Source organism: Scatophagus argus, chromosome 16, assembly GCF_020382885.2.
Source record: "Scatophagus argus isolate fScaArg1 chromosome 16, fScaArg1.pri, whole genome shotgun sequence".
NCBI lineage: Eukaryota > Metazoa > Chordata > Actinopteri > Scatophagidae > Scatophagus > Scatophagus argus.
In genome coordinates, this window is record NC_058508.1 from 5,141,593 (window position 1) to 5,568,201 (window position 426,609).

Here is a 426,609-nt window from a genome sequence, read left to right on the forward strand (position 1 = left end):
AAAATGAATCAACAATTAACTTTAAGAAATTGGAAAAATTAAAACAGTGCAATACTAGACCGTTAAAAGACAGTGAAATATTATTTCACGAACAAGCCTGTTTATAAAAGTGTATATACACAGATTCATTAGTAATGAAAGTTACACAATAAAAGCTAGATGAATAAATTGCTTACGTGTCCAAGCAGCATGCTATCCCGTCAGCAATACGGCCTACTGCAGATAACTTCAGTATACACAACCATACCGGTGCTCAAAGAAGACCCGTCTGCCATGATGATGATGAACAGGCACTGCTGTAGACACCTCTATCTTTACTGCGGGTCCTTCTTCTGGAAGAAGAAAAATGGCGGCGTCCATGCTGCACAGGAGGACGACAGTGTTATGCAGGGCATTAAAGGGAATTTCATTATCAAAAACTGTGCTTTCTGCGAACCCTCAAAGTGGTTTTCTATTACAGACAGCGTCCTACAACCCCAAACCTTTAAAGCTGAACCTGCGTGACCCCTACATTCCAGACAAAAACAGCGATAAGACGCCGGACTGGCAGAAGACGGCCCGGCATGACAAGAAACTGTTCGGTCGGTACGGCTCAGCGTCGGGCATCGACCCTGCGTCGCTGTGGCCCAGCCATGAGCACTTGGATAAGATCATCGTGGAGGAAAATGAGTGGCACCCCCCGTTGGAGGTAATGCTGAAGAATATCGAGGCCAGAGAGAAGGAGGAAACCGAGAAACGTTTGGCAAAGTAAGTATTGCTAAAATAGCTAACGCCAGTGCACCAATTATCGGACAAGTCGAACAAAAGCTGAGTAAAGTGGTTGTTTACTGTCGGCTGTGATATAATATCTCATATACTATTATTATGTTATGTGAAATATGTAAGAGGCTCGATCTGTTGCTAAGAGAATACAGAACAGACAACAATCAGCAGTGAATACGGGTAGAGAATAGCGCATGATGGAGGACGATGGATGAGAGTTAAGTTCAGCCAAGTCATGTACAGAACTTCAATTAACCGTGTTGTTTAGGCACCTACAGAAAGAACATTCAGCTCCAACATTCAAAACTTCGATTGCAAATACAACTTATAGTCAATAGCATTTGTGTGATTGTTATTTTAAGAAGGTTAAAAAACAATAAAAGGACACTAAAACTGGTTAGTGTTGCACACGAGATGAAGTACGACAAGAAAGGTCAACACTGGAGCAGCAGAGTCAGAAGTAGGGACTTCTACAGTTTTATACATGCATACATTTCCCATTATGCAACTGGATTTTACAAACTGGTGACAAAGGAAAAACCGGCATAAATGAGTGGATAAACATGACGAATTGCGATGCGTCCATACAGATGCACTACGTGCTAAGATTAAGCAATTAACATCCATTCGTTGCTGACATGATTTACATGAACTTTTCCTCTTAGAGGGAAAGGTCACTGCAAACAAATACAAAGTTCTTCTGCGTGATCACCTTTATCCTTATCCTGATGGGAGTGGTGTCTTCCAGGATGCCCCCATTCATAGGGGACACTGAATGCTTTGATGAGTATGAAGTTGATGTGAATCATGTGCTTTGGCCTTCTCAGTCACCAGATCACAACCCAACTGAATACTTGCGTTAGATTTTGAACTGACATGTTATACATCTTTCTCCACCACATGATTTAAACACCAAACAAGAGAATCCGTAGACTTGGAGAGTCAGTGTCCAGGCCCATTGAAGCTGTTCGGGTGGCATATGGTGATTCAACACCTTAAATAAGAAGACCCCTTTATTCAGTTATTTCCTTTAATTTGTCAACCGGTTTGTATTTTGGTAGTCAGTTTGGGTGCGTTTGTATAGATATATAATGTGTGTGTAGGGCTGCGCCATTGGCAATTTCAGTCAATCTGCAGATTATTGATTAATTATTTAGTCTGTAAAATGTCAAAAAACTGTGACGTACATCAAATTTTTCCAGAGTGCAAGGTGGTATCTTCAAATGTCTTTTGTGTTCAAGTCCCAATTATATTCAGCTTATGTTCACAATGAACAGAGGAAAGCAGCAAGTCCTTACAAACAACAAAATTTTGTTCAAAGAGATATTTAAACAGTAATTTCCAACAATCTTCTGTCCGTCGACTTACTGAGTGACTAATTGTTGCAGCCCCATATTTACTTTGGTATTGTTAATGTTGTGCACTGTTCCATAACTAAATTAAGTACAACCAAGCTTGTGTGCAAGGTTTATACAAGTTTTAATAATCATCTGTGTGCTGTGTTGTATTATTTCTGATAGTGTTTTTATTGTGATTTTAATATGGATGAAGGAATATGTGGAGATCCAACAGGATGAGTTATGAGTTCAGTTATTACAGTCTGTCCTCTGAGGAATATGAGCTGCAACAAATGTCATGGCAAGTCATAGTTGCCTTAGTAGGCTAATGCAGTATTTGTTGAAATGTAATCTGAGCCAATCGGCCCATGTACAACTATGCATCACGCCCCACATCAACTTCAGTGATACTAATCTTTTCCATTTCCATTGCAGGGAAAAACTCATAGCAGCAAACATGGCCAAAATGCCCAAGATGATAGCTGACTGGCGCAGAGAAAAGCGAGAAGCAAAACTCAAACTAAAGGAGGAGAAAGAAAGGAAAACAAGGTTGCTGGAAGAGGCCAAACAGCGTTTTGGCAGCAAAGTGGACCCCCGCAGCCCCAAGTTCTTGGAAATGGTTGCTGAAATAGAAAAGGAAGAGAGGAAGAACAAGAAGCTACTGAGACGTAAACTGAAGGAGGAGGAACGGGCGGCAGCAGCATCCATCACGCCTCCCGCTGCCTCCTCATAGTCTTGGACTGAGTCATTTCAGACATAAATAACAATTTGCCCTTGTTTTAACTGTGTCTAATGAGATGGGAGGTGTTCACAATGACACAGTTCAGTGGGACAGCTGTTAAAAAGTGTCTGAATAACCGTTTAGTTCCTGTTTTGTGTTACCTGAGTGCATCCGTAATAACCTGGATGAATGAAAACTCCATCGACGGTTTTGTCTGTAAAACATTTTTTCAGAGTTGTTTGTCCTATTTGTTAAGCATATGCTCATATTTCAGGACTTTCATATATTTAGCTTTATCACTGAAATAATTTCAACTCAACAATCAAATTATCCAAGAAGTATAATAAATACTACAAGATGACATGTTGATGCCCATTTTGGGTGTAATTTAAGACAAACCGCAAACATTCAAATGTAGAATTTATTTATGCAAAAATAATTTTTATTCATTACAAAGTTTTTTTTGAAAGTGTACACACTGATCTGCCTAAACACTAAATCTGATCAGTTTCATACACATTGCAAGTGAGTTTAGAAGAGCCGTAAACAGTTATTTTCACCTCTGCAGCCACACAGAATGGGACAACTGGCTGCTGGCTATTCAAGCCACTTATTCTATTCTACATTAGGCTTTTAAATTCTTCTGTTTTTGGCAATTACTTCTTGTTCAGCACGCTATGCTGAATTTAATTACATAATCACAAACAATAAAATAAAGTCATCACTATATATGTCATTAAATCCTAAAATTTCTTGCATTTAAAATTTATTTATAGTTGCTTTCAATCACGTGTTGATTAAAACTGAGTGTTCTTTAATTTTCTGTGTAAACAATAAAACATCATCCATAAAATAAAATGTCCCTTAGCTCAAAATGTTAAACTCCACTTGACACTTTAATGCTCTTGGAAGGCAGTCTGGGGAGGACGGGCTGTTGTAAATATTCTAACAGCTTTGTCCAGTGATATGTTTGTGCATACTGTGATGAAAAAAAAAACCTGAACACAGTGATAAAATGTGGTTTTCAAAAGTTGAATATGGATAGGAGTTAAAAACCGTGAAATAAAACACACAGAAGTGTGAGGGGAAACAGAGTCCAGTGTGAAGAGCCTTTCCAATCATGAAGAACCGTCTTGCTATAGGTGAGTGTCTTCCTCTTCACCAGGGTCAGCCTTCAGTTTGGCCAGAGCAGCGTGTATCCTGAACTGAGTACGAGACTCCATCGAGTATTCTTTGTAGTTTTGTCTACAAGTAAAAAGAAAACATCATATGTGACACAGCGTGACAGATAAAAGAAAGGGTTATGCCCAAACGCTAAAGTGTTTTAATCACTGACTGACGCAAGGGTGGTCTGTCAACCCCATCTACACATATACTATCAAGAGACCTTTAAGTTAAATTTTATTTGCGTGAAAGTAGTGTTCAATTTTGTTTTTTTATCTAAATTAATTCTTGACTTATCCAATCTGTTCAGTCTTATCCAATGGGAGTAGAGGGGTTGATGTTCAATATTCCAAAAAGAAAATAAGGCAGAGAGCGACCTCTAGTGGTAGAGTAGTGGCTATCCAATGCGCAACAAGAGAGAGGACCACCTGTACACTATAGTATCCTGTCCCAGCAGTCCAATTATAAAGACTGTGTTAATGAAAGAATTCTATTTGCAATAAACAAATATGACAATATAAGTAACAACATAGTGATTATATTTATATATTACATTACATGTACATGGACTCATTTATACCAAGATAAATGTGTCAGTGTAAATTTTTTTTGTAGCCCTCTGAAAAGGAAAGAATGTTTTGTGGCAATAGTTTTTGGGAAATGCGTCTATGTGCTTTTGAGTATAAAGTAAGGTACAGTATAAAAGGGTAAAAGTATTTGTGACTGATACACAGTATGATTCTGACATTATTAAACTGTTAAGAGTCACCAGATAAATGGGAAGGGTCAACACACACTGAATGGAAGTTGATAAATAGTTCATTATTAGTAGTGGTAATTATTGCTGTCAAAAAACAAATCCAGTAGAGAAATATTGTAGAATAAAGTAGCATAAAATGGTTGTGTCCATTGTCTGCTCAAACAGAAAGCAAAAATGCGCTGCCGTGCGAGGTACAATATGTGGTGTGGTCCAGTTGGAAAACAGATGAATAAGAGTTCCCCAGAGTTGAAGGAAACAGGTAACATTTTTGAGAAATTTGTGCACATTAATTACAATTAGTGCCAAAACATAAATGTATACCCTCAGAATATCCCCAGTAGCCAATTCACACCCTCCAAATGCTGCATGCATTTTAAAGATACTGGCACACTCTCACTCCAATTACTGCATGACTTACTTGGCTTTGTGCAGCAGTTTAATGGCCTCCTCCCTTCTGCCTTGGTCTATGTAGAGCAGACTGAGCTCAACCAGAGAGTTGGGCACGAGGTAGTGGTCAAACTTGATTTTCTTTTCACTAAGCACACACAGAAAGAAGCTGAATTAACTCTCACTATCACATACAGTTACATTTTATACATGTTTGTTCGGTACCCTATACTTTACTGTGACATCTTCAGTAATGTGTCTCCTCCTTCTGTATACTTTCTAACTTTTGCCTGAATAAAGGAACAAATGTTTCTTACAAGACCTACTACTCAGAAGACAATGTCAGTGTGATTGTAAACAATGTTAATCTTGATTGCTAAGTAAATATTAACTGCCACCTGATGGGTGAGGATTTTAAAATTGCTAAGCAAACATTAAATTGTCAATACTTCCAGTTACGAGCTGTCCTTAGACAGTGTTATTTAAACGTAAGACAGGTAGAAAAACTTCAGTTAAGATTTGACCAAAGCTAAGCAAATATGAATGTTTAAGCCTTTTAGGCTCATTAGACTCTTTAACTGTTTAATTATTTTAACTGTTGGGACTTGTGTGAAAGGTGTAGTGAAATTTAAAAGTGGCCTTATTTCAACGTGACATACGTTGATCCATGTTGCCAAAAACTGCATCCAGATTTCTACATGCATACCAGCTTTCTCTGTTTACAGTAGATGGTTTTCTAGAAAAATGATCTGTAAAAGCTCACCCACACTTGCACTCACCTGGAAAGCACTTTGATGAAGCATCCCTCTGCGGCCTCAAGCGCACCCTGGTTCTTCAAACACAGACCCTTTAGCAGGTGGATCACACAGCGGTCGTCCACCGAATACTCATTTTCTGTAGAGGAGGGAGCAGACACACACAGATGTGTCATGCGATCTCTATTTGTCTACATTTATATTTTAGGTGAGAGGCACATGTTTTGGAATAAGGTGCACTACCAGGAGACTCCAGCAGGGTGCGCTCTGCCTCCCCCAAAGTCTGCATCATGCCTTCTGTCAGCTCTGGTCGTTTGCTGATCATACTGAAACCGTTCCACATGTACATCATCTCCTATAATGAAACAGTGAATACTGTTAGAAGGCTGTGAAAGTCAAACACACTGACCGTGAGGGTTTCGCATGTGTGTGTGTGTTTCTGTGAAGCTTTACCAGCACTGGCACTGGTAGCTTGATTGGGCGGGGAGCCTTGTACCGCCTGGCTTTACGGATAGCAAACTTCTCAGTTGGGGGAGACTTCCCTGCTATCTTCTGCTTGAAGGTAGGCACTTTTCTGAAAGACACAGAAAATAATAAAAACAGCTTAGGAATGAAGGAATTAGTGAGCATAGTGAAAACTTCTGATACAGGACTGGCATTGTGGATGGGCCGATCAGGCGTGGGCCCACCCACCCGTGCAACTGGCATCCTAAATGACTGGAATTTTCTTTTCTTTTCCTTAACTTTTTAATTATAACATTTAAATACACAATAAAGACTAAATAAAGACTAAAATGTGTTTATTAGGCTACTTTCATGTATGAAGTCAGGACCAATTACAACCGGCCTGCGCACGCACATCATGGTAGAGAGGAAGTTCAGCAGCAGATGATGTTTGAAAAATCTTTTCAAACATAAAGCTAAATTAAAGATCACCTGCAAACATGAATGAAGGCAATTCTCTGATGTGTGTCTGACATGATTTTTGCAAGGAAAAAAGGTATAATTACCACATTGAAACCACACTGAAATCATTAAAATGGCACCTACTCCTTCCCCCTCATTAAAAATTCTTGACAACGTGCAAACATTTTTCAGTGCACAAGTTCAACTGCAGGACAGAAAATCTCCCCTACTTCAGTGTAAAATCCATTCTCAGTTTATGTGCACTGGAGGCTTCACATCACACTTTTGTCTGCTGAATGTTGAACCAGGAGACTATTTGTGATGTCACAAATCACGCTCATAGGCTCCAGCAATCAATGTTAAAAGTCAGAGTATAATTTCGCAGCTGCAAACGTATTTCCCATTGAGACGAGAAAAACCTTGAACACAGACAGGGGGGTGACCTGAAAATCAATGCCTTACTTGACTGTCTCCATATTGTCTTGATATCATACAGACTCTTTCAACTCTTGCTAAAAGCCAGTCTAGCTCTCTTTGCAGTCGATCTCCTTCTCCCTGCAGTTAACTTAAACCAACAATAATCTGGCCACATCCATGTTCATTTGGAACATGGATGTGTTGGTATACAAAATCAACACTCAATCATGCTGTCGTTGAATATTATTTCTGGCCTACAAGACTCAAGTAATGTTTTAATAAATACTGCTGTACAGACAACCACACACTCTCACACTCAAACCTAGGGGCAATGTAGAGTAGCCAATTAACCTAATGTGCATGTTTTTGGTATTGTGGGAGGAAGCCGGAGAAAACCCACACAGGCACAGGGAGAACATGCAAACTCCACATAGAAGGACCCAGACCGGGATTTGAACCTGGGACCCTCTTGCTAACCACTGCACCACCGTGCCGCCCTCGAATCAACAGAGTTTCTGTAATATACAATTAAGCCCCTGATCAGCAGAGACACTATCTGAGTGTGTGAAGTGAGGTCAGCAGCAGACTCTGATCAAACACGGCAACAATGGCAGAAAGCATTGAGGGGAAAACAAATTTGCACTGGTATTGCTGCTGATTTTTCTGTTGACGTTTCAACATTAAAGTTCACCTCTGCTTACAAATGTGATTAACTATGCAGAATAGTGTGTGTGTGTGTGTGTGTGTGTGTGTGTGTGTGTGTATGTGTGTGTGTAATACAGTGTGCACAGTAACATTCAGTTGCCAAAGGAGGAAAGTTTCGAGCTAGGAAGTCAATCGTGGTCAAATAGGCAATATGAGAATTTTTAATTAGGTAACTTAATGTTTTCTGTGGAAAATAAATAACTATATATATATATATATATATATATATATATATATATATATATATATATATATATATATATATATATATACACAGATAAATAACTGCACAAAGAGTACACAGGAGACTCTTTAAGGAGTTTTTGTCTGTGTTATGTGAAACTGAAATATCTCCCAGAAGACAATGCAGCACTGGCCAGAGATGATTCAGCCCTGTACTTTGCATTTTTTAGTGCAAAGTACAGGGCAATAATTTTATTGTCTTTTTACTGTCCCTTTTAACTTATTGGTTTTAAATTGTATAATTCCTATATTTATTGTCAATCATTTTTCTACTTCATTTGCTGTTCTTCACCAATTTTTGATTTTGTTGATCGCCTTCTATTTGTATATGCAAATTTGCTGGTTTTGTTTTTAAATTGGAAACATTTTTGAAAGGTGTCACATAAATAAAGTTATTATTATTATTAGTAGTAGTAGTAGCAGCAGCAGCAGCAGCAGTATTAGTATCATTACACATTCATATTGGCAAAATTCAAGTATATCATGAGTCGTGGAGCAATAGCTGTGTTTATGAGATAAAACACTGAACAATGACAGTGTGTGTGCTTACCTAAAGAGCTCTACCTCGTCCTCCCCAAAAGGCCTGGCCTCGTCGTTAGGTAGCATGCTCAGATAAGCAGCTTTCATGTAAACATACATGGCCTCACAGAGAGAAACAGAAAGACAGGGGTTCATTCATGTTATTTCTCAAGCTGTTTGACAACATCAGCAGACATAACTGCATTCATGAGAGATGGACCCAACTAAATTTGTTCTGATCTTCTTCATACCTTGGACCAGCGGCTCTCCTGGCTCAGTAGGTCTGCGTAGAAGTACGCCATCTTCCATGCTCGCTTATAGGTGAAGCACCACATCAGCTCCCAGTAGCACATGTGATGGAACTGCTTCCACGCCTGCTGGGCCTTGCAGCCATCTTCAAACAGTGTCACTGCCTGGTAGCACCGTGACATTAGACAGACATAAATAAGTATGTGTAACAGTGACACTGTGTTGAGGTATGTTGTGTCTTAAATATTAACACTGGGTGCTGGAGTCCTCTGTAGGTCAGGTGTTTAAAACAGGGCATTTATAATACCACAGTAAGAACAGTTTTTATGCTTCACTCACAAAATGCTCTATTAAAAACATCAAATGTACAGGAAATAAAACACAGGTAGTCAAACCTCATCAATGTTCCCCTTAATCTCTTCAGTCCTGCCTGCAAAGAAGAGGAATATTGCTCCCTGGACAGAAGAAAAAAATATATGAAAATGTGAAAAAATGTGATTTCAGCCTCCAGGGTTGGTCAGCATTACACAACAATCTACTGTAAGTTAAACTGTCATCTATCTAAAAAAACTACTATACAGCAGTTACTCTTGCCCATGTTTAATCAAGTCATTTGCATTTTTGGTTTGGTACACATTGTGTCAGAGCTTTAGAGTTTGTTCTCTGGGATGGGCAGGCATGTAGGTAAAAGGCGGAGGGGAAACGGATTGTGAATTTACAAGAATGTGAGTCAGTTGGAGTGGTAGGAATGATTGCACAAAGGTGTGCGAGTACACTTAAAATGAAGCTAAGATGGTGTAAAAAAAGGATTAGAATGCAGAGGGGATTGCGTGAGTGGGAGGTGGAGTAAGTATCAGATGGAAGTAATCAGGGTGGGAATGTTTCTGGGTGTGTGTGACTGGACAATGAAGAGAAAAGAGAAACAATGTGAGTGGAAGGAGGGATCTGTAAGAAAGCACTGGCATAAAATAACAAGTGTTGAAATAGAAAGATTAAAAGAACATTGAACTGTGGATGTTAAGGTGGCAGTGAGATAAAAGAGAACACAAGTTTGAATGAGGAAGTAGCAAGAGATGAGGGAGAATCTGCTAACTGTCTGCACACTGCAGTGTAAACATAAACTAAAAGAACAACATATAACACAAACTGAACAAATTGGCAATAAAGAGTTTGTTAAGTTTGTTAAAACTCAAACTGTATTTTGTAGGTTTGGCCATTGCGTCCATCATTTACGAGGCTGAGGCAATAACTTTTAACACTAAACCTAAATTCAGAGATGTGGGAACGTGATGACGTTGCTTAAAGTACAATGAGGAAAGAGAACAAGCTGTCTAAACCACTTCAATAATGCACACGATAACAGTGTGCAAGCATAGAAATGGCAACTATATTGTACCAGAAAGATGACCTGACAAGACTTATGAAATATAACCATAATTATCCTTTAACAGTGCCCTTTAGTGACATTTCATTGCACTTCCACAAACGCTGTGGTACTCATGAGATACACAAGTCAAAATAGACAATGTGATATATCCTAATGTTTAGTCCCTGGTATTGGTGAAGTTTCATAAATGCAGAACCTTCCAAGTACAATTCAGTAGCATTTTTCATTTGAACCACAGAATCATGGCTAATAATGTGATCTTTATGTGTAAAATTACTGCGGTGACCGCTAATGCAGTAGCCAGCCAGGAACAAGCTATGCTCAGTGGGCCTGGTTATAGTTTCTCTGTCCTGGCCCAACATTTTCTTTATTAATAATAATAATAATAATAATAATAATAATAATAATAATAATAATAATAATAATAATAATAATAATAATAATAATAATAATAATAATAATAATAATCTATAAAAAGCCTTTTGGGGCATTATTTTAAAACTTCACGAAATCAGATTCTGTAGCTCAGTTATCTCCAACTTCAAATCAGGGTAAATGCTGTATATTCATTCAGAGAGTCAATTATTTCGCTGTTACTGAAAATGACACTTACTTCTGCACTAGCATCCATAATATGGAAAAAAAGAGCTAAAACTTATCTGCTTTCAACCCAAAATTTTAAAGAGCACTGAAAGGCTATGTCCACAATGTAAGATGTTGGTTATTATTATGTAGTTATTAGTTAGAGAGCTGAGATAATAAAGTAGCAGATTAAAGGAACCGGCAGCAATGGCGAAAACCGCATTTACAAACACAATGCACAGGCAGCAGCATGAGTGCCGATGAGAGCGTGCTGAGGTCAAACAGCAGTGTCTTTTCCATTGCCTTTAAAAGCTCAGACTAAACAGTAGTAACCTGTCTTCTAAACTGTTCAGCCTCCTTAAAAGATCCATTACCAACAATATCACACAATGTTAGAACTTGAAGTGGGGTCTCAAACTTGATGTTCACTTTCTGGGATATGTTCTGCTTCTATACCATAATAACCATCATCATGAGTCAGGGTTAGCAAGTGAGCCAGAAGTCTAAACAACCAGACTGAGGGATAACGACTAACTTTAGCTGGTACTACTCGACTAATTAGATAATATTTTTCAAATGCTAACTGGATTTCTTTTCCACATTTTTGACAAAGGGACTGATGTTCTATTAACCACTTCAGCAACAAAACATCAAGCTGTTGTCTTTATCTTCTGTGCATTTCAAACCAATTTTGTCCTACAACTTCTGGAAGAAAGTGGTACTACAGGGAAAGGGGGGTTGCGACACTGTGAGGTATGATCTATACCTTTGTTGAAAAAATACACTTAATTCACACAATGGAATGATCAAGAATACATCATATAAAACAGTCAATAGTGATAAAGTGAAAATTGAAATAAAAATCCTGATTCTTGGTGTCAAGTTGCCGCCACCACATAGTGTGGATGGGCATGATGATTCCGTTCTCTCAGCAGTGTCAAGACTCCTCGCTATTGGTCAACAGAGCAAACTGACATGCCAAAGTTCAAAGGTCACTGATGTTTGTTTTAATGCTGGCTTGCAAGATTTTGCCAGCTGCAGGACATGTCATAACTAAAACGAAATGTGTTTTTGTGACGACTAGTCTCTCTAATCAACCCTCTATGGCTCTATGTTCAGCAAATGAACGTCGTCTGGCTCTGCCATCCCTTCGCACAAGGCATTCCCAAGCCAGACGTTTCTCCCACAATGCACCATGCTGCTGGAACAGTCTGCCAGCCACAGTATGAGCAGTGGCATCCTCCTTTTCCTTTAAAAAGCACCTGAAAACTCATCTCTTCCAACTGCACCTTCTCTCCTAACAACCCTAACCCTCTAACCACCCCCTCACTCTTTCATGTTCTCCTGTTCTCCACTCCTGCTCTTCTACTTAAGCACTTTTAATTATGTTTTAGCTCTTATTGCTTTAGCCTAATTCTATTGTACTGAAACTTGTTGTTACTCATTCTGTAAGTCACTTTGGATAAAAGTGTCTGATAAATGAAGTGTAATGTAATGTAAATGATGCATTTGTTAGAGATAATAGGTTGCTATGCTTATGACGTCAGCCTGAGGCCACATTTGCAACTGAATAGCACACATTTACACTTTTATTATCAGACAGAAAGCCCCCAGCTTTTACTCGAAAGTGATTTAGTCTGTAAAGAGATGATCCATATTGCCACTCACCCGTGGATAGCGGAGCCGGAACGGTTTCAGCAGGCTTTCAGCTTCATTCACTTCTCCCTCACCTGTCCCTGTGGGGTTAGAGGATATGATGTGTTTAATCATACACAGATTTTCCTTGGAGTGAATAATGTGTGGAAGGTACCACACAATGAGAATCAACTAAATCTCAGATTCATATAATGTATGGACAAGGTAAAGCACTACCTAATATAAATGTGAGAAAGGTGTAGTAGCAGAGCAGTAGCAGAGCGCACAGCATGGAGCGTAGATTCATCCCCGTCGCGCCATCTCTCAGCAGGGACAGACCATATTCCTAAAACGGGACCACACATGTAGAAGACACCTGTGAGCATGTCAGATAGCAAAGGCATGATGGAAGAAATCTAGAAATCACACCTTGTCTCCAGAGAAGCCGGCAAACTCCAAAACTTTGAGTATCCGTGGAGGAAATAGAGACAGCGTCTGTAAACAAATTAGACGTCATGAACTGTCATACACATGATGACACACAACCAAAGGTGTTTAAATTATCCTTTAATGGAGATTATTTTGTGACGTACCAGATTAAACGCCCCTATTCCAAATGATATTCCTCCCTCTAAGTGGACGTGGCTGGGTCCTTCGACACAGCTGTGAGACTTTATGAGGGAGTGCAGCTCTCTGGATGATAAAAGGCGACTATGTCAATTGTTTCACAATACAGCTCAGCATAATACTGTGTAACGCCAAGACATGTAACCAACAATTTTAAAGTTGCACATCCACAAAGTTAGGAAACTTGTCAATTACAGTTAAGTCCATATATATTTGGACAAGCATAGTTATTAATATTTTTGGCATTTGGCCTCTGTACACCACCACGTTGAATGTGAAATGAAACATGCAAGATGTGAGCAAAGTGAAGACTGACCGTTTTAATTTGAGCAGGTTGACAATAGTGTGGCATTAAACATTTAGGAATTACAGACATGTCTATACACCTGCCCCCATTTTTGCTTAAGATAACATAATTACAAATATAAGAATGTTTGGATGAAAATCCTTTGCAGTCAGTGACTGAATGCCTGAAGTCTGGAACCCATGGACATGACCAAATGCTGAGTTTCCTCCTTTGAGATGCTTTGCCAGGCCTTTACTGCAGCTGCCTTCAGCTGTTACTTGTTTCGCGTTCTTTCTTCCTTCAGTCAGTGAAAAACAGGCTTTTTTAGGTGTTTTCTGGCAAAGTCTAATGTGGCCTTTCTGTTGTTGAGTGTTAGCAGTGGTTTGCACCTTGTTGTGAAGCCTCTGTATTCACATGAAACCGTCTCTTGACTGTAGACTTTGACAATGACATGCGTACCTCCTCAAGAGCGTTCTTGACTTGGATAGGCGTTGTGGAAGGGTTTTTCTTCACTAATGACAGAACTCTGCGGACATCCACTTCAGTTGTCTTCTGTGGTTTTCCAGGCCTTTTTGGTGTTGCTGAACTTGCCAGTTAATTCCTTCTTTTTAAGAACATCCCAAAGTGTTGCTTTGGCCACTCGCAATGTTTTTGCCATCTCTCTGATGGGTTTGTTTTGTTTTTTTCTTGCACTGGCATAGACGCCTCTTTGAACATCATGAGTGTTCCAGTGTACAGCTACCAAATGCAAATGTAACACAACCAATTCCAGACCTTTATCTGCCTGATTTGTCATGGACTAATGAAGAAACAGGCCATACCTGATCATGAAACTGCTTGTCAGCCATTTGTCCCATCATTTATGAGCCACCAAAAATGGGTGGGTGTACAAAATTGACTAAGCCAGTGGATAAAATGGTCAATTTAAAACTGAAATTCTTCACTTCGCACACATCTTGAGTGTTTCAAGTCAACGTGGTTGTGTACCGAGGCCAAATGCCAGTAAACTTATACCAATGTATGGACCTAACTGTACATATTAAAAAAAGAACTAGCAAAATCTGTGCAGCAAAGGACAAGATATCCTGACTATCAGTCCCTTGTAGGAATCAAGCTCCAAAAAACACTTAAAAATTGCAAGTTTGGGCACTGAAGAGCTAGAAAATAAAGATAATGACAAATGTAGACATTAACATCACACACCTGATATTCACTAAATAACAGTCCTGTTTTTCCTTTCATTACTTACTTGTAAATTAGGTAACTGTTTCGTACTTTGATTCCTCCTTTGATAAAACTCACCATGTTCTCATCCTGCAAAATAAATGAATATGTGGGAATGAATAGAAAAACCTATTTAATGCAGGCACATGAATGAGGGTGCCTGGATTACAATTCATTCAAGTGCCACAAATTTAAGACAAGATAAATGGAACTTCCATAACACATATATTCACTGGAGACTTTCTAAATTACACACAGCTGCAGTAAGCTAGCACCTACAGCTATATCAAGATGTACAGTTGTTTCTGCGTTTTGGTTACTGCACCTGTAGAAAGGTGAGAGCGGCTCTTTGGAGTTGGCACTCTGCATAACACACCTCAGCATGAAGCTGCACTGCAAAAACACATCCATATCAACACACATTAAGTAATAAATAAGACACAATGATCATAGTCAACAAGCAGTAAAGTATGGAACCCAGCTCCAGACAAGAGCTTCCAGCCTGAATTACACACTCACACACCGATTTGCAAAACTAGCTACTTCTCGCTTCTGCTAAATTTGGCATCACTTCAGACAGTATGGAAATTGTTTCACTGCTACTTCATCAATCGCTCAAATCAAATAATGTGTAAAGAAGACAGCCCAAACCCTGATGTCCCCCACTCCTCTTCATTCTGTCTTTTCTAGATTTTCCTACCATTACTAATACTCTAGCAATGCTTAAGTATTTTTCATGAAGCTAGCTGCATTTTACAGATAGCAGATATGACTAAATATGACTAAATACCTGCAAAACAAGTGACTGCACTATCAGTCACATCTGTGGAGGGACAAGGACAATTTCACAGAGACGTTTTGTCTATGGGCGTTGAATGTTAGTGGAAAACAGTAAGTCTGTTGACAACACTGTGATAACAGTACCCTGACCTTTAGGGATACTTTAGGTTAAACAAATTTGCTATCAAACTGTATAGGTGACATCACTGACACTCTGCCAATTATACAGATTATCCCTATTAAAAGGAAGATACAGCATGAATTACATCTTTTCCCCAGTGCATTAACACATTTTGTATGGATTTCAAATGCGGTGAGACATCTGAGTCTTTTACCTTCAGTGAGTGATTCTCCTACGAACTTGTTAGCCAGACCAGGGGACTTTCGCCGAAACCTGAAAACACCAAACAATATTTCAGTGTCGCTATCTTAGCAGCTGCTATAATGGCTATAATGGCTCATGCAAACACAGTCAAATAGGTTGTATGGTCAGAAACATGTAAATGCACTCATATAAATTTATGGCTCACAGACTGTAGAAGAGTCAGCAGTAACTTGGAGAAATGAAGCAAGCTAAGTCTTTTAAAGTGTAAAAAAATGTCAGTCTATGAAATGACTCAATGATCTTTCAAAAAACAAAGTTACATTCACAAGAGACCCTGACCTCTGGCACACCTCCTGGGCACTCTTCATGGTATTTCCTGCATTGCTGATGTCATCATGCTGGAAAGTCATCATGGCCTGCATTTCCAGCACTGTGGCGTAGATAAGAGCATGGTACATACTCTCATTCACTCTGCACAGAAAACATGAAGTTTCAGAATTAACATCACACACCATACTGTGAGCAAACAGAGGTAATGTGAGGAAGACAGCTACCATATGACCTGCGTATTTTCCTGTTGAGAAAAGATAACAGTAAATATCTGGTTCTCTTTATTCTCTCTATCTCCTCTACAGTCCCAGCCAGTCTTGTGTATAGTGTTTATTTTGCAGGGCTGCCTTTCTGTTTGGCTGTTGAAACAGTCAGCCCTTGGGCGTCAGCTTCAGCAAACACTTCATATCCTGGAGAATTGAAGCCCGTGGCCACCATCATTTCTTGACTAACAGGAAACCCACTACTTCACAGCTGACAGCACAGAAGTTTCACCCGCAGCAAAATATTGCTGACATCATACGAAGACATACCACAATGAAAGCGTTAAAAACAAAGCACATACTGCACTTCAAACTGAAACAGTAAACACTCATTAGAATGCCTGTGACTCAGGATTATTCTGTTACCTTGGCCGCAGCCTCTCAAGGCTCTCACTGAAGTGGTTGTTAAGGAAGAGATCCAGGGCCTCCATACACTCATCCAGGCACTCTCTCAGGGTCATCTGTGAGGAGCTGCCACGCAAACAAACGCACACAGAAACTGTAGTCAACCTGTTCTGAAGGTACAGGGGTTGCAACAGCAGCACAGTTGCACACTGATGAACATGCGAGATCCTGCGTTGTCAAGTAAGAGGAGCAAACAAGCTTTGAAATTGGCTTCACATGTTAAGATCTGTCCACTAAACACGGCGCCCACACAATTAAGAGGTCACGCAACACACCGCAGCATCTGTCCTCGAGTGTCACCGGTATTCTATCAGCTGTTTTGTTTACACAGGCCCTGCTGGTGTCTCGCCACTGGTGCTGCGACACCCACGACTTAAATTCATGGCACCGAAAATGAGGATTCTAACAATTTACTAGCGTTTCCTGGTGCAAGTGAGATTGGTTATTGTGTTTCATTTATTTCCTGTCCTGTGAGGTGTTTCACCATTCGCTGAGCTAAACACAAACTCTTGTCTCTGGATCCGGCTGATACAGAAACCGAGAAACAAGTCCTACTTTTAGTGCGTCAACAAGTTTCCAGTAGCCTGTACTCACTTCTGTGCAGCATTTGCGCTTTTCCCATTGGACATGTCCTCTCTCCGGGCGGCGTGCCCCAACACCTGTTAGGAGCTCAGTCGTACTAGCAGAAAATCCACATGCATTCACCGAGTACACCGTGAAACCGAGCTTTCAAACGAGAGCAGGTGCGAGCAAGTTGGTGTCAAGCTGCAAAAACTTTCTTGTCGGTTAAATCGACGTGAAATGCTCTAAGGTGCAGGTATGCGCTCATCTGTGCGGAGACGCACCTGACTCCTCCTCTGTGACGTCACTGCCACGCACACATTACACAGGCTCGGGCGGATATCCATGTGAAGTCCTCTTCTGGACAGCTTCATAACATTTAGTGAGAATAGTATGTGCAGTACGACGATATCTTATTGAATGCTTTAGTAAGGGATCATTTGTACCAGCTTGCACATGACTTTTGAAGAGCAAGATTACTAGGAGGACACTTTAGTACAATAAATTAACCAAAAAAGTAAATAATTTGTAATAAATTCGATATTCATTCAAGGTTTGGTGCCACATAGCAGATAATTCAAAATTAAGAGTTCAGGATGTGGTGCAGATTCATGTCTGTACTGTTACACTTGGGCCACTTGGGGGTGCTGTTGTCATATTTATATAAAAAATTGATGAGATGGCTTCATTAACTCGATTTTCTTCATGAACATGAATTTCAATGACTGTTGAACACTGAACGTTGTACAGTCAGTAGTCTAAAATAAAAATAATTGTCTTCTGCCACTGACAATGCATTTTTTCTTACATACGACACCTCCAACAGCTTCACAAAGTACCTGAGCTTTTAATTGTGCTCTCTCAGTCTGTTAGAACCTTCTGTCTCACCTTATCTGTCAGGTCTTATTCTGTTTTAAATATGGTTTACTGTGTTTTGGACAGTTTTATTTTTATCTGAGGACTTTTGCTATTCTGTTAGAGTCAGATCAAAGATCGGGACCCAAAATGCAGACGCAGAGGGAGGGATAAAGTGAAGGAAGGAAAGTTTAATTAAAGTATTTTTAAAGAGGAACAGAAGGAAACAACAGGCAGCTGGGAGTCAAGGTAAAAATGGTCCAAACAAATAATCCAGATGACAAAGCAAAGGCAGGGCTCACAGGTATGACAGCAACCACAGAGAACCTGACAACACAAACAAGGAGAGCACAGGTATATATAGGGCAGGTAAGGAGAAACAGGCTTATCTAATTAGGGGAGGAGCAAACAATCCAAAAAGGAAGGAAAATGGAGGACAGATAATTATTTCTGTTAGAAAGGATAATTAGACCACCAGCACTCAGTTAAACAAAAATCTATGAAAATTTAAAATATGTGACTTATCTCACCACGATCATGATCTTCTGTGAAGTCTTTTGCTGACATGCCAAATCATTTCACCATGATTGGCAGCTGGCCAGGAGACTCTTTGGTGATGTTATTAGGAACCTCAGTGATCCATCAGCTCATGTTTGTCTGAAACAACACAAAACAAAAGCAGTCAAAATACTGAGCGTTCATGTTTCACCAGCCACACATAGTTTGACATGTCTTTTTCCTGGAAAAATAAAGCAACATGGCTGATCTTCAGTGAATACTGCAATAATACATCAGTATACGTACTGAATCAGCTGTGTCTGCAGCTTGTTGGACTTTGGCTACCGAAGACTGAAGAAGGGAGACGTCATCTATGTGAAGTTTTCAGGAAGAGGGAAATGGTGACTGTTCGTGAAGGATGGAGCTGCAGGTGGTGTCTGCTGTAGACGAGAGGAGGTGGCGACTGCAGGGTGTTGAAAGTCTCTGAATTTTGAGCCCCAGAATCTTCAAGTGAAAGCAGCGACTTTGGCTTAGTGACAGGAGGTGGAGGTGGAGGCTCGTGCTGCATGTATCTGCATGAATCTGCTGTGTCTTTTTGCTGTCAGCTGATGCAGGTGGCAATGCAGCTTTCTGGAACAGGAGTTTGCGAGCAGGAGTTGTAAGTCTCTGGAGGTGGACGCACTGAGACACAGTTATCTGAAAGAATGGTGGAGGTAGCACTGGATGTCTCTGGCAAAGGTTGTAGGCAGAGTTTTAGGCCCATTGCTGTCTGTTAGAATCTTCAGGTGGAGAAGGAGGTGTAGGTTGCTGACAGAGCCTGTAGGATGATTATGATGGAGCTGCAAACTGCAGGCAGAAGATGAAAAACTCTGCAGGTGGATGTTTGGACTCCCATACTCTTCTAGAATATGTAGATGCAGGACAAGGCACAGGTGTCTGGAAGCAGGAGGACCCAACAAAACCCCCATGAGCAAGCACTCGGCGACAGTGGCGAGGAAAAACTTCCTTTTTAAAGGCAGAAACCTCGGAGCAGACCCCGGCTCAGTGAGGGCGGCCATCTGCCTTGACCGGTTGGGTTGTGTGTGAGAGAGAGAGAGACAACTGTGCACAAGTATGGTGGAGGTGAAAGATGCAGGTTGCTGAGAGAGTCTGTAGGTTGAGGTCAATGGCACAGCTTTCCACCACAGTCTTTAGGTTGGTGGCACATGATGCTGGACATTGGAGCTTCAGCTGTCTGCAAGGATCCACAGGTGGAGGAAGCTGCAGGTTGCTTGTAACGGCTGTGGGCGGCGTGTCAAACCCAGGAAGTCTGTCAGAATCTGCATATTTAGGATGCTACGGATTACTAGCAGAGGCCAGAGGTGGAGTGTCAGGTTGCAGATCTCTGCAAAAGTCTGCAGGTGGAGGCAGCCATGCAGATGTTTGGCAAAGTCTGCAAAATGGAAGACACTGAAGGAGGAGGATTGAGCTGCACTTTTCTACCAGAATCTGCTGATGGAACAAGAGGAGGAGCAGCTCTTGGTAGTGTCTATAGGTGGAGGATCATGGTGCAGATGTCTGTCATAAACTGGAGGTGACATCAGAAGGGTAGTGGCACAGGTTGGAGCGAGAGACTGGTACTGGTGATGCGTGGTGATGACAGCGATGTCATTTTTTGGCATAGGATGGAGGAGGACATTTTTTCTTCAGGTGTCTGCAAAAATCTGCAGGTGGAGGAAACTACAGATTAGTAGCAGAGGCCAGAGGCGGAGTGTCAGGTTGCAGTCGTTTGCAAAGGTTTGCCAGAATATGCAGGCTGATGAAGCTGCAGTTAGCTGGCAGAGGCCAGAGGTCCAAACTATGGCACTTGGCTGGAATCTGCAATTGGAGGGAAGTACAGATTTCTAGCTGAGGCCAGAGACGAAGGTTGCAATGGTCCGCAAGAGTCTGCAGGTGACGAAAACAGTGCAGTTTTTTGGCAAAGTCTGCGAGCAACGGAAGGCACTGTAGGTGGAGGTTTGGTCTGCACTTTTCTACCAGACTCTGTAGGTGGAGGAGGAGTATGAGGAGGAGGTGCAGGTTCCTGGCAGAGTCTGTAGCAGGTGGAATGTGGTGCAGCCGTCTGTTATGAACTGGAGCTGGAAACGACATCACGAGCTTCATGGCACATACTGGAGCTAGAGACATGTGCTGCGTCTGACTGCGTAGATCTACAGGTGGCAATGCAGGCTGCTGGCATATAATGGAAGAGCATGTCCCAGGTGCAGCTGTCTGCAAGAATCTACAGGTGGAGGAAACTGCAGGTTTCTTGCATAAGCCATAGGAGGAGGCGGAGGCTTTTGTCTCCCAAAATATGCCGATGGGCAAAGCAGCAGGTTCCTGCCAGAATCTGCAGGTGAGGAAGCTACAGATTACTAACAGAAGACCGAGGTGGAGCCTTGGATTGAGCTGAGTCTGTCTCCGTGAATTTACGGGTGGAGGCACCACTGTAGGCTGTTCACACGTTCACGTGTGATGGTGGACACTGGAGCCGCAGCTGTCTTGAAGAATCTGCAGAGCCAGACGATGCAGATGGAGGTCAAAGTGCAGGTTTTTGGCAGAGACTGCACGCGGAAGACAAAAACACTTGAGGTGGAGGCCTTGTGCTGCATTTTTCTTCCAGTAGCTGTTGGTGATTGAGGAGGAGGTGCAGGTTTCTGGAAGAGGATGCCGGCAGGAGAGGGAGGACACAAGTCGCTGCAGTCTGTCTGAATGCACAGGTAGAGCAATGGATAATATAACTAGCAGTGAAGCTCCAAACTGACTTGATCAATTCTAACATACATTTACAAACACTGATTTTGTTCATGAACATCTCCTAAGAATTCTGAGTATGTGACTCACATCACCATGTTCATGATGTTCTGTGAAGTCTTTGGATGATGTGCCAAATCATTTCCAGCACCTGACCAGGCAGCAGTTTGATGTTGTCATTAGGAACAGCAGTGATCCACCAGCTGATGTTTGTCTGAAACGACACAAAACAAAACCTGTTAAAGTATTGAAAACATGTTATTAACGTCTCTCACGTGTAGCTTTCACTCTTCAGCAGCCACTCTTTTAGTTTGCTGCACCTTTTCTGTGCAATTTACTGACTGGATTTCAGTTTACATGAGAAACATTAAGTACAAACATTTTTAAAATTTGGGAAACTCAACATGGCTTATCTTCAGTGAACGCTGTAACAATATATCAGTACACATACTGATTCAGCTGTAGTGGCGGCTTGTTTCAGTTTGGCAGCTCAAGACCGAAGAAGGGAGACATCATCTCTGTAGAGATTTCAGGAAGAAGCAAACTGTGACTGTCGGCTGCACCAGATCGGTGGATGGTGTAGCTGTATATGGAGGCGGAGCTGTTTGGCAGAGTCTGCATGCAGATGATGGAAAACACTGCAGGTGGAGGTTTGAGTTTTTCTTCCAGAATCTGTAGGCAGAGGAGGAGGAGGTGCAGGTTTCTGGAAGAGGATCCGTGAAGGAGCGGACTTTGGCTTTGGAGGACTTGAACAATCCATCAGAATGTCCAGGTGGAGGTGGCAGCAGATATTTCTGGTTGTGGGTAAAAGTTGACAGATTTCTGCCCGAATCTTCAGGTGGAAGTGGTGGGTGCAGGTTACTGGCACAGGCTGTAGGTGGAGGCAGTGGTGTAGATTTCTGAGAGAGGTCGCATGCAGGAGTTGGAATCAGGTCTAGTCGGAGCAGTCAGGTGTCTGCTGCCTGCAGGTGGAGACTCGGTCAGCAGACGGTTGATGTATTAAGTAGGCAGAGTTCATTTCTAAACACGGGTGGTGGAGACTGCAGGTGAAGGATGGAACATCTTACTCCAGTTGGATTTCAGAGGTTGTTTGAGTTTGGCAGATGATTTCATTTAGTTGCTGGTTGAGGTTGAGGCTGGCTTGAACAGTTTTCTGACAGTTGACAAACGTATTTGATCTTGTTTAACTAATACAAAATAAAGTTGGCAGTGGAACTGCTGCTTTCGGTTTAGTTGGAGGTTTTTGCTCTCTTGTTTGGTGGCTGTTCAGGGCTTGGTTCTCCAGAAGTATCAACATTATACAGGGGAGGATACACTCCAACCCCGTATGATACGTCCACGTGCACCAGTCCGTCTTCATTGGCTGATGACGTAAACGTGGGACGATCCAGTCTCTCCCACAGCTTCTGCTTGATACGTCGTCCCAGCTCTAAACTGTACGGACGAACCCTGCCACTCTTGTATCTATGAGCCGTGGAATGTGAAGCAATTAAATAATCACAAAACTTTTGATTGACAAACGCATATATTGAAAGACTGAGTGGTCAGTATTGGAATAATTTGACAAATGCCATATGATCTGACTGAGAGAGTGACATACCTCAGCATATCATCTACCACTCCATGGTATAGTTGCTGGTATTCTTCCACTGAGCAGTTGTGTATTTTCAGTGGAGCATCATGGTTTACACCAGCTGAGCTCAGCTGCTTATCAGCACTGGAGGGCTGGGGGCTGGGAGGCACATTTGATATCCCTGGCAGGTCAGCAGGTGGGATCGTGGACTGAAGGCTTGGGACCAAATTGACGGTCACACGATGTTCAGTAGAAGGTTTGGAAGGAAGAGGAGCAGAGCTTCGTTTCCTCTTGCGGGAGAGGTTGGCAGTGGATGCAGAGTGCTGAGGCCCGGAGGTTACATTCAGAACCTGAGGAAGATCATCAGCACACGAGAGGATGTCAGGCTCTGGTCCAAAGTTTAGAGAGGACTGCTTTGTCAAATTCTGTCTTTGTCAAAAGCTGGTTTTACACCTGACTGCTCAAACAATTTGGCTACAAGGGTAATAAAAATGCATGGAAGCTGAGAATGACGTAGCTTGCAGTTGTTTCAATAGCATCTCAACATCTCAAGATGAGAAGGTCATTGTTTTTAACAAAGGCCAGTTAATACGTGTTGTTATTTTGAGGGAAACAAAGGCTGATTTCTTAAAGCAATAAGGTAATTTATCATGTAGTTTCAAAATAAACCACACAGACTTTTTCTGTTTGTTGCAAGAATGTTTTCCTCAGTGATTTGATATGAGGATGTCTACATGATGGCTAATTATTGTCAGAGATAAGCTCACACACAGCGGTGATCTTCAGCAGATGTGTTACTGTCTATTAGGCTGCAAAGAATTCTCGCTCTCACACAGAAGTTTTGATCAGTGAATGAGTAAAAAACTTGTTATGTTCCTTTAATATTTTCAGCCAGATGTCTGACCTGGTCAGTGTTGCAGCACAGACACTTGCTGTGGTCTCCACTCTTCCCTGGTCGGTTTTGGCGAGCAGAGGGTCTCCTCTTCCTCCAGTAGGAATGATCTTCCAGATGGACGGGAACGTCACACTGCAACAACACACACACACACACGTGTTAGAATGAGGCTCAATCAGTGCAGTAAAATCACCAAGTGGCACTGAAAATGTGTATTTCATAACCTTCCTTGAAAAAGTATTATTTCTGAGCACCAAGGCCTGTTGACTTTCCAGCCAATTAAAGGCTCCACCTTAAGGCCCTTGTAAGGTGGCCCTGGGCTCATGTTCCCAACGTTTTCCAGTTAAAATGACTGCCAATCCAACATTGTACTTTTTACTTAACTACACTCGTGTCTTTTGGCTACTTGTTACCCTCCAGATTAAGAGTTTTGCATCCAAAACAGGTGAAGAATTTATGAAATATGAGGCCTTGTAAATTAACCTACTTGAAAATAAGTTTCACCTCAACCAACTATTAAAACTCTGCTTACACATTAACACATGAGTAATAATAATGTAATGATACATCGCAGTCTAACAGTAACAGTTCCAGTATTATCTGAATACTTCCTCCATCACTGCCGCCTCCTACACTGTGTTTAATACGCATGCGTTGGCCTGAACGGGTCCCTCATCTCTCTCTGCTTTATTCATCTGGAGTTTTCCTACAGGATTTGTGTGTACCATGTGACCCCCGGGCTGAGGTGAGGTGGGGGTGTTCATGACACAGCTTGTTGGCATTACATCAGTGAACTTTGAGGCTTTTTACAGCCATGAATTTCAAATACAGACAAAATTCCATTAGACTTTCAAAGTGTTCAAATCTCACATTTTCCATGATGGAAGTTCGTTGTGTCACTTTCGCCTTATTCAGGGAGTCTGTGGACCTTGACAGGATGGAAAAATCCTCAGTAGAAGCGCTAATTTTCCAAAACTAGCCGACTGAAAACTTGTGCAAAGCTTTCTTGACCGTCAGATGTTTGTTTGTTTTTGAATGATGCTGGAACACGAATGATACACCTGGAGACCAAACCTGGCAACCATGGAATCGTGCCCTTCCATCCTGTACACGTGTGTGTTTGACAGGCGCGTCTCACCTGTGGGATTTCAAATCCCATCCATATTTCACTGTAGAGGAATGTACAGCTCTGACTGCGGCCTCATCGTGTTGTCTGCTACAAGTTGGCTCTCACTCTTTATTTGAACTGATTCGATCTGTGCAGGCTTCTGCAACACTTTGACACGCACACTGCGTTTCAAGCTCATTTCTTCATGTGTTCACAGAGGATTTGGGATTTTCACTCAGTCTGTGTCTCAGCTTTGTCAGCTCTCACGCGTTTATGTACATTATGTTCCATAAACACCACAGAGTGTAAAAGATGTGTGTGCGGCTTTAATTAGCCTAATGAGGCACACGCACACACACACACACACACACACACACGTCCGCAATAATGAAACACAGTTTATTTAGAAGTTTTACTCTCTTACTTCCCTCCAGATTGTCGCATTTATTGTAAACGTCAATGCGAATAAGACAGAGTCTGTAACAGGTTAGATTAACGACTTTTACCCAAAAAGTCCTTCACATGTCATTAAAAGTAATCCGTGTTTCTGCAGGACCCTGAGTGCTGATGTCCTGTGAGATACATTTTACGTACGTCGCTCAGCCGCAGTCATTTCATTAATCATTTAAGATTTTCTACGTGTTGACACGATCAGTCAGGGTATAAGTGTAATTGACTACCAGGACTTTTGTTGTTCCACAGTGTATAAAAAAAAAAAAAAAAAGCTGAGAAAACGTAAAATATCAAGACAACGTGATGCAAGAGATTTTTGACTTTTATCAACTTTTGCCTACTGTTGTTAACTTAAGTAAGATTTACAAGTGCTGACAGGAGTTCTGCCAACTTGAATCTTCTTGTTCACTTAATTAGGATAATCCTGGAAGGCTAACGAAGAAATTCTGGTTTCAGTGCCATGTATTTCTGCCTTCACCAAATGCAGATATTCTTGTTGAATACACATACAATTCTTACTCCAGTGAGCTGAAAATTTACCAATATAAATAAAGAAAAATGTATGTTGCTGTAATTATTTTTGAAAAATGCTCAATAAATAGATATTGAATAAAACAAAGCACAACTCAATGTTATCTGAAATCTTATTTATTTTGTTGAACAGTGCCTCAAGTACATTTCAGAACGCCATGGGTAGTCAGGTCAATTTCTGTAAAAAAGTATTGCAGGTTTCTTTTTTGGGTTGCTTTGAGCACCGCAGCAGAGACATTAAAATTGAAGTTCAGAACCAAAAAAGAAAAGTATGGGGGAAAAAGTGTCCAGCAACACATAGTCACTCATACAACACACCCTGACTGTCTTGTAAAAGTTGAACTTGACCACTTGCACATTAAATAGAATAGTGCCACATATGATTGGCAGAGTACCCAAACACTGAAGGTTTACATGGGCATAATTATGATGAACTAGAGCAGTTAAACTATGAACTAGTTCTTAAAAATTTTACCATCAATGAACAGGGAACTAACAGGTAAAACACCAGTTCTGCATGACAAAATATCACCATATATTGTCAACAACATAGATTCCTCTGACTTTGTTTTAAAGGTACACCTTAGAAAGGGACATTGTACAGTTTCTTGGTTCTTTAAATCATGTTCAAGATGGTTCAAAAAAGTTTTTTCACTGCAAATCTCCTTAAAATCACACAATTCACATTGAAATGTTGAATTTTTGTGGATTTTCACTATTGAGTGTGATCTTGAGAGGTGTGATCGTAATGCTCCAGGTGTTTTTAATACACATACACAGTCTGTGTGAATGCAAGGCCAATGTGTACCTTGTCTGTGATGAAGGCGAAAATGTTTCAGAAGAGTCTCTTGACTTGAGCTTGTGAACTTGCGAAATCTGCACTGCATGAAATCCACCCCTGAAACACAAGAGACACATAGGACACAATCAGTTTTGCTAAAAGCACTTTTGCAACAGTCCCTGTAATTTGTAAACATAAAATAACAATACAGCTCCATTTCCCCAATTTGTGATGTTCCATGACTGAACAGGCAATATCCAGGGTGAATTTGTCATGCAGGGAGAAGAGGATATATCAAATGGCCAATGTGATTTTCCTAACTTACCAGACTGTCCTTGATGTTCTATTATTTTCTTTTACCCATTTAGTTGTTATATCCATATGACTGATGATTACGATAATATTGTTGCAATAATTATTAATTAATAATTAATAATTAATGAAAGTATTTGGTCAAAAACATTGTAATATATTCTGAATGTACTTATAAGAAAACCTAAAAGTTTAAAGAGACTTTGAAGTATTGCACATTAGACTATTATGTTAAACTTATTATTGGGATTGAAATCTCCTGATATGACAAAAATATATATCATGATAAGAATTTTATCAACATCGCCTGCAGCCCTACTTGCCTGAAATCTAATTGTAACAGCCTTTATTATTATTATTATTATTATTAACACAGAAGGAATCCCTAGATGCAGGAGCTGAATACATCAACAAGCCAAAACCAGAGGCAACACAAAAAAAGTATGTGGGGAATCATATTAACTTATATATGACCATTCTTCTATATCAGGCATATCATTGATAACATACATAACATGTAACATAAATGCAAACGTGAATTCAAACATTTGTCTTTGTTACTATGATAAAAATACAATAACTATGAAAAAATTAATACTATCTGTAACGTGACATCAACAACACACAACAATTATTCCTCAAATATTCTGCCTCCTTTCCCATTATGTAAAAAGCTCTGAAAATGGAGCAATCTTATAACACAGAGCATGAAGCAGGCTCAACTTTAATTTGTATGTGACAATTAACTTACAGTAATTAAGGACATTAGACAGTGTCACACCAGCTGTCAAACTGTCCAGTTAGCTTTATACATTATTGGAAAGTAACAGTGCAGCACCGGATAAACGGTGTCTATTGAGAAAAAGAAAAACAACGTTAGCTAATATGCAAGCTACTTACATCACTGTCATATAACTGGCGCACGTCTGCCGTACACCGACCCATGAAAGCGTCTGCATGACGACGCCGCCTAGCTTACATGGGCGGCAGTTTGTTTGTTGGTCAATGCTAACATCATGTCTCCACACAAGGACAACATTAAAACCGATTACAAAACGGGTAATAAGCTAATAAGCTTTACCACGGCAGACGTGCAGTAAAAAAGCCATTTAGTGATGAAAGTCTGTATCTGAATTTCAGACGTGATTAACATTAAAAAGAATCAAACATTACTTTTTGTGGGGGTCGAACGAGCTGGGCCGATGCTCTGAAATAAAACCTTAGCATAGCAGGAGGTGAAGGGCTGGAAATGTCGCTAAGCGCTTGTAGAAAACCCTAACAACACACTTAGTTAGCTTACCTGCTGGGGCAAAATGGTCGTCAACTCCCGCTTCTGTCCACAAAATGTCCAAACACCACACTCAAACCGCAGACCAGGCGAAAATCCGTAATGGTCGAAATAATGCAGTTCACTTCCAACTTTGGCCACGTTTGACCACGTTTGGTCAACTTTTCTTGGGGGGTTTTCAGCACAGAAAATGTCCGCCATCATGACCATGTGTGCATGCGCACGTCACTCATCTATGGGGTTTCCCGCTGGTTCCCGACTTAACTCAAAACATCTACTCCAAAGTTGATCATCTTTGTTGTGCTGTTTGGAAAATCTTAGTTAGGACAACAATGAGAGAAATTTGTTGGGCAGACAAGTTTTTGTAAATGGAAAGCTTTATTTCTGAGTCACTTTAATTTGAAAACTTTAATGGAATCCACAATTACTAGTTATCGTTTTTACAGTAGAATCCAGTTGTACCCAGTAAAAACATCTGGATGAGTCCAGCACCATCACAGCTGTCTGGACGGATTTCGGATTGTTTTATTTTTTTAAGATTACGCAGATTACTACTGAATAATATTCAGACAAGAAGTGAAGACAAATTCAGGCTGAAAGTCACAGATCAAACCTCAGGAGATTTTCCACTCAGCTAAATGGCACAATGAAATCAGGAACACATCTGTAGCTTTGCCAATAAAACAAATATGAATGTCACGACTTCCTGCTTAAAGTCTTTAATAAAATAAAAGATAAATATGAAGAAAGTATCATTTCTGTTTATTCAGTCTGTTGGATGCAGTGAAATGAAGTCCAGTGTCCACTGTGACGTCTTGTCAGCTAAAATAATCAAATCTAAAAGCACATCCTGCTGGATTTGATGAATGAAGATGAAATGTGGCTGACAGCAGCAGGTGGAGTAGAGGGAAGCTCCTCTCATGAACAGCAGACAGTCCCCTCCTCACCTCCACATGATCCACTCTCTCCTCTCCACTTCAACACCAACTGGATGGAGGCTCAGACGCTTGGAAAATGAAATACTGACAAAAGTCCCGATACAAAACCAAATGTCATCAAAACACGCACACACACACACACGTGTCTTTGTCCTGTAGATTCAGATTTCTTCAGGTGTCACTGAAAGTGTGGGCCGACGTCATATTAAACCCTGTGGACTGCGAATGGGTGTCATTAAAGTTCATATGCGTGTAAGGGCAGATGAGCGAATACTTTTGGCAATATAGCGCATCTATACATAGAGATAATTAGAGCTTTTCACTTACTGAAGGCACAAAGAATGCAGTGAAGGCAAAGCATCTCAAAGGAGGAAACTTATCTCTTATTTTATCTTATCTATCTGTGCATGGACAAAGTGTGTCACTGTGCTAAATAAAGTACTAACAGTAAGACTGAAAAAAAGTAATTTATGGGCATAAAAAGTAAATTTATACGGTTACAATCAATTGGTGTTTGGACCTCCTGCTGCGGTCCTGCTTGACACACCTGCTGTTGTCCCTTAGTCTTATTTCTTATTTTTATTATATTGTTGTTTTTTATCACTCCTGTACTCTTTCATTGTTGCTGTTGCTATGCATCTCTGTCTGTGTCCAGAGTGCTCACCATTAAACCACAGGACCTCTATGCACACTGAGCAGTCTTTTGCAAATTCGTTCCAAAAGAGCTCATCAATAAGGTCTCAGGGACACACTACTTGTGTAGACTGCACCCTTAACTGGTATTAAAGAGCAGGTTCCACCGAGATTTGAACTCAGATCGCTGGATTCAGAGTCCAGAGTGCTAACCATTACACCATGGAACCTCTGCACACATGCGGCACACATGCGGCACACATGCGGCACACATGCGGCACACATGCGGCACACATGCGGCACACATGCGGCACACATGCGGCACACATGCGGCACACATGCGGCACACATGCGGCACACATGCGGCACACATGCGGCACACATGCGGCACACATGCGGCACACATGCGGCACACATGCGGCACACATGCGGCACACATGCGGCACACATGCGGCACACATGCGGCACACATGCGGCACACATGCGGCACACATGCGGCACACAGTGGCTTCCATGATCTCAGCATGTGTGTCATCCTGACTTCAAATACCTGAACCATCTCACTTGGACCAGCAACTCACTCCAAAATCCAGTGTTTTACCACGACCTCGAAAACACAAAAGCATCTGAAAGGAGGAAACTCAGCCTTTGGTCATGTGCACGTGTTCCAGATACTTTGTCCCATCATTCATGAGCCACCAAAACTGGGGGTGGGTGTATAAAAACAGCTGTAATTCCTAAACAGTTAATCCCACACTTTTGTCAAAGCTCTTTAATTAAAGTCTTCTTCATTTCCAATTCAGTGTGGTGCTGTGCAGAGGCCAGATGCAACCTTGTACTTGTCCCAGTACATTGGGACCTAACTGTGTATACACAGACAAGAATACACCTACAAAGATTTCTTTGTGGTCACAGTGCTGACGGACTTATTGTACTGAAATGGCAGTGGTCATTTGTGAATCACAAGAGAACTGACTAAAAAACAAGGACATTAAAATACTGGAAAAAGAAATGTATGAATAAATCATCCTAAAGGTAAAAGTAAGTAAAAATAGTGAAATAATCTTAAAATCAGGTGGCTTCACAACAGAGCTGAACTTAAGCAAATAATTTGAATTGTCAGGCAGGAAATCAAAGCAGTGGAAGTCTGTCACCCACTCAAAGCTCAACTGATACAGAAGCAGCTCTCTGACATTTAAAACTCTCTTGAGATCAGGTTCCACCGAGACTTGAACTCAGATTACTGGATTCAAAGTCCAGAGTGCTAACCATTACACCATGGAACCTCCACACAGGTGAACACAGGTTATCACAGGTAAAAATTAATACTTATATGAGTGCAATTCCTCAGGGGAAGCAGCTATAAATGAACTATAAAAATATAATTCAGTCAGGTAAGGCTTAAGCATATCAGGCTTATGGTTGTATCTTACTGTAATAACATCTGACATCGTTCAGTGGCTATTTCAAAGTGAAACAACTTTACCCTAACATAATAATAATAAATGTCCTCATCTGTCCTGTTCCATTAATTAATTGGGGTTGAGGAAAGCAACATTTGACGTCTACTCGGCCAACAGAAAAAGGGCGGAGGCCCGGGAAAAACGGGCGGAGGACCACCACCTCTGACAGAGGCACAGGAGATGTCCCTGAGCCAAGACCAAGGAAGGAAAACGGTATCACTCAGCTAAGAAGTCATCAGGACGAGACAAACAACCCAGTCTGGGCCTCAAAGTCCTCTCCTCCTCTCCCTGTGAACTAAAGCAGCCTCCTCATCCATAGGATCCTCGATAACAGGACATGCCATTTTAATAGTAATTACTCGGTCGGTCTCCACTGAAATGTGTGGAACCAGATGGTAAATGCAGAAATTTAAATTTGGAAAGCATAAAACCACAGCTTCAGCAGTACCACTGTAGATTTCACTGTTCGCCAGCAGGGGGTGTAGTTTCCCCGTTTCTGTCTGAGTCATGTGCTTGTTGAAGGGTCAGGATACTCCGGAAAACGAAGAGAAGCGCAACAGCACACGCTGCGTGGCAGGCAGTAGCTACTGCTGTGGACGATTTCAGGTGCTGGTGGAATGAAAACGTGACATGTGGGCCACCAGAGCTCGTTACCTGTGAATTCGAGAGCCACAGCCGTATTGGTGCTGTAGGTGTGCCGTAGTTACGCTGTATGTGCACTGCAGCTGTGCTGCATCTTTAGCTGTAGTTATACAGGAACAGTACTGGATTCCTTTTTAATTTGCTTTGAGTAATACCAGTTCATTTTTGGATTCAATAACCAGACAAAAACCTTTACTCATTTTTTTTCTCTGTGAGAAGAGCACCTTAAATTTTTGGGGAAAGACAATTAAAGATACCCACAACAAAACCTGTATTTGAAGTTGTGTGCGTGATTTAGCCCGGCTGCATGTGTGTGACAGAATGAATGAATGAATGAATGCAGCGCTTCAGCTCTGTAAAGGGGAGGAGACAGACAGAAACTCAGCGTCCACTGAAGAAAAGCTGCTCCCAGACTGAGTTATCACGGCATCTTACTCGGAGAATAACTTACCTCTCTTTCTGAAATGGGTTTGAGCGACTCCTCTGCTCGGGACTTGAGGGACCTTCATTAATGAAAAGGTTAAGCCAGAGTTTCTCTCATTTCAGGCTCAGTTTACTCAGTTTCTGCTAAAGCTGCTTTCTAAAACAGGCCGCTTACATTGTTTTGTTTGAGACTGTGTAAAACCAGCCCGTGTGATCTCACTGTCAGAGGTTGCGCCTCAGCAGCCTCCATAACAAGACACACAGAGGTTACAGTGAAAACAAGCTGTCAGAAGCGGGATTCGAACCCACGCCTCCAGAGGAGACTGCGACCTGAACGCAGCGCCTTAGACCGCTCGGCCATCCTGACTACTTCAGGTACTGAAAAATCACTTCACAATTTCGCAACTTATACAGTATTTGCACATGGTACTTTCTCCAAGTACCTGTGGTTTTAATTATGCTCTCTTAGTGTGTTAAAACATGTTTTTGAAGGATCTACTTTACCTCTCAGCACAAAAGCCAAATGAGACACTCGTGGCAGGAAGTCTTTTCTTCTTCTTAAATTCTCCTCCAAAGAAATCCCTTCTCTGTATATATGCACTATTTTACTGTGTTTTTAACAGGATGTGATGTGGGCTGGCTGGTTTCATTCCCACTCAGTCCTGATAAGAACAATCCTATTGAAGACACATTATAAGCCAAAACAGCTTGAAGTGCTTTGAGATTTAACTGTGACTGACTTTAAGGGCTTTTGTTATTCTCTTAGAGTCAGTCCAAAGACCAGGACCCAAAATGCAGACACAGAGTGAGGAATAAAGTGAAGAAAAGAAAGTTTAATTAAAGTATTTTTAAAAGGAACAGAAGGAAACAACAGGCAGCTGGGAGCCCAGGTAAAAATGGTCCAAACAAATAATCCAGATGACGATGCAAAAGCAGGGAACACAGGGCTCACAGGGATGACAGCAACCACACACATCCTGACAACACACACACAGGGAGAGCACAGGTATATATAGGGCAGGTAAGGAGACATAGGCAGAGCTAATTAGGGGAGGAGCAAACAATCAAAAAAGGAAGGAAAACAGAGGACAACTAATTATTTCCATTAGAAAAACTAATTAGATCGGCAGCATACACCTTAACAAAAATTTATAAAAATTGCTAATATGTGACTTATCTCACCACGATCATGATGTTCTGTGAAGTCTTTTGCTGACATGCCAAATCATTTCACCATGATTGGCAGCTGGCCAGGAGACTCTTTGGTGATGTTATTAGGAACCTCAGTGATCCATCAGCTCATGTTTGTCTGAAACAATACAAAACAAAAGCAGTCAAAATACTGAGCGTTCATGTTTCACCAGCCACACATAGTTTGACATGTCTTTTTCCTGGAAAAATAAAGCAACATGGCTGATCTTCAGTGAATACTGCAATAATACATCAGTATACGTACTGAATCAGCTGTGTCTGCAGCTTGTTTGACTTTGGCTACCGAAGACTGAAGAAGGGAGACGTCATCTATGTGAAGTTTTCAGGAAGAGGGAAATGGTGACTGTTCGTGAAGGATGGAGCTGCAGGTGGTGTCTGCTGTAGACGAGAGGAGGTGGCGACTGCAGGGTGTTGAAAGTCTCTGAATTTTGAGCCCCAGAATCTTCAAGTGAAAGCAGCGACTGTGGCTTAGTGACAGGAGGTGGAGGTGGAGGCTCGTGCTGCATGTATCTGCATGAATCTGCTGTGTCTTTTTGCTGTCAGCTGATGCAGGTGGCAATGCAGCTTTCTGGAACAGGAGTTTGCGAGCAGGAGTTGTAAGTCTCTGGAGGTGGACGCACTGAGACACAGTTATCTGAAAGAATGGTGGAGGTAGCACTGGATGTCTCTGGCAAAGGTTGTAGGCAGAGTTTTAGGCCCATTGCTGTCTGTTAGAATCTTCAGGTGGAGAAGGAGGTGTAGGTTGCTGACAGAGCCTGTAGGATGATTATGATGGAGCTGTAAACTGCAGGCAGAAGATGAAAAACTCTGCAGGTGGATGTTTGGACTCCCATACTCTTCTAGAATATGTAGATGCAGGACAAGGCACAGGTGTCTGGAAGCAGGAGGACCCAACAAAACCCCCATGAGCAAGCACTCGGCGACAGTGGCGAGGAAAAACTTCCTTTTTAAAGGCAGAAACCTCGGAGCAGACCCCGGCTCAGTGAGGGCGGCCATCTGCCTTGACCGGTTGGGTTGTGTGTGAGAGAGAGAGAGACAACTGTGCACAAGTATGGTGGAGGTGAAAGATGCAGGTTGCTGAGAGAGTCTGTAGGTTGAGGTCAATGGCACAGCTTTCCACCACAGTCTTTAGGTTGGTGGCACATGATGCTGGACATTGGAGCTTCAGCTGTCTGCAAGGATCCACAGGTGGAGGAAGCTGCAGGTTGCTTGTAACAGCTGTGGATGGCGTGTCAAACCCAGGAAGTCTGTCAGAATCTGCATATTTAGGATGCTACGGATTACTAGCAGAGGCCAGAGGTGGAGTGTCAGGTTGCAGATCTCTGCAAAAGTCTGCAGGTGGAGGCAGCCATGCAGATGTTTGGCAAAGTCTGCAAAATGGAAGACACTGAAGGAGGAGGATTGAGCTGCACTTTTCTACCAGAATCTGCTGATGGAACAAGAGGAGGAGCAGCTCTTGGTAGTGTCTATAGGTGGAGGATCATGGTGCAGATGTCTGTCATAAACTGGAGGTGACATCAGAAGGGTAGTGGCACAGGTTGGAGCGAGAGACTGGTACTGGTGATGCGTGGTGATGACAGCGATGTCATTTTTTGGCATAGGATGGAGGAGGACATTTTTTCTTCAGGTGTCTGCAAAAATCTGCAGGTGGAGGAAACTACAGATTAGTAGCAGAGGCCAGAGGCGGAGTGTCAGGTTGCAGTCGTTTGCAAAGGTTTGCCAGAATATGCAGGCTGATGAAGCTGCAGTTAGCTGGCAGAGGCCAGAGGTCCAAACTATGGCACTTGGCTGGAATCTGCAATTGGAGGGAAGTACAGATTTCTAGCTGAGGCCAGAGACGAAGGTTGCAATGGTCCGCAAGAGCCTGCAGGTGACGAAAACAGTGCAGTTTTTTGGCAAAGTCTGCGAGCAACGGAAGGCACTGTAGGTGGAGGTTTGGTCTGCACTTTTCTACCAGACTCTGTAGGTGGAGGAGGAGGAGTATGAGGAGGAGGTGCAGGTTCCTGGCAGAGTCTGTAGCAGGTGGAATGTGGTGCAGCCGTCTGTTATGAACTGGAGCTGGAAACGACATCACGTGCTTCATGGCACATACTGGAGCTAGAGACATGTGCTGCGTCTGACTGCGTAGATCTACAGGTGGCAATGCAGGCTGCTGGCATATAATGGAAGAGCATGTCCCAGGTGCAGCTGTCTGCAAGAATCTACAGGTGGAGGAAACTGCAGGTTTCTTGCATAAGCCATAGGAGGAGGCGGAGGCTTTTGTCTCCCAAAATATGCCGATGGGCAAAGCAGCAGGTTCCTGCCAGAATCTGCAGGTGAGGAAGCTACAGATTACTAACAGAAGACCGAGGTGGAGCCTTGGATTGAGCTGAGTCTGTCTCCGTGAATTTACGGGTGGAGGCACCACTGTAGGCTGTTCACACGTTCACGTGTGATGGTGGACACTGGAGCCGCAGCTGTCTTGAAGAATCTGCAGAGCCAGAGGATGCAGATGGAGGTCAAAGTGCAGGTTTTTGGCAGAGACTGCACGCGGAAGACAAAAACACTTGAGGTGGAGGCCTTGTGCTGCATTTTTCTTCCAGTAGCTGTTGGTGATTGAGGAGGAGGTGCAGGTTTCTGGAAGAGGATGCCGGCAGGAGATGAGGGAGGACACAAGTCGCTGCAGTCTGTCTGAATGCACAGGTAGAGCAATGGATAATATAACTAGCAGTGAAGCTCCAAACTGACTTGATCAATTCTAACATACATTTACAAACATTGATTTTGTTCATGAACATCTCCTAAGAATTCTGAGTATGTGACTCACATCACCATGTTCATGATGTTCTGTGAAGTCTTTGGATGATGTGCCAAATCATTTCCAGCACCTGACCAGGCAGCAGTTTGATGTTGTCATTAGGAACAGCAGTGATCCACCAGCTGATGTTTGTCTGAAACGACACAAAACAAAACCTGTTAAAGTATTGAAAATATGTTATTAATGTCTTTTCTGTGCAATTTACTGACTGGATTTCAGTTTACATGAGAAACATTAAGTACAAACATTTTTAAAATTTGGGAAAATCAACATGGCTTATCTTCAGTGAACGCTGTAACAATATATCAGTACACATACTGATTCAGCTGTAGTGGCGGCTTGTTTCAGTTTGGCAGCTCAAGACCGAAGAAGGGAGACATCATCTTTGTAGAGATTTCAGGAAGAAGCAAACTGTGACTGTCGGAAGAGGACGGAGCTGCACCAGATCGGTGGATGGTGTAGCTGTATATGGAGGCGGAGCTGTTTGGCAGAGTCTGCATGCAGATGATGGAAAACACTGCAGGTGGAGCTTTGAGTTTTTCTTCCAGAATCTGTAGGCAGAGGGGGAGGAGGTGCAGGTTTCTGGAAGAGGATCCGTGAAGGAGCGGACTTTGGCTTTGGAGGACTTGAACAATCCATCAAAATGTCCAGGTGGAGGTGGCAGCAGATATTTCTGGTTGTGGGCAAAAGTTGACAGATTTCTGCCCAAATCTTCAGGTGGAAGTGGTGGGTGCAGGTTACTGGCACAGGCTGTAGGTGGAGGCAGTGGTGTAGATTTCTGAGAGAGGTCGCATGCAGGAGTTGGAATCAGGTCTAGTCGGAGCAGTCAGGTGTCTGCTGCCTGCAGGTGGAGACTCGGTCAGCAGACGGTTGATGTATTAAGTAGGCAGAGTTCATTTCTAAACACGGGTGGTGGAGACTGCAGGTGAAGGATGGAACATCTTACTCCAGTTGGATTTCAGAGGTTGTTTGAGTTTGGCAGATGATTTCATTTAGTTGCTGGTTGAGGTTGAGGCTGGCTTGAACAGTTTTCTGACAGTTGACAAACGTATTTGATCTTGTTTAACTAATACAAAATAAAGTTAGCAGTGGAACTGCTGCTTTCGGTTTAGTTGGAGGTTTTTGCTCTCTTGTTTGGTGGCCGTTCAGGGCTTGGTTCTCCAGAAGTATCAACATTATACAGGGGAGGATACACTCCAACCCCGTATGATACGTCCACGTGCACCAGTCCGTCTTCATTGGCTGATGACGTAAACGTGGGACGTCCCAGTCTCTCCCACAGCTTCTGCTTGATACGTCGTCCCAGCTCTAAAGTGTACGGACGAACCCTGCCACTCTTGTATCTATGAGCCGTGGAATGTGAAGCAATTAAATAATCACAAAACTTTTGATTGACAAACGCATATATTGAAAGACTGAGTGGTCAGTATTGGAATAATTTGACAAATGCCATATGATCTGACTGAGAGAGTGACATACCTCAGCATATCATCTACCACTCCATGGTATAGTTGCTGGTATTCTTCCACTGAGCAGTTGTGTATTTTCAGTGGAGCATCACGGTTTACACCAGCTGAGCTCAGCTGCTTATCAGCACTGGAGGGCTGGGGGCTGGGAGGCACATTTGATATCCCTGGCAGGTCAGCAGGTGGGATCGTGGACTGAAGGCTTGAGACCAAATTGACGGTCACACGATGTTCAGTAGAAGGTTTGGAAGGAAGAGGAGCAGAGCTTCGTTTCCTCTTGCGGGAGAGGTTGGCAGTGGATGCAGAGTGCTGAGGCCCGGAGGTTAAATTCAGAACCTGAGGAAGATCATCAGCACACGAGAGGATGTCAGGCTCTGGTCCAAAGTTTAGAGAGGACTGCTTTGTCAAATTCCAAGACACCTCACATATTCTGTTCAGCTGTTTTTACACCTGACTGCTCAAACAATTTGGCTACAAGGGTAATAAAAATGCATGGAAGCTGAGAACGGCATAGCTTGCAGTTGTTTCAATAGCATCTCAACATCTCAAGATGAGAAGGTCATTGTTTTTAACAAAGGCCAGTTAATACGTGTTGTTATTTTGAGGGAAACAAAGGCTGATTTCTTAAAGCAATAAGGTAATTTATCATGTAGTTTCAAAATAAACCACACAGACTTTTTCTGTTTGTTGCAAGAATGTTTTCCTCAGTGATTTGATATGAGGATGTCTACATGATGGCTAATTATTGTCAGAGATAAGCTCACACACAGCGGTGATCTTCAGCAGATGTGTTACTGTCTATTAGGCTGCAAAGAATTCTTGCTCTCACACAGAATTTCTGATCAGTGAGTAAAAAACTTGTTATGTTCCTTTAATATTTTCAGTCAGATGTCTGACCTGGTCAGTGTTGCAGCACAGACACTTGCTGTGGTCTCCACTCTTCCCTGCTCGGTTTGCCTGGCGAGCAGAGGGTCTCCTCTTCCTCCAGTAGGAATGATCTTCCAGATGGACGGGAACGTCACACTGCAACAACACACACACACACACGTGTTAGAATGAGGCTCAACCAGTGCAGTAAAATCACCAAGTGGCACTGAAAATGTGTATTTCATAACCTTCCTTGAAAAAGTATTATTTCTGAGCACCAAGGCCTGTTGACTTTCCAGCCAATTAAAGGCTCCACCTTAAGGCCCTTGTAAGGTGGCCCTGGGCTCATGTTCCCAACGTTTTCCAGTTAAAATGACTGCCAATCCAACATTGTACTTTTTACTTAACTACACTCGTGTCTTTTGGCTACTTGTTACCCTCCAGATTAAGAGTTTTGCATCCAAAACAGGTGAAGAATTTATGAAATATGAGGCCTTGTAAATTAACCTACTTGAAAATAAGTTTCACCTCAACCAACTATTAAAACTCTGCTTACACATTAACACATGAGTAATAATAATGTAATGATACATCGCAGTCTAACAGTAACAGTTCCAGTATTATCTGAATACTTCCTCCATCACTGCCGCCTCCTACACTGTGTTTAATACGCATGCGTTGGCCTGAACGGGTCCCTCATCTCTCTCTGCTTTATTCATCTGGAGTTTTCCTACAGGATTTGTGTGTACCATGTGACCCCCGGGCTGAGGTGAGGTGGGGGTGTTCATGACACAGCTTGTTGGCATTACATCAGTGAACTTTGAGGCTTTTTACAGCCATGAATTTCAAATACAGACAAAATTCCATTAGACTTTCAAAGTGTTCAAATCTCACATTTTCCATGATGGAAGTTCGTTGTGTCACTTTCGCCTTATTCAGGGAGTCTGTGGACCTTGACAGGATGGAAAAATCCTCAGTAGAAGCGCTAATTTTCCAAAACTAGCCGACTGAAAACTTGTGCAAAGCTTTCTTGACCGTCAGATGTTTGTTTGTTTTTGAATGATGCTGGAACACGAATGATACACCTGGAGACCAAACCTGGCAACCATGGAATCGTGCCCTTCCATCCTGTACACGTGTGTGTTTGACAGGCGCGTCTCACCTGTGGGATTTCAAATCCCATCCATATTTCACTGTAGAGGAATGTACAGCTCTGACTGCGGCCTCATCGTGTTGTCTGCTACAAGTTGGCTCTCACTCTTTATTTGAACTGATTCGATCTGTGCAGGCTTCTGCAACACTTTGACACGCACACTGCGTTTCAAGCTCATTTCTTCATGTGTTCACAGAGGATTTGGGATTTTCACTCAGTCTGTGTCTCAGCTTTGTCAGCTCTCACGCGTTTATGTACATTATGTTCCATAAACACCACAGAGTGTAAAAGATGTGTGTGCGGCTTTAATTAGCCTAATGAGGCACACGCACACACACACACACACACACACACACACGTCCGCAATAATGAAACACAGTTTATTTAGAAGTTTTACTCTCTTACTTCCCTCCAGATTGTCGCATTTATTGTAAACGTCAATGCGAATAAGACAGAGTCTGTAACAGGTTAGATTAACGACTTTTACCCAAAAAGTCCTTCACATGTCATTAAAAGTAATCCGTGTTTCTGCAGGACCCTGAGTGCTGATGTCCTGTGAGATACATTTTACGTACGTCGCTCAGCCGCAGTCATTTCATTAATCATTTAAGATTTTCTACGTGTTGACACGATCAGTCAGGGTATAAGTGTAATTGACTACCAGGACTTTTGTTGTTCCACAGTGTATAAAAAAAAAAAAAAAAAAAGCTGAGAAAACGTAAAATATCAAGACAACGTGATGCAAGAGATTTTTGACTTTTATCAACTTTTGCCTACTGTTGTTAACTTAAGTAAGATTTACAAGTGCTGACAGGAGTTCTGCCAACTTGAATCTTCTTGTTCACTTAATTAGGATAATCCTGGAAGGCTAACGAAGAAATTCTGGTTTCAGTGCCATGTATTTCTGCCTTCACCAAATGCAGATATTCTTGTTGAATACACATACAATTCTTACTCCAGTGAGCTGAAAATTTACCAATATAAATAAAGAAAAATGTATGTTGCTGTAATTATTTTTGAAAAATGCTCAATAAATAGATATTGAATAAAACAAAGCACAACTCAATGTTATCTGAAATCTTATTTATTTTGTTGAACAGTGCCTCAAGTACATTTCAGAACGCCATGGGTAGTCAGGTCAATTTCTGTAAAAAAGTATTGCAGGTTTCTTTTTTGGGTTGCTTTGAGCACCGCAGCAGAGACATTAAAATTGAAGTTCAGAACCAAAAAAGAAAAGTATGGGGGAAAAAGTGTCCAGCAACACATAGTCACTCATACAACACACCCTGACTGTCTTGTAAAAGTTGAACTTGACCACTTGCACATTAAATAGAATAGTGCCACATATGATTGGCAGAGTACCCAAACACTGAAGGTTTACATGGGCATAATTATGATGAACTAGAGCAGTTAAACTATGAACTAGTTCTTAAAAATTTTACCATCAATGAACAGGGAACTAACAGGTAAAACACCAGTTCTGCATGACAAAATATCACCATATATTGTCAACAACATAGATTCCTCTGACTTTGTTTTAAAGGTACACCTTAGAAAGGGACATTGTACAGTTTCTTGGTTCTTTAAATCATGTTCAAGATGGTTCAAAAAAGTTTTTTCACTGCAAATCTCCTTAAAATCACACAATTCACATTGAAATGTTGAATTTTTGTGGATTTTCACTATTGAGTGTGATCTTGAGAGGTGTGATCGTAATGCTCCAGGTGTTTTTAATACACATACACAGTCTGTGTGAATGCAAGGCCAATGTGTACCTTGTCTGTGATGAAGGCGAAAATGTTTCAGAAGAGTCTCTTGACTTGAGCTTGTGAACTTGCGAAATCTGCACTGCATGAAATCCACCCCTGAAACACAAGAGACACATAGGACACAATCAGTTTTGCTAAAAGCACTTTTGCAACAGTCCCTGTAATTTGTAAACATAAAATAACAATACAGCTCCATTTCCCCAATTTGTGATGTTCCATGACTGAACAGGCAATATCCAGGGTGAATTTGTCATGCAGGGAGAAGAGGATATATCAAATGGCCAATGTGATTTTCCTAACTTACCAGACTGTCCTTGATGTTCTATTATTTTCTTTTACCCATTTAGTTGTTATATCCATATGACTGATGATTACGATAATATTGTTGCAATAATTATTAATTAATAATTAATAATTAATGAAAGTATTTGGTCAAAAACATTGTAATATATTCTGAATGTACTTATAAGAAAACCTAAAAGTTTAAAGAGACTTTGAAGTATTGCACATTAGACTATTATGTTAAACTTATTATTGGGATTGAAATCTCCTGATATGACAAAAATATATATCATGATAAGAATTTTATCAACATCGCCTGCAGCCCTACTTGCCTGAAATCTAATTGTAACAGCCTTTATTATTATTATTATTATTATTAACACAGAAGGAATCCCTAGATGCAGGAGCTGAATACATCAACAAGCCAAAACCAGAGGCAACACAAAAAAAGTATGTGGGGAATCATATTAACTTATATATGACCATTCTTCTATATCAGGCATATCATTGATAACATACATAACATGTAACATAAATGCAAACGTGAATTCAAACATTTGTCTTTGTTACTATGATAAAAATACAATAACTATGAAAAAATTAATACTATCTGTAACGTGACATCAACAACACACAACAATTATTCCTCAAATATTCTGCCTCCTTTCCCATTATGTAAAAAGCTCTGAAAATGGAGCAATCTTATAACACAGAGCATGAAGCAGGCTCAACTTTAATTTGTATGTGACAATTAACTTACAGTAATTAAGGACATTAGACAGTGTCACACCAGCTGTCAAACTGTCCAGTTAGCTTTATACATTATTGGAAAGTAACAGTGCAGCACCGGATAAACGGAGTCTATTGAGAAAAAGAAAAACAACGTTAGCTAATATGCAAGCTACTTACATCACTGTCATATAATTGGCGCACGTCTGCCGTACACCGACCCATGAAAGCGTCTGCATGACGACGCCCGCCTAGCTTACATGGGCGGCAGTTTGTTTGTTGGTCAATGCTAACATCATGTCTCCACACAAGGACAACATTAAAACCGATTACAAAACGGGTAATAAGCTAATAAGCTTTACCACGGCAGACGTGCAGTAAAAAAGCCATTTAGTGATGAAAGTCTGTATCTGAATTTCAGACGTGATTAACATTAAAAAGAATCAAACATTACTTTTTGTGGGGGTCGAACGAGCTGGGCCGATGCTCTGAAATAAAACCTTAGCATAGCAGGAGGTGAAGGGCTGGAAATGTCGCTAAGCGCTTGTAGAAAACCCTAACAACACACTTAGTTAGCTTACCTGCTGGGGCAAAATGGTCGTCAACTCCCGCTTCTGTCCACAAAATGTCCAAACACCACACTCAAACCGCAGACCAGGCGAAAATCCGTAATGGTCGAAATAATGCAGTTCACTTCCAACTTTGGCCACGTTTGACCACGTTTGGTCAACTTTTCTTGGGGGGTTTTCAGCACAGAAAATGTCCGCCATCATGACCATGTGTGCATGCGCACGTCACTCATCTATGGGGTTTCCCGCTGGTTCCCGACTTAACTCAAAACATCTACTCCAAAGTTGATCATCTTTGTTGTGCTGTTTGGAAAATCTTAGTTAGGACAACAATGAGAGAAATTTGTTGGGCAGACAAGTTTTTGTAAATGGAAAGCTTTATTTCTGAGTCACTTTAATTTGAAAACTTTAATGGAATCCACAATTACTAGTTATCGTTTTTACAGTAGAATCCAGTTGTACCCAGTAAAAACATCTGGATGAGTCCAGCACCATCACAGCTGTCTGGACGGATTTCGGATTGTTTTATTTTTTTAAGATTACGCAGATTACTACTGAATAATATTCAGACAAGAAGTGAAGACAAATTCAGGCTGAAAGTCACAGATCAAACCTCAGGAGATTTTCCACTCAGCTAAATGGCACAATGAAATCAGGAACACATCTGTAGCTTTGCCAATAAAACAAATATGAATGTCACGACTTCCTGCTTAAAGTCTTTAATAAAATAAAAGATAAATATGAAGAAAGTATCATTTCTGTTTATTCAGTCTGTTGGATGCAGTGAAATGAAGTCCAGTGTCCACTGTGACGTCTTGTCAGCTAAAATAATCAAATCTAAAAGCACATCCTGCTGGATTTGATGAATGAAGATGAAATGTGGCTGACAGCAGCAGGTGGAGTAGAGGGAAGCTCCTCTCATGAACAGCAGACAGTCCCCTCCTCACCTCCACATGATCCACTCTCTCCTCTCCACTTCAACACCAACTGGATGGAGGCTCAGACGCTTGGAAAATGAAATACTGACAAAAGTCCCGATACAAAACCAAATGTCATCAAAACACGCACACACACACACACACGTGTCTTTGTCCTGTAGATTCAGATTTCTTCAGGTGTCACTGAAAGTGTGGGCCGACGTCATGTTAAACCCTGTGGACTGCGAATGGGTGTCATTAAAGTTCATATGCGTGTAAGAGCAGATGAGCGAATACTTTTGGCAATATAGCGCATCTATACATAGAGATAATTAGAGCTTTTCACTTACTGAAGGCACAAAGAATGCAGTGAAGGCAAAGCATCTCAAAGGAGGAAACTTATCTCTTATCTTATCTATCTGTGCATGGACAAAGTGTGTCACTGTGCTAAATAAAGTTCTAACAGTAAGACTGAAAAAAAGTAATTTATGGGCATAAAAAGTAAATTTATACGGTTACAATCAATTGGTGTTTGGACCTCCTGCTGCGGTCCTGCTTGACACACCTGCTGTTGTCCCTTAGTCTTATTTCTTATTTTTATTACATTGTTGTTTTTTATCACTCCTGTACTCTTTCATTGTTGCTGTTGCTATGCGTCTCTGTCTGTGTCCAGAGTGCTCACCATTAAACCACAGGACCTCTATGCACACTGAGCAGTCTTTTGCAAATTCGTTCCAAAAGAGCTCATCAATAAGGTCTCAGGGACACACTACTTGTGTAGACTGCACCCTTAACTGGTATTAAAGAGCAGGTTCCACCGAGATTTGAACTCGGATCGCTGGATTCAGAGTCCAGAGTGCTAACCATTACACCATGGAACCTCTGCACACATGCAGCACACATGCAGCACACAGTGGCTTCCATGATCTCAGCATGTGTGTCATCCTGACTTCAAATACTTGAACCATCTCACTTGGACCAGCAACTCACTCCAAAATCCAGTGTTTTACCACGACCTCGAAAACACAAAAGCATCTGAAAGGAGGAAACTCAGTCTTTGGTCTTGTGCACGTGTTCCAGATACTTTGTCCCATCATTCATGAGCCACCAAAAACGGGGGTGGGTGTATAAAAACAGCTGTAATTCCTAAACAGTTAATCCCACACTTTTGTCAAAGCTCTTTAATTAAAGTCTTCTTCATTTCCAATTCAGTGTGGTGCTGTGCAGAGGCCAGATGCAACCTTGTACTTGTCCCAGTACATTGGGACCTAACTGTGTATACACAGACAAGAATACACCTACAAAGATTTCTTTGTGGTCACAGTGCTGACGGACTTATTGTACAGAAATGGCAGTGGTCATTTGTGAATCACAAGAGAACTGATTAAAGAACAAGGACATTAAAAGACTGGAAAAAGAAATGAATGAATAAATCATCCTAAAGGTAAAAGTAAGTAAAAATAGTGAAATAATCTTAAAATCAGGTGGTTTCACAACAGAGCTGAACTTAAGCAAATAATTTGAATTGTCAGGCAGGAAATCAAAGCAGTGGAAGTCTGTCACCCACTCAAAGCTCAACTGATACAGAAGCAGCTCTCTGACATTTAAAACTCTCTTGAGATCAGGTTCCACCGAGACTTGAACTCGGATTACTGGATTCAAAGCCCAGAGTGCTAACCATTACACCATGGAACCCCCACACAGGTGAGCACAGGTTATCACAGGTAAAAATTAATTCTTATATGAGTGCAATTCCTCAGGGGAAGCAGCTATAAATGAACTATAAAAATATAATTCAGTCAGGTAAGGCTTAAGCATATCAGGCTCATGGTTGTATCTTACTGTAATAACATCTGACATCGTTCAGTGGCTATTTCAAAGTGAAGCAACTTTACCCTAACATAATAATAATAAATGTCCTCATCTGTCCTGTTCCATTAATTAAGTGGGGTTGAGGAAAGCAACATTTGACGTCTACTCGGCCAACAGAAAAAGGGCGGAGGCCCGGGAAAAACGGGTGGAGGACCACCACCTCTGACAGAGGCACAGGAGATTTCCCTGAGCCAAGACCAAGGAAGGAAAACGGTATCACTCAGCTAAGAAGTCATCAGGACGAGACAAACAACCCAGTCTCTCCTCCTCTCCCTGCGAACTAAAGCAGCCTCCTCATCCATAGGATCCTCGATAACAGGACATGCCATTTTAATAGTAATTACTCGGTCGGTCTCCACTGAAATGTGTGGAACCAGATGGTAAATGCAGAAATTTAAATTTGTAAAGCATAAAACCACAGAAAATACGATTTCCAGCTTCAGCAGTACCACTGTAGATTTCACTGTTCGCCAGCAGGGGGTGTAGTTTCCCCGTTTCTGTCTGAGTCATGTGCTTGTTGAAGGGTCAGGATACTCCGGAAAACGAACAGAAGCGCAACAGCACACGCTGCGTGGCAGGCAGTAGCTACTGCTGTGGACGATTTCAGGTGCTGGTGGAATGAAAACGTGACATGTGGGCCACCAGAGCTCGTTACCTGTGAATTCGAGAGCCACAGCCGTATTGGTGCTGTAGGTGTGCCGTAGTTACGCTGTATGTGCACTGCAGCTGTGCTGCATCTTTTGCTGTAGTTATACAGGAACAGTACTGGATTCCTTTTTAATTTGCTTTGAGTAATACCAGTTCATTTTTGTATTCAATAACCAGACAAAACCCTTTACTCATTTTGTTTCTCTGTGAGAAGAGCACCTTAAATTTTTTGGGAAAGACAATTAAAGATACCCACAACAAAAACTGTATTTGAAGTTGTGTGCGTGATTTAGCCCGGCTGCATGTGTGTGACAGAATGAATGAATGAATGAATGAATGAATGCAGCGCTTCAGCTCTGTAAAGGGGAGGAGACAGACAGAAACTCAGCGTCCACTGAAGAAAAGCTGCTCCCAGACTGAGTTATCACGGCATCTTACTCGGAGAATAACTTACCTCTCTTTCTGAAATGGGTTTGAGCGACTCCTCTGCTCGGGACTTGAGGGACCTTCATTAATGAAAAGGTTAAGCCAGAGTTTCTCTCATTTCAGGCTCAGTTTACTCAGTTTCTGCTAAAGCTGCTTTCTAAAACAGGCCGCTTACATTGTTTTGTTTGAGACTGTGTAAAACCAGCCCGTGTGATCTTACTGTCAGAGGTTGCGCCTCAGCAGCCTCCATAACAAGACACACAGAGGTTACAGTGAAAACAAGCTGTCAGAAGTGGGATTCGAACCCACGCCTCCAGAGGAGACTGCGACCTGAACGCAGCGCCTTAGACCGCTCGGCCATCCTGACTACTTCAGGTACTGAAAAATCACTTCACAATTTCGCAACTTATACAGTATTTGCACATGGTACTTTCTCAAAGTACCTGCGGTTTTAATTATGCTCTCTTAGTGTGTTAGAACATATTTTTGAAGGATCTACTTTACCTCTCAGCACAAAAGCCAAATGAGACACTCGTGGCAGGAAGTCTTTTCTTCTTCTTAAATTCTCCTCCAAAGAAATCCCAACTCTGTATATATGCACTATTTTACTGTGTTTTTAACAGGATGTGATGTGGGCTGGCTGGTTTCATTCCCACTCAGTCCTGATAAGAACAATCCTATTGAAGACACATTATAAGCCAAAACAGCTTGAAGTGCTTTGAGATTTAACTGTGACTGACTTTAAGGGCTTTTGTTATTCTCTTAGAGTCAGTCCAAAGACCAGGACCCAAAATGCAGACACAGAGTGAGGGATAAAGTGAAGAAAAGAAAGTTTAATTAAAGTATTTTTAAAAGGAACAGAAGGAAACAACAGGCAGCTGGGAGTCCAGGTAAAAATGGTCCAAACAAATAATCCAGAATCCAAAAGCAGGGAACACAGGGCTCACAGGGATGACAGCAACCACACACATCCTGACAACACACACACAGGGAGAGCACAGGTATATAGAGGGCAGGTAAGGAGACATAGGCAGAGCTAATTAGGGGAGGAGCAAACAATCCAAAAGGGAAGGAAAACAGAGGACAACTAATTATTTCCATTAGAAAAACTAATTAGATCGGCAGCATACACCTTAACAAAAATTTATAAGAATTGCTAATATGTGACTTATCTCACCACAATCATGATTTTCTGTGAAGTCTTTTGCTGACATGCCAAATCATTTCACCATGATTGGCAGCTGGCCAGGAGACTCTGATGATGTTATGATGTTATTAGGAACCTCAGTGATCCATCAGCTCATGTTTGTCTGAAACAATACAAAACAAAAGCAGTCAAAATACTGAGCGTTCATGTTTCACCAGCCACACATAGTTTGACATGTCTTTTTCCTGGAAAAATAAAGCAACATGGCTGATCTTCAGTGAATACTGCAATAATACATCAGTATACGTACTGAATCAGCTGTGTCTGCAGCTTGTTTGACTTTGGCTACCGAAGACTGAAGAAGGGAGACGTCATCTATGTGAAGTTTTCAGGAAGAGGAGCTGCAGGTGGTGTCTGCTGTAGACGGGAGGAGGTGGCGACTGCAGGGTGTTGAAAGTCTCTGAATTTTGAGCCCCAGAATCTTCAAGTGAAAGCAGCGACTGTGGCTTAGTGACAGGAGGTGGAGGTGGAGGTGGAGGCTCGTGCTGCATGTATCTGCATGAATCTGCTGTGTCTTTTTGCTGTCAGCTGATGCAGGTGGCAATGCAGCTTTCTGGAACAGGAGTTTGCGAGCAGGAGTTGTAAGTCTCTGGAGGTGGACGCACTGAGACACAGTTATCTGAAAGAATGGTGGAGGTAGCACTGGATGTCTCTGGCAAAGGTTGTAGGCAGAGTTTTAGGCCCATTGCTGTCTGTTAGAATCTTCAGGTGGAGAAGGAGGTGTAGGTTGCTGACAGAGCCTGTAGGATGATTATGATGGAGCTGTAAACTGCAGGCAGAAGATGAAAAACTCTGCAGGTGGATGTTTGGACTCCCATACTCTTCTAGAATATGTAGATGCAGGACAAGGCACAGGTGTCTGGAAGCAGGAGGACCCAACAAAACCCCCGTGAGCAAGCACTCGGCGACAGTGGCGAGGAAAAACTTCCTTTGAAAAGGCAGAAACCTCGGAGCAGACCCCGGCTCAGTGAGGGCGGCCATCTGCCTTGACCGGTTGGGTTGTGAGAGAGAGAGAGAGACAACTGTGCACAAGTATGGTGGAGGTGGAAGATGCAGGTTGCTGAGAGAGTCTGTAGGTTGAGGTCAATGGCACAGCTTTCCACCACAGTCTTTAGGTTGGTGGCACATGATGCTGGACATTGGAGCTTCAGCTGTCTGCAAGGATCCACAGGTGGAGGAAGCTGCAGGTTGCTTATAACGGCTGTGGGTGGCGTGTCAAACTCAGGAAGTCTGCCAGAATCTGCATATTTAGGATGCTACGGATTACTAGCAGAGGCCAGAGGTGGAGTGTCAGGTTGCAGATCTCTGCAAAAGTCTGCAGGTGGAGGCAGCCATGCAGATGTTTGGCAAAGTCTGCAAAATGGAAGACACTGAAGGAGGAGGATTGAGCTGCACTTTTCTACCAGAATCTGCTGATGGAACAGGAGGAGGAGCAGCTCTTGGTAGTGTCTATAGGTGGAGGATCATGGTGCAGATGTCTGTCATAAACTGGAGGTGACATCAGAAGGGTAGTGGCACAGGTTGGAGCGAGAGACTGGTACTGGTGATGCGTGGTGATGACAGCGATGTCATTTTTTGGCATAGGATGGAGGAGGACATTTTTTCTTCAGGTGTCTGCAAAAATCTGCAGGTGGAGGAAACTACAGATTAGTAGCAGAGGCCAGAGGCGGAGTGTCAGGTTGCAGTCGTCTGCAAAGGTTTGCCAGAATATGCAAGCTGATGAAGCTGCAGTTAGCTGGCAGAGGCCAGAGGTCCAAACTATGGCACTTGGCTGGAATCTGCAATTGGAGGAAAGTACAGATTTCTAGCTGAGGCCAGAGATGAAGGTTGCAATGGTCCGCAAGAGTCTGCAGGTGATGAAAACAGTGCAGTTTTTTGGCAAAGTCTGCGAGCAACGGAAGGCACTGTAGGTGGAGGTTTGGTCTGCACTTTTCTACCAGACTCTGTAGGTGGAGGAGGAGGAGTATGAGGAGGAGGTGCAGGTTCCTGGCAGAGTCTGTAGCAGGTGGAATGTGGTGCAGCCGTCTGTTATGAACTGGAGCTGGAAACGACATCACGAGCTTCATGGCACATACTGGAGCTAGAGACATGTGCTGCGTCTGACTGCGTAGATCTACAGGTGGCAATGCAGGCTGCTGGCATATAATGGAAGAGCATGTCCCAGGTGCAGCTGTCTGCAAGAATCTACAGGTGGAGGAAACTGCAGGTTTCTTGCATAAGCCATAGGAGGAGGCGGAGGCTTTTGTCTCCCAAAATATGCCGATGGGCAAAGCAGCAGGTTCCTGCCAGAATCTGCAGGTGAGGAAGCTACAGATTACTAACAGAAGACCGAGGTGGAGCCTTGGATTGAGCTGAGTCTGTCTCCGTGAATTTACGGGTGGAGGCACCACTGTAGGCTGTTCACACGTTCACGTGTGATGGTGGACACTGGAGCCGCAGCTGTCTTGAAGAATCTGCAGAGCCAGAGGATGCAGATGGAGGTCAAAGTGCAGGTTTTTGGCAGAGACTGCAGGCGGAAGACAAAAACACTTGAGGTGGAGGCCTTGTGCTGCATTTTTCTTCCAGTAGCTGTTGGTGATTGAGGAGGAGGTGCAGGTTTCTGGAAGAGGATGCCGGCAGGAGATGAGGGAGGACACAAATCGCTGCAGTCTGTCTGAATGCACAGGTAGAGCAATGGATAATATAACTAGCAGTGAAGCTCCAAACTGACTTGATCAATTCTAACATACATTTACAAACACTGATTTTGTTCATGAACATCTCCTAAGAATTCTGAGTATGTGACTCACATCACCATGTTCATGATGTTCTGTGAAGTCTTTGGATGATGTGCCAAATCATTTCCAGCACCTGACCAGGCAGCAGTTTGATGTTGTCATTAGGAACAGCAGTGATCCACCAGCTGATGTTTGTCTGAAACGACACAAAACAAAACCTGTTAAAGTATTGAAAACATGTTATTAACGTCTCTCACATGTAGCTTTCACTCTTCAGTAGCCACTCTTTTAGTTTGCTGCACCTTTTCTGTGCAATTTACTGACTGGATTTCAGTTTACATGAGAAACATTAAGTACAAACATTTTTAAAATTTGGGAAAATCAACATGGCTTATCTTCAGTGAACGCTGTAACAATATATCAGTACACATACTGATTCAGCTGTAGTGGCGGCTTGTTTCAGTTTGGCAGCTCAAGACCGAAGAAGGGAGACATCATCTCTGTAGAGATTTCAGGAAGAAGCAAACTGTGACTGTCGGCTGCACCAGATCGGTGGATGGTGTAGCTGTATATGGAGGCGGAGGTATTTGGCAGAGTCTGCTTGCAGATGATGGAAAACACTGCAGGTGGAGGTTTGAGTTTTTCTTCCAGAATCTGTAGGCAGAGGAGGAGGAGGTGCAGGTTTCTGGAAGAGGATCCGTGAAGGAGCGGACTTTGGCTTTGGAGGACTTGAACAATCCATCAGAATGTCCAGGTGGAGGTGGCAGCAGATATTTCTGGTTGTGGGTAAAAGTTGACAGATTTCTGCCCGAATCTTCAGGTGGAAGTGGTGGGTGCAGGTTACTGGCACAGGCTGTAGGTGGAGGCAGTGGTGTAGATTTCTGAGAGAGGTCGCATGCAGGAGTTGGAATCAGGTCTAGTCGGAGCAGTCAGGTGTCTGCTGCCCGCAGGTGGAGCCTCGGTCAGCAGACGGTTGATGTATTAAGTAGGCAGAGTTCATTTCTAAACACGGGTGGTGGAGACTGCAGGTGAAGGATGGAACATCTTACTCCAGTTGGATTTCAGAGGTTGTTTGAGTTTGGCAGATGATTTCATTTAGTTGCTGGTTGAGGTTGAGGCTGGCTTGAACAGTTTTCTGACAGTTGACAAACGTATTTGATCTTGTTTAACTAATATAAAATAAAGTTGGCAGTGGAACTGCTGCTTTCGGTTTAGTTGGAGGTTTTTGCTCTCTTGTTTGGTGGCTGTTCAGGGCTTGGTTCTCCAGAAGTATCAACATTATACAGGGGAGGATACACTCCAACCCCGTATGATACGTCCACGTGCACCAGTCCGTCTTCATTGGCTGATGACGTAAACGTGGGACGATCCAGTCTCTCCCACAGCTTCTGCTTGATACGTCGTCCCAGCTCTAAACTGTACGGACGAACCCTGCCACTCTTGTATCTATGAGCCGTGGAATGTGAAGCAATTAAATAATCACAAAACTTTTGATTGACAAACGCATATATTGAAAGACTGAGTGGTCAGTATTGGAATAATTTGACAAATGCCATATGATCTGACTGAGAGAGTGACATACCTCAGCATATCATCTACCACTCCATGGTATAGTTGCTGGTATTCTTCCACTGAGCAGTTGTGTATTTTCAGTGGAGCATCACGGTTTACACCAGCTGAGCTCAGCTGCTTATCAGCACTGGAGGGCTGGGGGCTGGGAGGCACATTTGATATCCCTGGCAGGTCAGCAGGTGGGATCGTGGACTGAAGGCTTGGGACCAAATTGACGGTCACACGATGTTCAGTAGAAGGTTTGGAAGGAAGAGGAGCAGAGCTTCGTTTCCTCTTGCGGGAGAGGTTGGCAGTGGATGCAGAGTGCTGAGGCCCGGAGGTTAAATTCAGAACCTGAGGAAGATCATCAGCACACGAGAGGATGTCAGGCTCTGCTCCAAAGTTTAGAGAGGACTGCTTTGTCAAATTCCAAGACACTTCACATATTCTGTTCAGCTGTTTTTACACCTGACTGCTCAAACAATTTGGCTTCAAGGGCAATAAAAACACATGGAAGCTGAGAATGACGTAGCTTGCAGTTGTTTCAATAGCATCTCAACATCTCAAGATGAGAAGGTCATTGTTTTTAACAAAGGCCAGTTAATACGTGTTGTTATTTTGAGGGAAACAAAGGCTGATTTCTTAAAGCAACAAGATAATTTATCATGTTGACAGACTTCAGTAGAGTGAAAAGAGTGGACCAGGACATACAGACTCTGTGGGTTGGAGTTTCAAAATAAACCACACAGACTTTTTCTGCTTGTTGTAAGAATGTTTTCCTCAGTGATTTGATATGAGGATGTCTACATGATGGCTAATTATTGTCAGAGATAAGCTCACACACAGCGGTGATCTTCAGCAGATGTGTTACTGTCTATTAGGCTGCAAAGAATTCTCGCTCTCACACAGAATTTCTGATCAGTGAATGAGTAAAAAACTTGTTATGTTCCTTTAATATTTTCAGCCAGATATCTGACCTGGTCAGTGTTGCAGCACAGACACTTGCTGTGGTCTCCACTCTTCCCTGCTCGGATTGCCTGGCGAGCAGAGGGTCTCCTCTTCCTCCAGTAGGAATGATCTTCCAGATGGACGGGAACGTCACACTGCAACAACACACACACACACACGTGTTAGAATGAGGCTCAACCAGTGCAGTAAAATCACCAAGTGGCACTGAAAATGTGTATTTCATAACCTTCCTTGAAAAAGTATTATTTCTGAGCACCAAGGCCTGTTGACTTTCCAGCCAATTAAAGGCTCCACCTTAAGGCCCTTGTAAGGTGGCCCTGGGCTCATGTTCCCAACGTTTTCCAGTTAAAATGACTCCCAATCCAACATTGTACTTTTTACTTAACTACACTCGTGTCTTTTGGCTACTTGTTACCCTCCAGATTAAGAGTTTTGCATCCAAAACAGGTGAAGAATTTATGAAATATGAGGCCTTGTAAATTAACCTACTTGAAAATAAGTTTCACCTCAACCAACTATTAAAACTCTGCTTACACATTAACACATGAGTAATAATAATGTAATGATACATCGCAGTCTAACAGTAACAGTTCCACTATTATCTGAATACTTCCTCCATCACTGCCGCCTCCTACACTGTGTTTAATACGCATGCGTTGGCCTGAACGGGTCCCTCATCTCTCTCTGCTTTATTCATCTGGAGTTTTCCTACAGGATATTGTGTGTACCATGTGACCCCCGGGCTGAGGTGAGGTGGGGGTGTTCATGACACAGCTTGTTGGCAATACATCAGTGAACTTTGAGGCTTTTTACAGCCATGAATTTCAAATACAGACAAAATTCAATAAGACTTTCAAAGTATTAAAATCTCACATTTTCCATGATGGAAGTTCGTTGTGTCACTTTCGCCTTATTCAGGGAGTCTTTGGACCTTGACAGGATGGAAAAATCCTCAGTAGAAGCGCTAATTTTCCAAAAATAGCCGATTGAAAACTTGTGCAAAGCTTTCTTGACCGTCAGATGTTTGTTTGTTTTTGAATGATGCTGGAACACGAATGATGCACCTGGAGACCAAACCTGGCAACCATGGAATCGTGCCCTTCCATCCTGTACACATGTGTGTTTGACAGGCGCGTCTCACCTGTGGGATTTCAAATCCCATCCATATTTCACTGTAGAGGAATGTACAGCTCTGACTGCGGCCTCATCGTGTTGTCTGCTACAAGTTGGCTCTCACTCTTTATTTGAACTGATTCGATCTGTGCAGGCTTCTGCAACACTTTGACACGCACACTGCGTTTCAAGCTCATTTCTTCATGTGTTCACAGAGGATTTGGGATTTTCACTCAGTCTGTGTCTCAGCTTTGTCAGCTCTCACGCGTTTATGTACATTATGCTCCATAAACACCACAGAGTGTAAAAGATGTGTGTGCGGCTTTAATTAGCCTAATGAGGCGCACACGCAGGTTTTTATTGAATGTTGATGTTCACTTCCCTCTACATTGTGGAATTTATTAAAACTTAATATGTCCGTAAAAATACAACCTTCAGTGCGACAAAGAAGCTGTCTGACAGCTTCAGAAACCACATGACGATAATGCTTCATTAAAAAAAATCAGATGCTTTTTCTGTCACTCTGTCAATAAACACATTCAAAATTTTAATGTGCTCATTTGTCAGTCTTGGGTGTTACAGATCAGGCTTTCGCAATGTTCGTAGCTGTTCAAAATCGTTCAGCTCTTGCCGCCCACGTACGCGCCGTACGCATCTCTGATGCCGCACACAGAACAAATAAAGTTTGCTCCAAAACTGATTTTTCAAGTCAGGCAATCGCAATACTGTGGTCATTTAAAAGGATTTAAAATTACACAAACACAGATATAAAGTACTGATATGTGTCTGAGGGGAATGAGACGGAGTACAGCTCAGTCATCGTGGACTTTGTGGACTGCTGTGAGCGCAACCACCTGTGCTTAAACAACAGTGAAACACTAAAAAAATACACTGGCTTAACTTAAAAAAAAATTGTTGTAACAATTTGCATTTATCTTTTTAAGTAATTCCAACTAAGCCATTATTGAGCATTTCCCATGAGACTTTTATAATTGGACTTATTACAACTTACAATTACAACAGCTTAATTATGTTGAACCAACTCAATTTTTATATCAAAGTTTTAGTGTTAAATAGTGGTCAAATTATTAGTATTAGTATTAGTAACTTATTTCACTTAAGTCAGAGTAAATTAGACACGGCAAATCCAGTTTTACTGTCAAACTGTATTTATTGTAACCAACTTCTATCAACAACGATTTTTATTGCAATCAACCAGCAATATCAGGTGAAGGACATGGTTGCAGATGCGGTAAATGCTAAAGCCCTGCCTAAATACCCTGTTTCAGAGCAAAATAGGTAAGCAGAGTAACAACTTGAAGAATAGAAACCCTCTCATCCCCCTCAACATTCACTCAATTCACCTCGTGAAAAATATACTTATAGTATAATGTACTACTTGAAATGTAAACAGTGTGATGAACTGGCACATGTTACAAACTGTTTTTATCAACTAATTCCTCACCTTTCATCCTCTTAACATTAACTTTTACTGAACTTCATGTGTACTTCAGGTGTAAACTTAAATTGTACTTCAAGTACTTTAAATATACTGAAAAACATGTACTGAAAAAGTGTATACAGCAAAAACTTTACAAACATACAAACACAATGTATAAACATAAATGCAACATTTCCAATTAGGACAGTTTTCACATCTTTTAGTACAGGAGTTTACTTTTCAGAGACTTACTTTTCGGACTTGCTTTCAGACCATCCAGCTCAAGGAATACCTTTTGAAACACTTCAAAAGTGAGCGAGTAGATCAGCCCCATGAGCAAGGCACAGGCTCTGGGTACGTCCACATCTTCCAGGACTTCTGTTCCCTCGATCACAATCCGTGTGCTGCATCAGATGTTCTACTTCTGGTTAGAATGATCATCAACGCTTCATTGGTGAGATCCCCATCAACCCAGCACAAATAGGTCAGAATCAATGTCAGAATTAAAAACATGAGTAACAATTAAAAACAAGACTAACACAAAGTATAGTTTTGGTTTTTTTGTGTCAGATTTACCTACCAACTGCTCTTTAAAGAGATTCTCCTCCTCCTCTTCTCCGAGGTACACCACGACCAGCTTGTGACCAGTTATTCCGTTTCTGAAAAACAAGAAGAAGAAGAAAAATACAGTTAGAATTAAATCATACCAGAAATGGTTATGTGATCAAAATAAACAGCTTATTACTAACCTGCAGCCACAGAAAGAATTAAGAGATCACTGCAAAATCACTGCAGATCAATGCAAAATCACCAGTTTCTTATTTGCAAAAAAAAAACAACAAAAAACTGTAACATCAAAACCAAACATTAAAAAGACTTAGTTACATCAGCTAAGTCGGTATAGAGCCTACTGTGCCGCACAAACCATGTTTCCACTGCAAGATCGTCTTTAACTTTTGTGGCTAACAGCTAACAAGTTAGAGCTTTTCCGTTCGAATTAATTTGTTGTTATTAGCGTTAGCGGCTAACGGCTAGCGGTTTTCCACAACATCTTCCTCACTAATGTCAGCTGATATATGTCTGCAAACACGAGGGCTGAAGATTCATTCCCACAGCAGTTCTGGGACTACAAATTTGGGCACCTTATAGCTGACTCCAATGCACTTCCAATGTTAAAAATTAAGTTACTTTGAAGACATTAGCCAGCTAGCTAAAAGCTGAGGACAAGACACGCTGCGGACAGTTCAATTTTAGTATAGTGAAAGTGGACTGAGCGCTGATAGTTACTTGCTGTTACATATAAAATTAAAAAAATATTTATTCACCAAGTAAAGTTAATCCAGCCTTGACCTTCACTCCTTGCGATCTCTCCCTCGCTGTTGCTGGTGCAGTCTGGCAGCATAAAATGGCCGTCACTTTCTCTGTTTTAATACGTGCACACGTGAAAGGAAGCTGCACTGACTTAATATTATAACACAATATTAAGTTTCACTAACTTAACACTTTTCCTTGTTAAGTGAAGGCAGAAATGCTTATCAATCAAAAACAATATATTTCTGAGTTAAGACATCTTTCCTTATTTGATCAACTTCTTGTAATATGTTATGAACTTAATAAAACAATGGGCATGTAACAAATCGTATTTTTTTGCTGAAAAAGCTCATGTTTTTAAGTCATACTAACTAACCTCCTGAATTATTTTTTAGAGTGAAGGAGATGGCGATTGACTTCTGGAGAAGAGCTCGGGCATTGAGATGGTGGACAGTTTTAAGTGTCTGGGTGTTTACCTCAACCATGAACTGGACTGGTCACAACTGCCCTGTACATCTGAGGAGACTGAGGTCCTTTGGAGTGTGCAGGCCCCTTCTACGGACATATTATGACTCCGTGGTAGCCTCTGCTAGTTATTTCGCTGTGGCCTGTTGGGGACCGGGCAGCACAGACCGAGACAGGAAGAGACTGAACAAAACTGGTCAGGAGGGCCAGTTCTGTCCTGGGCTGCCCACTGGACTCTGTGGACTTTTTCAGCAGCAGAATGTTACACCCTCAGTGTAGCGCAGGTCCTTCAATCCCACTGCTGTTAGACTGTACGTCTCAACAGTCTGGTCCTCATTTCCTCCCTGTCCTCACAGAACTGTGCAATACTTACCAACAATCATCACCTTTCACCACTATGCTGACATGTATATGGAATGTATAGCTTATATTGTATAGTGTTTATTTTTTAATTAACTTTCTTTGTTGGAAGCACTTTCACAAACAACATGACATTTCAATGTGACAAAGAAAACTTCCGTTCTATCATTTTTCCTAGTCTTTTTATCCCTCCCACAATCCCCTCCCAAAAGGGAACAGTTCTCACTGTACATCCGATGTAAACAGTACCGAATACATACAACAAACACATAAATAAGGGAGGACAAAAAAATGAATAAATAAATAAATAAAGGGGGGCTCAGTCAACTCAGTTAGGCAGAGATGTCAAAGAAAAATCTGAGCTTTTCAAGTCTAATGGACAGTAACACCTCTTTCACCCACCTGTTATAAGATGGAGCTTGAGAGTGTTTCCAATTGAAGAGTATGAGTCGCCTCGCCAACAGGGTGGTGAAGGCAACAGGGTACAAGGCTGCAGGGGGGTACCAAACAAAGCCAAGAGAGGTTCAAGAGAAATAGTCGTATTATATGCTATGCTAAGAGTTTTGAAGATATCAGTCCAGAATGTGGCAAGCCTGGGACAGAACCAAAACATATGGGAGTGGATGGCTGGAGATTGTTTCCACCTGTTACATAAGTCAGTCACATTGGGATAGACCCAAGATAGCCTCAAATTAGTGTAGTGAACTTTGTGAACAACTTTGCACTGCAGGAGGCCGTGCCTCGCACAGATTGAAGAAGTATGAACCAACTGTAAAAACTGTTGCCAATAATCACCAGGCAGTGTGAAGCCGAGCTCACCCTGGGGTGTCAATGGCAGAATTAATAAGGCTGTAAATGCAAGAAATTTGTCGCTTTTGTTCAGGATCAAGAGCCAATAACGAGTCCACCAGAGTTTCTGGGGGTGGCGAGGGAATACAGGATTATGGTTCTGAACAAAATATCTTCTGAAAAAATCGTCTGAAAAAAAGGGAAAAGGTGGGATTTAGACAAGTCAAATTTCTTTGAGAACTCAGAAAAGGACATAAAAGTCCCTTGTTTGTAAAGGTCCTTAAATTTAGTTATCCCTTTGTCAAACCAAGTCCAAAAGCTTAAAAAGTGCAAGAGAGCATAAGTAGGTGATTGTTTACTGTACAGTGTTTATTTGAAAACTGGTCATTTATAACTCGTCTTGTTGTTGAAACTGATTTACACACTTGCTTAGTACTCTATGATCTCTACTCTCTGATCTTGTGAATTGCCAAAAGTGAATTTCCCCGCAGAGTGGGGAAAAACTTTATTACACAGGTGTTGGATATTAGACATCAGGTTTTCACAATCCTCCTTCCTTTCTGCAAGTTAAACGCTGACACACGCATGTAACGTGTAAGACAACACAGTCTTGTACTACGGTTTGTGCCAAAGCGTCCCCGCTGCTTTTACGCACGGACCAGGAGCGCTGTAATGTGTACAAACCAGCGCCGCGTGTTCAGTCAAACACTCAGCACCAAACATCGACAGAGAGTCCCCAGTACAGATGAATCGTCAGTGACATTCAGGAGCTCCGTGTCCGTTGAATGGACGGCGCGCCTCCGGTGCCAAACACTAAATGCTCCGTGCGCCCTGAGCTCCTCTCACGGCTCTGATTCCGCCTCCCTTGTCAGAGGCGCAGCACCTGTAGATCGAAATATTAACCGAGATTTGCTCTGGTTCCCTTGGCTGCATTTTCCGGCTTTCCCGAAGCCGAGAATGCAGAAATGAACTCCTCCCCCCGCGTCAGACGAGAACCGAAATTTTACTCCTCATATTGACGAGACCAAAGCACGAACAACATGGGTACTCCACAACAACGACTCCCTCTGGCCTCTAACTATGGATGTTGTCAGCGAAACAATCACCGTGACACTGCAGCGGGGACTGAGGTCTCTCCGGGATCTCATCTCTCGGTTTCATGTACAGTGCGGCTATGAGGAGCCTCACGGGCTGGTCGTTAACTTTACCTTTGGCAGACAGCGAGTAGCTGTCATTTCCATCACGAGGCTGCTGATGGCGATATTCAACATCGACGGAGCCGAGTAGCAGAGTGTATGGCGCTTAAGCGGGCCATGAGAGCTGCTTCCTCAACCTGAATCTCGTCCGAGTCCTTCATGAAACAGTCGCAGTGGGGAAGGCGAGGACTCCGAGGCAGCAGCTCCGTGTCCGTTGAATGGACGGCACGCCTCCAGTGCCAAACACTAAATGCTCCGTGCGCCCTGAACTCCTCTCACGGCTCTGATTCCGCCTCCCTCGTCAGAACGGCGCAGGACCTGCTGATCGAAATGTTAACCGAGATTTGCTCTGGCTGCCTTGGCTGTCCTCTTCCGGTTTTCCCGAAGCCGAGAATGCAGAAATGAACTCCTCCCCCCGCGTCAGACGAGAACCGAAATTTACTCTATTACCGGAAATTGAAGCATAAAGAACACGGGCACTCCACAGCAAGGACTCTCTCTGGCCTCTAACTGTGGAAGTTGTCAGTGAAACAATCCTCGCGACAAGTGGAACACAAACAGAGGAAAATGCATGCGGATGACAATGAGAATCGAGCACCTTGTCTGTCACTGTGTCAATAAAGAGAATAAATATTTCTGCCAATATTGCTCTGTTGTTGTGCTTTATTTTCTCAAGGAGAACACATCCTGGATCTTCCATTAAACCATTTCACTGATCTGTTGTCGTTTTCATTCAGCGCAGAACATATTGGCTTTAATAGTACACAAACAGAAATCTCTATATGTGTGTGAATATTCTCATTTAAACTGTATGTCGCGGGGGAAATTCAGCTTTCCCAGATGTCACACTCACATGATCATAATCCCGAAAACACACAGAGATGGAGCAGAAAAAACTTTATTACACAGGTGTTGGATATTAGACATCAGGTTTTCACAATCCTCCTTCCTTTCTGCAAGTTAAACGCTGACACACGCATTTAACGTGTAAGACAACACAGTCTTCTACTGCGGTTTGTGCCAAAGCGTCCCCGCTGCTTTTACGCACGGACCAGGAGCGCTGTAATGTGTACAAACCAGCGCCGCGTATTCAGTCAAACACTCAGCACCAAACATAAAGAGGGAGTCCCCAGTACAGATGAATCGTCAGTGACAGCAGCAGCTCCGTGTCCAGTGAATGGACGGCACGCCTCCGGTGTCGAACACTAAATGCTCCGCGCGCCCTGAGCTCCTCTCACTGCTCTGCTTCCGCCTCCCTCGTCAGACGAGAGCCCAAATTTACTCTATTAACGAGACTTGAAGCATAATGAACATGGGTACTCCACAGCAACGACTCCTCTGGCCTCTAACTATGGATGTTGTCAGCGAAACAATCACCGTGACACTGCAGCGGGGACTGAGGTCTCTCCGGGATCTCATCTCTCGGTTTCATGTACAGTGCGGCTATGAGGAGCCTCACGGGCTGGTCGTTAACTTTACCTTTGGCAGACAGCGAGTAGCTGTCATTTCCATCACGAGGCTGCTGATGGCGATATTCAACGTCGACGGAGCCGAGTAGCAGAGTGTATGGCGCTTAAGCGGGCCATGAGAGCTGCTTCCTCAACCTGAATCTCGTCCGAGTCCTTCATGAAACAGTCGCAGTGGCGAAGGCGAGGACTCCGAGGCAGCAGCTCCGTGTCCGTTGAATGGACGGCACGCCTCCAGTGCCAAACACTAAATGCTCCGTGCGCCCTGAACTCCTCTCACGGCTCTGATTCCGCCTCCCTCGTCAGAACGGCGCAGGACCTGCTGATCGAAATGTTAACCGAGATTTGCTCTGGCTGCCTTGGCTGTCCTCTTCCGGTTTTCCCGAAGCCGAGAATGCAGAAATGAACTCCTCCCCCCGCGTCAGACGAGAACCGAAATTTACTCTATTACCGGAAATTGAAGCATAAAGAACACGGGCACTCCACAGCAAGGACTCTCTCTGGCCTCTAACTGTGGAAGTTGTCAGTGAAACAATCCTCGCGACAAGTGGAACACAAACAGAGGAAAATGCATGCGGATGACAATGAGAATCGAGCACCTTGTCTGTCACTGTGTCAATAAAGAGAATAAATATTTCTGCCAATATTGCTCTGTTGTTGTGCTTTATTTTCTCAAGGAGAACACATCCTGGATCTTCCATTAAACCATTTCACTGATCTGTTGTCGTTTTCATTCAGCGCAGAACATATTGGCTTTAATAGTACACAAACAGAAATCTCTATATGTGTGTGAATATTCTCATTTAAACTGTATGTCGCGGGGGAAATTCAGCTTTCCCAGATGTCACACTCACATGATCATAATCCCGAAAACACACAGAGATGGAGCAGAAAAAACTTTATTACACAGGTGTTGGATATTAGACATCAGGTTTTCACAATCCTCCTTCCTTTCTGCAAGTTAAACGCTGACACACGCATGTAACGTGTAAGACAACACAGTCTTGTACTACGGTTTGTGCCAAAGCGTCCCCGCTGCTTTTACGCACGGACCAGGAGCGCCGTAATGTGTACAAACCAGCGCCGCGTGTTCAGTCAAACACTCAGCACCAAACATAAAGAGGGAGTCCCCAGTACAGATGAATCGTCTGTGACAGCAGCAGCTCCGTGTCCAGTGAATGGACGGCACGCCTCCGGTGTTGAACACTAAATGCTCCGCGCGCCCTGAGCTCCTCTCACTGCTCTGATTCCACCTCCCTCGTCAGACGAGAGCCCAAATTTACTCTATTAACGAGACTTGAAGCATAATGAACATGGGTACTCCACAGCAACGACTCCTCTGGCCTCTAACTATGGATGTTGTCAGCGAAACAATCACCGTGACACTGCAGCGGGGACTGAGGTCTCTCCGGGATCTCATCTCTCGGTTTCATGTACAGTGCGGCTATGAGGAGCCTCACGGGCTGGTCGTTAACTTTACCTTTGGCAGACAGCGAGTAGCTGTCATTTCCATCACGAGGCTGCTGATGGCGATATTCAACGTCGACGGAGCCGAGTAGCAGAGTGTATGGCGCTTAAGCGGGCCATGAGAGCTGCTTCCTCAACCTGAATCTCGTCCGAGTCCTTCATGAAACAGTCGCAGTGGCGAAGGCGAGGACTCCGAGGCAGCAGCTCCGTGTCCGTTGAATGGACGGCGCGCCTCCAGTGCCAAACACTAAATGCTCCGTGCGCCCTGAACTCCTCTCACGGCTCTGATTCCGCCTCCCTCGTCAGAACGGCGCAGGACCTGCTGATCGAAATGTTAACCGAGATTTGCTCTGGCTGCCTTGGCTGTCCTCTTCCGGTTTTCCCGAAGCCGAGAATGCAGAAATGAACTCCTCCCCCCGCGTCAGACGAGAACCGAAATTTACTCTATTACCGGAAATTGAAGCATAAAGAACACGGGCACTCCACAGCAAGGACTCTCTCTGGCCTCTAACTGTGGAAGTTGTCAGTGAAACAATCCTCGCGACAAGTGGAACACAAACAGAGGAAAATGCATGCGGATGACAATGAGAATCGAGCACCTTGTCTGTCACTGTGTCAATAAAGAGAATAAATATTTCTGCCAATATTGCTCTGTTGTTGTGCTTTATTTTCTCAAGGAGAACACATCCTGGATCTTCCATTAAACCATTTCACTGATCTGTTGTCGTTTTCATTCAGCGCAGAACATATTGGCTTTAATAGTACACAAACAGAAATCTCTATATGTGTGTGAATATTCTCATTTAAACTGTATGTCGCGGGGGAAATTCAGCTTTCCCAGATGTCACACTCACATGATCATAATCCCGAAAACACACAGAGATGGAGCAGAAAAAACTTTATTACACAGGTGTTGGATATTAGACATCAGGTTTTCACAATCCTCCTTCCTTTCTGCAAGTTAAACGCTGACACACGCATGTAACGTGTAAGACAACACAGTCTTGTACTACGGTTTGTGCCAAAGCGTCCCCGCTGCTTTTACGCACGGACCAGGAGCGCCGTAATGTGTACAAACCAGCGCCGCGTGTTCAGTCAAACACTCAGCACCAAACATAAAGAGGGAGTCCCCAGTACAGATGAATCGTCTGTGACAGCAGCAGCTCCGTGTCCAGTGAATGGACGGCACGCCTCCGGTGTTGAACACTAAATGCTCCGCGCGCCCTGAGCTCCTCTCACTGCTCTGATTCCACCTCCCTCGTCAGACGAGAGCCCAAATTTACTCTATTAACGAGACTTGAAGCATAATGAACATGGGTACTCCACAGCAACGACTCCTCTGGCCTCTAACTATGGATGTTGTCAGCGAAACAATCACCGTGACACTGCAGCGGGGACTGAGGTCTCTCCGGGATCTCATCTCTCGGTTTCATGTACAGTGCGGCTATGAGGAGCCTCACGGGCTGGTCGTTAACTTTACCTTTGGCAGACAGCGAGTAGCTGTCATTTCCATCACGAGGCTGCTGATGGCGATATTCAACATCGACGGAGCCGAGTAGCAGAGTGTATGGCGCTTAAGCGGGCCATGAGAGCTGCTTCCTCAACCTGAATCTCGTCCGAGTCCTTCATGAAACAGTCGCAGTGGGGAAGGCGAGGACTCCGAGGCAGCAGCTCCGTGTCCGTTGAATGGACGGCGCGCCTCCAGTGCCAAACCCTAAATGCTCCGTGCGCCCTGGACTCCTCTCACGGCTCTGATTCCGCCTCCCTCGTCAGAACGGCGCAGGACCTGCTGATCGAAATGTTAACCGAGATTTGCTCTGGCTGCCTTGGCTGTCCTCTTCCGGTTTTCCCGAAGCCGAGAATGCAGAAATGAACTCCTCCCCCCGCGTCAGACGAGAACCGAAATTTACTCTATTACCGGAAATTGAAGCATAAAGAACACGGGCACTCCACAGCAAGGACTCTCTCTGGCCTCTAACTGTGGAAGTTGTCAGTGAAACAATCCTCGCGACAAGTGGAACACAAACAGAGGAAAATGCATGCGGATGACAATGAGAATCGAGCACCTTGTCTGTCACTGTGTCAATAAAGAGAATAAATATTTCTGCCAATATTGCTCTGTTGTTGTGCTTTATTTTCTCAAGGAGAACACATCCTGGATCTTCCATTAAACCATTTCACTGATCTGTTGTCGTTTTCATTCAGCGCAGAACATATTGGCTTTAATAGTACACAAACAGAAATCTCTATATGTGTGTGAATATTCTCATTTAAACTGTATGTCGCGGGGGAAATTCAGCTTTCCCAGATGTCACACTCACATGATCATAATCCCGAAAACACACAGAGATGGAGCAGAAAAAACTTTATTACACAGGTGTTGGATATTAGACATCAGGTTTTCACAATCCTCCTTCCTTTCTGCAAGTTAAACGCTGACACACGCATGTAACGTGTAAGACAACACAGTCTTGTACTACGGTTTGTGCCAAAGCGTCCCCGCTGCTTTTACGCACGGACCAGGAGCGCTGTAATGTGTACAAACCAGCGCCGCGTGTTCAGTCAAACACTCAGCACCAAACATAAAGAGGGAGTCCCCAGTACAGATGAATCGTCTGTGACAGCAGCAGCTCCGTGTCCAGTGAATGGACGGCACGCCTCCGGTGTTGAACACTAAATGCTCCGCGCGCCCTGAGCTCCTCTCACTGCTCTGATTCCACCTCCCTCGTCAGACGAGAGCCCAAATTTACTCTATTAACGAGACTTGAAGCATAATGAACATGGGTACTCCACAGCAACGACTCCTCTGGCCTCTAACTATGGATGTTGTCAGCGAAACAATCACCGTGACACTGCAGCGGGGACTGAGGTCTCTCCGGGATCTCATCTCTCGGTTTCATGTACAGTGCGGCTATGAGGAGCCTCACGGGCTGGTCGTTAACTTTACCTTTGGCAGACAGCGAGTAGCTGTCATTTCCATCACGAGGCTGCTGATGGCGATATTCAACATCGACGGAGCCGAGTAGCAGAGTGTATGGCGCTTAAGCGGGCCATGAGAGCTGCTTCCTCAACCTGAATCTCGTCCGAGTCCTTCATGAAACAGTCGCAGTGGGGAAGGCGAGGACTCCGAGGCAGCAGCTCCGTGTCCGTTGAATGGACGGCGCGCCTCCAGTGCCAAACCCTAAATGCTCCGTGCGCCCTGAACTCCTCTCACGGCTCTGATTCCGCCTCCCTCGTCAGAACGGCGCAGGACCTGCTGATCGAAATGTTAACCGAGATTTGCTCTGGCTGCCTTGGCTGTCCTCTTCCGGTTTTCCCGAAGCCGAGAATGCAGAAATGAACTCCTCCCCCCGCGTCAGACGAGAACCGAAATTTACTCTATTACCGGAAATTGAAGCATAAAGAACACGGGCACTCCACAGCAAGGACTCTCTCTGGCCTCTAACTGTGGAAGTTGTCAGTGAAACAATCCTCGCGACAAGTGGAACACAAACAGAGGAAAATGCATGCGGATGACAATGAGAATCGAGCACCTTGTCTGTCACTGTGTCAATAAAGAGAATAAATATTTCTGCCAATATTGCTCTGTTGTTGTGCTTTATTTTCTCAAGGAGAACACATCCTGGATCTTCCATTAAACCATTTCACTGATCTGTTGTCGTTTTCATTCAGCGCAGAACATATTGGCTTTAATAGTACACAAACAGAAATCTCTATATGTGTGTGAATATTCTCATTTAAACTGTATGTCGCGGGGGAAATTCAGCTTTCCCAGATGTCACACTCACATGATCATAATCCCGAAAACACACAGAGATGGAGCAGAAAAAACTTTATTACACAGGTGTTGGATATTAGACATCAGGTTTTCACAATCCTCCTTCCTTTCTGCAAGTTAAACGCTGACACACGCATGTAACGTGTAAGACAACACAGTCTTGTACTACGGTTTGTGCCAAAGCGTCCCCGCTGCTTTTACGCACGGACCAGGAGCGCCGTAATGTGTACAAACCAGCGCCGCGTGTTCAGTCAAACACTCAGCACCAAACATAAAGAGGGAGTCCCCAGTACAGATGAATCGTCTGTGACAGCAGCAGCTCCGTGTCCAGTGAATGGACGGCACGCCTCCGGTGTTGAACACTAAATGCTCCGCGCGCCCTGAGCTCCTCTCACTGCTCTGATTCCACCTCCCTCGTCAGACGAGAGCCCAAATTTACTCTATTAACGAGACTTGAAGCATAATGAACATGGGTACTCCACAGCAACGACTCCTCTGGCCTCTAACTATGGATGTTGTCAGCGAAACAATCACCGTGACACTGCAGCGGGGACTGAGGTCTCTCCGGGATCTCATCTCTCGGTTTCATGTACAGTGCGGCTATGAGGAGCCTCACGGGCTGGTCGTTAACTTTACCTTTGGCAGACAGCGAGTAGCTGTCATTTCCATCACGAGGCTGCTGATGGCGATATTCAACATCGACGGAGCCGAGTAGCAGAGTGTATGGCGCTTAAGCGGGCCATGAGAGCTGCTTCCTCAACCTGAATCTCGTCCGAGTCCTTCATGAAACAGTCGCAGTGGGGAAGGCGAGGACTCCGAGGCAGCAGCTCCGTGTCCGTTGAATGGACGGCGCGCCTCCAGTGCCAAACCCTAAATGCTCCGTGCGCCCTGGACTCCTCTCACGGCTCTGATTCCGCCTCCCTCGTCAGAACGGCGCAGGACCTGCTGATCGAAATGTTAACCGAGATTTGCTCTGGCTGCCTTGGCTGTCCTCTTCCGGTTTTCCCGAAGCCGAGAATGCAGAAATGAACTCCTCCCCCCGCGTCAGACGAGAACCGAAATTTACTCTATTACCGGAAATTGAAGCATAAAGAACACGGGCACTCCACAGCAAGGACTCTCTCTGGCCTCTAACTGTGGAAGTTGTCAGTGAAACAATCCTCGCGACAAGTGGAACACAAACAGAGGAAAATGCATGCGGATGACAATGAGAATCGAGCACCTTGTCTGTCACTGTGTCAATAAAGAGAATAAATATTTCTGCCAATATTGCTCTGTTGTTGTGCTTTATTTTCTCAAGGAGAACACATCCTGGATCTTCCATTAAACCATTTCACTGATCTGTTGTCGTTTTCATTCAGCGCAGAACATATTGGCTTTAATAGTACACAAACAGAAATCTCTATATGTGTGTGAATATTCTCATTTAAACTGTATGTCGCGGGGGAAATTCAGCTTTCCCAGATGTCACACTCACATGATCATAATCCCGAAAACACACAGAGATGGAGCAGAAAAAACTTTATTACACAGGTGTTGGATATTAGACATCAGGTTTTCACAATCCTCCTTCCTTTCTGCAAGTTAAACGCTGACACACGCATGTAACGTGTAAGACAACACAGTCTTGTACTACGGTTTGTGCCAAAGCGTCCCCGCTGCTTTTACGCACGGACCAGGAGCGCTGTAATGTGTACAAACCAGCGCCGCGTGTTCAGTCAAACACTCAGCACCAAACATAAAGAGGGAGTCCCCAGTACAGATGAATCGTCTGTGACAGCAGCAGCTCCGTGTCCAGTGAATGGACGGCACGCCTCCGGTGTTGAACACTAAATGCTCCGCGCGCCCTGAGCTCCTCTCACTGCTCTGATTCCACCTCCCTCGTCAGACGAGAGCCCAAATTTACTCTATTAACGAGACTTGAAGCATAATGAACATGGGTACTCCACAGCAACGACTCCTCTGGCCTCTAACTATGGATGTTGTCAGCGAAACAATCACCGTGACACTGCAGCGGGGACTGAGGTCTCTCCGGGATCTCATCTCTCGGTTTCATGTACAGTGCGGCTATGAGGAGCCTCACGGGCTGGTCCTTAACTTGACCTTTGGCAGACAGCGAGTAGCTGTCATTTCCATCACGAGGCTGCTGATGGCGATATTCAACATCGACGGAGCCGAGTAGCAGAGTGTATGGCGCTTAAGCGGGCCATGAGAGCTGCTTCCTCAACCTGAATCTCGTCCGAGTCCTTCATGAAACGGTCGCAGTGGCGAAGGCGAGGACTCCGAGGCAGCAGCTCCGTGTCCGTTGAATGGACGGCGCGCCTCCAGTGCCAAACACTAAATGCTCCGTGCGCCCTGAACTCCTCTCACGGCTCTGATGCCGCCTCCCTCGTCAGAACGGCGCAGGACCTGCTGATCGAAATGTTAACCGAGATTTGCTCTGGCTGCCTTGGCTGTCCTCTTCCGGTTTTCCCGAAGCCGAGAATGCAGAAATGAACTCCTCCCCCCGCGTCAGACGAGAACCGAAATTTACTCTATTACCGGAAATTGAAGCATAAAGAACACGGGCACTCCACAGCAAGGACTCTCTCTGGCCTCTAACTGTGGAAGTTGTCAGTGAAACAATCCTCGCGACAAGTGGAACACAAACAGAGGAAAATGCATGCGGATGACAATGAGAATCGAGCACCTTGTCTGTCACTGTGTCAATAAAGAGAATAAATATTTCTGCCAATATTGCTCTGTTGTTGTGCTTTATTTTCTCAAGGAGAACACATCCTGGATCTTCCATTAAACCATTTCACTGATCTGTTGTCGTTTTCATTCAGCGCAGAACATATTGGCTTTAATAGTACACAAACAGAAATCTCTATATGTGTGTGAATATTCTCATTTAAACTGTATGTCGCGGGGGAAATTCAGCTTTCCCAGATGTCACACTCACATGATCATAATCCCGAAAACACACAGAGATGGAGCAGAAAAAACTTTATTACACAGGTGTTGGATATTAGACATCAGGTTTTCACAATCCTCCTTCCTTTCTGCAAGTTAAACGCTGACACACGCATGTAACGTGTAAGACAACACAGTCTTGTACTACGGTTTGTGCCAAAGCGTCCCCGCTGCTTTTACGCACGGACCAGGAGCGCCGTAATGTGTACAAACCAGCGCCGCGTGTTCAGTCAAACACTCAGCACCAAACATAAAGAGGGAGTCCCCAGTACAGATGAATCGTCTGTGACAGCAGCAGCTCCGTGTCCAGTGAATGGACGGCACGCCTCCGGTGTTGAACACTAAATGCTCCGCGCGCCCTGAGCTCCTCTCACTGCTCTGATTCCACCTCCCTCGTCAGACGAGAGCCCAAATTTACTCTATTAACGAGACTTGAAGCATAATGAACATGGGTACTCCACAGCAACGACTCCTCTGGCCTCTAACTATGGATGTTGTCAGCGAAACAATCACCGTGACACTGCAGCGGGGACTGAGGTCTCTCCGGGATCTCATCTCTCGGTTTCATGTACAGTGCGGCTATGAGGAGCCTCACGGGCTGGTCCTTAACTTGACCTTTGGCAGCAGCGAGTAGCTGTCATTTCCATCACGAGGCTGCTGATGGCGATATTCAACATCGACGGAGCCGAGTAGCAGAGTGTATGGCGCTTAAGCGGGCCATGAGAGCTGCTTCCTCAACCTGAATCTCGTCCGAGTCCTTCATGAAAAACAGTCGCAGTGGCGAAGGCGAGGACTCCGAGGCAGCAGCTCCGTGTCCGTTGAATGGACGGCACGCCTCCAGTGCCAAACCCTAAATGCTCCGTGCGCCCTGAACTCCTCTCACGGCTCTGATGCCGCCTCCCTCGTCAGAACGGCGCAGGACCTGCTGATCGAAATGTTAACCGAGATTTGCTCTGGCTGCCTTGGCTGTCCTCTTCCGGTTTTCCCGAAGCCGAGAATGCAGAAATGAACTCCTCCCCCCGCGTCAGACGAGAACCGAAATTTACTCTATTACCGGAAATTGAAGCATAAAGAACACGGGCACTCCACAGCAAGGACTCTCTCTGGCCTCTAACTGTGGAAGTTGTCAGTGAAACAATCCTCGCGACAAGTGGAACACAAACAGAGGAAAATGCATGCGGATGACAATGAGAATCGAGCACCTTGTCTGTCACTGTGTCAATAAAGAGAATAAATATTTCTGCCAATATTGCTCTGTTGTTGTGCTTTATTTTCTCAAGGAGAACACATCCTGGATCTTCCATTAAACCATTTCACTGATCTGTTGTCGTTTTCATTCAGCGCAGAACATATTGGCTTTAATAGTACACAAACAGAAATCTCTATATGTGTGTGAATATTCTCATTTAAACTGTATGTCGCGGGGGAAATTCAGCTTTCCCAGATGTCACACTCACATGATCATAATCCCGAAAACACACAGAGATGGAGCAGAAAAAACTTTATTACACAGGTGTTGGATATTAGACATCAGGTTTTCACAATCCTCCTTCCTTTCTGCAAGTTAAACGCTGACACACGCATGTAACGTGTAAGACAACACAGTCTTGTACTACGGTTTGTGCCAAAGCGTCCCCGCTGCTTTAACGCACGGACCAGGAGCGCCGTAATGTGTACAAACCAGCGCCGCGTGTTCAGTCAAACACTCAGCACCAAACATAAAGAGGGAGTCCCCAGTACAGATGAATCGTCTGTGACAGCAGCAGCTCCGTGTCCAGTGAATGGACGGCACGCCTCCGGTGTTGAACACTAAATGCTCCGCGCGCCCTGAGCTCCTCTCACTGCTCTGATTCCACCTCCCTCGTCAGACGAGAGCCCAAATTTACTCTATTAACGAGACTTGAAGCATAATGAACATGGGTACTCCACAGCAACGACTCCTCTGGCCTCTAACTATGGATGTTGTCAGCGAAACAATCACCGTGACACTGCAGCGGGGACTGAGGTCTCTCCGGGATCTCATCTCTCGGTTTCATGTACAGTGCGGCTATGAGGAGCCTCACGGGCTGGTCGTTAACTTTACCTTTGGCAGACAGCGAGTAGCTGTCATTTCCATCACGAGGCTGCTGATGGCGATATTCAACGTCGACGGAGCCGAGTAGCAGAGTGTATGGCGCTTAAGCGGGCCATGAGAGCTGCTTCCTCAACCTGAATCTCGTCCGAGTCCTTCATGAAACGGTCGCAGTGGCGAAGGCGAGGACTCCGAGGCAGCAGCTCCGTGTCCGTTGAATGGACGGCGCGCCTCCAGTGCCAAACACTAAATGCTCCGTGCGCCCTGAACTCCTCTCACGGCTCTGATGCCGCCTCCCTCGTCAGAACGGCGCAGGACCTGCTGATCGAAATGTTAACCGAGATTTGCTCTGGCTGCCTTGGCTGTCCTCTTCCGGTTTTCCCGAAGCCGAGAATGCAGAAATGAACTCCTCCCCCAGCGTCAGACGAGAACCGAAATTTACTCTATTACCGGAAATTGAAGCATAAAGAACACGGGCACTCGACAGCAAGGACTCTCTCTGGCCTCTAACTATGGAAGTTGTCAGTGAAACAATCCTCGCGACAAGTGGAACACAAACAGAGGAAAATGCATGCGGATGACAATGAGAATCGAGCACCTTGTCTGTCACTGTGTCAATAAAGAGAATAAATATTTCTGGCAATATTGCTCTGTTGTTGTGCTTTATTTTCTCAAGGAGACCAGTGGGTTCACTGGCAAACACAAACGAAATCACTGGAGACACATCCTGGATCTTCCATTAAACCATTTCACTGATCTGTTGTCGTTCTTTCATTCAACGCAGAACATATTGGCTTTAATAGTACACAAACAGAAATCTCTATATGTGTGTGAATATTCTCATTTAAACTGTATGTCGCGGGGGAAATTCAGCTTTCCCAGATGTCACACTCACATGAGTTTTGAACAATAAATTCAAAATTTTGCGTGTGTGTGAGTGAGTGGGTGTTGTTGGACTTTACTTAAACTGTGTCCTGTTGTATGTTTTCTATAATAACTGGTAAAGTCTGATCACAGTCACTGCACGTCTGTAGCTGTATTCCTCTGACTGCATGTCTCATCCCATTTGAAGTAGTAAAATCAACAAAGCATTTTCAATAAGAGGTACTTAAAGTAAACAAAGTGAAGTATTTCTGCTTGTTTGGGATTCTAGTTTTAGTTACCCTGGGGGTCCATGTTTCCAATCGGTTTCTTCAGAAATTTGAGGAGTTTTGGGATGGTCAAAAGGAGAAAAAAACAACGTGATCTGTAAATCTGTATACATATTTTAGGCGTTTTTCAAATGTCATGACATCTGAAAGTTGATTCAAATTCAAATCCAAATTCACAGTTTTCTTGTAAAGGTGAAAAAGCTGGGAACCACTAGTTTTAACTTCCACAACTTGTTGTGTATTATGAACTTGTGATTTATGGCTGAAGTGCTGCTGTCATGTAAAAGAAGTGGAGTAAAGAGGTGTAGTATCACTGTTCAGTATAGTGCAGTGGAAACATAAACCTAAAAGCACCTCAAAACCTGGCTGCACTTGTATGTTCTTCATTACTTTTGACTTCATGTTCCACCACAAGATGACTTTCTGAAATGTCTGACAACACTGGCAGAGGTGATCGTGTTTGTGAACAAGCCTGTACTTCCTCCTTGTGGTTGGACTGGGATACTGCACCAAGTCCGTCTGTCTGGTGGTCAAAGATTGCTGTGGCCTCACAAAACACAATTTAACTGCAACTCAAGGATCCATACATGAAATTCTAACAAAAATTTCATACATTTCAACGTCTAAATGTCCTCTCCTCTTCATCCTCTGCCCTCCTCTCCTCTTATCAAGTCAACATATGATCCATTATTTTATGTTGCTGTGTGTCCAGTTTTCCTCGTAGCTCTGTGTCTCTCCCTCCCTCTGTCGGTCTCTCTCCGTCCAGATCTACAAGCTGACCTTGATCTGGCCCTCTGACAAACCCAGTGTCTACTGTCAACATTTGCCCATGTCGTTCTTCTATGTAGTGCTATTATAATTAACTTGAACAACATCCATCCATCCATCCATTTTCTATGCCGCTTATCCGTCAGGGTCGCGGGGGAGCTGGAGACTATCCCAGCTGACTACGCATGTTTTTGGTATTGTGGGAGGAAGCCGGAGAACCTGGAGAAAACCCACGCATGCACAGGGAGAACATGCAAACTCCACATAGAAGGGCCCAGACTGGGATTCAAACCTGGAACCCTCTTGCTATGAGGCGACAGTGCTAACCACTGCACCACCATGCCGCCCACTTGAACAACATATCAGCTAAAAATTTTCAGAATTCCAATTAAAACAACCTGTCATGTTGTGATGAATGATGCTTGCATGTATGTTTCTTTCCCTCTCTCTTTCACCCTCTCTGTCTTGTCTACCTCTTCTTCCTCCCCTTCACCCAGCCGACTATCGGCAGGATGGTTCTCCCTTGTGAGCTGGGTGCTGCTCGAGGTTTCTTCCTGTTAAAAGGGAGTTTTTCCTTGCTTGCTTGCTTTCCTTGGGTTCAGGCTCTGGGTTTCTATAAAGCACCTAGAAACAATTTTGATTTGAAAAGGTGCTATATAAATAAAATTGAGTTGAATTAATAGGATAAAATGTTGAAGTGATGACAGTTTATACCCAAAACCCACCCTTTTATACCCAAAACGTCAACTTCACGGGGAAATCAAAATGTTTTCTGTCCATTATTCAACAGCATAAGTCAGGAGCAGAAGGGCAGACTGTGGCCATATTTCATATTTAGTCGCATGCTGAATTGATGACACTAATGTTGGGTGTCCACATTGAATCTGTGCTGATTGTTTCGATCTTCTGTGCTGTCAGGTTGAAGATGTGTGTGAAGCCTCCAACTTGTAGAATTTGCAGTTTCTTTCCAACAACAGCCATATTTGAAGCTTTGTAATCCACAACAAGCTCATTGGTTTGGCTCATGTTGAGCTTCAGATGGTTGTTGTTGCACCATGTGATTGAGCTCTGTCAGTCATTACATATAACATATGAGTCTGGACAGACATGGATGTGAACTGTGACTTGATTTGTGCGCAAAGGAATATAGTCGGTATTTGTAGTTTTCAGATATATAGTTGTGCTCCCCAGCACATCTATTGTGTAACCTCATCATAGTTCCCCTTTAACTAACAAAACAACTACGCTGTAGCAGGTGTCTTTATTCAAAGCAAAAAGAAAAAAAAGAGATTTTCATCAAAAGATATGATTCATTTGATTCAGTGACTGCTGCTAACCTAAGAAACCAGAGAAACTCATGATGCCAAAGTGGAGATTTTGGACTCACAACTTTCTTAATGGTGGCTGCTCCTGCATAAATGTAAGCTGTAGATGCAAAAGCCTGCTCAATTTCAAAGTCAGAGTAAATAACATTTGCTTTAAGTTACACATTAATGTCTACTGTTTTACTGTTTAATTGACCTAAACAGACAATTAGCTTGAGTATATGTGTTGTATATGTGTTGACGTTATCTTGTCTAAACAAAATCCTGACTGGGAAATCAGAGCTCATGTCTCCACTGTTGTTACAACAGTAGTTTCAGGCGAAGGGTGCCTGGTGATAATCCTCAGAAGCTCAAAATACACTTTAACCTCGTCCTTGCAGACAAATGCGTTTGTTGTCAGACCTACTTGCTTGTTCAAGCGTGATAAAGGAGGAAATAGAAGAATGATTTATAGTTACTTTTTAACAGTTTTTTAAATATAAATAAATAAACTCACCAGGGTCTTACAAATACTTTGCACTTTATTTCAAAATTGATCACCTTACAACATGTACATACACATAACAGATCATTTCTGTCACTGTTTCACAAGCTATATCATATCAGTGACATTCACAATAGTGGTTCCCGTGTCCAACATACCTACCTTTGTTTCACTATCACAATGAGAGAAGTCTTCATGTAATTCCTCATGAACTAACCGTTTGTTACAGGTAGTAGCCCTGCTTGACCTTTGCAATAATCTCTGGTGAAGTAGATGGTGTGTAGCAAGTGTAGTACAGAAGTATAGAAATAGATCATGTACATTCATGTATGGGATCTGTTAGATAGACTTAAATGTATTAAAAATAGATTCGTTATATCTTTCAGTAATTCTGATTGCACAAAATCTGAAAAGAATAAATCAAGACGATGAGGCATTTCTGTAGGATAAAGATGTAGCCCTTCACTCCTCTACAGGCCATAATAGGGACTAAAAACTGTTCTGTCTAAAGCCTTCGCCATTTGCAGTTAGGCACTCCGGGATTTTATTTTGCAGAAAAGGATCATGGAGACAGCCATGGCACATATCTGAGGAGAACATACATATTATTAAAATATTAAAAAGCAATGCAAGTAAACGTGTACTTAAAAAAAAGTTGAGTTGTTTGTAATTAGAAACCTCTTAAACATCTCATGCTAGATACATTTTTTTTTTATCTCACATTCATACCAAGATAGTAATCATCAGATGCTGAACAGGCCTTCATCTATGGTCATTGCAATCTAAATGAAACACGCAAATGTATAGTGAAGGCTGTACCTCCAGAACCGCAATTCCCAGGGCCACTCCTACAATAACCACTGTGTTGTCATCAATCAGCTGCTTGATCTTTGGGAAGCAGCCAGTTGCTGCCTGGGGAAAATAAAAAGGTAGAATAAATGAATTCAATTTTGAATTGTGCCTGTGGATGCTTTTGTTGTTCCTACAGCTTCCAAAGCCCATACCATCGCATCAGCCAATGTTTGATTACATGGGTTGTCAGTGTCTCCACAGCACTGCGGTGGGTATCGTTGATTGTTCGCCACATAATATGGAGAGCCCACGAAGTCTGAGGCGTTGTAGAACCCACAACATTTCAACTAATGTGGATGTAAAGAGAGTACATGTTACACAAAGCATCAGTGAAATGGTTCATCACGTTCTGCAATTTGTTCAACAGGTTCACATACTGTGCTCATTGTAGTATTCCACAGTCCTGTGACGTCAGCATTTGCTCCGTAGTCCTTCTTTATGTTCTGAACTGCTGCTGTGCCAAACTGGTTAAACAACTGGTCAGCCTAAAAGACAAGCATTCAGTAGCTTTTGGATCCCAGAGGTAGTGTTTGTCATGGCAATATAGCCACTGGTATTCTGTGTGAAAAAGATCCTTAGTTTACTTACCAAAGGTCTGAATACCAAGATCACTACTGCTCCTGCAACCTCGGCTATGAAGACCAGCAGGACTATGATAAAAAACTAGGAAAAAGATCAAAATGTCAAACATTTTATTAGAATGGGCTTTTTAAAACCAACATCTTCCATGGGTAAAATGTTACATAAATTGAGCCAAAGAAGTTTGCACAATGCTGATTAAGCCATCGAGTAAATCTGTATTTCACAGTATACTGGAATTTTTAAATCTGGAGTCTGTGACAACTAGTGATGCTCTCTCCCTGGGGTATTTTGTCCTTAGTATCAGTGTGAGGTTGGACTTAGGGTTAGGATATGTTGTTTGATGTAAGTCCAGAAAGACAGCCTATTCAGGGTAGGGAGAAAATGTATTTTTGGTGCAACGAGCCGTCGGAAAACAGCTGTCAGACAAATGGGCTTTAAGTGCAATGAGACATTTATGTATCTTCTGTGCAGAACACCAAACTATTCCGTTAAGAACCTACCAGCAGCAGCATGCACCTGCTTTCTCTGATGGCTCCACAGCAGCCCAGAAATCCGATGACGAGCAGGAGCGCTCCTATCGCGATCAGTAGGTAGCCCACGTTGAGCACCTGACTGAGCTGTGCTGGTGCATTTTCGATTTTCCCAAGAAAGCCGAGGATGGAGCCGCTGTCCACCTTAACCCAGATCCCGACACCAAGTATGGCAGCACCCGCCAACTGAGGAATGGGGGAGGAGGAGACAACAAAAGTGGATAAGATAAGATAAGAAAAGATAAGATAATATAAGATAATATAAGATAAGATAAGATAAGATAATCCTTTATTAGTCCCATAACTGGGAAATTACAGTGTTACAGCAGCAAACAGGATATAGAGGGTGCAAAGCATGCAGGGATAAGGGAAGGATGTGCATTCAAAAAAAAGAAAAAAAAGTGTGGAAAATTTTAAGGATTAAAGGGAAAACTCCCCAATTTTACATGTCACAGACAAGGACATTTACATTTATTAGGACATTGTAATGAAAGATCAGTTGCATTATGGGATTTTTTTCAGTATTTTAGAGCTTGACCCGTGTTAGGACTGTAAGTCAGGATAAAATGCCCTCTACAGCTTTCGGTGTGGCCATTCTTTCTTTTAACCAGGAGCTCACAAGTCCTTCATGGAAGGGCAATACTAAATTGCTGTAGTGGCCTTTAAAATAATGTTTCTCCACTGAGGTATTTCTGTCAAGTAAAAAAAACAACAAAAAGAACAACCTTTTGAACAGCTGCATCAAGCAGAGATGATGTTTTACATTTTATATATTTTGATACTTGTAATCAAATCCAGTCTTCCAGGAATCATAAAAGTCTCCCACTGACTCATTTCTGTGTCACAAAGTTGCCATTTCTCTTTGGAATTAGCTTTGCATGGAAGGATTGCTTCATCTGTCACTCTGAAACCTACTGTTGAAGCACATGGAAGTAAAAAGTGAAAGAGGCAGTGTTTCCTCTGGAAAATAAAATCACAGTCTGAAGTATATTTAAGTAATGGTTAAAACTTACAAAGATGATGCCATTGAAGACAAACATCATGACCTTGAGGAATCCAAAACATCCCATTTTCGGTGCAGATTGTTTTGCCTACACAGAGAAAAAAAACATCATGTTGAATACATTGGTCATCTAATACTGTTTCATGTTATTTTTAGGCCCATGATTTTCATACAGCGTGTCTCCTAAAAATTTTATACGGTAATTTAATCTTTTTTTCTCTTTTTTTAATCTGCAAATATCTGAATTCATCCATTCTAACACATCACAGTCATTTGTTTCCACAGCATTAGTCATTTCGATGATGTGTTTCACTATGTCATTATGGACTGCCATTTAGATGACAAATTAACAGTGCGATTGTGTTGTTTCTTCTGTGAGGTGGAAGAGGTGAAACCACCTGCCACTTTCCTTTGTAAGTTAATAACTTGTGTTTCTCAAACACTCAGAGTGCGCTGAGCCTTTTTATTTCCATTCTGAGTATATTTACTGTGCACATACTGCATAACATGGAACTTAGGTGAGGACTTTGTTTATTTTAGAATAATGAGGATAGACAGATGGCAAATGAGGAAGTAGGCCTATGGCTCTCTGCATTTTCTGTTTTCACAAAGCCAGTGGTATGCAAACGAGGAAAAGGAACCAAACAAGTTACATATTTACACTATTGACATGGAAATGTCACTTCTCGCTGCATTTTTGTATTTAAACCTTTTGCCACAGTATTTGAAAATCATAAACAAAAATGATATAGTTGAAGTAATATGTACCCAAAAAGGAACAAAGACACTAGTGTGAGTATTTGCATAGAAAACTCTGCGGCCAGCCAGCTCATACATCACACCCAGTACTTGAGTTAGACTGTGAAGCTAATGCCAAGGACCATCGGCGGTACCTTACAACATAAGGACTCATTAACTACCTCAGTATATGTTGACACATGCGTACACCATAGGTTCTCATTAGGATGTTTTTCAAGTGTGCTCACACACATACATAACACATTTTCTTTGTTCATCAAACACAGACACACACACTCAGTGTATCCAAAATCTCTCCAAATCTTCTCTTCCTACCACCTTTTACAACCTCTACTGTTCTAGAGTCAGATTGCCACTTCCAAATATGTGTGAAAACCTCCCAGAGAAGAAACAGTGCCCATTGTGTGGCTTGACAAAACAGAGAAATAGTTATCCCGACAACAGTGACTGGGCAGAACCCTTTTATGTGTAGCAACAGGTTGCTTTCTGAGAACTGGGAATCTCCCTCATGGGTTCCTCTCACTATTGTTTCATTCGTACTTTCCTATCTGCTCACATATGAAATAAATCCAAAACTGGAAGCGGACTGTCAGTTCATTTGGCCTGTCTCTGCTGTTAAATTAAAGCTGGTTGTCATCAAGTTAATCATACATTCAGGGCCCAGGATGCTCTTAGAAGCATAACGAGTGGTTGCCTTGACTCCCCAAACTCCCCCTATCAGTTCACTCCTCCAAGCTTTTCTCACTTCCTTATGGTCAGTAATTGCACTCTGACACTCAGAAGTCATCCTGGTGATGTATTAACTGAATGGAGTCACATGTAAGTCTCAAAGTGGCTCAACAGTGACAGAAAAAAGGTAGTAAGCACTTCTGTTATGTCCAACACTGTACTGTATGTGTTAATTATGTGACTGCATACACCACCACTTTTTTTGATGGTGTTAGATTGGCAAAAACCTCATGAGTTGCCCATCTTCCATCAAAAACACAGACAGACAAATCTCAAAGGACGCCATTGAGCAGAATAATTGCAGGCAGGTCTCTCAGGAGACAAAGGATCATTGTTGGACAGATCCGTCCCTATGTTGGTACAGCTCTTGAAAAACAACCAAAACGTTTACAACTCACAAGGATAAGCTTCTGTTTAAGTTAAGTTAAGTCTCTCTGTTATCTTACCTTTTACAGGAAATAAGGACTTGCTCGGAGACTGGATCACTGCTACAAGTCCCTCACTGTGGTGATGGAGGCTGCTGTTGTGGGAGCAGGCTGACTGTGAGATAACAGGAGTACAGGCGCGTATTACTCTTCTGTCCTGTGAAAATGACACAGAGTATACCCTCCCACTTCCTGTGTTTCTCTGGCTTCGTTAGATTTGAAGAGCCTCTGAGTAACTTTTTCAGCTTTCTGCTTTTATTTTGAGGCTGCCGGCTGGTTGTAAGTACGAGACAGGAGGGGGAGAGCGGGTGGGTGTGACCAAAGCAGCTGAGTAATACCGTATATCACCATGGAGTCACTCCTGAGGGACAGGGGGAGGGCATGGGAGGAGACACCTGTATGTAGTCACACCAGCCCTTTAACACGCATATGTGCCTCTGCTTCAAGGTGTTAATTTGAACACAGTTTGTAAATATGGCAAAATAATGTGAGCATTTACGATTGTAACCTTTTGTAATTAGTAACTACACTGAAAAATTCAATCCATGTGTTCCAGTCTGGTTTCAGATTCAAACACAGAACTGCTGTTTACACAGCTCTAATCAGAGTAATTAATAATCTTAACATCAACAGTGACTCAATGAAATTATCTAAGTGCTAACAGCAAGATGTATTTGAAGTATTAATGTACCAGTCTGGGCCTTCTGGCTAATAGCTAACGTCATTAGATGGTTAGGCAGAAATAGCACGTCACTGCTGCTTGTTTGAACAACCTTATATACATCTTCACTTGTAGATACATATGAGGGGGTGTGATATGATTAAAAGGAGGGGAAAGAACCAACGGCAAAGTTCTGATACGCAAATCTGTTTTTCCTTTTTGGACATTTTCTCTAATCTTTGATTTTTGGTGAGATGTGGACATTTAGTGATGTGACACGTTTAGAGGTAAAAATAAATCAGTCAACTTGGTGGAGCTGTTAACAACTCAGAGACATGAAGGACTTCAGAACCCAAAAAGGTCAGAAACCACTACTTTAATGTTTAACAGTGTGCTGTATTTGAAAAGTTTGATCCACTGTATGAAATCATCTTAAAAATAGCCTAAGTAAAGTAAATAAATAAATAAATGTAGAAGAGAAGAAATTAAAGTATTTCCTTCCAAAATTTACTGGAGAGGAAGTAGGGTATAAAATTCTGAGAAAGCTCTGTATAGCACAGAACAGCATACTAATTTTAGTTTTCTTAACAGACGGACGCGTGTCGCCGCCTGCTGGCGGAAGGGGGAAGAGGGTGCGCGAAAAAGAAATGGCCGCGGCAGGGAAAGGGGAGGCTTACTCCCTCCTCCATGGACTTGCTGCCTTTAAGTAACAGCACCCTCCTTCTCCCTGCAGCAGTTATCCACTCCCCTCCATTAATGTTGTAAAACAAAGAAAAAAAAGTCAGTTTTTGAAATCGGACAATACTTTTGTTATTGAGCTACTTGCAAACAGTAGCTTATAAAACAATCTCACAATAAGGTCCATTTTCTACCTGTACTTGAGAGCATCCTGACATAGGTAGGGATGCTGTGGCAGGGTGTGTTTTTTCCAAGGAGGGGCAAAATTAAAGAAGTTCTTTACTTGATGATGTGTTGGCGGTGTGCTGATCTGCACTAACCACAACAGAGCCGAATGTACTCTTTGATAATCACACATACAAATAACAGAAAGGCTTCAGCTCATTCAAAACACTTCTTGTGGACATACAACATAATACTCCAGTACTCAAATCACTCCCACTTCAAAAGTCTCCCTGTACAATCCCCCCAGACCTTTCAGGTTGTCTGGTTTTGCATCTGTGTGTGACCCACGTCTGCGTCAAAATGCAGGGTTTCCAACATCTATTTGAGACAATTTTTCTAAAATGTAGTGCATGGAGTTTACTTGGAATGAAATGCTAATTTAAATAAAATTCACACTCTTTGCCCTTCCGACTCATGGCCTCATGTTTCTTACCCTGCACAGTGTGACAATGCTTTAAAATGGGGATAAATGAGAAGAGAGAGAGAGAGAAAGACAGGCGAAAATTATCAACTCAACTGCAAAAGAAGGGAGAAGGACAGATGATTTACAGCAACATGGCAGTAATGATCAATCAGTTGCTGATCAGACACATACAAACATCAAACAAACAACATCAGCATAATTCAGCTGAAAGGCACCAGCTTTCTGTGGGTTAATTTTATGACTAGGCGTTTTGACACTTGTGCTTTTCATGCCTTTTCTTCCCATTTATGCGCACAGCACCACTAGTGTCACACACACACACCATATTAGTACCGATTTTGCGTCAAACAAATCTCTCAGAAAAAGATACAATACAAATAGGAGTCATGTTCACGTATTTTAGTGATTCATCAGTTAACTAAACTGACAGGACACAGAAAAAGTGCATTTGCTTCGAAGCTATAACACAAATACGACACAAGAAATGAACGCAAGAGGACTGAGGTGAACTTTCCTGAGAAACTGTCACATTAAACTCACAGGATTTCTCACTGGTGCCTGTGAGTCAGGACACTGGGAGGATGGAGAAAAAAAAAAAGATCAAGACTGGCTGGCCCACACAACAGATGCTCATCTTCAGAGTGACTGAAATGGAGAGACGTAACATCACTCATGATGGCGTATTAATGGACCAGTCAACTATATTTAAACTGTACATAATCTGTATTGGATCATAATAGTGTTTTGCATGTTTTAAAACCAAACAAATAACGTGTTCATCTTAACATCACTGCAGAACACTTTGCAAGGCCTACATTTTTTTACTTCAATGGGAAATATTTTTTATGACTCATGTTACTCACCATTCGCTAACGCCCCCACCCCAAGTAATCTTTGAAACAATGGGTTATTTGCTTTTAGATACAGGAATAAATAAGCAGGCATCTCATTTCTAGCTGGCGGAAATGACAACTGTAGCTGGAAGATTTTATCAGCCATAACTAGCTAGCTAAGCTAACATGAGCTACATGAGCGCTACGCTTTTGAATGTCTCAAAGGGACTCAAAAAAGAACCCAGTAAAAGTTTCACATGAATGTGATGGTAACACATGTGAAAAGACTGAAGGCTGAAGCTACACATCCCAGGCAAAAAGCCATCATCCTCACCAGTCGGTGTTCCATACAGAAGATATGGAAATAAACAGCGCTGTCTTTGTATTGCAGCGCAAGAGCTCATTCATCCAAGTATTTACTATATCAGGTGTATGTATGATCAGACTGTTAATTTGTTCTAACATTCTGCTTAACAGTAGCTGCTCGGTCAGATTTTTTTGCTCTGCCTGTATTTTCTTATTTTCTTTGTACTTTACTGTGACAATTCTGGGCATCAACCTCTGGCTGGTGGATGTGTCAACCCCCACCAGTGCAAGATGCAAGATCAGGACTCTATAAAAACATACTGACCACATTGCTCCATCTCATGGACCCGGGGAGGAGGGGCTAACTTTCAATGGTGTGTTTACAAACAGCAACAGAGAAATCCTGCACAGTACGCCTTTAAGACTATGAGCTGAGGGAGGCGTACAGCAGACCGTCAACAGGACATCACCAGTCACCAGTCGATGAAGCTTTTCCCATGTTTGGGCCCTGTAGTGTAAAACAGCTTGTGGCCTGCACAGCTGTTTGGCTGGCCCACTTTTGCCTTCATCCACTGCTTGTGTGTTCACAGGTTCATATCGTCTTGGACATGAGAGGCGAGATGAACTCACTTTACTGGAAGCCTACCCTTTGGTTGTCCAGACACAAGCTGTACTTGTTGTTTCTCCTGTCACCAGTGTCTAAACATGTCAGGTTGCCTGCTTGTCAGGGTGACTCTTCAGCTTGTGGAATTTAACACTGTCCAGCTTCTCGAACCTCTTCTCACAGAACTCGCAGGTGTAGTTGTAGTGAGCCTCGGGAGTGTGTTTCTTCATGTGCCAGTTCAGGGACGCACGCTGACGACACTGGTAGCCACAGATTTCACATCTGACAGATGACATGGGTGAGAAAACAGAGGAGTGATAATTGTGTATGGGACATGCTGTTCTGTCATCTGTTTTCAGCTTTTCTCACTTACTGGAGTGGTGTTTCTCCCGTGTGAGTCCGCCGGTGAACCTCCAAGTGATTCTTACGTTTGAAAGATTTTCCACATGTCTCGCAGATGAAATCTCTGACCCCTGTGAAGAGATTCTGTTACATTTGGATGTTTAGGAGGATGAGATTCACACATGACAAGTGTGTCTTTGTGAGCCCACCTGAATGGATGATCATGTGGCGATGCAGGTGGTTTGACAGGTAGAACTTTTTCCCACAGCCTGGATGGGGGCAGACCTTGGTCCTTCCCTTCCTGTGAACGAGGTTGACGTGATTCTACAGAGAGAGGGAAGTGAACGAGAATTTATTTTAATCTTCAGCTCAACATACTGAAGCCGAAATGTAAACTATGAATGAAAGAAGCTGCTGTTTTACCTGAAAGCTGCTAATGGCTACATAGACCTGACTGCAGCCCTCATACGGACAGTGAAACATCTTGAGCATCCCATCTGCCTCGATGACGGGGCCTCGCCTGTTTCTCTTTGACCTGACGCTGCAAAAACAGACGGTGCAGACTCAAGTTCACAATAACAAGAGGACAACATCAGTGATCTCTTCTGAGCAGACTTCAAATCCCCCTCAGTGTGCCTGAGTACGTGGACCACTAACCTGCTGAGACTCCGATGCAGCTCTCTGTCACTACCCAGCTCCAAAGCATGAACAGAGGGCTGCAGCAGCTGTTTGTCACTCAAACCTGCAAAGGAACAGTGTTAAAACTGATCATATGGGCTGACTGAAAGCCCCATTTTCCTCATTTCTCTTCAGTGGAGGTTTGAGTGACATATAATCAGATGCTTCATGTATATCATGACGTGTTTGTTTCCATTGCACTTTGTCAAAAGATTAAAAACTTCTGATTTCTGACATTTCCAATCCTTTCCATGTTTTTTTTTAACGTGCAAATTAAGAATTCATGTTGCGTTTATTGAAAATCTGTTTACAGCATAAACCCTCAATATGAACTAAACATATAAATAAATTCTATTAGGAACAGTGTTGGGTCACACCCACACTCAGGTAAAAATGAAATTATATTTTGCTCTGTGTCATGTCATCAGTAAGTACCTTTACATGCACCCTTGTGTCCCTGATACGACAAATGCTGGTTTTATGTTGTTTAATCACATATATGACTTCACTTTAATTTCAGGGTGTAAAATATCTCTAGCTTTACCATTGAATCTCTTGCACAAACAGCCACAGTATTCTGGGTCTTAGCACAGATGGAATGATAGGATGTTAGCATGGAAAATAAATAACTGCCCAGCTATTCATGACCATGTATAGGTCCACTGCGTATGATCCTTTTAGCAAATGAACCAGATTAGTCACAAAATACAAAAACCAGCCACAACAAAACCACTGACAGGTGAAGTGAATAAAATTAATCATCTGAGTACAATGCAGTGTTCTCCAGGGAAACCTTGGATAATGTACCCTGTCACTTTTTGAAAACAGCTCAGGAATGTCTCAAGGACCACAACAACAGCCTTCAGACTCCCCAGATTCCAACCTGACTGAGAATCTGTGGGAATCCAACAGAATGAGCCGAACCCACCTTCACTGCACAGGATCCAGAGGATCCAACACTCCAATGCAGCTGACCACAAAATACCCCCAGAGGTCCTATGTCCCGTCCCCTGACGGGTCAGATGGTGGCAGGGTGGATTCAGCTTATTCCAGTGCATCCCACAGATTCTCAATCAGGTTGGGATCTGGGGAGACTTTTAATGTTGTGGCTGATGGGTGTAAGTGGCAGCCAGTAGTTTCAACTAATGATTTAACCAATGACAGTCTTACAGTGTCAGTCTGCATTTGAGCATGAAATACAGCATGGCATTACACACATGTGACTTTTTTTGATGTGTAAAACTAAAAACAAAATTCTTCTTCGTCTTCTGCACCTTAAGTGGCTGCCTAGCTTTCACATACCTACAAACAACATTCAGTCTAGTGTCTCTGTGCACACAAGCTCTCTGGAATCACCCTTCATGAACTGTGCACTTGGACCAGCCCTGTGCGATCTGCAAGTGCCATATTTGGATTCACATCCCCAGTTGCATTTTTAGCAGCACTCAAAAAAAAAAACACTTTGTAAAAAAGCAGTGCCAGTTCTGAACGTAGCATACCTGTTATGGAGTCTTCGTCCTCTGCTGTTCTGAGTTTTGAGTCTGATGCGCAAACCTGGTTGTAGGTGACACCCCCAATGACAGTGCAGGTGACTTCCTCCACGTTTGCGCTGCCCATGTTGAGCTGGATTCCCTCTGAGGCCAGCGCCTCGTAGCTGGGGCCAGTGATGATAATTAACTGGTGTTGGGAAAGAAAAACAAAACAAAACACTAAAACACACAACAGCACACTCCTCAATGTATAGCAACATATCTACGAGGTACTTAGACACTTACCTGTGAGCCTTCCAAAGTGTTCCTCTGGTCAGGGATCTCGCAGCTGGTCACTACTGTCTGCAGAGACTGAGGTTCAAACAGTTCGCTCTGCTCTTGCATGGGCGGCGGGACTGACAGCTCCGGCTGAGCTCCCAGCGGGACTGAGCCACTCAAGCTCTGTGACAACACCGAGTCCTCGTTTGTCTTCTCCAGTTTATCAGCTAAGGACGCTGTCACAGTAACACAGTCGTAACCATGTGGTACAGTCCTGATCTCCTCCTCTCCCCTGTTTCTGTCTCTCCTCACATCCTCAGTCTCCTCAGTCTCCTCCTCCGTGGGGATGGAGGTAAATGCTGCAGGGGCGGAGCCTTGCTGTCGCTCCATGACCATCTCCATCTCCCAGACAGGCTGTCCTGTCAGGGGAACACCCTTGGAAGAGGCCTCTATGCAGGGCTGGTTTGGAGCTGCAGTCTGTTCTGTGTGGCTCATGTTGGTATGTTGTACCTCAGAAACATCCAAGTTTTCTTCCACATCTACAGAAAAGCAGATAAACATTAGGAATGCAGGACGTACCAGTTACGAAAAAACATTACATGATATCAGCAGTGAAAGTTGTTTCTAAATGACTTCAAATGAGTCAAAGAATAAAGTGTTCATTTTGCACCTTGGAACTGCTTGTGAGACTCCTTCCTCCTCTTCCTGCTCACCACACCTTTAGCCACAGGCACGTCTGCTTTCGCAGCATTCTCTCCATCTCCTTCTCCATTCACTTCAGCTTCATGTTCAGAGTCACTTGCCTCCCTCGGGGGTGAGAAAAGGTATTGCACAAATGAGTGGTTTGAGTCACACTGCCAGATGGCAGAGGTGGAGAAGTTGAGCTGGGGCTCCAGGGCTCTGAGCTGAGGCTCATGTGGGCAGGAGTGGGAGTGCTCCTGGTACCAACACACCAGGCTCTTGAGGCTGGAGACACGCTCCTTCCTGCCTGGGAAACAACAGAGATCAGCTGAAAGAACAATCCCAGATGAGTGAATAACAGGACTCGTGGAGGATTTTGTCAGATTTCACTCTATATGAATCTATGCTACTTTCTTTATGTATCACCATGCAGAATGGAGCATGCATCTACTTGTGGATGAGAAGATAGCTAATTAACTAAGCTAAGTTCTGTATGTTTCCTTCTTCGCAGTGATAAGTTGTAGTCTGGTAGAAAGAAAAGTCTGTGGATTATTTTGAGCAACCAGGTCATGACTTCTGGAAAGAGACCATTGAGTTTTATGAATGTACTTTTTGGTGCTTTGAGCACAGTGTAAAGGTCTAACATCAAACCAAAGTACAGATATATCTGCAATAACATAATACATATCAACTTGGGCAATTTTTCTGTAGAATTATTACGTCATAATTGTGACTTTAAAAGTAATACATTAGTATCTTGTTTTAATTTGAAATAAGATGCCAATGGCACCACTCACCTTTTTTCTGTTTTACTGAAACATCTGCAGTAATCTTGTTCCTGTAATGGAAAAACACGTTAATGCGAACAATAACTGCTGAGGTTAAACAGAATAAAACACCTACTCAGTGAAGCTGAGTGAAGAGCGTACCATTTGTGCGGTCTGAATGATGACGTTAGCCTGTGAAAAATAGCCTGAACACGGTTTAGACTAGGCTTACCCGCAGTACTTCTGCTGGTATTTTTCTCCATACGTGGAATTGAGCAGGATAAGATACTCTGCCAGTCCAGCATCGCTCAGGCTGGTCCGCCTGCGGAGCTCACTCCACAGCTTGTGCGACTCTCCCAGGTACACTCTCCTCACATCGTACTTCTTCCGGGATTCAAGACGCCTCTGAGCTCGGTCGGAATCTGTGAGTCTGGGTCGTCCTCTGCAACGCCTCAAAACACCTCTTCCTTGGTCCCCAGCTTGGTCGGCGTCCAGGGCAACTTCCAACTCTGTTAGGGTCTGCGCCATCTTGAACACAGCAGCTGATGTTGTGATTATCCGACATCCCGGAAGTTGTCGGATTAAACAGGAAGCACTGATACAGACACATTTTCTGCTCATCCTCCCAAACCCGGGGGTTAGTGAACTTCATCATAACAGTGCCCAACACAGTTGTACAACACATGGGTTCATATCTGTCAAAATACAGAGACAAATGATCACTGTGCACAGAACCGCAGAACCGAGAACCGCAGCGGAACGGTTCAGCAAACAAAGTGTTTTTCACACGGACCGCAGCAGCAAGAACACCAACGTGCAACTTGTAAACAGACGCGGGAAGCTTCAGCGTGAACGTCATTATCGGAGGATATATTTAGAGAAAAGTGCGTGGTATTGTATTGTAGGTCATGACGGACATTTTAACTCTTGTGTTTAGGACTTTTATGTCACAAACAGATGTAAGGAAGGAGATTGGAGTCAGTCCTCCATCACGGACAGCATCCAGCACGCTGATTGTCGGAGATCACAGTATCAGCCACTCTGTGCTTCTGCTGACGGCTGTGACAGCTGCCTCAGAGATGGGGATGAAAGTAATGTTCTTCACCCAAACAAAAATTCAAAAGCTTCCAGTGTCTCTGCAGAAATGTGTTCCCAGCCTGAACCCGGAGAGTTTAAAGGTAGCGATCACTTTAATCTCAGACTGTGTGTGTGATGCAGTTTAAGTTGCATATTATGAAGGGCTTACATGTTGTCATTTTTCATTCGGAGTTATTTACTAATGCTTTAAACTTTATATAACAATAAACCATTTTTGAGATCAACGTGTGGTTTTCCAGTTTATGAAAACCCTCTGGCTGGTTATCCTCCTCCAGCAGCTTGAGCTGAAGGAAATTCGAACCACAGTGGATTTATTTAACTTTTCATTAGCATGTACAGCTGAAGACTTGAACCCAAAAGTTAATCTTATTAATGGTCAGCAAATTATTTACTAATAAATAATTAAGTCATTAGTTTCAACCTTATAAAAAGAGTGTCTTATGATAAAGTGATATTTATTTTTTTCTTGAAATATATCTCATTAATTAAGTGTTAAGGGTTGCACATATTTAACCATGTTTCTAACTATGACTCATTCAGCTTGTGTCTGCCAGTTTAATTTCCTCTTGTCTTCTGCCTCTTCTTTAAAGAAAATCAAGTTTTCCTATCCCAGGACAGTGGAAGAGCTGCTGTTGCAGGTGGCCAGCCTTCACGAGTCCACCAACACGTCTCCCACACCTCCCTCACTCATCATAGTTGACAGGCTAGAGGGCTACCTGTGTGGTTCTGGTGGTGGCAGCCACAGTGGATATCACCTAGATGAGCAGTCCCGCACTGCACATCTGTCCGCGCTGCTGTGCGACAGTGCTGCCTTTCTGACACATCTGCTGGAACAGCGCTCGTCTAGCTCGGCCCCCTGCCGTCTCATCGCGTCTTTCCAGTCAGAAGTGGACACTGGAGACGCTGCTGGGGAGACATCCGCCACTGATCCAATCCTCGATGTTCTTGATCGCTATTTCCAGGTACGCTGTACTCTGGACCGAGACAGGAGCTATCAAGCTGCAGCAGCTGGGCTTCAGGAGATGTGGCACATTTACCTTTCTGGGAGAGGCATGACTGAGGCCTCCAGCGCCAAAGACTGTGAGGACAGGACAGGTGAAGCCAAAGAGTGGCAGCTGTTAATTTTTCCTGATGGTTTAATGGAGTTTAAGTTGGTTTGAAAATGTCTGCATCAAAGACTGGGGGATATAAATTTAAGCAGTAATTTATTATCAGTGGTGATGAGATGCACTGCAGTGTAACAGGCCTTAGCAACTGTTGCACTTTATCTTGTAAGAGGAGCAGATTATTACTTCATTAGCAAAGGGATTTGTGTTGATGTTTTCAGCCTCTTCATCTGTTTAAGAGAGCAGTGGTTGCCTTAGCTTTGACTCGTCTCTTCTGGTCCAATGTCATGAGATAAAAATGTTCACCAAATCTTGCTGCCTTGTCAGTGATACGTGATGCCACCCGCTCACTGGTCATCATTTCAGATATCAGTTAACAGGGCCACAGTGGTTGTAGATGTACAAGATTTATTGACTTGAATAATATGACAAAAACTAGAAAAATAGGGATAAAATCTTACACAAAATTACACAGACATTGAATGAACATTATGAACATTATTGAACAGTGGTTTCCAACATTTTTGGTACAAGACTTCGAAGGGAAGTCTACCTGTGATCCCTCACAAACGAAAAAAAAGAAGAAAAGGGTGAGGAAAACTGTACATTCAAATAAACAAATATTTTATATAGCATATTGAAGTCTTGTCTTTTTTTCTCACAGTTTTATGTTTTAACACTTTGAGGAGCAGTGATGGAATGTAACTAAGTATATTTACCCAATTACTATACTTATTTTTATGTACTTATAGTAAATAGTAAAGTAGTATTTTTTTATATATATATATAGGATTTCAATGTTGTCATTCTTTCTACTTCTCACTATATTCTGCACTTTACTTTGCTCTATATATTTTTAAACCTTAGATACTAGGTACTTTGCAGATTTAGATTAATACAAAATGCAAATGAACTAATAAATTCTGTTTTACTGCCATTGATTGAACTACCCAGCAGCATATTATTAGGGAATTAAAATGAGCTGCTCATTAAAGTTATTCACATTGATCATCACATCACTAATCACTAATAATGAAAATCCAGTATATATGATTCTGAAATGGGTGTACTTTTATACTGTAGTATTGCTTGTTTTACTTCCTCCACCTCTGCTGAGGGGTCCTGTCCCTCAGGTTAGGAACCACAGATTTACAACACTGTAGCTATCAACATGTGTGAGACTTTGGAATCAAGTAGCTGATATCAAAGTATTTTACGGATGAGAAAAAAATAGAAAATACTTAAATAAACAATAGCATTATCAGTGCAGAAAATTATACTGAATGTTTTTGAAAATTAAAAATAGCAACAAAATATAACTTCTAATGGGAAAACTTGTACTAAAATGCCTCACCTGTAGATATTCACCATTTAAGTGTGACAAATGTCAAGATCCTCTCCTAAACATAGCTTACATAATAGGAAAAAACCCAAATATATGTAATACAACTGGTATAAAAGAATAATATTTTGCTTTTGTCATCTTTTGATAAATCATCAACTGCTTGAGTGTGGAACTTTAAACATTTTGTTTCCTTTTTGTGTCACATTCTCCTCTATATTTTATTCAAATATACATCTATGTCAACAATGCATTAAAATTCTTAAAGAGTTTAAAAAAAGTTACAAGATATGTTTCCTAAGACACAAAAGCAAGCAATACAAATATGCAGTTTGATTTCAAAACAGCAATGAATGTAAGATTTTAGTGAAAATGTCAAGGTTTAGACATACATGCTCTGCCCTTTACATGGCTGCAGTGACTAAATAAACAACTTAGAGATGTACTAACAACTACAGTATCTAATAGCCATTCTGTCATTTTGGCTCAAAATAAAGTATGAGAGAGTACACTTAGCTCAAATATGAATAAATCACTATGGAAAGACTCTGGAACTTGAAACTTGAGTAAAATATCCTAAAATCTGATCTACAGGATACTTACAGATAAGCAAGCAGACCTTTGTAGTGAAAATCAGTATTTGGTATAAACCACAGCTGCCACGTCCATGTAATGATACTATCCTGTACAGATCAGAGATGATCTGGATTAAGTAGAAAAGATAAGACCAAGTGGCATTTCTGTGCCCATAGCTCACACTATGGTATCTGTCAGCTCCCCAACACTGTGTATGCCTTTCTTAACAGTTAAAGAGAGACTCTTTGGGTCAATAACCAAACACTCTTCATTGAACCTGCTTCAAGGCTTTGTCCATGTCCAGCCTGTCCAGCTTAGTTTCCTCTCAGCCATCATCATGGACAGGGTGCTGCCTTGACAGGAAGGGTCTTCTATGAGCAGGGATCTCATTCTTGTATTCATTGGCATAGATAGCCACTTTTCCAATGTCATCTACTCTGCTCATGGGGCTGTAATCCATAGAGACCCCAGAGTCTGCTGCTGCCATGTAGGTGTACCCAGGGCCTTTGGGCATCCAGACATGGTTTGGGTACTCAAAACTGGACTGTGACGAAAGGCGACCCGACCCAGAGCTCTGCTGCACAGATCCCAGGTCAGAGTGAGACTCACTCAACACTTGCTTTCTCGAGGCAAAAAGCACCTCAAGGGGTAAGGTTTCCTCGAGAATATCATCTAGGTGTTCGTCTCTGTGGCGGCTGTTGGCACTGAGGGTGACATAGGCATCCTGAGACTCCAGCAAAGAGGACTGAGAGCAGGGGATGGGGTTCTGGTGAAGCGCTCGTAAGCGGTCCATCAGCCAGTGGTCATGTGGTGTGGCTCTCCATCCTTCTGTAAGAACTGAATCACCCCTTTCCAATGGCTCTCTCTTGTCCAGCCCTTCCTTTACATGCTTGTTTTCCTTTCTGCCGGTGGTCAAAGCTCTAGAGGCCTTGGGTGGCAGAGGCGGTGAAGGCAGTGAGGGGCAAAGGCTGAGCTCTGATAGGATTTCCAGAGGAGAAGGGCATTCTTCTGTGCTAACAAAAGCCGGTGTTAACCATAAGCCCCCGTTGGTGTGCCCCAACCACTCCTGCACAAAAACACAAAAAAGAAACAGGAAAACTTTGTAAAAGAAATGTCTGGCTTTGACTTAATTTTCTGAAAAGAAAGAATCCTGACTTTTCCCGTGACACCATGAGGGTGACTTCTGTGCTTTGTAGGAGAAGGTTTTGCACAGATTGGTCACAGATGCTGAAGGAAACCTTGCAGTCTTTATGAAACACACAAGGACCAGACAAAATGTGAGTTTGTGATGAGCTGAGATGTGTCTTGTATCTTGTTCTTACCTGGAAGTTCCCACCATAAACAGTAAAAAGGCCTTGGAACTTGCTGTCTGGCGTTGGAATACTTGGCCAAATTTTCTTCACAAGAAAACTGAAAAGAGCAGGAAATTAAACAAATAAAATGTTGTCTTTTTGTATTAATCAGTATTGTGAAATTCTGACAGTGGCAACCAAATTATTGTGTGGCTAGTTAATAAACTATCTGTTCCTGGTTGACTGACCTGCGATGGGACAGGAGCACAGTGAGAGACAGCCCAACCAGGAAGATAGAGATAATAAGAGCCAGGGAAACAATGATGAGGTCAAGTTCTGGAAGACACAGAATGATCAAGAACAATGAGAACAAAATAAGAAAAAGAAATAAAAACAGTGCGTATCAGATGTTTGCATGTGCTGTAAAAATGTGGGACTACATATTCCCTTGCAAGACATACTTTACGCTGCTAGACTGTATACTGCACATGTGAATGAATACTCACCGGCAGGCGGTGTTTCCATGAACACTGGGTCACTCCAGGCACTCCAATAGCCACTGTAACTAATCCCATCCAGCTTCACACGAACTTGCACCTTATATTTTTTACCTGGCTGCAGGCCTCTCAGGATCAACTCTGAGCTGGCTCGTGCCACCTCGACCTGCAAAACAGTCCACAACCCATCAAGACAGATCCAAATGTTCACCTACCATTTAAGAGTCCCGCTGCTTAAAGCGTTATCCTTCCACTAGCTTATCAGTGCGGTCATGCAGAACCTTAAAATAACCGTCATACCTGCCCCACGTGGCTGTCCGCTGTACTGCAGCTGACCTCGTACATCATGCTGTCATCCATGTATTTGAGAGGCGGCGGCACCCAGCTGACGTTCAGCTGGCCTTGCTGGTCTGTTCTGCTCACTGTCACATTAGCCGGGGGGTCCAGAAGAACTGCAGCACAGATAGAAAGGAGGCAGCTTGTTAGGAAGAATTTTGAAGGAAGTCAGGAAAAGACTCTGTCGCACCCTGAAATGCCACTCCAGTAACTTTACACACCCTGATGTCACAAGCGTGTTTGTGTGCACAAGTTTCTATTGATTACAGCATTATTTAAACTTAAAGTAGCACATTTTGGCTATTTAGCAGGAGTGGAAACAAGCTGTTAACACAAAACTGACACGTTATCATCTTTTAAGTCAATATGGCAAACAAACAGCTTCCCTTTTACACATCCAGCAGCTATAACATGTTAGCACTCACGCTGGGCAGGCAGTGTACAGTTAGCGTTTAGAGCTTTTTATTTTGGCAAAACTCTGTTTTGGCAGAAAAGAGGCAACTGTAATGTGAGCTGTGAGACTGAACAAAAACGTTAAAAAGAGTGAAAGTTGCGAGTCCCAAACACCTAAATAGTAAACTGAAAGATGTTATATTGTATTATATATTGGGAATTTAAGAGGCAATAGATGGACTCTTCTAACTGTACTCTTCAGTAGAACATTGAGATAGTGGCAGAGTTCCCAGCAACATAACTTACAAACAAGCTCGATAAGAAGGCTCCGATTGTGGATCTGTATTCCCTCTCGATGAATTTGTATGTCCATTTGGACAAACAATTGGGTTTTGTTGAGATGGCAGGCAAACAACCTCTTCCCGTCCACCACAGGGAGGGCTCTCAATGGGCACCTGCTGCTGTTTTCATTTCTGCTCAGGACAGAGAAAGACAGAAACAATGCGGGTTCAAAGAGAATTTCAAGTTCCTTGAATGAGAATACTACGAAATCTGAGAGCACTTTGCAGAATTGTACAATTTTGTTTGTGAAGTGATATACTGACCTTTCATTAAATAACAGCTTCCTAAAACGTTTTTAGGAAGCTTAAATGACTTATTCACTAACCCTGGTTTATGAACCCTGATATAGTTTCATTTGTAGTTGCAAGAGAAAAAGGAAAGACAGATTAAAAACTGAATGTCAACTTCAAACAACTGCATATTGACCATATTGTACAATACAAATTTTACTGTTACACTGTCCTATGGGCCTAGTCAAGGTGACTCACTGATAGGAGTATGTGAAGGAGTACTGATCCAAAGAGCCGGCCCTCTCCTCATCTTCCTCCCAGAAGCACGTGAAGTCTTTCCTACCTTCCGCAAAGCACTTGGGGTTTTCCGGCTCTTCTTTCAGCATCATAGCCACTGAGGAGAACAGCAGTGTGAGAGCAGCCAAAACGAAATAAATAACGTGGTGCACACAACAAATTATTTGAGATTATTTTCGGATCTACCCAACATTTCCATTTGTTTTACTTACTTCAAACTTACAAAAACTTTTTAACTTTTTTTTTACTTTTAAGTAACAGTAGGCCACGATTGTGTCTTACCTTTTTTGTCGAAACCTCGTGCGCCCCGGACGGTGGAAGGTGTTCGCATGGCGCAGAATATCACGTAAAGTGCCAACAGTCGCCTTAGGTGATCACATTTCATCCTTCTGTCTTCTCTGTGAACAGAAACACTTTGGCCTTCTGTTGTCCGCGTGCATAACTGGAGAACAAACTGCATCAAACGCGCCTGCTGCAGCTCTCGTCGGGGGAGGTTTGTGTTTTTTGTTTAGATACCTTGGATAGCGCAACGCGCCTACGCGCCTGCTTGTGCCCGATAAGGTGTGTAGAATCGAGCTGTTTACTTTATGTCAAAGGCAGTGAACGAGAGGTGGGGCAAGTGCAGTCTTACAAAACTTTCTTTACTCTCTCGTTGATGGGCGGGAATCACGCGCTCATTGGTGTTTACACTTCTGCTGCTGTGAGTGAGGAAGTGATGGTTGGACTTGGGCCGTGCGTAAAAGCGAAACGATACAAACGATAGATAGATGGATAGATGGATAGATAGATAGATAGATAGATAGATATAGTGCCACTCTGCACGGGAAGGGAAAGACGAAGAATGAAAATCATAAATAAAATAAAATAACCAAATAATGATTTGATTATTATATCTTGGCCACCTGTCTCGTGGGTGAGTTGCAGCTCAGAGCCAGGAGTTCAAACTGAGCCCCTGGCTGGGCCCGGGCCACTAGAATCCCTGCATGTGCCCGAGTAACGTAAAACCACAGAGTACTCACACACCTAAGAAGCAGACCTAAACGGTTTCTTATCTGCTCGCTGCACTCACATGTTTTCTTCGCTCGACCAGCATTATCAGAGCTGCAGACGCCTCTGTTTCTTCACCCATGATAAGTAGCCCCAGGGGGCGTGGCAGCCCATCCCCGTCAGTTTAAATGCAATCAAACTTTTCTTTTTTTTTTACATCACGTGAACGGGGAGAGGACAACCTGTTCCCAGTGAAATGCGCACTGATGTAAAGAAAAATTGCTTTGCGGTCACGTGACGACTCTCAGCAACAGATGAGCGCATCTTTGAACTCGCTTTGTTAAACTCAGGTCCACATCAGCCAGTTTAGTGAAAATGAAACTGCAGATAAGTTTGAAGGTATTAGGAGGCCCTGCAAAGGGAAGGTGACTGTGTCTTACTGACCACGATGGCAGGAAGAGGAGGATGAGGAAATCTGTATTGTTGTGGAGGACAATGGCAGAGTGTGGTTTCTCTGCTTCTTCAGATAAAACGTGGGGGGGGGGACAGCCCTGGTCTTATGTTTTGGGGTTAAGAGGTAGGATGCATGGTCATAAATTACTCGTCAGATGCTGCTGTCACCACAAACACGCCCCAGTCGTGTTGTAAGACTGGACACCTTGTGACTGATTTGTAAAAGGAACCAAAGACAATGATGGATAATTATCTCTCCCCTTTTTGTAATGAATATATTCTTTATTTTCATATACACATTTCAACACACTCAATTTATTCTTGTTTATAAGATGCATTATTTTTTTTTTTTGCAAGGCTTCCATCCAACACATTCAGAGCCTAAAATAAAAGGGTTCCAGTGATCAGATCTTCTTTCTTTCAGAAAGCAAACAATCAGTAACGCAAGACATAAAAACAGATTGTTAACACAGAAAAGAAAAGAGCTCCCCCCAGTCTAACAGCTCTGGATGCTACACACTTGTTTGTACAAAAGCATCAACAGTTTTTCATCAAGGAGAGGTGGGGAGGAAGTGGTTAAAATTCAATACCAGTGGACAGTTCAGCACAACTGTGCCTATGGTGCGAGTTTAGCACATTCAACGCGTATTCAAGCGGCAGCCACTACTGCAAGCTCCTTTAGTGAAACTACCTCAGATATTATACCTCTGCATTCCATTTAAATACACCGCAAACCTGCGCAGTGCACTGTACGCAAATGCTGTAATACAAACGTAGTGTTATGAGTCAGTGACCAAGCACACAGCCTCCTTATGTTAAACCCCAACATTAGATGATAGTATCAGCTATCTGATAATCTCTACCACTATCATGCAGCACACACTGGCAGGAGAAATAACTGACCACGGGCTTATACAATAGCAGGGAGCGAGCTATCCACCAGCTGCGACCAAACCTCTGTGCTGTGCAGAACGACGACGAGCTTTGGCATGGCAACGTGAGGCTGCTCTCATGCTTCAGAGGTTATGGGTAATAGTATCTGTCAGCCATTAGTCAGCACGTGGATGGTGATGGTGAAATGGCACTGTATATAAAAACTAACAGAAAATAATAACCAAAAAATGTCTTCTTTATTATTTTTTTTCCATTCCTGCTTTATGAATCAGGATGGTTTTCAGCAGGGGGAGGTTGTCTGTTCTGAAATACCAAAGTAGTAGAAAGGAATTAAAAAAGCTTTTTAATGTTCATCAAGAAGAAAGGAGATATAACCCCATTTTGTTTACTTCACTGACAGGACGAGATATTACAGTAATGGGATATAAAGTGACACGGGTTCTTTTAAATAACATTCTGCACCAGACAGTTGCTGTTTTAATAGTGACAACAGCACAGTTAAAGCCTATACTTCGCTTTCTCAGAGATCAGTGTTCTTCCCTTTCTGAGTACACACGCACACACGCTGCGCTGCCCCACAAAACAGTCATTATGTCAGTAACAAAACAACAGGAAAAGAAAAATAATCAAGCACTTTGTAAATACTCGGTTATTAAGCATAGTAGGTTTGCCATGCCAACTGTTCTGCCATGCTGCAGTTGGGGGAGCAGTGTGTCCATGTGTGTGTTATATGTGTCATGATGAATAATGTGTGCGTGAATGAAAGCGTTGAAGAAAGAGCAACACAAAGGGGTGAGCGAGGACATGCAACAAGGCAGGTCACGTGACCAATACAAGTGTGAGACGACTTCCTCGTGGAAGAGGCTCAACATGTAGCAGCAGCACAGCCGTCCAGCCGTCTCTGCATCAGTGCTTAAGAAACGGCCTCTGAGAAGCACTGAGGGATGCAGAGGGATGCACAAGACTGCTGCATCAAGATTCAGCTGAAGATAAGGTTCATTATGACATTCTGTTGGGAGGTTTTTTGTTTGTTTTTGTTTTGACATTTTGATCTGTGTTTCAGTGTCATAATAAGTGATGGATGAGACACAGACCTCAGAATCTCACCACAGAGAAATCATCCATGTTCAGGAAGGCATTACCAAAGAAAGTGTGTTTATTTTCCCGACGGCACTTCATTTGGCTGCGCTTTACTGATATGTGTCCATATTTAAAGAAATCTAGGGACAACAGACATTCTGACTGTGTTCAACATTCGATGGAAAATGACTGAAGATGGGGAAGACTGACACCATTCTTATATCTGCACAGTAAATATGATGTTACTACAAGAAGTCAGCTTGTCTCAACTTCGGGGGTGAAAGCTAACCTAGCCCTGTCCAAAGTCAACTGAATTCTAGTCCTATCATTTATCATTGGTTTATGTGTCTTTGTGCTAAGCTAAGCTATCTGGCTTCTGGCTGTAGATTCATGTGTAGCATATGGATATAAGCATGGCACCAATTATGTAATCAAACTCTTCAGAAGAAAGCAAATAAGCGTATTTGACCACACTATTCCTTTATGCCTTGAAACGCTCAGCATGTTTTGTTTGAGAAAGACACACAACAGATTCATCCTTCTCTCCTTCAATCAGTCAGGAGCATGAAGCTTCCCAGACTAGACTGGACAAGAACACTCTGAACTGTCATCTATTCATCCACTGAAAATCACTTTCTGAATAAAAATGAGGCGAAAAACAAATCATGATAAACAAAGACATGACTCATTTTGTTTCTACAGTACAATATGTTTTAAGTGGCTTCTCAAGAAAGACAATCAGATCTTATGTATGCCTCCCGACAGTAACTTATCTTAAGACCTGTAGTCTGCATTTGGGAGGCTAACTGTTATCATCTTTGTAAAACTAAGCCAACTTTAACGTAGTATTCAGTAAACTACACAGCGAACCATACCACATGTACAATATGAATCTCAAATAAAAGAATGAATGTCTACAGTACGAGCCATTTACAGACACTATTTGGCATCACTAGCTTCTAGCTCTCTGCACACATTTTTGGCTCAGAAATGGAAGCTGCTGAACAAATGTCTCAGACAGTACATTTAAAATGCTAAAGGGGCAGCAGTGATAAAGGTGGTTAATGTGATGGGTGGAGGGAGGACAGAGCTGACTGAGTGAGCCTCTTTAAGGGCAAAGACAGAAACAAAGGTCTGGAGAGGAGAGGGGTCTGACAGAACTGATGAAGATAATTTCAGCTGGTTGTCCATTGGTTCGTGCTGCGCTGTGTGGACAAAGCAGAGATGGGCGGTGATAGAGCAACAAGAGGGCAAGAGGCGCGGTGCTTTCCATGGTTGAGGCACAGAGAAGGAGTTGGTCTTAATGTTATGAGTGTGAGTGTGAGTGTGTGTGTGCGTGTGTGTTGGGAGACTTGGTAAGAAGGCAGGTGGTTTAGCAAGCACAGCCCCCCTGGCTCTCTGCAGACGAGTCTTTAAGGCCCTGGTTCCCGTGGTTGGACATGAGGTTGATGTCCCCCTCCATGCTCTCGTTCATCTTCTCACAGATGACGTCCACCAGACGCTCAAACACCTGCTTCACATTGATGTTGTCCTTAGCACTGGCCTCAAAGAACTGGAAACCTGAGGGGGAACAGAATGTGATGTCATTTCACTGACTATGAACAAATACTTTAGATACATGCATGTTAAAACACACAAATACCGTACATGTATACCGCACCGCATATGTATCCAAGGTATCTGCAGAAGATAAGAAGGTACAAGTATTACAAGTTTTTACCAAGCTCCTCTGCCAATCGCTGGCCATCCTCAGTGGGTACGAGCCTGTCATCCTCCAGGTCACACTTGTTACCAACCAGGATCACCTGAGCGTTGTCCCATGAGTAGGTCTTAATCTGCGTCGCCCTGTAGGACAGACATAAAGTGGACAGATACAGCCAGTTAAACACCAAACAATTCATGAAAAGAACAGGTTGCTTGATTTCACATCTCACACTTCAAGACATTTGAGCAAAAGTGCTTTCAAAGTGACCACATGGTTCACACAAAACACAAACACACAATCTCTTGGTGTTAGTATGAACAGACCAAACTGTTTAGAAATGTCCAACTCACCAGTCCTGAACTGCGTTGAAAGAGTCCTGGTTTGTGATGTCATACATGAGCAAGAAGCCCATGGCTCCTCTGTAGTAGGCCGTGGTAATAGTGCGGTAGCGTTCTTGCCCTGCTGTGTCCTGCATTAACACACACACACATACACACACACACATCAAGATATCTCAAGATCTATCTCTACAGAGCTCAAGACCTTTAAAAAAAACAACAGAAAATCCTTAATTCCTCTGCCAGTATTCACTACATGATTTGAAACCACAAGGGGGCAGAATTATCCAAACTATGGACTTGGAGAAACCATTGCTGCACCACTGATATGTTAAAAGTTGCTGCCTCAGCATATATGGGGAGTGGATCTATTATATTTATATTTTTCATTGTATAGATAGGTTAATTTGAATTTGAACTGAATGTTAACTACAGTGGATATTGGTACAGTAATCTTTCCCTACAAACGAATTGTCAAGACTACTGGTTTGGTTAAGTTTGCATTCACGCCACAGCTCATAGTTGTAGGAGCTGGATGTTTCAACTCCTGTTTTACCTTTTAAGCTACCTATTAATAGTTAGGCAAAAGTAATGAATAAACAGTTGAAATGTCAAGGACTATTTCAACTTTTTATTCATTTTACATAACTGTTTGAACCGTTTAGCCATATGTTTACAATTGTGTTTAGACTTCTCCGCCTGCTTGAGTACTATTTGAGATACTTTCATTCACAACATGTGGTGCTAAAGCATTATGTGGATATACTTTTTACTGAATCATAATTTATGCTTTTCAAATAGTGGCATGTACAGTCTTTCTATGTAGGATTTACGGGGCACATGCAGGACTGGCCCTGGTTTGCCATCACTGCCGTAGATAATCAACTTAGTAACGCTGGGCTGGTAAGCTATTAATTTTCTCTCAAACTGACACTGATTGGCATTACAGTTACTCGTTCATGATGAGAAGCTCAAGTAAAGTGTGAAGTAATTCAAGCTATTACGGGTATTTTTAAATTAAATTCAAGTTAGGTTTAATTCGTGCGGATCCTGTGTACTGGGAAATAGAAGACCAAGGTCAGACTGCACTCACGCCACAATCATTCCTAATCAAACCCGGACTTCTGGCTTGCAACATTCACCAGCCAGCAAGAATAAACATACAGATAAAAGAAATGTGAGCATCATAGTGACAGAGGAGGTTTGGCCATTGTGCACCGTTTATCCCAGCCATGGTGAGTTTATCAGAGGCATCTCCTAATTAAATGGAGGTCGTGTGTGATGTCACAGTCGACAGCTAAAAATAGTTTGGTGGATGCTCAAAGCAAAAAGATCAAACAGGTAGACTGAGTTAGCAGAGCGACTTCCCTCTACTCTCATGGTTACTTGGTAACCCTACTTAGTAGTCCTTCATTTGCATCGGGGGCCTATGTGTGTGTTTTTCTGTGTTTGTCTGATGTCTGTGACAGTAACAAGGAGGAGGAGAAGGGGGTTTGGGTTGTCCAGGTAACCTGAGGCCATTGAGGGTTATGAATGTTCCATTACAGTCTGAGCTGCTCCGGGTGGTCAGCCTAAATGATCCTTCTCACTTTACAAAGTGGGCAAGACAGAGGGAAGCCTGCTGCATAAATCCTTCTATCAGAGACAGCAGACAGGGAGAGAAAAAACACTGCTTACTCATGCTATATTCTTTTATTGTCTCCAATGCCACAGTCAGAGTCTGCTTGCTTTCAGAGGTTATTTTTGTTTCAGTAAAGTGTGAAATATTCCAGGTCCATCTTTATCTCATCCACGCAGAGATGAACAAATATTTGGCAACATAATGGGACGTCTAACCAAACAGACAGTCTCCAGGGTTGCCATAATCAACTCCAGCCAGTAAACAAAAGCTGCTCCCTCATGTGTATACGTAAGATGACAGATACGGAGAGGTTTAAATCAGGCCTCTGACATCGCTGGGACCCTGATCTTTAAACATGCGTCACTTGCGTTTCTATTAGTGACACACACAGGATATCATCCCCTGGGATACCACACAGCAACCATGTGTTCACCCTAGGTGTGCAAAAGGTGTGCGCGTTTGTTCAAAGCCCAGAAACATCTTTCCATGACACAAAAAGGAAGGATATAAACAATATGTGTACACAATGTGAACACATTGTACATGAGTGCTTGAGCTCTGCCTATTACTGCGCAAGGGCCATGTGGTATGTTATCAGACCAGCCTGTTTCCATGATACACAAAGGGAGGCTAGCAGCTGGCAGAGTGGGATCATCAGTAATATTCCGTGTCTGAGCCTGACACCTGGTGAAATCTCGTACAGATGGTTTCCAATGGGAGCGAACATGAATTTAACAACCAAGAACTTTGACAGAGTTGATTATTAATGCCATGTGAGAGAGGAATTGTATTGAGACATGCCTACTGGTCCCACGCCCTTTAAATACACTGCTACACCAGCGCCGTAGTATGTCTTCATTATGTGTCCGTCAGATGTTGATAGGGAACTTCCTCTGCTTCCTGAGCTTAGGAAATACCAGGTTTCTTTGTGATTCAACAGCACCATCAGTAGTCAGGCCAGCCACACACAATATACCCACCATGTCAAAACACACCTAATCACACTATTACCCAACGCACATTAAAGAGTCATTATGGTTAATTCTTTCTCCTTCCCCCTCAGCTGTTAGAATATCATACACCACTAACACTGCATGTCACTTTACTGAGACACATGTTTGGTGAGGTAAGTGAGTGTGTATTTTGGTGTGGGCTCCTGCTGCTGCTGATTCATCTTGGTCACCGTTTGTGTATCATACAGAGGCTCACACATTATTGGTTCAAATGAATCATCCATTTGAACAGCCTTAACAACGTATATCAGTGGGATTTGCAGTGTACTGTGAGGAATGTACAGACAGAGGAGAAAAATTAAGGATACACCTTACAGTAAAATGTACAAGCCCTGCAATGACTACTGGAGTTACATGTTTAATTGAAACTAAGGTGTTGATCTGGCTCGATCTTGCTATTTCAGGCTACGCCCTCCTGCCCACCCTCACTTTCCAGTCTTAAGGTTACACTAACTAAAGAGCAGACACTCAGATGTCCTGACTTTTTGTCCCTTGTTTGGATCAAACTCCTAAAAAGTTCATAATTCACCTCAATCGTGTTTTTGTTGCACTCTCCTTCGAGTCCGTTAACCATCACAAGGATTTCTAAAAGTTACTTCCGCTAAAAGTGCTTTTTTTGGCACTCACGGCTAACACTGTTACAGAGACAGACCTTTTCCTTTCAGAGTAAAATCCTTTTTGCTAACTCAGAAACACAGGACGATTCGCTCTTCAGCAACCTCAGCCTGTGAGTGGCAAAAAGGATTTGGTCCACCTTTGCTGGATGTAACTTTCACTTTGGGAGTTGCCACGTAGAACTACACTGCAGCAGCTGAAGGGATCTACTGGACCAGGTCCAAAACTATTGGCAAGTATGAATCATTTACACGCCCAAATATGTAAATATGGGGCCTGGGTTTAAAAATACTGTAATTCTTCTTTAAGAACGCTAGAGGATTGATTAAACTAAAATTAAAATTGGTTGAGTCTGAACAACAATTGTTCAAACTCTAATTAAGATTAACCTTACTTGCGTAGCTCCCTTTTAAATTTTGAGTCACAGTAACTGTTGCTGAGGTGTCGCTCAAAAAGCCACAAACCCATCAAATGTGGCAATGACAAATGACATCACAACATGTGTTAACACTATTGATAAACTGAATTAGCAAAGAGGAACAGTCAGACACATCAACACGAACTGCAACGCACACAAAAAGCTTAACGACAACACAGACTGCAACTTCATAACTGGCTGAATCAACACCCGAAGGTCTCAACAATATGGAAACATAATGAGCTGCAGCTTGGTAGTCATAGCAGGCCTACTGTACCGTTTCATGGGGTATTTCACTTGCAGTGTATTATCACCATACTTGCCTCACAACATATTGTAGCTGATTCTACAAGAGAAGAAAAAATCTTACCGTGGCAACTAAAAACTGCACAAGCAAATTATCTAAGTTCACAACCATTAATATAAACTGGGTATGATCAATATTTTTACATTAACAGCAGATCAAATTACTGTGTGTAGTATGAGGGGTGTCATTTGTGTTGACAAGCACACAGAACTGTCACCACTTCTGACCCCAAATGGCTTATAATTTGCAGTTGCTTGCAGATTTAATGAAAGGTAAAATACCTCCAGATCTGAGATAAGACAGTCTGTCACTGTCTCTCAACCTTGACCTCCTACTGAGTTTTGTATCGTCAATTAAAAGTATGGAAACAGGAAAACTGTTTTCCCGAGGTGGATTCAGCTCCTTTATAATTATGTAAACACTTCAGTGAAGTTATCAGATAAGAGTATGGAACTAAGAATGTGTATGAAAACCATGAGGAAGTCATGCTTTTTGCACTCGCACAATTAACAAGCTAAACTTGCACCAGGGCTAAACCCACAATTCTTGACAAACCTGGTTTTTAAGTCTTTTAAGTCTTTTGGTGAGCCTTCTGTCTCCAAGTTGCCTAAAAGACACATCTTGGTGCCTGCAAGCTTACCATTTGGGCTAAATTTGCTTAATCAACCTGTTTTTAGTTACATTTAAAGCAAGAAAATCTGAGACTGGAGCACTCACTTTAATTAAGAATAACAGATTTATATGTGTGTGTAATAATGCAATGTAATACCACAAATAAGATCCACAATGTGTTGCATCTTTACTCCACTCACCCAAATCTGCAGCTTGATTCTCTTGTCATTGCGAAAGACAGTCTTGACCTTAAAGTCGATGCCCACAGTGCTGACAAAGGCTGAGGTGAAGGAGTCGTCTGCGTAGCGGAACAGGAAGGAAGTTTTGCCCACGCTGCTGTTGCCAATGATCAGCAGCTTGAACATGTAGTCAAAGTTCTGGTCAGCCGCATCCTTCTGGGAGGGCTGCTGCTGGAGCCGAGAGTCATTTGATGCCATCTAGAGACGAAGGCAAAGGAGAAACCAACATGAGTAATGAACCTAACATACAACATCTGCTGCCATGACTGCAATCAGTCTCTGAACTTGGCTGTTTACAAGGAGGCAATTTAAGATTATTTTAATCATTGTTTTAAAATATATCACTCAAGCAACCCAAGGTGCTCAAGGAGCTTTAAACCACATTTCATGGTCTCCACCACTGAATACAATAGGTTTCAGTGAGTCACCATGTGAACTCAGTGTAGCACCTCAGTCTGCTGAAATATATCAAGTATATAGTATATGACAGGTGGAGAAAGGTCAAGGAGGAGGATTTAGCAGCTAAAGAGACAAATATTTCCCTCAGGAGTTGGTGGAGACCAAAAACAGAGATACAATGAATACTGGACTTGAAAATCCTGATGATGATGATGATAATGATGTATATGACAGCTATATGCATTAAATAAACAACTGTTTGCCAACAAGTTCACCATATCAACTTAAAAGATATCTCATTGCTGTGTTAACAGTTTGTTCCTGCTGTTAATTATCTTTTGATGCATGTAAGCTTGTAAGTGACATAACCTAATTCAGCCTGCAGTATCTTTGATCTATAGCAGGTGTTGAAGACACTAAGAAAGTATGGCAATATGCTAAAGGGGAGAAGGGGGAGGGGGGAAGACAACTAACAAGCAGAACAAGTCATAATGTAAAGTATTTGAAAGTATTTGAAGTTGAGTGCTTTATGAGGAATGAAATGCTTTCAACACATTTGTCAGGCATAAAAGATTCACACAATGCATTTTGGAGTGTAAAACTGAAGGTAAACAAATCTCATTTGTTTACAAGAAAACTCCACAGTGCATCTTTAGTCCCACCTCATTGATTACTGTTTCCTGTTTTTATTGGACTGATCAGCTGCACTGGAATATAACAGAGGTTACAAAGTGTACTTGTTATTGATCTGCTACTGAATCAAAGTTTGGCCAGATGTTAGTGAAACCCATCTGTGATCAATGTGATGTTATAACTCCATTAAAAAGCTTTGTAATCAATATGAAAACCATAACAGTGAGATAAAGTTTAGAATGATGACCACTCCAGCCTATAAATTCTGGGAAGCAATACCATCTGTCCATCTGCCTCGTTGTAACCATTCATCTCAGCGTAATCTCTCCTGAGGGCAGGTGTGAGATTACCTGCCATTAAGGCCTTTAGTGTCAGTCATTCAAACAGTGGGAGGAGGGAGGCCATGTGTATCCCTCCAAACACACACACACAGAGCTGATCAATCAGTGTGGCTCAGCCCTGCCTCTCTCTGCTGAGACTCGTCTCCGTGGAGACCCGACTGGGACTCAGCTGCCAGCAAGACCCATTAGTGGTCAAAGCAGCCAGTTCCCTCGGCTTTTAACTGGGCAGATGGAGGTTTCCAGAGCAGGATACAGATATCTATCACACTTCACAACGGGAAGGAGGAGAAGCTCAATACTAAAAAATTAGAGAAGCCTGGCAACATCATTTACTGTGCGCAATCTCATGATAATCACAGTGAAAGGTGTGCGGGTATACGCGCACACAGCTGTGTTTCTAAAAGAACTAATTCAGAGTAGAACTGAGTGCAGTACACAAGGAAACTCCACTCACCTCATTACTCATGAATTATTTAATATGCGCAACAAGAAAATGTTTTGTTGCTGTCTTATGAAATCACCATAAGCCCGAGACTTACTGAAAGCCACGCAATGTTGAAACATTTAAAATGTTATTAACCGACTTATAGTTCAAGTAAATGAAAAGTCTTAATTGTTTCGTATTCTGTTGAGTAGTACTGCATGAAGCAGGCTTTCTACACAGACAGTACCACCTGTGCAATCTTGTGTGCTGGTTAAAAATAATGCAATATTCTTTCACAACTTTACTTCACTGCTGTGTCTAAAGCTTAGGTACACAATCTATGAACACAGTCCCTTCAGACCAAAGAGGGTTCTCTGGGTGTTACATAAAAAGCCTGTGTTAATCTCTCCAGACACTGGCTGTGAAATCCTGATTCATATGAAGCCTGTGCTTTGTAAGGATCCCCAAGGAGTTTGTTGGATACTTACAGCTCCCATAGCATGAATACCACCCACTCAAAAAATGATACCATTTTCTTCTTTCAACTTTTCCATCAGCTCAGCTTAAGCCTGAGGTAAAACCAGTCACATGTCTGTCATGTTGACTGTGCAGCTCAAAATGTCTTTAGGCAAATCACTAAGCTCATACAGTCTGTAAAGATATTCCTTGAACGATGTTCTCTTCACATAAAGTACATGATTTACATTGTGTCTTGTCGTGGGCGGTGTAGTTTAATTGGTGGGTATCAACTGAATATTTAAATAAATTGTAAGAAACACACAACACCAGTTCAAAGAAATACGACTAACTGCGATTATAAAGGCCTCTTGATTCACATAAAAATGTTTGGGAGTAAGCAGTAAGACAATGTAGAGCAACAATGCACAGCAAGGACAGCATAACCAGGTCCTACTGAGCAGCTGTGAGGACTTTGTTAAGGGGCCACACATCAGCACCTGCAATAATATCAGGACAGTCATCTCTGAGAGAACAGACATCCTCCATGTACTGAGGATAGTCATTTCCTGAGCTGCAGCATGGAGGAGAATGGCAGCTCCTTTATGGCACAGTGAGAGAAGCATTATCTCCTGCAAAATAAATAAAAGGCCACTGCGGTGAATGGGGCCATATGATGGTGCAGCCAGGTGCCTCAGCTGGCACTGTTTGCTGAGCCAGGAGCCAGCAGCGTGTCTGACCCGCAGAAAATGACCGGTATTGATTAGCTGGCAGCTGTCACATCAGTTGTTTCATTAGGGACAAAGACTGAAATGCAAACACTGATGGGCGATAAAGGCTAGGACACGGGTTTTATTCCAAACATCCTTAGCATATGCAACAATAGCGTAGCAAACAAAAACAAAATGAGAAAAACCCTAACATTAGCTATCGTAAACCTGTTAACGTACATAAAATCAAACATGTAACTTTACCCTGAGTTAAGGATTCAGACAAGAAGGAAGGCAGGAAAAACTCGCCGGTCGCATCAACTTAAACAAACTTACCTTCTTGCGGAAGAAAGCAAATGTTCAACTCGGTTCTGCTCTCTGTCAGTAATAACGCTGCCGTCGTCCGTCCGGCGCTGAGATGCCGGCTAAAGTCGCCTTCGAAAGTAGAGCAACACCTGAAATATCCTATTTGTGCTCCAGCAAACAGCACCAGCAGTCGAGTCTGCTTTCCTTCCTTTTTCAGACTCCTATTTTTTTTTTTTCAGCCCCGTTTCTTCAGACTTCAGCGGCTCCCGGATCTCGTTTGAGTGTTGAACGCTAGCTGGAACTCCCTCCCTCTCCGTCACGGAGTTACTGCGGATACCGAAGCTGCCGCCCTTGAGCTGTGCCAGCGTGCACAGCTCGAGAGGAGGGCTGGTCTCAGAGTGTGCGCACTACACTAAGGCACACACACCCTACAGCAGCACAACGAGTTTTATTAAGTCTCCCAGCATCCTGAACACACCACAAGTGTATCAAATAGTTTGCAAGAGTTATATTTCTTCTACACAAATTTTATTATTACTCTGGTGTTTTGTTTGAAAAGTATAGTTATTAGACATGTTCCTTGGTGGTTCCTTGGTGACTTTATTACATATTAGATATTTTTTCACTTCACTTGTATCATTCTTTTAGTGTTCCTATCAGCAGGGAAGGATTAACCTCCCAGGAGACCTCTGGGTAAAAATGCGTTATGGCCTCCTTTTCAGCCCCTATTCCCCCCCCTTGTCCTTTTATGTTTAAAGGAAAAGTTCATCACTGTAGTAAATACGGTCATTTTACTTTGTTCTAGAGAGTTACATAAGAAACTAATAACATTCTCACTCTCTGTAGCAACAGCTATTATGAAACAACTTCCAGTGGCTATTAGCCTAGCTTAGCATAAAGATTAGAAATGGAAAAACAGCAAACAGAAAGACAGCCGGGTTCTGTCCAAAGGCAACAAATCTGCCTAACAGCACCCCTAAAGTTCACTGATTAACATGTTATATCTCGCTTGTTTAATCCATACAATTAAGGTAGTGTAAAAATGACACATTGTGATTTTACAAAGAGTGATGTGCCAGACAAGCGTATTTCTTGACAGGTTGAACTAAATTACAAAATTGTCTCTGCTGTTTGACTGGGTGAAAGAAAGGTAAGAGGAAATCAGGACAAGACTCACAACATGTTAGTGTACACATTAAACAAGTGATATAATAAGTTTTAGAGTCCTGTCTGATGGATTTTCAACAGCCTGAAGGTAGCTCTTTACCCCCATGTCCAGTCACTGGGCTAACCTGGCAAACCCACTGCTACACGAGTAGGCCTCACAGGCCTACTGGAAATATCAATCATTTGATATAGCCTGACTCTGAGTAAGGATGCAATTTATTGTGTTTTCCACAGTGTCAAACTAATTCTTTATTACCCATCAAATCAACACACAAACCAACACAAATCAGTTAAATAGCCACAAAATAATTGCCACAGAGTGAACTGAGGTAACTGCATCCTTCAGGATCATGGACCAAGGACATCTTGCTATCAGTTAAATTTATTAAGTCAAATTAATCTGCTAAGTCGGTTTTTATCATAACAAAAATCCCTTGCCTCATGTCACCTTACATAAAATGAAGTGGTTGCCCATATACAGTTTTAAAATGTTATGGAAAAAGACAGAGTTGGTATCGGATCTGATTCACTGAGTTTAGGTGGGCTGGTATCAGGACAGAAAAAGTCCAGTAGGTGCATCCCATAGTGTATTCCTCACCTTTACAGTATTCCTATAAAAAGTTAGGACTTTGAATCGATCAGACAAATACAAATTAGGTCTACATTTCTACATTAAAGATGACTGAATAAAACACCTTGAGACTTCCAGACTCATAATTAATTTAACACACTATAATACTGCAGGGCTGCTCTGCAGTATTACTGGAGCTCCAAATAATGGTCCCTGAACTAGCAGCAGCCTATGTTCAGAGTGCTGCAGTGATTCTTTCTCGTACATAAAAAGCACACAAATTCATTTCCTTGTGTGGGTCAAAAATGAAGAAAGATGGTCAAACTAGTCTGGGACAAGTTCTCAGCACTTCTTGTTGCGTCTCTACTTCCTCGTGTTTTTACTTTCCACACCCATTCTGCACACTCATGTCAGTAATTTGCTGATCCAAAGAACTTACACATTGCTATACAGGCCACCTCCAAAAACCTATTGAGGAAATAAAAAATTCACTTGAGATCACTCTCCAAGGACGCTATTGCGAAATGAGGAGATAAGCCTCTTCTTTGGTTAAACAGGTTTTATTTCCTGGTGCTACTGCAGAGAGCAACTTGACAGCCATGGGACGGCCTGAGAGATTCACGTGTGGTTGATATCCTTCCTCAAGACACTCGGGCTTACTTCTTTGTGCTTTTCTAAGCTGATAACAAGGCGTGTTAATGCAATGTCTGCAAGATAAAACAGTGTGCAGCATTAATTCTTCCACACTGTATTTTTGTTAACTAGAATGCAAGAAAATTTAAACTCGTCTCATTAAATGATCACTGAATTTCTGATCAGAGACGGAGAAGTCATCTTAAAAAGGGCAAGATAAATTGCATTTGGGAAAACATCATCCTTTTACTTTCAGTCCATTTCTTTTCATATTGAAATGACTCCATTATAATCCATTAGCACTGATATTGTAGCTGGAACAGGGACAGTGCATCTCTCATCCTGTAGCTGGCAGGCAAAGCAGTGGTCTCTGCATTCAAGGCTGGTCCTCTCAAAACCTCATGTGCGTCACTGGTAATTAAATTAAAACCTTCCCCTTCCAAATCCAGGCACTGTTTGCTGTGTCTGGGTTCACTCATCAGTTTGAATCCATTAAACAACAGCATCTTTCCAAAGCAATCCAATAAAACAAGTGTTTGGTTTTAGGGGTCATGAGGACACATTGAAAAAGCAGACCTGCAGTCTCAAATTTAAAGAAAAAATAGGGTGCACACGTAAGAATATTAGCAGCACACTCTTTAATTTCACACTGAAAGTATTAATTCAACAGTTTAGCGAAAATTAAATATAAATTTCCATTAAAATATCTGGAAACACATGACTTTCCACATGAAATGCGGTATCTGTGCTTGTTGCTGCAAAGTTTACCTTTGCTTTGATTCCAAACAGCACCCCCTGTTGGGGATGCAAGCAAATTGTCTACACAGCACATAATACTTGTTGATTACATTTTACTGTGTTTTTAAAATAAATTCTTAAGAGGGGGTATTGTAATGAGCTACATAATAAAATATTAAAATATATATAGAAGCAAAAATTCATCCTATTATTTGAGATAGTATTAATTAACTACTGATTAACAGACTGAAAAGTGCTTAACTACCTGACAAAAGTGAACACCAATGGACAATTAAGGGCAACTAAGGCATCCCCCTTTATAAGAACACTTGGTACAGCTGGCACAGTTTAAAAACAATACAATATTTTATATAAGTACATTTACACTGTGTGATTTTTTTTAATTTGTGGGTATATTTAACACCAAGTCCATACAGACCAACCTTGTTGACTCACACATTATTTTTCCATATTATACAAAATGCTGTGATGACAGCAGAAATCAACAGTGAAATAATATAAAGACTGAAAACTGAAGCCTGCTCTTCTCTAAATCGTAGATAAATTCATAGCTGTGTAGATCAAATTAATTGTAGTGCACATGAACCCTATCAGGTTGCAGAGACTGGACAAGCCGTGGTAGCGGCCAAATGTGCTCCTGTAGGCTTTGTACTTGGGGTCCTGCTCTTTGAGCTTAGCATAAGCTTCCTTCTGGCTACCCAGGCCAATCTGGTCCCCCAGGCCATGCTCCTTCTCCACCTCCCTCATCTGAAACATCAATTCAGTGGCTGATGGGCCAAACCACTGGGCGTTCAGACTTGCCATGATCAGCGCAGAGAAGTACAGACCCATCTGCAAGACCAAAAGAGATAACTTACTGGAAAACACCACGGTGTTGATTTACTGGCAAATATTGTGATTAAACTAAGCACTTAAAACTGCATGTACATGTGTGATGTTTCACCTGCACGCTTTCGTGCCAGTCGAGCAGCTCTCTGGGGTGGTACACAGCATATACAGCCAGGCTGACAACACTGCTACCCATCAGACAGTAGAAGTATAGAGGAAAGAGTTTACTCTGCACCAGGCCAAAGGTGTGTCGAGTTACCTGCCGAACCAATGCAAAACCTGCAGGCACAGACGTCAAGATCAGAAACAGGAATGCATATATTGCAGCCATGACTCTTTTCCTTGTGCACCTTATACCTGCTATGAAGGTGACCCAGACCTGCATGCCCCAGGAGAAAGATAGCACCATAAGGTGAATCACTTTGACCAAGTCCGTGGGCTCCCCCTCTGTTGCCATCGTGTCCCTCTGCAAAATACATACATTATATTATGCACAGTCAGCCTATGTTAACTGTTGTATTTTGTTAATATTTTGCTTCTTTCTTATTGGGGTCCCATAAACACCACTGCTGGACCCTAGTACAACCCAATATGTTGAAGTTGAGTGTCAACCACTCCCACCACTCTTCACCAAATTGTTATTACCAATTGAGAAAATATTTTGTGTTGCAAATGTTAACACGAGCATGAGTAAATATATATTCTTAGTTATCTGGGAGGCATAGTGCATTGTAGAAAGCACTGGCACCAATAATCATTGATAGAGAGCACAAAAATTTTGTTTTAGAAGTTGACGCTCTGTGACTTCAAACTTAAGTCATATTACATGTTTGTTTTTGAGACAGTAAAGATGGCCTGCTATCAGATCACTGTGATTAAAAGCCTGGGACACAGAGATTAAGGGTCTCCTGTAACTTTTCAGCCTGCTGCTCCACACTGATAAGTCTCCAGAAGGAGATAACTGCAGAAAGAGCGGAAAAAATACATTCCAGAATTTACTTAAAATTATAATCTACATAAACATCCACCAACAAGGCAACAGGCAACAACAAGGCGACGACAAATGTAAATGGATGAAATAAAAGAGCCTGACCTCTGTCCACACCAGCTAACTCCAGCACTGCTCCCAGCTTGGAACTGACAAGCTAACCATCTTTAGCCTCTGAGCTAAGTGAGAGTTTTGTATCACGCTATTTGCTTCATTTTGAATATCACAAGTACAATATTCACTGATACGGTACACATACCTGCACTTACCGTGCTTTTCTCTTGCTGTTGGTAAGTAGGAATTCAAAATGCTTAATATTATTGACATCAGTATGGTCCAACGTTCATTCGAGCTACTTCCTCTGTGATAGTATTATATAAACAAGCCCCGCCTCTCGCGAAGAGACGGACCAATAGGATTCTTTGAAAGTGAATTTATTATAATAATTTTCCCCTTTTCATCCTCTTATTGGTTTCTTGTCGATGTGTTTCTTTCGCAGTCCCTGCTCTGGGTTTTACTTTTTACCAAAAAATGTTGTACTCCGCTTCGCCGCATGTGTATGGTGAGCAGCGGCGAAAGCAAATGCTGCTTATTAGCTTTAAGAGGTACAAATTGAAATATTTTATATTATTTATTTTACGGAGCAGCAAGCTGCTTAAGTCTGTAGCTGTAAAATAATAGAACTGTACGTGTCCTTTTATGTATTTACTGCTGAATGATGGTAGAAATAGACTTCATCAGTGTTTTAAGTGTGTGTGACTTATAATAGAGGATGCAAATCAAAAGTTGAGTTGAGATGCATAAGTAATAAAACCCGGTCTTTCTCAGCTCAACACAGTTGGTGCCTTTGTGGTCCGACATAACTGATAGCTTATGACATTTAACAAACGTGAGATTATATAAAACTTACATTAAAACAATATGAATGAAATGTAAATGTTTACTGAATGGTAGACATCACAGGATGCCTCAGTTTACATGGTTTTTACCTCAGATGTCAGAGGTTGCATCACACACACAAAAAAAGAAACATGTAATCCTGGCACTCGTACCTCATCGGTTCTCAGCAGCAGGGTCCTTGACTGCAGCAGTGAGAGGATTTCAACTTGAGAAGGTTTCATTTGTTTCTGTGGCTCTGCAGCCCAGCAGGAACTACACACACACACACACACACACACACACACACACACACACACACACATGCACACACACACACACAAACTTGTATGTTGAAGGCTATACATTCATGTGCAGAAACACGTATGCGTCTTCATCAGTGTGACACTAAAATGCTAATCATATTCATGTATTGCATTAGTAAGTCATTACTATGTTCTTCCTCAGATGCACAGACTTATTGTTTTCTTAATTTTTAGGATTCAATTCAAGGATTCAAGGAGCTTTATTGTCATTTCACACACGTAAAACATGAGTGGAACGAAATTAGTTTCCCCGGTCCCAGTATAAGCCCAGTTTCCTAACTAAATAAATATAAATATAAACAATGCTATATAATATAAAAACAGTGGAATATAAGTGAAAACAGTAGATGATATAAACACCAGTGTAAACAGTATAAACAGTAGTGCAAATGGCTGACAGGGTAGTGCAAAATGACCGTAGTGCAATGAACATGAGTAGTTTTTTAGCATATTCTGTAAGAAACCTTTGAACGGCAGGCTGTTGGATAATACATAGAGAATGTTGATTGTTGCCACCAGCAGATGGGAGAAGTTTGCCTTCAGGGTTTCTACCATCGGCGGGGGAGGGACTTAACTTAGAAGACGAAATTCACTATTGGATATATGAACTGTCATTCTTTACCTTTGAGCGAATCACAAATCGAACAAAATTCAGTACTGACCAATCAGAGACGTCCCATGTACAGACGCTGTATCCGGATAAAATTGTAAATACAGAGCATCCTCCGCTGCAAGAGATCGATTTGGTAAGTCAGACAGCAGTCACCTCACTACGCAAATGCGAAATAAGGCACTATATGACATGATATACACGCTCTTCATCTGAAAAGCGTATTTATCATCTTACACATTCCTTACCCACAGGCTATCAGCTGTTAGCCAGTTAGCTTGCTAGCATGTAGCGGTAGCCTTGTGGCGCTTAAGTGCAAGTGCTTTTCTTATCCTTTTTAGTTGAGCTGTTTAGCTGAAACTGTAGATGCAGAGAGTGAATGTTACTGTATTAAAACAAAATTCAGATTGTGCAATATAAATTAGAGGAAATGTCATTTGCTAACCAGGAGGAAGAACTATGATGTTGTCAGAGGAGCAGGAGTTAATTGTCTGAAATTAGGGATTTTACCAGTCTGTGATACAGGTGAACAGAGATTAAAGCAAGCCCGTGTAGTAATGTGTAAAGTAATGTCTTCTGACCAAACATTACTTGTTTGATGTTGGCCTATTACAGTTTCTCTAGTAGGTGAACGTTCGTATTCAGCTGTTTGTCATTGTTGTTGTCGTTTTTTTGCAGATAGACAACAGTACAAATGGGGCGCAGGAAGTCAAAGCGAAAGCCACCTCCCAAGAAAAAAATGACTGGTAACCTGGACACCCAGTTCACTTGTCCGTTCTGCAACCATGAAAAATCCTGTGATGTTAAAATGTAAGTAACTCAAAATGTTTTAGTAAAAGACAGAAAAATGCATCATAAACAACATAACTGAAATACAAAGTGTTTTCCAGGGAGCGCCCCCGTAACACAGGAATTATATCATGCAGCGTTTGCTTGGAGGAGTTCCAGACACCCATAACCTGTATCCTTTAACAAACATCATGTGTGGCCACATGAAAAGGAGCAAGTCGTTAGTTTTTGGTTCGAATCCTCAGATTTTATAATGCATGAATCACTGCACTGACTGAATAGTAAAAGAGGAAATCATACATATGCATGCTATATTTTTTTTTTATCACAATGTGTTTGTTGAAATCTTCATGGGGATCAAAATGCGAACATGTAAATCATTAAATTCTAAGATGAAGTCTTGGATTAAGGTTTAAGGTTAGTCAGGTAGAGGTGATGGGAAGTAAGTTTTCAGGAAATGAATATAACTCTGTGTAATGTCCTCACAAGTGATGGACAGGAATGGGAGTGTTCTGCAAGCCCCTTAACATTTTTTCAACAGATCTGTCAGAGCCAGTGGATGTTTACAGTGATTGGATCGATGCCTGTGAAGCAGCCAATCAATAGTCACGGTTTCCTGTGACTAACCTCACTCATTTACAGTTCCTCCCTTTGATTGGTCCACTGAATTAGGTGTTGTTAGCGCAAACATTAGAAACATCATGTTTTGGGTGTACGTGCACAACGTGTTTATTTTAACTTTGCTTTTTTTAACTTGCTGAGCACGTTCCTCTGGCTGGGCCAGAGGCCTGTTGTGTTGTTTTGTATACATCATAGTTCTCATTGTAAAATGTATCAGTGATTAGCGTATCAGTGTTTTTTGTTTGTTTGTTTGTTTGTTTTTTTAGTAGATCATGATGTTTTCCATTTTTAAAAAATAATTTCTGGTCTTACACATTCCATGTCCTCCATTTCTGTGCGTTGTGATTTATGAAGAAAATGTTTTTCTTGTCTTAAGGTTATTGTAGAGCCGTATTTAAAAGATTACACTGACAGAAATACTTGTACCCTTGTGAAAGTAGATTTAGTTTTCAGCCATGTCTCTTATGCACTGAAGTATTTTGTTGTTTATTTTTTTCAGACTGCCTTTTTTAAAATCACAATCATAATTTCTGTTACACTACTTCTGTGTATTTCACATATATTGTGTACTTTTAGATAATGACACTAATGAGAAATGAAATCTGAAGCATATTTTTCAAGTGTTTTTTTTTTTATTGCACAAATGTCAAGTTTAGTGAAAGGCATACAGGAAAAATCAAGAGGTTAGCAAAGATGTAAAGTTTGAACAATGTTGAAACAAAGCCAACACATTAAGGTGAAATGTTACTAAACATTTACTCAACATTGTTACTATTCTGGATATCACAGAAGGAATGATAATAAATGAATGACATGTTAAAAACAACATAACTGCATTTGATTGACTAAAATCTGTTTAGGTGATGTACATGTGCTTTTTCACCACTAGATGGCCCACTGCTACATGTTCCAGGTCATAGCTAAGACGCCTTTGCTGCTGAATGAAAAGTTAAAGAACCCAAATCTCTGCTTCTTCTTTCTGCACATGGACATGAACATGAAGCTCATTCAACAGCTAGTTTTGACAGTAATTCAGCGCCTGAATATTTTACCCAGATATGCAGAGGTTTTGATGTGTGACACCAGACCACAAGCGTCTGAGCCTCCTCCGGTTAAAAGTGTGTACATGTGTACTTTTCTGCCTTCAAATGTGTTGGAAATGAAGCCTGTAATAGTTAGTGACACCTGTGACCTTAGAGTAACGTTACATTCAAAACATTCAGTGGGTTAACAGTATGACGCAGAACGAGAGTCTCATAATTATATAACTTTCTACTTTGATGTTTTCGTTACTTACCATGGTGGATGAGCTACTCAGATATTTGAGTAAAAGTAGCAATGCCACAATGTTAAGATACCTCATTACAAGTAAAGTCCTGCATTTGAAATGTTACTTAAAGTATGTAAGCATTATTAGCAAAGTGTAAAAGTATGAAAAGTAAAAATACTCCATGCTGAAAAGGGGCCCTTGTGAGTATTATAATGTTATATTATTATTGCCTTTATTATTTTATAAACTCATTTGCTTTGTATATAAAATCTCATTTTGTAAAAGTAACTATAACTGTATTGGAGTGAAAATGAAAATATCATCTCAATGACAGTGCAAGGTAAGTATAAAGTGGCATTAAAAGGAATGTACCACAAGTTTGTACTTAAGTACCATATCTGAGTAAATGTACTTAGTTACATTCCACCATTGTTTACTGCACACAAGGTGAAGTCAGGTCAAGTGCAAACAAGCAACCGCTCTAAAGCCAAAGTTCACCGCGGCATAAGATGGAAGAAAAACATGGGACAAAAACTACCGGTGACTAAGTTTACCCTAATTCAAACTAAATATCACAACACCTACATTTGCTCTTTATAAAAGCACTGTCTGACAGACCCTCCCCCCCTACACACATTTCTACATACTTCCTGTACTGCACGCAAGCCATGTAAATTAGCCCTGTAAAAATAGCGTGATGGGTAATTTGGCGGGCCTGTGAACATGACTATTTGGTCAGCGCAGGTGCTCACAAAACCAAGCAAAGTCCGCACAAAGCTACATGTCCGCCCGCGTCGTCCGCCCCGGTCAGTCTGTGGACCAGGAATTTCTGTCATTCCAAGGAGTTGAATCCTAGAGCCTGCAGGGCTCCAACATGGACTCTGTTCCGACTGGGTCAAAGTTCAACAGCAGCCACGCTGTTTGCTTTCAAGAAACTTTCAAATTCTGCTTCGTCAGTGTTCAAACTGGACTGGAAGGGAAGGGAGGTGAGGCATGGGGTATAAACACTCAAATCTCTAATTACAATGCAAGTATAAAAAGCTGTAGAAAAAAAAAACTATAAATAGCCAAAGGTCATTAAATCGGCACTGTGGGTATTTTTAGCGGTAATAAAATGAATCAGAGCAATACAGAGGTTGGCCACTGCATGAATTTTTTTGATTTAAGGTCAGTGTAAACATTTTTCTCATTTACTCATGGAAAGACAAACAATAAATTCCTAAGAGTAAAAGCATGTTTAGAAAAAGCTGGGGAAGGAGGACGACAATGACGTCAGTCAGTGTTAAATAATAGTCTGGAAGGTTTGCTTGACACAAAGACAGCTGTGGATGGTTGTCTGAAGTTAAGCAAAGAGGAGGGAGAGAGGGCAGGGTGAGGCTGTCCGTGGTTTTCTTAGTCAGAGTACTGGTTGTAGCCATCAAACTCCACCTCGCTACCGTTGTTATAGTAGGTCTCAATGGGGTTGGAGCAGTACTTGTTGTCGTAGACCTGGCGGGGCAGGCCGTAGGTGGTCATGCCCTGCTGGGAGGCCACTTTGTTGGTGCCCATCTGCAGAGAGATGGTGGTGGTGTCACAGGTCTCCAGCTCCAGCTTCTTGTCAAAGATGTGTCTCCTGGTTCCCGGCGCTGTCATGCCAGCCTGGAGGACAGAGAGCAAGTGGAAAGGTTACTGACATACTGACAATGTATACATGTTAAATCCTAAAAACGTCTTGAACAGACGATGACTGTCTATCATTACTTGTTCTGTGCAGGGTTGCGGTTCATCAGTCCTCCATAAACTGACATACAGCTCATGCACATACTTAGCATGAGCATTTTTTGGACTGATGTAACTCCAAGGCAGAGGCCTTCATCTGCACCATCAGTCATATTCTTTTTGGCACTTCTAGCAAAATACTGAAACTGTTTAAATAATTCTTCACTATCCTTTTTAACTATTTATTCATTTCTTTCAGTTAATCCATTTTTAATAACATATATGCTACTTTTTGCCATTACTACTCATTTTCAGTTTTAAGTTTCAACTGTTTATCATTTACTATCAGCTAAGTATTTAGTTGAGCTACTCCACAGTTTTTCCACATATCCCCCCAACAGACCAGTACCTGATTGGGAATGCTGTGCTGAAGCACCAAATCAACTTGTTGCCATGCATAATTAATAGAAAATGTGTGGTTCATCTTTAAATGTCTGAGATTCTCACAAAATAAAAGTGTAAAATGGAAGAATAAAGGCATAGTAAAGTGTAGGTCTCTTCTACCTGGCTGGCTCCCTTGTTGGTGCCCATCTGTAGACTGATAGTAGACTGGTCCATTGGGTTGTCCATGGCCATCTTGGAATCATACAGATGGCGTCGTGTGCCATAAGAGGTCATGCCCTTTTGGCTGGCAAGCTTGTTGGTGCCCATCTGGAGAAACAGCAAAATGGAGAGAGTTAAATAACTCAAAACACCCTGTTAGTTTCAAGTACATATTTGTCACTTTGAGCAGCCATTGCACAACTGAAAACAAAATGTATAATGGTTAAATTCCCATTAATCTGTTATCATTCTACGACAGAGAGAGAGAGAGAGAGAGAGAGAGAGAGAGAGAGAGAGAGAAGAATCGGTTAAGGTATTTCTATGAAGAGTCATTCAGCATGATACCAGCAGGGGGCACAATGACAATCCACTGCAAAGCATCTTGGCCAGCAGAACATGAATGTACGGCCATAAAGTAGTGGGTTACAGGTTTAGCATTTCTGTTGCTCTGACCTGCAGGCCTATGATGTTCCGTCCCTCCCTGAGCTTTTCTGGAGCGAAGCGGCGCTGCTGTTTCTCTGCGTACTTCACTCCTATGTCGTACTTGGAGTGGAAACCTTTGGACTTGGCCTGAGAAAGTAAAATGGCAGAGACAGAAAGGAAAATAATGGTAATAGAGAGTATTGTTCTCACTCGTATTGCTTTTATTATGCTTTTGCCTTGTTGTATTGTTACTCCATGTAACACAAACCACCCACACAGGTAGACTACATGCTGCAACATCTATATAAATATAACATACATCTATGCTCAAAGATTCTGTAGGCTACAAATGATATTCTATTTGCACCTGATTGTCTCATTCAGGACAGTTCAGCACCAACATCAGCCGACAACAGATGTCACTGGAGTAACTGCATGTGTGGTGTGTGTGGCTGCCCTCACCATTCCAGCCAGAGCGATGAGCGTGCTCTGGACCTGAGTGTGGTTGACATTCTCAAACAGATCGTTGGCCTCAAAGAGGTCATGCGGCTTTAGACCGTAGTCTGTGATCGCACGGACAAAATTCCCTATGTTTTCCAGCTGAGGAACAAAAGTAGACAGAAAGAAAAATAAATGGAACTTGTTGAGAAGAGCAGTTGTTTATAAATGTATATTGTGTTGGACCCCCTCCCCTCCCCTCCCCTCCCCTGCTGCCCAAAAAACGTATTGACTGATACAAAAATAATCCCTGATCCCGACTAATCCCGATTTGACAATCAACAGAGAAGTGGGAGTGCTTCTTGCAAAGTAAACCTTTAACCATTTATTTGCCGTCTTGCCGAGAGTTAACTAAAAAGATGGATGCCACTCTCATATCTGTGCAGCAACATGAAGCCTCCACTACCAGCCGGTTACTTTGATTGACAAAAATACTAGAAACACTGGGAAACATTTAACCTGAGATATAATGTGTTAATCAGCATGCTTTAGAGGTGCTGGTAGGACAGAACCAGACTACCTGTTTGCAACCTGTTTTGTTTTGTTTTAATGTTGTATACTTTGGTGAGGACACTATAAATAAAAAAAAGTGAGATCCTAGTGAGTGCACAGAAACTAAATTAAATGATGATTGCTAAATATTGACAGTAATGCAAGACGTTTTTGTTTTTTTTATCTGTGCATTATTTGAAAATCTGACTGTGTGTGCCTTCATTTACAAGTGTTGATTTGTCAGTGAACATTTTGAACAAACCTTAAAAGCACTATTTTCTTTTTCAGTCCTATAAAAGGCTAATAAAAGCCATTCTGAGATGGGCTTTATTTGATATGGTAGCTACTTTATGGATTGTAAATAAGCCATGTGTTGTTAATGCCCATACGGCAGACTAACGCGGTCTACTTTTGTTTCCATAGAGCTGGTGCATTACCTGGTGCCAGTTTTGAGTGGAGTGGTTGATCTTTTTCACAGAACCTGGCTGGAGAACATTAATAAGCCTGCAAAGAAAAATGCCCATTTTTAGGGGGATTTCAGCAATAATATTATAGAAACGAGTATGACTGACGTTTCTGTGTAACCACTCACTCGCACAACAGGACTCCATCCTTCAGACTTTCCATGAAGTTGTCCCCGATTCGCTTGGCAGTCACATCCTGAATCCACAGCCTCAGCTCTTCTTCCTTCTGGGGGTCGTACTTCCCTGCAAGCTGTAGCAGAGATGGAACAGAGGTCAAATATGAGACCAGTGTGCAATTTTCTCATAATTTCCAAAAAAAAAAAACCCAAAATGCTGGCAAGAAAAAAATAAAAACAACAAAGCCTTCTTTTATTTACATTTTTATATCAGTGGTACACTGACAAAAGATCCTCCAGGCTATAGTAGCAGTTAATTGGAGTTAAACAATTGGAAGTTTACCGAAAATAACATATTTTTTCCCCCTGAAACAAATTATTTTCAGGCAAACCTTTTCAGTAAATTATTAAATAACACAGACATAAAATATGGTGCTATCTTTGCATTTGAGAAAAATAAAACAACTGCAGTAAAACAATTTAATGAAATTCTATGGAAGGAAGGAAAAAGAATATAAGCGACATGACAATCAGATCCGAAAGAAACATCAGCTTAACGGTTTCTTTCATGCCCGATGTCAGGTTTTCAGTAACTACTAGAACTAGTTTCGCTCATTCTTTTCTCACAGCTGTAGAGTCTTTGAAAGTCTTACTGTATAATAAAAATACTTAAGAGATGAGGGGTACAACAAGAACGGGAAGAAAAATGAAAATGAAAAACGCCTGTGGACATTCCTGCATGGAGAAACACACTGGCCTCCTCTCTCTTCTCTATGTTTTTCCTTATTGGCACAAAGAAGCTGCCTCTAATACTTTGAATTCTGGCATGCTTTAAAGCTACCCCCACCCCCACCCCACACACACACACACACATATACACACACCCCACATCCCCTTTTCCTGAATGTTCTACAGATAAGTCTTCACAGTCTGGGATCAGCAGCCAACACAAATAAGTATTTCAAAGCTGCAGGGATAGCGTAGCTTCCAGTCCATCACACCAAACTTGGGAGAAACAGCTTTCCCACACACTCCTCCCTCTCCCTCACGCAGTCTTGCTCTCCCTCTCCAATTGGCCGAGCTCATATTTCTCTCTTTCTCTCTCTCCTTCTGGGTTTTCCAGAATCTGCCCTTTTACAGAGAGTCAACTATTCAGGCAAACCATGTCTGATAAAGACAGGCCAAGATCGACAGGTCCTGCTTCCAGACGAGGTAGTTTAGCTCAGAGATGGATTTAGTTGGGTTGTTATTCTCATTGCAGAGCTCAGGAATGCAGTCAGAACTGCTTTTGTTCTGCACTTTTAAAGCCATTTTTAATTCATACACTTGAAGCACATAAAGACAGACAAACAGCATACATTTTTTGATGACTGATGGACTAGAGTAGATAATGTTGGGTATCAAACCTTATTTGAAATTTGTCTTTAACACCAAGTGCCAAAAAGCTTCCCAAAATTAGGAAGGAAGGAAGGAAGGAAGGAAAGTGACATATCTTGTCATTGGAGGGAACTCACTCCAATGAAATTTGTTCTCTGCATTTAACCCACCCAAGTGACGTGCACACACACACAGCAAACCCGGGGCAGTGGGCGACCGCGTGCAGCGCCCGGGGAGCAGTGGGGGTTAGGTACCTTGCTCAAGGGTACCTCAGCCATGGACACCGGGACGGGGAATCGAACCAGCGATCCACCGGTAACGGGTCCGACACCCTAACCGCTGATCCACGACTGCCCCAAAAATTAGCTAATACAAGCTAACATTAACCACCAGAAACTACTGGACATTCTGCACCAAAACTGAATTTAGCTTTTCATACATTTAAGGAAGACTATGTTATTTCTTCTGAAGTTGTCTAGGGTAGCTTTAAACAAAAGTACCAGTACAACAATAAAACAAACAAGCATAAGTCCTGCTTGTGTGTCAGAAGCACTTGGCGAAAGTGAAGCTACTTTTAACTACTTTAAATGCAGTTGGGCCATTTGGTCCAGTGGTTCCCAACCCACTTGTGTATTTGTGCAAGCACTCTACTGTAAGCTGGCAGTAAATGTTGGAAATTCTTCATTTGGTTTATCTGTTAAAATCAGTTAAGAATGTTGCCAATTTTAGACTGTATTTTATTTTATTCAGGCAAAGTAGGTGATTGCATGTTTTATGCTTCAGATATTTCTTTTTGTTAAGAAAAGGTTTTATAAACACACACACAATGATGAAACCCACATTTCTTTAAGTGAAAAGAAATATAGAAGAAAAAAAGGGATTGTTTTTAGTAGCAAACCCTGCCTTAAGGCAAGACTAACTAACTAACTTTTATTAAAATGTGACCACAAGTGGCAGTTGCTGAATAATGACAAATACTAAAAACACTGTAACTATACCATAGTTGACAAAGTAAAGAAAAAGCATTGACTCAGTCACACCATGTAATGTCAGCTACACAGGAATATCTAAAGGTTGCCAGCGTTAGCTACCACAAGCTACTGGTCATACCAGACCAAGTAAGGCTGTAGCAGAAAAATCTGTGAGTGTATTGAAGCAATCAGGTGTGTGCTTTACTGCTCATGAATTCTGTTTTTATTTGAAAGAGAAATGGTGGGTCATTTCTTCTTTTAAAAGCTATATAGCTTCTCTTTAAGTACTGGTCCAAAACTATGGAGAATTTCAGATCATTTGCGATATTGCATATTACCATGTGGGTTCCAACAACAGACAATGAGTGTAAATTTATCAAGCTGTTAGCAACTGATATGTGAAAATCCCTCCATACTCAAAGGAATATTTCCACTGACATCAGTTCCAGGTGTCCTCATGCAGTGTACCATGCATGCTTTGTGTGAGCTGCTGGCATGACTTTGTCTCCACCAACTATCTCCTGTCCACCTGTGTTCTGTCAGGACAGTGTTTTGTCATTCTTGACTTCCATGTAAACTGTTTAGAGTAAGGACACTTTCTCAAGTTCCAAGTCAGAGCCGGGTCACTCCTTAAAAGGCCATTAGATTATGCTGATGTAGCTGTCAGTCTTTCTGCTGCATCTCTGCTGCTCTCTGATGTCACGCTGCTGGAACTTACCATCTCTGCATGACTCGCGAAGCCCCATGGCTCAAATAAACATTTTATTTCCCTGGCTGACATTGTACATAGACTGTACCTCTCTGCTTGCTTGTGTGTGTACATATTCGACTTGGAAAATGTGCAGAGAGAGAAGTAAAATAACAGCAAGACCAGCACCAACATCTCAAACCTTCAAATCGGACTACAACCCAGCTGACTGCTGAACAGCAGCAATGAAAGCAAGCAGGTTTCACAGAGCGCAGTGCACCTCTATGTGAGCATAAAGCTCTGATGAGAGATGGCACTATTCAGGGAAGCAGAGACATCCCTCCAGCACAGTGATGATGATGATGATGATGATGATGATGATCTGGAAGTTGGAACAGTCACAGGCTGACCTTTCTCATCCTAAGCAGCTCTGACTCATCCCACTATACAGAGTCACTACTGTCATGATACAGGCAGCAAAGAAATGTTAAAATATTCCATTTACAAATCACTTCCTGTCAGGAGGGTGATGGTTCAAATGTGTGGAAAAACAACATGCTTGCCTTTACAACACCATGCAGAGGTGGAATGTAACTATGTACATTTACTCAAGTACTTCAGCTCAAATTTGCACTATTTCTACTTTAACTACTATTTATGCTATAAACTGCTTCACTGCATTGCAGAGGAAAATCTTGTGCTTCACTGCACTACTTTACAGGTTAATGTTTTACATATATTTGTACACACTGTCAGTAAAACTCATTCCTTTTACGGTAGAAATATTGGTGATTTAGGCCCTGAATTCATAATGAAGTATTTTTTTTACACTGCGTAGCTCAAGTCGTCCCTCCACCACTTTCTCATGTCGTGCTTACTCACTTGGTAAATTATTCTTTCATAACAGTCTGTATTTTGAAGAATCGGCTTTTGTTGGCAGTATATATATTTTTACATACACACACTGAATTTGTCCTCTGCATTTAACCCATCCGTAGTTGAACACACATGCAACACCCAGCAAATTACATGCAGTGAAACACCCAGGAGCAGTGGGCTGCCACTGTCAGGCGCCCGGGGAGCAAACTGGGGGTTAAGTGCCTTAAAAAAAAATTTGGCAAATCAAGCTCAAAATCTTCACCTTACAAAAAAGGTTACATTTTCTTCATGTTTCAACCAGTTCAACCTCTTACAGCCAAGGAGCTCAGTGAACCAAAACCAGAAGAATAACAGAGCAAACCCCCTCCCTCTGGTGCTGCGCTCTCAGACTAAATGTCCTGGCCCTTCATAATCACACTAATAATTTGGTCTAGAGAGAGACTTACTTTCACCTCCACAACAAACACTTTGATCCATTATTAAAAGGCAGGAGAGTGCATACAAATTGGAATCTCACTGGAATGAGATGCTTTCTCACATCACAGCCACTTAAATAATGTAACTTTATCAGGCAAATAAAATATCTGATTTAAGAGTAGGTACATTTTAAGTAGGTCAGTTTTGTTTGTTATTTTTTACATCTAGCCTGTAGCCAATTAGCCGTTACCAAGGTTTTATCCTGCAATATACTGTTTTTTCTCCTTATAAGGACCTCAAAAATCTAACTAACAGCCGTTTGACCGCAGTCCCACTGTAGAGGATTTGCTTTAAGGAACTCCATCTTTATTCAGTTATAATTTAGAGGAAAATATTCAAAGAGGGCCACAGTTAGTGTTCTGCACATTCGCCAGCACGCTAGGTAGCCTTCAGTGACCCTTGACCTCACATGAGGAATAAATGCTCCAGCCATATTCTGCCTATATATTCTGTAAATAAACTTCCTAACAGTATAAAAACTGTTCACCCACCTTGCTCTTGACCTCAGCAGAAAGTCCGAAGGCTGGGCCGCTCCTGAAATGTGTTGTCATTCTGTTGTTTTGTCTATTTACAGTGGAGCTGAGAGAGGAGGGCTTTAAAAATGGAGAAGCAGGTTACAGCTCTGTGTTCGAGGCAGGAGAAACGCACAGAAAAGTCCCGAACTAATCCTTGGGTATCTAATTTTTTTTTTAAATATATATTAATGTAGTCGTCGCAGTCGTGCTCGGACCTGCTGGTGAGGCTTTTGGACAACTTTCCGACACTTTTCTGAATCTTTTTTAAACTCTTCCCATGTGTGTGCGCTCTGATTGGTCGGGGACACCGTCCAATCCGGACGCAGTCTTCTCATCGAGGGAGGGGAGGGGGGGTGATGTCACCACTCGGGTATTAGATTTAATCATTGTCACTTTTTCCACCTTCAAGCCATTCGGGGATGCTTTTCACCAGTGTCGCACTACGCTGAAGTTATGTCATTGTCATGTTCAGCTGAATTCGTGATATTAGTCATGGTCTTGAAACGCATTTCAGTGTAATGTGTGATGAATCAATAATTATCACAGTAAACCTAAGAGTATTATTACGATAGGGCCGCATAAGAAGATGCTTAAACAACAACAACAAATTTACAAACACAGCTATAATATTATTGCTAGTGTTTACCTTATGTCACTGAATCTGTGGTGCTTTGAGCTAAATGCTATCAATCTGCTTAACTTGTAGTGGCAATGCTAACATTTGCTAATGGCTTGGTCATTAGTTCAGAAGGTTTTAGGTCTTAAGCCAGCATTAAGGGCAAACTGAAATTTTGAGCTGATGATGGCACAAGATGAAAAGCTTTTCCTCTATAGGATCTTGGATATCTGTAGTAGATTTCCAGACAATCAAACAACCATTTAATAGCAGCAACCAAAAATATTCACCTTAATGTTGTGGTAGATGAGAAGTCAGAAGGATTCATCATCTGGGAACCATAAACCACATCTGTGTGAAAAATTAAGGAATGAAATAAAACTCTGACCTGCACGTACTGATTTGTGTTAAGTTATCCTAAATGTTTTAAATTAGGTTGTTTTTGAACTGTACAAGTCTGGAATCTGCTGCATTTTCACTGCACTTTCAATGGCAGAAAGGTTTTACACACTGTGGACACAATATAAGGTTTTTGATTGTTGACCAAGCAGTCTCATCACAAGGTCCATTTTGTAGATATTGGAGAACTTAAGATTGCAGGCCACGATCTTCCTCAGCAGATGGAGTTGCCCACACAGATACAAATCTCTCTGAGCACTACAAGGTCTTAGTCACGTTATTTGTTCACACTGGAAAACAGCATCAGCAACAAAACCATCTGACCCAAAGGTCCATTTAGAAGCTGGTCTTGAGCTTTCAGTTGTATTAAAAAAAAAATTCAATCTTGATTTTTAAGCTGACATGAAAAAAAGTCCATAAGGTGCTCAGACAAATGGATATCACAATAATAATTCCACCACAATGGGTTAACTTGGTCTGCCAAAGAAGACTTTTGGGATGGTTAAAGGAGCTCCAGCAGCAGCTAAACCCACATTCCATACAGATTATCACTCATTAAGGTATCATTTTTTTTATTTATCAGCCAAGTACTTCAGTACACACTGGCCTTTATATCCTTTAAAACATGCTGGAAGTTTTCACATAGATAATATAGATTTTCTTATCATGAAAAGTCACAACTGAGTCACGTTCTGAATTGTAAAATCTCCACACAGTGCTCAGGGAGTGATATAGCATTTCTGACATGTTTAACTGTGCATTGAAGCTACTGTAGAGAGCCTGATGTCACTCTAGGAACAATGAGGTAGTTTTCCTCTTTTACTCCAGTGTGTTACCTCTCTTTCCCTCAGCAGCAGGCAGATGACAGGGAAAGGAATGCAGCAGATTCAGGGGGTCTGTGGAGGGGAGATTCGGGGGGTGACAGGGGAGGCGGCTCCCCGGACAGCATGATTCACCCTCTGCTTTCTCTTTTGTGTGTGTTTGTGTATGCCACTAGCAGACAACATGTCAGGCGTGCTGGAGAGGAACATTCTAGAAAGGCCAGGGATGGACAAAGGAAAGAGCGACATAGACCTGTTAGAGCACAGGTTGTGTGGCCGGGGTCCCGGTGATAGACGATGAAAGAGGGCAAATGTAAGATTACTGGACATACACTGTTACCCAGTGACAATGCAGAGGCCTTCAATCAGTCAGAGGAGGATTTATACACAGACAGCTATAATTACTGCAGAGCAATGGTCTGCATGAGAGACATTCACTGACCACAACGCTGCATTTAGGTTCACAGTGATGTTTCGCTGTTTCACAAATGCCAAGCGACTGAAGAATAAAAGCATACATCACAGAAAGTTTTTTTCCTGGAAAAGAAACAAACTTCAGTTTCTGGAGTTTCAGGAGCACCTGATTGATATTAACCCAGCAGCATGAAATGAACTCCAGAAACATGCAGCGTGATGGACAAATGTGAGAAAGGCAGAACAGTGGATCTGAGAGTAAGATGTTCAAGGCTTTAGAAGCAGTTGAAGTGTAAGAGATGAAAGCAGCTGAAAGGTGAGATGAACTGTAATTGATAAGAGCAATTGAAATTTCAGTAGAAGTGCCAGAGATTTGAATTGCTCGCACTGTTAATAGTTGTTCATGTAGTTTTAGTACATGTGTAAAAGATAAAAGTAGTTGAACTGTCTGTTAAAGAAACAAAAGCATTTGGGATTTGATTTAAATTAAATTAATAAAAATATTTTAGACTAAATATTGTGAAATTTGACTGTTTTAAAACCAAAAATATCAAATAAAAATAGAATAATAAAATTAGATAATAATAGTAAATCAAGGTTGCACAGGTGAAGTAATAGACCTCATAAAGAGGTAAAAATTCGAGCTCATACGTTTACAGTGTAGTTCCAAGTTTAATTTTTGTAATTTGTAATGTTTCTGCAATGAGCCAAGATGCCAAGATTGTAATATGTTAAACAGCGTGTTAATATAGAATTCTGCAGGCAAAGGTTTGCATGAGCACAGACACACTCATTTATGCACATTCGTGCATCCCGTCTCAAACACACACACCCACCCACAGACACACACACACACCAAAGTGAGGGTCCTATAAACATTTCACAGAAAGAAGAAGAAGCACACACATGGAATTTGGACACTTTATTTGGGCATGATGGGAGAAGGGAAGGGCCTGAGCTGATTGGAAAGGGATAGAGATGTAATGTCCTGTGGAAGAGGAATCCCTCACGCTAAAAATAACAGACTACAGTCACATATTTACTGTGCGGTGGGCTTTACTGTTTATGTTGGCTCTGACTTCATCTGACACTTGGGCTAATAGGCTTCTGCTGGGTACATTTATTGCAAAATGTAATGTGGATGGTAGCTGATGAGTAAAGAGGCCTCATTTAACAAAAACACAGTAAATGTGTCACACTTTTATCAACTGGAGGGAAAAGTCTGTGGTAATGTACTTTGTATTTACAGTATTTTTACTTTAAATAGCTGCTGTTGTTTTATGAGAGAACGTTTTTCAAGAGCTTAGCCCGAATAGCAAAATTGTAACTAATCCAGCCGTCCAAACAAAGGAGTAGTTTAACTGTTTTATGATTTACAATTTCTAACTTCTAATGGCACTAAATACACTGTACACTCATGATACAGTCAGAGAAAGTCTTCAGAGTGAAGAGGCTTATCGGCAGACAAGCAGCCTGGAATAGCAGGAGTGTTCCAGGTTGAACATAGAGATGTTTGTTACGGAAGCCTGAGGTTGAGGACGGGTCGTGAAGTTTGATAAAATACAGACAGAGAGTTTCAAGGACTAAAACTGTTTTGGTAAGAAAGATGCAAAAATGTAGAAAAAGAGGAGGGAGAGGAGAAGATAGAAAGGGAGATTAGTGCAGCTTCAGAAACTCAGAAGGGCATTTCTACAGTAAGCCGCTTCTCCCTCCACCCACAGACCCCTCTCCTCACTCCACTCTGTCTGGCTATTTATGGTAGAAGTCCTCAAGATCCTGCGCAACTCAGAAGAGTTCTGAAGGCTGAGTTCATGGCATCATAATTCCAACATGTCGCTACAGTAGGACAGAAAGCTTCAACGAACCTGGATTTGGTCAGTAAAGCCACACATTTCAGTCAGACCTATTTAATCTCAAGGTGGTTCAACTGCAACCATACAAGTCATTATTCTTGTATTTATACCTTTATAATCATTATTTTTAGTAGCAGTATTCATTAGAACATTTTTTGTCCTTCATCTCATTCAGAATACTTTCATGTTGAAACTTCTTCAAAGTCAAATAGCTCACACTTAAAATTTCATTTGCTTTTCTTAAATTTTTGAATCGACATTTCAATTGCTTTCAGATTTTACACTTCAACTAAAATTCCAACTGCTTGCATTGCGCACCCTTGAAATGTTTAATTTTTCTTTTTTTTTTTAAAAAAAAAGTTTAATTTGTATTTAGCTGCTCTCACCACTTAGACGTCAGCCAGCAATCTGTTCAGTGCTTCCACTTTAAACCCTCTCAGGTGTCCTCCTTGGAACAAAAGTCTGAATGTAATTTAATTTAAGTCCACAATTCCCACACACAGTTTACTTCAACTGCTCACCTGAGCACACAGCTCAACTGTAAATTCAATTACTTTTTCTACCACTCACATGTCAAGTGACATTTCAAGGACTTTCATCTCTTACTCTTCACTCCACTCCACTTTTACTTCACTTGATATTTAATCTCTTTTCAATGCTTACACTTCAAATGACGTTTGAGACCCATTCAGGCCAAAGATCTTCACTTTCCATCCAAAGTTTAAATATTTAACTTCTTAACCCTGCTAGCTTCCAAAACTTACTCACTCACTTATCATAAAAAAATTACTTCGATTGACACTTCGGCTCATTCAATTAATTCTGGTATTTTGTCTTCCACTTCAAATACAACTTCAGTTATTTAGTATTTATTTCTCAAATGCTTCAACTGTTTTTTTTCTCTCTGCAAACAAATACACATTTCTCTTAACAAAAGTAAGCCTTTCCTTCCGTGGTAAATCTCACTCATCCATCCACCTTGTGCCACCCGAGGATTGGTAGCACAAAGCAGGACCTGTCCCAGTTTTCAGTTGTTTTTGACACATCTTAATCTTAGCTCTTACTCACAGGCTGGGACAGGCTCATGACATCTTTGGTTGAAGTAGGTGGTGACAGTTAGATGTTACTTGTTAACAAGCTGGCATAGAAATAATCAATTTAGGCCAACGTGTAAGCACCTTGTAAAATTGGCTCAGTTTATAGCCTCTCTAAAGTCTGGAATGTTGATTTTTGATGTGTTTTTGTTTCCCTAAGTCTGGGAAAGGTCTTCAGCATGAATTCCTCCTGAAATAGGCATAATCAGTGTAGTGTATTTATTTTTACATAACTATAACTCGCTGAGTATTGACTTGCCTGTGCTTGAAACCCAGATATTGGGACTTGTAAAGAGGGAATGGGGAGACTTGTTGTTTATTCGCTAACTTCAAAACTCTTCGAAACAGAGCTGACAAAAGGTAAACACAGATGAGAGGCTGCGGCTCTCTTGCAGAATCAGCCACACAGTGAAAACAGTAAAAACACGGATGTATACTGCACATTCTTCTTTGGGTTTGTAATGTGATTGTAATTGTGTTGAATCGGGTGACGACAGATAGTGTGTTTTAGTAACATGCAGGTGTGCCTCTATGTGTACACAACATGCAGGTGATGATATTCTTCCTGTGGTGTCTACACTATGAATGTGTGCTGAAGTAGTAAGAGGAAATTTTCATTGAGTCTCTGTTGTGTGACCATGTTTGGTAAAGCTCCTCAGGCAAGGCAGGCACGGTCTCTGACCAAGCCCCTTGACCGATTGAGTGCACACACTCACGCACAGGAGATGGTTTCAATCACAGACCTGCTGTGGCTCAGAGCCCCCCTCCCAATGCTTCACTGTTCACGCTCCTTCATATCTCTCATTCGTCCCTATTTCACTCCGTTCTCTTGTTTTACAATTTCATCTCATTTTGAATGTCTCGATCAGCATGTCACATTTCCTTTTTTGTTGAATAGCTCAATCATTTACACATAATTTAAAAGAAAGACATGAAGCAGCTGTGCCAAACACCAGTAGCTGGGCTTGGCTTGCCTGAGTAAAACTGTCATACCACCAGCTCACTGCTGATGAATGACTGGACCAGTTCAGTATGCTGCTGTCTGAATACAGCAGGTCATTTCCATGCTGACATCTTTCCTTAAAAACCAAAGAAACTGATATTAGTTCAAGTGTACAAAGGAAACTAATGTTGAAACGTGTAACCATAAAGAACGAAAGAGTCAAGTGGTTAGTTTCCTGTCTTCAACTTTATTGAAGAGCAACACTTTCAAGTAAGTCTCAGCTTTCAGCACTACAGTTACATCATCATCATTAGTAGTGGTCATTGTAGACAGCTACAATCCAAGTCCCAAGGTAATGCTCAGACATGGACCCTAAAGGCTGTGTGTGTGTGTGTAGTGTAGGCTGTTTCACATTAAAATCTCCAGAAAATATAGACAGATCAAAACAAGAAATTGCATTGCATTAAAAGACAAAATAAAAATAGACAAGGGAAGAAAGATAACGCTACACTAGCAAGTCATTCGAGACATTTTTTTTCTGTGATAATTAGTTTGTCTGCAATTTTTTCAGCCATCCTTCAACATTTTACAAGTGTTGTCATCCACATAAAACTGAAATTCAATCAATCCATTCGATGTCATTGCACAACTAGGATTTAATTTGAAGAAAGAAAAAAAAAATAAGGCAAAATACTATTTGCCTAAGTACCATGTAACCTTGGGAAGACCGACAGAAAGCACAGCTGAAGTACCAGATTCTGATGCCAAAATGACATCCTGTCAACCAAATGAACAAAGAATATGACCACAACAGAGGTTTAAATAGTACAGTGTGCATCTGGTTTCAATACTGGATCACAGATATATACCGATTTGTATATACCTTTATGCTATATAGGTATAGATATTCATTATATAATGAATGGTGGCCTCCCCAAAGAAACAAAGCCAGTGGGTTTGTTCCAATAGCAGCCTTATCAAATTCACCATTAATTCATTCTGTTTTCAAATAGCCCCATGGCGTGAGATACAGCACAAATAGCAGGTCTCGAAATATATTCTGTAGAAAACCCTGACAAGTACAAAAAAATCCCAGTCTGACCAGTACACAGACAACCACACAATATCCTGTAACTCTTAAGAGTTTTCACTTTGTGCATGAGACCTCCATTTGAGTGCAGTCTCAGTCTAAACTCATTCAAAAGCACAGGATGCTGCTACGAGAGTAATGGCATCACTGCTCAGCCAGTTTCAGGAAATCTCAAACACTGTAGTCTCATCTTCATAGTGCTGTCACTGAACAATATTACAGGTTTATTCCTCAACTATTCACAGCTTTGAGTTTAGGAGGCTGGAGAAATGAGAAGTTAGCCTTCCTCATTTGTTAAAGAGCATAAATCAAAAAGTACAGTTTGATTTCCATTCTTATCATCTTCGACAATGTGAGCTTATCTTAATGCCACTAAATAGCCCATCACAACATTCACAGAGACGTACCCCTCCATTGAGCAGAGCACAACAATCAACATGAAACAAGCTCCCCGAGAAGGATCGGCTTTGGATTATAATACTTGGCCGGATTAATCATTGTGCAGGCAGATTATAAAAATATATATACAGAGAGTATACATATGAAATACAGAGAAAATAATCACTGGGTATTACATTAGAAAGGTCATGCTAATCCAAATCTGGCTGCATCATATCCACCATTTGTATAAAGGCACAAGATACTGTAGCCCCTCCTCTGTGGTGACAGACAGAAATACAGGAGATCACTGAGTTATTGCTCCACAGGGAGTGTGCTTTATAGATCCACAGTGAAAACACCAGACATTCTCACACTATTATAGCTATCTATCCAACTAGAGATACAAAGACTTAAAGGGCAACTCCAGCGATTTTATACATCAAAGTCTGTTTACGTGTCTCAAGGAGCACTAATAGGGAGCTGCGTGAAGTCCTCACATGATGTCATGTGAGTCAGTGTCAACTGGGGCTGGAGAGTTTGAAACAGAAAAAAAAAAGGAAAAGAAAAAAGAATGATGGTGGGGTGTGGACTTCTGTAGCCCGCTCATCATCCCTGCTTGACGCTAGTGGCTCGAGGCTACATTAGCTGCTGCTACCTTGACACACTCAAATCTCAACAGAACTGACGGTGATTGAATTGCATTTTGGGTAATGTAGACACAAAGTCCTGATGAGGAAAAATAATGTGTGGAATAAAAAGTGCATTTCCACCCACCAGTTTTCATACATAACTGAAAACACTGAAATAAACCCTCAACTTGATGTACCAACTCCTAATATTCATAATATTCAATATGCATTAATTGTTATGCACTACATTTAGATGGAAACCTGGCTAAAATCTGTGGTTGTGTTACAGGAATGCAATCCTAAGTCGTTTGTGTACCCTTTTAAGAAAAAAGGAAACAGGAGTAAACATGTGAGCTTGTCTTTAGTAAATTTCTAGTTTTGCAACAAAAGCCCAATCTGAAATATCCTCTTGTATCTCTGTCTGCCATTACATCAGCTATGTAGTTATTAGACTGTACAATGACAAGAATGAATGTATCTGCAAAACCAAGTAATGCTGACTGCCATAGAGCTGATGGCAATGACTAGTGAGTTGGCCATACAGCATACCAAAGGTACCTGCATAGCTACTGTATGTATATATGCTATACAGACATGCAAAGAGAAGAGAAAGGAATCAAAAGTACATGCATTTAGTATCTGAGAGGCAAAAACATTCACTGTTTTGGAAGACAAACCCCTTTTAACGATTAGCTTAATGCAATTAATATTAAGATCTTATTCATCTATCGACACTATTCACTAAGGCATCACAGAAATATGTCAATCTTACCATGCTCTATAGTGATGATACACTTTATACAGGAAACAAAAACATGCAGACTTCACATTGCTTTTGACAGTGATGGCCTGTTGTTGTCACAGATTGGTAAATCCAATTAATTACTAGCTAGAAACCTTTGAAGAATGTCATACTGCTAGCATTTGAGCACCATGTCTGTGTTTTAGAAGGGCATCAAATACAGTGTACAGTTTGCACACGCTGTCCTATGAGTGTGCAAACTTGAGGAACGGAGCAGAGTTCACAAGTTCACACATACAGGTTAGAGCGTGAACTTGTTCTACTCATTTTAAAAAGAGACAAATGCAAGCATAAAACCTGGTGAGAAAAGTGATGGTGCTCTGAAGAGGCTGACAGAGAAACGAGGAAGTCTCTCCGAATCAGTGACGTGACAACATATAATATCTTAAATGCTAAAATCACTTTTACAGTAGAGACAAAACAAAAATGTTGATTATCTCATTACTATGGGATTGAGAAAGTCTTTGTAAGGCAGGAGGAGAGGTAGAACAAAACCACAAGCTGGATGGTGGAGTATCCAGTGAGGCAGAGGGTTGCAATGGATGGAATATGAATTAGACAAGTTACTGTAACCGCTTACAACTTCTGGCTGTATAAAATAAGAGAATAAAGACGGCAAAGTACAGCGCTGTGAATCAACCCAATGAATACTAAAAAGGCAAAATCATCTCATGAGAAGCTAAGGATGTTGGAGAGTGTGTCTTTCTCTCTCCTGCAAGTGTATTCCTAGTTTTTAACATATAATCCAAATTGTGAGAAGGTTGGAGGGGCATGGCTGGTGATATAGGCAGGTGCCACTTGTTACAAGGAGGTCACAGCAGGTGATACTGTAGAAGAGGCATTATGGTGTTTTGCTGTCTCTTTTTGTGAGGTCTGATAAGTTTAAGACAAGAGCCCTATAGATTTCCGAAACGCTGTATGGATCTGGTGAGAGAGTTCGTCACTGTGGGCCACGTCTCCTCAAGTGTGGACGGAGTATGAACAGCAGAAGAAGCCGCTGGTCGTTCAGGAGCAATAGCAAGCAAGAGATGGTTGTCTTCTGAAGGACGAAGCTCTGTTAGACTTTGAGATCTTAGTCCTCCACAATTATTGCTTTCCTGTCTTTCACAGGCACTTCAGAGAATTCGGCTTTGGCTGAAGTTGGGCATGAGGGAAGACTGAGGGTAAATGAGAGCAGAATGGTGGTGGGGACGAAAGAGGGAAGTGACAGAGTTGAAAGTGTGCTTGTGAGTTCTACCTTGTTGTCTGAGACCGACCCAGCGCAATGCTTACCTGTCAGTGAAAACATTGAGGCTACAGAAGCTGGTGTTCTGGCGAGTCAAAGAACAGGACCTTGTCCCATGTCGGGGTCAGAACCTGAGGACTCTAAGCCGGTCCAGTTGCTGAGAAGGAGGTCGAGCGCTGAGACTGGGAGATTCAAGCTTGTGCGGGTCGGTCAAAGCAAAAGAGAGAGGCTGTGAGGTCGTCCAGCCTCCCTTCCTATTCATGTCCATGTCTACATATCCTTTGTTCTACATTTCTTTAGTCTGTGTGATTGTTGACCTGCTTCCTGTCTGAGGAAGACGATGCCTCCATTCCTTCCTTGACCTTTCGTCCTCCTCTCCCGGTCAGGACCTTGTAGCACCCACGAGTGATCTTATACATCCAGACAGTGTTTAAGATATCCAGGGCGATGCAGGACGTGATCCAGGCCACCTGGGCACCCAAGCCCAGCCGCTCAAAGTCTGGAGTGCCAAAGGTGGCAAAGACACTGGCCCAGTAAGATGGCATGACAGCAATGCGCACCAGGAAAAACACCAATGACATGGCAATGCCATTTAAAACCACCAGCCGGTGTGAGCGGGGGTACTTTAATGCTTCAAAGAACCACCTGGAGGGAGAAGATGAATAAGAAATAACAGAGGACGATATGTGAGCCATGTGGTAAAACCAAAGTCCATATAGGTATTATTCATGAACAGGGCTGTCTCACCTTTGGTTCACGAATGGTGTGGACAACTCTGAAATGAGACGAAAGTTGGCAAAGTAGGGAAGCACGCCACGTGTCTGAAATGACCGAACACAGACAAGCAAAAAGAAATGGATTGTTACACAGAAATAACTGCTATTCAAGTTTATACACTCTGGGTCTTTCAGAGAGACGGACTCACCAGCACATAACCATATGCATAGAGCGCCGCCAAGTGGTGACAGACAAAAAAACTGTCCCCCATAGTGCTCCAATTACATGCCAGCAGCACAAGGTCTAAAGGACAGGATGAAAGGTTGGTCAGTAAGCAGAATGATACATCTGTTTGCCTAGGAGAATACTTATTTGCCTTTGCCTCTAAAACACAAAGGGCGACTGCACAGGTGGTGAAAATGTAAGAGAATATTTGTATCAGACCATGTGGAAAATGCTTAAAGGTGACGTGTTTAATTATGGTCATAAACTTCCATATCTACAAACATTCTGAGTCAAAGGTAAATAAGATACACCATGAATAGGACTTCCTGATTCATACTGATCCCTCTGACATTAAATACATTTACAAGCTTTTTAAACAAAACAAAACAAAACTCAATCCTATGTATGTCTATATGCTCTGATATAAAAGTGCAGATTACCATGTCTTTTATATCTGACAGTACTGTTGATAACAACCTTTGTTCTAACTATGAGCAAGTTGCTTCTGATTAAAGTCTGTTTGTGTTTATACCATATGGACTATATGACTGCCCCCATGGCAGGCAGGACAGCAGGGGCTCTAGAAGAAATGATCAACCAGAAGTAAAAGAAAAGTAGCTCACCATAAAGGAGGTAACCACAGGTTATGGCTACATTTAGTTTGACGAGACTCGGGTCACCCCTGTGAAACAACAAAGAACACATTGTAAAAGTACTTTCAACACAAGCGTAATACTACAGCCCTCAAGACAAACAAGCCAGCAGGGCGCAGCTAGCTGCCATTCCAGAAAAACTCTAAACCACTGACAGTGGATTGCATAGAAAGGTCACTCAGGGTTGACTAATGCCTGCTTAATGTTGATAAAGTTGCTCTGATAGTCTTATATATAGTTTGGTATTGATTAATAAGAACGACACGTTGTTTGAACAACATATATTTATGTCACTCTTTTACTCTCTGCCTAAACAGTAGATCACAGACCCATGATGTGTTCTGGTGTCGTTAGGTGTCCTTACAAACAACATCTGTATAAAGTAACAATGAAGGAGCCTCTGCTTCGACAGACATCTGATCCTGCTATCAGTCACAAGTATCATATAGCAAATGACTGGCTCAACGCTTGTGTAACAGAACCCCACAAAACACATACTGTATAAACATATACACTCAAAAGCCCATGGACACACACACACTTGTTGTGTGCAGCTCACTTTACCTACCAGATGACCCTGGGCTTTTTTAACTTTTGTTCTGCAAATTTGTTCTGTTCAGCTGGCTATCTACCTGTTTTTTATAAGTTCTTTGACCAGGACCTTATGAGTTATATGAAAATATCTTTAATATCACCTTTAATATGTATGAATGCATGTATGACATTAATGCATCCGTTCTTACATTGCTTATAGCTATAGGAGTCTAGAACAATCTTTGTACTTAACTCCAAGTTAATCGGGAATTTGGCATCAACGCATTGTAAATGAACCATTTCTTTCTTTCGAGTTACATATCTAATTCAGTAAGAGTGCTGCTCCTGTAAACTGATCAGATGTATCACTTAACCACTGTACTTAAGACAGAAATGTAGCAAGCAAATATGAGCTGGGATAACATCAAACCTAACTGATAGTGTGACAGTCAGAGAGTCCAAAGGCTCCTTGATAATCACATCAGTGTTATCCAGCTTCAGTCCATTATACGCACGTTGAACCTCCGCTCCAGTTTCAATGTATGGTTTACTGTCTGGAGTTTGGCCAAGAAAGAGATATTGAGCCTTTTACTAGTAAGTGCTACACTAGTCCTGACCCAATGGGCCTCATGCAAGACCTGCTCACGTGAACAGATCTGCTCTGAAGTTAACTTGTCACATTCACTAATTTTCTGAAAGGTACACAAATGATCTTGACGAGGATCCACGCCTATTGTACGAGTTGTATACAGAGTCTGCTTTTCTCCCCAGGGAGGAAGTGAAACTTCATGTAAATTAGTATTCAGTTGGATGTACCAGTTTGATGTGTAGATTCACTTCACGTATGTATTTTAACACTGCAATAGCAATACAGTAATTGCTCACAATATTCTGGCCCAGTAGCTCCGTCTTATTTTTTATGCACGCTGTTTAACATCAGTTCTAATGTACTGTATTCCATTAACTCATTTGTTGTTATTGTTACATCAGTCATGGACTGCTTTGGTTTAAGCCTCTGTACACTGTGCCCTTTAGGGCTGATTAATGTTGATATCTGACAAACTTGCTAAGATCTTTGGACTGGTGAATCTGACTTGGAACACAGAAAAGACTAAAATTAGTTTAGGGCAAGAAAATGAAAATGCTTTTGCATGTGGCCCGATGTCTTCTACGTCAACTTCGAAGGTAATAAAATATATAGGAAATTTAGATCTAATGTTATATCTAAACCAGGTTGACCTCAACTTTACACCACCCTGAAATTTGGTCCATCGTTCTCCTCAGATGCCCCTGCACATATTAAGTTCAAGTCTAGATAAGCCAGTCAAGATAGATAAGCAGCAGAGGCGAGGCAGTCAGACATGGTTGCTTGTTAACTGAATGGATTATGATAACAGACTGAGCCGCGCTGCCAGGCAGAATGACACACTGTGAGAGCCTCAGCAGCAGCTGAAAACAATGCAAGTTTCTAACGGTAAGGCTCTGGCCACTCGAGAAGAGAGAACAATGCTGCTGTGTGACAGGTCTTAATGATGCTGTAATACAATCAGATTGGCTGGAGACTTAATGCTTGCACCATCCGCTGTTGCAACTAGGTGAGCTTTAAGGCATTAGGATATTCCTGAGGACTGTATGCTGGAGGATGAAGGGGATAAGACAAGGAAATAAAGAGACATAGCAAACTGCAAGACTCAAGTTGGAGCACCACGAATACAAAGCCAACGCAGAAAAAAAATCACATTTTCCTTGTGAGAACTGAGGGGAAATCATGTGACAGAAAAAAACCATCAAATCCTGTCCAGAAAAAATGTACATTAAGACAAAGAAGCTTGGATAGAAGGGCTAAGATACTAAGCACCTGAACACTCAGCAGATGAAGACTGCTAAGAGGAGGGGGGAAAGAGCCCCCTCTCTCCTCCCTCTTGACCCCCTACCCCCACTTTCTTTTTTCTCCCCCTTTTCGCTCCATCAGCGATGCTGGCCAGGGCCGACACACAGACAATAAGAGCGAGGGAGGTGTGTGTGTGATTCGACAGCAAGAGATGTGGAGTACAACGGACAGCTAAAGCCAGGAGGAGGCTCATGGAGGGCTGGTGGTGTGTGTGGTGGTGGGGGCACGGGGGTGGGGGGTGTTACACAGGACTAGGCTGCTGTTGTTTGCTATGAAAAGGAGCCTTGTTGGTTGGTAGGATTCTAGTCTGTCTGCTGGAGAGCCAGAGAGGAAGCGAAACAGAAGAAGACGAAAGCGAAGGGAAAAAGTGTTGTAAGAATGTAAGACAGAAGTGAGAGACGGAAAGCTGACATTTAAAAGACTGATTGAGATATTGTAAAGGAAGGAAAAAAAAGGGGAAGGAAATTAACATTTCCATTTCTCAAGATTCATTGATGCAAATAACAGAGCGGGAGCAGAGAGAGTGGGAGACAGAGAGCAGACAGCAAAGACAATAATCAAAGCCTAAATCCACTGAATGTACAACTCTCTGGAGACTCCACTGACACATTAGATCCATCCTTTCCCCTTCCCTCTTTCATTTTGATGAAGGGAACGCCATTGTCATCTCTCCATAGGTATTAACTACCAACCCTGACGATCCTTCACTACCACCCACATCCCATCTTCATTCCTTTATCTGTTTCCTCGCTTCCCTTGTGAGCGAGACATGGCTGCTGTTCTGAAAAGGCAGATGTGAGAAGACAGGTTTCTCCTAAAAGCGCCCAAAGCCTTCACACTACTCTTTTCTTTTCTTTTTTTTCGCCTGCCAAAATGACAAGCCATAATGTGTCAGTATTTTTGTCTTTTCCCTCATCCATGCTTTTGTGCTTATGGGGTCGTATCTATTTGCATGTCACACATTCTCCTGCCTTATTTTATTACAGCATTGTTGGACATTTCTGTTCTTCTTACCAGACGGGATTGGCGTTGACTGCATCATCGAACCACAGGATGTACAGGCAGAACAACCCCACAATCAGGGCATGTACAGTTGACACCAACCTGGGCAAACACACACAAAGAAGTTATAAATGACCTGATGACATGTTCATAAGTGACATAACTCAGACATAATTGACACAACTCCTGTGAAATCATTAAAATGGGTAGGGCTCATGTCTCCGCTGTCATCTCATGCTTGCATACGGGACTTAATTACATCTGTGCTATCCTCTGTGTCCATGTGAGTATAACTTCTCTTTTATCAGGCCTGACACAGCACACCCCTGACCTTTGCAGTGGTTATGTGGACCACTGAAGAGACACTTCAGAGTTCCAGTGGCCCTTATCTCTCCTCTATCAGAATCACAGTTTCTCCTCTGTCACTATGCAGCATCTGAGGTACAACAGAAGTCCCTGTCCACAGGCCACAGCGGCTGCCCTGAGTGCTTGCCAAGCCTGCCTCTACAGATCAACTAATGTATGAGAGGATGGGTCCATTATTTCTGCTGAATCAGACTGAAGTGTCTAAGAATGGTACTAGGCTAAAGGAACTTGGTAAAACAGAGCCAGTATAGCTGTTTGCATTACAAGTCTTGCAGCTCCTCTCTGGAACTTGTGTTTGTATTCAGAAGATCCTAAATATTCTTAAAATCAAAAAATGCAGAAATTCAAAAGGGAGAACAGAAAATAGAGGAAGCAAACAACGTGGACAGATTAAGAAATTAACAACATTAACAGCAGGCTTCTAGTTAATGCAGCTGCGTTCAATAACAGACATGCGATCTTGTTCTTTCTTTAAGAATTATTTCTCCCTCCTCTCTGCATTTAAGTCATGGTTACATAAACAACATACTGACACAGTGGGTGCCGGCTGTTATGCAACGGCAGGCCACTCTAAAGTGAACCATACGTTTCTGGCCTTTGACTTGCTTTGAACCATTCTCTGGTCAGGACACCTGCATTTTCAAATGTGGACAGTCTTAAGTCTGATGTAAACTATGGTTATATAAACGAAGGATTATCTGTGAAGAACAACAAACAGCCAAGACAGACAAAAAGGAGCAGAAAGACAAAAAATAGCCAACATCTAAGAGTCAGTGAAACATGTCACGCAAGCACAAACGATTGCCCTCTGAACTTCACCCTTTGGGTTTCTGCCTGAAACTTAAAACCACTCTGGGCTCCAGCAGCCTTTCACATCACAGATGTGGAATGATGATGTGTTGGCCTGAAGCCCATCAAGACCTACCTCAACAGAGCTGCATCAATAAAAACACTTTTGTTTGCATATCAGAGGTCAGTTTTGTCAGCATTTGTCAACACCATGGTCACATTTTCTGACTTTCCCTAAAATCCAAAGCTAGAGCTCTGGCTGAATGAAACAAAGTATACATAGCCGTATCTCTAAAGCTTTTAAAATCTGTACAAAAAGGGAAAAAACAACAAATCAAAAAACAGTCCTGCACATAACCTCCCATAAAATGGCCAATTGATGGTCTTACATTTCAGTTTTTGTATATATGAAACAACGATGATATACTGTGCGTTAGAGGTGCTGGTATGTGGATTTTTGTTACTGCCCGACAGAACCAGTTTTCAGCTGTTTTCAGTCTTCTAATCCATCTCTCTCTAAAATATAGCTAAAAGACAAATTATTGATTTGGTGGCTGCTTTGTCCTGGCTTGGTAGGCAGGCGAACGTTCATTTGATAATGGGGGACCCTTATCTTAATTGTCGTGCAACCAATCACACATACAAACATGATAACTTTTTGTATAGAGCCACGGTGAAACGTATATAGACCTCCAATTAGGTACTGAGTTCGCAAACCACCACAGCATATAAGAACAACAACAATATGGAACCTGCCAGAGCATTTACGGATTAGATGCAAATGAGAAAGGGCCTGGCTACAGCAGGGGAGTAGTTATTCGAGTTACACACCTGGAGTTCCACTCAGTGAGCTTGGTGGAAGGCAGCCGTCCATAACCCGGTGTGATGGCGGAGGAGAGCCGAGGGCTGGCCAGCGAGAAGAGAAGCTGGAAACCCACAAAGCTGCCAGCTACCACGGTCAACTCTCTCGTCTCCATCACTCACCTAAACACAGCAGGACAGAAAACAGGATGGGAGGGGTGGGGACAGGATACAGAAAGGGTAATACACATGGACAGGTTCAGTCGATGACTGTCAGTCATCCTGGGCAGCGCCAGAGGAGGAACTGAGGTGGTGTCGGTGGTGGTGGTGAGAGGGTGAGGCGGCATCCTGTGCGGTTCATCCAGTCCACAAAGAAAAGAAGAAAGGGTAAGAGACAGAGGGGGGGAAAGCATAAGCCAAAGACATGGGCCGTCTAATGCAAGTGACATGAGAGCTTTAGACAAGCAGGGCAGTTCGTAGGATGGGGGGAGAGAAAATGAAAGATACAAGAGAAGCACTTGAGTTAACGAAACAGAGGGGAAAAAAATACACAGTGGTAAAAAGAGAAAAAGTTACCGGGTGTTGTGAATATAGTATGAACACAGCATTCAGAATTGTAATAAAAGGTCTGCATTATTATGCACATTTTGCAAGAGGATTACAGAGAGTTGTTTAGGACACACCAAAAAATCCCAGAGAAGAAAACAAAGGCTGAAGGAGGAAAGAAAAGAGGATTGTCAAGATGAAGAAATGGGTTCAGCTCATGAGGCTGGAAGACCGAGTTTTTGGGCTGTATTTTTTTTTCAGCAATGCTCTTTATTTTACTATCTAGCTTCAAATCATCTGTGTTTCTTCTTCCCTTTTTGCTGACACTCCGATTTATCTTGCAGCTGTAAGTGCTGGTAGTATCAGCCAGAGACAGAGGGGCTGAAGTGGTGGACCACTACAAATTAAAATTAATGAGAACTTACACGGTCCCTGGATGTAGACGTGCAAACTACTGTGTGTCAATACATGCATACACACAGAGTTCACTCTAACTCAAACGATTTGTTTACTCTCACTCAGGTCAACAAACTTGAGTCCTGTCTTTTCAATTCATATGCAATCAGCGGACATGGACTGAAATAGCACTGTGTTTGTAAAAGCAGCACAATCCATTTGTTCACATCGTCTTTTTCAGACATGGTTAAGTGAAAAAAAGAGGAGGAAATTAATATTTGAGACCACAAAGTCCTTTTTCCATTTACTGTAGAATGACATAACAGCTTGAACTGTAATCTTATCATTTTTCTGAGCTGTTTACATTTGAGCAAAAAATTTTGACTCTGTTCTGAGCCATCGGATGTCTCTGGGACAGACCAGACCATCAACAACTCGCTGGCCTCATTTCCAAGAACATGTACAGTAGTCCTAGTAATTTGTAGCCCTAAACTTGAACTGAGGAGCAGAGATCCGGACACTGCTGGGAACTGGCGTGAGAATTCCTCATTTTTATTTTCATTTTGCTACACAAAAATCATCACCTGACTTTGTTTCTGAGCTTTCCACCTGTTACAACTGCAATTACAGCAGAATACCTGCAGCAGTCGCTAGAACGCAAACAGCAACCATGAAGGTCATAAAGTTGAAAGAAATACTGGACGGTAAAGTGCATCCTCATCATGCCTTTCCATTTGATCCATAGTAACATCAGCTATTACACCATAGTGCGTACGTGCTGGTCTGGACTCTGGACTGATAAATTCACTGGAATTTTGATTAAACCACAGAAATTACGCAAGCCGTTTAAAACTACTTATTCCAGCAGGGTGGGAGAGTTAACGATTAGGATTGTGCAAGGTAAAGATTGCTATGACCCAAAGGTAGAAAACTAAACATAATGCAGCCACATATTTGTGAAGGTGCTCTCGTTTCAAAGTAGACAAAGTCATTTAGCTTCTGCGAAGCACGTGACACTTTAGGCACGTAGCCTATGTAAAGTTCTATTTTTACTCAAAAATGCCAAATGTCATCCATACAAACGGTTCTGTAGAATATAGAAAAATAATGCACAATGTGGCTGAAGAAGACGAAGAACCTCAAGACAAAGCACCAAAAGCAAAACCCACCAATCAAGATAAATGCTGCCATGAAGATTTCAGCTTTGCTCAGAGCCACGAGAGGCAATCTTATGAACAATTTTTCCACTTGAGCTCTCAAAACATCTGCAGAGTGAATTTCAAAATGGATCAAAATAGACAGCAAGACAACTTTCAAATACAAGTTTCCCCCAAATCAAAGCAGCTGGGAGAAATGCTCCACTCAGCTTTCCACAACTCCATTCAGTAGAAACAGGCATGTTCTACAGGGAAGCTGAGGTGGGCGATTCTTCTTGGAGGAGCCACACCACATTGAGTCTCTTATTGTCCCCAGAAGCAGCTATGCACATTCCTGGGCCCCTCTGATCATATGCAGCATGTGCCTGAATAATTCATTGGCTTTCTTCACCTGTCAGGCTGGTTCACACTGCCCCATGGGAAGCATCAGCATACGGAGCCTCTCACTGCGGTTTGACAGACCGGGGACGGGAGAGCTGCTCTGCCGTCCACGTTTGACCTTGTTCCGCTGGACTATCCTGCTGCTGTCAGCAAACCATGACCCCATGACATATCGACCAAACATAAATAATAGCGGTTCAATTTCCCCTGTTCATTTGGAAATCTAAACCGGCCTCTGCCTACCGCAGTGCTGCACAAGACCAACGGGTTTGACTCTCTGCACTGGAGCTGATCTTAGAGCACAATCCTTGGCCATCCTGATCACACCAATCTCTGCAGGCAGGTTGGGTCATGACAGGAATACTGATACATAACTCGTGGATTTAGCGTCCAATAAATATAGTCTTACAAAAGATGGAAGCTGCCTTTTGTTATTGTGCACCTTGCACAACAGCAACTAGCTGAGGCACTCCAAAGTAAAGGGTACATCTAAAAGCCTTAGGCTTTGTAATAGGTACAAACGCATAGCTAAGCGGACAGTTAGTGCAAACTGGGAGCAAGATACCAGCACCGTAACTATCGGCCACATTATCACTGGAGGACACAGTTTTACAATACAAACCAGACAAGTGTTGAACGAGTTGTAACAAGCAGCCGTGCCGACGGCCAGCACACAATACACGACCCCGTGTTTTCAGGAGCAAAGTTGCTGGCTAAAACAGAAAGGACTGCTACGTATGCTGTTGTTGCCACCGACAAGGCAGGAGAGGCACGGAGCTGTTGCAGTCCCAATATTTGTTCTACGGTCCAAAATGATCTAAACTGAGCAACGTAAACACGGCATGTGTTTGAGTCCGTTATATTAGATGTGGTGGAAGCAGCAGGGAGAGCTCTGTTACCTGCTATCAGTCGCATAGGTCTGTGTTGGCGGTTAAGCTCCTGTTTAGCAGCGGTCTTCTCCACTTTCTCCCAACTTGACGTTAGCTAGCGAGTCGGCTAAACTGATACAGCCCGCTGGCTCTCGCCGTGCGACCCCTGGAAAAAAAGAGAAAAAAGAACCTCCTCTGCTATGCAAACAATGCCGTGTCCCTACAATCATTACAGCCCGGAGGAAAATGACTTTTCTCACAGCCTTGGTTCCCCACTGCCATGTGTTTCGAGGTATGAATCCGATAGAAAAGTTCTTTACTCGCCTTATTTTGGCATTGACAGTAAGGAGCAGACGGTGACGTCAGCACGTACCCACCCCTCGTGTACACGCCCCCAGGCTGAGGCGACACCCACGAGGAACAAAGGCCACATTGCAATAATTAATGATAACCTGCAGCAAGATACATACTGCACCATACCAACCGTTTAACTTGTTGTAGCCCCTTTGCTGTCATTAACTATGAAATCTGATCTGTGTTTTAGGCGGCTGGTGTTTTTCATTTATTTCCAAATGATGGGAAGAACCTGGCATTCAAAGCTTGAGTTACACTTTTGTTGAAGTCACATTGTCATCCTGAGGTAACACAGTCCACATTTTTGGTTTCACAGCTCAAGCAGGTTTTAGTCCATCTGGAATGTAAATAATAAAAAAAAATAATATCATCCCAAATTGGTAAACTGTGCAGCATACCTACAAAGTGTTAAGCAAAAATGTAATCCTAACAAATGGTCAATTAAATTATTGGTTGATGGACGGAAAATTAAATATTCTCTGGTTCTTTTCTTACATTGTAAACTGAGTATATCCAGGTTTTGGAGTGTCGGTTAAACAAAACATGTAATTTTAAGACCTTAACCAGGTGTCTTGCAAATACACTGGTGTAACCCTTAAACACTGAAACCTTCTAGTCCTGCAGCACTCAGGATGAACATGGAGAAATTTAATCTGTCTCGACTTTAAAGGCAGAAACGGTTGGGGTTTGCCTACAACAGCACAGGCAACAAGGAACCACCTTCTAGTCACCAACGGACTTTGGAATGCACTGCATGAGGAAATTGGGCACACCTGAAGGAAAACATTCATGAGTAACCTTCACTCAGTCAGGGCAAAGGAAATAAATGCAGATCCTTATAGGTTTATATGCATCATCAGATTATTGACAAAGTTGATCTGGGGGTGTCATTGCAGCCTGCTAATAAGTTGTTTTTATTCTAGTGTGGGATGTTCTTTGTCGTGACAGCTGTCTGACCTCTTTGTTCTGCTAGCCTCTGAGTCACTCTGCAGAGTGATACGTGGAGTCAAGGTTGTCCTTCTGGTTCCACCATACATACACAAACACGTAGAGGAATGTTTTTCTCATGCTCACACATTGGCTTGCACAGAAATTGCTTGTCTTTTTCACATTTTGCATGTTTGGTGGATGGCCTTGGGCTTACATTGTGAATGCAGCCCACTAGGCCCTCTGTACAAGGTTAGATTAGACACAATGAAACATTTGAAAGATAGTTACAAAGGTATTGGTTTTATTGAATTGCACTTAAAATGAATCACTCTGTTTCCAACAAAAAAGAGAGCTTGCGAACTGAGTCGTAGCCCTTTATTAAGGGAGTGTGTGAGTCAGACAGAAACAAGAGTGGAGTAGACAAATGGAGAGCAAGTCGACTGAGAGAGTGTTAGAGACAGATATCTGAAGCTAGCGGCACTCATGCAATGTACAAGCAGATGCAAAATCAGAAAAGACATCCGGGTTGATTACAACCAGAAAGCTCTATTTAAATTAGATTATGATCTGATTCAATACAAGTTTAAAGAAAATTAGATTTTAATATGAGAAATGTCATTTCTTTAATATTTCCTCCTCCAGCCTAGCAGAGAGGAAATAAAAACTGACTGACTGACCAAGAGAGTGCACATGTGAGGAAGCCCACAGGGATGTAAAAATCATATTTTTGTTGACTGAATGAAGCAAAATCCTGTTTCAAGACAGGATGAGTCAAAGTCTTTCTCTAACAATGAAGAGCCTTGCACATGTACTAAACATCAACTGTTAATTAGAGGAGATGAGATGCCAGTCAAAGTGAAATCAAGAGGTGTGGGGAGATAACATTACAGGAACAAGCATGCAAGCAGGGGTTGATGTGTTATTGTTTGGTTTCCTTGTTACACTGGATTGTGTCTGGAATGTCATCTGTGCTTTAGAGGCAAAATCAGGTTTTTTTTTATTTGGGTGAACTGACCCTTTAAAATGTATGAGAAAGAAATGGTTTGACACTTTTGCTTATTCACTTTAAAATGATATGTGATGATAAATGAATGATAAAAGATCAATATAAGAAGCTCAGCAAAGAATAAAGACTAAATAGCTAACCTGTCTATATAATCTGATCTATAATCTTTTATAGATGTTGTTAGGTGAATATGTTGCCATTGGGCAGTTGCCTTTGCTGTTGTTTCATTTCCAGTGTTAATGCTAAGCTAACCAGCTGTTGGTCGTAGCTTCATAGTTATTGTATTGATATGAATGTGGTATCAATCTTAACTAACGCTGAACGAGAAAACAAAAAAGGTGTAATTCCCAAAATATCAGACTATGCCTTGAAGTTCATGATGTTACATGAATCTTACATGATTACATAGATTTTTCAGGTGCCTTGCACTCCCCGAAAGTGGAAGAAATATCTTGGTGTGGAATCGTAGAAAGTGACTCATGACTGGGTGTGAAGAAGATGGGAATTTAAATTGTTTCCTCTATCCAAACTGACATGCAGGTGCACCATAGAAGAAGACACACAGTCGTGTTTACACGAGTGGAGCTGAGGTGGAACAGGTAAACAGTTGTATGTCCCTGGGAATCAGCATCACAGAGAAGCTGTCATGGACATCACACATCTCTGTCCTGGTAAAGAAAACTCACAAATGATTTTCTCTCAATAAACAACTTATGAAGGTTCCATTTACCTGACGAGTTCTTGCTAACCTTTACGGAGGAGCAATAGAAAGGGTCCTGAGTGGAAACATGGTTCATGTATGGCCCAGGACAGGAGGACTCTGTGACAGTGACAGTCCCATCCCCTGGGCTGGTGCAGGACTGAGTATACAGGGCCTTCATGTGAGGAGGGTCCACAGCAACACTGGAATACCACCAGACTGCAGAGGAGCTTCTTTCCTCAGGCTGCGAGACTCCAGAGCTCACTCTCTTCACTCCACAAATAAATAAACTACTTTCTCATAAAATGTTTATTTTTTATACATGGAACATGGACAGTTTTATGTCAGCATTATGACTGATATTATACATATATGTTATCTTTATTGTAAATATAATTTAGTTTTCCTTCTTATTTCTTCCTCTAGAGCTATTTTTACATACTTTGTTCAATTTTATTATTTAATATGTACATTTTCTGTCATTATGTTGTATAATGACAATAAAGCTGGACTCGAACTATGATTAACTATAAACAAATAAAACCAGAAAGTATCTCTATTGAACTCTCTGGGGAGTTTTAGAAGGCTTTTGTTACCCAATCGATTTAATTAATTTAGTCAAACTCACTAAACAAATCCTTAATTTACATTTTCAAGCATGGAGAATTAATGTCCCAGATGACTTACTGTAATTAACCTGTAATGATGATGATAATGAGGACAACAACAACACTGTTTATTAAATTAGCAGAGTAATTTAATACAGCAGGCTACTTAATCTCACTGCAGGCCACAGGGCCTTTCTCATCAAGGTGTAAGACACGACGAAGGGCAGGCCGCAGCAGGGCAGTGTAGAAATCTGCAGGCCGGCTGAGTCTTTGGGTCAGTGCCACCCTTGTTGGTTCTGTTTAGACGAAGCATAAAGTCTGTCTGAATTGGATTTTTTTTTTTCTTTTCAACCTTGAGGGCATTTGCTGGAAGGGGAAAGGTGGTTGGCTTGTAGCCCAGTACAAAGTGATGATTGGTTTACAGTATCCCTGCAGTGCATGTCCATATGCTGTGCACACAAGTACACACACACGCACACACACATGCACACACTTTTATAAAGTTAAAACACCAAGTATACGGAGAAGAACAGTGATGAGTTGATCGTTGCTTTTGGTGAGGTAAGCCGGTAAAACAGTTGTGTTTGAGCAGGAGGAAGAGACTCAGAGAAGTGAACACACACCCTGCAGAGTGTATCCACTAAAGTGTACTTGAGGTGTACCTTTAGTACATCCACTCATTGTGCATTTCTCAACTATATGGGAGCTGAGTGCTGTCCAATGTCTGCAATGCTCCGGTGGGTGTGGGGACTGTTTATGCCTCAGCTACTGAACGTGTTAGAATTGTCACTTCCATTAGTCCTCTTTTGCCTTTTGTCTTGTAATATTTGAAAATACAAATAATTCTGTTTGTTTCCTTATCCCATTTGAGGACTAACTAGGTCTACAAGAATGAAGCAGTTTCTAACATGTCTTCTGCATGGATCAGATATGGAAGCTGACCTTTTGCCTCTGACATGTTGCGTTAGCTTCAGTCTTTCAGCATGAAATTGATGCTTAAGAACTTTTTACAGGATTTCTGCTTGGGGTTTGTTAAAATATTTTCTGCACAAAAACTACTTGTGCATACGACCTTTTAAAGTGCACTGTGAAATGCATAAAGAAACGTGCATGGGAATTTAGATGATTTTGATTAGGCTTCCGACGTAACAGGATTAAATAACCTGAGTCTTGGCTTGTTTGCCTCTGTAGAAGTAGACAAATGTGAAAAAGCAGTAGCTGCTGTCTTTTTTCACTGGAATTGATGCAGTCATGAGACGGAGCTCCAGCCACACAGGAAATGTCAACCGCTTTACCCGGAGGTCAGGGGCATTTGGAGTCTTGATTGGATCTTTTTTCAGATAACCTATAAAACACAATCAGGCACTGGGAGAAGGCCACAAAGCATAATAAAATTATCTGGATAGCACACATAAAACACTAGTGGAAAAAAGAGAAGTGATGTTGGTTTACTCAGACAACATTTGACATGGAGGAATATATGGGAAATGAGGAAATATTGACCTATATGTTCCAGGAAGATCAAAATGTTCAAGAATAGGAAAAAACAAAATGTACACAACCTTAATATGTTACTGAAGAGCTAACTGTGTCCAACATGAATGTAAAAGAATATTTGCTTCAAATTAATATGAACATGATGTTTGCCTTCAGGACATGTGATCAGAAATTCAGAGTATGCTGGTGTTTTGGAAAGAATAAACACTCGTACATACACACACACACACACACATAAAACACACACACCTGTACATTGAACAGTATACATTCATGTGCAGACACACGTATGCATTCTCATCAGTGTGAGACTAAAATGCTAAACATATTTATGTATTAATATATCAATGCTGTGCTCATAAAGAGGAGAGCTGAAGAAAAGTGCTTTCATTAAACAATAACTTCAGTTGTAATCCAAAGAAAACACTTGGCAGAATAAATTGTTGCTGCCTTCTTCAGTCAATTACAGTAATTATTAACCTCCCTTGGGCCCTGTGAGAAATGTTTGAACTTACCAAGGCACAAAATATTCAATTATCTCAGGAGGAGACTAATTAGTACTTTATTGCAGGTAGTGAATCCAAAACAGCTATTATTCAAACAAATAAACATGTAATTCATTGAGTCTTAAGGTCAATTGTTGCAGCTGGAGAAGTGTTTGTATTTTAGGGTGTTTTCAGAAATGTACATATGATACTGAGTTTAATGTAGCATTTCATGAATGAACTGTCTGCTATGAAATCTTTGTCAGGAGCCCATATTTAACTGAAAGGTGTGTTTTCTGGAGAAAGTATGTATGTGTGTGTGTGTGTGCCTCCATGCTGTTCAGAGTATGTATTGACGAGCTTATTTGGCACAAGCGGATAAATGATTAGGCACCCTTAAAACAGCTAGATATGGATCAATTACGGCAAGCCATCATATTTTCAGATTTTTTTAGGTTTGAATGTGAACTGCAATCTGTATGTATGGTATTTGTGATCTGAGACACAATTATCGCTTCTATTGTATAAAATGAAAAAAAGAAAGGAAAAAGGTTCGGGCTACAGATAATGCATAAAATCATTTACTCACAAAGCTGGGGTTTTATATTCTTGCTCAATGTACTGCATGCGGAAATAACATTGCCAGGAAATGTCTGAAAGAATAAGGGACTGTACAAAAATCATTAGGGTAGAAAGAGGTGCTGAACCCAACATGTTTCAATTTTTGAAAAAGCAAGGTCAACCTGTGCATTATTATTATTTTCTATGCATCCATCTAGTAGTAGTAATGTCAGTGTTTTAAGTTGCTACAACTACTTCAACCATAAATTCCCTTTTTGTTACTTAAAAGGGAATATCATAAAGAAATTAAGATGATTTACCCAATTAAAACACAAGAACTATTAATAAAATGGTTTGTTTACGCAACCACTATGTATATTACAAGTGAAATTAGCATTTGTTCCTGTCAGCCTGTTGAATTTGGTTTAACATGCAAACTGAGATACACTATATAGACAAATGTATCCAGACAACCCTCTTTATGGAGCTGTATTTCAAGGGTTGAGCTCAGCCGCTCACTTCCAGTGAAGGGGAATCTTAATGCTTCAGCATACCAAGACATTTTGGACAATGCTATGCTTCCAGCTTTGTGGTTACAGTTTGGGCAAGCCCCATTTCTATTCCAGCATGACTGTGTCCCACTGCACAAAGCAGAGTCCATAAAGACATGGCTGGATGAGTTTGGTGTGGAAGAACTTGACTGGCCCACACAGAGTCCTGACCTCAACTCCATCCAGCCCCTTTGGGATGATCTGGAACAGAGACTGTGAGCCAGGCCTTTTCATCCAACATCAGCTGACCTCACAAATACTCTTCTGTTACCACTGCGAGACTGTCCAGGTATTTAGAATGCAATGTCATTAAAGTCCCTGAAATGGTCAGATGTGTTGTCTATATAGTGTATAATGTATGAATGTACAAAGCTTTAAGTGTCTTGGTTGCATTTGGGTTAACTGTAGAAGAATGGACAATGCAGTTCAAGTCACCCATGGGCTGAAAACGGACATGCAGAACAACTACATCATGGCACATGGGAAAGCCATGTTTGTGTATTTGTTTTTGTAGATGGCAAATCTCACAAGTTAGAAATCATTTTTGTACAATCCTTTAGAACAACAGCACAATTATAGAGAGCAACTGCAATTTTCCATCAATTGATTTGAAGTTGTTGTTATTCCGATAATGAACACAAGATGGCATAATTGATACTGTCTTCCAGTACTTCAGAGGACCCAGAGAGGGGTAGCTTTCCTTTTCGTTCCATGGCTGTTACATCAGTATAATACTCTGGGCCTGCATTTATTAGAAAGTGGAAAAGAAAGAGTGAGCAAATAATATTAAAACTTCCAAATCCCACTGGACAGAACCCGTCTCCTGCAAGGCTGAATTTTAACATGTGGCTTGATGCCATATTACATAATATTGGTGGTTCTAATGTAAAGCAGTTCGACTCGAATGGGTAGCAGAGCAACCTATGCCAGGTCCCAGTATGTGTGTGGGGGTGTGTGTGGAGGCGTCAGAAAGGGAGTACCACACGTTTGTGCTGTGCCATGCACAATCTATTCCATTCTACACCCACACAACTAAATTCTGTAACAACTATCAAAATGCAGGAGAAAAGCTATTCACGAGTAAACAAAACATGTGCAGATACACACAGATACTAAAATTCATATGCACCTGTCATTGTTTACGCACACTGGAAACAATTGTCAGAGTGATTTAACCCCACTTGTCCTCCACGGCAGAAAATATGATGAGCAACATCACACAAGGAGAGCTAGTCCTCCTCTTTCTTGACATGTGAACAGCTGGGGTCTTCCGTGTTATGACTCCTGCTGCCACATCTGGCGTTTGTGTCTCCGTGCTTATGGCTGTATGTTTGACGAATTCTGCCACATCTGGGAGGCAGTCCAGCTGTCCCCCTCCTCACACCTCTGGACAGCATCCTGCAGACACTTAGCTGTCACTCCAGGTTACCTGGAGCCCACCTCACCGTTAAAGGCGAGATATTGACTACATGTGCATCCACACTGCCACATCTGCCCTGTGTGAGACTGGGTATGCTTATCAGAGTGTGCATGCATATGTGTCTGTGCACGAGTGAGAACCTGTGTGTGTGTGTGTGTGTGTGTGTGTGTGTGTGTGTGTGAGACATTGGGTACATGTATATCCTCAGGGCTGAGGCTCTAGTCTTCACACCTCTCAGTTCAAAACACACCCAGAAAGACACACCAGACACTGTAGCCAGGGTATGTGGGTCAAAGACTCAAAAAAGATTTGGAAGCTTACATTACCAAATTATGGCAAAAATATTTAAAAGAAAATACATTCAAGACTATCAAAGATCCCCAGCAGTGGTATTTATTTTAAAAAAAAATGATAGCACAAATGATTCACCATGAATATTCTGAGCAATCATATTTTAAAGAAAATTGGTGTTAGATGAACTCATATTGTCCCAATATTCCCTTTGAATCTGACCTTATCCCACAAATCCTGTTTAATCTGAATGTCTTTGCTGAGTGCATCACCAAATGCATTTTACACCAGGTGAAATATTTAAAGTTTCAAACCAAAGGCAACACTGTAGTAACATCGAACAGAAAACTGAAGTTGTCGTGTGCGCCATTTATATTTTCATGCTATTAGAAATATACCTGAGAATATTTAAAATAATAAATCTTTTTGTTTGATAAAGGCATGCATTTTTAAAGCTGGTGAGTGAAGTAGGTTATATTTTGGGGTTGAGTTTTCTCTATGTGTCCAGAAAATGAAGAAGACGCAGGCACATATGCAAGGAAAAGACGTGTAAATATGTCACTTTGTTGATTTAGGGAATCTCAGTGGGAACGAGACTACAAAAAAGAGGTGTTGTGTTTTTTTCTTAGGTTTTTTTTGTGCTGAAAGAAGGTATTCTGGACTTCTTTCATTCTTCCTTTGTGCCATGAGTCATGAAGGTGCATTTCGAAATACTCGTCACTGGCATTATTCTCTTAGTCAGGGGCTCAACGAATGTATTAGCTTATATTGCACGAAATTAGTTTAAAATGAAGATCTTTCTTAAAATAAAAAAATGTCACTAATACATAAAATCATTTTATTTTGATGACTGATAAATGTTCTGTAAAATTAAAGCAAGTATTTTTGGTTTGCTTACATTTAGTTAAACAGCAAACAATTCATAGAAGTCTGATTGGGCTCTAACAAAATATGAATTCTCACTATTTTCTGGCATTTCATAGAATGAAAAACTCATTTATTCAAAAAAAAAAAAAAAAAAGAAAGACTCAATGATAACTCAAGTAATTGTTATTTGTAGCCCTACAGAGACATGGGGGTGCTCAGAGATTTTTGGACTCAGTTAAGATAATTTCTATGATAACCAAATTGTCATATTCAATATTGAACATTGTAGCACGGCGGAATACGTAAGTTAGACAGCTACAGCTGTCTTCCCCCGTCCACTGTTTCAAAAACCATCATCTGTGTGCATGCCTAGAAGGATTTATGATGTGTAAAAAGGAGGCTTGCAGGGAAATAGTACTACTGTACTGAACTACGTAGTGTGCCATCGAGTACATCTCTTTTTGTGTCTATGTGGAGCGTTGCCAGTTCTGTACCTCCAGATCAGTGCAACATGCATCTCTCCCTAAGCACTCCACCACTGAAGAATCTCCACTCTAATTAACTGAGATTACAGCAATTAGCAGACCATTAATCACACCCTTATTAGTTTAGCCAGGCAGAGAGAGGGGAAGAGTGAAGAGAGGGATGGAAAGACGGAAAGTGCAATCGGATGGGAAACAGAGGAGGAGGAGGAAAGACAGAGGGGGAAGAGAGGTTCTCCTCCTGGCACCGAGTCGGCTGTGATTTCACACTGCCTTCTGTTTCACATAGTGTAGCTTTTGGAACAAAACAATGGCTCTCTGGTTATGTGTTTGTATATTGTATATTGTGTGTGGTCATATTTGTATTGAAGTGTGTGTTCGGTGGTGAACAAAGATCATGAGGCTGACATACACTTGCATGCAGATACACATTCATGCAATTTCAAGCATGAGACAGGGGAGGTGTAAAAGTATAGACTTAGTGTGTCAAGTCCTAAAGACAAGTGTGTGCAAGTGTGTGTGTCTGTCTGTGCATATGAGTGTGTGTGTGTATGCTAAGGTTGTGGGTGGTGGGTGGTAGAGTGTGAGTTTGGGCTGGCACAAGTACTTGTATGTTAAAGCAGTGTGTGTGTGTGTGTGTGTGTGTGTGTGTGTGTGTGTGTGTGCATGTGCATGTGTGAGCCAGGGGGAAGAGGTTGTGTGCATTGAGGAAGGAGTGAGAGTGAAGCAGCTTCAGAGGATGAATTTCTAAATACGCTCTATCTGATACCATCTTATATCTACTGTTCTCTCTATCTCTCTTTTTCCTCCCCCTGCCCCCCCACCCCACCCCCACCCCCCAACTCGCCTCCCCTCGTCAGCAAGCGGGGTCAAATGTTATTCCCTCCTCGTTGTCACGGTTGCCAATCACCTCACATTCTGTAGCAACTGTTTCCAAGGCAACGGAGAGATCCGGTTGCCAGGCACCGAGAGCAATGCATGTGATTGTTACTTATTTATTTAATTCTATCTTTATCTATTTGTTCATTCTAAATGCGTCTGCACTTGTGTTCACGTGCGCGCCCTCCATGCGCCAGAAATACACTTGTATGCAAACACGCACACACACACGTATACACATTGTTATCACTGTTCCTCTCACACTCTTTTGCTCGCTCTCACATGCACACACACACATGCATGAACTGAACTGCTTTTTTTTTTCTTTTACACACTTGTGTACTCATGTGCACACACACATACGCACACACACACACACACACAGACAGACACACATGGCCCTGGCGCTAACTAACTAACCCATCTGCATTTACCACAGGTGTGAAACGTGCGCATTGGATGACAAACAGTGATTATCATAGCAATAAGGATCCTAATCTGAGCTCTGCTCTCCTCCTGGCCTTCTGTTCCCTCCTCTCATCTGCCACGTCTCATAGGAGCAGCAGTGATAAAGACAGGACCTAATGAGAAGGCTTTTATTGCACTGTGATATCCTTCCTCCACCCCCCCACCCCTTCGATATCCATCCTTCTATACCTGCAGCATCCTTTCTCTTTCCATCCATCAATCCATCGGATCCCTGCAGCCACTCCAGCACGTATCAGGCCTTTTGTTTGTCTGGATAAATATTACAGGATAATTGTAATGGAGTGACCCATCAAGGGGGAAATTACCGCTATCACCATGTGGCCAAATCCAAGACATACTTATTCATTCAGAGTCTATTGTCTCTGTTTGCTTTAGTGCTGAGGTTATTACAGACAGAAGTATAGGGGGGCAGCGTCGATGGAGGACAGGGAGAGGAATAGGATGATGGGTCAGAGCAGATGAGAAAAGGCTCCAGTTGACCAGGTTGATTCTGACAGCGGCTGCTTCGATGTCAGTTCACTCATAGATTTAACATGCTGGACTCTTTGTGTGCCATGTTTCGCTACATCCCTGTAGAGAGGTTGCTTGCTATTGTGCAGAAAAGGTAGTAGATTATTTATGTCCATCATTGTCAGCCTTATGGGAAGTGAAAAATGAAGTGCTGGGCATGTAAGCAGTGTTGTAGATACACAGTATAAAGTGTAGGCAGGACAATTGTGCATTTAAAGAAGTCAAAACAGATGCTAGTAATACTTGCAGCAAATCACCACTTACATACTGTATACTGATACAATTTTAGCCGTGCTGCCGGAATACCTCTAGGAATCTCAATATAGGTTTGTGAGTCAGCACACTTTGGTGACCAGACCAAAAACTCTCAACAAAATAGCAGAATGGTAATCACAAAATTTTCCACAAATATTCATGGTTCCCAGGGGATGAATCCTAGGGTTCCCCCTGATTTTTCCTCCTGTGTCACCAGCAGGCTGACACTATGGACTCTTATTGAAATGTATCATCAACTATTGGAGGGATTTCCATAAAATTCATGGTTCCCAGAGGATGAATCCTAGAGACCTCAGTGATCCTGTTGTGTCACCATCAGGTCATCAAGTTTTCATTTATCCTGTAAAGTATCTCAACATTGTTCAGACATATTGGCACAAAATACTGGAGGTCAGTCATCGTTCCCAGAGGCTGAATCGTACTGACTTTGATTATCCCGATTTATCTTGTGCTATCAGGTAGTTGACATCTGTGGTTTTGAGTGAAATGTCTTGAGAACAACTAAATGTATTTACACCTATAGAATACAATGTTAACCAAAAAAAAGCTCGTGATTATTTGTTTTATTGAGTAATTAATACCATCATCATTAACATCAGTCTGAACAGTGAAAGGTGACTTTATCTCTTCTGTATGTCTTGCTTTGTGCCAACAGTGACTTTAAATCCAAAGAAATTCAGTTTATCATCATCAACAGCAAAGAATCACATGAAAATCTTCACTTTCAAAAGGCTGGAACAACAAAGTTTCATGTAATTTTACTTAAAATGACTTTAAAATGTATAATAACAGTTGATTTTCCATAGACAAATCACAAAATTAATCTATAAATTTTTTTTTAGGCCAATGTATTATAATGTGAGGTGTCCCTGTGTACAGTCTCAGTATTAATCAGATATCAGAGAAAAAACAAACTAGTGAAGCAGGTAATCAGCGTAGGCAGGGAAATCAATCGGATCTTTAATTGCTGTGTGGAAGAAGAGACAGAAAAACTGCACATGCACCCATGCACACAAACACACAAACACACACACATGCACAGTGACAGGGAGACAGTGGCGCTGATGTGAGTCTCTAGGGAGTGGCGTGGAGAATCCTCTTGGCTGGGAATTTCCAGGGTTTAGCACACAGACACAGTTTCTGTCAAAGGGCCCTTTTACATGGATGAGCCCCAGCATCACATTCGCCCACTGTGAAATAGAGGGATTTGAATAATCTTATTACACCCCATTACAATAACACTAATATGATCCAATGCCCTGAAAACTATACCAGTGTGGGGAAAGTGAGAGTTTTGACCACCCCACAGGGTATGGCAGACAGGGCAAGTAAACCACAAAAATAACAAATATTTTATCAAAGAAATAGTGGTTTTATTTGTGTATTTAACTAACATTACAGTGACTTGATTGGTGATTTGATCCAGACAGCGATGGACCCTTTCATGAAAGTACCAATACCACAGTGTAGCAATACTCCACTTGCTTCACAAGTAAAAATCCTGCATTCCTAGTTTTACTTGTACCCTCTCAAAGAAGCACTCGCACTTTTTTAAGTGTGTTGTATGTCATAATACATTATGGATTCATTAGTACTGATGCATGCGTGTAGCATTTCACTGTTGCAGCTCCTATGCTGTATACAAAAGCAAACCTTTCAACATCTTTTTGTAAATCAGATTTATTTTCAGTTGAATCTTTATTTCTGACAGTCACATCTGTTCATTTTCTCTGTATTTTTTCCAGATTCTGCAGTATACTCTGTACTACTGTGTGTTGTTATCTAACAACGCTAGTATACCATACAGGAAATTTAAATGTTTGTAATTTATATCTGTATAATATGTCAGTTTAAAAGGAAAGTATTAGAATCAGAATACTTTTCCAATCCCTGGGGGAAATTGAGTATTGGATGTGAAAAGTCTTTTAATTTGCTTTTGAAATGAAGATATCCAAACTAAACAAAAACTATCGACAGTCACTGCACCGACTTTAAACCTGCAACAACTGATTTTCTGGGCCCTTCGGAGCAGCAGAAACTAGATGTAAACATTGACATATTGTCACCTTTTAAGTCATTTTGGTGAGCTTGCCAGAAAACAGTCATGGATTGACACACCCAGCAGTTACGCACGAACAAAATCATTCATTTGGAGTCGTCTTTGTTTGCATCTGATGAATGTCACTCTGAAGTTTCCTCATCTTTGAGTCTGTTTTTGGTCTCTGCCAGCTCCTGAGGGAAATATCTGGCTCTTTAGCTGCTAAATGCTCCGCTGTGTTCACCAGATAGTCTCTAACTGTGTCTGTTGTACAGTGAGCATTAAGAACTTCTTCTCTGCAAACAGCTGCCTGCTGAAGCTCAAAACGATGCTGTGAGAGCGATGAGAGTGAAACAGTAAAACAACAACAACAACAAAAAAAAGAGCTCAGCCTCGCTATGAAGCTCTGTAAAGCGAAGAGGAGCTGCACATTCAGATAATTTTTCTCTGTAGTTCACTACGAGCCACCCCTTACAAATTTGTATTGTCACATTGTTTTCACATTGTCGTGTCGAATGACAATTTTATTAGTTTATTTTATTATTATTATTTTTAAATAACGATAATAGCCACACAAAGTGAACTGATGAGAAGTTGTTGCACTGAAAAATGCATCAAGTTTTTGAAGCTTCTCATATGCGCAAAGTAACTCAGATAAATGTGGTGCAGTAATAAATATGGCAAAGCGCAGTATTTTCCCTCTGAAATGTAATGAATTAGCAGCAGAAAATGGAAAAAAAAACTTTGGAAATTTAATCTCAGAACTTGACCAAATGTGCTTCATTACTTGGATCCATGGAGCTTTTCCTCACATATTATCCTCATTGACACCGCTGCTACGAGTCTGTCTGTCTCATTGTCCCTGTCTCTGTTGTTCTGTTTCCTTCTCTTCCTGCCCGTCCTCCAGGCAGCTTGGAGAACAGCTGAGCGTAGACTGAGATTTATCTCTGACTTTCTAAATGTGTTCCTGCCCGTGCCCCTACCTGCCTGCAAGCCTGTTTGCCCGCCAGCCTGTCTGGATATTGGATTTGCTCTTTGACTGTGACCTTATACACGACAAGCCACAGGAGCTAGTGCGACTGCTGGACCTCCTGTCCTGTCGTGCAGGGTCGTGTCTTCCTGCCAACGGAGGCCCAGGCCCCCCCGCCCACCCTCCAACCAAACCCTCGATGCACCACCACCACTCCACCATGTGCACTTATTGGATTCCCCTCTTAACCACGTACTCTGATAAGGGCATCTGTCAAGCGGATGAACAATCAGAGCTAAAAAGGTGTGTGATGCACGCTTGGAAGGATCTTACTTCCTGCAGAGGCCAAGAGGACACTGGATGGAGGAACGAGGTGAGTCTCAGGACCAGGACTTTAGGACAGGATTACCATCACCATGGATGCTCTTCACATCGAGCCTGTGCCCGGAGGAGGGCATAAACTGACATCCGTTTGTTGTCGATGATGATGGCTTCCGCTCAGCTACGCGTATTCTCAAGCAATAACATCGACATCTGTATTATCAACCCAAGAATACCCGTGGTCGAGACGGGAGCAAACGGTCACGCCACCTCACTCCCCTCCACCTTCTCTCCCTCTCTCTCTGTTTCTCACTCTCTTCTCCCATCCCCCCCTTCGCTGTTCGACGCTATACAGCAGGAGAGAGCTGGAGGGAAGGGTGGGGATTTTATAAGCTGCTGAAACTGTCCAGGTCCTGCAAGAAAAAAGAGAAAGAACACAACTCTTCAGTGACTGATTCATCAGTGGATTAGGACAGCTATTATTGATTATTTTCACTATCAATTAATCTGCGTATTTCCTTTTCCATTAATCAGTTGTCTATAATAAATATTTTAATGTCTTGTTTTGCTTGACCCAAACATCACCAGTTTATGACAAAGAGAAGAAGCACATCCTCACATTTCAGAGCACTGAGCAGGAAAAAGTTTGACATTTTTTTCACTCCTTTTGTTTTAAAAAGACTGAAGCGACTGATTGATTTTTTGATTATTTTTTGCTGATGGATTAATTGTTTCAGCTTCAAGACAAGCAATAGCACATCTTCACACAGATACATTAAAGTTACATTTGCTTTCGGAGAGAGAGATTACTGATGAACATTGAGCAATTAATCACAAAAAAAAGGAGGTGAAGCGTCTGCGAGTCAGAGTTTTATTCTTCTAAATGATTGCTTTGTTCAAGATACCTCATCTGGGTTTTACAGAAATCCTCACGAATTGGTGTTAATATCTCTTGTCGCCTACAATTCGACGATGAAACTGCCATTGTTCCCGTGTTGTAAATATCCTCTACTCACTATTTCTTCTGCCACACCAACTGTATCTGCAGTCAGCAGCAGGCGAGCGAAGAGAGAAAAAGCAGAGAGAGAATGTGACGGACTGCCGCGCTCACATGAATAGTCATTTTGTCATCACACACCAGGGTGCAATAAAGTTTGGGCTTTTTTGTTTTTCAACGCTTGGAACCCCTGACTGAGTGCGACTAAGGAAGTGGGAGATGTGAGCTTTGCCTTCCCTGTCCTGGTGTTTATCAGTGAGCGCCACAGTCGCACGCATACATCTGAGGGAGTGAGGGCTGCCCCCGCAGTGCTGCGAGCTCGAGCCCCCATGCTGCACACATGAGAGAAATCAGGAGAAAGGGAAGGAGAAAACAGAGCGAAAAGATACAGAGGAGGAGGCAGCGAACGGGAAGAAGAGGCAGACTCGGAGGCGGCGGCGCACGTGTGTTTTTCTGTGTACCGGGAAGATGGAAAAGGACAGGAGAAGGCGACATGACAGCATACAAGTGAGAGAAAGAAAAGGTGGTTGAGGAGAGAGAGAGAGAGAGAAATAAGAGAAATGTCAGAGAACAGAGTGGGGAAAAAAGAGGAAGTGTGTGTGTGTGTAATTTCAAGGGAAGAAATGGATAAAGAGCAGGAGGGAGTGTGTTTGTGTGTGAGAGAGAAAAAGATATGGGGGGGGGGGTATCAGCTGGGTTCGGACTGTCATTCTACGACATGATTGGCTGTGTCAGGAAGAGATAAGCAGTCTTCACATCCCTCTGCCCTCGCATCTTCAAGGCCCTGGAATCAAACGGTGGAGAACACCGCCGCGCGCTCCTCTGCACTGAAAAGAGACTACATGAAAGGAGTGATTCCTGCTATTATTCTAAACACCCCTGCATGTGAAATACCACACGTTTTCAAAGAGATGGATGTGGAGAAAAGGATGAAAAGGCGGGAAGACAGAAAATGGCTGGTTTGAAAATGTTAGGATTCTTCACAGGAGGTTGTAGCCTGATAGTACCCTTGTGGTTCTGAGGCCCTGAGATCTCAAATCCCTGTGTCTTTACAACTCTTTCTTCCTCTTCCACTTGCCATAAGCTCTCACATTAGACAGCATTAGGGAGGGAGACGGAGCGAGGAAGAGCAACTCCCCTACGTCTCAGTTCCTGCAGGACTCAACGTCTCAGCTCTTAAATGTCCTGGTGGCCCGTCCAGCCAGTCTCCTCTGACTCAGTCAGTCACTTCCCATGTGTCATCTAAGAGAAATCCCCAAATTAATCCTTCACCCATTACTATAAGCTCTGACACTCTTGTATAGATCTGCAGGATTATAGAACAGGTAGGTATTATAAGGTATTACTAGGAATTAGTTTTTTAAGTAGCAGCTTAAACCTTCACGTCTGATGACGCAAAGGTCCAGTGAAAGGAGTTTTTGAACATTAATTCTATTGATACAAGAGCTTTCTTGCAGAGACTTAAAGGATGATGTAAAAATTCAGATCACAAACCCTTTATAAACCCACAGCTTGGACCCACACATTGAGGATTGATTGTGCAGATCTGAGCGAGCATCTGAAAGTATTGGGATAAGAGTAAGTGTTGTAATGTTTAGACCCTGTGGGGATAGAACACACACACCAGGCTTGTCTAAAACAGACAGACTGTCTGCGAGGCTGCACAAGCATCACCGGCAATCTCTAGTGTGCTCCCAAACAGCTCCCCACTATGCGCCGCATCAATTATTCAACATATTTATCTATGCAATTTGACGGCCTCTCCCCTCTAAAGCTCTGAACAAATTGCGGAAGCAGCTAATATCGCTTCTGGGTCTGTGGCTCAAATCACCGCGCTAGCAAACCCCAGAGGCTGAGCACAAGAGGCTGTAAACAATCACTTGACACTTTAGCACTTATATTTTTTGATCTGTCGGGCTAAATGCAGGCTGTGAACTCATGCACACCTCCGCTCGGAGCTGTGCATACGCTAGGTAGGGCCTCCTTTTATGAAAGAGACAACAGCGGTAAACGTGTGCACAGGAGACCTGTGGAGCTTTCACAATACTAACAAATTTAAAGCATCCCTTCCCCCATTGGTACAGATGCACACAAATGCACACTAACAAGCAACCCCCCCCCCCCCCACACACACACACACACACACTCCACCACCACCCCTCCTCATTTCTTTCTTTCTCCTCCTTTCCGCCAAACCAGCATTTAGCATGACACACACCGAGGAGCTGGGGTAGCCAATTATCAAACAGATGTCAATGTATGCGTTACAATACTAAGGGGAGCCCAATTACCACACAGATGTTTTGTTTTTCCTCCTCTCACTCCTTGCTTCTTCTTTTTTTTTTTTTTTTTTTACCCAGCATCCTCCCTGCTCAAGGCCCTCTGAGGATGGCCTAGCACCCCCCCACCACCACACCCCCCTCCTCCCATCACCCGAAAAAACACCCTCCACCAGTCACACCAACTGAAGTGCACACATGTATACGCACAAACGCAGCCTTTCGTGAGCCAAATGGAGAGCATGTGGATGTCAATCAACAGGGTGGAGATGAAGGGAGGGGTGGTGGTGGTGGTGGTGGGGGGAGGTGATTGTGGAGCGAGCGGGATGCAAGAGAGTGTTTACATGTATGTGTATGTGTGCGTGTGTTGGAGGTGGGTAGCAGGAGGAGGGGTTAGCTATAGGTCCACGGATCAGAACCAAGGACAGCTCCCACTGGAGAGATATGTGCCGCTTTGCTGCGTTACTAAATGGAAGTCTCCACTGTTCACACACACACATTAAATACACACACTCACATGCATGTGCATTGCGCAAAAGCACAGACACAAACAAATGGACGTGCATGTACACAAAAGGAAATGCTTACAATCACTTTCAAGCACAATCACATGCACCCAAGAACTAAGCACAATTTAGTAATCAACTGTTAGCTCATTCCTCTTTCCTCTCTTCATCCATCTCTCTTAATGGATTCCCAAGGTTTCAGCCAATCTTTTTTTTTCCTATTTCATCCTGCTCCTCCTCCTCCTCCTCTCTTCTTTGCCTCTCTTTTTCCTCCCTTCTCCTCTTTATAAGGGGTAGAGAGCCTAAAAGACAGAGAGCTAGCTCCAAGCCGAGCCCACATGAAACTGAGGAGATGGAACTTTATGTCTCTCTGCTGCTTGATCAATAGGAATTTAATGGACAAGGATTGAGTTCAGGGAGTTCATGCTTGCCAACGTGCCTGAGGGGCTGAGCACATGCACGCTGAGAGGCAGGCAGGGAGGCGCACACACGCACGCACACACACACACACACTCTCTCATTCAAATTGATGGTTTTTCTCTATGGCACACAGATGCACACACACACACACACACACACGCACATCACACTGCCACATGCTTTCGCAAAAACACACATGCAGAAGCTGAGAAAAAGCGACAGATTGAATTGCAAATTTTCTAAACATATAAGGCACACATTCAGTCAATTCTAAGCCTTAAACGGGATCTGCTTTCATACACACTGAAAAAATAATTCACGTGTTATTGAATTACACATCTCATGGGGGGATCTATAGGAGAAAGCTTGAATATTTCATTGAAGTGAGCTGAAACCAATCAATTTGTAGAGGACACCACATTATACAGGCTGTTGTGAGAGAGCACCTCCTGCCTCCCAAACGTAGAGTTAAAGTGCAGTGTTTATCCCACATAGACACTGACATGAACCTTACACAAAATCGCTGTGGAGCATAAAAGAGAATGTGAAATGAAGGCCCGAGAGCCTGAAGTAGACGTTCATCTACAAATGTAACAGCCTCGTGACGGTCTGGCAGCATCACATAAAGCTCAGTTTCATTAACACACAGCTGTGATGAGAGCTCATTTGGAGCCCAGATACACGACCAGCCTGTCATTTCTCTTATTCCTCTCTCCTCTTTCTACTTTTCAAAGTTTTATCTTTGCTTTACGAGAAAGGAAAATAAAGTCACTCACATCTGCAGTACAGCACAGGCCGTTCGCTCTGAAAGCGAGAGGGAAGTCATTACAAATGAAAGCAACAAGCGGAGTCACGTCAAACTCTTGTTTTACTTAAGTCTTGGCTAGATGTAAAATAATAAAATAAAATAAAATAAAAACGCTCCCGAGCAAGCAGTAAAATACTTGGTTAGGAAAAGAATTGCTAAGGAGAATAAAGGAAGAAGGAGACAGGCATGGTCTGACGGGGTTATGCCACGACACCACTGTGGGCTTCTCACTGCGCCTCTCACACACTGAGCGCTTATCTCCCCTCCACCCCGTCGAGTCCGCGGACAGGCTGCTCCATACGGTGGTCAAACATGTGAAAAAGCCCACCTGACAAAACTGACAGCTTTTCATACGGCACCGTAGGCCATGTCGCTCCCATATTTCTGCGTGACTTCCGCTCAGGCATTAATTCTATTACACAGCATTTAAGTCAAACGGATTAAGAGAAGAATGGCAGCGGCGGGAGCGGCGGCGGCAACGGCGGCACCTCTGGAGGATTTGTTCCATACTCACCCCATTGTTGGAAGTCTGTCAATCCCTCCTCGTGCACTCAAGTCGACGGCTGTGTATTGGCAATATCTGGAAATCACACTGAGGGGGGGAAACGCCCCCTCTCTAACTCTGTCTTTTTCTCTTTCTCCCTCCATCCCGCCGCACCCCCCCCCCCCCTCCATAAGAAGCCTCTCCCTCGGAGGAAAAAATGAAGGTAAAAGGAGGAGGAAAAAAAAAAGATCCGAGAGGCATACACTCTACACCCTTTATCCTCCTTTTAGATCCTGGAATCTCAGGCTCTGCTTCTGCCCTCATCTCTCTCTCTCTCTCTCTCTCTCTCTCTCTCTCTCTCTCTCTCTCTCTCTCCTGTCCTCCCATTGTTGCGAATCAAGCGTGGTCAAAGGGGCGCGGCGGAGGCGACTCAACGATTCAGGATCCACAGAGAAGAAACAGATTCAGGCTCACACTTGATGGTGATGCACACTGATCAGGATGTAGTAGACAGCTCAGATACTGGGAGGGGGGGGCGGGTGAAGTTTAATGATAATAAGAAAGTAACAGGGGTAGAAATCGCACAGAAATGTAAATACCAAATATGTTAACTTGGCTCAGTTTTTTCTGGTCGCTGGACTTTGCGCAGCTTCAGTTTTCTCCTTTGTCTCGATGTCTTAATTCCATTAGGCTATAACAAGCGCATTAAACAATAGTCTCTAACTAAGGCTTGGAAATTATTCAAATGTAACCTTCACCAAAGTGTTCGAATGATAAACCTGCACACCGGGAGACACTCATTAGGCAGTGGCAGGCTGCCTGGAGAGCTCTACTTTGGAGCCGTTTGCCCTGAACATGACCGCGTTGCGCGTTAGGCTAATTAACTTTTCAAAATTACAGATGGTCCCGCATTTAAATTCTGGGCGGAATGATCGACATTTTCTGTTATTAATTCTGGGCCCCGCCTCCCTCGCTACAAAATCATCATTGTGCATAAAATTAGGCCCATCTAGCTTCTTTTTTTTTTTGCTCGCTTTAAAAATTGTCTTTTTCATCAGCAGCGCATAATAGGAGCTGATGGACAGACGGTAAGTGCATTACTGCCTGATGCACAAGTGAAGGAAGTCTCACAGCCTGCCCATTCAAGAGCACAATCTGTGTGTGTGTGTGTGTGTCTGTGTACATACTGGGGCCCACTGTGAGCATTGCAGCTCCCTGACAGCTACTTCTCAGTGACTGGCTCTATATCCATCCTAATCCAATCCCATGGGATTTCCAGGCGTTGAATTTCCACAGCAAGAGGACTGGCAGCTTCAGCTGGATCTCTGCTTCCCAAATCTCCCCAAACCTCTCCTTATCCGCCCAGGGATTACACAGCTCAGCTCCCTGGGTAGGAAGTAGAGGTAGTATACTCCAGTAGCAGTAGTAGTAGTAGTAGTAGTAGTAGTAGTGGTGGTGGTGGTGGTGGTGGTGGCGGCGATGGTGGTGTGGAAGCAGTGTTGCTCCATCATTGCATAATAGCTCAGTGTATCTGACGAGGTGGGCATATTGTGGGACTGCACCACCATTCATCATGTTTATTATTTGTCAAACAGTATCAGGATGCAGGGTTTTACTGGGCTGACACTGGAGGCGGATTTACTTTATATCTTAGAAGGGCCAGGCGGAAAGAGCACACACACACACACACACACACACACACACACACTGTATCTGACCATCTATCACTCTGCGGCTGGTACAGCTGTAGCATTACATAATACTGCTGCATGCTGCCTGTCAATCACTCAATGATTTCGATTTTTCATCACATGACTACTGTGACTACTGCGTGTGTGTGCACAGAGCGGACGATCTGTGTTTCAGGAGGTTGTGGATAACGTATGCTGTGGGTCATCTCCCACATAGGCAACATTCTGAGGTCCTTTTTGAGCCAAAATGAACACGGCGGTCAGGTGGTGGTTTTGGGAATCCGAAGCAATCGGAGAGAGTGCGCCCAGACAGGACAGTTGTAAGTCCTGCTCCCCGTCCTGTTTCCCGGCTCTTTGCTTCTCTAATTTCTTCTCTCTGTCTCTCCTCTGTCTCTCCCCCTCTTTTGCAGTCTGCTCAGATCCCTGTGGTATGAGCACATTTCTCATTCCCTCTCCTTCTCTCCCTCACCCTCGCTCCCTCAAGATTGCTGCTTTATTAAACAGACTCTCCCTATCTTTCATTTGCCACTCTCCCTACCATGCTCCCCACTCTGACTCTCTGTGTTTTTTATTTACTCTCTCTTTTGCCCCCCCCCCTCCTCAATACACACGTCGCACAGGTTTTTGCATATGCCGATGCATTGCTCAGCAGTCATTTCTGTACAGGCTTTTTGGCTCCATCTATGCCCACCATATTCTCCTTTGTACAGAAAACCAAAGGCTACAGAAATAAAGAAAAGCTTCTCGAATCTCACCTCTGAATTCTCTATGCTCACCTCTCTGTTCGCCTTACCTCATCTCTCGCTCTCTCTCTCTCTCTCTTTGTTCACCCTCCTCTTGCTCCCTCCATCTCTCTCCCTCTCCTTGTGCTCCCTCCATCTCTTTCAGACCCAGGGCAGCTATATTTAGCGGCAGGTTAACTGCTCCTGTCAAAGGTCTGATTTGTATTCTCTGCATGCAAGTCTGACTCGGGCCTCGCAGCAACACAAACAAAAGGCCCTAGTTTGAATATGCACTGAGCCCACTGGCTTAGGAATCAAAGCCCTCTCTCTGCCCCGCTGCCAGTGGCGCCACCTGCTATGGAAGGGGAGGGATGGGTGAGGAGGAGGAGGAGGCTGGGTCGTGGGGACTCAAAGTCAAGCTCAATTCACTCCAAACGTACACATTCATGCAGGGAGGAGCAACCCGGCTCAATGGGGCCTACTTCACTCTGTTGCACCACACACTCTGAATGTGCAGGGTTTGAGTAAGCGAGGGGAATAAGGAAAGGGTCGCGCCCCTGTACCTTCCTTTCTGGACGACAAGAATATGGGATGGCAGGAGGGAGGGACAGGACAGGAAAATAGAAAAGGAGCCCTTGCAGAGGAGACGAATTGAGAATAGAAATGTCTCTTTCCTCAAAATCTGCCCCAGGCTGAAGTGACAGGGAAGATTAAAGTGAAAGGCACATACATTACACGCTACTGTACATACAAGGACACATGGGGACTCCGTGGATTTGAGCTAGAGGAGAGGTGTGATACACCCTGCTGCTTTCCCCTCGCTTCTGCTGCCTGGTCTCATCTGGTCCGGCAGCAGGCTGTGGGTGACAGGCTGAAATGGCACCCTGCTACATCAAGAGATACAGTCACTCTGTTCCACATTGCCCACATACCGAAGCAATGCCAGCCTCCATTGACAATTTGCTCAGCCCTGTCCCCCTTTATTTGCTGCTGCTACGCCTGTCAAGCTTATAAGTTTATAATAAAGACAGATTTAGATTGAAATTCTCATTAATTTTTGAAACAATGAGTCCTGGAACTCTGTAAATGGGTCTCAAATATGCATATAATGGCTTTGATACTGTGCTAAAAGACTGAAGCTAAAGCTACATTTCACTTGTAAAAATTCTGCATCATTGCCAGCCGAAGAAATGGTAATATTTCCCAAGTGTAATTATTTTCAAACGGTATGTTTTATTTTTCAAAGCCCGACCGTTTCAGTGTGAGGATGAAGGGCCTGAAAATGACAGGGACACGTACATGGACAACTGCAAACAGCGCAGACACGCAGTAGTTCTGCTGGCGTTGTGGAGTCAGCGTGGAGGAAGCGTTGCTCTTACACGCTCTGTAGTTTGTAGCTTAGTAGAGGCGCTGACTTGTGACCAAGAAAAACAAAAGTACGCAAGCGTCCGCACATCACCATCACACACCCGCTGACACCTGCTGCTCATCACGCGGAGCTTCGTGGAGCATGGCGTGCTTGTGGTTTCAGAAAGTACATTTGCAGCTTTAAGGTAGCATAAACTTCCACAAATCCAGCCAGGACATCTGATTATAACAGAGTTAGACTATAAAGACAGACAAACATCCGGGGTTTCCCGCTCATCTAACATTTTGATCAGCTAAACCTGACTGAATCAACTGTTCAGTCGAGTAAATCTGAATCATCAAAGGGGTTACATCATACTACAGAAATCTGTATCTAATCACTGCTACAAAGAATACAAAACAGAAAGGAGGATTGTTGATTTTACTCGAAAAAACCAAAAGAAGGAAAAACAGAGAATATTTCAGCTCCCTAAAGTTTCACCTCCCTTAAGGTCTTCTAATAAACATCAGTGCGAGCTAGAATTTTGCATTACTGCATTATTATCTGAGTCTGAGATTTATGGCCATGTGGTTGGTAAATATTTTGAATGCAAACAGTGACAGTTGGTGTCCAGTCTGCTCACTTGGGTACTGACATTGCCAAACATTATCAACAAACATGACCAGTCATTGCATGATTCAAATTGGGGGGGTGGGGGCTTATCCAATCAAAACCAAAAAAATAGAAAAAATAAAAAACAATCTCCACATAACTGTTTTTGAATTGTCTGTTACATCCGAGTGGCGTCCCAGAGTCAGACAAGTGATAATGTGGTTGGGAAAATAAGCATGGTGCAGACATGTAATGAATATATTTCCTGGTTGACAGAAACATATTTGAATATAATTTCAAATGAGCCGAGGTACACGTTGTGTGTTTTGCGCACTGAAATAGCTTTGAAAATAGATGAATTACCCGCTGAATAAATGAAGCATTTCCCTTCTCAACTAGTTAAAGAGTTTCTATGAGTAGTGTTTGGCAGTATATCTGACAGTGTATCAGTCTCAGGTGCTCCAGAACAGCCTCTGCTCTGACTTTTCCGGAATATTCCTCTTTCAGTAGGAAAAGTTTTCAGGCACACTTTAGATTACCAGTGTGATCATTTAGTACACCTAAAGCATTACTAAAACATTTTATATTCGGCTAAATTCTGAAGGGAGGCATTTCTGTAGCTCGAGCTACAAAATAGTTCTAATATCTAAACTATAGAAATATAGAAAGGAATAGAATGTGATGAAGTCTTTTGTAATGTACAGACACAGCTTTGTGTTGTGCACGCATATGTAAGCATGTGCGAAGAGGGTTATTTCTGTAACTGTTTTTTATTGTCCACAGACACAAGTAGAGTACATAAGATTACAAAGAAGCGTTAGTATGCATGCTGTATGCATATAAGAGTGAGTGGGAGGACGGATCTGTGGGTGCCAGGAGATACACGTATCTGTACATTCTGTTTGGTCTTATCATTATCTTGGGCCCTTCTGTCAGGTTGGTGGGGCAAGTGGGAGGGTTACGAGATGGCGAGTGTGTAAGAGACATTGTGTAGCTTGTGGTTATGATGTGATACTGTCCATTACTGTGCATTTGTGGTCTACCCTAACATTATTAGTGCGACACCATAGAGTAAACAGTGTGGCAACGTTTTTTAAGGTGTGTACTATGTTTAAATCACATTACTGTCATTATTGCTAATGTTGTTAATTATTTACCAAATAAAAGTGCCACATGTAGTTTAGCTCCTTTCCGTGACATAGCTGTTGTAAAAGTATATAAGCCTGTTGGTGCTGTGGTCTGTACTTATTCAATATGTACCATGTAATTAAAGGGTGTGATTTATTTCTAGGTTACCTCTTTTATTCTCTCCTACCCACCAGTACTTCACTGGCATCCTGTATGAACAACATATTTACACTGCAATTTGCTGGCTGCACTTTAAAACATTATCAGCTTTTCAATATTTTTTTTATAGGAGTCTTGGATGTCAAACTATATTGCTTTGAGACTGGAGCCTCATCCTTCAGATATGTGACAGGCCAACACAGTCACAGCGCCGTGGGCATCTTATAGTGACAGACAAATCTACAAATATTTACTACATTTTACAGATGTTTCTATTCCATAAAACAAATCACCGCTCGACATTTCTGCCCTCCCTCCTGTCTTTCTCTGTCAGTCAGTCTGTCTCTCTTTCTGTCTGAATGCTTAAATGCACTGCCGAGCCCACAACCATAAACATTGAGTGATTTTCCCATTTTCAGCTGTCTTAAACAGGACTGGGAGGTGTTTTCAGCTTTATGGATATTGACTCCTCCTCTGCTCTTTGATCCTGGCTGTCCAGACTCAGACTGGAGCCTCCCAGCTGGCTGTAAAGCCGGTGACAGCTCCAAACAAGCAGCACCCACATAAAACTGCATGTTCATGTATTGTCCAGGCCTAGTGAGACAAAAACCAGGTCTGTCAGTCAGTCAGTCAGTCAGTCAGTCAGTCAGTCAGTCTGTCTGTCTGTCAGGCTTGGAATGAAAAGGTTTCACTGTAAGACACACCAGGGGAGAGGGAGTGTCAGTGACATTACATGCTTCACACACAATTAGGATTATGATATGCTTGTATTTCATTTATCCTGATAAGTAGGGTGAAACAGTACAAATATGACAGCTGCAGTGCGGTTGACTTCTCTTGACTGAACTTGCACCCATCAGCCTAGTCTTCTGTCAACAGCTCACTCAAGGGGAATGTCCTCATTGTCTATTAGCTCCGTGTTTGTCCATGTGTTTGTGTGAAACAGGTCCTGAGCCTGTCATCAGTCAGATTTACAGCAGCAGCGGCAGCAGCACTGGCAGGCAGGCAGGGGTTATGCGGGTTGGGATGAGATGCGAGGAAACTCAGCCTGGCTCACTCCCCCAGGTCTTGTACTATATGTGTGCGTGTGCATGAGTGTGTGTGTTTTTCAGGTCAGCACCTCGCCCACAGTCCACTGATGATGTCCACGCCTGATGATGTCATGGTATCGATCAGCAGGGCGTCTGTTGTGGGATTTGGTGTCAGTGTCTGGAGAGAGAGAAACAGAGAGGGGAAGAGAGGATGGAGTTGGTGGGGTTAGGTGTAGACAGATAGATAGATAGACAGATAGATAGATAGATAGATAGAGTGTGTGTGTTGTGGAGGGAAGGGGGTGAAGTGAATCAAGCCCTGTTAGACACAGGGGACTTGGAAGGAGGAGGATTACAAACCTTACTGCCAGCTCTGGCCATCATTTAAACCTACTTCAACATCTCATGCAGTTTTGATCGATATGTTGCCAGGCATTAGCATCACATTAACAGTGTGAATATATAGACTTATGAGATATTCTTATAAACATTCACTGCAGCCACCTCGCAGAATGGCCTGCATCGCGACGTCATCTTGCCAATAATTGCTTTGATGAACCTCCTCCTGTGCGAGAGTGGGATTTTATGAAGTGGGCAGAATCATAAAATATACAGTGGGTTGTTTTTATGGATTTGTGTCCTCTGGGTTTCCCTCCGATGCCTCGCTGTAGTGCAGCACCTCCATCACGCTGTCAGTGGGCTGAGCCATGGCGAAGTGTATTGTGTAGGCTTGTACATTTAGGCTGCAGCTGCTGCATTAAGGATTGCATACGCTGCTCTGTGCTACCCAGAAGAAGAAGCAGAAGAAAAAGAAGAAGAAGGAGAAAAGACTTATTCCTTCTCCTCCTTCTCCTCTATCTCTCACTATCTGTTTCCTGGAACCTGCTCTTGCAATTGGATTTAGTGTCTGTCTGTGTGCCTGGCTTGTCTCAGCCCTCTCGCTCTGTCTCTCTGCTGCTCCATGGCACTCCACTTTCCTCTTTACTGCCCTCCTTGGCTCATCTCTGCATTCTAATTGGACGATAATGCAGCCAGTGTGGTCCACAACTACATGACAGTGCAACATCAATGGTGCTCCTTCAACAGGCTCACTACTGACCGTGTATTGAGCTGCTGCTGCTGCTCGTGTGGAGGTTATACTGTGTCTGTTTATGTATTTGTGCATGCAGAGTACAGTAGCTGTTTGTGTTTAGATAAGGAACCGAAAGAGAGAGAGAAGGGGTGGGGGATGGAGCAATAGACAGTTCATTGTTTACCTTTATCGACTCTACTCCCTCCTCCCATCATTCTCACATTCCTGTCTTTTCTACTGCATGCATTCACTCCTAGCCATTCATCCTTCCATCCATCCTCTCTCTACAAACACTCCTTTACACCTGACCCTTTGCACACTTATCGCTGCACCCATTGCCCTGCACTGCTCCCTCTGCATCTGCTCCATGTTCAGCTGGGGAGTGGGGAGTTGGCCGAGTAATGGCTGTAGAAACAGCCTAATAACATTACAGCTGCCATAAGGGTGGGGAGGGGTCAGGCAGGGTGAAAAAGGGAGCGGGGGGGGGGGGGCTATGTATGAAGGGTGAGGGTTGGTGGTGGTCTAAGGGGTGGGTGCTGTGAAGGAGAGAGGGGGGTAGGGGGAGGGGCAGGTGCATCACTAATGGCTTTTTAAAAAGGTTACAGCATGTCGCTCCCTCTTCATAATGGGGCCCTGGCTGTGCTGGAAATGCAATTTCCGGGAAAGATAATGCAAGGAGTGAAGGGCTGTGTGGAGGAGGGGGTGGGAGTGCGTGTGTGTGTGTGTGTGTGAGTGAGTGTTGGGGGGAATCAAAGTTGGGGGTGGGAAGGGGAGGATGGGCAGGCGATGTGTACCTTGCGCTTATGTTCAAGTGAAAGAGAGACAGAGATGGAAAGAGAGAATGAAGACAGAGGTGAAGGAATAGAAAAGTGGAGGGGGAGAGGCGTGAAAAACTGTGTGTGTGTGTGTGTGTGTGTGTGGCGGGTGGATTTACAGATTTTCTTGGATGCTCAGAAAGAGGAGAGGAGACATAGAGAGAGGAAGAAAAAAGGTATAGAGGTGGAAGAAATGCAGCATACACGCTGGAGGAGACAGGGGTTATCTATGAGCGCATCAATAGTTAATGAAGACATTATCTGTGGACACGGCACCCGTGTATCTAAACAAACATTATCCTTCAACCCTTCAACATCCTGCATGGTTGGTTAAAGCCACGTATACTAATTAACCCCACTCCACCACTGGATAGGAGTCCCAACTTTGCCTGATTGAATCTTTCTGCTTTTCAATGGGCATCTGTAATTGCGAGTCATGTTAGAGGGACGATTTAAGTGTATACATTATGTTCTTGTCGGTGCTGCACACTTTGATGCTGTAGTAATACTTTCAATTTATTTCACACCCTCTGCACATAACACAAAATCAATAACTCACGGTTATGTGTAATTTCATTGAGTCAGCCTGTAGTTCTGCCTGAACAATTATAATTTAACTAAATTAATATTGAGCTGACATCTGGTATCTGTGCATGTGAGTGTGTGCGTGCGTGTGCGTGTGTGTGTGTGTGTATGCATTATTTTTTCATGTAAGGAGAAAAGAGATGAGAATAAGAGGCATAGCAGCGAGAAGCAGAAACATAATAAGTTGCTCTACACCTGCTTTGTAGCTTACATTCTATACAAATCCAATACCAGCTAAACACACACGCACACACACGCATACATACACTCCTCCCCTCCTTCCTCCCTTCCACATCTCTGTCTGTCCCATCATGACTCATCCGGCTTGTCTCTCCTCCTCTCCTCCACTTAACCACAATGATGACATGTGCATCTTCCTCAATGGAGCGCCTCAGCTGACTGTGCCTCGCCTCCAAACTGTCAGGGGAAACTGATGCTCCTGAACCCACAGCACCTGCTTTTAGAAACAGGGCCCGTATCCCAGCAGATCGAAGACAACATGGAGCAGGATGGAATTTGAGACTGGGGTGGGAATGCCCCATTGTCTGGTTATTATAGATTTTCTGTGGTGCCTCTTTCTGCTTTCCTCTTTATCTGCCACCTGCTCACTTGCACTGCTGTAAGAAAAACCTACACAGGAATGAGAATATAAATGAGAGTCCTCAACTAAATATGAGATAGGAAATGAACTAACTTAAGACATGCTGGATTTTGTTAACAACTTGCTGTGACTAACAGGTGTATGTTTGGTTTATCCGTTTCCTTCTTTTCCACAACAAACACGCCAGCGTTACTGAAATAAACGGGTCTTAACTCTCACGACAGAATGCTCCACGGTGGCAGACTTGAAATCCTTCAATTTTACAGCTGAAACGTAAACTCGTGTCAGCAACTTTTATCAACTGCAGCTTACTAGCTAATCATGCTAACAATAACTACATGAGCCCAAAAGGCTGTCTTCAGCATCCTGGGTCAGCATCCTGTCCTGCTTTGCCTCTGATTAGCTTACCCTGATATTCTTTATGCTAACCCAGTTTAACTGAAATTCATTCTGAATTGAACATTAATGTTTAGTGTTGGGTAAAGAGAAACATTAATTCTGTATTCTCTGGTTGTGTCGATGTTTTTCTTGCGGTTGTGTTATAAAACAAACACCCAGCGGCAGTGCTGATACAGCCGACTGTGAGCTGTGCTTTCTGCTGTAAACACACCGACCTGCTCGGCTGTCACAGCTCTCTGTCTCTGGGTGCAGAGCAGACAGGCCGGGTGTCCTCAGGGCGGGCTGCCCCTCTACACATACCAAGCTTGCAAGCCCTGCAGTCACCCAGTGTGTCTGCTCTCCCTGGTCCAGAGACACTACAGCAGCTCAGGGCGGCTCCGGAGGAGTGACCCCGAGAGAAGCGACCCCGAGAGGAGTGACCCCGAGAGGAGCGACCCCGAGAGGAGTGACCCCGAGAGGAGCGACCCCGAGAGGAGCAGCAGCAGGCCCGGCAGGAGGGGCTGCGACACCTGAAGAGGTCGATGTGTTCACTGGGGGAAGTACAACTCACAATCCACTGTATCAGCACTGCTGCTGGCTAGCTACCTGCAACCCCCTCCCAAAGAAAACAGGACACAATGGCTTGTACAATGACCTATATGGTAAAAGTTTTAACTCATAATCATGTCTAACCAATGCAACTAATGAAGGCATCCAAACAGCGGCAGAGCAAGGTGAGCCTGGCAGGAAAAGAAGTGGGATCCAGCATTTCAAAAGCTGACTTTCAAACAATATATTTTCAACTTTGATGTTACAAGCAAAAGGGCCTTTAGGATCATGACTTACCCATGGGACTAACTCATGTGTTTAGTAAACACTAGCTGTGGCAGCAGAGTGTGAACAAGAGCGGGACAGAGCTGCTAACGTTAGCCTAGAGAGTCTGATGGCAACAGTAAGGAAACAGGCCGGCTGCACTCTGCTAATTGTGAACAGGTGCTTTTTTTTAAAAGAAAGTTTTAGCCCCACAAAACTAACGTGGGGTCTCAAGCTACAGATAACCTTATCAGTAACGTTCAGTGACTGCTGTAGTGTAGGTGGTAAGCTAAGCTAGTTAGCAGAACATGCTAATGCATCTTACACATGCACTGTTTAATCCATTTCTTACACTGATACTCGTGTGCTTGGTTTTGAAAGCAGCAAGAATCCCTGCTCTCATCCTCACAGAAAGCCTGACGGGACTGCCATGTCTGCAGTCTTTAAAGTTACTGAAGATATGAATGAACATGTTCAATGGAGGGGTTAAGCAAAAGATCAATTAAATTGATGAAATGCATAAAGTTTAACATGCCTGCTTAGGAATGCAAATGATTATCTTCTGGTTGGAGGCGTTAAGGTCACTGTTTAAATTGTCAGAGTGAAATTACTGTACACAAGAAGAAATTTTTGACAGTTCTTTAAAAAAAAATATTTTACACATTTAATCCATTTAGCTGTGGAATTATTTCTTTCCATGAGCTTTCGTATCTATAGGTTATTAACACAGTCAAATTAAAATACTCAGCTATGTTGCCTCTGTATCTTCATCTGGTCTTATGATCCTCTTCGAAATTTGTGCCTCACACTACTCACTGCTTCTGCACGCAGAACGAAACTGCACTATATTTTCATTTTTGTATTTTCATTTTCAAATCAAAACACGATTACACTCCAAGAAATAAAACTTAGATCTTTTTTCTCTAATCCCTTTTTTCTCTGTGGCTTCTCCACCTTACAGGCACTCAGCGCCGTGTTGCTATTAAAACATTTGGTCACACTGATCACGTTTCACCTTCAAAACCAAATGAATGCGCTGGTTGAAAATAAAATTACCTAAAATTACCAAAAAACCTCCTGTAATTGGAATGCAGAGAGGAAGGGCTGTAGAATTAAAATTCCCAGCAAACTAACAGAGGGAGTTGTGCTGCCCACACTAATGAGGCCTGTATGTGCAGAAAGAAAGAGGCAGAAAGACGCTGCAGGTGGGATTTCACCACGGAAACAGCGTCATCCTTTGAACCTCTCTGACTGGGATGTTTGGTGGTCGTTTAAATTCAGTAAAGCAGAGGTTTTTTAGGAATTGCAGGTGCATCTCTCTAAAGTCTGGAGAAATGAGCTGGCTGTAATTAGTGTCAGCTGTACTCTAAGGTTTCTTTGATCAGCTTTTCAGTGTAATTCACAGATTGTGTTCTCTGCGTTCTATGGCTGCGAATTCCTGAAACGAGTCGAAAAGGCACTCGCTGTGGAAATCGAGCATGCAGAGTGAAGGGTGTGGAGACATACGTAATTCTTTCCATTAACTGTGACATTAAGAAAATGTCTCTCATTATGTCTCATTAGCGTACACAGGTGCAGATCTTCTCATTAACCGCTGAAATTGTTCCTTTCATTTTACAACACATCTTGCGAAAAGTAAAATGTCTGAAAAGATGAACACTGGATTAGAATTGTCTCCCTTTAGCCTCTTCAAAACACATACGAGTACATGATGTGCATTGCCATCTTGTGGATTTTACCTGCAAATGCATAACCTCTTGAGCTTGACCAAATAGTACTAGCAGGCATATGTTAAAGTCACCACACAGAAAGTGAGAGTAAATGCTGGTTTTATCTTTAAATTTCACGAGGGTCAGTTTCATTTTGTCTTTCCCTGTCCTGCATGAATTACACTTTCATATAATCCATATGGGAGGATTATGGAGTGGAAAATTTTGTGTCAGTGTCCAAAAATGCTGAAATCATGCAATTTCCCTTTATTTCCTCGCATGATTCATAATTGTCAAGATTCAGCTGCGTCTTGTGTGGTTAGTAAGAATAAATTAGACCACATGATGGCAGTACTGAGCCTATAACAGCAGGTTGGGTCACTCACAGTGGAGCAGTGAGTATTTGGACATTGTAGATCTTAAATGACAACTTTACAGATGAGGGTCTGTTTACATGTATAAGTACTATTCACGCTGTGGGAGGAGCCTGTCTGAAACAGTAACAACAGTAACCTGTCCATGTCTTCATCAAGTGTGGATTGAATGAGTTGAGTTTTTGGGGGCTTAACCCATTCCAGGTACTGAAGCCAGGTTATCTTGACTGATTTACTTTTGACATATTTATTTTATTTTGCTGATAATAGTGTGCCATTCTTTTAGGTAAGATTTTAAGCTCTACTACTACTTATAATAGAATATTTTTACATTGCTGTATTAGTACTTTTACTGAAGTAGTCACAGAGCGGCGGCGTCGCTGACGCAGAGGGCTGAACCCCGATGCAGAATCTCAGAAAAGCTGTCAGTCGGTGGTCCAAAAACTGTATTCTTTTAATTTTAACAAAAGAAACTCAAAAGTGGCACACACCTACTGTGACAAGGGATCAACAAAAATATCTACAACAAAAAAGCTGTGGCAAATAACATGGCAAGGCGAGACAAGAAAACTCTGGTATGAAGACAGAACAACAACCTGACAAAGAGTGATGGGGAAGACGAGGACTAAATAGACAACATAACGAGACACAGGTGAAACACATTAAGGGAGAAGAAAGCAATCAGGATAACCAAAAGCAAAGCTACATGAAAAAGAGACACACAGGGGAAGTGACGCTTTCAAAATAAAATAAGACATGACGAAAACCTTTAACATAACACATGGAAACACAAGACACACATGAAACATGACACACAGACCAGAAACCAAAAGACAGGACATAACCTAAACACAAGGCGTAAACAATCTGTGTATCTTTTCCACCACTAGGAACAGATTTCAACAATGTCACAGTCAAGCAATTAGTAATAAATAAAAGGTCTGACTTTAAAAAACACACACACAAGGTCCACTTACCAGCTATATTTGGAGCCACATCTCATGGCAATCATCAACAAAGTTCACTCAGTTGTCATGGATATGGCTGAGTCATCATCACGCTCACCTAAAAGTGGATGGTAAGTTCACACGGCAGCGGGCAGTCATCATGGTAACCCCCGTCTCTGTTCAAGGATCATCGGATGCAAGTGGACTCCTTGATGCTGATGTCAAAATGATGAGCACTGTGAGATGAAAGCTCCAGGGGAAACCAGCGAGTGAATCAGAGTATTTAAAGAAAGGCACGACACATTTTGTAAAAAGGTCAAAATTGATGCACCAGAGGCTGACATATCGTGACCTTTAGACCCCAGTATGGGTCGAGCTCAAAAAAACCCTGAACACCACAATTCCCATAATGTGTAAAAGTACTTTTCAAAGTTCATGAATGCTTAATAAAACTCATTAAATAAATCCAATTAGAAGCACCATTTACAAATACTCAGATGCTGCACCTCAGAGTCAGGCTTGATGAACCCACGTGTGCTGTGATTGGACAAAAAAAAACAAAACAAAAACTCAGCGATATACACACACACACACACACACACACACACTAAATCACACCAAATCGCTGTGTGAATACTGTGACAAAACAAACGGAGCACACTGACACAGACAGCTTTTCTTATTGCAAATCCATTTATTGTTCTCATCACACAAATCTTTACAAAACAGAGGGTTTGCTGCAACAGGATCAAAGGAATGTTTCTCCATCAGAGCTGCACATCTGACGGAGACTAGTGCTTTTGATTCATGTGTCAGTCAACTGCGGTGTGCTTCTTCTTTGATTTAACAAACGGAACTTCAGCCTTTACAGGAAGAGTAAAGTTGTGGTTTTGATGGTTGAACCAGAGGAGAACATATTCTGACCTAAAGGGAATCTGTTTTTCTCGTGAAAGGTGTTTTTCTTTTTCTGTTTCTTCACCTGTGCTAAAGCAGCCCTCACACAGTGAGCACCGACTCACACACTGACCGACTGCATCCGTGATTTGTTGTTGTTGAGATTTTGCACAAATGAGAAGCTTCCACTTGGAATTACAGGTTGTCACAAGTACTTCATTCTCTGTTGTTACATTTTTCTGTTATTTTAAGGCATTTCTGCTTCATCAGAACATCAAAGACTGGAAAGCGAAGTTACAGCCTTAAACAATGACTTCTTGGCATGATACCTTCTTATCTTGTGCGCATAGGGGATAACAGTTGTCTCTCTTTTTCTGCTGTCAAATCTACATCGACATATTAATGGTCAGATGATCACTCACAAGCTAACATGAAGGAAGCTAACAAAAATACAACATGGATGTTAATCAGCATTAAGTGATTTATTTTGGTCACTTTGGGTAAGTGGAAGCACTGACATGTCGTCACCTCATGTGGCCAACAGGTCAAAGAGTCGCTCATTTAGATGATCTTTTTTTTTTTTTTTTTTTTTTTTTAAATCTTCTATCTAGATTGTGGGCTTTTTTGATTCTTAAAGTTGCACTAATTAAATGAATTTAAATGAATGTATAAGGTGACGGGTAATAGAGAGGAGCTCTCTGAAGCGTTTTAGCGTCTTGATTGGTTTGGTTTAACTGCACTGTTTTGTTCAGTCTCAACATGAAATTCGTTTGGTAGCAGCAGCTGGTAGCTGTGATTAACCCACCGTATGCTATCTGCCCAGCACTGGACTGCAGACAGACAATGATATTTTTGTTACAAGTTGGTGGAAAGAGAAACAGTCAAGTGACTATCGATTTATTTTCATCCGGTGGACGGAAATACGACTCCAAATGTTGCTCTGTGTCTGCTGCATGTGTAAATAAGCAATATGCTAACAAGTTAGAGACAATATTATAATTTGAGAATGTAACATGTAAGTGTGTTCACAGTCCATGAACATGTCAGAAAATTTGACAACAAAAGAGGGAAAAACCGATTCAGTTCCACCAGTTACGCTTCCATGACAACTCAAAACGGAAAAGGTTTCAACTTCATAAACTCTATGAACACACAGTATGTTTTAAACTATGAGAAACTCTCCCAGGTGAACCTCGGTGCAGTGGGGCGCATAGTTTGATTCAAAGAGTGTGCCATCTGGGTGTGTTCCAGCCAATCCAGTGATGGTTCAGAGTGGTTCAGCACCTCCATACACACTGTTCTCTGTCGTTATAATAAATACAACATTTTTTGAATGTTGGTGATGCCTGTGTAAAAATCACACTCTCGATACAAAAAAGAGTTATGTACAATATCATACAAATGGGTTTCAGTGTTGGATTAAAGAGAAGGAAAGTACAGTAACACCTAGGCTATAAGTGGGATTGTGCAGGTGTGTGCTTTGGAATATATCTGAATATATGTGCGCTCTGCAAAACTCTGTGTGTGTTAGTGTGTGTGTGTGTGTGTGTATGCGTGTGTGTGTATGCGTGTGTGTGTATGCGTGTGTGTGTGATCCAGCAGAGGGAAACATTTCACAGCACAGTGATGTATTGCACCATGAGAAGAGAGATAACACGTTGTAAACAGATGTGTTGAGGGAGGAAGAGGAGGAAGGAGAATAGAATACATTGAATTGAGGGAGTGTGCAAATCAAAATCAGCAAAACTGTCACCCAACATGGTGCGCTTATGACAACTACACTGTATATACATGTCAATAAATAAATGTGTTAATAAAATCTCAGAAATTAATCACAATAATTACATGACGCGGGCAGTCTGCTGCAAATCCTTTCAAGATTTGGTGAAAAAAAAAATTCCAGTTCAGGGTGAGCAATGCCGTCCGTGAGTGAAATAACCCCCCCACCCAAAAAAATAATAAAAATCCTGTCGGAATCACAGAGAGTGTTTTTTAGAGAGGCTCCTCGTCTGAAAAGTACACAAAGCGACAACTGCTTGCTCCTGTATGCGGTGCACTTTATTCGGCTCGCTGTTGTGCCACCTGCATTTGGGAGTTTGCCTTTGTCTTATCAAATGTGTTTGCATTTCACATCGGTTTCTGGCGAAGCTGCAATCATCTGAGACAAAAAACCATGAAGAAGAAAGCCAAGTGAAGATGTCGGTACTTTCATCCTGTTTGCTTTTGTCTGGTACTGAGAGATATGAAATGAATTCTTTGATCTGAGTAAACCTCATGCAGAGCTGACTAGGACACTGATACTCAGACTACAGTGTGTGTGTGTGTGTGTGTGTGTGTGTGTGTGTGTGTGTGTGTGTGAATGGGATGAGATAAGGAGAGAAGGTATAAAAAGGAACCAAGGAAAAAAGAGTGTGTGTGTATGTGTGTGTGTGTGTATGGCTTGCTAAAAGGGTGTTTTCACAGTTAAATCTCAGCAGCACACGTATCCTTCAGCAGGTTTCTTTGGTCCAACATGGCAACCTCCTGACAGCAGACATCAAAGCTGCGTCCTGGGAGTCACACAGGGAGTTCAACATTGCGTTCGAGTTTCAGCACACACGCCTCCATCATACGGGTGAAAATTCATTCACACCATCGTAAAAAAAACCCCAAAAAAAACAGCTGTGGTCACAGTTTTGATGTTTTTCTCCATTCAAAGTGCACCACTGAAAATGAAAGTGAGCTCCGTGTGACAGAGTTTATACAAAAAAGTTTCAACAAAAGTCCTAAATTATAATACTTAAAAAAAAAAGACAGAGATGCACCTGACTCTGTGCTGAATGTTTAGTTCTTTACTTTGCTGGGTGTCCAGCAAAGAGAGAGTTTTGGAGGAGTTTGCCTATCGGTTCCCCAGGGGTTGAGAGGGCAGCAAGATTGTGTGTGTGTGTGTGTGTGTGTGTGAGAGAGTGTGTGTGTGTGTGTGAGGGGAGATCTAGACCTGTGTGGAATAGGAGCGGTGCAGCGTTGCATACCGCCCAGCCGGATGGGCGGCGCAGTGCGGCGAGTGCTGCTCCGACTGGTCTAGACTTCGCTGGAAATGGAGCGAGACGGTATGAGGACATCGGGGGTGGCGGGGAACCGATAGGGCTGATGGTCATGTGATCTCGGTGAACGGAGATCCCCGCGGAGTCTGCAGGGGAAAGAGAGGAGTGAGAAAGAGAGAGGAAGGGGAAGGCGAAGGAGAGAGAAAAGTGAAGAAAAGAATAATCAAGAGCAATGCACAGGATGAGGGGCGGGAAAGAGGAGAAAACAGATGCATAGAGCCAAAACAGAAATAAGGCAACGGATGACGGGATAGCGAAGAGTGACAATGACACGCAAAAATGATTTAAAGTTGGTTAGAATGGTTGGACGTAGGCGCTGTAAGGCGTGGAGGAGGAGGAGAGTGCAGGATGCTGGAGGAGAGTGAGGAACAAGGGAGCAGATTGAGAGGAGAGAGGCAAGGTGGGAGACAGAGGAAAAGAGGCAGTCAGGTGAGGGTTAGTGACGGTGACAGACCACAGAGGACGCAAGACAGTCTCCTAAGCTCTTTGACATGGACTCGTGGTATGCCGCTGCGCCCTGCTGAGGGAAAAAGATACAACTTCAAGGGACCTTTGAGGTCGCTAGGAATTTTTACTATTATTTTCTTTTAGCCTTGGCTGAATTCATAGTTTTCCTCCAGCCAGCTGCTTTGCATTATATCAGAACAGCAAATTACAGAGTGTGAGCCAAACTGCTGACTCACCTCAAAGAGATAAGCGACTCTCTAAGTCCCCGCTAACAAGAAAATGTGTAATACTGTAGAGTTTGAGAGGAAGGGAGAGCCTCTTTCCAGAGCAAGCATTCACACTAGAATTTGTTCCACCCTCTCAGCTGTGTTCTTATCAGCTGACAACAAGGCTTAGAGATTTAAAGGATTCACTTGGATGTTTTCATTGGGACCGGGAGTGCAGGTGGGGCCTGGAGCATGCATGTTTGAGGACTTGTTCTCATTGGGGGGAAACGGAGGACAACGGATTCAGGTAAGAGACAAGGGGAGAGTATCAGCCCCTCTTTTGTGAGTGCAGCCGTGCCATACACCCACCCCCGCCCCTTACCTGAGTGCCACTTAACTTTTCGAGTGGACTCTCCACACAGGGCAGCGACACCATGGGCATGCCCAGCACGGACTCGGGGCGATGGGGTCGTGGTGGAGGAGGACTGGGCTGCATCTGCTGGAAGTTGTTAATCACACAAGTCACCTGGAGAAAGAAAGAAAGAAACAGGTGAGCTGAGCCTTTGCTGAACTCTGCTCTGCTGTTTAAAAATGACAACAGCCAGTGGAAAAGCTGCCACCATTGCTGTAAAGTGAACGCGTGTCACGTGAGAGCGGAAAGCTTGGCAGACGTTCTCTCTCCTCTCCTGCTGAAAGAAGCAATCCAGGGATTTCGCACGTCTTCCACAATCCATGCACAAAATTCATAAAACATGGTTTGTGTTAAAAATGTGAAATCTCAAATGACATCAGGATTATATTGTCAGACTTTGGAAACCTCCCTTCATTACACACTATTCAACTGTTTTCATGGGTTGAATAGTAGTCCAATTTTCATGTGTAAAATGATCAGAGAAAACTCTCAAAGCTGCCTTTCTAGTGTAGTCTGTTCTCACCAAAAACACAGCGATGGCTCCCCCGGTGAAGAATCCCGCCAGGACGTCGGCCCAGTGGTTGCGGTACTCAGCCACCCTGACCACGCCCACTAGCATGGCCAGACAGAGCAGGGTGAGACTGATGGTGGGCTTGGTAAGCCGCGTTCCTTTGGTCTTGAACACCAGTGTCACGTACATCTGCAGAAAGGCACACAGGAGGGCCCGCACAGTAGGGTACAACAAAGACAGGGAGCAACACAAGACAAACCAGTATGTATGCATCGCTACAACATGACTTCGTTTTTCCAGAGAACCAGAAAAACTGAGATTCAAGAGCTAAAATGTATTTACAAATCTTTATAGACGCACAAAGTGGCAGGGCCAGCATGCTCCAACCTACCACTGTGTACACTGCGGAGTAGACGCTGAGCGCCGCGTCCTTCGATGGGAAGGATTTACGTGCAGACATGACAATCAGTGGGTTTCCCGTGCAGGCACGGCGCTCTGCGATGTACTGCATGGTGGACTGACAGCCTAACGCTGTGTAGTTTGGGCGGCAGGCAGACAGGAAGTGAGGCGTCTGGTTTCCTGTCACTACTTGGCCGGCATTGGCGAAGATAGTGGTGGTAAACAGGCCGAAGGCGTAGACACCTGGGTGGGTGACAAGTACGAGGTGACAGCACCGTGAGATAAAACGGGTAATAAGTTTTTCCTCCCTAAAATAGCCCCAACACATTATTATAAGCTGAGGTGTGAAATTGCAACAGAAGCCTCCACCTCAGCTGATTCAGCTGGAGATGCAAATTTGTAGGCTGTTTAATATTCACAAGTGTCTTCCCGCCATGGAATATCTTACCTCAAAGACCATATCGCAGTTTATTATCGAATTAACAGCTCTGGGTGTGCGAGCTCTGGGTGACAAACTCTGAAGTGAAGCAGGTCACGTTCTTACAAGACAACCTTTTCTTTCATGTTATTTGAAAAAGCCACACACCCAGACACAAAAATGCCCTTTCGCAGGCTCGTAAAGACCTGAGGGGCCGTGTAATACAAAACAGCGTGTTCACCTAGGAAGCGTATTATGCGTCTCAGTAGGGGGTTGAAGTAGCAGCAGTCTGCAGTAACAATGGTCTTCTCCTGGGTTCCCTCTGCCTTGGTGAAGAAAGCACACAGCTCTCCAACAAGAATCTGCGCACACACAACAAGAAACAGACCTGGTGTTTGAAAATGTTTAACTTTTTGGATAACTCTGGTACACTGAATTCAACATATTCCATGACTATCTGTATTGGTGTTATGCCTCCCCCAACCTCTGAAACTGATAAAGGTTTGATTAATGACATTTGAGACAGGAGTAAGTGCAGCAGAAAGATGATACAGGAGTTTGAGTGTGTCAAAGGTTCCAACTGCTTAACCCTGAATCTTATTTTCTTACACATATTATATTTTTAGCCACGTTAGAAGTGTGTCAGTCTTTTGGTTCAGTACTTCAATCCAGACTGAAATACCTTGACAACTGTTGGATGGACTGCAGTGAAATTTGGTACATACACACATATTCATGTTCTCCTCAGGATTGATTGGATTGATTGATGAAATTGGACCCACTTTGATGACTACCTTTTTTTCATAGAACATCATAGTAAGGGTTAAATTCATAAAATGCTTCGAACAGCTGCCCTTGGTGTTTCATTATAATAAGAAAATGTTAGCATGCTAAGCTTGCATGGTGGGGTTAATAGTTATTATACAGTACTTGCTTAACATCAGAATGTTAACATTCTAATTTTGAACATGTTAGCATGTAGCTCAAAACATGGCCCACGCAGCATTTCTTACAGAGTCAAAAGTGTTTATCCACAATATTTAAACCATGTATTTAAAGTCAACACCAAAATGTTCATGTTAACTACTCACTGAAGTGTTTGCTCATACATCTATCAGGTAAAGTCAAACTAGGATTGTCAAAATCTAATGGATGTTGGTTACAAACAATCTGCCTAACAATGTCAACACTGTAATCATCCACTTAGAGGAATCATTTGACCTCAGTGATAAAACCCCAGCGTGGCTGAGGCGATGCTGCTCAGTGTTCTTAGCATTACTGACACCCTGAGAGCTCACAGTGCAAATGAATGTAATTAGACACCTTAATCATCATTTGTTTTATGAAGCATGAATTCTGTGATTGGATAGAGATGTAAACTCACTACTGTCTGGAAATGCCTGTGATCCAAAATAGAAGCCATTGTTGCTGGGTTCTCGCAGTTTCATCGCTCTCTTTGTGAGGAGCATCGGGCGTGTGGTTTTGGTCAGGTGATTGTGTTCAATTCACTCCCTGCGAGTCTGAACAGCTGTGCCTCTCCAAGCTGATAATTCCTCAGTGTGCTGCAACTATGAGGCTCCTCTGTACAACAGCCCACAGCATTCAGAGATGCTGGCACAGACTAAAACCTATCTCCCGCCATGAATAACTATCCACGACAGAGATACACTTAATCTTAAATCACCCTGACAGTTTCCATGCTCTGCTGTGACAGAAGCAGGACCCACTTTAACACTGACTGTGTTCCACAAACCCATCAGTCTTATTCTTCCTCTTTCCATATTTGACATAATCCCCCACTTATCCCCCACAGTGACAGTGTCTGAAGCACTGCTGTCTCGGGAGAGAAAGCAGGAGTAAATGAAAGAACTACAGAGAGAGAAAAAGAGAAAGAAAGATGGAGGCCCACAGGGGAGAGACAAAGAGAGTTGAAAAGGATCATGTATCAATCAAGTCTTGTGCTTCTGGCCATTTCCAAGCAGGTCCAGCCAAATCAAATGTGTTAACAGCATGCAGGGGCCCAGTCAGTGCGGCAGTCCTGTGAAGTGTGTGCCGGGCCGAGTGCTTTCTTCCATTAGTGAAACACAGGCCTACTGGGTGTTTCATGGCAACCCTCTAAACACTAATAAGAGCATGAAATTAAAGCTGAGGATGTTTAATCAGTGGCTTCAAATCAGAGATGTTAGGGGCACCGTCATGCTGTGGACAACCATTAAGGGGCAATTAAAAGACAGTATGGTGGCTGTTTCCATGGGGACTGCCGGACTGTGGATGGTTTGAGCATGTGTGTATCACAAAATGTGAGATAATGGTAATGTGGTGTCACTCATAGACAAGGGCTCTTGAACACTTTGCCTCGGGCAAAGCTGTCAAGCAGTGGGCGGTTGGCCTTTTTGGAAACATGTAGTACTACTAGGCCCTTTTTGTAAAATACTGTTATTCAGGCTATGAATCTGTGATAAGCCAGTTATAGAAAACCCCCCACAGATTTCAAAATCAACACACCTTATAGTTTAGTTTCAGTTTTATTTACTCTCTATAGAGTCCAGTCAACAGTCAAGCTCTGAGTTTACAAAAACTGTGTGCTTAGCTGCTTTTAGTTTTAACCATGTGCTTCAAGTAATATGCTTACCCAGCCAACTTAACCAGTTAAAACACACACACACACACACACACACACACACACAGAGTTGTGTTTCCATTGGGGGCATTACATATGCTTACATTAATTTCCTGGAGGCTTAACCACTAGCTGACCATAACAATAAACATTACTTGCCTAATCCTAACCCTAACCCAACCCTAACGTTAACCTCTGCCGAACCTTAAAGCAAGTCTTCAGTCTTTTGTCCCTACAACTACTGGAACACACACACATACACCCACACACACAATTTGGATATTTTCTTGCTGAAAATTTTATTCAGCTACCACATGACATTCTTCCTGATGACAAAATAAGCTTAAAATCCATCCATCCATCCATCCATTTTCTATACCGCTTATCCGTCAGGGTCATGGGGGAGCTGGAGCCTATCCCAGCTGACTACGGGCGAGAGGCGGGGTACACCCTGGACTGGTCGCCAGTCAATCATAGGGCTGACACACAAAAACAGAAAACCACACATGCACACACTGGGCACACAGGGGCAATGTAGAGTAGCCAGTTAACCTAATGTGCATGTTTTTGGTATTGTGGGAGGAAGCCGGAGTAGCCGGAGAAAACCCACGCAGACACAGGGAGAACATGCAAACTCCACATAGAAGGGCCCGGGATAAGCTTAAAATGTAAAACACAAATTCAGAAAAATTACAACTGAAAATGCAGAAGATGGGATTAAAACAAAACAGGATGGAAAAAAATGAAAACAGGTGTTCTAGTGTCTTAAACTTGGCCTCTGATTGGTGGAGCTTGTTAGGACCGTATATCTGTTGGCTGTAGTTTGGAAACACTACACAAACTAACTGATACAATGCCAACCATCACTGAAACCAAACCTTTGAGATAGAAATTGGGGTGTCAGCAAGTGATTAAATGAAAGAGTTGGAGTATTGGAACACAATGGGAAAGCTGGAGAGTAAGGCAAGTAGAGAGGAACAGTATGTGGAAAGTAGAATAGTGATGGGGTTAAAGATAATACTGAAGGAATGAATTATTCATGCGTGGATGACATCCATGTGAATCATATAGTGAATTATTTCAACCAACATTTCTAAATGATTTCTCTCCACTGCAGTGGGATGCGCTCCAGCTCCCTGCCTCGGCCCTGACTGCCTCTTCAACAGTTAAATACGACGAGGTTGTCGCTGCAGTTTAGGGATGAGCAGATAATAATTCCTCGAAATTAAACTTCTCATCCAGTCTACAGACAACGCTCAAGTACAGTACAGTGATGTGTCCAGAAACGTGCCCTTCCAGTACACATGATCTGTAAAAATAATAGGTTGAGCTTTAATTTTGGAAAGAACTCAGCGTGGACAAAGACTTGCATTACACGCATACCCACATGCATGATTTAGGTGCAAAACAAGAAGAAGGAATGAAGGAATGAAACATTAATACACACATGACAGATGATTAGCTCTGAGTGCGTGCACAAATAACATCACAAGCAGGGAATCCATTTGTGTCAGCGCGAGGAAGCTGGAGGATTCTGCTCTCTGTGTGTAAGTAATCAGATCTTGATTTGTGTCAGTGGATATTAGTCAAATGTGAGCGTGCATTCAGAGTGGCCCTTTTTATGAAGACGTGTCTATTAGAGGACGATAATGGATGGGATGTTTTACTTGCAAAGAAATGAATGAAGTGGATTGTGGAGATGGAGGAGGAGCAGTGGGAGAAGAGGACTCTCCTCCTCTTCTTCTCTTCTGAATGGCGAAGAGCAAGAAGAGGAGAAGAGGAGGGAGACAATAAGAGATTTCAGATGAATACATTTTATATAATTATTTTTTGCATTAGATAAAAATAGACAATGATTCAGATCAGATCTCAACGAGCTCTTAGTTATTGAGTTACTGGTAATTTTGTAAGATCCACCTGCTGTCTAAAACCAGCTGTAACAGCATGTTTTCCGTTCTTAAAGACTGTCTGAAGTCGCCAGTTAGTCCAAAGGCAGGAGAGAAAGAAGACAGCCTGAGACAAACAGCCTGCCTGTGCTATCAACATGTGGTAATGATGTCAATAAAGCTGCGAGGACAAATCAAGCATCTTGGAAAGAGTCTGAGTGTTGGCACAGCAGCAGAACAGTGAGATGCAGATTGCTTACATTAGTATTCTCTTCTGCAAACAGCTACTGACTCGGTTCAGCCCATGTCAGTGACACAGATGGAAGATAACAGATGGAAATATAATGTATGCTTGACTCTGAGCCATTACATAAAATGAACCAATGCTACAAGAAGCACTGAGTCTGGGTTATTATCTTATCCTAAAAGACAGTCTAAAGGTTTACTACACCGCTGTTGCTGTCTTTGATAGCCTAAAAATATCCTTAAAAAAGTTCCTTTGATAGTTTTGCTGTACTTTATCATGTGAAACTTAACAATTTATAGTTTACCACGACTACTAAGACGCCTTGAGTTTGTGAAATGAAAGTTCAAGGTTTGCCTGAAACGGTCGACCATGTCTGAAGGTAAGTGTTCACAGCTGTTTAAAATAGCCAAGCTCAAAGGCAGAGTGAAAAGCCTGCCATCCTACAGAGGAGGAAAACAATATTAAATCAGTTTGGCAGACACACTTCCTTACTTTCTTGCAGTTGATCAGTACGTCCCACATCTGTACTGAAAATACCAACAGCAGTCAGTTAGCGTAGCTTAGCATAGAGACTGGATCAGTCCAATAGTAAGTCCATCTACAAACAACGTTGATAATTAACATGTTATATCTCATTTAATCCATACCTCAAGCAAAGTGTAAAATATATAACATGTTTATTAGCGAGCGTTAAGATACATTAGAGCCAGTATAGAAGAGCTTAAGTGGGGGCAACTGGACTTCAGTTTAAAAGGGAAGACGTTTCACCTCGAATCCAAAAGGCCTCTTCAGTCCTGATTAACTGGGACTCCCGTTCAAGATGACCTGGATGACTGAGAATCTACACAGAGACCCTATTTACAGTTTTTATGCTAAACTAAGCAAACGACTGCTCACACTAGTTTCCTATTTATTGTAGAGACATGAGACATTTGGAGAGAGTCGATCCCGATTCTCTGCAAGAAAGCAAATAAGTGTATTTGTGACATGTTTAACTTTGAATCTTTTAAAGAATGTTCAAAACATTTCCTCCCTGAAATGATGCTAAAAATTGTGCTTGTCATTTGCTTAGTTACACGGATATGTTTAGGTGAAACCTGACCCAAGGAAAGACTCAACAAGTTATTTTAATACCACCTTTAGTATCCTCTCCCCATCCTAATTAATAATTCTTAACCCTTCGTCATGATATCTCCTTCGGTATCCAATCTAATGAAACTATGCCACAGCTTTTGTATTACAGAACAAGTGCAGACCCATTTCTGTGAAGCGCAGCTCTGCAGCCATAAGACCTAATGCTTCTGACAAGATTTGGAAGGTTATTCATGTGTGAAGTACAAAGAGATGCCTGGCTGTCACGAGCATCCCATTATCTGTCATCATCTACTGCGACCTCAATCTCTGCAATGCAGTGTACATGTGAGATTTGGGCTAATGGATGATGCGAAAGACACTGCACCTGTCTGAGTACATCAGGATCTCCATCACCTTTACTCACATGTGGTTCTCACCAGGATTCTGACTGCGTGGAACGGGCGCTAACAGGAGACTGAACAGAAACAACAGCATGTATTTAGATCCACCGACATGATGGTGAATGACAACTGAGAAAAGAACATGGATCTTATTCATGGATGAATGCCTACATAGCACATTAATGCAAACATAAATACATTCATAAGGGTGTAGGGCATTTCACACAAACCACACTGTTTCTACAAAAACAGACACAAGTGCAAAAGCGCACCCATTCATGCATAAACATTACAAAATGACATGCACGCACAGCAATTCTGTTCATTTCATTAAGGAAAGTGTGATTGCACATCGTAACCACTGTTAGCCTGCTGAGAATCTGTCCTGGCACTGAAACACTTTTGTTTACTCTTATACTCATATAGACTGATTCAGTTTTACAGAAGGAAAACCTCTTCATCATTGTGGTTGTAGCATCAACAAATCCCCTTCTTTCTCTCTGATCGTTTCCTTCATCTTCCATTTTTATCCAGCTCAATTACATATAATTGTGCTATATTTTTCCTTAAAAATCAAAGACAAAGGGAGTCCAATCTATTTTACATCTCATTGTGTGTGACTGTTGTTGTCCCTGCCCGTGCCTATTTCTCCTTTTACATCTTTTGATCACAGATTTGGGATGAGCCCCAAGCCACTAACCACAGGATGTACCTGAACACAACCTCAGTGACCAGAAATTTACTAGAAATCCATGGACACTTATATTCTGAAATTGCCTCTCTAAATTACAGCTTTTTCTTGGCAGTGGTGGAGTCTGCCATTTTCATACTTTAAATTGCCCTCACACACACACACACACACACACACACACACACACACACACACACACACGAGAATCACAGGAAATGATATATGCGTGTAATGCAGTATTACTCTTACAGTTTACTCTCTCAAGTGTATTAGAGTTGTGTTACTAAGAATGCTAACCTTTCATTTCCTGCTGCTACAGCTTCACATTAAATACATTTGAATAGTGAAACGCTGAACTGCTTTTCTTCCAAAGCGGCAATAAGAACAAACAATGTATTTGTCACAGAGGTTAACGAAAAAGTATCACGTGGGAAGTAGCAGCTGCGGTGAGGTGTTAGATGAAGAGCTTCAAGTGACAGGCTGCATATGTATCCTGCTGTTGTAGAGAAATCTACTTGAGCTATGTGCAGTATGAAATAACATCACTTTTGCTAATGTCAGGATGGTGATAGGCAAATCATTGACTGACTTCTTTATTAAAATAACATGACATTTGTGAGACTGTCCTGCAAACAAACAGTCTGTATGCTGGGTTTTTGACAAAGCAGCTCAGCAACTGTTTGCTGAAGCTTTGAGATGTACTTGCTGTTACCATCAAATCAAGCAAGACCTAAATCTTATATTACAGCTTCAACACCATGTAACTGTTGTAGCCACGTACAAAGTCTGACCCTGTGGCTGTGGGTGGAGTGGATATAGGCTGTCCAACAAGCAGCTTAATCAGACATGCAGACCTCCATCCCCAAGTCAGAGTGCAGAGCAGCACGCAACAGAATCATCAAGTGCAAAACAATCAGCACGACTTTCACACGCATCTTCCTCTTCCCTCTCCAATTGTTTCATCCGTTTTATCACCTCGATTCATCACAAAAAATCATTTTCTGCAGAGAACTTGTGTGAGTGTGAGTGAAATGCACCGTTATGCGTAGAGAATCACAGATTTTGCAGCCAAACGCATAGTTGTGAGAACAGGGGGTGGCGAGCTGGGATGCACCCCTGTTGTGAATGCAGATTGGTCACTGGCATTTGTCAGAAATCCTTGAGGCGCTGTGTGAAGCATGGCTGTCCACCAGCCACACAGGACCCCTGAGGTGTCTCTCTTCTCTGCCTGAGTGAAAAATGGATCAAAGCTAAGGAGCAGAAATGACAACCACTGTTCGGTCTAATCTCATTTCACAGGAATGGGTGACTTCTGCCGAAACCACCAGATAGGTAACAGGAAAAGCATGAACTCTCTCTCTCTCATTGTGTAGTCAGTCAGAGTGATGCAGTGAAGCAGTACTCCAGAGAGAGAGAGAGAGAAAGAGAGAGAGCAACTGGTTAAGGTGACAAGGAAAGGGAACACAGAGATTGTTTGATGATGCAAATATCAAAATGCTCTGGTTAAGCAATCCTGTGCTGGCTTGGATGGGGTGATTATTATCATGAGCCATTAGATCAGAGCTGTGATCGTGTTCCAGGCAGAGTGGGAACTGTGCCGACTGTGGTGAATTATACTTTTGCACGGATATCAGCAGTGCAGATAGTGAGAGCAGATACTGACACTTCAGTGTACTGTGAAGAAAACAACACGTACCTCTCCTTTCCACGAATAGAATCTCTATCAGCTTCTCTCTGAGCCTTGATTTCATCCTCTCTCTCTTTGTTCATGATGGGCTGTTTGTTTTTTTTTTACATTTATTTTCTGGTGTGTTCATCAACACCCGCTTTAGCACACAGTTTGCTTTTCCATTGCAGAACAGAAGTCAAAGGGCAGCAGCGAGAAAGCCTTCACCCAGTCACATATGCTCCCATAGCAGCCAATGTCACAGCGACCAATGCTCGCCCTCTCCCACCATGGAGCCCACCCTGCCATCTGTCTCATTAACCTGGGTTTGCAGCGCACTGGCCTGGACTGGTCTGTGTTTGCAAACATAAGGGAGATATTAATGCATTAAAGTAGAAAGAGGAGAAGGACAGAAAGCTGCGAGGCAAAAGCTTAAGAAAGCTTAAACTTCAGACAGAAAGGCATTGATCCATGTCTGCGCAATTGTGCATGAATGTGAGAGTTTTCTTTTGGGGCTGGTGTGAGGTCATGGTTCATCTGAGTGAGGCATAGTGCAGTTTAATGTCAGCCCACTGACATCAGGGCTGAGGATGTGAGGACACTGACAGGACACCACTGTGACGTCCAGATAAACATGAACAGTGAGTCTGGAATATGCTCTGAGGTTAATGAAAACACACACACACACACACACACACACACACAAATAGTGTGAATGGCAATGGATCATGATGCTGAACCCACATTTGAGCATGACTGGCTTGCTGGGTTTCCATCATTCACTGAAGACCTGGATGCTTTTCTTTAAATTGTATTCTTTTACACACCTAATTATAAATAAGTTCTGACGAGTGGACAACCTGCTCTACCTCCTTCTTTATTCTACCTTATTCTCAGAAATGTTCACCATTTCATCTATTAAAGAGTTACTGACAGAGGAAAAAAGCTCCAAGAGTGAAAGAAACTGTTGTCAATGAGCAGGCTAGTTACAACAGAGTGGAGTTACAACATAGTGGACACAGGAGACAATCAGTCACACAACTGTCCCGTAGCACATTCAAAACCCAAAGTGTGCGAATTCCATGCAATAAGCAAAGCACATTGTGTTTAAGAGGGAAAGTGTGATAAAGAAAGACAGAATTTTTCTCTAAGGGAGCTAAAGGTCACTGTCTATGTCTATGTTCATTAGTAAACCTCTACCCTGTGTCAACTCACAAGGTTGACTAGTATGAGTGATGTTAAACAGGAACAGGAATACATTTATTTGCTTTTTGCTGGCAGTTAGATGAGAAAAATCAACACCAGCAGTTGGTTATAATAACAACTGGAAACAGCTAATCTGTTCAAAGATAACAAACCAGCAGCACCAGTGCACCTCCACTATACCTTCGCAAGGGGCTCATAAGTTGTTTGTAATGGCTCAGTAAATCACTTACTGATGTTTTATAAGCTAGTTATAAGCCAGGCTTTTCCTCAGTAGAGTCGTAACTACATCATGCATAATGGACTTCACCTGGAATTCAAGTGCATTCGAATGAAAGCTGACATGTTTTCCTACAGAGATAAGCGTTCGTTCCTTGCTGTGAGTGACGTCAGTCATGTACAAGACGTCTTCCTCTCTTTGTCTGAGGAAAAGAGCAATAAGTGGGACGGAGGAACGCAATCTTCCTGTGTGGTTGCAGTCTGTTTGATTAGCACTTTCTAGAGCAGACAAGCTGAGAAGGCATGTCAATTGGGAGGTGAGACAACAGGTAGAGGAGAGGTCGGAAAGGTGCAAGACATGAAGAGTATGAAAAGGTAAAGGAGGTGTTGATTAGCGTGGACAGGATTTGGAAAAACCAGACCGGAGATGGTGGTAGGGATAAGCGTGAGACAAAAACTGCAATCAGATTGAAATGGGGTGAATTTCCAAGTACAGAAAACAGTATTTAAACTAAACACAGATGAGGCTGAAATTACATGGAGAAACAATGGAAATAAATGGAACATGAAGGCATAAAGGTCAGTGTGGATGAGATGTAGCAGCGTGAGGAATGGCAAAGGTTGTGGAAAAAGGACAAGCAACAGAGGTCAAGAGAGAGAGAAGGACAAAAAAGCAAAAGTGGTCAAAGGAAGGATCCACAGCGGAGCATGAATACACATTTATGCACGCACTGTCGGACTGAATCTGTGCCAGATAAGTTAATTCGTCCTGGACTTAACTGGCTTACAAGCTCCATTAGGCAAACTTTCAAGATGGCCTTGAAATGATTTTTTTTTGTGTGTTACTGCAGATTTAGCACTTGCCTTGGGATAAAAATCAAATAATATTCTACTGGCATTAAGTTGTTAATAAAAAAGGTAGCTGGATTTTCAAAGTTCACTTTAGCCAGCTACAAATGAGAAACTGCTTTTGTCTGAGATCAAGGACAGTGTTTCAATGAATTTTACACATTAGTAGTATCACGAACTCAGTGCTCACTCAGTGGGCCGGCCAGGGATCAGGTTGCTCTCACTGCAATTTTGTTTATCATCATTTAAGGGACTGAACTCATTTTCAGTTTATCGGGCACATCTGTCATCTAATACAACAGCAGTACAACAGTCAAATATAAAATACAAATATGTCACCTGCCTCCAGATCAGTCACTCGCAAAATTCAACTGCAATACTCAGGTTTCAACCTGTACGGGGCAATTGCCAAGCGTATTGATGACACAAAATATAAAATTTGAAATATTTTGCAATAAAATGTCAAGAATGGGACCAGAATCATTCAGTAATACAACTAAATATCTATCTAAATTGCTATTCAGAAGAAAAATAGTGGTTTAGTTACTCTTTAAGTTTCAAATTCCACTGTCGTTGAGCTCTCCTTCTTTGAAGAGTTGCCCAGCAATGTTTAGTGTACAAGTGTTAACCCATTGTACTAACTTGGAAGAATTTACACATTCAGTGGAGTATAAGTTACAGGAAGACACATATACACAAAAGTGGCCAACAGACTGAGGTGGAATGACGTCTGGTCCCTTCTCTTCCGTTTCAGTCTCCAAGCAGTGGATTGGCTCCTCGTGCTGAAACTTCAAAAGGTGATTGATGATTTTAATTAGATGCTGGGACCCTACTGGGAGCTGACGGGGAGCTAGAGAGCCCTTTTTTGGGCTTGGAGGACTCTGGCTCTGACCCAAATACACTGGTGGCTTATTACCTACAGTAATTCAGCCAGGCAGGGTCACCCTATTGATACTGTTCATACGTCTAATGGTCAAGTCCACCTTCTAATCTGCAGTTACAGTTACTTTTAGTACTGCTTCAGGCTTTTTGTGCATTCACTGCTAAGATAGAGTTAACATAAAGCAAAGGAACTGTTCAAATTTCAATAGTACATAAATCATAAATCATGTTGACTAGCTACAAAATGCCATGACAGAGCTGGCCTCTTATTTAAGACCGTACAAAAAGTCTAGCATTCAAGGTAAATTATTTGTCCTTATGCAACAACAGAGTTGTATAGCTAAATTAAAGTTTGTAATCCCCTTCTTGCTGCACAGTTATTTATGCACATGTATACACCCAGGAAATGAATTCTGTGCATTTTGTTAAATCTGAGTCTGGGTGAATGTAAATCACGGCGACAAGATGGTGATGATGTCTATGATCTGCATCTTCATATGAAAAGTTCACCATCTGGTAAACACTGCCCATCTTCTTTGACCGCCTCCCTCGTCCTGCCAAAGTCCTCCGCTCTGTCAGCTCGGAAATCGGTTCCGCCCATCAAGTGGGACAGCTTGATCCAAGATGTTGTGGAGGAGACAGGTCTCTGTGCACACGTGGGCACAACAGTCTGTGATGTTTCATTGTTTGGCCTGTCTGAAATTCATTTTATCCATTTTATTTTCGTGAAGCCCAACATAAGCCTGAAGCAGCCTTAAGTCCAAGCTGAACAACATGGCTCCCATTCTTGATCTCTTTCTCCTTCTCCCTGGGCTGTCTGGCTTGTCTGGTTCAACGGTCAAAAGGTGCTGTGGGCAGTGTTTGTCCCAAAAAAAGTCTGCTGCCCTAAATCCAAACTCTGTCAAATACAATACCACTTTTTTTGTATTGGCAATGGCGAGCTTTAGCGACGTGCAGGAACTTAACAGCAAACACAAAGCTCTGATTTCTTGCTGCACTGGGCCAAAAGAGATCAGGTTCCTCAGGAACCAGAGGCAAATGGCGAAGCACATTTGCACCAGACTGGCGTTATCAAAGGAAGCTACTGCTGTGATTTACCTCGCTGCTTGTTACACACACCAAAGCCTCTGTCAGTGCAGGTTAGGGCAGACTAGCCGGAGTAAGTAATGTGCCCTGACCCAGATCAACTTACAAAATAATTTACTCTCAGCTAGGGCAGCTTTAAAGGTCTTCTTGGTTGGGATTAGTGAGTGTAGCTCACCACTAAGGAGTGTAACTCTTGTATATTTTAACATGTTCTATAAAGACTATATCTGTAAAGCTTTATGTTGCCATTCATCGTTTATTATAATGTATTCATCAAGACCTTTGAACTTATAATTCATTATAGGTCACATCTATGAGTCAAAATAATAGAATATTTATGACTGTGGATATAGTGCATCAGAAAGGATTATGTGTGTTTATTAATGTAGCCATGAAGCAATATGAATGCTTTATGATACACTATGAATGACACACAATAGATGCAGTCTTCACAGTAATCTCTTTCATAAAAGCAAAACACCCAATTTGCATTACTAATTATTCCTGCCTCTTTCCTGACTCCACTCCCCTCTCTAATAACTTTCATACAGTCGTTAAATCAATGCTGCACTGATACAAAATCATATCTATCAACTCTATTAGTAATAGTGAACTTATTCAATAATTGATCATGCACATTGGTGGTTTGGTCTGTTATGGACATAAGCATGGTCAAGTCCTAATATATCTTTTTATATCTTTATTTTTTCAGTTTGTATTGTGGCTATAACACAAGTGGTGCACATTATAATAACACACGTTCTCCTACTGCACACAAACAGGGTCTGTGTATGCTGTGTGCCGCGTGAGTAAGATATTCTTGTCTTTGCAGTAGGTGCAGGCTGTGGTTTTGTCTGTGCCTGTAATCCAGTCAGGTTATGTGTCTGTGTTGTATTGTGGCTGTAGGCTGGTTCTGTCTGTGGTGTTCTCCGTGGTGCTTTTTTGTGGTCTTCTGGGGATGTAAGCTGTTAAGGTTTGTGTCGGTGCTCAGGAGCGAGTGCCAGGTGTTATGCATTTCACGCTCACTGCTTTCTGTCTCACTTGGGGCTCAACAGCTACCCTCACACACACACGCACACACACACACAGTTCATGCCCCCCTCCAAATTGCCCTCCTTTGTGCTCATTGTCTCCTTTTCTCACCTATCATCTCTAGTTTTTCTTTTTGGACGGCCTCTGCTGCCTGCCATTATCACTCTGTCTTGACTCTGACTTTTGAACTATCAATTGCAGTAATTTGTATCACTTTAAACATGTTGAACTGAAAAATGACTGATTCTATAATATATTTGCCAACATTTACTTTCTGTTGTTTCCTCTATTGTTTGTTTCTTTGACTGTTCTTCTGTCACCACTTCTGTCTCTTTCTTTCTCTAAAGACCTGTCTACCCATTACATGCAGTAGCTGTGTTGTCCAAGTTGATGCACAGACACACACGTACTCACACACATACACACAGACCTGCCTGTCAAGGATGGAGGGGGTTACCTCCATGCAGCTTCACAATCTGCTCACTTTATCAGTGGTGCAGCACACACACCAGAGATGATTCACTGAAAGGCTGCAAAAACTCACAAATCATACGAAATGGAAAGCAAACAGTGCACTCTCTTACCTTCACAGCATGTGAAAGCACACAAGCACACTACCAGAACTTTGACAACTTCTTACTTTTGATTACAGCAACAGAAAGGTCTGCAAACGCTTATTTCATGCACCTAAAAAAACCCTCTTTCTATCCCTCCACTTTTACTTACAAATACACCCAACTCTTACCGTAATGGTGGGGATGGCTGTGACAAGCGAGTAGATGAGCACAGGCGGGATCTTGCTGGTGTCGTCCGGACCGGGGTAGGGCTTGGAGAAGGTCTTGTCATAACAGAAGAAGCCCTGGATGTGCACGGGGAAGGTGTCCGTGTACTCGAAGTAGTAAGCCAGCAGCACCGTCCCAGCCATTATCACCAGCTGGAAATAGAACATTATCCCTCCGTTAGAAAGCGAGAGGACGAGAGATGAAGAAGAAGACTGAGAGGCAGAGGAGGAGGAGGAGGAGGAGGAGGTGGAAGAGGAGGAGGGGGAGGAGAGGAAGAGGGGAGAGTCAAGTCCCAGTTCCCCTCAGCCACAGAGAGATGCATAGGAAATACGGACCGAGAGGGAGAGAGAGGGAGAGAGAGAGAGAGGGAGGGAGAGAGAGGGAGGGAGGGAGAGAGAGAGAGAGAGAGAGAGAGGTAGAGTGTGAGAGCTTCAGTGTTTGGATGTGTGAGAGAGAGGCAGATAACAAGACGAGAAAGAGAAAAGGAAATCTGCAGGAGGCTTTTCTCTTCACAATATGAAAACGGGAACAAAAAATAGAATAAAAGAAGGTTCCGTGGCAGCACAAGCAGCAAAAACAAAGAACTGCATAGAGAGCGAGCAAGAGAATGAGAGAGCAATAGAGACAGAGAGAGTGACAAAGGGAAGGAGGGAGGGAGGGGGGAGAGAAAGGGGGAGCAGCCTTATGCTGCTAGCACTCGTAAAGTCTACCTCAGTTGAGCTGAGGTTGTATATGTAGGTAATATATATGTGTGTGTGTGTGTGTGTGTGTGTGTGTGTGTGTGTGTGTGTGTGTGTGTTGGGGGGTAAGAGCAGGTGCCCAGAGAGTGAAGTGTGTTTTTACAGACTTGTAGTTCTTGACATCAGCTGAAAAAAGTTGCAAAGTTGAATTCCTAAAATACTTTAAAAAACTTCAAGACTCTAATGTCTGAAATGAAAAACAATAACGTAACGTCAATTTAAATATTTTCACACCTTTTTTGGACAAGGTAAAAATCACGTTCGATTACACGTTTCAATTTGTGACGAGCGCACAAAAGTGGAGTAACAGTAATGAAGGCGGTGCTCAGTATGAAGTCGGGAGTGTAGATCAATCGACATAACCTGCTCAGCTCCAAATCAGCAACTAGCAGGCGAACGTAGTGGAGCATCCAGCAGCTGTGGAGCCAGATATCGTTCTCACAAGGTTTAAAATGTTATAGCTTGTTTGTTATCACAGGCTTAAATGAAAGTCATGATGAAATGGAATGCACACACTCACATTCACACACACACACACAAAAGCAAACTTTTCATATTTTAATGCAGAAATGTTATATATATCTTTAAAAGAGTATTAAAAGGCTTTTCGTTTTAGTTTTAGTTAAGAATCACTATAACAAGCCATAAAATACTTACTATACTTATAATTATTGTATTGTCACCTTGTTGTTGTTGGTGTTCCTGCAGCAGCTGTCTATTTACACGTGAGGCAGGTAAGTTTCTAGCCGTCTGATAAATGTAAGTTCACTCTCTGTTTAGTTCTGGGTCTGTGTGCACGTGCTCATCACAAGCTTTGTCTGTCTCTACTGTTTGACGATGTCATAAGGATATAACACAACTTGATTGGTGCAGGTTTAACATTTAAGTCCAATCCAATTTTTCTGCATCGAAGAGGAATTTTCACCATCATTTTCCTTTTTTTGTTTCTTTCCAGTGTTCTTCTGAATTGGCATTTGAGACAACACTTCTTAGTATCTGCAAACACATGTGTGCCTATGGGGAATTTTGAGGTCTTGATGGAATGAAATGGTGTTGCACTTGAGGATAGAGAGAAGAGGCTCAGAGCAGCAGTCTGAAGCCGTCTGGGATGTTCAGCTCAAAGTCACGTCACTCTGACCAGAGACGTGGCTACAGCTGGGGCTAGCGCTCACAAGGGGCCTGCACTAAAACATACAGTACATGTGATGCACATATGCACAAGTGTAACCAGACACTCACCAATACAAACAGGGAGAAACATGTTATATGTCTCACACACACAAACATACACAAACTGCAAGTCTGATGTATAGAGAAAACAATGTGTGTTTTTGTTTTTTGTAACCCACTGTTTCTTTATTTGTCTCAAATCAACCTTCATCTGTGCCTCCCTTGAGGAAGATGTGTTTTGCTATCTGTGGTTGTCATGGTGAAGAAATGACTGAGGAATCAGATTCATAATATTCTGCATTGTTTAGTGCTTCTGCATCAAAAATGTGAGTTTAATGACCATTTCTTTTGGAAGGTTAGTGTCAATATTACACTTTCAGACCAAAAGTTGAACAGAAATCACACCTGTGGTTATTGCTTGCAACTCTATTTGTCTGTGCATTTTTTATTATTATTTTTTTTTTTTTTTGCATATGTGTGCGTTGGAGGTGGGGGGCTGCACACACACACACACGCACAAACACACACCTGATGGTAGCTCTTTGGTGGGTTTGCTTTGGGCGAGAGGGGGTGTTTGATATGTGTGACTCATGAAGCCTTTCCTTGTTTTCCTGTTTCACATACTGCGGTGCTTCTCCCCTGCATTTACCCAGCGTATTGTGACTGGCTCTGACTCATGCCTGTGACTGCTAAACTGAAGGAACACCAGTAATTCACAACACCACCTTAAAATCAGCAGGATACTTATAGTTGAGCTGGTAACATGCCTCTTTAATTCCCTCTGACAACCACGAAAAGGGCAAAAATCTGAAAATGGAAAATGATGCGACTTTGCCTGGAGCTCCTGCAAATTCGTAGGGCAGAGTTCATACTATTGAACTTTAACCCGCGAAGCTGCACGTCCAGTTGATTTTTAATGAGTCGTCTTATGTGATTCTGCCTTTTTCTCCTCACCCCATTTTAGGTTACACTGTTCTAGCGTGAACTCAAACACAATGCACCGTAAGACTGTATGCATTTATGCAGCTTTAAAAGCATGGACAACAGGGCTGAGTTACTTTCACCAGGTCTAACATGACTACTCATGCATAGCTACAAACTCATGCTTCCTCAAACTCACAATAGTACAGAATAGCCAGCTGTCGGCGAGTTGTTTTGCTGAATCTGTTATGTGGCTGACAACAGCTCTTTCACACCCTGACAGCTTCCTTATACTCCCCTGCCCTCCCTTTAGCACTCCATCACACTCTTCTTCCCACTATCGCCGAGGGACTCCTGTATTTTTCCCTCTCCCTGTTTCTTTCTTGACCTCTCATCAAAAAAGAGCTGGCATTAATAGAAAAGAGGACAGGTGTCATAGTAAGAAACCCATCCTGGTCTGACCTATTTTAGCGTGAAGATGGAAAGGAAGATCAATAGCAAAGAAAGAGCTTGTCAAGATGAAAGGTCACATTAAGACAGTTCAAGTTTGGAGCTGTCACAAGGAGGCATGAGGCTGTGTGTTACAAGCGGGAAGACCGTGTGAAGACCGACGAGTGTCTTCTTTCATCCTTCTTAAGATGTCATCATCTCCCAAGCCTGCTTTCATATCACCGCTTTGAAAACATACTTAATACCTGTCAGATAATCGAGCCATTAGCACATTTCACTCCATTACATACTGACATTAAAAAGACTCCATTATTTCACGTATCAGGATATACTGAACGAGCCTCACTTCCTCCCAAATGCCGTGGATACGTGCAACAAGTCGTGCAGGAAATTGGTTATTCACTGATTTGTGTGTGGCAGTATGAGAAGTGTTCACTGGAGATGAGAGGACGTCTTCTTCATGACTCATCTATGATGAATGAAAAGACAACTGTCAGTAATTAAATGCATGCTCGTACTTTTACTTTGGTGTTTTAAATAAAGAAATCTTATTTTAGACCATTTGTTGGAAAGAGAAACAGTACATGTTTTATTCCACTACACTTATGTGCCCTCGGCAAGCTACAATTCCTTAAATGTACAAAAAATATAACATGCTTTCCACAGCCTCCCAATTTTCACTATACTAACTGCACTTAGGCAAGATAAACATTCACATTTTAAGCAACAGGAACAGCGCCTGTCCAAACATAGCCTGTCAGGTTGTGGATTTCCCCACATGTTCAAAACAGTGTGCATGAGGTGGTATTTAGAGCAATACTCATCTAGAGAGTGTAGAAGGAGGATGGTGTCAAAAAACAGAAAAGCAAAAGCATAAGGAACTGATTAAGCAGTAGATGTTAATCTGCTCAAACATAAACTGCAGTCATAAGTGTGTCTGGTTAACCAGCTAACTATGCAGCAACTGAGTGCAAAGGGCACATTGTTAGCTGAATGGTGCGAAGCCCGCAAGCAAGTTCAGCTAGTCATCTCAAGCTAAACTGCTACATACACATGTGACATACCTCACTCCTCCCCACCGGTCACTTAACACGCCCTCCCAATCTGGCGGTCTATTTATTGTCTGGAAGCTGGCCAAAGGTGCTGTCAGAATTCAAGGTAACTTTAGCAGTCCTGTCCTGCCCCTCGTTGGATTGGAAATCACGTTAGGATGAAATAACAGTCTCTGACTAAATAACTATAAAATACAATACAATAACAATGCAGTGTCTACTACGTGATGTAGAAGGCATGATGAGGCAGCTGGGCTGGAATTAACACCCGCAGTCACATTGGACTCATCATCATCATTTACAGGCAGGAGGAGATGTCAGCAGCGAAAGTTTGCTTTGGTTTCTGTGTGCAACCAGCACACCAAAAGAGGGGGGAATGGTTGGCTAACTTGCTGGTTATGGCAGTTATTGTGCCCCATTATCACTGAGTCTTGGTTAGCTTGTTTACTTCAGTTTGAACATACAGGAGAAGTGAATAAAGAAACACAAAACTCTCAGCCTCTCCTCTCTGTCCTCAAACAGACAACCCAGGTCAAAAACATTACCTCAATTTGCACATTTCCTTCTTCTAAAAGGGCATGATATTCAGTGGGTACTCTTACCAAGAGTACCATCACATTCTCCACACTACAGGATGAGATTCTGCCCTTTTGTTTACCTGATATCTACAGGTGTGACAAAGGAAATGTCACTGTGTGCTGCTCTTTCAACTGCTCATCGCTCGCACTCGTCTTTAAAACCACTGCTCAAAGAGTGAGCCTCTCCTCCTTTTCCATTATGATTTTACATCCCAACAATCCCCCCATGGGCCTCAGCTGTTTCTGTCATTCTTCATTTCTCACTCATCCCTCTAACACTCCCTCCACTTCTGTGATGCCAAGAGGCAGCAAGGGTTTACAACAGCAGTGACATCAAGATGACTGGAAACACGGCACAGATAGATGGAAAGCATTTTGGGAACACTACGGGAACGAGTCCAGGGAACAGCAACAGCCGACGGCGTGTGAAAGAGCTACCGCAGCGAGCTCAGTGCAGCTCTTAAAATATAAACGCCCTCCCTCCCTTCCTTAACCTGAATAAAAAAACCTGCCATCCTTGCACAAATCCATATCATAATCTTTTCCTCACAAGTATGGATAGACAGCTTTACAAGATCAGCCATACTAGATGATTCGTATTAATATTTTATTAATATGAAAGGAATTTTATGCATCATGTCTGTAATATAGAGTTGTGCCTCTTACCTGGGTGAACGTGTGTACTTGTACTGCAGATAGTTGCACATGACTCTGTTTTAAATCTACATATTTGTAGGTTCATCATACATGTACAGAATATGTGTAGGTGAAAGGCAAGGCCTTTTAACATTTAATTAGCAGCAGTAAAACAAATTACAAACGATTTCTTACTAGCCAAAATCTTAACATTATGCTTTGATTTTTAAATAGACCCTTTCACAGCATTTGCAATGTGTTAAAAGGTTTTGTACAAAAATATTTATGCCAGAAAGGGCTTGGAGTTTCCAAAAATGAATGAAAGTTTGGCATATCAACGACAGTTACATTCTATTGGTCTATTACACATCATGATTGGTGAAAGTGATGTCGCTGAATAAGTTCTAGTTTGATAAAACCGCTTCCATAGTAGTAAATTAAAAAAAGTCAGCTGAAACATGTCAGTTGAACATTTCCAAGTCAGAATTACATTTCGACATGTCAAAACTAAATGTTATAGGAGCTTACTAGATGGGACACCACCTTGACCATCTTTGTGGCAATGTTATTGAGTTGATTCTGACAATGAAATGAAGTGAAAGACATTGTATTGAACTGAATACATAACGTGGGGTTTACTCTACCCCAGCTGTGATTTGTTACCCCAACATTAGCTAGTTAGGACACAGACAACTTGCTTAATTTAAAGAAATTTAGGGTCAACCAACCTGCTTCTGTTGCATGGTGTTTGTATACATTAGTACTTTGACACTCTATTACAGAGTTGTAATATGTATCAATACTAAAATCCAGGTCAAGCATTGGGTGAGGTAATTTTACTATATTTCAGCTTTAATTATAGTATGATACTGTGATACTGTCTTTGATTAGATACCGTTTGCCATGATAGTTAGAGTTACGATGATCGTAGCATGAAAATTACCTGCACATCCAACGTTCATGTTATTTTTGCCAACACAGCTATCCTTCGTTTAATGTTGTGTGGATTATACATGCATATAAGCTGATGAAGGTATTCTAAAATAAATACTGGAGTTCCATATATTTTGGAAACTTTCAAGAGACTATTAAAAAGACAATTAAAAAGAATGGTCAAAACTGATTCAGCAGAGGCCAAAATATCCTGTCTTTCGATGCCATCTGCTTCTTCTTGCAAAAAAGGCTTCGACATACTCATCTTGACAATTGATCAGTGCTTTCTTTTGCTTTGGAGCAAAGAATAAATGTTCAACCACTGCCATAATTACGAAGAGGTTTGTTCTGGAGGTTTACTGCCCTCTTCCTGTTTGATCCTGTAAATCAATCAAACTACCACAAAATTTGGACCAGTGGCACTCACTTCAGAACTGCGTAATCATTTCATCACAGTTCTTTGAACACGGCTTCAAAGTTGAATTAGTAAAGACATAAGATATTATTTCTACTAAATTGCACCTTTACAGGATACAAAACAGCCATGAAGCTCTAACAAGGGTCACTATGTCTGTCTGTCAGGGTTGTTCTCTTTCTCTATCGCTTTCTCTGGAGGTCCAGTTCTGTCCCTGGGTGCTGTTAAAGCCATGTTGCCTGAAAGAGCAGTTTTGTGTTTTACCGACGGAGGATTTAGAGCAGAAGGACGGTGATGCACAGGGGTCCACCGTCAGACGCATGCTGTCCATTAAGAGTTCTGGAATCAACACACGGTACACTGCACCTGGCCAGCATGACAGCAGTCCTGCGGGAGGTGTAGGGGGAAGGAGGGGATCGGAAAAGAATGGAAGAAGGAACGGGGTTCAAAAGGTGAGAAGGAAGAAAGGAGTGCAGATGGAGGAAAAAAAGCCACAAATGTAGAAAAGGCAAGAGTGAAGAGATGATACAAAGGGAGGAGGGGATGGAAGACAGTATCACAGTGTAATTGTGTAATACAGGCAAAAGAAAAGAGAAAAGGGGTGTTAGGAGACAGGTGCAACGCTCAGGGTAGTGGCTGAACAACTTTACCACCTGCTCCTCTGCTCTATTTTCTTCTTCCTCCTGTTCTTTTTCTGGACTGTTCATTCTACTCAGGTGTCAGCTTCTAATCCACAGTGCTGTCAACATCAAAGGTGATGACTGTGCAGAAGTTAAACATGAAAATTAAGTAATACACCTCGCTAGCTCGTTTAGTGTAGGCGGCCGTGTTTGAGTCTGTGTGGGTTCAAATCAACAACTGTCTGGCAATTTGATAACCTGTGTGTGTGTGTGTGTGTGCGCCCGTGTGCTTTAGCATTTGATCTATTTGTGGGGCAGCAAAGGATCCACGGATCATTAAAAAATGCAGATATGTGTTGGATGGCAAACACACTGTTTTGGTATGGCATGTTAAAATGTGTTGTGTGTGTTTGTATGTTTGTGCGTTATGTGTCTGTGTGTGAGGCAGACCCACTGTTTTGCAGTCAACACAACTCAACATGACAATAATACTCAAGCATAAAGTTTTTCAGTGTTGGCACACTGACACTACACGCTCTGACAAACTTCACAGTACAAAAACACCATAAATTATTGAACAGCTGGTGTAATCTGGTTTCCTCTGCTACACATTCCAGAAAAACATGTTTGATCTCAGAGGACTGTGACCTTGTATTGTTTTATATAGTGAGCTGGAATCTGTTTCCTCTACTAATTTTAAAGCCAAAAGCCTCCTACCAACCAACACTTTGCCAGCACAACCACCAACCCCGCCCACACACCATACTCCCACTCCCACACTCCAGTTCCTTTGTGTCTGTTCTCTGCCTTTGATGAAACAAAAGAAATGGCCTGACACAATTCTACAAACAGGAAGATTTCTGTCATTGTAATGTGTTTCATTTCATGCGACCGGGGAAACTGACGGGTGGTCAGTGCTAATTACAGCTTCACAGCAGGAGTTGGCACAGCTCAGTGGTCTGTACTGATCTCTAATTGGTCATTCTATATACAACAGAGACTCCCTGCTGAAGCTGGGATTGAAAGGAAAGCCAAAAAAAACCCCCCCAAAATTTAAAAAACACAGTTCTTGAAGAAGACACCGATGTGGTGACCTTCCTCTGTGGTTCCAGCCAGAACTGCATTTTCATTTCATTTTCCAAGTTTGTTTACATTGAAAAATTAAACAATAAATCCTCCAAACAATAAAACTGTGCTCTGTTATCAAATGGCTATGAGGGAGGATCAAAGAGACAAACTGCTGGGACAAACCTGGCTGGGTGCTACTTGTTCTTGTCAGGCTTAAAGCGATGTTCTGACAGCAACCAAATTGTGGCTCCTTTTGTTTGTTAGTTAGCAGGATGCCTCAAAAGCTGCTCAATCAATATTTTCATTTAACACTGAATGAGTGCGCATCATCCCCCCCGTGTCTGCATGGGCTTCGTCCAGGTGCTCCGGCTTCCTGCTACAAAGACATGCAGGTTTGGTTGATTGGCAGCTCTAAATTGCCTACAGGTGTGAATGTGAGAGTGAAGGTTGCTTGTCTCTTTATGTCAACCAAACAGTATGTCATCTGGCACTCGCCCAGAGTCAGTGTTCTCTGTCGCACTTCTCTAAAGGATAACAAATGGATTTGTTGTCTTACTCATGACAATTCCCTTTCCACAACTCTTTTTGAGCATGTATCATTGTCCTCTCTACTGATATCTTACTCAAATGATGACAAATAGCTACATTAAAACAATAATGTTTGGAGCTGGCTTGTGCATCCTATCAGTATTCATACTATGACAGAGGAGAACATGATAAATAGGCTTTGTGGGCTGAATAAATGATTTCCACAAGAAAATGACCCTGAGTGTTTTGTCAGTTGTTTGCAATGGAATGAGAATGAGAGAGAGTGAGAGGAGTATTTTATGGTCTATAAAAGTTTAGACGGAGTACTTGAGGGTGAAAAATGTGGAAGAATGGGAGTTGGAATGAGAAAGCAGCAGAATTGACAGTACATTCAAAGAGTTGCTGCAGTCCCAGCAGCAGAGAAAAGAAAAGAAAGAAGTGGGAGAGGAAGAGGTGTTCAGGGAGCAAGAGAAGGTGGGAGGATGATGGCAGAGGGGGTGAGACGGGGTGAGCGAATGAAAAGGAAGGGAGAAGAGGAGAGCTGGCAATGGAGAGGGCTGCTTGGAGAGTTTTGGCCTACATGCTTTCAGCACCATTTCTCTGACTGAGTGTGTGTGTGTGTGTGTGTGTGTGTGTGTGTGTGAGTGCGTGTTTCTGGGCAGGTGAGTTGAAAAAAGACATGGAGAGAGCAGGAGAGAAAGAGAGGGAGAGTTGGAGCGTTTGAGCTTTTGTATGCTGCAGTTGTGTGGAAAAGGACTGAAGGGGAAGGAGAGTCCAACAGGAAGAGTGAGGAAAGAGACGAGAGATCGTTCTAATCATCCTCCAGTCAAATTCTCTTCTTTACACTTTAAAAACGCCTCTCATGTTCCTTTCATTTCATTACCTAACAGCAATCGTGCACACCATGAGCATTACAATGTTTTTTCTTAACAGATAATACAAGATAATATTACAACGGTGCACACTGTTGTTGATCCATCTCTGTGTGTGTCTTCAGTGGGGTCAGATCCACCCCTGCAGTGCACATGGCACCGCGGGGAAACCCTGTGCATGCACACAACAGAGATTACACTGCAGCAAAACAGCTTTTACTGGCCTACTACCTGCCCCAAGCCCCAAACTCCTTTGTCTGCCAAGTCATACAGTTTGCAACCTGAGTATTACTCGCTCCTCATTAATGAGTAATGTCAGAGAAGCAGCCAGAGTACCAAGCAGAAGGTGATAGAGCAGGGGTTGATTTACTTTCTTTGATGACAGTAAATCATTATGTCTAATGAGCACATTTTAGAAGCTAGTCAGCACAAGTTCAGTTAGTCTGTATTCTATGTATATTTTTTACAGTGTAGGAACATTTTACAGTATATTGTAGAGAGCTGCCCGCATTGATTGCGGTGGTATATGCACACAACTGAAGCAATGACCCAAACGCAGCGCCTCAATGTTGAATGTCAGAAGAATGCAGTTTTACAGAAGCACAAAAAGATCAGACTCTGATTTCAGTGAGTTGCTATAAATGTAGATTAGCTTAGAACAAAGGGAACACATGCTTGTGTCATAATAGAGGGTGGGGATAACGAATGTGCTGTAGCCGACATGCCATTCAGCGGAGTAACAGTTAGGGGTCCCTTTTTAATACATTACACTAATCGAAGGACAGATATTCAGGCAGACAAAGACTGCTTCCATTTCAGTTCGATTTATCATTAAGCAGTGGGAGCGTTTATACAAAAAAAATAATAATTTGATATTATTATCACAAATACCTCACGCAGTAGGTGGCCACCACCTCCGACTTCTTGTTTAAAACATAGTGGGTGGCTTGAATTATCTTCACACTTGCAGGGAGGGAATTAGGAATGTACTGGATATGAGGGGGGGCTATTTAGCTAGTCGTTTATGTGCAGAGACTAATTAATTTTAGAGATAAAGCCTAACTTCTTAGTTTTCTCCATTTTACTTAAGCAGTTGCAACTGAAAGTGTGGACTGGGCATATGCGGGTTTGCACATTGTGGTTTTGTTATTCATCTTTCAGTCTAGATTGGCACATCTTCAAAAGACACAATGGACTTCAGCAAAGCATCTTTCACTATTTATAGTCGCAAAGTCAGGTCTCCTCAGAGTCTTGCCCTTAGCTCTAAAGTTGAGTCTTTAGGCATTCAGACTAGCAAAGTAGTTCAAGCCTGAAGTTTAGAGTCAAGCCTACATAAGCCATCCTGGTGCCTGATTCTGAGTAAGATTCATTTAAAGTTAAAGCACCCAGATAGGACATACTTTAGCCCTTTTATAGGTCTACAACAATGTGAGCAGCTCTGTAAGGCTCTAATTTGAGCTAAATGCTAATGTCAGCTAACATGCTCACAATGACAATGCTTTGAGTGCCAAGAGACAGACATGTATTATTAGTTTGAAGTTTGGGGATTTTTTTTTAACTGTAAAAAAAAAACAAAAAACAAAAAAAAAACCCACTGACCTAAACTTTACAACCTGGGTGTCACTGTCATAACATAATAAATGTGGGTTAACATAACACTGTATTCATATTATTACTAGTTTTACCAGTGATGCCAAGAAAATAAATCAAATTGAGTTACTATGGGTTGAATGTTTGCACACCTCGCAAGGACGAAAAGTCCCAAAATGCCTTGAGAAACGTATGAACGGATGCCACATCTGAGAATCTGACCATTATTTTTGTTTTTTTTTCTGACTGGTTTGAACACATTCATTAAACTGTCAGCAGACAGTACAGAGCTACATTTTGTAATTCAATAGCAGTAAAACAAAACAAAACAAAACAAACTCATTCAGTTAAATTAACAGCATTATTAAGTAAAAGTGACGTTTAGACAAGAAAAAATATTTGCTTGATGACAAGGGAGTGTGAGAGGAAAGAGAGAGTTTTGATAACATGGGAGAAGATAATCAAAGGACACTATTTATTATTCATCACTGTGTAGGTTTGATGCATGACTGCATCAGTTAAAACTGACACATAACATCATACAGCAGGTCTTCATTATGAAGTTCACCAGCTGGAAAAGAAAGAAAAATGTGCTTGTTAAATCTAATTTCATTTGCCTGATCACACCTCACAGACACTGCATATGCATGTGGGCCACATTTTTGTCTTAATTAGTAGTTGTGCAACTACTGTAACCTGATATGGTCTTGAAAATGTTTGTGGGTTGACCTCAAACTCTGTACTGTATGCTCGGTCTATGAATGTCTGCGTGGGGAGGGATCTTTGTGCGCAAGACTGGGGAGACTTCCTGTGACAGGTGTGAAGATACCAAAGTGTTACCCACCATTAAGCACACAGGCCTATTTATAAAGATGAACGAGGCAGCCAAAGACACGCTCTGTCTAATCTCTGTATGTCGCTCAGGTGTTAATGAGGCTTGGGAGACTCTCTCTGTGTGTGTGTGTGTGTGTGTGTGTACATAACACTCATGACAGAAATTCTACTTTATTTCAAAGTGTCAAAGTGAATTACGTGAGAAAAACAAGCAATGAAAAAACTTAGTGATGGTTCTGTCAAAACTCCTATATCAGGTTCAAAACTATGTGAAACACTTAAAAGCTCAAAACAAGTTGCAGAATTTGAAATCTGGTGAGGAAGAGTCAGCTGTGTTACAGCAGTGCCCTCTGGTGGAGAATTTCCTCTAAGTACCTGTTCTCTGTGCTCTCCTTCCCAAATTAAATCAATGATGGGAACACCAAAGGAGTATATTTATGCATGTATATATTCATCTTAGGTTCTATAATAAAGGTACTGCAGCACTTTGTAAAGGTGCATAAAAGCAACAACAGACCACAGATCAGCACCATTTGCCCACAGCAATATAAAAGCATATATACATGTATAAAAAGCATAGCATATATAAAACCTGTAAGATTACTGCAATATATCAGCACGCTTCATGTTAAACCGAGTCCTCAGGGAAAATAGTGGAGGATTAAGACATTGGCCCCTTAAATGTGTTTTAATTTTGATGATGGCAAAGGAAATGATCACACCCACACTAACCCAACTGAGAATACATGATAATGGCTCTGCACATGGGCGATTCAGTGTTTGAGACAGCTCTGAGCACATCAAAGAACTGTCTTAAAAACCCATAGGTGATTTAATGGGAGCAACCCTTCCGCCTCATACTAAAGCTTTTAAACTGTCAGTTTCACAGACTAAATTTTAGTTAAGGGAGTGTGTAAAAATTATTGGTGAGGGCTTGCAACTTCCATTTTATATTTTAAATGTTTTATTTAGACCTTCCCCTTGAGTTTGAAACCTTGAGTGCTAGTTCAAACTCAATGTTGTAATTGTTTGTTTTAAATATATAAGGACTGTTTAGCCTTTTTGCCGTTGAATAATTAAGGACTGTTACTTCACATATGGACTTGTCTGTGATTATTCTTCAAAGACAACATATTTGAGACTTCTAAAATATACAGAGAGGGAGCTGAATTGGAGTATTATAATGTTGTAACAATAAATCTAACTGAATGTAATCTGAAGACTGAAAATACAACAGTTAGTGAAAATCTATTTCTTCCCACTAATGACTTTTGTACAGTCCCTAATATGATGATATTGTAAAGGCTCAAATTGTAAATCTGTACTGATAAATATCCCGAGTTAAGCCGCAGCTGGCATGGAAAGGCCAAGGGGCAAAACTTAAAAGAAAACAGTTCCACAAAATTTGTAATACAGGTCAAAAAGTGACGTTAAACAGCTCACAGTGTATCACGTGACAGTGGCAGGAGCCCACAGAGCTGAGAGAAGTATTTACATTGGTGGAATGGAGCTTAATGTTCGCCCCTCCACTGGTCTGGATAATCAGAGGCTCTTGACAATAGAAAGCTGCATTCTCCATTACACCCCTTCAGTGAAGCACACAGTAGATTAGCTTTAAACAGAAATTACTTTTAAAACGCAAATTTATTCACATTTCCCCAGATGGCACAGAAAAATTCTGATTTTATAAAGGGCGGAGGGAGACAGAGTTTGATCCAAACAACATACAGAAAACTATGTACAATATATAAATAACAGGTTAAATAATTCCTTTTATTGTATCATCAGCAGAATCACAGAATTTGGCGAGATGAGGAGGAGACAAGAGGATATAGATTTACACACATTAAAACAGGATTAATCAGGGATTAATTAAAGATGATGTCAATATCTGTGCTTTTATGAATGGCTGAGCGAAATCAGCACAAAATCCGAGACAAAAGATGAACCCTGGCAGGGAATCACACTGTAAAATTGGAAATGATAGAGCAAAATGGAGGGAATATGAGAGACACGAAGAACAAGATGGCTGAGTGGGTAGCACTGATAGAAAAGGTTGTGACTTGTGATTAGGGCAGGGAGGATGAAAGGAGTCAGAAGAAAGGGAGCGGAGATGGAGAATGAGTCTGGCTGATTGGTTTCCATGGTAACTGCTGATGAGGTGTGGGGCCAAATGAAAGAGCAGGGTCTCCTGGCTTGGTAAGGATCGCTGTCACAGTTCTAACACACATTAAATGCTGAGGGTGTACAGGGACATGGCTCATAGACAGTACCACACCTTTCCCCATCACAGGTCAAATGCAGCTCCACTCCTCATTTACTGCTATTTAAAGGAATAGTTCCACATTTAAGGGAATGTACAGATTAGCTTTTTTAGATGAAGAAGGTCTATGCCGCATTCATATCTGTCAGTATCATGGCATATCAAACCTGTTCAACGTGACGTTGGAGCCCCCTGTTAAACCACATCTTGTCATTTTCATACAATATTTATTTTTTTATTTTGTAAATTTAAAACAAACAAGATATATTTCGTTAATAACCGTTAAACATCCTGAGAATTAGAGGCAATGGTAAGCACAATTTGTTACCTCTGAGCTAGGCTACCTGTTTCCCTGTTTCCAGTCTTTATGTTAAGCTAAGCTAACCTGCTGATTAAAACTACATAGCTTACATATGGTACAAACATACATATTTTCTCAAATAACTCTATGCAAGATCACAAAGAAGCTTATTTGCCAAAATGTCAGCAGCTACTCACGAACTTAACTATCATCATGCATTATTTTTTTGTGAATAATTTATGAATTTTTAATTTACACAAAGACAAGGGCCTGTGCTCATGTAACCAACCCAGAGCTAACACAGACAGACGGGCCATCTTTCTCATTCACATGACAATCAGAGAACATGTAGAAAGGTGTACGAATCAAATGAATCCTTCTCACTACAGTGCCAACAGCTCAAATCACTAAAGCAGCTCACAGTGAATAACAGCAATCATGTTTAAGGCTGCAGAGAGGCTCAGGGATTCTTCTTGCAAGAAGCAGAGTGAAGGGTTACAATCTCTGATGCATGGGAGACATTTACATGTGACTTGGATTCTGTGAATCAACATTCAGGATGCGACTGTGCTTGTCTTAGTGGGCCTGCAACAGACTGGGAACCTGTCCAAAGTGTTTCCATACGAATGGAAGGCTGGATGATAGTGGAGGTGTACACATAAAACAGGATGTTGGTGTAATACGGTATTCTGCTCAGTAAACAGTCTACTTTATAATTGTGATTGGCAGCAGAAGCAGTACAGAGTAGTCAAAGGAACAAAATGCACCAAATGCAAAATCTACCATCTTCCCTTCAGCCACTTCACCTTTTCAGTTTGTGAAGAGGTAACACACAATACAATCAATGTTTCAGATATAAAACCTGAAAACTTGTTTTTATGCCTTCACACCAGCGATAGACATGGCCGTGGGCACTGTGCTCTCAGGTTGTCAGTGCGTCTGACTGTCCACGCATCTGTCTGATTCTCATGAACGCAATCTCAGGAAAGCCTGCAGGGGTTTTGTTTTTTCTTTTAATTTGGCAGTTGTATCTTTCTAATATGGAGTCAATCTAATATATTATAGATTCTGAATTATAAAACTGATGCCTGAATGGAAATTGGACTCTTACAAAGGAGCAAGAATGAGAGAGAACTGAGTGATGTTGCAGTCTGCTTAGCAACAGCATCAGTAATGAGATCAGCTTCTCCAAACCCAGTTCATACTGTGACTCAGTGCCCTGATTTCCAACTTGCATCAGCTTGAGTCTCGTTGCAGTTTATATCTAAATGCAGAATAATATAAGCAGGACACCTGGCATTAAAATGTGTTTGTCCACGGTAAATATATTGAAAACTACTGCCCTACTTCCAGAACATAAATTATTAGACACTGCACAACAACCCTTTTAATATTTTCACACTTGAGAAAATTGTCAAATAACACTATCACAATAACAATAACACTAAATTATACATGGAAAGCTATAGTCAGTAGCTGACATGAAGACAGCTTCATGCTGTGAGGGCCTAGTTTTCTACATGTAGCCTAAATATTAAATTATCCATGACAGATTAAAGTAAAATGTGCATCATAACATTTTAAATCAACATCTGAGAAAAATCACTTGACTTCTTTTTGCTAAAAACCTCCCTCAAAAAGTGAATGTTGTATTGCTCTACTTCAGCTTAATATGCACAGAAAATGTTAGTGTACCCTGCATTCTTGTACACAACATCTAATACCAGACTGCTGATACTTAAACTACTCAAACTATTCAATACAATCAAAGAACCCAGAGTAGGGTATACGGATAGCAACATGAACCTCAAACCCAATATGTACAAGCCATTCCTGAATGCTGTCAGAGTTTAGTGTAACATTAGCAGCTCTGTTTTTCTTATAATGCATTCAGGTAGGTTTAGTTTTCATCCTAAAGTCTTTTCTCTTGTGCAGAAACAGGAAACAGACTGTTTATAAGGAAAGCAGCCTTATTAGTTTGAGAGCACAGTTTGCATTAACATTTTCCTTATCATCCCTACAATACCAGAACTGTCTAACTCTACACTGCTAAACAGGAAAAAAAAAGTTTCTTTAATACCGTGTCTTCTACATGGATCATCAGTTGGTGAGGAAGCTGGTGAGAACTTTTTGCCTGGGACACAAAGCTTCAGCCTCAAACTTTTAGCACAACTTCATGCATGGAGCCATCAAGGGCATAATCAAGACGCTCTTTATAGGGCTCTCAGTTTAAAGCAACTCAAGTTGGAACATTAAAAACAACTCTTGAAGTTGACATTAACTTAATTAGCTTGTTAACTACAGCTGGTACAATCAGCCAGTGATGGACGTCGTTTCAGGAAAACAAAGTCAACGGTCACTAGCTAGAAATGAGAAGCCTTCAAGTACCCACTGTTATAAAAACGCACTGAGAACCAATGGAAAACCTGTCTCCATGATTATGTATAGGTACTGAGGCAGAGGCTGGGGCTGGCTTTAGCTAACAATCAAGTCAGTCCTGTGGGGCTCCTCTGAAGCTGGCACAACTCTGATGTTTTACCTTGTGTGTAATTTGCAGTGCAGTAATTAACCTGGTTGAGGCCTCATAATATTACACTGTCTATACTGACATACACGGGCTAAATCATTCACTTGCAGTCGATTATTTCAACCAATATATGCATGTATATTACAATAATATATGCAGGCCTAATAAAATGTTGTACGTGCTTTTTTTCTTGAGCTTCCATGCACAGATTCTGCTATCATTTCTACAAGCAGAAGAAAACCTCGTTCATTGCCCTCCATTACAGGTTACAGCTGTTGGCCTCTTTTCTCTGGCCCTGATTGCTTGCTTAGGGTTCTCCATCGCAGTACAAATAGAAATACATTGTCTCCCTCCTTTATCATACACACAGACCCACACACACACACACATAGATGCAGAGTTAGTGAGGGAATTGACTGAGACATGAAGGCTCAGAGCTGATGCGTGGGAGGCATATGGCGGAGTGGCCTAATGGAGAGCTTTTACAGAGGATTATTACCAAAGGGACCAGTGTTTCAGAGACAGGCTCACATGGGAAGGGTGGGGTAGTGTAACAATTGTATTCTGGTCCATCCTTTGGGTGTGGGCACACACAGAGACACAGTACAGTAGGTTAAGACTTACTGAGGTGTCCAGGTAAAGGGCAGCTTGGATACACTAGCATTACTCTCAGGTCATGACACATTTACTTAGAGCCAGCTACCAAACTGTGTAGAACTGGCTGCATTTCGAGAAGATGATAGATATCAACTATTTTGTATATCTGTGCAGTTGAGGCATATTAATATCTAAATAAAGTGGATAGTCATACATATGGTCAAACAAACTGAACTGTAAACATAAGTGCATTATTTTGATATTGATTACTTTATGTAATTATAGCACTGGCAAAATAAATCATTAATGACATATTCTGAATGAGCACTATGGAGCAAAAATAGATTTGTGGGAAAGGTATGGCATGTCTCTGCAGGCCCTGGCTATCACTGGGTTATTTGGATACTGAAGAAAATTTACAAACCTCTTTTTATCATCTGAGCCAATTTAAGGATATTTATTCTATGGCTGTCTGTTCAGATTTGACTACGGTAACTTATGACTCATGGAAGTAGTATGAATTTTGACACAAATGGCAGCAATTGGGCAATGATGGTTTTTAAAGTAGCCTTACTGCCTCCATGTATGTCACAGTTGCTGTTGACTATTTCGGTAAATGACCTGAAGCAGCTTTCATATTTGCAACGCAGACAGTGGAAAATACAGCCAGTAAAATACAGTTTGTTTTATACATTCACTGCCACTGTCAAAGTGAATCCAAATATGTAAATCAAACATGATATAACATCTGCACCACATCATGATGCGTCTGCAATGCAACAATGCAACACCTATGTAGAGAATAATAGAGCTTATCTTTTCCATTCATTCTCTATGTTAAGTCTTATCACTGTGGATGTAAACTAATGTTATCCACAAGCAGGATTTCAGTGGCACTTCCCCCCCTCCCCCGTTTAACCTTCCCAGAGCCACTCATGGCTCTGCCGTCTAAATTTTGAGATGTAACATAGGCACATTTTTTCATTTGTATATTAATGCTTCTCAGTCACATAGGAGTAAACTCCTTTAATAGTTGTTAGAATTAAATTATGTTGCCTTATCATTGACAGATTCTAACTTGGTTTGTAAGGCTGGAAGCTGCATGATGAGCCTCGTGTGTGTGTGTGTGTGTGTGTGAGTGAGTGTGTGTGTTGAGCATGCTCTCCACAGTGGGGATGAGGCAGTATACGGTATGTCTGTGTGTCCACAGTGCATTAGCGTGTTTCTGTGAGCGTTCTTGGCCTGCCACTGAAAATGACCTGCAGCTCCAAAGCCCACACCGCAGCTCCTGAAAATCCACTCTGTGACCCGTGACATCGGCAACCACCTCAATGAATAATGCAGTTCACAAATATGCTGGAAAACGCTCAACACGGCACAAAACAATTGTAGTCACTTCACAAAGCCTCAGCTGGTGGAACAGGGCAGGACGTGTGACACTGAGTGGGAATGTCAGCAAAAGAGAGCGTGTTTGCAGAGCTGTCCCAAACTCCAACTATTCATCCTGAAATATTTACCACTGAGGCTTAGACTGTAGAGATGTGAGTAGAGGAAAGTGCATCAAGTAGGGCCGGGGGAGGGGGTTAGATAGAGAGTCAAATCTCAGAGCCACAAAGGTGTCTCCCAACAGGACAGGCAAACACAGAGATTAATCATGGGTCAAAGCCCAGAAAAACAGGAAATAGGGGATATGATCAAAATGTATAATATCTACAAGACCCTGTTCACAAACACCTCCAGGCTCATTATTATATAGTGTTACACCAACAGCATGAAGGTGGTTAATTTTGTCCAGGTCTCAACAACATTACATTTAAAAAATGACTCGACTAGTCTAAAGTCAAGATTGTCAAGTTGAAATGTTTTGTTCACAGATTCAGTGTCAAGAGATAAAACAGCATGCAATATGATAGCTTGCTCGTGTTTCTTACCTCTACAAACAGGAAGCAAGGGACGATGGAGCTGCTGCTCTTCACACCCGGCTTCTCCTCCACTGCCATCCCTCTCTCTGATTCTGTGAATGTCCCTCTGTCCAGCTATCTGTCTCCGTATCCTAAAGGGGGGAGAATCAGTTTGGTCAGTCCACTGCTCAACCTAAGGTCAAGTCCACAGTGTGAGAAGTACAATGAGCTTTGGATATAGGGCTTTCATCGATGTCTTATTTTTCTTTTGGCATGACAGAGCTGTTATTTATTTCATTCAGCACATTGTTTTTTATTGTTTATTTGTGTAATACATCCATGAATATTTAATACATATACAAAATGTGAACAAATTTAATAGCACTGTGTGCATTCCACCGTTTACTATTGCAGTTACTGAAATTACATTACTTATTTTGATGCATTGTGCATCAAAGCTGCCCTAGGTGTAAGAACAAAACAAATTCTGTCAACTGTATAATAAAATCTCTCTGTGTTTGGCATTTTATTTAATGATGATACAACAAACCGCACAATGAAACACTGTTTTGTGTGAAATAAATCACATACAGTAAAGTGAATGGTGAACTATTGTGGAGTAGTTATTTCAGGGGTCCTTGTGAAACAAGTGGGAAGCTAAGCGAAGACAATTTGCAGAGTTTGTTTGCGATGTACAGTAGCTAGCAGAACTAACTGCTAATATGCTAGCAAGCCAAGAACACTGTAGCACTAGTCAGCTACAGTGTGAGACTCTTGGATTGCTAAAACCAGGTGACAAAGACAATTGAGGACATTAGTAGGGACATTTCCAGGCCTTGCTAGCTTACAGAAGACAGAAGACAGTCCCTAAACTGTGTTCATCAGTCAAACACGTTTATTTAGACTCAGACTGTCTGACTGGATAAATACAAAGAACTCAGTTGCAACGGACAACAAATTCACCCTGAAATAAGACTATTGCGTTATGCTAGCTCAGCTACCACGGCCAGGCTAGTTGTTTTGCCTTATTTCCAGAGGACAGGCTAATCGGCTCCTGGCTCTAGCTTTACATTTGACAGACATCCATGAAAGTGTTATCAATCTTCTCATCCAACTCTCCGTTTGAAAATGAGTATCACGTAAAATGTAAAAAAGTGTTCCTTTAAGCCAAGACATATCTCATCTGGCAAGAGACAACAAATGCGTCACTGTATTTCTACTCAAAACGGAAGAAAAATAAGAAGACAAAGAGAAGATAAAAACAGAAAGCGAAAAGAGCTTCGACATTGTACTACTGAGGCAAAAAGAGAAGAACTGCCAGCAGTGTGTACATTGTGATCCCTGTTGTCACACTTTGCAAACAGTTTCAAAAGTGAGTAGGAGTTCTCAGATCTTACTGTCAGCCTTCAGGTTATTATTCATCACACCGTTGAACTTAAAACACAAGTGCTTTTCACAGGGACGACATGGACCTTGTACCACCTGTTGTCAAGCTGGACAGGTTTTAAACATACAATATATAGAGAGGAGAGGAGGGAAAAGGAGAGGTAAGAAAAGAGGATTTTTTTTTTGTTTGTTTCTGAGAAGTCGTCAGGTTGACCTCCATTCTGCTGGTGAGTGGTATGTTATGTGCCAGAGAGTTTTTTTCCTCCTAATTCCTTCTACGCTGGTGGAAAGAATAGGCCTGAGGGATGAATAAGGCATGAAGCCAAGCTCTTAGCAGCCTGCAGAACAACACAATGTGCCAACCAAGACTGCTTTTAGAGGGGGTTTGTTGGACTCTGTGTGTGTGTGTGTGTGTGTGTGTGTGTGCAGTGTGCGTGTATGAGACTTGTCCCAAAAAAAAAATAAAAAGAAGTAGCTGTCAGGGTGAACAAGCACAAGCCCCAGGTAACGGAAATCAACAGTGAGAGAAACAGAAACAGAGAGGAGGGAGGGAGGAATTATTCCTGTTTCTTCCCCACCAGAGGCTGATGGAAAGTGTAACTTTGTGTTTCATTCTCTCAGTGGGAGGCAGCACAGAGAGACTCTCTCCCACAGTTTGAGCCACCGGCTGAGAAAGCACATGAGCTGTGAGTTGGGGGTGGCAGATATCCTCAAGATGAAACTGTGGTTTGGGAGAAACCACTTGGGTGGCCAGGGATGACGCTGAGAAGCTTTTGATGATGACGATAATTGTAAGTGGGACACAAAGTCAGGTACGATCTCTCCTAAAGAAGGAATTATAAAGCTTCTTACTTTATTGGTACGTGCAAACTTCTGAGCTGTCCCACGCACATTTGGTGAGAGTGAATTTTTCTCAGAATCCGTCTCTGAGTGCTGATTTGGGTGATAACTCTGCTGTTTAATTAGCGTGAAAAAATCTGCTCAGTCGGCAGGACATGAAAACTGAGCTAGAGGCTTACACACATCTGTCCTTATATGAGGAGCATTAAAATCAGTGTTAGGCAAGTTCCTTGAAGAAAGTAATATTAGTGATTACGCTGCTTTACTAACATAACTAGCTACATTTCTTATTGTTTTGGTTTTGTTACTCAGCACATTTCTCTAACAGATGCCCTTAAATGACTCCAAAGCCTCCACGCCTAGAGTGTAAAAACAATGTGACATTATCAAAGGTGCTGTTTGTAGTGACGAACCTACAGAGAATTATTGCCTGAATCTGCAGCTCCACTCAGTTCAGTTCATTGTCAGTCACTGCATTTTCTGACAGCTGTTTTCAGTAAAACTAACAATACCATGTACAATACCTGCTCATCTCCAAGAAACAGACAGACACATTTAGAAACTTGCAGGTGAATATTGGACTTACATAAATGCTAATGATGCTATGTAACTCCTGTATGTGTAAATTAGCAGCTGTTCATTAAAATGCTTACCATATCAACTTAAACAGTGATAATATGTCAGTAATGTTTTCACGACTTGTTTTTGCTGCCCCCAAGTGGGCAAAAAAAATTACTGTGGGTTTAACACAAGAAGAAATAAAACAAGAAATTTGGAGTTTGGAGATACTTACTATCAACAGCTAGCTTAGCAATAACCACAATGACCCGGCAAAGCACTCCAGTCCTCATAGCTGAAGCTAAAAGGGATTTACATATCCTTAAACTCTGAACAAAACCCAGGTGAGTCCTAAATGTAGGCTAATATTAGCAAGTCAGCCAGGTAGATGCAAAACAAAATGTAGTTAAGAGTTAAGTTTTGGAGTTGCTGGAACTCACATTTCTCCATTTTGGTAAAAGCTAAATGCATTACCAACACAGCACCTTTAGCCCCTGCACTAAGTCCAATCTGTCCACTGAATGCAGAGAAAGCGAGAGAAACTGCTACCAAATGACAGCAGTTACTAAAGCAAGTAATCACATTACTGTAACATTACTGAAAGCTGGTTAAAATGCATGAGAGTGAATTTGAGTAATTATGTGGACAGAAAAGGCAGTCCAGCTGGTATTGATCTGATTAGTCGGATCAAGTGAAAAGAGACCTAATCGGATAGTTCATCTATCAATCAGAGAAAACCAAACTAACCTGTCAACACAAACCGAGATGGGGCGTGTTGTGTCATTTGAGGGGGGGGAACAAAGAAAGACAAAGACTAGAGTCAAGGAGACAATTACACAGAGACCTACAAACATAGCACTATCATCAAAATTAAAACATGAGTCAACTGAAGTCAAAATGGTGGCGATGAAGGGAGCAAAGCGAGCTGCAGAGGCGAAAGTTGAATCAGCACCATCAAACAGACACACACACATATTGCAGAAAGCAGGTCATTTGAATCTCGTGCTGCTCTGAGGACTTCAGTCAAAGGGTAGAGACCAAGGCAGCCATATGTCCTCTCTCCTGCCTCTGCAGTCCACCACCCTGCCCCGGGACATGCAGTACACACGCCTGTGCATGTGAGCATGCATGTGAGCATGCATGCTTGCACGCACACACACACACACACACACACACACACACACACACACACACACACACACACACGTACAAAGGCTAATGGGACATAGAAATCTGAATCATTCTTGATTTTACAGTTATTTCTACCTTGCCAAAACATGGTCTTGCAGAGTATAATATCACACAGTCTGTTACACACGAATCTACATTCATGCAGCAGTAACATAAGAGAAGGTGCAGCAGCAATGCAGTGTTAAAATTCCTACTGTCGGTCAGCTGTATTTCTGTGTGCCACATCCTGAGAGATAACTGCCACAATCTCAATATTCAAGAGTTTGACTGCAGAACATTTTACAGTGTGGAGCAGTGATGACCATTTACCTGCAGCCCAGCGCTGCCACTGTGACTCTGAGCAAAGCCTCACATCCGTCAGCTCTCATGTTGCTTTGGATCTTTTTGGTTTTGGTGTGTGTGTTTGTGTGTGTATCTGTGTGTGTGTGTGTGCGTGCACTGTAGCCATTTTTGCAATGCCATTGTGACACCAACTTCTATCAACTTCTATCCTCAGACCCCATGCTGTATCTCACTCGCACATATATTCTACATGCACTGCAGGAAACTGTACTTCTTGTACACACACAGGCTACAACCATGAACAATACACCTATCCTGACACCTGAGCTAAGTCACAAACAAACACAGACATCCCACTCCTCAAGGCATTCCCTCTGTGCTATTAACAGAGCAAAGTCAAGGAGGATAGTAAATCCGTAATAGGATTTGCCCAGTGCTGGATAATTAGAGCTACTGTTTGGGGAATACCAACACAAAACAGAATACCACAGAGACGTCACATCACAACACACACACACACACACACACACACACACACACACACACACACACACACACAGGCACACTCCAAGACCCGGGGAAGAAGCTGATAACGAGATCCACTCAAATTTACAGAAAATGCAAAGCAGTGACGTCCACATGACTGATCTGTGCTGGCAGCCCATGCAGACCGGCTGCTCAGATCACATGGAAGAGAGGAAAGAAAACCTGCTGTCCATCCATCCATTCGTCCTTCCCTCCCTGCTTACCTTGGACACCTCGTAGCCAAAGCTGACGGCTGCTGGGGCACCAGATTCCTACGCGGTGGCCATGTCAAATAAGATGATGGTAAACTGGTGTGAAAATTTCCTTCAACCCAGCTGTCTGTCTTTTCTTCTCTTCTCTCTACACTCTCCTGCTTGCGCCTGCTCCACAGTGAAGCGTGAGAGACGGCGACGGCAGCAGCAGCAGCGTCCAAGTCTCCAAATCTTCCACACATGCACACACTCACACACACTCGCCCTCTTTTTAATTAGCTTGTTCCAACAACCAGTGATGACTAATAAATTAAGTGGCTGAAATGACTTCCCGTGCACCGTACGGTCCAATGAGGAGACACAGAGGAGAAGGAGAGAGGGTGAGAACATGTGTGTGAGGGAGTAAGAGAGTGTGTGAGAGACAGTGATCGAGAGAGAGAGAGAGAGAGAGAGAGAGAGAGAGAGAGAGGGAGGGCACGCATTATGTGTGTCAGCTCATTTGTATTCAAAGCTTGTTTTCTCTCTCCATCCCTCCCCTTCTCTCTCTCTCTGTCCATCTCTCCCCTTATCTCCTTCCATCCATCCATCCATACCCCCCCCCCCCACACACACACACACACACACACACACTCTTCCGTTTTCCCTTTCCTCCTCTTCATGACTGGACGTAAAGGACAGGAACCTGACCTAAACAATAGAGGAAAGAAGGAAGGATGCTGCAGACAACAGATGAAAACAAGGCTGCACATGTGGGTGTTGTGTGTTTGTAAGGCTGCTCGACCGCCTGCCTCCAGCTCAGCGCAGTCTGGATGCGGGTTAATGATACGTGGCTATTGATCTAGCACTCCTGGAGCACATGTAACATCCCAGGTCAGAGCTGGTAACAGAGGAAGAGCAACCAGATAGTAGCGCATCTGCGCCTGGGTAAGCGCATGTGCATATAATGTGTATGAGAGTTTGGAGATATGCAGGAAGAAGATGGAGATGAAAACATCTCAGGTCATGATGTGAAAGAGAGGAGGCAGAATTAAAACAACACCGTCTGCTGTGGAACTGCTGGGGGCTCACCCTGCTGTTTCAGACTATGCCAGTACTGACACTCTGCTCCTCTGTGTGGGGATGAGGCGATGCAGTACTGACAGCTGCAGAAAGGAGACCACTGCCTATAGCAGTAATGACAAAAGAGATGAGGTTGTTGCAGTGAATTCACACTGGATGAAAGCTCTTTAGTCAAGCTAGCGGCATGGCTTTAGGAATAGCAATGTCAATCATGAAAACTTGTGCACTGGAATTATGAAATTGTGAAATCTGTGTGCCCTCTTGGCTTTCATTATGAAACTACTTCATTAACCTCAAACAAAGATGTTTTTTTCCAGATCAATGTGTCCAATGAAAAACTGCAGCTTAAACAAGAAAAATCTTGGTTTTAACTCACTGCAAAGAGGTTGAATCAGTAAGCTTTTCCCTTATATTAAGTAACCTTAAATTAAAAAAAATAGAAAGCCAGATCTGACCTTTTGCGACAATCTTTGTTCAAATACAAGTTCTAAAGCTACCTCATCAGCTATACACTGTATTTTCCTCTTATGAAGACATTAACATGAGCAGCTGAGAGACCCAGAGGTGCTAAATGAATCAAGAGGTTAACCTCAGGCCTTTCTGTTAGCCAGGCTGCTGGTGGCTTCTGCCTTGCCCACTCTTCATCAATATAGCATTACCTCAGAGAGTTTAGTAGCCACTGGGTTTTTTGTGCACACACAGCTTCTGATCTATTTTGTATGAATGAATGAAAACACAAATAACCACTAGTGACTTCTTTTCTCGTGATGGTCAAATGTTTGACGTGGCAATCAATAAAGAAAAACAGATAAAAAAAGGTAAAATGGACAAATCCACATGGCTTAAATAATAATAATAATAATGAAAATAACCTAAAAGCCTCCCTAATTCACAACACTTAATCCTCAAAGAGTAAGGGAGAAATCAAACGTCTGTCCCTAAATTCATTATCATTCTCTGTCAAATCACCACCTCACTATGTCCCACTTCCCCTCCTCCACTGCTGAGTGTGCTGTCTCGCCTCGTATGGGTCTCAGTGGGCTTGTCACCGTGGGAGATGAGATATGGCCCGAGCATCGTGGAAATGAGGAATCTGCCTGTTATGGGGCCGTTATGGTTTACAGCACATTGGATGCCTGTCCCATGGGTCTACTCTCCTCCCGGCCATATACCCTGCTCCATCTTTCTGTCCATCCCCCTCTGCCACACCACCTTCGAGTCTAAAACAGACCCCCCGCCCCCAAACTCCATCCTTGATGGAAGGAAAGAAAAAACTGAGAGTGGGAGATATAGAAAGATAACAGGGCAAAAGGAGGGTCTGATGTGAAGGGCCTCTTGCTGAGCTGTGCTCGATGTGTGAATTTGTTGTTACCACGGAAACTTTGCTATTGCAGAAGCATGCACAAAAAGCACATTTAGTCAATGGGACGTGAGTTATATACACTGCGTGCATTAACACATTTACTCATTCATGCACATCGCACAACCATAAATGCAGTAAAGCTTGTAAACTGTGCACCGCATGCATGCATCAACACAAGCATCCACAGGAGCCCTGCTGCAGTTGGATGCCTTCACTGCTGTACTGTACATGCCTCATGTAAATAATTCACATGATCAATTCAGTGTTACTTATACATCACATGGGCATTCATGCAGAGATGTTTGGCCAAGACAGGAGAGATAGACGAGAGCTAGAAACACAAAAAAGCTATGAAAATACCCCTTCATCAACCGCAAATATCAGCTTCAAAATGTGCTCAGTTTTTTCAGTGTCTGCAGCATGTGGTGTGTTGATGTTAGAACTGACTCTGCATTTGTATACAGAAGAGCAAAAGCACTACATGCAACATTTAATACATGAACAGTTCATAGTGAAAGCAACAAAATGGGACACATGAGCACACAACTTTAATCTCCATTTTCAAGCTCATCACATAAACACACCTTACGCAGATACGCACATTACCCTTCCATTACCACCGCATATAATTCCAGCACAGCTCTCCAAACACAACCCCCTACGGCACACACACACACACACACACCCCCTGTATCATTATGCCAAGAGCTCCAGCTGTGGTCTACAGGGCCAATTCATTAATCAGCTCGAAAACAAAGGACCACATTCCTACACTATCCTTTCTCCTTTGTCTGGCTCTTTCTCTTCATCCTGTGTTAAATCTGTCAGTTAAACCCCAGATCATCCCTATGACATCAAATCGTGTTTTGTATATAGTATACTTTCAGCTTGTAAAGACAAAATCAACTAAAAATAACAAACTGACAGACACTGACACGGCTGATCTTTGTGGATGGAAGTATCAGCAGCTGCTAAAGAAACAGAGGCTTTCAGTGGACATAAACAGCGTCAGAAGATATCCTGACCTTTTTTAGCAGTTCAAGTGCCTGCACTAAATATACCTTGTGCGGCTTTGTTAAAAATATAATTTAATTCAAGTCAGCTGCTCCTTTTCATGAATTTGGTTTGTTTCATTACAATCTCCTGTCTTGTTTTTATCACGGAGCTGTGTTGCTTAAAGGTGGTAGTGAGGAATTTCTTGCTGTCTTTAAAAATGCCATTACTGTGAAACACGCCAGCATGAGGGCAAGGTTCTGCAAATATCAGGAGGAGGGGGGGGTGTTACAGCAGGTGTTCCCCTCTTTCATGGTGATTGGAAAATAAATTCCATCTTATCTGATTTGATTTCCTGAGCTGCAGTTGGCCATTATCACCCCCACCCCTTCACACAGGGATCCAATGGAGTGGTCCCTCGGTCATGCAGGCTTGCTGCAAAGCCCTAAGGCACAGAGGGAAATGATGCATGTCATTGTGAACACACCAGATGGGGTCCTGAAGCACAGAACAAGGTGGTAGAACAGCAATATTTTCATAATGAGATGTAAATGGAGGCGACTCCAGGCCGGAGATGGTGACAGGAACGTTCATTTCAATGGATGACTGTGCAGTAATGTAAGAGACAGGTAGCAAACCTGCATGAAAATAAATCACATTTGTCAAATTAGGCTGAGGACACAGGTCTTCTTAGATTGCGATCTATTATTAAAAACCCACCAGCCAACATTAAAGCGTCTAAAATCAATACTTTTCTCAACATCAATAGTTCAAACAACTATGTGTAATATGAAAAGGGATGCCCGCATCGATGAACATAACAAATTATCACCTGCCTGTGTTGTTCCACTCAGCCCTCCGTAAGATGCAGACTTAACTGTTTTGGTTGAATCTCACTGCTGTCACAGCATCATATTTGGAAGCAGATGGCAGCAGGTTTCAAAGAAAAACCTCCAAAAACCGACTGTACCTGCATGGCACCAGACAGACAGCGAGACACTGTTAGTGACTAGTTTGCAGTGGTGAAAAGCGGTTAAGTGCACAGTGTACTTCAGTACAGTGCTAAAGTACTATTTTGATGTACGTGTATTTGAGCATATCTATCTCATATGGCATGCCATTCAATTACATTCCAGAGTGAACTATTATACATTTGAATGAACTACACTTATTGCTAGTTACTTTGCATAGGAAGATTTTACAAACAAATACTGTATGATGAGCCTAAAATATGTACATTTAACTACCCATAATATCTAAAGTAAGCTTATTTTTGACATTTTGAATGTAGGAGTATTTTTACACCGTGATACTTGTTAATGATTTTAGTACTTCTTCCACCAATGCAACACAGTGAATTTAGCATGTTAAATAATCATAAAACAGATACTTCCCTCAGAGCTCAGTGAAGAGAGAGTGAATACTGGACTTATAATCAATAAGTCATTGTCAATAAGACAATAATCTGTAGGTGTGCAACAGCAATCAAGGTGTGCAGCAGTTTTCCTTAAATGACAGCTTATTAGAAGGAGAGACAAACTTTGGGTGTGGCTTGGCATTTATTGGCTGCTATCCTGACCTTCCACGTAGGTGAGCAAGTCCCATTTCAAGATTTTCTGAAAAATGTGTGTGTTATTGTATCGAACCAGGTTACATGTTGTCACCGCTTTCACAGATGCAGGAGTTCAGCCGAGATAAAAAAGCACTGTAACAGACACAGAGATTTCCAGACTGTCAGTGAACATGTTACTCATTTTTGCTACCTGTGACAGTGACTTGCGTGAGATTACTTCGCTGTGATTGGCAGAGAGTTGTGTGGGTTGTTGTTCTTCCTGCTAGTCTGAGGAGCGAGAGCAGACAGTACAGTTACAGTTTTGTTGTTATGGCTTTGTCTACAGCCCTCAGGTAATAAATTACTATCGTCTCGTTACCTTCCTTCCATACTGAGGGACGTTACAATGTCAATGACTGACAGCGCGCAGCCCTGCGGTCTGCTCCACTTACAAACACATACTGGGCTAATGTCACTCCCACCTCTCAGCGTGTGAAAACTTACGGTCAGTCTGGGCTCCTCTCACTCCTTCTCAAAAGCCTCTGAGTCACACAGGACACAGTAACACCTGAGGCTAAATGCTTGATTCATGTGGTAAAATTAAATATTTTATGTTTAGTTGCTGTGAACTCTGTCACCTCCAACTTCTTGAAGGTAAGTCACTTCATTTATTATAGCTTGGTGCTGCTAATCAACCGGTTATTTTGAAAGTGATGAAAGAAAGAAAGTGACATATTTTGTCATTGGAGGATATTTTGTGAACTTTCTAACAACATGTCTTTAGAAGATACATCTTCACTATACTAAATACAACTATATATAACAGCGAAACTGCTGGTGCAAATAAAGGCATCCTGCTTAGCCTTTTTTATATGCAGATCTGACCACACAGTAAACAACAAGTCATTCATGGGTGACTTACAATGTTTCCCAACCAGTGGACACCCCACTGACATCAAGACCTTTGTCCATGGCACCAGACAGAGTTAATATGACCCAACTGTTAAGGAGACAACTTGCTGGGGGGGACACCCTGTCTGTCACCCAAGGCCCAAGAAACCCATTTAGTCCAGTTGCTGTCATTAATGGTGGTGGCTGCAATCCGGGCACACCACCACTACCTATCAGCATCACTGTCATCATCCTCATCACTGCTGCCACCAGTTTCATCCCAGCTCTCACTAACTCTAGACATGTGCCGTTCCTGCTGCTGTCTGTTGTCCAGCTGATGCCTGTCCACATAATGCATCAGTTAACTTTGCTTTTTGGTGAACATTAGTCAAAAATTATATAATTATTAAAGTAACATAATTATTAATCATTTACACTACCCACTGTCATATCTTACTGAGTTTGAATAATTTTGTCACGGCTCAGGGAATCAGACCACAGAGCTGGACTAAACCAAAGCTAGCTTGTTAAAGACTCACATCACTTTGTTGTCAGTACAAAACACCTCACCAGTTAAAGGTGACAGTGTCATTGTGGAATCATAAAATGCACAAAGATAACTCATCTGTTACGGTTATGCACATCAGGGAACCAAGTATGTGTGGGAAGAGTGTGTGCTGATACATTATGATGGAGCTGTCTGCAAGCATCAGAGAGAGAGGGACAAACTTAAATCTGAGGCCCTGACAGTGTCACAAACATCCAGATTGGACTGAAGCTGCTGAGACTCACTATAAGACACCCACATGCTGAAGCGGAGCACCTCATTAGGTAGGACGCACAGCAGTGTGGGCGGAGGATGAAGAGAGGATCTGTGGGAGAAGGAGAGAGATGAAGGGAATAGTTCTTCACACCCCATCTGCATGGAATCTTTTAAAAAATGCTCCTGTGGTGTCGGGACTTTACACAGGCAGTTCAAAGTGATGGTGACACGGAGGAGGGGTGGGGGGTTGTAGGTCAACATGAAATCCTTTGAAAGAGCATCTTACTGAAAATGAAGCAGGACCTGAACTATTACACCTGAACTGCCCACACATCTTTACTTTATAATGATGAGTGGTTAGAGCTATACCCGCACAGTCAAGTGTATTATGGGGTTGTGAGGCTATAATGTAAAGTGGGACTGTCGTGATACAAAACACTGATAATAACCACAATGTTTCCATATCATGTGAATAATACACAATAACGATGTGATTTAACCTACGGCCATCATCAATATCCATCTTATTGGTTTAGATATTAGATACTGGTTGTTCCCAGCTGACTACGGGTGGCGTACACCCTGAACTGTTCGCATGACCGGCACACAAAGACAGGCAATCACGCACGCATACACTCACACCCAGGGGCAATGTAGAGTAGCCAATTAACCTAATGTGCATGTTTTTGGGATTGTGGGAGGAAGCCAGAGTTCCTGGGAAAACCCCACTCCTCTTGCTGTGAGGCGACAGTGCTAACCACTGCACCACAGTGCCTCTTCATGTTTGTTGGCCATTGTGCGTTCTATTCAGGGTACTGCTCACTGCTGATTTTACTCCAAATAAATATGTCTTTCCCAACAAGCTTTAAAAACACACCTAATTTAATTTGAACTTGTGGAAGTGAGATTCTGTCTACGATGAATCAACTCAATTATCACCTCTCTTCTCCACCCTGTTTTGCTCTGATGTGTTATTCCCTGGGTTGAGGAGGCTGATGCTTTCTCACACAATTACACTGATGGATGACTCAGTTTTTTTGTTATTGAGCGCTATCCTGCAATGCCCCCAACCCCAGTTCTGTCCTGTCCTAGCTAAAACTCCCTTGCTGTTTGTGCCCATCATGTGTCTTAAAACGGTTCAAGAGGATTTGGGCTGACAAGCTGAGGAAAAAAGAGAGTTAAGTATTGTAGGGGCCTGCAGCACACAATGAGCTGTGTTTATGACCCGTGAATCAGCTCTGCATTGTGATGGATAGGCACCACTGGGACACAAAACCTCTGCCCTGATTTTGTTGTTTGGTTTATTTGCAGATAACAGCCAACATTTTTAGAGTCATTAGACCACAGTCGCCTCTCTCTCTTCCCCAGCTGCTTGACACAGTCATACATCTACCTCTTCCTTTGTTTTATACCTCTCTCTGCATAATTGATGTGGCTCTCTTTCCCATACACCCATTACTCTCTCATCAGGTGACGCAGTTATGAGGAGGGGAGACTGCAATTCAGAAACGGTGGGTGTGGAGCACATAAATCTGCATTTCTGGAAACATTGTCCAGACATCCAAATGTTCAATGTGCAATCAGGGTCCACTCTAGTTCAGAGGTGAAGATGATGTAGTATAGCACTGCTATGTTAATGATGTGAATCTGGAAATTCAGGTCAGAATCCAGCACAGCACCCAGATTTCTGACCTCTGTGGTCTCTTTCCAGAAAAAGATATAGAAAGAGGCTAACTGAGAACCTATTTCTTGCATTCAGCTGTAATTTTGGTTAGAGCTTGAAACGTAGGACCTGCAAATATTTATGTTAAAGAATTCAGAATTTTTAACTGAACAGCAGTGGACCCAGCACTGATCCCTGAGGGATTTCACATGTACAGTATGGTGTCAACTTCCCTCGCTGTGAAATTACCAACAGATACAGTAAATTGTCATCCTTTGAGATACGATGAGATCCACGTCAAACTCTCAAATCCAGTAACACTGAAATAGAAACATCGCCATCGTCACTATCAAGAAGAGCTGTTTTAGTACTGTGGTTGGCACAGAATGCTGATTGAAATGTATCACCAAGCTGATTAACGCCCTAGCAATCAACTAAACGCATATGCACAGTCTTCTCAATGACACTGCTAATGAAAAGGATTCCTATTAGAGAAAGGAAAATTTGCTTAGAGCACTACGTATTATTAACCCACACAGTGTTGTCAAATAGAAGAGAAAGTATCTCATTATTAGACACAGTCAAGTATTTACATGAGAAAAAATATAATAGCCATGAGAACATTTTCCGTCTGAAAGTGATTGGATTATGATAGTTTGCTCTTCGTTTCTACATTTAATTTAAGTAATTAAACCTTTTGACTAAATAACTCCTCTGCTACAACACCTTGTGTCTCTGTAGAAAAGTGTTTAAACCATGTCTGGCTTCAAACAATGGGTCACAAGCCGCTTGCCAACTATTTGTATGTTTTAATGAAGTCAGAGGCCAGGGAGTGAGATGATTTTCTTGAATGGATCCCAGGTTTCTCCCATTTAAGAGCCTGTGTGAATGAGCACCTTGCTCCATGGTGGAGTTAAGGCTCTAATAACAATGGGGGGTTTGTTTCACATTTTAAAACAGGAAGCGATGCACATTAAGTGAAATATCAATGAAGTAGAAATATGAAGTGATCTGAGGAGCACAGACACAGAGGGCTATTTAAAGAAAGAGCATCAGCAGCAGACAGAAATATCTTTGCTATTGCCTAAAATAGTTTTCCCTCTTTTCTCACTGCCAGCTGACACCAGATAAAGGATCATATTTCTAACAAGCCAAAGAAGGAAAGAAAATGTATATATTATTTACATATATATATATAGAGGCCAGATCATATTCCAACAGTAGACTTTGAAGTGTTGTCTGTAGCAGGCGACCCCGGAGTGTTCCTATACTCATACTTGCACCTTGATGATGATGTGTCTTGGATAAAGGAGTAACATACTTTGATTATCAACATATATATATAGATCATTAACACTATACAAAAACAAGCCTCTGCACCTTGATTCTCATACCACACTGAAATGACTTGAAAATGGAAAGTTATGCATAAATGTATGTATGGTATGTGTTAAAAATGGCCAGCAGTCATGTGTAGCATATGCAATTTCATGTGCGTGTTATATGTGCTCTGTTAATCTCCTTTAAACTACAATTAGCACCATATATTGACCTTGAGTAAATGGTAATCCTTTTTCATGCAATGTGAACCCAATATATGTGACTGCAGGACTGTCACTGATCCCTGCACACACATCTCTCTCTTCTCAGGGGAGGAGCGAGAGATGTGTGAAGGGCAGAGGATAGGAAGGGAAGCCTCAAACATGGATATTAAGTAAATGTGGAGCACAAGAGTGTTGTTGGGCTTAAACGGGGCCTCTTGTTTATCTCTCTACCTGAGGCACTGCTGCTGCATGTGGATTTAGTTCACAGACAACCAGCAGCACAGTGGAGTGGTGCAATACGTACAGACACATTCCCTCACAGATGAGATGTGTGTGTGTGTGTGTGTGTGTGTATACGCGCATGTGTGTGTGTGCCCCAAGCTCTCCGTGTCCCATGTTGAATAAACAGGAACTAAGCAGTGTTGCCAGATAAAGTAAGACGAGCTCCATCTGCAGTTAGGGTGGGAGGACAGAGAGACGATGCTGCATAATTGCTTCTCACGTGTGTGATGTCTATCAACTTCAGTGCATGCTGCATGTTCATGCCCTAAGCTGGTTAAGAGCCAGCATGCTATGTCCTTCTGGCTACTTTGTGGGTGGATCAGCGTGTGCACATTTGGCGAAATCATATGTTTCCTTTTGGAGAATGTGGGTGAAACTGTGTGTGTGTGATCATACTGTGTAGGCTGCAGCAGCTCTTTGATTTCCTTCAACGGGAGGGAAATATCCCATGGAGAGGTACTGTAGGCTTATAGCGCCTTAGTACATAGATTAGCTTTATTCAGCAGCAAGCGAATGAAATATGCATGATGAAAGCCAAGATGACTTTGGCAGCTCTAATTCTGTACAAGTAGGGGCACCTTGACATACTGTATGGCAATAAAGCTGTGGAACGGGAGATTATGCTGTATACAGTTAACTGCTAAAGGGGGAGTTAGTAATAACTGGGCCTTGGCTAGACCCAGCAGAAGGCCTCCCTTCTTTCTTGATCTTATTCATTCCCTGAGTTCTCTATGTATACAGCCCAGTCATCTGCAGAGACACTGGCCAAATATTTGTCGCTGTCAAACTCATGAATCGGTGAGGAGTGGGGTCATGTGATGAGATAAAACTCTTTTGTGACTGCCTCATTTCGGTTGAAGCTGGAAACGAAACTTAAATGATGCTGGCTCAGTGCTAATGGACAAGTTTACCACTGGACCTAAACACCAAAGTTTTAGTGTCTTTACCAGCAAGTGTGTATGCCCACTGAAGGCGATGAAGGTGGAGATTGTTAGACTTTTTTATGTAACTGCAGAGTATATGTAAGGACAGTGACAGAATTTTGGGCCTTTATATGTAATTATAATAGCATAAAGATATCCATTTGGGGTCCTATTAGTTGGGGACCACAAGCTGATGCCTAACCTGTTTAATAGTACATCTACCCCTGGTTGTTTGTGTCTTGCAACTTCAAAAAGGAGGGGTTCAGTGCAGATGTCAGCTATGTGCCAAAATAGCTTGACCAAAGTCTTCACAGTCTTACCTCACACAAGTTTGCTGAGACATGCAGCAGTCTGATTACATTTGTTGTAACCATATTTTGTTGTTTCTGTATATTTTACACAGTCAGCTTTACTTACAAGATGACTGAGTGGACTAGGGCCTGGAAAACAGCTGAATAGCAGTTAGGATGGTCAGACACCTACAGCGAAGTGAGAGCTCATCTGCTGAACAGCACACACACACACACACACACACACACACACACACACACACACACACTGAGTCGCTCAGGCAGGATACACTGCTGCTGTTTAACGTGCTTGTTAATACATGTTCATTACTGCTTGTGTTTGTACTTGAACTGCAGCACAAAGTTTCATCATGCTAAAATGGATGCTATAACACAGCTGTGTTTATATGTCCTATATGAATAATAAGCTCCATCAGCACTCGCTTCCTCTGTGTTGTCTGTTCATTGTCAGTTACAACAAAATCAACAGACTGTTGTGTGATTCATAATATGACAGCAAAATCTGGATTGCCAAGTCTTCTCACCCGCTGTTGGGCATTGTGAGTGACTCCAAAAAAAGAAGGAGCAGTGGGACCAAAAAGATTAGGAAGCTTGTAAGTACTGGGCCAACATATGAGATTCCCCGAGTCCTGCAGAAGTCAGCTTCTTCTGGCTGAAGCAAAGCCATGGATATTTCAGGAGACTAAGAGCCAGAAAAATATGTACCCACATCTCAAAAAGTTCGCTTTTTATTTTCAACAGTTGAAAAGAAAAAAAAAATGCTGCAAAACTCATTTTGGCATTCTAACCAGGACATTAGCTTCACATCACTTTGCTAGATATTTAGGTCTCATAATCTTTAACAGTTGTCTACTTTAGTGGAAATATAGGCCATCTCTCTTCTCCCTCACTGCAGTCCTGAATAATTCCTCCAATGAAGTTCACTGCTGTAATGAGTTTTATGAGATCATTGCATGGTGCTGAATTCATCTGTTCTGCACACACACACACACACACACACACACACACACACACACACACACACACAAAATACCCGCTCATTATCTTCAGATTGGTTTATTTATTGGACCAAGCTCAGTCTGCTCTGGGTTGCTTGCCACAGCAGTGGGGATACAAGCATGAAATACAACTGTGGCGACATTTAAATAATGGCCTGCCCGAGGTGATTCAGCGTGAGAGGGTGACCATGGTGATCCCAGCATCACTTATGACACCACCACTTTAACACAGCTGCCACAGCATGTTAAAGGTGCAATTTGTAAGATACTGCCAGAATTTTAGCTTAAAACATTCAAAAATTAACTAAAATTATCAACAGAATGTGAAGAAGTGATAATCTAAACATTATATCAGTGTATTATGTTGCAGAGATATCTACTTATTTTAGCAGGCTAACCGGCTAGCCACAACCTGTTTACTCCTGTTATTCCACATAAAAACATACTTCACACCAGTTCATTACTGCACTTTAGACTGGTATATTGTAGATCCTTGTGAAATTAGCTAACAACCTAAACAAATAATGTTTTACAGCTAAATTCCCTCCCTCACATCCACTTCACTGTGTCACCTTTGGTTCCCTTTAAAATACTGTATGAAACCCCAGTCTGAAGTGTGTGTGGGTTATTTTTGAATTAATTTAATTCTCACCATTTGTTTCTTTTTATAAATACCACTTTATTTATGGGGAATAGTGTATGTATGTCTTTGTGCCCATCCTTTATACATTTGGCCCTCTGAAGGACTGATCACTAGCTTCATCAATCCCACAGTTGCTCAGTATTGACTTGCAAAGGAATCTGAGACACAGTCTAGATAACACCTCATTTTTTCCTTCCTTTGCAGCAAAACAGAGTGAAAGAGCATCAGAGCATGTGCCCTGAGGACCCCGTTGAGGAAGTCTGAGTGTGCACAGGGGAGCAAACTGAGACAGAAAAGTACTCAGCTCATAGCATGCAACAGTGAGCAACATCATATCTCACTGATCCGTTATTTGAGGAGAGGGGAGGGGTTAAATACTGAAGGCTGCACGGGCGTCCCTTTCTTCTAATTAACAAGTGCTTGACAGAGCCGCTCAGACAAACAAAGCAACGGAGCACACAGCAGCCATCTGCAGCAGCCTCGTCTGCCGGGGCTTTGATGCTGATTTGAGCCAATGATGAAGTAAGTCACACTGACATCAGGCTGCACGCAGGCCTTTGAAGGGAGCAGACACACATGACGGCTCACAATCTGTGCTGCAAGATGACAACTACACACAGATAAACCCATCTGACAGTAGAGGAGGACCTCGAAGGCTGAAATAATAACATAACATTCACATGAAACAAGACAGAAAGCACAAGTACCTGCACGAGAAGGATGTGATTTAACGTGATATGATGTACACGTACAGATAAACAAATGCACATGCACGCTCAAACCTGCACACGGAGAACAGTCGAGCTGCAAACACGTCGGGACGATTACGAGACGAAACGCACTTAGTCCGAAATAATGAATGAATCTGTTTTGTGTACATGCATGTGTGTGTGTGTGTGTGTGTGTGTGTATCTGCCACAGGGAAGCCCCTGACACTGAGCACATTGATCTGAGTCACCCCACACACACACACACACACACACACACACACCGTCTCCAAGAGTCTCTGGTATCAGCCGAGAGGAGTCTCCCCCTACATGTGACATCCACTGTGGATACACTAAAACTCTGCTATTACTACTCAATACTGACCCGTTACTCAATCCAAAAAGCTGTCATGTTGGTTTCTCAGTCAAACACAATATTCTCTGTATTATATGAGATGAAAGCCATTACCTCTGAGTTAACCTTCAGGGCCCAAGAGTTGTCTCCTACCTGACAACACACCTCACATACTTGTTCCTATATTTAAATTCTATTTATTTAAATTTGCTTCATCCTTTTTTATCCTTAGTTGTGATTACATGCAATGTTGGGATTGGGATTTATGCCCAGTCCGCCACAACAAACTATTAGTTTAAAACAATTATGATGCACTTTTTAAAGCTGCTCTAATCAACATTTTTAATAAAACAACTGGTCAGGTAGCTGTGAAGCAGAATCAACGCTCAAATTTTCTCTACCTTTTCTTGTTTACTTGGATGCAACAGCAGAGATTAGGGATCAATAAAGCACAACCATACCCATAATCACATAAAGACAAACTTATGTACTGTTTGTTTGCAATGAAGTGAAGTGTTCCTATTGGTAAGGTGTTACATTAAGTGTCCTAACAATAACTGATGGGAACATTTCCCTGTTTAAATACATTTGACAGTCATAGAGAGACATAGAGAGACTGTACAGTGTTTGACACTGATTTGGTACGTGGCTTTCATTGAACATCACCACCTGGACAAACCACATGCAAAACTGCAGTACACCGTACTACAACTGGTACTACAAATGGTACTAGAATGGTACTAGAACTGGTACCAGCCAAATATTAATAGCAATTTGTTAGTTGTGATGATGATTACATTCATTAATGATAATTGCTGACAGAAACCAAAAGAATATATTTTTTCAATAAATGTCAAAATGTTGTTCATTAAGTATACTTATGAAGACTTTTGTATTAGCTCTCTTTGGTCTATTGCCATAGTTTAGTGCACTTGAAGAAATGTTTGTGTGGCAGTTCACGTGACCACGAAGAAAAGAGTGTTTCTAGGTGCTCCAAATGACCACAGTGGGAGGCAACATGAAAAACTTGAGATTGCAATGAACTTTTCAAACTTTGGAATCTCTTCCACAAGGCATTCAGAGTGGCGTACTCAAATGTACTTAACAAAAGCAATTTACATGTATGGGTCTGATTATGTTTCACAGGTTTGTCACTACAAGCAACCTCTTTCACATTACGCATTGCCATTTGAAAAGACAAACAAGACAAAACCAAAAAAAAAACAAAACAAAACAAAACACTCATTATACCCAGTTTAAGGCTGGAAACAGTTTGAGGATCTGGTCTGCATATTAGGAGGATGTGGAACATCACAGTCACAAGGCTCAAACTGCATCTGCATCTTGGCCTTTGCCCCACTTTTACTAATGTGGCTGGGACAGATTGTGCAAACAAATTTGTGCTTGTGTTATCACATGCGACAGCTCAACTGATAAAACAACAAAAATTAGATATGCTTTACAATATGTTGAAAGAGAATACAAGATTTATTTCTGCCTCCATTCTGCCTGCCGTTCCTTTGGGATTTTGCTACTCTGAAGATTGTTATATACATGACTGGTGTTTCATTTTTAGTTTTCCGTCTTGAAGAGAAGAGCAGGTACCTCTGCTGTAATTGTACTTTTCAAACCAGAAGCAGGCACTGCCTCATCTCTCGCGTACCAATGAAGCTCAAACACTTCACACCCACTCTCATTATTCTCGGCAGACCTGAGCAAGTGAGTTGTGCGTTAAAAGGAAGTGACAGCTATAAAAGGACATTTTGAACCCCCTCGGTGAAGATAAGGTTGGAGAAGATAAGATGCCACCTCACGTGTAAACGAAACAGACTTTGAAATCCATGTGCCTGCTTTTCCTTTGGCTTGCACAAAATTCTTCTCCTTTACAACTAGCCACAGAGGCCATGACTTGGCACTTAAATGTCAAAATATGCACGATTCATTTTACCTCCCTTGCAATTTGGGAGAACTTCCAAAAGGTCTTTAAGAGGAAGGCATATAATGGTTTTCCTCGATTTCACTTGTTAGTGAAACATCAAAAGCAGCCTGAGCGAGAGTGCTGAGACTTGAAACGCACTTCAAACCGGTATGGGTGTTGCAGTGCTCCCACCGCCATGTTCTCCTGCTCTGTGCGCAACCTTAACTGTGCGCACCACAAGCCTTGATAAACATTTTCACGTTTTACAAGCAAGCAAGCTTCCAATTGTGGCTATATATAAAAAAAAGTGTATATGAAAAGATCAAAACCACTGGAGGCAAAGACCCTGTGAGGAAGAATGTTGTCAGCTTCTCTTGTAAAGAAACACAATAGCAGAAGAGCTGGAGCCAGAAACAAATTAAAGCAGCCAATTTTTGCTTGTTGAAGTGCAAACAGCACAGCATGTTTTCTCCTCTGTGCTTCAAGAGCCCAGTGTTGTGTCTTGGTGGTTGCACACACAGCTTCTATCATAATCATCATCTATGATGGATGAATAAATGTAATCACTTTAAAACTTTAAAAACAAGGTTCCCAGACAGCTCAGATTTTAAGATTCAAGATTCAAGATCCTTTATTGTCATTTTCACATGTAAACACACCATGACAAAACCCAGTAAAGATAATTCTAATAAGATAAAACAACAATAGCCATACAATAAATTAAAAATAAGATAATAAAATGGAAAAAAATATGGTATACCCTCAGAGGTGTATTGCACTGTAATCAGCAGAAGTAGCAGCAGCATTCAGAGGGAAAGTGCACAGTCCCACATCAGTCTCACAGCATCCAGAAAAAGCTGTTACAGAGTGTGAAGCATGAAGCAAAAGGAAAATACATTCAATCTCTCAAGCCAAACACATGCATATATTTGAGCACTGAGTAATTACTGATGTTTACTTTTACATTCAGGTAGCTGTTTTAAGTGTCCTTAATTTAATGGTGGGGGAAATTGTTTTTGAAGACTGTGGTTTAATGGACTGTGTTTATGAATAAGACATTGGCATTTTCTACTGTACTTATTTATAATGTATAAATTAGGTGCATGTCCTTCAGCTCTACGTAAACAGAAGAGGAATATTGTTCTTTACTGTATAATGCAGGCAATACAGTAGCTTCTATAAAATTTCCAGATCACCAATTTAAACAGATATCTTTTAGACGGTAAGGCCATCTGTTTTATATATACATTAACAATTTATCAAGTCTGTCAAATTTCAAATAGAAAATACTCACTATTGTCTGCTTTCTGTCCAAAGCGCCCATGAATATTTCTGTACTCAGAAAAAGAGCCTCAGGCTGCCCAAAGACACTTCAACATGCAGCAGGAGATCAACCCAATTAATGGACAAACCACTCTACATCCTGAGGTAACCATTAGTAAATGGTTACATAGTTCTTTTGTCCAAAGACCTTCACAAGGCTTCTGGTGGTCATACTGGGATGCTATATAAAATGTAAATAAAATCAGAATGCAAGCTTTTGCAAAAAAAAAAAAAAAATTGTGCTTACCGACAACGCTTGTACAAAATGTTCCTGAGTCCTTTATACAATCATGTGTTTCACAAAGTGGTGAACCTCAGTCCATCCTCATGGACGACTGAGCCTTTTGAGGATGCTCCTCTCGTACCCAATCATGATACAATCAGCTGTTTCCAGTGAACCTGTTCACCTGTGGAAAGTTCCAAACAGGTGTTTTCTGAGCAGCACGCAACCAGACTTTTGCTGCTTCTGTCCCAACTTGTCTGAATTTGTTGACATCAAATTCAGAATAAACATATATTTACAAAAATCAATGAAGTTGAAGCAAAACATTCAATACATTGGCTTTGTACTGTTTTCAGCCGAGTATCTGTCAAAAAGGATTAGCGAATGATCACATTCTTTTTTATTTATGTTTTACACAGAGTCGCAAAGGGGTTGAATAGCCAGCTATTTCCGGACAAAAGACATCCTGTCAAATAACAGTACTCACATCATCAGTCACAAACAAAAATGCACACCTCCTGGAGAACACTAATATAGCAAGACACCATCATGAGAACACAAGTCAATACAAACACCAATGACAAATGGATTTATTAGCATACAAAATTTATTTTCAGTTTTAATTAAATCTTGTCTTCATGGCTGACACAATAACTTTGTTGCTTGTCAAGTCATTTTACCTAAACTACACTGAAAGTAATATGTAGAGTGAATGGCTCTAAATTTGAGTCATGTACCTGACTAGACTTTCTGTTCAGATTTTTAAACCCTGGAGATTTTTCCTGGGTCGTAAACCTCTGAGGAACTCAACCAACATCTGTTTGCCTTTCTTCAGTTTCGACCACTTCATCCTCGCACTGTGAGCCAGTGTTCTTCTCATCATCAAGCTGTTTAGCCATCAGGAGGTCCCACTGTCTCTCTGTGTCCACAGGAGTGATATGTATGGTCTCATGTGATTAACATCCGTCATATATGCGTGTTTCCACAGGGCTACCATGACAATAATGATGTCTGTGAAACTCTGACTACACTGACAACAAAACGTCAACCACCCCCGTCTGCACATCTCGTCTCATTTACCTCCAGGCGACATACTCGCACATTCATACACCCACCACATATACAGTATCATTTTCATATCCACTCACTCTAAGGCAAAGTGTTGGCTGCTGTTTAGTGTTGCTGTGTGCATGTGTGTGTCTGTGTGTGCGCATGTATCGGTGGAGGCTGCTGTCATGAGGAGATAGCAGTTCCCCCAGGGTTGTCAGTGACCTTGTGCTTCTCAATGAGCTTCTTTCTTATGTTCAAACAGAGTGAAAATCTGCAATCCTGCTTCATGAGCAGTAACAGCTTCTCATTATTCCTCCCTCACATGTCACAACGATGCAGCACACTTCCCACCTGTGGACTCACTGGATGTTGCTGTGAGTCACAGATCGAAATTGTTTTGATCTTTGCGTTTCCTCTGATCTCTGCGCTGCTTTGTTCTGTGTACGAAATCACTTGGCTTTCAGTGACAAAGTTATAACACTACCATACAACTGTCACTACAGTTACAACTTATCCTCCTACTGCAGCTTCTGTAACTGCAACTCCCACTGTGTTCCTCTACACTTTGACTTGGGACTTCTACTGCTTCTGTTCTCTTCTATATTACACCTGATATCCTGATATTAGTGTGCAGCAGTCTCTGCTCTCATGGGAAGGCTGTCCTTCAGGTATTGAAGCCTTGTTGCAGGGATGTGTGGGATTTAAATTTTAGTGTTAACACAGTGTTGACCAACACAACAAAATGCAGTCTGACAACTAACCACAAAGTGTAAATAGCAGCAGACTGCCTATTGACATTTCTAGGGCAAATATGAATGAATGAATGAGACCAATAGATGTCCACAGAATGAAAAATATGCCAATATGGCATATATACATATGTGCAGTACTATGATATGTACAGTATAAACAATAAGCCATTGCAGTGACTTCCAAATGGGGTGATGTGCCAGTCTGGGGAACGAGAACACAAGTTTTGTTCATTTTCATATTCATAATTGCATTTTTGAATAAAATTTTGTCACACAAACGGTAGCATGTAGATGAACTACATTTTATGTCACTTTTTGTCATAGTAACAGCAGCACACAGATAGATATTGTCATTGTGAAAGGAAACAAACAAATGCTAGCAGGTTACATCTTAGCCTTCAGCAAAGTCTGAGGTGAGCAAAAACTCTTAAGCCATATTGTACAGTGAAAGCAAGTAGAAGCATGTGGAACAGCTAAAAACTAGCTTGAAGCTAAAAGCGAGCTATCCCACGTGGGAATGCCTCATCTGAAAAAGAAAAAAAAAGAAAATGCAGCAGTGGTGCCAAATAAACTCAAGAGACATCTTCCTCTTCAGCCAGCAAACATCTGTACTGCGGCAGAGTTGCTATGAAAACAAGACTAAGAGCCTTTAGCCAAGCTATCAAGACTTACTAACACAGCAGTCCCTTGAGCTAAATGCTAATGTCAAAGTGTTAATCTGCTCATGCAATGTCAGCGAAGGGCTCAGGGAACTGGTGGAGGAAGCAGATTGTTAGGCTTCCAGCTTTGACTGAGAAGAAACAACAGAACGTGGGGAAGAAAAATATCATACATCCACCTGCAGGGGGCAGTAGAGAGACATTCTTACGTTATGTTAGCATGCTATTCAGCCATGCCAATTAGAACTGAACAAAGTACAGTCGAGGCTGTTGGGAATACAGAGGTCGCAGCAGTATCTAATCCGTATTATCCCCTCCTCATGTCCAAAGTTATACTGGGTCAGAAAGCAGGAGCACCACAACTCCATCAGCCCATTTTCAGATGTGAAGCAGAGACGTCAGGTTAACGCTCCGTAGTTGTGCAGCGCGTTGATTCACCAGGCAGCATGTGAAGCAAATATGGCCTTATCTCTGGTGAGCAGTCGTTAATGGTAACTTATTATACATCTCAAAGGATTTATAAGCCTGCTGACTTCAAAGAGACGTCCCTTTACAGTGAGCCACAGTGATACAACATGCAGGACGTCTAAAGTCTGTCACGGGATTATGAATCAAGGAACATTACTTTTATAGTGAGCTTCTGTGCATGTCCTAAGGGATGGACATATGGAGAAATTCCAATTGAGGAGATAACATCACAGTTAAGAAGCACTGAATATGATTGTCCTATATTTTAATGCCCAGATCTCTAACTTTCCAAAAATAAGTTTTAGCTTTTTTCTTTTTCCTCTTTGTCATTTTCTTTCCTTCATTTGTTTTACCTTTGTTTAATTTATATCCATTCTACAGCACCAAGAGATTTCCAAAACTATTGATCTGAGAGGTTTACTTGTGCAGTAGCTCAATAACTTTGGCAAATCCATGTAATCACTAAACAAAGTCAGGGCCACAGGTTTGAAAGCATGATCTCAACAGGTGGAGCTAAAGTACACCTTACAGACAGCACTGAGATGAGTTCAGAGTGCAGAAGTTAAATGTGTGTGGAGCGTGAGCGATGTCTATCTACAGCTTCACACTGCAGCCTCGCCGCACTCCCTCCCACTCTGCCTGTCAAAGCCGACGCTGTGTGAGCCCTTTCTTGGCATGGACTTGAGTGTCAGAGTGTGAGCTAATCAATATCTACTACATGTAGTACAGTATGGTCTCTTTATCACTCCTCCTCCTCTCCCTCCTCCTCCTGCTTTCAGTGAGTGAGTGCTCCTCCATCAATCAATAACCCTTTGAATTTGCCTCCTCACTGATATGGACAACCAGCTCTGAGATACTGAACACTGCTGAGGTTTGTGCCCCTTGTCTCCTTTCTTTTCAGTGAGCTCTGTCAGGGCTCATTGCTGAATCGGCTGTAGAAAACAGACTTTTCTTCTCATCACTTGTCAAAATGGTGAGTGTGTGTGGTGGGGGGCAAATAATGTAATGAAGCTGTATCATTAATCCCACTCTTAATTTCATTTGTCACAGACACAGAAAGAAAACTGGGCTGACAACACTTTCAGCTACTTTATGTATTTTGATGTTTGTAACAGTAATATGTACTGTAATCATTTCTATTTCATCTGCTTCAGGTCAGACAGAGATGGGGCAGAGAAGTACCAACCGAGGCTGCAAGCCATAGTGGTGAGAATCTCTTTCTTCCTGTCTCTACTTTTGCCCTTTTACTATCTACTTCAATCTGCCTGAAACCAACTTGAACTTTCACTTCGTGTCAAAATAATCTTACCACAGCAATGTTGTCTTATGTCACTTCAGTGAAACGATCTCACTTGATCAGCACTGCCTGAAGTGAGCACGCAAAGAACATTTCCCAGTTAACTTTCTGGCCAATAATCAGTGATCTGTGAAAAGAAAGGTTGGAGGGCTCGAGCGGACCCTGCTTGACCTCTCTCGAATGTAAAATCTGCCCAAACACAAGTGACACACTTCAGCAGAGACGGTGCAGGCCTGAAGTGGACCTCAGCTGCATGTTTACAGCTTACATTAATAGTACAGAAACAGCGTCAGCATGCATACAACGTGCTGTGTCACTGAACTATTTCTCTCGGCATCCCTGCGCTCTGCCAGCTGTATCTCCCTGCTGTAATCTGTAGGTCACGTCTCCTAAAAATACCCCCCCCCCACCCTCCTCTCTCTCTCTCTCTCTCTCTCTCTCTCTCTCTCTCTCTCTCTCTCTCTCTCTCTCTGCCGTTCTCTTTGCTCTGCTTTCATACAGAAGAAGTCCTTGTCTTCAGGGACCATGACTGCAGAGGGGTGTTACCAAAGAATTATATTAAAAAGCGGGTGTAACCCACCACCACAAGTACAGAGTTACTGGATCAAGTTCTTTCTGTGGTTAGTAGAAGAAATACAGCACTTGTTTTTCAGTCACATTAATCTGCTTTTCTGGAGTAATTCAAGCTTTTTGTTTTCATCTTTTTATTTTATTCTTTTTTGTTAAGAAAAAACCTACAGGAAGACTTTACATGTGAGGGGTGAGTAGTGGTATCATTCCCAGAAAATGTAATAAATTATCTTTAATAAATTGCTGATCAAGCAATTTAAATCTTCACATTATCAAATTGTGTCTAAAGGCAGCATAGGCAGTCTGCCAGTTCCAGGAGTGTTTAGATCTTCTGTGAAAGTTGCAGCAGGTTAAGGAAGGGGGGGGTTGGGACTGATTAGAGATTCAGGCTTAAGGTCCTGAAACAGATATTGTAAAACAATGAATTTTCCCTTCCTGCCTTATCAGGTGTGCTATGAGAGTTTCTTTCACAAAGGTGTAACTGTCTCACTAAACTTTTCCCTACGATTGTGCTTTAACAGCTTAGTTATCATAATCTGTTCGATGACACACCTCAACAAATGTGACAGCAAAGACCAAGCCAAGTGTTCACGAGCTCTTTTTTCTTCGCACTGCGTCTTCAGTGATTTGACCTTTTCTTATGTGACTAGGAGAGAAGTCGGCAGCAGGCAGAAGAGAAGAAACTGAGGCGGGAGACAGAGGAGGAGTGGTAGAAGACTGCTCGGAAAAAGGTGATTTAAATGACACTGTTTAAAGTTTTTCAATGAGGGGAATCCTTCCCATTGGGGAATCCAAACCACTCTTTTTTTAATATGGTTATTTTCTCTACCAAAAGTAAGATGACAATACTGATGCAACTTTCATATCTGGACAATAAATATGCAGCTGCTGCAAGCAGTTGGTTAACTTAGCTTAGTATAAAGACTGGGGAAAAAAAGAGGCCAGCCTGGCTCTGGGAACAAAAGCTGCCAACTATAATCTCTAAAGCTCATTAATTAACATATTACATGTTGTTGTTGTTTTTTTAAATTCATACAAGTGTAAAAATGACACATTGTGGTTTTATTTTTAGAACCAATACCACTCTCTAGTCTGCACAGTAGGCTAAGCATGTAGCCACTGTCAATATGAAGCTACCACCGGTAGACATTTAGCTTAGTTTAGCATAAAGACAGAAAATAAAGAAGCACAAATTAAAACCCCAACATACTCGTTTTACTCATTAGACACTTTGTTTTAATATAGATTGAAAGAAACAAAATATATACAATCACCTAGTAGTTAGTGAACTTTACAGGCTCTGGTTGGCAGGATTTGTTACCAAATGCTATAAAGAGACCTGCCCTTTTTGTTTTCATTGTTTCTCCTCATTTTCAGCTGCTTCATGTTAAACACTGACCACTTGCATGTCCCACCCTCATGTCACGTCTTAGGACTGTTGCCAAACTGAGCTGCTTGCTAGCTGGCGCCTTACTTAAGCAATGGGTGGGGTCCCTTGGATTTCATTAGGACTATGCAGTACTGTTACATGAGCCTGTTGCATCTGACGTACAGAAAGCTCACTGATTTCCTGCTGCCGAACCAGATAGTTTCAACCTTCTTCTTGTACTATGTAAACTTGACCCAGAGGAAGAAATGACTTTATTAAAACTCCAGCTGTTCCACTGTTGAAATTAATAAAGTGATGTTAAGAGAGAGTAAGTGCAATTGATAATGACAGAAAAGACGAAGGAGTACAGGGACATTACTTTTGTATGGGTTGAGGATTCTTTGCACTGAGCCATTTTGCATCACACAAACCACTTTACTGTTCCCTGCAGTACATGCTTTTCTTTAAAATAAACAACACATAACAACACACATTATCTATGTAGCCCAGCGCTGCATCAGGCACACTGTAACAGCCGCCCACACAAACAGTGTGCAACACATTTCTGCTTTCTCCAACCACCCGTTGCCTCTGGGCAAGTGCATTGCTAATGGCAGGGACAGCTGCAGTTGAAGGAGTTTAGCCTGAAGACACAACAATGCTTCCATCTTCTGTGTGGCAGTTAAATGTGAAACAGAATTTGTCGCTTTCTTCTACTTAAGCCCAAAGGAAATGTTCTCAGTATCTCTGCCGCAACTACCATCTATTTGTTTTTCTCATGGTCCCATCCACCTTCCACGAACAGGACCCGTGCATTGACACAGGGCTCAGATCGGTGTGGAGAGTTCAATCAGTCAAAGGTTTGGGGCTTTGTCAGATTTCAAGTCGTAAACTCGCGCTCACACCATAGCCTGGCATGACAGACACATTGTATTTTCACTACAGGAAAAGGATGTTTGGGGCTCAGGGCGGTGGCCCAGAGCTGCGACACCTTTTCACTGTCACTCTCAGACAACAGCAGTCTGCTGGCATTGCTCATCCTCAACAAGATCCAAAATGGCAGCACCACAGGCCTTGTTCAGTCTGTAAAGGAGCCAAAATGGCAGAGGACCACCGCCAGGTGGCCGGCTTTGTATCTTGATACCCTAAACAGCCACTTCTGTTCTGTGTGGCAGTACAGACAGAAAGCTTGGTGTGCAATGTGTTGTTTAGGGTTATGTCTCTGTTTTCCATTGCAGAATTTGGTGAGCGTTCAATCATAGCTTAGTAACTGCAACAAGGCACAGTACTGTATGTCTGTCAAGCTTTGGCTTTCTCCACATGCTACAGCAGAGTGCATGAGTGACACTCTGTATACAGAACACCAACACAACAGTGTATTCCAATGTAAGCAGCAATTGCTAGCATATCTGGTCAAGCACCTTAGTAGTTATATTTCCTTCCTTTTCCTTCACCTGACATCTCTAGGCCCCATACACCATTCCAACACAAAGCAGACATGCACACATCAGCGTGAGCCACAATTTAACAGCTTTATCCAGATGAAGTCGCAATTTTACAATGTGAAAGTGTTGAAGACATTCATGATGACAGAGACACTGAAGTTACACTCTGCTGGTGTGCAGATAGAAAATATGCAAGATTATCCAGTTCACAAAACAGAGTACAGTATGTTCATCAAATATTCAGATACTGACCATGAAGAGATCAGACAGAAGAAGATGATGCAATAAATTATAAACCAGGACATACACACACACGCACACACACACAAATACATACATACACACACAGACTCAATGTTTGTTTTTTTTTTCTTGGTCAACTGCTCTGGATCATTTATGTTATGAGCTCTAATGTGATGTTTTTGTGTTGACACATTATGTGTGTGTGTGTGTGTGTGTGTGTGTGTATGTGTGTGTGTGCGTGCACGCGTCAGGGAACAAACCAAAAGTCAAAAGAAGCCTGAGGACGAGGAGGCAGCTGATGCCAGAAAAGAACAGCAAGCCTCCCAAAAAGAAAACAAAGTATTTGTCAACTTTACAGCTGCAGCCAGAACAAACAGCTGCTCTCAGGTGAGATGGGCAGATGTTTGCAGAGCACCTTAAATTCATACACATTGACAACTAGCAACCTGTGAGAGATTTCATCATATGCAGCGTCAAATCTCATCCGACAATAACCAGGTTCACTTGCAAAACAAGGTCTGAAATTCTAAAACGTAAACAAATAGCCCCAAAATATTTAATGATCTGAGATACTGCGAAGCCAGTGAAATACAGCACCACATCCTCGTTCAGCTAAAATTATCCTCCAAGGCTGAACTTTTTAAAATCTCAAGCTTAATATCAAATAGGGGTCAAGGGATAGAAATATATTCAGTTTGGCCTTTTGTCACATTGCAGGCAGCAAAGCACTGAATAAATAAATAATACAACAGACAGAAAATAATCTACTCGTCTGTACAACTGGGACATGAGTGCTTTGAATTATGCATTCTGTGTATGATGAATAAAAAATACACAACAGTGTTAACACGCCATGATTTTGCACTGTATGAGCAAATCAAAATAGAGCTTTCTCCTGAATTTATATAGTATTTTCTTTCTTTAATCAAGCAAATGCATCGCACGGTAGGATGTGAACTCTAGACTCCACTGAATGTTCAGCTTTACTGTCCAGCCCACATTTAGCTCAGCCTAACAATCCAGCAGCAGGACTGAAATGGTTGTTGGGCAAAATAACCTCAGCGACTCGTAAGATGATGGGACTTAGCTTGGTTCAACACTTCTGATGATGACTGTGAAATATTTATGGCAGGGCACAAGTTAGGGAGGGCTCCAGAAAGGGGGGGGGGTTGGTATGTGTTTAAAGTTGCAGACTCAGTGTCTGTTTTAAGTGCCTGACCATGGAGAGCACTTAGAATTGTCTCTTTTCCTTACCCACAGACTGCCACTGACGAGGACGTACAAGGTAAGAAGTCAGCTGGGCTGTAATCGTCATCGGCTTACCATCAGCTTCCATCTCTTCTTTGTCACTCTCATGAGTATGCCTGCCTAGGATCCATTCTTTCTCGACAGATGATAATTTGCCATAACTAAGTCTGTGCATGAAGAATAGTCATTTAAATCAGGGTGACAGAATGGAGCCACGGCAGAGAAACAGATCTACTTTGACTGTGACAGTATCACTTAAGTTCTGCTTGCATGCCTCATTCGGCTGGACAGGAACACCATTCGGCCAAATGTTTACCCAAACAACGTTCAGCCAATCTCCACCTTGTGTGCAAAGGTACAGAGAAGGTAAATAGGAAACAAAAGTGAAGAGGGTGTGAGGGACCGGAACAGTACCCGATACGTCACTAACTAAAACTGGGATTCATTCTAAAGTCATATCAGTACATGAAAAGCACTAGAAAGTGTCACTTTTGTATCAGCAAATATCAACATCATACTATTGTTACTGTGCAAATGTGCAGCCGGTTAACTGCCTGTGTGGCAGTTGGAACTACAGTACGTTTCAGTTTACAGCAATAAAATGGAGCACGGTCTCATTCCTAGGGTGTCAAATGTTGCCTTATGGCATGTCCCTCTGCGTCTCCTCCAAACACAGAGCAAGCCAGAAGGTTGGAGGTTGGGCTCACACACATAATCTTTACATATGAGACCGGGGTTTACGTCCTGAGTGAAACAAAACACACGTCACAGATCTTATCCTAAACCTGACCAAATACCAAATACCCTAGTCCAGGTGGCAGGTTTTAGTTGGACTTTGCTGCATGTATACAATGTATACGTTTTCCTTTTCAGTGAATAAAGAGGCTGAAGATCACATCTCCATACAAATGGCACAAAAGATGTTTCATGAAAGCAGGGAAGATGGCAGATCAGGTGAGGCACACAAGTAAATTTTGGAAGTGTGACTGTAAAAAGATGTTCAGTATATAGTGTGGTGTAACTACCAGCCTGAGCATATTAACGTCATGTATTAAGTATTTTTAACTCAGCATTTGGTGATTTAAGTTCCATGAAGTGCAGATGAGAGTTTGGAAAGGTCTAGTAGTGCTGGAATGGAGGAGAAATGTTTTACCATGCAAACATGATAAATACCCCACTTGATAAACAAGAATTTAAGCTACAGAATATGAGAATATCAGTCGGTTATTTGCTTTAATCTGTTCTCCTCTTGCAAATAATGACCCCTTTATTTAACGCGAGTCTGCCCTCAGGGAACGACTTAACAATGGCAATGACACAGAGGTGAGCGGCCTGAGAACAATGTTATATTTAGCTCACTTTGTTATTTCTGTTCGTTAATTTTTTATGCCTGCTGGATGGCTGTGTTGAGTAAAAAGCTGCTGCATTTTGCATATTGTTTCTCCGTGTATTTTTTTATTGTGCTGGCTTAGAGCAGGCATTAACCTTTGCACCTCTCACCTTTTAATTACACCCAGGGCTATGATACATTTAAGGACAGTTTGGTTAGATACAAATAAGCACTTGTCCTGGAACTTCAGCTGCAGATAATTTTAATATAAATTAGTAAATTAGCCTTGAGAGTTGGATCATCTTAATGTGAAGCCTATTCTGTCTCCTATGTTACAGTCCTGGGAACGTTGGCAGTGCAGGTGGAGAGAGACCCTAGGACAGGTGCCACGGTCATCAGGTCAGTGGCCCCCGTGTCCACGCCGGCCGGTGGGCCAATGGCCACCACTATCTTTGATGATGGAAGGAAGAGTATCCACACTGTCGGTGGGGCGGGAGGTCAGCCCTCGACTGAAGAGCTCGGGCAGATCTTGAGCGTTATCGATGGGGTTGGGATGAAAGTGCTGCTGGACGAGGTCACAGTCACGTCAAACAACACAGAGACAAAGAAAGAGAATGAGGTTGCCTCGGAAGAAAATGTCCTTTCTTTTCCTACACATCATGCCATGTCAGTGGAGGACAACGAACTGTTGGACAGCTCTACAAGCTACAACTTGGATGCTGAGTTGGGGACAGAGGACTGTGCTTCAAGTATGGAAAACAAGGTGGATGAAAAAGAAGACAGGAGCATCATGGTGGTTAGAGAGATTCCAGGAGAAGTAGTTAACATAGAGGATCAAAATTTGGAGGAATGCCCAGTCACTCTTGTGTTCCTTGGATACACTGATTCTACATATGACCAAGGTCATGGCCAAGAGGAAAATGAAGGCATGCTCACTGTGGAGAGAGTGATAATCACAGATGAAGGAGAAGAACTTGTCTTAGCACCTGCTTCACCTCAGGTAGAGATAGAGTCTAAAGGCCAAGTGTTTCAGGACCTTCCCCTGGAAGAAAATGGGGCAGCAGGAGCTGAACTCCAGGGAGAGGAAGGTGATAAGGAGCTACATAATTCATCTTTACACAGTACAGCAGAGAGAGAAGGCACTTCCAAGCGCAAGACCTGTCAGTGTTGCTCTGTCATGTAAGAAAACGGATGTTGGGAGAGACTCCATCATCAGCCTTAACTGTATCACTTGTCATAGCTGTGCCATCCACATTATGTTCTGCATTACTGCTTTAATGAGCAATACGAGAGAATACAGCACCATCTGGGATTATCTCACAATGCTTTTCGCTCTGAACATCTACCATTTCGCCTCACTTTACCAAAGAAAGAGACATTTATTATGTTAGAGGTCTTTTGTAGTGGCTGTGGGCTTACAACAGCTCTGAAGAAGAACTAAAATCCACTTCCTCCCTCTGGTGGACAAAGCTGAGCATTTCAACATGCTCTTCCGCAGCCATGCGGATACTTCTCATCTCAACTGTCTCTCTGCCTTAGGGCTTGTTATGTGCCTTATCAGCCAAAATAATCTGTATGTTTACCTTGGTTTGTGCTAAGAGTGGAAAAATCCAAAAGGCAGAAGAAGCATATTTTGCAGCTTTGGGCACAAATATTTGGAATCAGTAATCATAATTCACAGTGTCTACTTTAATGTTAATTTGAAAGTGTAAAAATGTGACATTTTGAAAACTTTGAAAGTAATTTAAGGATTTTGGGAAAATATTTTGGGAAATATCCTTTTTTTTTTTTTGCTGACACTGAGTTGACAGATTGATACCACTCTCATGTCTGTACAGTTAAGATGAAGCCACAGCCAGCAGCTGTTTAGCAGAAACAGTCTGGCACATAACTCCCCCTTGAGACTGCAACATACTTTTTACCATTCTGTTTTTGCATGCATTAAGCAAACAACATTTCATTTGTCAATTAGGGGCTCTAGAGGTCAAACAAGCTGTTTCCCCAGACTAGCTGTTTCCCCATGATTCCATTCTTTGTTCTAAGCTGGTGTTGGCATTAGATTAACCACACGGACATGGAAGTTATACCTATTATATGTTCTCATCTAACTCTTTGCAAGAATGAAAAACGTATTTCCAAAAATGTCAATCTATGCTTTTACATTGAGTTAGTCAAGACTTGAAACATACACAATTAAGTAAGTAGCAATATTTGCTGTTGTACTTTCAAACCAGAATTATATTTGTGGCATTGCAGAAAGGGCTTTAAAACTACATGCAGCCAATATTATATGGACATACAATAATTATTTAAAATAATTTAGCAGTTAAATTACTATATGATGTGTGGCAAAATCTTTAATCTTTTGTGGTTATCTAAAATTGCTGTGGGAATCTTCTAAAATCCTGGCAATAGGCTTACTACAGCACAACTATCCGCTAAAACGTTTTTGGTATACAAGTGATTCACTGTGGATATTAACTGGAATATACAATCATAAAGCAGAATATAATTACGATATCCATTGTGTCTAATTCCTGTAAGATCCCATATTAGAGTTGAACTGCACTCTCAGTTTCACACAGGAGGATTTCACTTGCTCACATGACACAGAGGACAGGAAGGTACAGGTGCTAAGTAGATCAGCTGGATCATTCATATTTCCACTGAGGTCGGTACCATCACGCACTGAAGATGACTGCAGCGTTACAGTAAGGTGGGTCTCTTCCTTCCAAATATTTACTTCATGTTTTCTACCTTTGCACTTGCTTGTTTTTCCATCGCTCTGTTCTCCTCCTGATTGAAAACCAGATATTAACAGTTAAGCTTTAGCTGGTCATAGCGAGATAAAAGCCTCAGTACAGATAAAGATCATGCCATGTTGACCAGCACTTTGTTTACACCAAATATTAGTAAGAATGATACAATTTGTATGTGTACACTACTAGCATAACACCATTATCAGATCTGTAGCAAAGTTTTGGAATCGTGAAACTGCATGTGCAATATCAGCTCAGTTGTACTGCAAAGTACTTCAGTGATTTTGAACAGTTTTTAAAGTGATCTATGAGAGCTGTCTGAACAGCAGCGGAAAAAAATGTCTCTTAAAAGAAGGAGGGAATAAACAAGCTAAGCTCATTAAGGACCATTAATATGTCCTGTTGCCTAAGCTATATACACTGTGGTGCTGCTGTTGGTAATCCATGAATGCAGTAGAGGCATTAAGTCCTTAAAAGCAGGTGTGACTAGATACTCATAGCTTTAAACCTGCATAATGTATCCACGTTCTCTACAATGCACCCAGTTAAAGAGGACGAGTTGTTACAGAATTGGTCACAGACAGTCCAAGTCATTGTGCCTCCTGAATAACACGCTTTAGCTCGATGAGTTAAGGTTTCTAATACCAGACAGAATGATGGAAAAGCATAATTCTCAACAGGCAAACTGGAGGGGTGATGAGCGTCTCTGGACAGCCAGGCTGGCAGATACTGTACAAAGTGTGCGTGCCAAAACAGACAGAGGCTAGAGCAAAGCCGATTATTCTTTCCCTTTGTCAGCAGAATTGGCTGTGCTCGGTCACAGCGGGGGAGAAAAATCACCAAAACAACACAAGCTGTATGCCCTGATGGAAAAAAGAAAAAGTGATGGAGCTCCCAGTTATTTTGGTGCTTCTTCAAATTCTTGATTGCATCAGGCAGAAGAGTTTAAGACAAATGTCTTCCAAAATCTTGATAATTAAGCTTCAAAGTCAGGAGAAAGATTTACACACCTCATAAGAAGATGCTGTATTAGCACTGAAAAGCAGCCTGGTTGACTGGTTTGAGCTGTCGCACTCTGAAGGAGCCCTGTGGAGTTTTGTTGTGAAGTAACAAAGTTTCTGTTTACATTCATTCGCCAAAACAAGTTTGTGTGAATCCCAAAGGCCTAATCAATGTGTTTGACGCATTTCCTTCCTAATAAACATTTGCAAATGGAGATTTTCCTTATAAGTTTGCTTGTGTGCAGTTTTCTTTCTCATTGCTCTATTGGTGCATTGTTGCTTTTCTTCACGTTGCCACCACCTGTAGATCAGTGAAAAACTGGGACGCCATTGGAAATATGTACCCTGGGCATTTGTACATTATGTATGAGATGTATGTGTTTCTCTCTGAGTTGTGTATTATATATTTCTAAATTAATTTATGTTTAATCAAAGGGGCACATCAACTCATTTTTGCTATGGGGATCATAAACAGTTTAAGCTGGGCCCTGTTTAAAAGAAAGTCACACTAGACTATAATCAAAAAAAAATTGTTCTACTTTGAAACAGCAAATGATATGAACAGTGTTACAGGATTTTATTGTCAACCTCAGTGACTCTTTCTCATGTGTCTCTTAAAGGGGAATAGAGAAGAAACACCTTTAAGTGCTTCAGAGACTAGTAACCATGGAAACAAGAGATCTCAAACCCAGCCCTCCAGGTCTGGTCTCACAAGATGAGGGTGGTCTGTGGATGAAGACAGATTCCGACCCTGTGACAGGTCCCAGAGACAGCCCATCGGTAAGCTGTGATGAGAAGCCCCTAGATGAAACCAAAGTCACAATCCCTGCCCTTGCACTGATGAATAGGTACTATAGTGTGATGGATGATGAAGATGATAGCTTCACCCCACCGCCTCCTCCAACCTACAAGGCTCCTTTTCTGCCAGGAGAGGGCAGCACAGATGCAATGGTGAATAATCCCAGTATGACCCTTGCAAATTGGGCAGCTGACGCCACAGAAGCTAAAGCTAATCCAAGAGGCTTAGACTGGCATCATGGTGAGAAGCAGTTAATGGCAGCACACAACAAGGTGGATGAAGTGAAAACAACTGCAGCACACACTTCTAAGGCATTTGTGGACATTGTAGCTCTGTCCAAGGACGAGGATTCCTCTCTATCAAATGATCAAGACCAAACACTTATGGAGGACGCAGACAGACTTGTGAAAACATATAATGATCCACCTGGAAGACACCATCCAGATAACACAACAGGAGATGAGGAATCAAATGTGGAACCTGAGGATGTAGTCATTTTGAGTGGAGGACAGAAAAACTGGAGGGACACGAAAGTGGAGGGAGACAACTATCCAACACAGGAACCCTCAAGCTTTGAAAGAAAGTCTGCAAATGAGACATTTTTTGACAAAGAGGGAGACAAAACAGCACCTGGAGATATTTGTGATCTTGCCGAGACAGATCCAAAGCGAACAGCAGAAAATGCTGGCTGTGACGGTGTAGAGAAAAATACCACATTTCTGTCAAGTCTCAGTGTGAATGATTACAATTTTGAGACCGGGGGGTCACCAGAGCTCTGCCAACGTAATGAAAACAGCACGGAAGCAGCAACCAATCAGCCACAGGTACGAGACATCCAAACAGAAGTGTCCAATGATGATAAAGAGAATGTAGACACCAGATCTATGGACTATAAGCTCACAAAGTATGACTGGGTGAGAAGAGAGAGTGGCACTAGTGAAACGCAAGTGTCCCAACTCCCCATCTCTGAACACTCTGACAAGACAGTAAACAAGGGAATGCAAGGAGATGGAAATAGGTCAATTGCTACTGATATTCAACAAGGAGAGCAACTGCTTCAGCGTTTGCAACAGGTGCAACTACGACAGGATGTTCATACACCAGAGAACCCTCTTACTTCCCAGCAGGTTGTCCAAGAGATGAGAGGTGAGAGAAGGGGTCTGCTTGGGACTGAAGAGGAGAATCTGAAAACAAAAGAGGGAAATCTGTCAGGTGGAGATGAGAAAGAAGAGAGCAGATCTCATGCTGTTGATGATGAGGAAGGAAAGATGATCCTGAATGAGAAGGAAAAGACTGAGATGAAGAGTAAAGATACTGAAACAAAAGCAAGGATATCCTCATCAGCAATGCCTGTGGAGCCAGAGCATTACATGATTGCCAGAGAAGAGGCAGGTGATGATGATCAAAGTGACAGCTGGGTACCTGCAGATTTGTCTCCAATTGACCCCCATGAAACATCTTCCTCCCAAATTCCTTTTCCATGCACCCACCACAGATTCTCAGCCGCTGAGACTGTCATTGAGCGGCAGATCCATGAGACAGCCCAGGAGAAGCAGAACCTGCAGAGAGCTGGTGGTCTGTTCAACCTTGCAGATAATCCAGATGTGCTAGAGATCCCCTTTAAGACCAATATCTCACTTGAGCCACTTGCTACCACAGTTGCACATCCGTGCCAGCACAGTGACTGGCAGTTTTCCGAGCACAAGATGCAGAAGGAGATAAGTCAGGAGATTCAGAGAGAACTGGTGCTGGTCAACCAGGGGAAGATCCCAGGGGGATACAGCAAAGGGGAAGTCCGTCAATTAAAGGAGACAAAACTGCTGTTTGAGGCTTTCCAGCAGGATAACACGGAGGGTCCAACAAGGCACCGGAAATCCCCTACCTCACTAAGGAAAGGTCACATTTACCCTTCTGTGCTGGAGCGCACACGAAGCCTAGAAATGTTTTCACTCAAAAGTCGACCCATTTCCAGAGCACATTCCCTCAGGATGTACAAATCAACCTCTGAGATGGAGAAAAGTCCTCAAGACATAAGATCAAAGAGTCCAATTGCCAGTTCTCGAGACAAAACACGTTTATTGCCCAATACAAAACAAGACAAACACGTGTGCCTGCACAGAAGCATGGACTCCATAAGCACTGATACATCAGTTATGGAGACTGGGAAAAAATCTAGGCAGGGAAACAAGACGCAAGAATCTCCCATCCTCAAGCACAACCCCTTCTACAAGCTGCGACCATCTCTGGCTCTGCAGCCGGAAGTAGAGAAGGACATCAGGGAGGCCAAAGAAAGAGAGGAGGAGCTGCGCAGACAGAGATGGACCCTGTACGGAGAGAACAGGCAGAATAGTGACGACGGAGAAAAGTCAGCACCAGCACTCGAGCCAGGTTGGTATCATAAGTATGGTGGAATGTAACTAAATATATACTCATATACATACTCATATAGACATTGGAATACTGTACTTCATTACAATTCTGAGGTGCTTTATTTAAATATTTCAGCTGTATTCAACTTTATATTTCAAACGCAAATATCACTTTTTACTAAGACACCATCTTTTACATTTAAGTCTTGTGAACTTTTGTTCCTTTGACTATCTCTGTACTTGCTTAGTTAATGACTTTTATTTGTAATGGAGCATTTTTACATTATTGTTTTTTTCTACTTTTACTGATGCAGAAGATATGAGGACTTGGTCCACCACTGAGTATTTGTATTCTCTGTGTGACTGCATGCACTATAGAGTTGCACCATTAATTTGTGCATCAATTAAACAATTTTCCAATTAACAATATTTCAGCAAAACCTAATATCATCATTTGGATAAATATCACTGGCAAACAAACAAAAAATTGGAAATATTAACATACATCACATGTTGTATGTCTACTGAGAGTTATTTAACACTCTGTTCATTGCGCATTGCAGCTCTTTGACACTCAGTCTGAGCACTTTAAAGGATGCCTCTCTACATTAGCATCACACAGCGTTATCTAAGGAGTCTTATCGACAACTTAGCATCAACCCTGTCACAGACGGTTAAGGGGACATCATTCTAGCAGCAGCCTGATCTGAGTCAGCGGATGCCAGCGGGCTGAGTGACAATATAAAGGTTACTATCTGCACTGCAGCTTGAGCCAGGGGCAGTTCTGGTTCAGTTATAATGTTGTGTATATACAGATGTCCTCAGAGTTGATAAGCCTTGTTGAAAGTATCTGCAGCTTAAGTGCATATTTTTTATGTCTGCTGTTGTTGCCTATATGCACAGCATGAGGGCTTAGAGCCCCAAGAAACCAGCGCAGACAGCTCGGGAGTGTGTCATTATGTAGCACCATGTTAGTATTTTCGGCCACAGCGGCTGGGTAATAATGTGTGGGTGAAGATGATAAAGCTACATGTGACAGCAATATAATATGTCTGAGGCTAGGCTAAACTGAAGGAAATGACTCATTCTTAAGGTCAAATAAGCTGTAGTGTGTTATCCTAACCATCCATGTTGACACAATAATGTATGTATGAGAATGCATAACCCAGTGGCTCTCAAAGTGGGGTTCAGGGACCCACAGGAATCCTTGACTGGGCTCCAGGGAATCCTCAGCAAAAAAGAAGAATAATTTATCTTTACTATAGTTCCATACATAAGTAACACAGTGATGCAATGTATGACCATATTGGTCATGGGTTTCATACACTTTCTCTTATAAAACATCTAAAAGCACACTTCTTTCAGATGGGGGTGCAAAAGCTGAACAAATGGAGGTTTGTTGTCTAATTAGTGTTTAGTTTAGTGGTCCTTGACGTGAGAAGAACACTGGTACAGAAAATACACTGTTTCTTTTCTTGTCAGCTGCAATAACAACTGTTGCTTGTGGATATATCGGCCATAGTTAGCTAACTTAAAGTTAGCTTCATGAGCCCGTTGACAACGGCGTGTCCAGGTGACTTTACATGTGCTCAACTGACTCACTGTAAAATGAATGGTTACATTTTGGTTACAAATGATATGCTAAAAGGCTGAAGCTAGAGCTACAGTTCCTATGCAAAAAGTATGAATGCACACCAGTTAATGATCCACGGAGAGGACATGGAAATAAAGACATTGTTTTCATATTGCAGTGTAGAGCTGGTTAGTCCTGCTATAACAAGTACTGTATAATAGATGTGGGAACTTTCATGCATTATGTGGTCAAACCAAATAGCAACTACCAGTTCTTTAGCAAGTGAAAGCAGATACAAAATCAGTGTGTCTTAGACTGCCTGAGTTAACTGTATTAGTGTTAACACAGGATTTTATTTTGAGCAGTGGTGCACTGCAGCCATTCTACCAACAGGTCGCTGACTTATAATTCTTAGCACTGTGTGGGAGATATCGTCTGACGAGGATTTAGGATAAGAACATTTGGCCTGGGCTGTAAACTTTCCTGAATCCTTTAGAGCAGGACAGAGCGGCAAACCTTCGCCTACATGCTGATAAATTAATTCCCGAGACCAGCTTTCACAGAGCTGAGAAATTATCAGTCCTCAGACAACATAATCTGGAACCTCACGAAATAATGTAGTATGAAATGCCGCTGGCCTTGGACATAGCACCTGAGTTATTACTGTGTACGCTAGTAAGCCGGACGTTCTAAAGTTTACTGCTTGCATTAGAGCAGACAAACAAAACAAGGTCAGTCTAGAGAAGTTTGTGAAATCCTTCTTAGTTTAACAAATCCCTTCATATCATTTTGCCCCTTGATCCTCCTGCCTTTTAGATGTCAGAAGACAATCCAGGGGGAAACTGGAACGTGTTTGGCCACCGCCCTCCAAGAAAGACCAGATGAAATCTGGGCATACACAGGTGATGCGTCAGTTCTAATTGCTAATAACTTCTGTCTTGATTTTTTCCATTGTTCTGTAAGACCTGTGCATGTATTATATGTACTACACGCAAGAACATAGTGGGACATGTTACGAATTCAGGGAAACATGACAGGGTAATTATAGTAATACACTGTTTTTCGTTGAAATCCCAATGAAAGGTTGCAAGAAATAAATGCTAAATTGAATATCAAATCTGTTCCTGTAATTGTGGCTTTCTGGATCATTGGGTTTTGTCCAGTATGACAAACTAAGAACTGATCTGAAACTGCTTTTCTCTGTCTCATCTCCTGGCAGGAGCCAAAGGTTCACAGAGCAGGAGGTCAAAAGGCTCCTCTGTTTCAACGCTGGGAGTCTGGCCTGGTAAACGGGCAGCCATCAAAGGAAGAGAACTGAAACTGACCATCCTGATGTCTTCAACACTGCAAACAGACTATTTATGATCTGCTACTCTAGAGCTGCACTAGTCCAAGGTTAATCCATATTACTAATACACTGAAGGTAGTTTCATTTTAAATGCTTCCTGGCTCTTCTAGCTCTGCTCTGTATCTGTGTCAAATATGCTTTTTTTTGATATCTTTAAAAACTAGTTTTATTCAGCTCCTAAATAAAGCAAAAAGATGTCATTCTCTCTATCCTTTTTTCTCTCAATCAAGTTATGTAAACCATGCAGGTTTACTGCAGTTACACAGTTTGTGGAATTTTATTTCACTATTATTTCAACAATTTTTCAAACAATGTTGTAATGATGCCGATGCTCCATGAGCTCCAACTGCAAATTTCCAACTAATCTTCTGCACAGGATTTTTGAATAAATTTAGAAAATACTTCTAAATTGAAATAGTTCCTCAAATGAAGCTACCTTTTTTCATTTTAGTACCACAAACACAGATTTTATAAGAAAAAAATAATGCTGTATCCTGTCAGAATTAACAGCTGAGAAAGCTCTATGTGACTGTAGGGCGAGCCTTTACCAGTCTGCAAAAATTAACTTGATGATGTCACTAGAGTTGCTTTGTCTTGGAGATTACAAATTTGCAAGAAAAATCCTGTGTTACAGACTGGACATATGGAGTTTGGGAGACATGGGTAATTACTTGGCAGGGAGGGTATAATGAAAGAGAATGTCCATTTGCAGTATGGAAAATTGTGGGGGCTTGTCCACTCATGAAGCTAATTGTACATTCAAGTGGCAGTGGCAACTAACCATTAGATTGTGTCAACCCTAAATTAATAAGTCAATGGTAAATGAAGCCATCAGAAAAACGTCCCTAAATGATCTGTGATCACGTTTGCTGGCGTGAGCGTGGCTTCTAATCTCTGCAGACAGAAGTGCACTGCTTAGCGCCGTCTAAGTACCATCTGCTAGTGGTGAATCTGCCAACAGAGAAAGGACTTTCGCGCTGACCTTCCTGACTCGGATATCCCAGAGTTAACTAGCTACACATTTCAATCAACCCACAAACAGCAGGCACAGCCAAGGCCTCGATTTCACTGTTACTTTAAGATGGCTCCTCTAAATAAAAATTGTCAATTAAAATTGTCATGAGCTCATATACATAAAGTCTGTGTATTAAATTTGTTAAATGTTTCTTCTATTGTCTGTATGGACTAAACATATCATTTAAAGAATGTTAAAAGAAAAAATTGAGAGAATCTAAGAATCTAGTATGGTTGTGAAGATTTTGTAACCCTTTACCAGAAGGGGGCAGTATGGCCTTAACAATCAAGACAGAGTTTCAAGACAGTTTGACTTCAGACCATTTTGAATTGAATTTCTCATTCAATCATAACATGCAGGCACTGCAGGTGCTACACTTAAATATATATAAATAGAGATATTGTCATTTAAATGATTATTAAAATAAAATGATTAGAAAAAAATAACTACATAACATGATAATTACTACATAAATAAATCTAAAAGGACAGTAAAGACTGACCACAACTTTTAACATGACATCATTTTATCCACAGTAATATATTTAGGTTTGTTCATATTCATGTTTGTTAATACCAACAAGAAGAAGCCACTTGATGTAAAGGGAAAAGGAAGGGTCAGAAGAGTTATGTAACTTTTGTAATTTATCCAGTGATGAGTCATTTACTACACAGAATACAGCCACCAGCACCATGTATTATCAATTCCATGTACACTAAGACGAAGAAAAAAAGTTGCTTAAGAGCACATCTGCGTCATTTTCTGCAATAACATGTGGGTGGTAATTTCTTCAGATGTTTGGCTAACACTGTGAGTCATTGAGGGCTGTCATGTACAGAGCACGTCGAGGCCCTGTTCTATAAAAGAAGCAAACTGAAAACACAAACAGCACGTCAGTGAGATGAATCTCACAGTGATGTTATCTTTTTTAAACTGCACAAACTGAGGCCAAGCAGCAGTAGAATAAACTTTCTCTGGCCATCAGGAAGAAACAAAGCTGCTGAGGATGGATATTCAGGGACACGTAATGTACTGACATTTCATAAAAACCCCAAGTTTGTTTTCATCGGTTCATTCTTTTTGCAGTGCAAAATGCAAGTTTCCAGTGACAAAACAGCTAAAAAAAAAAAAAAAAGTTGACAGACGAGGACAAAATGAGAAAACAGTGCTAACAATACAGTGACAGATGGTAAATGAAGACAGTACTCTCCACTCTACTCTGCTATTATTGTATTTCACCCTGCCCCAAGTTCACAAATACCAAGAGCTTTGCGAGCAGGAGCTGATGAGAGAGCAGAGCAGTGACAGCTCCTTCAGCGCCGTGAGATGGGGCTCGACTCGGCTCTGCACCAGAAGCAGCAACCTAATGCAATGGACAGATGATGGATGACTCATTCTTTCCACCCACACGACTTCCCATCGTCAGGAGCCATCATCAAGGAACTCTCACTTGGCTCCAAATTAAACCCTTCCACATACTTCACACATTACTGAAGTCTCACTGGGAGGGAGGGGGCAAACATGTAGTCTGGATGCTACAGAAAGCAGGAAAGATGTGGTATTGATTTGTCTTTACGTCCACATATTGAGTCGATGGAAACGTCCGCGTGTTTCAACTCAGAGTGCATATTAGTAAGCGAGCAGAGAAGTCGCAACAGCTATCAAACTAATTAACAATAATGTTATGGTTAAAAGCAACAAACAAATGACTGAAATAGCTAAGTGGTTGAAATTATTGACAACTGAAAAAGAAAACACTGTATGGAAAAAATACTGTAATACTTTTCATCATCCAGTTTAAAATGAATCAAGATTAACTCATCAGGAACATGTCGGGTGGTGCTGGTGAAGGGGCACGTCAGTTTGTCAGGACGGAGAGGTACATGAGACAAAAAGGGTTTCAGAACCACTATGTTACAGTATTCGAAGATACACACCGCCTGATGTGTGTTTACAGAAACTGTCCACATTTTGACATATTTTCTTATCTCTCACATTTTCTCAGGGTGTTTATCTTGCCTGTGCTTATTCTTGAATTACTAAAGCGAAATGAATGAATAAACATTGGGTAGCAGGAGCATGAGGTAATGACAGAATAAACAGACCTCAGTGGTCCCTTCTTAGATGAGCCATTGTCCTCAAAAAGCCCTCCTATTCGTACTTGCACTGCCCTCCTCCTCCTCCTCCTCCTCCTCCTCCTCTCGCCTCCAGCTCTTTCTTTATGCACAATGACAACTCAGCTGTCTAATTCCATGATCCCACATTACAACAGTCAACAGTAATATAAAGAAGACGTGCATGATGAGATAATGAGTTTGTTTGTTACATGGCTCTGCTCGCTCTTTGTCTCGCCTTGGGTTTACAAAGCCTTTGGGTTACACTGTTGTCATCTCTTACAATTTTCTCTTGAAACAGATATCTGAGGAACTTCAGCAAATGAATCATTTCTTTCCCCATTGTATATTTAGCCAAACATTTGATCAGTTTCACAGAAAATGTTCTACTTCCTCCATTTATCTGCCCCTTAAAGTCTCATATTAGCTTCATGTGGATTTATTACACATATCACATCACACACTTTACAGAACAACCAGGGTTATTTATTTTTTTAGAAATCTAGTTACAAAATCGATTTTAATTCTAGTTGTTCATTACAGAACAGTAATTCAACTACTGAGTGAAAACTGTGAGGTCTTCAGGTTCAACTTACAGCAATGACATAGGCTTGTGATGTGATATAATTTTCTGACATGACCTAAGAGTGGTGCAGTGGTTAGCTCTGTCGCCTCATAGCAAGGTTCCAGGTTCGAATCCCGGTCTGTGTGGAGTTTGCATGTTCTCCCTGTGCTTGTGTGGGTTTCTCCGGGTACTCTTCCCACAATCCCAAAACAATCCCAAAAACATAGGTTAACTGGCTGCTCTAGGTGTGAGAGTGCGTGGTTGTCTGTCTTTGTGTGTCGGCCCTGCGATTGACTGGCGACCAGTCCAGGGTTAGGCACCAGCTCCCCTGCAACCCTGACAGATAAGCGGTATAGAAAATGGATGGATGACCTAAGAGTAAAGCACCAGCTGGCACGGAGGGATGAAATATGACACTTAGGAAGTCCTTAGCTAACCCAGGTTGAAAAAAATTCTTAATGGTGAATTGAATAAAGACTGATGTAATGTTTAAGGGGATGGACAACAGGCGTGGAGAAGTCCAAATCCCAAAGGTATAAAACAAGAGAGCCCAGCCATTCTAGTCAGAGTTCTTTACGTGTAAGAGTGCAGATGAACGGTTCTCCTCTTTTGTTGACATTTAAGTCTTTTCTGCTCAGAAATCTGGATTATGTTAATTTTTTGAACTTCACAAGAGAGGATTATCCCTGAACAATTGAACACAGCTAAAACGTAGAATTTTTGATCTATGTGACCTGGAGCCTCGGCTCTAACACACCACAGTGACAGCATGGATAACAAATAAACGATGAAAGATCTAAAGAGTGCATCAAACTCAAAGCAACTAAACCTGCGGAAGGAAAATAGATTCAAAGTAAACTGGGGTGGAATAATATCTTCCTGACAGGGCCACGACATCGTAACCACAAGCTACTCTGTAATTCCTGACTTTCCAAAAGCAGCTGGTACTTAAACCACAATCTGCTTCAATGACAGTATAATTGATGACTTCAGAAAGTTCTCAGTTAGTGTTGAGTATAATTATTATGTGAAATTAGTTATTTTGTGAAGTGGGTGGTAAGAAAGACATTGGTCCTGTCAAAAATTAATACAGTGCCTGCCAACTAACTTTCTTCACTGTATCAGTTGAAGTCTGCCTTCGTTAAAAGCTTCTGGTAGCTTGGCACTATAACATCTGTGTAATAATGCAGGGAAATATGTTAGTTTAATATGTTAGTTATTTATAGGGTGAGTGGTCAGATCGGGTAAGCAGGGCGATCAAGATTGTGATCTTTTACATTTCTCTTCCATCCCTCGGCTGCTGGCCTGAGCGGTTGGCCTCGAGCATCAGGAGCAGTTCACTTTGGGTTAAGCTCTTTCAGGCTACTGTTCAAAGTCCTTTTTGCATGGTTTGCCTCTCTGGTGGCTGCCGCTGAACTGCCTCCCCATGCTATTTTGGGTTTTAAAGGAATGACAGTATTCTCGAATGACTCTCAGACAATCCTTTCAAGCCACTGTATGGAACACTGCTGGAATTAGGATGCCGTCTGCATTACATAAAAGTGAAGATCCTTAAACCGAAAAAGGAAGCCTCCCATGAGAACAACAATAACCGCTCTCAGGGCTTTCAGTATCATGGGGGCTGTGGCGGAAATTAGATCTATGGCAAAAATGTTTGAAATGTCAAGAGGCGTTTTCAACAGAACGGTTAGAAATGCACAAACTGGAGACAAAAACAAAACAGCCTGTAAGATTTTCTTTCTTTTCTTTTTGCTTTGGTAAAAGAGAATGAAAATAAATAAGATAATAAGGTTTTTGCTGTGAAAATCTAAAATAAATGAAAAAATTACTTAAATGAGATTATGTCTTGTTGCATCACACCATATGGAAAGTTACATAAATATTAGAAAATACATCCAGCACAGTTCCTGCATAAGGATTAAGATAAAACTTATTAAAGAATAAAACACACAGGGTCAGGGAAAGTCTGCAGCACACTGTGTTCCTCATTGTGGAAAGTATTACTTCCTAGGACTGTCCGAATCATAATCATATCACGAGCATAACTGAGACATCATGTTGCTGTCAGACTTATCTGCAGGATCCTTAAGTTTCTATCATCTATGTTGCACTTTGTTCATAATCGTTGCAGGTTTGAAAAGGAGATACTGTAAGCTGAGTAAAAGGGATTTCAGGAACCCCAACCTTAGCTGGTCATAGCAGTATGAGACTTATCTAACCAGATTCACTTCATGTTATGAAACATAAGGCTTGTCTCATACAATAAATTCTGCTGTTGTGTTTTATAAAAAGCATAGCAGTATGATGTAGCAGATGACCTTTATGAGCAAAATTAAAAAAATAAAGGAATAACCACCGTAATATCGTCAAAGCTTTCAGAACTGCACTCCATGTACAGACTTACTTACTGTTCTGCACAGTGAAGAAAAGTGACAGACTGTGATGTTCAATATCATATTCACAAAGGAAGAAATTCATTATGTAAGGGATCAAAATGTGAGTACTCTTAATAGACTCACTTTTTCTAACAAACAAAGCTTATTATGTAACTAACTATATTCAAAAGGTCCAGGGGAACATCAGTCAAGATGAACATTGCACTGTACAACTCATCTGCTACAAAATGGTGAAAAGTTACTCAAGATGAATCTTGCTGAATGTCTGAATATCAACCTTAAAACAAGTTGCTGCTGCTGTTGCTTCCAGGTTATTTGTGTCCGTTTTGCATTAGTGTATATCTACTAGCAGTAGAGTTCACACTGTTCAACAATCAGCTGCATTCATTTTGAAGATAAGGTTTTGATCTAACGATTATGAGCCAAACCCACATCTTCTTGCTCATTTTGAATAAAAATGATGTGTGTATACTTTGCCTTGATTGGCACTGGAGATCAGGATATCACTGCAAAGAGAAGAATTTGCAGTGCATGGTTTGATTTTAGCGAAGTGGCATCAGTGAGATGACAGGTCAGTGGTGCACGTTGTCTTACAAAATAGTGCTACACATGACTTTGGACCGGGCACAAAAACAAATATCAAGAACGGAGGAAAAACGAAAAGCAAAAATGGCTCTGAGGGATTTTACACACAATGAGCCTGCACAGCATATGGACACGTGATTACATTGTTTCTAATGTTGCATGTCTACTTCGGATATAATCCGCGTGACATGGCTTAAAGAGGTTGCACTATGCTGGGTATACCGTGTAGTGTCATGGCAAAGGGTTTCAGAGACAAGACAGATTATCAAACAAACAAACTATGACTCACGCCAGAAACAACATCAACATCTGTCCATATTCAAGCAGTAAGAAAAACAAACACATGCAGCATTAATTGTCTCTTCATTGGAATCCACTATCAAGTATTGTTGTGATGGCTGGAGTTCAACAATATCAAACCCCGTGCCAAAGCTGCCTCGGGTGAACCGGAGCACTCACTGTGCCACTGTCATGCCAGAATGAACAAGGTGGAAACTGGGCCATCTATATCTGTGCTACCCTCTGATTATGAACGGATTACGTAACCGCAAAGCATGCTTTACATAACCAGCTATGGCCATGCACTCCTCTTCTATACACCCTTTGTTCTCAAACTGAATAACCGAATTGCCGAAACCCCCATTCTGTCCAAGACAAATGCCTGTCTGACACTTAAATATCTTATGAGCCTCTGACACCTAAAGTCCTCAACGCGCTGGGATTTACATCTGTTTGTCTTTCAGTTCACTATGACTGATCTAAACCAGTACCTGAGTGAGATAGATGGTGTGTTTACACATATACAGCAGCTTTGGGAATGAGCGTACACAGAGTTATCTGAAATGACTGATAGTGTTGATAACTTTGAGAAGCTACAGTATATTTTCGATAATGTTGGCAAAAACCCTGAGAAAGCATCACATGACTTGATAAAACTATGTTAAATCTTTGCCCAGAAAACATTTTCAACAAACCTGCATCTATTGCTTTGGCCTCACTTAGTGTTACATCTCAGGAACTGTACACAAATTAGATGGGGGAGAGAGAAAGGAGAGGCCTCTGTATATATATATTTTTTTTTCCTTTTGGTATAACTTTTATTATCCTGGATTCATTGTAACCATTTGAAACTGATTGAAACAATTAAAGGTCAAATAGTTACATCATTGACATGGATTTTTGTGGACATTTGTTTTGAAATTAGACCATTCACTCTTTAGAAAATGTATGGAAGAAACGTCCACAACACCCTCAGTTACACAACTGAGGCATCCTGTAATTGATATGACCAGCAATCAGACATCTGATCTTACACAAATCAGGCTATTGCGTTATCTGATCTAATTTAGAAATAATCTTATTAAGTGGTGCCCACACTGGGTGGATAATATCGTGGTGCTCAAGAACAGCAGCCCCAGCGCTGCCACCAGTTCCTTATTCGTTTCTTTGGAAGCTGTTTATTAAAAATAAAGAGTGGCTGTAATACACAAAGGAATGAGCTGCAGCTGCTCTGAAATGGGTCAAAAAAGAACGAAGAGAACAAAACAACCTAATCGTTATTTTGTTACATGAGTCTTTGCTCCTCTAGACCATGTCAGGAGGTTCAGTAATTATGACTGATGTAAAAAGAACATATGGTTGCAATAAAGAAACCTTCTGGTAATTTTACATTTGCTTGAAAATTTGAGAAAAGAACTGTGTTATATTAAACCTTGCCAGTTTATGTCAGTCTGTCTACAGTTGTGCGCATGTTGTGCAGATTTTCCTGTTACTGTGATTAATCCTTCCTCATTCTCCCCCGAGACACGTCCTCCCTAATATATGTAATTTGTTTTATGAGCATTTCATAAGCCACCTCCCCCTCCCCAAATGATCAAAAGTGGTTGCTTTGGAAACAGCGTGACGTATTTCAGAGCCCAAGAATAGAAGCGTGAGGAGGAAAGCAGGTCTGAGAGGCTCTTGGCTTATGCCTCACTATTGGTCTGAGTGCCTTTCCAAATGTTTTCATCTAATGTGTGTCAGGGGCCAGCGCTCCAATGATGCTGAAATTTTTGTCTGATTACGGAACAGACAGCAGGGTCTGTGTTGACAGGGTGTTGGAGAGCTTACCTGCTGGTGGTTTCCCAGATAAAAGAAAACATCACCTGCTGGCAGTGCTTGCAGCAGACTGGGGTCATGAATGGTGCAGTAAGATCAGGAATGACATTTGATAGGGGAGCATTCATAAACAACAGCACCAACAACAAATTATCAATAAACATATATCCACATGCACACAGACGCACACGCTCAGCCTGTTATAAAACAGCCCCCCCAAGTCAAACAAACTGACTCATAGCCTATTTATAGCCACTGCAATACATCTCTCATGTGCATGAGCCCAGGATAGAGACTTGACTGTGAGTCTGTGGTATAGACAAGCTGTTACATAAATGTGTTTCTGCATACATGTCTCAAGGGAGCAATGATTCATGGCATGGCCAGAGTTCTCATTTTAACTGCAGTTTTCTTTTTCACCAGGACAAAGAAAAAGTGCTTACTTAACATTTAAATTAATAGTTGGTCATTTAAGGAAATACATTTGTTTGCTTTCTTGCAAGTTGGTCGATTGATTACGTGAATGATTGACTGATAGATACCATTCTCGTGTCTGTATTGTGACTATTAAGTGCTTAGCTTAGCATAAAGACTGGAAACAAAAGGAGAGAACTAGCCTAGTTTTGTCCAAAAGTAATAAAATTTGGCCATCAATACCTCTAAAGCTCACTATTTAATACATCATACTGAATTTGTTAAATCCATACAAAAAACAAATTGTTCCAGGATTGGGATAAGCTAACCAGCTGCTGGTCGGAGCTTCGCATTTAGACACAAGAACAGTATCAATTTTCTCATTAAAATTTTAAAATAAATTCACAGAAAAACAGTCCCTTTAAGGGCAACGCTTCAGGCATTTTATCTGTTGTAGTCAAGTTAAAAAATGACACAACATAAGTCACAAGAGCAGTGTGTATATAACGCAATGTGTTTGTGTAATGGTAGAGGAGATGGAGTAGAGCCAAAATAAAAGAGAAGAGGGAAGATGAACAGCCAAGTGTGGATGTAAACATGTATGAATTATTACAAGAGTCGATTATTATTTGTTAATACAAAAAGGTTGGGACCCTGTGTATAAACAGAATTCAATCCTTTTAGACCTACATTCATTTGGGAACTGCACAAAAACAATTTAGTAAATGTCTTACTATATGAATCTCATTGATTTTTGTAGCTAAATGCTCATTCTGAACAGAGTGTAAAACTGGGCAACAAAAGACTGGGGAAAAGTTTGGAACATTCCACTGCTAAACAGGTTCACTTTAGTAACAGATGACAGCATCAAGCCTGGGTATGAAGGGGCATCCTCAAAAGGCTCAGTCATTCACAAGCAAGCACAGTGGCAAGGAATTTAGCGATTTTCATCATCTATAATCCATAGGCTTAAGATTCAGAGAATCAGCAACACAATCCAATCCACAATCCAACACTTGAATGCATGTGACCTTTAAACTCTCATTAAAAACCGCCATGACTGTATAAAGGATATTACTACATGGGCTCAGAAACACATAGAAAAACATTAACAGTAACATTAAAACAGTAAACACAGTTCATTGCTGCATCTACAAACACGAGTTGAGACTGCACCATGCAAGTCAAAAGTCAACTGCCAACATCTCTGAGCTCATCTTAGATGAACTGATGCAAAACGGAAAAGTGTGATACATTTCACATTTCAAATTGCTTTTGGAAATCATGAACATTGTGTCCTCTGGGCTGAAGAGCAGATGGACCACCCAGAGTGTTACCAGCACAAAGTTCAAAGGTCAGCATCTGTGATGGTATGGGGACGTGTTAGTGCCCATGGCACCATTAATACTGAAAGGTACATACAGGTTTGGAAGCAACATATTCTGCCATTCAGACAAATTCTATTTCAAGGATGTCCCTGTTTGTTTCAGCAAGACGACGCCACGCCACCTTCTGCATGTGTTACAACAGTGTGGCTTTATACAGAAGAGTGTGGGTACTAGACTGGTCTGCCTGCAGTCCACACATGTGAGCCACATTCTGATGTGCAAAATACAACAAAGGAGACCCCAGACTGTTGAGCAACTGAAGTCATATATCAAGCAAGACTGGGAAAGATTTTCAGTGTCCTCAGTTCCAAAACACAAACTGAGTGTTGTTAAAAGAAAATGTGATGTAACACAGTGGTAAACACGCCCCCCCCCCCCCCAGGACCCAGCTGTTCTGGACCATGTTACAGGCATCAATTTCAGAATGAGTGCATTATTACAAAAAACAATGAAGTTCATCAGGTTTCAACATGAAAAATCTGGTCTGTGTACCATGTTGAACCGAATAAAGGTCAAAAAGGATTTGGCCATTTGGCTTATTTAGGTATTACACAGCAGTCAATTGTTTGGGGAATTGTGGTTGTATCTAATATTACTGAGAGTGCAGAGAACAGCTCCTCTTATCTTTCATAACGCCGGTTGACTCGTTCTGAGTGTCATCACATTAGATAACGTTATATATAGCAGGTGAAATGAGGCCAAGCTGGCAAGTGGTACTGAGTCGGCGCCACACACTGTGTCACTGCAGAGGGATTTTCTACTGGGCCAAAATGAAGCGAACAAAAGATTTTCTTAAACAACATCAGCCTGCAATTAAGGCTCAGAGGCAGCAAGGGGTTGTGAGGACACAGAAAAGGCAGCAGAGAGGAGATGGAAATAAAAGAAGGGTATTTAAAAACATCTGTAGAAAAAAAAAAAGCAGGAGGTGAATAAAGGATCAGACAAAGTGGTGCTAAGTTGACAGGTGACAACCTCAGCCAAAGGTGATCAGTGGACTCTATTTACGTGACCTTCTTCTTACAACTGTGTCAGCGGAGTGACGGCCTCCTCCCTGTCCTCCTCTCTGAACATCCCCTGTGGTCTGGTTCAGAGTGTATTTTGAGCTCGTCCCTCCATCTCCTGCAGGGCGCTTTACGTAACATGCCTTTGCCCGTCAACTTTGACTAACACCTCGCAGCTCGTCTGTCTGACTCCCAGTGGCTGTTTTTCTAAAGCCGGTCAGCTGATGTAAACAGTCTTGCTGTGAGTCTTGTCTGTGCCACCCACTTGGCAAGAACAGGGCACAGATATTTATATCCACCCTGCTGCCCACCACTGCAGCAGACAGAATGCACCCCAGAGCGGATGAATTATGAAGAAAGCCAGGATGCAAAAATGATACTGTCTGACACTGTGAAATATCATCCTGAAAGCATTTTAGAAATGTCCATGACTTCATGTTCTAAACAGCTTTGTTGCTCGTCATGGTTGTACGATTCCTATATTGTTCTACAAGCATTATTAAAGTCCATTTATAGTACTGCTATGATCCAAAACCATTGTGCTGATACTTCAGAGGGGTAATGTTTCATTTGCCACAGTCTGCTAATAATTTGCCACAATCTTCTAGTAATTACCAAGGATATTTTCTGGTACTAATTATATTCTAATACAGTTTAGATAGACTTCTGAGAATGTTTTTTACTTTAGCTACTTGTGTTGAGTTTACAAGCAGTTGAGCCTTGGCAGAACTGCTTAAATCATGGATGGAATGACTACAAAAGGGCAGTGACCAGTTATTAATTTCACCTCTGATTAGTCTGCAGATTAGTTTTAATTCATTGGTTAAACACCTAATAAATGTCAAAAAAAAAAAAAAAAAATACCCACTTGAAAACTGACTCAAATGATTAATAGCCATTCAAAGTAGTTATTGATTCATTTTCTATTAAAAGACAAATTGAACTGAATGAACTCATCACTTTTAGCTCTCTAATTATTTATGATTGCAAAAATAATTATTTTACATATGTTTTGAATTGCAGGCTTGCCTGTACATAAATGACATATTTGCATTTGCGTAGAAATGACTTAAAGACTCTCTGGGATACGTTAGCAATGTAGCTAATTTTAGTTTTAGTTTGAAATTTTGTTTTTCTGACACATTTAGCTCACTAATAACCACTCGAAATTGTTCATAATTGTGTCGCATTTAAAAGGCCTTCTTTCAGCTGACTTTTTAATGTTTCTATCTGCCTCATTTTTGTAACACAAAAATGGCAAAACAGGTCTTCAACATATACTGGATTACTACATACAGCCATCTACGACATGGTTGGTGTATTACAGTGTAAAACAAGTTAGTGCTGCTGTTGTAAAGAAAATCCTAAAGAGAATTTTATGACTGCTTTTACATACTAGGTTGTATTTTCGTGAGATTTTCAGGATGAGGACAAGCCAATGGGCAAACAAAACATTATGTAATATATAGTGTTATTATATACATTACCTCAAAGAGAGAGGGGATCAAGACAAACAAAGCAGACCTTTAGCAACTCTTGTGAAAACTGATCAACTTTGATGCTTATATGTTGCACACATAGTTTATCTTGAGTGTGGTATTACAAGTTGAATGTGAATCTTAACTCTTAGCTGTCATCTTTCACTGTTATGTTTGAACTTCTTCTGTGTAAATGTTGTCTTTCATTTTGTGTGTACTGTTCAGTGAGCAAACAGTCTTGTCTTAATCCCAAAAATTTCCAAATAAAGAGTGCACTGAGTAAGGACAGGACCATAAATGTTGCTAGTCTGGAATGGACCAATACTGAAAGTCCTCCGGTAAATATTTGCAAGATCCCCTGAGAGGTGAGATGTTTTTTTAGTTGAGACATAACAAGATACTCTGTTTACAGTTTTGTGTGCCCTCTTTTCCCCACAGGTCAAAGCTACAAGGTGAGCCGTTCCATAACAGGGTCCGCTAGAATGTCAAGAATTCAGGTCGAACTTGTTGCACTCATGGTTCCTCCTCTCTGTGTTGTTTTCCCACAAAGACCGTTGACTGTAACACAGTGATTGCAAAAACAACTTTATATAAATTTATGTCTCAAGTCTCCAAACAAATCATCAGACACTTTTTTACTTCGTCTTGGAGACAAGTGTTTGTGTGTGTTCCTCTTTGACATGCACTTTTTTTTGTTCATTTCCAAAGAAGCCCAAGGCAAACCACTTTCTCAAGTAGATGTGTTACGTACACATATTTCAAAAGCTTAACTGATGCATGGTGTAATTCATTTCCTGTTGTGTTAACCACCCAGTTCTTTTACTTTCCTGAGTTACTTATTGATTCTTCTTGTGCTTACTGCTGTAGCCTAGAAGTAAGTGATGATTTAAAAAGACAAATGGCTACTGCAGCGCCAGTGGTAAAAATGGAATTTCTTCCATCTTTTCATTGAAGTCAAATGAGAAAATTCTCACTAATAAAACATTCATTTAAATATTTAACCGACAGAGCCAGCCTTTTCTTCAGTTAATGAAATCGTCAGTCTCAGTTTTATAATACCTAGCTATTGACTCTCTCTGCTTCAATGATTGTCTTTTTAAGTCAAAAGGACCTGGTTGCACTTTATATTATGAGACCCACAGGTGTCAGTGGCTCATAAGGCCAACACTCTGCTAATTTAATTTCCCAGTCTATCACTTTATGAGTGTGCCAGCAGCCTGGCCAGCACATTTGACCGCTCAATTAAATACAATCAGCACATCTGTTTGACTTTTGTGCACATGATCCATTTTATTGAACTGGGAAGTTCATAAAACCTGAGTGACACTTCAGTACATGTAGTTTAAGCAGCTTTCATGCATAGTGTAATGCTGTGGATGCATAGGATATACTTCACATACATTTAGAGGAGAATCTGATACAAGCCAGGGTTAATCTCTGTCCCCCTGTGCACTCAGTGATGCCGCTAAGCTGTTATTGTTAACACTCAGTTGTTAGTCTCCAACCAGGAGAACTTTCTGAATCAAATAAATATCAGTCTATTATGTCCAGTAAATGATATAAGCTGGACACACACAACACTGATAAGTTCTCATCTTTTGTGCACAAACAAAAAAATATACAGGAATATTTCAAAAACATTAGCTGTGGTTGCAGGAACTGAACTGAAATGAATATGGAATCATTTTCATTCAACTGTTTAACTCGTAATTGGTGAACATACAGATTACTGACTCTCATCTTTGAGGTCACGAGCAAGATCACACACCTTATGCCATCTTCATCTAACTTCGCTGTTTGAGATAGCAAAAAGGTAATGCAAGTAAGACATCCCTAAATAGACTCTTGTGAAATGAGCCAGAGCGTCGCAGACTCATACAATTTCATTTGCCGGCTTACTGAGTGCATTACATGATGTTAGTGATTTTGCAGTGGAGGCTCAACTAGTCGCCATGGTTTCTTTTCACAAGACGCAGAATCAAAATGCTTGATGGCAAATTACTTGCTTAGATTATAATTTGAGCAGAGACTTTAGCTGGGAAGACTGATAGCACTTTCATGTATGTAAGGTAAATATTAAGTCATTGTAAGCTACCAGTTAGCGTAGCTTGACTGAAAACGGGACACAACTAGCTTTTCACACCTTAAAGCTTTAAAGGGGCTAGTAGGGGGCTTGTGTTACTTTAGGACAGAGCCATGCTAACTGTTTCCTCCTGTTTCCAGTCACTGAGCTAACTTGTTGCAACAACTGGTACCTTCCTATTTACCCTGCAGAGATAAGAACTGAGAGTAAAAGAAGAGAGTTTCTCATCTAACTTTCTGGGGGAAAAAAAAAAACAAAAAACAAATAAGTATATAATTTTGGACTATTCCTTTAATTTTCTTTGTTTTATAATTTACAAACTGAACTGTCATTAGCATTACAAAAACACTGTCACTGTATTGCTTTAATCTGCCAACAACAAATTACAATTCATATAAGGAACTTAACCAAAACCAGAAAGCATGTTTGCTATGATGTAACATTCATGTGGAAAATTCCACATTAATAAAGTCTTGTTTGCAGCAGTGTTATACTGTGACTGTACAAGCACTGGCTTCTGTCTCTATCAGAAACCAAAGGTGGCCAAAGAGTAATGGGCAGGGGGCTCAGAGTGTATCTCTCTGTTAACTTGAGCATGTTTGCTCAGGGGGTTTGCATATGTGATATGATACAGTACATGCAGTTCATTGTCTCCTGTGAGCACACAAACGCACAGGTGTTCACTCTAACAACAGAGGTCAGTTGAGGATTTCAGCTGAAGCCCTTATGCCACGTGTTGCATGCTGTCCAACATGCAAGTGTCGCTGCTTGAAGGCCATCAGCAAACACACACATGCAGTACAGAGTTATATTCCTCACTCGAAGGGACTACAGCAGACAAATTACGCACTGGAATAACAATGAGTCAGATGTTGTGTGATGTACAGGATAGTACTCAGATAAAGATTTGAAACCCTGACATCTGTAAGTGCTGTGAAAACCAACAGACAAAATTTCAACTGTTTGCTACTCAGTGTGTTGCAAATTATTACTCATAGTGTATTATTATGTAGTGTCAATTATGTGTATACTATATGTGTACGTATTTGTTTAAATATGACTTTTTTTTTATAATTTTGCAGGGCTTGAGACACGGCACCAGCACTCCAGGTTGTCTGGCCTCAGTGAATCTTTCTGTTGCCTTGAACACACTATTTACGGATCCTATAGTTTCCTAATAATTTCCCAGAAAGGCACTGATATCACTCTACATTCTTAGGAGGGTTCCTGGAAAGGACTACGCATTGTATGTATGGCTCAACTGAATTTAAGTGTTTAAAATACACATAAAATTTACAGCTATTTTTATTACATAAGTTCAAAGTAAAGGGCCATAGCATTAAATTTGAGGTTTAACTTAAGCATTATATATAACGTAATGCATTTCAAATCAGTTCTTCTGTCTCCTGCCATAAATCAAACTCAGGTTATTTAATTTATTCACATCGATTATAAAAGGACTGAATTACATGTGACCCTTTACACTGAACTTATGCAATAAAATTGGATTAAAAACATAAATGCAGTTAATATTGTTGAATTTAGTGTTTTATAATTATTTTTTATTTTTTGTAAGTATAGCTATAGGGAAAAGGAAACTGTACTGAAAAGAGACACTTTGATATCTTGACAAAAAATTCCTTAAAACCTGTTGACACACATGACTGGACTGACCTACTTAGGGGGCCCTGGGGCAAAAATTTCACCTCCTCCTGTCTTCTCCACCCACTGAACCCTGAGTGATGTATATGCACCCTGTCACCTCCAAGTTCACATTAAGCCCTGTGCAACAAGTAATCCTACGCTGCAATCATTTGTGTTCATTTATGTTCATTTGATTAAACACTACTTTATTAGGAATGTGCACCATGTGAGGGAAAACAAAAAAGCTCATGTAATTTTAAGTTGAAAACAGGGACTGTCTTAAGTCAATGTTGTCCTTAAGTGAAACAAAGTCCTCAACTAGTTTGAAATTAGTCAAGTCGCCAAAAAAGCATGCATTAACCCGAAGAGCTCAAGGGCCCTTAAAGCCCTGGAGTCACAGAAAAGGGATCACAGGGTGTTCAGCATTCCCCTACTTAAGAGGTTGTTGTTCTGTATATTTGTATACCATTGTTGCCATTGCAAGTCTCACAGACTGCACTGATGTATGTTTGAAAACAACTGTTTTTTTTTTCCATTAAAGTTGACTAAACTCTAATATGTAGAAAAGTATCAAAGAGGTGTTCTCGGTGGAACAAACTGGGCCTGCACGTTTGATGAAAGAAAAATGAAAAGCATCAATAACACATTGTTATTATACAAAAAAAGAAACATTTCCATCCATCCATTTTCTACACCGCTTATCCGTCAGGGTACACCCTGGACTGTCAATGGCAAGGCTGACACACAAAGACAGACAACTACACACACACACACACACACACACACCTAGGGGCAATGTAGAGTAGTCAGTTCAGCTAATGTACATGTCTTTGGGATTGTGGGAGGAAGTCGGAGAACCCAAGGAAAACCTACACAGGCACAGGGAGAACATGCGAACTCCACACAGAAGGGCCCATTAACTGTGTCTGCCAAACACACGAACAATGTGTTAAACAGACATAGTAGATATTTGGGAGGAGCAGTGTGTATTTAAAGTATTGTCACCACCAATAACAGATATGGAACATGAACAGAAGTAATGCATTTACTGTGGCGAACTTCTAAAACACATCATTAGTTCAAAAGGTTTATACAGAAGAATGATCTGGTACACGTGCCCCAACAAGGAGATTATATGAAGCAAAATAATCACAGCTGACGGTATACAACGTGTTTACATGGTAACTTCTGTAGGCTACTGATTTCAAATCTGTCTCACAGTAATTGCCTCTTAATGCATGGGAGCGAAAGAGAGGCGCAACATTACCTAATTGTTATGGGAAAATTATCCTGTCAAAAGGGGCGGGGCGAGGCAGGTCAGATGATGACGGTGGTGATGATGATGTCTGAACTGTTATGTTATGTGAAAGCCGATAGGAGCTTTCCTTTGGATGGCGGCGGGGGGTGGGGGGTCACAGAGGGAGGCGGTGTCAGAAACACACACACACACACACACACACACACACACAAAAAGGGCCCCACTGGTTCAAATGAGGATAGGGACCGTCCCGAGCTGAACTCTGCGTTACAAATAGGAGCTGCGGTATTCCAAGTGGAGCAGAGTGGAGGTGCGCCACACCGATGATAATATTAAATAACAGCGCTGAGTGGAGCTGCAGTATTAAAGCTGAGAAGGAGGCAGAGCAAAACGCCACTTCCTGAACCGGACATAAAGACGTTTGGAGGACTCTTCAGAGGTAAAATTGTTATTTTTTAAATGGGCTTTTCCGTATTTTGGATTTTTCATTTCTCGAAGTTTCTTCTAAAATGATTGAGTGGACTATAATTTCGTTAAATAAAACATACCTTTAAATAATACGCGCACATTCCCTTAGGACAAATCATTAGGCTACATGATGGCTACAAGTGTTTTAAGAGTTTTTAAGACTTAAATTCAGACGTAATTTTAAGATCATGTGGGAATGACTAGCAGCATTTCGTTACGTTGTTACTCGATTTTGTTCGCTCATGTTATTGCTGATGTGCATTTTACTCTGCGCCGATAGAACCCGCTTTGCTTTTATGTAAATAAAGTCTATCAAGACAGGAGAAACAACTTGTTTAGAAAAAAGACGTGAAATGGTCTGTAAATCCAAACTGAAGTGTGTTAAGTCAGTGATGCAGCTGGGTGTAAGTTGCGTCAGGAGACAGGAGATCAGCATGTCCCTGTCAGACATGTGGGTCAGTGCTGATGAACCAAGTGAACAAACGACTTAATTGTCCACAATAAAGATGAGAGATAGAAGATCATGAGGGACAAGAAACGCGCCGAAATAGCAGGCGGTAAATGATTATTCAGCTCCTATTTGCAAATGTAGGTTATTATCTTAACAGGTTAATGCCGCATTGTATTTGATACTTATTCTATAGTGCATTTTAAACGGCTGCCGTATGCTTAAAGTAATGTCGAAAGTTTGGTATTACTGGTTAGCTGTGTGTTTACAACGAGCTTTGTCCCGTGTTGAAAATACAATGAGGCTTGCATGGTTACGGTACAATTCGCTCCAGTTTTATTGGAGAGATGTAATGGGGTTACATAATATTGTGTTGTAATGGCTCTTGCATAACCATTAAATCCCTCGTCTACTTCCGTCGCTTTGGTCACTAGGTGGCACGGTTGCTGCATCCTGACGGTCCCAGTGAGCTCTCAGCACCGCACAGCCGTACTCTCCACCCTTAAAACCGAGGGGAGACTCACTCGACCCCCGACAGGAGTGATGTTTGAAGAGGAATCCCAGCAGATGAGGGGGCAGCAGGATGTGGCTGTGTACCAAGCGATGGAGTCACCCGCAGCAGTGACTCCAAATGGAGGAGGAGGAGGAGGAGGTCCTCTGTCCTTCACAGATGAAGCAGTGTCCATCCTGACCTCCAGCAGCCTGTTGGCGCGCTCCCTGCTGGGTCGCACCTCTGCCATCAAACGCAAAGAAAGTCCTTCTTCCAGCATCCGACGCAAGCGTGAGTTCATCCCCGTTGACAAAAAGGACGATGGCTACTGGGACAAGAGGAGGAAGAACAACGAGGCAGCCAAGCGTTCGCGGGAGAAGCGGCGTGTGAACGACATGGTCTTGGAGAGCCGCGTTCTGGCTCTGCTGGAGGAAAATGCTCGTCTCAGGGCAGAGCTGCTGGCTCTGAAGTTCCGCTTTGGCTTGGTCAAAGACCCCTCCAATGCCCCCATTCTGCCCCTCACTACAGCTTCTCACCAGGCATCTCAAACCTTAAGTCCTCATTATTATCTCCACAGAGGGGATGGAGGCCTCCCCAGTTCCTCAACCTCACACCCCAACAACCAGACAGGCCAACTGAGCACCAGGGCCTCAAGGGATGCTGGGAACATGTCAGAGGACTCTGGGTTCTCTACACCAGGTGGATCCAGTGTGGGCAGTCCAATCTTCTTTGAAGACCGGCTGAGTGACCATGGCAAATTATCACCACACAGGGCAGAAGAGCTGGGCTATGATCTCCACCACTCCCCTGGTGATGTCCTCCACTCTACAACACTCACTGCAGAAAAGTTGGACCAAGCTGAAGCGATGAAAAACCTTCCTCACAAGCTACGTTTCAAGACGCCTGGTAGCGGGGACACGGGTGATGCTGCAGGGGACAACAGCACCGCCAGACGCAGTCCCACGCTATCCACAGCCGGGCGGGAGGGTCCGAGAGAAGCCCCTAAAGGACTGAGTGTAGGTGAAACAGGAGCAGGGCACTGCACTGGCTCCTGGCTCCAGCAGGTGGAGGGGGAGGAACGCAGGAGGGGGAGACAGTCCCCTCAATATTACGCCTCAGCTGCTGGCTGTAGCCTCCAGCCTCCTTCGACGCAACAAACCGACTACCAGTATAAGCATGAGAACGTTCACTTGAAGTCTCAGCTCAACTCTTTGAGCGAGGAGGTGGCTCAGCTAAAGAAGCTTTTCACAGAGCAGCTCATGGCCAAAGTCAACTGAGGACTGAGTCAGTCAGCATTTGCCAACGTCTAGACTCCAATGGACAAACAAAGTTTTGTTGTAATTGAGCCTAGAAATTCACTAACAGGAGGGCAAAGTCAACTTTCAAGTCTAACAAAATTTAGCAATGTTGTTTTTATCTCAAATACTGTATTGTATTGTAATAAAAGTCTGTAAACATTCATCTCATAACCTACTGTTTACTCAATCTCAGCTCCAATCAGTGTTGCTCAGACAGGAAGTCTTACCTATAGACATGTTAAGTGTATCATAGTTTCTTTACTTAATACACTGTGACAGCTAAAAGACACACATAAAACTGTTTACTTCCCATCATTACAATGCAAGCTTGACTTAAATGCCTCACTTCATGAAGAGGCGACACCTTTCAGTGGTTCTGAGGCCACACAGAACTTGCTACACAGGTTTACCACCACTGAGACAGGTCTATAAACACAAGCAGAGACAGACAGTAAATACACACAGAAATAAAACTATTAGCTGTCCAAACCTCAGCTGGTTTTGACCGCCAAAAGAAAGGCTTATTATGAATCATAAAAGACGTGAGTTAGGCTTATTTACCATCACTTGTAAAGTGTCATACAGTCAAGGAGCTCCTTTTACACTGTGTACTGTTTTGGTGTTTCACATCTCACTTCACTCTCTGTTCATGTCCAGCTTGAATACATGTTATGACTGTCATTGTTATCTGTACTGAGGTGATGACAAAAATTTAATGTCTGTTGTTTTTCTGTACATTTTCATATTAAAAATAAACACATGATCTAATATTATGGTGGTGACTTGACCGTTACTCAGCGAAACATGAAAGGGGCACTCCCAGGGCACTCACCAGTTTTACACATGAAGTTTGGTTTTCTCATCAGCGAAGAGAAACTTGTGAAAACAGCCTCCTGTAGTTCTGGAGAATTCTCTCTTAAGTTTGACAGAACAACCCTGATGATGTCATAAGGGTTATTTCAGCCTCTGTCACAAACTTGAGTTGTTGTATTTGAAAGGAAAGCATTTAGGGCGCAATGGGCATCTCATGAAAGGTGCTATTAAGGCGCATTATGGGAAGTTTAGTGTTTTGGAGCTTAATCCATACAAAAGAGTCTGGATATTTCAGCTCAGAGTGCTTTCAATTTTGACTAGTCTGTTTTGTTATGTTTTTTATTTAATACATTCAAGCCTTTTGGAGATGCAATACTAAATCACCGCCCCTGTAAACACCAACAGAACAAATAACTCTTATATAATATTCTGTAAATAACAAACAGCAATAAAACTAAACATCTAAAGTGAACACAGAAAAAGCCTGGAGCCTGGATGTATGTGCCAATAACACATAATGACAGAATAAATGAAAGGCAACATGAAAGGGGTAAGGCTTGGCTGACAAGTGCTGACAAATGCAGGCGGTGAAGAGGGGAGTTTTGCACTTGGCAGACTTATCTCACAGTTCCTGCAACACAGTCTGACAGGCAGGCAGACGGAGACAGAGACAGTGGGTGTGTCTGCTATTACTCAACAGTTAGAAACCTTCAAAATATGTGCTTTAATAATAGTAGCCGAGGAGGAATTGATGATACTGAAGAAAGGATAGCATGAATTTGATGAAGTCACATTCAGTCACAATCAGCCAACCTAATGATTCTTATGGCTCTTTTTAAATTGTGTTCATCGCCATTACACATATACAGTGTCAAAGTGCCTGAATTTCAACACAGTTCTGAATCAACTCTAATGCTGTTACCAATGATTCCCTTTCCCATATTTGGACATTTGTAAAAATCATGCCACTTTAGTGTCAGCAGGGGGCAGCAAAGACAAGGCCTTAAGGGTCCGTGTCTCACTATATGCCATAAGATATGAATCATGCAATGGATCCCTGCAGTTTTTATTATTCCTGTAGGTTAGTAAGTTAGTTGGCATGGAGATGAGAGACAGTTAAATTCGGCAGCTGTACATGCAGAAACCTGCAGATGCTGATGCTCATGTATAAAAAGTTGCACTAAATTTAGAGAAAATAAATATTGCCACTCTTTCAGGTTATTGCTATTTTTTCTTTTATCAGAACATTTTAGACAGTTTATTCAGCTTGGCCTGTGTCATCATTTTATTTACATTTGCTTATAATAATGGTATTTATTCTAGTTTTTCATTTCCGTTATGGTAAAACAAAACAGATAAATAGTGTAACTGCAGCACCAGTTTGTAACTTGTGTAGAATTTAGAAATGTAAATTCTTATTCTGGCTACAATTCTTCCCCAAAACAGATGATAAAAGCAACGTTTTGCAAGTGATGACTGTGGGTAAAATGGACAAGCCTGTTGGGAAACAGAAAGATAGTAAGGTAGATGTGAGTCTGATGAATGTACTAATGAATCTACTCTGACATGCTGCTGTTACTCTTCCATCCTCACTTACATCCACGCATCCATAAAATGCAAACACCACAACCCCCCCAGTCCTGCTCCCCCTTTTTTTTCCAGTGAAAGGATAAAGCCTGTTGCTAGGCAGGCAGTGCGACAGTTGCCATGGAAACCCTTGCAGACATAGCTGGAAGGGGGAAAATGTGGGGTAGGGGTAAAGATGGGGTGCAAAAAGAGAGAGAGTGATGCAGAGACACAGTGCATATGTGTGTTTTTGGGGGAGGGGAAATCCGAGTTCACGGCCAATGCCTGTGCTCTTTCAGTGCTGTTTGTCTCCTCTGGCTGAAGGAGGGAACAAAGAGGTGCAGAGGAATGGTGGTTCATATTTACTTGAAATTAGAGGCATCACCACACCATCTGATGATGCAGGTGTGGAAGGGATGCTGATCATGAAAAGAAAGATGGCTGTAGCAACTTCACAAATCTGAACTAATTTACAGGCTTTGAAAGAGTCAACAAAAGAACACTAACACAGAGGACCACTTCAAGAACTTGCAAAGGAAATGGTCATAAGTGAGACAGACATTTCAATCAGCTAAAGCAAAAGACCAAATAATTACTGCAGTATCAAATGTGGAAAAAACCCTTAACACAGAACAATCCAATTACACAGAATAATCGGAGCAATTAAAGACAAACCGTGGAACATTCTTACCTCTTTGAAAGGATAATTGTGAAAAACCAAGGGCACAAGTTTGTCTTTTTTTTTTTTTTTTTTTTTAAACATACTCTCACACTTAAACACACCCCTTTCACTCACTAGCAAAAGATAACACAGCCTTGGAGATGAAAGAAGATAATGGATGAACACATCCGCAACAGACATCAGGCTTCAAGGCATGCATTCAGGCCTTTTTGTGTTCCCAGTTAAAATCACCCTGAGGATAATTCACTGTAACACTGAGCAGACCTTCCCCATGCCTGGGTCTGGAGCAGGATGGAAGGAGATGGCTATCGGACGAGCTGGAGTTGCTTCAATGGAAATCCAAACTGCACAGTTGCTACCATTGTTTACAATGCAAATTGTGAAGCGCACACGCCTTCCTGCAAGTAAATGGGAGCTGCGTCTCAAAAAACTGGAACAATCGTTAAACACATGGGCCTCGTCCAAATGCACTCTCTGATACGGCCCCCTGCACGACAGTGTGGCGGACACCCACTCAGCTATTTGAACTTATTCAGAAGCCTGTTCATCAGTTACCTGAAGGATGGTGTGAAATCAGAGGAGTGACATTAACAAAATAGCTCAACTCCACCGCTCTTCATTTGAGTCTCTTCTGTGCGTCATGCCTGCCAGCATGACAAACATTCCTGCTTGTGATCAAGATGAATCAATACACAATGTACTTCAGTTACACAATATGGTCACATTCTATCCAGGGGAGCTCGTTCAACTAGCTCATTCAACATTGTGTGGCAGAAGTAGATTCAGCTCATTGCAGCAATACAATGACAGACATTGCGAGTGCCAGGCAGCTTCTGTCACTATTAAACCAAACTTTTACACTTGTATTCATGTGCTTACAACACTGAGAATAAGGTCTTAGTTTTCTCCACAGCACCAGTGTCACAATAGTTGAAAACATAATAAGTCTTTTCCTGGGGGGTGGTAACACAGAAACATCAAGTTGGTCCGGGGCCATGGGGCAGGAAGTGATAAGGCAGATAAAAACCTCCTCCTCACCCACACACATACACATAGAGGAGCAGTTACAGGTTGTGGCATACGTCAGTATTTCTAACCCACGATCTGGAAGATTTTTAAACAAGTTGATTTAAATTGATAAAGAAATTCAGTTTTTTAAATTCAATTTTACATTCAGTTTTAAGTGTTATCACCCCAACCAACTACAGGACCAAAGGAAAAAGTAAGCAAAAAAATGTCCTCTTATTTTATTTAATATAATAATCAAGTAGTATTTTACATGTTGTGGCTGACTGAGGTGGAGTTATTTTATTTAGTGTGTATTGTACAATTGGGTGGGTAGGTTACGGTATAACAATAAATTATATTTTATAACCTTACATTTTAAAAGTTAAATAACCATCTGTACGTTTATCTGTACAGTAACTGTAATTAGTCAATAAAGTGGTGGAATATAAAGTATAAGAACTCCCACTGAACTGCAGTGGGGTGTAAGTATAAAAGGGCCAAAAGATGGAAATTCTCCAGGAACCTGAAAGCACCTCCAAACTCTACTTTTCCAGAACAGTATTTGAAAAACTATATTATTTCCACCACTTGACTAGCAGTGACATTTAACCTGTAGTACAAATGGGCCATATGATGCAATAGACCTTTCGGGAAATACATTGCATTTTCTTACAAAGAGCTAGATGATTTGTGTGCTAATGGTGTGGCTACAACTCGCAGGTGGTTATCTTAACTTTGCTTAAAGACTGGAAAAGGCTAGCTCAGTCTGAAGGGAACAAATCCTCCAACAAGCACCTCCAAAGCTCAGTAACTAATGTATTACATCTCATTTATTTCATTTGCACCCCAAACAAATGCACTTAAAATCAGCTTGTCTAACTGTCTCCCCTTTGTTCAATCTTTATGCTAGACTAAGCTAACCAACTGGTACCTATGGCTCCATTTATATCTCACAGACATGAGTGTGGTATCATGTCTGTAAGTGTTGAAGCGTCCCTTCGTCTTACAGCTGGTGTACCAACAGAGGAAAAGAAGAAGAAATAGCGTACAGTTACTCAGAAAGCCACATGGGTCTGTTACTCTGGTAAGAAAGAGTCTGGCAACAAAGAATGAGAATGTGCTTTTACCAAAACACTGCCTGTCGTGGGTAAAACAGGCTCTTTTTATATTTCTTAGCTCCCGGCTTGTTTCTGCGTGTGTTTCCACCATGCTGTTTTTTGTAATGTCTAGTAACCTTATTATGGGTATCAGAGGCCTTCATCTGACTGAATCTGGCTTTGGGCCTAGTCCCTCCCACTCCAGGAGTTTCTCCTCCCCCTGCATCTCCTCTCCTGCAACAGGATTTGAAGGCGAGGAGAGAGGGAGGGGGCAGAGCCGAGAGAGAAACAAAAAACGTGACTAGGCACCCAAAGCGTCCTGTTATGCAACAACTGACCTACTAACATACATTTAGAGACTCTGAGAGAGAAGCAGAGAGAGAGAGAGAGAGAGAGAGAGAGAGCAAAGGACTGACAGAGAGAGAGAGAGACGAAAACAGGGAGAGAGAGAGAGAGAGAGAGAGAGAGAGAAGTAAATAGAGATAGAGCGGGGGGGTAATTGGAATATGACATGAGGAGCACACTGAAAACAAGAGTCACTGTGTTCACACTCTCGCGTGTACCTGCACTAATCGGAGAGCTGGTGTTTTGGAAGTGACGGACCGTACGTGTGTATGCGTGAAGGACGCCGATGCGCAAGGCGGATTATTAGACAGGAACGGGGCTGTTTATACCCTCTGCGGATTCTGTCATTTCAGGCAAAAAGGTGAGTTCTCATTATGAATAACAGCATTATCATCAATCATTACATTGATTATGTAAATGCTGCTGGTGTTGGATGTGATACACGGGTTCCTCTCAATACTCTGTTTTGTCGAGGTATTTTTGCTTTTTTTTTACTCCATGAGTGTTTGTTTTGGTGCCTGTACGCATCTTCTCAATGTCAAGGCGAGGCTATTACCCCCCCTCAGTGACGGCGTGTGTGTGTGAGGGTGGGAGTGGGTGGTCAGAGGTTATGGGATTCCTTCAGAAAAAGGTGCGGGGCGTCCGGAGTGTGGATGTACTGGAGCGGTGCCATTGCTGTAATGAGGCAGGGTCAACACTTCCGCGCTGTTGTGTTATGGTGCTTATACCACAGCTTGTTGTTGTGCTTTTAGCGGCCAGTTTAGTCTGGTTTCGCCTGCTTTCACATAATTATTATTTAAGGTAAGATAAAATAATTCTGTACTGATCTCCCACAGGGGATATTTGGGAAAATTAGGATGCTCTTATGACATAAAGAGAATATCCTAAGCAAGCAGCGTTCAGCTCCAGGTTTATATTTATACTCGGCTTCTTTTGGGTTAGTAGGCTAGTCCATGCAGACAACTGGAAAAAATCCCATGCAGGCTGTAAGGGCACACTTCTCTGTGTCACGTGTAGCAGCTCTTTGTAAAGGTTAACGCGGCTGTGCAGCCCTGCGCGTTAACCCTTTAGTAGGCTAGCAGTCTGAAGGAGCTCAGCACAATCCAGAGCACACAGACAGGAATGATCATCCGTCCTGGATACATGCGGATATTTCAGTTCTACTTCTTTGGCTTTGTTTCACGACCTCACCTCGTACCGAAAGAAAGGGATGAAGAATGGTGAAGTTCACGGGCTCTGGTGAGTGTAGCTGCTGGTCAGGTGAGGAGTGGATCCGGAACATCTGGATTAAATGTGGGTCAAACGTGTCCCCGTATTCCCGAACCTCTTAGATGACAGCTAGAGTAGACATATGCATTTGGTTTTTTTTTTCACAGCAGCTGAAAGTGTGCAGATTGTTTATTAAGACCTACGACTATTTTGTGAGACGGTGACAGAATTTCACAGATGGATCCATGCCGTCGCCTCGGATGACTGAGGATCCGATTAAATATACATGAAGACGATTTGTCAGACAGGGCAACAAAGGAGGCGTGAGGGGTAACACATTTCTAAGAATGTGAATGATAAAGGGTGTTTGGATTTATTTTTTTTTTGTCTTGCACCCAGCCTATTCCAAGCCGCAATTATACAATACATTATGGCCTTTAAATGGACTTGGCTGTGAATATCTGCATAAAAAACTACGTTTGGCTGCAGTCCAGCACTGGCTCAGTAATGGTGAAAAAATGTTGGTATAACTTGTAGGCACATTGGTGGCAAACACGGGGCATTTTATGTGATATTTAGCAGAAAGAGGAAAAGAAAGAAAGAGAAAATTGATATTTGGTTCATTTTCCACTCTGGCTTTGCGGTTTATATACTGCACGTGGGCATGGTCACCTCCCTCCATCTAGCCTGTAGAAGCTTCTCTGTGCCTTAAGGCATCATGCAGTAACAGTTTATATTCACATAACAACAGCGTGAACAAGCTTTTTTTTCGTGGTAAAAAGAAGATGTGAAAGTGTCCCGTGTGTCTCTCCAGTGGAGAATAGCACGACTGTGAGCATTCTAGGTTGTGTATGTTCTGCATTTTTCGCACAATAAGATGTAGGAAACATTGGATAGGTTATGCAGGTTGCATAATAAATGAATTAAATAATTAAAATGGAGTAAAGAACGGCGCAGATTATGCAATCGGTGGAAACCCATAGTCTGTGGCTGTGCAGCACTGCGCTTTGCTGAGAAGGGGCCGCTGCCAATTGGTTGGCGCACACACTGGGTCTCTATGCCAGCTACGAATGTAGGTCACATTAGTCCTGTGGGGGGGGGGGGGGGCACAAAGGCGCACCACCGCCGCTGACTAGAAAGGCAGAATCAAAACCACACCAAAATAAATCCTCGCCCCGCCATAACAAAGAAACGAGGCAGGCATGCGGAAATAAAAAACTGTCACACTGCTAAAAAAAACCTACACGACCTACATAAATATTATTTACCTTTGACTTATAGGCCCACACGTTGTTTTCTCAAACCTATTGCATCGCTGATCTTAAGTGCTGAAATTGTGTTTTTTTTTTTGATTTGACCAAACCCTGATCTGTGCTGAGCTTTAAACCCGGGAAAGGAGTTTATGCTTAGGAGCATGGAGCAGTCTCCATTCTGTCCTACTTTGTGGCCTCTTGACTTTCTCGGGGTTTCCTGGCACATGTAAGATGATAAAAGATGAGGGCCGTGCTTTGTTATTGTGCTGTGGTTAGGAGCCAGCACAGAGGCGAATTACAGCATTTAGTAGGCCACGGGAGCACATGTGACTGGTGCAACACATGGACTGAGTCACTCAGCTTTTTTTTCCCCCTTTTCCAAAGAGGGGTTAGATGGCTCTGTGTTCGTGGAACAAGGATCTAGCTTGGATAGGACCCTGCCTTGTTGGCGTGCTGCCAGATTTTTTTTAGCTGCCCCTCCCCTCTCTGTCTCTCTCTCTCTCTCTCTCTCTCTTTCTCTCTCTCTCTCTATCTATCTTTCTGTCTCTCTCCTGATTTTTCTCGGTAAAATAGTTAGCCCTCAGACTTGGAATTCAAACATACCCCACCCATCACCCCCAACTCTGCACCACGTGCCACACATCGCATTCTTCCCAGGGGGATTGGGTGGGGTGGGGTGGGGGCAACAGTTCCATCATTCCCCCTTTTCTCTGAAGCATGAGGCCCACCCTCTCCTTTTTATTTTCGACCTGCTCCCATTTCCTGAAACACTCCACAGAAACACGTGCAGGGGTTTGAACTCAGTCCACTGTTTCCACAGCTCATTGCCACATTTAGACTCTTGCGGCCCTGTGGTTGTGCGAGCGAGTGCAACTTGGATTCTTTTACTGTGCTATCATTCCACAAGTGCCACAGAGACCTGGTGATGACACGTGAAGAATATATGATAAATGGTAAAGAGTCATCTAGGTCAGGGAAACATGTGCAGAAGAGTAGGGCTGTGATACACCATACATTCCCTCAGTTAAGTGGGATGTATTTGTGTATTTCAGCATCCACTGTGAGTTATTTAAACTGACTGTAGGAGAGATATGTAATATACGCACTTGGTGACGTCAGTCACCCTCCTTTTGTTACAGAACGTTGTTTTCTCACCATCTGGTTTTGGCCATATCAAGCCACTGGCTCAGAGGAGGGGAGGGAAAGTCTGATATGATTGGCTGCCCTTTCAGTTTTCCCCCTTTTGTTGCTATGGGTGACACATTCCTTCTATTGATGCAATACCAACATTGTCGCAATTGCCTCTGGTTTCCCCCCTACCCAGCTACAGTATAATCTCATCTCCAGCCCTCTCTTTGTTTTAACTCTCCCTCATTGATTCCTTCCATTTCTTTGTCTCCGCTCCACTTGCTCTCACCTCCATCTATATTTAGAGAATGCTCTAATTCTCTGCGCCTCCTGATTCTTTTTGTCCTCCCATCTCTTTTTGCCTCTTTTCTGATCTCTCCCTTGTCTGTTGCCGCTTCACCTCTCCACATCTCCGCTGACCTATATTCCAGCGAGCCGTACAGTGGAGGAAGCTCGACTTGTGTTTACAGAGTGCGGTCGGTCCCTTGTTTCTGGGTCAGTGGGACATGCTGGGGAAAAAAGCGTCTCCCTTCATTCTTTCTCTCTCGTGGCCAACAGCCACATGTCTGAGGCTCACGAGGATAACCTGAAACCATTCAGCTAAGTAGAGGAGAAAAAAAATCCAGATACTTTCATACAGTGTGAATTTAATGTTGAATATAGTAAATTTGATTTAAATAGTCTTTGGGGAGAAATTATAAAAAAATATCTATGCCATTGCCATTGCATTTAGAGTTGAAAACCTCCAGAATCCAGGCACAAATCCATATTCATACACCTGTGGTTACGTAACCGTGTCAGATCCTGAGGAAGGCCAGAGCATAACCAGTGCAAACACCTTGCCAGATTATGAGATTAAAGGTCCAGACACTGTAATATAGCTTAAACAGTTTAACCTAGGAGTCCAGATGTTGAGTAACACACATAAAACGCAGCTGGTAAAAATGGATGGGATCTACTATGACTCTTTTTATGCATACACTGAAAAAGAACACGCCAATACATAAGCAAGAAAATAACATTCAGTACTTTGCCAATCTGACAATGTAGGTTCATGGTAATCCAAGTGAAGAGAGAGTCATTTGTTTGTCTTGTCATGTGGAAGCACAATAACAAACATGTGTGACCTAATTATTTTTTCAGAAAAAGAAGAAAGAAATAAGCAAATGCGACCTTTCCTGTCTGTAAAATGCATTACCTTTGTTTTCAGTCTTTAATGTTGGCGCTAGAGGAAAAGTCAGATAATCACCAAAGGGACTGGGATCCCATCCAAGGAGCCGTGGCTAAAAACAGAAGACCATATTTCAAAATTAGTTTTCTTTTTAATACATTTCTATCATGCTCTAATAATTACAGCATTACACTAGTTCTGTCTGGAGGCACACCTGTTTAGGTCATTACAGAGAGCTCCCTCCTTTGAGCTCTGAGTCATTCATTTCCATAGTCATGAGTTTCCAACCACCTTTGTGTTTCACCAAAATGTTAACAGACCATGTTATTCCTGTCCCGCCTCCCGCCTCCTTTCTTTCCCGGGGCTCTTGACCTATATTTATCAATGCTCCACCTCCCAGCTACCCCACACTTCCAAATCTCCCACCTCAGTCTCAGCGTCTTTATCCTTGACCTGCACTGGCTGCTGCCTTTGTCTGCCTTATCTGCTCACTCTGCATCATTGATTTGGCATTGAGTTGTTTTGGCGAAGAATGCTGCCACATTCCCGTGCGGATGAACACATAGGAGGTAGTGGTTTTTCAGCAGTGTTTGTGGATGGAGTTTCTCAGTGTGAAAGATGTTGCCTGACCCTCATAGAGAGGTTTTCTTTTCATGAAATGTTCTAAAACCGATCCTGGGAACCCGACCAGTACTGCATCTGACTCACCTTTCACTCTGTCTGGCCCAAGTACTCATCAGGCAAACAATCCTTAATCCTTAAGCAGTCCAGATTCATGCTCTCAGTGTGTGTCCGACTGAGGCAAATTCTGTGGTGTGGACTATACATTTCATGTGTGCACTCGCCTCAGTCGCCATATATGCTATTTTTATTTACCAGTCCTTTATTTTTACCTTCAGTTTCCCTAAAAAATGGGCACTCAGATATTTCTACACATTTAAAGCAGTGTACAGATGCTTTTATAGCCACTGGGTGATATGATGAAACAGGATCATCATTCTTGCATTGAACTCAGTGCCCTCATTACATCACAAAAGTCAACATCAACATGCCAGGCTAAAGGTCAGGGGTCATAGGCTGCAGACAGAGCAGATCAATAGTGGGGCCAAGAGGTCAGACAGTGAGCTCTAGTGACTATTTATTGGTTGCCAGGGGTGACACCGCCAGTTAAAGCCAGACATGCCAAAACAGCAAAGAAAAGCTGTTTGGATGTAGAAATGTGTCTCTGATTACTGTGCATGCTTAAAAGAATAACAGCATTAGAAGAAATGACAAAAAATGCCTTAAAAGAAATATTTATATAAGTCTGATATAAAAATGCACAGTGGCGCACCATCAGTCCATGTGGATTAACGTATCTTGTTTTTTGTGTTTTTTTATTTTATTTCCGCAGCCTTTCATCTTGCAGTCAACCGCAAAGAGAAAAGAGACAGACAGAGGGAGCGAGAGCGAGGCTCCCCAAGAGACTGACACGCTGAGGTAGACGGGCCGACCTACATCCTGCTGTTTGCGTGGAGATCTAGGACACTTCTCCGTCAGCTCAGCTTAGTGTGCCACTCTTATGCTAAACCTTTAACAACCAACAGCAGAAAAGAAAATCTGCCTCACCCATGTAACTTTAAGGACAACTTCAAGACTGATTTATCCACTTAGGGTCTGTGATACTTTGAAGAGTCTGGACACTGAAACAAAAACCCTTCTAGTGGATAAATGAGGGTTGCTAATCCTGAGTTCCAGCTGTTCTTTCTGGCTAATTTGGACACTTGAACTATACTGAACCTCCAATAAACCAACCAAGAACTTTGGGAGAAAACTTTTAAAGGTTGTTTTCACCACCAACACCCCCTTCCCTTGACTTCTGAACTGGTTCTAATCCCAGTCACCCAAGAAACATTTCAAACTGGCTGCCACTTGACAAGAATGGAAAATCTGACTTCAGCTCTCAAAACATTAAACAAAAACTCAGGGAATAACCTAAACTGCCTTGAGACCCTTAATGGTTACGAAGAGTCTCCTGCTATCCAAGGGAGTTCAGCTCGTCTGGGGCGCATGATCAAGCCCAAACCCAATATGACCTGCAGACGAAAGCGTGAGTTTATTTCTGATGAGAAAAAGGATGCCTCCTATTGGGAGAAACGGCGCAAAAATAACGAGGCTGCCAAGCGATCCCGGGAGAAGAGACGTCTCAATGATATGGTTTTGGAAAACCGTGTCATTGCACTGAATGATGAGAATGTAAGGCTCAAGACAGAGTTGCTCCAGCTGAAGCTGCGCTTTGGCCTCATAAGCACAGCCTCCTACATTGAAAAGAGCCAGCAGATTGGTGGAGGCAACAATACGGGAAGTGGTGGCTCATCCTCCTCATCTTCTACTCAGTACTACTCCAGTGGTTACTCTAGCGGTTCTCAGGTTATGATGAACTCTGATTCCTCAGAAACAGAGCAGTCAGGACGCAGTGAGGGCCACAGGCAGCTGGTGAAATACTCCCCACGTGGCTCTCTCTCAGACATGTCTGACGGATCCTCCAGGGACAGCCCTGAACCAATCCCTTTTGAGATCAAACAGGAAGCTGACAGGCTGGAGATGGACATTGCCAATGGCACCACCACTCAGATTATGTTCAACATCCACCGTGGTCTGGCCTGTGTACCCACTCACCACCAGATCCAGCAGCATTCTCAGGAGCTGGAGGCCGTATATCACAGCCAACAGCAGCAACACCTTCACCACCACCAACAACAACAACAACAACCCAATCAGGAGTCTGTTCCCGCTATCAACACTGTCAGCCAGCCTGCCCCTAACCCACCTGCTGCTCAGAGGAGCGTCATTTTGTATGGCTCTAGCAGTGCCTCTTATCCTGTGGACACACTGGCAAGGTCCCAGGACATTGACCTGCAGGCAGCCCAGAAGCAGAGCAGCAGCAGCAGCAGCCGACTGTCCCAGTCCATGGCAGAAACTTCTACAGAGACTCTGGCTGAGGTGACAAAACAACTGGAGAGGAAGACATTAGACTCCCCGCCTTATGAGTTCTCAGAGGGTCGTAATGAGGTTGGAGAAAGACAGGTGTACAGAGTTTGCCAACTTTCTCAACAGCACCTGCAACAGGATCAGCACCAGCACCAGCAAGTGGGCGATGCATCTGCAGAGCTCATCCACAAACAAGTGGAGGAGGTCAACCAATCCCACCTGTACCACCATCTCCAGCAACCTCATCATTCATACCTGAGTGCCCAAGATGAGGAGCCACCTGTGCTTACGTACGAGGGTGGGCCCAGGAGCGAGCAGTGCTACCAAGGCCAATCAAACTCCTCTAGCAAGGACACCTCGTCCAGTGATGGAGATCCCCGCAGTTCCGACAAAGAGGCCTCCACGGATGATGACGAGTCCCCCTCTTCATCCTGCTCAGATATGGGCAGCTACCAAAACCAACATCTTACCAGCATCCACCAGCCTGCCTCACCTCCTCCATCCTCCCAGGCCTGCTCTCAGGCCCAGGGCCGGGATCCCCAAGGGGAGGTGAAGGGTACTGCACTGCCTCACAAACTCAGACTCAAACACAGAGCCATGAGCTCCGGGAGCAGCGGCAACTGCTCTGGCCAGGAGTCCCCAACAACCCCTCCCTCTGCCACGCCACCTCCCCTGCCCCAGCACCCCTACTTGTCCTTCATGCCACAAGCGAACATTAAGCAAGAGAGACCGGGTGGAGTCTGTAAACAGGCAGCCTCAGGGGAGGGGTCCAAAAAGGAGAGTGGAAAAAAGGAGACAGGTGGACGACGAAACAAGAGGCGAGATTAGGTGACTTTTGAAAGTTGTCACAACATAAACAAAGACATTTCTCCTCTAAGAACTACCCTGCCATCATGCCTTTGCCCTATAATCAAATCCCCTTATCAAGCCCCTGGGACAGGAAGCTGGGCTTTTCTACTCCCCTACTCCCAGTGTCACCAAAAAGGCTGGACATCTTGTAGGGCTGTATCATATTTGTATATATTGTACAAACTCGTCATTTCTTACATCCTTTACATATTTACAGAAGCACTTTTGTTTATGTAATGAGAGGAGGAATGGAACTGCCGGCTTTTCTACTTTACATCCAACAATATATACAGCACAGCGCATCAGCAGACACCAACATATTGATCACATACAACAAGAATGTAGGAAAATGAAAAGTTTTGAGCTTTATCAGTACTATGGATTTGGTACATATCTGACTGTAGACGAACATAGCTACAAATGTATGGCTATCTGCCTTAATTAAAATGCAAGCGTACACTGGGGACATTCCCTCGACCAAAGAAGCACTAACACTACAAATATTAAGTTCCATACCTCTTCCCAGACCCTACCTCTACCAACCCATACTCTTCCCAACCATCTCCATTATTTCACAAAAGATCGCCATCACCTTTATTTTTTAAGCACTTGGTTTGTATATTACTGTGATATATGAATATATGTATCTATTATAAATATATATTTTACAAAGAAATTTGAATACAAATTCAACAAAAATGCGACAAACCTGTAATGGTAAAAGAGGGTTTTGAAAGTGACCATACTATTAAAAATTGCAATTACTGTACAGTCACATTGTCCACTGTTGCTACAGGACCCATCCGATTTAAAACGCCTATCTTTTGATTGTTAAGCTTTAGCATTAAACATTTGTTAATGTCCTGTTTACACAGAAATGGCCGTCCAGTTTGGAGCGCCAACAGCACTGAATGGAGAACACGTTGTTTCCTGAGGCCAGTGCCTCATTAAAATGTTTGAATTTCTTAACCTTTAACCAGCCTTTAAATATTCGGTGGAATTCACCAGCTGCAGGCTATAAGCCTTTCTTTTATTTGAGCTTTATCAACCATATCTTGTTGCTGTTACCATTCACTAGCCCAATGTATTTATTTCCCTCTTCTCCACACGCCCATCACTGTAGAAAAGCCCACAGGAACATAGACGAAGAATGTGTACAGACTTTTTGAGATACATACTGCAGCCTTGAGTATGAACTGTAATGTAGGCATGGGATGCTTGGGGACCAAAGCAGGAGGTCACATTCATGTAAACACACTACAGTGCACTGAGTTCTGAACAAGATGCTCTTGCGTAACCCACAAGAGCATTTATTGACATGAAATGAGGATTTGTAGTGTGACCAAGTATGGCCCTTGAGGTTCATATTAGACCCCAGATAAACCACTTATTGTGAAATTAAAGCCAATGCTAAACCAAATTTCTCTAATCCTGCAATTGGTGCCAGCGTTTAAGTTCCCCAACAACAATCTGAGCTTAAATTAATGAAGAAGAGGACATCCCTTGTTTCCCATGTGCTTCCATTATTCATCCCTTCCTCATGGCTGTTCTGCTTCTGAGCAGTGATGAATTGCCTGCACTGGATCTTAGTTTAACAAAAGTCTATGTACCATGTTTGGCTTTTTGGTGCTTGTGTATAAATGTAAAGCTCCCCCCACCCTTGAACAACACTGTAATGTTTATTTCATTGGTTTAATATCTTCTTTTTTTCGTCAAGGTGTTGTTCTGTTTTCCTCTATACTGTGTTTTTGCTCCTACTGACTGTGATGACATGTATTTGCCTCATTCCTCCTCCCCCCTCCCCCTTATTTCAGTGTGTATTAATCAGTAATGTTTGTGGTTTTGCTGATGGTTTTATGAAAAAGACAAGAGGGCAAAAAAAGAAACAGGCACAGATAACGTGGTGTTTAGAGTTGGGTGGTGGTTGGTCTGGTTGGTCATTACCATCGCTTCTTTTGACATGAATATGTATGTAAAGACACTAATGTTCATTGTGGAAAATGGGAGCATTTCAAGTTCGAAAAATAAAATAAAAAGAATGTTGACCATATATCATGAAAACGTTTATTTCTTCCGGTCTTTCACCAGTGTTTGTGTTGTTTAGCACAAAGATGCACACTTACACACAAACAATAGTTACTGAATAATTAAGTGATTTCTACACCCCACAAAGCAAAACTAACATTGAACTGGGAAGTCATTTTGATCTAAGACTGGTTTTAAGCGGCAGTAAACAGTGAACTCACCATGGCAGTTGGACTCAGCGGGGAGCAAATGCAAACTGTCATCCTGGCTCGATATCTTATCTACTGTGATGATGTTTTTAGAGATCCTGTTCTATAACCATCAGTTAGGTAAAACATTACTCACTGGCTGACATAACAAAATGAATCACCATGAGAGACCAAACAGAATAAAATATGGAAATATAAAATTACAACCATGCTTGGTTTTAATCTTTTATAATTCTTGAGAACAGTGAAAGTTTTTCATACCCTATGTCATGCAATATATAAAGACATGCCACCGTTTCACTTTTTTTGCTCCAGACTTTGTCCTTTTCTCAAAAACTTAAGGTTTAGACAAAAGTTAAGCTTGACAGGCACACCCTGTTTCCATGATGCAGAGATAGCCTTGCATAAAGCTTGCCATTCCCTATGGACGACACACTCTTTTTGGAATCAGAGGATGATCTGCAGTGAGAGGAGATTCACAGTGACACACTTTGCCCTGTGGGCCCAGAAAACTCTCTGGCAAGCAGGTCTGATGTAACACTGACCTACTTCTACTAATAGATGAGCTTAATGGAAAAATATACCATCAAATGTTGCACTCATGTTAGACATAGGTACACATACTCCTCTGATCATAGTCTCTGCACTCATGTTTGAACCCCTCTTGAGGTCTCATCACTTTTTACACACCACACATGACCTTGACTGCACATTAAAAGGACAGTGTGAATAACAACATTAAAGTGAATAAAATTCACTCTCACTTCTAAAATGCATCTCTGCTCTAACACGATCAGTGAAACGCTGGCCTACAAATCCCAACACTCTCCAGAAATCCAGAATATTTATAGCAGAGGAGCAACATGGACTGGACCATGTTTTTAACTAAACAGCCTATATCCGAACCGAGAGTCAGCTCTGTGCGATGTGGAGAACAAAGCTTGGGCAGAGACAGTCTGAGCCTCTGACTGCTGCTGCCAGCTCAACTGTCCCGCCAACCTCCTGGCCAAGCCCCACTGCATTCTTTGTATTGACACAGAAAAGGCTGCTGTGTTATCAAAGTAAAGTCCAGAGTCACAGTCTGTATGGCACCATATTTTTGGAGTATACAGCCTGCATATGAATGGTTAATAATTAGCTACTACCTTAATAATAACTAACATCTAGATTCTTAGTTAGCGCTCACTTTCATATTTTAAATACAAAGTTACAATGTATGTGCAATTTCAATGTAATAAAACTGTAGTGCTTTTATTACACTCCCTGTGCCTAAAAATGAGCTGATTATCCAATATGCACATGCAGTGTAACTGAAAATAAATTTTCTTTTTGTCTGCTGCCCTCTGAAAACCAAAACGGGGTCATGTTCATAACAACATAAAGGGCAATGGGAGGAGCGGTTAAGGGAGAAGGGGGAGGATTCAGGAGGGGAGGTGGAAGTTAACCCAGTGCACTAACTTGATCTAAGCCTGCAAACAAAGCACCTCTTTGAGGCTGTTGCATCAATGCCCTTCACAATGCTCTAAGTCTCACACACACACACACAAGCAAACACATGCATGCACACACACACACACACACCAATGCACATTCCCTCACACATGTGCAAAAAGAAAACAGCACACACCCTATATAATTAAGGCTTTGGGGGAATCTGTAAACATGGAATTCCTTACAATGTCCACCCTACATAGCACCCATGGGACTGTACCAAGGTGACACTCCCTGCAGCATTTTGCTGCGTGTCCCATTTTCCTGATTTGACTTGAACGGCTGCTGCAGTGGTGCTTGCATAAACAGGTCAGGAGGAAAAGTAGGTCAGTGTGCACGAGAAGGGAGGAGAGAGGAAAAGGAGAGGTAAAGAGAGTGAGAGGGAGTGCAGTGGTGAATGGATCGATCAAGGTTATTATCCGTGTCACTTCTGTGTGTCTCTGGCAGCAGAGATGCTCTTGGCAAACAGAACAGAAATGGGACTCTCATATTACCTGGTTCCGCTTCATATCCCGGGGAAAGTTTAGGTTAGTGGAGCAGCAAAGGAGTGGGAGGGGGTCGGGGTGGGGTGGGCTGGTGAGAGAACAGAATAAAAGGGAACAGGGGGGATCCCAGTGTTACAAAGACTGCAGAGATCTGGTTTGTTTCCAAGATGGCATGCTAGAAGCTTCTGACACATTTCTTGGGCAGGCTTCAGGATGCCTGCAAAGCCAGGTCAGATTCAGGTAACATGTTCAGAATTCCCCCGCATGCATACTGGGAAGCAGAGCTGTAGTCACATTTGCTTTGTATGTCACGTCTATCATTAGTGACGCAGGTGTGCAGTGGCCTGCACTGCATATATGGAGCCGAATCTTTCCATCACCGACCCTTTCCTGACCTGTACATATACTATACTATATACTATTATTCTGTAGCTTCTGAGCAAACCCATCTGCTCATGCAAATTGGCAGTACAGAGTACATATGCGCTCCATGGGAAGTGATGATGTGCACAGTTACATCACACTGATGATGACATGACCTACTTATCTGTCAACGACAAATAAGTAACAACCCTAAAGGCACAATTCCCAACAGTTCACTAACCGACACTAGAAGTTCATAAACCCAGCAAAACATAACGTTCTCTTGGTTGTATTCTTGGAAAAGTATTCCAGTATTGGAAGCCAGTCAAAAGGAAAAGATCAAAACCTTTTCTCCTTACATAACAAGCATATAGCTTGAGGCTCAGTACACATCTCATCCCTTGTTAAGGAAAGGCTATAGGCAGAAGGAGTGTTGTCTGATCAAAGACAGCAACAATAAAGAGGAAAAAAATGAGGGGTGAGAAGTTAGAGGTGGATAAATACAGTATGATGAGGCAAAGGAGGAGAGAAAGCCCAAAATTTAGTGAAGAAGAAGAAAAAGGGGAAATCTTTGTAGTATTTTTAAGTGCGCAGTTTCAGTTGGAGTTGAAGTGACAGCATTTTTAGTGTCAGCAAAGAGCTGTAGTAGGAGATGAGGTGGTTAACGTGCAGTTGTTCCTGTACAGTCAAACTGCTCTCAAGCGGCTGCTGGACTGAACAGAGCTGGGACAGGGAGTGGCCTTGCCCCGATTTAGCTTTGGGCCCATTGTAGCCTTATAGTCTTCAACATACTCTGTAGGTTATGCCCACATACACACACACACACACACACACATGCACACAAATAGACCTTGTTGACTTCCAAGTGCAAGTTTACTTGAAAAGTGATGTAAGAGGTACTGGCATGTCACAGGCTTTGTTTTTTGTGCATTTATTCCTGACACACAAGTGGCTTATTTTCTCTGCATAAACAAACGCAAGCTAAAACCTCAAGAGTCCCATCAATGTGTGTGCATGTGTGTGTGCGTATATAACACCATGTGATAAGAAATAGGAGTGGCCTGAGAAAAGAAGAGAATAAAACTTGATTCATCTAACAAGTAACTTAATCCTCAAGCTCTGATTCACTTACTGCTGCATTCATATGACCCATATTTTAAGAGCACCTCCAGTCCTAATAGCTGGTGTCAAAAAAAACCCTACAAATGCAGCCTGAAATATCTCTCACCACCCATACCTGCAGTGCAGTGGGATCCCCACTATCAGTCCTCCCCTTTAGCAAAGCAGAATGTAAATGCAGCTGTGGACCTGCTGCTGACTGGCACACAGCAGCCGTCCAGGCAGGAGGCTGTATCTGCCAGCTTATATTAGAGTGCAGCAGAAAACAGTCCATAGGGAGAGATGGAGAAAGAAAAGACAGGTGTATGAGCATGAAAGACAAGACAAATAACGAATGATGGTGAGAGCCCAGAGAGTGTAGAGAGGGGGCGGGAAAATATAGCAGGGAGTTAAAACAAAGAGCCGACTGTGTCATTTGCCCCATGGGCTTCCTTCCTGCTCGGCCACAAGGCCACCGACTAACTGCAGCCAGTGGGGGAAAAAGAAACAACAGAAAAATCTGCTCAGCATACCACCTCATAGCAGCCCCACCCAAACACACATACACCCAGCATCCCCACCTCCACACCAGACAGTGGGTTAAACTCAAAGTGATGTAAGAGGTGGGGGGGAGGGTTGCCACAAATCCCCACAAATTCAGTTGTTTGTGCATTCATCACAGCCCCACCCACACACACTCACTGCAACACCAGGTGCCACCGCCCAGCACGTCACTTTCTCAGGTGGAGATGTTTGGACTACAGTGGATAGATCAGGGATGGACTGATACATACTCTCGGAAGATTATCAAGAGTTAACAGTATCTCAGGTGTTTTGAAAGGGGTCTGTTGTGCAATGCTTATGCTTAACAAATGTAAAACATTTCTAATCCAAATACATGTCTAAACCAGCTATCACAAACTGCCATTTGAAAGGCCAAGACAATAAATCAAAGAATGAAAACACTGTGTCACCAAGATTACACAACTGTAATAACAGTGAGCACTCATGCTGCCTAATATCAAATGGTCTGACATCTCAGGAAAATAAAGATAAAAATAACTTGTTTTCCATTAAGTATTTCACTTGAATAATTGATTGTGTACATGTAAGGCTCCTCTCTAATTCTAGATGAACGTGAGAGGATGTTTTGAGCTTTTACTATGTTTACAACATGGTTTAATGGCTTGCCATAAGGAACAAAGAACGATTAAGTAACCAAGAGGAATGTGTTTACATAGTGTGACGATAAGCCTTCATACAACTATTGCAAAAGTCAGAAAAACAAATCGTTGATGTGGTGAACATTAAGCCTGGGTTGAGAGTGCTGCTGTTAGAGGGGATCGGAGATATAAAAGAGTCAGTGTCGGAAATGAAAATGGGCTAATCTGATATAAATATTGACTTGATGGCCATCAAAAGGTTTACGACGCACATGATAATGTGCCTTTTACTGGTAATGTGTCATGAGTATTACAATACCCCGGAACTGCACGGAGCAACGTGCAAACAGATCAAACGTTTCTTTATTATCAAGACAGAAAAGGCAGTGCCAAAGTTATTCCGTTGAAACACTTTTGAAAAACACAACACTTTGGTTGTTTTAAAAATCCATTGTGATATTTCAAGTTGTTTTGTGTTATCTACTATGAAAACACAGTTTCTTTTTTCTTTGGCCACAAACAGTGCATTCACAGAGGGCATATCGCAAGCCATCTGAGTTGCGGTGTAGACTGGAAAGCACTGGGGAAGATATTACACAATACTAGGCAAACTGCTGCTTGTAGTTATACTGGAGTAACATACGACTGCCTGTGTTACTGTGGGACCCAGTCAGGGTGAGGGTGGAATGTTTGTTTTGATTTTAGAGGGCTCAGTCAGGGGGCCCAGGACGTGCAATGTGTGTGTGTGTGTGTGTGTGTGTGTGTGTGTGTGTGTGTGTGTAAGGGGAGGGTTAACTCAAGGCAAATTACCCTCACTTGCCTTGCCTGTGTTTTTGTTTTCAATTCCTCATCCACGGCTAAAAAATTAGGTCAGCGGTCACGTGTGATGCGTTTCAGCAAGAAGAGCAACGAAAGAAAAAAACGCAACACGAGTCTTTCTTAACCTTTTTAACAGATATTTCTGTCACAGTCTGCATCTAAGTTAATCAAGCCAACTCTTCTTCAACCAAAACAATTATTTTTTCCTTTAACCGAGCTCCACAGAAATGGCAGATGGACATGCGTTACGCTTATTGTTTACTTTGGAAAGGCTCCAGGCTGAGTGACCTTGTGGAAAGTCACAATCACAGGTGTTGTTAGTGTGCGCAGGCTAAAAGTCTGATATGAGTGTTTACAGACAATGGGAGGGGCAGGAACGAGGAAACAAAGAGCAAAACGTGTGTCACAGTGATCAAATCTGAATGTGTTGTCTTGACATTCTATAATGATGCATATTTAAGATCAGCCGGAACCGACCTCTTTCCTGAAAGGAACTGCGGAAACACACCCAAATAACACCATATGCATGGCCTACATTTGTGTGTTAACCACAAACACTTGCTGTTATTTGTAAGATAGTGCACCAGAGATTGTTTTTAACACATCGATTATTCACTCTGGAGGCTGAATGAATGTCAGCAACAATGGGCAAAAGCGAGAAAAAGGGGCTAGTGATTAATGCAGTGAGCAGCTGTTACTGACACTATTCACCAAATTCAATATAAAACTGAATAAAATATTAACAAATTCACATTTTTTTCAGGTTACTTTCAAAATGTCAGTCAGCCAACTCATGTTAAATAAATAGTTATTTGTATATCTCCTGTATGTACAGTATTGATATTCATCATCTAAACTGATCTTGTCACTCCTTAAAGGAACAGTTCACCCCAACATCAAAAATACCAAAATTTTTCATTCTAACTGAAATACTATTTATCTGTCTAGAATGTTTTGGTGTAAGTAATCATCTGTGGTGCTTAATGTGGCAAAATGCTTTTAAATAACTCAAGAGCATGTCTCTTTCCAGAAATCATGACCCAGTTACTCAAGATAATCGACAGATCTGATTGTGAACTGTTTGATGTAGAAAGGAAGGATACATATTTAATTAATGGTTGAGTAAATATATATTTTTTGATTTTGGGGTGAATTGTCTCTTTAATAAGGAAGCACCAGGCTCAGCACAGCAGGCAGTGGGGAGTGACAGTAACAAATTTCACCTTAAGCTGGGTCAGAGGTGCAGCTTTTGAAATGCTATATTAAGCAGCATGTGAAAGTAGAACTTCCCCTTGTACTTTTCTGACTTCAGAACTGGGGGGCTGCATCCAACAATATCTAAAACTTCAGTCCTCCAACTGCAATGTGCCTCCTCAGACACACATGCAGTCACATGGCTGCTTCCTTTCACCTATGAGCAAGAAGCTTGATCAAAAGGTTGCACCATTCATTGGAGATCACACAATCACTCCCTAATCACAACCTCGTCTACAGGAGACACGTCCTGATCCCTGAATTCCTATTTTGTTTCAGTCCATCCACTCGCTCTGACATCATGGTCATGTTAGCGTGATCACTTCTTGGGAGGGGGCATTATTTTGGTCTGACCAATTAGTAGCAAGTGATGTATGTCAGTTTCAGTTGTTCATGCTGGTTGCTGAAGTAGCTGTATATCTGCTGTATATCTGCTGTCTGAAACATTTTCTATTTCGATCAAAAAATGTTGATTTAGGAGCTTAAATTCTGTAAATCAGCTTACAACATCTTATATACCTGTGTCCATCTCATCCTTGACATTTTTCCGTCACTAAATTCTTTGAGATAGCTGGGTAGCCAACTCCTTCGTCAAGCTCACTATTCCTTCAGCTGCAGAAAAAACAGCTGTCAAAGGGTACGACACCACACCTATGTGAATCACTAAATAAATCTGAGATGTCTATAGCCTCCCTAGCTGCTCTGTGACCGTGTACTTAGACAGCATAGAAGCTAATGACGGTGTAATTTGTTTTTCAGGCATTTTGTTATAAACAAAAGAAACTTTTTTTGGATACACTCCAACAATATTGTGCCTTTTTGGGCACATCTACCTCTGTTAAATCACCCGTGTTTTCTCTTGTTTGATCAATTTAAAAACATTTAAGAACAAAAAAGCTGTTGCATCCTAAAACTCTTTCTCAAGCTACCATCCAATGTAATCTTTGTATCTTACGATGCCCGACAGCCATAACCTTAGCCAAAAATAGGTATTAGTCAATCAGCACATTATGGGTATCCACACAGCTCTAAATCCCTGCACAGTGGAGGCAGCTGTTAAAATTTAGGTCAGCTCCTCCCACTTTCTTCAACACAGACCTGCATTGCTCTCACAACTCCACTAAATAAGTTTTCAAGCAACAGATCCTCAAGTGAACCCACACACCATAGCAAAGCAGCTGGGGCGAGTGGAGCTGTGGAGGTAACAGAGTTGGGTAAAGGGGTGCAGTAGTGGCGGTTGATCAGGCTCCAACAATGAAGCACATGCTTAAAATTCAGATTTGGCTCTCCTAACATGGCTTTGCCTCTCGGAGACCCCCTCTCCTCCTCCCTTTTTTCCTCCCTGACTTCTGAGGAAATCTCCTCTCTGCTCCAAGAATCCTGACCATATAGAGCAGCCAGTGGGATCACAAACCAACAGACTAAACTGTAGTCACATGTTTCAGCTGGCTTTGATTCTGCCTCAACGGCAGACTACAGGAATGTCATGTCTCTGCTGTGACCCCTCTTAGGGGAGCGGCCGTTATCTATCAGCAGGTTCAGTTAGTTTTCCAGTTAGTTTTGTTAATGCAGTGCCATGACAGTTTGTCTGTGGGGCAGAAACAAGGCCACCTTTTAAGGAGACAAAAACAAAGGTGGTATTGGATGTCTGGTACAGGAGTGGTGGGACAGAGTCGGGAAACAGCGAGAGAAGGAGCAGATGACGGGGTGACTTTTATTTTCTCTTCAGATTGGAATGCGGGCAGGGAAGCTGTTTGGGGGCCACCGGCAGCAGCTGACTGCATCAGTGTGGGTGGGTGACAGCCTTCTGTTATGAGTTCTGCTGCTGTTCAGGGCAGTGTGTCACTAATGGGTGAAGCACACTTTCTCTCACTTTACCCATCTCACTGCCGACAGATAATTCTGCAGTCATATAGACTCACATAGCATGGCAGTTAAATCATAGCTCAACAGCTGAGCAGTATGAAAACATTAAGGGTGAGGGGTGAGTCACTGAGGTCACATTGATAAGTCATTGTCTTTCAGATATCGTTTATGATTTGAGGAGAATGGAAGTAAATCTTAGTGCTAATGGATGCTGACAAAGTAGCCCACTATTTAACCTCATTATGTTAAGGTAACAACTTACTCAAAATGATCAGGCACTGCACTGTCCCAGCAAGATTTGAAACACAAATCTCTCTACTTCAGCCTTACCTCAGAGACTGGAACGCGAGTTTGCAACTTGGACTGGAGGTGCACACAGTAACTTGAGACTTGACTTGAGACTCGTCCTCAAAAGACTTCACACTTGACTTGGATTCTAAAATTAAAAATGATCAGAAAGGAAATGTCAAGGGGCTGAATGTGATTCCCTCCTTATTGTCATGCACATGGCCACAGATGACGCCACTATAACATAATGGTGAACACAGCTGCACTGGTTGAGACATCTGTCATATCCTTCAGCTATAGAAACTTCACACAAGGCCCAGACAAAAGAATCAATGAATGTAATACCTGCAGTATTACAATAAATGATGCTGGATCTACCGCAACTGACTTTAAAACACACCGGAGAGGTAATGTGAAAGTTAACTTTAACAACCATTATGGGTGATGCAGTAGCCGGCAAATTAATGCTAATCTTGTATGCTAATAAACAAAGTATTGATGTTAATACAGTACATGGTTTGAATTCCTTAGAAATAGCTATGCAGTGTTCTAAGCAGACGGAGGATGTGCAGTAGATGATACAGCACTCATTACAACCATAACAGACTTGAGACCTGACTTGGACTTGCAAAAACTGACTTGTTATCACATACTGTACTGGGAGCAGTGGCAGAAGAGTTGCACACAGCTGCAAGGTGTCAGCAGCACCACAGTTCACAGCGGAAAGGAGATACGGTGGGAGGGATGACAAACCCCCAAGAAGGGTCTCCCAGAGAGATAACTAAAATGTGATCTGAAAGCAGAGAAGCTAAACAGCATTCAGTGCAGCGTTACGCAACTCGGTACAGAAAGAACCTTTTGTGTTAGACTGGCAGCACATAATAATGCTATCTGATCCATAGTGGCCTTTGTATAGAAAAGAGAGGCTCACAAACAAATGCAGGAATTCAGAGGGTTGTTTACATTGTGTGCGATATATTGTACAGTGGTTTGATCTCTTGGCACACAGACAGACAGCTGAAACATTACACACTGCGTACAGCGTCTTATTCGGTTCACATGAACACCATGACCTCCATCCAGTGACACACATGCATCTTTTGCTCACGTTGTCCGTTGCCTTCTCTCATGTTGTTGTCAATAACACTTTTGCACGTCCACAGCGTCACAGTGTGTAACTGATGCTCCTTCCCAAACACAAAGCCACTGAACCTAGTTTCTCAACCAGTTCGATCCAGTCTGTCACAAAGCAGCAAACAACGGGCCTCAGGTGAGTGAGACCTGAGAGGATTGTGAGCGGACATTCCATAGAACCTCATGTAAGACTATTTCTGAGATCAGGTGTCAGAAAAAAAAAGGAAAAAGACTTGGTCATTCTTTAAGAGGGTCAGAGGTCAAAGCGACACTGGACAAGCATCACTGGAGCTGCACTGAGAGACAAATTGGGCAAATTAAATTGTAAAAGAACAGAAACACTCCCAAACACAAAATGTGTATATTGTCAATATGGACAAAATGGGTGGATACTCCTGCGGTCTGGAGGTTATGGTCATTCTTGCCTGCAGGTTGACATTGTTATCTACTACCATGAGCTAAAACTATGTTAGGATTCCTTAAAATAAAAGAAAACGGAGATAAGAAGTGATTCGTAAGCCTAGAAATAAAAAGTACAGCAGCAAAAAATGTTTAGATTTAAGACTTATAAATTTAGTTATGTTCAGGTTACGGACATTTAAGAATAGAGTAGGAATCTACAGATACAGATCTACAGATCTAAGATACATGTGAACACATTAAGGATGCAGGTGCAGAGAGAGTTTCTGTGACTGACATGTTTCAGGATATGTTATCCCACTCCACAGTGGTAATGGCTTCCTGCCACAGACAAAGGATTGGGCCATGAGCCTGGATTCCTCATAGGCCTCCATGTGGATCTGGTTTATAGTGCCAGGCAGGCACTAGCTCTCAGACAATGACAGGCCTTGTATTTTAGTCCATGTTTCTGTAGCCCACTATCATTCTCTATCACATGCTCTTCTTCTTCCTCTTCTACTCCCCTCTCCCTCAGTCCATTGCTCACTCTTTTAAGCTTCCCCTCACTATTCCTGCCCAAAAAAGATACATGAGTCATTGTTTCATAAGACGAATAAAAAAACAAAGTCATAATGAGGGTGCAAGGACGTCTTGTGCAATAAGTAAAATGCTGCATCTTGTAATTTTGTTTGCAGTGGGTGTTTTGAAAAACTGGAATACATAAAATGTAGGTGAAATATCACATGAGACTGAAGTAAAAAATAAAAATAAAAATCTAAAAAGACTACTGGCTGACTGACATATTTTTGACTGTATGGTTCTTACTGTCTGCCCTCTGAAGATGAATTAAAGAAAAAGAGCAAATCAGAGAAAAAGGCAGGAGCTAGAACAGGTGTACTACTCGCCCTGGTTCCTTGTCCATCTGTGTGGCAAATGATTCTTCTGCAACAAGGTCTTGCAGATATCTGTGTGAACAACGGCAAATCATTATATGTATCATCTTTGTAAAAAAAACATGTCCGATGGTGCATTCTTTTTATTCTTTATTTGTTCTTTTTATTAATTTATTTGCTGATGTAGTGTTTTTATTGCTTTTATTCCATTCATTCATATTTAATATTTTGATGTTTTGTGTTTTACATTTTACAAGTTTTGTCTACTTGTTTAATCCTTACCTTAAACGTTTGCAAATCTGGTTTGTTTTTTATATTGTCTTCCATAGCATCCTGCTTCTGGTGTCTGTCAAAGAACTTTTGAAACTCTAAAACGGGCTATATAAATTAAGCAATGATCATTACAATTATTATGAGAGCACAAGGACTTTTTGATAACTTTGTAAAACAGTTTAAGTTTGTTATGCTTTCATAGACATTCATAGGTAAAATGCATAAGAGATTAGCAATCTGAATAAGGATAAAGGTATGGTAAAGCAAGAAGTAAATGCAGGAAAAACTGTGATCAAAAAGTAATCAAATAAACCAGACCACATGTGGTGGTGATCCCTGGACAATGAATCCTACTAATTTAAGTGATACCCTGAAGAGCTCATGGTTCAGTGATAAATCCTAATGACGTTGATGATCTTCTGATAGAATGACTTGTTCAGCACTTTGGCTTCTTGCCTTATTCTGCTAAACTAATGACATTCTCACCAGTCTCTTCTTAGCAAATGTTTGCATGCTACCAGGCTAAACTGAAAGATGATTAACATAGTAAACACTGAACTTGGTAAACCTTAGCGTGTTACCATTGTCACTGTGAGCATGTTAGCACACTAATGCAAGTATTTAGCTCAAAGGATTGACACTGGGGACTGGTTGGTGGATTCTGAAGAGCAAATATCATAAGTGAAGACAATAGCTTTAATCAGCCAATAACTACAGTTAATGATAATGTGCCAATATCCTGGCTCAGCTAAGCAAGATCAAACAGTTCACTCATACAGTCAGCAGCTAAGGAGCACACACACACCTAACTTTAATGTGGAACAATTTGCCATTTGTCGCAATGACCTTGCTACAGTTCCTGACTATTTCATGATTAGTTTCACTTTATTAATGCTGCTTATATGTGATGGTAACTAAATACCTGCTGGGTCACTGCAATGGTTGTTATACTTAGTCAATCTTAAATTTTAGCTGACAGGAAGTTTATAATGTAGTTTTGACCTTTTTAATTTCTGACCCTCAGAATGAGTGTAATTGCATTGTCCTCATTTTAATAACATTTACAAATATTAACATATAATGTATGGTATTTCTAAGAGCAATATGCAACAGTTTTCAATACAGGTATCTTAATGTTTATTGGTAATATTTTATTCTTGCTCTAGTGTCATTAATAAACTAAATGAATCACTGCATGAACGCACCCATGTACCCACACCCACACACAGACACACACAAGAATATATTGATCAACTTAGACTCAACCAAGAGCCAATATAATATATATATAATATATAATATATAATATAATAATAATATAACAGCCAGCGATGGAAATTAGCCACCAGCCAAATGAGGGTGATTTTGCGCTTTGTGGGTGAATTTGCTGAACTTACCAGCCATAGTGGCAGGTAATAAAAGTAGCCTAATAGGGTGATTAGTGACATTCCACAACACAGAGTCATAAGTGCAATTGCAATTCTGCTTGTTTCACTCAGACACTTTAATAAGGAGACAGAGACAAACTGAGAGCCATTGCGAGGTTAAGAGGTCTGCAGAAGAAACCACCCCACACACAGGTCAAAGAGGAGAAGGTCATTAAATTATTATTTTTTTTGGTATTTTTTTATTAGAAATAAATAAAAAAAATAACAATAGAGATTCCTTAGACTTGGTTACTTTAAAGGAAGCAAGACAGACAATGTTTTTTTAAGTCATCATCACAGTTATGCAAATAACAGAACTAACATCACTAAAAAGTGATAAAAAAAAAAAGCTTACAAATTGTCCAAAAGCCACATCTACTTAGGAAAGATTACAAGGCCATGGAGCATACAGCTGCTACGAAGGCACTATCCAGCCACGCAATCATGTCATGGTCGTATGGATTTCTTTGTATCCAGAGATCGGGCAGGCCAGGTCATAAAAATGAAGATTTTGATTAATAGAGTTTATTAAATACATGCAGCAATGGCCCTACAGCAGAAATGATAAGTGCATTTTAAATCTCCTGACACACTGATAGGATTGGTCAGGATCTTCTGCACATCCAAAACACGCAGTCCAAAATTGTTTGGAGTAAAGCAGCTGTCCTCCTAACAAACCCTGAGCTCCAACTGAGCTGTCTAAAATATATTTATTTCAGAAACTTAAAGATTAATTCCCTTTTCTCTGGAGAGTTTCATCTATCCTTTCAAGTCTGTAAGTCCAGATTTTACTTGTGCAACTAAAATGTTTAGTTTATAGCTATTTGCTATAGTTGCTGTGTGTATGCAAATGCTTAAAATTACTGAAAGAAACCTTGTGTGTACTACTGTATGTGTGTATGAGAGGAAATGTCAGTGTCTTCAATAAGAGACTGACTATTTATATTTTGAAATATATATATTATATATATATATATATATATTTCAATATATTGAATATTGTAGATCTGTTTTGCTTTTTCATTTTTTTCACATGCAGTCAATAAAACCAAGTGGCTGGTAGATTTGCAACCACAGTGGTATGTGGATAAAAAAGTTAATTTCCAACCCAACTAAGAGCAGGAAGTGCTGAGTAACCACCACTCAAACACATATTTACACACGTGTAAGTCCTCTAACCTTCTGGGAACAAAACGCCAAATTTGCGTGGGCTTGTTTTAGTGCCACGTGAGTTGCTGGTTAAGTAGGTCAGTCAGTAAGTCAGGAGTGGCAGGGAAGGAGCGCACAAACACAAGCTAACTCCATTACCTCATACGGTGGATTAGTGTCAACAGGGCCATCCATCTGTCTATAGCCATCCTGGTTCAAGTGACCGTAAGGAGAGCAGTGGAGACTGTGTTCCTGTCCTGCTGTTTGCCCCAGTAAAGCCACACAACCACAAACGTACCTGTAGGCAACACGCACAAAGTGTGTACCTACACATTTTATAGCATACACACGCATGCACGTGTGGTCTTCTGTACAATGAGACAGGCAAGTAAGATTACACCTGTAGCCCTCAATGCTGAATTATTGCGAACAACCGGCAGACAAAAGAAGTACTTCCTGTTTCTTGTCTAGAGTGTCAGAGGATGAAATGAACAGAATGAAAGGCCCCCCCCCCCCTTCATCACTTCCTGCTGCAACAATCTCATAAACGACCCTTCAAGAGTGTGCTGACTGCTGACAAACACATGTACAGAAAGTGTCTAATTACAACATCTCTGGTTGAGCAACTAAAATGATAAATAGATAAGTTATGATGAGGAACTTTCTTCGTTTAAATTAGTGCATTATTATTTTCATGAGTGATTCTGATTAAGTTAATTAATTAAGTGATTTCTGTCTTTTAAAGGTCAACTTTTAGTTGTGTTTGTCAACTCAAGAAGAAAATACCTCACTCTGTACTACTAAATGCTGCACTGTGTTCACCAGGTAGTTGCTAACTCAGTCTTCTGAGTTTTAAAGCTTTTTTGTACTGTAAACAGCTCCCTGCCACAGCTGAAGACACAGTGACAGTGAAGCACAATAGAAAAGGCCATAAAATCAAAACAGTAAACAAAAGACACTGTAAAGCTCCACAGAGCTGGTGGGAACTGCAGTCTAGGTTATTTCTCTGTGGCTTTGTCTCTACAAGCAACTGCTTTCACATACAAGTAGTCAAGTGATCCATTGTAAAATTATTGATAAAAACCGTTTTAAAAGCATGTCTGTAACACTACATCAACAGTAAATAAAGCAGAGAAGATGACAATAAAGTGTGATAAAGCTGAACTTCATTTCCTTGTTTGCAAAGTAATTACGATTCTTGTAAATTTTTTCTAACACATATTATGAAACTCTACCAAAAGACTATGGTCATAACATGTACTCATTTTTTACCTTTTTGTTTTTCATTCATGTTTTCTTTTGATGGTACCACTTTCTACAAAGTCGTCCTTTATAAAAGACTTTACAAGCTCTGACTAATAGTATCATTGATCCCTAATAAGTCATTGACTAAAGATTTACAGACTTTAAGTTGTAAGCCATTACTAAGAGCAAACTCAGAGAAAAAAAACAAAGCATCTGAAGATATTACCTTTGGACTGAGAAAAAATCTGTATATTAATGACTTTTGAAAACAATTTTTGATTTCAGTCCCACATTTATTTAAGAATTACCAACATATATAACTGGCCAAAGCAATTTTTCACAACCTGCCAACCCATAATGTAATCTTAATAATATTTTACCATTTATAAACCCTTTCTTGAATGTGATACCAATGTATTATTACTGTTAAATTGTCTGCTAAAGACTGGAGTGTCAGCAGGTTAATTTTTTCCAACATCCTTAACAGAGAGCACATTGCCTTGATTTGATGAAACATAAGGACACCCAAAACAATTGCATAACTTGCGCTGAAGAAATGAGCAGATGTTTATGCCATGTTTGGAATAAACTGCTGAGGTACTGTTAGCTGTCTGTGGAAATGTTTATGCAATGTTGCGTTTAGCAGCATGGGTCTCACCGGTTGTCAGGAAAAGCTGGAGCATGTTTGAGTGCTCACTGACAGTAAAACAAAAAACATAACACCAGATAAGACAACAGAAGCAGAAGATATAACATCACCGCTGTCTAGAGAAAATTGTAAATAAAAGTCAGAGGACCTTGACACAGATTGAAACTGACTCAGAGAAAGAAGGAAGTAAAGAGGCAGTAGTGGGTTATAAGTGTACACAGTGACAGCAGAGGAGTCGGTTTACGTTAAGGGCCTCCCTGCTCCTCCCCGCCACTCAATCCCTCCTCATCTAATCCAAACACCTGGAGGGGGCAGGGAGGGAACAGCAGGCCCCATGTGAGCGCTTGCTCACATGCAGTCGGCAAGCAACGTGTTACAGTAACACCTTTACTGGGGCCAAGGCGGGCGGTTACATAAAGCACACACATGCGTGCGTGTGCTCTCACACACACACACATTTACAAGCAGACTATGCCAAGGGCCTGAGAAGAGGTGGTCGGGTAAGCAGGTGGGTGCGGGAGCAAACTGGAACAGAGAGGATTTACGGTATCAGCTGTTGTTTGTGTTTCCTGTTTCGCTGCTTACATGCTGTGTTGAAGTGTGCCACCACCATTGTTAACACACCAAGTTGGCTGCCAAGGTAACATAATGTGTGAGTAGTTTACATTCAACAGGTTTATTGGAAGTGAGATGATTGCAGAGGAGGTGATAAAGTGTGATTACAAGAATTCAACACAAATAAAAATGATAATTGTAGAGCCCATCAAGGACTGGAACATATTTTTAGGATATTACTTTTGTCATGGTTTCACACTGTACGGTAATTGAAGGTTACATTACATCTTACTATGGCTGACACCACAGACACGACAGAGCTGAGGGAGACAAACTAACAGAAAAGAGATGAGACCAGAGGTAAACACACAGACCAGAAGGCTTCTGCAAGACGCAAAACAGGTTAAGCTTGGATTTAACCTTGAGTATGTGGGTCATTTAACCTGAAACACCAGCTTTCTCAGACCAGTACAGTTCAAACATTACTGAGTTACCTTAAACCTCAGCCATGAGCAAATAATACAAGAATGCTACTCTGGGCTATTGTCTGGGAACTTAAGACTAGCTATGAGACTAATGTCATGTATGTAAGCTGGGTGAGAGGCTTGTCAAACTTGATTTGATTTCCAATCCTGTGCTCACCAAATTTTCTAAGAAGAAAGCTCCACTGGAATTCATAGCTAACATCTTTTTGACTCCAAAGCAACTCCTCCACTTACAGCTCCTTATTAATAGCAGCTAGAGCATGAGTGGTTGGGACATGTTTACTTTTAGCCCAAGCAAAACTCTGCCATGAGTTGCAACATGAAATGATAGAAATGCTCCAGCAGCAGGATGCTTCATCTGGACAGAAAGCAGCAAAAATAAATAAATGAATAAAATAAAAATACTGTGTGGAGGAAAATATGTTTAAAAAGGGACAGAGGAGTTATGTGAAAAAAAAAAACACCACCCATCTCTCACATGTTCAGCTTGCTGTTTTTCACGAGTAACTAGGTTATCAACAGGTAATAAAAAACAGGGAATGAGAATGGTTGCCATTGTTTGTGAAGCAACAGGCAGAGTTGAGGAAATGGGTGGATTCTCGGTGAAAGGAGGGGAGCAGGCTAAAAAAAAAAAGAAAAAAAAGAGGAAGGGTGAAGGACAGCACGTGAAGGCAGGGAGTGTGTTGTCTGAGAGCCATGTGCTTGGGCCAGGCGTGTGAGTGACTGAAGCTGTTCACGTCACTGTATGACTCACACTGGAGGAGGCTGGCTCTCCACACATCTCCATTCACATACACACAAATCCATCCATAAAAGTAACACCAGTGTACAGCAGTTGTCTAAAAATAGACAAGCACACACAGGCACATACAATGCATATAACACATACTTGCAAAAAAACACTCAAGACTGCAAATGCGCTCGCTATGCAGAGAAGCAAGGGAAGCACAGGGAAGACATCAACATTTCGCCAGAGTCAGGGAGGAAACTAATGGCAAGAAGCTCATTTAAGTCTCTCCTGACGCATCTCAGAGACAAGTCACCACAGAGCCGCCGGAAGTGAAAATTGGCACAATTCAGGACAAGATCTCGTCTAACCGGATAAACATGTACTTCTAAAAAAAAAATTATAAATAAATAAATTACTAGTTTTAGGTTTTACCTAGGGCCAGCAATATAAAGAGCAATATATGAATGATTTTTTTTTATTAAAGGGTCATACACCTAAATGTTCCATGCTCCAAAAATGTTACTGCTTATATTACCTACAGAAGCAAGAGCAAACAAAGAGAAGGCAAGCCAATACACAATATTGGCACACGTGTGCAAATATAAGGGTCTATTGTACGTTAAATGTCTTGTATGTGAACATGCACTGTTATCTACAATTTGTGACAGATACTTCCACACAGGTAACACTTTCTGTCCTTCTCTGGGACGAGATGGATGTGCCTGGTTTCCAGAGCTAAGTCTGAATTGAGCACACAAAAACCTCTGAGCTCTGCTCAAGCCTAAGTGTACCTTTCAAGTACAAAATGTCTGCCTAATAATACAATATGTTCTCAGTTTTGGTATTTCTTCAGACCATTTTCTTTATAATAATAAGTCCAATAGCTGAGACTTAAAATAACCACAAGGCAATTATTTCTAAATATATACTGTGAAGTATCACCTGTAAAATTAGAAAGTCTGACCTCAATACCTGATTTCAACAGTTTGAAGATAATAATAAAATGATTTACACTACCAAAGGCCTATTGGAGATGCTAAAATAGTTCATCTTCATGATATTCATGATGGTTATAGAACTTCATCCACCACCCCCCACTACCTCAACTGTATATTCCATACTGTAATCCATTTATTTTTCCTGTACTTGTAATATATAATAATACATAATATTTTTGTTGTACTTTTTTGCACTTTTCCTGTTAAATGCTGGCTGCTGTAACAAGTGAAAATTCCAGTGGGGCTCAATAACGTCTCACCTTATCTTTTATCTCTTATCTTACAAGCTTGGTGCGTGTGAGAAGGGGGTTGCTTTGTGACAACACTAGTCATAGCACAGAAAAGGTTAACAAACCTGATAAACATCCAACATTCATTTCAGAGGTGACAGTGAAAGGCCATGTATAACTCACCAGGGTGGTAAAACATCTGTATATGAGTTTAAATGTGCATGCAAACGCACAAATATCTGCACCCAAATGTGCAGTCATATTTAGCCCTTCATACATATGCATGTGAATGTGTGCATATAGCACCACCAATCTACGCCCTGCCAAGAATATCTAGGGGTGCATGAGTGCGAGCGGGCATGACTGTCACTCATGGTGATTCAGTGTTTGTATACATGGTGTGAATTTTTTTCTACGTGCGTATGTGTGTATGAGGTCAGTAAGCTTCCTCTTCTGAAAATGGGGAACAAGGTTTATCAACAGAGTGCAGAGCCTCGCATGTATAACATCTGTGTAGTTGTTGAAAACATGGCAGTAGCTCACTGACATCAACACACACATGTAACATTACACACAAGCTGCAGACACGTCGCCTCTCCTCTCCCTCTGAGCTGTAAAAACAGCTGAATGCCTTTCTCTTCCACAGGCGCAGAGCCTCACAGGTGAGGCGGAGGGGCAGCTGTCTGCTGTCAGCTGTGCGAGCTCAACTGGAGCTCAGAGGAAACGGCTCCCTAACATTTTCATAGCTTCCACACCCTAACATGTGCATGCTATCAGTGAGGTTATGAAACAGCCAAAACAACAGGGCTGTTGATTAAAAGTAAGGAAAATTCTCTTCTTCATAATGATTTTAAGTAAAAATAGAGGCTCATTAGGTTTAATAGAAAAGCTTTTGCCAATGCAAGTAAAGTATCCTACCAGTTTTGTTTTTTGTGTATACGCCTTCTTACCCAGTAAACAGGATCTGCATCTGATCTGATATTAATACTGACATTTATGAGGAAACATAATGTTCAGCAGGTATACAATCACAAGTTAAATGCCTCACGTTAAGAATGCAAACAGGCGTGAACCAAAACGTCTCTGACTTCCTCAAACATTCTTGGGTCAACAGGGGTGAAGATTATCAATTTTATTGATGGCTAAATTCCACTTCTCATCAATCCTCATTAGAGACCCGGTACACTGATTTCCTGAACGGACCCAGATAAGACCTTGAATGTCTCGTGCGGCCTGCAGGGCTCTGCTCCAAAGGCAGATGAACACCAGTTTGTATAGCACAAGAATGAGTACAGTGTTGGAACAATGTGTACTTCCATGGCTACATGCAGCTCACACACACACAAGCAGCCAAGCCAACAGTCGGACATCACAGGAATACATAATACATGAGAAAGTATGAGATGAGGGCCAGTGTCCTGTTTCTCCTCTAGAACTGCTGACCTGTGCAAGCCCTCCCCGCCGCCCCTCACACACATCATGAGGCAAGTCCTCATCTAATGAATCCAAACTCGTCTCCCTCTGCTGAGTGTGCGTCTACTGCAGCCAAGTGCTCTGAGTGTGTAAAAAGGCCAGCAACACTCAACAGAGGACAGACTCCTGACATGAAGAGAGACAGATTAAGAGAGATGGAGGAATAATATCACCTTCATTCAAACACAAAATCACATTTCATGCCTAATGAAATGAGGTGGTGTAAATGATATCCAGTGGGGTTCCAAATTATGCAACAATCACCTGATGACACGCTATGAAAACATGTACATACATAATACTCTCGTAAAGAGGAACCAAATATGCTCAGGCTCAGCACAGCGAGCTACTATTTCGAACAAGCTACTGCACCCGTGTGGCGTCTCGACGATAATACAGTTAACTGGTAAACGAGAGTGAACATGCAGCTCTCTGGCGCCACCTGGTGGGGGACATTTAAGCCATTTCTACTGTCATGGGGTTTGCAAATATGAGGTGAGCTATGCTAACTCCTCTCTCTTGATTTTAGCTTAGCTAGAGTGTTTAGCACTTTGTCTTACCTTTCATAAGCAGTGTCTTCCTCCGCGTCAGGCTCGAGGGTGTCAGTAGGTCGTTACTTGCAATGAAGTCACGTTCGAAAACACTTACTCAATTTGGTAAAATTACTTATAGCTAAATGTTGGCAATGTTGTGTTTTAAGTGTTGCACGGCGTTGTAACACGCACGAGAGACTGTAGGGGTCAGTGACGTCGTGCGAAGCGGGTGAACAAAACCGGAAGTAAAATATTTAACAATTAGGACGTTGACGTATTGCTGATGAGAGCTGTTTTTCTTAAGAGCTCAGTGGAAATATGGGACATCAAGTTACTGAACAAATTAACAGGACTTCCTGGAGTTACCCTCAGGACATTTAATGCTGTTTAGTAAACCAGACACATCAAAGGGTTGATTGAGTCTGCAATTCTTCTGAATATATCTTTGTAATTCCCACACTTGGCTAAATTTGCTAACATTTGTGTGCTGTGTTTGAAATGTATTCATCCCTCTATGTAGCATTTGCTGGTTTGCTATGACTGGATCTCATAGCCTGTCAAAACCAAAAGAAACAGCTGAGCAATGATGGTCAGATGATCTGGAGTTACAATATTTTGCCACAAAAAAGAACATCCATTTTTAATCTGTTTGTTTAGAATTTCTGCACTTTTTTTTGTTATTATTTTATTTTGTCAATATTTATTTTCTGTTTTTGTATTTTTATCTCATTATCATTGGGATATGTCTTTGCTGTATAATGAATTTATGTAGGGTACTGTATTGACTATAATGTATTACTTAATAAAGAGGATATAGACTGCCTTTGCTGAAATAAAGCAACACGTGTATTTGCTATGACATTTCTAAGAATTAATTCATGTGACTGGGGTTTCTACATGAGACAATGACTCGTCGTTTTACCTTGTATCAGCTAGGAAGTTGTTGATACAGTACAGAAATTCACATCAAATCCTTTTATAAAAAAAATGTTTATTTTACTTTGTTTTACAACTGTGAGATTCTCTTCATTAATCACAACAGTGAACATAAAGCATTTGTTGGACAACTCATTCCACTACCAAGACAGAGGATACTGTGAAGTGTGAGTTAGAATTAAGCTTTAGAGAGTGTATTCTGTGTTTTAAACCCCCAGATCTGCAGGGACGGTGTAAGTGGAAGAGGTCGATGAGATGTCCATTATTTTCTTCAGCAAGTCTCGACTCCAAGACAGCCTACAGGGACTTCCAAAAGTGTGTCAGTTCATTGTGTTCCTCTTTAAACATATTCCTTGCTGCTTTGACTGTAAGAAAATATGATCAGTATCAACTATCTGACTCGAGTTTTGACGTCAGTTGACGTCATTGAAATGATTACATCTGAGCTCCACGTTAGGCTTTAAATCAAGCCGTTTAAGCAACACTTACATCCAGACATCACAAGTCTGAACATCGTTTTTTTTAATATAATTAAAGTAAAAAATTACAAAAAAAACCTTTCATTAACATTTTAAATATTCATCAAAAGATAAGACATCTTTACAATATAACCTCACTGATCACAGCAAAATATGTTCCTACCAGTCAAGAGACAACGTGAAGCCACCTACTGAGTGTTAATATAGTGAAGGTGCAATCAGCAATGGGATGAAAGTGAACCATGGCAGTGAAAATAAATACAAAATATTAGAAAAAAATCTGAACTCTAAAACACTTATCTAGATACAGTAGCCAGTTGCGTGTGAAGACTGCATCCTGTGCACCACCGTCTGTGCTGCTGCTGCTGCTGCTGCTGCTGCTCTGGTCACCCAGGCTCAGGAATGCCATCCTTCCAGTTGGGGCAGCCAGTCACACACCCTGAGTATCGCAGCGACGCTGGAGGAGCTGGACTGAAATTCTCAACGAACACTGTGATCTTCGGTGAGAATGTCCCCACCCGCTCCTCAGATGGCACTGGCACAACAACAAATAAGCACACCAGGGGATCTCATCTCGAGTGGCCGACAACCTGCCGAGGGGCCCCAGGAGTTCATTACAGACTGTACGCCCTTCACACGGCGTCCGGCCCCCATTCCCTTTATAACACACGTTATTAATGGCACCCAGCTGCGTTGGGAAAAGGTCAGTGATTTCCTCAGTGCTCACATATACACAGGTGACTGATGTTGGCACGTGTTGCCCCCTTGGGGGGTGGGGGGGTTTCAGTGTGTGTGTGTCTTCATGTCCACACAGTTATTGCAAGTGGAAGTACTTGCACTGCATCCAACGCACGTTAAACCAAGTAAGCTTTACGACACAACTCTGGGAAAGGGATAAGGAATGAGTTTTTTGTTGTTGTTTGTTTTTTTCATGATTCACACAAGTTAATTCCAAGAGGAAATAAAAGCATGTCTGATCCAGATGTTTTTTAAGCTTCATCAGTTTTTGCTGAGGCCAGAGTTCTTCTTCATAAAGTGCTTTAACATCATCTTCTCAGGTACCATAATAATGTCACATTTTATTTTTCCAAGGAGAGCCCCACAAGCTCAGTTCATCTTCCAGCGGCTACTTTGTGTATCGTCCGAGACTAGACGTGGCTCTCAGCGGTTTCTTCTGGCCTTTGGGGGACTGGCGCAGAACAAAGTCAAAGTTTGCTGTTGTGGACATAGCGTAGAAGACGTTTGCTTTGTCAGGTATGAGCAACTCTGCGAACAGAAAAACAAGATAAGCTGTCAGAAAGGTTCACGTTATTTCTCTCAGCCCTATTTCAACCAGCAGAGTGGCTCTGTTCTGACCTCTTTCCTGGGAGATGACCTGCGTCAGGGTGAAGTCCCACCAGTTCATGTGCTCAAGGTGATGCTTTTCCAGTGCCCTTTGAATCACCTGTGCAGTTTTGTCCTGACTGGTCAACTATGAAAGACAAAGAATTAAAAGTGCTATTGATGAGTTTGCATTATCCCTTTGGCTCATTCTAAATGTTTAGTGGGAGAAGTATTCATTCGTTACATACAGGGTGCATACTGGCATGATATGTTCAAACCAAGTTCAAAGGAGAGAACTGAACTCTTTGGTAGAAAAACAATATCAAGCACATATTATTATTCCAAGCTTTACATGCCTTAAAGAGGCAGTTCACTCCAAATCACAGAACTTGAGTGACTGTACTGTCCAGCTGTGTCGTGGTTTATTTACAGCACAACAAAGCTCACTTGAGGATAAACTCACCAGGATACTTTTGTACATGTTGCCGTTGTTGTGGCCCAGGTCTACGCTCACCCTGACTATACAGGAGTCAGCCACCTGACGGTTATACACCGGCAGGGAGGTCATCGACACGGAGCGTTTGTGGTGGGAGGCCAGGGTGGGCTTCGGCCGCGCACCGCCACAGGACGCGGCCGGAGTGCAGAGCTCCGCCCGGCAGTCAGAGGAAGAGCCGGAGGGAGTGGGAGAGTCTGGAGAAGAAGCTGCCGAGGAGCAGGGGGAAGGTGAGGAGGACGGGGAGGAAGAGAAGGCCTCGGACACATTGTTGCAAGAGCTGTGAAAGGACTGCAGAAAAAATGAGACACAAACAAGAGGTGAGCGCCATTGGCAATGTGGTCATAGAGTTTGTTTTAGAACGAACTGCCCAGCAGAAAACCACTAAGCCTCTGAGTGCCACGCGATTTGAGCGCCATTGAACACACCCCACTTCAGCCCAGCTAAGGACCTCCTCAGCTGAAACTCCCCTTACTGCGGGCTCACTCTAGTCTCGATGGCCCTTTTAAAGACGATCTTTTGTGAAGGGTGATTATGTAAGTTCCCCATTTTAAAAAGCCATTCAGAGAATTTTCCTTCTTATTAGAAATGCGCCATGGGGTTTGTTGACTACTTAAAAACAAGACGGTTGTCTGTGAAGTGTAAATAGTGGATGTTGTGCTGAACACAGAGCGCCCATTAGGTGAAGGCAGAGCATGACAAAGATTTGAACAAAGACACCACTGTTGGCACAACTGAGAACAAAGGATGGACAGAAAACAAGGCTGTGACACAATGAGGCAGATACACACACACGCACACACTAACAAATGTTTACCTGCAGTCTGATAGAGCAGGTGGAGTTTGGGCAGGAGAGATCCTCCATCTCAGATCCACTGGATCCAGAAGATGTAACACTGATCTGGTCAGCAGGGACTTTTTTAGGCCCATCATTCACTGTCAAGAGACTGAAGACGGAGAACAACTTTGAGCTCATATCGAGGGAAACAGGAGGGAAAATAATTGTTTCATGATGATAATAATGCTGTTTTATACGTATCAACAATTTATGTTCCTTTCCACTGTGTATGAACAAATCATTCCTTTCATTGTCCAAAAAAGCGAATCGATTGCGTACCGTTTGTGCCCACTATGACTTCAGTGCTGAAGTGTTTTTGCTGTGTACAGTAAAATGTACATGTTCTGTGTGTGTTTGGATACTCAGTTGAGATACAGCATGATACTCACAAGGAGAGTTTCTTTGTGAGCGTGCGGTGGCTCCAGGGAGTTGGCGAACATAAGTCAACAGGAGGCTCCAGCTGCCTCGACAATTCATAGCTGTAAGAGAAACATGAGTGAATAGCACTATTCATTTACGTTTCGGTCCTTTTCAAATGATTTTCATGTTCAAACTTGTTCTACCAATCAGTTCAAAGATTGTTTCCTTTAACAAGTTTTTACATAACCTGATTAGTACCATGAAATACAAAGGTTTCTGCTTATAAATTATCAATCCAATAAATCTGATGTGATTACATTACATGATAATTATTATATTAGCAAACATTATCAATTATTGCTAAAACATCTTTGAGCTGTTTGAAATTATGATACCGACGTGATGCTGCTAATACTGTAAATAATCCTTCAACAAAGACAAACTTCAAGTCTTTTAATAGCTTGAAGCGCTTGAACATGTGGACATTGATCGCTTCACTCTCAGCATTGAGGGCTGTGTATCCACCTTAACGTCTACTGGAAACACTCAGTTTTCCTGGTTTTAAACGTTTGCAGGCAGGGGGTTATTATATTATTTTATATCACTTTATTTCATTGTTTACTTCTTTCCAGTGGGTAGCACCACTGAAACCTTTTCTTCAGTTTCAAACACACTCAGTTTTGTGTTTATAGTTTGTTTAACAGACATCTGGTTGATAAAAGAGAAATACAGCGAATGTGAAGGCTTTATGAGCTGCATTCCCAGCTATGTCACACACATGTAACCAATTACTGCATTATAAATGTCAAATGACAAGGCTCAGTGACAGGTGTAAACCCACATCTCAGGATGAAGGGACACTTTGATCACTTATCTAATGAAATATTTTTGAGTGCAATATTGTTAAAACAAACACACCTTTATTTGTCCACATGGAGAACGAACTCTTACATAACAGAAGAAAAAATTTTACAAAGAATGTTTCAGATTATGCAGTGAAGCTTTCATTGCGCTTCCTGTGCTTGTGACACAGCGATGTCATGTGAAGCTGTAAATAAAACACTTTGACTAGCTCACCTCTCCTGGTCAGTGAGCAGGTTGTGTCCCTGCAGCCAGGCAGCGACTCTGGGGTGATTGGGCAGGCTGTACTGGGAACAAGACGCCTGCAGCACACGGATCTGCGACAGGACCTCAAACTCCTACGGGCACAGAGGGAAATGTCAGTTGATAAACTGCGTGACAGAGGACGCAAAACATACTGAATCTTGACTTCTGTGCGGTTGCATAACCCGCCTGGGGCAACAGAGTTTCAATGACTTACTAAGCTACAGTGTTACTTAAAGAGATACTGTGTGCAACTGTTTAAAAAAAAAAAATAACTACAAGGTCGTCCAGCTTTCAGCTTGTCTTGTACTAAAACACAAGTGTCAGAATATGTCCGGCTCTATTTACTTTGGAAAGGCAAATATGGCGTACACACCCAACCACAAAAGCATGTACTTTGCTGAGAGAATATTATTAGGACACCTTTGTACTTTGTTTCTAAATACTGCAGGGACAAAGAAAGACTAAATACAAGGGAGAACATGAAAGATGGCACAAAGAGGAACAACTTACCCTCCTCCTCTTCTCAAAGTTTATGAGCCCATCCTGTCAAAAGAGTAGAGTGTGAGCACAGAAATGGCATCAATAAATGAACACACAGCAATAGCACTTCACTCTTACATCCTCTGTAAATGATGAACATAAATGTTTTGAGTGACATGATCATGAATATGTCTCCATGTTTTACATGAACATAAATGTTTTGCATCTTTATTTCTATATCTGTTAATAATTTTAAGTAAGTTAGTATTCCTTTATTGACGATGACAGAGGAAACTCAAAGACCATTAGATCTGACTGAAAGCTCTGGGAGACATCAAGACTGAGTGACTACATGGGATTCAAAAATAATAATAATTTCAGTAATTCCAGAGTCCATAATGAACCTTCCTTGAACACATTTACCAGCAGTTTAAACCCATGGTAACATAAAATACTACAACTAAAGCAGATTTTCTCTACCTTTGTAAATAAAAATGATGGGTTAAAAATACAAAATTCAATTCATTTCAATTTCAAAAATGAAAGTATTTTTTATAGTATTGAGTCGTTATTGATGCATTGCCATGTAATATGTACTTAAATGTTAGAGCCAGCTGGAGTAAAGGTAATTTTAAAGGTAATACTTTATATACTTTTGACTGCTTAAGTTTATAATACAGCATCAGATTTTATAAAGTGATCACATGTTTTGGCTGTAAAATGCTAATCAGAAAAGTAATGTAGACATTAAGCAATGTAGTAAAAATACAAAGTAGCATGGAATGGAAATTCTTCAGTAAAGTAAAAGAACCCCAAATTGTACTTAAGGACAGTACTCAAGTTAATGCACTACATTTACATTTCACCACTGTTAAATTATAAATTAATATAATTTTTTAGGCATTTGTATGCATAAAACAAAGTCAACATTTCTATATGTTTATCTACCAGCTAAAGTCATCGGAATGCTAAATAGAGTGGATCAAAGTTTAACACCCACTGCAATGTCCTGCAATCAAATACATATTACAATGAGATATGTAACTGTACAGTATATACCATAGAATGGTGACACTGTCAAACATCAAGCAGAGGAAGAGTTACTCAGTTACAGTATGTACCTCCACAGTGTCTGGCAGAGCGGTGTCCAGCATGGTCAAGACGGTCAGATAGGTGCCCAGGTAGGGAACCACTCCACTCGAGGTACTCTGCAGAGAGACATGGAGGCACACGCTGCCCATTAGGGTTACAGCAGTTTCTTGTCTCGCTGCATCTAGTTATTACTGTCTTCTGAATACAGTCATTAGCTTTGTTTTTTTTTCACTGAATGACTTGAGATCGGACCAAATTCACACAACGCAAGTCTCAGTTAACAGCGCTGTGGGTTCACGTTACGGTCCAAAAGACTTGTGCATATGACTCATAAAAGACCCCAGTCTAGTCTATTATTACTGTCCTATAATCCTGATGATCAGAGGCCATATGAGAGTCGTTCAGCACTGAGTAAGGATAAAGATAGGTTTGGGTATCTGCAATGCCACAGATCCTCCTCCCACACTTAGGAAAATCAACTCTCTTGAGGCTTTTACAGTTGTATAATATGGAGGGTGATTTGCATTAAACCCTTTATGAGAGGCTCAAACTCGCCTGAGGCAAAATAACAGAGACAATATTACACGAAAACTGATCTTTTCTACCGTGAAACAGCACACTTAATGTGACAGAAAGGGAAGGCTGCTGCTTAGGGTTTAGGCTCAACTCGACATCAGTGATATATGGCACTGGGTTTCATCACTTGAGGTTTGACTTACCATCTGTCTGGGGATTGGACACCGCTTGGATATCTTTGGAGAAATGTTATCCACGGTTGCTTGGCCTCCGTCCTGTCAAAGTAGGTCATACGGAGCTATATTCAGTTGAAGGTTATAGGCACTTACATCATTATCTAAAATAAATAATTAAAATTCAAAATAAATCTGTTTTATTTTCTAGATGTATGTGTGCTCATGTGTATATAAAAACTCTTGCACATTAGCATGTATAAAGGGGCTTCAAATGAAGATAATAAGCAAACTGTAAACTGGCTTATGAAGCAAAATTTTTCAACGCGAGAACAAAATTTTTTACACATTAACTTGAATATCCTGTTTAATAATTATCCTGTGAGACGGAGGGAGGCCAATTCAAAGCCTTCTCTCTTAAGTCTCCGGATGCAATATCAGTCTAAAAAAAAAACAAAGATTAGGCTTTAAGTAAATGTATGAGCAAGTGTGTTCTTAGATAACATCTTCCTTAGCACAAGTCAATGCCTGAATACGACAAGAGTGGAAAGTGAAAAGGAGGCAACTAGTAAATCAGACATTTCTAGTGAAGAATCTCTTCGAATGTCATTGTGAAGTAGCATATAACTAATTCAAGTTGTTTGGCTGTTGAGTGCACAGAGTTCTGATCTGTAGGTCATCGATTGACTTGAGATTCCTTTCACTGTAAGTACACACAATACCCCTGAAGGAGAATACATACAAAGAAAAAAGGGAACATAATGTGCCTGAGGCCTCTAGCTTCCCATTAACACTCTGTTAAACATTCCTGTCAATATTAACCAAAAAAAATAAATCTCTGTAATGATTAAAAAGAAAAATCCATGTACTTTGATTGCTTAGAAAGACAATCATTTTCAAACATGTTTTCGTTATGTGAAGCAATCTTTGCACTATGCTCCTGTGGATATGAACTCTAGATTGTTCATATACTTATGGGTAGATTTTATCATTATTTTGTGTTGATGGCAGTAGTTAAATATTAAATATCTGATCTATAAGTCCAGTCTTCTGTTCAGATCACTGAAGACCCCCCCATATAAAATTGAGTACACAGACTCAAAGTATGTAACAGCTCAGTGTATTGGCTTGTTTCCAATGGTAAACATTAACCCTCAGGTGCATATGCAACTCAAAATGAACTGTGTGCATTTCCTACAAAAACTGACATGATTGGCAGTCTCTTTGTGTCTGGTAAATACAGTATTTGCTGTGAACCACTTCATATCTGTCACTGACACCATCACTCACCTACATTGTTATAAACTGTGACACAATGCAACATTTGTTTGTGTACTGAGTACACAAACAAATGTTTTGAGAAAAAATAGATTAAGATGTAATGCAGACTATTTCTCAATAAATTCTAGCATTTTAAACGACTGTAATATTGGTCTTTTTTTTTGACCCAACTAAGAATATCAAGCCTATTCTTTTTGCAACAAGCAGTTTTCCTCTCACCTCCACCAGGAGTTCTCTGTTGGTCAGAACACAGTTCTCATCAGGGAAGGTTTCCCAGAGGTTATCAAACACGGCCATGCTATCCCTGCGAAAAGAGACCGTATGTTGTAAAAATGCTATACTAAATACTTTAATTAACTACAAGACACAATTTTGCATTACACCACTTGGTCCATGAGCAGATATTTATACCATACAACATGAAGTTCTGCTTCAGTTATCCTTGACATTAGACCAGCTTACTGCAGTGTCCATGACCTGACACTAGTCATGCAAAAGCAAGGCATCTGCTGACTTGCTCTGTCAGTGACACTGATTTGCACTTGATGAGAGTTCAGTGTCCTCATTAAAGGACAATTATGTAGGTCACAATACAAACACAACCACAGAGGCGAATAAAAGCTGTGGTCTTTAACCCAGTCCTACCTGCTAACAGCAGCCCAGGTCTTTCTCAGCCTGTAAACTGCATTGGACTGAAGGGCCGACAGGATCGCCCTGAGAGAGGAGAAATTCTTCATCTGACGACAGTCCTGCAGAAGAAACAACTTACATTCAGTGGATTCACTTCATTTCCAAGCAAATATTCCATTTATCACGCTTTTTGTTAATGATTTTTCTCTTTATATGAAGGGTTAGTTAACGAAAAAAAAAGTTTATAGAAGCAGGAGCCACATGTTCACTTTTTATCACTGATGGACATTAAAAACCTGAAGTCAGAAGCTGAATGCAGCCTAAATTTGACTCTGGCTTTTTTAAAGGCTTTTTGACCTGTGCTACTCTGATCCACTTCTCTATGATGCGGGCCCTTTGAGCAGGTGTAGTGGGAGGCCGGCGGGAGGGAGTGGGACTGGAGGAGGCATCTGTTGGCTGGCAGAGCAGGGACATGATAACCTGGTTGGTAACAGTGTTGAACTGTGCAATGGTGGCTCGAATGGTGGGAGACATGTTTTCCTTCTTGTCTCGTTGTGACCAGACACAACCAAGACACTGGTAAGGCACCACTTTGACAAACAGAGCCTGAAACGTGACGAAAACCAATCATCAGCTTTTAATCATCACTGCCAAACAACAGAAATATATATATGAAATAAACGTGGAACATGAAATCTATCTTCTCACGTACAGAGTCTATTCGGGTGAGCTGTTCGGCAATGGCTGCAGCAGAGAAATCCATGAAGCCACCTTGATCCAGAGAGTTTTCACATCCTGAATCCTCATCAACAGAACCCTCATCCTGCTCCGGATCTGCCTGTTTAGAACTGACATTCATCTCATCTTCTGAGGAAACACACAGAGCAGGAATTAAGAAAAAGCGAGCATGGCAAGCGAGGATTTTCATGCACCATCGCCATGATGGCACATGGACAAAGGTCTAATCGTTTGCTATCACATGCTGTGCTGGAGGATCACCTTCTTTCTGTAACTTAATGTGAAGTGCCTCAGCCTGAGCCGCCAATGAGCAGAAGTTGGGTTGGCTACGCATGTTGTCATGAACTGCAGAGCTGATCTTCAGGTGATCCAACAGCAGCCTGAGTGCCGAGTGCTGGGGAGGATCTCTGAAGTCCTCACTGTATTCATCCAACCATGTCTGGACAAAGGCCAACAGAGGGCTGAGGAGACTGTGAAAGAATCATTATAGTTTAACTATTTAAAAAACACAAAGTGACACACTAGAAATAAACCACACAAAGGTTCATCCACTTACCTCCTGTAGCATTCACTGTTGTCCAGATCTGAGGCAGCATTGACTCTGTAGGGGAAAAAAACAGACTAAGCTATACTTTTCATGCTATATATACATGTATATATCTTTAAATTATTATTTGTTCCTGTCCTGTGGCTGTCCTAAAGCTGACCTCGAACCATGCCAACCACAGTCTAAAACCGCTTTGTGCATAATTGTTGTTGTTGAACAGCTCAAGATAATGAGCACCTGCTAGGTACTTATTATTACATCAAAGCTAGTAGGAGATGGCTGCTTTGTCAGGGGGACAAAGTATAAAAAGATCCTGATGTAACATGGTGACTTTGCATGTGCAACAACCCAAGTTGTTTTCCCAGAATCAAGCTCAAGAGAGATCACATGTGGTTCTTCATCATGTTTAAAAAGATGGTCATGTGGTCTGTCCTTTCTGATCAGGAAGAGATAATCAGAATAAGAGGCTAAATTATGCCAGAATCCAAAGTAGACAGAATCTGATTGGGCATGTGAATTTGAATGAGGGGGAAGTCTCATTCAACTAACAGCTTATTCACTTTCTTGTGGAGAGCTAAATTAGAAGATTGATCTCTGTCAATATGAAGCTACCACCAGCAGCCAGTTATCTTGGCAGAAAGACTGGAAGCAGATGGAAACAGCCAGCCTAGCAAGGCTAGCTGGTTAGCCAACAGAATCACCCAACCGAAAACCTTGACAGTCAGTTAAAATGTAGTTTCTCATTTATTCACTTTGTGCAAAAACATAGGCTAGCTTAACATAACGGCTGGAAACGTTAGGAAGCCACTGAGCTAATCCTCTACACAGTTAAAAAAATGTCAACTTAGTGCACTTAAGAAAAAAAACAAATAAGACCAGGCATATAGTGGTAGCATAAAGTGACTGTACCTCTGGAAGAGGAGCTCTATGAGCTCTGAGGTACCAGTGAAGGTTCTGTATGTGGACAGAAAGATCCTGCTGTAGTCCTGTTCCTGGCAACCAGGGTCAAGGAGATGATTCACAAGCAGGTCCAAGGTAGCAGCCTTCAGACGCCGCACCTTGCAGGTTCGATACTGTACAAACGCACAGCATGGACTCTGCTCACTGGGGCTGGAGGGGGGAACGGGCTCCCGACGCAGAGTGACCCCGTAAACTGCACCGTCCTCAAACTCCTCACCCCACTCCTGCACTGGGTTCTGGGGAATAGAAGGGGGAAAATGTTTAAGGTTTACACCAACACCCACTCTGAGGGAGTGGCTACCATCCAATACCCTGTGGGAGCCTTGAAAATATACAGGTACGGGTCACAAAATATATGTCGAGTAGTGTTACTGGTCACAACATCAGGGTCAGACTGGGTAATGTGGTGATAAAAACAGCAGCATGCCTGCATGGCTAAGCAGCCAGGTGAAGCTATACACAAACAAGTGACACAACACTTACATGATTCCACATTAACCACAACAGCAAGGTATTGCTTGCTTATACTCATAATGGTTATTCCACAGCTACAGTGAGTGCACAAACAGGTTAGTGTGTGTAATGATGATAATTATCAGATGTTGATCCACTTAACATGCAGGTGTTAGCCAGTGCTTAGTCTTCATTTCCATTTCCCAGCAGCAAACACAGCAACCTGATATTTCCTAGAAATTTGCAGGTTCACACGAATGTTTATGGACAAATACAGGATTATCAAAAGGTTAGGACATTAAATAGTACATCAAAGCAAAATACCAAAACATATGCAAAAACACTGCCTAGATGTCAGAGAGCTCCCAGTTTCCATTACCGTCACGTATCCTCCACGACCAATAAACAGAAAAGGAGACATGGACGACTGGAGGCCATTAGTTCAGCACCAAGCGTCATGATTTTGTTCAGACATCCCGGGATTTCTTTACATACTCAGACAAGAGGTCAGTCCATGTGAGAGCTATCAGTCAAAATTCTCAACACTTCACATGACATACACAAGGGAACAGGATTTACTGAACACAGTGAACACAGAGCGTCTTGTTCAGACATGTGAATTATAACAGGACAACAGCTGTGACAGTGCTAACTAAAAAGCCTTTATTTGTGTATGTGTATGTGTGCATGTGCGTGTGGGGGCCTATGAATGGAGGTACTTTATTTTTCTGGACAACTGTTCATCATCATCACCCATTAGACTAGCGTTTTGAAACCTCAAGTTTCGCAATTTTGACAGTCACCATCTTGTTTGTTTGGGTTTTTTTGTTTTGTTTTGTTTTTTGGAGCCAGAAGTGATCATATTTGATATATGCATTATTGCGTATCTATCCTGAATGGATCTGACTAAGAACCTGAGAACATGGCAACTTATCAGTCACAAGGTAGCCACAAACAATAAAATCTATTTTGTCTATTTTATTCTAAATTGGCGCATAGTTTACAAAATGAACATCATGCTGTGTTGAAGAAGACTGGAAACTAAAGACTGAGACCATAAACTCATAAGGAAACCATTTACTGAGGTAATAAATCAAATGAGAAGTAGTCTCATTTTTTTCATAAGCTTATATACAATCGGTCTTCTTTTTGCAACCAGTGAAGATGCCCTCAGAAGTGCAACAGAAGACATGATACAGCCAGGCTGAGTAGTACTTATTACGAGTAGTAAGCCAAGTAAACAAGTACACCAAACTTGTGTAAACTCGGTGGTGTGCTCCTCTAAATGCCTGGTGCATTACATCATAACACCAAGTGTCAAAAACATGTTTCGCACGAGTCCTGTCCAATTCATCTGCTTTGCATGCAAATGTTTGACAAATCTTTACAGACGTCCTGGAATGGAAGCACGCAGGTAGTCAAGGTTGTGATGAGCTTTTTGATCTCAGCTGTTCCACACAAATGCATATTTCGTGAACTTTTAGTTTTATGTCAAAATCATGTTTGGACAATAGAACACAGCAAGCATTACTGTCTACATAATGTAGAGGAGATGAAAGACACTGCCTATGCCCATAATCATTTTTTAAATTCATTTATCTACCTTAGAAGGCTTGTATCCACCTCTCATTATTGAAGTGTATTGAAGAGTATAAATGATTATTTAAATTTCTTTGTTAAAGACAAATGTTTAGCTGCCCTGTTTGCTAGTGCTAGCCAGTATCACACAAACCCTTTTGTCCCACATAGAAACTAGGACCATTTGTTAGCTACACAGATGGCAAAGTGTGTACTGTGTCCTACTGTTAATCAGTGTCAGCGATGGTGGTACTAAGCACTACTAACAGCCAAATCTACATCAGAGAAAGAAACAGTTTCTTCTTGGAGTTGGTGGATTATAATAACCACAGGCGTAACAGACATCTACAGCATTGAAAATGAACAAGAAAGCAGATCATGGAGCAACAAGAGGAGTCCTAAGTCACAGACATAAACACAGTTATAATCAGTGATTTTTGTAGTCTCAGTTTGGGTCTCTCTCTCATGTATTCATATCACATTTGAACCTCAGAGCAGAGCGTTAGTTGTTCTGAAAAATAAATAACTGACGAGCTATGAGAATGGCTGAAAGAAGGTCATGTGACAGCATTCACCTGCCACTGCTCTGAGGATATTTCCACAATCTTCAAAAAATAATAAACATTCTCTCTGGTGTTAGAAAGATTTGTAAGCCTTTTCCAAGTGGCCTCTCTTTTTACTAATCCAAACAAATATGACAGCTGACAGTCCTCCCTCATTTGTGCAACCTGAACTAAAATTACACATCTGGTCATTAGCTACACTGATATTATTGCCAATATTTTAAGTTACCATACCAAATAAAGTGTCGACATTTCACCTGAGTTTGACAATAAAGCAAGGAAGTGTAGGAAATACCATTGTTAAGAATCTTAAAAGTATAAACAGACTGGATATTGTTTTATCCAGCTGGCTGAAGGACTCTGGAAACTCCTTTTAAAACAGCCCAAAGTGTTTCTAAATCAACTTCTGGCTTTTTCAAACATTTTCTTACTTCTGCTAATTCATGGGAGGAAAAGAGTGAGACCTGCATATTGTGCAGTGTGATTCACAGAGATCACAAATATGAAGGGCAAGCTTCAGGAGCCAAGTAAGTGGCTCCTTCAGGCACCTCTTCACATGTTAATGAGCACATTTATCAGCATCTTTCACATTAAAAAGCCTCATCCCTCATTACCCCTGATTGGCTCTATGAACAGAAGTAACACTGCTAACAACTGACTCAATTTATCGATCAGCTTACTCTGCCGTCAAACATTTCTCTTACCATTGTTAGCTCCCATTTTCCCATGTCGTCCGCCTAAGGAGTGCTTTCCATCTTGACAGGAATCGCTGGACTGAAAATCAACTTCCACCCGTGCGAGATAGTAGCTTTAAGGCTGCATGTTGGTTTAGTAGAGAAACAAAACAAAACGTTGCGTTGTCTGGGACTACATTAACGCGCCTGTATTACATTACAAAGACGACTTTAAATGCAAAGTACCGGCTACATTTTGTGTGCGCGTACACCGAAACGCACCGCCCCGACCTGTTTGGTGTCCGCACGCAGAGGTGAGCGGCGGCCGGCCCACAGACAGGTTTCCCCTCTGCGTAAGGACAGACCGGCTGAAACCCACAGCCTTTTATAGTGGGAGGCGAATCTCTGCTTCAAGTGCTGGCTGTAGCAAGACAGACAGGAGGTGTGTGCGCGTCTCTGTATGTTTGTGTCTGTCTGCGTATCAGGGGCGGATCCACAGAAATATTCATGGGGTGGCGGGGGGGGGCTTGGAGGCATTAAAGGGTGTCAGAATACCAACCACACATATCAAGATTTGCTTTCAGTAGAGCATTCCCATAAATGTCTTTTTCATTCACCATAATCAGTCACTTGGTCTCAAATGTAGCCATAATGATCATTAAATTATACCCCACATACACAGTGTGTACATCATTGTAGCGTCATGTTGAACACGCGGTGAAAGTGTTGACTAAAGAGGCTTTTTGTTTAGGGCTTGGAGAGAGTGATTTTAGTGTTTTTTTCAACTTTTGTATGTTGCGCTCGCGGGTGGTGCAGTGGTTAGCACTGTCACCTCATAGTAAGAGGGTTCCAGGTTCAAATCCCGGTCTGGGCCCTTCTATGTGGAGTTTGCATGTTCTCCCTGTGCCTGCGTGGGTTTTCTCCGGGTACTCCGGCTTCCTCGCACAATCCCAAAGACATGCACATTAGGTTAAGTGGCTACTCTACATTGCCCCTAGGTGTGAGTGTGAGAGTGTGTGGTTGTCTGTCTTTGTGTGTTGGCCCTGCGATTGACTGGCGACCAGTCCAGGGTGAACCCCGCCTCTCGCCCGTAGTCAGCTGGGATAGGCTCCAGCTCCCCCGCGACCCTGACGGATAAGCGGTATAGAAAATGGATGGATGGATGTTGCGCTCGCAGGACTGATCTGAAATTTGGACATGTTTGTCTGCAGAATGAGCACTTTCAAAGGTGTCATTAGCTGCAGGCAACCCAGAGACAAAGTGAATATGGGTTTAGTCAAGTTGTATCCATCCCTCTTTTGTTGGAAATAGTTTGCAACTGTAACCTCTCTATGTCTTTGTGCTTTCCTCTCAGTCTCTCACTGCTGCGTACCAACTACTTAAAGCTCACTAACACACATATTGCATCTCTTTTTAAATCTAAAAACACTCCCTACCCGCTGGAGTTTTGTCTTGAGGCCACCAGGAATCTAGCAAAGATTAGCTTTTATTTCCGAGGGAAAGTATGCTGAGAGGCTGCTGGGCTGGCAATAGCTTCATTTAGAGTGCAGACATTAGTGGATGTTAGTAAGCATATTTCACAAAATGTCAAATTACACCTTTAAGATTGTGACTTAAGATGGATATTGAAAGAAGCAGAGTGTCTTCTGTTTCAAACAGGGTTTATCCTGCTGTTTTATGCCTGCTTATTCTCATAAAACACAATACAAACCGCATACAGTTCAAATTAAATGTCAGAATTTAAGTAAACTTTGGTGTAAAATTTCAAAATCCTTGACTTACACTTCTAATGGAGTATTTATAGGGTTTTTGTATTGCTTTTACTTAATTACATTATTTAAATAGCCCTTCCACCACTGACCTAGACACAGCATGTGTAAACTGTATGCTGGACTGACTGTCACAAAAGTCACAAAACCCTGCTTACAGTCACATATCCTGAGACTTGACATGAGTACAGAGAAACCTTCCCTGTCCAGTAGATAAATGTGAAATCAGCAATCAGGTGTCAAACATCCAAGTGAGGCAACAAGTGTAGTGGAGCTTTAAACTTATTTTCATCTTGCTGTTGACTGGTCCTTTCCTCCAAACCATGAGAATCACAGTCTAACCTGTCTCAGGTTACCTATGCGTGAGAGAGTGTGTATGTGTTTATGTTTCAGGCAACAATCTGACCTACTCGACACCTTTCTTTTCCAAGAAAGTGAAAACATGCTCGGCTTTTCCGTTAAAGTACTTTCCCAAGTGTGACATTTTGTGACGCGTCATCTTAACAGTTGATGCATAGTCCACCTCTTCCTATCCAAATGGAAAAGACAACAAACGCATCATATGCTCTTTATTTAGTCAGGACAAGACTGAACCAATGAGCCAAATATGCACACTGTACAACTAACTAATAAAAAATTGAAACAGTTGACACAAGTGATCTTCACACTTCCTCTCAGATTTCCATTACCAGCCCAGACAGTTACACCACTGTATTGAGCCCTCTGACGTCTTTAGGTGTGGTTCTTCCCCCGAGTACCTTTCATTGTTGATAGTGAAGGTATCATTTATTAGCCCAGCAACATCTACACCTGACATGTCCTTTGAGCAGACATTGTTAACGTTCTAGTCTCTATTATGAAGCTTTTGTATTTAAAAACAGTCCAGTTTGTTTATGATACGTGGCACATTATCAGTCGAATTTAAGGTCAACTTAGACATCACATGAACAAGACTAAGAGTGTGCTATGAAGAGCTCTTCTAATTGCGTAAGACTCTCTGTCAGAATTCCACTGAATATTTTCACGCCTGCTTTCCCGCCATGTGAACACCTGTCAGGTGTATCACTGCTGTTGATGCTTTGAGTGACTGGGCCAGTGAAGAAACTGTATTAATCTGACATAGCCATTATGATCAAAGATACTGGCTGATGGACTCTGGGTAGTCAATGGAATCTATCAGTAAAGAACAGCTATGGGCAGAGAAGTGTTGGCTAATGAGTCCCTGCTCCCGTCCAATGAAATACAAACTAGAAATCTCTGACAATTCATAGAAGTCCAGCATTTGGCCTCTGGATTCAGGAACTCAAAGACTTCAGGGGAAGACTGACGCACAGTGGTTAGAGCGATGGTAAGGAATGTGGACAGACAGTTCTTTATCAACACATCGCTGGGGACAAATACCTTCTGAAATTCTTTGCACTCCTGAGCCTCATGACATGGTCATGCCTTTATGGGACAGCATAAACATAAAAGTTCATCAAAAGTTTGCTCATCACTTGTGTGCCAATGCTGTCATTTCAGCCTTCCAAGGTGCTGGGATGTGGAGCGTTAGCTGGTTGGTTCATTCTTTCCACTTTCACTGTTTCCAGCCTTGGTAGCTTGCTATAGCTGTGATAAATCCACTGTACAGTATCTGTCCAGCACCAAATAGTGGACAACATTAGCATTTAGCTGGTGGTGGACATCCAGCAGCTAAAGAGACATTTTTTCTCAGGAACTTGTAGATCTGAGCTAAAAAGGAAAGAGAACACTGGACTTGGATTCACCAGGTGGCCAAAACAAAACTTTGAATGAATGTTAGCGTTGCTCCTTGTCTGCTGGATGTGTCAATACGTGAACTGTTAGCTGACATGTTTGCCTTATCTTTGCTGATAAGGTTTCAGTGTTGTGTTTCTAGCTGCATTTAGAGCAGTTAATACGGATTCAAGAAATCTGTGCCAGCATCCAGACTCTAGTGTTAACTGAGCTCTGTGATCCACAAAAGTTTCGATTGCTATGTCCTACTGTATGTAAGCTTGCACCCGATATGCACAAGCATAAGAAATTAGACCAGATAAATGTAAAATATAACCCCCCTCACTTGAAATGGAAACCTACAGAGGTGTTACCAAAAGGCTATTTCACATTGTTAAGACTTGGTCACAGCAGCAAATATCAAGTGCATACCAGTCACTCTCGAGAACTCTACCACTCCTGCTAATGACTCAACCACTCAGGTTCTTCAGGTGTTTTCCATGGAGATGGGAATGAGACTGGCCAACAAGCCTGGTTAACCACTCAGGACCTCTGACGCAAAACTGCAAAGAAAACAGCATCTTTTGTGGCTCGGCTCTTGAATTATCGCTCACTGTTTGACTGCAAACAAAATGAAATGAAGTCCCCTGAGAACGCTGGTGATGCTAATGAGTCGGCTGCAATCCTGAGTGTGTTTACTATGTCGAGGGAGTTTATTGTGCAAAGGTTAAAAACTGAATGAACACAATCTTTGAGAAAGGTGTGGCATTATGTAATAAAAGACGAAAATCAACCTTTTGCGAACGCAAAGATGGTGATTTCAGGACAAAAAAAAGCAATGAAAGGAGGTGACGTTATACAAGTCAGTGAAAACCAATCTCTCAGTTTTGTTCACAGAGAACAGAGACTATAAAGGTATCACACACCTGTCAGCTCAACTCTGTGGATCAACTGGGAAAAAACAGTGCTACCAACACGCCAATTTGGACTAGTGTGTCACCGTGGGTGTACCATCGGTGTATTCCTCATGTTCCACAGTCACATGCCACTGCAGATTATGACACACAGCTGCTTTGTGTTTAAAAGGCTTGTGACACCAGCATACCATTGATGTGTGTAATATGTCTTAGTGGTATGTTTGACCGGCATGTTGCACTCCCCACCATACGACTAGTACATTACTGCTGACTATGGTAATGCTAACTCATGTATGCCATGTTAAAAACAGCACACAGCTCATGTTCCAATGACAGGTAACACTTTTCCAACCCGCGCACATAGAAAAATTTCCCACTTTTGATGAACTAATCCTTCTCATTAACTTCAGTGGAGAGCAGAGGGAACTTCACTCTCATCCATAGTCAAGTTACCTTTGTTGTCATGGTAATAAAATTAGCACGTATTGCTACCTGTCGCAGTTTGAGTACATTTAGGCATTACTTTGTTTCATTTTGGCAACAAAACTGCTTGGTTAGGTTTGGCAAAAGATGATGTTATGTGACATGGGTTGAAAATGTTATGTGCATTAACTATGTTAAGTCGTTACTGACATTTGGTCTCCTTTTAAAAAGTTGTGCTACAACTGCTTCACAGTTGTACTTAACACCTGACTTCTTTTAAGTGTGACATTTGAATGCATCACATAATGAAAAAGATTAGCTTATCACCTGCATGCAACACTGGACTTTAACATATGCACTGAATGCAACTCAAAGTAAGTAATGTCATCTGTGTGCATGTATGTTGTGAATTAACTGCACTTTTCGCACTTTTTAGTTTTGTCATAACATTAGCTAGCAATTGTAAGATAACTTTTCACTGTAGGCAGCTGTCACTAATGTCTGATGTATCATACTATGATGATTTGATGACTTTAATTCACCCACAGGGCAAAGTGACAACATCACTGATGTACAGTTTGTTGAGGAGGTGCTGATGTGACTCTCACAAAGATGACTGTAATCTAAGCAGGGTGAAACTTTCCTGTCAGATGACGCCTGAACAAAGTCAAAATGGAGGCCTCACCACCAATAAGGCCCTCCTCTCCTCGCCAAGAGCAGACTGTGACAAACTGAACACATAGTTTACACACTCCATCTCATGGTCAGTAATAGAACAGCAGGTAGAAATATGTTACTGTTTTCAAGTCATGAAACTTTGAGCACCGATGCATTTTATACGAAGGGACTGTGTATTAACCTTGAAAAAGTAGAACATTTCTAATGTGATTTGAATGTAATTTCAGCTTTTTAACGTAGCACTCAGTATGAACTTCATATAGTGTTAGGTCTACAGATGTGCTGTCCTCTGAGATGAAAGTCTACGCTTTTGGGGGCAGCCGTGGCCTAGAGGTTGGAGAAGCGGCTTGTGATCGGAGGGTCACCGGTTCGATTCCCCCACCGGACGGACTGGAAACTGGAAAAATTTGGGTGTGGTGGAGTGATTAATGTGAAAAAAAATGCTCCCCCCTCTTCATTAGCTGGCTGATGTGCCCTTGAGCAAGGCACTTAACCCCCCCCCAATATGCTTCCCCGGGCGCTTGATGCTGCCCATTGCTCCTGTGTGTGTTTCACTGCATGTAATTTGCTGGGTGTTGCGTGTGTGTTCAACTAAGGATGGGTCAAATTCAGTATGTGTGTATGTAAAAAAATATATATACTGCCAATAAAAGTTGATTCTTTTGAGAAATTACTTCAAATGTAAAAGATAAAAGGATGAATCTGGGTAATCATAAGGATTAGTGCTGTCACTCTTTAATCGGACATGCATTCACAGCTCTACGCATTTATCATACAGTGGGGAAGTGTTTGGTTTATCGTCAGTAAAGGCAGAAAAGGTGGAAAAACGCACACATCCAACTGAGGACATCCAGAAAACCCTCTTTCCCCACTTATTAGAACAGCAAACTCTCTACTACACATGACCATCTAAGTGAATTAGAACAGAACACCAGAAAAGACTACGGTGGATATAATACATCAACAAAAGGCTGGGAACAGCTTCAAGAGCAGCTGTAAGCATTATGGATAACAGTGAACGACCGGTGAAAGTAGAGACCATCTCACCTAATTATATACAAAACTATGCTTTATTTCAACATTCTCAGTTCTGCTCTACAAACATAAGGTATGCAGCAAAGTATATACCTATACATCAGTTACAATATAAACATTGCCTTTGTTCTTACTCTGCATCTGTTTACTGATGCACCACAGCATCTGATGTTAACGGTCTAACTGCAGATGCAAACACAGACAAGCTCTCCTCTACATGAGTGGCAGTTTAACAACTTTGGCAACAACAAGGTTTAGTGTTTATCCCAATATACAATTACACATTTAAAAAGACAAAAAGCATAAAGGCTAAAAGCATATGAAACAACTTTTAATAGGTTACATTTAAGCTTACCTTCATGTAACGTTGAAATGTTACAAATAAAACATGCTCAGATAAAGCTGCATCTTTGATAAAAAAAACTGGCAACATACTAAAAACACGCTGGGATGTCCAATGCATTCAAAACAGAACTGAATCATTATTCCTCAGAACAACATAAAAACCAAACAACATGAAAACCAAAGTGTCTGATTCATAGGACATGGAGACATATGAGAATGAAACATCTGGCAGTGGCAAAACACAGTGGATGACACTACTGATTGTCATTGTGGGCTCTGGTTGACTGACAGCACCAGGTTCTTGTCCAAGCCTGTCTCCACTGAGCAAAACCACAGTCTCGCCTCACTAGCACTTGTAGTGATAGAGCAGGTGCTTTACTCAGCCGGCTGGGTCTTGTTCTTCTTATTCAGGACTTTGCGGAGGCTCTCAGGCATCAGGTAGGGCCTCTCTGCACTGCCATCATTCCTCTCAAGATCCTCCACTGGAAAGAGATTCAATGAAATGCCATTAAAGTAAGATTAGAGTCACAGTTTTCATTTCCAATACTTGAGGCAGGGTTGTTTCTTTTACATTTTTACAAAGCAGAGACACCTACTTTTAAAAAGAGGAGAAGCTTCACAATTCATTACTAGCAAATGTGGAGGACAAAGTTAATTTGGCTCATTTCCAGCTCCGCACAAAAAGAACTTAGATTTTTTTTACATATATACTCACATATATGGCCTCAACATTTGTACCGTTTATTGTATGAACTACACTGCCAAGCATACATTCATTTGTAAAGAGGATGCAAAACTTTGTTGAACTACAATATAAGAGAATACAAAGCGACTAGCCTAAAGAAAATCACCAGTATTTATCTATACAGATAAAAAACTGTTATGGCTCAGTGTGAACAGAAATAAAAAAGTTGCATTGATAGTGCAGCGTACTAAAGAAACAGAACTGATGATTCAAGTAACCTAAAACTGTCAACAATTAAGTATCCATAACATTTTGGGTCAAAGGCGCAAACATACTGATTCGTAACACTGTAACTGAGGCACATTGACGTCTTCAAGTTTCAACTGGCCAGTAACAAACTTCTAAAAGTTAAACAGTCATTAAAATGAAGAAAGACCTGGATGTTAACCATGCAAAAACCAACCCATGTATAGATATGCTTGATGTCCAGTTGACCATTTCCTAACCTCCTTTGTATATTATATATATATAGTCCTTGTATCACATTTAGACAAATGTAAGATCAGACTGTTGTTTCATTCCCAGTAAACAGTTTGTTTCACTTTTACTGTTACAAGAGAAAGGCTTTTCAAATGAGGACTAACCACTGTGTTTGGCGGACATAATACCCTGAATCCTGAGTTTGAGTTGATATGTGTAGCATCCTGTAAACTAGCAGTAAACTAGCTAGCCAAACATGCTAACAATTAATAAATTAATCAATCCCATAAACTTTTGCTCTTATGTTTGCACACTGCTTCTACATGTTCAAAGTCTGAAAGCCCTGCTATAACTGAACAGTCACAGTTTGGGGCGTGGTGCTTGAGCAAATAGTCAATTGAGGAAACAAATGCCTAATCCTTAAGCCTAATCCTTATTTCCCCAGGTAAAAGGAAATGTGCACCACTCAGATGTGAATGACAGAAACACTGAATCCCTGCTACTTTAAGGCATGCAGCTTTATAGCTGTACTCCAACCTGCCTCTGTGAGACGAGTTGGTGAGGTGCAAAGTAGAATTCCCCAACGGGCAACAACAACAACAAAGTACCAGTTCCATACTATTATAATGTAACATAGTCTTCAACTATAACGGTTGAAAAACTGTGAAAAGAGTGAGAAGTCTGACGACACTGGCAAACAGCGCCTTCGCCCAAAGAACTCGTCTTCTCTAAGCTGCGTGCTCCTCAGGAACTGAGGTCTGCTGCAACTGGACGTCTTCATCATTCAGCTGCTGAGCAGGGGACGAAGACGGGTCCTCAGCCTCGCTCTTCCACAGAATCTCATGAAGACTTGAGGACATGTAATAAGGTCTTGCGGCTGAACCGTCATTGCGCTCCAGGTCTTCACCTTATTGTGTGCGTGTGTGTGTGGCGAGTGTGTGTGTTTGTATGTGTTAATGGATGGAACGGAAAGTTAGTATTGAAATCAAGGTGCAGAAGAAGGGTGTTACAGGGCCAGTAAGAAGGGGTAAATTGTGGGAGAAGAAAAAAAAAAAGAGACAAAAAGAGAAAGAAAGTCAAACAGCAAGCAAGCAAAAAGGCATCCACAGGCATTTCAGAGGCTGAAAGTTAATAGATCAACACCAAGCAGCAGCAACTTTCAGATAAATATACTGTAAGCCACAGACTGTTATTTTGAAATAGCTGTGAAATTATTTAAGTTGGGCAAACCGTACACATGCAATTTAGAATGAATGACAGCCCGACACCAAAAGGAATGTGAGACTTGAGGAAGTTTTGAGTATTATGCTTTGCATTTTACATTAAGCCCTTCATTTAAGGGAACATACTGTATGTGTAATATTTGTTTGTTTTTAGTCCGTCTGACACTTGAGTGGACAATCTGTAAGCAATACACGCAGGTCAACAGAGGCTGAGAAGGTGCTACTTACAGAAGCAGAGGAAAAGTGTGTCCACACACATGGCGTACACACTGAAGAATCCATGGGCAATGAGGTAGGAGCCAATCACCACAGTCTGGTGGAGGATGACAATAACCATACGCTCACATTTCAGTCATAATGCAATCCGAACCAAAAAAAAAAGCAGGGAAAACACAGTTACACACTAGGTTTAAAAGGAAAGGACCAGACTCACCAGGATGGGCACCCAGTAGTAGTGGAGATTGGGAGCTGTATTCTCAAAGGCCTTCACTTTCCCAGAGAAGAAAAAGAAGGAAAAGATCCCTGTGGAACAAAGACCATCAAAAACTTTGGTTTGACCTGTCAAATCATGTTAAATTCTTGGCTGAAAGCTGCTGTGACTTTTCCCCATCTACTGCGTTTACAGTATATTCCAACTTCTGTATGCAATACAGATATGTCAAAATGTTCAGCCTTGCCCACGGATGAACTGTAAGCTCATGACCATATGTATAATTTATATTATATTTTGCAGTAAAGTCTATAGAGACCCATTCAATCCATTAGCATCTATACCACTGCACCTGTATACTGTACAGTAGAACTCCAGGGAAAACCTGCTCTTTGTTACAGAGTGACAGACTGAATAAGCTCATTATGGTAACACAGGTCACCAGCTTGAGTTTAAACCGTAAAGCATAAAGATCCAGTGCTCACTGCATCAATGACTCGATAACCTCCAGATCAATGTGTTTTTATGTAATTATTAAGTATATTGAATATGGCATGAAGAAAAAAATAAAATAAAAAAAGACTTACCCACTAGTCCAACAATGAGCAGTTTGCCCAAAAACAAGAGGAAATCTGTTACTTTGTCCAAGACAGCCACCCTGAACGATTAAAGAGAATCATTTATCTTCACAAAAAAAAAAGACACTGGCAATCATATGAAAAGAAAACTCCATTCAAGCAAAGTCATTCAGTGGCAAAGAGCATCTCGACTCACCTGATCATGTTCCTCATGAGGAGGAAAAAGGCATCTCTGGCAGAAGTGCAGAAGTTTTTGCCATAAATCGCCACCTAGAGATCAAACACAGTCATTACACTCAAATTCTTCAACAGTGCAAATAAGTTTCTATTTCACTAATGAGCAGAATGTCTTGAAACTAAACAGATAACCCACATACCATAATGTAAGCATTTCTGTTGAGGAACTTGATGAATTTCTCCAAGCACCAGAAGCAACACTTCAGACAGCACAATAAGAACTTGGTGAACTTATTTTGGGCTCCTGTGATGATGATGGACAGATAAACCAAAACATTACATGGTCTTCCCAAGGATGTACATTTACATATGACTTCTTGCGTTTTATTACTTAAAAATAAGAAAGAAATTCTGAGCATCAAACTTCCATACTAAGCTCGATTCAGATCTGTATACTACAACTATGGACTGCAGCCTTGACATCTAACTGTAACCATAAACAATACCAGACCTTTCAGCTTGTGGTCCAGATATTCCAGCAAAACCCTGATGATCTGAATGATTGAGAGGATAAGAGAGCCAAACGCCAGACTTCCTGTATGATACCTAAAACAAGACACAAGTAACTTTTAAGCCAAGTACAGAAATGTGTCAACGGAAACAAGACGTACTGATAAATTACAATATTTTGTTGTAAAAAGAAAAACTAGGCAAAACATACAAGACAGTCGTGAGGGAGGCAAAACAGAAGAAATGTTATGTTCACCTGAGAGACCTCCCGAGAGCAGAAAACACTGGGAAGGTAGGCATGTCATCGGGCTTGACAAAGGCCCAGTAGTATGAGGCAAAGGCCCCAGCCAGGGTCATCTGTCCCAGAGCCGTGACAAAGTTGGCACACCAGAAGAAGAGGAAGACATTGTAGAACTGCAGGCCGATCAGGTATTTGTGGTAAACCGTCTCTCCACCGTAGAAGGCAAAAAGGCACTCGGACTCAGGGCACTGGGCTTTCATGGGACTGGTTGTGTAGTTCTGAGCACAGATACATGTTACATAGAAAACACACATACACACACACACGTTGAAAATCCAGAAAATAAAATATTCAAGACTGTAAAATGTTGCCTGGAGGTCCCGACATTAACTGAGAAAAAGTGAGAAGACTTACAGCCGGGTCACATGTTTTTCTTGAGTGCTCGCATACTGTCTCGTTGAAAACTTTGTAGACGGGTTCATTTGAGGTAGACAAAAAGCTGATCGGTGTAGTTAAGGACTTTAGATGAAGACAAATCCCCACTATTATGAGATTTTACTCATTTTGGCATACTTTTGTCCACACGTGCTTTTAAAATCTATTTCTGCTTCACACAGATGCACAGACTAACATGCAGGAGCCGCTTATTGGAAAACAACTGTTAACTTCACGCTTCACTGCACCTTTATACTCACAAACTTAACAGCTGTGTTGACAGGAAGTGCTTGTGCCTGTCCAAAAATCTACAATTCATTAAATCGCTAAGGGGCCTCAAGCAACACTTTCAAGCAGCCCAAGAGGGTTGCAGATTTCACTTGAAAAATTACCTACAATTCATGGCTATGTGCAACCATGTTGAAGATTATTTTATAAATATATTATTAACAATACTGCGCCAGATTTAATTGAAGAGGCATTTTTCATTTGTGAGGTAAGCTTATGATTATATTATTTATCATAAGTTTACTTATGTATGGAGGTTTGCTCATGCAAAATGGAGTATGTATAGGCATAATAATAGCAGTGTTTAGCAGCTAACTACTGTTTAGAATCCTCCATTTAAATATGGCATGTTGCGTTTTAGCGAATTTTAATTCATGTGAGTGGAAACCACAGCAGTCTGATGTCCATCTTAGCGACTTTCAAGCCCTTACATCCCAAAGTCCCAAGTCCTGAGGGCGGACGTTTGGATTCAGCCTAATTCTTGAAAATCTGCTGCTGTCGCCCTCTACTGTCTGACATGGTCTTCCAAATGAATTAGTTACTTTGTACATTTTTAAAATTACTCAGTGCAGGTTAATCTACTAATCCCTAAAGAATGACTGACAGATGTGAAAGGATACACAGCAGTAACTGCCCAGTAGGCGATGACCATGGCCAGGAGGAGGAAGGTGAACAGCGGGTAGAAAAGGGAAGACATCACATGCCCGATGGCTCTGTAAACACAACATCATCACAACTGAGGAAAAAAAACCCACATCTGTTATCACAGCCTGTGCCATTAGTCTGATCCTCTGCTCACTCACACTGAAAGGATTTTAAAGACAACAACAATTTAACATCTTCTTTCCATTTGTCCCATCATCTCCACTAACAGTACCTAGCTCTAATGTGAAATCTGACCTGCTGGCTTCTTTGATGAGAGCAATGGCAATGAGGATCCTCTTCCTGAGGAAGATGAGCAGCAGGATGATGATGACCTCCACAATGGCCAGGATGATCACTAAAGGAGAGAAGTGGCAAAAGGAGACGGGTCAAATGGGTGTCCCAATTTGTACTGGCCTGTCAATATCTAAAAGTGTGTAGTTTACTGACTGAAGGCCAGCCAGGTCTGTCTGATCTGCAGGTAGACTGTGAAGTCCGTCTGGAAGCCCAGCTGCTGCAGAGTCACATTAGCGCCTGGTTCTCCTTTCAGGCCATCATACTCCATGTAGCAGTGGAAGATACCTAAACAGTGATGACAGACATGCTGAATTCACTGAATGACAGTAGGAAGCAACTGGATATTTTAACTTAAAAAATGTAAATTGGGTAGCAAACATCTGGTATGTCACTTATAAAAACACAGGGGTCTTTTCTAGAAAGTAGATTCAGTGAAAAGTGATAACTGTGAGTTAACAGAAATTATGTTTTCTCTTCCAGAAACATAAATGATCCTTAGAACAGCTAGCGTCACTTACTCTGAACCTACAGTAATCTGCTCACTGGCACTTTCTCCTCTACAAACCATGACTGTCTCTCTGTCTCCTCCCTTCCTGTAGAGCCTTAAGGAAATGTCCGATATGCAGCCAATAACAAAGATCATCAATGTGTAAAAATTAATGTTGGAAAAGGAAGATAAAAAAAGACTATATTTCCCTTCTGAAGGCTTATTTTGTCATTTCTTTTTACAGCTATCTTTGTTTTAAACTCTTTCCAAACATGGAATACACAACATCACTGGCAAGTGATGTCATTTTCTCATTCACACAGAGGCAACTGTTACACTCCTACAGCTTCATTCCAACACGACACCACATTCACAAATTTACAGATGGAGCTGCACGATATTTGGCACCTTATAGCATAATTAGCACCCAGAAGCTGGTTTATTAAACGCAGGTAAACTCATTAAAAATGGGCAATTGATTCCTCTCCCACTGTCAATAGACAAGTTGGCCTTTCTCTTCTTGTATTTCTTTCTTGATTTGTCACATTTGCGGTCACAAAATAGGAAACACGGCATGAAGGTGGTTTTTACGTCCAGAATGAAAGGGTTGTTACCATTGCGGCTCCACTGATGATGGCTTCGCCACACACTTAAATCAGGTGTCCCAGTATCAAAATACATACTCATTCCAAGTAGGCTGAGTGGATTTTGTGTTCATATTGGAAAAATGAACAGTTGTGGAACCCACATTACATTCAGAGTTTGCTGGTTTACTAAACTTACTTTAGAGGTGAGTATGTCAAAGATAACAACCAGATCTCGTTTGCTTTGGCACTTACCATATCCGATTACCACTATCACCATGATGATGATGACCCAGACCATGATTCCTGCCAGGAAGCGCAGGAGGATGAGGAAAAGCAGGCTGGTAAGCATAGCAATAACCAACCCACTAGAGAGAGTTGATGGTGAGAGGAGGGGGGAGGTAAGCACAGAGAAGTGAGTGAATGACAGGTCTGACTGGTTGCCTAATAAACTGGAACAGAGTGACAGAAAGAAGCAGGAGGCAGGTTTTCACGTGTGGGTGAGTGACTTACAGCAGGATCCAGTACCAGGACTGTGTGTAATCCTCAAAAATTTTCATGACCACCTGACGGGCCTCAATAACCACAGTGGCATTCCTGTGGAGAGATTCCTGTGTGTTTATCGGTCTGAGAGCTATGGAATTCCTTGTCATGTGATATTTGTAAAATCTTATGTGGCAGGTGGGGACAGGCCACAGCTATTTTCAGATGGCGATAGAACAGTATCGTTTTGTGATATACTCACTTGACTCCATCCACAAGATCTTTGGCATCTCTCATGTTTCCACTTCCATCATCAAAGTGAGAGTTGTTTCCCACTGTTATCACCCCTCCTTTCCGTCCCAACGCTGGGAAACACCTACGAGTGACTGAAGGAAAGCAAAAGAAGTGGATAAAATTAAAAAAAGGGCAAGTAAATTGAATTATTTTGAGAAGTAGAAAAAAAACCACATTTTTGTATGCTAGAATGTTCTAGATCAGTGGACAAACTCACAGGGTACACTCGGGGTCAGCATGGCAGGACAGAGGCCTAACCTGAGGACTTCTGGTATACCCTGAAACACAGTATGCATAACAGAAAAGCAAGTTGGTGGAAACCTTTGGCCAATCAAAACAATGAAGGCAGTACTGTAAAAAAGAAGCATTCAAGGACTCACCATTGTATTAGTCACACCTTCTTTGCAGAATTGCTTGTAGTAGTCAAAGTCATTTTTGTTGCTGTAGGCTTTAACCAATGTCATGAACTTGTCAGGGCATTTCTCCACACACATCTAAAAAGCAGGAAGCAGCATTTACAGCAAGTGCAACATTCACAACAACACAACACAACACAACACAGCAGGGAGGCTGAATGTTAATGTAAACTATTATTCATACCATGGTGATAAAAGGAGAAAACAAAAGAAAGAAAAATCACAAAATAATCTTTACTCAAAGCAGTCAGAATTCAGAAGAAAAACCAGAAAAAAGTGTGCCATCAGTGGACATTTTCTCCCACGCAGCAATGTAAACAGGACATGGAGAAGTTGCTCTCAGCTGGGAAAAATCTAAATAAGTTGTGGGTCGCGGTAAAAATGGACAGAGAAGAAAACAAGATGAGAGACGGGTGGAGTTCACACCTGTGTGGTCGGACACTGGAACTCCAGCAGCACCATGGGGCTGGCACACTTCATGATGTTGAAGTAGAACAACAGTGGCTTCTTCCTGTTGCAACACACAAACAAAACAATCAGAGCATGAAACCACTCACAGAAGAAATGCATGGTAGGTGTTAGGAGTGATTTCATGAAACACATGGGGCGTCCTGTTAGTTTGTGCACGTGGAAAGGGTTATTTAGGAACAGCATCAAGACATTTATCCAGAGAACAGGACTGTTAAATTATGATTCGCATTTACAAACTTCTTCTTCACAATCTTTTGAGTCCTTGGTATTAAAGATGATTTATCAGTCACTTTACTGATCAGTGGACTGTACAGAAGAAAACTGACCTCAAACTCTGACTTGATGAAGGTAAGACAGCCAAAAACATTTGTTGAATAAAGCATTGTGTGCTTAACTGTGGGACATGTTTTAATTTTGATGGACATTTGATGCATTGCAGCTCACACTGCTCAGCATGTATATGTTCTTATAAGAAAATGTTCAGCAGAGACAGAGGGACAATAATGTAACTCACTCAAGTGGGGTGCCAGCCTGCCCACAGAACTGCCCTTGGCTGTCTGTAGGATAGATCACCTTCCTGGGGTCACCCTGGGACCAGGCTGGGAGCACAAAAATAAAAAAGGTAAAAAGGTTAAAAATGTGTTTGTTTGCATTTCTATAGGTAGACCATTTTATATGTAAACCGAACTGCAGTGCTGCTTACTTACCGAGTATTCCCACTGCAATATAACCCAGGATGGCAAGAAAGAAGAGGATGCAGCACACAATGTCTGTGCAGCCTCTATAACGGAAAGATCAAAGTTTGAAGGAATGAGACAAACTCTTTGTGCTGTACACACAGTAAAAGCTGGAAGTAAGCATCATCTCACCTGTTCTGGATGGGACCCTTGAAAGTCGGGTCATACTTTCTTGGCTCACCTACAGAAAGAGGAAGAGGAAGAAGAAGAAGATTTATCACTCAGGGAGCTCTTAACTTTGAGACTACTGAAAGCATGGCTTGGTGAGGACAACAACTGTGCTTGTAACATGTTAAAATCAGAGAAGCAGACCCAGACCGAGTTAAAGAAACATAAAGTCCCCCTTTTCCTGCAATTCTTCTGTCATATGACTTCTCCCTCCAGGCAGACACGCCTGGCAACCCGACAAATTCCTCCCTGGTGACTAAGCAGAAGCAAACCCATGTGAAAGACATAGCCACCATAACTTCACAACAAAACCGACAGAAGGGGCCTACATCATTGACTACTGTACATCTAGTTTTACAAGGCAATCATATCCTGTTGATTTCTACCAAACGATTTAAACCAAAGCCAAGAAATATTAAACTGTGCATATGCTGTGCATATGTGTGCTCCTTGAAACCAAAAAAAATGATAATGCTTTTCTGTAAGGAATTATACTAGTTTGGTTGTGATAATAACACAACTTTAATCAAATGAATTATCAGAAGTTTCCCCATCTGATTACATTTATTTAATAAATACTGATGCATCCATGGGATTGCACTACAATGAAGCTGAAACACTCCTACAACGCTTCACGGTCAGGAGTACCATGAGATTCAGGTTAGTTCTGCCACTCGAAATTGTTTTCATTACTGATTAATCTGCCAACTGTTTTCATGAGTAATGGGTTAATCCTTTCGTCTGTGAAATGTCAAAATTACAAAAAAAAGACCTCATCACAATTTCCCACGGTCCAAAGTGACATTTTCAAACTCCTTCTTTTGTTCAAACAACAGTCCAAGACCCAAAAACTCTATCACCACAGTTAATAGTGAAAAGCAAATCTTTAGACTGAAGAAGCTGAAATCAGCAAATGTTTGACATTTTTCCTTGAAAAAAAAAAAAAAAAACAAGACTGAAACGATTCATCAGTTATCAAAATAGTTTTGTTTCGACTGACAAATTGATTAATCGAGTAATGGTTGCAGCTCTAAACCTGAGCAATCTACTGATGCTCTGTAGCTAATAATTGCAGTCTCAGGCATACAGTTAAGTTTGCTGCCGGTTATCCGAGGTCAGGATGTCAAAAGCAGGAGGCAGAGTGTCCATTATCTAAGCAAATTTATCCCAGGGCTCTTGTTTAAATCATCATCATTAGTGAACATTAGTTTCACTTAGCAGGTCAGCAATAATAATAATAATAAATACTGAAGAGCAAATGAAAAGCACTGATCAAAACTCAGCAGGCTGCTCATTCAAAACTCTAACACCAAAATAATGTATAATATACAAAGAAGTCAATATTTTGGCATCACAGCTGCCTTGTTGAGGCTTTAAATCTCTCGGAGTTCGAACATCAACCGCATACTACCACATATCTATATATACCAAGAGTCTAGACAGAGGAGTATGATATTCTGTGTGGCGTCTGTCCATATTAATTATGTATGTGGTCCAGAGGATAATGCAACAGCAAGCATTTATTAGATGAGCTCTTAGAGAAGCCTCTGCTTCCTGTTAGAAGGCAGCATGGGTGCTGCACTTCATATGTGACGTCAGAATTGTCACTCAGAGGTGCTGTTTCTTAACAAGCTCAACTCTCATGATATTTGACATGTTCACTAATGAATATAAAGTGAGAAAAACTATTTGACTCCACAGAGAAAAGTGAATTTGTTAACTTCAGTATGCAGCTCAGTGAAGCAGTTTTAGAAGAAACGCAAGCTCTTTCAGTGACTGCCTACAAGAAGAACAGGGATATTTGTGCATGAAACCCTGATAAAAGAGCTCCCAGCCCTCACACACCTGCATAATCAGCAAAGCTGCCAGCAGGAGCAGGTTCCACACAAACACACACACCCTGTCTTCCCCCACAATGTTGACATGCTGATACTGCTGCTCCAGTTTCACTCACAATTTACACCCTTCATGAGAGAGAGATTCACTTTTAAAGTTGTAAGGAAAGCAAAGCCCTTTAGAATAACCAATAACCTTCTGTTCATTTAATGTTTCTTAGATGGACACACAATGGAAAAAAGCTGTGAAACAATAGAAAACTAAAGCAAAAGGAGTGATTACCATGTTTTCCATAATATTGTCCTTCCTCTGGCATGTTGGAATTCCTCTTTGTTGAAATGTACAGAGAACTTTTCCACTCTTTCCCCTTTATCTGGTTGACTTTGTCCTCTCTTTCGGCTGCTATAAATGAGCAAGAGCGAGGGAAATACGAGTATTGTACATGGAGAAACCAGTCTGACCTGTCCCTGAATAGCTGCGAGCCTCAGCAGCCAACAGCACTCCACCTCACTTCCCCTCTGTGTTTATCCTGAAACAAATGCCTCTCTCCAATCTGCGTCCCACCTGTGTACTTCCCTCTGCCTCCTCCCACTTCCAAACGACCTCTTTCCGTCTCCAAATGGGCAAATGATCTGATGTACAGGAGGGCGTGAGTAAAAGAGAACAGACGTGGATGTGTGAAAGACGGCATGCGGACTGCCGTTGTATATGAGGAGAACAACTAATGTCAAGCTGCCTAGATGTTATTAAAAACATGTGTTTGGACAAAACAAGGAGAACTTCCGCAAGCGCGGTCGTCTCTAGTGGTGTTTTGTGTTATGCTGTGGAGGAGGAGTGATTAGAATCAGGAGTGCAGGATATTTTGGGCCACAAATAGCCTCATCTGCAGAGAAGTGAAAGCACTAAATAATGTTGAGCTCCAAAAAGCCGAGACTTTTGTGTTCAGTAACTACCTTTAAACTGCCTTGTGGAGCAGCCCAAAAGGATCCAAACAAATCTGCTCCTCTGAAAATGACTGCTCCCATCTTGTGGGGACAGGGCAGTATTACATTGGGACTGAATGAGAAAAAACACAAACCTCTCACACAATAGAAATTTTGGATCACTCTTTGCTCCGTATTGTCACAGCCAAAGGCAATCAGAGTATGATAAATTAATTCATAGTCCACAGACAGACTAAATGTCTACAGATGTTCTTACAAATGCTGACAGAAACAGAAACTTCATTTGGAATGACTGAAAATTTCCATCCATTCTTGTTTTATGGCCAGTGTTACTGCCTGTGGTACTTTCCATCAGAAGCCCAGACTGGCTGCAATTTCATGACAAAAAAACTTTTTCAGTCTCTGAAACAGAGGCTGTGGAATTTGATTTCTTGGATGGCGATACTGGACATGACACACAAAGCAGACAAGCTGTGACAACAACAGTTCCTACTGTCATTTGTAGGAAAGAGTCAAGCCAGGAATCTTGGCGTCACAGATTTATACTCCAACAGTCACACCAGTTTGATTACTTCATCTGTTTACTACCGTTTAAAACAAGAATCAGAGGACTTCTATCCAAGCAAGATGTAAAAAAAACTTACCCATGCCTTTATTTCCAGTAGATTTGCTTACTGTAATGTTGCTACACAAAATTTTAAAATCCTTACAGTGGTTACCCATAAATTTCTCATGTTTGCCTGTATCTTTTATCATCCTGTAAAGCATTATCTTGATGTTGGTGAAATGTGGTGTAAAAAATAAAACTGCCTCGACTTGCTTCCATCTATATTTCTTTAACTGTTAAACTGTGCCAACTGATGCTACAAGTTTAACAGTCATGTTGAATTAACTGTGAACATTTTGCCTGAACTGGCAGACAGCTAGTTTGACACTGAGACAATGCAGTGACAGACATGTTGTGAAATAAAAGAGACCAGATTCTTTTTTTAACAGGTTAAACTAACTGATATTCTTTTTTTTATGTTGATGTTGTGTTGGAGAATTTTGATTTCACAAAAGCAAAATGAAGTGAAACTGGAGGCAAGTATGATGCCCTGCTGCATAGTTTCCTCCTGTGCTTTTTCCGGAGGTACAGTGTTTACTTTTTACATCTTGGATTTCCTTCCACAGTTTCCACCCTTTATTTTCCTGTCTACAAAAATTTTGGCAGGTCTTTGGCTTTCTTTCACCTCAGTAATTTTTACATGTCACAGTGGGAAAGGCCCAGCAGTAGATAATAAAACCAATGATGACTGGTTTCCTGGGTGGGGTGTCACGGTTTACTGAAACACTTGAATAACATTATTAGAAATACATGTGTTTTTCCCTACTATGACGAGTCAAAATGATTGCTGTGAAAAAAGCCACATTATTAATTGTTAAAATTAATTATATTTTTACCAACTGATGTTAACACTGACTGCAGCAATAACTAAAGTGCCTTCTTTCACAGCAGAAATTATGGCTCAAAGCACAAAAACCACAGGTGGAACTAACGATGTTTCGCCGCTAACAAACAATGTCACACCAGTGCTTGATTGGTCAAGATGTCTGCTGTGAAAGAGGTCTAATCAACAAGTTTGGTCATGACAAGAAACTTGTAGTTGCTCTTACCAACAAACATTTTTACTTTGGCTAAGAAGAAATATTTGCATATCACTTTTAAAACCCCCAATAAAATGATCAAACACCTTTTCAAAAGTATGGCGATTTTTTTTTCTAATTCTAGTTCCTGACAACTGATTGGAGTAAAAGAAAAGTTAAAATAAATAGTAAAAGTAAGAGAGCAACTAGAAAAGCCCAAATCCAACAGTTACATCTAAAAGGCCTGTAATATCAAAGCCAGACAATACAGTAGGCACACTGAAACTACATACAGAGGTTACAGCTGCTGCCCTCCCTGCACATCTCCCACGTCTTTCATTACAGCAAGAGCGTGTGGAGTGTGTCTTAGTTCAGACCTATTTACAAGTTTAAAAAAGTAAGCAACATCACAGTCGCACACAAAGCTACAATATAGTATATCCACTGTACACTGCCTCATAATATCCGTGATCCAAGCAACAAACATGTTTTTAATTTCTAAAAGAATGGAAATGGAAGGGCATTTTATCTAAACTCAATCTCTAACCTTTTCATCAAGTTAACCTTCAAAATGGGTCATCTCTTGGGATCCTGTTGATGCTACAATAGTGTCGGGAAGAAACTTTTACTTCCACTTCTAAAGAACTCACAATTATTCCCTTATCTTTACTGTTAAACTACAGCTTTTTGTATGTTCCTGATACTTGTAACAGAAAGTGAAACTCAGAGACAATAATAGATATAGGCTACATGAATTAGAAAGGTTACATACTGACACAATTGGAACACACACTAAGAAAACACTGAGACATTTCCGAGATGAAAATATCCTTTTTATATGACCCTACGGCCTAGAAACACTATAATGACAAACGTATTTCAGGGGTTGGGTTGGACCCCTTAATTCCAGTGAAGAGAAATCCTAATGCTTCAGCATACCAAGACATTTTGGACAATGCTATGTGTACTAACTTTGTGGTAACAGTTTGGTGAAGGTCCTTTTCTATTCCAGCCTGACTGTGGCCCAGTGCACAAAGCACCATACAGACATGGTTGGATGAGTTTGGTGTTGAAGAACTTGACTGGCCCACACAGAGCTCTGACCTCAACCCCATCCAACACCTCTGGGAAGAACTGGAACATCAGTGTCTGACCTCACTACTGCTCTACTGCATGGATGGGCAAAACTCCAAAATGTCATGGAAAGTCTTCCCAGAATAGTGGAAGCTGTTATAACTCCAAAGCTGTCAATGTATTTAGAATGTGATGTTATTAAAGTCTCTGATGGTTTAATGGTAGTGGTAATAGTGTCCCAATACTTTTGGCTATAAAGTGTACAAATGCACAGTCCTGGCTACAGTTTAAAATATATTTCAAGTAACATTTGCGAAAAATCTAAAAGAAACAGGGGTTATTAGAGCTCCAAACAATGAGTTGTTTCCCAATGACACAAAGTAAGATTCCTCATTAATAAAGAGGGTCAGCAAGCTCAGCCAAGTTCAACAAACACAGCTACTGACTGGGAGAAGAAACGGACTAACGCAGCCAATACATGCAAATGGTAGCTTAGTGGTGGTCTTGCTGCTATATCCAAACTATTTTGCATTTGTGCATCTTCTTCTCCCAAAACTCATTTTCCCTGACCTTAATAACCAATCAGTCTCTCACTGCTCTAAACATGCCTTTGTATTGGAGACTGAGGGCAAGTTAGCAGAACCATGAGATACTTAGCAGTGTCACATGGTGGATGGTGGAGGGATTTCAGGGTGTGAAATAACACATTTAAGTGGAAACTGGTGGTTGCAATTGCAGAAATGTTTTTCAGTCTTTGGTAATAGAGAGGGAAAACTGCAGAGTATGGGAACTGAACTGAAAAGAAATGAAAAGAACCTGCAAATGTAGCTCAAACAAACTTTAACAAACTACAAGAACATGAACAAGAGGGCAGAGAAGCTCAGGATCAGGTTTCAAACCTCCTCTCCTAAATATGGCTTATAATTACAAGTAATCTGCACCAGGGCATGGCTGCCCTGCTGTTTCAAATCCTGTCATTGAGGTTTCTTGATATATCTCAGCCTGAAATTACTTCAACATGTGGAACATGTGGTGGTTCTCACTGTGGCAGGTTTAGGTTATTGTCCTTGTCTCAAAACCTTAAGTTGCTATAAGTCTGAAGATGCACTGGAAAATATTAATGTAAGTGTCGCACTGAAAGCTTCTAGAGAGGCTGTTAACTCAAATGACAGCACTTACGTAAGGGAGTTTACAGCCATATCATAACATCCTCTCCCATGGGCCTATATACAGCCATGTTCTTCCTCTGCTCCCCTCTTGGTCTGTGTGGAAATGCCCTAATTTTCGTCAAACTATTTTGGTGTTTTGGTTTGATATTTTGGTCAGTGTTGCCTTCCGCTAATCATTAATACTATGAGTCAATTACCTTATCAAGAAGTGTCTTGTACTGTTAATGATCCATACTGAAAAACCTAAACATGCTCACAATGTTGCTGCAAAACAGCATGAATTGCTTTTGTAAAAAAAATGAAAGAGTCTGTTTAATTTATTACTGTGTATTACTGAAACAAAGACCTTTAGATGTAAACAAGCACCCCAAACATGCTTTTTCCTTCTGTGTGAACTAATTTACTAACTAAAGAACATTACACCCAGCGCACAACAGGCTTTGTAACTATATAAATATATTTATATGGAATACATGGAGGGCGTGATTACTCCCATACAATGTCAATTCAAGCAACTAAAAAATACTGTTTTCAACAATACATTTATATTGTGGTTAGAGTGTAAACAAGCACGTAGCCTGTGTATGAAATTGTGCATAAAATATTTCTAATATGACACTACCAAGAGATACTGAAGTCATGTAGTTAACAGACTCTCTTCACATGTTTGGGAGTATTTTCTAATAAGCTCTATACATAACTGTCTGCTGCCTGCCATACCAATCTGAGGAATGTGGCAGCAACTGGACCAGCACAAGATAAATTGGGACATTGTACACCCCCACAATATAGAGACGGTGCGTACCACCAGCTTATTTACACACAGCCCAAAAAAGTTTGAAAATGTGACACACGCAAAAAACACCCCAAAACTTCGCATTCGCTCATTTTATATGTACAAAGATAAGCCAAAATAGTAACGTTAGGTCGCCACGTTAAGTTCATAGGGAACGAAAGTGGTCAACTAGTACTAGCTTACGTGCGACAAAGAGCAAAACAACAAACAAAACTATGAACGAATTTTGAATGAATTCATGTAAATACCCAAACTATTTCCGCTATCACAAAGGGCAGCGCTAACGTCTTGAGCCACAACAAAACTAGCTAACCTAAGTTAAACATTAAACAGAGGTAACAGGAAAAATTGAACTGAAACATGCCCATGTTGGACTTGAATTAGTTACCATATTTCGGTTTCTCCTCCAGTTCCATTGTTATAGAGTGTTTCTTTTTGGCCAAAGGAGACCACTACAGCATATTTCCAGTCGTGACAGAACTTTTCGTGTGGTCCTTTACGCCAACTTGAACCTTTCGAAGAAATCCGCTCCAAAATCCTGACTGTCCTGACAACATTTAAAGGGCGATTCAACATAGACCAATGCTGACCAATGAAAACGCAGAACGTTGTGATTGACCAGATATTTAACCAATCACTGAACAGAGGCGGCAGTTTATGGTTTGGGTGCTAAGAGACTAGGTTCTTTTCTGGTACCGTTAACTGACACAAGCGCAACTGTTATAACCGTATGATAAGTATCCACCAAATACAAATAGCCAGTCTTAATATATATTAAAACACAACAAAGTCCAGTTCATTTGTGTTTGTGCATCATTATTCGTTCTCACTGAAACTGTTTTCGTTGGCCAAGCGTAGTATAACTTAACTGGCCTGATGAAACATTAATTATAAAAGTAATTTATTCATTCTTAATTAAACTTAGAGGCGTAACAATGCCTGATTTGACTCTCCTAAGTCATGCAAACTGCTGACAGGCTACAGTAGTGAAAGATCCAAATAAGTCAAATAACACAGCGTTAAAATACTCCATTACATTTAAAAAAAATTGCTATAAAAGAACGTTTTTAAAAAAGTGTTGTTGTTTTTAAGTACTACCACAGAAGTATTATGAGCAAAGTCTATATAGGATATGCATTCAACATGCAGAATGTCCCCTTAATATATTAATATAGTGCGTAGATATTAGTACTATTGTAGCATTTAAGGAGCAATCATCTAACACCAAGCACAATTTACACAAAGAGTAAGGAAAAGTACATGTTTCTCTGAATATTACAGAACTGCAAATGTAAATGCACTTCTACTCGCTTTCCTCCACTTATAAAAACCTCCTATATTCTCTTCTGTTTACTTTTCTCACCTTAAATTACATTTTTGTTGCAACTTTTATTTGAAACGGCCTATGCAAGCTTTTCCGATATCACAATGACACAAGCTGACGCAGTAAAATTGTGATTATTCCTTCCACAATCAAACAACATAGGGGTTTATTTTATTGAATGCGCCACCTTTCTGGTACAGTTAGGCAATGCCATGACTGCACTTGTGAAAAATGGTTGCATTAAGAGTTCTTATTGGCCTCCAGTAAAAAATATTTTTGAGTGGAAAAGAAGAACTCAGATAGCTGCTTTGGGGACTGGGAGGCTAAGGACTTGAATAAATTTCCATGAACGTATTGCTAAAATGGCAGCTACTGTTACCCTTCCTTGATTCTTTTTTTTTTTTTTTTTAACAAAAATGAAATATGATCATAAGCCTCAGATATCCACGCCTCTTACAGTCACTCCTCCGCTAGAGAGCCAATCAGAGTCGTCTGCAGGCTGGCTGAAGTATCTTCTAAAGGCAGCCATCTTCGGTGATGATGGCTGGCCACAGTGCAGCAATTCATTTCTGTCTTAAGACTCAGATTTTATACGTGTTGCTTTCACATGCAGAAAATCGTTGATTTTGCACAAAACAGTTGGCCAATCCTTAATCTTTGGCATATGCTCGATGATGTCGCCACACTCAATATGGCAGACTCAGCTTGGTCCGCTTTACGTAATGACGCCACTGTGTGATCTGGCGTTCAGTTTCAAGACAGACCAGAGCCAATTCAGATTAAGGATTGCTGTCCGATTCAGTAAAGGTAAATACTTCTGATACAACTGCCTCAGTGGTTTCACCGCTACCCTCAACGCATACAATACAATGTTGCTATGGTCATTCGGAAATTAAGCTTTTAACACCCAAGTTATGAACTATAGTGAGTTAGCGCTGTTAGCTTGTTGCTACAGTATCTTACGATTTATTTTACCAAGTTGAGTTGACTGTCTGTCCAAGGTCTGTTCGCTTGACACGTTGGCAGGTGTTGCAGTTAGATATTACAGGGAAAATGTCCCAACAGCAGTTCACTGCACTCAATTTACCAGTTTTAGAAATGAGAATCAGATGTATATTCTTGAATTTCCCTCGGGATCAATAAAGCATCTATCTATCTATCATCTGTAACGTTTATTTGATAGGCTAATCTTCACCATGGCATTGAGAGGTGCTGTGTGTCGTCTGTTGGCCAACCCTCGCAAATGCGCCATCATCTCAGCTTCCAGAGCACAGGGAACTGCAACACCTGTCAGATGGGGTAAGTGCAATGACAGCATGCCAGCCATACTGCTAACTTTGTTTAAAGGGACCGTTCACTACCCACCAGGGTAGTTTAGAGCATCCACAGTTTAGTTTGCAAGTGTTAAGTCTTCTACTTACTGCACCGTGGGTCTCAGACTAACACAGCTCCTCTGTATGTGCTGCACATATGGCAGAATTGACAATGAAGTTGACTTTGACTCTCACATCTGCCAAAAAAGAGACCCATGGTAGTATTAAATCTGAAATCATGTTTGATATACTGCAGTCTTTATTTTGATGTTTAACAAATGTATGTAGTATTTTTAAAATGATTCAGGAAGTGAATTTCAAATTAGATCTTGACATTTCTTGCACAATTCAAATCATTTTTTTCTGGTTTGAACTTTCCACAGATGCAGAGAAGACTGAGCAGAAGACTAAATCACGTAGGTGTCAGCAGTTCCTCATTTCTCAAATCTGTTAGAAGTTATAGTTTCGATTTTGTAGCTCTAACTAGAACATATTTTTAACTACCGTATTGTTTTCATGCTTTTGAATTGTTCCCCCTTCTGACAGCTAAAGTTCAGTTCAACTGGCTCGATGCCCTGGACCTTGAGAGCCAGCTGACGGAGGATGAGATCATGATACGAGATTCCTTCCGGACCTACTGCCAAGAGAAGCTCATGCCTCGCATCATTATGGCGAACAGAAATGAAGGTGAGTCCTTCTTTTCATTGCTTGATTTTACATTCAGCTCTCATGAGTTACCATGTTGCCTTGACATCCATAATGTTTTAGTGTTTGTACTGAAGACAAATTGTTAAAGAGTAATTGCCTCCTCTTAGCATATTTAAAAGATGCTGCAAACTTGACACAGGACAGCCACTGAAGGAGAAGTGGCATCATGGCTGTGTAGTGTGTGACCGCTGCTCAGCATAGCACAAACAGCCACCGGCGCTTGCGGCTAAAAAGTTAGGAGCACCTGCTGTCAGACTCTCCATGTCCACAGTGGAAACACACAGTACACTGGAGCTTTAACTTTTACTAGAAACACATTCATCGCTTTTTGAAAAAGTTTCTCTAAGGAGCCTGTGTTGTAGCTGCTAGGTTGAGAGGCTTTCTGGTGTGTGTGTGTGTGTGTGTGTGTCTGTAGAGGGGCTTTAATGTTTAATGTTTTTTAAATTCAGGATGATTTGAAACATGAGAGCTTGTGTCATTTTTCTTTTTGTCAGTGTTCCACAGAGAAATCGTGTCAGAGATGGGAGAGATGGGCGTCCTGGGCCCAACTATTAAAGGTGAGTCTGATAAGGCCCGCTTGATTTGACGTTCACACCGTTCACGACTCGCTGCATGTATGACACGGAGGTAACACACATATGGTATATGACCTTTAACATTTTGAAGACCCAAACAGACGGTACCACAGATGTGTGTTCACTGTAGCATTTTATGGTGAAGTGTAACACTTTATCAGGTGTCTCAGATGGACTTTGCCTGTGTGTACTCTGCACCCGTGTTTCGTGTTTGTTTAGAGAAAGTTTAGCCCATAAAACCTTACGTTATTGCTTAACTTTATTTCATCTAGTGCTTTACATTTTGTTTGAATAACGCTGACTGTCCTTGTGATTGATACAAAGGTTATGGCTGTGCTGGGACAAGCTATGTGGCCTATGGTTTGATTGCCAGAGAAGTGGAGAAAGTGGACAGCGGCTATCGCTCAGTCATGAGTGTGCAGTCGTCGCTGGTCATGCACCCCATTAATGCCTATGGCACAGAGGAGCAGAAACAGAAGTATCTGCCCAGGCTGGGTAAGAAGCACCAGCAATAGATGGGTGAAAATGAATCATTAATGCATTAACCACAAAAAGCCAGTAATGAGTGACTGAGCTCTTGGTTTGTCCCTCCCAGCTCGTGGAGAGATCCTCGGTTGCTTCGGCTTGACGGAGCCAAACCATGGCAGCGACCCCAGCGGCATGGAAACCAGAGCCAAATACAATCCATCCAGTCGCACCTACACTCTCACAGGCTCGAAGACCTGGTGAGTAGTGGAGATCTACAAAATAATAAGAAATGCTTCTTGCTCTGATAAACATCATTTCTTTGGACATTTGATGACCCGTGTGGGGGGGGTTCACTCTATTGTCAAGACCTCGAGTCATTGCACATTACTGAAAGAGCAGAAATATACGTGAATGTTCATATTAGATTAGATTTTAGCTCAGTAAGAATGTTTCAAGCCTCTGTGCCCCTGTGTCATCAGTTGTCCACATGGTGGTGCTCTTCACAGTGAAAGTACTGTATGAAACAGAGGTTATCTTTTTGATTAAGTGTACTTTTTTCAGTCAGTAATCCAACTAGATCAGTCTATTATGGTGTAGATCCAAGACAAAAGTTATGCAAGAGGAGATCTCACAAAAATGTCCACTGCGCAGTGTGTTTCGCAGAACAGATTTTAGGTGATTCTCTGTAGTTGGTAAGTACAGGTTCACATAGGCAAAGGCGTCTCCCTAACTCTGCCTTTGGCTCCACCTTCAGGATCACCAACTCCCCAGTGGCAGACATTGCTGTAGTCTGGGCCAAATGTGACGATGGAAAGGTTCGTGGCTTCATCTTGGAGCGTGGCATGAAGGGCCTCTCGACGCCTAAGATCGAGGGAAAGTTCTCCCTGAGAGCCTCCGCCACTGGTATGATCCTCATGGACGAAGTGGAGGTCCCTGAGGAAAACCTGCTGCCTAAAGCCTCAGGCCTCGGGGTGAGTGGAGTGAAACCACTTTTAACTGTGTGCCTTTACTCTTAAATGTTCATTATATACTCTTTTTACTCTCCAACTTTGTTACTATACACATTATACAGTGTAGCTTTCTTCCTACACAACACACAGCACTCACTGCTACTCATGCATCACTCATTTTGCTGCCTCCAGGGTCCTTTTGGCTGCTTGAACAACGCTCGTTACGGTATTGCATGGGGTGCTCTGGGTGCTGCAGAGTTCTGTTTCCACGCGGCTCGACAGTACACACTCGACAGGTCAGATGTCCCAGCTGCTGTGTCATGTCACCTGTGGTCATACACACGTTGTATACATTGTATTATTCTCTTTGCACTCGTCTTGTAAGGCAGTAATTAAGTTAAAGTGGAAAAAAAAGCTATTTTATTGCTCCTTAGTGAATCTGATTATTTATTGAACATGACGATAGCATAGTGTCGTTTACTTAACCAGAATCCAGTTTGGAGTACCACTGGCAAGGAATCAGCTGATGCAGAAGAAGATGGCCGACATGTTGACAGAGATCACCATTGGTCTACAGTCCTGTCTGCAGCTGGGAAGACTCATAGATGAGAAAAAGTAATAACAGCTGTATCTTCTCACTGCACTGTGATGTGATGATCGATGGGATATGATGTGGTGTAGAACAAATATCTGGTGCATAACATTTAGTGGCTAGCGCTAAACACGTACAGCACCTGAAGCTGTTACAAGTTTTGGTATTTGGTCATAAAACAAAGTATTGGATAAATTTAAATCCAGACCTAATGGTGGAAAAGTTAAGGGATCACCAAAATATTTAAAATTCATCCTCTGGGGATCATGACTACCTGTGCCAAACTGAAAGGCTTTCCCTGTCTACTGCTGTGACGACATTTCAGTCTGGATCAGAGTGGTTGATGACCCACATTGACATCCCCAAAGTAACGCCAAACAAATATGGTGTTCTCCTAACAGGGCAGCCCCAGAGATGATATCCATGCTGAAGAGAAACAGCTGTGGTAAAGCCCTCGACATCGCCAGGCAGGCCAGAGACATGCTGGGAGGAAACGGCATCGCAGATGAGTACCACATCATCCGCCACGTCATGAACCTGGAGGCTGTCAACACATACGAAGGTGAGGAGGAGAAGGAGGGAGAAAGTGTTTCATATAGTGTTTTTCAGTCATCTGTGTTCCACCTACAGCTGGGTTGCACCTGTTGAACCTGTTGCCTCCTCCTCCAGGTACTCATGATATCCATGCCCTGATCCTGGGCAGAGCCATCACAGGCCTTCAGTCTTTCACTGTGGGGAAATAGACACCACCTCTCGCTGCTGCTCCCAACCAACAGGAGCCTAACATGCGTGTCGTCTCTGCAGCACTTTTCATATCATTTTGATGTTTGGTTATTTTTTTAACTGTATAGAAACAATGTTTGTTTCCTCTCAGAATTGTAGCATATATGTTTGAGCATTTCATTTTGAGCAAGAGAACAAATTACACTTTAAGTCTGTATTAAAGTGTAATTCAAAAGTGGCTATTTTTCTACTCTCAATCAGTTACTTTTCAGAAATTGTTTTTCAGCTCCCTATTTCCAAAATGTATTGACAAGTTATTGTATAGACGGTAACTGTTCTGAATGAGATTTGATGCTGGTTACTGATGTGCACAACACTAATACTTTTATTGTAAAAAAAAAAGAAAAAAAACATAACTTGTATGGCCATATCCTGTTTGGAACTGCCTGTGGAGCTATGCAGATGTTTTCTCTGTATGAATGTTGTCAGAGTTTATATCACACAGATAACATGATCAGTTGGCTGTTGGTTGGTACTGTTGGCAGCACGGTGATAACCTCTAGCACTTTAAGACTCTGTCACTGACACGCTATACGTGTCATACTCATGTTTTACCTGAGGTCAAGGGTGTCAGTGATAAATTCTTTAATAAATAAAAGTTGCTTAAGTAATCCAAATGTGTGCAAGGCAATAAAGTGTTTGACAGGGAAAGACACACACCTTGTGTGTTATTTCATCCTCAGTCCAAAATGTCATGATTTTTAATATAAACTGAAGTATGTAAATGGAAGGATTTATTGTGTTTATGTAGATGTGACATCAAGGCATGATGGAATAATTTCAAATACATACAGCTGATTCCCAGTCCAGGAGTCAGGCCCCTCCAGAGGGTCAAGTCTGAAGAGTCATGAGATGATCAATGGAAGAGGAAAGAGGGAAAAGGATGTCGAATTCTTTTTTTTTTCTTTCTTTAAATATTGGATCGTTTAATGTGTTTGATTGTCAGACATATTTAAATAATTTCAGCTGTCTGTGGGGAGGGTGTGTAAAGAAACCTGCAGAATGTACTGAAGATAAACACAAAGTTGTTACTCAGCAGCAGCTGACACACGACTGCACCTCATTCTGACATGATGTAATCCTGCGCCTGTGCTGCTCTGAGCTGCCATCAGGGCTCACAAATGTCAAAATGTCCTCTGCTGGTTTATTCAGGCTCACAACATCTTGCCCTTCATGAGGATACAGCACAAAGGAGCAGCGCAGTCCAGTTTGCCCCGAGTCAGCTGTCTTCAAAAACTGAGAGCGTAAGGAGGAGATTTGTGACAAGAGTAGAGGGCAGTGAGGGTAGAGGTGAAAATGGATGTATTAAAATATAGGAAAATACCAAGAAGTCAAATTTCCCAGGAATGAAGTCCAAACATCACTGTTAACACCCTGGGGTGCCAAGGCAGTAATCTCTCCAGACAAGACAATTCAACTTTATTTGTATAGCCCAAATGGTGTGTCTGCTAAATACTGGCTTGGAGGCAGTGAATACTTGTGTAAATATTTTTTTATGGATTCTACATTTGCAGTTAATTTACATTACTTTGTAGAGAGCTGTTTCGACTTTGATATTCAAAGGTTTTTCTGTGGAACAGAAACAATAGTTCTGCCTTTTCATCTCTCACTTGCATACTTTCTCTCTCCATCTCTGCCTCACTTCACATGCTGGACAAATAAAAAGAAGTGAACCCCTCAAAATGTTCTCTGTGCTGAGCAGATAATCTCTGCTTTGTTTTTTTCCTCTTTAAACCCATCAGGGCTTGAGGGATGTGGGGGTAAAGCAGGACCAGTGGAGAGATAAAGGCCTCCACCCTCTCTAGGTTCATTGCATGTCTGCCACTTTGAAATGGAGGGAATTAAGGAACTGGCAGATCCCTGGACGTACATGATGTCCAGCTGTGTTCTACATGGCACTTACATAATATTTTTTTGGTTTATGACCAATGGCCTTTCATCTTCTGGGCATGTGTGGATGTGATTTATTGTATCCTGAATGGACTATGTGTGTGGACTGTCCTTTCTGTCCTCACCATGTCCCCTGCTGTCTCTTTCACTTTCTCCCACTCTCATCCGGACATTAGCAGCAGCTATGGCAGCCTAACACTAGTTAGAAAGCTTCACATCTCAGAAAATCATCTGGATTGGAACCTCAGTCTCAATTAGAGACTTCACGATTGGATTGAGACTACACTCTCAAATGGAAGACAGTCTTTAAAAACATTTAGCAGGGACAAGCTACTAATCCTCTGACGACACTGAAATACAAGATTAGGATTTATGAGTTGGGATATGTGGGTGTGAGCAGTGCGACCACCGACATTCAACATGAATTAGAAACTCTGAATTGCCCATAGATGACAGTGTGAACGCGGTCATCAGTTAGACTTCATACTGTTATCTGTTATTTGGATGACTGTAACAAAATTTGAATGGGCACAACGTGTGGCGTAGTTAGTACGCTTGCCAGTGTACAGATGATTGAAATCCCTTCATGGCAATGACCTGGGTTGGAGTCTGGCATGCAGTCCTTTGCTTCATGTCCTCCTCTCGTACCCGATTTCCTGTCACTCTCTTTCACTGTCCTATCCATTAAATGCCCAAAAATATAGTAATAATAATAAAAAACTTCAAGGCCATTATTTCCTGGTGTGAAAGGCTGCATTTGTATTGTCTGGTTGGTCATTTGAGCTGAATAATACTAAAAACCTTGTTTTGTCACTATATGCCAAAGGTTTGGCAATAAAAGCATTGGTAGGCCCAGCGGTGGTCCCAGGCCACAGTAATGGGATGCTAGGATCTAACTAAGGGTCTGAGCACACCCCCTGCTGCACCAGCAGGTCTTGGCTTGACTTAGTCCGTTTGAGGGTCTGATCCACAGACATATTAAGAGACCTGGATATCACTGTGCCATTCAGCTTTTTTGCCATGGTATGTTTAGATGCTTTCTGAAGGTAACTGGACTCGATCCAGAGGTGAAGTGTCTTCAAGAACTTCAGACAAGTCCATCTGCCTTTAGATAATCCCTTCTGGAACAAAAACGTTTCCACACAGACCGCCATTTTAAAACAGCACACATCCAACTGGAAACAAGTTCAATGAGTACTTATTGTAGCACGTGCAGTGGGCCACACAACCCAGAAACAAAACAGGAGAGTAGATAATATTTGTAGCTACTTGACATGCATGCAAGAATTATTCAGGACCCTGTAGCATGTGGCCCCTGCTTCCTGTTTTGGTTCAGGTACTGCTCATTGTGATACAAGCTGGCCCTGCCTCCAGTGTCAGAAGCACATCCTGCCTCCCATGCAGATGAGTAATATCATGATGAACTGAACACCCTGAGGTACACCCATACATCACGGCATCAAGGGGGGAACTTTAAGGTACCTTGTGGAGTATTTGATCACTAAAAGGGCTACACATGGGTCCCCGTTGTGTTTGCATTGTGCACATGTAGAAGCCCGCTTGTACACGCTGCTGTTATCACGCTATTCTGCTGACTGACAGGTAAGGCACCAACAAACTCAAGCAATTCACCTGTAAAGGCAAGGAAGACCACTAGATATAAACAATGCAGGGTTTAAAATACAGACAGGCTTGGCAAATGTTTTATGAGGAAGTAAACTTTTTCATTGTGACTTCATTGTGAAAAACTTTCTGGATCTTAACAGCGAGATTTTCAGGTGCTTCCGTACCTTTTCTGGGTTTTAAGAGGTTACGCTGGACTGCGCTGGAAAGCGGTGCCTTCCTGTTATAACACCACAGCCTTCATTTACATCAGAGAAACCGCCAAATAGCTGCTGACTGATTTCCTACGAGACGACTTCTCGGTAACACAGCAGGAATTAAGGGCACGACGACAGCGGCATGTAAGCCCGTGTTGGAGACGTCATGTGGACGAGTGGTCCAAGAGGGCGGACCCGACAGTTCACAACTGCGGGCAGAGTGAGCGCTTCATTTCAGCACCGCGGACAGAGAGGGAGGCAGAGGTGGACGGCAGCCCCGACGCCGCCAAACTTCTGGGATTCACTTAACCAAGGAGAAATATCCTCTCCAAACATTTGGATGGATGGATTCCGTGTGAGGAGTATACCTTCTCATGTGTGGAGGACGGGCCAGCTTTAAGTGAGAGGGGAGGAAGCCAGGAGGAAGTCAATCTAAACTGGAATAATTATCCCCAATCATGAACGGCTATAATTTCACCGGCGTAAACGCCACTGATGAAGCACATGCGTACCCGTATTCAGCCTCAATAGACGAGCCCCTGTACAGCCAGTACAAGCCCCCGGTGAAGGACCTGATCGCTTTGCCAAAGGCAGTGGTGTACCTGCTCATGGCTGCCCTGGTGGTTGTTGGAGTGGCCTATGCTATTGTTGGACATCTCATCAAGGATCTGGCCATTGACATAGCAGGTACTTTCTACTAATTCTTCTAATTCTACTATATATAATAATGTACATTTTTATTTAAGTCAAGCTATCATATAACTCAGCCTTCACATTTAAGATGGAGTGTAGTGTGTGGTTCAGTCTTTAAGCTGGAGTGTAGTGTGTGGTTCAGTCTAATTTCCCCATCAGATGAACAAAGCAGAAAACCCTTCATCAACCCCACCAGTGAACGAAAGCCCATTTAGGGGCAAAAGCCCTGCTGATTCAGCACCATGGACAGGGCAGGTGTCGTCTCCCGGACAACAACAGAGGGGAGAGAGTGTATTTTCTGAGCAACGGGCCTTCGGAACAGTTTTCAGGATAACAGGCTTTCTGAAACGGGCTTTCAGTCCAGCAGCACATTATTCGAATGAATGGGGTTTCGTGTGAGGTGTTGACAACTGAGTATAAGAATGTATATAATTTAAATCAAATCAGGATATCTTTGGCTACTCCACAGTCTTTACATACACCCACTGGCACCTGCAGACTCTCTGTAGGTACATGCCTCTCATTGTCTTTTTCAAGTGTACCACACTTCAACAGCCACAGACCTCAAATCCTTTTTGGTATCAGTGGTATTAACTCTACATTCTTTGTCATTCTTGATTAGATTGTGTGTTGGGTCCAGCTGGTGATGAAGACAAGGATGAGGACAACAACCTGCAGCACATGGCCTCCAGCCATCTTCCTCCAGTGCATCCATTTGCCCACAATGCCTTTCATGTGTGGGACCAGGACGATGTGATCGTCCCTCTGCCCCACGATGTAAGCCCCCAGACCAGCCCGCTGCTGCTGGCTGCCATCCCCTACATCCCGTCTTTCTTCCCACTGTCACACAGCCCAACAGGTCTCAACTCAGACCTTCTTCAACAGGCTTGGATCAACCAGAGAGATCAGCATCCACAGGGACGCCTGATTTTGGACAAGTATCATGATCATGAACAGCCTTGACAGCTAGAACCCCAGAACACAATACACATGCAGATATGACTTTGATGTACTTAAGTGTGGCCGGGAAGAGACTGTTGTCATATGCAGTGTGTAGAAACCCTGTGTCTTGTTCCCCTCTGTTGTCAGTACACTGTGTCCTTCTCTCTTACACTTTGAATGATTGCTCAGAATTACACAACCTGACTCAAGACTTGCCTCTCTCAGATGTCATATCAATAGAAAAGTCAAAGCAAACACCCACAGAAAGGAACAGAAAGGAAACCCAAGGACAAAAAGAATTACCGGAGAAGACGACTAGATACCGTCTCTGTGCCTGAGCTTCAGGGAGAAGCTGTTCGACATGTTGGATCAGGTTTAGTAGACATCACATGTGGGTAAATGCTGTCACGGGTACATTACGGCATCCCTAATGTCTTATTTCTTTGTGGATGAAATAAAGATTTTCACATGAAAGACAAAGTAAGAGTGGAGCTCTTAGTTTAGGTGTGGAACAAGCCGATGGTATTTTTGTTCAAATTTTTGTTATTACTTTTACGCTTCGCTAAAAGGAACAGGAGGTCAGAAACTTTGCAGCGGTTACTACGTAACCTGCAGTCCTCACATCAACAAAGCCGCTTCCAACCTGTAAACCAACCAGCTGGCTGTCTCACATGCTTCGGTAAAATGTTATTTCAAGACACAGGGATTAGCTTAAGAGGAGGACTTAACGGAGTCCCAGCTATTCAACACGTACAACAACATGACTTAATCCTGCAGCCTTTACAGAAGGTCACGGATTCCCCCCCATCTGCTTTAAAGAGCACAAAAGTATACAGTATGAGATGTGCTGGGAAAGTGAGCTAATTTCTCATTTAATTCCAGCTCGCAGCAGGTTGAACTCTCAGACATCAGCTTGTTCTTAATAAAGGTGGAGAACATTTAAAATCACAACTTATTGTGCAGCTTTGGTTTGTCAGAACTAAATTCAATGATATTTTTAAAGCCCCTAGTTAAAATGTAGCAGGTGGTCAACCAAAGCTGTGGTCAACAAAGTTTTGATCTTTTGCAGGGAATACTGGACCAAGAAATTCCTCATTCTTGTTTACAACTCGTGTAATGCCATGAGGTCAGCCTGTGCAGCAAGAGCTTAGTAAGTTAATTTGAGTACTGCACTTTATCTGAACTTGGTTCTGGAGCAGAAAATACAACAGGGAACTGATGGGCACATGTTAAATGCCCAACACCCAAACAATGGCTTCTGTTTCATGACACACACACACACACACACACAACAAACAAAAAAACAGATGTAAAAATCACGAGTAATTTGTGTTTGTGTCTTCCATGACATTCTATGACCTTGAAATATAAACATTATAATAATTATAGCAAGTTTATATCTGCAGTCTGAGTGGTTGTAAGAAAGAAGAAATAAGGTTCAGAGTTTTCACATCCAAAACTAATCTGTAAAAGTATCATTTATGGGTCATATAGATTTTGACTCTTATCATTTTAGATAGAAACTCATAACGTGTAGCTTTGCAACATTTGAGGGTAGGAAAGACTAAGATGTAGTAATAACATCTTTGAACCTGCATTACAAATCTTAATCATTTTGTCTTCCTCTGAAACTACAAAAACCATCCACACCAGTGACAACATGCTCTCCAGTCCACACACAGGGACACAGTTTCATCATGAGTGTACAACAGAGCGTTGCGGCTTGTTCTTCTTCTTTTTCTCTCTTTTCGGGTTTACTGGTAGATATGACCCTGACAAACACACAAGGTCAGGCTGGTATTTGGAAAATGTTTTTATTGTACCTCTGTCATATTCCAAAAGTAGTATTTTTTTTCTATACAAATGGGTCATTTGTTGTAGTAACTGTGGCAGGGTGCTGATGTAACAAAGTCAAGACTCCCACTGATGTTGTGCCCGGCAGAACAGCAGTTCATGCAGAGGCTGCTCCTGTGTGTTAAAGCTATCTGAGAAACAGTTCACAGAAATCTGTCTGAAGTGCTGATGGAGGAAAAACAGACCCTCTTCCTGCTACAGCCGCTTTCAGACCAGCTGGTTTTGCTGGTTGAGCTTGGACTGGCAAGAATGACCAGAGGGTGGAGGGCGTTCTCAAGGCAGGTTCTCAAAGAAAAGAAATGTTTAAAGTAAAATGGGTCCATTCAAAATAATAATAATAATTATGACAAAGGCTGAGTGATCCTCAGGACTCCAGTCGACAGATGGGGCTGTCATAGACCATCTGTAGGTTCACCTTGTGTCCCACCAGTTCTCTGATGTTGTTGATGCCGTATTTAATCATGGTGGGCCTGCAGGGAGAGGACCGAGTGAGCGACAGTTCTGGTTATGACGGGTCAGGTAAAACACAATGCAGGTTTGTGGGAAGAGGGAGGATTATTCAGTGAGGATTATAAGGCCTTTCCCAGCTTCCTCATTCGCTTCACAGTTATTAGCCTTGACAGCTATCCCCACGTTAACCCTCAAATATGACTACAGTTAAAGCCAAAGTATTCTCTGCAAGCAGCGGTAGTGGGACGACCAAGTGACCAGCAAAACAAAAAAGAATAAAAAAAAACAAAAAGCATGTAATTAAAAGAATCTAACATGAAATAATTCCAATAAATAATGTACATAATATATTAAATCATTGATAAAGAGGAATAATCCGCTTCAGACAGTAAACCTAAATATGTGAAATGTGGGTCAGATGTAAGCTCAGTGGGCACACAGCTACAGGGCTGATGACGTCTACAGACGGACACAAGCCACACATGGAAAATCAGAGATTATCGACATGATATAGTTTTCACAGACGTGCAGATGTGCCCCCATTTTCAAAAGCTGACATGGCAGTAAAATAAAATGCAGGTCAGTTAAGACCTTTCAAAAGCAACTGTGCCACTGATCTCACAATATACAACATTTATATTCACTGTTTCTGTGAGCTGTGTGTGTGTGTGTGTTCACCTTTCCAGAGAAAGTCCCCAAGCAATGACTGACACATCCTTAGGAAGCCCCATAGGCAAAAGCATCTCTGGCCTGAAGACCCCCGAGTTTCCCACTTCCACCCACTTTTTTAGTCCTGTATGCACACAGAGAGGAGGATCTTTTTCAGACGTTGTAACAGATAGAAAGGCTGTCATACCTTTGTTTTATATCTTTCAATCCACAAAACAGAAGCCACAACATAGTTAAAAAAACATGCTGCATCCTGCGTTCAGATGATGTTAACTAAATGTGAGTCAAAAATAAAGGATCTACCGACAAAACGCATTCTTTTAGCTTTCTTGGCCAATTCAACTAGTTTAAGAAAATAAACTTTGATTATTTACAGTTCATAGCTAGGAGGGACTGAATGTTTTCTGGCTGTCTACTATTAATATTCAAACCAATTTAATACATGACCTTACAAAATGTGACTAGCATAACGTAACCAAATCACATGACTTTAACCAAAGTCAAAAGCGGAGATGGCAACTTCTGTGATCTGCTCAGCTGGTTTGCAGGAGCTGAGACTAATAAAGACTTAATCAAAACACAATCACAACGGATGCACACATGGCAGCTTGGAAAAAATTTAAAAGTATATTTAGCTTTGCCGTTGGCTAACTGTAGCTATAATCACAGCTAGCTTTCACCTGATGCAGATGTCAGAGCGTCAGATTTAGGTCTTAATTCAAGTTTGACTAACAGTTACCACTTTTTAACTTTGCTAGGAATCCAACCTTCCTATTTTTTTTGTATTTACTTCATGAATCGAGCGATGTGGAGGAGTTGTACGATACCTTCGTGGTAGCTGAACACTTCCATGCTGGGCTCTGTGTATGGGTTGTAGGCAGGCTTGAAGCGGAGTTTGGTAATTCCTATATATGAAACAGAAAAGAAAAAAAAACATCTGAAGGCAACAATAATCAACAAAATTTGTCAAATATATACAAAATACTGCAGAAAATTTTATTATCAACATCTGTAATTCATGTCTTTGGTAAAACAATGTATGTGCCAAAATTTGCAGGTATATTGTCTGAGTAGAGGGAGTGTTTAAGACTGGTGTGTGTTGTTACGATTTCACAGTTACCCCACAAGAACATAAGGTCATGTGTCATTCTTATTATCAAGTCATATTCACAAGGTCATGGAGTCCCCTCTGACCTAGTTTGGTGAAGAACTGATGCAGGACACCCATGAGGTCTCCCAGCGTGAGTCCGTAGTCGGCCACCACACCCTCTATCTGGTGGAACTCGGCCAGATGGGTGGCATCTAAGGTCTCGTTCCTGAACACCCGGTCGATGGAGAAATACTTGACGGGGGTGAACTTCTCCTGGTGGATGAGTGGATGGTTTGACATGAGGGTGATGACAGAGGGAGAGAAGAGCTCCATGCGATCACTATGTGATTTTTTTTTCACATTTTTGTTCACTAAGTCAGTGAACTACAAGCTGTTGTTACAGCCTCCACGGTTCTAGTTTGGTTCTCTCTTTCTCCGAGAGTCTGGAGCCCGAGTGCAGACAAGATCATTAACGAGTTTGGGAATATGAGCTGACTCAGCCTGTGCTGCAATTCACCCCAAAGAAAAGTCCAAAAAGGTAATGTCATCTTTAAAAGGTTTAGTCTTAAGATGCATTCAAGAACTAAACGCTGCTCTTCTTGCAAAAAGCAGGCTGTAACCCTGAAACATACTACAACAAAAAAGCAAACTGGTGCATGTGTGTGTTTAACTAACCTGCTGTGCAAGTTTATACAACATGCGTGCACTAACCTGCTGTGCAAGTTTATACAACATGCGTGCACTGACGGCTGTAGTGTGAGTGCGGAGGATGTTCTTTTGAGCCTCCTCTATCTTCCAGTCATATTTGTACCTGGAGGACAGCAGGATATTAGATAATACCATCAAAGGCTTCCTTGATCCTGCTGTAAGAAGTAGCAGCAGCAGCAGCCATTATGTTAATTGTTATTTGACGGTGTGATTATGTCTCACCCCTGTGAGCCAAAGCCTCCCTCTGAGTGGACCTTCTTCACTCTCTCCAGGTAGTCCTGTGGGAACTCATGGGCGAGCGCTGGGTCTGAAGAATAATGTTAGGAATAAGTGACTTTCAGAAACGACTTGGATACGACACTGTGTGAGAGAAACGTACGACACGCACCGGACAGGAAGAAGGTGTCGTGCTGGTCTCTGGCCGGGTGCTGCTGGGGCTGGAACAGAGAGTCAAAGTTCCAGAAAGAGCTCTCTATGAAGTTGTTGGTCGGCATCTCTGTGAAGCTACACAAAGCACATTTAAAAGCTCATTTAATGTGCTGTTTTTGATGCGTGTGCCTAAACTGGTGTCTTTCACTGTGATATTTACAGTCACTCACCCCATTTCAAGGAAGATTTGCCTGAACTGTGTTCGCACCTTCATCAGCGGGTGCAGGTGGCCGCACTCAGGGGCCACGCCCAGGGCCTCAAAGTTGTAGGGCTTAAATTTCTTCTCCTTCCAGCTGCCACTGAAACACAACACAATCAAGACCGAAGACGACGAGACTGAAAAACTGAGTGCAGCTGCGCATTCGGCACAGAGAAGTAAAAGCAGCAGTAAGTCAGTAAGTAGCATCAGTTTGAATTTTGGAACATCTGGATGCTGCTTTTAGCTAAATCCTTTCAATGATGTGATTTCAGGCAAACCTGGGACCAGAGCTTATATTTTAAATTATGACAGCATTTTAATGCCTCATCCTCCTGCAAACAGTACGAGCTGTATCATGAGTGTGTCCACTATTTATTTATTTGTCCTTATTTGTTCATTTCAAAGTATCTTACCAACATGAAAGTTCTCGCTGGCTTACAGTATGTCTGAAAGCCAGTTGAAAACATTTGAAATTAAAATAGAAAATTAAAAGTTTGTTTGCGTGGCTTCCCGTCAGAATGCAAAGAGAATAAAAATGTTTAAGTATAGTTTGACATATTAATGTTTTGCAGGACACATCCTGCACAGAGTCAGGATGTGTCCTTTGTTACTTTGTTCACAGTGGTTTGTTTAGTCAGTTTTTTAGTCACAACTACTCTGTCCTGCCCTGCCTTTAGGACAAAGTCCTCGTCTTTGGACTCATCCCCTTTAATGGGCAGCGTTTCCTCTGTGTCCTCTGCCTGTGATCCTGCACCCTGTCACTGACAGACGGGGGAGGGTGGACGGGACACGTTTTCCTTTCCTATGAAGCAGGATTCATTAAAATAAACTACTTCATAAGTAACAACTGTACTCACGAGGCAATCATCTCAGGAGTGAGCTCCGTCTCCTGTTTGGTGATGGTGGTGCTGAAGGAGTTGCCCTTAGTGATCCAGTATGACTTCACCGTCCTGAATGCAGTAAATAAAGACACAGCAGGCGGCTCAATGTTAAAGTGGATCCTCTTTGCGAATATATCGGACCAGACAGTGTTTCACTGTTGATTCAGCGGTCTGGTAGTGTTCGGTGATTAGTAATCCTCACTGCAGTCGTGTTTTCGATGCTCAGAGGTCAATACTTACTGATTTTGCCTTCCCTCAGAGGAGAGATGCTTAGTTAGATTTGGATTTAGCTTTTATAGAACCATCGTAGCTAAAGGAGTTAGGATGGCATAAACTGCCCTGTCAACTGTTACTGTCAAAATGACAGCACCACTGGAATATTATGACTGAAAGGGTACTCAAACCACACGATGACACTTCAAAACTCCCAGACTTCACATTAATGGGCCTATATTGCCTACCAAGATCATTAACTTAGAATGTGGTCAACCTACATTACAGCCAACTGTGCAGAGGCCTAAAAAAGGTAAGGGGCTTTGGCATAACATGGAGACTCATCTGCTCACTAGTCCACTTTTACATCCCTGCTGAGTTCATTCTGGTGTTCTTACAAACTGTTCTAACTCAAACTTTCCAACTGGAAGATTTATCTGTGTATAAAGAGCATAGAGTATAACAGGAAGATGACAAAGTGACACGACAATGTTTAAAGCCCAGTGTTAGCTTCTTTGCTTTTGATAATTACATTTATGCTTCAAAAGTTAAAATGATGTTCATTTGTTAAGTTTGTCTTATTCAAGTGTAATAAACTGACTTGCCACTGACGTGATTTTCTGCAATACTGAAAACATCCAATGGAAAAATCCCACTGGATTTTTGTCAAGGGAACCAGAGCGATGCTAACTTCCAGGCCCACAAAAATCAATCATCCCTGCAGCACTCTCAAATAGTTTTCTTGCATAAAATTGTCTTTGTCCCTCATAAAACTGCACATTACATTTTTAGGCAGGACACATTTTAGTATCCTGCAGGGTAACCTGATTAACAATGTGATTAAAGAAAACTGCATTTGCCCACTCCTGGGTGAGAGCAGCATGTCACTTATAGCTGTAACACTCATTTTAATGTTAGCTGGCACCATATTCCAAACATCTATCCATGTTAATTATCTTAGTTCAGTCTGACAATAAATTAATAAATAGATAAAAACACCTAACTTGGCTCTATTGGAACAAGTGAACTGGTGCCACCAAGTAGGTTGGTCACAGCAGGATATTTCTGGCTAATGCATGAGGAGTTTCATAAGAAATGCTGGCAAAAGGACACATTAAAACACTTACAATCGGCTCCCAGGCTAAATAAAGCTGCTGTTAGTGTCCCTCACTTTCATATGTCATCCCAGTCTCATGCTGACTTGTGGAAAGCAACCACTGAGCTACAGCAGAGCTTCTACTGCCACCTACTGGTACACAACCAGCACTCGTGTATTAAGAGTTTGGGACTTACACTTCAGAGAGCAGTTTTCTCTTCTTCAGCTCATTCTTTTCTTTCTCCTCCAGTTTAGCTGCATTGCCATTTTTCACGAGAAGCAGCTTCTCTCTGACCTGGTCATCTATGCTCTCCACCTGAGGACCAATGCATAAACACACATACACATCTTATTGAGAAAAGGGACTGGTCACTAAAAGCCATGATAACAGGCTGATGTAAAACTTAGCACATACAATCCTGAATATCCTCGGGCCGCCCTCGTGTGTCTTGTCCACTCTGACCCACTTGTTGGACATGGCTTTGCTGAAACCGATCTTCCCAAAGGACAGTTTCTGCACAGGGGCAAAAAGCAGAGGAGCAACAGAGTCACCAAAGTTATAAAAATGGTAGAATTACAAAAAACAGAATGTACTTTGTATACTTATAAAATCAATACTTTGTAATGAAAAAGAAACAGTGGGATTATTTTTCAGAAAGTCCAAGTATTATCCCCACATCTTCGAAAGTAGAAGAACATAAAAGGAAGAGTGAATGTTATTCTGTTTAATTACAAAACAAGGACCAAATGTTGCTGCTCTCAATATTTAATATAAAACTCTCAAACCACCTGCATCACAAATTACAATAAATTCAATCTTTGCTTTGTTCTTGTTCCAGACAAATTTTGTTTCAGTGTTTCAGCCACATAGATGTTAGTGTTTCATGCAGCCATTCTTCGGTAGACTTCATTGGAAGCCTGTTTAAAGCCATGGGAGCTATTTTGTCCAGGTCTCCCTTTTGTGTTGAATCAGGCAGAACGTCGACCCGATCTGCCCACCTCCAGCACTCACCATGAGCTCACTTTGTGCCAGACCCTCCAGCGGGATGGAGCTGAAGACCCGGGCTTCATGGCTGCCCTGGTCGGCTATCTCCGTGCCCTCTCCCGTCAGCTCCCAGTGCTTAGAGGAGCGCAGCTCGGCAGAGATTACCTGGACAGCAGGGAACAAACATGGCTGTCAGCTCATTTGACTCATGTGACTTTTATTTATCTTAACTGGCTCAATGCACGGTGTTGCACTTTAATACAAGACATACAATGCTGCGCTTACTAACCATGTCTATCCAAACAGCTGACAGACATCTTCATTTTCGACTTGACGTCCCTATTGCATCAGTCACACTAAATGAGCGATGTTGACGGATTGAGGCTGGCTTCCGCTGCCACTCAACCCGGGAAACTCACCTCGCCAAGACTCTGCAGGCTTTTCACGGCTCCGACGATAGCCTGGTGCTCCAACCCGAGGCTGGCCGCCACTTCCAGGCTGTCAACGCCATCGTCCACCTTCTCAATCCGCCGTAGAAGTGTCTCCACCACACCGGTGTCCGCCATGCTGGATCCCTGCGAAGCACAGAAGAGACCGGATGTGACGTCGTTCGTCGGAAAACCGAATGTATTAGAATAGCGAGACGTCAAAAATTAAAAATAGAATACCGTAAACATTGTTGTTGATTTGTTTTTATATTGCCTTTTCATCTTGTTTTTTTGTTTGTTTGGTTGGGGGCAGTTGCGTACGAAGTATTCAGATCTTTTATTTAAGTAGAAACAGCGATACCTCCGTAAAACCTGTAAAATTAATTAAAATATTAAACATTAAAATAAAAAAATATCATCCCAATTTGCATGTGTTATACATACATACACACAAAGGTATGAGCATCAAAATCTACGTAACAGCAGAAGTAAAAGTGCTCATTATGCAGAATGGTCATTTTCAGAATATTACATTTGATAGATAGATGTATTACATACAGTGGAGAAAAAAGCACTATAGAGTAGCAGCAGAGTAGAAGCAGTATTTCAAAACTGTACTTCAGTACAGTACTTGAATAAATGTACTTAGTTACACCACTGTAAAAAAAAACACTGATATTTCAGCTACATATTTCATAATCTCTGATTGTATTGCAAAAATGCTAATTTTCATTTAGGAGCTGAATTCAGAGGAAGTTACAAAGGAGATCAAACAGTAAATTTAACCGATTTCATTTCTGTATGAATGGAAATTATGTGAAAATTAAGACTAAATATTTATATTTAAAGTCTTTATATAAAATGTAATTCCATCCTATTTTCCTATCCTATAATCTTGGCTTGCCAGGTTGTGAAAAATCTCTTGTTAACCGACTACCATTATTATTAGCATTATTATCATTCATTAAACCACATCAGTCACTAGTAAACAAAGAAATGTGGAAATAACACCAGAACGCAAATGTATTTTCCAGTAATCTCAAAAACCATTTATTAAAATAACTATTACACTATTACAAAATAAGCCAAAATTACAAGCAATGGCAAAAATAATAAACTATTCTGGTCTATTGAATTGTTACAAAAAATACAACAACCTTTGTAGTTGAAACTACAAGATTTTTACTAGTTTCACATGAGAAAGAATGTTGTCAACACACTTAAAAGAAAGAAAAGCAGGTCAGAGTGAGTGAGTAATCTGTAGCATCAGCCTACATATTTGGTGATGAGGACTGGTAGCAGAAAAAAAAAAAAATTCAAATAATCTAAAAACACAAGAACAAGCACTGACCAGACCACTGAAACAGACCACTAAATTCAGCCAAAACTCAGCCCTGACACTGACAAAGTCCAGAAGTCTCTTTTTGTGCCCACATGTGCCACACAGAAACCCAAAAGCACATAAGAAGCAAACATGGAAAAGGCAGAGAGCACAGGCAAGCCGTCTATCACTTCTTTGGCTTGAGACACTGATGCAGGGTGCTTGGTGCCAATGATTCACAGACGGAGTCACACAGTCTATCTGTACTGGTAATTCATGCTGCCATCTCCCCTGCCGTAGCCCACTGGATTGTGGTACTGAGAGTGGTTGGCACCGAAGCCCTGGTTGCCTCCGCCCTGTGAGTTGTAGTTGGGCTGATTGTTGAAACCTACAAGGAAAAAGTGACAATCAGTGGGGGGTAAAACTGCAACTTTATGTCCGCTTGAGGCAGTGGAAATGAGCTTTTCATACAATGCTGACATACTGTATACTGATGTGCTAAATTTGTTAGAAAACAATTTCTTACTTACTCATACAGCAACTACAGAGCAGCGTTACCCTTCACTTAGAGCAGAGTTTCACATCACCAGGTGAAAGTAAGTCCAATGTTCACTTTCTTTTAGCTCTGTTATCGGTCTCTACCAACATCTCACAGATTTATCGGTCTCAAACGCTCCACTAAATGATTGAATAGAAGATACTTTGTGGTGTAGCACCTTAAACTTTGATCAAAACATATAAAACAGGTTTTGTCATTTGGCTCAGGTTTTGTCATTAGAGCAAAATAAAGCTTCTCAATTTAATCAAACAAGTTCACATAAAGATAATTTAGAAGAATTTGCTTAATAAGAGTTCTGTGACATAACAAGCTTAAGTGATGATCAAATTCTGTATTTAAATGATTTTAGAAGTGAACCTTTAACTCACCTTCATAACTGTAATCTTGGCTACCTCCAGTACCTCCCGTCACCTGGCTCGGGTAAGCAGTGCTGTACGAGTATCCACCAGTCCCCCCCTGGTTCTGGTTGAAATTCTTCTTTCCCTGCCCATAGCTCTGGCCATATTGGTTATAGGAGCCCTGCCCTGGGGAGCTGCTGGACTGGTAACCCCCTGCAGATCCAGTGTTGGCCCCTGGTGGACCTGGAAATGGTGGCTTGCCTCCCTTGTGCATGGGGGGTTTCTTTTTGGGGGTTTTGGCTGCAGAAGTAGCAGTGTAGGCTCCATCATTCTGGTAGTAAGAACCATAGGAGCTCTGTGCTGATCCTGGTGCAGTGCTGGGTGGAGGGCCACCTGATGGGCTGCTTGATGCCCCAGCTCCTCCATTTGTACCACCATTGTTGTAGTAATCTGGGAAATAACAGCAGGCACAATCTTAAAATGGGCATGACTTGACAAATTTTAAACCTGTGCTGCTTGTAATGAGACTCGTTCTTGTCCTTCACTCAGAAATTAATTCAGACCTTGCAGTAACACAGTCACGAATGGTGATGCCACATTTATTTAAAAAAACAAAAGCATAAAAAAGAGCTAGAGCAAGAAGTATTCACTTCCCAAACATACATCAGCTTTTCCATCTCAGTCTGTGTGTGCAAACGTAGTTTGAACCGCTTCTCGGTTCTTCAACGCCTAATGCTTTTACAGATTACCAAACAAAAGTAAGACCATCATGCATTCAGTGTGATATGACACAGGAACAGTAGATTCAACCTAAACAATGCAGCCATTTTTAAAAAGCAAAACAGAAAATAGAAAACAGCTTCATCATGATTGAAAGTGACAGAAAGGCATTAGAACGAAATAAAAACAATTTTCTCAGTATTGTCATCTCATAAAACAGTATGGAGACAGAGAGACCAGGCTGTTGCAGTCTTGACAATAATCCAAAATGGAAGTGTGTTGTCCAGGTTCCCACAGGCCTTCACTCAGTCATGATCCAAAAGACAGAAACAAAGCCCTGTCTCTCCCACTGTCCAACACACAGAGGCAATCTACAGTAACCCAGCCCTGCGGTTTGGGGAGCTCCGGGTGGTCAGGTACATCCACAGCAAGTTGAGAGAACACAACGTGACTTATGGAAGCTACATGCATGCAGTGGCAGATCGTCTCCACGGGGTGTCAGGACATGACACGCGGACTGGCAAGACAGGGCGGAGGTGTTGTTGTCACTTTATTCCCAGGGTTGTTGACTTGGCGATGAAGGGAGTTCATGATGCTGCTGGAACACTATTGAGTATTTTGTCCACTTTTATCCTCTCTACAGGACTGTTTTGTTTTATTTTATAAGACTGGGGAAGCTCTATGTCGCAAACTCATGGTAGCCATAGCAGTCTGAGACAAAGTCACCTAAAGAGTGAGACAGGGCAGAGAAGGGAAAAAAAATATCAAAATTAGATTTGTTTATTTGGAATTTTTTGCCTGCCACTAAAGCAGCAGCTGAATGACTCAATGGTCAGATGATGTTTAAACTGAGCTGTTGGGTTTTTGTTTTTTTTAGATTTCTCTGCTCCTGTCACGCTCAGGTAGGTCAGTCCTCAGAACAGGCTGCCAGAGAGAAGAAAAGGGGTACCCATAAGAGGAGGGTGGGGGTGGGGCTTGTCAAAAAACAGATTCAATCCTGTGGCTTAAAGCAGAGAAATGTAAAATCATTGAGGTGGGAGCATCCCAACATGTTTTTATCATCCTGTGGTCTTGTTTGCTGTTTGCTCTGGAGTGCAACAGTTTTGTGTAGTGGGCCACATGTCCTCGTTAGGTAGTTAAAAACACAGGTAAGAAATGGCAAAAGCTGTTTGTGTCACAGTCCTAGCCAGATGAACCGGCCTGCTCCAGGACACAACATCACACACTTGCTGAGACATTTGTTTGGATTTCTCACATGACATATCAAAGCCTTCATACAGCCCAGACAAAGAACAAATATTTAGTCAAACTGGGACTATAATGGATGAAATGAATACTCACTGTATCCTGAGTTAGCACTGTTCCCGTAACCATATGTTCCAAATCCACCTGGAAGGATGACACACGTTTAATGCACTGACTGGACACCCTAATAATCATTTTAATCACATCTACTAACTTTTTAACCACTAAACACAATTTGTCTGCTACAGTGCAAGCGTGTCGTTACCTCCTTGGCCGTAGCCTCCTCCATTATTGAAGCCCCTGCCCCTTCCACGACCTCGCCCTCCTCTCCCTCTGCCCCTGGGCGCAACTGCGTCTCCCGAGGCTCCCATCATACCGAAGCCTGGGGTGTGCTGAAGACAAGGAAGCAAATATGTTATTTGTACTTTCATCAATACTGAAAGGCCATTTATCAGCTTTATTTCTCCCACTCTTTCATTGTCATTGTTCATTGTCATTCACTTACCATCCATTTTTGATTTAAACAATAAGTGCACATACTATATTAAACATATATATAGTATAAAGTACAACACGCGTGTACTGTAAACAATCAATCATATTTTGAACAGTTAATTTATTTTAATTCAATTTACAGTCTTCAATTACGTTTCTATATTACTGTATTATACATCATAATAATGTTCTTCCCCAAAGCATTTAAGATTATGCACTGCACTCAACTATACAACTTTCCAATGTCCAATATTGTATAAATTGTTTACTTATTTACTGTACCTGCAGATATCTCAAGTCAGATTTCTGTTTTAGGCCTTCATAAACTGATGCGGCAGTTTCATTTACGTTCAAACTCTATACTATACAAGGAGTTTAAATTCTAATTTTCTCTACCTTTACTCTGTATTTTGACCAATTTAATCTCATTTTAATAAGATCCTGAAACAAATCTTTGGCATGCCAATGTGTTCACTGGGTGCTCACCATGGGTGGTCCCTTTTTCTTTTTAGTGGCATCAGCCACAGAGCCCTCACGGAAGAGCCACTCCAAAGCAGCCAGTGCAGCATAAGCCTTGGCCACTTTCTTATTGGAGCCCGTCCCCTGAAACTTCTGACCGTCTATCTCCACCTCCATCACAAAGCGTTTGTCGTGGCTGCCGCCCGTCTCCGAGATGAGCTCATACTTAAGGCCGCGACGCTTCTCGTTCAATTCCATCACGGGGTTCTTGCCGTGTTTAGTCAGAATTGGTCCCTGTTGGCGAGCAGTCTGAGAGGAAAGCGAGATAGTCAGTAAAATCTGAGCCAAAACGATTACCACTAAAAAGTCTCAGTTTTACTCACATTATCAACACTTGCTCACGCATACACACAGAGAGAGCAGCTTTGTACCTCTATAGCATCAGTGGTATCTGCATTGGCTGTTACTGTGGCAGCAGTGGTAGTTTCAATGGGTGCAATTACTGGCTTCACTTCTTCCACAGTGGCAGCTACTATGGTCTCCTCTGATTTCACTGGCTCAGTCTTTACTTCCACTCCTGTGGGCAGCCCCATGTCCTGGAGGACCTGCAGTGGATCAAACAGAGTTGTTGCGATTCAAATAAGGCAAGAAAATGTCAAACACAAATCCAATTATAGATATGAACCGTGGGGTTTGAGATGATACCTGTGAAGGTGGTGCTCACCTTTACAGCTACATGTAGCTTGGCAGTGCGTTTGGATGGCCCAGAGGCCTCAAATGTTTTGCCGTCCACTTCTACAGCCATAGTGAAGACTGGAACATGAACTGGACCAGTCTGAGATACCAGTTTGTACTGGAGACCTGGCTTCAGCTGATTGAGCCTCATTAGAGCATTCATAGCCTGGGGAGGCTCAGCCTTTTCCTCTGGAGCTGACAGTGTGACATACAGTGAGAAACAGACTTTACACAAGGCAGCAAATATCAGTTTTTTTCCCCTTCACTCAGTGGATGAATACTTCCGTCTGTATAGTGTCAAAAAAGTTCTAAGGTGAAATTTTCAAACTGCTCATTTTGCCCAAGATTCAAAAAGATATTCAATTCACAACGATTAATTGATTATCCTAATCTTATTTTCTGTTAACTCAATGACTGACAGACCAGTCCTTTTGTACATTAACAAGCTCATAGGGTTCATTATGATGGAGGAACGCTAAATAACTTGTAGCAAATACACAAACACAGGAGCACTTACATTTCTTCTGCAGTTTTTTCTTCTTCTTGTTTGGACTCTTGTCATCTGTTCCCTCCTCTTCCTCAATGGGCCTTTTCATTGGTGGGGCATACGCCGTACTGGGTGGGATTTGCACTGCAACACAGACATACACAGCATTTTGCAACAAAAATACAAGAAATTATTGTAAGTATTATTATAATGAATCTGTACCAGAAATCAAAAATAAATATTGTGACAATTGTGGATTGGTTGAATCTCACAGGCAAGCTAGCATGGTTTACCTGTGTAATCAATAGGAGTCTCACTGCGAGGTTTCTTGGGCATCTTAGAGGGAAGGGGATCCATTCCGAGCACTTTGTGAAGCTGTCCAAAAGCGGACAGCCTTAAGGCATGCTGAGCATACAGGAGACAGGGTGTCAATCTCCCTTTTACTAAACAGTGAACACACACAGATTTTCATCTTACTCACTTGTGCACTTGCTGTGATGTCTTCTCTCTGCTGGTGGTCCAAGTGACCAATAGCGTCTGTGGCCTCCTTCTCACATGGATCAGAGATTCCAGCACTATCTACAAGAGATGGATATAACAGTTTCAGATTCATCTTAGAAAACACAAGACAAGCTGAAAATTAACAACACTCAAATTCAAATAACTGGATTATTTGGAGATGAGACCCCACATACATACCCGACATGAGGATTCCTGAAGCCAGACACTCTAAAACTCTTCGCAAAGCTTCTCCTGCCCCCATGGGCCGGTTCCCTGTGCCAATGGCTTTCTCACAGATCAGCTCCAGTGGCTGCAAAGCAGGAGAGAGAGAGAGTGTTTGTCTGAGGATGCTATTTTTAAGCTTGGTCACTACCATGGCGAGACTTTAGAAGAGACAGCATCTCTGATATTAGCAACTGTGATGGTGGCTTGTTTTGTTTTTTTGGACCCAGGCAGATAAAGCTTTAGCAAAGAAAAAGGGAAATGAGCAGTGAAGAGAGTTTAGAGAGCTGTGGGATTCCAAGCCAACTGAGAAAACAACTCTCAACATCTTTAATAGTTCAAAGAGGATGTGATCACTGGCGCTTGAAAAGGCCTTTAGTATATCACTGCAGTTTAGAGGCGGCTTTCACTCACCCAGCCACGGAGCGGAGCCCACGTGGGGACGCGGGCACACAGGTCCCTTAGGATCCGGATGACGATGACACAGGAGCGCAGCCCGTTGGCTCTGGCCTGCAGACACAAGCAAGGAGGAGGGGGAGGGGAAGGGCACGAGGAGGACAAGCAGCCTTAGTCAAAGAGGAAGACTGTCTGAGGCATAAAGCAGCATAAACATCCAAATAAATGAAAGGAAATAAAAATGAAGCCACACAGACTATAACAGCTTAGCTTTGTCATTATGGAAATGTCTGGAAATATTGGATGATAGAATAATGTTTGATCACTTATGATCATTGCTGTAAGTATAGCCGACATGATTGATGGTATAATTATCAGACATAAAACCTCTCTGTTTGTGGGGGAAAAACATGCATATGAATTCAATTCAGGAAGCAATAAGTAGATAAAGAAACTAATGTGAGACCCATGTGAACGACTTAAAAAACGCTGTGCATTGTCATTAATTAGGGTTATGTCCATGGCAAAAAACTACAAGGTGCAATATTCCCGTTGACTTTGTGGCACACAGGAACAGAAACAGCCAGAGAGCAGGAAAAGTTGAGACCACATACTCTACAGAGGCTGCAGAGATGGAGCACCGATTGTTACAGTGTGAAAGCCGAAGACGACACAGGCCACAGTAATGAAGTATTATTACCATGGTTCAGTACGAATAACATTTCCTCTTCAAAACTACAGAATGGGGCAGCAGGAAGTGCTCTACAAGTAGCAAAAATGTGAAAATAACAACAACTCACTCACAACAACACTGACATTATAGAAATATTGCACCTGGAAACATGGTGTATTAGTCCTGATTTGGTTTTGCGGATTGAGTTAAGCAGCTGTGAGGGAGACTAATGAACTCTGGCACTAATAAGCAGCATTGACCTTGCAGTGGAACCTGTTAAGTGAGCAAAGCAACTCTACAACAGTGTAATGACAAAGGTTTCCTATGAAACAAACATCCAAATCATCAAGTATTACTACAGGAAGTACACTTCAAAAGGAGTAAACAAAGAAAAAAAAAACAACAACACATGGAACGCCCAAATAAAAGACAAAAGAACATACAGCATCAAACCAAAAACTCAAAACTACTTCTGTTTTAGAGGCAAATAAAGACAAGATCCAAACCTGAAACCACTTAGCGTGGCGGAGGGACGCCAAGGCTGTTAGGCATTTCTGCCTGTCCAGAACATCCGGGGGATCGTTGACTGAAAGCGATTCTATTGGCAGGTGGAATAAGAAGACAAGGTACAGTTTGACCAAGGGGAGTTCTGTCAGCCGGCCAGGGGGAACACAGGCAGCCTTCCCAAACCACAGGCAGGAAGGGAAAGGGGAGGGGGACCGCTCCACTGCAGAACCACTGAACGCTTTCAACCTCCCAGTTAAGATGGTTTTGCACAGCCCAGCACACGATTAGACATTACACCCGCCAGAACGACAGCAATGTTAAACGGGTTATAACTTGACTTTGTAAAAAAATCTTATTGTTCTTGTTTTTTGTTTTTTTTTGTTTTGTTTTTTTTATCCCTAACATATAAATGTGTGTTAATTAAGGGAAATTGGTTTTATCAAATGGGAGGTTAGCTGGCTTGCTTCAACATAAATGTGGTGGTGGTGGTGACAGGAGGTAGAGCCCCTCCCCTCTGCCCCTTATACTGGGTACACTGCACTTTGCCCCTTCCGAGACAGAGAGCGGCCAGTTGGTCAAAGGTCCAGCGTCCCTAAAAATTGACAAACTAGAAGGCTTGACAGAGAGAATCAGAATTGGAACCACAGGCAGAAGTTATCAGATGCACAAAAGGTGGGTATCAAAACAAGTCCACACTGCAGCAAAACTGATGGCTTAAAATAAATAAATTAATTAAACAAAAAAAGACCCAAACTGGGCATCGGTGTTAGCACGGGGCTACAGATAAGGTCAAGGTTCAACATCTGCTTAAACTGAGATCCTCACTACAGCTGAATGCTCTCAAAGAATGTCAACTACTGGACATCTTGCTCTCTTCTTGTATAGCTACAATTGAGCTTAATGATTACACACATACCTCAAGACAGATGGTGTCTACCACTACCTAAAAACAGGGGCCGATCCCCTGGATTTTGACTGTAGTTGGACATACATGCAGCGCCCCTTGTCGTTATCTGTGACCCTGAGTCTTCCCTGCTAAGGAACATCAGAGACAGTCAATGGCCAACTGTTGGGTCTAACAACCAAGGACAGTTTAATGTTTTGCTACTCATTTTTGCTGCAATGCAAACCGTTCATCATCAATGATAAAACACATGCAAACAAAGTGGTCTCTCTTTTTGTATTTGATTAAATTCTCAGTGAGCCTTCATTTCATTGGTGACCTTGATCATTAAGGTGGGGAATGGGGGGCAGGGGGGGAGAGAAAGCCATGTCTTCAGCAGTCAGTGAACTACCTGCCCTATACTGTATATTGGGCCATCAAAAATGTACAATTACATTACATGGAACTATGAGAGTGTCTAGAGAGCTATAAGCATAGCGCAGTTTCATTATGTGACAGTGCATTCTTGTCTCCTAGCTCCATTGAAGGCCCAATAAACAATATGTTTCTAGCCTGGTTGTTTGCCTGGCCTCCGTGCTGGAGGAGTGGCATCATTAAAAATAAAAAAAAAACAAAACAAAACACTTGAGGTCCTCGTGAAGCTTACCTCCAGCCGCAGCCCTCTCTAACTCCTCACGGACCACAGGGGATGTCAGATGAATGGTGAGGGTGAGAGGGGGCTCCTTGGTGTTCTTGATGACAATGCTGGCCTCACGGATGTGCTGGGTCACCACATACTTTTCTTCTGTAGCCTGAAGAACAGCAAAGCATGATTTGTTTAACCAGAAGATTATTATTTTCTGAGCTGACTGTTTGGCTTATAACCTGTTGTAGTGAAAATTGAGGAACATCCTGGAATAAAATGCAACAACGTGCATAGAAGACAAAGTAAGAAAAAAGGGAAATATTCACATGTGAGAAACTTGAACCAGCACATTTTTGGCTTTTTCTAAAACCTGTGTTTTTCATCCTGGCTTTGAATGTGTTCATGATTTCATGCTAAAAACAGAGGATAGTGGCACATACATATTGTTTATTATAGCCTCAAACACCAATATCTGTAGCCAGAGCCACGCTCTCACCTTGAGCTGCGTAACAAGGTTTTCAGACACTTTCTTCAGCAGACTGATGGTAGGTTTGTCTTTACAGAGGAGCACCAGCTCCAGGTCCAGGTCCCCCTTTAACAGCAGGCCCTTGGCAACCAGGCCTACCCTCATTACACCACGCAAAGAGCGGGTGGCCTGATCTTTGTGCTCGCTGTCAAGAGACACAGCAGACACGGGGGTGAATTACGAGTAAGACAATAAGTGAGAGGTGGTTAGACGAGACAAAGAAGTGAAATACTTCTTGCCCCACTGCTTAGTTTAATACCAACAAGGAATGACATCGCCTCACCTCTCCTTATCAGTGTCTGTGCCATCAGAGTCAGACTTGGAGGTTCCCTTCTCCTGTTTATCCAGCCAATCAGAGACGGCTTTGAGGGCCCGCTCTGTGTGGGATACCATGTTCTGTACACTTTCCAGTTCCTCCTGAGTTGGGTAGATGAGAGAGTGTTTGGCCATGACATGACGGTCATCATTCATGAAGACGCGCATGGAGCGGTGGCGCATCGGGGGAGGCTAGAAGTGAAAACAGGGAAGATCATTAATTGAGAAGAAATACCAGAAAGGTTCATGCTGACTAAATTGATTGCATACAACAGCAAACTGATTACACCATAAAACATACTCTAATGTGTGACATCCTAGTCTCAGTGAATATCAGAAGCACTCAGGAGTGTCTGTTACAGTGCACAGCAAAACCTAGCATCTAGTTTTGATAATGAATCAACACCTCACTGTGAGTTTGGCGAGGAGAATTAAAACAACAGATCATCATTATTTATACATCAGAGGCCTGGGTCACAAAGAAGGATTACTAGATTGAATGAAACCCAGAGTAGCTCTTTGAACTTCAGTACATGTTGCAGATTTGAAAATGTTCCAGGTTTTACTCAGAACAGTTACCCAACTTACTTCATTAATTCTACTTTATGGACAAGGTTTTACTGAACCTGGAAGAAGCATTTATTAAGATTAAAGACATACTTTCTCTGTCATTCGCTTGTCTTTGATTAATTAAAAAAAAAAAAACAGTAAACAGCAAGGTCTCATGTCTAGGCCAAGCTTCCAACGCCACTGATTACACAAGCCAAGTGTGTGCACAGGCAGCCAGAGCCAATTTAGAGGAGAGTGGTGATGTGGAAGCTGCAGTGTGTGTTCCGAAAGCCCCAGGCAAATCGGAGTAACAAAAAGCTGGCATCAGTCCTGTGACTTAAATTAGATGTGACACATTTATTTATCCTGTTAACAGTGACATTTAACAAAAAGGCCAGGGTGCCCTGTGCCTTAGCTGCCTGCCTGTTGTCAGACATATCAATGCACCACACAGAGATGGATAATTTCAAATAAAATTAAGACTTGAGTGAAATTTAGTCATTACCATTGTTATTCTGAAGGCTGTGGTGACTCCAATATCCAGTGAATGACTGTTTAAAAAGAGCTTCTTTGCAGCAGATGACAATGCTGCAGTCCGTCTCTACAAGGCAAAACAACCACACACACACACACACATTTTAACATAGCGCAATAAGCAGAATTCAAAGTTCACCACGTGTTTAAGTGCAGCTGATTTTGAGATAAATGGTCTGTTGATATGAAATATGTTCTGTGAATATTTCCATGGCTGATAACACTGAACAGGGTAAAAATACTTCACACAGAATCACTGAAGATTCCCTGTGACGGACAGCAGACACCAGCTGCAGCAACAGAGGAGGATTGTTGGGAAAACAACACATGCCTCAGGGACTGAACACAAACCTACTTTCACAGGCAGAAATGTTTTTCATTGTAATATATCTGACTTTAAGCACACTGACTACTTCAAGATGCAGATATTCGTATTTCGAGTAGGCAAAAGCATGATCATAAAAATAACTAAACAGACAGGACAGCAAATGCTACTAGAAATGACCACTCACTGAGTAGAGGATGTAGTGACAATTTTATGGATCCACTGTACTTTCAAGCATTAGATGAGCCAATGAATGGGACTTTGTAATGAACAAAAACACGTAGTTTTCACGTAGAGTCACTTTATCTATCATTGTTATATGTGGTCCTGTCTGTGTAGAACAAAAACAACATCTGAAGAGATAATAGTTTGGTTTGAACCTCCTTATCTTCCCTGCAGCCCCTGCAATGTGTTGTTATTGACACAGGGAGGACAGACAGGGAGTGAGCTCTCACCATTTACAGATCTGCTGACATGTGGAACAAAATTAGGGTACTTGAGCTGTGATTACAAAACATGATAAAAGTGTTGTGTTTTACAGTACACAGTGAAAAAAATCCTACTTCTGAAAATTTTCATTACAAGGTCAAACCAAATTTCTCCACGGGTAAATGACCGATCCTAAATATCTTAAATGCTCGGGGTATGACTGCAGCTGAGCAACTGCAACGATATGACGAACTGATGAAAGATGAATAGTGACACGCCCACGGTAATCACGCACTCTAGTGCAAACGTCTTGAGATAATTCACAGCTTTACAAGCATGGCAAAGTTTCCAGTTGCAGTTCAGGCAAATGAAGTGCAACTATAACGAGCATAAAAGCATTGCCCAATTTGTTTTTTTTTTTTAATATTTCATTCAACAGGCTACTGAAGTACAGCACGAATCAAAGACCTACGAGATACCCTGACACCTGTTCATGCAATTACTCAAGACGTTTGTTTCAAAAGGAAGGGTGACTTGTAAAGATGTTGCCAAACACTCATGAGACCCGAACCCCACAGCTCCATCGGGGAAATTTAAAAACAGACGCCATTTTAACACAGAGCCTGACTAGCGACGGCAGCTAATACCTAGCTTAGCTAACAACCCCCACAAAAAACGGTTCACTCATCGTTTAACGTTAAGCCGTGCCAACTTGTAAACCCATCAAAAAACACAATAACCATCACCTACCTAAGATGATCAACAACCGAATAACCAATCAGACGTAGAGAAACTTAACAAAAAGTTGTTATTGTACTTTAAATATTGATCTGTTGTCTCACAGACACCAAAATGGTCGAGGAGACCGAGACCCCATTGAATGCTCAGCCACAGTTAGCATTTAGCACGCTAGCTTAGCCGAATAAAGCCAAAGGTATATATTTATGAAGCATATACAAATAAAGAGGCTTAAATACACTAACAAGCCTCGCCACGTCTCTTGGCGTTCAGTGCCCACCTATTACATAATATCACCAATGGTAAGGGCAAGGGAAATAACAAAAACTTCTTACTGACCGGGGTGACGTTACTGCTAACGGACGGTGCTGCACGATAGCTCCCAGTCTCAGCAACAGCACGAATGCAAATGGTAACGCCTCGACAATAAAAACGATTATGCTCATTGGACGAAACCTGCATGTGACTGCAACGGTAGCCAATCGGAAAAAAGGAGGCACCGAACTGGGGGCGTGACTACTAATTGTGGCCTTGAATTGGGACGTTTGTGTCAATATTCTTTGGGGTTTGCTTTGAAAATCACATCGTGACAACTCTTTACGATACATGATGGGACTCCGATTTTCTTCTGTTTACCGTTGACCGTTTGAGACCCCATGAATAATAATACAGAATATTGTAACCATAGTGGAGTGACTTGCTTTGGAGAATCACTGGCAGCTTAATAACAGAATTGAGTATTTAGTGCCTTTTGTGTCTTATTTTGAGAGAGAAAAGACTCATACTCTTATTCTGATTCAGATAAAAGCACATAATGGCATGCCATACTCCTTTTTTCAAAGGAACTACAAAGAACTAACATGAGTCTACATTACTAAATGAGACTTTACACGAATAAAATAAGACTAATTAGTCAAAGATATCAGACTTTGGTTTGGGGATGGAATCAAATAAACAACTCTTGAATTAGTAATCTTTAGAGATGTTGGTAGGTGGATTTTATTACCTTTGGACGAGTCCCAGTATTTTCCAACAAAGCTGACGCTTTGCCTCACTCAGTCAGAACATAGCTGAATATCGCTAACATTATCTTATCTCAACAAAACTGCAAAAATATGACATCAAATACAAACCAGAATTAATTGAAACATAAGCAGATAACCATTTATTGTGTGACCTCAAAATCCCTTTTCTAAACAACTATCACATCCAAATAGCTTTTTCAACACATAACTTCACTTCAGTCCCCAGGCACTGCGGGGAAATACTGCAGATACATACACAAACACACAATAAAGACACACATTCACATTTATGTCATAGCTACAATGGACACACGTAGGGTGTTTTTCACATCTTCAAGCTGAGGTAAAAACACAGCCTTTTATTTTGCTCTCTTATGGGAGCATTTCCGCAAGTCATTGACTTTTACATTATGTCAGAGAACAAAACTACACTTGCAGACAAAACCTTTGAGTTGAGATGTTTGCTTTAAACTAGATACAGTCTTCACGTCAACAAAGAAGTTAACACATTATACTCCAACTGACAAAATCTTTTTCATTTACATCTGCTCTCATAGAGGACAGACTGTCATGCAAACAGGTCCTTTATACGGTCATGCTGCATTCACCGTTAGCAGTTTATAACATACAGCAACCCAACACATAACTGTAACTGGTCATTGATATTTCAGATCTGGAACATTTCCATCTTTAACCACTTTGAATCACAACACATAACACTTCATACACATAAACCAGGGTGACTGTCGTTCCTACCAGCCAAGAATCTTTTCACTGGGACAATTTAAATATTGAATTTTAATCCAGATGATAGACTGCTGGGTTCAGCGGTGATCCAGCTGGCAGGTGACAGAGCATCCCTTTAAAAGTGATAGCTGTTACATTGATTTCTTCCTCTACAAGTCCCATTAAATCTTATTAACACTGTTTTTCTCAGAGTTCTGAAGCGAGCTGACATCCCAGCGAATGGAGCGTAACGTGCTCCCCTTGAGGCTGGCCTGCTTTTTAGTGATGCGGTAGATCTTCCTGAGGATGGCGCGTCGCAGCAGGATGTAGACCCATGGGTCCAGGATCTGGTTACAGGTTGCCATCCTGACACCTGTCATCATCAGGCGCCTGTAAGTGTCTCTGTCACTGCTCAGAGAGCCATTGTAGGACTGTGTGACTGACATTAGCCCAAAGACCTGAAAAAGAAAACAAAACAACTTTTTATCCTGCAATAATCTCAAACTAGCAAATATGCAAGTAGGTTATAACTGCATTACTTCATTTTCAAACTCACACCTTGGAGAATCTGGGCTACTTGGAGTGGCATGATACAGCTCAGTCAACTGTTGCTGTATCTCTGCAGTTAAATAAGAACTTTCAAATGCCTCTTCTTTTCCTTTGTGTGCACTTACTTGTGTCAAAACATACCAGCTGCTGTTTATACTGAATATACAAAATATTCAGCATTGAGATATTGAGACAGTGTGGAATAAGATGATATTTATGAGCCTTAAAGTCAATTTACTGTTATCGGGAAGGGAAACTGCATGTTAAGGGGTTTTAAAATACTGTGTAGTAATCAAGCAAAATAAACTGCTGAAGTAGCTGCTAAAGCCACAAGTTCAGTCTAATCACAAACTCCTCCCAGTGTTAATACTGTCATGGACAGCACACTGTCAGTACTCAGTCATGTGAATTAAGGTTATATTTTTTTCTGATGCGTTGTAGAGACAACATTTTGAAATTCAGTGCTGAGACTTTTGTCACATCAGATTCTAGTGAAACTTCCTGTTTCCTGCAGTGTTGAACACTTGTGATGTGATGCAAAGTTGAATGCTTCTTCCCTTCTTAGTTTTTACAGTCAGAAGCACATAACACAACAGATTATTCAAATCCTTAATCTGTTGTAGAGTATTAGCCCTATAAATTGTAATTTTAAACTCAAAAATTTAAATTTATAAACTCATTCCAACCTTCTTTGAGCAAACATAAATTTTATTAAAATAAAATCTGTGAAAAGATAAGTAACAGTTCATTTGTTTCACAGTATTGAACTTTGGAGGCATGAAGAGAATTTTGAACTATTCTCTAAATATTTATAAAGGTGTGTTGAAATTTATCTTAATTCAAAAACACAGGCATTATAAAGGGTCAAATAAACGTATGGAGTATGGAGTATTTAACAGTGTTTATGATTTCCTAAAATTTTAAATAATTTTCTGTGTCACCACGCAATGATTTGGGAAATCAAACACAATTCAAATATTACCCTAATGACATTTAGTGATACTAAAATACTCTCTAAAATACTTTCTAAAATACGATTAATGTGTGTTGTTATATCATTTATCCAGCACTCACCAGCAGGGGGCTCCAGCAGATGCAGGAGGTGACCATGATGCCAACCAGCTGAACCACCATCTCAGTGTCATGAGACCTGGCGGAGCGGCGCTGGGCGCAGGACCTTTTCTTTAGCCGGGCTCTCACTAGTGTGAGCCCACTGATGGTGTTGCACACAAAGGCCAGAGCCAGAGAGCTCAAAGCCAGTCCAGAGAAGAGCACCACAAAGGCCAGATCTGTTCCTCTGGTACCCTCCATCACCCTGATGAAGCACCACGTCCCTGGGTACTGGTAAGTGTAGGCACCCAGGCGGAAGAAGGGTAAAAGGGCTACACATAAAGCCAGCAGCCAGATTAGGGTCAGTGCCATCTTTGTCCGTGCTGTGGTCACCAAACGAGCATGCAGCAGAGGCTTGGTGACACCTAGACAGCGCTCAGCAGCCATGGCGCATCCCAGGAAGAGAGGACACAGCCCAAAGAACACCATGCACCCTCCCAGAAATTGACAAGAGGCATCCGGATCTGCAGGGTTGCCTTGAAAGCTGGAAACAGAATCAGCTGTGGAACCAGTGCTTTCTGAGTATCTCTTCAGTACAAGGGCTCCAGGGATAACATGTCCAGCCAGATCTGTTGCCACCAGAGAGCTGGCAAAGAGGAGAAAGGTAGCCTTTGACCGCCGACGGAAGCGGTTGTAAGCCTTGACGAGAATAATGAGGGCCACCACATTGAAAAGAATGCCCAGAGTCATGGTGAGGCCGGCAGCTGTGGGATTGTTTGGTGTACGGGTGGCATTATATGCTATGAACTCCACCTTGGGCGCTTGCACCATGGCGGTGTGGTTAGAGTGGGAAAAGGGGGCAACTGTGCCCGAGGAGTTGTAGTGCTGCATCTCCAGCATCACCTCTGGGCTCCGTGCCTGATGTTGTTCCTCTGGGTAAGAAGATACTGAAAAAGAAAGAGACTGGATCAGCATGCTGAGTGATAGGGACTGTATGAAAGTTATTGGCATGAGGAGGGAGCTTAACTCTTTTGTTTCACCTTCCCTTTGATTTCCCACTATCTCAACTGACTCAACCTTTTAAATCATAAGCCCCAGTCTAACTTGGTATTGTTTTAGACTATAACATAATAAATAATAATTGCCCCATACGGATTCATCCATCCATCCATTTTCTATACCGCTTATCCGTCAGGGTCGCGGGGGAGCTGGAGACTATCCCAGCTGACTACGTGCGAGAGGCGGAGTACACCCTGGACTGGTCGCCAGTCAATCGCAGGGCCAACACACAAAGACAGACAACCACACACTCACACCTAGAGGCAATGTAGAGTAGCTAATTAACCCAATGTGCATGTTTTTGGTATTGTGGGAGGAAGCCGGAGAACCCGGAGAAAACCCACGCAGGCACAGGGAGAACATGCAAACTCCACACAGAAGGGCCCAGACCGGGATTTGAACCTGGAACCGTACGGATTCAAATTTGCAAATTAAAAATCAATCAAATCAGATGACATAACAACTTATGTATAAGGTGAGCTTCATGTCTGATTGTGCGTCCTAGAACCAACACAGTGGCTGAGTTGCATGACCCCTGATGTTATCGACCTAGTTTTATGTAACCATTAGCCATGTCAAATGACAATAAAATACATATAGCACCACTCCTCCACTTTTATACCCTTCATTAAAAAGTTTCGGGTTTTTAAATTCTACATCAACATCACACTTGGGTTGAACTCCAGTTGTTTCCTTACTGTCATCTCTACTGCCTCAGATTCAAGTGACTCAACTTTAAGACACAACAAATTAGTAGTGAGACCTCAATGAGGTTTAAGTGCAGAGCCTCACTTTTCCTTTCTCCTCACAAGAGGCAACACAAAGTCTGGACAAGTTCTGACAGTTTCTGTTGACAGTGAACACATTCCTCTAAAAGTAAAGTTACCATGCGACCTCGCATGTTTGCAAACATGCAAAATGCTGGGAAAAATTTTAACATTTATTTGCATACATTCAGTTGATATTGTTTGCGTTAAATCAGACTTGGAAAGCAGGAATTGTTGTTGATTGTCATTAGCGTCAGTGAGGGAAACATTGGGCTTGTTCTTAGAGCCAAGAACAACACCATTGTGATGCTGAATTCTTTGCACATATTGGCTATTTTTTTTCTTTACCAAAGCCTGATTGTTATAGTCCTATATTTTTCTTAATTTTTAAAATGTTTAACATTTTTTCCTGGCACAATGTTTAGTATTTAGTAGTCTGATGATTAATAATTAATTCATATATTGTTACAAGCACGATAGAATTGTGACCAAACCAGTTTAAATTAGCATTTCCCTTAAAACTATTTTCATAATTGATATCAGAGCGTTTTCCAAATTTGTGGGTACATCCTTCGACAGTCTCAGTAAATCCAAATGGTAAATGTTGCCATAAAATCAACATCACTTAACATTTCAACATAATAAAAAAGTGAATGTTGAGGAATAATAGCTTCAGGGCATACATTTGGGTTCTGTATCTACCTTACCTTTGAAATAAAAAGTCCATGGAGATGATCAGGATCACTTTGACTTTGACAGTTACTCATAACTGAAGATACTTAAAATAAATGAATCCAAGCTGTTCTTCATATCCTCTTGTGTTGTACCAAAGTAAGCACACTTCTGCACCTTAAGTATTTCCTCATTCTGCAGCTATGTTGAAAGTCCTCTCTGAGAACAAGCAGCCTCCTTGTAACATTGCACAAGCGTGTCTTTTGCTGCTACTGGCTGCCGCTGGCTGCTTTTATACTGCAGAGCTGCACCGCGCTCACATTACCTCTGGGTGTCTCAGTCAGTGAAAAGCAGTATCGCCCTCGCAGCAGTGACTCCCTGGAGTGGGGAGAATGAATGTAGCAGCCAGAGAAGTCCCAGAGTAGAGAATGAATATTTAAAATCCAGCCACTTCATCCCTGACTCCACTTCAACAAACAATTAAGAGATGTAGGGGCTTAAATATTAATCCTATAACAACAACAACCTGTAGAATTTAAAATCCAAGAGCAGACCTGCTTAAGGCCACAGGAAACAACTCCTTTCAACTATTTGTTTAATGAGCAGTGATGTAGTTTTCCACTAAAATAAGCATGACTTCATATCAGCAACTTAAACAAAAAATAATTATACTACGCTGCCAGGTCAGACTCTTCAAAGTAAAAGCTGGCAATCAACTTAAAGTAGTTGACCCTGCATTACGTATGTGTTTTTACCGCTCATTCCCTGTTAATTCTACTGAAATTAAAACACTCCCCTGCTCCGCTGAGCCTCATCTGAACAGCCTCTACAGTCCTGTGGTCAGCCCTCATCAATGTAAACCAGCTGTGCTCCCACCACTACAAACATCTCAAGTCACAGTCTGTAGCTGCAGCTGTGACTGCAAAAATGATTTTCCACTTCTCCACAAGACTGGCCAGACTGCTGCTGGGGAAATTAAGGTTTAACGCTGCAGACCTTGCCTCGAGGAGGAAAAACACACTGCACATTTTAAACGTGCAAAATTACAATACTATTAAGTGAAAAGGAAGAATATACAAATGACTTGAGGGAGCCTCACCAGTTTCCATCATCACCAGTCAGGCATATGAAATTCCTTATTTTACTGTCACCTTATGTCTAAACAGTAGAAGGACTCTGCTGTAAAATGATGTGCTAATGTACACAATACCTCTCTTTGTTCATACACACACTGGTGCTTTGTGTCCAAGGTCCTCTTTGACCGGTGGTGCAGTGAGACAAAGACTCCAACATGTGTGCATATAGGCATGACAGAAAGAACAGAAAAAAACATGTAATATTTTAGCAACATGTTAAAAGCACATATTTGAGACCAAACTGTACATTGCCCATGCATGCCTGTGTGTACTTGCAGGTATGTAACACACACAGTCGGACAGCATGCCAGTAGGGACAGGTGCAGCTGTAGGACTATTAGCTATGCCATAAAACCTGGAGCTGGGCTGCTAGGATTTACACCTGAGTTGGCTAAATGGAGGAACTCTAATGAATGGAAAGGAGCCAGAGAGAAGAGACGGCACAGGAGAGCGAGTGGATGCGAGGAGGCAAGCCCGCTCACACGTGCAACACAGCAAAACAAAACAGCGAGGCACGCTGATTAAAGGCCATTTTATATTAAAACATCTCAAGTAAACAGTGCTAATTTTCTCTGGTAATGACAAAAAGCTGCAACAACAAAAGTGCCTTTGAGGCTTTATGAATAACTCACTGTATTTACAGTAGCATACAAAACACAACTTTATACAATGACAAAAGAGTTCATTTCAGGTTCAAACATATTTTACAAACTTTTTAGACTGCTCTGCAAGAATGCAAAAAAAAGAAAGAAAGAAAGAAAGAATTTGTTTAAAGTTAAGAGGTGAAAAAAATGTTTAGGAAAGGCCACAAAATGTCTGATTCATTTGGGTCTGAAGAATTTTTCCACGTCTGTGTGTGCCATTGTCTGCAGACATAATCATGGAAAGCTCACTCAGTGGCTTCTCAGTGTAGCAGAGAATAAAGTGCTCTTTAGAGATTTTTCAGTATTTACTGATGTATCTCAACTCCACATGGATGCTGTTTACTTGCATAGCCATGTTGATTGCATATTTTTATTTGCACCAAAGGGGCACATCATAAAACAAGAAGCCACATGCCAAAACAACTGTAAATAAGTCTAATGAGTTGTTTTGTGTTGTACCATGCATTGGACAACAACATACATCAATCCGATAAGAGTGAACTTTTCTGAAAATCACCCCCACCTGACTGAGAGGCCTCAGACACAAGGAGCACCAGCTTGCCCAGGGTTGCCTTTTGGGCTTTGAATGCCTCACTTCATTACACAGGAATCTACTGAATGGCGCTGCTGGAGACCCAGTAAAAACATTCAGAATTTAACAGAAACACAACGTGAGTTCCTGAGAGTCGTCGTGTTTCAGTAAAGTTCGAGTTTTTGCGTGTCCACCCAAAGACAGTGCAGTCAGTTTCACATGCTGTGAAACTGTTTGTCTAACAAAATCATCCTTTTTCTGACAGCTTCAGATGAACCACAGGAGCAGAAGAACACAGCAGGCTGGTCAGATATGGTTGGCTGCATGCACCATTTTCTGCATTCTGTAAAGAACAGCCACAATAAAATTACAGGATTTATTTGTTGAAAACCCCATAATTATCATGCTTTTAATCCAGACATTTTTGTATAATTATGCATGTCGTGCTTGTTGGTTTTTATATATAATCAATTGTTTATTATCTCAGGGAAAGTACTTGCTGGTCTTCGTAGTGGCTTTAGATGAGTGTCATTTCCTCTTGTTGCAAAATCTTCAGGATTTTGCCTTAAATTATCTTCATAGGTCCACTGGCATTTGTATGATGACTGCAATACTGCAGTGTCCCAGAAAGAACTCGTTCTTTTATTTGGATGGAGACACTTTGTGTCTTTAGGGCGAGATGCATACAGGAACGTATTCAAATGATACTCCTGCTCTCCCCACCTACACAGTCACACCTACAAAGGCTCATCCTAACCGCCCCTCATCCGATCACACATGGTGAAAGCATGTCCATCTGTTCTTCCCAACGGTGTGGTTGTGGGGTCTTGAGAGAGGAGAGGAAAGAAGTTTCCCTCAGAAGCAAAAGATACCTCTGAGGGCCTATTATTTCTCTGGAACTAGTGGCTAATTCCTCCAAAGACATCCCTTCTTGTGTATTTTGCCCTATTTTGGAATATCTGATTCTTATAACTAACATGCTGCCAAAAAATGATTTCCAAGCTTTTTGGGTCAAATTACCTCATGAATCAAAAAACAAAATAACAATTGCCTAAAACAAAAAAACAAAAGATAATTTTAACAGTGTCAGTGATTTATTGCTCTGACTGCACTAAGCACACATGCTAAGAACATGATGAACATCTCAGAGTTCTTGAGTTCTTCACTTGAAGCACCAAAATATGTTCATATAGACGGATAGATAGATAGATAGATAGATAGATAGATAGATAGATAGATAGATAGATAGATAGATAGATAGTAGTTCATTATGGGGTTGGCAGGGCTCCTTAATACGAAGATAGATCAGGCACCAGGGGAGCTTGTGTATACACGTGGGATATTTGAGATGAGACCTTAGAGCCTTTGACCAATGAGCCACTTCCTCACTACTGTTTGTCTCAGGAGCATGGGAAATTAGAGTAACACTTACACGGCTCATGATATGTTCATCTACATCTCACACGCACACATGCACGGCTGGAAGTTTAAAACCAATTGCACACAACCTGGCCAGCACCAAACAGCAGACAAGTGACGTTAACTAGCCACTCAAAGTAGTGCAGCATTTAGCAGCTAAAGAGAAGCCTGAAAGCAGAGCTAAAAGGAAGCCATCAAAGACATTCAGGCACCCGAAACACATTCATATGACTTTTTTTTTCTGCTTCCTGCCTTTCATATATGCCAGGCTATGCCTATGTAATCATCGCTGTTCGGATGAACAATAAATTATTGAGCTGCTCACATTATCATTCCTGTCTTCCATCAAGTATGTAATGAATAGGCGCTTCCTTGACTTGCTGAAGTGTGAAAGCGCTGCAGCATAAGGACAAAGGCCGTTCAGTTACTGTATAAATCAGATGAGAACTCCATTAGTGAATATGGATGTGAAAAAACTGGCTCTATCCAGTGTGTGAGAGACTGCATCACTCTGAAAAGGTCAGCTGCAGAGAGAGAGAAGAGTCACCACTGCTGAGGACCCTGATGCATATCTCCATTTAATGCATAAGCTTCTCTAATTTCAGCATGGCTCTTCTGCAGTTATGGTGGTGAGACATAACGTCGGTTGAGGAGGCTGGTGATGTGGAGTGTGTTTATGTAATAGTAAACCTTTAGGATATGTGCATCATCAGGACCCAGCTCATGTGTTGGCTGCGATGAGTCCGACGTCCTGCTCTGACGCACAAAGTTCATGTTTGCTGAGCACTGGTCAGCGCTTCAAAAATATTTCCTTAATTAAGTGTTTTGTTTAATATTCTTATTTTCATTAACTTATTACAGACATTCAAAATACAAACTCAGTGATGGATAGTGAGTCTCTCTCACTCTTTTGCAGATAAATGTTCTTCCAGGGTAGGCAAACAGCTTCTTTTTGCCTTTTTTCTGCCACACACTGACATGTGGCGAGTCTGAGCTATTTTAAACTTCACTGCAGCTCTCCCCTCCTTAGACTCTGCCTCAGGGTGTGACATTAATCTTGTTCCTACTTGCCCTTGCCCATAACTATCTTCGCGTTGGACCGAATGGTAGGCGTGGGATGAGGTTTAACTTATCTCAGTGTCTCCTCTGGTATGAATGGATGTTGACTACAGCAGGAAAACAATTTTTAATTACCAAAGTGTTTGTATAATGCTCTCTTCCAGTAAGATGTGTCCCAGGCGGTTTTCGTAACGCATATTTGTTACTTTGTCTTTGTTGGTGCATCATCTCAATAATGTACACGGATCAAAGTAATTGTAGTAATTCCCTGTAATCCTACAAATTCATTGAAGTTGCATTCAATTTTGTATTTTAATTTTGGCCACTTTAGACAAAACAAGCTGACTTAACATCATGTTATGCAGTTCAGCAAACATGTTCTCAAACAGTTGTTACTTAACAAATCCAGTGCTAGCAGATCAACATTAACACTTAAAACCAAAACAATAACCTGAAATGCGCTAAACTGTGGGTTAATTCCTGCAAGGGTCCCATTTCATATTACACATGACATTTGATGCATTAATCAGAGAAGCATTACAGTTCTTCATTCAAAAACAATGTAAATTTTCCAGTTTGTAAATGTCTTTTTTCCTTCCTGCTTCAGTATTACATTCCTAAAAAGGGCCATCTTTTGTAAAAAGGGAAAAACAAGTTACAAAACAACAAGCAATATAAAGCATATTAGCTTATACATTGCCATTTCTGCTTCGTTGCTGGCATTTCTCATCTCCCTCACCATAACAGCTGAACAGAGACCTTTAAGGAATCATGGGAAGACTTTCACTCAAGTGTGAGGTCCAAATTGTCTGTCCTAACCAATCCAAATTTTTTCTCTGCCCTCAGTTTTTCCGCCAAAGAGTCGAGTCACTTGCAGGACTCGTGGTGTGGCGAGATCCAAAGCTTGTCAACACAAGTCAAACATAATAACAAAGCAGGCCAGCAGAGCAAAGACACCAAACCAGAAAGAGCGGCCAAGGACGTGCAGGGGAAAGTTTAGTAATCAGGGCTCCAGGTGTTGCATTATGTAAACCCAAATGTCTCCTGCTGCATGCACTCATACGTACCGTTGCAGTTATGGTTGTTCATTACCTTTAATATAAGGTTAAATTGTGCAGTGAAAAGTTTTGTTGACCTTCAGTACTGTGCTTGACATAATAGAAAATAACAGCAATTCAAAAATGCAAGATATACACAGCAAAAATAGATAGAAAAAAAAATTATTACGTGCAAAATTATTAAATGCAAAGTTCAGTCCAAATGAAGTCAGATTCTTATTTTAACACACAAATGGGGTTTCAATGAAAAACCTACAGACAATCACAGTTCCTTTAGTATTGCTGCAGTTGAGTCATTTTGAATTTTTTTTCCTGTCATTTCTCATTACGTCTAAGAAGAACAGTGCAACACAAATGCAGGTCACTTCACTACAGCAAAGAAAGCTAATTGTTTTTCAGGAAAGGCATATTGGGCACAATTCGTCTGAAAGATCACTCAAATATCTCAACATCTAATCAATGGACGGCCGTCATTTTTGATGCAGAATGAATTCTTATAACTTTGATGATGCTCTGACTTTTCATTTAGTACCATCATCAGGTAAATATTTTAGCCTATCCGATAATTTGGTTTATGACCAAATATCTTCAAGGTCATGTTAATGTGAACACGTTAGCATGGTGGCATTAACATTTAACGAAAGACCCCTAGCATGTCTGTAGACTTGGTCTTGTGAAAAGACATATTCACCTGTTAGGTAACTTTTATTTGTTATATCCAATCCAAACATAAACTGAGTGATGGCATGAGGCTGAATGAGGAACCTTGTTTCAGAAAAGGCATTTTTCTGAATTACATCTTTCTCATGTTTCAGTATGTTGGCTTTGTGTTCCTGTAAAAGCGCAGCATTAAAAACTACACATATAGTCACATTCCTGGACGACGTGTTCTCAGTGCTCTGCACAGAACTAAGGGTCCCTTTGTTGAAATTTGGCCTTGAAAGCAATCTGGCCTTTCATGTTTGATGGAAACACACTTAGCTTGTCCCGTACAGTAAAGCTCACTCAGCGAGGGGCACACTCGGACTCACAGTCGGCCCTTGTTAAATGGTGGAGCTTTTTGCACGGAGCCACAGTGCTTGCTGATTAGCTCTTAAATAGTTTGTTTTCACTAAACATCAGAACTGCCGGGAAACTGCAAAGAGGAGAACTGCCTCTTGCAGTTCATTGCCCCTCAGCACTTAATGGGCAGATTTACAAATTTATAGACTCTTCTCATAACAACACATGCATACTATTTGTATCAAGAACTGACTTCATACTTTTGATTCACAAGGACATGCCTGATATGCTATGAGTTCGTACAACAGCCTATTTAACAGAGCTTTCCAGAGCATTTGCATGTTTACAGTGCAGTTCCCACAAATCACATTTGCTTAACAAAACTCCCAACCACTTTGGAAAACATATCATTGCTTTGGATTTTTTTTGACAAATGTTGTTCCGGAACTTTCAGCGTCATCTTTATTTGTTTTTCAGCATGCTTTATAAGCCAACTCCTGATTCATTTTCAAGTTGATTTTCGAACTGCAATTGTTTTCTTCTATAGCACCTTCTGAACCACATATATTTAGATTTGGATGAACCAATAAGCAAAAATGTAAATGTAATGATTTTGCTCTCATTTTTCACAAGTTCCAGTCAGAGATAGACATTTTCTCTTTCAAATTGCAGACACCATTCTCAGAACCGCTTTTAATAGTAGAATTAGTGTTCAGTTCAAGTGCCACACCTCTGGTGGATATTCCTGCAGCTAGCACACCAACAGCACCATCCTGCAAAGCTTTCAACATTCATGGCATTGTGCCGTGATAAAACGGTACATTTTAGAACAACCTTTAATTGTGACCAGTCCAAGGCACACCTGTGTACTATCATGTTGTTTAATCAGCACCAGGATATGCCACACCTGTCAGGCAGATGGATTATCATGGCAGGAGGAGGAGTTCTCAACAACAACACAGATTTGTTATCAAATTTGAGCTCAGCATTTGAGAGAAATAAGCTTTTTGTGTCGACAGAAAAAGAGAAGAAAATGCCGGAACGAAGATAGGATAGAAGCTGATTTTGACAATTTTTTTTTTAAACTCTTAAAGCTAACAAGTTTCAGTCGACATCGTTCCCTGTTCACTTCCAGTTTGCCTGTGCAGACAGAGTGTAGCTCGTTTCTGTTATTCTAGCAAAACAGCTCACTACAATCCAAATAACTGTCACCGCAAAGCGCTGTTCATTTCTCCAAAGTGAGCCCTTTTGTGCATGCCGCCCTATAAATCAAGCGCATGAAGTCATATCTGTGTAATTATTTATTCATGTGCTTGCTGCTCTGAGGTTGCATGTGAAATATCCTGTGGATTACGTCGTTCTCATTTTCAGTTGGTTCAATACCGACATACTGCCAGCATCTCATGCAGACGCCCAGTGTGCCAGTGGCGTCTGTATGAGATGCACCAGGCCTTCAGCTAGCTGCAGTGTTGAGCAATATTATTAGCCAATATTAGACACTGAAACCAAGTCAGATGACGTAGTATAGATAGTGACAAGTTTGTGCAGGGGATATACGGGCAAGCTTCCAACCGGGAGGCAGATGTTTGTGTCCTGCGTGAAACCAAAAGTCAACAATGACATATTATTTTACCCAAACTGTTCATCTTTTCCTCAGTCTAACTAAGGAGTTTCCGTCGCCTAAACCCAACCAAACAGCAACAATCTTAAGCTTGTGTTACAAATGCTTGCTGAAGGCAAAGTTCTCTCAGAAGCAGAGCCTGTTACAAATGCTTACAACAGGGGCCTTGTGCACCTGTATGAGATGGCAAGGAAACAAAATGTTATTGGTATTTGACAACCTGAGAGTGACACTGGGATGGAGTTTTCACCAAAGCCACTGGTCAAATCTGTAAAACAGACAGAACTTCTCGTGAAGCCATTTATCATTTTAATATTCATCAGATTGCACCACGGGCCACTTTTTGTAATTATACAAGCTGAAAAACCACAATTCTAAATTGTTTTCTGACAATTATGAAATTTTGACTTCATTTCTTACAACTATGACCTCAAAAGTCAAAATTGTGAATTATTAATGCATAATCCCATCTCAAAATTAGGGCTTATAAGCAAATAAGCGTGGCCACAAAATCAAAAGCTTGATTTTGTAAAATCATGGCTTGAAAAATCAATCATTCCAGTGACTATTGTTAAAATTATGTTAGTATAACATAGTTTATTTGGAATTTTCACACAGTTATGATTCAGAATGGAGCTGTCTGTGATTTTAGAAATACTGTTTGGAAGAGCTGACATTTAATGATTAGTCTTTGTTGAAACAGCGACTGACGTGGAAAAAAAAAACAAAAAGAAAAAACAAGAAGGCTGCTGCTTAAATATGATCATGCAGTATTCTAGAAAATTTCCGGACCTGCCTGCATTCTGTGTTAATTTTCCATGTTTACTGGTGAGACCATGTTAGTATATATAACAAGGAGTGCTGCTGGAATGTTGCGCTGTGAGCCACACTCACTCACCTACCTAAATGTTTCTGTTCATGGGCAAAAACTTATTTAAATGTCAAAATGGGGCTTAAAAAGGGCTGTTTTTGGTTTGCAGAGTCGCGTAGAAACCTCTCATGAAGGCAGCATTCACAAAGTCCCAGCCAGAGACTAGTGGTCTCTCCTGCCTGTGGCCTCCTCGATTCAGACCAGATGCTGCAGCACACCAGTCCAGCACAACCCACTATCTGTTCAATCATTTCCTGTTGCAGTTGAAGACACAGATTCACATGTCACTTGTCTTGAGTTGTTTTAAGAAATCAGATGAAAGCAATCCAGATACTACAGGCTAAACTGAAAATAAGACTTATGCAAGTGATGAAAAGGTTGCCAGGGCTGGTGCCTCGATGTTTTGCTCAACAAATGGCTTTGCTTATTGAAACCGACTGTTTTTTTCTCTTCGCTGCAGGTACCAGTCACTGTTGCTACACCTGTCAAGCGTTCCACTCATTCACAGCACATATAGCATATATAATAATGGTGATAGATTTAACATTCCGTTTTTAATTTTCATAAGAGTAGGTCCCTGATTTCAGAGAAGGTAGACAAAAGTAGCTCATCATTAAAAACCAGGGATCTTGAATTTTGTCAGGTGAAATGACAGCTTTGATCAGCTGCAGGTAGCTAGCTACTGAAGCTAATGTTAGCACCACGGTGTGGAATGTATAAAAAACCTAACTTGAGTCAAATTGTCCAAACTGGTTGTTCCAGATGTGTTTTGTTTCCTTCTCCCATATGTTCAGTTAGGGTGTGACCTGAATGTTTCAAAGATTTTTTCCCCATCAGCAAATTTTACCATATGACAGATATACTGAAACATTTTATTGATTGAGTGATTCAACTTTCGCTCAAACAAATTCTCAGTCTACTGCACAAGTGGACCACAAATCTTGACCCATAATAAATAATGCACTACACTGCAAATTACACAGGCCTGTGGTCATGAATGATTAAGTGCCTATATGAGCTGTGATGCATATATTTGTGCATGACAGCTGATGTAAGTATTATGGAAGTGATTTATCTCATTTATTACATTACATATATTGGGTGTATTATGGCCAGTCTGAATAGAACCTCACATGACCAAATAGCTGCAGTCCCCTGCAACGTGAGGTCATTGTTGGTTCATATCTGGAACAGAATCGTTGCTGATATAGAAAAAACAATAACACAATTGAAAGATACTATCTTTCCTTGTTCCCTTCGCTTTCCTTGAAATGTCAAACAGTAATTTGCAGCCATTCTCATTTCTTTAGCATTCATCCAATCACCTTCTACAACTTCCTCTTGACCTCCAAATATAATGGACACTCCTCGGGGAGTGCTCTGGTGCTCAAGCACTACGGCTCACACAACAATTTGGGGCACTTCCCGGATATCCTATTTGTATAGTTTTATTTACAGAAGGCCTAGTGCTGTTCTGTTCTGTTCTGTCGTCGATGTGTTAGCATCTGTTGATAAGGCAGCATTCAGAGTAGCCCAGGGATCGAATACTCACATACTCAAGGTTGTCAGCAGCTGCAGGGACCTGATTTGTCACTCATCAAGTTTTTGACCCTTATGGCACAGTTGGGAATGACAAACAGGAGCAGCGTAGCATGAGTGAGTCTGACTCTGCAGAGATGGTACAGCTCATCACCATCCGTTTAGTGGCAAACATAATGGATAATCGTATCCATCCACTTATAAGATCTCCACTTTGTTTCCTGTTGGCATCACTAACAGGTTCTGAAAACTTCTGCTGTGTCTGCACTCACACATACATCCATGTCGTTTAAACCTCTGTTCCCTTAAAGGCATATTTCAGGATTTTTAAAGACCTTACACCCATCTATGCCTTCTTCAAAGTCATCAGACCTTGGACAGCTTCAGTTTTCTGTTGGAAAGGGCTGTGAGCTGTGGTAAAAATACTCTAAAATAGCTTGCACTTAAATTTGTTTACTTTTGTTGTTTTTAAGTGAGTGTTTTTTAGGAGGCTATAAACTATGTTTTGCTGACCCCTGTCCACAGCACTACTACTAGCACTACTTGAACCACTTGCTTAACCTCTGTCTGCTACTCCAAACTGTGGTTGTGCCAGCCACCATCTACTGTAGTAATACACAGACTATGGAGTAACTCACCCACTTCAAAAAACCCACACATCTTTTTAAGCTGAATAGTGCAGCAACAGCTCATACCACAATATGTACTCTGACAGCACTGAAGGCAATTTTTGACACTGTGGACACAGCAGTTCTTTTGGGCTAAATGCTAACATCAATGTGCTAACATGCTCACAGAGACAATGTTAACATTATGATGTTCTCTGTCTTCATTTAGCATGTTAGAATGGTAACATTTGGTCATTGCTGCTTTGCAGAAAGGCTGATGGGAATTAAATTTCTGACATGATGATAGCTCTAACTGAAAAGTTAAGTGATCACTAAAGATTTTTCTTTCATTCATTGTAAGAGGAACATGAATGTTTGTTCAATTTGAAAATTCATCCAATAATTGTCAAAATATAGAACTAAAAAACAAACAAGTCAGCTGCTGGTTACAGGTGATTACCATATTAGAATATATCCTCTGGAGCACATGAATGTGCAGCATTCCGCAGCACTACATCTTAGATTTAAATAAGAAACAAAGCGGTGGACATCCAGCTTGCAAGGCTAAAAACATGACTTCACTTTCTAAGTCTCTCTCTTCTGAGACAATCATATTTAATTTAGACTTGTAGATGTTAGTGAAATTGACATTGCCAGTAAAAACACATTAAATTTCATTTTACATTTTCAGCAGGAAACGTTGACTTTCAGTGAACCATGGCAAATTCAATCTGAAAAACATGTCATGATTTTAGCCGCTTCCAGTCCCAAAGGAAAATTGGTTATAGCCTCCAGATATTTGGGCATTTACTGACAAATAAGCACATCCACTCATTTACCAGCTGGCTATCAGTGTGTGAATGAGGTCATTTTCCCAATTTCTTTTAGATGAGGTCATGCTAACTGGTTCAACCTGCCACATAACCGTACACCAGAGAAAATCTCCATCATTTATTGATCAAGCCAATGTTTCAGAATGAAGTGCTGCTATAATGCCACCCAAGATATGGGAAGAAAAAGAGCTCAGAGTAAAACACAGTGTATGAGTTTTCAGGTAATAATTTCAAACACCAGGGTTGTTTTCCAAAACACAGGGTCCTTGTCTAGAAACCAGACAGTGAGAAGTCTGAAAGACTGTAACCTGGAGGAAAAATAACACATTAAAACAAACCACTAAATCACAGTCCAACTGGAAGCATAAACAAGACTTGACTTGAATTAGACACTGCAGAGGAATCCCTCACACTCGTGGGTTGTGAAAGGGAGACTTCAATCCATCATGGTCTTTCACACTGGAATTTAAACACAGGTAAATTCTAAGCTTTTTCATGCAGGATTAAGCCCTGCCAGAAGCCTGAAATATGGATTTGTTTTGCGTTCAGTCCTACCACCCCTGTTTTTTAGCTGGACATTTTGGGAAAACCTTGCTGATCTGCTGGTTACATTCAGCCATTCCAATTTCAGCAAATGTGTTACACATTACATTACATGTTACATGATAAAATCACGCTTTATCAGGACAGTCAGTTGAAAAGCTAATGTTGCCACAGATGGACTTAACATCATGTGTTGTCATGCTGACTTAAGAAACAGAACAAAAACACTAATCAACTCATATGCACACGGTTGATTAGTTTCACTAAGCTTATGAGTATTTTTAAGTGGTACAAAATGCTTTTATGAAAGCAGGGGAAGCAGATAAGAGAGCACAATTTATGCTTCATTATGTGAGTACAATAACCACTTCAAGTTAAAGTTCACTATCCAAGTACACTATCCTTCTGTTGCTCACACACTTCATGGTTTCCTGCCATCTTTTTACAGCACAATAACTCAGAGTTAACAACAGGACTTCTGATGGGAACCTCACTCCTTGATATGCACAGACATAAACAAGGGAGGGTCTGGGTTGTCACTCAACGCCTCTTTTCTTTGGCCACTGTGGAGCTCGATAAAGGATACACGCTCCACAGCCTCAGGCCAAGGATCACAGAAAGGTCACATGTGAAGAGGGAGTGTTTTGAAGGCAAAAAGTAGAACAACATAGCATCCAGCTAAGTAGCTCAGTACCTACAGCTGCAACCAAATGTGGCTATGTTAATTTGAGGGGCCACAGATTAAATGAAAAAGAAAAGAAAAAAAAGATTAATTCATGAATGGCATCCATTATGTATTATATTCCAAAGATGTATAGTCTGGGGACTATACATGCAACCAGATTTCGGCTAACATTAGCAGCCCTGTCCTGCTTTATATAGGATTAGAATTCTCCAACTCCAGTCAATGTTAGCTGCTTCACTCAATGCTGTCCTTTTTTACTTATAATACCAGAACTAAATAACTATAAGTGACAATCAAAGAGCAATTCTGTCACTTCATTTCAATGTCTTTTACATGAATCAATAGCAGTGGTGAGCATACTGGCTTTTTGCCTGGGACATCCGCTTACTTTAAAAGTCAAACAACGTATGTATATATTTACATAACTAACATGTTTATTTTAACCCTAACCATGATCTTATTCAAACTGTAAGCGAGTAATTTTGGTTTCTAAACCTCTAAACCTAACTGAACTGCAAATGCTTCACGACAGTAACCATGTTCTCCGATAGCGTGTCCGCACCTCCATTTGCCATGAGAAGACAGACAGGTTGGCAGAAGTAGCAGTAACCAAGAGGGACAAGACATTACAACTGCTTTCACATTTCATATGGTCATTTTACTCATATAAAATGCTGATTAGTGCAGCTTTACAATGCATTGTCTCATGGCTTTGATTAAAGCCTTAAAATCTCAAAATTACATGGCTAGAGGGATTCTTCCTTGGAAAAAAAAAACTTCCATGTCTTGCTGCAGCTTAGACATAACCTTAAAACTTTGCCTACATGTGGTATATAGCATGTAGGAAATAGTCTCTAACCACCTCTCTACTGTTCACCTGCAACTTTGACTCATAAAACTTCAAACCTCATCTAATTAAGCAGCTTAACAATGTGACAAACTGTTTCAGTTTAAATCTCCATAACCTTTTGAGTCAGTACCCCCAAGCAAAATATCCTGTCAGCATTTGACATGACTCATCTAACTTGGCTAACGTTGGCTAACATTATCTAACACTCTGTAGATTTGTTTGGACACAGTCAATGGATAAAACGTAAGAAAAATGAACTTACTGGTTGACCAACATGTTGGCTTGTACCGGCATTAGCCTGAAGGCTACTGCAAACCTGTATTTTCTCTCTTCAGATAGGCAATCAACAAAGACTCACCATTTCTCCTTTTCAGCTTTATATAACCAAAAACAGAACACATTTAAGATCACCATGAACATAACGAAGCTTGGAAAATACTGATGGCTCCACCTGACTGCTCCTCTGATGCCCGTTGTTTCATTGTAATGCCACCTTGCAAGCTGATGGAGTTAGTTATCTTATATATGAAATATAACATACTTAATAATATATGTCTGTCTGAATCTGTGCTTCTGAACTAGATTTTCATTGGAGATCTTTGATAAATTAATGATGAGTGTGGTTGAAACTCACTAAAATCGATGACTTTTCTACATTCTTCACTAATTAAATATCATATCTCATTTCTGTCGAACGAGTCAACATCAGCAGTTGTACACATCACATGCACCTACAGTGTTCATTATAGAGGTCTGACTTCACTCTGTCGTGATAATCTTCTCCCTCTCACTCCCTTGAATTTACTGTGTGACTGCTCGAGTCCCTGCTGTATTTTTCCTTTTGTGGTCAGGCTGCAGCCCCTGCCTTCATCCACACAGCTGTGGAGCCTCACTGAAGACTGTGCCCCCACCCCTTCTTCTCCAGCACATAAAAAATGTTATGATGAGAAGGACAAAGGATTGCATCTCACACAACTAGACTCTTGTAATCTGGATGTTGACATCACATATTTCCTGTTTTCCCTTTTTAGGAGGGTATCTTGTCATCACACTGTAATACTATCTGGATCAGGAGTGACAGGATAATTACAGGTAATGAGGTGCCTCAAACCACCTGAATGTAATTGATCATTTAAGTAGGTTTTGCTGAACTACAGAAGTCAAATGAATTAGCATACCACCACAGGCAAGACAATGCAATGCTAAATGACCTCTGACCTCTCCTCCATGTGTCAAAACAGAATGAACTCCAGCACCTTGAGTACAACATTTGTAGGGGCTTTGTGAAATTTCATTGATAAGGAGTTGGGATACAGGTAGCAAACGATGGCTGGAAAAAGCCACATAAAGTTTATGCAACATAGGAGACATCAACGTAGTATTCCTATAATAACTCTTTGCAAGTTGATGGCCCCTGTCAGCCCTGAATTTTTCTCTTTTTTCACACCCCTGGAAATAGACAAACTTTTGAATGTAATTCAGTTTTCCACAGAGGAAAATTTAGGTGTGCTAAGTTTAACTTTTACTGCTAGCTCATGTGGCGCCATCACCCAAAAAAGGTGTGTGACAAAATTTCCAGTATCAAATTTATCCACAGTGCATGCTCACAATATTCTGTTAGCTCGTGTTGTTGTACTGTCCTGTGGCTGCCAAACGAAAATAACGCTGAAGACCCATATGTTAAAGACGGTATCGTTAAATTTTCAAACTCAATCAGTGACCACGAATTCAGTTAGCTGTTCATTATCATCAAAGCTCCAGGCGAGTTATCAGATATGTATTACAATCTTAATTATGGGTACTAGAAGGCTGTTTTATCATAATTACACACAGCAACACACTGTGCTTGATATCTAATTTGTATGTAAGTGGGTTTGCTTGTTGATAAGTTTATGAGTATTCCTAATGAATCCACTAATTGATTGCCTTGCTCTCAGACACAATTGTCTGAAGTTCAGCACGGTATACTGTCAGAGAGCCGCCAGTGTTTGTTTTGAGATCTCACCAGTCAGAATAAATAGCATGGTGATTTTTCTTGCTTATCTGTCAACCATGCGAAGCTTCTTTCTTTTTTGCTACAGGATTTCAGTTCCACTACAGTGGTGCTGGTCATAAAAGTTTAATGAGCCACTTGATTTAACATTTAGCCATTTCCCCTGATGTTTAGCAGCAGTTATAAGATGAGGGAGTGGGTGTGATGGATGTTTGTGCAATTTTACAGCTGCAAAAAAGAAAAAAATATATAAACAAACCAAAAATATACACTGACATTTGCAGCATCACCACTTCCACTAGTTGTTATTTTTCTCCTCCCTCACTGTTTAAAATTGAGCAGTCCTGTTCAAAATCACATCTCTGGAATCTGCTATGTCTCCCATTGCACGTAGAGAGGATCCATTACGGAGCCATTAGTTTACGTAATTTGTTATTCCTAGCAATCCTCACAATCTTGCCTCTGTTCGCCCCTTCCGCTCTGAGAGGAAAACAAGCAGGTCAACCAAGGATAGCAGGCAGACAGGCAAAAACTAGTTATATTTAAGAATAAAAGAAGTTAAATTTAATTCTGTTTCTACCTTGTGAGGGTAGGATGTTTTATTTTCTTCATATCTCAGGACGTGTGTCAAAATTGCCCCAAACTCCACTTGTGATTAGAATTAAACATCCTTTTGTTTAAGGAAGCACTGGTTATATCCTTCCCTTCCTATTTAAAGCTTAGCGGAGGTGTTAGGAGTGCATAAAAAATGATTTCCTAAAGAGGCTTAACGGCTTGCCAGTCTTTGAAGGGGTCTGGAATGAGCCACAGTACGGGAAAGGGAGTTCAGAAACCCTAAGGTTATGACTCAATACTTTCACTGACAAAACACACAAACATCTGGAAGCTGGAATCGCATCAATAAATAAAGTTAGATCAAACATTGTTAAATCAGACAGACGTGAGGTCAACCGTCTGATAAAGTCTTGATGATGATGGCGATGATGATGATAGATGGTATTTTTATTTTCAATGTGGAATTTGATGTTGGAAAAAAAAAAACAACAAAAAAAACCCATCAGACACACACAATCACAAATGGTTCCATTATGGTGACTAAGCAGCCCAGCACACTCCAAAATGACTCACCTCAGTGCTTTTATTGATCTGATCCATTTTGGCCAAGAGGTGAGAAACATCTTGTGTTGCTTGCTGCTCCGACTGGCTGTGGTTAGACTTTGTGGCAAACAAAAAATGAAAGGTCACAGCGAGGAACAGATATGAGCTGAGAAGTCTGAGAGATTTCAGCATTAAACACAAACCAGAAACTTCAGAGAACAGATAACAGGAAGGTCATGTCCATCACTTTTCATACCATGTTTAAACCAGCTGTATGGTGCACCAGCCTCCACATGCTTTCATCTGGCACAGAAACATCTCAATAATTGGGTCCATGTAGCACATGTTTGGCCCCATTTAAAACACTTTGCCTGCAACTGGCCATCGATGACTTAAAAAAATCCAAGTAAAAAGGTTTATGTGTGAAAATCAATATGCAGTAAAAGAAATGGAGCCTGGGAGTGAGAAGAGAGGAACGCAGCATGAAATTTATTGGAAACATATTTGTGTGCTGTTTCTATCAGACAGAAGAGAACACATTTTAACTGTACATTGAATTGTGTTGCGACTCGGAAATAACTTTTTAATTAAGAGTCCAGGGAAGAATATACACAGAGTAAATAAATACTTGAATTCAACAACCTGTTAAAATCTCAGTTGGCCCGATTAAAATAAAGATAAACATGGTAAACAAACTTCAGTCAAGTATGAATGACAATTCTGACTCTTACTGACAGAAAACAATGTTCCTCATGAGTTAAAGCAGAATAATCAGGAAAGCAGTGGACAAGAACAACTGGGCAAGCTATCAAAGCGAGTCTGTCCCAGCCTTTCCCAAAATAAAAATCCAGCAGGATCATTTTTTTAGAGGATTAAATCAGGCCATGTTTGGTGTTCAGGTCCTTCGTGTTACTGATCAAGAGGTTAGATTAATTGTTAAAATTTGTCAGTATGTTTCATGTTGCTCTTAGCATTATGGCTTTTAAGATTTAAATAACCAATGTGTTTTTTGAGACTACATTTAAATGAAACCATGTGAACAGTTTAGAGGAAAAAAAATCACTATTTGGTGGAGCTGTTAAACCACTTACACGCATCTGATATGTGACCCTGAATGCACACTTTCATTGTGATTTTGTAAGTAAGACTTTAGTCAGACTTTATAAGCCAAAACTGTTGGAAACCACTTGTTTAATCTTTAACCACGTGTTTTTATTTTAAAAGCTTGTCATATTATCCACCACATAAAATCTTCCTCTTTAAAGGAACTTGTGACTAAAGCGGTCAAATAAACGCTGTGGAACAGAAAGTACAAAATTTCCTTCTAAAATTTAGTGGAGTGTAAAATAACGTGAAACAGAAACACTCAAGTTAAGTAAATCAAAATTGTACTTACTAGAGTATAATACTAGAGTAAAAGTACTTATTTACTTTCCACCACTGATCTCGAGTATCGAGTTCGGCTGAGGCTGCTGGACTGTCAACCTCAGTTCAACAGGGAAGGACAGAGCCGCTAATGCTAGCCTAAACACAGGAATAGTGACAAACAGGACCAGCTCCCACACCGGAAAATAGTGCAAGGTTGCTGTGCTATTTTGAGCATTTTTTATTTTTAATTCTTATTTTTCAATCTGCAGCCCCATTAGAAGAGATACCACACATTAATCCACTACTCACATGTTTGCTCTGGTGACTGTGGTTTTTAAAATGAAAAAAAAAAATAAATAAATAAGACACCACTATTAAGACTCTTTATATACAAAGTATCTCTCTTAATATGGCCCCACACACACACACACACATACTGCTTCATCAAGCTGAAATCCACAGCAGGCCTGCTGTGGGAAGGCAATTACAGTCAATTACCTTAAGTGTCTGCTGTAAACAAATATCACATTTTACAGACTGACTTCCTGGTTCAGCTGTAGCCTACTGTACTGACGGTAACTGTGGCAGTGTTCCTGTGCAGGGAGGGATTATTATTTATATTTTTGCACTCACTTTTGGTTTTATCTTAAGTTCTGTGATTTAGATCATCTGGATAAATTGTCGGCCTGTTTTCAAACTGTCTGACTTGCTGCTTGTGTTTTCACCCTCACCCTCGACTTTGTTTTGGTGTCATCCCAGATCTCAGCAGGAAGAAGTAAAATATACAATGTTATTATGAACCGTAGAGATGATGACCGATGTCATAAACCTGAATTATCTTTTAATGACGGTTGACTGAGATGACTTTTCCTAAGGAAGATCAAGAGTTGCCTGTTAGTAGTCTGATTTCCCACCATTTGGCATTATTTTAGTTAATTATGCATTAGTTTTAGTAGTTATACACTGAAGTCCATTTCTGCCGAAGAGATGAGATGAACATAATGATTATGATGATACATTCTAATGAATGTTAGTATGATTATAATGAGAATCGTTCTCAGTATAATGGGGTATTTATTATTTCTTTGTGATAGCTTCTCATTATTCTCAGAAGTTATTTGGAGAAGCTTTCTGATTCTAAAGATTTACGGGATGTTCTTCTCTACATTCCATAGTCTGAGGCCCACACAAACATGTGGGGGACTGCAGTAACAGGAAAATTCCCACCACAAAATTCATCACTGGACCTAAGTGAGTGTCTCAGCAGAGAGTATCACTTATACCCATCAGAAATTGATGAGCTTATGGTCTTGTTTCTACTTTTGAATGTTCTGGTGCCTCGTTTACATTTCACTAGTTTTCTTCCTCCGTGGTGTGGCTCTGGGACCACACCTCTTCTTAATGCATCCCCATACTTCAGAGAGCATCCGCATCAATCAATATCGACCAACAGTGCTGAAAGCTTGTCGTTAGAGACAAGTCTGTAAATAACACGGAAATAGTTTTCATCTCAGTCATTTCACCCACGCTGCTGAACCTGGATGGGCTCCAGTTTGTCAGTGTAAAAATGCCTCTAAGCTTAGGGCCTAAAATGCCTTGTATAGCGTTTGTTCCACAATGAAAATAACAGCCTGTGTTGAGTGAAGAGAAACAGGCAAGATGTTTAGGAACCTTCTAGAGAATTCCTCTATTTTTAGGAGATGTAGGTGGAACTTATCCCACTGACATTGGTGTGTTCCATCACAGTATCTCTTTTTATGGAGACTGTGAAGTGAAAACCCTTCACTGAAATATTATCACAGTTAGAAATTTCTTGGTAGATGAACAGGGGTGTCATCACCTAGTGTTGGGTAAAATTACTTGTTTTGTGTGTTTCAATATAATTACGGAGGCAGACCTGTCAGTTACGAGAGCCACTACTTCTCCAAATTTCATCAGTATTGAACCAGCAGTTACAGGTTTGCAAAACCTAACATTATGACCTTTAATTACAGCATCCATGAATCCAATTAACATCATTTAAAATGTCAGAACACAGTGCTAAAACATATGATCCCTACAGGTTGTATGAAATATCAGACCTGAATCTAAAATTGTTCCCTCTCGTTGAAACAGATCTTTCATTAAATACCATATGCTTGGCAAACAGACTGTGACAGACAAAAAAAATATATATATATATATATATAAAAAATGCAAAGACAACCTAAAAACGAGCTGGGCAAAAAAGGCAGCTGAGGACTCAAAATTTCCAATCCTGAATCCAGAAAATTGTCTGGTGCTAGAAACAAAGCTGACTAATGGACATCTCCAGCTGACAGTCCCAACTTCATCTATATGGGAGCAAGGGCCACATGATGACTCAGAGTTACGAGAAAGCCATGCAAATCCTGATGCTCTCTGTGGAACTAGTGACATCAACAGAGTCAATAAAAAGGAGGCGGTGAGACGTTAATGTGTTTCCTCAGGATGCTGCTCCTATACGATCATAGACTCTGGATCTTCGTGGGCTGCAGTCAATCAACATTCATCTCTCCAGATGGTGGTTATTACCTCAGCAACCTGGTGGA

The 426,609-nt window shown here is 41.7% G+C and overlaps 23 protein-coding genes, 7 long non-coding RNA genes and 6 other non-coding genes across 62 annotated transcripts; 8 read left to right on the top strand and 28 right to left on the bottom strand.

Annotated features, from left to right (window-relative positions):
- The first annotated feature begins 285 nt into the window (after window positions 1-285).
- Window positions 286-3,031, top strand: gadd45gip1 (growth arrest and DNA-damage-inducible, gamma interacting protein 1). Its single transcript, XM_046415432.1, has 2 exons — window positions 286-747; window positions 2,535-3,031. Exons 1-2 carry the CDS (start codon window positions 347-349, stop codon window positions 2,830-2,832), a joined length of 699 nt encoding a protein of 232 aa, XP_046271388.1. The 5' UTR covers window positions 286-346; the 3' UTR covers window positions 2,833-3,031.
- A 192-nt stretch (window positions 3,032-3,223) lies between these two features.
- On the bottom strand, window positions 3,224-17,664 carry zgc:158403 (tetratricopeptide repeat protein 39A). 2 transcript variants are annotated; one of them, XM_046415430.1, is made up of 18 exons: window positions 17,364-17,664; window positions 16,731-16,835; window positions 16,111-16,242; window positions 15,782-15,840; window positions 14,992-15,059; window positions 14,692-14,756; window positions 13,123-13,222; window positions 12,959-13,024; window positions 12,767-12,875; window positions 12,563-12,630; window positions 9,321-9,380; window positions 8,928-9,089; window positions 8,708-8,799; window positions 6,340-6,460; window positions 6,130-6,241; window positions 5,911-6,025; window positions 5,163-5,279; window positions 3,224-4,065 (listed from the first exon to the last, which is right to left on the bottom strand). In XM_046415430.1, the coding sequence occupies exons 1-18, from the start codon at window positions 17,396-17,398 to the stop codon at window positions 3,957-3,959; spliced, it is 1,695 nt and encodes a 564-aa protein (XP_046271386.1). In that variant the 5' UTR covers window positions 17,399-17,664; the 3' UTR covers window positions 3,224-3,956. The 2 variants fall into 2 exon arrangements, with proteins under 2 accessions (XP_046271386.1, XP_046271387.1); XM_046415431.1 differs by lacking the exons at window positions 16,731-16,835; window positions 17,364-17,664 and having other exon boundaries at window positions 14,992-15,054; window positions 16,111-16,166.
- A 340-nt stretch (window positions 17,665-18,004) lies between these two features.
- On the bottom strand, window positions 18,005-19,411 carry LOC124072850. Its single transcript, XR_006845609.1, has 3 exons — window positions 18,990-19,411; window positions 18,716-18,842; window positions 18,005-18,512 (listed from the first exon to the last, which is right to left on the bottom strand). It is a non-coding gene; the product is annotated as an uncharacterized LOC124072850 (long non-coding RNA).
- A 1,834-nt stretch (window positions 19,412-21,245) lies between these two features.
- LOC124072848 lies at window positions 21,246-21,973 on the bottom strand. The gene is made up of 3 exons (XR_006845607.1): window positions 21,907-21,973; window positions 21,546-21,669; window positions 21,246-21,409 (listed from the first exon to the last, which is right to left on the bottom strand). It is a non-coding gene; the product is annotated as an uncharacterized LOC124072848 (long non-coding RNA).
- A 2,017-nt stretch (window positions 21,974-23,990) lies between these two features.
- LOC124072849 lies at window positions 23,991-28,703 on the bottom strand. Its single transcript, XR_006845608.1, has 3 exons — window positions 28,409-28,703; window positions 26,824-26,913; window positions 23,991-24,055 (listed from the first exon to the last, which is right to left on the bottom strand). It is a non-coding gene; the product is annotated as an uncharacterized LOC124072849 (long non-coding RNA).
- Window positions 28,704-30,125: 1,422 nt separating this feature from the next.
- trnaq-cug lies at window positions 30,126-30,197 on the bottom strand. The gene has a single exon. It is a non-coding gene; the product is annotated as a tRNA-Gln (tRNA).
- Window positions 30,198-31,181: 984 nt separating this feature from the next.
- On the bottom strand, window positions 31,182-31,253 carry trnaq-uug. The gene has a single exon. It is a non-coding gene; the product is annotated as a tRNA-Gln (tRNA).
- A 1,526-nt stretch (window positions 31,254-32,779) lies between these two features.
- Window positions 32,780-32,862, bottom strand: trnal-cag. The gene has a single exon. It is a non-coding gene; the product is annotated as a tRNA-Leu (tRNA).
- Window positions 32,863-33,308: 446 nt separating this feature from the next.
- LOC124072847 lies at window positions 33,309-34,907 on the bottom strand. The gene is made up of 3 exons (XR_006845606.1): window positions 33,952-34,907; window positions 33,678-33,804; window positions 33,309-33,472 (listed from the first exon to the last, which is right to left on the bottom strand). It is a non-coding gene; the product is annotated as an uncharacterized LOC124072847 (long non-coding RNA).
- Window positions 34,908-36,202: 1,295 nt separating this feature from the next.
- Window positions 36,203-36,991, bottom strand: LOC124072846. Its single transcript, XR_006845605.1, has 3 exons — window positions 36,823-36,991; window positions 36,514-36,637; window positions 36,203-36,377 (listed from the first exon to the last, which is right to left on the bottom strand). It is a non-coding gene; the product is annotated as an uncharacterized LOC124072846 (long non-coding RNA).
- Window positions 36,992-45,065: 8,074 nt separating this feature from the next.
- trnaq-cug lies at window positions 45,066-45,137 on the bottom strand. Its single transcript has one exon. It is a non-coding gene; the product is annotated as a tRNA-Gln (tRNA).
- Window positions 45,138-45,879: 742 nt separating this feature from the next.
- Window positions 45,880-45,951, bottom strand: trnaq-uug. The gene has a single exon. It is a non-coding gene; the product is annotated as a tRNA-Gln (tRNA).
- A 1,535-nt stretch (window positions 45,952-47,486) lies between these two features.
- Window positions 47,487-47,569, bottom strand: trnal-cag. The gene has a single exon. It is a non-coding gene; the product is annotated as a tRNA-Leu (tRNA).
- Window positions 47,570-51,049: 3,480 nt separating this feature from the next.
- On the bottom strand, window positions 51,050-51,626 carry LOC124072851. Its single transcript, XR_006845610.1, has 3 exons — window positions 51,560-51,626; window positions 51,199-51,322; window positions 51,050-51,062 (listed from the first exon to the last, which is right to left on the bottom strand). It is a non-coding gene; the product is annotated as an uncharacterized LOC124072851 (long non-coding RNA).
- Window positions 51,627-51,767: 141 nt separating this feature from the next.
- LOC124073534 lies at window positions 51,768-57,128 on the bottom strand. The gene is made up of 5 exons (XM_046415819.1): window positions 57,112-57,128; window positions 56,781-56,859; window positions 53,655-53,780; window positions 52,709-53,031; window positions 51,768-52,572 (listed from the first exon to the last, which is right to left on the bottom strand). The coding sequence occupies exons 1-5, from the start codon at window positions 57,126-57,128 to the stop codon at window positions 52,338-52,340; spliced, it is 780 nt and encodes a 259-aa protein (XP_046271775.1). The 3' UTR covers window positions 51,768-52,337.
- Window positions 57,129-75,805: 18,677 nt separating this feature from the next.
- Window positions 75,806-80,972, bottom strand: tspan35 (tetraspanin 35). The gene is made up of 8 exons (XM_046416649.1): window positions 80,688-80,972; window positions 78,764-78,841; window positions 77,721-77,936; window positions 77,227-77,301; window positions 77,016-77,123; window positions 76,791-76,925; window positions 76,606-76,698; window positions 75,806-76,373 (listed from the first exon to the last, which is right to left on the bottom strand). Exons 2-8 carry the CDS (start codon window positions 78,818-78,820, stop codon window positions 76,314-76,316), a joined length of 744 nt encoding a protein of 247 aa, XP_046272605.1. The 5' UTR covers window positions 78,821-78,841; window positions 80,688-80,972; the 3' UTR covers window positions 75,806-76,313.
- A 2,066-nt stretch (window positions 80,973-83,038) lies between these two features.
- znf653 (zinc finger protein 653) lies at window positions 83,039-89,234 on the bottom strand. 2 transcript variants are annotated; one of them, XM_046416644.1, is made up of 10 exons: window positions 88,846-89,234; window positions 88,644-88,684; window positions 87,836-88,153; window positions 87,193-87,704; window positions 86,917-87,094; window positions 85,397-85,481; window positions 85,163-85,280; window positions 84,949-85,063; window positions 84,771-84,870; window positions 83,039-84,679 (listed from the first exon to the last, which is right to left on the bottom strand). In XM_046416644.1, exons 1-10 carry the CDS (start codon window positions 89,232-89,234, stop codon window positions 84,502-84,504), a joined length of 2,034 nt encoding a protein of 677 aa, XP_046272600.1. In that variant the 3' UTR covers window positions 83,039-84,501. The 2 variants fall into 2 exon arrangements, with proteins under 2 accessions (XP_046272600.1, XP_046272599.1); XM_046416643.1 differs by having other exon boundaries at window positions 87,836-88,174.
- An 83-nt stretch (window positions 89,235-89,317) lies between these two features.
- Window positions 89,318-91,452, top strand: swsap1 (SWIM-type zinc finger 7 associated protein 1). Its single transcript, XM_046416648.1, has 2 exons — window positions 89,318-89,791; window positions 90,302-91,452. Exons 1-2 carry the CDS (start codon window positions 89,522-89,524, stop codon window positions 90,869-90,871), a joined length of 840 nt encoding a protein of 279 aa, XP_046272604.1. The 5' UTR covers window positions 89,318-89,521; the 3' UTR covers window positions 90,872-91,452.
- epor (erythropoietin receptor) lies at window positions 91,209-97,301 on the bottom strand. 2 transcript variants are annotated; one of them, XM_046416647.1, is made up of 9 exons: window positions 97,192-97,301; window positions 96,405-96,520; window positions 96,084-96,219; window positions 95,560-95,726; window positions 94,825-94,976; window positions 94,534-94,690; window positions 94,276-94,363; window positions 94,058-94,145; window positions 91,209-93,801 (listed from the first exon to the last, which is right to left on the bottom strand). In XM_046416647.1, exons 2-9 carry the CDS (start codon window positions 96,505-96,507, stop codon window positions 93,061-93,063), a joined length of 1,632 nt encoding a protein of 543 aa, XP_046272603.1. In that variant the 5' UTR covers window positions 96,508-96,520; window positions 97,192-97,301; the 3' UTR covers window positions 91,209-93,060. The 2 variants fall into 2 exon arrangements, with proteins under 2 accessions (XP_046272603.1, XP_046272602.1); XM_046416646.1 differs by lacking the exon at window positions 97,192-97,301 and having other exon boundaries at window positions 96,405-97,133.
- Window positions 97,302-97,823: 522 nt separating this feature from the next.
- Window positions 97,824-110,048, bottom strand: rab3db (RAB3D, member RAS oncogene family, b). The gene is made up of 5 exons (XM_046416650.1): window positions 109,704-110,048; window positions 106,366-106,602; window positions 101,592-101,710; window positions 101,257-101,381; window positions 97,824-101,096 (listed from the first exon to the last, which is right to left on the bottom strand). The coding sequence occupies exons 2-5, from the start codon at window positions 106,600-106,602 to the stop codon at window positions 100,909-100,911; spliced, it is 669 nt and encodes a 222-aa protein (XP_046272606.1). The 5' UTR covers window positions 109,704-110,048; the 3' UTR covers window positions 97,824-100,908.
- A 2,615-nt stretch (window positions 110,049-112,663) lies between these two features.
- tmem205 (transmembrane protein 205) lies at window positions 112,664-115,038 on the bottom strand. 3 transcript variants are annotated; one of them, XM_046416652.1, is made up of 4 exons: window positions 114,889-115,038; window positions 113,989-114,097; window positions 113,747-113,910; window positions 112,664-113,634 (listed from the first exon to the last, which is right to left on the bottom strand). In XM_046416652.1, exons 2-4 carry the CDS (start codon window positions 114,086-114,088, stop codon window positions 113,332-113,334), a joined length of 567 nt encoding a protein of 188 aa, XP_046272608.1. In that variant the 5' UTR covers window positions 114,089-114,097; window positions 114,889-115,038; the 3' UTR covers window positions 112,664-113,331. The 3 variants fall into 3 exon arrangements, with proteins under 3 accessions (XP_046272608.1, XP_046272607.1, XP_046272609.1); XM_046416651.1 differs by having other exon boundaries at window positions 114,879-115,033; XM_046416653.1 differs by lacking the exon at window positions 114,889-115,038 and adding an exon at window positions 114,725-114,798.
- Window positions 115,039-116,345: 1,307 nt separating this feature from the next.
- elof1 (elongation factor 1) lies at window positions 116,346-118,667 on the top strand. Its single transcript, XM_046415907.1, has 4 exons — window positions 116,346-116,567; window positions 117,110-117,241; window positions 117,322-117,392; window positions 117,762-118,667. Exons 2-4 carry the CDS (start codon window positions 117,126-117,128, stop codon window positions 117,824-117,826), a joined length of 252 nt encoding a protein of 83 aa, XP_046271863.1. The 5' UTR covers window positions 116,346-116,567; window positions 117,110-117,125; the 3' UTR covers window positions 117,827-118,667.
- On the bottom strand, window positions 118,345-128,569 carry cnn1b (calponin 1, basic, smooth muscle, b). Its single transcript, XM_046415906.1, has 7 exons — window positions 128,289-128,569; window positions 123,418-123,539; window positions 123,263-123,329; window positions 122,298-122,435; window positions 121,866-121,982; window positions 121,374-121,520; window positions 118,345-120,749 (listed from the first exon to the last, which is right to left on the bottom strand). Exons 1-7 carry the CDS (start codon window positions 128,346-128,348, stop codon window positions 120,504-120,506), a joined length of 897 nt encoding a protein of 298 aa, XP_046271862.1. The 5' UTR covers window positions 128,349-128,569; the 3' UTR covers window positions 118,345-120,503.
- A 6,110-nt stretch (window positions 128,570-134,679) lies between these two features.
- On the bottom strand, window positions 134,680-149,279 carry tlcd4b (TLC domain containing 4b). Of its 4 annotated transcripts, XR_006845664.1 has the most exons (8): window positions 148,937-149,278; window positions 145,588-145,740; window positions 143,614-143,703; window positions 140,145-140,203; window positions 139,505-139,599; window positions 139,327-139,400; window positions 138,627-139,224; window positions 134,680-138,511 (listed from the first exon to the last, which is right to left on the bottom strand). XR_006845664.1 is itself a non-coding variant. In XM_046415366.1 (7 exons), the coding sequence occupies exons 2-7, from the start codon at window positions 145,731-145,733 to the stop codon at window positions 138,876-138,878; spliced, it is 813 nt and encodes a 270-aa protein (XP_046271322.1). In that variant the 5' UTR covers window positions 145,734-146,011; window positions 148,937-149,279; the 3' UTR covers window positions 134,680-138,875. The 4 variants fall into 4 exon arrangements, 3 of the variants coding, with proteins under 3 accessions (XP_046271322.1, XP_046271321.1, XP_046271323.1); XM_046415366.1 differs by having other exon boundaries at window positions 134,680-139,224; window positions 145,588-146,011; window positions 148,937-149,279; XM_046415365.1 differs by having other exon boundaries at window positions 134,680-139,224.
- A 12,177-nt stretch (window positions 149,280-161,456) lies between these two features.
- LOC124073609 lies at window positions 161,457-169,782 on the bottom strand. The gene is made up of 3 exons (XR_006845695.1): window positions 169,666-169,782; window positions 164,154-164,554; window positions 161,457-162,002 (listed from the first exon to the last, which is right to left on the bottom strand). It is a non-coding gene; the product is annotated as an uncharacterized LOC124073609 (long non-coding RNA).
- Window positions 169,783-185,135: 15,353 nt separating this feature from the next.
- On the bottom strand, window positions 185,136-325,831 carry plppr2a (phospholipid phosphatase related 2a). Of its 8 annotated transcripts, XR_006845751.1 has the most exons (11): window positions 325,504-325,831; window positions 313,346-313,451; window positions 298,451-298,535; window positions 224,655-224,776; window positions 204,592-204,780; window positions 190,232-190,352; window positions 189,565-189,815; window positions 189,186-189,362; window positions 188,649-188,776; window positions 187,492-187,683; window positions 185,136-185,816 (listed from the first exon to the last, which is right to left on the bottom strand). XR_006845751.1 is itself a non-coding variant. In XM_046416553.1 (10 exons), exons 4-10 carry the CDS (start codon window positions 224,721-224,723, stop codon window positions 187,575-187,577), a joined length of 1,044 nt encoding a protein of 347 aa, XP_046272509.1. In that variant the 5' UTR covers window positions 224,724-224,776; window positions 298,451-298,535; window positions 313,346-313,451; window positions 325,504-325,830; the 3' UTR covers window positions 185,136-187,574. The 8 variants fall into 8 exon arrangements, 7 of the variants coding, with proteins under 7 accessions (XP_046272509.1, XP_046272513.1, XP_046272514.1 ...); XM_046416553.1 differs by having other exon boundaries at window positions 185,136-187,683; window positions 325,504-325,830; XM_046416557.1 differs by having other exon boundaries at window positions 185,136-187,948; window positions 188,633-188,776; window positions 325,504-325,830.
- On the top strand, window positions 252,162-258,792 carry LOC124073970. 2 transcript variants are annotated; one of them, XM_046416561.1, is made up of 5 exons: window positions 252,162-252,656; window positions 255,234-255,369; window positions 256,243-256,267; window positions 257,104-257,184; window positions 257,899-258,792. In XM_046416561.1, exons 4-5 carry the CDS (start codon window positions 257,139-257,141, stop codon window positions 258,741-258,743), a joined length of 891 nt encoding a protein of 296 aa, XP_046272517.1. In that variant the 5' UTR covers window positions 252,162-252,656; window positions 255,234-255,369; window positions 256,243-256,267; window positions 257,104-257,138; the 3' UTR covers window positions 258,744-258,792. The 2 variants fall into 2 exon arrangements, with proteins under 2 accessions (XP_046272517.1, XP_046272516.1); XM_046416560.1 differs by lacking the exons at window positions 252,162-252,656; window positions 255,234-255,369; window positions 256,243-256,267 and having other exon boundaries at window positions 256,320-257,184.
- LOC124073965 lies at window positions 260,145-267,662 on the top strand. Its single transcript, XM_046416547.1, has 4 exons — window positions 260,145-260,276; window positions 261,941-264,507; window positions 266,878-266,963; window positions 267,281-267,662. Exons 2-4 carry the CDS (start codon window positions 261,987-261,989, stop codon window positions 267,377-267,379), a joined length of 2,706 nt encoding a protein of 901 aa, XP_046272503.1. The 5' UTR covers window positions 260,145-260,276; window positions 261,941-261,986; the 3' UTR covers window positions 267,380-267,662.
- LOC124073968 (nuclear factor interleukin-3-regulated protein-like) lies at window positions 285,656-288,919 on the top strand. The gene is made up of 2 exons (XM_046416552.1): window positions 285,656-285,886; window positions 286,798-288,919. Exon 2 carries the CDS (start codon window positions 286,907-286,909, stop codon window positions 288,128-288,130), a length of 1,224 nt encoding a protein of 407 aa, XP_046272508.1. The 5' UTR covers window positions 285,656-285,886; window positions 286,798-286,906; the 3' UTR covers window positions 288,131-288,919.
- LOC124073966 (PAX-interacting protein 1-like) lies at window positions 292,264-304,292 on the top strand. 3 transcript variants are annotated; one of them, XM_046416551.1, is made up of 2 exons: window positions 292,264-292,434; window positions 299,817-304,292. In XM_046416551.1, the coding sequence occupies exon 2, from the start codon at window positions 300,344-300,346 to the stop codon at window positions 302,219-302,221; it is 1,878 nt and encodes a 625-aa protein (XP_046272507.1). In that variant the 5' UTR covers window positions 292,264-292,434; window positions 299,817-300,343; the 3' UTR covers window positions 302,222-304,292. The 3 variants fall into 3 exon arrangements, with proteins under 3 accessions (XP_046272507.1, XP_046272504.1, XP_046272505.1); XM_046416548.1 differs by lacking the exon at window positions 292,264-292,434 and adding an exon at window positions 293,741-294,023; XM_046416549.1 differs by lacking the exon at window positions 292,264-292,434 and adding an exon at window positions 294,441-294,901.
- A 616-nt stretch (window positions 325,832-326,447) lies between the features above and the next one.
- On the bottom strand, window positions 326,448-341,166 carry LOC124073499 (ral guanine nucleotide dissociation stimulator-like 1). Of its 2 annotated transcripts, none has more exons than XM_046415770.1 (17): window positions 340,728-341,166; window positions 337,379-337,665; window positions 336,479-336,523; window positions 336,184-336,392; window positions 335,897-336,048; window positions 335,542-335,790; window positions 335,200-335,303; window positions 334,774-334,858; window positions 333,304-333,375; window positions 332,614-332,700; window positions 331,523-331,555; window positions 330,983-331,104; window positions 329,935-330,024; window positions 329,525-329,654; window positions 328,678-328,998; window positions 328,248-328,362; window positions 326,448-328,157 (listed from the first exon to the last, which is right to left on the bottom strand). In XM_046415770.1, the coding sequence occupies exons 1-17, from the start codon at window positions 340,749-340,751 to the stop codon at window positions 328,018-328,020; spliced, it is 2,265 nt and encodes a 754-aa protein (XP_046271726.1). In that variant the 5' UTR covers window positions 340,752-341,166; the 3' UTR covers window positions 326,448-328,017. The 2 variants fall into 2 exon arrangements, with proteins under 2 accessions (XP_046271726.1, XP_046271725.1); XM_046415769.1 differs by having other exon boundaries at window positions 335,897-336,051; window positions 340,728-341,165.
- A 6,103-nt stretch (window positions 341,167-347,269) lies between these two features.
- On the bottom strand, window positions 347,270-365,244 carry LOC124073009 (choline transporter-like protein 2). Of its 5 annotated transcripts, none has more exons than XM_046414871.1 (23): window positions 359,343-359,820; window positions 357,189-357,237; window positions 357,027-357,100; window positions 356,834-356,918; window positions 356,275-356,359; window positions 355,813-355,926; window positions 355,650-355,710; window positions 355,401-355,524; window positions 355,169-355,252; window positions 354,911-355,023; window positions 353,738-353,869; window positions 353,546-353,645; window positions 353,266-353,358; window positions 352,337-352,421; window positions 351,938-352,200; window positions 351,683-351,777; window positions 351,372-351,475; window positions 351,191-351,264; window positions 351,004-351,074; window positions 350,420-350,508; window positions 350,215-350,299; window positions 349,455-349,670; window positions 347,270-348,080 (listed from the first exon to the last, which is right to left on the bottom strand). In XM_046414871.1, the coding sequence occupies exons 1-22, from the start codon at window positions 359,374-359,376 to the stop codon at window positions 349,492-349,494; spliced, it is 2,193 nt and encodes a 730-aa protein (XP_046270827.1). In that variant the 5' UTR covers window positions 359,377-359,820; the 3' UTR covers window positions 347,270-348,080; window positions 349,455-349,491. The 5 variants fall into 5 exon arrangements, 3 of the variants coding, with proteins under 3 accessions (XP_046270827.1, XP_046270829.1, XP_046270828.1); XR_006845631.1 differs by lacking the exon at window positions 347,270-348,080 and adding an exon at window positions 348,089-349,259 and having other exon boundaries at window positions 349,301-349,670; XR_006845632.1 differs by lacking the exons at window positions 347,270-348,080; window positions 359,343-359,820 and adding exons at window positions 348,090-349,259; window positions 365,058-365,244 and having other exon boundaries at window positions 349,301-349,670.
- Window positions 365,245-366,649: 1,405 nt separating this feature from the next.
- Window positions 366,650-372,037, top strand: LOC124073011 (glutaryl-CoA dehydrogenase, mitochondrial-like). Of its 2 annotated transcripts, none has more exons than XM_046414874.1 (12): window positions 366,650-366,800; window positions 367,177-367,292; window positions 367,690-367,722; window positions 367,853-367,993; window positions 368,509-368,571; window positions 368,914-369,084; window positions 369,185-369,314; window positions 369,812-370,028; window positions 370,200-370,303; window positions 370,497-370,622; window positions 371,001-371,161; window positions 371,269-372,037. In XM_046414874.1, exons 2-12 carry the CDS (start codon window positions 367,190-367,192, stop codon window positions 371,340-371,342), a joined length of 1,323 nt encoding a protein of 440 aa, XP_046270830.1. In that variant the 5' UTR covers window positions 366,650-366,800; window positions 367,177-367,189; the 3' UTR covers window positions 371,343-372,037. The 2 variants fall into 2 exon arrangements, with proteins under 2 accessions (XP_046270830.1, XP_046270831.1); XM_046414875.1 differs by lacking the exon at window positions 366,650-366,800 and adding an exon at window positions 366,894-366,917.
- A 6,485-nt stretch (window positions 372,038-378,522) lies between these two features.
- farsa (phenylalanyl-tRNA synthetase subunit alpha) lies at window positions 378,523-385,912 on the bottom strand. Its single transcript, XM_046416089.1, has 13 exons — window positions 385,721-385,912; window positions 385,329-385,466; window positions 384,732-384,830; window positions 384,514-384,632; window positions 382,984-383,076; window positions 382,098-382,226; window positions 381,887-382,002; window positions 381,721-381,805; window positions 381,502-381,601; window positions 380,895-381,063; window positions 380,528-380,605; window positions 379,710-379,824; window positions 378,523-379,051 (listed from the first exon to the last, which is right to left on the bottom strand). The coding sequence occupies exons 1-13, from the start codon at window positions 385,865-385,867 to the stop codon at window positions 378,946-378,948; spliced, it is 1,494 nt and encodes a 497-aa protein (XP_046272045.1). The 5' UTR covers window positions 385,868-385,912; the 3' UTR covers window positions 378,523-378,945.
- Window positions 385,913-386,751: 839 nt separating this feature from the next.
- ilf3b (interleukin enhancer binding factor 3b) lies at window positions 386,752-399,816 on the bottom strand. 3 transcript variants are annotated; one of them, XM_046414892.1, is made up of 18 exons: window positions 399,672-399,816; window positions 397,812-397,907; window positions 396,726-396,949; window positions 396,413-396,587; window positions 395,938-396,082; window positions 394,387-394,478; window positions 393,226-393,321; window positions 392,788-392,899; window positions 392,570-392,667; window positions 392,382-392,493; window positions 392,119-392,232; window positions 391,591-391,796; window positions 391,298-391,471; window positions 390,894-391,175; window positions 390,178-390,304; window positions 390,009-390,056; window positions 387,978-388,397; window positions 386,752-387,438 (listed from the first exon to the last, which is right to left on the bottom strand). In XM_046414892.1, the coding sequence occupies exons 1-18, from the start codon at window positions 399,792-399,794 to the stop codon at window positions 387,308-387,310; spliced, it is 2,775 nt and encodes a 924-aa protein (XP_046270848.1). In that variant the 5' UTR covers window positions 399,795-399,816; the 3' UTR covers window positions 386,752-387,307. The 3 variants fall into 3 exon arrangements, with proteins under 3 accessions (XP_046270848.1, XP_046270849.1, XP_046270850.1); XM_046414893.1 differs by lacking the exon at window positions 399,672-399,816 and adding an exon at window positions 399,345-399,608; XM_046414894.1 differs by lacking the exons at window positions 386,752-387,438; window positions 387,978-388,397 and adding an exon at window positions 388,531-389,393.
- Window positions 399,817-399,974: 158 nt separating this feature from the next.
- On the bottom strand, window positions 399,975-405,431 carry LOC124073018 (prostaglandin E2 receptor EP1 subtype-like). Its single transcript, XM_046414895.1, has 3 exons — window positions 405,216-405,431; window positions 402,707-403,629; window positions 399,975-401,541 (listed from the first exon to the last, which is right to left on the bottom strand). The coding sequence occupies exons 2-3, from the start codon at window positions 403,580-403,582 to the stop codon at window positions 401,266-401,268; spliced, it is 1,152 nt and encodes a 383-aa protein (XP_046270851.1). The 5' UTR covers window positions 403,583-403,629; window positions 405,216-405,431; the 3' UTR covers window positions 399,975-401,265.
- Window positions 405,432-426,609: the final 21,178 nt, after the last annotated feature.

Coding starts and splice junctions, on each gene's coding strand:
- gadd45gip1 (XM_046415432.1), top strand. CDS start 347: ATGGCGGCGTCCATGCTGCACAGGAGGACGACAGTGTTATGCAGGGCA. Junction 748..2,534: donor ACCGAGAAACGTTTGGCAAA/GTAAGTATTGCT, acceptor TTTCCATTGCAG/GGAAAAACTCATAGCAGCAA.
- zgc:158403 (XM_046415430.1), bottom strand. CDS start 17,398: ATGTCCAATGGGAAAAGCGCAAATGCTGCACAGAA. Junction 15,060..15,781: donor AGGAGAATCACTCACTGAAG/GTAAAAGACTCA, acceptor GTGTTTTTGCAG/TGCAGCTTCATGCTGAGGTG. Junction 5,280..5,910: donor TTCATCAAAGTGCTTTCCAG/GTGAGTGCAAGT, acceptor GTGTGTGCTTAG/TGAAAAGAAAATCAAGTTTG.
- LOC124073534 (XM_046415819.1), bottom strand. Junction 53,781..56,780: donor ATCTCTTTAAAGAGCAGTTG/GTAGGTAAATCT, acceptor GTGTTGTTGCAG/TGTGACGTTCCCGTCCATCT. Junction 52,573..52,708: donor GTGGTAGATGATATGCTGAG/GTATGTCACTCT, acceptor CACGGCTCATAG/ATACAAGAGTGGCAGGGTTC.
- tspan35 (XM_046416649.1), bottom strand. CDS start 78,820: ATGGGATGTTTTGGATTCCTCAAGGTCATGATGTTTGTCTTCAATGGC. Junction 77,937..78,763: donor TCTTCAATGGCATCATCTTT/GTAAGTTTTAAC, acceptor CCCATTCCTCAG/TTGGCGGGTGCTGCCATACT. Junction 76,926..77,015: donor GGAATACTACAATGAGCACA/GTATGTGAACCT, acceptor CATCCACATTAG/TTGAAATGTTGTGGGTTCTA.
- znf653 (XM_046416643.1), bottom strand. CDS start 89,234: ATGAGCAGAAAATGTGTCTGTATCAGTGCTTCCTGTTTAATCCGACAA. Junction 85,482..86,916: donor GGACGAAGACTCCATAACAG/GTATGCTACGTT, acceptor GTTCCTTTGCAG/GTTTGAGTGACAAACAGCTG. Junction 84,871..84,948: donor CCACATGATCATCCATTCAG/GTGGGCTCACAA, acceptor ATCTCTTCACAG/GGGTCAGAGATTTCATCTGC.
- swsap1 (XM_046416648.1), top strand. CDS start 89,522: ATGACGGACATTTTAACTCTTGTGTTTAGGACTTTTATGTCACAAACA. Junction 89,792..90,301: donor TGAACCCGGAGAGTTTAAAG/GTAGCGATCACT, acceptor TCTTCTTTAAAG/AAAATCAAGTTTTCCTATCC.
- epor (XM_046416646.1), bottom strand. CDS start 96,582: ATGCAGTTTGTTCTCCAGTTATGCACGCGGACAACAGAAGGCCAAAGT. Junction 94,977..95,559: donor CCTTCTTATCGAGCTTGTTT/GTAAGTTATGTT, acceptor TCTGTGCTGCAG/TTCTTCTGGACCCCCCGGCT. Junction 94,146..94,275: donor GTGCTCCTGTCCCATCGCAG/GTCAGTCAACCA, acceptor TGCTCTTTTCAG/TTTTCTTGTGAAGAAAATTT.
- rab3db (XM_046416650.1), bottom strand. CDS start 106,602: ATGGCATCAAATGACTCTCGGCTCCAGCAGCAGCCCTCCCAGAAGGAT. Junction 101,711..106,365: donor GAATCAAGCTGCAGATTTGG/GTGAGTGGAGTA, acceptor GTGTTAATGCAG/GACACAGCAGGGCAAGAACG. Junction 101,097..101,256: donor GCGATTGGCAGAGGAGCTTG/GTAAAAACTTGT, acceptor GTTCCCCCTCAG/GTTTCCAGTTCTTTGAGGCC.
- tmem205 (XM_046416652.1), bottom strand. CDS start 114,088: ATGGCAACAGAGGGGGAGCCCACGGACTTGGTCAAAGTGATTCACCTT. Junction 113,911..113,988: donor CTGGGTCACCTTCATAGCAG/GTATAAGGTGCA, acceptor CTGTGCCTGCAG/GTTTTGCATTGGTTCGGCAG. Junction 113,635..113,746: donor ACTGGCACGAAAGCGTGCAG/GTGAAACATCAC, acceptor TTGGTCTTGCAG/ATGGGTCTGTACTTCTCTGC.
- elof1 (XM_046415907.1), top strand. CDS start 117,126: ATGGGGCGCAGGAAGTCAAAGCGAAAGCCACCTCCCAAGAAAAAAATG. Junction 117,242..117,321: donor AAATCCTGTGATGTTAAAAT/GTAAGTAACTCA, acceptor AGTGTTTTCCAG/GGAGCGCCCCCGTAACACAG. Junction 117,393..117,761: donor GTTCCAGACACCCATAACCT/GTATCCTTTAAC, acceptor TTTTTTCAACAG/ATCTGTCAGAGCCAGTGGAT.
- cnn1b (XM_046415906.1), bottom strand. CDS start 128,348: ATGACAACACATTTCAGGAGCGGCCCAGCCTTCGGACTTTCTGCTGAG. Junction 122,436..123,262: donor CCACTCAAAACTGGCACCAG/GTAATGCACCAG, acceptor TTTGTTCCTCAG/CTGGAAAACATAGGGAATTT. Junction 120,750..121,373: donor CCAACAAGGGAGCCAGCCAG/GTAGAAGAGACC, acceptor TCTGTCCTCCAG/GCTGGCATGACAGCGCCGGG.
- tlcd4b (XM_046415366.1), bottom strand. CDS start 145,733: ATGGAGACGAGAGAGTTGACCGTGGTAGCTGGCAGCTTTGTGGGTTTC. Junction 143,704..145,587: donor CTCACTGAGTGGAACTCCAG/GTGTGTAACTCG, acceptor GTGTTTGCCCAG/GTTGGTGTCAACTGTACATG. Junction 139,401..139,504: donor ATGCATATGGTTATGTGCTG/GTGAGTCCGTCT, acceptor CGGTCATTTCAG/ACACGTGGCGTGCTTCCCTA.
- plppr2a (XM_046416556.1), bottom strand. CDS start 224,723: ATGGCAGTGGAGGAGAAGCCGGGTGTGAAGAGCAGCAGCTCCATCGTC. Junction 188,777..189,185: donor GAGCCATCGCTGTGTTTTTG/GTGAGAACAGAC, acceptor TTCTTTCTCCAG/GTGACTTGTGTGATTAACAA. Junction 187,684..188,648: donor GTGGAGAGTCCACTCGAAAA/GTTAAGTGGCAC, acceptor TTTCCCCTGCAG/ACTCCGCGGGGATCTCCGTT.
- LOC124073970 (XM_046416560.1), top strand. CDS start 257,073: ATGTATACAATGTATACGTTTTCCTTTTCAGTGAATAAAGAGGCTGAA. Junction 257,185..257,898: donor CAGGGAAGATGGCAGATCAG/GTGAGGCACACA, acceptor CCTATGTTACAG/TCCTGGGAACGTTGGCAGTG.
- LOC124073965 (XM_046416547.1), top strand. CDS start 261,987: ATGGAAACAAGAGATCTCAAACCCAGCCCTCCAGGTCTGGTCTCACAA. Junction 264,508..266,877: donor AGCACCAGCACTCGAGCCAG/GTTGGTATCATA, acceptor CCTGCCTTTTAG/ATGTCAGAAGACAATCCAGG. Junction 266,964..267,280: donor TGAAATCTGGGCATACACAG/GTGATGCGTCAG, acceptor ATCTCCTGGCAG/GAGCCAAAGGTTCACAGAGC.
- LOC124073968 (XM_046416552.1), top strand. CDS start 286,907: ATGTTTGAAGAGGAATCCCAGCAGATGAGGGGGCAGCAGGATGTGGCT.
- LOC124073966 (XM_046416551.1), top strand. CDS start 300,344: ATGGAAAATCTGACTTCAGCTCTCAAAACATTAAACAAAAACTCAGGG.
- LOC124073499 (XM_046415769.1), bottom strand. CDS start 340,751: ATGGGAAAATGGGAGCTAACAATG. Junction 335,791..335,896: donor AGCTCACCCGAATAGACTCT/GTACGTGAGAAG, acceptor GTCACGTTTCAG/GCTCTGTTTGTCAAAGTGGT. Junction 328,363..328,677: donor ACATGTACAAAAGTATCCTG/GTGAGTTTATCC, acceptor TGTCTTTCATAG/TTGACCAGTCAGGACAAAAC.
- LOC124073009 (XM_046414871.1), bottom strand. CDS start 359,376: ATGCCAGAGGAAGGACAATATTATGGAAAACATG. Junction 355,927..356,274: donor TCCAGTGTCCGACCACACAG/GTGTGAACTCCA, acceptor CCTGCTTTTTAG/ATGTGTGTGGAGAAATGCCC. Junction 353,359..353,545: donor CTCATCAAAGAAGCCAGCAG/GTCAGATTTCAC, acceptor TTGTGTTTACAG/AGCCATCGGGCATGTGATGT.
- LOC124073011 (XM_046414874.1), top strand. CDS start 367,190: ATGGCATTGAGAGGTGCTGTGTGTCGTCTGTTGGCCAACCCTCGCAAA. Junction 367,994..368,508: donor TATGGCGAACAGAAATGAAG/GTGAGTCCTTCT, acceptor TCTTTTTGTCAG/TGTTCCACAGAGAAATCGTG. Junction 368,572..368,913: donor CCTGGGCCCAACTATTAAAG/GTGAGTCTGATA, acceptor ATTGATACAAAG/GTTATGGCTGTGCTGGGACA.
- farsa (XM_046416089.1), bottom strand. CDS start 385,867: ATGGCGGACACCGGTGTGGTGGAGACACTTCTACGGCGGATTGAGAAG. Junction 379,825..380,527: donor AGTGTTCAGCTACCACGAAG/GTATCGTACAAC, acceptor GTGTGCATACAG/GACTAAAAAAGTGGGTGGAA. Junction 379,052..379,709: donor TGGGGACTTTCTCTGGAAAG/GTGAACACACAC, acceptor CTCTCCCTGCAG/GCCCACCATGATTAAATACG.
- ilf3b (XM_046414892.1), bottom strand. CDS start 399,794: ATGCAGGTTTCGTCCAATGAGCATAATCGTTTTTATTGTCGAGGCGTT. Junction 390,305..390,893: donor AGAAAAAGGGACCACCCATG/GTGAGCACCCAG, acceptor CCTTGTCTTCAG/CACACCCCAGGCTTCGGTAT. Junction 388,398..390,008: donor CAGTGCTAACTCAGGATACA/GTGAGTATTCAT, acceptor GTTATTTCCCAG/ATTACTACAACAATGGTGGT.
- LOC124073018 (XM_046414895.1), bottom strand. CDS start 403,582: ATGCTGGAGATGCAGCACTACAACTCCTCGGGCACAGTTGCCCCCTTT. Junction 401,542..402,706: donor TCTGCTGGAGCCCCCTGCTG/GTGAGTGCTGGA, acceptor TTTCTTTTTCAG/GTCTTTGGGCTAATGTCAGT.